The sequence below is a fragment of the Mus caroli genome, unplaced genomic scaffold (genome assembly GCF_978045245.1).
Source record: "Mus caroli unplaced genomic scaffold, Mus_caroli_1 scaffold_20, whole genome shotgun sequence".
Classification (NCBI taxonomy): domain Eukaryota; kingdom Metazoa; phylum Chordata; class Mammalia; order Rodentia; family Muridae; genus Mus; species Mus caroli.
In genome coordinates, this window is record NW_028227275.1 from 20,765,112 (window position 1) to 21,341,827 (window position 576,716).

Sequence of the window (576,716 nt, forward strand, 5' to 3'; positions counted from 1 at the left end):
TGAACATATTTGTTTCTGTCACGTCCTCCCCGGCATCTGCTCCACCATGTCACCAGCCCACATCTTTGGTTCACTGTGGCTATAACTAAATTCACTCTCCTGGCCTGCCAAGTGTCTCTAAACACTTCTAATCCCCTCAATCCCTTTCCTTTAGCCCCTATTCTTAGTCTTCACAACCCTGCAGTCTGCACTTCAAAGACTTTTTATTTCTTGGAGGCCTCCAAAAAGAAGCAAGTGTTCACTGACAGGCTGCTTCTGATCCTCAGCGTGGTTTTATAGGCATAAGAATTACTGTGTCATGTGGATCATGTTCCCAGACTGGCTCCAGCTCTACCTCTCATCTAGACCCTTACATGGTCTGGCCTGGCAAGGCACCCAGCCTGCCTTGCCCCATGAAGGGGGAATTCTGACATAGCTTGCCTGAAAAGGGAATAAGCAAGATCCAGCTGAAAAGACAACACAGATTCCACAGGCAGCTCCCACCAGACAACAGATACCCCAGGAGTCTGAAATAGCAGACGAGAGAGCTGGGCCCTTTGGGAGCTCACTGTGAACACAGGCTGCCATGTGGGCTCTGGGGAAGGTGGGTTCTGGGATTGACTGGTGGTGTGGCTTACAGGCTGCAGGTTGATGCAACCAAGGTGCTGGGCAAGAATGAAACCAGCGAGTCTGGAGAGCAGTGACTGCTGATTTAGGGCAGAAGGCTATATATAGGTTTCAAGAAAATATGCCCTAACAGTGGTTGGTATCTCCTGGAGCCTTGTTTTTACAGCATGGGACAGATATAGGGTATGTTCTGGAAAGGGCAGGTTGAATAGCCAACAGGGCTCTTTGCCCTATTCAGAAACCTGTCAATTTCCACAGAGGTGAGGCCACCACCACCCTCCCTTTCTCCACTCAAAGTGAAGAAACACCTAGAGGGCACTAGGAGGCAGTCAAAGACTTGAAAGTGGCTCTACGTGGGTGGCCCAGTGTTTACTGGGCTGTCCTGTGGAGAGGGACATCTTACTCTGAAGCTACTCCTGTGGTCCTTGCCTCCCACCATCAGCTCCTAGACAATACATGTCACAGAACCAACCAACCCTGAGTCTTCCGGTTCCCACAAGCAGGCAAAAGAAAAGAGTCCCTGGCACATGAGTTCATGGTCTTTTTCAAACGGTAATTGTACTTGGTTGTAGATTTTCTGTGATTAACAGCCCAAGGCATCACTATGGGACATACCCCCATTAGGAGATTGCTTATTAGATAGTTGACCAGCACAGGATGGAAAGCGGGTTTGGCTGCCTTTCTTCTCTTATTTTATGAATCTGTCTCTCCCTGGTCTTGTCAGTTGGTGTGATTCAAAGCAGGATACTGCTCCCCCATTATTCTGCAATCGATGCTCACGTGATTCAGGCCTCAGTAATCCAAGCACTGCTGGGCATGTGGTTTAAATTTGACCAAATAGCATGTTGGTAGAATATTTAGGCAGTTATTAGGAAAAGTAAGCTCTAGTCTCCTGGGGCCATAAAGTCTATTTCAAGGAGATTAAAGCTGATTGTATCCAGTCTGCTACTGTGTAGGAAGAGTTTGTGGAGGTCATCCAGCAGAGAAGAAGCCAGGGGCTGTGTAGTGACCCCAGCTCCATCCAACCTGTGTCTGAAGGAGATGTAAGTACACTGTAGCTGTCATCAGACACCCCAGAAGAGGGCATCAGATCTCATTACAGATGGTTGTGAGCCACCATGTGGTTGCTGGGAATTGAACTCAGGACCTTCGCAAGAGCAGTCAGTACTCTTTAACTACTGAGCCCTCTCTCCATATCTAGTATGCTCCTAGATTCAACTCAGCAATTCAGTTTTTTGGTTTAAACTGGTCTGAACTGGCTTTTTATTTTTCATATTGGAAGACTGGATGATATACCTGGGTTCAAGTCTCTGCTCTGCCACTAGGAAACTGCATGGCCTAAGCAAGAAGTTTAGCCTGTTTGTTCTTGGGACTGTTGTTATGCCTGCTACATAGGTGGTAAGGTAGAGGCACTGCATTGTGAGGGAGAGGTGACCACGTGCTGTGCTGTCATTCCTCGTGAGCTTGATGCTGTTCCCAAACTCCAGAAGTTTCTTGCTACTGATGAGGCTACATTCAAGAGCCAGATTTTCCTATCCTGTCTGCAGCTGCTCCCCCAGAAGACCAGACTGGTCTACTCTGTAAACACTGAGATACAGAGCACAGAGTCTGAATAGACATTTAAGCACCAGGGCGGTGTGGGGAGCTATCACCAAGAAGGGCGTGAAGCAACAGAGATCTTAGTTGGAATCTGAGAGAAAGAGAGAGGAATGTTGCCTGTTGCCTGAAAGAGAGGGGGTGATCCTGGGAGGGCTGAAGGGGAGAGAGGGTGGCAACAAAGTGAGAAACAAGGTTTCCAGATATTACACATGATTGATACACTGTGGTACTGAATAGAGGGGGGTGGGGGCTCAGCATCCAAGAGCTAGCCACACAAGTCTGACAAACCCAAGCTTAATCCCTATAACCCACAGTGGAAGAGGACTGATTCCTACCAGTTATCCTCTAACTTTCTCACATGTATGTGCAAATGTCATCTCCTCAAATAATAACAAAAGTAAAACAAATGCAGAATTTACATCTCCGAGAAAACACAAAGTTTCGGTATAGTTTTGGTCATCTGAAAATTTTAACTGTTAATCAAGTCCCTCTTTTTTTTTTTTTTTATAACTATGAGTTGCTGTTTGTTGTCATTATTACTCTGATGCCCCTAAGTTTGTGTGCTGGATAATTTGATGTTAATTTGACCCAAGCTAGAGTCATCAGAGAGTAGGGAGCCTCAATTGAGAAAATGCCTCCATAAGATTGGGCTGCAGGCAACCCTGTTAACCCTGTTAAGAACCTTTTCTTAATTAGTGATTGATGGGGGAGGGCCCAGCCCACCATGTGTGGTGCCATCCTGGACTTGTGGTACTGGGGTCTGTAAGAAAGCAGGTTGAGCAAGCCATGAGGATCAAGCTAATACGCAGCATCCCTCTGTAGCCTCTACATCAGTTCCTGCCTCCAAATTTCTTCCTCATTTGAGTTCCTGCCCTGACTTCTTTCAGTGATAGACTATGATGTGGAAGTGTAAGCCAAATAAACCCTTTCCCGCCCAGCTTGCTTTTGGTCATGATGTCTCATCACAACAATAATAATAACCCTAAGATGGATAGATATTGTTTTATTTGGGGGTAAGATTTTGTGCTCTGTTATAACAAAAGCCTTTTCCATGTACAAGTAACAAGAAGTGCAACTCAAGCTAGTATAAGGAAAAATAGTTGTTTATATAACTGAAGAAGTCCGGAGGTGTGGGGAATTGCAGGCTGGTATCCAGTTGAGCTGAGGTCTGAACCCCTATGGTCATAATTCACCTACATGACACGGTAGGTGTTCCCTCATGCTCCTGGAACTCTGGCCTCTGCCTAAGTTACTGCCCCGCCCACATCCCCCACAAGAGAAGCATGGTCAGTAGTCACGTAGACAATGGACCAAGCTTCTGACCTTCAGGCTATACTCCTCCCCAGTTACCTAGCAACAGTGAAGACCATAAAAGGGGTGCTCAGCCCCCACCTTGCTCTCTTACTCTTACTCCTTATTCTCTTACTTCTTACTCCTCTCTCTCCCCTCTCTTTGTCTTTTCTCCTTTCTCTTTATCTTCTCCCCCTCCTCTCTCCTCTGCTCTCTCTTAGTCATCACTGAGTTTATGGGTATTCATATACTCAATACTTCAAACTGGCCCAAAGAGCACAGAAGGACCAGCTAAAACTGAGAAAAACAAGACTGTCTTCTCTGAGACAAGAAGTAAGCCCTCACCAAGAACTGAATCCTGGACCTTGGATGTGCTGGCCACCTGTTTTGTTGGGAAAGGGTGATTGTCTGGGAAGCGTTGGGTTTTAGAAGGAACTCCTATGGCATCACTGGTGAGAATGTTCGCTGTGCAAGCATCAAGACTTGAGTCTGGACCAGAATCATATTTAAAACCGAGATGTAGCTACATATGCCTGAATCCCCAGCGATATGGAGAAAGTAGAGTCAGGAGATTCACTGGGACTTGCTGTGGAGATGAGCCTGCCCTCCATCCGAGATCTCTAACACTAGAGGGCAGTCTAGCCCCATGGACCTGAGCAAGTCTGCTTTTCCTCAATCTACCAATCACTTCTGGCAGTTCCATCCTGCTCAGCTAGGAATTGCTAAATTGCATCTCAGACAGAAGGAGGACATGGGCTTTTGCTGCTTAACCTATGGAAACTATGTAACATTTCTAAACTTTTGTAATACTGATGCTTAAGTGAGGTTTTTGAGATCCTAGGTGAAGCACTCAACATCATATCCAGCACATGGTACACTGGCCTAATGTTACAATGTATACTTCTAAGGAATAGATTTTAGCTTAGCCCTGGACATTGCTCTTAATGTTTAAGCATCCCTTCCTAAGAAATGAGGTAGTGCCACTCTTTGAACATAGCTACTATGTATCAGATGGCATCCTTGGATACTGAGGAAAAATCACTATTTTTGTTTCCTAGATTTGGAAACTAAGAGTTGGAAAGGTTGCCCAGGCACTTCAAGGTCACATGGCAAATGGTTGTGGGATCTAGATTTAAACAAGGGACCATGGCTTCACTGGGCCGTGGCTGAAGACTTTCCCCAGAAGTTTTTTTTGTTTGGTTTGATTTGGTTTGGTTTGGTTTGGTTTTTCGAGACAGGGTTTCTCTGTATTGCACTGGCTGTCCTGGAACTCACTCTGTAGACCAGGCTGACCTTGAACTCAGAAATCTGCCTGCCTCTGCCTCCCGAGTGCTGGGATTCCCCAGAAGTTTCTTAAGCCTTGGCTTTGAGTCTAATCCTATGGCTAAAGGAGGTCTGCATAGCTACTCACTGGACCCCCTTTCAGTAATCAGATCCTCATTTCTGCTCCGGCTTTGCAAGAGGAGCTGCTGGGCTGGAAACTCTTCCACACCTGCTCTGGGAGGGAGCCAAGTGCGTCTTAATGATTTAGGGAGTCTCTAGCCACTTGATATGACGAGCAGGTGTGGATGCTTCCATGACTTTCTACAGCATGCCTTTACTTACCCGTCCCCTCCCCCAGATGCCGGAGGGAAAAAAAGAGGTGACATTCTCCATCCTGCAGGTGTGTCTGCCTCCTCCTTCATTTTCTACCCAGAAAACCATTTTGGAAGACACGGACCAATTTCCTTGCAAGCTTCAAGTTGCACCTGCTGGTATAGATAGGACCCTAAGTAGCAAGTGGATAACTCATCTTCTTTTGTTAACACACATTTCCTTTTCTTGACCCTAAACTTACCACAAGTCAAGCACAAAGATTGAGTTTACATGAATGAACAAAAGCTAGATTTTTTTTTGTATTGTGGATTGCAGCTATGTGAACAGGGGTGGTGGGAGGGGGGTGTCCTACACTGAGAAAAAAGAATTGGAAGGGAATATGAATAGAAAAGTGGCAAGTGGTCCAACTAGGGTCATGTGTGACCTTCACCTAGGCACTTACATACACCCCAGACCGTAACTGCTCAACTCCCTTTTCCCCATTCTTTTCTGGAGTTATTATTGCCCGGTGGGGTGGGGGATGGGGTGTCCCTGTGGCACGAAAGCCCTGTTTTCAGGTTTGTTCTTCACTTGCACCGTCAGCCTGTGACTGAATTGTTATCACCATCTTTCCTAGCTCCCAAACTGCATTGTAAAGTGAAGCCAGGGGAATCCACTGAGTTCTAATCATGTATCTCTTCCTTATAACGAAATAATTCATCATGAAAAGCCTTGTTTTTATCGTTGATGGTTCGTTTTTGTTCGCTTAACACAAACTAGAGTCACTTAGGAAAAGGGAACCCCAACTGAGGAATTGCCTCTATCAGACTTACTGATTGATGTGGGAGGGCTCAGCCCATTGTGGGCAGTCCCATCCTAGATAAATGGGCCTGGGCTCTGTAAGTAAGATAGCTGAGCAAGTCAGCAAGCTGTGTTCCTCCCTGGTCTCCGGCTCAGTTCTTGCCCTGACTTCCCTCAGTGATGGGTTGTGATCCGGGAGTCTTAAGATGAAATAAATCCTTTCCTTTCCAACTTGGCTTTGGTTGTGGTGTTTTATCACAGCAACAGAAAGCAAACTAGAGTAAGCATTTATTGACACCGAGGAGAAGCTTATTATAAAATGTCAATAGGGAAACTAGGCTATAAATAATAAAATGCTTCTCAGGTCAGCAAGATGGCTCAACAGGTTAAGGAGCTTGCCAGCCAACCAAGTTTGAAGCAGAGAACTGACTCCCACACAGTAACCTCTGACTCCTTCATTCTTGATGTAGCGTGAGCCCTCCCCCCATACAAATAAAGATTTTTTTAAAAAATATTGTATTCTCAATGGTATCATATACATAGAAAACTAAAAGAAAATAGATCAAAATGTTCCTAAGAAATTCCTACTGAGCAATGTGCTGGATAATATTGATTGTTGACAGGAAGTAGACTCATCTAGAAGACAAACCTCTAGCTACGTCAGAGAGGGGGTTTCGGATAACTGGAGTCGAGAGAACCATCCTAACTGCAGGCGGAACCATCCTTGGATTAGTGTTGTGAACTGAGTAAGAAGAAAATGGTGAGTTAAGCACCGGTATTGGTTCCTCTCTGCTCCCTGACTGGATGAAGAGACCAGCTGCCTCAGGCTCTTGCCACCATCACTTCCCCACCTCGATGGACTGCACTGGCAAACTGTGAGCTTTGGCTTCCTCCTTCCTTAAGTTGCTTTGTCTGTTCTATGTCACAGCAATGAGGAGAGTAACATAAGCAGCCAGACTACAGCGGATTATATTTCTATCGTTATTTTTCTAAGTTTTCTACTTTAGGACATGTTCCTTGTTTTCATGGTTACTAAAGTTTTTCTTTTCTTTTTCCCTGTGATGGGCATGAATGAACATAAAATTAGTCATAGTGTTAGACCTTTTTTCACTCTAACGAGAGACTTACTTTCCCTCCTAGCCCTTTTGCATTCTGTCCTTTGAAGAGAAGAAACCAAGACTTAGGGGCATTTGAAGAAATAGCCAGTTGAGGGAGAAGTCTAGATTGTGGCCCAAAACAGCCCCACAGAAACACTGGGCCTCAGAGGAGACTAGACCAGAGTTCTAGCCCTGACTCTGTCTCTATACTGTGCCAGCTCCACCGGGCACTCCAACTGTATCTTGGGGTTCCTGTTGCTGTGATTAAACGCTATGGCCAAAAGCAACTGGGGAGGGAAAAGTTTCTTAGGCTTCTACTTCCACATCACAGTCGATCACTGAAGAAAGTCAGGAACAAGGAAGGAACCTGGAGGCAGGAGCTGATGCAGAAGGAATGGAGGGATGCTGCTCACTGGCTTGCTCCTCACGACTTGCTCAGCCTGCTCTCTTATAGAACCCAGGATCAGCAGCCCAGGGGTGGCCCCTTCTACAAGAGTCTTGGCCCTCCCACTTTAATCACTAAGAGAATGCCCTATAGGCTTGCCTACGGCCAGATCTCATGAAGGCATTTTCTCAATGAGGGTTCCTCCTTTCTGATGACTCTACCTTGGGTCAAGTTGACACAAAACCAGCCAGCACAAACTGCTTCACTCAACTCCAGCTTTCCCGCTCGGCTCACTCAGGAGGCCACATCTTGGATTCTGTTTGCAGATTCTGTTTCACTGTAGACAATTAGACGGTAAATAATTGAAGAGAAACGGAAACTGGCAAAGTGGTGTGTGATGTCCAAATAGCTCTCTTGTTTACTCTCTGGTGTAAACTCAAGGCTGGTCCGCAAGCCTGGAGACCGGAGTGTAGGTAAAATGTGCAAACACAGGAATCTCCCATTTTCCCTCCTATCTTTGGATGCCACTTGGGGAACTCACTTTCCTCCTTTGGTTAAAGTCAGAAACAGCTTGGCTGACGCAGACATGCAGATGACATCTTAGACACATCCGAAGCTCCTCCCACATGGGGTTGTGTGACCCAAATCCAGAAGCTCCAATTTCTCCTTCTGGGAGGACTCATTATCTAATAAGGCTGAGGACTCTGTACTTCTCCAGCCATGCGCTCTCTTCCTCCGTGAAGAGGTACTGAGGGAGGTACCTTTCCGCCGGCCCCGCTAGACCTGTCTGTCGCTAAAGCAGCAGTCTTAGTTAAGACTCTGAGTTACAGGTAACATAAGCCAGCCCCACATAGCTTAAGAAGAAAAGGATATGGACACCGGAGTAACCTCCGAGCCCAAAGGCGGACATGGATTGAGGACGACCCAGCCACTCAAAGGCATGAAGTCAGCTCAGGTGTAAAAGGGAACTGTGTAGCTCAGGTCATCAAGCAACAGGAAAAGCAAGTGGACAGGAATCAGGGGTTCCGAACCCACCCTCAGCCCCTGGATATAACTGCACTCCTCTCCAGAGTGAGGGCTTTGTTCCTCTAGTCCTTGGCTAACTTCTTTCAGACTTTTCTCGCAGCTTTGTCAAACTTCCTTCCCTTATCCCACCACTTCAGTTTTAAAAGATGTTCACTTATCTAGTAGGATCACTGGTCTGTGATTTAGTTATGACCTTACTATGGCTAAATATTAAAATAGCGGCATGAAATCTCCTCTTCTGCGTGTGCTAAAATGTCTAATAAAATCTAGGTTTGGTATAAAAATAAAATCATAATTCTTAAGGGCACAGAGAGCTCAGTCAGAGATGAGGATTAGTGAATTAAAATTCTGAGAGAAATGAGCCCTTTCTGAACAAACTTGTCACATTTAACAGTTTTATCCCCCTACCTCCCTTTTTTGTTTTCTTTTGTTTCCTCCAAATCCAGGTGCCAGGCAAGGAAGGCTACAGAATGTTCTCAGTGTGAGGTCGTCGTTACTGGGACAAAGAGAACATAGTTGAGTTGGATGCTTCATGTGACCAGCAGAACAGTAGACTCCACGGGTGCTCTGAACACGTGGAGAGTTTGCCCCATGGAGCAGTTACCTTAGTAAGTCTGATGGAACAGCAGAGGTTGGGTTCTAAATAGCAGGATACATTTCCTATGGGCTTACAGGAAACAAAATCTTAATGGAGGGAGGAGGCCTGCATCACAGAAGGCAGTTGTGCCTCTCAAGATGTTTGCCAAACTCAGGGGTAAGCTGCCAAACAGCTTGCTTAGCTCAAGCTGGTAAGACCAGAACTGAATCTTCCACAGACTTTGCAGGAGTGAGAAGACAAGAGTCTTGCCAGGCTGTCAGTCCAGAGCTTAAGTGGGTTTGTAAACCTCTGGAAGGACCTGGAGACATACCGGGATCAAGTGACTTGGAAATTGGTCCAACTGACTGTGTAATGACCATCCCCTCACCGTATCTGCCAGCACACAGAAGGAGCCATCAGTCAGTACCTGCTGCCTCTGGTTGGTCAAAGAGCAGGAAAATTACCTAATGACTAAGAAAGAAAGCAAACATGGAAACAAAAGTATTTGAGTTAGCAGACAAAGATTTTATAACATAGTAAAGAAAATAAAGGAAACACATTAGGTAAAAAAAAAAAAAAAAAAAAAAAAGAGAGAGAGAAAAAAACGCATTTCATCAGACAATTGGAATCTATAAAAATAGAATCAAAGAAGTGTCACAAACTGAAAAACACGATATCTAAAATTTAAAATTCATTAAATGAAGTATGTGTATCTGCTCACCCAAGCCTCCTGAGTTCCTTATCCACATTCCAGCCCACATGAGAATACACAGGACTTCTCCATGACCAACAACTAAAGCGACAACGGCCAGGGTCCCAGAAACCCCATCCTCTCATGACAGCATGTCTCTCTTCTGATTGGTCAATAGCTGCACTTTTCCAGCTGTTAAATTTTGACATCAGTTAGCTGGGCATGGTGGCGTACACCTTTAATCCCAGCACTTGGGAGGCAGAGGCAGGCGGATTTCTGAGTTCGAGGTCTGCCTGGTCTACAGAGTGAGTTCCAGGACAGCCAGGGCTATTTTTCTTGGAACCCCCCCGCCCCCCCAAAAGAATTTTGATGTCAGTTTCCAAATGATTGAGGCTCCATAGAGGAATTTCCTAAAGGATGAGGTCTCAGGTGAAGAGGAGAACAGTTTGGATATAGAAAGGGATATTTGCTCATTGATAGTTATCACACAGATACCTGAGACTGAAGCCTACTGTTTGCTGAATTGAACTTGGGAACCTCTCACGCTTCATCCTTCTGAGTGTTGGTATTACAGGTGTGCACCACGACACAGGGCTTGTCTCTCACACGTACATTGAATTTGTTTCACTAGCTGTTTTACCTTTTGCATTCCATACCTTCTGGATCACCAGGTAAGTGTGTTTGGTTTGTGCTGACTTAAAAGTAGTCTATCTTAGGGTCTGGAGAGATGACTTAGCAGTTAAGAACACTGGCTATTCTTCCAGAGGACCCACGTTTGATTCCCATCACCTACACGGTGGCTCATAATCATCTGTAATTCAGTTTCCAGGGGACTTGATGGCTTCCTCTGGCTATCATGGGCACCAGGCATACATGTGGTTCACAGTCATGCATGCAAGCTGTCATGGTTTGAATATGCTTACCCCAAGGAGTGGCAGCACTATTTGGAGGTATGGCCTTGTTGGAATAGGTGTGTCACTGTGGGTGTGGGCTTTAAGACCTCCACCCTAGCTGCCTGCAGGCTAGTCTTCCACTAGCAGCCTTCAGATGAAGATGTAGAACTCTCAGCTCTGCCTGCACCATGTCTGCCTAGATGCTGCCTTGCTCCCACCTTGATGATAATGGACTGAACCTCTGAATCTGTAAGCCAGGCCCAATTGAATGCTTTCCTTATAAGAGTTGCCTTGGTCATAGGGTCTGTTCACAGCAGTAAAACCCTAACTAAGACACAAGCAAAACACCTATGTCCCTAAAACAACCATAGTAAACATTAAAAGTATGACTGTGGGCTGGAGAGATGGCTCAGCAGTTAAGAGCATTGACTGCTCTTCCAAAGGTCTTGAGTTCAATTCCCAGCAACCACGTGGTGGCTCACAACCATCCATGATGAGGTCTGATGCCTGTCTTCTGGTGTGTCTGAACACAGCTATGGTGTATTCATACACATAAAATAAATAAAAGTATGGCTGTTCCAGACATTTAGACTTTTATGGACCCTTAAAAGAAGCCTTGATATGGAGTTCCCCAAATGTCTCAGCATTGAAATTTTACAGACGTGGAACCTGAGACCTATAAAAGAAGATTGCCAAGGTCGCGTGCTAGTGGTGGTGAACGTGGAGCCTTCACTCTCCTGAGGCCAGCCGGGTTCATTGTTTTCCACTGCAGCACCGCTGGTTAAGCACAGAGGAGATTTGGAAAGTGTCGATGATCTTGTTTTCTGTGCTGCAAACAGCCACTGTGACAGACTGTCACCTTCTCTTTTTAAAGCTGAGCTATGACAGCTCCTTTCACTTTTCCTTGTAGATTTTGTTTATTTGCCACCTCTGAGACTGTTCCACAGCTGTCTAACACATTGCTGGAGACTCTAAATTTCCTCTAAAATACAGGTTGCAGAACCTGTATTCTCCTCTCTTCAGCTAAGATTGTGATTGAGGAAGGAAGACACGCACTGTCATCTCTTGGCTACGTGGGGCAGGTTGATCAATTATCCATTGATGGCAGTCACTACAAAACAAAAGCAAGCATAAAACTGAGGTAGATGGCAATTAGTAGAAGGGAGTCTGGAGTTCTCCTAAAAGCCTGTGTATAAAAGGCTTGCTTGGTTTCTTGCTCTGCACTACTGGGGGCTGGGAAAACTTTCAGAGGAGGGGCCTAATGAAATATTGTGTGCATATGTGTGTGTGTATGTGTTTGTGTGTGTGTGTGTGAGAGAGAGAGAGAGAGAGAGAGCATGTGTGTGTGAGTGTGTGAGTGTGTGTGTGTGTGTGTGTGTGTGTACCATCAATGGGAATCGAATAGCCCACATACCATCCTTCTCCTCTTTGCTTCCCATGGTAAGATGACTGGTTTTGCCCTTCGGAGTGTTCTGTGATGTGCTTTCCTCTTACCAGAGGCTTGCAAGCATCTTCCTGTGCAGCCAGGGCTGAAACCTCCCAAGTGTAGCTGAAATGACCTTTTTGCCTAAGTTTGCTGGGATGTTTGCTACAATAACAAAAAGCCCTTCATCAGCCTTGATTTTGGCACAGGTTGGTTTGTTATGTACTGGCTGTGTGTGTGTGCACACTTGGTACTACACTTGATCTTAGCCAAAAGGTCGAGAAGCAATGCACGCTTGGTACTTACTTTGGAAATCTTATCAGTTTTGCTGGAGCCCTTCCAGTATGTGGTGCTCCTTATCAATGTTTTACCAGCAGCATCTTCTGTCAACAAGTCCTTCCTGTCAGGATGGTAGAAGCATACCCTAGCTCTTCCCAGCCTCCCGCCAAACTGCCAATATACATCAAACAAGCCCACCTCAGATGCCAAGGTTCCCACATGTAATACTAAAATCTTTACTTTTTAAGTTAATTTTTAGATGTATTTGTTTTATTTAATACATATGAATGTTCTGCCTACATGCAAGTATGTCTACCACAAATGTGCTTGTTGTCCACAAAAGCCAGAAGAGAGCTTTGGATCTCCTGGCACTGGAGTCACGGATGATTGTGAGCCACCATGTGGGTGCTGGGGCTTCAACGGGGGTCCTCTGCAAGAGCAACCAGTACTTTCAACCGCCAACCCATCTCTCCAGTCCAGGGTGGGACTCTAAAAAGCCCCTTTAAACGGTCCTGCAATCAGGTCTTGTCTCTGTGGGGACTGATTTGGATTCGTTTGTGGATTTTCTTCCGGGAAGAAGAAAAAAGTTCTGATTTGCTTAAAGCAAGAACAAGAGCTGGCTTTCAGCTGGTTAGAACGGACCGAGAGCATCAATCTGCCTCAAAAAAAAAAAAAAATTAGCTTCCACACAAAAGGTAGAGGGAGCTTTAGCTATTTCAGCTTTAGTCAAAACGTTTCTTAAAAGCCCAGGGTTGCTTCTGTAAATTCCAAGATCTAGAGCCTGGCTTTGCTGTTACTATACCCAGGGGTCCACTAGAGCTACACTGCGATATCTATTTAAGAACTAAATGTGAGGGTTTATGTGTACCACGACATTTTCTCGGGACAGTATGCTCCTTCATCCCGAGCCTAGCTGCCTGGTGGTGCCCTGATCTCTCATCTTCAGTGCTCCAACCCTGGCTAGAAACTCAAAGCTAATAAACTCAACTAGGTATCATCATAACAACAAGGTATATAGAAGAGATCTCCCTCCAGCTCGATAAACACTGCTTAGCGGAAAACCTAGTTGAAGGTGCAGAGGAGGCACCATAGGTAATGGTAAACTATCAGAGGAGTTTTTGTCCCAGGGAGGAACATGACAAAGAGCTCCTTTTGGATTGAGGATCTAAGCTTCATGGAGGGCATGGAGAAGTCCATGTCTCATAACTCTTCTTTGCCTTAAAGTTGATGGTCCACTGTTGCGGCCTGCCCGCAGTCCACAACACGAACGGTTCAACTGAGAATGGCAGTTCGAGCTGAAAAGAGAGGAATCTAGATGGGGCGGAAGAATGAATGGAGCTAAGACAAGATCCTGATCAAAGCTCAATTTTACTATTTCCAGACACTCAGTTATAAAGGAAGGGGGAGGGAACCCGATTTCCCGCCAAGTAACTCAGGGTCCAGTAGCAGGACGAACACGTGTGTGCCTCTTCCAAGCAGCAAAGGCAGGGTCCAGCAGTAGGCGTGGCAGAACGAATGAGCAGGAAGCTCCACCCTTGAGCAAGCAGGTTCCAGGCTGGGGGAAGGGAGGCCACAGTCCACTTCCCATGCTGACCTTTGCCTACTAAGCAAGGTAGGCAAAGAGGACATGCAAAATGGCCACAGCTTAAGATGTCTATGTGGAAAGAGGTAGAAGCTGCTGACGTCACTGTTTCCATTTTAATCGTTTCCTTTTAGCTCTTTGGAGCCAAGGTAGGAGCCATAATGGACGGCGATGATGACAAAGATGACGATGACAACAATGGCGACAACATCAACAACATCTTATTGATTCAAATAAAATTTCCATGCTTTGAAGAAAGATGGGCAAGGGCTAAAGAGATGGTTGGGTGGTTAAGAGCACAGACTAAGCCGGGCGTGGTGGCGCACGCCTTTAATCCCAGCACTCGGGAGGCAGAGGCAGGCGGATTTCTGAGTTCGAGGCTAGCCTGGTCTACAAAGTGAGCTCCAGGACAGCCAGAGCTATAAAGAGAAACCCTGTCTCGAAAAAACCAAAAAAAAAAAAAAGCACAGACTACTTTTCCAGAAGTCCTGAGTTCAGTTCCCAGCAACCACATGGTGATTCACAACCGTCTGTAATGGGTTCCGATGCCCTCTTCTGGTAAAGGCAGCAACAGTGTACTCATTAAATAGATAAAAGGGGTGGGGGCGCTCTTCCGGTCTCAGGGGCTGCGGGAGCCGCGGGTTACCATGCAGACATGGCCACACCACACACAACCAGTCCCGCAAATGGCACATAAATGGTATCAAGAAACCCCGGTCGCAAAGATACGAATCTCTTAAGGGGGTTGACCCCAAGTTCCTGAGGAACATGAGCTTTGCCAAGAAGCACAAGAAAGGCCTGAAGAAGATGCAGACCAACAATGCAAAGGCAGTGAGTGCGCTCACAGAGGCCATCAAGGCCCTGGTGAAGCCTCAGGCCATCAAACCCAAGATGCCAAAAGGCCTCAAACTCAAGCGGCTGGCTTTCAACGCTCACCCTAAGCTTGGGAAGCGGATTCGAAGCTACATGGCCAAGGGTCAGAGGCTCTGCCAACCGAAGCCTAAGGTCCAAACCAAGGCAGGGGCCAAAGCTCCAGCTAAGGCTCAGGCTTCAGCTCCAGCCCAGGCTCCCAAAGGTGCTCAGGCCCCCAAAGGTGCCCAGGCCCCTGTGAAGGCCCCATAGAAAAGGCTCCTGCCAGTGTGAAGACAGACGGACTGCTGTGACACACTTCCCCACACACTATTTGCAGATGACCAGGGTCCTATGCTGTTCTTACAAATAAACTCAGGCAAGATCTGTTAAAAATAAAAGGGGGGTGGGGTGGGGTGGGGTGGGGTGGGGACAAAACATTAATCAAGGCAAATTGAGCAAAAAGAGGAAAGAATGAGAAAGGGCGAATGGCCGCATGACTGTACATGGAGGAGCAGTAAGAGGGGGAGGGAAAAGGGAGAATCCAAGGTGAAGGGTCTGGTGACAAAATGGGAAGACAAAATAGCCAGGAAGTCACCAGGGAGAGTTATCAAGGCTGGAAGGAATGTGAAGGTTCAAGCGAGGGAGTGTGAGCAGAAACTGGATTAAGGGAAGGGTTTGACTGGGAACAGGAGTTCAGAGGAGAAGTTCAGGGAAATGCTGGTGCTTAGAAATATATCAGACAGTCGGCTAAGGGGTTTACATCGATGGTCTTAATCTAACTTTACTGACTCAGAAGTGCGGCTGCTCTAGTTTTTCGCAGCACCAATGGAGAAACGGAAGTTTAGAGAAATAAGCATTTTGCCCAAAATCAGTCCATCAGTGAGGAGCAGGATTAGAATGTAAACCTGGGTGTGCTGACTCTGGAGCTCTGGCTGCTAATTCTAACTCTTCCAGAAGCTTCTCTGAGTCTCCCCCAGATTCCCTTCCAGCACTGAACAGATTCAGGGTGGAGTGCAATGTGGGTCAGTAAAAAGAATCTTGTCAGTCTAGTAGGCTTTTAGATGCCAACGAGGTTAAAATACCCATGGCAAATGAGGAAGCTTTGGGGAAGAAGGGTAGATTAGCTTCCACTAGAGAAAGGTGGGACACCAGGAATGCGAGAAAGAAGCGATCATTGCAGGAGACTTCTCAGGGAGACCAGTTCGGGTGCTAATGAGGGAGAAGTGGGTTAGAGTTCAGTCTTGAGACAATCTTCTACGTAGGATTTTCCAGAAATGGAGTAGGGTGGGGGCAATGGCCCCATGCTGCAGAAGCCTTTCTGTCACTGAAGGCATATGGTCAATATTCCAGCTTAACTTGATGACAGAGGTTCCCAACCAGTGGGCCACAACCCCTTTGGCAAACCTCTATCTCCAAAAATATGTACATTAAAATTCATAACAGTAGCAAAGTTACAGTTATGAAGAAGCAAAGAAAATAATTTTATGGTTGGGGGTCCCCACAACGTGAGGAACTGTATTAAAGGATCAAAGCATTAGGAGGATTGAGGACCAACGATCAGTCTCAAATGTGGAGCATCCACAATGTACCATATCTGTTCTAGACTGTCATCCGAAAAGTAATAAAAGGAAACACCTAATTTTACTGTGTGTGTATGTGTTCGGGCGTGGGGGACAGATAACAAATTACTACAGTAGTTGCTTATAAGCCAGAATATATAACATCAAGAAGATGAACAAGGCCTGAGGTAAGATACAAGTGAAAAGTCTGAAATGTTCTGCCAAGGTTCTCCTGGATTTCTTTTGTATTTCTGGTCCATCAGTCCCTGCCTTCTGTGTGTTTGTAGTTCTTAGCACCTACAATTTTGTTCAAGTAATAGCCCTGAGTCACTGAGCTATCTGCTTGTTAGCAATGGAAAGTTCCCCCAAAGTCTCAGTAGCCCAGGACTTTGCTGCTTCAAAGAACATGGAAGCCCAGCCTTGGTTTTGGAAAAAAATGAGTGTCTACTTTACAACCCCCAACTTCCCAGAGGAATTTGGCCCAGGCTGGGTCTATGCTAGGAACATGAGCTTCCAGGCCTCCTTCCTGCTTGCTGTCTCCTCCTGACCTTCATGTTTATCTCCTGAGATACTTTCTGGGTAAAACATTGGCTCATGAGTCCTTATATCACAGTCTGCATCTTGGTATTCAGCCCTTGTGTTTAAATGCACTCATGAAGAATGAAGGAGACTTTCTTTGGGAAGATGTCAATGGTGAGAGCAGAATAAGGAACCTAAACTTTTACTGTTATTTAAATTTTTCAGATTTATTTTATTTTATGTGTATGAATGTTTTCCCTGCGTGTGTGTATAAACACACATAGGTACCCAGTACATCATCTAGGTCAGAAGGTGTTAGAGCTTCTAGAGCTGAAGTCGTGGATGGCTGTGAACCACCACATGGTACTGGGAACTGAACCCAGGTCCTCTGTAAGAGCACCACATGCTCTTGACTGCTGAGCCACCTCTCCAGTCCCCAAGGTCTGTTTTGACAATAGAATGAACAAAGTTGGCTGGACCGTGAATGAAAGAAAGGAAGAGATCCAAGGTATTTCCTAGATTCGGTGATGATGTTTAGAGATGTTAGGAGAGAGGATTTGAAGATCCATCTGCAAATCTGGAGTCAGCCTCTGAGCAAGAGACAGGACCTGGCAGTGGTTACACAGGAAAGGAAACTCAACCACAGAGAACACACATCTAGATTGGCAGGTAGCTGCAAAAATCACTGAAGCTGCCCAAACGCCTTTCGAGTTATCTACTGGGCTGTTCCTGTTTCCTGCTCCTACAGTTCTCCACCCTGTTGAATCCAGGTCATGTCAAGCATTATGAAATGAACAGAGCCTTTAGGTAAAACTGCCCTTGTGTAAGAATCATGCTGACTTTCCCAGCTTGTCTGCCTTATGCCTTTGATGACCGGTCATCTTGAGTCTGAGAAGAGCAAAATGTCTTATGTTTTTTAAAATAATAATTATTAGTAATAACAGTTATTGAGTATTCACTAAGTAGCAAGTACTTTGCTTAGAACTTTGCAATATAATCTTATTTAAGCTTCACATTGCCTCTTTGAGGTGGTGCCCTGGTCTTTCCCTCTTGGGGTTTAAACCATTATGGCTTAGCCATTCCTCCCAAAGGTGGAATTGGAACTTGGAAGTCCCATACCAGATCCCAAGTCCTCAATGTGTGATATGATTAAACTCACTGAGGACAAATGTACTCTCAGGAATACTGAGCGTCTCCTGCAGTCTAGGCTTCGGAGCCCTAAGGCAGTAGAGTCCCCACTCTCCAGCTTCTCCCAGAGACACGCCCACTTCCCTCTGGCTCCACCTATGGTGGTTACGATTGATGACCAGCCTTATAGAATCCAGAATCACTGAGAAGACAAGCCTCCGGACTTGGCTGGGAAGGATTATCTTGATTTTATTAGTTAAGATGAGAAGACACCGCCTAAAAGTAGGTGGCACCATTTCTTGTGCTGTGGTACTGGACTGGGTCAAAAGGAGTGTCTAAGTTTCGACTCCTGTTGGTATGCTTTAAAAAAAAATCTGACAAAAGCCATTTAAAAAGGAGTTCATTTTCGCTCACAGTTCCAGATTACAGTCTGGAGAGTTGCAGTGGTAGGGGCTTTACCTTTCCTCCACACTCAGAAATAAAAAGTAAGATATGCGTGCATATTTGTATCCAGCTTTCTTTCTCCACTGCTACACAGGTCAAGATCTCCTGTCTAGGGAATGGTACCACCCCTGGTGGGTGGGTCTTCTCACTTAATGCAACCAAGGTAATTGTGCTGGGCATACTCACAAGCCAGCCCGATCTAGACACTATCTCCCAACAAGACTGTGATATTGACAGGCGTTAATACCATAAGGAGAAAGACTGAGACAGCCCAGCAGGTAAAAGTAATCTCTATACAAGTCTGAGTTTGATTCCCGGAACCCATCGTGAATGGAGAATACTCTCTCCTTTCCTCTGATACTGTGGCCCTTGCCTGCTTGCATTCACACAAATACACCATACAGTTATACACATAAATATAATAAATATAGTTTAAATTATTATGAGAGAGACAGCCCAGCCTCATTATTTATCACGAGTTGTTTTCTTTCTAACAGATACAATGATACAATGTGACCAGCTGTCTCATGCTCCTGTCCTTAGTTGATACAATGTGGCCAGCTGTCTCATGCTCCTGCCTTTAGGACTTCCACACCCTCAGACCATGAGCCAAAATAAATCTCTTCCTTACATTGCTTTTGTCAGAGAATTTTATCACAATAACAGAAAAAGTATTTAAAACAGCCATCCCACCTCTATTTGGCACCCTTTGGCTCTGCTCTGCACAGAAGGGCCTCTCCCCTACAGAATCTCTTTTTCCTTATTTTCTTTGTATGTATCTATGTGTGCATGTGTTTGTGAACGAGAGGGCTCATGTACACCTGTGCCAGTGTGCTCATGGAGGCCAGAGATCAAGGTTACGTATCTTCCTCTATCTCTACTTTACTTTTTTTGGTTTTTTAAAACAAGATCTCTCCGCAAAACCTGGAGCTCACTGATGGCTGGCAAGCCAGTACCAGAGATCCTCCTATCTCTGCACCAGTCTTAACATTTAATTCTGGGATTAAAGCCACACGCTGGCTTTTTAAATGGATGCTTGGAGGTCTTACCTGCACTGGCTCTCTCTTGTGCTCCCAGAGAGGGCTATGCTAGAACCACAGGTGTTCAAGAATTTCTTTAGAGACACTCCAAAATAATTTTTCGGGAACATGTCAGATCTACTCAACCCATGTTTCTCAAGTGCCTGCTGGGTGCTAGTCTCTGTGTTTGTCATTGAGATGAGAAGTGATAGACCTTGGCCTTGGCTGTAGGAGACCTGGGAGGAAGGCCAGTCATGTTGTCTAGGTGATCAGATTAGAAGTCTGTTCCCTGTTGCCTGGAGACTTCGAGGGCCTTTTCTAGTTTAAGAGAAGACGCAAAGCCAGAAAGAATTCTTGTTTTGCAGTAAAATATTGACTAAATCACCAATTCATTCTTATAAACCATTAAATGTATTGTTATTATAGACAATTAAATGTGTTCTTATAAACCACAAGACATCCTTGCAGATACTGAAACAAACAAGGTGGCTGGGGAGTTGGCACAATGGTTAAGAGCGCTTGTTATATAAGCAAGAGGACCTGAGGCTGAATATCCAGCATTCACCAAAGGCTGAACCTGGTTGTTCAGCGACTTGCCTTGTTCAGTGAGAGACCCTATTTCCAAAAATAAAGAAACAAAACTAACCAAAACAACAAAAGGAGAGTGATAAACAAAGACATTTGACATCCCCCTCTGGCCTCTGCATGCATGTGCACCTGCACACATGTGTGCATCCATCACAGACACCCCACCATCAATAACAAAAACAACTTGAAATCTCATGGATCTTATACTATGTTGTGAAGCCGGAGTAAAGAGATCATAGTACTGCACACTGTAAGCCCACTGAGGGGAAAAATGTTAATAGTTTTAATGATAGTGGTTACCTCAAAATAATGAGTTCTGACAGCCACTTTTAACATAATTGACTTTATGGTTTTTTATTTGAAAATAATTTATTAGCCTACCATCACTCCTCCCAAATCCAGCCATGAGAAAGCCCATTGTCTGTACCATGCTAAGAGAAAAAAAAAAAAAAAAAAAAAAAGGACTGAGTGCAAAAGAAAATAGAGCCCACATGTTGGAAAGCTTTTCTTTTTTTTTTTTTTGTTTTTTTTGTTTTTTTTGTTTTTTTTTTGAGACAGGGTTTCTCTGTATAGCCCTGGCTGTCCTGGAACTCACTTTGTAGACCAGGCTGGCCTCGAACTCAGAAATCCGCCTGCCTCTGCCTCCCGAGTGCTGGGATTAAAGGCGTGCGCCACCACGCCCGGCTAGCTTTTCTTTTTGAAACTTTGGTGTTTCAATTAAAAGACTTAGAGAAGACTACTTTCCCCAAAAAGGCATCATTGCCCCACCAGGTAAAGTTCTCAAAGCCTGGTTATTATGGTCTGGTTGACTGGGAGAGGACGGGAGCCTCTTGTTATGACTAAGCTTTGGGATGCTGGAATCTCAGATCTATAACTACAACAGTTTCATCACCCTAGATCCCTTATCTATCTCCCTTCAGCCCACCTCATCCACACAGCTCTAAGCAACCACCAGTCTCCTTAATGTTGCTATAGACTTCTCTGTTTGGCCCAGTTTGTATGAATAGAGCCATATATTATGTGGCCCTTTATGAATGATTCCTTTGAACTCTTGGCAAAGGTCCATCCATGTTGTAATCTGTGTCAGCACGTCCTGTTATGGTCAAATGATATTCTACTCGATGTATATACCACGTTGTGTTTACCCCCTCATCTGCTGGTCTGCATTTGGATCAGTTTTTGCTCCTTGGTCATTCAGAAGAATGCCACTCTAAACCTTCTGGGAAATGGTTTTGTTCTTGCAGGCATATGTTTTTACTTCTGCTCTGTGTGTAGTTTAGTAGAGCTGCTAGATCATATGGCAACTCTATGTTTAGTTATCTGGAGAACTTTAGACTATGTTCCAAAGTGTTTATAATATTTTGCATGTTTGCTTTCATTATATGAAGGTTCCAGTTCTCTACATCATTACAAATCATCACCTGGCTTTTTTTTTTTCTTATAAATAGGTGTGAGGTATAAACTCATTGCAATTTTATTTTCTATTCCCCAGATGATTAGGGCTGCTGAGCAGATTTTTGGCTACTTGTATATCTTCTTTGGGAGAAACGTTTATCCAGATCCTTAGCCTAAATCTTATCTCTTAAATATGATGCTGTATTTTTCCTTCCTGTCAGGAAGCATCGTGCATATTCACCAATCAGCATGTAAAAAAAAACTTGGTTACGCAATTAGCAACTTTGTACAGGGCATGTTAGTCAGGATTCCATCATTCCAACCAAATATCAGAGAGGATTACTTTGTGAAAGGAAAGATTTCTTTAAGCCCACAGTTTAGGAGAGTCTACTCTGCATATGTCATAAGCATCCTATCATAGCAAAGTGCACTGTGCAGCAAAACCAGTCACACCATAAGTCAGGAAGCAAATAGAACAGGACTTGGGGCCCATCCTCTGGAGGGCACACCTGCCAGGACCTAATTTCCTTCCACTAAGCCCCACTTAGGAAAGATTTTATCACCTCCACTCCCTCAACCTAAGTCCTTAGCACATGGTCCTGCAGGAAACATTGAAGATCTCAACTACAGCTCAGGGCTTTTAAAACCTTCCTGCATTTTCCTGTCTGATTTTTGTTACTGCTGTTCTTGCTTATGTTTTGGGGGAATTCATATTCATTTGTACTTGCCCAGATTCTAAGCATCTCTTAGAAACTGCCTCAGGTTCTTGCTACTCTGGGTTCTTGGTCCTCGTTAAAGTCCTGTAATAGTTTGGTTTTCTCATGAATAAAATATGTTGCTTGGTATTTAAAACATTATTCAGGGTGCTGGGGAGACAGCTTGGTACTTAAAGCTCTGGCCTTGCAGGTGTGAAGACTGGAATTTGGATCCCTGTAATCCAAATGCAGGGTGGTGTGTGCTCAGCCTGGGAAGGCAAAGACAGGGCAATTTCCAGACCAAGCTGACCAGGGCGACAAACCACATGGGTGAACTCTGGGTTTGACAGAGAGATCCTGCCTTAGTGGATAAAGTGAAAGCATGATTGAGAATTGAGGATTAACACCATCTTGGGCTTCCAGATACATACACACATGTGCATGTGCACTCTCCACAGGTACCTACACACATGATCACCTACATATACATGCACATGTCATATTCTCAAAAGTGGAAAAAGAAAACTTCATTTAGAAGCATATCGGAAAAGTTCCCTCCAAGATTCCAACTGTGTGGCACTCTGAAAAAGGGGGAAACTTCAGAGTGGAGAGGCAGACCACAGGTTGGCAGGGCTGCAGATAGAGAGAGAGAGGTATGATAGACTCAGTGCAATCCTCCTGTCTCAGATTTCCTGATGCTGGGATTACAGGAATGCATCCCTATTTTTGGATATTTTAAAGAAAAAATAATAGATTATAGAAAATCCAACCTCTCTCTTCTTTTACCAGGGAAATTCTTTTTGTTAAACTTCTAGCCATTTTACATCTATTATTGCTTTAGATCCCTCCCCTAAAATGACATTGAAATAAGTCTCTGCAAATTATTTTCAAAAGTAAGCTTACCAGTTATTTGTTATACCTGAATCTCTTCCTTATTCATCTTTCCTGCTCTGTAGCCTTTCATTGTATGAGCATGAATGGAAGTTTTTTTTTTTTTTTTTTTTTTTTTTGGTTTTTCGAGACAGGGATTCTCTGTGTAGCCCTGGCTGTCCTGGAACTCACTTTGTAGACCAGGCTGGCCTCGAACTCAGAAATCCACCTGCCTCTGCCTCCCGAGTGCTGGGATTAAAGGCGTGCGCCACCACGCCCGGCTGGAAGTTTTAAGATATTATTTGAACACAGATTGTAACTATATGAGGAGATGTTAATGTTGGCTTATATTGTGGGAGTGTGGGATATCGTCTATGTTTCCTAAACCTGTTAACTGAGTAAGCATCATTTTATAATGTTTAAAAATGTGATTAAAGAGAAATAGTACTACTGAAACAGGAGTCTGTATCCCTGAAAGGATCATGTCCTGTTTGGCCTCCGCTGGCAGCCCCCCTTCAGGTGGTCTCCAAGCAAGCAGTCTTACCTTCTTCTGCCTGGCCATCTTGCAGGAGCCACGGATTGGCCCCTCTCCTAATAGCTACATCCCCTTAGTCTTCACTGCATACTGGGGTAGTTTTTGATGCCTGATTCCTACAACAGGATTGGGTATAATTATGCCTGCTGTGATATTATAGGATTGGATATAAATATTCTTGCTACACGTGAACAGGGTTTATTTCTGTCCACAGTTTGCCAGCTGGCTGTGGTGGTACACCCTCTCCGAGCAGAGCGGAGAGAAGAACTCTCTTCAAGGCAGAGGTGGAATGGCAGTTGGGTCAGAGATTTCAATCAACTTCCGGAAGATCAGCCTGTGTGCTGCTAACAGGGCTCTAGTGTTGGGAGTTACAGAACAGAGGCACAGAGTTGGACAGACATATTTACAACTGATGCTGAGCAGGCAAGCAAAAATATGTCCATTTTTCTCCCTGCTCTGGGCTCCAGCAGGCTGGCTCAGACAGTCCCACGTCACAGTGGCTCTGAAGCCTCTCCTCCCAGAGGTACCCATGTGGCCACCTTCTCCCTTTAATTCCTTCCCCAACTCAGGTCCCACATCTTTTTTTTTTTTTTTCCTTTTTGGTCTCTGGCTAGTTTCCCCCTGTCTGCTCAGGTCTATCATCAAACTGAATCCATACTATACATTCTCAGATGCCTAAACTCAGACTTCCAATTTCGCTCCTTAACAAAGGTCATGATTCTGGTTACCTAGGGGTTCTTTGCTTTCTACCCAACTCCTTGCACCTCAGGAGAAGGCAACGCTTACCCCTATCACACACAGTTCCCAGTTCTCAGAGATGAACAACTGAACAATTATTCGTTAGCCGAATGAATTACCTGATGCATGAAATGCCTCTTGATCTCCTTTCCCTGGGCCGCCTCCCTGGTTTCAGCCCTTGTTACTTCACACCTGGGCTATTGCAGTCACCTCGGAACTGGGTGCTCTGTCTCTCCACTTTCTTGGCACTAGTTCCTGTTATTGCTGTCACCAGACAGGTTGCCCCTGTGTGCCACCTCTGTCACACCAAGCCCCGCTTAAACACTCTTGCTCATTCTTCATTGACTAAAAGTTCAGAATTTGGAGCTTAGTTTTCAAGGTCACCTCACTACATCTCTGACTTACTCACACTCCTTTTTTGTTTGTTTGTTTGTTTGTTTGTTTGTTTGTTTGTTTCAAGACAGGGTTTCTCTGTATAGCCCTGGCTGTCCTCCTAGAACTCACTTTGTAGACTAGGCTGGCCTCGAACTCAGAAATCTGCCTGCCTCTGCCTCCCAAGTGCTGGGATTAAAAGCATGCGCCACCACCACCCAGCTTTACTCACACTCCTAAATTCTCTTTTTTATATGTTTGATCTCAGCCCACCCCACCCCAAGCCCCTGCCCCTTGACAGAGTCTTCCTATGTAGCCCAGGCTGCCTCAAATTCACAGCCATCTTCCTGCCTCAGCCACCACAGTGCTAGGATGACAGGCATGTGGCACACATGCTGCTGTTCTCATCCCTTGTCAAGTTCTACACATCCCGCTCTAGGCCATCTCCATAGCTACGGTCAGCCCCGCCCAGTCTCGACAGGACATTCCCATTTCTGTCCAATCGCCACACTTCACCATCTCGTTGTCCCAGCTCCCATTTACTCTCTCATATCATTTCCTCAGATCATCTTGGCCTGATGGAGAATGTAGCGCGGTGGCATTGAAGAATAACCAGTTACACTCTGAACTGTTTCATGTTGTTGCAGTGACCCTACTGCTTACCCCCTGGGCTTTTTCTTTCTCTTCTCTGCTTGGATTAACTAAGTATATCATATACTCCATCTGCTTCATTCCAATCCTTCTGTGTGTCCCCATCACGGCATGTGACACAGGCTAACCAATCCCTTGTCACACTGTTTCAGGGATGAGTTATTGTGGTTCATGACCCCAACCAGTTTAACCACAATCTTCTAAGGGGTTTGTTCTACTGGAGCTATCTGGGAGTTTCACCTGGGCTCTGAGCTTGGGAAGGGTGTGAGTCCAGGATCACCAGGTTGCTAGTTAGGCCGAGAAAGGTGATCTGGTCTGTAGTAGGAGAGATTGTAGCCAATGCTTGGGAAAAGCAGAGGTGAAAAAAGAAATTTGATGTCAACTCTGGTGTCCTTGGAATAATTATGCCCAAGCTGGATTTGCCCTTGACATTTTAATTACTACGTGCACACATTTCCTCCTTTTCATTTGGACTAGCTTGAGGTTTCTGTTGTTTTAACAGGCAGAGGCTAGAACTCCTTGTGAAATGAAATGAATGGGTTTCTCTTGTTACTTTCACACATGCCATTTTGTGGCTCTACCTATTTTTATTTTTATAGGCTTGAGGAAAAATATGTTGCTAAACATTTTTACATTATTTTGAAAATGCAGAGAAGTTTAAAGGTAAAAATGAATATACCACCCACAGATCCAGCATTTGAAGCCCCACTATACACAGTTGGCTTCCTTTATTCTTTTTCTTTGCATTTATATAGTTTTAAAATATTGTGTACGTATTGTGTGTATGTGTGCGTGCACGTGTGTGTGTGTGTGTGTGTGTGTGTGTGTGTTTGTGCGTGCTCATACGCCAGAGGTTGAGAGCAGGTGTCTTTCCTAGACTGGTCTCCACCTTTGTTTGAGACAGGGTCTCTTGCTGAACTTAAAATTCTCCCAGTTTCAGGGCTCCACCTGTCTCTGTCTCCTCCCTCAAGCCTGGGATTGCAGGACACACAGGATGGATGTCCATGGATCGGTTCTGGGGGTCTTGAAGCTTGTGTGACAGGAGTTTTCCTAACTTAGCCATCTTCCTGGCCCCTCTGTTCTTATAATGTAAAATCATTATACTGTATGTATTATATAGTCAGAGAAGAGAAAAGAGATAATAGGAGATTTTAAGAGAGAGAAAGAGGACAGACAGAGAAGAGATGGCACTTGTTTGGTTGAAGTCCATATTTTATCCTTCCTTGTTTCCAGTGGGGATGGAGGTGCTTTGTACTGTGATCTCTGGGCTTTGCATGGCAATGGCTGTTTGGGCTGTGTGGGTCCATGGCTTTGTGTCCCACTGAGGGAGGAAGCGCTGCAATTCAAGATGGTCAATTTGCAATCCTAGCAAAATCAATCTATTGGAAACTAATGAGGCACACATAGTTCATGCACTGCGAGGCTGATCTGGCAAATGAGATAAACAGGGTTCAATCAGCAGAGAAAAATCAATGATGCAAAAATGCATTTCAATCTGGCCTCACTTCCCTCTGGGATGCCCACGACATCACATTCTATTGTTCTGATGCTTCTGTGGCAACTCTGGTCTAAGCCTCTGAAAGCCAGGCCAGGGCTTCACACCCGCAGAGGCTGGTAAATGCCAAGGTTTGGGGGCTAAGACTGAGAAGCCCCAGGCAGCCAACGTGTACAAGAAGTGAGGCCTTTCTGTTTTGTAATCAAACCCTGGCTTCTATTTCTAAGCCGCTCTGGGTGTCGGTGACAGAATTAGCAAGTGATACGATTTTATAAGCTCTGTTGGAGAGCAAGTCACAAGAGTGCTATGTCATTAATTTATCATTTTACATTTATAAAACAAAATACAGCGTGATGTTTCAGTGTTACAATATTTGGTGGCACTAAACTTATTTTTTCCTTAAATATACTAGCAAGATATTATTATGAAAAATGTAGAAACTACTGGTAAGCAAAAAGAAAAAAATTAAGTAATCTCTATTAAATTACATCTGTCGAATTTACCTCTACACATAATTGTTTTTAAGAAATAAAGGAGGGGCGGAGAGATGCTCAGCAGTTTAAAGAGAATACATATACTGCTCCCAGTGTTTGATTCCTAGCCCATCAAGTGACTCATGACCTGTAGCTCCAGTTCCAGGGCCTCCAATACCTCTGGCGTCTGCAGGCACCGGCATTCATGTGCACATATCCCCTCCCCCCATACATACATGATTAAAACATTTAAATATGACATGATATATGCTATTCTATAGCCTACTTAAAAGTCTTACTATATTGGAGCAGCTATTCCAAACAAGACTTTCTTCTGTCGTGTATCCGGTGTGTAAAATATTCTGTGTATTTGGAACCCGCTAGGTCCTCAGGAGGTCTGACTAGAGTGAGATTTTGGCTCTGGGAAGTGTGTGAAGTATTAGAAAGCACCCAGTCTCATCCTAGATAGGGTGTCTTACAGGAACTGGAACCCAGCAAGGACCTGAGTGCCATAGGCCTGGCTCCAAGGCAGGCCATAAACAGACACTCAAATTGACCCGTGGGATCAGTAGGTTAACTCCCAGTGTGGTTATCAAATGGAAGAGGCACATGTGGGATCCAAGACCTACATTAACCGAGAAGATGCAGGGCAGGGCCATTTGGGGCTCTACAGGAGCAATGGATAGTCCCAAATAGCTGCCTCTCTCCTCAAGAGTAAGGACTCAATCAATTTGTGCCAGCAGTGTTGGAGAGGATGGAAAATTGGTAAGAAGTTGTTAAATAAAAGAATGCTGCACCTACCTCTTTCAGGTTGCCCTAGACATTAGCTCCTCCAGGAAGGTTTCTATTGTAAATATTAAAAACAAAAATGACAATTCAATCTAGTAAGACAGAATGTTTGAGTAGATATTTCTACAAAGTAGAAGACATACAAAGGGCTAAAAAGGACACAGTACTCAATATCGTTTGCCATAACCATGATGAGATACCACTTCCGACTCATCAGCACAGCTATCATAACAGCTATACATAATATCATGTGTTTGTGAGGATGTGGATTACAGGCCTCCATGGTGTATGTGTGTGTGTGTGTGTGTGTGTGTGTGTGTGAGTGTGTGTGTGTGTGAGTGTGTGTGTGTGTGTGTGTGAGTGTGTGTGTGTGAGTGTGTGTGTGTGTGTGAGTGTGTGTGTGTGTGAGTGTGTGTGTGAGTGTGTGTGTGTGTGTGTGAGTGTGTGTGTGTGTGAGTGTGTGTGTGTGAGTGTGTGTGTGTGTGTGAGTGTGTGTGTGTGTGAGTGTGTGTGTGTGTGTGAGTGTGTGTGTGTGTGAGTGTGTGTGTGTGTGTGTGAGTGTGTGTGTGTGTGTGAGTGTGTGTGTGTGTGTGAGTGTGTGTGTGTGTGTGAGTGTGTGTGTGTGAGTGTGTGTGTGTGAGTGTGTGTGTGTGAGTGTGTGTGTGTGTGTGAGTGTGTGTGTGTGTGAGTGTGTGTGTGTGTGTGTGAGTGTGTGTGTGTGTGTGTGTGTGAGTGTGTGTGTGTGTGTGTGTGTGTGTGTGTGTGTGTGAATGGCAAATGGCACAGCTGCTTTGGGAACAACCTGTTAGTTCCCTAAGAAGTAAAACATAGTGTATGACCCACTTATGTGCCCAGGAGAACTGAAAACACACGTTCATTCAAAACATTGTTTGATAAGGTTCGTTCGTCCGTAGCAGTATTGTTGATAACAGCCAATAAGTAGAAACAACACAGATGTCCATGGAGTTGTGAGTAGATAAGAAATGTAACATATCTATATAATGGAATATTATTCCATTATTGGAAAGGAGCAAAGTACTGACGCATGCTACAAAGGTGAGCCTTATAAATGGGTGGAGCCAGGCAGAAGAGCAACCTGTTGTATGATTCCTTTCATTTGAGATGTTCAGAGCAGGCAAATCTACAGATACAGAAGATATAGCAGTGACTGCCAGGGATGGAGAGGTGAAGGCATGTGTGAGGTACCTGCTGGCAGGGATAGGAATAGGATATGATTTTTACAATGATGAAAATGTTCTGGAGTTAGATAGCTGTGTTAGGTGGTCATACAACCTTACAAATTGGCTTGCTGACCATAATATTTACCACAGTTTTACAACTGACTATGAATCTATCAATCTCTCCCAGGAGACAAAGCATAGCAGGGGTGGGTGGAATGGGCTTCATCCCCATTTTCTGGTTCTCCAGCTCTGAGTGAGGACCTGGAGAACTGTAGGCAGCTGTCTTAGTCAGGGTTTCTATTCCTGCATAAAACATGAACAAGAAGCAAGGTGGGGAGGAAAGGGTTCATTCGGCTTACACTTCCATACTGCTGTTCATCACCAAAGAAAGTCAGGACTGGAACTCAAGTAGGTCAGGAAGAAGGAGCTGATGGCCATGGAAGGATGTTCTTTACTGGCTTGCTTCCCCTGGCTTGCTCAGCTTGCTTTCTTAGAGAACCCAAGACTACCAGCCCAGGGATGGCACCACAATGGGCTAGGCCCTCCCTCCCCACTTGATCACTAATTGAGAAAATGCCTTATAGCTGGATCTCACGGAGGCATTTCCTCAAGGGAGGCTCCTTTCTCTGTGATAACTCAAGTTTATGTCAAGTACAGCAGCCAGTATAGCAACCATATAATGTTTATAACTTGGATAGCAGAGAGTTCTCTTTCCACAACCCCAGCCTTGCTTGTGTGGCGATGTGCCCAGCCTTTCTGACCTTTGGTTGTCAGAAGTCTAGATGCAGCAACTTCTGGGAAGACTCACTGATCCAACATTCACCTCACAGTCTTATCTAGGGTCATACTGAATCCAAGCAAAGGGGCTGCCTCTGGCTCTGCTGGGGCTCTTGCGTTCCTCTATGAGAGCTTATTGGCAGCACTCTTTCTCTGTGCTGTAGGCAGCTGGAAAAAACTGGTTCTCTTTTATACAGAGTCCACCTGTTCTTGCTCTATCTTTCACTGGTCATTATTCCTGGATCCTTCCTTTCTTCCTCCCTCCCTCCCTCCCTCCCTCCCTCCCTCCCTCCCTTCCTTCCTTCCTTCCTTCCTTCCTTCCTTTTGATGCTGGGAATTGAACTTAAGGCCTTATAGGTATGCTAGGCAAGCACTCTATCTCTGAGTTTACATTCCCAGTCTGATTAATTTTTTTCTCACCTGCAGAGCCAGGCAGGCTAGGCAAACCTTGCTTTCACTGCCAAATGCCCCTGGGAATAGGCAACTTTCCCATACTTCCTCTCACTGAGTGCCTCAGGGGGGTCAGCTAGTCAGGGAAGCAGGCAGTAAGATTCCCTAAGAGGTGTGGCCTGGGGACAACACTGCTATGCCGGGCAATGGGTTGAGGTAATAAAGGAATTAAGTTTTACTGAATGGGGACAAGGCAGCCATGTTTGGGGCAGGACAGATGTGCTGAGGTAATGAAGGTCCTGAAACCTTGTGAGTACCTCAGCCGTCTCTCTCTGTTCTTTCCACTCGGTACTTCTTTTGATAAATGCTCACGAAGCAGAAACTCCCATCCCGAGGCATCCTTGTGACTTAATTTGGTCTTCTGCAACGAGTCCCTCAGTGAACTCTTCCAATTACCTCTGATAAGTCTCCCGCAGCTTCTGGAAAGCCAGTTACTCTCTTTAACATCACTGCTGTTGGTTTTTAAAACCTTATTAAATTTACATTTGTTTCCTAAGGTTAGTTGCCCCGTTCCTGAAGTTGCTGTATTTTCCCTGCCAGACCATCCGACATGGTCTCTCTGGCTCTCTGCATTCTCTGTCCTTTTTCTCTTTCTCTGTGTCAACCTCCCCACATTCCTCCTCCTGCATCCCCTCCCCCCTCTCCCCAGCCTCAGTTGGAAGGCTTCTTGGAGAGTTGTCAGCTGTGGGTACCCACCCTAAACGTGGGTTTCTCAAGTAAACAGTCCATGAGTTAGATTATTCCACAGAAGAAAGTCTTCTGAGACATTTTCTAACCGACGACTCTCAACTCTCCTGTCCCAACCAGAAGAGATACATCTCTTAGCAACACCTTCAGCAGGCCACCTTGTCTTTATATCTGCTAAGTTCCCAGCCAAGGGTGTGGGCCCTTCTCTAGGGACACACACTGGTTACACACTGTGCCAACACAGTGGCTGACAGCTTTGCAGCCTGATTTCTACCAAAGGCCCATTTTTTAAATCATAATTATTTTGACTCTCTAAGAACATGTGAAAATGTCCAAGTCAAACCTTGCACTCTCGGTCAAACACAATATAGTACTTGGGGTTCCCTTGTGAATGCAAGCCTTCACCCAAGGAACAGTATAGAACACATCTGAATACATGTTTGTGGGTGATAAACACGGGGCTGATAACTGGAATCTTGGTGTTAATGATTTATATTTATTCTGAGTAGTCATGTATACATCCTCATTGCTCTTGTTGTTTTTGACCTGGCTCCTGAGACATGTCCTGACCAATCTCCACTCCCCACTCATTCCATCAAGTTTCCCTAAGGCAGTGACTATGTTCATAGTCATAGGCTTTCAAAGAATGTGGAATTCTTGGAAGTGACATTCCATTCCATCAAGCCTTTTTTCTTTTCTTTTCTTTTCTTTTCTTTTCTTTTCTTTTCTTTTCTTTTCTTTTCTTTCCTTTCCTTTCCTTTCCTTTCCTTTCCTTTCCTTTCCTTTCCTTTCCTTTCCTTTTCTTTCTTTCTTTCTTTCTTTCTTTCTTTTTTTCTTTCTGTGGTTCTGGGAATGGAACCCAGGCACTGAGCTATAGTATGGTGTGTGTGTCCATTGTTTATATCAGTTCTGTACATTTTAGGCATAAATTTTGCCCTCCCCTGTACTGCCATGCCTAGATGAGAATCTGTTCATTAAGGAAATTTTACTGTTTCTAAAGTTTGCCACTGTCATCTAGAGATCTGTCACTAAAGCTGTGCAACCCCAGGGATAGACAGAAGGAAGGCTGGTGACTCAGGTTGTCTGTGCAGCCTTGTTTCTTCCTCTCTTGATTCCTCAGGGAGATAGATGGCCTGTGGGTGACTCTAGAGCTTGGTGCTGACTCCGGTTTGTATGCAGGACTCTCCTGCTTCATAGTTTACTTCTGTTTCCAGTAGTAGAAGACACTGCTGGGAACAATCTGAGGCACATGAAGTGAAAATGAGGAGTTACTAATGAGATTAAATTAAACTTAAGTAGATTTTTTTTTTTTTCAGTGTGAGAGGAACAGTAGTAAGGCCCATTATGATGAGCGGCCCAGGCTGAGAGTTTGTGGCATTTACAGTCTACGTAAAGAGGGGCGGAGGAATAAAACTACAGAGAAATACACTACGTCATGTCAAATATGCGACGTTCCACATGAAAGATAGAGGTGAAGTGTTGTGGGTCTGGGATGCAGGGGCCTCCCCATATCCCTGGGGAGCTGGGAATGAAAGTGAGCTATACGAGAGACACAGTTGTGATATAGAGAGCCCTCATCTATAATCAAGGCCAGTGGTGCTTGACCTATGGGTCGTGACCTCTCTGGCTGTCTCATATTCTACATATCATATATTTACATTATGATTCATAGCAGTAGCAAAATTACAGTTATGAAGTACTAACGAAATAATAATTTATGGTTGGGGGTCACCACGACATGAGGAACTCTATTACAGGGTTGTAGCATTTGGAAGGTTGAGAATGAATGACCTCAGTTTTACCCCTTAGGCCCTGGGGTCTCCTCGCCTTAAGACCAGTTACATTATTTATAGGGCCCAGTTCTTTGATCAAACCTAGGGCCTAACACATGCTAGGCAGGTGTTCTACCATTGAGATATATCCCTAACCCAAGGGTCTAGTTCAAAATAAAAATTCAGGATCTTTTGTATGAAAATAAAAGAACTCCAAGAGAGGCAATCACACCATTAAAGCAAGTGTGGGGTATTTCTCAGTGTAGGCTGCTTGCCTTTCGTGTGGCCTTGGCCCACGTCCTAGTCAAGGTTTCTGTTGCTGTGATGAAACACCATGACCAAAAGTAACTTGGGGAGGAAAGGGTTTATACGGTTTATACTTCCACATCATAGTTCATCACTGAAGGATGTCAGGGCAAGAACTCCAACAGGGTAGGAATCTGGAGGCAGGAGCTGATGCAGAAACAAATGGAGGGGTGCTGCTTACTGGCTTGTTCATCATAGCTTGCTCAACCTGCTTTTCTATAGAACCCAGGAATCACCAGACCAAGGATGGCACAAGGATTCACAGTGGGATGGGCCCTCCCCCATCAGTCACTAATTAAGAAAATGCCCTATAGTCCTATCTTATGAAGGCATAGCCTTCATTGAGATTTCCTTCTCTCTGATGACACTACCTTGTGTCAAGTTGACATAAAACTAACCAGCACAGCCTACGTGAACTTGACTGGTTCTCTGCCTCCTTAGGCCTCACCTTGGGGCAACAGGGAGACGACAGAACTTACTCTTGCCACATCTATAGCACCAGGCCTCCCTCCCAGATGAATCAGTGAATGGCTGGAGATAGGAATGAGTCGTCTAATTAAACCTAATAATTTCTTAGGTTGCTTTTATTGTGAACTATTATTAGACCACAGTTTGGGAGCTGCTCTTTGAGACTGGGTCTCACTGGGTAGCCTAAGCCGACTTTGAACATTTGCCCCAGTCTTCCAAGTGCTGGTATCACAGAAGCAAGCTACCATATTCTGGTCTTCATGGAAGAGATGTCTTAGATATGTTTTGCTTCCTCTCTGTCTCTTCTACTTGCCACCTTCCTGTCTTTTCCAGATTTCTCTGTCTCTCTTAGACACCTCACTTTATGCTTTCCCGTGAGGAATGGGACAGTTGCTGAAGCTACTAAGGGGTTAGTTCAAGAGTTCAACCTCTTTTTAGGTCTCTTGAGTTTCAGTTTCTCATTTCTAAGAATGGCCTTGAGTAGAATTCAAAATTTCCTGAGTACAGTCTGGTGTTTCATTTTTAAATAATTATTTTTTTAAAAAGTTCACTGGATAATCTGATAACTTTTTGTTTGTTTGTTTGTTTGTTTGTTTTTTGAGATAGAGTTTTACTCTGTAGCCTGGGCTCTCCTGGAACTCATTCAGTAGATCAGGCTGGCCTTGAACTCAGAGATCTGCTTGCCTCTGTCTCTGGGATTAACGGCATGTGCTACCACCACTTGGCTTGATAGATGTTTATAAAGGGAAAAAAATCAGAAAAACAAAGATGAACAAAAATATTTATACATAATTCTAGAGGAAAAATTGTAATGAGATTTTACACATCAGTTTTCAATCATCCTTCCCATTCAATAATATAAGCATTTTTGAGTGTTGCTATGGAAACAGCGGGCCATGGTGGCTTACTGATGGTTGTGAGCCATTGTGTGTGCACTAGAAACTGAACTGGGTACTCAGCAAGAGAATAAGCGCTCTGAACTATTAAGCCAATTCCACAGCTCCCCACCCCTTTAAAATGACCAAAAATACTTCCTCATTTTTCATAGCTACCTAGTATTCTGTTAAATGGTGTATATTTAATGTATATAAGTACAGTGTAGCTGTCTTCAGACACAACAGAAGAGGGCATCAGATCCCATTATATACAGATGGTTGTGAGCTAACATGTGGATGCTGGGAATTGAACTCTGGACCTCTGGAAGAAGAGTCAGTGCTCTTAACCACTGAGTCATCTCTCCAACCCCAAACTGAACATTGAGTTGTTCTGACATTGTGTGTATGTGTGTGTGTGTGTATTCTAAACCTTGTTGCCTCAGTTTCTCTGCCTTCTATTTCCTCTCTCTTTGGACAATCTCCTAGTATCAATGTGCCTTTAGCTATGTTTGTTGTTAGGTGTGTAGCAGTGCATATAAACCTCACAGCCCTGGTGCAACAGTGCACAGCAGGCCAGACAGGCACATTAATACTTGTTGCTTTATTACTTTATAGACCAGAGAGCTGGTTGTCCAGACTGTAGCATAAGGTAACAGCAGAGCCTGGGAAGTGTGTTTTACAAAGCAACAGGGTGAGGTCTGGGCGAGGCAGAGTCGTGTGCTGAGGGACCCCGGGTTCTCTGGAGGCTTCTTGTTTCCTTGGTTATAGCACGAGCTCCCAGACAGCTTAGAAGTCTTCAATTAAAATACACAGACAACAGAATGGAGGACAGCAGGTGCTCAGCCAGGACCTGTCACTGTTCCCTGACATCTAACAACCTTTACAGACAGGGTTCCCCTTGCCTGTGCACTCACCAGGTCCTATTCTTACCTCACCACACAGCCTGCTAACTAGGAACACAGTTGGGCTGAAGATTCTTGCCCAAGATAGCAGAAAAGAATTAATTGTGCTCAGGTGACTATTCTGTTGTGTTGGAAAGTTTTAAGTCAAGTTGACACAGGCTCAGGTCATCTGAGGGGAGGGAACCTCAATTAAGAAAATGCCTCCATAAGATGGGGCTGTAGGCAAGCCTGTAGGGCATTTTTTTAAATTAGTGACTGATGGGGGAGGTTCCAACCCATTGTGGATGGGCCATCCTGAGCTCATGGTCTTGGATTCTATATGAAAACAGACTAAGCAAGCCATGGAGAGCAAGCCAGTAAGTGGTATCCCTCTGTGTCACCTGCATCAGCTTCCTGATTCCTGCCCTGTTTGAGTTCCTGTCCTGACTTCCTTCAATGGGGAACAGTGTTGTGGAAGTGTAAGCCAAATAAACTCTTTTCTCCCCAACTTGCAAAGTGGTGCAGCCAATAATCCGCTCTAGAGGCTGAGTTAGGAGGTTGGCCTGGGGTGTGAGTATGTGGGGCAGCCTCTAATCCCAGAAGGTGGAATTAAGGATCATCTTTGGCTGCACGGTGAGTTTGAGGCCACACTAGAATACGTGAGCCGTTTGTCCAAAAAAAAAAAAATAAAATAAAAAAAATAAAACGAGAAACTAGTAACAACGTCTTTGTCACAAGGCTGGGAAAATCAAATGAGAAAATATAAGAAAATAGGGAGCATTAGGCAACTGTCTGGTAGAATATAATCAGACTGACAGCGCCATTGGCAAGCTTTTATTCACTACATTTTATCAAGAGGAATTATGGTGCCATTTTACAGATCAGCAAAAGGGCACAGGGTTAAATAATTTGTTTATAGCTAGGACACACTGTTATTTTACGCTTACTGTTCTTTTCAAGCTCTCTGTGGGCAAACCCTTATAGAGACCACAGGGCCAGCGTCTGGAGTCACTCGCGGGCAGCCCAGGGCAGAAAGGGTTAGCGGGTGCGCGCGCGTTATCCGCGGGGATCCGCGGGCGCGCGCCCCGCTCACAGGGACGCAGGCTTGGCGGCGGGCTCTTCCTCGCCTCCCCATTGGCGCACACGCCCCTTCCTGTCACGGCCGGCCAGGCCCCGCCCCCTGGGCGCTGCCGGAGTGGACGGTTCCAGGCCATGCTAATGAGGGGCTGGTCGCCGCCGCCCATTGGCCGGCCCCAGTGTCGGTGAAGTCAGCTCGGAGTAGCAGAAAAACAGAGCGGGGCTGACTGCAGCGTGGAGCGCGAGCCGGGCTGGACGCGCGCAAGCCCTTGCCGGGGACCCGCGAGGTAAGCGGGCGGCGGCTGCGCTCTCCGGCGGCAGCTCCCGGGCGGGCGCAGCGGGCCCCCGGAGCGGCGCCTTTGTTCCGCGCGCGGAGGAGGTGCTTTTAAAGGGCCAGCTGTTGGAGGGACCTGGGGGCCCCCCTTCTCCCAGAGCATCCCTGGGTGGCCGCGGGGGACCTTCGCCGAGCCGTGTCTCCCGGCTGCTCCGTGTCCTCTCTCCCCATCCCTTCAAGAAAAGTTGCTAGGACGCGGGGAGCTTTGGGGATTCCAGGTTTCTTTATGCCTTTTCGTTTTTGGTAGGTGAAGGTAAGTGCGATCATGGCCTCTGCTTAGGAGGGAATGTCCACCCGCTTCAGCCTGGCTGCAGTGTGGGTGGATGGAGACGGGAGAGCCCTGGTGGGTTTGCGTTGGAAAGTGAAACTACTGAGGGTCTTTTCTGCAGTGGCCAGAGGAAGAAGGACGCAAGTGTCAGGATGGAGGCATCTCAGGTGTATTCATTCATCAGCACACCCTTCCACTCCATCCCCAAAGCCGAGGGCGGCGGGAGGGGGGCAAGGACTACGCTGCTGGCCCAGACCAGCCTGCATCCGCGCGTGTTGGTGGGTGTGTGTCTGGGTATACGGTGCTTCCGCTCACCGCCCAGGCCCCTTCATGCTTCCCTGGATGACTGGATGACAGCATCTTGCAGGGCAGCCCATCACCAAAGGGACCTAAAGCTACTCCTTTCTCTTATTTCCCAGGCTGTCCCTCCCGGGGTTTCCAACGTCTTCTCCCTGATAAGCGGTGGTGACATTCGAGATAGGAGGGAAAGGAGGCTTAAAGTCATTATGCTTCTTTGAAGGGCGATGTGCTGTCGATTTCTGTATCCTGGAACCTCTGCGTGTCATACTATGCCTTTGAAATTCATCAGTGCTTTTTCCGGGCAGACAGAATTTATTATGCATTGCTACATAGAAGCAGAAGATCCCTCTGAGCCGGCTCATTTCATCCTGTCCGAGGGTTTTCCCAGCATGTTCTGGACGAGCCTTTGGATTTTTTGTTTGAATCGCTGAGCTCTGGGATGCCCCTGTTGTCACTGTCACACGGCCGACCTACCGAAATTGCTAAAATTGATTTCACTGTCAGTAGGCGGGAGGTTCATCTAGAGACACCATAGAACCTGCCAGGCATGTTAGGCCGCTGACTGATCCCCCCACCCATCTTCCAGTCCCCAACACTGGTGTGTCCTTTTTCTTCCTTGGAGAAGGCCAGGGACAGCTTGTCTTACCACATGCTTTTTTGATTTTTTTAATACCCCCTCTTTACATTTAAGTGTGTGTTTTGGCCGGAAAGATATCGAGGTGGTGATCGAAGGGTGGATTAAAAGTGGGGTGGGCAGCAGCAGGGGACAGCAGTGCCAATGACAGAAAACACACATTGGGAGATTTTATAGCTTCAGCCTTCAGTGAGTGAGTGAGATGTCTACAGGGTGAGGTGTGTTGGCTGTGAGGGGGAGGGGTGGAGGAGGAAGATACTGCCAACAGTTTTTTTGCCCCACCCTCCTGCTGCCGCCTTAAATAACTCCTGGCCAGCCCAGCCCTGAGGTCTTTTTGAGCCTGAGGGGAGAAAGGTGGTCTGTTAGCCCACCTCTGCCTGGGGCACCTTTGATGCAGATTAGGAAGGGTTAGTAGTTCTTAGGGTAGGGAGTCAAAGATGGTATATTCCTTAGCCTAAGGACCTGTGGTAACAGTCTGGTGACTTCCCTGCAGGCCATTAGTACCTGAAAGAAGTGCTGGTTGCCCTCTGTAGGACAACCCCCTTTTGTTGGCTCTACCTCCTTTTTTTTTTTTTTGTTTTTTTTTTTTTTTTGTTAAAGCAGTTGAATTTCTGTAAACTTTTTGAAGAGATTGGGAATATTGGGATGGGGTTGTAAATATGGCAAAGAAGAAAAGAAAATTGCTTCTTCCTGGCAGAACAAAGACCGGTTCAGCTCTTCTGTTTCTTCTCCAAAATAGAGTTGGATGCAGATTGCTGGGTGTGGAGAGATAGGGTCCGGGGAGGGAAGAGAGCTTCGCTTGTGGCACTGGTAGTGTCCTTGTCTTCGAAACACCACTCTCCCTGGACCCTTCTCTGGATGTGGATGTGGAAGGCACTCACTGGTAATTTAGGATTTAACTAGCCTTCAAGGAGGAATAGATGATCAAAAAAAATTTTTTATTTTGGATGTAAGCTTGTACCAGAAGCAGGCTGGCTTTGGCTCTGGTCAGCATCCTCTGGGCCTTGAGCTGAGCTTGTGGCATATGCTCTGTTCCTGTTGGTAAAATAAGAGACTTTAGAGTGGTGACTTTCTAGGGTTCCCAAAAGCACCATTTAGTTTAAGTTCACAAGTACATTTTGTGACGGCGATGTTAGATTCTTTGCTGTTTGCTTGTCAGATGTTAAATTCTGAGTATTTAAGCAAGACCACTGAAGAAGCACTCGAGAGCTCGGGCTCCTGTTGGAGTCAGACTACCTTTTCCTTGATTGGTGCGATTCATGTGGTTTTAGAGTATGTAAATAATTCAGGGCTAGAGTGATCCAGAGTGAGAGACGTGGACGTCGGAGCGAGTTGGTATGTGGGGGAGGTGAGGATGGGATGACAGATTGCGGAGGAAAGGGCATTTCTATAATTCATTCCCTCCCCGCCTGTGTTTTATTTATGATTGCACAGGTGAGCGTTTAAATATTGGGAACATGGGGAGGGGGACCATGATTGATCTCTCGAGGCCCTCACTGAGGAGTGATGCTGGGGAGGTGTGGCCATTTGTCTGAGGTCTTTCTCGCCTAGCAAGGTGCAGAGGGGGATAAGGATCTGGGTCTTGTGGTCCAGAGTAAGGCCCTCCCTTTTGTGAGAGGAGCCTAAGATGGGAAGGAGAAAGATGAGGAGGGAACAAGAGATGAAGGGGGAGACTGGAGACTCCATAGCTTCAGCCTTTGGAGCCAGGAGTAGAGCAGTCCTGTGTCCTTGGAATGAAGTAAGGATCAGAGCCCCTTAGATGAGTGTATGTGTGTGTGTATATGTGTGATGAGTGTGCTCGTGTGTGCCCATGGGCGCATGTGCACGTAAGTGTGTGTGTGCGCGTGTGGGTGATGTGGAGGTGTTAAGTGCCCTGATCCTGCCACAGATTTTCCTTGCTGACTCTGATTGTAGAATGAGGTTGAAGCTGCTTGATCAGAGCCAAGCAAGACCTTTAGCCAGAGCCGGGAGAACTCAAACACTCAGGGGCGTTAGGTGTGCTGAGGAGAGGGCTGAGGAGAGCTGACGTTGGGCCCAGTTCTGCTGCAATTCCAGTTTTGTGTGTGTGTATTTTTTTTTTGTTTGTTTGTTTGTTTGTTTGCTTTTACATTTCCGATACAAGCCTTAAAGTTTTCCATGGAATGAATCTCTTTTTCATGGAGGTAGAATTTTCCCATCTAACCTTCCATCATACATTCTCTGAGAGAGCATTTCATGTCTTGCCTTTTCAGAGGAGAGCTCCTGAACGGTGGCTCATCATCTTTAGGAGGTAGGGAGGCCCTGGCCTGTGACCTGCGTTAGTGCTAAACCTCACGTTTCAGTGAGCAATTAAAGGGTGGGGAGCAGTGGGTAACCAGAGCATTAACTATTCAAAGGCAAGGATAAAAGATGATAATTCTTTGACGTCTGGGGCCCAAGCCAACAGCCAACAGTGAGGAGCTTGCCTTCCTCGGGCCAGCTCCCAGGTATGAAGAAGTCTCTCTGTGGCTTCTTCAGGCTTCAGGCACTTTGTGAGGCCCTGTATCTTGTTGTTTTCGAGGCTTTTCGCCTGCATATCTTTCCTGTGGCCGTTTGTTTTTTTTTTTCTCCCTTCCTCTTGTGTTCTTCTCCTTGCTCTCTTCCCTCATCCTCTTAGTAATATATCTTTGTAGTGTGTTTTAGTGTATTATTGCCTCATTAAAATTTCATGTTCTCTGTTCTTAATTTAAAAGCAGTTTATGTCTTTGACTATATATGTATTTTACACGCAAAACAAAAAAGCAAACCCAATTAAACTGCTTTTTATTTCTGTGTGGCCTTCCATTGATTTTCCCCTCCCCCTTCTTGTCTGAGGTCAGCACTGACTCTTTCTAGAGAAAAAAAAAACCTTCTTTTTTTTCCTAAAGTCTCTGTCATGTGGTTATTGTTTTAAAAACAAAACCAGCTATAACAGCAGAACACATTTCCACCCTTATATTGTGAGCCACCAGGGACACCCTGTCCCAAGAAGTGCATCCTGTTTCTTCCTTCAATGGAAGAAGCATTGTTAATGTGTTTCATAAGAAGGCTTAAACTGTACAAGGGCTAGTGGTAGATATGGGTCTCTTGTCAGTGAGTCTGGTGGGAAGAGGGCAGGCTACTGCCATCCAGGGAGAATTGAGTGTGATGATTGTGTTTCCTAGGCTAGACTAACCCAACTGTCTGTAGCTGGACACACAACCCTCTAGAAAAGAGATACTTACCACTTTTCCAATGAATGTTGGGTTGAACTCAGGCCTATCCTGTGCCCACCTTAGGCAGAACCATACACCAGCAGGTTGCTGGGGTAAAACTCTAGATGCTGTGATGTGTGATGGAAGTGTATTGAGGTTTTTGTTTTTTGTTTTTTTGAGACAGGGTTTCTCTTTGTAGCCCTGGCTGTCCTGGAACTCACTCTGTAGACCAGGCTGGCCTCGAACTCAGAAATCCGCCTGCCTCTGCCTCCCAGGTGCTGGGATTAAAGGCATGTGTGCCACCACTGCCTGGTGTGAATTGAGGTTCTTAATGTCTTTCTGTTTCTGGTTTATTACAGACAAGATAGAGTCTTTTAAACATTTTGTTTATTTTAATATGTGTGTGTGTATGTCTGTCTGTCTGTCAGTCTGACTGTGGACATATTTCATATGTGCATATCTCTGCAGATGCCTTTGAAGGCCAGGAGAGGGTGTCAGATCTCTGGGAGCTCGAGTTATAATAGGCAGTTTCTCGTTATCTAACATTGGTGCTGGGAATTGAACTCTGGTCCTCTGCAAGAGTGGGAAGCACTCTTAACTGCCCAGCCTTCTCTCCAACCCCATCATTGAGTCTTTATGCTCAGTGGTCAGTGAGTTCAGTGCCTAAAGGGACCCTTAAGAGCAAGAAGGTACCTTGAAGTCTCCACTTTTTATACTAAAAAATCTACCTGAGTTTTGTGTTCGACTCTGTCATATCTGTGATGGTTTTAGTGTAAACGTATTTAGATTGCTTTGCTGTTGTATAGAGTTGATGGTTAGGAAAACACTTTGTTTATCCTGGCCTCTCTCCAAGTGTTCACAGCAGTCTCTGACCCAGCTGGAGAAGCCAGCAGTATGGAGAACCTCAGATCTGTTGGTGTTGAGAGCCTTACTTCAGCCTTACTTACTGGCTTTCCCAGGTCCTCAGAGGCAGGCTCCTCCCACAGAAAGGTTTGTTCCCTTACCAGGGAGGGGCCTTTGTCTCTTTGCAGTGCCTCCTACTTTCAGACTCCCTCACATCCGAGGTGTCTTCCTTCCTCTGCTCACCTGTTTCTGTTATTCTTGTTGGCTTCCTTGTCTTTTTCCAGTCTTCTTCCACCATATTGGGAGTTCTGGAAAGAGAGAGGATTCTATACCTGTTACACACACACACACACACACACACACACACACACATACACACACACACACACCTCTCAGACTCTCTGTCTTACTCTCATCTCTCTCCATCTCTCATCTCTGTCTATCAGTCACACACACACACACACACATCTCTCAGACTCTGTTCAGGCCCCCAGGCTTGCTTCTGTTAGCTCCTTTTAGGAATCTGAGAAGGGTCTCATAGAGCTAAAGTCACGGTGTTGGCAGGCCAGTGCTTATGGTGAGAAGAGCCTGATTGCTTATTGATGCCATTACTCAGAGACTGCCTGCATTCTCTACTCCAAGCTGCCTTCCTGTCTTCAAAGCCATCTTAGGGTTTCTATTGCTGCAGTGAGACACCATCACCAAAAAGCAAGTTGGGGAGGAAAGGGTTTAATTGCTTTGTACTTCCATATTTAAGTCTGTCATGGGAGAAAGTCAGGACAGGAACCCAGCAGGGCAGGAATCTCGAGGCAGGAGCTGATGCAGACAGAGGCCATGGAAGGGTGCTGCCAAACTGGCTTGCTCCTCATGGCTTGCTCAGCCTGCTTTCTTACAGGACCCAGGACCACCAGCCCAGGGATGGCACCACCCACAATGGGGCTGGGCTCTCCCACTTCAATCACTAATTAAGAAAATGCCCCCACAGGCTCGCCACAGATTGGTTTTATGAAGGGATTTTTCTTAATTGAGGTTCCCTCCTCTCAGAAGACCTTCGCCTGTGTCAAGTTGTCATAAAACTAGCCAGCCCAGCCAGTGCCCGTGACGGCTGATGGAGCTCTTCTGCTGATGGCTCTGATCATCATGTGTCATCACTGGTTCCCCCGTCCTCCTTTAAGGAGCTTGGTAATTACAGTGGGCCGCCTGCATCATCTAGGACAGTCTCCCATCTTAACATCAGTTGTTAGCGATTTTCAAAATTAGAAATTTCTTTTTTTCCCTCTCCCTCCCTCTCTCCCTTCCCCTCTCCCTCTCTTTCTCCTCTCCCTCCCCCTCTCTACTCTTTATTCTCTCCCCCACTCCCCACCTCTGTGTGTGTGTGTGTGTGTGTGTGTGAGAGAGAGAGAGAGAGAGAAAGTGAGTGTGTATGTACATGTATGATGTATGTGTAGGTACCTGCAAGAAGAGGGTGTTGGATTCCCCTGGAGCTAGATAGAGTTAGAGACAGTGCTAAGCTTCCTGATATGGGTGCTGGAGACTGAACTTTGGAAGAGTTATTTTGAAAGAGTAGCCAGAACACGTAATTGCAGAGCCATCCCTCCTGCCCCGTTTAGCAATTTTCATTCCATTTGCAACCTTCGTTCCCCTTTGCCACGTAACTCAACATGTTCTTACAACTGGAGCTTAGGATCTGGACACTTGAGGGAGGGGGTCATTATTTTTTCCATTATAGTTACTTTGCACCCTTTATTATTTCTCCTGACATTACTTTCTTATTTACGAATTACCCCAACTTCAGCCTTTTTTGCCCATCCCCTCAATATGGCAACATCACAGTTTTTGGTTGCATTGATACTATCAACACTGTTTTGCCTGAGCAGACAGTGTTTGTGACTTAGCCTTACAGTATACTTTAGTGGTACTTTTGAATGGAATTCACTGACTTAATGGCCTTACTTCTTCAAGTTAGGGTTTTTTTTTTGTTGTTGTTTTTGTTTTAGTTCCCAAAGGCTTACACCGTATTCTAAAACATCTGTGTGCCCTAATGTGTATGTTTTTATTTTGTCACATTCCCCCACCAGCCTTCCTTTCCAGAGCCTCCACCCTTCTCCACTGTTCTTCGTTGTTGACCTGTAGGCCTGTGGCATGACTCCTGCTTGGAAGCAATCCATGGGTTGCCACCTCTGTTTCCATCTTTTGTCTTATTCTTCCAGAAGTTTCTGAGAGAGGGTCTGTAGGAGCCGATCATTTCACACTTGCACACGCTACGTGGTCTTATTCTTTGTTAGTACTTGGTTGGTGGTTTGGCTTATCTAGAATTTTTTATTGAAAGGCATTTTCCCATTATAGTTTTATTTCATTATTATTATTTTTAGACAGGGTTTCTATAGCCCAGGCTGGCTAGGAACTCATTGTGTAGTAGACCTGGCTGGCTTTGAACTCACAGGTATCTGCCTGTTTCTGCTCCACCCCACCCCCACCCCGGTGCTGGGATTAAACATGTGTGATGCCACATCCCAGCTCTCCATTAGAGCCTTAAGGGCGTTGTTATAGTTTCCTGTAGTTGCCAGTGTTGAGGCTGAAAGTTAGTATACCGTTCTTGTTTTTGGTCATTTCCATTTCCTACATTTAGACCTCCTTGTTTTAAAAATGATTGGTATGGGTCAGGCCCTAAGTGCATGGTTGTCGTCTCAGCCCTTGAGAGTGGAGAGCGGAGGCCTGGGTGTCAGGAGTGCAAGGCCCTCGTCAGATACATAATGAGCTCCGGACACTCTGGAACTAGCGAAACCCAGGCTCTGATATACACAAGAAAACAGTGGGCTGGAGTTTGGAGAAGGCTTACATCCTCTATCTAAGGAGTTCTTATGTGTGAATATTAACTTTTTCCTCAATTTTCCTGGATTTTTGTCTTCAAAAGTCCTATTATAGACTTCCTAGACTGAGTTCATAGTTTGAAAAGTTGTAAATTCGTATTTTTTTATTACTTTTATATTTTTAAAGGGTATCTTTATCCTCAACCCTTTTCAGTTTTTAATGTCTTTATTTGTGTTTTTACATGATGTGTGTACATGTTTTACTTCCTAAGGATGCCTAGTTTCTGTAACATCTCCTTCCCTCCCTCTCCTTCTCTCCTACTCTCCTTTTCCCCCTCCCCCTTTGTCCCCTACCCGTTTCTCTCCATATCCCAGGCTGGACTTGAACTTCAGATTCTTCAGCCTGTCTCTTTGCTGGCATTACAGATGTTCTTCTCAATGTCTGGCTTCTTTATTTTTATTTTTGATTACTTTTGGAAAATTTCTGCTGATCTTTGCGTTGTCTTTGTTTTTTCCAAGTCCCCCTTTTTTGCTTATTTTGGTTTCAGTGTTTCCCATTGGAGCCATCTTCCCATGCCTGCTGATCATTGCTTTGTTCAGTTATATTTAAGGGTGGACACTTAACTGTTGACCCGGCATCTGTGGGTGTAGGGTCATAGAGCAGAGACCCGTCCTGCTTATTTCCCCAAATGGAAAAACCTAGGCATCCATAGATATTTCTGGGTCTTTTCTACAGAAGGATTCCTAAAGAGAATTTAGCCTGCTCTGTGTGTGTGTGTGTGTGTGTGTGTCTGTATGTGTGTATGTCAGTCTCTGTATCTGTCTATGTGTGTCAGTCTCTATGTTTATCTGTCTCTGTGTGTGTCTCTGTGTGTGTGTGTCAGTTTGTGTATCTGTGTGTGTCGGTATCCCTGCATATCTCTGTGTGTGTCAGTTTATGTATCTGTGTGTGTGTGTGTTTGTGTGTGTGTCAGTCTTTGTGTGTATCTATGTGCCTGTGTGTCTGTATCTGTGTGTGTGTGTGTCAGTCTCTGTGAGTGTGTGTGTGTGTGTGTGTGTGTGTGTGTATGTGTGTGCGTGGTGGGAGGAGGAGTGGGCTGTTGCTATCTTGTTTGCTCTAAGGCTTTCATTCTGCCCCACTGTCAGAGCTTCCTCCCCTTGCTGAGCCTGAGTCTTCTGCTGACTGTACCAGGTGAGTAGCTTCAGGAAAGGAACCCAGGTCTGACTGCTCCTTGACTGATCTTTCAGGAAGTCGGAGCTCCTCTTTAGCCCCACCGCACCGCTCCCCTCCCAATCACCACTGCCGTAGCTCGGAGCATTCCTCAGGTTCTGTGCCAGGGGTTGGCCACTTAGTGGTTCCTTGCTCAGCTGGCACTTAGCAGAGTAGATAAAGTAGGATCTCAATTTAGCTGCTGCATGGTGATCAGCTGTGACTCCCTGGGGTTCTGCTGGCTTGTCTTGGGTGCTGTTATTTTTTTTCCATTAAGTATCGAGTTTCGCTTTTGTTCTTTTAGTGGGGTTTGAGGAGAAGATAGAGGAAAAAATGTTCAGCTTTCTGTTTTTTTTTTTTTAAAGACTTATTTATTATTATATCTAAGTACACTGTAGTTGTCTTTAGACACACCAGAAAAGGGTGTCAGATCTCATTATGGATGGTTGTAAGCCACCATGTGGTTGCTGGGATTTGAACTCGGGACCTTCAGAAGAGCAGTCAGTGCTCTTAACCACTGAGCCATCTCTCCAGCCCAGCTTTCTGGTTTTATCAGAAATTTATTTCATCTCTTTAGCCAAATTCCCAAGCTTCTGCGTGCATGCTCCAGAGATTCTCCCCTGCACGCACCTTTGTGGTGCTGTGGATGGAACACAGGGCTTGGGGCATGCTAGCACATTCTCTACCACTCTGGTGTGACCCCAGGCCTGAGGTGGTTGCTAAACAATTGAATACATGTTTCTACAGTCATTAGCTTTCCAGACAGACCTAAAGATGCAATTTTACAAAAATCTTGGTTTATTTTGAAATAGACATAAGCACGGGCGGCAGATTCTGCCTTTTCCTAAGCTAAGTAGAACGAAACATCATTTTGGACTGCTGGGATCATGAATGGCGAGGCCCAGAGCTGAGTTTTGCCCCGTAAGTGACCATATGGGCTATCTTGAGAAGTCTGGTAACCCACTTGGTCAGGTGTTGGTTTAGCTCTATGTACTGAGGAGCTGTTGTGTGCAAAGCATCATAGTTTTATGCCAACCTGATACATGCCAAAGTCATCCAAGAGCAATTAAGAAATGCCTTTATAAGATCAGGCTGTGGGCAAGCCTCTAGAGCATTTTCTTGATTGGTGATTGGAGTGGTGGGTCTGTCCCTGGGCTGATGGTCCTGGGTTCTATAAGAAAGCAGGCTGAGCAAGTCATGAGGAGCAAGCCAGTCAACAGTACTCCTCCATGGCCTCTGCATCAGTTCCTGCCCCTAGGTTTCTGCCCTGCTTGAGCTCCTGTCCTGACTTTCTTTGTTGATGTAGTGTGAGCTGAATAACCCTCTACTTCCCCAGCTTGCTTTGTGGTCATGGTGTTCTGTAGCAGCAATAGAATCCTAAACCAAGATAGCATGGTATTCGGACCCTTCTAGAGGTTACTGCTCAGGTGGCCATGTGGTGTTTTCCATGTTAATCTGTTGTGGTATAAAGTTGGCTCCATGTTTTTCTCTAAAGCTTAACTCAGTGTCTCCTTCATATATCTTACCTTTTTCTAGACTGTGGCCACCATGTAGGAAAGTATAATCCTGTCTTTGGCATCTACCACAGTCCTTGGCACATAAGTGGATTAGAGCAAATGTTGATTTTTTTTTCCACCGAGGAAAACTTGAAAGACCGTGATAATGTAAGTCTGCCAGAGTCTGCAGTTTTCTCAAAGGAACGGTTTACATGTTGGGTCCTATTGCACATTTCCTGGCCACTCATGCCGCTGAGAAGTTCAGATGTGTTGATAATGAGGTCAGTGGAGAGAACTGTAAGGTTCAGGATGGCAGCCCTAGCCCTTGAGGATCGTTTTCCTCCTGCTGGGTTGTGGTCATGAACTTGTTCAATAAGCCTCATTTTGTTATACTGTAAGTATAACAAATTTCATCTTAACTATGACAGTGAATTACATATAGATTATACATAGATAGGTTTTTAAAGATACTTAGGGGCTTTTTCAGAGCTTGCTTTGGCTTTCTTAAGCCTATGAACTGTGTGCCAGAACTGCTGAATGGAACTTTCAGGGATTAATGGGCTCCACTGAGGACCTTTCATGGTGTGGGTGGCTCCCTGACAGATTGCTTTGGGAGACCTGGGGCACCTTCTCAGGCAAGGCTCTCCTCCCACTGACAGCACTGCTGGAGAATCAATACCGATAAGGGAGATGAAGTACTGTTAAAAAATATCTGGAGAGAGTTTTGCTTTTGATTTGCTCAGTGGATAGTTTTAAGCACCAGAGGATATACTGGGTGCCATGAATATCATGGTAAAAGGAAAATGGCACCCGTTCTCCTGGCATCAGAGGCTAGAGCTCAGTTGTCCAACATGGTAGCCGCTAGCTGCTTGTGACTGTGTAAATTCATTTAAATGGACTACCAACATAACTTGAGTCTTTCATCCACGTGTGCCACAGTTGAACGCTGAGTGACTCTCTGTGCTTGGTGACCGTTGTGTGGCTAGCACAGGTCCAGAGCTCTTGCTTCATTTCAGACCGTTCTTTCAGGCAGACTGGATGGCAGACCTAAGACTCTAGTTTCTACACTGGACGTCTGTGACTAGCTTTGCTTTGTAGGTGGAGAAGGCAGAGGTACAGAGGGTTGTTTGCTGAAGGTTAGGATGTTGGATGGACTGAGGTGGGTCTCTTCTTGCTGAGTGTTGCTCTCTTGAGTGATGTAGGGCTGGAGAGAGACTAGGAGTCTGGCCTCTCTTCCCACGCTACTTGATTCAGATCCTGCCTGAGCTCTAGAGCAACTCAGTGCCTCAGTTGTGAAAAAATAGGACTTCGAGGAGGAGGAGGAAGAGGAGGAGGAGAGGAAGAAGAGGAGGAAGAAGAGAAGGAGGAGGAGAAGGGGAAGATGATCCAATCATGCAAGTGTTAGGACCTGGACACAGCTGTCTCAGTAGATACAGGTCACAGTCATTATTGTTGAATCAGAGTCTCACATAGCCCAGGCCAGCTTCGAATGTCCTGATCCGTTGTCTTTACCTCCAAGGTCTGGGATTGCAGGTGTGCCATCCTGTTTGGTTTATGTGGTGTTTCCTGTATCCTAGGCAAGCATTCTCCCTGTGGAGTGCCATCCTCCATCCCCGTAACCACTGTTACAGAGAATGAAACAAGGGCAGAAGTTACAGAGCCCATGAGGCATCTTCAAATAGAAGACTGGAGACTAGAAAAAGAATATTGCCAGGTGAAGCTGTGTTCCTTGACCCACCGGGTGCCCGGAGCAGGGCAGAAGTGATGATTTCAAAGCCAGGGACTGCTTTGGTCGTGTGAAAATGCCAGTGTGTTCGCAGTTTGTCTCCCCAGGCTGATCACTCAAACCCTGGATCTTTTTTCTGTCTCATTCTTCCCGATTTGCCCCGTCTTATCCTCACAGAGTCCTCCTACCATCTCTGTCCTCGGGGAGAAGTGGGGTCACATCACATGCTAGAACGGAAGTGTGCACCAGAGGAGTTCAGGTGACAGAAGGGACAGAAGTTGGGTCAGGTAGCAGTTGGGGCTTGATCTGTTCTTCAGGGTTTCAGGTCTTGGTGATGTCATTCCCACTGTTGCCCCAACTTGCCAGTAGGCCTATCTAAAGTAACACACTGCTCTAGCTACGGACGCCTCATTTTCTTGAATGAAGAGAAAGTTCTGATTCTGGTCTCAGGAATGGCAGGCAGGTAGAGCCCTGCTTTTATATGGAGCTTTAGCTTAGGTGGGCAGTGCACAATAATAACCCCAGAACTGGACTGCAGTTTGAGGGCAGTTTGGGCTACGAAAATATCACATACACGCACAACATCTAACATGGTTAAAGATGTATGTAGATCAGTTATTTAGCACGTTCAGAGTCCTGGCTTCGTACCTCAACGCCACTCTAGTCCATTCATTAATTAAATGTTGTTAAAGGAGAGAAAAGGGCCTGGTCTCCCCTGACAGGCAGGCAGTCAGCAGTGTGTTTCTGGTATTGAGGTAGGATGGGTATATTTGCTCTGATGAAGTAGGAGTGGACCACTCAGGCAAGGCGGGCACTTCAGACATAGGTGAGGGATGTGGCGTCATGTCTCACCCAAGTTGGGAGCACAGGGCAAACAAGTCTACTGATGCATGTGAGGCACATGTCTATAAATGGCCGACCCAGCACTGACTTCCTGTGAGGAGACTTCCAAACAGCCTGAATTCTCAAGATCAGGAAGGAGTGAGTGCAGGTTGCTTGAATGCTGGTACTCGAGAGCATTGGGTGCTTAAAGCTTGACCTGTAACTGACTCTGTCAGTCATTTGCCTTACTGTCCCATTTTTGCCTTGATGCTCTGTCTGGGTGGGGGAGGAGGGTGTTGTGCCTTATATACGGTGGCTACAATAGGAATTGGTGTCAAGTAGATCCTGCAATTGCCCTTCTGCTCACCAGTCAGCATGAACACTCATTACTCATTTATTTATTTATTTTTTTTATTTTTTTTTATTTTTATTACATATTTTCCTCAATTACATTTCCAATACTATCCCAAAAGTCCCCCATAGCGCCCCCCACTTCCCTACCCACCCATTCCCATTCTTTTGGCCCTGGCATTCCCCTATATTGGGGCATATAAAGTTTGCAAGTCCAATGGGCCTCTCTTTCCATTGATGGCCGACTAGGCCATCTTTCGATACATATGCAGCTAGAGACAAGAGCTCCAGGGTTCTGGTTAGTACATCATGTTGTTCCAACAATAGGGTTGCAGATCCCTTTAGCTCCTTGGGTACTTTCTCTAGCTTCTCCATTGGGAGCCCTGTGATACATCCAATAGCTGACTGTGAACATCCACTCCTGTGTTTGCTAGGCCCCGGCATCGTCTCACAAGAGTCCTTTCAGCAAAATCTTGCTAGTGTATGCAATGGTGTCAGCGTTTAGAAGCTGATTATGGGACGGATCCCTGGATACAGCAGTCTCTAAATGGTCCATCCTTTCATCACAGCTACGAACTTTGTCTCTGTAACTCCTTCCCTGGGTGTTTTGTTCCCAATTCTAAGAAGGTGCACATTGTCCACACTTTGGTCTTCATTCTTCTTGAGTTTCATGCGTTTATCAAATTGTATCTTATATCTTGGGTATCCTAAGTTTTGGGCTAATATCCACTTATCAGTGAATACATATTGTGTGAGTTCTTTTGTGATTGTGTTACTTCACTCAAGATGATGCCCTCCAGGTCCATCCATTTGGCTATGAATTTCATAAATTCATTCTTTTTAATAGCTGAGTAGTACTCCATTGTGTAAATGTACCATAATTTCTGTATCCATTCCTCTGTTGAGGGACATCTGGGTTCTTTCCAGCTTCTGGCTATTATAAATAGGGCTGCTATGAACATAGTGGAGCATGTGTCCTTTTTACCGGTTGGGACATCTTCTGGATATATGCCCAGGAGAGGTATTGCTGGATCCTCCGGTAGTACTATGTCCAATTTTCTGAGGAACCGCCAGACTGATTTCCAGAGTGGTTGTACAAGCTTGCAATCCCACCAACAATGGAGGAGTGTTCCTCTTTCTCCACATCCTCGCCAGCATCTGCTGTCACCTGAATTTTTGATCTTAGCCATTCTGACTGGTGTGAGGTGGAATCTCAGGGTTGTTTTGATTTGCATTTCCCTGATGATTAAGGATGTTGAACATTTTTTCAGGTGCTTCTCTGCCATTCGGTATTCCTCAGGTGAGAATTCTTTGTTCAGTTCTGAGCCCCATTTTTTAATGGGGTTATTTGACTTTCTGGAGTCCACCTTCTTGAGTTCTTTATATATATTGGATATTAGTCCCTTATCTGATTTAGGATAGGTGAAGATCCTTTCCCAATCTGTTGGTGGTTTTTTTGTCTTATTGATGGTGTCTTTAGCCTTGCAGAAGCTTTGTAGTTTCATGAGGTCCCACTTGTCAATTCTCGATCTTACAGCACAAGCCATTACTGTTCTATTCAGGAATTTTTCCCCTGTGCCCATATCTTCAAGGCTTTTCCCCACTTTCTCCTCTATAAGTTTCAGTGTCTCTGGTTTTATGTAAAGTTCCTTGATCCACTTAGACTTGACCTTAGTACAAGGAGATAGGAATGGATCGATTCGCATTCTTCTACATGTTAACAACCAGTTGTGCCAGCACCATTTGTTGAAAATGCTGTCTTTCTTCCACTGGATGTTTTTAGCTCCCTTGTCGAAGATCAAGTGACCATAGGTGTGTGGGTTCATTTCTGGGTCTTCAATTCTATTCCATTGGTCTATTTGTCTGTCACTATACCAGTACCATGCAGTTTTTATCACAATTGCTCTGTAGTAGAGCTTTAGGTCCGGCATGGTGATTCCACCAGAGGTTCTTTTATCCTTGAGAAGAGTTTTTGCTATCCTAGGTTTTTTGTTATTCCAGATGAATTTGCAGATTGCACTTTCTAATTCGTTGAAGAATTGATTTGGAATTTTGATGGGGATTGCATTGAGTCTGTAGATTGCTTTTGGCAAGATAGCCATTTTTACAATGTTGATCCTGCCAATCCATGAGCATGGGAGATCTTTCCATCTTCTGAGATCTTCTATAATTTCTTTCTTCAGAGACTTGAAGTTTTTATTATACAGATCTTTCACTTCCTTAGTTAGAGTCACGCCAAGATATTTTATATTATTTGTGACTATTGAGAAGGGTGTTGTTTCCCTAATTTCTTTCTCAGCCTGTTTATTCTTTGTGTAGAGAAAGGCCATTGATTTGTTTGAGTTAATTTTATATCCAGCTACTTCACCGAAGCTGTTTATCAGGCTTAGGAGTTCTCTGGTGGAATTTTTAGGGTCACTTATATATACTATCATATCATCTGCAAAAAGTGATATTTTGACTTCATCTTTTCCAATTTGTATCCCTTTGATCTCCTTTTGTTGTCGAATTGCTCTGGCTAGGACTTCAAGTACAATGTTGAATAGGTATGGAGAAAGTGGACAGCCTTGTCTAGTCCCTGATTTTAGAGGGATTGCTTCAAGCTTCTCACCATTTACTTTGATGTTGGCTACTGGTTTGCTGTAGATTGCTTTTATCATGTTTAGGTATGGGCCTTGAATTCCTGATCTTTCCAAGACTTTTATCATGAATGGGTGTTGGATCTTGTCAAATGCTTTTTCCACATCTAAGGAGATGACCATGTGGTTTTTGTCTTTGAGTTTGTTTATATACTGGATTACGTTGATGGATTTCCGTATATTGAACCATCCCTGCATCCCTGGGATGAAACCTACTTGGTCAGGATGGATGATTGTTTTGATGTGTTCTTGGATTCGGTTAGCAAGAACTTTATTGAGGATTTTTGCATCAATATTCATAAGGGATATTGGTCTGAAGTTTTCTATCTTTGTTGGGTCTTTTTGTGGTTTAGGTATCAGAGTAATTGTGGCTTCATAGAATGAGTTGGGTAGAGTACCTTCTGTTTCTATTTTGTGGAATAGTTTGTGAAGAACTGGGATTAGATCTTCTTTGAAGGTCTGATAGAACTCTGCACTAAACCCATCTGGTCCTGGGCTTTTTTTAGTTGGGAGACTATTAATGACTGCTTCTATTTCTTTGGGGGATATAGGGCTGTTTAGATCATTAACCTGATCTTGATTCAACTTTGGTACCTGGTATCTGTCTATGAACTTCTCCATTTCATCCAGGTTCTCCAGTTTTGTTGAGTATAGCCTTTGGTAGAAGGATCTGATGGTGTTTTGGATGTCTTCAGGATCTGTTGTTATGTCTCCTTTTTCATTTCTGATTTTGTTAATTAGGATGCTTTCCCTGTGCCCTCTAGTGAGTCTGGCTAAGGGTTTATCTATCTTGTTGATTTTCTCAAAGAACCAGCTCCTTGATTGGTTGATTCTTTGAATAGTTTTTCTTGTTTCCACTTGGTTGATTTCACCCCTGAGTTTGATTATTTCCTGCCGTCTACTCCTCTTGGGTGAATTTGCTTCCTTTTGTTCTAGTGCTTTTAGGTGTGTTGTCAAGCTGCTAATGTGTGCTCTCTCTAGTTTCCTTTTGGAGGCACTCAGAGCTATGAGTTTTCCTCTTAGAAATGCTTTCATTGCATCCCATAAGTTTGGGTATGTTGTGGCTTCATTTTCATTGAACTCTAAAAAGTCCTTAATTTCTTTCTTTATTCCTTCCTTGACCAAGGTATCATTGAGAAGAGTGTTGTTCAGTTTCCACGTGAAGGTTGGCTTTCTATTATTTATTTTGTTATTGAAGATCAGCCTTAGTCCATGGTGATCTGATAGGATGCATGGGACAATTTCAATATTTTTATATCTGTTGAGGCCTGCTTTGTGACCAATTATGTGGTCAATTTTGGAGAAGGTACCATGAGGTGCTGAGAAGAAGGTATATCCTTTTGTTTTAGGATAGAATGTTCTGTAGATATCTGCCAGATCCATTTGATTCATAATTTCTCTTAGTTTCACTGTGTCCCTGTTTAGTTTCTGTTTCCATGATCTGTCCATTGGTGAAAGTGGTGTGTTGAAGTCTCCCACTATTATTGTATGAGGTGCAATGTGTGCTTTGAGCTTTACTAAAGTTTCTTTAATGAATGTGGCTGCCTTTGTATTTGGAGCATAGATATTCAGGATTGATAGTTCCTCTTGGAGGATTTTACCTTTGATGAGTATGAAGTGTCCCTCCCTGTCTTTTTTAATGACTTTGGGTTGGAAGTCAATCTTATCAGATATTAGAATGGCTACTCCAGCTTGTTTCTTCATGCCATTTGCTTGGAAAATTGTTTTCCAGCCTTTCATTCTGAGGTAGTGTCTATCCTTTTCTCTGAGATGAGTTTCCTGTAAGCAGCAAAATGTTGGGTCTTGTTTGTGTAGCCAGTTTGTTAGTCTATGTCTTTTTATCGGGGAGTTGAGTCCATTGATATTAAGAGATATTAAGGAAAAGTAATTGTTGTTTCCTGTTATTTTTGTTGTTAAAGTTGGCATTCTGTTCTTGTGGCTGTCTTCTTTTAGGTTTGTTGAGGGATTACCTTCTTGTTGTTTCTAGGGCGTGGTTCCTGTCCTTGTATTGGTTTTTTTCTGTTATTATCCTTTGAAGGGCTGGATTCGTGGAGAGATAATGTGTGAATTTGGTTTTGTCATGGAATACTTTGGTTTCTCCATCTATGTTAATTGAGAGTTTGGCTGGGTATAGTAGCCTGGGCTGGAATTTGTGTTCTTTTAGTGTCTGTATAACATCCGTCCAGGATCTTCTGGCTTTCATAGTCTCTGGTGAAAAATCTGGTGTAATTCTGATAGGCTTGCCTTTATATGTTACTTGGCCTTTTTCTCTTACTGCTTTTAGTATTCTATCTTTATTTAGAGCATTTGTTGCTCTGATTATTATGTGTCGGGAGGTATTTCTTTTCTGGTCCAGTCTATTTGGAGTTCTGTAGGCTTCTTGTATGTTCATGGGCATCTCTTTCTTTAGATTTGGGAAGTTTTCTTCTATAATTTTGTTGAAGATGTTTGCTGGTCCTTTGAGTTGAAAATCTTCATTCTCATCCACTCCTATTATCCGTAGGTTTGGTCTTCTCATTGCGTCCTGTATTTCTTGGATGTTTTGAGTTAGGATCTTTTTGCATTTTACATTTTCCTTGATTGTTGTGCCGATGTTCTCTATGGAATCTTCTGCACCTGAGATTCTCTCTTCCATCTCTTGTATTCTGTTGCTGATGCTCGTATCTATGGTTCCAGATTTCTTTCCTAGGGTTTCTATCTCCAGTGTTGCCTCATTTTGGGTTTTCTTTATTGTGTCTACTTCCCTTTTTAGGTCTAGTATGGTTTTGTTCATTTCCATCATCTGTTTGGATGTGTTTTCCTGTTTTTCTGTAAGGACTTCTACCTGTTTGATTATGTTATCGTGTTTTTCTTTAAGGATTTGTAACTCTTTAGCAGTGTTCTCCTGCAATTCTTTAAGGGATTTTTGTGCTTTCTCTTTATTGTCTTCTGCCTGTTTAGCAGTGTTCTCCTGCATTTCTTTAAGTGTGTTATTAAAGTCCTTCTTGAAGTTCTCTATCATCATCAGGAGATATGCTTTTAAATCCGTGTCTAGCTTTTCCGGTGTGTTGGGGTGCCCTGGACTGGGCGAAGTGGGGGTGCTGGGTTCTGATGATGGTGAGTGGTCTTGGTTTCTGTTAGTAAGATTATTACGTTTACCTTTCGCCATCTGGTAATCTCTGGGGTTAGTTGTTATCGTTGTCACTGTTTAAAGATTGGAGCAGAAGCTGTTTTCCACTCACCAGCATCTCTAAATCCTGCGGCGGGGGTCGTGGGTAGCTGACGGTACCCCGGTGCTGGTCCAGCCGGAAGAGGCCTGTGGTCCTACACAGGCCGTTTTTCTGCTTCCCTAACTAATGCAGTCTCTGGTCCCGCGTGCAATTGGATTGGAGCAGAAGCTGTGTTCCACTCTCCAGAAGTCTTAAGATCCTGTGGTGGGTGTTGTGGGTAGCTGGTGAGTGTCAGCCGACCCTGCGCCCCAGCTGCCCCGGTGCTTTTCTGACCGGAAGAGGGTTGTGGCCCTATGTAGGCCGGATTTCTCTCTCCCCAACCAGAGCAGTCTCAGGTCCCGCGTGATTGGACTGGAACAGAAGCTGTGTTCCACTCACCAGCAGTCCCAAAATCCTGCGGCGGGGGTCGTGGGTAGCTGGCGGGTGTCAGGCAACCCTGCGCTCCCGCTACCCCGGCGCTGATCCGGCCGGATGAGGCCTGTGGCCCTACTCAGGCCGGTTTCTGCTTCCCTAACTAATGCAGTCTCAGGTCCCGCGCAATTGGATTGGAGCAGAAGCTGTGTTCCACTCACCAGCAGTCCCAAAATCCTGCGGCGGGGGTCGTGGGTAGCTGGCGGGTGTCAGGCAACCCTGCGCTCCCGCTACCCCGGCGCTGATCTGGCCGGATGAGGCCTGTGGCCCTACTCAGGCCGGTTTCTGCTTCCCTAACTAATGCAGTCTCAGGTCCCGCGCAATTGGATTGGAGCAGAAGCTGTGTTCCACTCACCAGCAGTCCCAAAATCCTGCGGCGGGGGTCGTGGGTAGCTGGCGGGTGTCAGGCAACCCTGTGCTCCCGCTACCCCGGCGCTGATCCAGCCGGATGAGGCCTGTGGTCCTACCTCATTACTCATTTATATAGTACCCTGTGCATTGATTATTCACGGAAGCCTGGAGGGCTGACCTTTGAGCTTGGTTTTCCAATGTGAAAGGGCATGCACTGTAGATTCCAAAGTGTCTCCTATTGCTTAGAGTCTGTGTGCTACTTGGTAGCTGTGCACATGAGCAGTTTCCTTCTCTGATATATGAACATACAAAATCATTTGCAGGTTACCCTTCTCTCCTTGGATTGTCTTTAGTCAGGGCAATGCCAGGGTTGGGTGACTGTCTCCTGTGAGCACAGGATGTATTGGCCAAGGCTCACAGTTTGTTTTAGCAAGTAGGGTGGGACATGGGGACATTTCCCTGATGTCTTGTTACTAGGGAGTCTTTCTAAGGCCAGTGCAGCACAGATACTGGGTTCTCCTGCTCTTGGCCTTGCTTCCTAGACAGTGAGCATGGCAGACTGTGACAGGGGACTGGCAGGATCTTGAAGGTAGAGGATGAGGTAGGTAGGACTGGAACTGGAGCTGGGAGATCTAAATCACTGCTCCAGTGGCCTGGTCAGTAGAGATCTGGGTAGAGAAGCTAAGGCCAGAGTAGGAACTGTTTTTAAGCCGAACAAAGAGAACAGAGGCTCCGGAGAAAGCAAAATCCCAACAGGGATTGAAATTACAGAAGCTGGAGGAAGCCGGGAGAGCCTCAGGCTTCCGCAGGGTTTGGTGGTGACTGCTGAAAATCAGATTACCAGGCCCACAAACCCTGACCAAGGTATCGAAGGCCTTCTCAGACCATTTTCTGTTTGCTTTGTGGTACATGGTGCATAAGTGAGCCAGCACTGGCAGGTGTGAGGGGGCGAGGCCTCTTGGGAACTGGGAAATATTAGTCATCCCTGCGCACTGATAGAAGATATGCGCCTTGTCAAGACAGCTGTTGTGGGAGGCCCCACGGCTGCCAGCCAGCCTGCATGACAGTCCACGTTCTTGGCGTTATCTTTAATTATTAAAGTTCTGGGCTATTTAAGTGCTCACCTGAAGGCTCATTGTGAATAATTTTCCCTTTCTCAGCTCGAGCAGAGGAGTTTGTGGCCTGTGGTTCTGCATTCCACAGGTGGCTCTCGCAAGGAACCCTTAGGAAAGATGCCCTTGATTGCAGGGTGCAGTCCTTGTGGGCTGCGTGCGCTTGCTTTTGAATTTATTTTGAGTGAGTCCTTAATTTTGTGAATATAGCGTCTATTTATTTATTTATTTATTTATAACTGTAGGCCAGTCAGAGAGACTGCTGCTGGAATATGTAAAATAGTTAATACGTCATTAAACGGCCAGGAGCCTTTGGTTGGTGGTACCTATGGCAACCTGCATAGCGTTTAGGAATCTTTTGGGATTCTGGACTTCTCAGAAAAGATGGAGCAGGAAGTTTGGGGGTGCCTGAGAGCTTACGGGCTAGGCTTGTCCTTGAGGCTAGAGTTAGGGTAGGGCTGAGCCAGTCCTCCAGAGGTTGGAGGTCAGGAGTGGGCTAGATGGGAGGAGAGTAGAACTGGAGAGGAGACTCAGGTTCCTCTAGGGTTGGCTCATTTTTTAGTTTTATTGGTCTCTGAGTCCTGGTGTTTACTATCCTCTCGCCAGCCCCAGGACTTCAGCATGTGTAGGTCCTTGGCCTCCTGTACTCTTTTCTCCCTTCATGTCAGCTCCGGTCATCCTTGGATCCCACCTGAAGCACCATGTGCTGAGACCTCTGACCCTGCAGACTAAATTAACCTCTTAGTGTCTCATGGTTCTGTAGCTCTGGACAGAACATTCTTCATAGCATTTGTCTCAGCTGCTATGTAAGGCTGGTCGGTGTGCCAGTCCCACCAGTCTGTTGGCTCCCTGAAGAGAATGGCAGGGCCATGTCTTGTCACCACCACATCCCAGCAAGTAGCTGGCTCACAGCAGGTGCTATAGCTGTAGTGTAAATTAAATCATTTGATTATTTGCTAAGTTTTGGAGTTTTATACAAGATTCCTGGAAAACAAAGAAATGATACCACCATCACCACCACCACCACCAATAATAATAATAATAATACCAATAATAATAATAATAACAGCAACAACCCCTTCTTTCCTCAACAGAGTCTTCAAGATATCCACTGAAGTACAGGAGGAAACAATTATAGTTGAAGTTCTATTTATTCTTTAAAAGAAATGCATGGATTTCTTATTTATAGTACTATAGATTTTATAGTTAGCTCATAAGTAAATATGTCTAAAGCTATTTAACTAACAGGAAGGTGAGAGTGGAAACTGGTGACTGTTGCTCTCAGGAAGAGGTTGGTAAGTGGTGGGGCTTTTACATTAATGTATGATGCCCATACGTTACCTGCGTTAGGTGAGGGTGACACGTGGACACACAGGAAGGGGTGGGACCTGAACCGACAGAAGGCATTCCCAGTAGAAGACCGAGAAACTGGCACATGCAAAGGCAGGGTGGTATGGAAGGCCTTTAGTGAGGGCAGATACTGTAACATGGCTGGAGTGTGAGACAGAAGGAAGGGCTTCTGGGTGCCCTCTACACTGATTGGGGGCATTTGAGAATGGAGACTCCCAGCTAGGAAAAGCTGGGCAGGACAGACCTGGGGTGGTAGGGAAGAAGAGAGTTGTGCAAAGGTGCCTTAGGAAGTCACAGCATAAGGAATATGTAGGAGTCACAAGAACGTGGCAGTGTTGGGGAGGAGGGACCATGCCGTAAACACTGAATGTGCTCCAGGTCATACAGCTCCTGGTCTTCATTGCACAGTGGTGGATGGGTCGCCTCTCTAGAACCTTCATCAGACCGCTCTGTGAAGTTCTTATTTTTCTCTACCTGGCATAGTTTTTACCTTAATATGATTTACTGTTCTGTGCTACAACAGTGCATATGAATGCGGTGTATGTATGTAAATGTGCGTACTTGGTGTTTCCTTACCTGTGTAATCAAGCTCACTCTTTGGCCTTCCCTTTCTTTTTTGTTTTGTTTTTTTGTTTTCAAGTCCAAGACATGAAGTAATTACGTAATTAGACTCCACATTGAGTGTGGCTAGATAAGGTGTAATTAAAGAAGAAAGCCTAATTTTGGAAGAATGATAAGAGGTCATTTGACTCAGTCTGGGCCCAAATCCAATCTTGGAAGAACAGTAAGAGGTCATTTGGATATAGGGAGCTTGAGGCCACCCTGGAGCCCAGACTGGCCTGAGAGCTAGATGGATTCCATTTCAATTCACTGTGGAAGCCATTCAGTGGGCATCCTCTTGATACAGGGTGAGTCAGTACCAGAAGACCTGGATTTCAGGGAGGGCATGAGGGGACATGGCTTAAGAATGATTAGGATATTCTAGACCAGGAGTTCAAGACAACTGGGGTGGACATGGACGTGGCGGGTGAGGGTAGGGTAGAGGCAGGTGCCCTTTAAGCCATGCTTTGGAAGGAAAGGAGAATTTCAAGTGCAAGGACAAGAGGCACTTGGATATTTTGAGGATGAATGCCAGCGCCAAGGTTGGAGGTAGAAGGGACATGGCCGTGTTGGTCATTTTGTGGTCTGGCGAGGTCATGCTTCTGTGGCCTTGGCAGTTTGACAGACAGCAGTAGGCTGATCACGGTTATGTAGTGGTGTCTGGGTGGAGGAGTTACTGTTGTTGCAGGTGGTAGAGGTCGGGGCAGGCTTCCTTTAAACAGGTTTGGTAGGAGATCAGAGGGGTAGATGGGTTCAAAAGGAGAGAAGGAAGTTGTATGAACCAGGAAAGTCCTGCTTTTACTCCAGCCCTGCTTTGGAACCAGCAGAGAGATCTTAGGTCAGTCACTTCCTTTCCTGAGCCTGGGAGAGTCACCACTACGGTTTGGGCTTCTTTCAGACTCTCTAGTCATCAGAGCCCTGGGCTCTGGGGCAAAGGGAAGGATCTGGGGTGAGGACTTGTGGGGCCACCTCAAGGTGGTGAGAGAAGAAACCACAGAGTCCTCTTTCTTGTCCTCACAGAATGGGCGGGAGGCAGGGGAGGCGCTCTGGTGACCAGGTTTGAGTCATCTTACATTTCTGAGACTGACATAATGTATGTAGAACCTCATCGTGTGTCAGTGTTGAAAATTAAGTGCTCCATTCTGGGGCGGAACAGAGGAGTTAGTTCATCTTCCTGAACTCACAGAAAGGAAGTTGTTCGCTTAAGGACCTGCTAAACTTGCCGTCTCCCCCAAGGCCAATCTTGGGAAACTTCTCTGGCTTCAATCTTGAGGAGCTCTGTGCAAAGAAGGCTGCAAGGCAAAGGAGCAGAGCCTTGAAGGCTGAGCTGCAGGGGTAGAGAGGAAGGACTTCCAGAGCAGAGAACAATTGTAGCTATGATGCAGACCTCACTGTAGTGAGTCCAGGAAGCAGGAGGGCAGGCTATGCTCTCCCTTGTTTGCTTGTCTGCTTGCTTGGTTTTGAAATAGGGTCTCACTGTGTAGCCTTGGCTGGCCGGGAGACCAGGTTGGTCTCAACCTCAGAGATCTTATCCACCTCTTCCTCTGGCGTGCCGGGATTGAAGGCGTGTGCTGTCACGTCCAGCATACTTTCTGAATACTCTGTGTATACTAGCTGCTTCACGTGCGTTCTTGGTCTCAGTGTCATAATTGCGATGGCTCATTTGGGTCGTCAGCTTGATTCACTTGGGGTGAGGGAACGTAACTTAGGAATTAATTGCTTTTATCAGATTGACTTCTAGTGAGCATTTTCTTGATTGCTAATTGATCCAAGGCCCCAGCCTACAGTGGACGGTGTCACCTCTGGGCATGTGGTAGCTGAGTAAGCATTCCTCTGTGGTCTCTGCTTGAGGTTCCTGCCTCGAGCTCCAGCCGTGGGTTCCCCTTAATGATGGACTCTAACCTGTAAGCCAAATTGAGGCCTTTCTTTCCAAGCTAGATTTGGTCCTGATGTTTTATCACAGCAACAAAGAGCAAACTGGGACAATAATCCTTTCATCATTTCTGCCTCTGTTATTATCCTGGGCCACAGATAAGGTTGTGGGTTTGGAGGGAGGAACTTGTTTCTCTAGGGTCTTAGTGGTATTTCATTTTATTTCCATTCCCAACTCCTGTGGCAATAAATACCTGTTATTCTGCTGGCTGCCTTGGAAATGTAGGGCAGAGAGAGTGACTTGACTTTATGATGCTCATGCCCAAGTTAAGCGCTTTTCTAAAACACGGCTTTAACTCCTGTTCCTGGCACAGCATTCCAGAATAGTTCAAAACCGTCGTAACTGCTGCCGGGGGCACTCAGTGCTCATCATGGCCAGACCCCTGATTCACAGATTTGGAAACTGGGACGCAGGAAGGAGAGAGGATATGTTGAGGTCAGGGGCAGAGTGGAGATGAGACGTGGAAGTCTGAAGACTGGACCTTAGAGCTATTTTAAGGCTCCCTGTGGAAAAGTTTGTATTTAGACAACAATGGAGACCTTTGTCCAGAGAGTTGTTGTGGGCAAGGTTGAGTCTGAGCGGTCCTCTGTGTGTTTGTGCGCACGCAGTTGTGTTTCCTTCACTAGAACCTCAGATGTCTTTGAACTAGCCCAAAGGATTCCTTCAGACCAAAGGCTTTGAACAGGTAGGAAGCACTTAGGAAGAAGGGGAAAGGTCAAAAGCCACAGAAATAGATGTGTAAACTGTAGGCTTGGCTAAGGGGAGTTTTTAGTGGTTGAACCCTGACCATATAAGGCAATCTTGAGGTGTCATATGACATTTCCATGGCTTTACTCTAAAGTAGGTACTCCCCTCCCACAGTTTTTCAGAAGGAACTAAGATTGTGACCCTACCCAAAGTCATATATTTGTAAGACAGGGCCAGGAGAGTGTGCTGGCCACTTTACTGTCACTGTGATAAGATACCTGGGATAATAAATATACAAGGAGGAAAGGTGTATTTGGCTCATAGTTTCAAAAGTCTTAGTCCGTGGCAGTCTGGCCTTATCATCAAGATCAGCAGCCCAGGATGGTGGAGGCATGCAAAGGGAGCTAAAGTGCTATGGCGGATGGACAGGAGACAGAAAGACAGGATGGGTCCAGTACCCTTGTCATGGGCAGTCCTGTGTTCCTTTCTTAGGCTCTACCTTCTAGACATGCCACCATTCCCCAGTAACATTGCTGGCTGGGGACCAAGTCTTCAACACTTAGGCCTTTAAAGATCCACACTATAGCTGGGCGAGGTGCCCCATGCCTTGGTTCCAATGCTCAGAGACAGGTGGGTCTCTGAGTTCAAGGCCAGCCTGGTCTACAGAGCAAGTGCTAGGGCGGCCAGGGCTACACAGAGAAATTGTGTCAGTCTAATGCCCTATCTTTACACACACACACACACACACACACACGAGAGAGAGAGAGAGAGAGAGAGAGAGAGAGAGAGAGAGAGAGAGAGAGAGGTAGAAGTGTTTTAGGTTTTGTTGGTTTGTTGGTTTGTTTGTTTGTTTGTTTTTTACTGACATCTAATAGACAGTTGATGACACGGAGTGAGCAAATGGTCAGAGATGGTGGGCCTAAGGTCTGCTGGGCAGCTGTAGCCTTTGGTGGCTGGACCCTGTGATATGGTCAGGTTGCGAAAGACAGAAAGGTGGATGGAGTCAGAAGGTGTGAGCTGGATTTCAGGATCCGCAACAGCAACTGGATCTGTCCTATGGGAGGATGGCCGAGATCACCTCCTTGCTTTCTGGGAGTGGTTTTGCCATGCTCCCAGTGTAATTACTAACAGCGCCCCTGGCAGTTTCAAATATGCCCGTGTGGGTGGTAAATTTTATGGCTCAGCAGTCCATGAGGCACCGTGGAACAGAGTCTGTGAGGGTTTCACAGTGGGACATAGTTGAGCAGGTTTAGGAAGGAGAGTGGCCCTAGGACCATGGAGTCTGGAGGCAGGTGATGAGACGCCCTCTAGGCTGGCAGTTCAGGCCTGACCTCAGGAGCTGCAGAGATACCCAGGGAGTAGTTATTGAAATGACACCACGCAGTTCCTAAAGCGGGTCCAGGCAGCTCTCCTGACAAGCGTTCTTCGAACTGAAAGTTATGATTGATAAGAAAAAGAAATACTACAATGTGCCCATTTCCTGAACAATTAAGAGCCAGAGAAGCGTCTGCCCAGCCTCTCCAAGGGCCTGGCACATCCCTTAGCTATTCACTTTCTTAAACCCGCCATTGTCCTCTGGAATTTAAAATAGGTTATGAATGTGCTTGATGTCAGGAGAGATAAATGTGTGAGGAGGACCGTAGTCAATACATTTCCTTTTTAAGTAGAGACAATATAAAGAGCTCGATTCAGCCCTGAATCAGTCTCGCTCTGTTGTCGTGATTGTGTAAAACCCGAGCTGCTCTGTGTCTGTGTCACACTGTGGATATTCCCCTCCGTCCCCCCAGCCTAGCAGCCCCCATGGACTCCCAGCCTTTTTAGGCCATGCACAGCTAGCTCTCCTCACTCAGGCCGGTTTGTGGGCCCTGCAAAGACGTGGTATGATGAGTGTTGGGCGATTGGGTGTTCTGTCTAGGGGAGCTCTTCGGGGTGGCCATTCAGGGGTGCTCCCAAACGAACCTTTTGACCTGGAGAAAGTTGGGAAGAAGATGATTAACCTTTTGAATGTTTGATATGCAGAGTTTAGAAGTCAGAACACTATTAAAAATACGCAGGTAGCTGTAGCTACTTCTCTTCCGTGTCTGCTCTCCTCCTTAGGCTCAGTTAGGCAGAGTGAGCTGAGCGTGTAGTCCAGTTTTCCCAGTGCGTTTCCAGTGTTTGTTTTTGTCCCAGCATATGGTCAGGGGCATTCCCTTCCTCAGTCGTTATGTCACTCAACAGATAGTTTCTTGTGTATTCTTCCCCGATGTCTGAAGGCAGGTTCATGGATAAAGGGGAAAGGATAGAATAGTTGCTTGTATCACTTAACAGTTTGTCCTGGAAACTGTGTCCAGGCAAATGGAGTGTCCTCATTTCGCTACACTGTCTCAGCGAAGCCTTTGTCCTTCCCTTAGTTTACTAATTAATTACTATTTGGGGAAGAAGCAAAAGGCTGTAGGAAGTGAAGACATCTAATTTTAAGACAAGTGCGCTCAGGAGTAGACTTTTATATTGGAAGTCATTCTTAGACAGAAATTTTGTGTTTGGCACATTGGAAGGAATGGCTTTACCTGTTCTGGTCGGAACCCTTAAGGCTGTAGTTCTCAGTCTTCCCAGTGTTGCAACCCTTTAATACAGTTCCTCATGCTGTGGTGACTTCCAACCATAAAATTATTTCATTGCTACTTCATGGCTGTAATTTTGCTATTGTTATGAATCGTAATGTAAATATCTTGATATGTAGCTGCAAAGGGGCCGCAGCCCACAGGTTGAGAACCACTGCCTTACGGTCTAGCTCAGGTGCCTCAGCTCTTTGGCAAGGCTTTCCTGACTCACTGACCACACTTCCTTGGTATCTCTAGTGATCCTCTTATCCTTCCCTCTATCCATCTGTCAATGTCCAACATTATACCAGTCAGTGTTCAGCGAGCCCTTCCTAGTGTCAAGATCTTTGTTAGATATATACTTAGGAAGATGATGTGACCTTTGCTCAGAGAGTTAGAAGAGTGTTAACCTTAGACCCAGGGTGCAGAGGGTGCCTGGCCTCTGTGGAGCTTGGGAGGGATGGGGAGAATTCTGAAGATGGTGCTTGCTCTTTGGTTTCTATTACATTTGCCTTATTTGGGCTGTTAGATCTGTGATCTTTATGTCCTCTCCAGCCCTGGCCCCTGTCCTGTCACTACAGTCCCTGGTGTGGTATTTTGCATTTAGTAGCTATTCAGGCATTTCTTGAACAGGGTGAAAAAAAAGCCCACTTTAGTTAAGTAAACCTAAAAATCAAATGCATTAACATTGCCAGGCAGAGGTGAGGTGTTCTGCACTGCTCTTAGCCGTCATGACCTGTGTGATCAGCTGGTATCCTCTAAGTTACTGCCTTCCCCTCCCTTTAGTCTGTCTCTATCAACCTAAGGAGTTTCTGTCCTTCCCTCTACACGTTAGCTCTGCCATCCTGAGAAAACACCCTCCCTGACAGTGCTGCAGAAAAGGGAGCCATAAGCCCTCCCCTACTCTGGAATCATGATCCTTTGGGCTCTTCTGTCTGGTGGCTCAGTGACTCTTCCTTTCATCTAATAACTTCAGCTTCCTTTGTAGCTTCCTGGTGCCACAGGGCTGATCGGTCCAGGATAAGAGATACCGAGTCCCGGAAATTGACCTTTTACTACAGTTAAAAAGGCCGCAGGGAGAATGGTGACGACCAGTTGCGTAGCCTTGAGCCCTTCCGTGCCAAGTGGACAGTGGTTAGCATGGCAGGGAGTTCTGGGTCCCCAGCTGTGGTGGCTCAGGAGCAGCAACGGTGTTGGGTTGTCACGGGAGAGGCTTTTGGCCAGATGTTAGCAGCTGGTTTCCTAAGTGTGTAGAAGCAGCCTCTGGGAGGAAGAGGTGAGTTTTGCTTCACAGCCCAGCTTTCCCTCATCTTTCCTTCCCACAGTAGCTTTTCTCAGGAAGTAGGGAGGCCGGATGGTCTCTCTCTCTCTCTCTGGGAAGTCTGTTCTGAGTTGATGTTTTAAATGCAGACTGTGTGCCCGGCACCGCTCTGGAGTCACCGTGGCCTGTGAGATCAGTTATCCTTAAACTTTGGGGAGCAGAAAGACCCTTTGGGGTGCTTATGTGTATTCTTCCCTGTTAGGATGCAAACGCCTGCATTTTTAATATGTTCCCTAGGCTGTGCAGCCTGTGTCTGGATATTTTCAGCTTGAGGTAACAAAACCTAAGCTAAAACGGCTGGTGGCAACTGGGAAACTAATTATTTCTTAAACAGGAGGCGTTTCTTGTGGCCTGTACTGTGAATTGTGACACCCTGACTTGAGACATAGGGTGGGCTTTAGAGTTGACTATTGTGATGCCTGAGTGAGGGCAGCAAGTCTCCCCAGGTCCTGCTCGCCTTGCTGTCATTAGCATTGAGGGCTGCAGCGTTTCCACACCTGTCAGGCTTGCACTTCAGGCCTGAAGGCTACAGATAGATGCTGGCAGTCTCTCGGGACTCGGGAGCTTTTGGAGGAACATCACATACTCTCTCTATCTTCCACTATAGGCTGGGGTTAAGTCTTTCTGAGTCAGTCATGGAGCAATCATTCCTAGTGGAAAGGGATTACACTTCTTGTTCACAGAGTGGAGAAGTGTGTGTGTGGGGTGGCGTTTCCAGACCCAGAGGTAGGGTGGGCTTTACTCTGTGGTAAAACAGGGGCAGTACCCGAACAAACAGAGGCTTGGTCCGAAAGGGGGAAGCAGCATCCCAGGCTGGCAAGGCTCCCACCAGGACCCCCGCACACAGGTGCTTCGCCATACACCCAGGGAATAAATAGGGACAACACTGGCTGTGATGTCCTGTGCCCTCAGGGTTGCTGGAAAGGTTATCTCTCTAGTGCAGCTGAGGAAATGAACCTCAGCGAGGCTTAGTAACTGGTCTCAGAAAAAAACGCTTAGTTGGGGGGTTGGGAGAGAGAAGTGAGTTGTGTGAGACACCATTAGCTCAGAGACTGCAGACATCTTTAACATCTCTGATGTCCAAGCAGCCCCCTACAATTCTCCACCTCCTCCTCCATGGTGGTAATTATTCCTGGCAGGAGGCCTTCTTCAGGCCAAGAGTAAAATCTACCACACTTTCTCTACCCCCAAGTTGATGATGCATGAAAAAGGATAATAGTTGTGTGAGCTCCTGTTTTTTGTAAGGGAGGTCAACCTGTCATCCCTTGTGCCCAACGTGCCGTGCATATATTGCTTCAAATCTGAGACGTTAACCTATGAGGCTTGGTGTATCATCCGTGCTCTATGGATGGAGAAACAGAGGTGAAGGGGTGTGGCTGGAGGGGGGGGGTGGTTTGCACAGTTTAGGAGGCAGACTGCCTGCCTCCTGGCCGTGCTACTTCTCCATGCAGTCAGTCCAAGGCTTATCAGTGGTGGCCAGCTTTGTTATACCCCTGAAGGAAGGCACTCAGGAAAGGGGGTTTCAGTGTCATGGGTTTCCAAAGGAGCTGAATGTTCCTCAAGGGAATAATTCTCAGGGCAGTAGGAAACATATCCTGAGCACAATAAACACAAGAGAGAGTCAGGAAATCTTGTTTCAGTATCACAGATAAAATGTGACGAGACGGGGCAAAACCCTCAGAAAGGCTTCAAAGGTTGTTGTCTTCAAAAATGGGAGGTTCTGAGGGTAAGGAGCCAGTGCTGACCGAGTAGACTCGTAATAAATGTGGGTAGCATAGCAGCAGTGGGTAGAGCATCTCACCACTTCTCTGGGAGCCCCCGTTCTGCTGCTGTCCTTTCTGGGCAGTGCCCACATTTACAAAGCAGGGTCCTGACTTGCTCAGTGGGTAGAAGGATCAGATCAGAGAGGTGAAGGGGGAGTCTGCAGAGCCGTGCAAAGCATGGCACAGGGTTGAGACTGCCGTGTCTTAAGCTTAGTGCAGCCTCCCTGGCTGAGAGCTTTTAGTTGCCCAGAGTATGTGGACTCACCACATCTGGTTGGAGGGCAGCAGTCTAGCTTTGGCCTCTCTTTTTCAGTGGAATCTTCTGTCTGCAAACCTCCTCTCTCTTGAGTTTGGAGTCTCTCTTTTGGCTTGTGCCCTGGGCAGTCTTGGATGGGAGACTGCCACCTTGCCAGAGGCCCGTGGGGAACTAATGAGTGGTGTAATGAGCAGAGAGAAGTGCCTATGCTCAGTGTGGGAGGGAGGGAAGGGGGAAAGAAGGGGAGAGGGAGAGAGAGAGGGAGACAGAGAGAGTGGGAGGCAGAGAGAGGGGAAGAGAACAGGTGGTCATGTTCTAGAGAGTCCTCTCAGAGACTCCTGTGCCAGGTATGGAAGAGTGAGGAGGAGGGGGTTGTGCACGGAGGGTGGACCACAAGTGTGTCCAAGGGGCATCAATCTGAGGCTCTTTCCAAGTACAGCATACACCAGTCTGATCATCCTGGCTCTGGAGAGAAAATAACTCCATCTTTCAGATATGAGCAAAAGAAATAACAGGCAGCCCTCCCGCCGCCTAGTGAAACCCATCTCCAGCTCGGTAGAGTTTTGAGTCTTCGTGGTAAGGTGCTGGATTAGTCTCTTCCTTCCTCTTTTTCTGCCCAGGCCCCGTTCATTAAACACCTTCTCAGTATTTGTTTTGCAAGTGTAACATGGCAGGCTGAGCTCGGAGCTGAGGTTTCACAGACAAAAGTCCTTGCCCTGGAGGAGCTGTCTCATAGGTAAACAAGATGATTACAAAGACGTATGAGAAGTGCTAACAGGCATGAGCAGGGTCCTGTGGGAGAAGGAGGAGGTGGCATCAGAGCCGGATTGCGTGGGAAGCGTGCCAGTTGCAGCCGCATCTTGGAAGGCATCCTAGGCAGAGGGAAGTTACAGCCTTCATTCTCGCAGTGAAAAAGTTCATGAAGACATGCCCCGTGATAGAGATGGCTGGTGTCCAGCCCATGCCCTGCCGGTGCTCCTAGTCGGGTGCCTAGGAAACCGCGTGACTGGAGTGTGGACAGAGTTCTCCTGCAACAGAAGAGCTCTGTTTAATTCAGTTAATATTTATTTACCAGTCTTTCTCAGAGTGGACCCTGTGTAGTGATCTTTGTGGATCTGACATTAATGGCTTACTTCATTTTCTGTTTCTGTGGCAAAGTAGGTAAGTCCGGATGCTTTATGGAGAAAGTTTATTTAGATCATAGTTCTTGAGACTCAAGAGCTTGTCCCCTAGCATCTGCTCTGCTCCAGAGAGGGTTGCCTGGTGGGTGGTATCACAGGGTTGGAGCACTGTGAGGAAAACATGGTGAGACAGGAAGGAAGGGGCCTGGAAGGAGACAGAGTCTTTCTAACAGTCTCTCTAACAGACTATTTTCTTGGGAATTAACCAACTCCAGTGAGGCTTCGATTCATCCATTTCTGAGAGTGTCTCCCTGTCTTAATTTCCTTCAACAGGGTTCCACCCCCTAAAAGTTCCAGTTCCTCAGTACTGCCACACTGGGACCTAAGTTGTCAGATTTAGACTTTTGGGGGACAGTCAAAGTGTACCTAGATTGTAGATATGTTTGGACATCTCTTACTTCCATGGCTTCCACTTTTTTTCTCATTCATACTGGACCAGTTCAGTCTTTGTTAAAAGGCTAGTGTGGAACCACATACCCTAGACTAGCAGGGGCTGCTCGTTAACACTCAGGACCCTTCCCTATTATAAGTGGTTTTTAATGCACAAAATAAACAACAGCTTTTCTTAGCTGCCCAGGAATTCCTACTTTCTTATCCTTTACCCTCAGGTATCTCTTAAGCAATTTCTATCCTAGGTCTTAACAGTTAAGAGTGTTGTCCTGTGGTTTTGTTCACTCCTGTTTCTGTCGTTTTGTCTTGTGGCTTTCCTCGTTCTTGTAAGTGCAGATGTCCAGCTAATAAATTGTGACGAACCCCTTGGCATTACCCAGGCAGTGGGGATCCACAGCTGCCTTTAAGCTGTGAAAGGGGTAGAGACCATAGTTACCAAGAAGGTAAGCCTTTTCTGTTTTCCTCCAGGGTCTTGCGTGGTTCTCTGCTCACAGTAGGTACATTGGAAGTGTTGTTAGCAGAATGGCTTTAACATAAAAATCACTATTGTGGTGTGTGTGCACACGTGCACTAGCATGCAGTGGCTTGTGGGTAGAGGTCAAAGGTCAGCTTCATAGCCTTGTTCTCTCCTTCCAGCTTTGTGTGGGTTCCTGAAATTGAACTCGGGTCCCCAACTTTTGTGGCAGTTGCCTTTACTCATGAAGTCATCCCACTGGCCAAGAATAGCTTTTTATGATATGCCAGTTATTCAGCTAGATTAAAAGCATGGAGTTTGAAGGGTGGATTGGTATGCTTTTGAATTTGCCCGTAGTTCTTTGCATGTTTGACTTTAATGGAAATTACCTGTTAGATGCAGGATTAGTGGCCGTGTAGAACAGCAGAGGGAGAAAGGCAGATCTTGTGTGTGTTTTCAGTACTTTGGTCATCTGATAGTTGTTCACTGTTAGTCACTTGGTTAGATAATCCCAAGAGTTAGTTAGCAACATCTCTCTTTTGTGTTGAGGGAAACTGAGGCACGGAAGTGTAGCAGTTGGTATAAGTTTATCCAATGAGACTATTGGTAGGCTAGCTCACCAAGAGTCAGTTGTGACTTAGAAAACATCCCCTCTCTACTGCATCACGTACAAGCTCAGTATAGTTTTATGGAACTGAGGTGGTGTGGATGTCAGCACCATGCTGTCTTGGAGTAGATAGGTGCTTTGTCACCTTTCTGTCACTTGGCTGTTTAGCTTCTGCTTGTTCCCTTCGAGGACAGGAGCCCTCTGCTTACTTAGCCAAACCACTGTACTTTCGAGTATGTATGTTGTCCCTGTTCTTGGGAGGTAGAGGCAGGAGGATTTAAGTTCAGGGTCATCCTTGGATCTCTTGTAGCCCAGGCTAGCTTAAACTGTACTGCTGAGGATGATTTTGAACGTCCGATCTTCCACCAATACCCAGAGTGCTGCATGTGTCAGTGTGTGCCACCATGCCTGGTTTTATGTGGGTCTGAGATAAACCTAAGGCTTTGGGCATATTAGGCGAGTGCTTTGCCAACTGAATTATATCTCTAGCCCAATAAATTCCTTAATATGCACTAAATTCAACTTGTGCTCCTGTTCTCTTGAGCACCCATGTCTCCTTTTGTGTGTGTGTGTGTGTGTGTATACACCCATGGGCAGATGTGTGTGTCCTTGCATGCATACAGAGGCCAAAGGAGGGGGTTCCTGCTCTATCTCTGCCTGCCTTGCTCTTTGAGACAGAGACTGTCTGTCAACCTGGAGCTCATTTTATAGAACACATTCTCCCACTGGACTTGCATTACAAGTTCATTGGTATAGTACACGTTGTAAAATGTTACGAGCTAATTACTAAGTGTAGTGACAGCTCTTTCTTCTAGGGAGTAGCTCTTACAGTCTTGCCTGGTCCCTGGGCCACAGCATCAGCATCACCTGGGAACCCTCCAGCTCCACCCATAGCCGAGAACTCTGAAACTCAGGGGTGGGGCTCCCAAGTCAGTTTTACAAGCTCTTGGTAGGTGCTTTTGATACTTGGCCTAGTTAGAGAACTGCTGTAGATTAGAACAGTAGCTCTGGCTTTCTGTTGCTGTGACAAAGACCATGACCAAAAGCAACCTGAGGAGGAAAGGACTTATTTCATCTTACAGCGGAAAGTCCAGCATGAAGGGAAAGCTGGGCAGGAACCTGGAGGCAGGAACTGAAGCAGATGCCAAGGAGGAACTCTGTTTATTGGCTTGCTCAGTTTGCTTATTTGCTTTTCTTTTAAAAAATATTTTAAAAATTAAAGTATAAAGTTATATCATGTAACTTTAATTTATAAAATGTTTTATCTTTAATGATGGTATTTAAATACTTTAACCCCTCTCGTAGCCCACCACCCACCAGAGGTATGGGAAAGAAAAGATACAGGGGAAGTGGACCTGTTTAGAAAGGTATTTTGGAGCAACTCCTGTCTGTGTTGTCTGGAAATCAGCAGTTTAGTTTATAGGTTAGCGGGCAGTGGCAGCTCATTCCACCCCAAAACACTTCACAGCAGTCTAGTTCTGTAGAGTTGGGTTAGCAACAGTGGTGACATAACTTAGCAGAGACAGCCAGGCCTCAGCCTTGGCTCCAGTCAGCAGGACAGACAGACCTGGAGGGACACCAGGAGACGTTCTCAGCTGTGCCTTTCTCAGGGAAGTGAAGATCAGTGAAGACATAGACCCACAGGTGTTGCACAGCTAGCTGTACCAGCAAGCCAAGCTTGCTCTGTCACTTGGAGTCTTATTTATACCCTCTAAAAGGTGTCTTGCCTTAGCATGTGCATCCAATCAGCCCGAGCCCACAGAAGTGGCAAGAAACTGCAGCACACCACCAGAAGTTTTTTGATGCGTTTCTCTCTATGGCGTTCCCACAATGTAGCTTAACTATGCAATGTAAGGCAGACCAATACATGCATGTCCTTAGCGAAGAATCCTTCACAGGTCCTTTCACGTGCTTGCTTTAGCAGAGCATCCTTTCTCCTGTGTCTGCTTCAGTGAAACATTTCTTTATGAGTCTGCCCCAGTCTTTCACCTGTGCTTGCTTCAGGAAAACACTCCTTCATGTGTTTGCCCCAGCAAAACACCTTCTAACACAACTGCCTCTCCAAAGAACCCTTAAGTTTCTACTTTAATATCATTTCACCTTTTTCCTTTCCTCCCCCCTAGGCTACCCCCTTGTGTCTTTCCTCCAATCCTCTGATGCCTTCCCCAGCTCTCTAATTAATAGCCTCTTAATAGCTATTGTTGCATGTGTGTGTGTATATGCCTGAACATGGAAATGCAGCCTGATGAGTTTATTTTTGTTGTTTGTGTATGTGTGGTTTCAGGGATGTTCACTTTACAGTGGATGAACAGGGAGCACATCCCTCTAATTCTCTCTCTCTCTCTCTCTCTCTCTCTCTCTCTCTCTCTCTCTCCTATACACACATCATAAGTTATCTGTATATCTATTGATGTTTTCATTGTTCAGGGCTCGTTTATGCAGGTAGTTCTGGGAGAGACAGTCTCACGGCAGATATCATGGTATTCTGGCTCTCATAATCTTTCTGTCTCCTCTTCTGTCATGTTCCCTGACCATAGATGCAGGAGCCATGCTGTAGATTCTGCCTTTGCGTCCGGGCTCTAGTCTGTTGTGTCAAGTTGTGATTTTGTCAGTTTGCTTCTTTGCATATTCCAGAACCGTCTGCCCAGGCATGGCACTGCCCACAGTGGGCTGGTTCCTTCCATGCCAATCACCAATCAAAACAATGCCCACAGGCCTGCCTACATGCCAATCGTATGGAGGTATTTTCTTATCCTTCTTCTCAGATGATGCTAGCTGTATCAAGATAACAAATTAAGCAGCGTATGTGCACACTAAACTCACCGGAGGGTCTGATCCTAGCCAAGCCTGAGAGTGCCATTCCCACTGCAGGGCCCAGTCGGGAGGGACAGGGTATGGGGTGAGGAGCAGACTTTGCTGTTGACCTGGCTTGGTTTGAGTCTAGGTTCTTTGCTTTCCGTTCCCGAGTCTGTTGGCGAGAGGACCCTGGTCTGGATTTCATACTTGCAAACTGAAAGGATGAAGATCCTCTCCCCAGGGTTCTCATTACAGTTAGTGGGATGATGCTCAGAGGCTTCCTGTGCAGTGTCAGGACAGTCTCTCAGAAGGACTGAATGCACTGGTGCTAGCCAGGGGAGGTTGGAGATAACAGTATTCACCTTCCACCCTTGGCCCTTTTCCTCCATACTACGAATCTTTAAGCTCAGTGGTTCTCAACCTTCCTAATGTTGTGACCCTCATGTTGTGGTGACCCCCAACCATAAAATACTTCATTGCTACTTCATAACTGTAATTTTGCTGTTACCAATTGTAATGCAAATGTCTAATATGCAATATTTCTAATATGAGACCTTGTGAAAGGGTCATTTGACCCCAAGGGTTCACGACCCACAGGTTGAGAAACAGTGCTTTAGGTTTTCTTTCTGGGGGCCAAACTGTTAGCCTCCTCTTTTGGCCAGACTCTCTGTTTTATCTTTTATTCTTCCTTAAAAGGCACCATCGAACCATTGAAATCGACAGCATTTACTTGGGTTATAAAATTATATTTGTTAAAAAATTTCCTAGAGGAGTAGTTGTGCATTTGAGGTGTGTGTGTGTGTGTGTGTTTATATGTTCTTACAGAATTGTATGTAGCAAAAGAGTGGAGTAACCCAAAGCCCATCAGCATAAAATATCTGCACAGTGGAAGGCGGTGCTGACAGGGAAACAATGAAGCAGTTCAAGTGTCAGGTGCAGGCATTGGGTTCTGCGGGATTGGAACTGTGTATATGACGTGCTACGTATGGTTTGTACCAAAGGCAGGGTAGATATTGATTTGCTTGGGTGTTCATAGTTCCTCTAAAAGGGTCCATGAGAAAGGGCAGATGTTGACTGAGGGGGTTACATCTCGGTGGCCTCTTGTGTGCAAGGCCCTGGGTCCAATCCCTACACCACAAAAGAGGAAAAATAAAGAATATAATCTTACCACCCAGGGATTGTGTTTCATATTTTAGCCAAAAGTAGTGGTGTATCCCGATAATCCCAGAACTTGAGAGGCTGAGGTAGGCAGGTAATGCAAACTGGATGACAATTTGGGTTACATGGTGAGAGGATGTCTCAAAAAGACCGAAGGAGGAGGAGGAAGAGGGGGGGGGGGAGGAAGAGGAGGAGGAGGTAGATCTAGGCATCGGTGAGGAAGGAGTTACCGTAAACTGTCTGGTGCCCTTTCAATTATATGATTGGAGTCTATTAAAAATAGTTTTTAAAGCGTCCTGAGCAGAGACCCCCATCTGTGACCTGATGGTGACAGGCTATGTGAGAAGTACGGGGTTTTGTGAGCTGGATGCTGTCCTACTTTTGCTCCTGTTTGAGATTGTGTTACTTGCACTGTGGGCTCTGATGGAACTTGCTACACTGTATCTTTCAGTCTATGTACTTGAGGCGGTTGAGAGCAGTTCCCAGCCTGTGCTTGCTCAGTTGGCTCTGTGTTTGGCCCCGAGGATCGTCTGCATCTTGACTCTGTTACCTAAAGCACCGACTCCTCTGCCCTTTTTGTGCCACCTGAGGTCTTGATAACCCTACCTCCTGAGTCTTCAGCCAAGTCATTGTTGAAGAGACACTGGATAGGGTGTGGCTAAGAATCAAATCCTGCATCAGGCTGCCAGCAACCTTTTTCTAGCTGGCCTAGCTGGTCATCTGGCGGACAGGGATACCAGTGTTTTCCTGTTCACTGCCTGGATGTTAACAGCGTGCCTGGATCGGTGTTAGCGCTGAGGACCCACGGAGGAAGTGAGACCTTTCCCCCTTATCATCAGTTCTGTAATTGTGTCAGGAATCATCATTGGCTGTCAGGGCTTATTTATTTGTAGATCATCTTCTTTCCTGTCTTAAAATAGCACATTGATCCATGTCCCAAGTCCTCAGAGTTCTTTCTGGCTTATGTGATTTTACAGTTGGTCAATAGCAGTTCTAAGAAACTTTTATTATAATTTATTATAATCAGTTAAATATGTATGAGAGGAATTATACCCTGTCTACGGAAAAGCTGAAACCACATTAAAAAAGAAAATGGAAGAATGGCTAAAGCAAATTAGCCATGGCGCTGCTGCTCCACCCTGGCCCATGTTGACATCTGTCTTGCTTCTACCAGAAAACGAAGAGCTGTGCTTCATGGGGGAGAGCCTGCTGGGTAACCTAATTAGTATTGTTTCAGAGGGGTGTGACTCAAATGTGTACAAGGAGAGTGGCAGCGTAGAAGGGGTGGGGGTAGAGGGGCTGGAACAGGAGAGGTGCCACGGGATCTAGGACTCTTTTGATTATCAAGCCAAAATAGAGGAAAATCAAACAGGATTGTATATAATCTGTGGTCACAGCCACGTACCAGATATTTGTGAACAACTACAAGGGCATGTCCCCAAATAATACTATGGTAGAAACATTGATAAATATGACTTTATTTCCCTTGGTTTTCCAAATGAGAGTTGATTCCCTCTCTTAATTGTTTTTCCAAACCCTATATTTGCACACTCAGTTGTGGGAATGTAGGGTACAGAACTTGGCTATAGTTTGGGCTTTCTGGGCCACTTCGCTTAGAGCTATATCTCTGCCCTGCTGTTTCTATACGTGGAGGCCTAGAATGGAATACGGAAGCCAGTCCTGGGAGGAGTCTTGTGGGATTCACTTTGCAACTTGAAAGTTGCAGTCAGATTGTGGGGTGGAGTTGAAATATAATGGTGTAGATTGTTTCCTTGTCCCCAAAGCCTGGTTAGGCCACCCCTTGTTCCTTGGTGCTGAAGTCTTTCTATGTAGCAGGAATGGAGTGACTTCTAAAATTTTTAAGAGCAGAACTGTGAGGTAATGGTTTAGGAGGTGAGCTACCTTGTCACGGCCATGGAGGAGCTGTTCAGATGTTATGTCTGGCAAGCAGATTTCTGACCCTAGCATTCATTCCCACTTGGCACATGCACATGCAGACAACAGGGTGTGCAGATATTATGTGACTTGGCGCTAAAATTTCCCCTGTTCCTAAGTTGAGCTGATAAAATTGACCCAGAGTTTGTTGTAAAGATCGATTTAACCTTCATGTCTGCAAGCACCTGTCAAGTCCTGATCTATAAACAAGTGCACAATACAGCGGAGCCTGTTTTTCCTGTTGGTGAGTGCCAACCTTGTAAGTTGGCTCCAGTGTGTTTTCTAGGTGGTCATGCAGAAAGAACTCTGGCCCTACAGTCGTTACGCTGGCATTTAGTTTATGTACATTCTGCCCACTGATTCTGAGTATGGACATGAAGTTGTTGGAGTGTGGTCTAATGGCATAGAATAACATTTGGCACAGTGTCTCTTCAGAGGTCTTTGTTGTTGATGTTGTCCATAAGAGACTTTCTGCAAGACTCTCAAAGTTGGAGTTGATGAACTGTCAGGATCTGGTACAACGGCCTTACCTTGATGGAGGAAATGCTAAACTAGGAGACATATAGATGTTAAATAAGGGCTCAAGGAATACATCTTGACACTTGGTTTGAGAATGCCATGAATGGTAATTAACAAAACAAGAAAGAAATATGTACTAAGACTCAGGCCTGGCGACACAGGCCTGTAAGCTAAACCACTCAGAAGGCAAATCCAGGATGAATGTAAGTTCCAGTCCTGTCTTTTTGGTTGTTGTTGGTTTTGAGACAGGGTTCCTCTGCGTGGCCTTGTCTGTTCTGGAACTTGTAGACCAGGCTGGCCTCAGTCTCAGAGAGATGTCCCTGCTTCTGCCTCTGCCTCTGCCTCTTGAGTGCTGGGATTAAAGGAGTGCACCACCACCACCACCAGGCTCTGTTGTGTTTTTTCTGCTTGATATTGAGGTTGGAGTTTCTAGGCTCACCATGGAAGGGCCTTGGGTAGTAGGAATAGGTTGTTGTAGGGCAAGACCATCGTGGCTTTGGGATGGGGGAACATGACCAGGTCTTGCTCCTTACACTACTTCTCTTTCTTTATGTTTCCTTTTCTCCCCACTTAATATACTCGATTCTTTCTACTTCCTTGTCCCAGGAATATTTTATGTGTTGCCAGGTTTGTTGTTCGACACAGAAGATGGAGAGTCCTTTTCTTCCCTTTATGTCCTTGATGCTCCATGTTACAGGCTGTCTTTGGCCATTTCTCCCCATACTTTGCTGTACCCATTAAAGTCACTGCAGGCTTTGTGGAGTGGGAGACCCAGGTCATCCTCACACGAATGCCAGCTCTTTTGTGTCCCCTATTATGGTGATGGGGCAATAGGGCAGGGTGTTGGGGTGGCTTTGCACATTCTTGGTTGCAACTGGCAGGGCATAGGAGCCAGTACAGGGGTGGGCCTGTGTGCTGCTGAAGCTGGGCCAGCACCAGGCTCAAAGGCTCAAGTGCTGCTCGGTGCTGACTCCACATTTTGGCTCTTAGGCTTCTGCCGTGTCATTTGTATTGGTCATTTAGCCTAGGCTGCTCCACAGCCTTGTCATCATAGGAATTACACAACATGAGCGTTTTTGACCTTGTAAGGCTTTGGAGAAGAGACTGTAAATTCCTGCTCCGTATAGCAGCTCAGGGGATGGAACGAAGGAGACTTAGTCGGCTGACAGCCCTGGTGTTGGAAGGCTGCCCCTGTACTTGTGCATATGTTGGGCACGTCCCAGAGGGGTTCGTGCTGCAAAGAAGATTGCTGATCAGCGTTAGCCCAAGGAGGTTTGAGGACGGATAAGCTCCTCTTACAGCATGTATTTTCTTCAACTCCCCACCACCGAAAGAGAGGTTTGGGTTTATTAGATACACGTAAGCAGTCTCCTTTTCCTTAGTGTTTATTGTTGGCCTTTCCAAGTTCCAGGCCAGTTTCAGGGGGCCTAGGAAACAGCTTGTCAGCCTCTGTTGTTTTGACGTTCAAAGCTTCTAACAAACCCCAGTTTGGGTCAGAGCTTAGCAACTGCAGCGTGGCTGGGTCCCTGGTCAGGGAGGTGTCATTTCCTGATAGGTTTTGACTGCTAAGCACTCTGTGGGCTCAGTAGTACTGTGTCTCTTCTGAACCGGTCATGCGCTGTACTCTTATATTACTGGAGAGGGAGTGTCCCCAGAGCCTGGGGTGGTGAGGTCACTTACCTGGGTCACAGAGCCGTGGAAGAACCTGAACTGGAATTATCTCTTTTTCCAACCAAGTCTTAAATCCCATGTGCTGATTGTGTGTGTGTGTGTGTGTGTGTGTGTGTGTGTGTGTGTGTGGTGGTTGAATAGGGTCCAGGCACACACACTTTGCAATCAACTTGTCTGGGCTCCAGGTTGCAGCTGAGTTATTTATTTACTTTGCTTATGAGCATTGGCTTAACCTTCCAGAGTTTCAGTTTCCCTTGTAGGATGGCGACTGCCCTTCTTGATAGGTTTTGAAGCTCTCCCAGGCTTGTTCCCAGTACATGTAGGCACTCAGTAGTTGGCACTCGGCAGCATTATTTTCCATACCTTGCTGTAGATTTCTGGCTCTGCCGGGGTCTGTTACAGGGAGATCTGCAGTAATCCCCAAACTTGCATGGCACCCTGCACCATCTTCCTTTCATTTAATGCAAACCTTGTGAGCAGACCAAGATCTGGGTTGGTGCGCACCCGTTAGAAGAGGATGCCTGTGGATTTAAGCACTGTGCATTCCACAGTCAGCCATTTTGGCTCAGTTTCAAAGCAGAAGCAGATTAGGGATGTGTGTGTGTGTGTGTGTGTGTGTGTGTACGTGTGTGTACATGTGTGCGTGTAGAGGTTGGAAGTCAACCTCTGGTGGGGTTCCTTCTCAAGTGTCACCCACTTTGTGTTTTCTGATAGGCTCTCTCATTGGCCTGAAATTTGCCAAGTAGGCCAGGCAGGCTGATTGATCAGTGAGTCTCTGGGATCCTACCATTTTTGTGTTGTTGGCTATGGGGCTCAAACTCAGATCTCCATTCCTACACAGTAAAGTCTTCAGTGACTGCTGTCTCCTCGTCCCCAGACAGATATTATTGGGTCAGGAGAAGTTCTATGTGCTCCAGGTAGCCTTGAGTCACAGACACTCTGACTTGTGAGCTATCTGCCCATAGGACTTCCTCTTGCCTTTACCCTTCCTTGCCCAGCTGTTCGGATGATGATTCAGTCTGCAAACATTTGAGTGTCTGCTGTGTTCCAGGCACAGGGCAAAGTGCGAGGGAGAAAACACACGTTGAGCCTGGAATTCATGAGTCTTATGGTTCATAGGGAAGACATCAGGTCAATAAGAGTAAAGTCATCACAAATCATTTTGAGGCTGCAGTGAGGAAGTGCTGGAGACCACTGAAGCACATGCTAGAGAGACCTGACCGTGTTTAGGGGACCCCAGAAAGCTCTCAAAGAGGTGAGTGTTGAGCTGATAGCGGACAGTCAGAAGCAGAGAGGAACAGGGGATGGTGGTACAACCTCTGAACTTATCATCTACTTCTTTTCCCGTGGTCTTTTTGGAACCAGTCAATTGTCATTTGTCTTTGGTGTGCTTGGCACCGTGTACTTTGTCATTTGACTCTCCCAACTCACCTTCAAGGTGAGTGTTGTGGCTTCTGGGTGATGAAACCGGCTCAGGGTGCTAAATGCTGTGGACTTTGGTCTCATGTTGGAGGCTAGGACTTAAACCCCTTGGTCCTTCTGTCTCTGTCTTGTGCAGACATGGTTTTGTGTGGCTTGACCTGGTGGTTTTAGCCACTGTCTCCACATCATGTCCTAGGAAGATGTAATGTGGGTTCCAACCTTTCACCTGTAAGTAGACATTCGGTACCCAGCCGCTAAGTCGGGGGCTACTGCCTTTGTCAGGCCTGGGAGTAAGTAAGTCTGACTCTTAGTGGTTTTAATATCACCTTTTCGGTTCATCACCACAGCTTATGGTACTCTTAGAAGGGGAATTATTTCTAATGAGTATATATAAATGCCCAACAGGAGGGGATACCCATGGGCTAGGTACAAAAAGAGCAGATTTCACTCCTGCTGGCAGTGGTATCTCTGGGCTTCGGAGAAGAGACTGGTATGGGCTGGTGGTAACTTTTAATTATTCAGAGTTAAGTCTGATTGCCATGAGATTGTCAGTGAGTGTGTGGGTCTAGGGCTCTGGGTAGGGATAATATCTACCAGCCGTACCTCAACTCCAATCTCCTTATCTCTAAGGCAGGATCATACTGCTGTTTTGTCTCAGGGAGTAAATATATAATAATAATAATAAATAATAAATAAATATATATATTTATTTATTAGGTATTTTCCTCATTTACATTTCCAATCTTATCCCAAAAGTTCCCCACACCCTCCCCCAACTCCCCTACCCACCCACTCCCACTTTTTGGCCCTGGCGTTCCCCTGTACTGGGGCATATAAAGTTTGTAAGTCCAATGGGCCTCTCTTTCCAGTGATGGCCGACTAGGCCATCTTTTGATACATATGCAGCTAGAGTCAAGAGCTCCGGGGTACTGGTTAGTTCATAATGTTGTTCCACCTATAGGGTTGCAGATCCCTTTAGCTCCTTGGGTACTTTCTCTAGCTCCTCCATTGGGGGCCCTGTGATCCATCCAATAGCTGACTGTGAGCATCCACTTATGTGTTTGCTAGGCCCCAGCATAGTCTCACAAGAGACAGCTCTATCTGGGTCCTGTCAGCAAAATCTTGCTAGTGTATGCAATGGTGTCAGCGTTTGGAAGCTGATTATGGGATGGATCCCTGGATATGGCAGTCTCTAGATGGTCCATCCTTTCGTCACAGCTCCAAACTTTGTCTCTGTAACTCCTTCCATGGGGAGCACCTTTATTCTTAAATCACCAGGTTATCCAGACTCAAGTTCTCAGCTTCTGTTTAAAAAAAAAAAAAGAAATCTCCTGTCTCACGATCTTCAGGCACATCGACTGGAGAATTTCCATGTGGCACTGAATGGCTGATCATGTTGTCTCTCAACCTCTGTCTTCCCAGTTGCCCCCCAGCCACTTTTCTCTTTCTTACAGCCAGTGACTGGTTTCTTGTTAAATCTCTTCCCCAATTAAGATGCCCGACCCTTGACTTAATTACCCCCATTTCAGGGGCTGGAGGGACGGCTTAGCAGTTAAGAGTGCATTCTGCCCTTGCAGAGAATCTGATGCATGGCTTCCAGTACCCATGGTGGGGAGTTCACAGCTACCTGCAATTTCAGGGCAATTTCTAGTCTTCTTAGGGGACTTCACTCAGGTGCACCCCATGCACATTATAATGTAATAAAACTCTTAAACAAAATTAACCCCATTGCGGAAGAAGATAGCCTATTAGCAGTGATTCTTACATTTTGGAATTATGTTGAGTAGTTGGCTAAAGGCACAGATTTTTCTGGCTACATTCAGCTATTTTGACTTCTCAGCTCTAGAGAGATCTTAGGGATTCTAATGCCATGTTCTGAGAACCACTCTCAGAGAGATAACCAAAGAGAATTTGACTCACTTTCAGACTGCTCACATGTAGTATGTACCAAACTTGCCACAACTCTCAGGACTTGCTGCTTGGCTAACGAGACCCAGGGATTCCATTATGACTTTGAAGGAGGTCTGTTAAAAGCCGGAATGTCTACTATCAGTATACTGCTATCCAAACTATTTCTGTCTCTGGGCCTGGTGTGCTTCTGAAGGCTGGTGACCTTTGTTGTCTATACTTAATCCATTCTCACAGCTTCTTGGTGAATGTTAGTGGGGTTTGGGGTTTTGTTTTGATTTGTGTGACTGTTTAGCTTCCTCTGGGCTGATTTCATATCTGAAATTATAAGCATGGTGGAAGTAGTGGAATCTACAGAGTGCTGGGTCTACACATAGGCCATTTATGGTGAATGAGGTGGGTTGAATATGCTTTGCCCAGGGAGTGGCGCTATTAGGAGGCATGACCTTGTTGGAGTAGGTGTGGCCTTGTTGGAGTGGGTGTAGCCTTGTGGGGGTGGGCTTTGAGACCCTCCTCATACCTGCCTGGAGTCAGTCTTCTAGCAGCCTTCAGATGAAGCTGTCCCTGCACCATGCTTGCCTGGACACTGCCATGCTTCCTGCCATAATAATAATGGACTGAACTTCAGACCCTGTAAGCCAGCCCCAATTAAATGTTGTCCTTTATAAGGATTGCCTTGGTCATGGTGTCTGTTTACAGAAATGGAAACCCTAAGACAATAATTGGTTCACTATGATGTTTCTAAGATAGAGTGGCTTCCATTTGATCTGTGTAGACATCTCAAATCTATGATCAAAACTGATTTGATCCCCTCAGTGAAATTTCTGGATGGGAAGAGATTGAGTATCAGTCCGTCTAAGAAGACCCCAGCTAAGTTTGGGTCATAACCAAAGTAGGCTTATTAACAAAACAGCAGCATCAGGATGGAAACTGGTCAGACAGTTCCCCCACCCCATCAGTGTATGGAAGAAGCTGACAGAACATGCTGGGTATCAGCTACGGCAACAGATTGCTCATAAGGCTAGCTGAGCGTGTGCATGTGTGAGAGAAAGACACACACACATGTAGAAGATTCTTACTTCAAACATCGTTCTCTCTGGGTCTCTCCCAAGAACGTGTTTTCCTCTTTTAAATCAGTTCCCCCTCCCCCTTTCTCCTACAAAACAGTCAATGTTAGATTGTGTAAAAAAGAAAAGAAAAGAAAGACAGGAAAATAGAAAAAGAACATCAGAAAACAGTCCAAGAATCAGGATTCAAAAGGGCCTGGGCAGACTCAGCATGTTTCCTTAGTGGCTCTTTCTAGCCTAGAGGACTTCTGTCCTGGCATCCAGATCTATCCTTGTAAGATTGCTTCTTGCTTTGTCTGGTTTTTGCCTCAAGTAACTTTCCAATTTATGCTAGTCCTTGCTAATTTTCATGGCCTATTGCATTTGGGTGACTTGTTTTTAAGCTGAGGACAGTAAATAGAACCACAGGCTCAAAGACAGAGCTGTAAGAATCTTTCTAACTGCTCTTCTCTGCCTCGTAGAGATGTCTTAGATCCCCAGGGCTAGGGTCTTATGCCATGGTGTTGCACACCTGAGCTTGATTTTCTTGTCCCTGCCCTGCACTGCTGTGGCAGAGATCCTGGCTTCCTTTTTGCGTTTCTTCTGGGCTGTGTGGAGGTGTGGTCAGAAGAGAGAAGAGGCCTTCTGTCCCTCAGGTTGAGGGAACCATTGAAGTGAGAGTGAACTGGTGAGCGACAGCATTGTTTCTCAGATTGTGTTTGAAATGGGTTGGGAATAACACTTGCTGTGAAAACATTATCAGAAATCTGCAAAATCAACACTCTTTCTTCCTGGTAAACACGAAAGGCTTGGCAGATGCACGTCCCTCACACGTGTTCAGCCAACTGCTGTTCAGGACATTGCGCCTCCCTCTGCGGCTTATGGGTGCTAATTTAAGCCAGGATTGGCATTCCAGTTCTTTGCTGGGTAGAGCAGTGTGTTTCAGTGCTTTAAAACTGTGCCAGTTAATGGTGTAGTTGAACTTCACTGTGGTACGTCCCCTCCATCTGGAGTCATGCAGACCCGACCTCTTGTGCAGGGAGAAGTGAATCTGGGTAATCTCTTTCCATCAGAACCCTCACCCTTTTAGTCACCCCATAACCTCTGTAATTCGAGAGGTTTCTGATTTTGTCAGAAAATCAGCTCTCAAGGTTTGAAACAAATCCAAAAGGGACATTTGCCACCATGTGAAAACTCATATGTTCCTGCTGGTCTTTGGGAATAGACCTCTGTGACTTCTGTGCCCAGAGAAAACTTAGTTTGGAAACATAATGGCTTGTTTGTTTCAACCAGAGCTATCTCTTGGCTTTCTTGGAGGAAATACTCTGGGAAGCCTGAACTGCCTGTTGTATGCCTGCATGCATCCCCCCTTTAAAATATCTTCATCAGCGGATGGCCTGGGAGTCATTGCCCAGAAGAGCACAGTAGAGTGTTCCCTAGTAAGTTATGGAGTGTGAGCTTTGCCAAGTCCTGTCTAGTCTTGTTTAGTCTTTCCCTCATTCCCTCCCTCCCTTCTTTCCTCCTTTCTTTCCTTTGCCCAGGCTGGCCTTGAACTTGTGATGGACCCTCTAGCTTTAGGCTAGAGTTACAGGTGGATGCTACCATGCCTGTCTCTCAGTCCTTTCTTGACATGGACGGAAGCGTATGCTATAGGTACAACTCAGTGTGTTTATTGATACAGTGACATCTGACCAGAAGACCCTGTTAGGAGCCTGTGGGGCTTGGAGGGTAAGGCTGCAGGTAGATTCAGAGCTGGCTGCAATGGCAGATGAGATTTGTTTCTGTAGTGGTCACTCCTGGGCCTGTAACAGCCAAGGCTTTGTATGAGGTACAGTAGAGCTCTAAAGGCAACCATGTGAACTGCACAGATTTCTGAGAAAGATAGACAAAGAGAAGGGGGGGAAGAGGGAGAAGGGAGGGAGGGAGGGAGGGAGAGAGAGAGAGAAGGAGGGAAGGAGAGAGAGAGAGAGAGAGAGAGAGAGAGAGAGAGAGAGAGAGAGAGAGAGAGAGAGAGAGAGAGAGAGAGAGAATGAATTAGTTTTAGAGTCATTAGGACCGAAAAAGCTCTTGTAAGATGAGTCTAGCATCTAGACTACCAAAATATCCTAAGCTGGATGTGGTGGTGCATGCCTAAGTAGTCCTGCTATTTAGGAAGTGAGTGGAGGCAGGAGGATGAGGAATTCAAGGTCATTCTCTGCTACCCAATGAGTCTGACACAGTGTGGGTCACATGAGTGAGACCCAGGCTCAACGTGAAACAGTTCTAGGTGTGGAGGGTAAGGATGACCTGATTTTGAAAGAAGCTTTTTTTTGGGGGGGGGGGGGAGGAGAAGAAGTGGAGCAGGGAGGACCAGGCATTTGGAGTGATCAGAAAGGAGTCCTGATCCTGAGTGTGAGCACTGCCCCCTCTCCTCCCAAAGCAGAAGGCGAGCCCCTCGGGGCTTAGTTTGGATTTACCTCCTGGATCTATTGATGATTTTTGCACATGGGGTGAAGCTTGGGCTGGTGCCCCTGAAACCATACACATTTGGCGGACACTAGCTAATCCCCTTATTTTCCCTGGTTTCTTTTGTAAGAAATGTTCCTTCCATATGCAGCAATGCCCCAGGTCTGTGCTGTTGCCTCCAGGCAGGGGTTAGGCTTTTCTGTCTGTTTTTGTTTGTTTGTTTTTTAATTATCTGATTAAAAATAAATCCCCAAGACCACAGCAGAACCAAGCAGAGCCCATTTGGCTGCGTGGACTGAAGAAAATGCTCCAAATACAGTGTGTTCCAGTTTTAAACACCTGACTTTAGTTTACTCTGTAAACATAAAAGGCAGTATACTGTGTCCTTAGCCGAATAGTGTATCAGTCTAGAGTGGTAGGTCCCACGGGAGAGCAGAATAAAACAGGAAAGCAGGGAGCAGCTGAGGGGAAGCTAGTGATGGTGGGCAGTTCTTGAAGGGAGAGACCAAAAAAAAAAAAAAAAAAAAAAAAGTGTTCTAGAGGCTTCTTCATGTTAGAGCCAAAAATCGGTACAACTGGGATGAAGCCAATTTGCAGTAAAGATCCCACCTCATTGCTGCAATTTATAGATACAAATTCTTAATAAAAAAAAAATCACTCCATCACTTTGAAAAAAGGATTTTCTGGTTGTTGCTTGTTTGCTTTGTGACTATCACGTACAGGGCCTGTTTTTGTAGAACGAATACTTGACATTGACTGACGGCAGATGAAGCAAAGGCCAATTTATTTGCTGTGCTTCCACATAAAATAATTTCCCTCTCACCACAAAAAAGCAAAGGCCTGATTGTTTTGGGGGCATGTTCAAAGAGCTTGTGTGTTTCCATATATGGACGTCCATGTGAACGGGAATATAATGCCTCCCACCTTTCTGTCATGGAGGGGGATGACTTCCTAATTTTTCTAAAGAATGAAAAATATGACCTTAATCAGGAGGATAGCTAAAATAGAATGCTCTTGGTGGAAAATGGGGTGAATAGTTCTTACATAGCCTTTACATGTTACTTGTAAATGGCCGGGGTTAGAATGCATCTGCGCTTGTAGAGCCTTGGCCTTTTCCCTTCTTTTCTTCGCTCCTTTCAAATGTTTTTCTTGGAGCTGGAGAGATGGTTCAGTGGGGAGGAGTACTTGCTGAACAAGCACAAGGACCCAAGTTCAGATCCCGACACCCATAAAACCCCTGGGTGGAGCCGTGTGCATGAGCCTGTAGCCCCAGCATGTGGTGGACCCAGGCAAGAGGGCGAGGGCTGCTGGAGCTGACTGACCTCACTGCAAGTTCAGAGGAAGCAGGACCAGAGGCCTAGTGCACATACTCACCTCACCCCTCAGAGTTATGCATTCCTATAGTTTTAGGAATCAAACCCATGGTGCCTCACCTTCTCTCCTCTAACACCTTGATTCTTCAGCTTCTGGCTTTTTCTTTTTCTGAGACAGTGTTTCCCTGTGTAATGGAGCCCTGGAACTTGCTGTGTAGATCGGGCTAGCCTTGAACTCACAGAGATCTGCTTGCCTCTGCCTCCTGAGTGCTGGGATTAAAGGCACGCACCACCACTGCCTGGCCTGTTTTGTATCTTTGTTTCGGCATTTAAAAATAACTTTGATGCCTTGCCACTTTGAGGACATTAGCTGTTGACTCCCTCTGTGAAGCCTGAGGGGCTTGGCTCTCTTCCTTCTCCTCCTCCCTGTTCACCACCCCGTTTTGTGTTGGGAGGAAGAAAAATCCCGTCTTGCTTTTGTGAAAGTCATGAGTGTCACTCCTGTTCTGAGGGGACAAAGCTTCCTTGTGTGGAGTAAGTAGCAGTTATGGCCTTTGACCTTTCGGGCTATTTTTTAAGTCAGTTTTAAAGTCTGCTCCAATATTCTAATTTACAGGTTTGAATTGGACCACGTATTAGTTACCACTCCATCAACTGGAGAGAGGCAAGGGCCTGCCAATTGGGATTGAAGTTAAGGTACCTCTGGGGGTTGTTTTCCGGACTAAATTATGAACACAGATCCATTTTATTAGTTTTGGCTTTTGTCATAGGAGCAGACTGCCGAGGGAGTACATACAGCCCTAGTGAAGTGACTGTTGGACTCCGGGTCACCTGGGGCGGTAAGAAGGTACCTTCCTTGAGCTCCTAACTATGGGACACTCTCAGAATGCTAGCCTTTGTTTGTATTTGGCTGGCGGTGTACAGGATTTGTGAGCAGTGGGAAGATGTCAGGGTCTCGGGGACCCGGCTAGAATCTGCACGGAGTTCTGATAATGCCACCTTTGCCATAGGGCTGCCCATCGTCTGGGCTTTAGAGTATATCGTGTGTGAGCTATTTCAAAGCGCTGACAGCCTCACTTGGTTCCAGGACCACCCCCAGCCATCTCTGAATTCTTTGCCTGTCTCCAGAGTCCATTCCTCTAGGCTTATCCTGTTTCCTCTGGGCTCCCGAGTGGCTCCCACTGCCTGTCCTTTGCTTGTCTATTTATGGCCTCTCTGGGTTCTAAAGACGCTTCCACTGGGGCTCGTGCCAGTGAACTTACCATCTTTGTCATTCTTGAGGCATGAGAGAAGCCAGCAGGGGCAATGCCCCGTGCTTTCCACTGTGAAATACTTGAAGACTAGGAATCTACTTGTAAGGACACTTGGAAGCTACACAGTCAGTCCGTGTAGCTCTGTATTCACACTTCTAGCACCAAAGGATGAAAACGTCCTCCTAGTTAGGAAACTGTTCTTCCTGTTCTGGCAGGAATGGTATCAGGTGAATGGCAGGCATGACAGAAGATGTTAACAGGCATTGTTCTGCACCACGAACCGCCAGTGGACTCCTATGACCTAGATAAGCCAGGCTTAAAGTTTTTGCCCTGTGTACCTCACTAGTCTGATTTGAACTTACAGGATCTTGTGTCCTATTAGTCCGGAGTATTGCATTGACCTATTTTAAGGCAGTCGTCTCCTGGAGCTTCATTTCATTGTTGAAAAGCATCACACTCTGCCTTTTTTCTACACAAGTATCAAATGGTGACATGTAATAGCCTGGGCCACCAACTGTGTGACTCAGTCCCCTGTCGTTTCTTTATGTCTCACTTGGTTTTCACAGATCTCCCTGTGTGTGGCCATCTATGTGTGCGTTTAATTTTAAATCTTTTTAGAAGAAAGATTTTAAAAGGGACCAGAGAGAGAAGGCTCAGTAGTTAAGAGATCTTACAGCTCTTACAGAGTCCCTCAGTTCAGTTCCTAGCACCCACATCAGGCAGCTACAACTACTTGTAACTCCAGCTTCAGGGAGTCTGTCACCTCTGGCCACTAAGGGCACCTGTGCTACATATTCACACACACACACACACACACACACACACACACACACACACACACACACACACACACACAGGCACAATCATACAATGGTAGCTTTAAAATGTAAAATGACAGCCTGAAATTGAGTGTTATGATTTATGCATTTTAGTAATCTCCTAGGAGGAGTAGGCCATGTTTGATGTAAGACATTTTTGGCTTTGGAGTGAAGGGACAAGAAAAAGGCTCTCATGATGATAGGGGTTCACTTTGACCCCAGGGCCAGTCCATGTTTCACTCTGAGTACCAGTGACCCATTCAGGTCCCCATTAACTAGAAAGCTGGTGTTGGGACCCATGTTTTATAAATTTAGGAGTAGGTGTATTTCAGTACTTGGTAAAGGTGAGTTGACCCTTGTGGTAGCACAGACCTGTAATAGCACTTAGGTGGTGGAGGCAGGAGGATCTCGAATTCTGAATTTGGGATTAGCCTGAGCTAAATTCCAGAACCTGTCCATAAACGCTCCTGATAGATAGCTGTTTGGTGTTCTCCAGCTTGCCCTAGGGTTTAGCTTAGTCTTCTTACCCTAAGATACTTGTAACCTCTGGAAAAATCTCTAAGGCACAGTTCAGTGGAGTGGTGAGCAGTGTTCTTCCCACTGCTATGGCATAAACTGTGTTGGAAATGGTTTTATGGGGTAGCACCAAAGGGAGTTGTCATAAATTCCTGTTTTCTAAGCAACCACTATGTTACGGAAAGGTTCAGTTTTATTTTTCTTCATCACTGTGATTTTGATTTATGTGAATCTGATAGGATGGTATCAGTGACATTAGGAGTAATTAAAGCATATTTTGAAATTCTGTCTTAGCACTGACCCAGCTTTGTGCCAAGGTACACATAAGAGGTTTGGATTTAAAAAAAAATATTTTCAAAAATGCTCCTTTGAAATGGTAGACACTTTGATGCTGAAAGAACATCGTTTTAATGGGTGGGGTTCTTGGCAATTTAAAATTTTTTCCCCCCAAGGGTTTCTCTGTGTAGCCCTGGCTGTCCTGGCACTTGGTTTGTAGACCAGGCTGGCTTCAAACTCACAGATAACGACTTGCCTCTGTTTCTGCTTCACCAGTGGTAGGATTAAAGGCATGTACTACAACCTGACTGGGGTTCTTGTCTTGATGCTCAGAATTAAACTTCTTAAATATATTCTGAAGCTTTCCAAGGGTATCTGAGGCCAGATCCAACTGATTTGTGCCTGCATTCATGCTGGGCAGGGGAGAGGGGGCGATTATACACTTGTATCGTCTCCATTCGCCAGCCAGTCTTAGACTGCTCTGATTTTTACTGCTTTTATTGAATCTTCGGGAATGTTTGCTGTCTTAGGAAACTCAGTGTGACATTCGGTTTTTCAATAAAAATGATTTGCCTCAAGGCCAGAGCTGGAGGGGCAGGGCAGCGATACATTAACGTGTTAGCATGGAATGGTAGCTCTGTGCATTTACTGTGAGACTTCCATTGTTTTCCTTGCTTTCTCTGGTGAACAGGAATTTCTTTTATATCGGAAAGAAACTGGTTTTGTTTTGTGAAAAGCATGAGTCCTTTTGAACCCATCCTCAGTATGTCCGAGGGTAGCAAGGTGGGGAGTATGGGAGGGATAACAGATGGAACCGAGGACATAGGGAGCCAGGGTTGCCATGGGAACTGCATTGCCATCTTCTTGTCATCAATGATGTTCTTTTGTTGTTATTTTTATGCTTATTTACTTCAAAATAACTTTTGCTTTGAGCATTATTTATTAATAATATATCTGCTGTTGCTGGTCAGTCATAGATGTAACTGTGTGTTAGTGTTGCCTGACTTGGTTTAATGGAGGTGACGCTGTTTTAGCTAAGAGCAGATGTATGGTGTTTGAGCCAACCCTTTCTGTTAGACCCTCATCTGTCCTCTCTCTTCATTGCTGGCTGTGTGGGACTTTCTGGGCCACAGAGCCAAGTGTAAGGTTTTGCAGTTAAAGTGGTTTTGAACCCGGGTCTCTGATCCCGTGTGCTGCTGTTTCTCCCTATAAACCCGCCTTGATGTTAGTTGGTTTTTTTTTTTTTTGTTTTTTGTTTTTTTTTAATGCAACAACATTGAACAATCTAAAACCTAGTAAGTAACACAGTCTTTCAGTCATGTTAACCTTTGCCTACCGTATGCCTCATTGTCCTCAGCATAACTGTGACTGTGACGACAGTGCCATTAATCAAATGAGCCCTTCTGTGTGTCAGGTACCGTGCTCAGTGACTGTACGGATGATCTCATGCGATCCTTACAACTCCCCCGTGAGGCCAGGACAGTTAATTTCCTCACCTTGGTTTTATTGATGGGGAAATCGAGGCTTAGTCATTGCGTGTGTGCGTGGTTTGTTCGAGGTTTGAGAGCAGCAGAGCGGAGAGTGGAATTGCTCCTCAGCTCTTACTACTTCGGTCCCTTTAGCCCTTCAGATCAGGACCTCAGCTTTGGGTCATCTGCATGCACCAGTCCTTCATGTCACCTTCCTGTGCACCTATTACTCTGCTGCATGTCACGGGTCCCCAGCAGATGAGGTGACTAGACACCACCTGCCTGCTGGGAACATTCTCTCTCATGCTCTGCCTGGCTGGGTGTGAGCGGGAACTGCGTGTGTGGGAACTGAAGTTGGACTTGGATCCCTCCTTGATTGCGTTCTTCTTTGGAACTGGGGCCTTAAGCAATCCAGGGAGGCATTTCCAAGCCACAGCTTTGTTTCAGTGCAAAAAGTTTTGTTTGTTTGTTTGTTTGTTTTTCAAGACAGGGTTTCTCTGTGTAGCCCTGGCTGTCCTGGAACTCACTCTGTAGACCAGGCTGGCCTCGAACTCAGAAATCCCCAGTGCTGGGATTATGCTTTCTCTTTTGTGTCCCGTGGGTTCAGGGAACCCAGAGAACCTCTAATTCCTGTCTCCTGGAGAGATAGGAAGTCTTGGGGAAAAGTGGTCCCTCTCAAAGGATGGCCTTAGTTCCATGCCAGGAACAGGTTTCTGAACAGGTCATACTTTTTATTGCATCGTGGACTTTTGATATCTGATGAAAACTTTGGTCTCCTTTCCCGAAGGTGACAACAGCCTTTTTTGTAGTGAACCTTGTGCTGAGCACTGTTGTGTGTCATCCTTTCAGATCTCTATAACTCCATGAGGTATGGGTCTTACAGTGTTCCCACTTCCGTGGATAAGGAAACTGAGTCAGCCAGGCGGAAACAATTTGTTCATGGACAAATGTCTTTGCATATGATTTCAGTCCTGGTTTTAGCACTCTAGTTCCTGAGCCACCAAATGTGTGACTTGAAGGTAGAAATCCATCTCTGCCCCCAGGGCAACCTGCCTGTTGGGGGAAGTAGAGGGAAGACAGGCTGCTCTCATCCTCTCTTGCCTTCTTCTGTTTTCCTTGAACAGTTAGGTGAGTTAGTATATCGGTGTCTAAGTGTCCTTGTCTCCCAGGGATCCTACATAGTGACCTAGTTGGCATTTCATATTTGATCGGGAGTCTCATACTGTGGACTCCCCTCTGTTCTGCTCTTCTGTGGATCAGGGAGCGTGGGCTCTGGTCTTATTTAGAATGAGGACATTCTCACTAACACGAGTGGACGTCACTGCCCTGTAGTATGTCTTCACTGTGGCCCACAAGTAAAAAGTATAGCATGCCCATAGTTCCATAAGAGCCTATGAAGATTGGTTTGTGAGCACTGACTGTGCTTGGCCTTTGGTTTGAAGCCACAGTGGATATTTTCTTAATGCTATCGCCATTCAGTAATAACACATTTTGTCATATTTCATATTCCTTTTCCTATCTTCCCTCCTCCCTGCCTGTCTGTAATTCCCACAGCAAGTGTTCTAAATATTATAGTATTGTGGAATATCACTCTTGAATAAGAACTCAGATACCCGTAGTCTGCCCTTGCTTTTTGGAGAACTAGAAACAGTCGGAGGGCTGCGGGAGCTTGCCCAAGGCCCCACAGCCCATCCACAGCAGGGCCAGAACACGGATCATCACCCTTCTCAGACCACGCGCTGTATCTCATTCCTTAACTCTTTGCAAGCAGATGCAACAGGGAGCCACTTTTCCCTTATATGGTTATATGCTCTCTGCTTCTTCCTTGACAGCGGAGGCTGGGTCAGTTCACAGTCTCTCCTTCCTCCTCTGACTGCGCCCCCACCACCTCAGGGCGTGTAACGATGGGCCTTTCGTGAGAAGCCCCATCTCCAGAGTTCTGAATTGTGTTAGGCTCACAGGTCATGCTATGAGAACTGTTAATTTCTCAAACATGAGGGTAGATCCTTACTGTAGAGTCAGAGACTTACCTCTTTCTAAATACTGTTTTCTCACATTTAGTATGGTGATGAGTATAGCCAAGTTAGGAAACTATTGGAAGCCAAAGTGCGATGGCTGATTGATTAGTGGCTGCTTTGAGGTCCCTCTCCAGCAGCAGTTTGTACAAAGAACACATCTCTGAAGCTTAGTCCAAGCTGGTTCGAATAGTGATGCCTAGCATGCCTAGGTTGCAGCTCACTAGCTCACTACTCCTTGAGACATACCTCTGGGGATGTTCATGGACTTCTCTGCTAAGGAGAATTCCATTGCGTGTTACTCAGCTCTCCTAGTTACTCTGCCTTCTAAGGACAACTGTCTCCTGCTTAGCTCTGTTTCTGGGCTTCCTCATATAGAGTCAGAGCAATGAGTAGAGGCTGAAATGGATGGAGAGGGTCAGAGTTCCACGTGAATGTTGGTAAACAATGGCTGTACTTGTTTCTGGAAAGTTCAGTACTTGTGTGAGAGGAAAAAGCAGCCCCCACCAAAGGAGGTAGAAGGGAGAGAAGAGGCTTTGAAGAGCAGACTGGGGTGGAGGTGGGATGTAGAACAGAGTCCTTGGAGGAGCACAGGCCAGCAAAAGGTAGAGAGAAATGTATGGAAGACTTGAAAGATACCTTCCTGTGCATCAAGAATTTAGACTCTGGTACATGGAAGCCTGGGTGTATCTCGGTTTCTCCAGCATGTTCAGTCAGGATGGTGGAGCTGACAGTTGAGTGGGTTTGGGAAATGTGTTGCATGAGGTCCCTCCCAGTGATGCCCTGTTGGAGTCAGCACCTGTCACTGACATCTGTCACTGCCAGGTCACTTTCCTGCCTGTAAAGCCCAGAAACAAGGCTGAGGGTAGACTGTCTGCCTAGTGTTCATGACAAGACCGGTCCATCCTCTGTGGCATTGACTAGGTCTGGTGGTGTACGATCTGAGTCCGAGGAGGTTGAGGGAGGAGGATCAGTAATCCAGGGTTATCCTTGACTATATAAGGAGTTGGATGTCAGCCTGAGCTGCACAAGACTGTCTTAAAACAAACAAACAAACAAAAACCTCAAAGCACAGAAATGTCATCTTCAGACTCAGTTGCTTGTTTCCTTTATACCCTATCTTCGAAAGCAGTTTAAGGTGATTTGGATTTAGTTCGAGGAATATACCAGTTCATTCAGTTTTTGCGCTTACTATCAATAGAAAAGAAATTTGCTTTAAGGAAAAGATTGAATTTCTAGACCATATTTTAGTCACAAAAATATTCTTGGGGAAGGATACTTTAATTTTTGTTCTTTGAGAAATTGCTCTTTTATACTGGTTTGAGGTGGGACTGTTTGGCTTAGATAAAGACTGCTTTCTTCTGGCAGCCAGCCTCCCGGGGTCTAATTGATCTGTGCGTACTGTCTGCCTAACATTCATGTTCCATGATGATTCTTCTTCTCTGAGAGGCTAAAGGCCTAGAATCCGCAGGCTGCTGGGACTTGCAGGTCTGTGCATGGAGCCCTTTGTGTTGGCTCTGGGGACAGCAGGGACAGCCCTTGTGTAGATGTGTGGCCTTCAGAGAGCTCTGACAATGCTTGATGCCACTGGGTCACAGGTGAGGACCGAATGAGCATGTGCCCTGGGCTTCCTGATAATCCTGCTGATCAGGGCCACACAGCACAGTCTTGTCAGCCTGCTTGCCAAAGCACTAGGTGCCATCTCTCTCTCTCTCTCTCTCTCTCTCTCTTACACACACACACACACACACACACACACACACACACACACACACACACACAGAGAGACAGACAAAAATACATGCAGGTATGTGTGTGTATACAAATGTGTGTATAAATGTATATACATATGTGTGTATGTGTGCATACATGTATGCATTTTTACAGTGCTGTGGACATGTGGGCTTTGCACATGCAAGGTAAGCTCTCTGCCACTTTGCAATACACTCAGCCTCCCTGTCCGTACTGTTTGATCACCTTGACAATTTGTGTCGAGACAGGAAGTATCAGCTCCTTTTTATATTTGAAACAATATCCAGAGCAGATAGTCGTTTCCTACCTTGGTTTAAAAGATCCTGATAGTCTTTGGCTCTGGAGAGGCTTGTGATCAGTTCCTTCCCTCTCTAAGGGCCATACGTCCCCTTTGCAGGCTGGCCTGTCAAGACTGTTCGCCAGAGAAGCCTAAGGCACTCCTAGTAGTACTGGACCCAATTCCTTAGCTGCAAGTGACTCCTAGATTGAAGCACCAAGATGCTCTGGTCTCTTGTGTGTGGTGCAGATGGTATCCGGGTCTGTTGTTGCTGGAGAACCACTGGGTCATCTGCTGCTGCTGTGCAGAACTGGGTAGAAACTAAGAGATCAAACTTTGTCCTTTTAAGAAAGCAGGGTAGAAGGAAGGAAGGATGGATGTGTGAGGCAGTGTGAGTGAGTGTGTTCAGTTACCACCTCTGACTTGCTTCCCCTCAAACCTAAGCCCAGGGTTTGGGATGTTATACCCACTTAGGGAGAAAGATAACTACCTAGGAGATGGATACCTTGCTTAGCTGTTGGCTGTTGGCTTATGTTCTCTTTTCTATTATGGCTATGACCTCAACACTAGAAGTTTCTCTCCAGTCCGATTGTGCAATAGAATATGATAAGTAATATATGAGTTTCTGGTAGTCACATTTACAGAGTAGGAACAGGTGAAGTTCATTTTAGCATATTTTATTAACCTAGTATCAAAAAAAAAAAAAGGATTTCACTGGGTAATCGGTATAAAAATATTACAGATCAGGAGGCCTGTATGGATCTGACATGGGTCCTCAGCATGTATGTTATGGTTGGGCAGCTTGGTGTTCCTGTGCAATTCCTAGCAGTCGGAGCAGGGCTGTCTTTACTCTTGCTTGCCTTTGGGACACCTTTCTTCCTACTGGGTTGCCTTGGTGCTAAGCAAGGCATCCGTCTCTCATGGAGTTATCTTTTTCCCTAAGTGGGTGTGATTAATAGCATCCTGTACACTGGGCTTAGGTTTGAGGGGAAGCAAGTAAGAAAAGATAACTGAAATCATTCACACATCCATCCTTCCTTCTCCCCTGCCTTATGCAGCCTTGATGTGAGGGGCTGTGCCTGGCCTTATTGTAGCTTGTTATGCCTTATTTGGCTGGTGTTTCTGAAAGGCCTATTCCTTTCTTGAGGGGCGGGGGAGGGATCTGCAGTTGAGATGTAATATATGAGAGAAAAATAAATAAATGGAAAAAAAACCCTACAAAAATATCAGCGAGATACCTCATATTCCTTTTAATGTTGAGCCCTCAACTCCCACTGTATATGTTAGCTAGGCCTGCCTCAAGTAGTACTGGTGTTTCACTCTGCAGCCACGTGAGCTGGTAGTTTTTCTACAAGATAGCATGACTTCAGAATTTCTTGATAAAAGAAACATTTTACCTGGCTACCCAGGTAGCGTGGGGTCAACAGTTTCCCAGATGACCGATTTGCAAACACTTCAGCACGGGTCAGTGCCAGGCAGTCTGCATATCTGTCACCTGAGGGGGATATTGAAGTGTCTCCATCAGGCTGGAGCCCCAAGTGCTCCTTCTGTGCAGTCTACACCTTAGCAGTCCCTGGGCAGTTTTACCCAGCTTCTCTGACTGTGCCTTACCCACTTTCCAGGGATTCTTGAATTTCACTCACTGTCTTTGGGGGAATGATGGTGTGGTAGGAGGGGCAGGAATGTCCACGGTGAGGGCCCTTTCCCTCCCCTGCTAGACACAGCTACAGTTTCTGATTGATCTAGATTTGATCGCGTATTAATGGCAGAGAAGGTACCTGCCAGGAAAGGCAAGGTCAAGAAACCAGCAGATTTAGGGAGAACAAGATACTGTGTACTTAAGAACTATTTTCCTCTGGTGGTTTGTTTAAAAAATGTGTTTGCTGACAATCTAAGAGAATTGGCCCTACAGAGACATAGCCCAAGGGTATGAAATCTCAAATACCTCAGAGGCCAGACAGGTAGCTTGGGAGGAAGGCTAAGATCAAACTGGGTGGAGTGTTCTTGGTTTTCATAAAAATGTTGCGGTTGCCTTGTTTTGTGGGGTGGGGCAGACATAAGACACTCTTGGTCTTTTTCTGTTGATAGGGAAATATTTCTTTTAAGAGAAAACCAGTGTATGCATCAGCATGGGGCTCTGGGGTTGGACAGATGCCTGTAAACACTTAGCCCATCTAGAAATGGCTACTACCCAGTTCCATACAGCTGGGACCCTTGAGGTTTAGCATTGCCACATCTTGCTATTTTTAAGGAAAAGCCACCCTGTAAAATTATAAGGTCTTTGGCTTAATAATTAGAAAGAAAGAAAGAAAGAAAGAAAGAAAGAAAGAAAGAAAGAAAGAAAGAAAGAAAGAAAGAATTACAGACTGATAGAAAGTAGCAAAGTACCACTCCCCCCCCCACCCTCCCCGAGACAGGGTTTCTCTATGTAGCCCTGGCTGTCCTGGAACTCACTTTGTAGACCAGATGGGCCTGGAACTCAGAAATCTGCCTGCTTCTGCCTCCTAAGTGCTGGGATTAAAGGCGTGGCGTCGCCTGGCAAAGTACCACTTCTTTAGGTGGTAACATTTTGGGTAACTTTATATAATACAGTGTCTAATTCAGGAAGCAGTCATTGCTACAGTATATCCATATTGTTCTATAAACTCTATTATATATTCTTTCCACTGGGATTTATTTGTTAGCATTTGTGTGTATGTGTGTGTGTGTTGTCCTGTGCAGTTTTATTATGTGTGCCATTTGTATAATAACAGCTACAATTAAAAAATTTGGGAGCCAGGTGCAGTATTTGCCTCAAATCCCACCATTTGGAAGTTAGAAGTAGGCGGATGAGAAGGTCAAATGTAGCTTGGACTGCATAGTGAGTGCCAAGCTAGCTTGGTGCAACTATGTTGGATTCAAGTATGAAGGTGTAGATGCACACACACACACACACACACACTTGATAATCTGAAATTGTTGAGGTCCACAGAACATGCCCTAGGCCTGGTAAGGCCTGTTGAGTCTTGAATTTTCAACCTCTATTCTAGTCTATCTGTTCCCTTTTGTTTGTTTGCTTGTTTTTTCTTTTTTGGTCAGATAAAATTGGTGCTACGTAAAATTTACTGTTTAAACCATTTCCAAGTAGGCAGCTCAGCATTTTCCAGCATATTGTCAAGTCGTGCAATCCTTGACACCTTTTTCTGGCGTGCCCTATCCATCAGCATTCGTCTCTAGTCTCCTCTTTTCCCCATCCTCTGGCGTCCAGTAATCTACTTTCAGTCTCTATGGCTTGTCTGCTCCGAACGTTTATGTAAATAGAATTATATAATAAGGCTTTTTTGTTTGTTTGCTTCTTGCTGGATGTTTTCATTTTACCAAGGAAGAGATTTGAGACCAGAGAAGGAAAATGACGTTTTTGTGATAATGGAGGGAGGAAAGGCTGTCTGCACTCATCCCTTTGTGCCACAGCTGTTGGCCTCTCTTCATTCTGTCGCCAGTATGATGATCATGCTCATGATTTCTTTTAGGGAGGGCTGAACAAACACATTTAGCAGTAGGGTACTTCCTGTTGTGTGGAAAACCTTCAAGTCACTGTGGATATAGGAATTGTAAATCAGAAAACAAGGTGTGTGGTTCAGTTCAATATATTATTGTTAGATACCTACTGTGTGCCAGGCTCAGAACCAACAGGTGCATGTTAGATTGGGTGCTGGCCATTAAGGGACACCCAATTAGGAAAACAGGCAGATGAAAGATGGTTTTTGGATGTTGAGATAAATACTGTGATACCGGGGAAGGACACCAGGCCCAGGTCCATGTGGAGGAAGCTCAAGGGTTAAAAGGAAGCTAATGGGCAATGAGTTGACAGAAAGAGGTTAGACTTCAATAATGGGATCTGTAGCACCTCACTGTACGTTCATTAGTGGTGACAGAGGATAATGGGGGACATGAAGATGCGGTTCCAGTGGTGAGTTTTGCCAGCTACCCCAATCCCATATCTGAAGTTCTCAAATAGTGTGTGGTTGAATGGAGGCAGAGTAGGAGAAGCCCAATTTGATAACTGCGTCTCCATGGGAACCCCACTCTGAGAAGCTAGGGTATACAGTAGAGACTATACATGGGAGCCAGTATCCAGGTAGTGAAAGAATTGAGGAGTCATAGCTAATGGCACCAGAAGACTCATCCCAGGAACCACAGTGAAGCCATGCCATGGAGTGTGCTCAGGGAGCCCTCAGCCATGTTCCACTCACCTGGTTACATGTGTGGCTCATACTGAGCACATGCCACGAGCCAGGAACTGTGTGGTCCTGGCGTTATAGAAATGAACATGTCAAGTAAGGTCCCTGCTGTTTGAATGAGATAAATGTGATAACAGTGGATCATGGTAGGTTCTACTTAGACAGGAGCCTTTGCTGCTGAGAGTAAGGTTTGGAAGTCAGAACTGGCCTTGGTCAAGAGGTACTGTTTCTTCAGAGCTCTTCATGATGACAGTGTTCCCATCCTCGGCAAGAGATAGGAAAAGAAGTTTTGTTACTTTATTTTTTTATGCAGTAGAAATACAAATTCTGTTACTACTCAATGCAAGTAGCGTTAAGGTGTATGGAGTGGGTAGTCTCTGGCCATTAATGGTGTCCTTGGCTTTGTTGAGATGTTCTCAAGGCTACCAAATCAGATAGAATAGATATGGTGTCTGTGTAAGTTTGGTCCTGAACATACATACAGTCTTAAGGTGGGGCACAGGGAAGAAACCACCAGCTTGGAGGAAAGAAACATTCATATTCAAGTAGATGAAAAAGCATAAAGTTACTCTGAGCCATCTTAAGTAGGTGTGGTCTTATAATTTTTTTAAAAGGGAAGCTAAAATGATTTTTTTTTTTTTGCTAGTTTCCAGCTAATTCTGTTATACTTTATGAGTATTGTGTCATTCAGAGGCCTTGGAAACATTCATTTTTCCTCCTACTGAATTTGTGGAGTAGGTGGGAGAGCTTAAAAAAAACCTTCGAAGACCCAATTCCTCTGCCAATGGGTGTGGGAGGAAGAGGTTTGGCTGGCATGGGGACTGAGTGGAGAGAGCCACACTAGTGTGAGCCCGTGGAAGCTTCAATGGAGTTCAGGCTCTTAGGGTGTTGGCATTGGTGATGGCCCCTGTGATCCCAGAAATCCCTTACAAGGTTCAAGAGGGGTTAATTTTGCAAGTTGTCAAGCGATCTTCAGTAGGAAAATCGATGCAGTGTGATAGGAAAGCAAGCCAGAAGGATTAAGTACTGGGATTTGTTACCTTTCGCCTTTTCTCTCTTGGGCTGTGGCTTTGTTGCTGGTAGGAAAGAGGAGTCTACCTTGAGCTTGGGAAGTGAGTGAGGCCTTGTATTAAGAACACAGAGAGAGAACAGTCAAGTCTGTCTGGGTGGCATGGCATTTGGGATATATTTTGACAGAAATCAGAGTTTGGAGGTAATGTCTGGGGACATGTGACTTGCTGCCCAACTTGGAACGTGAAGGAAGACAACAAGCAACACCAATAAGAAGGCAAAGCAGAATGGGACAGGACCTTGTGCATCTGTGGGCTGAGGCATAACGTAGTGTGAAAACGGAAGTCATCTGTGCTGTGGAGGAGATACGCATAGGTTTCTGAGGCCATTGGGCATGAGGGCTCCCCTTGGGCTGGAATGGGTTTGGTAGGTCTTGTCCGACGTTTGGTAGGAATGAGGGTAGCTGAGATGGATTTACAACAGCTAATGCTACTCTGTGGTCTGGGGATGGAGTAGAGAAGAGGCCGCAGCTGAGGGAGGTGAGGGCTTTAGCAGGGCCTGAAACAAAAGCCGTCCTGTCTTTCGAAGCACTGGACTAGAGAAGTGTCTTGTTTTTGGCCAGGGCATGTTAGAACTGTACGAAAAGGAATGAACCATTTGAAAATTGAGGACTATCAGAAGGAGCAAAAGTCCCCTTGCTTTTGCCAAGCTCGCCACCCTCCCATACACCACCTTATTCCCTTCTAAACTTGATTTCTGACTCAAAGTGGAGGTTACTTAGCTTGGAGTGGGATTCCTGGGAGAGTCTCTTTGTTTTGTTGAAGGTACTAAGGCTTGGCCTATTGTTCAAGAAGGTTGACCTTGGCTAGCTGTGGATTTCTTGGGATCCTGGGAGTGTCTCCTTGTTTTGTTGGAGGATAGTGAGGCTTGGTGCTTGGCCTCTTGTTCAAGCAGGTTGACCTTGGCTAGTTGTGGCTTTGTTTGGTGTTGGCTCTCGGAAGGTCACCTGCTCAAATGCGGTGATATGAGGAAGCCTTCTCTCCAGGCCATTCAGCAAAGCAGCTTGCTCCAATCCATCATCTCCGTGGCACATACATTTACTTTGCCATTTTTGGCTTGGGATGGCTCAAGCCATTACATGACCACAAAGTGGAAATCTGCAAAGAGAAGTACTCAGCTGGCTTGGCAGATCTCCACACATTACACTCATCTGCAGTGCTTGCCCTTTGATAGGCAGCAGGGACCTGGGCAGAATGCTTATGTCCTGAATCTGTTCCTCGAAGGCCATTTGATGTCTGGAGAGGTGCAGATCCTTTGTGCTGCTGGAGGGGGACCTGCACAGGTATGTAGGGATGCAGGTCTGCTGTTGGGACTAAGCAGCCCTCGTTTCAACTGGGAACATGTAGTCTGGGTGTATGCTGCTGAAGAGAGGGAGGCCTGCCTCACTTATCCAGGTTTCCATTCTTCCGGCATTCTGTCTTCTGCTTAATGGAGTTAAGTAAGCAGTGGCTATCGTCATGGAGTAGAAATGAGACGGACATACTGAGAATGAATAAATCTCCTATAAGCAGTATTCTTGGTGCTTTCCTGGAAGATGCTTAATTAACGACCTTGACGAGATGATTCTGGAGCATCTGTGCTCTTGGGTAAAATGCACCCATCCCCAGCTGGGTGCTTCCTTTGACAAACCAAAAATCAAAATTATTTTTGTTAGAGTCTTTTTAGTTCTCCAGGTGATTTTCATTTTCAGCGAGATTTTAAAAAACAAAACAACAAACAAACAACCACCACCAGCACCAACAACAACACCGAAAAACTTGCCAAACAGCTGTGGTGAAATCCTGTCCACCATTCAGGGGGACTGTGTCTTGTTCCCTCATCCTGGCCTTAGCCTGTGTACATGCCGTGCTGTGTACCGAGTTCCTGCAAATGTCGGGTTACATGATGCAAGACAAGGGTTGGGCTTGTTTGTTTGTTTGTTCTGGTTATTTTTCTTTGTGTGAATTGTTGTTTAAGATCAATGAGATAATAACAGACCTGGACAAAGCTAAAATAGCTGACTTTTCTTTCTGTGTGTGTGTGTTTGTTTGTGTTTTTTTTTTTTTTTTTTTTTGAGACAGGGTTTCTCTGTATAGCCCTGGCTGTCCTGGAACTCACTTTGTAGACCAGGCTGGCCTCGAACTCAGAAATCCGCCTGTCTCTGCCTTCCAAGTGCTGGAATTAAAGCCGTGCGCCACCACCGCCCTGCATAGCTGGCTTTTCAAATGTCCTTGCTTTTGCCTGCATTGTCCCATGTGCTGGGATGAGAACCTTTCTCTTTTAGGCCCCTCTCCTGTCTAGACTTTGGGGTTTCCCCAGCCTCCTGTCCGTGCTAGGAAGAACTGTCTCGGCTTCTGTTGCACTAGGTGCTCTTGCTTGGTGCTCCTGCATCTCCTGAGCATGCCCATTCAGAGTGTCTAGGCTGGGCCTTTTCCTCAGGACAACCCAAGGGCTGTGCTGACTTTGTATCTCTGTCACCTCAGGCAGCCTGGTGTGGGATAGAGCTCGGTGAACCAATCAATAAATTCTTTGAGAGAATGCTATAAATAACTCTCACTACCTTAAAGCTGAATGCTGCTCACATTGCAATGCTGGTGTCTTTATACATCAGCATATGTAGTTGTCTCCTTTTTGCTTTTCCGTGAACGTGCTAGAGATAAAGCCTAAAGCCCTCCACATGCTAGGCACATGTTCTACATCTTCAGCCCTTAGATTTCTCCTTGAAATGTTATTTTTATTTCCGAGAGTTTGCCTGCATGTGTGTATGTGTGCCACATGCATGCAGTACCTATGGAGGCCAGATGAGGGCCTCTTGTTTCCCTGGAGCTGGAGCTACAGGTGGTATAAGTTGTCCTGTGGGTGCTGGGCATTGACCCAGGTTCTCTACAAAAGGAGAAGCAAACGAGGGCTCTGAGGAATGAAAGCCACAGTTTTCTATGTAAAGAAAACCCAGAATGCTGGGGTCTGTACTTATGAAGGGTGACTGCTGTTTACTACCAAATCATCAAGGTCTGACACGAATGTTGGCTGTGTTTACAGATGTAACTGTGGGCTTTTCTACCAATTCCCAAATGACTTAGAGCCTTATTTATAAATAAATGCCTAGGCCATAAGCTAGGTCTGTCCCCTGACTAACTTGTCGTTTATATTAACCCATTTTTACTATTCTATGTCTGCCACGTGGGTAGTTACCACTCCGCAGTTTCTTACATCTGGTCAGACTTCCTGAGCTTGGTTGGGGAATCTTCCTGCCTGCATATTTCCCAGGGTTCCTCTCTTTCTGCCAGATGTGTCCCACCTTCTAATCCTGCCTCAGCTTATTGGCCATCAGAGTTTTACTGACAGATGATGCTTCACACAGTAAACAGAGATTATCCGTACATACAGATCTTCTGATCTGTTTGGCTTTTAAAGAGAAGCAAAAAGTATGAAGTTTATCATCATCAGCAGCAGCAGCAACACCAACAGCAGTAGCAGCATGATCATGATCATAATCTTAATTTATTACGTGTGTGTGTATACACATTATGGTCAGAGGACAACATTTGAGAGTTAGTTCTCTCATTCCAACGTGGGTTCTGGAGATTGAATTAGTTTTTCAAGCTTGTGTGGCGAGAAATGTTTCAGGCCTAAGATGCCCGAGCTTTTCTGTGGCATTCCTGAGTCTTTGCTGGGATCTAGGAAGCAGGTGCAGTGTTATGTCTCTGCAGACTGAGGGCTTGCCCAGCAGTTGGGTTGAGACGAGACTGCTGAGGTAGGCTGCTGAGGTAGGTAAGGCCAGCTTGTTTGTGGTTTACTCAGAATGTTTTGTGTGCTGTTTCAGGAGTTGGCATCCATTGGAAGACTCTGAGATCCTCTCTGCCCAGAACTCCAGGACCGATGCATCTTCCTACCATCTTGAAGCACTGGTGAATATGTGTTCTTCTTCTTTCCTCTCCTATTGCAGGGAAGGGAAATATTGACCATGTACTGTGATTGGCAAATAGGATGTTCATCTTTTTATTTTCCATGGAAGAAAGTCTATAGGCTGGTGTGTTAGCTACCTTTCTAATCTCCGATAAAACACCATGAGCAAGGCAGCTTCTAGAAGGGAGGTGGGGATTATAATTCCAGAGGGAAAAGAGTGCATCGTGGCAGGGAATCATGGCAGCAGGCCGCAGGCTCGGTAGCAGGAGCAGCTGAGAATTCCCACCACCAACTAGAAACAGAGAGAATGAACTGGGAATGGTATGTGGCTTTGAAACTTCAAAGACTGCCCACAGTGACACACTTCCTGTAGGGAGGTCACAGTTCTTAAACCTGTCCACATAGTATCACCAGCTGGGGACCAACCGTCACAGATGAATTTAGGCATATCTAGGGTCTGCCAAGTTTACTCTGGGATCTAGAGTAATTGTGTGATTTCTGGGGTTTCAAACAGCAAAGTGTATCTTGAATTGTTTACACTTTGGGGCTGCTTACTTTGAAGACTATAAAGGAGATGATATATGTGAAAATACTTCAGAGACAGTGAGGTGTTAGGCAGATACAGTGTAACACTCTGGGCTCCCTAGATACCCTGCAGCTCACTTCTCTCTCACACACTTTACCTTAATTACGTAGCCTTTTCCAGTGTCCCAGAAATAGCTTGAAGAGCCAGCTCCTACAGGCAGGTCACTGAGGCCAGGGAGTCTACCTGTCTTGCTTTGCGGTGCTCATGTCTCTCTTTACCTGCTACCCCAAGAGACAAGACTCAAAAGCCTGTTATATCAGAGTTCACTAGCACATTAAAATTATCCTCCCATATGTACAGGTTGGTAACATGGCTTTTAAATACTTGTTTTCTGAGACCTCTAGGGTGGTTTTGTAAGATATTTGCATTTTCTTCTTAAGTTAGTTACTACTACTCTTACTCTGTTTTATTTTACACACACACACACATACACACACACACATACACACACACATACACACACACATACATACACACACACACACACATACACACACATACACACACACATACACACACACATACACACACACACACACACATACACACACACACACACACATTTTTTTAATTGTTCTTTCCTTTTTGCTGAAAATATTTTTTTTTCATACAAAATATTGTGATTTTATTTTCCCTCCCTCCCCAACTCCTCACAGGTCCTCCCCACCCACTCAATTCCATCTCCCTCCTCTCATCAGAAAACAACGAGCATTTAAAAAGTAGTAAAATAAGATAACAACAAAGAATTCAAACCAGAATGGGAACAAAGAAGTAAAGAGCCAAAGAAAAAGCACAAGAAAGTCAGACAGACACAGACACAGAGACACAACACGTTTCGCACAGAAATTTTATAAAGACACAAAGTTAGAAACTGTAATATATAAGCAAAAGAGCTATAAAGGTTTAAAAAACAAAAAAGCTCAGACAAAGCATCATGAGACTAAAACTTTCCAAAAAATCCCATTGACTTCACTTTGTATCGTCCATCTATTGCTGGGCAAAGGGCCTGCCCTTAAGTATGGCTCAGATACTCAGTAAGACTCAGTTGGAGGTAACTAATTTTTCCTTTGCGTAACTCTGGTGTGGTTTAAGACAACTACCCTCTCTCCTGGAGGAGCTGGGTGGGTGCTAGGGTTGGCTGGAAGAAAGGACACTTAGTCAGGACAATCAGGCCTAGGACTAGGGACCCAATCTGCTTTTGGGGAACATGTTGGTCATTCTGGGTCCCATCTTAAATCCCATCAGGTAGAAAGAGGGAATTACAGTGGAGTCTTCAGGGAAGCGGGTGGACATTTAATCTATCCAGCAAGCATGTGGTTATGTATACTCTATATAATAAAGACTTGGGGATTTGCTGTCCACAAGGTGGGCTGTGTGTCTACTCATCCTTGGAGCTCAGCCTTGAGCGATGACCACAGATAAGAACATGAACTCCAAGGGGGGTTGAGATCTCTGCTTATCTCTCCCCGTGTCTTGATGCGGTCTCTCCACTTCCTAGGCTCCTTGAACCTGATGAATCTTAACTATGTGTGTGGTTATACATGGAGCACACACATAAGCCAAGTGAAAAAAAACAAGTAATTTCTGGGAATAATAAATGCTACGAAAGAAATTAAAAAGAAAAGAGAGAGAGCCGGAGAAAGAGAGTGAGGGAAGGTGAAAAGGGGAAGGAGAGAGACTGATTTCCTGTAGAGATCTGAATGGAGGAAAGGAATCAGAGGGGTGGGGTCTCAGGGAACAGCAAGGGAAGGCAAAGCCTTTGAGGCAGGCTGCTTGGGCATGGTGGAGGGACGGGAAGTGGGCTGGTTTGGCTGACCTTGGGCTGGGGGTGGTTTAGGGAGGGAGGGATGTGAAATGAGATGGTAGTGTAGATGGGAACCTAGGGAGGGAGGGATGTGAAATGAGATGGTAGTGTAGATGGGAACCTAGGGAGGGGGGGATGTGAAATGAGATGGTAGTGTAGATGGGAACCGAGGGAGGGGGGATGTGAAATGAGATGGTAGTGTAGATGGGAACCGAGGGAGGGGGGGATGTGGAATGAGATGGTAGTGTAGATGGGAACCGAGGGAGGGGGGATGTGAAATGAGATGGTAGTGTAGATGGGAACCAGATTGTGTAGGCCACGCTGAAGAGTTTGGGTTTCTCTCCGTCTGAGTGACTAGATTGTACTGGAGAAGCTTGGGTAGAGTAGTTAGTCCATGTGGTCCCCCACTGATCACTCTTGAGGATCTTGATTGGATAATAGAAGCGAGGGCAGAGACCTTGTCCGTTGCCAGGTGATGGGTAGAGGTGCGGGCGAAACCACAGTGTGATGGTAAGTAATAAGGTTCCGTTATTCTTGGAAGATAAGAGTCTGCAGCTCGGTGTGGGCTGTGATCGAAGAGGAGAGTCACAGCTGAGCTAGGAGTTTGGGCCGGGTCAATGATGCTACCATTTATTCAGATGGGGAACAAAGAGGGACCCAAAAATTTTGATTTCAAGGCTGGAGGTGTAGCTCTGTTGATAGAGTACTTATCTGATGGACACAGAAATCGTGAGTTTCTTTCCTCAGCACCATATAAACTTAATATAGCGGTCAGCATGTGGACGCACAAGGACTGTAAGTTTAAGGTTGACCTCAGCTGTGTAGTGGGCTACATGACTCTCAGAGAAAAGTTTCGAATGAGCCATATTAATTTTGAGATGCCCACTCCCCATTATCACAGAGGTATAATAATGTTGCCTGATGCTAGAAAATCAGCTCTGGATGGTATTTAAAGCTAAGACTGGATGAGGCTATCTGTATGATTTTGACAGAGAAGAGAAAAAGACAAAGGGTGTTTTTTTTTTTTTTTTTTTTTCTGGATAAACTCTAGGAAGTAAATTAAGGTCTGGTAAGATGGCTCAGAGGGTAAAGGCACCCCCTGATGCCAAGCTTGACAACTGGACGCTGATTCTCAGGACCCACATGGTGGAGGGAGAGAACCAACTCCCTTAAGTTCTCCTCTGTCCACTTATGCTGTGACGTGTGCACCTGCATATGATACACGTGCATACATAGGCTACATACATGTAATGAGGAATTTTTTTAAAGAAGTAGACTAAGGACATATGCAAGAGCATATGGTTTGGTTCCCCTTTGCTGTGAACTGTACAAATGAAATGAAGATACGAAAATTGTAACAAAGCCTCATCTTGTATAAAAAGTTAAAACACCGTGATGTCTCCAAATCAAGAAAATTCAGTCTAGATTTGCACAATTTAAAATCTGTTTTCTGGGACAATTTATAAACTGCGTGTGTGCACTTGACACATCCGTGTGCTTTTGGCTGGCAAGCCAGAAGACCAGCAGCAGCCTTTGCCAATAATCTGTAAACTGCATTGTTTTTCCTATGGGCTGGAGCTTTGACAAGCTGCATTGTGGCTGACTTAAATTTACTCCTCACCCCAGTTGTGGTTTGGTCTTGCTGTATATTAAGTGTGGGCCCCCAAGACCTGGAGTCTGCCTGTAGGCCAGGTCCCCAAGTTATTTTTAATTGGTAAACAAAGATGCCAACAGCCAGTAGCTGGGCAGAAGAGACATAGGTGGGGTTTAGTCATAGGATTCTCTGGCTTGAGGTTGGAGGAGAATGACCCAGGGGGTAGGGGATGGAGGAGAAATCTCCATGGGTTAAGTGAGAACATGGGTTAGGGCTGGCCAATTGGAGAGAAGAGCACCCCACAGAAAACATAGTAAGTAATAACTCAGGGTTATTGATAAGAGATACATGTTAATAGCATGGAGGGTAGATATCTGCCCAGTTCTTATGCTTTTAAAGACTTATAGTGAATATAAAGGATGTGTCTGTCTTTTATTGGGGGAACTAAATAGTCAAAGGTGGGATAAAAACCCTGGATTGGGATTAAAATTTTTTACGACACATATCCTTCAGATTTCTTTTCCTGCCATGACTATGTTATCCCAGAGGGATAAACTGAAGGCCCTCTGTGTGTGAAACATGTCTGAAAATTAGTTAATTTCCACAGAGAGATACTATAAAATTCTATGAAAAGGGGTTGGAGGGGTGGCTCAAAGCCAGTGCCAGGGGAATCTGATACCCCTGACCTCTTAATGCACCCACACATCTGCACACGTCTCCACACAGACACGTACCTATACACATGATTAAAAAGAAGTATCCAGCAAAGAGTACCGGGCAGCAGAGGACCACAGTAATATTTAGGGCATCCTCAAAATGTCCCAGCTTAAAGACCAGAGTAAATATAACTGCAACGTCTATGTGTGAGGCTTATTCGTCATCCATATCCCCCAAACACTGAGGACTCGTGGGAGCGGACCAGTTTTGAATCTCATACATTTTCATCTTATTTCTGTGGTTCTGGCATGAAGTGCAGCTGCTCTGTGCTGGTTTTGTTCATCTCATTCCATTTCCTGTGAATCACCTACAAAGCCTCTTCAGGATCTTACTGGTCTTCTTAGTTTACCCATTTCAGGCTACCTGAATATTTCTTTTGATTTTCTTCCAACTTCCTTAACCCTTTCCAACATTATCTAAAGAATTATTTATTTATGTTCATGTATATACGTACATTATAGCTGCATTCAGACACAACAGAAGAGGGCATCTGATCCCTTTACAGATGGTTGTAAGCCAACATGTGGATGCTGGGAATTGAACTCCGGACCTCTGGAAGAACAGTGTTCCTAACCGATGAGCCATCTCTCCAGCCCCAACATTATCTATCTTAAAGCCTGTCTGCCTCCCCCCTCTGCCTGCCTTCAGGATAGCCCTAACCTCAAGGCTCCTGAAGATCTGCAGGGTTTCTCCCCCCACCCCCCCACTCCCTCTGTCTACCTGGCCTACCCAGCTCTGTGTGGAAAAGATGCCTTAATGGAAAGCCTTGGAGTGCATTCCAGAATGGGCTGATTTAATCCCAGGCACCTGACTTGTTTGGGCATGTGCTTGAAGATGCCAGGCTTTTAGGGAAAATATTCAGAATGAGCCTCCGGTACACCTGGTCTCTGGAACCTGTGGGAGGACTCGTGACAAGCTGCCTTTGAGAGTGGTTATGGCCACCGAAGGCTTCGGTGGCTTTTATAGTATCAATCTTGCCTTTCATGTCTTGTGTTCTCACAGAGTAGAAATGTAATGAAGGTGACCTATACAGCTTAACTCACAGTTGTTGGGGAGGATCTTTCCTTCTTTTATTTATTTATTTATTTATTTTTTTTTTATTAGATATTTTCTTTATATACATTTCAAATGCTATCCCGAAAGTTCCCAATACCCTCCCTCCGCCCTGCTCCCCTACCCACCCACTCCCGCTTCTTGGCCCTGGCATTCCCCTGTACTGGGGCATATAAAATTTGTAATACCGAGGGGCCTCTCTTCCCTGTGATGGCCGACTAGGCCATCTTCTGCTACATACGCAGATAGAGACATGAGCTCTGGGGGGTACTGGTTAGTTCATATTGTTGTTCCACCTATAGGGTTACAGACTCCTTCAGCTCCTTGGGTGCTTTCTCTAGCTTCCCCATTGGGGGCCCTGTGTTCCATCTTATAGATGACTGTGAGCATCCACTTCTGTATTTGCCAGGCACTGGCATAGCCTACGAGATAGCTATAACAGGGTCCCTTCAGCAAAATTTTTCTGGCATATGCAATAGTGTCTGGGTTTGGTGGCTGATTATGGTCTCTGGATAGTCCATCCTTTCGTCTTAGCTCCAAACTTTGTCTCAGCTATTAAAAACAATGGATTTATGAAATTCTTGGACAAATGATATCTGGAGGATATCATCCTTAGTGAGGTAACCCAATCACAAAAGAAGTCATTAGATATGCACTCACTGATAAGTGGATATTAGCCCAGAAACATAGAACACCCAAGATACAATTTGTAAAACACAAGAAAATCAAGAAGGAAGACCAATGGGTGGATACTTCGTTCCTCCTCAGAATAGGGAACAAAATACCCATGAAAGGAGTTACAGAGACAAAGTTTGGAGCTAAGACGAAAGGATCTTTCCTTCTTTATAGTAAGTGATCCCAGGAATTAAAATGAACGGGGCATCCTCATGGTCCTGGAAATGAAGAGTAACAGAGCATGTAAGAATCTGGTCAGTAAGATGTCCCAGCTGGTGGAAGCGCTTGCAATGTAAGCCAGACAGCCTGAGTCTGACCCCTGGAGCCCACTCAAAGATAGTAGGAGAGAACCAACTCTACAGTTCTCCTCAGACCTCCACACACGTGCCCCCCCGTGTGCATGTCATACGTACAAACAAAATCATAGTTTGAAAAATGGATTATAATGGACATCTTCCTCAAGGGGTTTTTCTTGTTTGTTTTCTTGTTTGCTTTTTTTGGGGGGGAGGGAGAATCAAAAAGGAGGTTCAGACATCAGACTTCCAGACCATTTCAGGATGAACGTTCTGATGGGAAGGGCAGCGGTGTGGAGAGGAGAGTTAGCCTTTCTCTCACTGTGCTCTCCTTGGTACTTCCTGCTTTCGCATGACTTACTCTGTTTACACAGGACCACACTAGAATCTCCCTTCATTTTCATTATCCATTATGTTCTTTTATCTCTTGGTCTGTAGCTGTTCATATTCGTTTATATTGATTGAAGCCGTTGCCTGTTCACAGTGCCTGTTGTCTTTTTTAGCTCTTCAAGTTTATTATTGATCTATCGCGAGGGTTGGTAACTGAAGTTTGAGAGCTCTGCATGTATCAGGTGTGACATTCCAGGCCAGTTTCTTCCCTTCTTCTGTTCCTGATTTCTGAAAAGATATTAGGGTATTCTTAATGAACATTTTATTTAACTGCTTTAGGCAAATAAAGGAATTTAGGTGTGGTGTAGTTGCCATAATTTGGCTCACAGATCAGGCTATTTCAAGTGAATTTCACCACACCCTTTAGAGAGAAATCTTAATTTTTTTTTCATAGATTTACTTATTTTGTATGTATAAGTGGTTTTCTTGCATGTATGTCTGTGCACTGTGTGCATGCCTGGTGCCTATTGAAGGTCAAAAGAGAGAGCATAGGATCCCTTGGAAATGGAGTTACAGGTGTTGCAAGGTCCATGTGGGTGCTGGGAACTGACTCTAGGTCCTCTGAAATCTGGAATCTGTTGCGGTTTCTCGTTTCTAATCTCAGAGTTCAGATAGATTAAAATACAATCCAAACTCTTTCTTGTCTTAACAATCTGTCCGGACTGGAGAGATGGCTCAGAGATGGTTAGAAGCACTCGCTGTCTGAGCACCAGAGCCTAAGCTGGCATCCCAGAACCCGTGGAACAAGCTGGTGTGGTCTCATTTATACACGTGACTACACTGTTGGGGTCAGAGACAAGAGGATCATTGGGGCTTGATGGTACCAGATCCGCTGAAGAAACACAAGTTTCAGATTGAGGAGAGATCCCATTTCAAAAGAATCAGGTAGAGAGTGATAGAAGATGGTACCTGATGCTGTCCTCTGGCCTCTGTCTACCCTGTGCATGCACCTGCATACAATTGTGCAGATGACACTCTGTTCTTCTCGTCTTCTCTCATCCTCTCTTCTCTTCCCCCCTCCCTCCTTTCTATCTCCTTTTTATTTTCCTATCAGTGGAAACTGCTTCAGGTTCAGGGAGAGACCACTCCCAGATGGAGTGATGGGGATGACACTTGACAGTGTCCTTTATGTGCACACATCTGTATACAGGTGTGCATATCATTCCTTCCCTCTCTGCCCCACCCCCTCTCTCATAGGAAAAGGCTCACAATTTAGTTTGCATAAGTTGATGAAGTCATAGAGACGTGTGAGAGGGGGAACTACTTGGTGTCTGTTGGGTAGTTTTTGCAGTTTCATTGTCTACAAGTACTTCTTAGGGCTGTAACTTTATTCTGTTACCAGTGATTTGTAAATCTCCCTTCTGGCCAGAACTCAGTTTGTGCAGCATTATCATCATTCTTAGATATTGGTGTTTTTTCAAGAGATTTACACATTTGATTTTTACACTTTTTAAACAAGCAGGAAATTATGTCACATTTTGCTGGCCATGTGTAGAAACAAGATATTTTCTCCCCTTCCATCTAGTGACTATTGCAAGGATAGACAAAGTATTTCTCAACTTTCTTTTTCTTTCCGGGTTTGGGGACATAAACATTAGGTTGTGCTTTAGGTTGTCACTAGAACAAGGAGATTGACATTATAGCCAGTGATTACTGCCCATCATTGGACAAAACCATCCCAATTCGTTCTTAGACCTTTCGGGGAGGGGTCAGGAACCGCTTTGAGGTGAGTATGTACGTATATGATCTGCATATAGAACCCTTGTACATTTCCAGGAGGTGACACTCCCTGCTTAGTTATGCTTAGTCACACGCAGTTCTAAATGTGGCCACCTCTGGATGGCTCTGAGTGGCAGGCACCCACTCTGAAGATTGCTTTTCTGATTAGATAGAGCTGTGCTGAAGGCAGCCCCGTTTCAATGCAATTTGTAGCTTCCAGAGCTGTCCCAATATGGACTCAAAGCTGGAAACACTCTTATATAAGTTGCTGTTGCAGAGACACCTTGGCTGGTTTTATTTTCTCACAGTCAAGTTTGTCCCCCTCTCCTCCCTGAGGCTCATTTACTCTCTCCTCAGACCCTTCTTCGGCCAAGAGAAAAACTTTTTTTTATGCATATATTTTACAGTACATGCAAGACCAGCCAACAAAAGCCATAGCTAGACACTGTACTGTTGCCATGTTGTCCTTCATAGATGTCCACAAACAGCAGCATTTTAAAAGTTTTAGAAATGGAGATCAGAATTTAATACTCAGAAATGTTCACATAATTTGGTTTTTAGTCGCTTTGGAAAAACAAGACCATCTATTAATACTGGGTGGAATTATTGCATGGGCATGGCTGTTTGTTGCTGTCCTTGGATCTCCTTAGGGTAACCTGTTCTGATCTCCTGGCTTGGCTATTGTAACTCTCCAAGTTTGTCTCAAATCCTATCATGAAAAATCAAGAGATCTTTAGGGTCAACAGAACATTTTGTTTTCCCGGCTTTTGAAATTGGGGAACTTGGTTTAAAACAATAGGGGCAAAATAGTTGGAGTGGTTGGACAAATTAAATGCTTTTTTCTTTTTCTTCAAATGGAAGAAAACCAGAAAGTATTGTAATATTTTTTTTTTAGTATTCTTTATAAATATAAAGCCATTATGTTAGTTTTGAAACATTCTGAACTCTGTATAATTTGATTTGCTCATATAGTTAGCCTGTCAGAAACATTTGTACAAATTTTCTAATTATATTGTTTGCTCTTAAGTATTCTTAGATTTCTCTTTTATATAATAAACTTCTGAACTTGAGAAGACTGACCAGGTCTAAGGGCTTTTGCCCCCTCCTCTTTTTTATAATGTACAAACATAAGACTGAATAGAAATGACCATCTTTTTAAAGATGTAGTTTTGATTTCTATTTGAAATGTCCTTGTGTCTATGGGGTAAAGAGTAACTTGTGATAATCAGGACCCAGATGATTGGCTTCTCTGTTCTTTCAGGTATTTACCTTTCTTTGCCTTGGGAACATTCATAATCTCTATTAGGTGCATTGAAATATTCAGTTAATTGTTGTCAACTATAGTTATTCTACTGTTAAGGAACAGAACTTACCCCTTTTATCTGTGTTCAATAGCTGTTGCTACTAGCATGTTAATTTCCTTTTCTGTCTGTCTGTCATCATCTGTTGGAATGCCTGAGATTAAATCCAGGGCCTCATGTATGCATGCTATGCAAACAACATAACACTGAGTTAAGTCCCAGCTCCTGCCAGCATTTTAACAAGACACAGAGTTGTCTGGTATTTGGCAGCCAATCACGCTGTCCGGAGTCCAGTAGATAACAGAATAGGACGTTCACAACCATAAGAAAAGATAGCAAATCTAGCCTAAAACTTAAATGGCCATGTAGACCATTCAACCGTTCATATTTTATGAGTTGTCTGCTCAAGAATTTTTGCTTCTTTTGTGCCTTTTCTCTCCCTAGTAGTCTTCAGAACCCCCTGGGCATGAAATAGTAGCTGGGATAAAAGAAATCTCAGCCCTTTCCATGTTTAGCTCTTGGTTTGGGGGTTAGAGCTCACCAGACTCTTGTACTGGGCAGGACGTAGAGAGACTAGAACCCTCACCTTGGTCACATATAAGGCCTTGACTACCCTGGAACCACCAGCCCTCCCTTCTGCATCCTCTCCTTCTGACAGAAGAGTGAAACTAGTGTCGTCCAAAATTCTATTTGTTCACATGGGGCACCCACTTAGGGATGGACATAAATTCTGGAAAACCTGGGGCTCCTGCTGTCTGACAGCCTCTGCAGGTTTAACTGAGCTGAGCCATGGTGGAAGAACCCCGATTCCTCATTTATTTTGCATGGCTACCTGTAGTACTCATAAGGTAGAACTAAGTAGTGAGTTACTGTGCGTCAGAGCCTTTTAACAGCACCCCTGGGAGGAGACTCTGTAGACGACGGTGCAGGAGTGAGCCAGGCAGAAGGGCTTTTAGCTTGCTTACGTTATGGAGAGATACACAGTGCTACCTGCTCACCCATATTCATGGCTCTCATGAGACTTAGACCACATAGTTTTCAAATGTAGGAGGATACTTTTATTTCTTTTCTTTGTGACAGGTTCAAAGCCCGTTGTATACCATCTCTTGGCAGATAATACAAAAGTGTTGTTCAGAAAAACCATAAAAAAAATGGTCAAGAGGCTTTAGCAGAGCAAGCTTAGGTGTAAGAGCATGTTCAACATGAGACAGTGAATGCAGGATACCGAGGGTGTTGTATAGTGAGCCTGTGTTACCAGTCATGGGATAAGAGTACTTAAAAGTGTGTGTGTTCGGGCACACACCCAGCCACTCATCCACCCACCCCTATAGAAACCTATATAAATGGAGCAAGTGAGAGGACTGAAATCAAGACTTGCCAAGGCATTGCGTTTTAGAAAACATCTGCTTGGTAGAATTCTAGGCTATGTTCTTGCGTCACTACCCAATGACTCTGTGAATGTTTGAACTCTGTAGATGTTCTCTTGACACCGAAAGTGTTGATTTATTGACAAGTTTATTGAACGAACATTTGCAGGTCCACAAGAAGTACTATTTGACGTTAGTCTGTGCACACTAGTCTTCTAGTCTCAGAGCTTAGTTAAGTGTGTGTGTGTGTGTGTGTGGGGGGGGTGACAGCATTTGTTGACTTAAGTTTCTGTCTTAATTTGTGAGTCAGAGTCCTTTGTATCTTAGGCTGGTTGTTAGCATGTTGTGAGGCCAAAGATGCCCTTTGATTCCTGACCCTTCTATCTAGGCAAGAGCCACCAAACCTTATTTCTGTTTTCTTTTTTTAAAGATTTATTTATTTACTTCATGTATATAAGCACACTGTAGCTGTCTTCAGACACACAAGAAGAGGGCATCAGATCTCATTACAAATGGTTGTGAGCTACCATGTGGTTGCTGGGATTTGAACTCAGGACCTCTGGAAGAGCAGTCAGTGTTCTTAACCACTGAGCCATCTCTCCAGCCCTGTTTTTTTTTTTAAATCACATCTACTTTTTTTTTTTTTTTCTTTCAGTCCTTATAGAGATACCTGTGGCTTTGTCTAGGCCATTTAGGAAGAAACCTGGACTATTGCTATGAGATTCTTGCTGGACAGTCATTCCCTAGAACAGAGGGAGCTGAGACTGTCTTCTGAGTGGGAAAGCAGTAGGCGGGATGTGGTTGTGGCTTTGAGGAAGATGGAAACTATTTGGGACAGCTGATGTGGGTTAAGAACTGAAAGCAGGCCTCTGGGAGCCTCCATGCTCGCAGGTGCTGTGGCTGTTCAGGAAGTCAGCTGAGACTTGGGAACTTTTGAAAGTCCAGGTCTGGGGGGTAGGAGTTAGGTTTTTGCTGTGTTGTTGGCATAAGTAGACCTGGTGTGTGAACGGTTTCTGACTCTGAGAGGTGATTGTCTAGGGAGTTGTTGAGGTGAGCAGCAGGAGAGGCAAAGGCTCAGCATGGTAGATAAGTCCCTTATCTCTCAGGTCTCCTCTCGGGCATGTCGTGTCGGCCATTATTGGGTTCTCTTGGACTTGCTGTTCCTTTTTGCCTTTCTTTAGCCTGACACTCACCCAGATGAACTATTCTGGGTCCCCTTTTCTCCCTTCCTTTCCGCTACTTAACTCCTACCTCAAGTCTTGGCTTAGGCTTCGTTCCAGGCAAGGTGTTGACAGTTGCTTCTTGCTCTGTTCTTTGCTACATCCCTTCACCCTGTGTACACCACATGTACATTGTCCATGCTTGCTCTGGCCTTTTTGTATTTGTGGGTTGGAAGTTTCCTTGAGCGTAAGACTGTCCCTGTACCTAGCAGAGCGTAGCACATGGTGCTCGGTATGTGCTCTCTGGGTGGTTGTGGATTTCACTGCGGTATTGGTTAGAAAACTGAATGTTAAAGCTACAAGGAAACTATATTAGCAACTCTAACTCCTTTGCTCCATTATTTATGTGCATCTGTGTGCATCTGTGTGTGAGAATGTACACATGGGCACAAGGCTCTTTGGAGGGCAGAAGAAAGTTGGATTCCTTGGAGCTGGACATGGCTGGGGGGAATGAAAATAGGATCCTCTGCCAGAACAGAACAAGCTCTTAACCACTGAGCCATCTTTCCTGTCCCATAGCTCATTCATTGTATGGTTTGCAGAGACCTACATCTCAGGGTTTGTTCCAGGCAAAGCAAGGACTCAGATTCCCACTCCTGCTGTTCCCAGTGCCATGTGCCATGATGGTTTGCAAATGTGTTTGTGTGTGAAGATGGTGGCTTTCTGTCTCTTCTTAGTGCCTGGCTGCAGCAACTGCCCAGATTGTTGTAGCATCGGATCTCTTTCCTGGGGAGGGGAACAGTGTCCTGACAACGCTAAGAGCTTTTCCCCTGCACGGTGCCAGTTTTACAACAGCCCTTACCTCACCGCTTCCCTTTCCCTTTCCGCTTTGTCCTGGTTTATCTTTGGACAGGCTGAATCTTAGCAACCGTTGCTAAGTAAATAGAGGGCTCGCGCATTCGGAGCTGTGGTGTCAGATATTCAGTGCCTTTGCTTTCACCTGTTCTGGCTGTTCTCACTCTTAGCATGTGTTGAGAACGGCGCGCAGTGGATGTTTCATCTGACAGCCCACAGGATAAGGGAAGCCTTAAGGAGGGAGGCAGCAGGATGCTTTGGTGTCAGTGAGAAAAGTGAATCTGTGTGTTTCAAGACCCAACCTTGGAACTGGGCTGTCTAGAAATGTCTGCTTGGATATTTTTCTGCTCAAAGTTTATTATGAACCTTCTGGAGAATGTATGTGGCTTCACCATGTCTGTCTAAGGTTAAATCTTCACCTAACTGAGGGCAAGACACGGCTCCTTCCTTTACTGCCTGGCCGTGGGTGCCGCAGTTTTGCATGGTTGATTCCTAATCACCGTGGCTCATTTGAGCTCCCCATTTCCACTGATCACAAGTTCTGAGGGTCAGTTCAGAGTTGACCGTTGGCAGTGTCATGACTGGTTTGAACCTTAGGCTCCTTTGGTAACTAACCAAATAGTAGATGGCTAAAATTGCCTTTGTTGTTGTTGAAAAGTCACTGGAGAACAGAGGCTTTAAAAAGCTCTTTTGCTTCTTTTGCTTTTTGTTTTGTTTTGTTTGTTGAGATATACTGTGTAGCCAAGGCTGGCCTGGGACACAGTCCTCCTGCTTCAGCGTCCTGAGAGCTGTGATTGTAGACATGAGCCACCATGGTGTCTGGACACCTTTCCCTTCTTGTGGAACTCTGCAACATCGTTTCCCTAGGCATTTCTGTATGCCTTTCCTTTTTGCCTCTCTTTTTTTTTTTTTTTTTAAGTAAGAACTACACAATGTACAGTGACCTTTAAGCTCACAGGATTTAGAAATCCCGTGTCTTGGAAGAAATCCAGTCTTAGGGATTGGTCTTAGGGATTTTTGAAGTCTCTTTGGACCTTGTTGGCTTCCAGCCACATGGGAGCGTCTGATCCTCTCTGGGTTGGTCGGAGTTCCAGGCACTGAGCTAGAAGTGCATCAGCCAAGAGTTTGGCCTGTGTCAGGAAGGATTTTTGATTTGCTATATTCTCTGCTTGGCATCTGCTTATTTCCTCTCGGGACGTCCCCTTCCTTGGAAAAAATAAGCCCAAAGATGCCCGTCTGACTGATGAGGTAAGTAAGAAGTTCAGCCAGGCGTTTCCAATCAGGGATCATAACTTGTCAGTCATAGGTCACTGGGTGAGCAATGTGTCACCAACCTTAAAGAGTTTCTGACATTCCCTCGCCTGTCCACAGGACCCCCCTACACAGGCTAGTCTCAAGAATGACAATCTGAAATCTTGAGACAGGTCAGTCAGCATTGGTTCTGAGAGGCTGTAGCTCATGGAAAGTTCCTAGGCTGTGACCTGAAGAGCTGCAGTTGGTGGCAGCTGTACCCGGGCTTCGGGCTCCAGTCTTCCTGCAGCCATGAGTTCACTTTTTCATGTTGTAACAGGAAACTGTGGTTATAGATAGATGGTTGGAGGGGGCTGTGGGAGACGGCAAGAACATCCTTAGAACTGTGTGCTGAAGTGATTCTCTCTGAGGGTCATGAAAGGGTCTCCGTGTGCCATTCCTTCTACTAAGTCAGTAGTCCATGAAATGCTCCTGCCTCCAACGTCCATCTGCTACATGTAGACTTTATGTTCTTTCATCTCTGATTCTACTATATTAGGTATAATCCATTTAAAAATCTGAAGACCTTTTAGAAACCAGTCGTAACAGGGTCTATAGGGGTAGTGATCCCTCCCTCCTTTGGTCATCTTTAGCTATGTTATTTATCAGAATGTCCAGGACAGGGCTAGATTCAGATGCCTGCCACAGATTGGTTACATTTAGGGGATGGTGACTTAGTCTTTGTGTAAGTTTGCTGGATTGCTGACATCATGCTGACGTGATAATTCTTTCATCATCTTCACAGGGAAATACAGAGCTTCATTAGAGGTCCAGTGACCCCACATCCATCTAATATATCTAATCTTGAAAGGCAGCTGATTAGCTCCGTACTTGTTCATTGTGAACACATGTCCTTTCCTGGCAGTCAGTATTTGCTTTTCTTGGTTATTCGTTTATTTAATTGTCTAGGTTTGAATTTTTCTGGATGCTGGTGCGAGACTTCTTGGTATGCTTCTAGAACCTTCTTTCAACCTGTTCTCCATCCTGGAGATTTTTGAAGGATCACTGATTCATCAATGGCAGTTATGTCACTTTTTTTTTTTTTTGCCAAGGATCTGATGGACCTGGAAACCTGCCATTCCCAAAGCAGCTGAGGCTGGCCTGTCGCATACCTGTCTGTCTTCTGCCTCAGTTGCTCTCATGGATTTTTCTTCCCAAAAAGATCCTCCTTGTGATTGGATGGGGCAGCATCACATGGCAAGTTTTTCTTGTCGTATTACAGTGCCCACTTCAGCAGCTTCCTTACCTCTTTGCCTCTCTTTTTGACAAGAGAACAACTTTGAAACTGCAGATGGGGCTAGGGAGATAGCTCAGCTGGTACAGTGGACAACCCGAGTTCTCTTGTAAGAACCTGAGTTCCATCTCTGGAACCCACGTGAAGTCAGGCAGAGTGGCTCAGTCAGAGCTGGATGGCCTGCCAGCCTCATCTACTTGTTGAATGCCAAGTGAGTGAGACGCTGCCTTTAATGAAAACAAAACAAGTGCAACACCCAAAGCTGTCCTCTAGGGCCCACGCAGTCTCTCACTCCTGAAGGTTATTCATACCCCACTGTTTTAACTCATCCAAGGCCTTATCTTTTCCTCAAGTGCTTTGTTCAGCTTCTACCCCACTCCCTTTATTATGGCCCAGACACAAATAGAACATTCCAGTGCTAGGAGGGCTTCAGAGCCTTTTAAAGGACTTTCCAGAGTTCTGTAGCTCTCCGCCTCCCAACCCTCTCTGAACCAAAGGGTTTTTCTCAACTTGGATTTCCCTACTTCCCTTCCAAGAACTGAGCATCTTCCTTCCCTCTTCCCTCCAGTTCTGTGGCTGGCTTTCTGGGCTGCCTGATACAACCTTGCAGGGCAGAGGTAATGACTCCCTACAGGATTCAGCCCTGTTGACCACCCAGAACTTCCCAGCACACCCTTAATCCCCAGATGATTTGTCCCTTAGGACTTCCACCCAGGATGGGGCTGGGCTGGGCTGGGCTGGGCTGGGCTGGTCTACTAACAACTCCACTGTGCTTGAATGTTCCTGGAGCTTGTGAGCCTCTCCCTGAGCTGAGGCACCCTCACCACCAGGTCAGAAGCCAAAGGAAAGAACCAACTAGGGATGGGCTGGTGGAGAGAACTCAGTAGCCTGAGTAGAAAGCAGAGTGTGTGGGGAAGGGAGAGGGAGGTCGGAAAATCAGTGGTGACCCTGAAGACCCTCAGCCTGCAATCCAGGCATGGTCCCCTGTTCTGCAGCTTGGGACCCATTTTGTTTTGGGATGACTAAGTCCAAGGAGAAACCCTGAGCTGACCTCATAGAGAAAAGAAGTTCAAGTCTATTGTTACAGACCTGGAATCATTAAGACTCCTGGCTCTATTGAGGTTGATCTCTTTACTGTCTGTGGAAGAGGATTTAAAGAGGTAAATCACAGTGAGGGATGTTTGATTTAAGGAAAGCTTTTTAAAGAACCCACGGTAGGGGTGTGCATTTGCATACAAACAATGAGAGTGCTAATTAAAATGATTCTCACATCCTTGTTTCAGCAGCACAGGGACTGCTGCCTGGCAACACTTGCACAGTGGAAGGGAGCGCTTTGAAAGCCAGCCTGGTCCATCATTCTAATCAAGGAAGACATATTGTGAGCCTTTCATCTGCAAGGCGCTGTGCTAGGACCACTGTGCATGTGTGTGTGTGTGTGTGTGTGTGTGTGCATGTGTGTGTGTGTGTGAGTCTAGAGTATCAAACCTAATAGTTGCCTTCTAGGGTGGCAGGTGACAACATAGGGAAGTCCGAGTGGAACCTGTGAGTCGAAAGGTTGGTAGGAAAGAGTAAGGAAGAGAAATGTCGTCCCACCTGTTGAGTTAGGACCTACCTGCTCACAGTGCTTTAGAAATTGCTAGCATTCTGCCATGTACAACTGCCCCCCTCCCCCCAAACAACAACAACAACAACAAAACCAGACTTGTCTAATTCCCTTTGGAAGTCATAGCCCAGCATTTAAAGTATTTCTGTCATCGTCATCTTTGTTGGCATCAGCCATGACTGGGCACCTGCTGTTTGCGGCTGGTTTGGACTGGGCCCCAGGGAGTGTGGGAAGGGTTGATCTGGTCTAGAAGTGAAGTGAAAACTCTTTCAGCTCCTAAAGGAAGCTGCTGCTACCTTTATCTTTAACAAAGAAAAAGCATTTTTAGAGCATCAGGTCTGACAAGGAGATGTCCGTGGACTGAAGTCTGTTCACTGGTTGGGAGACCCTGTTTGTAGTCATGTGGCTTGGGTTGCACGTCCTGGCCACTTGCCAGCTTTGTGATCTTGGCTTGTGACCGACCTCTGAGCCTCCTTTTTCTTGTTTGTGAAATTGGGATTGATGTAAGGGTAATCATAATATGATGACGATGACAGTAGGATTGCGCTGTGTAGTGTACAGTAGTGCGTGCCCTGGAGCTAGGCTGCTGAAGTTCACATTCCATTGCTCTGGAGCCCGGGAAAGTTGCTAAACCTCTCTGGGGCTGTATCTATTTGTAAAAAGGAGTAAACTATAGTGCCCTTACCAGAGGATTGTTAAAAGTAAGAATTATAAAGCACTGTATGAGAAAACATTTAATAATCATTAAACACACACACAAACACAGACACTCCTATAATTTTGGTTTTCAGATTTTTGAGAGCTTTGACCCTGGGCAAGTATTACTCCAGCTCTCTTAGTCCCTGTTCCTTGTTGTTTATGTATAGTGGAGATAGCCAGTGTTCTAATGTATTAAAACACTTTCTGGAAGGAATTGTCAGAGCTGGGATCAGAACTCATATACTTGCTTTAAAAGTGGCTGCAGGCACATCTGTAGCCACTTATGCAGGCAGATGGCTGTGCATGTATTAAAAAGTCTTTCATACCATAAATGTGTTCAGTAAAAAGCCAGCCCCCTCTTCTCGATGGCCTCTGTCCTGTCTCATTTACCCATGCTGGTATCTCTGGTGTTGTTGCTATCTGATGTCCCCTATCAGCTGTGACTTTGAACTCATGCCCTCCAATGGGAGGGATCTCTGGGGCACACCAAGGTAGCTATCATTCTTTGGTCTTAGTGCTTCCTCTCTGGCTGGATTTGACTTTGAAGACCAAAAAAGTCTATTGTATTGCGAGACCTGTTGAAGGTATTACAACCTTGTATTGTGAGACCTGTTGAAGGTATTACATCCTTCCGGAAAAGGCTAATATGAAGTCATGCTTGCGAATGAAGTGCTGAGAAACATAGGAGATCATTGTGTTGGGGAATAAAGCAAAGGAAAACAAAACAGAACAACAACCCCAGCTTCAACACATTTGCTGATTCCCTGTCACTCAGACATTTTTTTCATGTTTGCTGATGAAATGAACACTTTAAAATGCTGTAACATAATGTATTAGAAGACAAACACTATCCTCAATGAGTGGCGAAAGGTGCTTTAGTACTCAAACCCTATTTTGGGCCTCTGGAATTCAGTTCCTTCCTGTTGCCAGCTGAACCTGATGCATTAGATGAAAATATATTCCTATCTTCAAATGTGGACAGCGGGACATTCTGTCCTCTGAATTTCAGTGTTTGACTTGGGTGTTGCAGGAAACTTGGCACCCTCCCTTTTCAAAATAATAAACAGACATGATGTGGCCTCGTGTTTCATCTGATGGGCTTAGATGCTATTGCCTCATAAAGGCTGATTCATAGACAAATGGTAACTAATTATAGTAGCTTAAAAATAATACCCCTGTTTGAAGTTGGCAAGGCAGGATGCCATGCGAGTCTTGGAGGACATGAGAGACTCTGTTTCTTTGGTGTTACGGAGGTGACACACACTTTTCTATTTTAGCTGCTTGGTGGTTGTATTGGTTCATTAACTACTGTCTTCATTTTAATTTTTCTAGTGCCTCCTCTGTGCACAAATACAGGAAATGTCTTTTTCTTGCTAGCTGCCTACCATATACATACATACATACAAACATATATGCATACAAACACACACACACACACACACACATATATATATATACACATTTACCTGTTTATTCATTCATTCATTCACTCGTTCATTCATTCATTCATTTATCTATCTATTGTGTACCAGGGTTTCTCGTTTATTTATTTATTTATTTGTTTGTTTGTTTGTTGGTTGGTTGATTGGTTGGTTTGTTGTGTGCTGGGGATCTAGCCTAGGACCTTGTACACGTCTTCTGTACACTAGGCAATGTTCTTAGCTCTACTGATGACACCTTAATGAAACGGTGTCATGTTTGAAAAAAGCAAGTGCATTTTTTTTTTTCTAGTTCAAAACGTTCAGAATCCTTCTATGAAAAATAGCAGGAAGTTGTCTACTCCTTCATGGAAAGTTTAAATGACATATTATAGCATGCTTTTTCAAAAAGCAATTGGTTATTATTTCATGTGCATGTGTGGGGTTTGAGTGTACGCATGTGCACTGTATTCGTGCAGGCCCTCAGAAGTCTTAAAAGGTCATCTGATCGATCCCTCGCAACTGCTGTAGGTGGTTGTGCGCCCCTGGACTTGGGGCCTCTGTAAGAACAGCAAGGGCGCTCAGCTGCTGAATAATCTCTCCAGAGGATTGTTACCACAGATTACTTTCACTGCTTCTACCTCACTGTGAATTAATTTTACTCCCGATTTAGTTTTCTCTAAGTAAATAGACCGTATGTGATCGTGTATAAAACTTAAAAATTAGGAAAATATCTGCAATAAGAGTGAACCTTCTGCCCTTCCTGCCCTTGGACAGCTCTCGTCAGAGGCAGTCTGGGGCACCACTTTCCTGCATTCTCTCCTGGAGATGTCTTTTGCATTCACCCAGCAGGACCTCTGTGTCCACCCTCCGCCATATTCTTTACCTTGATATTTGTTTTCTTTTTTTTGTTTTGGTTTTTCGAGACAGGGTTTCTCTGTGTAGCCCTGGCTGTCCTGGCACTCACTTTGTAGACCAGGCTGGCCTCGAACTCAGAAATCCGCCTGCCTCTGCCTCCCGAGTGCTGGTTGTTTTCTTTTAATCCATGATCTTGGAGGTCTTCTCACTTTCCAAATTGAATTGCTTAGTCTCTGAAAACCAGTTGTTTTTTAAAAAGTGGCTGTGTGATTGGAGAGCAATTGTTGTTTCACTCTTTTACCTGTGAAGCTAAGCATGGTTTTGTGTGAATAATGGTGTCCATCCACTGAACTGTTTTGCTGCTATGAGCAGAACTCTAGAACTCAGGGACACGAGTGCTTTCTCCTGTTACTATTGCACTGCATGGTTTTAGCCAGTTAATCTTTTTGTGCCTCAGTTTCCCCACTGGTACAAGGATATTTATCTCCATGTGAAGATATGATAATTAAAAACACTAGTCTCTATTGAGTGCTCAGCCCTAATTGGTGCATCTCTATTAACCTTGCCTGCCCCCTCCAACCCCCCCCCCCAAGACTCAGGAACATCAATAAAGAGGAGGTAGGAAGAATATGCCAAGTGGGGCTCGGGGACAGTGCTGTGAAACGTGTCTTCTTGACATGACTTAGCCTTTCTACTTGTAAATAGGTATGCTTACCTGTGTAAGATCGAGCCAACAGGACCAGTCAGTTCAGTAGGCAGCATCAATTACACTTATGGGGGAAAAAAAAAATCCCAACTAAAACACCCCAAACCAAAACAGGTGAAGGCATGAATTAGAGAGGGGGGACATATTTGAAGGAGAAAGTGGGGGTGTGGAGGAGTTAGGATATATGTGATGAAGAGGCATTGTTTACAGGTATGAAATTGTCAGAGAGTAAATGAACAATAGAAACAAAGAAACAAAGCCCTACTAGTCTGTGCTGGGCCAGTGCTGGGCATATTGATAGATGTGGGAACACATGTATCCTAAGGTGAACTTAACCTCTGCATGTTCCTGAACTGACGTCTGACGTAGAAGCTTTGACACAGCATGGTGCCTGTGGGTTATATGTGCCTCTTAGGTTTCCTCGGATCCCATGTTCATCCTCTTGCGTTTCCTGTTATTTTTGTATGACGTGCTATAGGAGAAGAGTGAAGATGGTATTTCAAGCCTTCTTTTTCATGGGTTCACACTCCTCAAATGCATGTCTATTAAATGATTTCCCCCACATCTGACCCAGGCAGAGCTTTATAATAACCAGATGTTTCTATTTAGGTAACTATGTAGTTCATGTGTACATATATGATTCAGCATTTATTGAATGGTTTCTGCATGTTTTGGGCTATAAATAGAATCTTTAGTAATGTCTAGAAGGCACACTTACTCTGGTTTACTTGTCTTTGGCAGTGGGAGTTCAAAGGTCTCTTTTTTGTTTTTTTTACTGCAGCAGAGACCACTCCTTTTGGATTCAGACTGAGCTAAAACCCCCTTGCTAGGGTTTGTTAGCTATTTGACCTGGGAGGGTCACTTCGTTTCTGAGGTTTGCTTCTCCCCTTACATATAGGATGACAAGAGAAGACAGATAAAGGAAGGACCTGACAGTATGTGGCACAGAGCAGGCGCTCATGCGCTATTTATTGTTCCTTCCTTCCATCTCCCCTTCTTCCTATCCCTTCCTCAGTCTCCTGGGAGTAACCTCCTTGACCTTGGCCTCTGATGCTGTGGTCAGCTCCATTCTCCTCCTGACTCATGCCCTGGATGCTTTCTTTGCCTTAATTTGGGGTGGTGGTGGTGGTGACAGCAGCAGCAACAGTTGCTGTCACTCACATTGTACCAATTGCCTCTCTTCTAGTGAGTCAGCCAAATGTGAGTGCCTGGAGGGAGGTGTAGCATCTTCTACACCACTCACGTCAGCATTGTGTCTTTGAAAGCAGCGGCCAGCAGCAGCACTGTGGAGTGGAATGGCACCTGGTGCCTGGTGGTGACCTCTGAAGGTCTTCAGAGAGCTTTCCACTAGCTATCCGTTTGAGGCGTTTGACTGGACCGTGTCAGTGGGAACCCCTTTGCTGGTTTTGTGCTATTGGAGGAGAGTGGTACCAAGGACATGACTTCATTTCATCTGTGCTCCATGAGAACAATACTTGTGGACGGCTACTTTTGCCTCTCTAGTCTTGCTTTACTCCAGAAGAGCATGGGCTGTTTGTCTTTCAGACCTAGTAGCCAGCATAGCTTGGTTCAGAGATGAGATCTTAGTCAGGCCAAAGGCCTGAGTAGAGAAAGGGAAGGGATGGATGGAAAGAGCAGAGTGGCCTTTGCCAGGGCCCTAGAATTACTTATTTAGATAGCAGCTACTCTATTTACCAAAGTGTTTTGCTGTGAATATTTGAAATAGCAGTCACACCCTTATGCAAATGTAAGAACTAGAAGTTCTCCAAAGACAAGCAGCCCAGGCCCTTCCCACTCTGAAGTCCTGGACATCTTACAAACATTATAGTCACCTGAGGCTTCTCTTTCTTCTGTCTGATCTCTCTGTCCTTTAAGATCTACCTCAGTTCCTACTGCCCGGCTGTGAGTTCTTTGGCCTCGCACTACTTGTTTGGTAATTAGATAGAGTGTTTTCTCAAGAACTGTGAATTGTTGGAGCTCTTGTCCTTTTTGCATCTTTATATTGGCTTTCCCACTAATTCTATTATTTAGGGCAATTGCTATCGACCCTGTCTCGCTGCAGCAGAGGGCCTTTGTAGCAACAGCGATATACTAGCTCGAAATGTACACCATAACTACCAAGTTAGGAAGTCTGTTGTGATTTCTACTGTCTGTTGTGTAACAAGCTTAAATGATTCTAACTGGTAGGCCTAGGTTTGAGAAATCTCTACTATAGCGAAGAACAGGGGGTGGGGAATCCAAAGACTTGGTGGTACAACCCGCTAGCTCCTGCATTACTCTCTCTGACTGATATTGAGAAAATAGTTTTTCTTCTCTTGGAGTATTTTGTTGTACTGGTTGCTAATGGATGTCCTACTTGTAGAGATGAGTGTGGAATTCTGGGTAAAATATGCAATGAGTGTTGCTTTTGTTAATTTAATAGGAGTTTTTAAGGTTGAGGGATAAAACATGGTCCCCTTTTGTTGCTCAAACTAGTTTTGGACTCTTGAGCTCTGTCCTCCATCTTTGGAGGAATTTTTTGTAACTGCAGATGGGTGCCATTGAGCCCATGTTAAACAGGGTTCTTTTTGGTAGGAGTTTTCAGATGCCTAGCTATGTCTTTGATGGTCTTTGAAGGTCTCCTAAATGGGGTGTTACAACCTTTCCACAGCTCCTTTGCTGTTGACTTCCCTGGGAATAGTGCTTTGTGGGACATATTTTCGGTAATGCTGGCTTTGCAAAGGATGGCTTAAGAATGCTGTGAGCCTTGAGGTCTTATGACCTTATAAATCAGCGAGAAAGAGACTTCCAGTACAGGTTAAGTCAGATACAATGTCAGCATTTATAATTTAGGTGAGCTAGATTTCTAGAGAAGTTGAACACTGAGATGGTATGTGAGTGAAAGAAATAAATAAAAATGGAGGACATGACAGCTCCTAGGTGGTGGGGGAGAGGTTTATCGTAGATCTGAGGGAGAGCATAGCCAGAGGTAGGGAAGTCTGCGAGAACTCAGAGTGAACAGGGCCCTGAGTTGAGCCATGTGAGGAGAGAGGGAAGAGGAGAGGGGAAGAGCCAGGAGACCGAGAGACCAAGAGGGTAAAGGGTAGACAAAGGGACTGGATAACCAAGATGGCTGGATTATATAGGGAAGAATATGCCAGCCATATGCTGTAACAGGTAGGGACTGAGGGATGCTGGGAGACTGGTAGCCAGGTCCACTATAGGCACCTCAGCCATTTGTCCAGGATTTGAGACCTAAAAGGAATGGAAATAAATAAACAGTGGAAAGTGAAGTGTGTGCACGTGCATGCGTGTTAGATTTATTCAGTGAGTGTTTTGTCTGCATGTATATATGTATACCATATGCATGCTTGGTGCCTATAGAGGTCAGAAGAGGGCATCGGATCCCTTGCAAGTAGAGTTGGGGAGCCATTGCGTGGCTACTGAAACTCAGACTCCTGAGCCTCTGCAAGAGCAACCGTTGAGCCATCTCTCCAGCTCCAAGATTTTATTGTTTCAAAAGAAGCATTTTTTAATTTAATTTAATTTTTTTGGTCTAAAGGAAGAAAATGGTACATTTGGAGGAGGTGGGGAAGATGGGGAGAGGGAAATGTCACTTACTGAGCTTATCTGAGGCCTGGCAGGAAACATATGGTACATTCAAGTCAGGTAATTTGAGGAGATTTTAATAAAGGAACTATTTTTAAAGGGCGTAGGCAGGAGTGGGGAAAGCAACTGCGGTAACGGTGACGCAGGACTTGATTTCTCTCTGTACCTAAGGCTTTCTCCTCCGTGCCATATTCAATCATCCCAACACCCAGGGTAGGTGTGATGACGTCACACTCTGCAGATGAGGAAAAGCACCCACAGGAGAGGAGCCAGGTTTCCACTCTGCCCTTGTTGAGCTCTTTTTACCTCAGGGCTCTGACCTTTTGCCATTGCGATATAACCTTGTTGGGCCCCGTCCATCGCTGGGATGGATGCATGTGGCCGGTGAGCACCTTTCTTCCTCAGTCTTCCTCGGCGTGAGGAGGCTCCATAGGAGCTCATGTTCTGAGCTGGATGTCTTGACTGAGTGAGACAGCTTAGCTAGCAGGCAGGGCCTCAGAGGAGGAGGAAGAGGTGAAGTGTTTAAGACCAGTGGCCCATTCAGGGACAGCTTAGCAGTGGGCGTAGAATGAAAGGGCACACTGTTCACTCGGTGCCTTAGCAGACTGGAGAAGGGGGTGGGCAGACAGTTGGCAGAGGGCCATCATGGGATATAGGTTTGAATTGGTCCATGGTTGCCCAGTAAAGCCTTTTTAGTCTGAGCAGGCCTTTGCTAGAATTTGATGAAGATTATTTTTTACATAAGAAATTTTATTTTTTTACATTAATTTATTTACTGTGTGTGCACACATGCTTGTATGTGGATTGGAGGACAGCTTAAAGTCAGTTTTCTCCTTCCACCTCATGGGCTCTGGACAGACCTGGTGGCAAGCACCCTTTGGGCCTTTTTAATCTTGCGGCCACAGAGGTTGGAGTTAAAGAACTGTGTTTTACTTCCTCTGCGAAGTCCAGAATATACTTCTGTGGGGTCCCCACATCGGTTTGAATTTGGGTTAGTCTTTAGTGCCCAGTAACAGTACTTCTCACACTGAAATACTTTCCATACCAAAAATAAAAAGATAAAAAGATAAAACACCTCTTAGAGACTGTGCACAAGACCCGCCTTTGAAAACATCTGGTGAGAATAATAAGTTGTTTGGAAGACTGCGATCGCCAGTGGACCCCCACCCCGAGCGAGGTCCACAGGGAGTCTCTGGAGTAAACCTTTATTTCCTGTTGCTTCCACACAGCAGGCCCTTCATGGAAATATTTCACATGTTTTCTCAGGCAGCAGGAAACTTTGAGGGGCAGACAGGGCTGAGGCCCCAGATAGGAACAGAGCCAGTCTTTGCCCTCTCTACCCCAGCGTGCATGGGGAGCCAACCTGGCCTTGCTGCTTTGAAGCTGGGCCAGTTCCTTGCCCCAAAGTGCTGAAGACTCCAGCTCTCTCTCCCCAGGCTCCACCAAGGCCCAACCTTGCCACACCTTCAGCTCTTTCAAAAGGCAGGCATAATTTTAAATGGTCTTAAATGTCAAACAACTCCTATCCCCCACCAACTTGCTCAAGACATCTCCTAAATGAGAGAATAAAGCTAATAGAAATTCCTAAAAATCCAAGAATTCTGGTCTGTGGAATTCTTTCATCTTAAATCCTTAAAACAAAACAGAACAGAACAGCAACAAAAACCCAAAAAACAAAAAACCAGGTATTGTTCCAGAGAGTTTTTAAATGTTTATTTTAAATTAGTTAAAAGAAATTATATTTAAAAAAAAAAAGTAAAGTAGGGGCTGTGGAGATGCTCAGCTATTAAGAGCACTCGCTGGCTTCTTTTGCAGGAGACCCAGGTTCTATTCCCAGCACCCATGTGACAGTTCACCACCATGTGTGACTCCAGTTTCAGGGAATCTGACACTCACGACACAAGTCATGCATAGTGGTCCGAGTCACACGCGTGATGCACAGACACACCTGCACACAAAACAACCATAGTCATACAATACAATGACAAAATAATCCCAGGAACTAAAAGCCAGGATGGAAAAGATCAGGTTAGTAATGCTTCCAGAGAGACAGATCCAATTAGCCGTGGAATGGAAACTTTCCTCCTTTCTCAAACTAACAAGGACTTACCTTTCCTGTGTCTAAGGCATCAAAACCACTAATGAGTTTGTTGTTCAGGCACAAAAGCTTCAACCCTCTGATGAAACTACTGAGGGGGGTTCACCTTCTTACCAAATTTTATCATTTCCCTCTTCCTCTTTCCCCTACAAGCCCTTCCATGGACTCCTCCTTGCTCGCTTTCAAATTCATGGCCTCCTTTTTCATAAATTGTTACATATGTGTGTATGTGTGTATTATGTATGCATGTGTATGTATGCATGCATATATATATGTGTACACACACACACACACACACACACACTGTATTCCTGAATAAATAAATCCAGTCTGCTCAGTCTTATGTTACTGGTCTGCATGTTTCAGGGCTGCCTGTGTGGTGTAAGGTAACTAATTGTGCTCTTTCCAGAAGACTATTGCCCCTGCTCTCAGAATTCCTTTTTTTTTTTTTTTAAAGATAATAATAAATGAATTTATTTACACTCCATATCTTATCCCCTCTGCCCCTGCGACTGTTCCACATCCCATTCCTCCTCCCCACCCTCCTGTCTCCCCACTTGAATGTCTCCACCCCCCACCCCACCTGACCTCTAAACTCCCTGGGGCCTCCAGTCTCTTGAGGGTTAGGTGCATCATCTTTGAATGAACACAGACCTGGCAGCCCTCTACTATATGTGTGTTGAGGACCTCATATCTGCTGGTGTATGCTGTCTGTTTGGTAGTCCAATGTTTGAAAGATGTCGGAGGTCCAGATTAATTGAGACTGCTGGTCCTTCTACAGGGTCGCCCTCCTCCTCAGCTTCTTTCAGCCTTCCCTAATTCAGCAACAGGAGTCAGCTGCTTCTGTCCATTGGTTGGATGCAAATACCTGCATCTGACTCTTTGAGCTGATTGTTGGGTCTTCTGGAGTGCGGTCATGCTAGGTCCCTTTTTGTGAGCTCTCCTTAGCCTCAGTAATAGTCTGAGGCCTTGAGACCTTCCCTTGAACTGGATCCCACTTTGGGCCTGTGGCTGGACCTTCTTTTCCTCAGACTCCTCTCCATTTCCATCCCTGTAATTCTTTCAGACAGGAACAATTATGGGTCAGAGTTATGACTGTAGGATGACAACCCCATCCCTCACTTGATGTCCTGTCTTCCTGCTGGGGGTGGGCTCTGTAAGTTCCCTCTATCCGGCATTTCATCTAAGGTCCCTTCCTTTGAGTCCTGAGAGTCTCTCACCTACCAGGTCTCTGCATTCTGGAGGGTCCCCCCAACCTCCTACCTCCTTGTTTCCATTGCCTTGTTTCCATTCTTTCTGCTGGCCCTCAGGGCTTCAGTTCTTTTCCCTCACCCAATACCAGATTAGGTCCCCCCCTCCCCCCCGCTGCCCCACTTCCTTCCCCACCCCTTCCCTACCCCCACTTCCATCCACTTTCTCTCCCAGGTCTCTCCCTCCCTCCCCACTTGTGATTGCTCCCTCCCAAGTGGGACTGAGGTGTCCTTACTTGGGCACTTCAGCTTGTTGACCTTTTTGAGTTCTGTCCTTTTAAATATACTGAGCATCATAGAAAATGGTTGTAATCATGAACCTGAATTTTTAAAATTTGGTCAATATTTTAGTAAAATCTTATTATTCCTTGTCAAGAATTCCAAGGGCTCTGTGATTGACAGGGGACAGTCGCAGAAGGTGTTGCTCTGATTCCCATCTGCATAAGAGGCTCAACTGTGGTAGAAGCCACTGCAGCTCCCCCCACCCCCAACCTTCCACACAGCACATCCCGTCTCCTTTTCACTCTGGAACTCATTGACGATTTTCCACAGACCATGTTTGCAACTTTCTGTGAAAATTGGAATCTTAGCTGGGTGTGCCTTTCACCCAGCCATTGAGGAGGCGGAGGAGAGTGGATCTCTTGAGTTTGTGGCCTCCTGATCTATAGAGCAAGGACCACATAGAGAGACCCTGTTTCAAAAATAAAAACTTAAAAAAAAAAAAAGAAACAAAGAAAAGGACCACTGAGATCTTTAGTTCCTTTATCATGAGTTGTGTCAGTTTGAGAAGTATGACATTCTAACTTTTGACTTTTTGACTTTTGAGATCATTGAACTGCCTAATATAGAGTGGGAATGAGTTCTGTCTGAGTTAGGATTTTTCTGATCCTACCTGACCCCAGTTGCACTCACAAAGAGGTGGTTTTAGTTTGTTTGTTTTTTTAAAAAGAGCAGTCTGGCATGTGCTTTCTTGCATTTGTTTAAGGTGAATTCCTTGGTTGTTAAGTCTGCGTTGTTATCACATGGGCATTGGCTGCACAGTGGGGGGGGGGGTTCATATGTTACATGTATGGCTGTAAACATAATCTATTTTGTTGTGGGTGTGCCTGTTGTGGCTTGTCACTTGGTTAGAATTTGTGTCTATTTTTATTTGTAATGCTTATTGACTTGATTTATTCAGATACCAAGTTCTGAAAAATTAGAAGTCAGGGAAAATTACTGATACAAGGAGATGGAAACTTTGAGCCCAAGGTGATTCTAATAAATCTGGGATATATGAGGCAACTTGGGAGCCGTCTTGTTTTTGTTTGTTTTTGTTTTTTTTAAGATCTATTTATTATACGTAAGTACACTCTAGTTGTCTTCAAACACTTTTTCTTCTCTCTCTGGTCCTGCTCAAAGATTTCTTTATTTATTATATGTAAGTACACTGTAGCTGTCTTCAAACACCGCAGAAGAGGGCATCAGATTTCATTACGGATGGTTGTGAGCCACCATGTGGTTGCTGGGATTTGAACTCAGGACCTTCAGAAGAGCAGTCAGTGCTCTTACTTGCTGAGCCATCTCTCCAGCCCGGGAGCAGTCTTTAATGTCCACAGTGGTCCTCTAAACATCTCTCATCCCACAGAAGAAAAGTGGAAGTCAGTCATTCTTTAAAAGTTGGGTTCACAATTAACCGGGGTCTTTCCTTGTGCATAATATCCTCTTCTTTCTTTGTGGACAGCAGGTGTTTGTATGTCGAAGATATTTATAGAGAGAGTATTTCCTAGTATCATTTGGCTTTTCATGTAAAATCAAATCAATATCCTTTACTGCGCCCAAGGCACTGTGTTAAAATTCAGAAGGAATATTAGCAGCGAATAAAGAATTTTCCTTTTTTTTTTCCCCTTTTTTTTTAAAGCGTGCAGTTCTCCCTACCATCTGCTCTGTAAACACAAAGGTAATAGCTTTCTTTGAAAGGCTTTTTTCTTTGAAGAGTTCATTTGCTGTGTCTGACTCAAAGCCTCGTCTTTGATGGGCAGAACTTGAGACAAGGACGGGGATGCTTTCATCCCGTCCAGGTCCCACACTGACTCTGACCTTGTGGGCCGTCTTCCTCTGTCTTACTCAGAATGCCTTTCATTAATAGAGTGAAGATGTCAAGTGAGGCCATTTCTAACGCGTTTCCGAACAAAAGAAACCTGGCGATGATGTTTAATTGGATGATTTCACTGTGTGATAACAGAGGTAGTTCCACTCGAGTGTCTCCTCCTCCTGAGAGTTTCCAGTATCCTGTAGAGCTGGAAAATCCAAAAATCACAAATACGGACTGTTGTAGGGTTCCACAGTGAGCAAGTGAAATGGCAGGATGTGCAGAGTCCCAGGCCCTGTCTTCAGAAAGAGATGCCTCCTTTTGAGGGAAGAGTAAATGTTGTTGAAGCTGTCACATACATGGGACACAAAATGACATAGACAGCAAGTGCTTTACCAGTGTTGTCCCCGCCACGCCTGGAGCTGCCACAGCAACTGAGTGATGGGGTGCTGTCATTTTCCAGAGGGAGAAACAGTACTTTGCTCCAGGCTGCACCGGCAGAATGGAGTAGGGCTGATGTCTGAACTGGACCCTGTACTCTTTTAAACGGTTTTAAGTTTAATTTTTTGCTCATTATGTTGTGACTGTGCATGTGACTGCTGTGTGTGTGAGGACAACTTTTGAGTGTCAGTGATACGCTTTTATAGTGGGATCTGGGCAAGAGGCTGGGGGGGGGGTGGGGAATTATTGAACTCGGGTCAGGAGTGTGTGGCCAATGCTTTTACTGTTATAGAAATGGTATGCAGCCGGGCAGTGGTGGTGCATGCCTTTCATCCCAGCACTTGGGAGGCAGAGGCAGGTGGATTTCTGAGTTTGAGGCCAGCCTGGTCTACAAAGTGAGTTCCAGGACAGCCAGGGCTACACAGAGAAACCCTGTCTCGAAAAACAAAACAAAACAAAACAAAAACAAAAACATTTAAGAAATGGTATGCCTTCCCCAAAGCTCTGCAGTGTACTTGTCCAGCTCGGGCGAATGCTCAAAGAGGAGCTGGCCTTGAATAGGTTTCACTGACTTATATGGACCTCAGGCTGGTACGTTCTACATACACTGGTCACCCCCCTCCCCCAGCCCCTTTCCAACATCTATACCAGAGCTAAAAAGACCCCTGTGTTTACAGGAACTGGGCACACCTTTGCCCCTAGAATTGACAAGAGCCAAGTCAAAGGAATAAGAGCCAGCTAGACTTAGGGTGGCTGGCATGGAGCTGACTCCTCAGGTACAACTGAGCAGAGTTTTAAAGATGTCCATTTTTTTTACTTTCTCCCTCCCCCTTCTTTCTCCTTCTCTTTCCTTCCTTCGTTCTTTCTTTTCTCCTCCAAAACAGGGTTTCTCGCTGGCCTTGAACTCAAGAGATCCACGTGTCTCTGCTTCCCAAGTGCTGGGAGTAAGATGTGCGCCACCACACTTTATTCCCATTTTGTCATTTTATCTTATTATTTGTTTGTGTGTTTCTAAAATTTTTATTTTCAACTGATGTCCTTATTTGGGGATTTTCACCCTTCCAGTTTTAGAATCTGTGCTGTGAAGGGCCTCAGGGCGACGGATGTAAAGAAGTCTTCACTCGTCTTCTAGTGGACAGGGCTCACTCAGAGCTGCTCACAGGCTACTTCAGAAGCTTCTGTTGACTGTCATCCTCCAAAGGCATCACATGGCTTTAAAAATAAATAGCAGCAACTTGCCACTAAACAACCTCTGAGCCTCAGATAGTAGGTCTGTCAAGGGCAGTGTGTGTGTGTGTGTGTGTGTGTGTGTGATCCCGGAGCACAGGCTGTGGTGCCACTCAGAGACTCCCAGGAACTGTATAAATGTATTGAATAGTTTGTTTAGAGCATTCTCCAAGTCACCATTCAAATGCCACAGAGAGGACTTTGAATACAAACAGAAGGACCCAAAATGTGTGAGTCTCGACCATGGAATTCAAGGAAGGACTTGGGTTCTCCGGTTAAGGTCAGACAGACTGGAGTTTATAGTTCTATTTCTTGTGGGTTTGGTGACAATTCCCACACCAAAGAGTTATCAGGATTAATAAGATGGTCTTTGAAGTGTGCCTAGCTCTCAATGGTGACAGGACTTGCCTCGCTAGCAAAGTTAGATACAGCAGGTTTGGGTAGTTGAGAAGAAGCAAGAAGCACAACGTGAGGCTGTTTCAATCCCACACATAAGGAAAAGCATTTTGTGCTGCAGAGAGTTGTGAGGAGTTTGCAGAAGTCTCTGTCAGCGGCGCGTTCGTCAGGGAGTGGAATGCTACTTCTGGAAAGTCGGTCTTAGTTTTTCTGGAGCAACCTGGTCTTTATAGGTGAGTTCTGGACCAACCAGAGCTACAAAGTGAGGCTGTGTCTGTGAAAACAAACAAAAACAAAAACAAAAAACCCCACAAATTTCTGAAGTTGGGAAAACCTAAAGAGGAAAGAATGGATGAAATTAAAAAAAAAATGCATCATTAGAACTTTATTTCAAAACCTTCATAGCAAGAGAGAAATACTTAAGAGGAAATACCAGACATTCATTATTATCATGGCCAGATAATGTAACGAATTATAGCTAAATCATATGGGGTGTGTCAGGGAAGTGACACTGGGTCTTTTTATTTAATTTATTTAGTGTATGCTTATATCCATCCATTCCTTCTGTAGTTTGAACAGTACTTAAAAAATGAAACTTATTTGAAATGAAAAAGGGTTTCTTTATCACAAAATAAAATATTTGAACAATCTCTTTAAATTTTGTTTTGTTTTAATGTCTTTGCCAAAAGAAATTCTATTATTGAGTGGCACTGTGTTTAATACAAACAACTGGAGACTTTGGGAGCTTTAAGAGCTTGATGCAGTGAAGAAGGGAGGCAGGCAGGCAGAAGTCCTCACCCTAGCTGAGCTGTTGGTACTTGGTGGCTGATGGAGAAGGGCGAGCAGGTTGTCTTTAAGAGGGTTTAACATGCTCCAGTGGATGGCCACACATCCAGGAGCATCTGACCCAGTGCTGTTAAAAAACAAAACAAAACAAAACAAAAAACCAAGGACACAAACGTGGGTGAGTAGGAAAGTGGGGTGCCTCTGTGAGGGTATGGGGGCTGGCGAATGAGATCTGGATGAATGTGTTGTGTGATGGTCTCAAGGAACCAGCTGAGGAAAGGGTTTGATGCGTTGTGAAATTAGCCCTCACACTGTGATAGGACTGTATGGTAGGATGTAAGTGTGGAGTTAGAAATACTTTCAGGAAAAAGCAAAACATCTGCTTGTTACATTGTGTCGACGTTTTATAGGTTTTGGCCACTGAGAAGTATGATGTGAAATGGCTTTGCATTCAGGGCCCCTTTGAATTCTTTGCTCTCCCAAACATCCAGCTGAGATGTGTTGAGATAAGAAATGCCTGTGCTTTTACTAGATTTCTCATTTGTAACCCAGCACCAGGTTGCTTACAGACCGGGCTGGCAGTCATGACTAGCAGGCCCTGCGAGTGGAACTGCACCCACACATTGCTCTATTCACTGTGAAAATTTTACAGGAGAAGAAGGAAAAATCTGTTTCCTTGCTTAAATGAAAGCCCGACACAATTAGTACAAAATATAAATACTATGCCAGTGAGTGAACAAATTCTTCAACATGTGCAGCTCTGTGTGATGGCTTAGATTTGGGCGTGGACATTGACATGTGCTCTGTGTGATGGCTTAGATTTGGGCGTGGACATTGAATGGTCGTATGCTTTATACTTGTTTTGGTCAGTGTTTCTCGGACTGTAGCCTTAAATCCTTCCTGCCAGGAGCAGAGGTTGCAGGTTCCACAGGGCTCTTCGGTCACCTATCTGGGAGCAGATCCTACGCGTGTTTTAAAGCAGCACTTCCCACAGCCTGCAGTGCGAGCAGTTTCCGAACAACAGACACCCTGTGGTAATCAGTAAAAGATGCGGGTTAATTTGCTTTTCTAATTGGAATTTTTATTATTTTTTTAAATCTAAAGAGTTCAAACTCATGCAGAAAAATTGAGAGCAAAGCTGACTTTTTTTTTTTTTTTCGAGACAGGGTTTCTCTGTGTAGCCCTGGCTGTCCTGGAACTCACTTTGTAGACCAGGCTGGCCTCGAACTCAGAAATCCACCTGCCTCTGCCTCCCAAGTGCTGGGATTAAAGGCGTGTGCCACCACTGTCCGGCTAAAGCTGACTTATTTTAAGCCCAGGATTTTACTACTGTATGAAGGAGATTTGAAAGTTCAAGGCATCGTGTACTGTGTCCTCAATTTGAGCAATAAAACTGACTTTTTTAAAGTACAGGTTAAAAATTTAGTGGAAGGGCACAGAATAGTTTAAAAATGTTACTGTTGTTTTTCTGAATTCTGAAATTCATCAAGTAGCAATTAAAAATACATTTCTGTAAGGAAAAGCATGTATTTGAGAAATCATTTATTATTAAGATGTTTGTGAATTTATAAAACAGCAAATGTGGAGGGGATGGGTGAAGAGAGGGACCCAGTGTCTTAGCAAGGTCCATCAGCATCCCTTTGTTATAACTTTTGTGATGAAATCAAAGTCAAGTAGGAAAATTCGTGTCTTTTTTTTTTTTAACTTTTTATTGATTCTTTGTGAATTTCACATCATGTTTTATGTAAAGATATTATTGGGATTTTTTGTTGTTGCCTGGCTAAGATGTTATAATTATCCTTAAGAAACAACAAGAAAAGCTGGGCGTGGTGGCACACGCCTTTAATCCCAGTACTCGGGAGGCAGAGGCAGGCGGATCTCTGAGTTCGAGGCCAGCCTGGCCTACAAAGTGAGTTCCAGGACAGCCAGGGCTACACGGAGAAGCCCTGTCTCAAAAAAACAAAACAAAACAAAACAAAAAGAAACAAGAAGAAGCCTGGGCAGTGGTGGCTCAAGCCCTTAATCCAGCAGCACTCAGAGGAGGATCTCTGAGTTCAAGGCCAGCTTTGAACAGAGCGAGTTCCAGGATAGCCAAGGCTACACAGAGAAACCCTGTCTCAAAAAAACAAAACAAAACAAAAAAAAAAACAACCAAACAAAAAATTGACAATGTGGATATCAGAGAATCCGTCACTTTAACTTTGACTCAGAAACAAAAAAGATTTCATGTGAGATATCTGTGCTTAATTGAAACCTCCCACTCCATCCCCCTTAAAGCCAGGATCTCACTATGTAGCTTAGGTTGGCTTTGAACATGCTGTCTTTCTGCCTCTTGCCCCAAATGCTGAGATTATAGACCTGAGCCACCATGCCCAACTTGAATGGCAGGTGGTGTTGGTTGGTTGGTTGGTTGAGGATGCAACCAGGAGCTGCTGCATGACAGAGAAACACTTCACTGTTAAACTCCACCCCAGCCCGGTGACCTCATAGGGAATGAGGAAGTAAATGAAATAAGGTTTAGATGAAATTTGCAACCTTGATTTGTGAATAGTTTGATATGTATTTAAATCTCTCTATATCAGTGTGGGCAAAACATATGGTCTACTTGAAATAAATTGTCTTTATGCAACTCGTCATCATGTAAATAGATATCAATAAAAAAAGTAAATACATATTGGTAAAAAATATAATTTTGGTAATTTAATAATTGGTCTCTGCCCCTTCCCTGTTGATATTCTCCAGCCAGGGCCAACATCGATCCACTCCTCACCCTTGTTTCATTTGTCTTTGTCCCTTCCCTCATCATTTCTTCCTCCATTTAAACCCTCTCTAACAACTGTGGGTCGGGGGGAGCAGTGGGAACCCCCAACATGTCCTCTGTGTCTTGTCAGATGACATTTCTGCTTCTCGGCTTCTCGGCTTCTCGGCTGGAAGAGCCCACTCTGGGGTGACATCCTTATCTTTCTGACAGTTAGCTGCCTTCCAGCCCTGAGATCTGAGTTCCCATGACCCAGGCACTCTATTTATTTTCTTAGCTAGGAATTTCCAGAGCCCCAGCTGGGATGCCCTTTGCCTTCCCTGCAGCTGGCTTCATTCGGAATTTAATGAGCTTGCTGAGTTGAGTGGCCAGAGAAGGGTTTCCCTCACTGGAAGGACTCTGACACTTTTTCCTGTAAAGTAAGTAATTGCCAGGGGCTGCCTGGCTCCAGAAAAGGGCCTTCCCAGCCCTCTCCCCTGTGGTCAGGGTCTAGGGCATACATAATCCCCAGCCTTCTCACCCTGTTCTTCTTTAGTTTTGAGGTAGCCATCAGTGAAGGAGGAATATATATTTAAATCCTTGGTGTTTTTTTAGTTCCATGTCCATTGGGGACAGTTAAGCAAGCCTGTTGGTGAATTTGCGTTGGCGTTTGGGATTTCCATTTCCCGCCACGTCTGCTTCTCTGCATTTAAGTTTGCTGGTTAGGCAATACAGCTGTGATTTTAGCAGGCGGGAGCTTCATTATCACTCTGAGAGTTCAAATATTCCTGCTTTTATGGAGGGCTTTAGGCATGTTTTAGATCCACCTTTACCCCCCCCCCCCCAATTATAGTCTTTACATATTTATAGAAGAACCTGGTTTTGCACTGTTTTGAGGAAACAGAAGGAAGTCCACAATTACAGACTTCTGAAGCTGGGTTCCTTTGGCCATGTGAAACCTTCCTGAGAACAGACAGTGGTGGTGGCGGCGGCTAGATGTTTCTCCCAGCCCCCATCTAGATCACTGATTAACCTTTGTCACAGATGGCCAAGGACTTTGCTGTCTTGCAGCCTACAGACTGTAGAAGCGTGGGTCCTGGTTAGAGTCACCACAAGGTCGGAGTTAAATATTCTCTGCCTGTGGCAAGAAAACCTACATTCCTGGCAGTGGCGTTTCCTTCTTCATGCTGGACCCAGAGGGTTGCAGGTACACTTAAACAGTGACCCAAGAAGCCTTCCATTAACTAGAATTTCTACTCATCGCCAACTCTCTTCTACTTTGGGGGTTAGAGGGAGACAAGAAGAAAATAAGCCAATCACAGCAACATGGCGCTCACGTATGAAGCGCTTCCTGTGTGCACAGCAGTGTATTGATGGGCAGAGGCCCCTGAGTCCTTGTAACAGGAGTCTTGGTGTTATTTTACTCCTTTGGCATGTGGGGACGCAGAGGTTTACAGTGTTAGCAGAGCCAGAGGGAGGCACTTAGAACTCTTCCGTGCTGGTTAGAGTCCATGTCAAGAAGGTAGTTGTTCTCTTAATGATGAACTCCCATTCCCGCCTCTGCTGTCTTCTGCAACTAACCCCAGAAGGTAGAGCCCTCATCTAGTATCTCTTGAGTGTATACACTCTCTGTCTGTCTGTCTGTCTGTCTGTCTGTCTGTCTCTTAGCTAGAGGCTAACATCTGGTGTCTTTATTCTTTTCTCCACCTTACTTCTTTTGCGATCTATTTTTTATTATTTTTAAGTTGTATACAGGTGTGTTTGACCTCATGTGAGTTTGTGTACAGGAGCCCTCAGAGACCAGAGGTGTCAAATGCCCTGGCACTGGAGTTAGAGAGGACTGTGAGGTCATGAGCTGCCTGAAGTGTTCGGAACTAAATTCAGATCCTGTGGAAGAGCAGTGAGTGCTCTTAGTCACTGAGTCTTTTTCTCTGGCCGTCTCCATCTTACTTTCGAGAGAGGATCTCTTGCCCACCTTATGTTTTTTGAGAAAGTACCATTCATTATTTGGACACATTTGAAGGCAAGCCTCATGTCTGCCTCTGTAGGCCTGGGGTTATAGGCATGCACTGGCATAACACCTGGTTTTTATGTGAGTGCTGGAGATTTTTTTTGTGCAACGATAGGGGCACATGTAGCCCAGGCTGGCCTTGCTGGAGATGTTTTTGTGCAATGATAGGGGCGCATGTAGCCTAGGCTGGCCTTGCTGGAGATGTTTTTATGCAATGATAGGGGCACATGTAGCCCAGGCTGGCCTTGTACTTGGTGTGTAGGTAAGAATGACTTTGTAGTTCTGATTTTCCTATTTCTATCCCCCCAAATCCTGGGATTACAGATGTGTGCCACCACACCCAGCTCTGTCCAGTTTCTCATGTTTAGATCAGGTGTGAGTTGTGAAGACTGGATCATTTGGGGTTAACCATTCTCATTATCATTTATTAGCTTTAGAACAATCCTGTAAACATCTAACTCTGTCAGCTTTTGTTCTGTTTTGATGAGTTTGTTCTGTTTGCAGTTTTTCTACTTAGCCTCTTTGAGGTCTACAGGATTGTCAACACCTTTTTGTTCCTGATAATTTTCTTGTCAGCCATCAAGCAGTAGGGCAGAGAGGGGTGAGTGGGGGGAAGTCTCCCTATGGGTGGCAAACACAGAATGATATTTAGGGAGTATGCTTAGATGATCAAATTCCCTCTGCATGGCAGTTTTTGCTACCCATAAGCAAAAAAAGACAAATGTAGAAATTGTCACTTGTGGTTGCTGCAATCAAGGTTCCTGTGCAGCTTTTCAAAGCCGGATTGCAGGAAGCTTTCCCCCTGGGCAGAGGATTCTTGTACCTTGGGACTTTTCATATGGGCCACAGGGCACCGGCACACCCTCCTGCCCCCTTGATCCCCACTGCTGTGGTGCATTCTGTATGCTTCTCAGCAACAGTAAGTCAGATCACAGATGGTTGTGAACTACCACATGGTTGCTGGGAGTTGAACTCAGGACCTCTGGAAGAGCAGACTGTGCACTTAATGACTGAGCCATCTCTTCAGCCCCTGAGAACAGCTTCTTATGACCACCAGAAGGAGTAGAAGAAAAGTTTATCTCCAGATTAGGCAGTGATTGCCTGTAACATATGTAAGCTACGAAGCTTGTTACAGAAGTTAAGATTCACAGAGAGAATTGTATTAGGAAAAGGCAGGTCATGCTACCTCATTAGGGACAGAGAGGAGAGCCAGTTAGTTGTCTGCCCCACCCCCTCTGTGTGTGTGTGTGTGTGTGTGTGTGTGTGTGTGTGTTAGGGCGAGAATGCCAGGGATGGAAACTTCTGAGCTGTATCGAGACTACTAGTCTCTTCTTTCTTCCCACCCAGACTATATCTCCTCTCAGGGCTACAGAGGTGGCTCAGTGGTTAAGAGCACTGACTGCTCTTCTAGAGGTCCTGAGTTCAATTCCTAGCAACCACATGCTGGCTCACAGCCATCTCTAATGGGATCTAACGCCCTCTTCTGGTCTGTCTGAAGACAGCTACAGTGTACTCATATACATAAAATAAATAAATCTTAAAAAATGTACGAGTAAGAATATCTCTCGGGCTGGTGAGATGGCTCAGTGGGTAAGAGCACCCGATTGCTCTTCTGAAGGTCCAGAGTTCAAATCCCAGCAACCACATGGTGGCTCACAACCATCTGTAACGAGATCTGACTCCCTCTTCTGGAGTGTCTGAGGACAGCTACAGTGTACTTACATATAATAAATAAATCTTTAAAAAAAAAAAAAAAGAATATCTCTCTCTAGGGTAGGCCCTATATCTAATTTTGGTTGACCAACCTCTCAACGCCACAGATGAAGTGCTCTGAAGTAATCCGTCTGTGTGTGCTCAGTGCAGTCTGTGTAGGAGGAATCGCTTACTTTAGGCAGACACCGTTTTACAACTTTAAATTTATTTATTTATTTAACTTATATTTTTACATTTTTATGTGTATGAATATTTTGCCTGTGTGATTGTATATGTACCATGTATATGCTTGGTGCCCACAAGCGTTAGAAGAGGGCTTCCCTTAGAACTGGAGTCATGGATGGTTGTGAGCCACCATGTGGGTGTGAGGGATTGAACCCGGGTTCTTTGCAAGTGCTCTTAATTGCAAAGCCATCTTTCCAGGCCTGTCATTTTGACTGCTCATTGAGTCTTGCTGTCGTTACTGAGGCTCAGTTTTTCCATTGTAAGGAGGCGTTTGAGGATTAGAAATGACGTATGTAAAGTGGCTGGTTCCCAGCCAGCTTTGGGGAAATGCAGACGGTCCATCTGTTTGTTTAGTAGTGTGAGAGCAGGGGCTTCTCATGAATGTATCATGTGTCCATAGTGATGGTTTGGTTTCTTGAGACATGCCCTTCCGAGGGGACAGTTATCCAGGGTTTTGCATGGGAAGGTCAAGCTGGGGACTTGATTCTTGGTATTTGATAACTACTGCAGTTGGTAGAGCCTGGTGCAGATAGCAGTAGCATCCACCTCAGGAGGAGGGCTTGCAGCCAGCTGTCTGTCCACATAATAAACAGAGGATTAGAAAGTCCAGCCTGCCGCCTTCTCTGTTAGAATACTTCTCCTGGTACCCTACCGTTAACACGTAAATGCATATTTTAAAAATTTAACCTGGAGAAGAGCAACTTATTAAATTAGGTGTTATTAATCTCATCTTCTAAGTTAGTAAAATAAAGCAGACAAATGAAGGAGTTTTCTAACTTAAACAGCCCTGGCCAGATTTGGTTCAAATCTATTTCTTCTGGCTCCGGTTAGCTTCCAGCAGCTGCTAAACACTACATGAATCTGGAATAAGAGTGGACTCCAGATAGCAGAAAGCCAGTTACTCTACCTGACACCGAGATGTATCAAACCAGAGGCAGTCTGGTTTGATAGACAGCATAGGTTTGAGAGATGCACTCTGGGTAATTGTTTGCTGTCAGCTTGGTGCTGCAGTGAGCGCTTTGGAGGTTTTACTCTTAAAGAAAACCTACCTCAGGAATTTGCATTATATTATCAGATGCTTGCATGCAGTTTTGATATCTGATTGTTTAAAAACAAAACCGAGCCTAACATTAATAAAAAGGAAGAAGGAATTAGAGAAAAGTAGTTAGTGTAATCCTGTGTGCACAGCCGGAGTGGGGGCAGCCTGACAGTTACCACAGGTAGGCAGTAATGATCCTTGGCCTCAAACTGTGACTTTGGAGTTATTGATTTGGGGCCTGTGTATACATGTTTCACTTCAGCTATTAGGCAAATACCGTTGAGAAGAGAGGTGTTCTCGGAAAAGATAATGTTTTCAGTGTTCTGTGTTGACTTTGGGGTAGGTCAGTATACTGTTCAGTGACCTTTGAAAATTTAAGGAAAACAAGCAAATTTTGAATAAGTCAGTATTATGAATTGAGGCATTTAGGTTAGATATTCGCAGAAGACACAAACTCCTTCTAGTGAATGGAGCCCGTGTTCTCTCATTCCTGAGCATGGCATGGCCTGTACTATAAAGGTCTGTGTTACATAGGATGTGGTGAACCAGTGGCCTCAGGGAATTCATAGCATGTGAGGAAGGTGGAACAGGAACTGTGTGGACCGTCTGTTAGCGCTGACAGCCCTGCTGTGTGGGAGACCCAGGCTTCTGCCATTCCTGGACGCCAGCAGGCCCCTGTCCAAAGGCTTTCCTAGGCCTGTTGTTCAGCCCCACACAGCAGTCATTGTTCAGTCTCACTTACCTGCCTGTGGCCTGTGGCCCAGCCTGGACTCTGCAGGGAATTGAAGATGCACCCATTGGCTATTTCTCAGTGGGTTCCCGTTGTGTTGTGACCTCTTCAGAAAGAGTGTGGTGTCTCTGCCATGGGCCCGCCCTTATTTTAAGACTCTGTATAAATCTCTGTGTTGAAGCTTTACTTTTATCTAATGAGTTTGGGAATCTGCCCTGTTTTGAATTCTCTAGATTGTCTTTAGGGAAGAGCACCACAGTCACTGGATGCCGCAGTCAGACAGTTTTGTTTGGGTTCTGTAGACAGAACCATATTTGGGAAACGCAAAGGGACCAGTTTTCACTTTTAGGGCTTGTCTTGGTTAACAATACATGTTTAAGAACCTTTGTATGCCCGGAGTTGCACACACAAAGAGATCGTGAAGTAGCTAAGGGTTCTGGAATGCTAAGACAGAGGAGCCGGGAATTGGCAGGAGGGAAGGTTTGTGTCTCAGGGAGGGACTGTGTGTGTGGTTACCTGGCAGTCCCTGTAACCATCTTAAAACGAGATATTTGGTGCAGTTGCTTAGGAAATCTGGCAGAACCTTTGAGTCACTCCGTGTCCCCTGAGTCCTCATAAGGAGTTACAATGGGGTAGCCTGGCCTCACAAGCAAAAGCAGTAGGTATGATTAATGTTAGAGCTCTGCACGCCAGGTCACCAGTTAGTCCAGTGGAAAGGGGCATTGTGTGGAGTTCTCATAGACAAGATTATTAGACACAGTTTTTTAGTTTGTCTGCTAGAATTTTCTCTTGAAAGTTTTAAAGATTACAGATATCAAATATGAGCTAAGAAAAATTACTTTTCGTGGAAAAAAAAAAGTCTTACAGGTTGAACATCCCTGGCCTTTTTCTTTTTTTTTTTTTTTAAGATTTATTTATTTTATTTATATGAGTACACTGTCACTGTCCTCAGACACACCAGAAGAGGGCATCAGATCCTATTACAGATGGTTGTAAGCCATCATGTGGTTGCTGGGAATTGAACTCAGGACCTCTAGAAGAGCAGATGGTGCTTTTAACCGCTGAGCCATCTCTCCAGCTCCACTTCCCTGATCTTAAAGCCCCAAATCTGAAATGCTATAAAACCCAAAACTTTGACTGACAGAGTGACACCACAAGTAGAAAGGCCCAACTCTGTCTCATGTGATAGATTGAAGGCAAATGCTGAGAGTACTGTAGAATTGGGTTTTGGCCTGTAGGCATTAGACGTGATGAAATTTCATGTAGATCTTAGATCCCTCATTCATTTCATTTTTATGCAAATACTAGATATCCCAAAATGTGAAAATTCAAAATAGTCTAGTTTCACACCTTTTGAGCAATTTTGATGGTTTTCGGTTTTGTTTTGTTTGGCTTTGTCAACTTGACCCAAGAGTCGCCTGAACAGAGGGAATCTCAAATTAGGAATTGTCTCCATCAGATTGGCCCATGAGGAAGTCTAGGGGGCATTTTCTGGATTTCTTATTGATGTAGGAGGGCCTAGCCCCCGTGCAAAGTGCCATTTCTAGGTGGGTGGGTCTTGAAGTCTTGGACATGGTCCATCTTGTCACTTATGCTACACATAGAGTTAGTGTGTATGGAGCACGTGATGGAGGTAGGACTGTGCTCTTCTGGCTCCCATGGCATGTTAAGTTCAGTGGGTTGTTTTTTTTTTTTTTTTTTTTTTTTTACAACTGTCACATTTGGGGTAACTTTAGAAATAATGCAACTGGTTAATTGAAATCTTTTATATTTATTCACTCTTTGATTCTTCCCAGTCACATGTCCTCTAGATAGTTATCAGAAGAGACGTCTGACTGTGTCACTGTCTGTAGGGTTTTGAGTCCCTTTTCAGATCTGCCACAGGGCTCGACTGCTTGGGAGGGGAGTTTGATTGCACGTATGCCACACCTCCCCAGTAGGGTGTTAGGCTGTTGGCACTGCTTGGGGTGGGAAAGCACCATCTGAAGCATGGGAAAGTGCAGTCTGAGGTGTGGGATAGCCAGAGTCCGTTTGTGGGTCCCCAGGCCTGCCACAAGGCTTGGGCTATGGGGTTCTCAGACCCTTGGACACTCAGGTGCACAGAGTGGGGGCTTGAGGGCTGGGTGTAGCCTGGGGCCAGGGAGGAAAGAGGAGCTGGTCCCACTGAGAGAGTCATTGGCTTGACAGTGGCAGTCTTGGTGGTGGTTGTGGCTGGGAGTACAGAGAGGCCTTCTTGGGAGATTAGACAGCGGTTTTGTAGGTAAAGGCCTTCTCCATGGCTCTCCATGGCGAATCCCAAGGAAAAGAAACGGTCTATGGTTCCAAATCATTTATTACCATGGTCAAAGTGGATGCATAAAACCATATTTCACTTCTCAGGGTGGGCTTGAGGGGAGGAATGTCTGGGAAGGAAAGCCTATTGGCTACGCCCTCCATGCCTCTAGGTACCTCATTAGCATGGAGACCTCTGTCTCATATGACCTGTGGTCACATCTCTTTTATGTGAGACGCATGTCATGTGTTCCAAGTCAGGAGTCTGGCAGTGAGCTGGGAGTCACCTAAACCTCAGGTATGTGCCCACCGAGTCTCTGGGTCTTGACCTGCTCTACCTTACCAAACATCTGACATGGATTTACGTCCCCCGCACATCTTCCAAGCATACCTCTTGTCCTGTGTCTTGTGATGGTCTTAGAAGCAGCAGTAGAGCCAGGCACTGTCCTGGTGTATAGTATTTGCTAAAGGAATACTGTTTTAGATTAGTGGACTTTGCTGACAAATGGTTTCCTTTTTTGTGCTGCCTGACTAACTTTGGGGGCAAGAGAGGCCCTCGTTGGCAACAGACACAGGAGCTCTTTCTTGCTCAGGTCAGCACATGGTAGTTGTGGGGTAGGAGGGATCTGAGGCTTCTTAAAGTGAGAGCATGGTCTAGAACTTGGAGGGTGGATCTCAGTGGTGGGTATGAGGGTACAGGGGCGAGGAAAAGGAAGAGCTGGGAAGAACAGCTTTACCAGTCTGGTAGTGGGAGAGGGGGAATACTGAGGAAGGAGAGAGGGTGGTGCCCTTAGACACATTCTCAAGAGACAGATTTTTCCCTCACCAGCGCTATTGGATGCTTGGTCTGCCCCAGGCTTCCTACTTGATGTTAGGGAATAGAGATGAATACTGGCCACCCTGCCAGCCGGGTGAGCTCTGTCTGGTGGGCTTTGTGTAAGGCAGCAGAGACAGGGCAGGCAGGAAAAGATTAGGAGTGGACCCAGCCAGGCCTTGAATCTCCTTGTCTGGACTTTGTATTGTGCGGTGAGGGGTGGGTACCGTTGGAAGGTTCTAAAGCGACTGGTTGTTAGGTAACTGTAGAGGGCTGGCATTCCAAACCCTGATGGCGCGGAGGCTGTCCTGAGAAAGGAGATGTGCCATAGCAGGCAAATGTGTAGAAGGGCCAGAGAGATGGTGCCGTGGTTAAGAACATTCTAGAAGACCTAAGTTAGGCTCTTTTGGTTGGGTCACTCACAACTACCTGTAACTCCAGGTCCAGGGAATCCAACACCCTCTTGTATAAGTAAATAAAAATATAAAACAAATCTTTAAAACCAGGAAGTTGGTCGAAGGGAGACTTAAAACTACAACTCAGTATTTGGAAGTTGTGGGTCAAATTCCAGGCTTGTGAACTCTGTATTTTGTAGCCACAGACCTCATCAGAGGAAAACTCAGGAAGTCGATGCTAATGAGATTGCCAAAGGCAATTTAGTTGCCTAAATGAAAATGATGGGTGGGGAGTGGGTGGGCTCGAGCCTGCCCAGTGGCCTGGGGGCTCATGTAAGCCTCCTCCCAACACAGTTGGGAAACTATAGATATGGGCCAGAGGCCTGCAATCATCTTGTTCTGACACCCATGAACTCTGAAGGAAGTGAGTATGGAGCCGGAAAGGAGTAAGGGCCAGCTCGTGACCCTGTGGCCATGAGCTTCTGGAAGACCCACAGGAGACCTGTCCTTCCAGGAGGGTCCTTATTGCCCACTCCAGTCATTCTTTGTTGACACTCAGGAATCAGAATGTGCTGGTGGGAAGGAAGAGGGTCCTTCAATGTGGTCCGTAGACCTGAGCGTCTCTGTGTAGCACAGAAACTGTCGGACTTGGCTGAGGGTGTTCACGGGAGACCTTTCTAAGAGCCGGTTCAGATAATTGGTTAGAACGGAAACGGAGTTGGACAGACTCCAGGAGGAAATGGGAAGACGTAGGGGGTGGCCTTTTTGACATGTTTTTTTCTAGGACTCCCTCCCCCCAGAAACCACCAGCCTGTTGTGTTCCAAGCCCCCAGCTGATTCTTGGGATTCCAGATCGAAGCTAATGACGGGGCCAAGCCTATCCTGGTTTCTTCCCCTTGAAAGGAAGTTTCTGCAGCTCAGAGTTAGCCTCTCCACTTTCTGAAGAGCCTCCTGCCCTCTGTCCAACAATGCAGAGAAAGAATTTGAAGGGAAATGGCATTAATAGCAGTTGAGAAGGTACTGTTGAATAATTGGAGAGATGTGCCTCTCTGGCAGGGGATAAACAAGTCCCGAGAAATGAAGCTGGGTACCGTTCTGAGGCTCAGCAAGCTGCCTGCCCTTCTCAAGGCATCGGAAATAGCTGCCTGTACCTAAAGCCCATCTCAGATTGGATTTCAAAGATTGAGCATTTGTTCTGAGGAGAGCCGGCTCCCTTTTAAGCAGCTGCAGCAGAGTAGAGGAGTCTTGTCTATTTAAAGATAAGACTCTACAGGTAGGTCTTCCTGGCAGAGTGGGCACAGGGGCAAAGCTCACGACTGTTTGTAGTCTTGTCTTACATGGGGGATAGAGAGGAGTCATGAAAACAACACTGTGGTACTGAGGAGAGTGTGCTGTGAGAGAGGCTAACTGAGCCTCCTTTACTCTGCTAAGACTTCCTTTCTACAAATTTGGTTTCTCCAGCTGTGTATTCCTCATGTTTAGTTTTTTGATCCTGTTTCAGCTGGAAGCATGAGTGTGACTCTTGCTTGTTAGCTGATTATTCATTCTTTGTCATCAAAGCTTGTCTTAGAATTACAGGATCTTAGAAGTGGAGAGGCCCCGGGCGCAACTGTTGGTGATGTGGATCCTCGTTCTCAACTGTGAAGATAGTTCACATCTTGTTCTTGTGTGGAATGTCTATGCTGATGCTGTGCTGTGTTGCCCAAGTATGGTAGGGCCAGCAGCTCTAGGTGTAGGATGGTGGCTTGTCTCTCTCTCTCTCTCTCTCTGGCCCACCCAAGCTGGCCCAACTGAGCTAGGTTCCTGCAACCACAGGGAATAAATGACCACTTGCAGTTGATTGGTTTTGACACTAGGTGGAGTCATTTTTCTCTTTTGGTTTTACCCAACGGCTACTGGGTATGCCACTATTTGTTCAACCAAATCGTGTCTTAGAGCATGGCTTAAAAGTAAACTTTAGCCACTAAGTGCCAGAGGGTTTATGTGCTTTTTTCTTGGTGCATATGCATGAGTCTACATGAGCCAGAGGTCAATGCAGGGTACCTATTTGAATCCCTTCTCTACCCTGTTTTTGAGACAGGGTCTCTCACTGATCCTGGAGCTGACCAGTTGGCTAGTCTAGTCTAGTTGGCCAGCAAGCCCCAGGGCTCCTCCTGTCTTGACCTCCCCAGTACTGACATTATAGACACCTGGTCTCTTATGGTGTGCTGGGGAGCCATACTTTAGTCCCAGTGTTAGAGGGCAAGTGCTTGACACTTTTCTTTTAGGGTCTGACTCTGCGTTTGTAATTGAAGTTGTGGAATTTCTCACTCAAATTGACTTCTGAGTTTCATCTGTCTGCTTACTTGACTCTGAGGTTTTGGTGATGTTGAAAACTAGACTTCGATTCTTTGTCTAACAGTTCATCCATTTCAGTACCCTTGGATACTGGTGCCAGGATGAAGGTGCAGAGGTGCCCTGGGTGGGAGGAGCCAGTCGGCCCTCAAGGCCTTCATTTTGAAGTCTGTAAAACATTGGTGAGAGAAATCAAGGAAGGCCTGGCTAAAGGAAAAGAGAGACCTTGCCCAGTAACGGGAGCACTAAAAATTGTGGGAATGTTAAGTGATTACAGAGTCTACAAAATTTCGCTAGAAATCCAAAAGAATTTTTCTTTCTTTTCCTTACTTCCTTTCCTCTGAGAAAAAGCACTGTGAAAAATTTAAATTTCACAGGAAAATGCAAAGGACCTAGCTGGGTATACCAGCACTAGAAAGGTCAAGGTGGGAAGATCTCAGCAAGTTTGAAGCAGATCAGGGGCTACACAATGAGCTCTAGTTTGGCCTGGCTTACAGTGTAAAATCCTATCTCAAATATAAAACAAAACAAGACAAGTGAGAAATGTAAAGGACCAAAAATGGCAAAAAAAAAAAAAAAAAAAAAAAAAAGAAGAAGAAGATTTTGAATGGGGATGAAGTAGGCAAACTTATTTGATTTCAGGATTATGTAGGAAGTAGTAAGCAAACTAGTGGGCTACTGGATAGAGATTGCTCAGTGGGTAGAGCGGAGTCCAGAAGGAGACTTACACATATAAAGATAGCCACTGGTGTTTTGAAAGGGCTATGCTGAACATGAGAAGGTAGACAAAAAAGGTTACATATACGTGGTACCATCTGTAGAAGATCCTAGAAAATGGTCAAACCATGGAGATGCTAAGTAAGTGGTCAATAGTTCCTAAGAGCTTGGTGGGACATACTTAGATGTAAGGCGACATTGTGACCTTTTCTGGGGATGATGGGAATGCTGTATGTTGCGACTTTGGTGGTAATTATAGGGTCTTGTTTATTTGTCAGTGTTATAGTGTGTGTGTGTGTGTGTGTGTGTGTGTGTGCCTACATATAGTCTCCTATATGAGTACAAATCAGACCCAACCCTGCTTAACTTCAGATGAGATTGGGCACGATTAAAATTGTATGGTTGTACACAACATACCAACATATGTAGTGAAGACAGGCCTCAAACTGATAGTGTGTGACCTTAAACTCCTGATCCTTCTGCATGTACCTCTCTGGGATTACAGGCACACACCACTACAGCCAGTTTACTTGTCAAAGCATATTAATACAGCTTGATTTGAGCATCAGTGTAGTTTAGAGGTTGAGTCTTTGGTTAGTGTACCCTTGAAACTCTGGGCTTGATCTTCATCACCATCCAACCCATCCAAACCAAAACAGATGGATGCCTTTTGTTAGAGACAGATGATAAATAAAAGGTCACACATTGTAAGCTTCCTTTGGTTTGAGACCTCTTACTTCTAAGGGCTATCCACTTGAACATTGGTGATAATATCTGCCCATAAGTGAGAGGGCAGTGCCTAGGCACTTGGCCCCTGATTCCGGCTGCCTAGTTTCCATGATCAACCGCAGCATAGTTAGGCAAGCTATGTCACCTCCTTGTGCCTCTGTGTTAGTGCTTGGCTGTCATGAGTCAAATTATTTAAAGCACCTAGAACATTTTCTGGTACATTGTGAGCACCTACTGTAAACATCCACAATTATTATTAACCTCTGATGATAGTATTTTGTTTCTTTTGTTTTGTTTTGTTTGAACATTTACAAAGTTATTATTCTTTAATTGACTTGCTGCTTGAAGATATCTGGGATTGTATCTAAACATCGTCAGGATGACGAAGTGAAGCAAGGAAGTTTAGCGAGATGCCCCAGGTCCTCGGAATCTGTGACTCACAGTGAACCGGAAGCCTGGCCGGCCGCGTGGCTCCTAGTTCAGCTCTGTTTGACCAAGGGTTACAGTGTCTGCATTTTAAACACTAACTGTGGGGACTTATCATTCGGCTGCTGTTCATCCACTTCCTTGTGTGCTTTTCTGCAGAGCCCTCCAGAGCTGCATCTGGGAAGACTCGCCTGCCTCCAGCATGAGTTCTGGTAAGTCATTTCACATCCCCCTTTCTCTCGTCCAATCACAAAACTGCATGCTTCACTGAGAGTTCTGTATATCTTAAGGTCACCACCAGCAACATTAGCACTTACAATGCAAATGATTTTCCCACTCACAGTTATGAAGAAGTGTGCCATACACTGTGTATACAAGGTCTGTCTTCACGAGAGCCCCCTTTCCTTTCAGTGAGATATAATTGACATACAATGAGCTGCAGTTATTTTAAATATATGCTTGGTAAAATTTGGCACATTTCTACACCTTTGTGGCATTTCTTAATCTAGCTGATTGATGCAAAATACACAATTTAATCATGTTTATCCCCAGATTGTGGGCTAACCAAACACTTCCTTTATCTGGCATGTAGAACAGCTACGTTATGCTTTTAAGAATCAAGATCTAAATAAAAGTGTTTCAAGTATTTTTAGTCTTGGATGGGGATGAAAAACTTAGAGCAGAGAAGACAGAACAGGGGACAGATCTTTGTGGATTATGCACCTGAGATTCTTCAGTGTCCAGCCTGGAGATGTTTCCTTCCAGGGAATAGGTCCCACCCTTAGTCTCCTGAACCTGCAGGTAGGGATAGAAGGCAGGGGACCATGTGTGTATGTCACTCAGGATTCTGATCCTGCACCTTATTGAGACTATTTTCAGAGACCTCTATAGCTTGTAAAGTCTTTCCTATTTATTTACGTACAGTGTACTCGTTTAGCCAAGTCCTGACCTATGTGGGCCTGTGTGTGGCGAGGTCTGGGAGGGCTCTGGAGTGGGGCAGTTCAGGGCTGCACGTTTCCTCATATGCTTCACGTGCAGCTTGGGTCTGTGCCAGAAGTGCCTTCCTTCTCTGCTGTGAGGTGGATATCGTAATAGCATTGACTATGGAGGGTTTTCTGACACCGAGTGTAGCAACACCGAGTGTAGTATGCTGAGCATGGGGCATGACATTATCTGCACATGTGTGGTAACTTGCTCTTTTTAGCCTGGAGTTCCTCCTTGCAGAGTGAGGTACTTGGTTTGCCATGGGCCCCATTAGTGTGTTTTCTGTGTCACAGTAGACATGGATGCTGCTCGCTGACTCAGTTGCTTTGATTTGCCTCTTGGGTCATTCTTTTGTTTTTAGACTCAGCCCAGGCTGGCCTTGAACTCACCTTGTATGGAGGCAAGGATGACCTGGAGCTCCTCTTTTAGCCCTGGCTATCCTGGAACTCACTCCTTGGACCAGGCTGACCTTGAACTCAGAAGGGAGGCCTCTGCCTCCCAAGTGCTGGGATTAAAGGCGAGCGCCACCACTGCCCAGCTTGACCTGGAACTCTTAATCATCCTGCCTTTGCCTCCTGAGTGCTGGAGTTATGTGTGTGTGCCACGCACCGCTCCACCCAGGGCTTCACACATGTTAGTAATCGTTTTGACAGATGAGCCATGTCCTTTGGCTTTTGTTATCATTTGTAATAGCCCAGACCCTTTTTCCTATTTCCCTTTAAAAACAAACAAAAATTTGCTCTGCAGCTCTTCTAAGCCAGTTGCTACTCCTGACAGTTTTAAAGGCAGGAGAGAGGGAAGAGGGCAGTCGGGTGCTCCAGTGCCCTGGGGAATGAATGCCCTTCCTCCCCCGAATCTCTCAGGCAGGTGCTGTAAGGAAACTTTACCCAGGAGTCCAAAATCCTAGGCCTTTTTGACCTGAAAATCCTGTCTTGGGATTTTTATATTAATTCCAAGGAAACAAAAACACTACCGTGCAGGTGGGTGGGGAGGGAGAAGCTGTACTGCTGTGTTTACACGCTCTGAAAGTCATCACTGGGAAGAGAGTAGCTTCATGGAAAATACTTGGTTGCATCTTTAGTGGGAAGAATGGTAGTTTTTAAAAAAAAAAATGTATTGTCAGTGTCTCAGTTGGTCCTGGGCTGCCAAGTGCCGAGGAAAGCACTGTTCTTGCAAGGTCTTGTTTCCTTCTCGGGAATCCCTGCCCTCACCTTACAGGCTGGGTCTAGTTTGATGCCTCTCAGATACAGATGGGGAAACTGAACTTTAAAGAATTAATCACCTCCACTGGCTAGTGTGGAGGCCGACAGTAGCTGCTGTGTGTTGATTTCTAAATACCAAATGCTTATTCCAGTTTGGTTATGTTTAACTAAAAAGGAGAGGGGGAAAGAAAGATGTGGGCCTGGTAGTAGCTCTCAGGCAGCTTCTCAAGAGAGCACAGTGCCAGGTCAAGCAACAGTTGGAAAGATGTGACCTAGTTCAGGTGCTCAGGGACAGGACAGGTAAAGCCCATAGCATGTCAGGGATGTTGGAGTATGTTTTCTTTCTTAACACTGTCCCCAACTTCAATTCCCATGGCACCCCTTCTTCCACCACCCCGAAATGAGGCTTCAAGGCAGATTTGACTTGACGAGAGTGAGTCCTTCCTTGTCTGCAAGTGGCTGTGAGCCACAAGCAGGATGCTCCCTGGACAATCCCGGCCACCGTGGGGGAAGGGCTGCCCAGGTGCTGTAGAGGCAGCAGCCTGGCTGCCGTGCTACTTACTTCTCAGGTGCTCGACCTTTGGAGAGGCTGGCTATTCAACCAATAAGGTGACTTGGTTTTAGCCGGATGTGTGCATAGATGTGAAATGGATTCAAGACCGCTTATCTTAGTTGGGGAAGAAGATGAGCTATGAGCGTGCCAATTCAGTCTTCGGCTAGTGAGCTTGGGTAGGCTTGGCCCTTGGAGCCTCAATTATCTTATCGTTAGAACTGCAGTTCCTGACTTTAGCCCCCAAGGACTAGATCCGAAGGAGACAGTAAAATAGTCATTGTGGAATACTCAGCATGGACTAGCAATCCTGGCAAACACATGTTTAAAGAACTGAGGTAATGATTGTTGGTAGCTCTGTTGCCATTTTGCTGTGAGAGTCCCTCCAAGCCATTGGCCACATACCCCTGGTCTTCCCTGGACTGTCGCTGAGTTCCCAGAAGTGATTGGTGGAGAATGTGGTAGGCAGGGAGGGGGGTCTCTGTTTTCCGCTGCTGAGCCGAACTCAGGAAAATCTGAAATGACACTGAGGTGGCAATCAGCTTGAGCCCCAAGAACATATAGGACTTCCCTAAAGTAAGAAAAGGGGGTAAGGACTTCCTGTCTAGGGACTCGTAGCCAAGGTCTAAGTCTGAAACTCTTCTCCTACTTAGGACTTGAGAGCAGGCAGGAGAGTACTGGGCGGTGGCGTGCAGACGAGGCTTCAGGTAGAGAAGGAGTTAGAATGATGGTTAGGACACCATGCCATCTCTGGGACAGTCACATGAGTTCCAGACTGGAGAAGAGGGACAGCATCTAAAGGCAGCTTATAGAAAAGACTGCTTGTCTTTGACAAGGAGAATTTGGGGAGCCATTTAGACACTTTAAATATCAAAGAAAGCCACTCCCGTAAAAAAAAAATTGTGTCGTACACTCCACAACACAATTTCCATCCCCAAATAGCCATTGCATCCTGTCTGGTTCAGGCCACAAGCATTCTGAACTCTCCCATGCACCCTGGGGGCTGGTCCCAGGCCTGGGAAAGCTTTTAGGGTGTCTGTGGTTGGAACTGCTGAACATCTCAGCTCTATCCTACCTCATCCTCTGCTTGTTGAGCAAGCATGGTCACAAGCCTTCTGTTCATCTTCTTTCTTTCAGAATGTGATGTTGGAAGCTCTAAAGCTGTGGTGAATGGCTTGGCATCTGGCAACCATGGACCAGACAAAGGTAAGGCTGTTGAAGAGAAGTCTGGCTTGGTATTGGAAAGCATTTCTGGAAGATGCAGGGCATGCTGGGTAGGACCATTTCCACCTCTCTGGGAAAGACATCATTGGCCTAGTCTTAGTTCCCATCATGGCTTCCTGAGAGCTGAGCTGTGGTCCTACTCTTCATGGGTCCCAGGCTGCCTTTTCCAACTGTGATGATGTACTCACAGAGATGCTGGGATGACAGGTTAGATAGTGGGTTCTGGGAAAGTGTCAGACCTGGTACATATGGCACTCATTGGCCTGGAGTTGCCTGTTTATGGCATGCCACCTTCACCTGCCACAAATTGGAACACATACACAGTCCTGTGAATGAAGTTACGTCAGTGTCATTAATTTTAGCTCCTCCCTCATGTTGGCACTTCAATCAAGAAATGAGCTTTGCATGTGTGGTCAAGCACTTTACCACTAAGCCGCCTTCTCGGTTCTCATAGTTTCAATGTAAAAATTCTTCTAAATAGGAGATAGAAATGTGAACTGAACTATTGATATGGTAAGAAGATGTTTGGGAGCCCAGCAGCCCTCATCGGGGACTCCTCTCAGCTGCTCCCTCTTGACTTCTGAGAACTTTCCACTTTTCTACTTATTAAGTCCCCTTTGCTTAAAAAAAAAAAAAAACAAAATGAAGAGGACACCTCTCGAGTGTTTGCCCAGGGCACTCTGACCCCAACCTGACATTGGTCTTGCAGTATGAGGTGACAGGAAGCAGGTTGGAGTAACTAGATAAACATAATCCCAGTTCTGCCTGTGAAGAACAGAGGCGTGCAGGGGCCCTTTCATCTCTGCGGGTGCATCTGCTCTTACCTGCAGAGGGAGGGAGTGTGACCTCAGTGTCTATTTCTGCATCCCATCCTGGGCTCTGGTGACCCCATGAACAGTGATCTATCTCTGTGTCTCTGTGTTCTATACTGTCATTGAGGAATGACTAAAGTCTCTGCATGGGGCATAGAAATTTAAAAAAAAAAAAAAGCCTAACATGCCCAAAGAATAATTTCAGAGTTTGTCATATTTGGCTTTTGTAATTTTCATCGAATGCACCCAAATATTTCCTTTGAAAAGGCAAGGTGTGCACCCAGGAGGAATCCTCTGGAGAGAGAAGACAGAGGGCAGAAGATGAGGGGTGGAAAGCCTGGGTGGCATGAGGCTGAGTTCCTTGGGCACAGGACATCTATGCCATTTTTATCCCCCACCTCCCTAGCTTGCTGCCCTCCACCATTCAGTGTGTAGTTCTTGTGAGCTATGCTCTTAGGGTCTTGGGGCTGTCTTGGCTGTCTTGCATGTAAGGAATATTGTGGGGGGGGGGTGCCGTGGGAGGGCTGCAAGGGAGTATTTAAACTGGGAGCATGGGAGGGGCTTCTGAAATCCTGGGACCACCAGCTCCACTCTTTAAATCTGTATATAGAAGAAACTTTTATTAAAAGAGTTTGTGTGTGTGTTGGGCGGGGGTGGTGGTGGTGGTGGTGAGATACATCACAGCAGTAGTGATGGCTTCCCTCTGCCTTAGCTAGACTCATGTTTGGTAGGAAACAAGGAGACAGGTGTAACCTAGAGGCCATCAGAATGGCCCGCAGTGGACACCGAGCCAGGATAACTGGGCTCCTTCCTCAGTCTCTGTACTTGAGAACAAAGGTAGAACAAGTGACTGAGTGATTGGCTGAAAACAGCACCCCAGATCTGCTTCCCACCCCAGCGCAGCCTCCCAAGTGATTGTAAGGTACAGTGAACAGGATTCCTGTGAGAAGTTCATTCAATCTAGATCTATGCAGAATTGTCGCTCCTGTCTCAGTTATTGTAAACATATACTGTGTGCGTGCTGTGTGCCTTCTGAAGCAGCAGCAGGACGGGCAGGATGGGCGCTGTCCACCTTGAAGGTGTCTTCCATGTTCCTTCCCGCCCACTTGGCAATCCCAGTCATGTGGTGCTGAGTCAATAGTCTCTTATTTCCAAGCAGACCTACCCCGTGTCATTCTGTTTTCTGTGACTCTGAGACCCCTGGGCACAGTCCGTTGGGGTTACTCTGGCACCATGCTGCATCTTTCTTTCCTTGCTGCCATTAAAGAGAGAGAGCCAGGGAGGTTTGGTGATGTGCCTGTCATTGAGATGGGGAGGCGGGTCTAGGAAGGCAAGAAATGGGGTCTCGGCATCCAGCTCTGTGTACTGGGGTGCTGTCCAGAGCTTTCCTCATCCACTTGGCACCTCTTTTCTAGCAAAGAGTGGGCTTAAGCAACACCATCTGTTTCCCAGCAGATGGGGGTCTGGTTTGCTTGGGGTCAGAGGATGCTGACAGTCAGAGCAGGTACAGGATCCTAAAAGGTATGCTTTGAGAGAAGCAGCTTTGAGGCCTGAAGGACCAGGCAATCTACAAGGGCATTCCCCCTTTTAGCTGCACTCAACCTACAGCCATGGCCCTGTCCTCAAAGTCCCAGTTGTACAGCAGATGACCCACTGTTCCCAAGGGACACCTCGTACTCTGATTGTATCCCCCTTCCTCTACTTGCCAGGCCATCTGTGTCTCTGTACATCTCTGTCCAGCCCTGGCAAGCTCCCTGTGCCAGGGGCTGCCAATACCCACGGATCAACTCCATCTGAGTGATGGCCTCAGAAAGCTTCAGCCATTTTGGCCCAGAACCCCAGAGAGAGAAAGCAGGCTATTTTTAAGGACTGCATCTACGGCTCTCTGCATTGTTCTTGTGGCGTAGGCAGCTTCCTCCTATTGTCCCCGCACAGTTCCTCGACTTGCCCGAGCGGCTCCCGAATGTTGTTTCTGGATGCACCGTTTACCCTCTTGTGTTTCCAACAGCCGACCCTTTCCGTGCTCGCTCTATATCTGCTGTTAAAATAATTCCCGTGAAGACAGTGAAAAGCCCTTCAGGCCTAGTACTCCCTCCAGGTATCTCTCTTTGGGACTGTTTCTTTTAATTGTCCGATCATGCATGGTTTCTTTCCTTCTTTGCTCCTAACACCATACTGTGAGCCCTAATCCTCGCATGAGTAGAAGGCATTTCCTCTCCCTAAGTTGTTTCCTCTCTCTTTGTGTGTGTGTGTGTGTGTGTGTGTGTGTGTGTGTGTGGCCTGTCTGCAAGTGTGTAAGCCAGGGAGGAGTACGGGGAGAGCCTGAGGCGCAGCCTTGTCTTCCCTGCTTTAGAAGGCTTACTGTAGAGGCTGAACCTTCTCTGTAGTGGGGCTCTCTCCTGAGAAGTTTGCAACTCCCGATACTTCTGTGAAAACTGTGTTTCTGGGAGAGTTAGCCTGGCCTCAAACCTCTGAGTCAGGCTGAATGTGAAGCAGCTCCTGTAGATGTTGGATGGTGGCTCCCTGTGTGATATTCAGGGCCATTTCCCAGAGCACTCCAGCCCCTTTCTGGCTTCACCTGCAGTTCCTTCCTGCCTCTCCTCTCCAAGAGGCGGGGGTGGGGGGTGGGGGGGGTGTACAGTTCCCTCGAGGTTCCAACTCAAAGTTCTGTGTAGTCAAAGTGGGACGCGTAGAGCTCAGAAATTGGGCAGATCTGGCTATGCGTCCAGGATCGTACAGCTGGGCTGTAGATTTGCCAGTTTGCCTGACATTCCTATGACCGAGGTTTGGCTTTCCTAATAGTTTTATAACACCAGTCACTTACTCTCTTGATGGGGCCAGACGCTCCCTGGGGTTGCCATGTGGTCTGGGATGTGCTGTGAGTTTTGTGCTCCCCATGGAAGAGGGGGTGTTGGGGGCAGGAATAAAGAGCAGGGGGAAAGGAAACTTACTTTCTCGTTACTTCCCCCCACCCCACCCCCAAACAGACATGGGCAGGGTGTTGAGTCCCACCCAAAGACACTCTGTAAGCTCCAGCCTCGCCCTCTCATCCTCATTGTGGTAATTTTAGATCAGGAAACTGGACTCTGAGCAGTTTGGCAGGTGTGGGGATGTAGGAAGTAAGTGTGGAGTTGACTTAGCTTAGCTGCATAGAAACACTTGGCTCTGTGCTCTGAGAAGTAGCGTGGTCTATTCTCCTTCCCTGCCTCGTTACTGACTTTCCTGAAGGAGGGACACTCAGCCTGCTAAAGACATCAGGCCTCTGTTAGCCACAGAGTCAGTTAGTTACAGTGAACCACAGTCAAAAATATGAAATGAAAACAGTTATTAAATATTAAGTGAAAAGTGTTAACTGGAAACAAACAACGCACTTTTTATTGAAATAACTTTTAGATAATGAAATAACGTATAACAATGTTATAACTCTACCATTTTATCAGAGTCACTGTTGCCAGTCTTTTACTGTGCCCAACTTATACATTAAACTTTATCAAAAGCACGTCTGTTTGTATAGGAAAGATGGCTCCCATAGGCTGAGTATCATCTGTGGTTTAAGGCATTTGCAGAGGGACTGGGGACATGTAGCCCTGGATTCAGGAGACTGCTTTGCGGGTCTTCCTAAAGATGTCCAGGCTGGTATGGACCTTGCTCTGCCTGTGGACAGTGAGGAGTCTATAGACTATAGAGATGTTCAGAAGACACTGTTGAGTGTGACCGAGCCTGTCTGGCCACCTTCCTGTTCTCTCATTATGCCTGAGTGTGAAAGCTCCCATCTGTGAACAGCACCTCCCTCTGTCCCGTAGTTCAGGGGTGTTCACCAATGAGAGATGCCAGAAGCAGCGATTCTCTTCAGAGCATCCCCGAGGCTCCACATTGCCAGCTTGCTTTTTTTTTTTTTTTTTTTTTGGGGGGGGGGTGAGAAGGATGATCAGCAAGCTTGAGAGACCTTTCACAAACTCTCCTGTGAACCATGCCTTACTAACTGGCCAGAAGTCTGCTTAGCAACCCAAAGTTCATTTCGTAGAAGGAATGAGCCAGCTTCCTTCCATTGGTAAATGTTTTCAGCTGACATTGTAACTCATGCATTTCCTCAGAGCTTACCTCGCCTCTTCTCCCTAATTTCACAATGCTGGTGTACCGCTGTACAGATTAATTCTCATTGGTCGTAGATGTTTGAAGAGTAGGCTTAGATGTAACCAGGTTCGTCTCAGTCCTCTGCTGTAACCATCTGCTCACGGACTGGACTATCCTGCTCCCTCGGAAGTCTTGGCTCTCACCCTCCCATTTGGATCTTTCCTTTTCAGACATGGACCCTACCAAAATCTGCACTGGAAAAGGAACAGTGACTCTTCGGGCCTCATCTTCCTACAGGGGAACCCCAAGCAGCAGCCCTGTGAGCCCCCAGGAATCTCCGAAGCATGAAAGCAAGTCAGGTGTGTTGCCCTGGAGTCTGGGAGAGTGGACGTCCTGTGGTTCTGGAGGGGTGGGGCGAGGTGTTGTGAATTCATCAGCCTTATTCTCCAGGGGTCCCAGGATGGTGACTGTGATGACTGGTCCCTTCTATGATGACTGGTAGGTCAAGGCCTGATCTGGGCGAGACAGTCACATGCTTTGGTTGAAGGCCCAGCCTAGTGACCTCTGCTTTGACTGAGCAGAGAGCCCTGTTAGGTGGCCAGTACTGTGAACACTGTGTTGTGTGGATGTAGGCAGCTCAGCATCTGCAAACAGGTGGGATAGGATGGTGATTAGATGTCCCTAAGGTTCGATCTACTGAGGCTAGCTCTGACTTGGCCAGGTAGGGCTGGCCGAAGGAGCCAGAGACAGAAGTACAGGAGACTACAGAGCATAGCTGCCAGGAGGAGTGTGGAAACCAGGGGGCACAGGTGTGGGGTAGGGACCAGGCTGCGGAGGCAGGGAGGATCACAAGAGCACTTCTAAGATCAGTGGTGAGCAAGGGCCAGGTCAAATCCGTGGAACCCATGCACAGAGCCTCTGTCCACCCTGACCCTGTGGACTGGGAAATCAGAGTGCTTATCACATGGTCGTTGGGACTTCAGCCTGGGACTCAGGATTCTGGTAGACCTTTGTTTATATTGTGTCTTCCCCACCTGAAGTCTGGACAGTCTGGGACAGTTGATTTCTTCTCTCAGGCTCTCATGGGATTGATGATACTTGCTACATGGGATTATTATAAGCAAGGAAGAGATGCAGGGTTCTCACAGGCCTGCTGGCATGGGATAAGCTGTGAGGGACCGTTTAGATTAAGATTGGGATTGGGTTATTTTGACCTTTCCAGAGAGCATTCTTCTGCCTGTGTATTCTGCCATAGAGAAATGCTAGCTTGTGGTTTCTCGGGTAGCTAGCTTGGGGTGGTTCAGTCTCTAACCACTCTCTAGGGTTCTCATCCCCACTGTATCACAGGCATCCAAAGTAGACAAGCATGATGGGCCCAGCCCAGAATGTCAGACTTGTGATGCCTACTTGTCAGTCTGAGGTAGGCTCTTGGCTTTTGTATTTCTGACAAGTTCTTAGGTCACGATGTGAAGCTGGCCCGGGGGGACCACATTTGAAAATGGCTACAGGAAATGGGGTTGTATTTTCTCTTGAAACTGGGAAGCTTAGCACCTTCTTGGAATCAGAGTGTAAGGGAAATAGGACTTGCCACTTCTGGTAAAGCGGGACGCGAGTGTTGTGACACGGTAGAATCATGTAGCATACAAAGGAGAAATACTTGCATCTCCTGATAGTCTGCACCAGCTACCTATAATGGGTACCACGGCAGATGCTCTCTCGAGAATGATGCCAGGCTAGGGTTTGAACATAAGCTCCTTACAGGTGATACAGCACTCTGGGGAGGTCTTCTCTGTTCCTAGGCCTAGGGGAAAGGCTTGAGCCATCTTTAGCACCTCCGCAGGCCCAGGGCTTCTTGGTTCCATGTCTAAGCCCACACTTGATTCCTGACCCTCTGAAGTTTGCCATTCCCTTCTCTAGGAAAGATGCGGGCAAGAAGGGGGACAAAATATTTTCTTTACAAGGCCGGAGGGTATGTGGGGAAGAGAGATTTCCAAAGAGAAAAGAAGCTAAGTCAGGCAAGCTTAACCTGCCAACCCTTAGGCAATGGAGAGGAAGCCTTGGGCTCCCTCTAGTGGTTGTAGCTGGCATTACTAGGAGCCCAGCTTTCCACTGGTGCTTGCTAGGGAACTATTGTGCTACACAACTATGTGTACAGCTGATGCAGTTTAGGAAGCAGCATCTTGTCCTATGGTAATTCCCACAAATTTATTCCAACAAATTTGGTGGGAAAAATTTCAACCTTTTCAGCCAGTCTTTAAAAGCTTCTTAAAATGCAAATATTAGAAAGAACGGGTGGCTTATTAAAGCAGTACCTCTAGTTTCTCCTGCAAGATCCATTTTATACTAAATAAGCGTCCTCCCCCTGAGAAGTTAAAGTCATTGGCTCCACATTAGCAGCGTTTGTACACTATTGAACTCTCATCTTTACCACCTCCGTCCATCCTTGTAAGTTTCCATGTTGTGTGTTTGATGGGGCTGGAAACTCCAGTTATACGTACAGATACCTCCATTTTCAGCCATTGTTCTGACTTCATCCTCGTATGAGAGGCATATAGTTATAGGGTCACAGAGTCCCCTATCTCTCAGCCTTGGCACTTACTATCTTTGGAACATGGACAAATTCGTTAACCTTAGATGGCTTCAGTTTTCTCATCTATACATATTGGGCAGTGTCCTATGGAGTTGATGACATTAAATGAGCTCCTTCATAGCAAGCATTCAGCGCAGGCCTGTCAGGATAAATAACCCTTGTTGTTACCGTGGGTCAGGAGGCCTGATAAAGATTGCATCCTGTCAGTTGGAAGACATCAGGTTCTGGGCCAGGCATGAGGGCAGTGTGGATGGAGGACAGGGTAGGATGGAGGTCAAGGGCCTTAGAGAATGAGATAACCGAGCTCCGTGTGAGCCTCAGGGACTCCAGCTGACCAGCTGGTTTTCTAGATGGAGGAATTTGTGAAGGAATTTGGAATGGGATGATCAATTCCATTATTGTCTATGTTGAGTTTCCTGGGAAGAGAAGGACTTCCAGAAGAAATGTCTAGGAGACGTTTGGAAATTAAAATCTCCAATGTGGATACAGGAGTCTTGTGCACCCACATAGCTCTAGGAGGATGGAGGCATCCTCTGCCATGGATTGCTGCTACCAAGCTGAAGAGCATGTGTGAGCATGAAACCAAAGGAAAGGAAGCTGGGGCCCTTAAAGGTGCCCAACTCAAATCCAGTGTTCAGGCTCCTGCTTTAAAGGAGAATTTAAATTATACTTAAATTTAAATTTAATTTTAAATTCTATTCTTAACTAGGTGTATGTCTCTGTTTAGGTGTGTGTCTCTGGGTAGGTGTATATACGTAAGTGCAGGTGTCTGTGGAGGACAGAGGTGACACATCCTGTTGGACCTGGAGTTACAGGTGGTTGCAAGCTGCTCCACAGCCCAGTGTAGGTGCTTAGAACTGAGCTGGGGTTCTTTGAAAGAGCAGCAAAGACTTTAACCACTGAACCATTTTTCCCCCCATCAATACCTCATCCTGGTGGACTTTGGACCTTGGGATTAGGATCACTTGGAATGGAAATGATCTTAGCACTGAGTCCCTTTGCCTGGGAGGAACCTTATTATTTTATCCGTGTTTCCTGCACTTATTACCCAGCCATGTCTGGGTGTTTGCTGTGTCAGTTCCAAGCAACCCCACCAGTGCCAGAGACCAGTGGTTTTCTTCTTACTCTTGGAAGAGCAGTTAAGAAGTCTGCAGTGGTGGTGAGTGAAATTCCCAATTCTTTTCCGGTGTGATCTGGAGACCATGTAACTTGTCACCCTACATGCTGGGCTTGGACTCAGGCTCCAGGCTCTCTGCTAGCAGTTCCTTGCAGTCTCGGCGCTGTGCTAGTTAGCTTCAGCGTTTGCTGCGAAGTTATCCTCAGGCAGAATGACTCTTGCAGCCACAATCAACTCATATCCTTTTTTGTGATTCTCGAATTTGCTATCTTTTTTTTTCTTCCGTTGTTGTTTGTTTGTGAGGCAGGGTTTCTCTGTGTAGCCTCGACTGAAATCAGTGCTTTTGGTTTTTTTTTGTTTGTTTGTTTTTTTTAATGAGTATATGTGTAAGAATTAGGGTCAACTGAAAAGTTAGAGGAAAGGGCCTCTTGAGACACCATCATCCCTTCTGACACCCAGATGCAAATTTAGGGTACTTCTCAAAGCACCCCAGGGTTAGTGCTAATGCTAGAAGGGTCTAGTTTGTTTATTGCAGGGAAAGGATAGAGATTAAAATCAGCCCAGAGAAGTTCATGGTACAGAGTCTGGAGAGATAGCAAGCAATGTGTCCCCGACAGATTGTTTCCCAGCGTTCGATGTGTGAGTCGCAGAAGAGAGGGTGCGCCATTCTCTTCCTCAGAGACTCACCTCTACACTAGTAGGCAGTGGAGCTCTCGCTGACTCAAAGCCCTGACTCTAAATCATGTTGCTGTTCTTCAAGACCTCAGGCAAACAAACAAGACCTTCCTATTTGATGTAGCAGCCCGAAGATTGGGCAGTTATCTCCGGAAGCCCAGGGTAAAAACCAACTTTTTTTTTTTTAATTGGTTATTTTATTTATTTACACTTCAAATGTTGTCCACCTTCCTGGTCTCCCCTCCACAAACCTCCCATCTCCTCCCTCCCTCCCTCCCCTTTGCCTCTAAGAGGGTGCTTCCCCACCTACTCCCACCTCACCTCTCTAGCAATCCCCTACACTGGGGCAACAAGCCTCCACAGGACCAAGGGCCTCTCCTCCCACTGATGGAGATAAGGCCATCCTCTTCTACACATGTAGCCAGAGCCATGGACTGACTCACGTATACTCTTTGGCTGGTGGTTTAGTCCCTGGGAGCTCTCCGGGGTCAGGTTAGTTGATATTATTGTTCTTCCTATGAGGTTGCAATCCCCTTCAGCTCCTTCCTTTGAACTCTTCCATCGGGGTCCCCCAGCTCAGTCCCATGGTTGGCTGTGAGCATCTGTATCTGTCTTAGTCAGGTCCTGGCACAGCCTCCCAGATGACAGCCATACCAGGCTTCTGTCAGCAAGTACTTCTTGGCATCAGCAATAGTGTCATGGTTTGGTGTCTACAGATTGGATGGATCCCAAAGTGGGGCAGTCTCTGGATGGCGTTTCCTTCAAGGACCAGACCTTTTTATTCATGATATTGAATTCTCCACTGGATATCATAAATGGAAAAGTACAAGTAAGATATAGAACATGCATAGACCTGCTTTGAGCACACCATCTACCTCAGAGCATTTTCCAGACCACATCAAGCCTGACTTAGTGAAAAGTATCTGAAGGTCCTGAGAAAAACTATTTTTTAAAAAGTAACCAAAAATGGAGTTAGAAAAGAAATAAGATAATAGTTGATATCTGGTGGCTTCTAGCCGTGGGACAGAGAAATCCCTAAAGAGCAGGTAGGATAAAAGACATGGCAGGCTGTGGCTTGTTTTTTTACAGAAAGATCGAGTATTTTCAGGCTGCAAATTCTACAAGGCAGCCTTCCGTTTTATTGGAGGAAGCATTTTGACAATCTCTTCCGTCAGGAGTCAGTAATTGATGACCCTGTATGTAAACCTTCACCTCATGCACTCAGATATAATTGGCCCTGGGCTGCTACCAACCTTCCAGATTCAAAAGAAAAGATAATGGAAGAGGGCTGACAACCTGCCAGAGACACACACTCCTTCCATAAGGGACCAAGCCGCTGACTGAGATCCTGGGGGCTAACCTTTTGAACAGTGAGGGAAATGGTTTTGAAGATTTGGAATGAGTCATTTTCCAAGGACAGTGTGGCTTTGAATTTTTTAAATGGAGGGATCACACACTGTAATTTATATCCTTGTGGATTTTCCTATGTTTTGAGCTACGTGTGGTGGTGTATACCTGTAATCTCACCACTGAGGAAGCAGAAGCAGGAGGATTGCCGAGAGCTTGAGGCTAGCCTGGGCTACACACCAAATACCGCATCAGCCAGAGCTATATATAAGACCCTGCTGCAAAATCAAACAGTGTTGTGGAGATGGCTCCTGTGTCCTGTGCAAATACAAGGACCTGAGCTTGGACTCCCCAGCATCCATGTAAGAGCCCAGCATAGTTGTTCATTCATGTCTATAACCCCAGTGCGGAGTGGAGGGAGAGACAGGAGAATCATCGGCTTCCGGGTGAGGGCCTAATTGAATCAGTGAAAACCAAGATGGGTAGAGACTGAGGAAGTATGTTGAGTTGTGGACCTCAGGCTTCCACATGCATACACACAGGCAAACATACCCATGAATGTACATATATATTTCATACATTGACATAAAACATACAAAAAAACAAATCCATGATAACACACACACACACATGCACTCTATAATTTCTATCTGTGGGGATTTCTCTCCCTATGCTTTGGATTCCAGTTTTATATAAGTTGTATATTATAAATGCCATATTTTAACATTTTTAGATTTATTTTATGTATATGAATGTTTTCCCTCCATGCATATATGTGTAGTGTATGTGTGCACAGTACCTCAGAGGTCAGAAAAGGACATTAGATTCCCGGAACTGGAGTTATGGATGGTTGTGACCCACCAAGGGTCATATAGTTTTAAAGAAAGCTGACGAGCTGGGAGTTGAGCCTGGCTTCTCCACAAGTGCATCAAGTGCTCTTAATCACTGAGCCATCTCTCCAGCCCTTGTGGTTGACTTAGACCTGTGATCCATGTCTGATTTGCAGATGAGGATGCGCAGTTGACTAGGAAGATTTGAACTCATGGGAGGAGATCTGATGATATGAGGATGGCTTCCTTATAGCACCTATATATAGCTTTAGAAGGACGGTCAGTCACTCCTTGATTTCCATGACCCATCTGTTTTCCAGTATGGCTTGAATAGAACCGACCCAAGAGGAAAAAAGTGGGCAAAAGAATGGGTCCCCGAGTCAGTGTGCTGCATTTACCTCTGTCACCAAGGAGCCCCTCACCTGAAGCCTATTGCTGTTTGGTGTATATATAAACCTAATGCATTTGAAAAGTAGCCTGACAAGGGGTGTGTTGGAAATAGCAACTTGGAAAAGAAGAAGGGACATTAAAAGTGATAGAGTGAAGAGGACAAGGGCCACTGTCACAGGATGTCTCTAGTGTTCTAGGGTTAGCTGGGTACGTGAAGTTCCCTGGGCCAGGCCTGGGGCTAGCAATGAGTATTAAATGTGGTCACCTTCACATGCCTGATCTCAGATTCCTCGGCAGCCTTGGGCTGAGGTCATCGGAGATGGATTATAGTTTACAGATGGTGTGGTTAGCATACTTGCTCCAGTTACACAAGCCAGTTCAATGTGATAACAGTGACATTCATGAAACCCATGCCCTGGGAGAGGTGGCTGCTGGAGAAGACAAATGGCTAGGAACTGTCTGTGAGGGAGTGGCAGAGCTGTAATGGGCACCCTACTACGAGTATAACCAGAGCACCCTAAAATTCTGCATTCTGGGGATGTGACAGTAGGGTGTCATGCTCTCTGTAAGATATTTTTTAAAAATAATATCTGTATTGATTCTTTGAGAGTATCCTACAATCTATTTTGATCATCCTCACTTTCCCACTTCCTGGTAGACCCACCCCCTCCTCCCTTCCCACCCAATGTTGTAGTCATCCTACCTAAGGTCACACCCTTAAAGAGAGCTAAGAAACCCTTCAACATCATTACTCTGAACTTAAATTTTCCCTGGCTTTAGGGGTCTCGTAAATGGTATTAGAATTGCCACGAGTTCATGATGTGCAGTCGTTCAGTCACTTGGGAAAGCTCTGTTTCTGGGTAGCAATCCACCACCTCTGGCTCTTAGAGTTTCTCTGCTTCCTCTTCTGAGATGACCCTTGAACCTTAGGGTGTCCTGTAATAAGGATATTTTTCCTGTGTGCCTCCTATTAGTTTGTTAAAGTGTAGGTAGTGTGGACTACCAGTGCCAGCATCACTGGGAACTGTTAGAAATGCAAACTCTTGGGTCCCCATGTCTTACTGGATCATAAATACTGAGTAAGTCTCATCGGTCTGGACTTACCAAGACTTCTCCCTGACGAAGGCAGCTAGACCATACTGTTTGTGGGATGCAGGCCGCCTTGCCTTTTGCTTTGATGCCCTCTAGCCTCCAGCATTTGCCTACTACTGATGCGCTTGGCAGCCAATGGATGTTGGTCAGGGTCCTGTACTGTTTTGTCCCTTCCTGTGTAAGGCTTTCTGCTCTGGGCAAATCATTTGACCTTTCTGTCTCCTCGTTCATGAAGTACAGTGATCATTTAATGAAATACTAAGTCGGTGTAAAGTGTAACTATGTCTGACACCTGAAAGGTCTTTGATAAATGTTTGCTCACTTTAAAAAAAAAAAAAGGATTTATTTATTTATTTTATGGATGTGAGTACACTGTAGCTGTACAGATGGTTGTGAGCCTTCACGTGGTTGCTGGGAATTGAAATTTTTGTTTTAGGACCTCTGCTCACTCTGGTCAACTCCTTTCAATCCCATTTGCTCAGTCCCTGCTCTCTCTGGTCCAAAGATTTATTTATTCTTATTCATAAGTACGCTGTAGCTGTCTTCAGACGCACCAGAAGAGGGCGTCAGATCTCACTACGGGTGTTTGTGAGCCACCATGTGGTTGCAAACGGTTCTTACCCACTGAGCCATCTCGCCAGCCCAATGTTTGCTCTTCTTAACATCTGGAAAGTCACCATTGGTCTAGTGTAGGCCCCCTGCTTGTGTCTACAGCAGTATGAAAAGGAGTTCTGTCAGGAACAGAAGGAAGTTAAAGGATTGTTAGAATAGGGCTGGCCAAACTGGCCGTGAGCAAACTCTAGCCCGCTGGCTAAGTGACTTTTGTGTTTTAAATGGCTGGTAGAAAAAGGCAAAGAAGGATGGTATTACATGCTACGTGAAAGCTGTAGGAAATTCAAATTTTAGTGTCCCTAAATCCGGGTGTTTGGAAGCACAGCTCATTCCTTTCTGGATTATCTGTGCCTGTCCCTTGCTGTGGTGCACAGTCACATAAAGAATCACTGGGTCTTATTTGAGGTGCTTGGGATCTGTTTCTTTTAGATTTTAGTGTTTGCATTCTCACTAGTGCAGTATGTTATGGAAGGGACCCAAGCCTACACATGAGATTCATTTGTGTTTCATGTAACTTCATACATGTAGCCTATTATATTCTTAGTACACTTAAGTTTTGACTGTGATCTGTCATGTGAAATCAAATCAGGTATGGGTTTTTCTTATCCAAAAAATTTTTATTAGCTTTATTTATTCATGTGTGCTCATCCCCCCACCCAGCCTCCCTTTGGCAGAGGCCAGAAGAGGGCAGGGCATCAGATCTCTTGGAACTGGAGTTAAAGGCATTTGTGGGATTCCTGACTTGTCATGTGGGTACTGGGATCTGAGCTCTGCTCGCTACGATTGTGTGGCAAAAGCCTCTTAACTGCTTAGCCATCTCTCCAGCCCACATTGTGAATGTTCTTGTACTTTCATTTAATGTGGTGGAGACACTTGGGATCCAAAAACAAACAAGTAAAACCAAACAAAAATATGCTACTGAGGCTTCCTTCAGTCAGACTCTAGGGCCCATTAACCCAGCCTGCTCAGGCGCAGTCCTTCTGAGCCTACAGCCGACTTGGGGCTGGGGACTGGACAGCAGAGAGTTCTGTTGCCTTTCAGTCTGTAAAGTAAGAATGTCAAGGAACAATTGTTTCTTCATTCCTCTGAATGTAGTCTTGTGTTCTCAAAGGTCAGCGCCTGTGAACACATCATGGTCTCAAGTGGGTTCCTATGGTAATCAGGCCTTCTTGACTAAGGGAGTTTTGTGTCAGATGAGGAACACTGATTTTCATCGGTCAGTGTGTCTCATGCTTGCTTCCCGAAAACATAATCGGTTCTGTTTTTCCCTCTTTGTTTTCATCCTTCTTGCTCCTCGCACAGGCCTGGAGCCAGAGGACCCTTCAGCAGGTATGACTTTTCTTGCATTCTTATCTCCTGTGCCTTGGGGCACCAGGGACCCTCGAATTAGTGGGAAGCTGGTGGGTGTTATCTGTGAGTGATGGGGTTTGTTTGTGTTTTTCTTGCCTCAGATGAATGGAAACTTTCTTCCAGTGCAGATACCAATGGCAACGCCCAGCCCTCCCCACTTGCTGCCAAGGGCTATAGAAGTGTGCATCCCAGCCTTTGTGCTGACAAGCCCCAGGTAGGTGTGTGCACGCAGACGGGGTGGAGACTTGTTGGCCGTGTCTGTTCACAAGTTTGGCAGCCCAGACTTGTGCCTTCCAGCTGGATTGTGGAGCACGGATCCAGACTCTGATCGGGGAGAGTTGGGAGTCAGTGAGAATAGGAAAATGGGATGAGGCTGGTCTATGGGGTGTTGGGAACTTTCTAAAGCTGAGACTTTCAGAGTTTGAGTGACTGTATTGTGACAGGTTAATATCAGCTATTTGTAGCCAGACCTTAAATCCATAGCCCAAAGGCTCGAGAATAGCAATCACAATTGCAGCACAGGCTGGATTCATAGTCCAGATCTGCTCTGCTATAGAATACCCGCTCCACACATACCCATACCATCCTGAATAGGCACACGCTCATCTGATCTTGGAAGCTAAGCAGGGTTAGGCCTTGACAGTGCTTGCATGGGAGACAGTCCTCTAAAGCTATACAGTTTGGTGTAGGTTGATTTTGCTTTGGTTTTTGCTCCTAGGTGGTTCTCTACCTTTTTATGCTCTTCTCCTCACTATACTTTGCCATTTTGATAAAAGGACTAGATCCTATCATTCCAGTGGTATATGAAGGGTGTTTTATAAGGAGGAGCTGCCTACATGGAATGGAGCCATCTTCCTTATAGAAGGTGCTGATGCTCAAATGATCCCTGGACGGTACAAGGTCCTGTACTTCCTTCTGAAGTGCTCCTAGAACATATGAGGAAATCAGATGGTGTCTTTTCTCTGTGTCTCCCTGGTCTGCAGCTTGTCACTCCCCAGTCTGTTGATGAGCAGCACCATTAAGCCACGACTTATCTCTTCACTTTCAGCATTGTACACGTAGGCCCTGGGTAGAGCCAGGCGCTGTGGATAGACCTGGCTTCCTGGATGTCACTTGTCTGTTAAATGGCTTGTCAGACTTTTCCCATTTGTGAAAGCTTTCTGTGTATATAATGTGCTGTCTGTGGTATTAGCACTTCCTTTGCAGCCGTCTCAAGGATGGATACTATTGCTCTACTCAGATTAGAACATAGCCAGCATCCAGTCAAAGCAGGCATTGAAGTACACTGCCTTTCACTGTCACTGGCTTAGCCAAAGGCTAGCCCTCCACTGCCTCTTGGTTTTGTGAACACAAACAGAGCAAGGGCCACGTTGGGGTTGTATTTCAGGGGTGAGACACTTGCCTGGTAAATACAAGGCCCAGAACTTATTTCCTAGCATTACATAAATAAATGTCACATGAGAGGTAAAGATGAATCTACTTAACACAACTTTATTGTGCACTTGTACTCAGACCAGTGTGCTGAACGCTACCCTCAGGGAGTTTATAAGGGTGGCTTTATAGTAAGGTTGAGCATCCTGTCCACCAGCACATGCTACAATCTGTCTGTTACTCAACTCCGCATTTCCTGCACTGTCTTCAGGGAGACAGGCAATTAGCTGACATAGGAAATGTATCCTGCATGTTCAGGGTTAGGTTTGCCATTTGCATGTCAAGAACGTTATGCCCTGTATTACTTTGCAGATTTATTTTCTGAAAGTAAATGTGACTTCTTTACTGTGTAGTGCTTGCTTTAATTACATACTGGCTTCAGTAAAGGCAAGGCAGGCAGGGCAGTTCTTGGCTTTGCTCCAGCCCTGTGGAGTTCATGGGTCTGTTAGCGGAACGTCTTCCCTTAAGGACTCAGTCAGGGTCCAGAAGATGGATGGGCTAGGTGGGAATTCTATGTCCTGCCTGCCTGGGCTGACTCTTCCTAACTCTCCTCCAGTTCCCATGGCCAGGGAACCAGTGTCCCTTTCTGTGATGTCATCATCAGCATGGTAGTCCCAGGAGAGATGAGGCTTGGGCATTTCTGAAATATAAACTATGAACACACCATGTTTTTTAAGAAGTGTCCCTCTCCCATAGACACACTTTCCAAAAAGATAGTTGAATTTCATTTGTGGGCAGTGGGCAGGGTAGGCTGCAGTTCTTAAAAGTAAGCAAAAAGCTGCTTATTCCTTCATGTGCTTGCTTATACAGCTCTAGCTCCTTCTTTAGAATTAAAAGAAGCCCCAGGACAGGAAGTCCTTTGACTCTGTATGTATTGTGGACACCGTGGGGAAGTGTCCTCTCTGTAAGGTTACAACCCTAGGAAGATTAGTGCCTGACATCATGCGGTCCTGGTGCCATACACGGCCGTGGCTCAATTAAGTTTAAAAATTATCGAAACAGAGTCCTATCTTCGGACAAGAAGAAGTTACATGCAAGAGACTCTGGTGCAAAGCCAGAGTAAACCTGAGCCAACATCCAAATGGCTTTCTGCTTGCATCTCATCTGTGAGCTCACTTGACAGTCCCACTGGTGGAAGCTAGTTCATTCGTCATTTCTGGAGACTGACTTTGTACAAAGCTCATCAAACCAAAGAGCTATTGTGACAGGTTTTGCTCTTGTTATATACTAGAGGGGCTCTTTGTTGTAGGTTTAGGGCTGCTATAAATGGCCACACTTTCACTGGCACTACTGTGGATGTAGTGGATAAGACACAGACCTGGTTAATTGAGAATCCCTCAGTCTCTACCCAGACTGCCTGTCATTTCAAACTTGTGTTCGAGGTATAGGCTGTTGACTGTTTCTGGATGATAGTCTAATCCACACCAAAAAAAGACTTTTTCACTTTCTTCACTAGTAGCCCTTTCTAATGTTCCCTCCCTTTCGCATATATCTTCTACAAAGTATAAAAGTTAAATAAAAACTGGCCTCCGTGTGGGCAGTTAGATGCATGTGAGTATGCAGATGTGCCCACCTGTGTATGCGCGTCTGTAAGACAGACAAAAATCTTAAGACAGGATATTCCACTGAATCACAAGCTCACTGTTTCAGCCAGGCCAGCTGGCCAGTGAACTCTGGGATCCCCTGACTATGGCCCATGTTCTTAGGGTTATAGGGATGTACAGTCATGCCAAGCTTTTTCTTTGAGTCCTTGGGATTTGAACTCAGGTCCTCAGGCTTGCACAGCAGATGTTCTTACTCATGGAGCCGTCTTCCCAGGCTCTTCCTAGTTTTTCGTCACCACACATCTGCCATATGTTTACCAACTTCTGCTCTCTCACAGCGGTAATTACAAGAGACTTCTGGTTTTGTTCTCATACTGAAATCTGAAGATCAGGGCCAGCGAGCAAAGTCTGGGCACATTGGTGCTGCTCCTCTGGGAGTCGAGTTCCCAGGCGAGCCACAGGTTGGCTGAGGAAGGTCAGGCTAGAGAGTCAGCTGGCCTCTTCCCCCTCTGCCCCACTGAGACCCATAGAAGAAAGGTTGGATGGAGAGGGATGAGTTTCAGCTCTGTAACTCTGAGCCTGGTTTCCAGAGCTTTGTTCTTATGGCGTGGCTAAAGTTGAGTATAAAAATCATTGCCTGTGCCTGGTGGTAGACTGGCTAAATAAATCAGACTCATCCCAACCCCATAGGCTAATTGCATGCCCATGTGCTTCAGAGGTGGGAGACTACATGTTTTTTTAACCTCATGACTGTTTCCCATGCCGTCTTATTTGTGCTGGGGATTGAACTTGGAGCCTTAAGCGTGCTAGGCAAACTGAGGCCTAGCCTTCAGCTATGTTCTTAGTGATTAATTCTATCAGATTATTTCTTCTGAGAAAAGAGTACACATGGACTCAAAGTTTTTTAATGCCCTCCCTCCCCTAAGAGAACTCTGTATGGTCATGGAGTGGAGAACAGAATCAGGGACTCCTGTGAACACACACACAGAAGGGCCTTCCATTTCTCCTTTTCCTAGAGGGAACGAATTAAAGTCACTCAGACGACTCTAGTGAACTCAAACTTTTAAAGTGGGGTTGGGAAGGAAAGAGGACTCACTCAGCTCAGGGGCGTCCGGATGCAGGCAGACAAGCATTAGTGATGGAGCTGGCTCCGCCTCCCTGGCTTGTGAGTCAGGCCAGCCCTGCAGGTAAGTGAGGCAGTCCTCAGAGCTGCCCAGACCACAGCTGTGGGCGCCAGAAGGATTTGCTTGCAGTTCTGTCAAGAGTTGTTTTGCCTTTTACCATGCCATGCTGCTGTTTCTAATGGTCCTTCTCTCCATCTCCCCCCTCCCTTTCTTTCTCTCTGTTCTGACGTCATATCTTGAAACCACTACTAAAGGTTCTGTCTCCCCCATGCCTTCCTTTCCCTCAAGAGGACCGCTTCGCATGGCAGTCCCCCACTATCCACCGCAACTACAAGGACTCCCTTTACATGAGTTCACCAAAACCCTACATCCCACCCAGCACCCCCAGCCAACAGAACCCCTCACTGCCTACACCCACCTCTGTTCCCCTGGGAGCTAGGTTGGCTCCCCGAAATGCATCATGTCCCGGTTCATTGCTTTTGGGGTCCATGGGCCTTGAAGTGCCCTCCCAACCCCAGCAACACTATGTAGCCTCCAGATTAGTATACAGTAAGAATGTGAGCTCTAACACACGTTGTGAGGCCACAGGGAATAAACAGATCAGCAGCTTATATGTCCCCTGTTTATCCAATAACATTTGCCGGGCAACATCGGAAAACTACCCTCCTGTTGCGCGTGACTCGGCCCCAGACGCTCCCTCGGAGGCCGCAGGCACTCGGGCACCAGCTCCCTGCCTTGTCCCTGGCACAGCCACAGCCAGCACAGGAAAACCACCCCCTGCTCCTCCTCCTGACCCTCCCAAGCTATTCTTTGACAACCGCAAAGAAGCCGGTAACCGCGGTGAGAATCCCACACTGGGGACATGGGCCTCGTTTCCAGATGCAGTGAGGCCTCACAGGCTAGGCCCTCAGGTTACCTCTGATCCCGAAAACCAGAAGAACAAAGAAACTTACCTTTTGCAGCCATGTTATCCAGCCAAGGCAAGAAACTAGGAATGTTTGTGTGTCCTCTACACTGTCTCTCTCAGAACCGGTTGAAGCGGCTCACTTGTCTTTTGGGCTTCCCTGCCCTCCCTCTCCCCACCAGTGTTATGGCACTTGAACCCCGAGTCCTTCTATCTAACCCTCTGAGCACAGCCTCTCCTGCCTCCCTGGCTCCTGTCTGTAAATGTCTCAGTATGCCAGACCATGGAATTCATAGACTAATAATGTGGTAAGAGTGTTCAAGTCTTACGACAAGGCACTAAAGAAACTGTATTTGCTCCCAAGCTTGCGGGCTCCGTGGCAGTTTTGTGGGGTTAAACGCTGTCTGCTTGCCCGCCTGACTCTCTTCTGTTGTTTGTTCTCTTTCTCTCTCATAAAGTGTTAAAAGGATTCAAAAATAGACAGACGGAAAGTGAACTTGGATGGGGCTCCCTCTGTGTCATAGAGTATCAGGAGGCCAGCTGGCTAGTGCTGGCTAGCACTGACTGTCTCATGTACTCTGAGGAAAGGGCACTGATTAAATATTTCTTGAAGTGCATCACTGCATGTCCACGCGCAACTGTTTAAATGTGGAATTCCTGTCTCTCTGCCGTCCCCTTTGCGTAACCGCGTAACAACCCCTTATTTCCCACAGGGTGCAACCTCCTCCAGCTCAGCCGCGTCTGAGGTAATAGTTGCTCCTCTCTACCTGGTTAATACTGACAGAGGGCAAGGGCAAGAAGGCACTGCCAGAACTCCAGCATCTCTGGGGCCACTTGGCTGCGTCCACACTGTCCCGGCGACCACCCCTGCTGCCTCACCTCTGACCTTCCCGACACTAGATGATTTCATTCCCCCTCATCTGCAGAGGCGGCCCCACCACAGCCAGCCAGCCAGTGCTTGTGGCTCCCTCTCCCCTGCTAGCCAGACGCCACCACCCTCACCACCACCTCCGCTGGTCCCTCCCGTCCCGGAGGACCTCCACAGAGGCCTGGAGCCTGACCTCCCGGGAGCTGTCTCAAGTACCGTAAGCTTGCTGGACTCCCTTCCCCACGGCTACCCTGAATGTCTGCTCCTGACAGTAAAACCCTCCCTTTCTCACTGAAGTACTAAGTTCTGAGGCGGCCTTGGCCACTGTGCTTGTGTGATGGCTGGATCTGTGTGTGCTGTCCCTGAGAGCATGTCTCCCATGTGCATCCTATGGGCCACCTATGGCTACTCTTGCCTTTCAAGAACTCTCTCTTCCTCTGCTCTGTTGGGAATGCACATCTTTCTGATGGAAGTCTGTCTTCCCTCTGAGAAGTGTCTGTGATTTTTACCTTACCTGGTCCTGATCTTCATAGGTCAGGGCAGATGCAGTGTTGAAAGCTGAGAAAAGCTGTGGAAAGCCACAGGCAGATTTGGTGATAGGAAATGAGGAATAAGAGAGTTTATGAGGAGGAAAATTTTTATTCTTTGGCTGATTTCATGAAGCAGACTCTCTGTTAAACAGAAACGGAGAGAGGGAGAGAAAGGGGATGGGGCGGTGCATCTAATTGAGTAAATAGATCTGAAAACTGATGTGTTAAGACTTTCTCACAAGACATAATTGCTAGGGCCCCTGAGGAGGAGGCCACAGTGGTTTTGGTGGCAAACACATATATCAGTAACTGTGGGAAATTTAAAAGTCCTCTCTGTTCAGAATGAGTCTCTTAATAGACAGCCCAGCTGCTTCTGATACAGTAGAAGCCCGGAGCAAAAGAATCTGAATGGACATCGTAAGTCGTAATGTGAGGACACTTGCTGGCTTAGTGGGGTCATGTAGTAACCACTCCTATGATAGGGACTCAGTGGACTCAATTCAGCCCAGCATAGGGGAAGTCCTAGTTCCTGTTAGCTGCGTTGCTGAGGACTTACCCTGGTGAATGAAGACGTTAAAGGAACTGCTAGGTTAGTGATGGTTTCATCTAGGCATGTTCTAAGCAACTAGGATTCATTTACAGGTGCACTTACAACAAGCCAGGACTCCTGCTTTCAGACAGCATGGAGGAGTTACGTAGAGAGCATCCACTCTTCAGGCTGGTTGGTGCACGTGGGATCATCCGAGCACTGGAGAAGTCTAGTTTATATGCCATAGATTTGATTGAGTGGGTCTGGGAAGGAGCAGGGGCCTCTCACTTGGTTGCAGGTATCAAGTGGGTTTTGATGTTGGAGCCATAAACACCACCACTATTGACATACAGTGAGCACCACGTGTTTTGCGGCTAGGACTGAACATTTACTTGCGTCCTTTGTTGGAAGAAGTATGCCCATGAAACTAGGTTAAACCGCTTGTTAAGCTGAATCGAGTCAGAGAACAGGAAGGAAACGTCTTATTTAGCTTAGTGGGGAAATTGTAATGAGGTGTCAAACACACAAAAGCTGGGAACTGTTGCATCATGGGATGGGCCTCTTCTCCAACCTCCAGATGCAGCTCAGTACAGTTATAGATAGAGCAGGATTTAAGCCAGATAGAACCGTGAGCTTGGATCTCTTACATTGAGCTTTGCAGCTCATCTTTGCTGCAGACTGGTGTACTCTGTGCCTGGTAGGGTGGCATCCAGACCCTAAGTTGATTGATACAAACCCCTCAAGCCTTGGAAAAAGATCTTACTCCAAAGTTGAGCTCATAGAAGTGGCTATCTAGATAGAGAACATTTAAAAGAGTTCAACAAGGTATTGGTGACAAAGGCCCCTACTGTGTGACAAAGGCCCCTACTGTGTGTTGAGAGCTGTCCAGGGTGCTGATACCCATACCTCTTCTGAGGAGTATGCATCCTGTTGCTGGGAAAACTTAGCTCCCACACACCCTTGCTGGTAGCTAGCCTCTGTCACTTTCATAGTGTTGTTGCTGTTGTTTTGTTTTCCTTTTGAGCCATTTTCAGGGCATTGTACTATGTGGTGAGAGAGAGAGAGATTGTCCTTGTGTGCCAGTACACCCTGTAGGTGATCGCTGAGCATAATTATTTCAAAAATAGCCATCGAAATCTTGTTCTTAAAGCCCTTTAAGAATGCCAACTTACCAAGCTTAGTGGCACGTGTCTAGATGTAAGCAGATCTCTGAGTTTGATGCTAGCCTGGTCTATATAGGTAATTTCAAGCTAGCCTGGGCTATATAGGGAGACCCCTGTCTTTGAAAAAAGAAAAAAGAAAAAGAATGCTACCCTGGGGCTGAGGATATGGAGTGTTTGCCTAGCATGGGCTCAGCCCTAAGCTTAGTCCCCAGAACTGGGGCATGGGGGTTGTCATCTTTAAGGTTTGAAATATATAAAACAAAACCTTTGCAGAACCTCTAAGTGTGGTGGAGAGGGAACATTTGCCAGTCAATGCCCTATTTTCGGACCTTGTTTCTCATTTGTTTCAAAAGGTTGGCATTATCGCTTCATCGGTTTATAAAAGTATGTTTCTGGTGGGAGTCTCAGGTTTTAAAGTCAAGATTTCCCATGGCTTGGTCCAAGGATTTTTGTTGGTCTGACACTGGAGTGAAGAAGGAGGCGTCCCAGCAGGCAGGATAGAATCCCGCTTGGCTGCTGAAATTGCTCGGCGCTTCTCTGACTGCTCAGTGATGTTCAGAGTAACTGTCTATGACAAAGGGGTTCCTCTTTCTTCTTACACCAGCGCCTTGTCTGACATCTCTCCAGAGGGTGCCTGGCTTTCCCCACTTTACACCAGCTCGCGTTCTTAGATTGCATCTGGAATGGCATGAGTTTTGCATGTTATCTTATTTTGGTTTGAGTCTGCCTTTGCAGTAACCAGATTGATGCACAGCTTCTACTAGGTGAACAAAATGGACAATACTGAGACTCTCAGCAACATTTACTGACCTGCCTTCTCTTCCCCCTTACTAATACCAACTAGGAGAAAAAATTTCCAGATTCAGCTCCTAACTGGAATTGACCCATTGGTTACATTTTCTTTTATAATTAAGGACTTTGTAGAGATGGTCATTCCCTCTCCTTACTAAGTCTTAATTCAAGATGTCTTGTATTTACACTTCTTTTTAATGTTTTGTTTTTCAGGGCAGTCCTTTACTAAACGAAGTTTCTTCTTCCCACATTGAAACTGATTCCCAAGACTTCCCTCCAACAAGCAGACCTTCGTCTGCCTACCCCTCCACCACCATCGTCAACCCTACCATTGTGCTCCTGCAGCACAATCGAGGTAAGGCAGCCTCCTGCAGGGTGCTGGGGTCAGCAGTTCCAACTCATGATGTCTGGGGCAAGAAGTCCCTTCTTCAAAAACATTTCCCCAACCCTGCCTCTAAGGAAGCTGTCTATCTGTCCAAGGACCCAAAGATCAGCCCTAGCCGGGAGACAGAGACCCTGATTTGCAATAATGTCAATTGTCTATATATGCTGGGCTGGTTCATGGTCATGCTCATGTGCTGTACCTTGTTTTTTGTTTTGTTTTGTTTTGTTGGTTTTTTTTTTGTGTGTGTGTGGTTATCTGCAAACAGTTAAATGTACAAAAGTGGAAGTTTGTGTCTCTCGGTTCTTTATCTTAGGATTTGTAAAGAAGCTTTGCCTCAGGCCTGTGGCTACAGTATATCTCTTAAGTGCTGTCCTAAGTGACTAACTTGTCCAGAGTGATAAGTTTCTAGAAAGTGCAGTTTTGAATACTAAATTTCGAAAGAGGAAACACTGACTAGTTCATTGTTTACAATGTAAACGATGCTTTTGTGGCTCTGTAACAGAGGCTTCTAGACTTTCTCCTGGTTATTGGCTGCTCCTCTTCTCAGAGTGCCATCCTCTGTGACCTAGATTTGTGTGTCTGTTTGCACTGATTCCACATGGCCCAAGCAGCTCTGATGCTTAGGGCTTCTGTTTGGTTCCTATAGTTTCTCTGGCTATTCTGGTTGCTCCTGCTGCATCTCTGAAAGAGCCTTGGGGATCGGTCAAACCCAAGAGCTTCGACATAGTCATCGTATAGCTTCACCTTTCTGCTTTAAAATTCAGGCAGTGGTTTTGAATTCCAGCCTTTCCATTTTGGAATTGCACAGAGGAATAAACTTCCCATTTCTAAGTCTTTTTGCAGCACGAAATGGGACATCTTCCAGCCATCTCTCAGGCAAAACCCGGGTTCTTTTACACTGAACTAAAAGAACACTGCAGGGCTGTGTACTGTCTGTAGCTCAAAGCTTTGTTCCAAGCCCTATCTTCTTGACACCCCCTTTCTCACTCACTTCCCTGCCCTTCCCTTAGAGGAGATGGGGCTACAATCTTATTTCCATACCGAAGAGAGGTTTCTCTTTTCTGCTTCTAACTGGAAAAGTAGATGCATTAAAACATTTTCTCTCACTTTAAATATGTTCACTCAGTCTTTCGCGGTGGCTTCAGCGGTTTCAGGCTGTTTTCGTCATTGTTGTTTTTGCACTGTGTGGCCCCCGGTGTCCTTCCTCAGGACAGAAGGGCCCTCCATCTGAGCGCCCATTCTCCTTCTGCCCTGACACCCTCCCTGGCAGCGGCTCTCCTTGCCAGTGTCTGTCATGCAGAACAAAGAAAAATGCAGAAAAAAGGCAATAGCTTCTCTGTGAACTTCTTCATGACTCATTATTCTAAAAAACAAGTTAGTTCCCAGAAAGAAAGGCAGTTTCTTTAAAGACGGGATTTATTCCCAAGGCAGCTTGGGCTTTGGGAAATGCCAAGCGTAATGTCAGCCGCTTGTGCCAAGGCCCTCTGACAACACCTACAGGGACGTTTTCAGGCACCAAAATGCCTGAGTTCCCTCTTTGTCTCTTCCTTGAATGAGTGAAATTCTCTTATTCATCAAAGAGGACTTTTGGTTCCTGTTTTTCTCTTGACCAAAAGTTCTGCCTTTGGTTTAAAATTAGGATTGGTCCAGAGTGAAGCACATCCTGCAGAAAAGTATGTGATGCTACGGAGTTTGGCTTGTCTGTTTTTTTGTTTTGTTTTTGTTTTGTTTTTTTAATTAACTAGTGGTTTCTGTAAAGAGAACAACTCTGGGTTCATCCCAGGTAGGCCAGGATAGGTAGGGAAGAGTGAGAGTGTGTGCCTATCAGTGAGGTTTGCGTCAAGTGTCTCCTGGCCCTGCTTTGGAATGTACCCAGCCTGGCATCTCTGCTTCTTCTCACAAAAGAACAATTTCTTAACTATGGCAAAGTTTCCTAAGCGGTGAGAACTTTACTCTATATCTGAAAATCTGGTTTAATCATCCTTAAAAAAGTAAAAGTTTCCTTTTTTTTTTTTTTTTTTTTTTTTACGTCTAGACTGTCACAGGGCCTAGTTTGGCACAGATGTCTCTCCTGGCCAACCTCCTCACACTAGGGGACAACAGGCTCTGAGTGATTGTGAACAGCACTGTTCCCTTTCCACTCGTGCCAGTGTGTCCCGGACATTGCTCGCCCTCGGTCACTGAAGCAAGGGTTTGACTCAGGAAAAGTCTCAGGCTGAAAGATGCACACGGTCCCCAGCGGGGCCTTTCAGCCTGTACTGTGTGCTGGATCTCGAGAGTCTGGTTAGCTTGCAGTTCAGATTCCAAAGCTATGGAGATGGGGTAGGGGGACCAGGTTTCAGAGCTTTAGGAAGTTTGCCATTGCGGTTGGCTGCGGACCACTTTGAATAGCAAGACCTCCATGGTTCCCAGACTATGAGTCTGTGGACAGGAACGGTCGGAGTGTCATCCCAGTGCTGGTGACTGAAAAAATAGCTACTGCCGTCTGTACGGCATTCTGTGAGAACAGCCATTTTGCCTTGGAAGCAGAAGCAGCATCTTATATTTCTCTGTTGCTTACATTCGCTTCTGCTGGCAAGGGAGGGCCCTGCCTGGCACCTTGCAGTATAGAGTGTGGCACCCGTAAATCCTTTAAGATACCAGGGTACTCTGATACCACAGATGAAGAAACTGAGGCCAAGAGGTCATTCTGTTGGTTCCTGTCATCTGGCAAGTTGCCAGCAGAGTCAAGCCTTGAACTCCACGGTGCCTCTTCGTTCAGCCGGTGTGAGTCCCATGCATGAAGCTGAGGAGGACAGCTGCGGTGTCCACTGGCCTTGAGGTCCCAAGCTGCTCTGTTTGCTTCTACTGCATACCGATTCTAGCAGCAGGATAGGAATGTGGCCACTGGGGACAGTGACAGTGTGCATGGGCCGGCCTGGTCTATTTTTATCTCTCTGGTCGGCTTGCTGTTTAGCAGCTGTAGAAGGTAAAGGTTACTTTTCTGCTTATCACATAGGGCACACAGGATGCTGTCAATAAGACCTTGGCCTCCCCTCCACATGACGGCCCAGGAGAGTGAGCAGCTGCATTCAGTACCGCAGCGACCAGGTCACGAGGGTTGGAAAGAACTGTAGGCTATGAGCTGGAGGTTTTGCTTCTAGAACCAGATGGTTTTCAGTGTTATCTTGAGTAATCTAAGCCCCTTATCCCAGTGAGGTCACTTTGCTAATGCCGATTATTTTTAGAATTTCTCTATTACCCTGGAACAGGCAGATGTTTGGTGACTAAGCTACAGCGCTGAGGATCTCCACTGAGGAAAATAGCTGTCCCTAACAGCCGAGGCTGGTGCTAAGATTTCAAGTGTTAGATGAAAAGGCTCTTACAACAGGGCTGGCATTGGCAAGCTCAGGAGATGGCAGTTGCCATGTCCCCAATTCTTCTCATAGCTCTACCAGAAGGTACCGAGTCTGGCATGGTAAGAGGACCATGTGAGGTTGGAAGAGTCCTGAGGGAAGAGATCACCTTGGGACAAGATGGAAACTCCTAGATCACTTTGGTAGGCCCAGGTCCCGGTGCAGATCTGTAGTTTGGGGAGCTGGGGGACCTCTTGCCTGGATCATTGGAGCTACATCATGACTCCTGCCTCAGCTGGGGTGTGCATTTTAACATCTAAGCCTGGAAGACAGCAGGGCCCAGAGTATTCTGTCCTGATTATTTATTCTGGGGCTTCTCTGTCTCACCAGGTGCTGTATAAACACTACTTACGTTGTGTTCTTTTCTTTCATCACAGAGCAGCAAAAGCGACTCAGTAGTCTTTCAGGTAGGTGAGCAATCTATTTATTTACCTGCTGACTTATGATCCTGTTCCGGCGATGTCCAGTCAACACCGTCTTCTGAATTTCCCCGTGTGTTGATTGACAGACCACAGGGATAATGGAAACAGGAATAGTTTCTATACCCTAGAGCAGATATAACCATGAACCACAATAGTAAATGTGCCTTGAGGAACTGTGGCCTGTACCCAGGTGGTCAGACCAGAGGGGCTTTGTGGAGGCAGACTTATGGAAGGCCTCTGAAGAACACCTGGTTGCTCTGTCTCAGATGAATCAGGTGTTGGGAGATGTGGGAAGTTCTTCCCTTTTGGGTGACTGCCAGTAGATGGATGACCCTGGGTGGTAGGTCTAAGTAAGAGCCCCTAGACCCACACAGTGCTTGAAGCTGCCGGCTGAACTTCCTGGAAAGCGTGTTGAGACTCAAGAGGGTCAGATTCAGTGGACAAGGATGACATTTTTGGATCCCAATGATCTGTGCAGCTCATGGGAGATTCTGCGAATGAGCGGCTGTTCCCTGAGTGCTGTGCCAAGCGTGTAGTAGATGTGAGGCACCATTGTCTCTAGGTGCTTGCGTTGAGTCTGGTCTATTACTGAGTTCTACTCTTGTGCCCAGTACAGAGTCAGCCTCTGGGGCTGCAGAAGGGAGCCGTGCTGCCCATCAGTAACTAATGGTGTGGCACGATGGCTTGCCGCTGTTCTTTGGTCGTGGGCACCTTGGGAGGATCTAATGAAGGCAGTTGATTCACTCTCCTGACAAAGCCAGTGTGCACGCAGGGTACATGGAGCAAGGGCTCAATGAGCTCTGACATTAAGAACCCCTGATCCCCTGAGTCACAGAAGCCACCAGTTTCTGAGCAGCTGCTACAATGGCTCCTGCGTGACTTTAGCATACCGCCGCTCTTGTGATTTGGGCAGAGCCTGAGTTGGGAGGACATGGGGTTCTCATAGCCTCTCAACTTTATCAGGACTTGGCTGGAGGACCAGGACAGGCTGTGGTTAAGCCCAAGGTGCCCTTCACAGCCCTTCTTTGAGTCATTAGGTTCCAGCCCACTTTCCACTGGCCATCCCAGGTGGCTGTGGTCACACACACACACACACACACACACACAGAGGTGGGGGTAGGAAAAAGAGACATTTATGTTAGGAACCCCAGAGTTTGTTTTTTGTTGCCCCTCATATAAATATTTGTTCCTGGGTATAAGACTTCGCTTCTCTTACCTGTGGAATGCTAATTCTTAGTCCTGCCTCCAGGTGCTGTTTTGTATGGCCGAATGAGGGGGATGCTACCCTCACTGGAAAGGACCAGTGAGGACCAGGCTTCTCCGCTGTGCAGGCAGGGTTTTCATATAATACCCCTGCTGTCCATGAGTTTGAGAACAAATCACTAGTGTCCAGAGTGTCACTCTCTAGTGTTAAAGTAAGTGACCATCTCCCGCTCACCTATAGGTTAGACACCTAAGGACAGGCAGTCTCCTTCCCCTCGGTACAATTGGAGCAAACTTCTGTGGATCCAGCACTCAGTCAGAGAGTATTCGGTTTTCCATTGCTATTACCAAGTTCCTGGCAGAACAACTTAGAGGAGGGAAGTTGGTTGGAGGGGATTCAGCCTGTCAGGGCAAGGAGGGCCTGGTGGAAAACAGGAAGCAGTGAGAAACAGCAGCAGGAAGGGGCCAGGATAAGATGATGCCCCAGAGATAGGCTTCTTCAAGCAGATGTCATCCTCCACAACCTCCCAGTGGTAAATCTTGAGTTCACAGATGGATTTAACCATCGATAGCGCAGAGTCCCCACAGTTTAATCATCTCTGGAAATACCCTCACTGTCATCTCCAGAGGTATGCTTCACTAACATCTTAAGTGTTTCTTAGTTCTCAAGCAGACAGTGAAGATGAGCCATCCTGGAGAGTTATCTGGGGATGGAGCCCACTTGTAGTTTGGCTTTGTTTGATTTGTGGTCCCTTGGTAAGAGACTCCAGGGACTGCACAGGGAGGGTGTAGCAAGGTTTCTGTCCTTCTCCAGGGAAATATAAGCATTGCTTTAGACTGTCAAAAAGGTTTGGATACACAGAAAGCCTGCTCCTCCTGAGAGAGCCCCATTTGAGGTTGTCATTATCATTTGTTTAGTGATTTAAGACTTTTAAACTTATTTATTTTTACTTTGCATGTAGAAGCATTTGCACGCATGACTGTATGAGTATTGTGTGTGTGCGTGCTTGGGGCCTGTGGAGACTAAAAGAATCTCTTGGAACTGGAGTTAAAGGTGGTTATGATCTACGACGTGGATGCTGTGTCCTCTTCAAGAGGGGAAAGTACTGTTAATCACTGAGCCATCTCTCTACCCCCCAACTTAGGACCTTTTGAAGCACATTATAAAACTAGAAAGAAACAGATATGATACAGATATAGGATATCAGAGTATGATATAAAGTTGTAACAGCAATACAATGTTATGTGGCTCATGTGGAACTTACCACTTTAGGTTTTTAACCATATCAAATAACATTTTCCCCCGCTTTGGGGTCTGAGCCCTCCATATACCAGAATCCCGTGATCTTAAGTTTCTAAAGTTTAAAGGTTTTTATAAAGGGGCTGATGGGCTGAGTGTTAGCAATTATTAGAACCACTTGCCCTAATCTTTTTTTTTTTTAAGAATTATTTGACCCAGAAACATCAAACATGCCTGTAGTCCTCATAATTCTACATACCAAACAAGGTGGGGTTTAGAGTCAGCTGGCTTTACAAGAATACTTAGAAACCAATCTGCTCTCGTAGATGGAGCAAGGCTCTAAGAGGCTTGCCTGGAGTCAGGGCTGAGTGGCTCTCCTGAGTAGACTGTTAGAAACCCCGAGCTTGCTGCCTTCACTGTTCCTTTGCCCCTCAGCCACGCCCTCACACGTGGGAGTCTCTGACATCATCACAGCTTTGCATGGAACCTCAGACCCTGCCTTCCTGCCAGACAGAGTGTATTCCCTGTCTAGCGCTTTGCACTTCTTCTTAGTCAGGGAGTAATTACTAATTGCTGGACTGCTGAGGGAGAGGCACCCTTCATTCTTTGCTCAGGCTGTCTTGGCTTAAGCCCTTTCCCCTCCATCTTGCCCTCCAGTTACCATCTGACATGCTCCTTCCTCTGTGTGGAGTTCACCTCTGCTTCTCTTTCATACACATATCCTTTTCTCTGCTGTCTGATACCTCCCTCTGGGACTACTCCCTCTGAGCCCTTTGTCTCTTTCCTGTTGCTCAGGTGACTCCCACAGAGCTGGGGATTCTCTGCTTCTCTGCCTGTTTCCTTTGGCATCCTTCAGTGTGTGACTTCAGCCCTTGGCTCTGCTCTCACTTCCTTCTACCACAGAGATCTGCCGTCACTCTTGCGCTGGTGGCTGCAAACCTGCATCCTGCCAAGGCAACTCAGCTGGTTCCTGCAGCATCTCCTGGATGTCTCTAGGGCTTTTGTTTGTTTGTTTGTTGTTTTTTAACTATAGGGTCTTCTTGTCTTATCAAAGAGTTAATGGAATGCCAAGCGCATGATTAAGTCAGAACAGTTCAAGGTGGCACCTAGTTAATGATGCTGTTCCTTGTGCCAGGACCATCCTCCACTTTCTTTTCATCTGGTTGGCTCCTCTTAGACAAGCTGGCTCAGAACCTAAATTCTGCAGCTAAGCTGGGAATTTAACTCCTCTGTCAGCCTAAGTATCTGAGGGGTTCACCTGCGTCTCCACATGCATAATGGCAAGCATTATACCTAGCAGGTCCTTAAGAAATGCCCCTTCAGTAACTGCATGGTCTGGTTTGGAAAAACAGACAATAATGATAATAGGCATGTAATCTGTAGACCACACCTGGTATGTTTGTTGGCTCTCTGTAAGTTCCTGTCTAAAACAGGTTAAATAAACTGTAACGAGCACACAGCAATGTCTAGCTGTCTGAGTGCTTTGGCTTACAACATCTTTGGGAGTTTGCCAAGGGAAATATCTTTCCCATATTTTTCAGTGAGAGAACCAAGGCATGGGAAAGGTAAATGAAGGGAGTTAAGTGCGTCCCAAGACAAAAAAGGGAACTTTGTAATAACGCTTTATCCTCTTCTCAAGGTTTTACTTGCTCCCTTACCTTCCCAGAGGTCTACAGAGCAGTGTTCATACCTCTGCAGACTTCTCTTAAAGAGCTGGGTAACTCATACCAGATCCTCTGCAGGCCAAGTGGTCCCAGCTTACTCAGCTCAGCCATGGTAACACAAAAACATCCATAAAGAATGTGTGGACAAACCACCATGGCTGTGTTCCAGTAAAGTTTTACTTATAAAGGCAGGTGGCCAGCAGTGGGCTGGACTTTGCTGACCCTTGCCCTACGTGGGGTTGGTGCCAATGGGCAGTTAGCAAACACCCCTTTTCCCTAGCTGGATTGCTGGAGAGGATTTTTGCTTTGGAGTTTCAGCTTGTGATTGTTTGTCATTTCCAGATCCTGCCTCAGAGAGAAGAGCGGGTGAGCAGGACCCAGTACCAACCCCAGCAGAACTCACTTCGCCCGGCAGGGCTTCTGAGAGAAGGGCAAAGGATGATAGCAGACGGGTGGTGAGGAGCGCACAGGACCTAAGCAATGTGTCTACGGATGAAGTGGGCATCCCACTCCGGGTATGGACATGGACCGTTGTGTCCTCAGCTAGAGTGTGGCCTTCGTTATGCGTGTGAACCCCTTGGGGTAGGAGGAGGTTACAGTGGCTTCAAGGAGAGGGTTTTCTCTGACAGCAGCACAAACCACACCCTGATGAGGGTGTCTACCAGGCCCCTGGCTACAGAGGTGTCTTTACTTTCTGTTTGGAAAGCTGTTCTGTTCTTTTAGAGGATAGACAGACACTTCAGTAGGCTAAGCCTCTGAAGAGCTCTGCTTTGTTCCCATTGTAATAAAAGGGAAAGAGAACCTTTACCAAGAGTGATTGTTGCCACCTTTTGCCACTTGAGTGGTGGAAGCAATTATCATCCTTACGGGTTGCTGAATTGGTCAGCTTAGCCTCACTGTTAAGAACACTCAGCACAGGCTACTTATGAAGTAAGGAGAGCCTTATGTGGGCTCTCGGTTATGGAGGTTTGTGTCCAAAATTGAGCCACCTGCTCTGCAGGACCCTCCGACAAGCGTAACACATTATGGCAAGAGCTTAAGTCAAATCGAGCGCTCAACTCAGTGCCTGGGTGGCATCCCAGATCCCTGTGAAGTCATCCTCAGTTCCCTGAGGGACCCACCACACACACACACACACACACACACACACACACACACACACACACTAGGTCCCACCTCCTAAAGGTCCACAGCATCTGCCAGTGATGCCACCCTCGGAGACAAGCCATTAACTACAGAGAACAGACGTCCAAACACAGCATCAGAAAGGCACTGACTGTGAGGGGTCCCATCAGTTCCCAAGTTTTCATAGAGTGTGGGTGGCAGAGTGTCTCCAACCATTGTGTTAGTTGGATCTTCTACTTTTGTTTGACACCTCTCTACCTCAGACAATGCACTTTGACTTTTTCTACTTAATTTCTTCATCTATAAAATGGGAGTGATACTATTGGTCTAACTATCTTAATTATTTTCACTTTTGATAAAAAGGCCCAGCTTAAGGTAAGCATGAACTCTGGAGTTGGATGCCATACGTGTTCCATTTAAAAGCATATTATGCTCTAAATTTGGCTTTATGCAAAGTGACTTACATACATTTGTACAGAATAATCCAGAAGGGGTGGGGATAGATTGTGGTAAGCAAGGATTTATTGCCTTGTGATTCTGGGAGGGCTTAACTTCTGTTTTCCAAAGTCTATGTGTGGAGAGAGATTGTCTCTAAAAGTGACATTTTAAGGAAGAAGGGACGCAGGGCTAGAGAGATGACTCAGTGGTTAAGAACACTTTGTTAAGACTCAATACCTACATTGGCTGGCTCTGATGCCCTCTGCTGGCCTCCACTGAAACTGCATGCACATGGCGCACATAAATGCAGGCAAAGCATTCACATACATAAATTAAAAGGAAGTATATCTTTTTTAAAAGAAAGGAGCCATGGACATATTTCAAATCTGCCTTTGACTGTTACATCCTTAGGCCAGTTATATTCGAGTCTCTTATGTCTCTGCTTTCTCAAAAGTTTTGCCTTTTAAGAAAATGATTAATACTGCAGCCAGAGACGTATGTTGTGGAGCATTGGCTGATCACGTTCAGGGCCCTGGGATCAATTCTAGTACATCACTGTTTGATTTTTGACTTGGGGATCACAAACCTTTTGAAATGTGTTCATGTTTTCATTGTTTTTACCCTCGTTTGTGTTTTTTTTCCCCCTCTAGAATACCGAACGATCGAAAGACTGGTACAAAACTATGTTTAAACAGATCCACAAACTGAACAGAGGTACCGCTTTTCATTTGTAGACGCTGTGGGATATTGTGGGAATTTATTGACTGTCGGTTGTGGGCCTGTGCTCCGCTGTTCACTTCTCCTGGAGGAGCGAGGCTCCTGCAGTTGGATTATATTAGGTGCTGTGCCTTCAGCACACAGGTGGGAGGGTTGCGCCTGTGCCTGCCTCAGCTTTGAAACTTGAGGTCAGCTTGCAAGTCCTCTCTCCCAGCTACCGTGCAGTGTAGGAGGCTGAGCCTTACACTCCATCCCTGCTCCCTACCTATCTGCCTGGGGACAGACAGTTCCATCTCCTACCTGCTCACAGCTTTAGGTATACCTGGTGTCAGCCCTTGACTGCCTTGTGAGAAGATCAAGTTGAGCAAAGCCCTGAACCCGGAGTTAAGAAAACCGTTCTCCCCTGGAGCCAGCCTCCAGGCACTTATGGGGATCTTCTGTCTTTCTATGTTGGTCCCACTTCCGGTCCTCTGGAGGGTATTCTGGGTGTCCAAATGGGAAGGAACACCTTGTGAAGCACAATGCATTGTGCATCTCTGAGGCTAACCTGGTGCCAAGTTAGCTTCCTTGGCTGGGAGTCAGAGTTTAGCAGGTAGAGAATCAATCAGTCAGGAGCTGACGTACCAGAGCTACTCAGGTTGAAAGAGATGCTTACAGATCAAGAGCCCCCCCCCCGCCCCCCGCCCCAGCCCCCCTCAGCTTTCCGTGAACGAGCCAGCATGATGGCAGAAGTCCAGGCTACTGCTTTGGCAGGTCACAGCCCTACCAGCTCAGCACCCAGCACCCATCACCTCCTGTGCTGCCAGTTACCAGATAGGCAGGCATGTCGCTGCACTGCAGGAAGGGTGCCACTCCTCCTGAGAGCAGAGATCCTGTCTTTCTTTATGCCCAAATCCAGTCTGGCCGCCTGCCATGAAGAAGTGACATCCTGGTTAGTGTTCCCACCTAAGTCACAAATATCCAGCAGCACTGTTAATGAACTTCTGCTGGGTTTGGAATGCTCTACACTGTTCCTAAACACTGAGTGTTTAGCATCTCTGAGTCAGGAGTAGATTTGCTAAGGTCCAGCGGATAAGCTCTATCCAGCATGGTGGTGGTGCTAAAGACTGGTTCTCCGTAGTAAAATTCCCCGAATTTCTTGCAGCCCTCTGTGACCCCCCACCCCTTCAGACCTGCCTCTAGAAGGCTAACTGCAGGGCTGAGTGCATGCATATGTAGGGGCGAATGCACCAAGGCACCCCTAATCTTCTTGTGCTCTGCTTATTAACACAACTAAGTCACGGATTGTAAACAGAGCAGCCTAGGGGCACCCAAAAAACTTCAGATTCACTTGTTTGCTTTGATTCTAATGTGTACAAGACAGCCTTCGATTAAAATAAAGAATCACTTTAGGACAGTGTTTTCATTTCTCATATTTCATATCTCCAACCTAAAATTTGTGAAATTTGAAACTCTGTGTCAAGTGCTTCTTGTCCATTGGAGCTAGTTTCTGTATCATTCCCTTTGACGTGTCTTAATTCAGGCAAAAAGACTGGATTTTTAATTTCTCTCATCTCATTAGTAAAGCTTATTGTGCCCCAGAATTCAGGGAGTGTGAGTTGTGTGGGTTCTTACATGTTCATTCTCTCTGTTTGTATCTTCTTTCTCTCTCGCATCTGCTCCTCTGCCTAGACACTCCCGAGGAAAACCCTTATTTCCCTACGTACAAATTCCCCGAGCTTCCAGAAATCCTGCAGAATTCTGAAGGTACCATAAGTTTAGACAGCGCATCTGTCGTCCTAGCGTTACATTAGTCCTTAGAGTTCCATTGTAGGCGTATGGTCTGGCTTTTAGATTTTTTTGTTTCAGTAGTCGTTTCAGACAGTGAGCGTTTTTTTGTTTTACTCATTTGCATGGAGTACTGTATTAAAATAACTAAGTTCTCTCTAATTCATTAATCCAAGTGTGATGCCCTCGTGCTTTAATAATAACACTAAAATAGATAATCATTGGAAGGTGTCAGCGGCGGTTAAGCGTTTCCTCCGCTCAGTGGTGGATAGCTTCAATCCACTGCCTTTCTCTGCTGCAGAGGACAGCTCTTACACTCCTACCTACCAGTTTCCTGCATCTACGCCTAGCCCTAAGTCAGAAGGTAATTACAGGAAAATGGTGTGCTGTTTCTCTCTTACCTTGGGGTTTTTTCTAGCAGCTAAAGAAGCGCCCTCTTCATCTGCCTCCCTTTTAACCTTTTGTTTTGTGATGTTGTCTCCGTCCTTGCTAGCTGCCTCTCTGCGGGGCATTTTATTCCCTGCCCCTGTAGGGTTTACATGGCTTAAGGCTTTCTTAGGATCTGGATGTGTGGTTCTGGGAAAAGCTGCTTGTACCTGGGGTGTTACCTAGAGTACTGATGGCTAGGCAGTGACTTCCTGAAGCTGAGGAGGGAGACCCGCGAGCAATCAACAGTAGATGCTTAGCGGTTTCCCACACTGCACCTGGTGGTCACTGGGTTCCTCGTGCCATGCGTTCTCAGGGTATCTCTTTTTGACTGGGAATTCCTGAAGAGGGATACACATGCTTAAGCATCAGTCTTGGTAAGCTATGTCTTGAAAAGAAGATTTGGACCAAGCTAGGAAACATTTCATGGAAGTGCTAGATGGGAATTAGACCTGATACGGAGAACAGCTATTCCTGTGTACTGGAGATGATCTATTTTGGGGGGCTGGTAGTGTGTGGGGGTGGGGAGAGTACAGGTGTCAAAGACGGTTGTAAAAAGTGAGTGAGGAAAATCATCTTGGGAGAAATCCTGCCTCTCCCACGGGATTGGAAGATGGCCTGACGTCTGTCTGGCTTCCTTCATCTGCTTGGCTGTGATCTCAAGGCAGGGTTTGATGACTGGCTATCAAGCTCTTAGATCATTGGTCAGTACACCTGACAACTCCGCTGACAGTAGCATCTGCTATCTGTTATGTGTGAAGTCTGGCACAAGAGGAGGTAGGGCTGTTTTGCCTAGAGACATAAACAGTAAGAGATGGCAGGACAGCTTGTCACACCTATTTAGAAGTGGATATGTATGTGGATATGTGTGTCTATGCATACACAGGCTATTTTCAGAGACTGAAAAAGAAAAAAATGTCCTTAAAGAATAGAAACTAAAAAAAAAAAAATAAGTTCAAACAAAAAATTTCATAATAATGAAGGTAATTAGACTTCAACACAAGTTTCAAAGAAGCTGTCTTCCCTCGAGCTCTGTTTAAAATAGGGCAGATCTATCTCACGCCCCCATCCTGCCTAGATGACATGTCTAACGTATTGCTGATGTATTTAATTAGATAAAGTCTTTTTACAAATGTGAAAAACATGTGAGAACATCTTTAAAAATTGCTAGCCTTAAATAAATAATTTTTTTTTTTTTTAACGTTCAAGAGGTGTTCTGGCTTTCTAAATCCGGGATTTTGATGGTGTTTGAGCAGCAACAGCCATGTCTGTGAGCACCTACAGCCCTCCTTAGCTCTGGCCATGGGGCCATTCCTCACAGATAGCTTCAGGCTCTCTGCTGGGTACTCACAGGCACTGGAAAATAGAGATGGTAGAGGTACATGCCTGTACTCCCAGTGCTCAGGAGGCTGAGGCAGGAGGATTACTGTGAATTAAATACTGAATTGGGCTACATAGTAAGTTCTAGACTAGCCAGGGCCACATAGTGAGACCCTTCAATAGGAAGGTAGGGAAAGAGGGAGGGAAGAGAGGAGAGAGAGTTTATCTGAGGGAGAACCTAGAAATTGGAGCTATAGGTCCCATAGGGGGGAATCTTGTTAATGCTACTGTTGATTCATGGTCTTGTAGTTATAGTTTGGAAGTAGGATTGTCTGGAAGAAGCCTATTCAAGCCTACCTGAGGGCTAGAGCATTTGTCTAAATTGTAGTTGTTGATGCAGTATTTTTTTTTTTAAGATGACACTTATAAGTGGCTCCAAGCTGAATGTCCTGAGCTGCAGGGGCCCTGTGAGCATGTGTTTATACTGGCTGAGAAACCTTCCATTTCCATGAGTTGATAAGTAAACTTCTGGCCAGATGCTGGAAGATAAACAGGATGACCACGTCTTAATGAGGCTTACATGTACTATGAGGGGGAACAAAGCCCTGTAAGTTACAGCAAGGAGCAATCTGCACATGTCATAATCCTTAAGAGAGCTTGGTGCTGGCCCGCACCCCCACACTACTCCCCTCTGAAAGGTAGCCTTCCTGCTGCCTCAAGTTCTGCTTCAAGATTGCCATGCTGCAGAGGGGGCGCCTGTCACTCACTGAGCTTCCGGCCTTACCAGAGCTGCTTAACTCCCTCTTCATCTGAGATAGTTAGAGGCTTCTTCAGGTGTATACGTATCAAACATTTACTGATAATAAGTCATAAAGAAATTCATTCTAAAATAATCCTTCACTGTACATGCATTTTTACCGTTTATTAAAGATTAAAACATTTTTGTGTACAAATAAGAAAGGTGCTTAATTCTATTATCTATCTATCTATCTATCTATCTATCTATCTATCTATCATATATCTATTTGTCTATCTATCTATCTGTCATATATCTATCTATCCTATCATATATCTGTCTGTCTGTCTATCTATCTATCTATCTATCTATCTATCTATCTATCTACCTATTGTTTTATCTATTTACTTATTTATTGGCAGAGTCTCACTGTGTAGCCCTGGCTTTGTTATATAGATCAGGTTGGGCCCCAAACTCACAAAGATCTGCCTGTGTCTACCTCTCGAGTGCTGGGATTCAAGGAGTACATCTCCATGCCCAGCACTCGTTTATTTTGTCACAGAGAGTTGAATCTTAGCTGAAGCTATCTTCGGTGTTTCTCAGAGTTGATCAGTATTTTTGACTTTATAGTAATAAAGGCAGAGGATGAAACTTCCCATAAATAAGTAGTCCAAAACAGCAGAAGTATGTTTGGAAACATTTCAGAAATTGGAGAAAATTCTGTCATGAGCTCAAGCCATTTAACATTTTTTTTTAAATGAAACTGAAGACAGCAACTCAATATTCTAACATAATCCAACCCAAAGACAGATGAACTTGACACTTAGATGCTGAAGAGTCAGGATAGGAAAGTATTTAAGGTATGATTAAACCGTGTAAATCTATTAAGAGCAGAAAACTTTCCCTCTACAGTCAAACACTGTAGTTCAGTCTGAGCTGGGGAGTTTCAGGCCACCTTGGGGTTGGGTGGTATGGTGGCATACACAGTATACATACATGGTGTGTGGTGAGTGCCAGAAAGGCCTTAGATTTGTTACTTTTGACTTTGAATTAGCTTTCAATCATCCCATATTTTAAAATATCTTTTCCAAAGTTTTCATAACCCCCCTCGCTCAGTTAAGTAGTCCCAAGATACAGTTTTCAGAAGCTGTTGCTGTACAATATAAGGCTCTATGCTGAGCACATCACCATGGCTTCCCTCATTTTCATCCTCACCAGAGGAGTCTAAAGAAGCTTGGGAAGGGGTGTGTGTGTGTGTGTGTGTGTGTGTGTGTGTGTGTGTGTATGCACTCGCAGAGTCACATGGGAAATGGGAGAGTTGGGATTCAAACCTGGATCTTCGGGTCGCCGAACGGGCGCCTTTGTTCTGCTGATCCTCTTCATGATAGACCTTGTGCCTGTGGTTGTCTCCTCCTTGCCAAGAGCTCTCTAATAACTCATGGTAGCTTCTCCTGAGTCAGTCCTGTCTTAGGCTGCTGATCTGTCTGGGAACATGTGGTTAGGAAAAGCTCCCCAAATGATGTGACCATGACACTGGAATGGCGAGATACCACCAGGACCAAGGTCCTTGCCAAGATGCAATCTGGCCGTTTGGATGTAGGGCTGGAGAAAGGAAGGCAGCCTCAAAGCTCTGGCCTTGTAAGGACAGCGGACTTGGCATATGTAATATCAAGAAAACAAGATGCTTTTACACAATGCCCCAGAATCTACAGCAGAGCCAAGTAGCTGATAGGCTACTTCATGATCCATGGCCTGAACCACACTGGAGTGAAGGGCTCTTGCCAGAGGGGAAGTTAGAGAGCAACTTTGCTGCTGGTTCATGACCTCCACTAGCACCGTTTCTGGCTGGAGGTTGAGACCCACCAAGTTCTGTGGCTGTGACTCATGGTGCCACTTCTAAGCATCTCTGGGTTGTGTCACAGGGTTGTGGTGTCTTGTGTTCTCCTTCCTGCTCCAGCGTGCCCTAAGGCAAGGCTTGTCAAAGGCGGGTTTTCTCAGGCACAGATAGAGTTGAGTGAAAATAACTCTCCTAGCTGTGCAGGGTTTCTAAGAATAGCCTTATTTTGCTCGAGTTCTAGTAAGTTGTTCTGTTGCAGCAGAGATGCTTGGCTCCCTTGTGCCTCCTGCCCCAAACTTTTGATGGTCCTGCCCAGGGGGAGGGGCCTAGCTAGTGGCTTGCAGCAGTCACCTTTGCTCTCCTTAAGTGACCAGAAGGTTTCCGCCCAGCATGTGCAAAAGTCTTTGGTCTGCAGGATAGCTAAGAACTGAAGTATTGATCGCCTTCCCACTCAGGACTCAGAAGGCTGAATGAAGATGGGATTGGTGAGCCTTCTCTAGCCTGTGGGTCCCTCTAGGCTTCTGGTCCCTCTCCCCTTGGGTCCCTATAGACTGTCTCCCTTACTTTCTTTCTCACTTCACCAGCTTTTTAAAGGAGTATGTCTTCTGCAGCCACTCTCCACCCTCCTGTGGCCTTTGTTTTCTGTCCCTTAGTATTCGATAGTCTTTAACCAAAGCATACATAACCTGTTACTCTTCTCCCCGCCCCTGAGGCTTGGCATCCTTGTCCTCCCTTATCCTTCTTTGCTTTTTCTTTGCCACCCCAGACTCTGCCTTTTTGTTTTGGAGCGGGAGGGGGGTTGTGACTCCCATCATATATCCTTGCTCTTGCATGAATAATGCATAAGAAGGAATTGTGTTGAATAACGGATTAAGATCATGTTTAAGTGAGCCATCATTATCACAAAAAAAAAAAAAAATCATTTTGGGTTTCAAGGCCTAAGAATGGCACACAGTTCATGGCTCTGTGGATGCTGCTTTGGGCTGATCCTCCCGTGTTGTCAGTTATGTAACATTTTAAACAGTTTTGATGAGCACTCTCTCAGGCTGACTTTCAGAATTGTATAAGTTCTAAAGAGTAACAGCAAAATCAACCCGGAGGAAGTTTTTAGAAATTCATTTAGTATTGTTCTTGTGTTTGAGAAGGCAGTCATGCAGTTCCTGATAGCCCTAGGGCTGGCTATTCTGCTCCTAAGGCCAGACTGCCAAAGCCTGGGGAGAGCCGTTGGTGTGCCAACACCAGAGCCTGTCTGGGGCCTTCAAGGCACCAAAGTTACAATGTTCACCCTGCCTGTGTGCTGCACAATGTTCAGGCTTCCTGGAATGGTTGACCTGGGAAGTTCTGAGTGTTGGTGCCAACATTTAATGTTAGTTGCTTGCCGTTCCAGGGGGCACCAATAGCATGTGGTCCCATCACAAGCAGGAACCACAAGACCCCAGCTCAGAGAGTCCTCTCTGGCATTATTGTCAAGAATCCTTGGAGGATGTAGCCATAGGATTTGTGTTGCTTGCTTATAGAAGGTTTGAGAAAGGTTTTGCTTCGTGTATCTTACGGTTAAGCAGCACACGTACGCATACTCTATTTGCACAGCTCTAGCAGGACTGGTAGAAGGACAGCCTCACGCTCGGGTTCCTCACGCTGTGGTCATGCTAACTGTATACCCAGCTTTCTCAGTGTGGACTTGCTTACCAGGAGAAAGTTTCAAACAGCTGGAAGTGCAGGCTGTAGCAATGTTATCTGTTATCCCTGGAGGCCAATAGGAGGCAGAGTGAATGTGGTGTTGGTGCCCTAAAGGCTTGCCTAAGCATATCCTAGGGCAGGGTGGTGAGAAAGTGGGGCAGAGGCTTCAAGGCTAGAGATGGCTTGGCCTGTGATGCCCTGTAGTTTCAGGACACCTTTCTTGGTTGGCTCATGACTTTAAAAAAAAAAAAAAAAAAAAGACATTTTTAGTCTCCTTGCCCAGAATTGGAGATACAAAGGTGAATCAAGAGTACGTGACAAAGCAGCTACCCCTGTCCCAGGACTGAGGTGATATCAGAACGATATCAACCCTTTTTCTTTTTCCCCTCCCTCCCTCCCTCCCCTGCTCCTTTCGCTCCTTCCTCCCTCTTTCTTTCTTTCTTTCTTTCTTTCTTTCTTTCTTTCTTTCTTTCTTTCTTTCTTTCTTTCTTTCTTTCTTTCTTCTCTTCTCCCCTCCCCTCCCCTCCCCTCCCCTCCCCTCCCCTCCCCTCCCCTCCCCTCCCCTCCCCTCCCCTCCCCTCCCCTCCCCTCCCCTCCCCTCTCCTTCCTTCCTTCTTGTTTTTCAAAACAGGGTCTCTCTGTATAGCCCTGGCTGTCCTAGAGCTCACTCTGTAGGCCAGGCTGACCTAAAACTCAGAAATCCCCTGCATCTTTCTCCCAAGTGCACCACCACTGCCTGGCCTATGTATCTTTCTCATTCACTATGTCACTGAGGGCAGTTTTTCTTAAGAACTCCAGGCCCTGATCTTGTGTTTATAAAATGAGGGGTTTGTGTTCTGTGATATAACTATTTCCAGCTATTATTAATGGGACTTTGTATTCTTATTCTCAGTCATAAAATGAGGTAAAATTTTCTTGTATTAGACGCGTAAAAGAGATGTAGAAATTAATTGTGGACCCTGTCATAATTGCCGAAGTTCCTCGGATTAATCCGTTTGACATCTGCATGCCTTCATAGAGTCCCTGAACTTGTGTCCATGTAAGAGCCCTGTGGACACTGTAGAAAGCGAGACGCCGCCCTGGCCATGTTTAAGTTAGAGTGGATGAGACTGCTCTTCTCACCTGTACCCAATAATAGCATAAAGAATATCAATTACAGTCTGGCTGATGTCGCTCTTTATGTGAATACATTTAAATACATACTTTAAAATCCCTTTAAAAAATGAATCACTCCAAAAGCAAACAAAAAGCTGGGGCAACACAAAATTATTCAGAGCGCTTTTTCCAAAACTTTTTCTGATTCCATCTCATCTCCCTACTGCCCTATTTTTAGAAACTAACAAATAAACTTAACATACCCAGTTTATAATAGTGAACGGAGAGTGGATTTTGATGATGCATGCCTGTACTTCCAGCACTCAAAAGGCTGAGGCAGAAGAGTTGTAAATTAGAGGTTAGCCTGAGCAACATAGTAGGACCCTCCTCATCCCACACTAAAGAAGAAAGGCTTAGCTGTGTTGGTCCCTGTCAAGCCTTGGTGTTGACCAGTTCTTAGGAGAGCAAGGGGAGGGTGGGGGCTGGATGGAGGGCAAGGATCCCAGGCATCCCTGGTGCCTATCTGTTTTAGCTGAGGGACACCTGGGACAGACAAAAATGGGAAGAGGAGAAGGGACAAAAAGGTAGGAGCTGTCTTTGACTACCACTGTACTCAAAATAATGGCAGTTCTAGCTCTGTTTACATTTCATAAAACATTCTGACCTTTTCCGCTCTGATACTTAATTTGCCCAGCAACAAGGACTTGATTAACACTGTCGTTAACTTGTCTTTGCTGGCTAGGTCACATGCGTTGCTGAAAGAGTGCTACAGAGCTTAAGGGATTGATCTGGTCTTCATTCTAGGTGCATGTACCCTAAATTCAGATGAGCAAGATATTAGACTTTTAGGTACTCGGGAGAAAAAAAAGATGTTTAGGAAGGATTATTATGGATGTCATGACTAAATACCTTGTACTTGGGACACATCTGTTTTGGAAAACAGTTCCTGTAAATGGACTTGTGATCTGATTTTTGCTTTTAAAAAGCCAGTTCCATGAGGTGTTCAGATCACTTTTTGGTCATCTCAGAATCCAGGATTTAGTTTGCCTAGGGGAGCATGCACACACTCCCACAGAGCTCATCATACTCCATTTGCATCATGGGAATTTGACTTGCTGCAGACTCAGTTTAGATACCCACCCTGAGCAGTGCTCTCACAGGGTAGACCTTACATCAGCTGTGGCAGTGTTAGGTCCTGAGAAATCTATGCATGGAGCAAGGCTGACATGTAATAAAAACAGATTATGATGTGGATGCTCTCGAACTCAGCTACACAGTCTCTTCCCCAGTCTGAAGAACGTATAAATCAAAGCTACCGTTGGGAGCTAGCAGCCATATTCTTTTGACCTCTTCTTTCTACCCAGTAGCACCTCTAAGCCTTAGAAAGAGGCCATGACTCCCAACGGGCCAGACCAAAGACTGAGCATTGAATAGCTGGATCCATGTTAGCCCCTGCTTCTCAGACACAGAACCCAGCCCTCCAGATTTGCTGGTGGGCCTTCTCTTTGTGAGGAGTCTTGTCCCTGTATGTTACCTGGTATCTGGAAGCACTTTCACCAAGCCGTGTTGGATCAGATAGATTCTTGCCAGCCTCAGGGCTCTGCAGTGTACTCTGTGTGGTGTTAGCCCCTCCTGGCTTGAGTCCTCTCCCTGCTGGGTCCCTGGAGTGGCTGGATGTCATGCAGGACTGTAGAGGTGGGGCTGGGTGTGCACCTGGGATCTGTCATGTTAGTCTGTTTCCCCTGATTTTTTTTCTTTCTTGTTCACTAGATGATGATTCTGATGTCCATTCCCCTCGATACTCCTTCTCTGACGACAGTAAGTGACGGAAGCCCCGGCTTATCGGGGAGGAAGCGGGGGAATAGTGACAGCTTCGGGGTTTAGTTTTCTTCTGAGCCTAAAGTATTTTGTGCGTACTTTCTCCAGCAAAATCTCCCCTTTCTGTGCCTCGCTCAAAAAGTGAGATGAACTACATCGAAGGGGAGAAAGTGGTTAAGAGGTCTGCCACACTCCCCCTCCCAGCCCGCTCCTCGTCACTCAAGTCCAGCCCAGAGAGGTAAGTGACTTCCGAGATGCTTGTCCCCAGTGTCTGAGTCCCAGCAGCCTGCTGTGTTAGGAACAAGAAACTTGAATCCCTGCCCGGTCACCTGGTCACCGGTCGGCAGCAGTGACTTAATCTGAGTCTCCATATCCTGTGAACTGAGGATGAAGTCAGTGTGAGTACCACAAGAATACCACAAGAAGAGATCGCACTTGACCTTCCTGTCCGGGCCTTGCTCGTAGCATGGGCGTAATTAATGTCAGCCATAATTACTATAACCTTTTCTCTGTTCGAGAGGGTTAGTAATGAACACAGAGCCTTCCTGAATACCAGGCAGGCACTCTGTCGTGGAGCTCATCTTTGGACCCTCTTCTTGCACTTTTTCTTTTGAGACAGCATCTCACTAAGTTGTCCTGGCTAACCTTGAACTTGCTCTGTGTGTAGCCCAAGCAGGGTTTGAACTCTCAGTCTTCCCCCCCTCAGCCTCCAAGCAGTTGGGATTACAGGCCTGGACCATCAAGCTCTGTTATAAGAAAACTCTATACTTGGAAGTTCATTTACATATTCATAGCAAACACTGCAATATTAAAATGCAGCTATATCCTGTAAGTCTCTTTCACTGATATCACACGTATCGGCATAAATGTCCCATGAAGTAATCGTCTGCTGTCATGTGGACAGGTGTCCCATGTGTTTTCTGGCCCCAGCTTTTGCCAGTCTCCACAAACTCAAAGGTCTGCAACAGATGAAACTTACTATATTTTCTTAAATTCACATCCAGTTTCATACCTTCATATCTCCATGGGCAAGTGAGTGACTGTTTTAAAAGCCCCACATGTGCTTGATACAACTACCTTATGAGTATGATCATTAATAAAAAAAAAAAAAAAGGGTGACACATATGCCATGAAATTGTGGGTGTGTTCAGTAAGCACCTACTGGGCACATTCTATGCAGATGGAACCAGACTTTATAGAAGAATATACAAATCGTTGTCCTAGCTTCCAGAAAGTCTCAACCTTTCGTGAAAAAGAAAATATAACCATAGTGCAAAAGTGCAGCAGTGTTCCTGCGTAAAAAGTTTGCAAACAATTTGCAAAGATTCACGCATCCTATGAAATCCCATCTCTTGGATGTCAGGCTGAAAATTGGGATCAGGGCTGGTAAGAGGGCTCAACAGGTGAAGGTGCTTAGCGCCAAGCTTGACCTGAGTTTAATTTCTGTAAGGAACATAAAGATGGCAGGAGGGTGACCCAATGCCATAGAGTTATCCTTACACACGCACACGCACACACACGCATACACACACAGACACACACACAAACACACGCACACACGCACACATACACACACACACACGCACACACACACACACACATGGTATTAGGGTTTCTATTGCTGTGATGAAACACCATGACCAAAAGCATCTTGGGAAGGGAAGGGTTGATGTCACTCACAGTTCCATCGAACAGTTCACCAAAAGCAGTGAGGGCAGGCACTAAAGCAGGGTAGGATCCCGGAGGCTGGAGCTGAATCCGAGGTCATGGAGGGGCGCTGCTCACTGGCCCGCTTTCTTATAGAACCAGGAACCACCAGCGCAGGGATGGCCCCGCCTCCCTGACATTTATTACAAAAGTGCCCTATACCTGGATCTGATGGAGGCCTTTTCTCAACTGAGGTTCCCTCCTTTCAGACCACTGTAGCTTGTGTCAAGTTGGCATAAAATTAGCCAGCACACAGGCAAATAATAAATCTTTAAAAAAAAAAAAAACACCCTTTGACCCAAACTGAGATGACTATGTAGCAGGTTCAGGCACAGAGCAGGAAAGAACACAGGGCACACAGCTGTTGTTTAGTGAGGGCTGCTGTGGCCATGGCATGCTGCCACAGAGGGCCCCATCTAACACTGAGATGAGCGAATGCCCCAGGAGTTTGTACAGTACTGAGATCAGCTGGGTGGCTAGGGCTTGAACCACAGCCTGGCAGCTCTGCATAAATTGTGTGGGAGTCCAGGCGTGTTTGGGGAACCTTATAGTCACAAGAGGCAGAGCAAGGTGAAAGCTTTTTACCAGGATGAACCCTGCTGCATTCCCCTTCCTCCTTCCCCTCTCCATCTCCAAGTCCTGGTTTTAAGCACAGGGTACCTCGTGCCCCTTGTGAGCCAAGACAGAGATTTAATTGGGTTGTTCTGAGAAGCCGGCTAATAGAGCTAAATCACTGGCCTTGCTTCCAGTTTTTATGCTTTGGATATACAAACTCCTTGATCAAGGGTGCTATTTTCATGAAAATAGGATTTTTTTTCCTTCTACAGAAACGACTGGGAGCCCCCAGATAAGAAAGTGGATACGAGAAAATACCGAGCAGAGCCCAAAAGCATTTACGAATATCAGCCGGGCAAGTCTTCGGTCCTGACCAATGAGAAGATGGTAATGTGCATCTGAAAGGTCTTTTGTTTGCTCCTGTGCAGTTGGAGCGTATTCTTTCCCCACTAGAGATAGACGTGCTTTGTTTAGAACAATGAAAAGAGTTGAAGTATTTTCACCCTTTGCATTTCTGCAGGTCTTCATAAATTAGTCCCGAGTCTGCTTTTTAAAAAAAAACTGGTTTTTTTTGTGGCTCTGTTGTTCCATTTGTGCGTGGTTTAACTCATTTTAATTTTCTACTAACAGCGATTGATCTCACTTATTTTATTTTATTTTATTTTATTTTATTTTAGGGGAAAAAAAGAGTACTACTTTGTCAAAGTTACTGAGTAAAAGTTATTATTTTTTTTGTAGGTAATTTTTGTTCAAAATGGATGACTATTACAGAAATGACCAGTCTAGCATTAAAATCATTCAAAGATAACCAATAGAATGTTGTAACTTGGGGTAAAGTCCAGGCTGTTAGAGTTTTATCTTTAGGTCTGCTGTCTTTGATTGGCAAAGTATTGAGAACTAACATAAAAAATCAGTTTGGCTTATTGTCCCTTACACAAATTCACACCTCTATAAAAATTAGGTGGGAAAAATGTGTGGAAATTCTAGGCTGCCATGGAAAAGTAGCCACTGCTGCGAAATAGGAAGACTTTACAAACCGATGAGTTTCGTATATGCCAATCCTGTTTCCTTCCATTCACCCTTCGCTAGAAAAAAGCTGGCTCAAATTGTGGAAAATGGTTAAAGATTCTCTAAAGCTCCAGCAGCCGTGCCACAGCCCTCTGGCTGGAGAGCAGGATGGAGAGAAGTCTCCTTAAGAGCTGATAGCCTGCCGTTCTATGTGTTTTTAGGGGATAATTGATTTGACTTTTACTGAAATGAGATGTGATGTCTTTATAAGTGCTCGAGTAATTTTAATTAGGAAAAAGGTCCTTGGTTCACAGAAACACTTTTAGAGCTAACATTCTTTTGAGTTTGCTGGGCAGACAGCGAAAGGCAGACTTCCTTCTGTTTCCCTGCCTCAGAGGGAGTTGTCTGCCGACAGGAAGTATCCCAGGCGTAATGAATGCAACTGCAGCCTTCAACCCAAGGGTTCCTGGAAAGAAAGCCACACTCTTTAGTAATAAGCAAGTGATCTCGGGGATTCTGGAGGCCCTTGGGTGCTTTTGATTGGGCAATGGCCATTCATGGATTGTCCAGGCCTTTACTGAAGGCACACCCTTCTTCTTAAGGTTGTCTTTGTTTCCCCTTCCTTCTCTTGGTCTTAGTTGTTCCATCTCTATATAGAACTAGGACAGCGACATTATTTTGCTTTCTCCTTTGCTCTTAGTGCTTGGGATCACTGGGATTATTTTTTTACAAGCACCGGGCAGTGCCCCACAGTGCCCCGTGATGCCCCATCTTTGGAGTGGTGGAGACTGTCTACAAGGACAGCAGAACACCATCTGGTGTCTCAGGTCAGGAGCTCCTCTGTAATGCTCCAGGCCTGAGTCCCACCCGTACTGGCATGCGGGCACCTATCCAACAGTTTAATTCAGTGCCCTTCACCCCAGTTAGCTCCCTCCTTCCAAAGAGAAGTTGTCGGTTTTAGAGAGGAATTTCAGTTGAATCTTAATTTTTTTTTTTGACAGTGGCTGAATTGGTCCATTATGCTTGATCTTTTTTAAGTCCTGCTATTTTAGTCACGTGAACAGAAAAGCTGCTATGTGAATTTCAATGGGAGCCTTTCAGTGTGAGCCTTGCCTTTTGGAGTTATCTGGCTGGCTGGGCTTTCAGCAGCACCCCCCATTCATATACTTTTTGAAGAGAGCTAAAGAATCATTTCAGCATCGCACGTGTAAACGGGTGACTTAGAGATGTCGGCTCTACGTTAGATTTTACTTTAGTTTGCTTTTCTCTCCGTGAAGAAGGAGAAACCCCACTTTTCCTTCCCTTTGAGGTGCCCAAACCTGCTTCATTCTGCTGATTCAAGAAATGGGCCCGGGCACAGCTAATTGATGCCATCAGGAAGAATGTTAAACTACATGGATTGTGGGGGCTCCTCTTGCCCTAGAGCTTGCTCACACTACCCAAACCCATAAAACACTGTTACCCTCAGAATCCCTGGGTGACTTCCATTCCTGATGACCTATTCGCCTGTTAGGCATATTCACAAAGGACTAAATCCTTCTTGCCTCCCTATCTGTAAGTCAACCTTTCTCTCCGGCCTTGGACTTAGAGATGTATGGTTTAGTCCCAGTTGTCAGGAATGTCTAGGTTTTATTCCTTAATACTTTTTCTTTGCTTTGCTGAAATCTCCCCAAAGGACATGAGCCCTATTTAACCAATATATAGATACACCCTTTTCATCCTGAGCCCCGGGCTGGATGTTGGGGTTTATATTTCATGGGTGTGTGGTAGCAAGGACAGATGTTGGGATAGTAATTGCAGGCACAAAATGAACACGGAAGTGTGAGTGAGGGGTTTGCCCAGCCCTGTCTCTCTCGTCCTCTTAGTAGGAGGGTGAGCGGGAAGATAGCATACTTTACAGAATGCTGGATGGGTTATGGGATGCCTGAGCTCTGGGTTCTAATCCTGACTCTACTGTGTGCCTTCGGGCAGTCATTTAATCTCCTTGAACATCAAGGCTTCCGTTTGTGAGTAGAAATATTATCTGGCCCTCCAGCCTGGCGGAGGAGTATGGGTATAAGAGCCACGAAGACTATAAAGTGAACACACCATAATCATATGATTTACTTAATTGAAATTTGAAGCTGACCAGCTTCAAATTCTCTGGCTCCTGTTCAAGCATCAACACTGTCTTTGAGGAGGTGACACTTGCCTGGCAAGCCACTTGCCCGTTCTGTGGATTTTATCAGGCTGGAAAAAGAGCAGCCCACAGCAGCAAAGACCAGACCCTGGCACTGTAGAAGTGTCATGGCTGTGGGAACAGAGAGCCCCCTTTGCTTCCAGCAGGGGTGTCCGTTCTGAGTCTGTTTCTTGATTGGTTGCTGCTCAGTTACACCTGGCAACCTAATGCAGGTATGAGCACTGTGGGTAATATCTTTTTATCTTTATGACTGGGCAGCTCTCAGAACCGAGGCCTTGGATCTAAGTTATTTAACATAACCTTTTCTTTACTCAACACTAGCCTTGGCAGTCAGCTATCCTGCAAACATCATTCAAGAATGAAATGAGTTAATTCTTTTAAGGCTGTAAATATTGTAACTTTTTGGCAGCACCCCAAAAGAGTTGGTATGTTAGTACATTAAAAAAAAAAAAAAAAAAAAAAAAAAAAAACAGCAAAAACAAAAACCCTAACCTATTCCCAGGGAACAGTTTATAAATAGTCTTTGTAAGAATAACAAATACGAAGTAGGTTTCATGAAAAGCCATCATCCTAGATTGTAGAATGAGCCAGTGTCTAAGCCGTCATTCCCAAACGGCTTGGGGTTTGTGGACCTCTGCTTTTCACCGAATAAAGGCAGAAGCCAGACTGGAGAGATGACTCAGCTGCTAAAGTGCTGAAGGACTTGAGTCCAATTCCCAGAAAAAGAGTAAAAGGAACACGCTTGGTGGCTTGTGCTTACAGTTCTAGCCCTGGAGCGGTAGAGCCAGGCAGGTCCTTAGGACTTACTGGCCAGCCAGCCTAGCCCAATTGGCAAGCCCTGAGTGACTGAAAGACCCTGGAATCAGAAAACAAGGTAGCTGGCTTCTCAAAATCTCTCACTTAAAGTTTTCCTCTGATATCTACATACATGCGCATAGATATGTAAACCCATGTACACACACACACACACACACACACACACACACACACCAGACACTATTTATGTCTGGATGGGTAGGCTTTTTCCTTCAGGATGGAAACTCTAGAAGAAGCTGCTCTTGATGCACATCAATTACCCTGTAGTTTCAAATCATATTTCAGTTTAAGTCTCTGACAAGTGTCCATATCCTCTACTTTTAACAGCAGAAATGGACAAGTAGCAGACACTTCTGGGGAACTGGGAAGAAGGGCTGGATAAAGTCAGACAGTTTGCTGCTTGCACAGAGCTAAAAACTATCTTAGTGGGTGGTGTCAGTACATCCGGGAAGGACTACTCTGGGGCGCAGTACCGCTGAAGACCTGTAGGTGGCGCTAGCAGCAAGCTGTTCTGTGCCATCCACCTTAGTGGCCATGAGGTAGCTAAGTTTCTTGTGTGATATCTTCAACCTCTGAATAAACTGTACATTTTTGTATTTCGGGTTGTTATTTAAAAAAAAAAATCAACCTTTTGTAATTTTCAGAGTTCTTAAGAACATATGAATTTATTAAGCAAACCTTGAACTCAGTGAACCTAAGTCCTTTTATTAGAAAACTTGATTTGATTTCTAATCACCCATTATTAGTGTTTTCCAAAAAGTAGGTGATATTTCTTAGATAAAAATGCCAGAACTTTAACACACAGCTGATGAAATATCAAATTACAGGATCAAATTATCAATCTCCATGACGTGTCTTAGCATAACTGCAGTGAGGGGATCTAACTTTGGAGCGTCACCCGGAAGTTTTCTCCCCGTTCTGTTCTCCGTCCTGTCCAGCTTTTCTGTCACTCGTTTTCCTCAGTCCTTTAACATTTATCTGTTAGAACGCAGAGTGTGTGCTGTCCGTGCTCATTCCCCACGATGCTTGTTTACAGTGGTTTTTCCCCTCCTGTCCTCTATTTTGACTTACATCATTTTCACTTTGCTGTGTATGACACATGGTATCTCACCTATTCATGTGCCATTAAAGATGCAGTATTAACCAGTTGGCTTTTATAAAGCGTCAGCATCTGCATTTATCTTGAAAAACCTTAGGGCAGCCTTGCAAATAAGTACTAAAACCATCCTGGCCCATAAAAACCGTTTGCTTTATTCTGACATAGATGCTGAATGTTTGGTGTGCTCACAGTTTATGTGCTCACAGTTAATGTTCCCCCACCCCCACCCCCTGCAAGAGGAAATAAGAACTTTGTTTTCTCTAACGCTGAAATGATTAAGAATACAGCTCTGCCCGTATTTAGCTTTGTGGTGCCGGGTCGCAGTGTGGTGCTGGGTCCTCTCTATCCAGTCCATCTGCCTCTGCTGTTGGACTGAAATCAGATACCTCACTGCTGCCTGCCTCGGTTTCCCTGTTTTTCTGGTGTCAGTAAAACTGGACAGTCCCTGCTGTTGAAGCAGGCGCTGTGTAAGCCAGAGCCGCTGCATCTCTACTGGCCTGTTCCTATGTAATCTTTTACATAATGTTATCCTTCTCTTTCTTCCATTTCCCTGTCACCAACCCTTATAGAGTCGGGATATAAGCCCAGAAGAGATAGATTTAAAGAATGAACCTTGGTATAAATTCTTTTCGGAATTGGAGTTTGGGAGACCGGTAAGTGTAATAGCCTCGGTGGTTATACACCTTGTGAAATGATGCTGTTGGTGCCTTGCGGCTGCTACAGAATCAGGTCTGTGTGAGGGATTCCGCAGTGGGAGCAGCTTTGATAACTGTCAGATTGTATTACCTCACTACAACCCAAAGGTTTTCCTCAATGCACCAAGAGGGGACAGTGAACTCTGAGGTACACCTTCCTAGAACATCCAGAGAGTGACCAGGGCAACATTTGTCCTAGGACCTCTCTCTGCCACCTCCAACAAGTATCACATGCCTGGTGGGTGGCATTTTTTTTTCTGCCAGGCAGTGACAACCAATTCATGAAGGTTTATGAAGACAGGCAGGGAATGTGTCACTAGGAAGGGCAGGGTTATGGTGCCTCATCTCACGTTTTATACAGCACGCATGCAAGGCAAGGGCATGCAAAAAACAAAATAAGACAAAAAACCAACTGCTGCCGGGCGTGGTGGCGCACGCCTATAATCCCAGCACTCGGGAGGCAGAGGCAGGCGGATTTCTGAGTTTGAGGCCAGCCTGGTCTACAAAGTGAGTTCCAGGACAGCCAGGGCTATACAGAGGAACCCTGTCTCGAAAAACCAAAAAAAAAAAAAAAAAAAAACAAAAACCAACTGCTTCCCTGTGCAGATATAACTCCTGTTCAGCCCAGCTAAAGGCAGCTTTCAGGGAATGATTTTTCTGAGTTGGGCTAGTATCATTTGGAAGGGAGGGCCGAACTCTAGAAACTTTAGTGTTCGGCAGCTTCCCTGAGGTGTTTCTGATTTTTTTTTTTTTTTTTTGGATGGGGGTGGTTCTTTAGCCCTCTGCCCAGCCAAGTTTCAAACAGGACAATCTGTCGGAGGTGATACACTTTAAACCTGTAGTTACTTTAAATTCTCATAGTGATAGACTTGAAAACTGTAGTTACTTTGAATCCCCAATTATAGCTGCAAAAAGGAATTTATAGGTGGAAGAGTCAGACCTAGAAAAATAAACACTGGACGTGAGTCTGAGACTCTGACCACTGGTTTGGGTCTCGGATGGTTGTTTTATCTGCAGATAGGAAGTGATTTTTACAGTTCAGTAAATGTTAAATCCCATGCTGTGTATTTTTTCATTAAGATGAAGACAGGCAATTCAGGCTGGCACCAGGGAATTGCTGATTTGGCGTAAAGATACTGAGCTTGAAAGTTAGGAGTGCCCAGCTGCCAACGTTCTAACTGGAAGAATGGGTATTCCTCCTTTCTGGGCACTTGTGGATGCAGTCATGGCGCCTCTTCTCCTTAATCTGTTGTTGGTGAGCGCCACCTAGGGGCAGTCCAGTGCAACTACTCTCCCTCCCCAGGGCACAGTGCACAGCTCATTTCTTCTCCTTTCTCTCTCCCCCTTTTTTAGATACCAAATTTAATACACAGTCTTTCCACATGCAGTAAACTGGACAGTAGTCCTTTTCCTTAAGACCTGATCAATTATGAACAGGTATTGATATGTGCGCTCCCCTCCGAAGCACTAATTGATGTCTGCGACAGTGATGTTGTACTGACCTCATGGAAAACGGGAGATACTCATTTTCAGTTCCATGCCAGTGATTTTTGAAATCCCCTTCAGGATTTTCAGACTGCTAACCATGCCCTCATCTATCAAGTAACTAAGCCAGTTTAATCTGAAAGTTTTTGCAAAAGTTAGGGGACCTTCTTTACTAATTTATTACTAGTGATGCATTTTTTATAAATCTATCACTGCAAACACGTCTCGTTGATATTAGACAATACTTCAGAGTCCCAGCCTTTAGTAAACAGGTCCTGAGAATAACTTGGTTAATTAAGAGCTTTGCCAAAAACTGTAACTCACCTATGTAAACACGGAGGGCATGAACCATTTGCCTAATAATTCTTTCTCTTGGGGAATTCCTTTTTGTGTAGCCTTAACTTTTGAAGGTTTGTCAAAAGAACATGGGCCACATCTCCAGGAATCTCAGTAAAAGAACATTTATATATGGTCTGAGACATCCCCAGGGTGGGTTTCTTATCTAGTTGAACCAACAGAATTCAGGAAGGAGGTAGGAGAGTGAGATTTTTTTTCCTTTCTTCTCTCCTATTCTGATTACAGTGGGCCAAAGAATACACGGCTGTGGTAAAGCCATGAGCTGTGGCAGTTGGTTTGGAAGCTGTGTTAGCCATTCCAGAGTCTGCTAGTCACACATGACCCAGGTTGTCATCGATACTTTGTTTCTGTTGTTCTCACACTAACTTAGGCCTCTCACTCCTAGAACCACTAGAACTTTGATACTAATAGTTGCCGAGTTCCCTTTTCTCCCTGAACCTCCTTTTACAAAGCCATTCAAAAAGAACAGAAAATTGCAACAAGATCCTGATTGGTGACCTCGGTATGTCCCCATGAAATAACGACTGATTTAAGACTTCAGGGACCATTTGGGGGTGGGGTGGGAGCAGGGTGATTATTTGAAGCAAATTTAATTTGTAGACACTTGCTTATGGAGTTCTGTGACAAAGTAAGAAAGGTGTGGGGGGTAACACGTGTTAAAAAGTCTACTTCCCAGACAGCCACTGAGGTAAAAACGAACGGTCGCTGCTCTGTCACTGACTTTGCAGAACACCTACTTCACATATGTGGAAGACCTGCTGCTGACAGGGGGGACACAGCCAGTTCTTTGCCTTTGGAGAGGTGGTACGGGGACCAAGAGGAGCCACCTTTTACTCTCCCCTTCCCTTCAGTTTCTACAGAAATTGATTTGATGTCTAGCCACAAACTCAAGGCAATGTTTCTCGATATTAATCCCTCGAATGTGTCTGTAGAATTAACGGACATGAAACTTGCATGCAATCTGTGGAGCTTTTAATGATCTCCTGTGTCTGATCTCCCCGGAGGTCATAACATGGTAGATCACAAGTGTACACAGGCAGAGTCAGAGAATCCCACACTGTGTGAGAGAAGTTCAGAGTTAGAAGTTTCTGGAAGTTTGCTTAGCTCTCACTGCACACAAACCCTTGGTAAGCCTACAGCATTCTCCTGGCAGATTTTCAGCGCTCTGATTGTCCATGAAGGGGGTTAAAGAACAAACATCTTGACCTCTGACCTGCCAGGGGGAAGGGGCGGAGCCTGCCTCTAGCGCTACTGCTGTCGCCTAACTCTACTTACATTATGAAAGGCCAGTTGAGCTGCAAGCATGAAATGGTCACAGCACTGTCTGAATTCCTACTCTAGATGCCAATGAATCCTACTGTGGATGCCGCTGCCACACACCAGAGGGTCACCCTTTTAGGTCAGCCTCTACTGGACAGACTTACAGATTTACACATTTATTAACATGCAATGATTTTTTTTTCTATAGTAGGAAAGACTATTTTAAAAATGTGAAAATCTCCAGGGTCAGCCTTTGTTTGAAGAGAATAAGAAAGAATTAGAGTTTTTAATTTGTTTAAATTGGTTATTGATGCTTCCCTCCCCCTTCCCCCCCGCCCCCGCCTTTTAGTTTAAAATTTTTAGTATTGAGACTCAAGGGTTGATTTGCTCTTGAAACTTATACTTCCTAGTCAGGGATTTCAGGTCCCCCAGGGGCAGACAGCTTTGTGTCCTCAGCCAGGATCCCAGTCCTTTGCTTTGAGTTCACCTCTCTGTGTTGGTCCGGTTCCTAGCGTGCCCCTCTTTGTTTGAGCTCCCCATGTTTGTCGTTATGTCTTTATGCTCATTTCTTCATTTCCTCCTCTGCTTCCCGTCAGCCTCCCAAAAAGATATGGGACTATACTCCTGGAGACTGCTCTATCCTTCCTAGAGAGGATAGAAAGGTAATTCCGTGCCTCCTCCTCCTCGGACTGTGTGCTAGATCTCTAGCTTTGGGTGCCGTGAGTGTGTTGTGGATTTGTGTTCTTCTCTTAAATCTTTTTCTTTTTTTTTTTTTAAACTTAGTAACTTGTTTGGCTTGGTGATAAAACTATTTAATGAAGTCCGTGAGACATATACTAATGTTTAGAGGTTGGTTTTGGTTTGCTTTTTTTAAAAACAACTCTCATCACGGTCACTATACTCTGACACAGAGGAAGCAGGGCCTTTCCTCACAGGTAGGTTTCTGTGCCATTTGTAGTTCTCGTTAGACCTAGAATAGATGTCTGAAGCTCTGTTACTCGGGATTTCCTTGAACCTGCCTAATTTTGCTCTTTCTGTGCTCATGTCTTTAAACTAATTTCTAGTGAGCCCTTGTGATTGAGTCAGGCCACCGTGACCCTATTAAAAAGTGACACTAAGAACAAAATTCCTTTTCAAACGTAACCCTCCACTCCTTCTTCTTTTCTCTAAACTAAAACATTCTTTCTCATCTTTTCTTTCTCGAACCAGACTAATCTAGAGAAAGATCTCAGCCTCTGCCAAGCAGAGTTAGAGGCAGATTTAGAGAAAGTGGAGACGCTTAATAAAGCACCCAGTGCAAACTCGCCACAGGTATTTCCAGTTTTTCTCTTGCTGTTGGTTTCTTCTCAAGCTCTGCTTTGTTCTTCTCTGTTCTTTGTTTTCTATGTTGAAGGTGAAGCTGCTAGCTTTAAGATGCATGGCTTTCTGTTTATACACACATGTACCACATACACACACACGCTACACGCACACATACACCACACTCACACACTACACCCAGTCAGTTGTTTGTTTAGAACCCTTTGGAACTTGGCATATTCCTTAAATTATCTTTCATATATATATACAGGATAGCTGGATTTGAACTTTCCCCCACCCACCATGCCCCATATTTCTACTTTGATGACCTTTTAAAAGTTCTTTCCTTTGCCTTCTTTGAATTTCCAGAGTGCTATTTGGGGGGCCAGTTTTTCTTTTTTTTTTTCTTTTTTTTTTTTTGTCACCCGGGGAGATGCCAACATCAGAGGTCATTTTGATAGACATAGCAGTAGAAACTGGGCCAAGGCATTGTCAGAGTGGTATTTGTCATCGTAAAGGCCAGCAAGTTCATGACAGAAAACACACTCTAGATATCAAACAGCCTGGATGCAAGTATTTGAAACTGGGCCTGGGTTAAAATGTAAGTGTTTAAAAGGGAGGGACTTGGGGCGGCGGGAGGGAGAGCCAGTGCAAGGTGAACAGTCTTCTAGGGGGAAGCTGAAAGTTTGCTGAAAGTGTGCTTTGGGTTCCCTGACAAGCCTTAAGAGACTCTAATGAGGAAAGAATGGCTTTCTGTGGACATTGCTGTAGTGGCCAGGGAGGGCCACAGACTGTGGGAGGATGTGTGTAATTGATAATGGGTCTATGCTAGATGTAAGAAGTATTGAGGCCACTGGTTCAAGGCTAGAGACCAGGAAAGGGCAGAGAAACCAGGATTTTATGGTAGCCTATTTGTGGGTCTGAGATAAAAGAGTGGGAAGCCATTGAGCTGGTACATAGAACTTAGATTTGGATGAAGAAGACAGCAGTGGGTGGGCCCTTTCTCCCTCAGAACTGAAAAGAGACAAAGAGGTAAATTGTCACACATCCTGGTGAGACAGGTGATTGGGGTGGAGAAAGCTGGAGTGGGATTCTTGATTTCTAACCAGGTTGAGACCAGACCAAGACCTAGTATAATGCACTGTAGGATTATGGGCTCAAGGAAGAAACTATCCCAGCCTGTTCTGGAATACGAGTTATGGCTGTGCGTCTGTCCTAATAGCAATGGCCAGCATGCAGGATGAGAAGTCTAGTAACGAGCAGGCCAAAATGAATCAGGAGATGCTTTCATAGAAGTCACACATCTGCAGCTCATGCAGAGATGGGGGCTCAGCCAGACCTGATAGCTCCTTACTCCAGTTAGGGCCCAGACCCTGCCAGTGGCACCATGGTGCAAGGAAGTGCCTGATGCATCCACCCTCCATTCCCTTTGGTTGTCTGTCTGGTGCTGTTAGCCTTGAGCATATGTTAGGTATGCTCACAGGGGTTACACACACACACACACACACACACACACACACTCTCTCTCTCTCACACACATGAGACTGCCTTCAGGATATGACAGTGGAGTCCATACTTGCTGGGGATATCTGTTTTGAGGCACCTAGGAAACATGGAAAGAGTATATGTGTTCAAATGGATAAGACAGATCAGCTCAGGCTGGAGAGATGGCTCAGCGGTTAAGAGCACTGACTGTTCTTCCAGAGGTCCTGAGTTCAATTCCCAGCAACCACATGGTGGCTCACGACCATCTGTAATGGGATCTGGTGCCCTCTTCTGGTGTGTCTGAAGAGAGCAATGGTGGTGTACTCATATGCATAAAATAAATAAATAAATCTTTTAAAGGGGGTGGGGCAGATGAGCTCAACTAGAAATCTTGGATGGGATGGGCAGGTTTGGGAAAGACTGTAGCCTCAGGAGTGTGACTGAGAAGATGTTGGGTTTCCTTCTGATCACTGATGATGGGGGGAGGGGGAGGGAGGGAGGGAGGAAGAGAGAGAGAGAGAGAGAGAGCACCATTCCCTTAGAGAAGTTGAATTGAAGGTAGAAAACATGTCAGAGGGTGAGGGGGCCACTGCAGTAGTGTAGGCAGCGAGTCTACACTGTAGAGGCACCAGCAGGGAGAAGGAGAAAGATTGGTAGGGAGAGGCTGTCCAGGGAGTTTCAGTGGGCTAGCTTAAGTAGTTGCTGTGAGGGATGAATGAGCTGGGGAAGGAAAGGCTGTGACTGTAGGGTTTGGAGCAGACAGCTAGAAGATTAAGGATAGTAGCAAGGCTGAAGGAAGCTAGAAAGAGACTCCATGTAGAGAGGTCAAACCGTGGAGTCCGTTTCAGGTATTTGGCTCCTGAGTTGCTGGCTTGGGATCAGGATATTGAGAAGGCAGTAGGAACCGTAAGACTAGATCTTAGGAAGCAGGCAAGTGCTTTAAAAATCTATCAGAGTTGCCTACAGAGGAGCGATTGTGGGGGCTGAGTGAGGAGCCACCCGTGAAGCCACCTCCCCCCCCACCCCCACCCCCACCCCCGTCATCTCCTCTTCCCTAATCCAACAGCCTCCCTTTCTGTTTGTTTCTTGTTCCTAAATGTCTCTTCTCCCGGTGGTTCGTTCTTACACTGGTTACTAGTAGAGATGGCGGTCACCATCAAATAGGAATATCTGTAAAAGTTAACTTCTACATTGATTTATTTAACACAAATACATTGAACCCTTGACATTTTTATCCCCCTGCAGTACAAAAGAACCTCTGAACTCTGTAATGACATTGCTCTCGCTCTCTAGCAGGCCTGGGTTGATCTCTTCCTTTTGTTAGTGGCCTGCCATTTTATGAAGCACCTCCCAACCTGGACTGGCAGTGTGGTGTGTGGATTTTGTGAAATTGTGTCTCGTTTTCACACTTCTCCAATGCACAGGCATAAATGAGTTGTGTAAATATGGCATGGTCATCTTAAAATGCTTTTTAGAATACAGTCTCTCCCTAGAGTGTTGTGTGCTGCTCTCGGATGTGGTATCTGGGGTGCATGATAGGAGCTACAGCCTTAGCAGAATGTCTGAGGATTGGGGAAGATGGGTGAATGGGCTTCTGTTCCCTGGGATTGCAGCTGAGGAGGAGTTGAAGTCCACTTCCAGGCTCACCTATGTCTGTGGCTGCATCTCCTGTGAAGCAAAACCTAGGACCCCTAAATCTTTGTTAGCCCAAAGTCCTTGTGTCCAAGCCTCTTGTCTACATGACCAAACTGAAGTGGCCTGTCTCCTCCCCCTTTGCTTTGCAACCTGTGAATTAACACCAACCTCATATACATATATATATATATATATTTTTTTTTTTTTACATTGTTCTTTCTTTATCACTTTTACAGAGCTCAGCAGTCAGCCCGACTCCAGACATTACGTCAGAGCCTCCTGGATAGTAAGTAGCCACTCCTATGTTTTCATGGCTTAATGTATCAAGGACTAGACAAGGGTGAGAACAGCTGGTGGGTTGGACCATGATCTATATCTGTCTTGTGGTGTCCCGTGGTAGGCAATAAAGGCTTTGGCCCTGGGGAGGGCTCATGGCCCTGGGCTGTCACATGCTTTGGGCTTTGTCTTCCAGTAGTTTGATGGTATTGTAGTTTTCAAATTAGTTTTCTTTGGTTCTCTCTTCTTTCTCCAAATTAACTTTAGAGATTCATGTTATGTTTGATAGCTTTATCCCAGGTTGATGTCTTTAACTTTGGAATGTGAAGTTATTTGTCTGAGCTTATTTTAATTTTACTTACTTTACACACATATATGTGGGTATATGTCTGTGAGTTGTGGGGTGTGGCTATGGAAGTCAGAGCACATGCTATGGGAGTTTTCTTCTCATCGTGAACCCTGGGAATCTGTCAGGTCATCAGGTTTGCACAGTGGGTGCTTCTGTTTGCTTAGCCATCTTATTGGCCTATTTGTCTACATTAGAATCAATCTTGCCCTCAGTGGATTCCTGAGGGAAGGGATTGTAGCTAGGATGTACTGGATCTAGAATAAAGATACAGGGGCTGATAGTAGGGTTAGTTCCTCAAGGCAGTCCCACCATGTAGAATGTGGAGCCTAGATTTTCATATGGACATGGATTTTTTTATTATTATTATTCTGCCAATTCTTAAGAATTTGGCTGCACAATGCATGCATGCCCCATTCACTTCCTCGTGGAGTAACTGATAATAGGGATACAGGGATGGGTTTATTTTCTCTGACAATGAATTAAAAAGCAAGAGAAAGGGCTGGAGAGTTGGCTCAGCGGGTAAGAGCACTGACTGCTCTTCTGAAGGTCCTGAGTTCAAATCCCAGCAACCACATGGTGGCTCACAACCATCTGTAATGAGATCTGACACCCTCTTCTAGAGTGTCTGAAGGCAGCTACAGTGTACTTACATATAATAAATAAATAAATCTTTAAAAAGAAAAAAAAAAGCAAGAGAAGGAAAGAAATGGAAATCTCGGGTGTCCCAGCAGAACTACCGTGTGATACCTTGGAAATTAGGATCCCCTCTTGGCTCCCAATTTCATTAATAAAAGAGTTTTAAAATGGATATACCTGTAGAAGTTTGAGGAGCGCTTATTAGAACATAAAAGGGGAAGACTGGGGCAGGCAGGCTGTCAACCTCTAGTGCCTGGAAGGAGAAAGAGGGAGAAAGGAACAAAAGCCAGGCTGCTTGAGATAGGCAATTCCAGGTCAGCCATGTGACAGCAGTCAGCCTGCGGCCAGCACAGGCGCTTTTGAAAAAGTCAGGAGTTAGGGGGTTTAAGTTAAAAGTGTAAGTTCTGGCCAGCAGCTGAAAGAAAAATACAGAAAAGAAGAAAAAAAAAATTAAACACCTTCTAAGTCCGTCTTGAGAAAGGCTTACTCCTAATCTAGCTGAACCTCATGGTAGTCAGATTCCCAAGGATGTACTTGGAGGAAGGAATTCTGGGAAGGAACATCCTAAAGTGAGCCTGCCTTACTACAGACGATCCTATAGCCAGGCTGCCAACCTGCCCCATCGGATTAACCTTTACAGGAAGAGAAGAGGGCATGTCTCCACCTAGAGGTAGTGTCCATTTTTTTTACATGACCATGGTCTCCTCTAACTCTAATCCTCTCCCAGAATGCCCTTCCCAGGGCTTTGCCATGCAGCTCTTATCCTGTCTGAGTTATTTTCAGGGCTACCTTTATCTTACCCTAGGAGATCTGTAGTACATAGCAAGCTCCTACGCTGTATAAAAAAGTTCTGCCTGAACTTTCTCATGCCCAGGCTCACGCTAGTGCTTCATCCGGCCTCTGCATCTGCTGCCAATTATCTGAGTTATTTGTGGATACTTTCTAACTGTTATTATAAACTCTTCAGGGACAAGACCTTCCATCTTCAGGGTGCCAGGTAGATAAATTTGATAAATTTGAGGTATGGCAGGGTTTGGTTGCACTGGGCATTTTAACCAGGACTCTCCCCACACACCTTGCTTCAGCATTGCTTGGTATTAACCATTGCTGCCTGGCCTTCCCTCTGACCCTTCATGCCTTCTCCCAGAACTGCCCAGAGAAGGCAGCTCAGCGAATTCCTTAGATCTGCTAGCACTAGGCTACTTCCCACAGTAGGAATTTTGGTACGGTCCCTTGACTTTCTGGGGGATCCTCTCACCTTCACAAAATAAGTATAGTGAATAAAAGACAAAGCGGTGGCAGAGGAATGAAGTATATGTAAGGGTTAGAAGTGTTTGGAAGAGTAAGTCACTACCATGGTGATCAGTTGGGGCTAAGAGCACAGATCTCAGTGACATACAGATCTTAAGTTTATTGAACACTTACTGTGTCCTCTTCACATTTATTCCCCTGAGCATCCCAGGTGCAGGTATAACATGTGAGGAAATGGGCGTCCTAGCTCAGTGTTCTGCACACAGTTCATAGCTGATGATACTCTGGGCCAGGTGTCAGTAGCAGCACCTCACCTAAACTATACTGATTCACACTTAGTAGGAATGTAGCCAAAAGCATAATAAAGCCAATTTTGAGCTGTTGAATACAATATAAGCAAGCCTTTGCAGTACTAGCATTTTGAGTCACTGTCACAACGTATGTCTGGTTGAATGTTTTATTCTCCAACTGTCTCCAGACCTTTAAGTTTCTCATTTTCATCTAACCACCGTTTATCATTTCTGCATATTCAAGCTGTCTTCACCTAACCGAAAGAGCTCTGCTCTGTTCAGCCAGCAAGTGGCACTCAAGGAAAAGCTGCTCTTTCGGAACCCACAGAGAGCAGTTTCCTTGATCTGAGAACAAAACACAACCTGAAGAGCTCTAGAAAACATTGGAGATTTCCCCAGCCCCTAAAAATATACCAGAAGCCTGTGTGCGTGAGAAGCCTGTGTGCGTGTAGGCGTTTGGATTTAGGAGCCTTTATTCCACCAGCTTTTGTTTAACAACCTTAAAGGGCACCAGGCTTAGGAAGATTAACCAACAACCTGCTGGAGTCACTGTGGAAGGTGAACCGCATTTGTTAGTGGTAACTTGAATCCAGCGTGGCATATGTGATGCTGAGATCCAGAAGGGGGCGGGCTCCTCTCACTGAATGGAGGAAGAGAGAGATCAAGGGAGACTTGAGAGAGAAAAAAAGAAAAGAAGAAAAATGAAAAACTGAGTAGCGGGAACATTATATTATAAGATTTTTAAAAAATGATTTTTTTTTTTTGGTTCATCACAAAATTCTTTAAGATGGAACTTCTAGAGAACTGTATAGACTCCCTCCCACAAAGCTACATTCATGCAGTGGCCTGTATTTCTTCCTAAAATAGTCAACTGGCTTTGAACAGGAAAGATTTAAGATATTTTTAATTATATATTTGTGTGTGTGTGTGTGTGTGTGTGTGTGTGTGTGCCTGAGAATTCAGTGTCCTTATGATGAAAAGTGTGGTTGCATCCCCTGGAGCTGGAGTTATAGGTAGTTGTGAGCTGCCTGAAGTACTGGGAACTGAACTCAGGTCTTCAGCAAGACCGGGGTTATGTTCTTCACTGCTAAGCCATCTCTCCTGGGCTAGAAACTTTGATCAGTTATGTCCCTTGTTCAGTCTTTCTACCTATGAGAAAGATTGACCCATAGAAGGTGCTCAGTAAATACTTGTTTGGTAAAATCTCACATGTTGGGTCGTCATATGTCTTTCTTTAGATAGGATACCAAGAGTGACTAGCAGCTGGGTGGGGCCATAGTGGTAATGAAGTGACAATTGGGCAGTAGAGAGAGCAAGGGAATTACTGTGGACTATCAAGGAAGCGGGGCCTGATGGCTGAAGGAGACTGGCGAGGAGAAAGGCGAGGAAGCACCGATTCCTCAGACTGTGAGCTTGAGTAAGGGCAGGGTGGCTGTACAGAGCCAGCTTTGGTTCGGGATGTGTTGGGTTGGAGATGTTTGGAGAACATTCAGGTCGTGTGGCTGGCAGTCAGCTTGGAGACGGACAGAAAGGTGTACCGGTTTTCTGATGGGTTCCCTACACAATCTCACCACCAGTGTTAATACTGCAAACGAAAGAAACTGAAGCCAAGAAAATCATCTTGTTTGCAAGCTTTAAAAACAAACAAACAAACAAAAACAAAACGCCAAACAACTCGAGCAGGAGTGCATCTCAGCTGGGCTGCTGCGTTCTTTGTTGGAATCTGGCTTTTCAGTACCCTGTCCACTGACCCTGGGCCTCTCTGTTACACACATGGAAGGTACCCTGTCCTCTGCCCCACACCTCTGTTACACACATGGAAGGCAGCTGACTCCAAGTGATCGCTCACTTTATCCTTCCAGTGAGTGTGCTTTTGTTGAAACCTCTTTAAACCCTGTGGCTGGTTCTTCGTCTCACAGTAGCTCAGCTCTTCGCCCTGTGTCCCAGCCAGTTCAGTTAGCATACATGGGATTCAACACAAACTTCTCAGAGCTGAGCTTCTGAACCTGACTGGTTTTGTTTAATGTCAGTAGCTGCTAATTCTGGTTGTATCTCAGTCACTCAGCCAAGGATCCCGTGTGACTTCTTTCAGCTCTGATCTTTTTAGATTTAGCAAAGTCCTAGGAACTCTATGCCCTTAAGCAAAGGCAGTCCCCACTCTGGTCCTCAGTTTCCTCTTTGGAGCAGTGGAACACATGACCCATCCTTAGGGGAACTGTTTGAGATGGTGTCCTTAAAAACATGTGTTGAAGCTCTCAGATACTGCTCTTAATAAGATGCCTCAGTGTACCTCAACCATCTGGGGAAAGCATTCTTTTGTCAGCTTTGGTATCAGAAAGAAAACATTTGTCTGGAGCAACTGCATTCCCAGAGGTTTCCTGAGTGCTGGCTTGTGGATCTGTGGGAAGCAGGAAGAAATGGGTGGGGCACAGAGAGCAGGCAGGCTGCGTGGGGGAGTGCCGAGGGCTGCTGAGGTAGGTGAGGCAGCTGTGGGAGACTAAGGGTGGGCTGAAGCTCTGCCTGAGGCTGACGTGATTCAGAACGCACAGGTGGCAGGTGGAAGTTGGCCAAGTTACCAGCCAACAGCAAGGGCCAGGCAGGGCCCTCATGCCACCAAAGTCCTCTGTCCCCTTAGCTGGGGGCTGACAAAGGACAGTGGATAGCTTTGCAGTTGGGGGTTGTACAAAAGGGAGAAGTTTAATTAGGAAAACAAGAGTTTAAAAGCCAGTTTAGACGAACGCCCACCTTTTTGAAAGTGGTATCTATAGAACTACGTTCTGGGTTCACCATTTTTAATGGGAGCTGATTTTTTTTTTTTTTTTTAAATCAGAATCTTGGGATGAGAGGACAGAGTGTTTATGTGGCCCAAAAGCTTTAGGCCTGACCCCTGAGCCTAGGAAAGCCAAATCCTTTTCTCTGGAGGTATGGATGGTCCCTCCAAGTAAACTTTGGTCAGTTTTCAGGTCAGGAAATGAAGTTGATTTTTTTTTTTTTTTTTTTGGGTTTTTCGAGACAGGGTTTCTCTGTATCACCCTGGCTGTCCTGGAACTCACTCTGTAGACCAGGCTGGCCTGGAACTCAGAAATCCACCTGCCTCTGCTTCCCGAGTGCTGGGATTAAAGGCGTGCACCACCACACCCGGCCTGAGGCACCTTATTAAGAGCAGTATCCGAGAGCTTCAACACACGGTTTTTTAAGGACACCATCTCAAACAGTTCCCCTAAGGATGGGTCATGTGTTCCATTGCTCCAAAAAGGAAACTGAGGACCAGAGAGGGACTGCCTTTGCTTAAAGGGCATAGAGTTCCTAGGACTTTGCTATATCAAAAAGAATAGGAGTCAGGATCTCTAAATTAACTTTTTTTTTTAAAGGAATTTCGAAATTCATGGTTGTACATATCAAGACATATCATTACTCAGCCCATATGCCAGCTTTCACATTTAGAAAATGTAGCCTCTTGTTCGTTCCAAACATTCATTGGGTGTCCTTGTCTGCGGTAGAGTCCACGGGCTCTTAGAAATCAAGGCAAGCCTAGGGAAATAGGTCAGTCCAGCCTGATTCTCTGAGGTTTCTCCAAGTAAGAGATGAACCTAGAAGGTTGCTTAGCACTTCCTTTGTTTGCATGTTTCTCAGCCTTAAGATGGGGTTCTCTCATCTTTTGGGTTCCAGTGACTTCTTTTTTCTGTTTCAGCTGAGAAAGGGAAATTCTTTTCATGTATGCTATATATAGTAAGAGGGACCTGTAGCCTCAGGGTGGTCCCCTGAAATCGTTCCTGCAGAGCCCTTAGCCTGTGGTGAGCATGAGGTAGTGTGATGCGGCAGCTGTGAGGGCTGTTACTAGTGCTGGGGGCACTTATCGACTGAACAGTGGGGACAACACTGTGTCTTAGCAGAGCATCCTTTCTTCCTTGATTCCTGGGTTTTGGAACCACTTGCCTGGGGTAGAGTCCTGGCAGATGATGATTGGTGGTAACGATGTCATGAAACTCAAATACCCTTAACTCCTGCACCATTCGAACCACTACCTTGTTGGCCAGAAGGAAGTATTCCAAGACACCATCAGAGAATACGATCTACATAGCATCCAGTGGTGTAACTAGGGTTCTGGCTCTGCAATCTGCTGATCCTGCCTGCTTTGACAGGCTGTCTAATCTATCGGTGCTTTATTTTCTTATCTGAAAACTCTATGTGTGTGTGTGTGTGTGTGTGTGTGTTAGAGAGAGAGAGAATGACCAACAGGCACTTAGCACAATGCCTTTTATGTGGTCCATATTAAGGCACATGCAGTCACTCATACATATAAAATAAAAACAAACAGACCTTTAAAAACCTAAATGAAACGGTAGCTGGAGAGATGACTCAGCAGTTAAAAACTTGTGTAGCCTCTGCAGAGGACCCAAGTTCAGTTCCCAGCATCCATATGATGGCTCACGACCATTCATGACACAGGTTCCTGAGGATCTAGTACCTTCTTCTAACCACTGTGGGTACCAGGCATACATGTGGTACACATACATATACATGCGGGCAAAACATTCATAGGCATATATAACATACATTTAAAAACAGAGTTCATATTTACAAGTAAATGAAGCGCATAAATGGATGGCAGTGTATGTGAATTGATACATACTGTCAGGCTCTGACAGCAGTGTATATGGATATGATACATACTGTCAGGCTCTGACAGCAGTGTACACTGTGATGCATACTGTCAGGCTCTGACAGCAGTGTATATGGATATGATACATACTGTCAGGCTCTGACAGCAGTGTATACTGATGATGCATACTGTCAGGCTCTGACAGCAGTGTATGCAGATGATACATGCTATCAGGTTCTAACAGCAGTGTATATGGATATGATACATACTGTCAGGCTCTGACAGCAGTGTATACTGATGATGCATACTGTCAGGCTCTGACAGCAGTGTATGCAGATGATATATACTGTCAGGCTCTGACAGCAGTGTATATGGATATGATACATACTGTCAGGCTCTGACAGCAGTGTATGCAGATGATACATACTGTCAGGCTGTGACAGCAGTGTATGCAGATGATACATGCTATCAGGCTCTGACAGCAGCTTTGAAGGAAGTGAATGCTGGGCATTGTGGTGTGTGCCACTTGTCCTAGCTACTGAGGAGGATGAGGCAGCAAGATCACCCAAGCCAAAGGCTCAAAACAAAGCGATGCCTGTGGCCAGGGCACATAGAGTTCCAAGTTCTGATTTTCTCACTTGCTGATTTTCCTGGAGGCCACAGGTAGCTGGGGCTGTTCTTTTTCTACTGGTGATTTTGATGTTTCTGTCAGCCAAAGTTCTCCCACAGTGTAATCCAGAAAAACCTAATCTAGGTCATGCATTTTAACTGGCCGGCCACACTGGGAACTCTGTCTTGCATCCTTGTCCCTAGATGTACCATCTTGTATGGAGCCACTGGGCTCCCCATTATCCTATCTATAGTGTTTTTTCGTTTGTTTGTTTGTTTTTGTTTTTGCTTGCTTGTTTGTTTTTAAAGATAGGCTCTTACCGTGTAGCTCAGGGTGGCCTCAAACTTACGTTCCTTTTGCCTCAGCTTCCCAGGTACTGGAGTCACAGGCTCTCACTCATTTTTTAAAGGACAAATGCACTCATTGTAGTATGGGAGTTTTCTTGCTTGGATCATGTTTCTATGAACTCAGGCATGGTGGCCTGCCTGTCCGCAGAAATCTGTCTAAATTAGTGGTTCTTAACCCTTCTCCTAGTGCTGTGACACTTTAATATAGTTCCTCATTTATGATAACCTCTAATCATAAAATTATTTTTGTTGCTTCTTCATAACTCTAATTTTGCTACTGTTATGAACTGTAATGTAAAAAAAAAAAAAAAAACTGTGTTTTCCAGTGGTCTTACATGGCCCCTATGAAAGGGTCACTTGAACCTCAAAGGAGTTGTGAACCCACAGGTTCAGGGCTTTACCGGGAAACCCAAAAGCAGTTTTCTTCTCCCCAGCTGGTGACAAACAGGTTTTAAAAAAGAATGTTAAACAAGCTAACTCTTACCTTTCTCTCCCTCCCCTTTTCTCTTTTTAAAATTACCTTCTCCATAGTATCTATTCTTCCAACTTCCATGCAGTGAAGAGAGAATCAGATGGGACCCCCGGGGGTCTCGCTAGCTTGGAGAATGAGAGGCAGATTTATAAGAGTGTCTTGGAAGGTGGTGACATCCCTCTTCAGGGCCTCAGTGGGCTCAAGCGACCTTCCAGCTCAGCTTCCACTAAAGGTAACTGACAAGCTGAAGACTGCAGGCATGTCTCCTCCATGCCTGTTACCTGAGTGTTGGCAGCGGGTGGACCTCCAGCCACAGGGACAGAGCTCTGCCTATCCATGTCCAGGCTTTGGAGCCGCCTTGTGCCCCATCACCTGTTTTCTTGCCGGCCATTTTTCTTTCTGGTCTTAATGGTCCCTACCCACAACCTTGCTCTCTCTAAAAACATCTCTCTCTCTCTCTTTGTTGTTCTAATATCCCTTTCCTAGAAGTTCGCTGAGCTTCGGCCTTTCTTAACTGGCAGGGTGGCCATTTCTTTCGTTGCATTTTTTTGCACCTGCTTTGCAGCACCAATTATTTTGCTTCTAGACATCAACTGGAGACTTTTTAAAGCCCTTATGATAAGTGAGCATGTTACCTCTCTTTTTTTTTACCCCCCCCCCTCTTAAAAGCAGCTTTCAGCTTTAACCTAATGGGTGTGTTTATTTTATTCTGCATGCTTACCAGTGGATCGTAAAGGCGGGAATGCTCACATGATTTCTTCATCATCAGTTCATAGCCGAACGTTTCACACTAGCAATGCTTTAGGCCCTGGGTGTAAGCACAAGAAACCCCTGTCGGCTGCGAAAGCCTGCATTTCGGAGATCCTTCCTTCTAAATTCAAACCCAGGCTCTCTGCTCCCAGCGCTCTTTTGCAGGAACAGAAGAGGGTCCTGTTACCCTCAGAGAAGGCTCAGAGCTGTGAGAACCTCTGTGTGTCTTTGAATGATTCCAAAAGAGGCCTCCCACTCCGGGTTGGGGGGAGCATCGAGAACCTGCTCATGCGCTCCCGGCGGGATTACGATAGCAAGTCCAGTAGTACCATGAGCCTGCAGGAGTACGGCACCAGCTCCAGGAGGCCCTGCCCTCTCTCCAGAAAGGCTGGACTGCATTTCTCCATGTTCTACCGGGACATGCACCAGATCAACCGAGCTGGCCTCTCCCTGGGCTCCATCTCCTCCTCAAGTGTGCGAGATCTTGCCTCCCACTTTGAAAGGAGCAGCCTGACGTTAGCCAGGGGTGAGCTGGGCGCTAGCCAAGAGGGCTCAGAGCATATCCCCAAGCACACCGTGTCCTCCCGAATCACGGCCTTTGAGCAGCTCATTCAGCGGTCCCGGTCCATGCCGTCCCTGGACTTCTCTGGCCGGCTGAGCAAGTCCCCGACCCCTGTGCTCTCTAGAAGCGGCCTGACCTCAGCTCGTTCAGCGGAATCCCTCCTCGAGTCTACCAAGCTCCGTCCCAGAGAGATGGACGGGATGGACTCCGGAGGGGTCTATGCGTCACCCACGTGTAGCAATATGGCGGACCACGTCCTGAGCTTCCGGAGCCTTGTGCCCTCTGAGCCTCTTTCCATCTGCTCAGATGAGCTAGACCACTGCTCAAATGTTTCTAACGACAGCAGGGAGGGCAGCGGGGGCAGTGTTCATGGAGACTTCCCCAAACATCGCCTCAACAAGTGCAAGGGCACCTGCCCAGCTTCATACACCCGGTTCACCACTATCCGCAAGCATGAGCAGCAGTCTTCCAGGCAGCCAGACTGGCGCTCGGATTCCAGGGGGGACAAGAACAGTCTCCTCAGAAACATCCACCTGATGAGCCCCCTCCCTTTTCGATTGAAAAAGCCCCTCCAACAGCACCCCAGACAGCCTCCCCCCAGTGACTCCTCAGAGTCCCCTGCTGGCCAGAAAGCAGACCTTCCCTGCCAAGACCCTCAGGACCAGCCCCACTTTGCGGGGAAACCCCTGGTCCCTACTCGCCTGTCTTCCCGACATACCATGGCAAGGCTTAGCCACAACTCAGAACCCCCTCTGGACAGACCCGCAGGCCTGGAGGATTGCACAAGGGCCATTAATAACGGGAACCCTGTGCCCTACTCAGACCATGGCTTGGACAGGAACAACAACCCACAAAGTGAACTGGCAGCGGCCCATGGAGGTGGCATTTTGTGTGTTTGACCAGTCTCACCTCCCCGTCTCCACTTGGCTTGCTCTGTCCCTCTCTCTGTGTGCTTCTGGTGCTCATCCTTCTGCTTTGTCTTTTGCTTCTGTTTGTTTTGCTTGGCAATTAACCATGGCTTGTAGTGGCTGCACTTCTTTAAAAAACAACCCCCACCCACCCCTTCATTTAGACTAACCAACCAAACCGTTTCGAAAGAAAAATTGGCCGTTTAGCTCATATCCAAGAACTGGGTTCATTTGAACTCGCAAACCCCTGTTCACATCAATTCCCAGCCTCCCTGTGGTTTTTTGAGAGGCAGCCTCTCTCCGTGGCCCCGTGTGTATGTGAGTGTATGGTCTGTCCCTGTTACAGCCTGCGTACCTCTTTGTGGGGACACTTAAAAGAATGTCCCTTTCTTTGCTCACCTTTGGCTTTCTGGTGAGTTGTCTTTGTATTAAACCAGTTTGCAAGTAAATCCAAAAAAAGCAGGTAGGGCGGGGGCTTGGGGGGTTTTCCCTTCAGAATTTGTCACTATTTATCAGCATTGTTTATAAATTTGACCTTAATAATAGAAAACAAACAAACTGGCTTCCTACTAAGCCATGGCTCGTTTTAACTCTGCTGTGTTGTTTTTGAAGATTCAGAGTCACCAAGACATTTTATACCAGCTGATTACTTGGAGTCCACAGAAGAGTTTATTCGGAGACGGCACGATGATAAAGAGGTGAGTCTCCCTACTGAGCCTCCTTGTTCTTGTTCAGGGAGGAAAAAAAAATGAAGGAACTGAACTTTTTGGACACTTTTCAGAAGAGTGGTGGGGTGCAGGGACCAGAAGCTTTCCCAGAAAGCAGGACTGACTAATTTCCATACAGCCACTGGGTTATAGGTGCCACCTCCCTCCAGCCTATCAAAGGGAGCATACTTGACACTGGAGAGGATTGCAGTGGAAAGAGTGGAAGGTGACAGCCCTGGCCACTCTACAGTTTATAAACAATGAGAAGAAGTTGCTTGTGATTCTGCCAGCTTTAACTTAGAAGGGGGATGCTCACGTTAGTGCTGGCAGGCGCCACACAAGCACTTAAGAGCCTGGGCATTTTCACATAGGCACTTCAGAGCCTGGGCATTTTCTTGGAGCTGCTGAAATGTCTCTATGTGGGATGCTTTTCAGGGCCTGAATGGAGACCGTTCTGGAATATAGGAAAAGGTTATCCTGTATATTGGCTAAGTGGGCAGAATCTTCCCATCTGCTGTGATAGATAGAGCATCCCGGTGCACATGCTCTGGCTGCATATTCCCAGGAAAGGGGATTCCCATAGATTAGATAAGTTCAGTTGTCCACTTTCCTGTCCTTTGTTACAAGATGCAAGGATACTTTGAACTGTTGGCAGTGGGAGAGGATGTTCAAACGTGACAACTCTTCACATGTCCTCTCTGTTGGTCTAGCTTGAGTGGTTCCAGAGTTTAGGTGGAGTTTCCTTAAGGATTTAAGGCAAGGCTGACTTTGAGGGCTCTAATTACAATCATTGCTGTCGATGGTAGAACACAAACATGCCTCTCCTTGCCCTCCAGGCATGGTAAGCCAGGGGAGGTGTTTGAAGTCCAGAATTGTTTCAAATATCAAATCCAAAACTCTCAAATAATGAGTGTCTGTCAAGACTCAGGAGCAGATCTCCTTCCAGACTTTTCTGTATGAGTTTTGTCAGAGAGACCAAGTCCACATGCCATGAGAGGAAAGATAAAATGCCATTTTAGTAATGAAACGCTGGTATTCAGTCGGGAAGGTTTGCTGGGTGAGTCTTACTAAGAGGTTGTTTTAGTAACCATTGAACACTGCATACTTCATCGAGAGAAGCTTGCATCCTTGGTGATGCTGAGAGCTTGAAATGGTTTCTCTTTCCTCATGGATACGGGCTTATGTGGCTAAAGCACAGATCTGGTACCAGGTTTAAGCCTTTTCCATTTGATATCTGTTCCATGGATGATGAACTGTCTGTCAGCCAGAGCAGCAGTGCTTTTGAACAGGGCCTCAGGCAGGAATCCATCCCCACTGCTGAAAAAACAGTACAGGAGGGAATTTATGTCAACCCATTATTACTGTTGACGCTGATGATAATAGCCTTTCAGAAAAGGAGATCCCATCTGTCCTTGAAGGGCCTTTCGTGGTCACCAAGCCAAACCCCTGTTTTATTCAACAAGGGTATGGCTCGAACAGGGACACCTCCCAAAAGTGCTTGGCTAAAAACTAAGACTCCACCTTCCCGGGACAGCACTTTTTCTGTGGCACTGTGCTTTGCAAAGCACTTTGGTCTTGCTTACTCTTTATTACAGTTTTCTGAGTGCTGGAAGGCCCATAGCCATTTGTTGAGTTGTTGTTTTGTAGACCCCGGAGGAAACCTGAGCCATTATTCTTTAGAGCTGAGTGTCACATGAGTCATTTAATTGTCTGCTGGAAGAAGACTTATGTTTAGCTGAGCATGTTAAGAAAGACCAGTTCTAATAAATGCCTTCTCTCAAGGAGTATTAATCCCAGGAATGAAAATTGCAGTGAAATAAGAAAATGCTTTTCTATTGGGCCATTGGAGTAGGCTGTGAATGGAATTTGGTGAAAAGCAACATGGACTAATAGAAAAAAGCTTGAATAGAAATGGATGGTTATTTTCCTTTTAAAACATATTTCTTACTTATTGTTTGGAAATTTCGTGCAAATATACAGAGTGTTTGGATCAAATTCCCCATTTCCGATTTTCTAACTGGTCCCATACTCCTCCTCAACCAACCCTTTAATTTCCTTAATAGGGGTATCCATTTCTTCTCACCCTAGATGCTGTTATTGTCTCTACTGTATTCTGTATCATTCCCTGAAACTCAGCTTCATTTCCCTAATATAGAAGCAAGTCAGAGGGACAGAAACAAGACCCTCTGTCAGGCACATGAAGAGCCTTTGCTGTATATCCTGAGGCCTCCTGAAACTTACGCCCAGGGGGAAGAATTGGCTGTCCTGGGGGAAAGGGTGCCTCATTCTCTAATAGGGGCAGCTCAGCTGTGTAGAGAACATGGCAGTGTAACTGAAAAAGAAGCCAAAACATGACCTAATTTCCAGAGCGTCAAGGCCCATAGTCTGAAAGGCCTGGTGTAGTCAGGGGAAACAGCATGCCCCATCCTGTCTTAGAAACACATTATGAATGCCAGCTACCAATCAAACATGATCACAGTGTCTAAGCTGTACCCTTGTTACCAGAAGGCCCAGGCTTTGGACTGAGCCCAGGGGTAGTCAGCCAGACAGAGGGGTCATGTAGAATCCCATATCCCATATCCCAGTGTCCCAATTTTCTTCTGGACAGTGTTCTCTCCCTCTTACAAAGTACACAGTGGATGGTTACCATAGGGACGTAGAAGTTGTGTCCATAAGTCCCTTTGACAGTGATCTTTAATGTCTCTTCCTTGTTCACCGATACCTTCTTCCTTAGTTGCTTATGTGGCCATTTTCCATTAAGCTGGACCAGATGATTCACTGCCTGTTTTATGCAATTTCATGGCAGAAACTTTTAGCGGACCAGAGACGACTTAAGCGCGAGCAAGAAGAGGCCGATATTGCAGCTCGCCGCCACACAGGTGTCATCCCGACTCATCATCAGTTTATCACTAATGAGCGCTTTGGGGACCTCCTCAATATAGATGATACGGCCAAAAGGAAATCTGGGTTAGAGGTCTGTTTTGGTCACCGCCAACTGCTGCTTGACCCAAAGCAATATTTGCCTTTCTTTGGCATTGCCCTCTGTAGGCCAATTTAGTTCTCCAAACAGCACCTGTCATCCTGGCTTTCTTAGCCTTGCTTTGGCTCTTTTGTGGCTGGTGAATAGACATGAGCCCCACTATGTCCTGTGCTCTCTATGTTAAGCATGCCTGGCTGTGGGACTGGGATCTGCTGGCGCACACGCGTACTGCATGCTTAGAGCATTGGCTGCCTCATGAGTCCAGTCTTCTCCATCCTGCATTTGACTGTGATACCGTGTTGCATTGTGGTCTGCTTAGAAAGCGTGTCCCTTTGGCCATGTGTCTCAGAAGCTCTGGTCTGGACAACCCCAAGAGTCTTCTGTAAAGAGATGGTTAATGAAGCTTTTATTATTAGAGTTCCCGAGTGATGTTTTATAGCACTGACTTAGTGGCACTGCTGTTGAAAGCACAGTGCTGGTTGCTCAGTGGTGCTAGCGTATTTCACAGGACTGTGAAACTCTGACCTCTGCAGCGTGGGTAGACCCATGGAGAGTATAAGAGCACTCTGAGGGAAACCTCATCTGCTTGCTCTGAAGACACTGCTGCTCACTATCCCCATCCAAAGGTCTGCCTGTGTGTGAGGAAGAAGATGGCAGCCTGCAGACCTGCCTCAGGGATACATGGGCCTGTCGGTGCTGCTCAGCGGGAGTAGCTGCGGCAAGGCAGGCACGCTCTTCTTACCGGACCTGCCTTTTCTCCACAATGGCGTTTCCCAAACCCCTAAAGACATAAAAATGTAGACTCCCGCATCATTTCCCTGTGCCACCTGTGATGCTTTGACCTGGGATGAGGTCTAAGAATTTGCAAGTCCATCAGTTTCACGCTGTGATGTTTTAAGGCCCACAGGAAGAATCCCTGTCCTTTAGCTGACTGACAGAACTGGGCCAATGAGACCAGCAAGTGTGGGTACACTGTGGTGTGTGGATGCATTTCACTCCCAGCAAGAGTCAGCAGCCACTAATTCTGTGTAACACTCTCCCTGTGGAGAGCAGAGACAACTCAGTTTGTGTTTTTGGGGTAGCTGCCAGTATAAAACCACCTTCATACACAGTTCTATGTCAGCCAGGTGAGGTGTACAACCTGAATCCCAGTGCCTGGGATGTAGAGTTAGGAGGACCAGGAGTTCAAAGTTAATTCAAAGAAGGAATATTTGCTGCTGTGGTATAAATTTATAATGTTTACATCGCCATATAGCTGGATGACTGGGTAATCCATCTCTCTCCCCACACATTTTTCTGTTGTGATTTCTGTGAGTTTTTTTTTTTTCCTTATAGTTTTGGTCTTCGGGTTTTCTATTGTGAACGTTATTATTTCTCCTTGCTCTCACATCTGTTCTGCTCGTGTTTGCCTACAACCTTTAGAAAGTATGCCATAGGGCTGGAGAGATGGCTCAGTGGTTAAGAGCCATCTGACTGCTCTTCCAAAGGTCCTGGTTCAAATCCCAGCAACCACATGGTGGCTCACAACCATCCGTAATGAGATCTGACGCCCTCTTCTGGTGCATCTGAAGACAGTTACAGTGTACTTAGATATAATAATGAATAAATCTTAAAAAAAAAAAAAAGAAAGTATGCCATAAACATAGGCGTTAGGATGCTATGATATTACCTCGATAATATCATAAGGTTATAAGGTGGCTATTGAGTTGCCCCCTAACCTGTATGTATAGAGATAGATGGGAACTGCAGCATGAATACAGGATGAAAAGTTCGTATGGAGAGCCAGTCCCAGCACACACCTGTGAGCTCGAAGCTTGGGAGAAGGATCCAAAGCTCAAGGCCAGCCTGGGATCCAGTAAAAACAGAAACTTAAAACAGAACAAAACACCAGTAACTCCTGTGGTGCAGTGTGAACCCTAGAAGGTCCCCGTGAAGCCCAAGCCAAGAAATGTAGGGCAGATGACTAAACAAGTAGAATCATGTGGTGATGCTTTTGGGAGCCTTTTCTCACCTCGGCTCCATTTTCCCTTCCCACTCTGCCCTTGTCTTCTAATCTGGTAGAGGACCTACCATTCATTTCCTTTATGCTGTTGCAGCTGAAGAGGTCAGAGGTACATTGATAGAAATAGCTTGTGCATGTGATTTTTAAAAATTTCATGGGCCCCTTTAAAAACAAAGCCGGTTAAAATAACTGCTTTTAAGAGCAAAGAAGAAAGAGGTGCAAGTTGATAAAGGTGAAGTTTTTGCCAGAGTTGGAGCTGAACAAATTCCAGGCTGAGATTAGCACATAAATGTACTTAGTTGGGACAGGGGAGGTGATAGAAATAGACATTTAGGTGTGACTGGGGATATGACCACAAACCTCCACCCAGGTTAGGGGGAGAGATTTGACCTACTAGAGACAATTGAGAGCTGAAGCCAACTTCAAAGCAAAACCATGAAGTGTGGAAGAATTTGTGGAATGTCATTTGTGCTCCTTGGGTGACGGTAGATTAGACTGAGGAGAAGGTAAAGTCAAAGGAAGCTTTGTGTCTGTGGGAAGCAGAGGTCAGACCCAGAGCAACAGGGTTTTGGACTGAGGACGAACAGACTTGGGCGTGAGTTACTGACAGACTTAATGAGAATGTGAAGACGGCTGAGCCTGGCTTTGCAGGCAGGGGTGTGTAGGAGCCGCCACAGCCAGGATGGAGTTTCAGTAGAGATAGACTCAGGGTTTACCCTAGCTTTTTCAATGATGTCACAAACCGTAGGGACGTACAGAATGCAAGATGATATGAAAGGTGAACTAGACTCTGTTATGCTTTCAGTTCCTAACTTACACCAGGTAAACAGAAGATGCCCCACAGGGAGTAAGATGATAGGTAAGGCGTGTCTGAAGACTTCTGGCTGACAGTAGCCATGATCAGCTTGCCTAAAGGGCTTTTCAAACCATCTCTTACCTACAAGTGGCATTCTTGAAGGGGAATTTTCATGCATGACACAGCTGACTAAACACCATCTATCATGCTGATGGGGTCAGGTGCTGCAGTCTTGCCTGGATTTTTTTAAACTAAATTGAACTGGGTAGAGTAGATCTTTCTGCTTCGCTTTCTATAGAATCTTGTGAAAATGTGACCTTTTCATTGACAATCATGAGTTTTAACTCCACGTTATTTCTTGTGTTTAGATGAGACCTGCTCGAGCCAAATTTGACTTTAAAGCTCAGACCCTGAAGTAAGTGCTGCCAGCCATGCTTGTCTTCTTCGCTGCCTCTTTGGAAATCTGTTTGCTCAGGGTGGAGAGTTGGGATAGACAACTGTTGCTTCACCAAGATAGAAATACAAATACCAAACAGTCGATGCTATATGCCAGCACCATTACATCACATGTATTAACCCACTCAACTCTGATGAGTCAGGGCTGTGTGTGTGATTTTCACTTCCAAAACTTAGGAAATGAGTATGAAAGAACTTAGTCCACCTAAGAGGTTGATAGAGTCAGGATTCAAACCCAGCACCTTGACATCCGAAGCTGGCTCTGACGCACTGTCCCACCCTCTTTCTACCTGAATATGGCCTCTTTTTACTTGGCTAGGTTACAGAATGATCTGACCCAACCTTTAGTAGAAGGAATCAGAACCAGACTCTAGGAATAGAACTTGGCCTGTTTTTTTTTTGTAGCTCATGGGATACTAACATGTCTCTAAGTGTGTTCCTCAGAGTGTTCATCCTGCAAGATGTCCTTAAAAAACAAAACCAAAGAACAAGTGTTATAGAAATGAGCCAGAGATCCAGCTCCTGATATCTTTAGGCCCCTCTCCCACTGGAGGAGATGGACCGTTGTTGGCATGTTCATGACTATGGAACTCAGAGTCAAAGACTGATCAGCTTTTGTAGCCCAAATTTAGATGACCAGGAAACCTTTCTGTTTTCTGTGGAATACAGTTTGGGAAATGTTTCCACAGACAGGTTCCAGAAGGACTTGATAGCTCTATAGCTAATTGTGGATTAAAACAGACCATTCATTTTCTTTGGCAACTGAAGGTAATGTGGCCAGCCACACTCCATTGTCCTGCTGACAGGAGGCACCATGTCTGGGGATAAGAAGGAGTGCTTCCTTTCATGAGTGATGGGAAACAATCTCTCCAGGCTCCTCAACCATGTTTCCCATTTCTTCCAACACAAAACAAATAGCCAGGCCAGATTTGTAGAACACAGCCACGAGTCCGACGTGGTTCGATTTTACTCCATTCCCTTAGCTTGCAACAAGAGATGGCCGTGTGTGTGTGTGTGTGTGTGTGTGTGTGTGTGTGTGTGTGTTTGTGTGTGTGTGTTTGTGGACTTTAGATTTAGAAAGTCTACCACTCATATCTCTGTAACTATGGCCAGTTTATCAATGTCTCTCACCCTCTGTTTTCATCATTGATAAGATGAGACAAAAACTGCCCACTTTGCAAAGAGACCAGGCATGGTAAAACCAGTGAGGTGTTTTGTACAGCGTAGCAGAAATCCATACTCAAAAGTATGATATCCACCATCCTCATATTTGAACCAGAGAGAGAATAACAAAGAGAATATTTTCCTTTAAATTGTGACTTTGGGTGATACATATTTTTAGAATTCATTTTAAAAGTGTTCCCCCCTTTTTGGGTAACCAGTCAGATAGAAGAAGTAAGAAGGCCAGAGGTCCGTGGGACTGTCATCATTTATCAGTACTGCTAATGCCAGAGAGCAGTGCCTGCCTCATGTTCCCATCATGCCCTGCTGCCTTCTTAACAAGTCTATGTCCCGTGGTTGGTAGTGCATGCTTAGCTAAGGAGAGATCGCTATGAGTGTGTCCTATTGAGGACCATAAGCCATTAGAGACTGTTGGATGTTGGGGCAAGGGCTTGATGTATGGTTCTGGAACCTGGAGTTGGCAGATGATGATGTTGCATTGCAACAATAAAAGGTTATACAAATCTGAAAGGATCTTGTACTGTTAGTGCCCAGTCCTCTAACACTAGACCTAGGTATGTGGACCTTGTGGGAGCTGAGAGTGTGGCCTGAAGGATTTCGCTGGTGAAACCACTTTCCTGGAGACTAGTTCCTGGTTTTCTCCATTGAAGAAGTGGGTCAGACCAAGCTGCTGCCTAGTTAAGTGTACAGGGCCTTTATATAGAAAGAGGTCAGGTGCCACAGTGCCTAAAAGCCAAGTTTCTGGTCCCGAGGTGCCTGAGGAAGGATATCAGCCTCAGGATGTCTGTATTCACCTTTCTCAGAGTAGTGAATCTTTGCTTAACAGTGGGGCTGTTTCAGGACCCACCCGCTAACACAGTGGCACCCAAAGGGGGACTCAGAACACATCAAGGAGAAGCTTTGAGAAAGAACTAGCCAGAGATGTTTCCTTTTCACAAAGATGAACATCCTGCATCCTTTTTGTGGACTTCGTTTTGGAATCCAATTCCCAACATAGTATCTACACAAGCCTCTTCAGGATGCTTTTATCCTCCTAAGGCCAACGTTTTATAAATTTTCCAGCTGTGCCCTGATGCTTAGTCAGCACTCCTCATTTAGGGCTTCCTGGTATACTGCAAAGCTGCCACACCCCTTCCAAATGATGTTGGGTTGTAGCAAAAAATTTTTTAAATTAATTTTTTAATTCAAGAAAAGTTCAAGTTATTATTTTGTTCTGTTTTCTTTTTGTTTATAGTTTATTTGTTTTCCTCTCCAAAACAAAGAGTACTGGTTAGATGTGAATACTGTCAGAGCTGAGGCAAAGAGATGGGTGTGGAAGAAAGAGTTGGAAGGTGGGGGGAAAGGCACAAACAACATTTGAAGGAACATCCATTTTTCCTTTCTAACTCTTCTTTTTCATGCTGAGGAGGAAGGCATGACTCCAGAGCATGCACTGTACTGGGTGTTTTACCTGCAGTTTGCAGCTGCATTCGCCAACCTTGAATTAGATGCTGTGGTCAGATGAAGGAACATTCTCACCAAGAGGTCAAGCTTCCTGACCAAGTCCCAGAACTAGTAAATCTTTGAATTTGGTTTGAACTCAGCCTGCCTAACTTCAGAGCATTCTAGTACAGGCTGATGGAGACAGATGGTGGAGGAGGGATAGGTAGAGGGTATGAGAATGTCATAACCTGAAGTGGTTCAGGCATGTCTAGCTGTAGCACACAAGGAGCAGTGAAAGTAACCAAAGGGAGACATTTTTACCATTTAATAAATATAAATTCCCCCAAAAAATTCATTAAGAAAATCACAACAAACTATTATGACCTCCGAGCACTCTAATATTAGTAAGTATGTGTGTTGACATCCATCCCATAAAAGACTAGAAAACTATCCAATATGGTGGAATTTCCTGACAAACGGGGCTCTTGCCTCCAAGGATGGAGCCTCCCATCTTCTGGAACTTTGACTCCCTTGACTCCATGTAAAAGTCTTGTGTCTTCACCACGCACATTTTGAAGCATCTGCTAAAAGACAATGACCTTCCATCAACAGGGAGCTGCCTCTGCAGAAGGGAGACGTTGTTTACATCTACAGACAGATTGATCAGAACTGGTATGAAGGTGAACACCATGGCCGGGTGGGAATCTTCCCACGCACCTATATCGAGGTACCACAAACCACAGCTCCGTCCTTCTCAGGAGAAGCCCAGCATGCCTAAAACACCATTTTTCTTACCATGTCCTGTGTTCTCTTCTATTCCTCCTTTTGCCCTTTTGCTTTCTTTCCTGTCTCAGCTTCTTCCTCCAGCTGAGAAGGCTCAGCCCAGAAAGTTGGCACCCGTACAAGTTTTGGAATATGGAGAAGCCATTGCGAAGTTTAACTTTAATGGAGATACACAAGTAGAAATGTCTTTCCGAAAGGTAAGCCACACGCCTCATCCTGGCTTTGGGGCCTTTGAATGATGCTGTTATCTCAGAGGTGTGATGTTGCTATGGCTGCCAATCTGTAGCCTCAAGAACATAGTGGACTGGTCAGAAATTGGAATAGGGGAACCAGAGGCTTTTCTGAGATGAGATTTTACTTATTTTTATTTTATGTGTGTGAGTGTTTTGTCTGCATGTATAGCACCTTCTGTGGAGGTCAGAAGAAGCTGTTGGATTCTCTAAAACTGGAGTCACACAGGGGTGAGAGCCACCACGTGGTATCTGAAAAACAAAACTGCAGGTCCTCTGGGAAAGCGCGCATAGTGCTCTTAACTGCTGAGCTTTTTATCCATATCCCAAGATTTCTTTTTAATTATTTACACACTCAGTTTAGCCACATTGGGTTTACCAATTAAAGCCAGCATTCATGGCATCTTAGACCTCATATATTAACTGTATTCAGCCAACATATAATGATAAGCATTGTGCCAATGATTTGATTTAGGTTTGTTATGTCTCCATAAACCAAGTGGGGAGGCAGAACCATTGGTACCAGGAGGGACTTTAAAGGCCTTGAAACTTTGAAGTTACCAGAATTTCAGTTTGTGTGGGGGTGAATACTTGATCTGAGCCTCCACTGCCTCACAGAAAACAAACAAACAAATAACAACAAACAAAAAACATGGAGAGGTAAGGCCTCTTCAGGGTGCTGTAAGAGAACTGAATGAAGCAGTGTGACTTGGGCCAGGTCAGAGGTCAGTCCACAGGTGGGAGCAGTTCTTGTGGCAGAGCTCAGCATGCTTAACGTGATGGCAGTGACCCCATGGGTGATGGGATGGGGTGGAGCCGAAGGGCAGGGTGGGCTTCTTCCCACTGACTGAGACATTCTCTACATGTCATAGATCTCCAGCTTGCTGACGTTATGACAATTACTACTTTTATTGAGTATCAAGAGAAATGAACTAGAGCCTTGGGAGTAGATAAGCAACCTTATACAAAGAAGAAACCAGATGTTCCTTAATTGCCCATTGTCAGGGAATTCATGATTAAATTGTTACATAAATTGTGGAAAGATACCTCCAAGGGTGGTCAGTTAAGGTTTTATAACATCTGCACAAATGGAGAATTACGAGAGGCCTTGTTCCATATACCTGTAATCCTCATGCTGGGAGGCAGAGGCAGGGGATAATAGTGAGTTCAAGGGCATCCTGGCTATGAAGCAAGATTGTGTGTGTGCGTGTGCGTGTGTGTGTGTGTTTTCCTTGATAAAGTTGCTCCACTCTATATCATTAAGTATCAAAAAGTGTATAGGTGAGAGTGCAGTGGGCCACCTGATAAATACTCACCATCCAGACTTTAGGAACTCACGTAAGTGCAGATGCTGTCCTCTGACCTCTACACAGGGCCTATCACACATGTGTCCCCTGGAACCCACCATAAACATGTTACTAATAACAAAATAAAGGTGGGGGCAAACGATGTATACAAATCAAAATACGGTACATACTCAATTTCCATAGGGGAAAACAGTCTAATTCGTGTCATAGAAGCAAATCTGGAAAGCACCTATGTATTAACAATGGTGGTCCCCATGTACGGGGCAATTGTTTTGGGCTTTATTTCTTTTTATTCTGACTTTTCTGTAACATAAAAATAAAGTATAGAAAAGAATATAGAGAACTTTCTGAGGTTGGGTGAGATGGGTAAAGACACTAGCTGCCAAGGTTGGGCACTTGACTCCAGCAAGATGTCTTTGACCTCAACCAATCACACCTACAAAATTATATATAATATAGTGTATTATTATATAATACAATTTATTATTACATGAAAATAATATAGAATGTATATATAATTGTATATAAGAGAGATAACCTATAAAATTACATATAATTTATTACATAATAATATATACACATATATAATTTTATATGAGAGAGAGAACCTGGGTTGGGTGTGAGATGGCTCACACCTGTAATGTAATCCTAGCATGCAGAAGGTTATGTTAAAAAGACTGTTATGAGGTGAAGGCCGACCTTGGCTATATAAGTGAGCATGGGCCCTGTCTCAAAAAAAAAATAAAAGGCTATAGAGGTGACTCAAGGGTTAAGGAGCACGTGCTGTTCTTGCAGAGGATACAGGTTCTAGTCTAAGCACTCACATGATGGTTCACAGCCATCCATATCTCTAGTTCTAGATGCCCCCTTCTGACTTTCATAAGCACCAGAACATGGTATACTTAAATAAAAACAATTAATTTAAAATAACATAGTATCAAAAGAACAACCCTCCAGGTTCAGGGTTACCTTTGCCTTGCAAATGAAGGCTAGATATGTGACCAACTTGTTCTAAAGGAGTCTTAGAAGGTAACACTACAGTTACCTTCTGGCTCTAGGGCATGAATCTGAGCTCCTTATGAAATGCTTAACTCCTTGGTTAAGGAAGCTCTACTGTGTTAGCATCCCCAACCTAGTACTCCATCCAAGGCCGATAGAGATGGCTCTCCTGAGCATAGAGTGTGGTGAAGGATACAGGACAGCGCAGTGCAGGATCCAGGCAGTGACCTCTGATGGGTTACAGTGTGGTGCTTTAAGACTCTTGCTTGACTGTGTCTTACAGGGGGAGAGGATCACGCTGCTCCGACAGGTGGATGAGAACTGGTACGAAGGGAGGATTCCTGGGACATCTCGACAAGGCATTTTCCCTATCACCTATGTAGATGTGCTTAAGAGGCCATTGGTGAAAACCCCTGTGGATTACATCGACCTGCCTTATTCTTCTTCCCCAAGTCGCAGTGCCACTGTGAGCCCACAGGTATCTAAGCTTTCAAACTCAGCTTGCAGTTTTCATCCTCAGCTGTGTCCACGGCACACAGCCCTTCAGGGACTGCTCTTCCATGCTCTGATTAAGAGCTACCTAGAACAGGGCAGGCTGGGAGTTCCTTTTATACATGTCTGTGGTATTTTCTTAGCACTCTAAAATATATGAAGGAAAGGGAAGAGTTTAAGGTAGTTACTGTAGGGATAAAGTGTAAGGAAAAAACAAACCAAGCAAATTATCAGTTGGTGTATCCCTGTGAAGCTGGTGGTATGTAGACCACGCCCCTGTGGCCCAGCATATTTCTCTGTGCAATACTGTCCATCAAGATTGATTTCCAGAGGACAGTGGTTGGAAGATAATTTCATGATCTCATCCTTACATGCAAGCCTTCACTGGACTCATGTTGGAAAAGAAACTTAAGAAGGGTGTCAGTCTCTACTGGGTCCGAAGTGGGTAGCTTATAGCCATAGTAATATGGTTGCTTTTCTGAACTTTAGTTATGAGCATAATTATTTAAAATGTTATTCCAAATGGTGCCCACTTTCCCAAAGCCAATAAGCAAAATAAGGTCGGGTGGCATCCTGTGGAATGAAATGGAGGGTGATGGCTGAAAGACTGGGACTTGGAGGTGTTGCCATGGTACCTCCTTTCTCCCGTTCTCTATCATTTCGTCCCCTCCCCCATGCTGGCCACCGACACAGCAGAGAGCACTTGGCACAAAGCGTTAGATGGGCCTTCGTGAACAGTGAAAACAACATTCTACCATCTCACACGAGAGGCCGTGGACTGGACTGGGCTTCTTGCTCCATAAGAGCTTGGGGAATTTTCACTTGACCGTGGCTAAGAGTGATGGCCAAACAAAGTGACCACACACTTCCTACTTCTGTGTGGAAGACCCTGCAGAGTTGAAGGAAGGGCCTGGACAGAGGCTATCCACCCAACCAACCCTACAGTTTTGGGTCAGCGCTGTGGTTGCAAGAATGGTTTAGTGGGCTGGGGCGGGGCACTTCCTGGCTTTTCCTTTGACCTGTGACTCTGCAGAGCAGCCCAGCGCTACCCACAGCTGTTGGATGGGAGCCTTTCCCATCTCCATGCCCCTCGCCCCTCTTCTCTCCACCCTGCCTGCACACTCTCATGTATCCACCCGGCCACTTTGCAGTCTCTCCAACCTCACCAGATGATTTCTGTTCTGGACTCCAGGGTGTCCTGCTCATCCTCTCTGTTTCATTCTTACTATGCCCCTGTGGTGGTTCTCCTCCTTTCCTTTATGCTGACACTTTTATCTCTGCTTCTTTCTTTTGTTTTCTCCTCTCTCCTTTTTTTTTTTAAGTATACTAGTCACAGCAAGCTCATCATGCCAGCCCCTTCATCTCTACCCCACCCCCGCCGAGCCCTGTCCCCTGAGATGCACGCCATCACCTCCGAGTGGATCTCTCTGACTGTCGGGGTCCCAGGCAGGCGTTCTCTGGCCATGACACCACCCTTGCCTCCTCTGCCTGAGGCTTCTGTCTATGACATGGACCGCCTGGCCTTGTCAGCAAGGGCCCGTCCCTCCTTGCCTCTCAGCCTCCCCTATTCAAGTTGGTCAGATCACTCCACTCTGCGCCCAGTGGTCTCCCCGATGGCCCTGCCTCCACCCCACAAAGCCTACTCACTGGCACCCAGTGTCCAGGCTCCTCTTCACGTCAATGGAGATGGTGGTATTCACATTCGCCAAGATGGCTTCTCCCAGCCACCACCTGGGAACTCTGATAGGGTCATCTCAGAGCTTAGTGACGCCTTTAGCAGCCAGAGCAAGAGACAGCCCTGGCGAGAAGATGGACCATATGACAGGAAAGCAGAGAGCGAGGCAGGTGAGAGATGCCCTGGTGGACCCAAGATCTCTAAGAAGAGCTGCTTGAAACCTTCAGACGTGGTCAGGTGCCTGAGTTCTGAGCAGAGACTCTCAGAGTTCCACACTCCTGAGGACAGTCAGTCCTGCAAGCCCCTGGGTGGCCCTTTCCCAGCCTGGGAGGCTGGGCCACCAGAGCTGCACAGAGCTGTCGAGGCTGACAGGAAGGCTGCTCAGAGTGGTGTGAGCCAGGTAGGCCTGAAGCATGACTGGTGGGCCTTGGCCTCTTGCTTGGCATGGTGGGCCAGACCAGACGTCTTACCCTTGGTCCATTAACTGACCAAGTTGGTGCCTGTGAGATCTGTTTGCTTGCCTTGGAAGCAAAGGGATGAATGACTAAGAGGGAATGGAGGGGCCATGGACTAGGGTGTTGGCTGGGGATAGTTCAGAGAAACATTCTAGCATCTTGAGATATTTGAAAGTATTCCTCCATTGACACCTGCTATACTGGTACAGAAGCCCTCAAACAGGAAAGCCTTCCTTGTGCCCCATTCACATCCTAGAGAGGGTCCTTGGTCTGCTTTGACTAACACAGCTGGGAACACCAGGCCTTGGTGTCATGTGGTAGGCTTTTCTTGTGAGATGCACTGTTTCCATAACTCATGGTGCTCAGTTTTGTCAGGTGTTCGTCTTGTCTTGTGTTTGTGTGGAACTAAAGGGCCACGTTCACAGTGAGCTGAGACATTTTGGGTCTTCAGAGGTGTCAAAATGCAGGGGCTTCTGGTGTGGTTGAGGTCACTAAATTGGTGTCCTAGGTTTTGAGTTATAGTTTTCTCTCTAAGTGAACTACAAAGATTTCAGCATATAAATTAAGGTGGACTTAGGGTATTTTGGAGGGACATTAATTTGATAACTAGACAGATCATTATCCAGTTTTGTTTATGTTATTTAGTATCCAGAAATTCAAAGACTTTGGGCAACTTTTCCATAGTAACCGGATTTGAGTACCAACTCCAGCTAAGTGCTGTGATGGGAATTGTTCACCCTCTCAGAGACTCAGTTTCCTGAAAAGAAGATAACTTCCCTTGTAGCATGGTCCAGGAAATTCCTTGAAATAATGCGTGCAGGTGTTAATTACAAACACTTTGTAAGGGAAGATAGAACCACCATCTTGGGTGATCTAAAACTGCTTCTAGGACCAGGGACATTATAGAACCTCAATAGAATTGAGTGTTTTTTTCTGAAGCCATCTCCCAGTTGGCTGTCATCTATTATATACAGTACCTCCGTGGGCTGTGCTCCTCTCTCAGGCGGTTGCTCCTGTTTCCTCTTGTAGCTCTGTTGGTTTTTTGAGGAATGGTTCAAGGAGCTGCTGTTACTGGTCTATGGACCAGAGGTTGTTAAATCCCTTTCTTAAGGGAGCCCATATCCAGTGACAGTGGCTGACACAGTTGTGTCACCTGGCCAGTAACGGGAGCACAGAGGCAGGCTGGACCTCCACAGGCCTGTGTGTTTGGTGTGGAGTAGAGATCACTGAGGGTAATCAAGTGTGTAGTAATTTATGTGGAATTGGGTTTAGACTACATAAAGTTAGCAAGCACTGAACATCCCGCCCCCCCCCCCCCAAGCCTCCCACAGGCCCTAACCACTCATATGTAAAGTAGGGGTAAAAACAAACAGTGCACCCCTCCCTGGAAGGGCCACTATGCTGATCAATAAAACAGTGGATGTCAGTACGGTACTTGGCCTATGTTCAGTCTCCATTAGACAGGGATTCCTGCTCTGACTACTGTATGTGGTTCCTCTATCTCCTAGTGCAGGGCTCTGGGACAGGTGTACTCTAAACCAAAGTGTCCATCTGATTGAGAGGGAAAAAATAGTTCACCGGAAGGGGTAGTGGAGTTGGCCGGTTGAAAAGGAAGAAATGTCTGACAGAGGCGCGGTTCACAGATCAGCCTAAATCAGGAGCCCTCCTGATTGCCAGGTGTGAGTCATCACTTCAGTCCTGTTCCAGGATTCAGTGTGTACAGGAAGTGCGCACAGCCCAGTACCGAAGCACCAGTGAGGTTCAAGGTACACACTTCCTGCTTCCTGCCAAGGGTAGGAGGAGCTGGCAGTACCAGACATTGTGCTGATTGAAAGGCCAGGCTTGTTGAGGGTTAGCTTTCCTTTCCTGGTGAGTCTCTGGACAGCAGGTGTATCACTTCCTGTCCCCTCCCTTCCTCCTCCTTTCCTGGCACAAGCCATTTCCCCATGGATATGTAGAGGCCATGGTCTGGTTAACTGCGTTTGAGAACTGGGGGTGTCTGGAAGGGTAGCTGCATACACAAGCCTTCTCAGCCGCTCACTTCAGCAAGACAGCTCCGGGGATGGGTCCTTTATAAAGGACTCCCTCCCTCTTCTTGAGATCTGTTTGGCTGACAGGCAAGCTAAAGATGAGAAGGACTTACTTCATCAACTGTTCTAGTGGCCCTGTCAGGATGTCACCTCAAGCTGTGTCACTTGTCTGGGTAAATGCATTCCAGTGTCAAGAAACTTGCCAGCAACTCTTCTTGATGAGCCCCACGTTCTGTTTGTCCTTCTGTTGGGACGAGGAACTTGGTTGCACATCTGACCAGTGAACGGAATGTTAAGTGAGAATGCAGTCCAAGACGTTGTGATCCTTCTTCTGAATATCTGGTGTCCAGCAGTGTATTAAGTGACCCGGGAGCCAAAAGGTTTGGACATCACTGCAGGCTTCCTCTGCCTCTCGGGAAAGTCCTTCCTCTGGGCTTGAAAGAGTCCCTAGTGAGATGCTCTTTTAGATAACAAGGCAGCCTCTTCTTCTAAAGTTTCTTCAGCTATTGTGTGTGCACATGCTCCTAGTTTGTCCTTCATGGCTTCCTATAGGTGCTACATTTCCTAGGAAGCCTTCTCTGGCTACCTCCCCAGCCCCTGCACAACTGGATGAAGAGCTCTGAGCCTGACGCTGGGAGCAAGCTCTCATGCATTTGCCCTTTTGCAGGCCTGTGTCCCTGTAGGGCATTAAGGCCCAGCGGTTAAGGTCGTGACCTAATCTATGGACTGTGCTCAGTAAATACTTGTTGAGGGAAAGAAAAGGTTAAAAAAAAAATCTGAGCAGACCTAGAAGAGTTTATGATATTGACTGGGGAACCAGCCCCGTTCCCATGTAATTATAATGCAAAAGAGAGACAACAGTCTATCCTGGAAGTTCAAGATGGGAAGACATAATAAGCATAGGAGGAGAAAAGTGATGCAAAGTAGCATATTATGTGTGTGAAGTGTGTGAGTGTGTGTGTGTATGTATGTGTGTATGTTTGTGTAGTTTAAGTATTAGGGAGTTTTCCCATAGATACAGCAGACTGTACTTGATATTCAAAGGCCGGAAGGTAGGAAGTACAATGTGTATGTGTGTATGGAGAAAGATGTGGTCCTAGATTCAGCAAGCTTTGGATGAACTTATGAGTTGGTAGATCAGTGGGAACTTGCCAGGGGGCTGGGACCACAGCTTGGCCAGTGCCTGTTTGTGCCTCCAGCATTCGCCATACCTCATAAGAGCATGGATGCTGTCTTCCTCACTGTTCCCTAGCCATTGACAGTCAGTTCCTGCTCTGCTGCATTCCTTCCCCTGGGTCACCTGTCCATATCCCCACTTAACGGCTAGGTGAACTCCTACGGAAGATGCGTTGATGTCTCAGTCATTTCTACTCTCAGAACGCTTTCACGCTGGGCCAGCTGCTTATTTTTAGGTTTGTTTTCTCTGAACACCAGAAGGAGTAAATCAGTGCCAGGGTCTCTAGGGAGGCAGGGGGAACGTTGGTCTCCAGGTTCTGGTTCTGGCTCTGCCGTCAGCCCGCTGAGTGTCTGTGGGTGAGTCACATCTCTTCCCTAAAACTTCCTTGTTCCCAAACAAAAGATGCTGACGTGGGAACTGAACTTCCTTTCCGCTGTGGCATTCTGTGATGAAGTGAGGAACCCATGTGAATTTCAGTCGACGAGAAAGAACACACAGTGTTTAAAGTATGGGCTTTATTATAGACCCGCAAAGCTTCGCTGTTGAAAAGCAAACACCTTTTTGCTTTTTTTTTTTTTTTTTTTTTTTTGAGTGATGACTTTGTTGACTGAACAAAAGCACACATAGCTACACAGAAAACACCCAGGAGATCAGGATTAACTGGCAAGTTCTCGGATTCTGTCTGGCATAGTGTGGGCTTAGCATGTTGCGCGGCTCATCTAGAAAGGAAAGGAGGAGATTGGGTGCGAGCGCTCAGCCAATAGCGTCACCAAGCATTTACCGCACCTCCCCAAGAGAGAAGCAGTTTGTGGACAGATATCTGGATTTGTGTATAAGAGGGCTTGACATCGGGGAGAAGCCGCATTGAATTTCTAAATTAAGTCAGGCATCCCTATGGTCCCATAACTCAGGAGGGAGAGGCAGAAGGATCAGGGAAAGGAGAGGTGCAACTTGGCTAAAGACAGAAATATGTGCTTTGGTAAGCATGTGGGAACTAAAGTCAGTCCCCAGAAAGATGCAAACAAGGCCAGGGCCCTGGCTGGAGAGTGGGGATCAGGAAAGGAAGGGAAGAATGAGGTAAAACCTGTAGGAACAAAAGGGAAGTGAGAAGTATTAATGGTGGGAAACCAAGATCAGACTTTGCAGCGTTCATCCCTGCTGTGGTGCCAGAAGAAATGGGCGGCTTCTGTAGAGATCAGGTGCAGAGCACTGAGAGGCGACCTTCCCTCCGCACTCCCTGAATGATCAGCTTGGTGGTGGTGAAGTTTCCCTCTGACAGGGCACCTAAAGGACCGAGGACAGGGTCACAGAACTTAGAGTCCAGGAAACAGATGGCCAGATAGGCTGGAGAGAGCACACTTAGCACAGACCACGTAATGGAGACTCAGCTCTGGCAAGGCCTGTTGTGTGCTGCTGGGGGAAGCAGGAAAGGTGAAAGATGCCTTTCCACCCCGAGAAGAACATGGCGGCTGGGGGCTGGGAGGGAAAGCTAGGGCACGGGAGACTCGTTTTGCTTGGGTTGTATAAATGAAGAATTTAGGAATTCGCAGACTAGCAAGATGCCTCAGTAGGTAACAGAGGCACAAGCGACCAAGCCTGGTGGGCTGAGTTCAATCCCCAGCACCCACATGTTAGGATAGTTACGTTCTTTTAACCTGCACACCATGACACATGCAGTCCTCGCACTAACGTCATCGTGGATTTAAAAAAAGAAAAAGAAAATTAGAAATCATGAGGTTTGTACTTGACACACTCATGTCTCTTTTTATTTTATTTTTTTTGTTATGAAGAAAAAAAAAGCGTGAGGTACACTGGAAAGGTCCTCGGTTCTTCTTTACACCTGAGCCACCCAACCACCATCTCTCCTAATAGGACAGAGATGAGCAAGGTGGACAAAGTGTGATGTGAGAAGACTGAGTGCTCCTGATTGTTGGGAACAGATTGAAATGCCAAGGAAGTCCAGGTGTTGTCCCGTGGGTGCTCTCAAAGGAGATTAAGTACAAGCAGCGGGGATCCCAAAGACTTGTCAGGAACTAGCTTTGTGTTGAAATCACCACCTTTTTCCTGTTGGATGTTATAGGAGAACTCAGGGGAACCAGACGCCCCTTTGCTGGTTCTCTGGAAGTTTCCTGGATCAGAAATGCAGGAGTGGTCCTCTAGGCTTCCCCTGCTCCCAGAGTTGCCTATGTTCCACATACAATCAATCTTGTATCACTATCCTTGGGCCAGAGCTCACCTCCGGAGTTTACAGAAAGGAGCTTTGCGTCTATGTCTGGAGGCTGTGACCTGACAAGCAGAGGGGCTGCCTCCTATGAGCTGTGTTGGTGCTACCTGTTTCTAATTATTAATTCATAAGATGGCCACATTCTAGTCATAGAGCTAGGGCTGAACACGATGGTATTTGTTTTGGAATTTGAAATTTTTGTTCAGAAGACGGTCAGTATCAGAGTGTGTCTGGGAACCCAGATTATTCATTGTCCCCTTAGGAGGCCAGTGTAGGTTGCATAATGTGAGGTTAAATGAGAGGAGGCACAGGGTACGACTTAACTAGAGCAATGCCATCTCAGAGACTCGGGGGCAGTGGCCTATCAGTGGAATAGTTGATTCCTGATGACTGTGTGGGGATCCAGACCGCACAGGGACTGGGTATCTATCCCACGTGCCCCACCGGGTTCTCTAGCTCATGTGCAGCTTATTTTGGACTTTCGCCTTTGGCACGCCCCCAGAGCTGGAACAGGATGCTTAGTAACTCCAGGAGCACCAGGTGCTTTCTGGGTCCCCAGGGGATTAACAGCTCCCAGGGAAGCTGAGGTCAGATTTCTGACAGACTCCAAGCTGAAGACAGACAACAGGGAAACAGCAAGGACACACAGCGCATTTTTAGGGGAAATGAAAAGAACACTGTTTCATATGAGTCCACAGAAAGAGGTTTCTGGATCAGCAACAAATTCCTGTACCTCTAGTGGGGAAGTGAAGCGGGTGCAGTGTGTGCTTGCTTGAGTGTGTGCCTTGCGCGTTGGACTGCTTGCTGTTTTTCCAGGCACATGGGAAGCTGGAATGTGACTACAGAATCCAAGATGTACATAGCATGAGCTCATGCTCCCTTTATTCTTAGCACCAGCCGGGTCCCGATGAGAACATGTATCTACTCTTAGGTTAAGGATAGACAGACATTGAAACTCTGAGGGAGGGCACTGCCAGTAGAAGGGAAATGTGAAGCACACAGGAGTTTAAAATGTCCTGGCGGCCATAGTGAAACAGAACATACGAGTTAACTTTAATAATGCATGCTGTTTCACCCAATATAGTAAAAAGATTATTTAATGATCTATGTTAACATCTTTATATTTTGAACCAGGTTTTTGAGAACCAGTGTCTGTTTTTCAGTCGTAGCACATTTCACTTCATCCTTTGGAGCTCACGTGCTCACGGCGCAGGCTCAGACAGCACAGGCTCAGAGGAGGAACTGCAGAGATAGTGTTAGGAAGCAGGACAGGAAAAAACAAGAACATGTGCCTAGAGGGAGAAAGCCCTCTGAGGATAAACAGCCTTCCAAGTGAAGGGCTGATCCAGGTAATGGGTGCTGGTGGCTTCCAGCTACATGGGAAGCCTCCCCACTCCAATACGTTTACATTCCAGCTGTATGAGCTGTTTTACCAAATCTAAACAAGGAAAAACAGAATCTGATAATATTTACCTCGACAACTTCCTTCATTTATCCAGCACTAAGTGGGGACTCATCTTCCCTACGTCTCAGGAATGGGGCTGTCTGTACTCTCTGGATGTTTGAGCTAGATGATAATTATCTTCTGCTCTGGGTATGGCCAGAGACCAAAGGAATTGCTGAGACCCAGATAGCCCTCTAGTACTGTGGCTCCTGGGTTTAAGATCAGAGGCTATTTTTTATGGCACACCTTTTATAAGGAGAAAACGACTTTGAACATCTAGAGCAGCGGTTCTCAACGCCCACAGGGGTCTCATATCAGATATTCTGAGAATCAGATATTTACATTATGATTCACAGCATTTAGCAAAATTATAGTTATGAAGTAGCAGTGAAATAATGCTATGGTTGAGGGGTCACCACAACATTGGGAACTATGTTAAAGGGTCACAGAATTAGGAAAATTGAGAACTGCTGACCTAGAATAAAACATTCAGGAAGAGAAGGTAGAATGTCCCTCTTAGAAGAGATAGAAATTGGGTATTGGTAACATGGCGTCAGCCATCTTAGCCTGACCGAGTAGAGGCCAAGAGGTTTTAATGATAGAGGCTAGGAAGGGTTTCTTAAAGAACCTGAAGGAGTGTTTCAAAAACAACAACAATGAGGGGTGGCTGGAGAGCTAGCTCAGTAGTTAGGAACACTGACTGCTCTTCCAGAGGAGTTTGCCTCTGTTCCCAGCACCCACATCATCGCTAACAACTGTCACTGACTCCAATCAATCCCAAAGGAATTGGATGACCTTTTCTGCCCTTCACAGGTGTTGCATGTATGTGGTAAACAGACACACATGCAGGCAAGACATCCATACACATAAAATATTTAAAAACAAAACAAACAAACAAAAACAACCCAAAACCCATAGGGAAGTGATTCCTGGTGCAGCTGCTATTCTGGGTGTGTGACACGGTGAGAACATCTACAAGTGGAGATGAACAAGAACGGTGATGTGGCAGAATTGAAAGAACAACCAAGCAGTTCTCCTCTCCCTGGTGGGCTGTGTGACCCACCTCGGAACATGCGTTTTTTAGAGCATTATGATCGGCACACCTGCCTGTCTCCTGGTTTTGTGTGTGGGGGTGTATTCATTGGTGATTATGTCAGTTAGCATACCTGATAAGGATATGTGGAAGGTGGTGGTATGTGAAAGAGATCAAACAGGACAGTGGCAGAAGCCAGGAGACCACTGCACTGTCTGTGTGAACTCGTCTCGCTGGCTCTCTCTGAAACAAGTGTGGCCTGCATATAAAATTTCTAAGTGTTCTTCTGAAACACAGTAGGGCGGTTGTAAGCATCAAGGTTACCTGGAGGGGGACTCCAAAGGTGGACATCCAAGTATTCATTCAAAGGGACTTCCTAGAGCTTGGAATTGAATCCTCTCTGGAGAAAGTGACTCCAGACTCTCTCCCAACAGAGGCTTGACCTCCTCATGGGAGTCCAGCTTAAAAGGAAGGTCTGTGTGGCCTCGTTGCATGACCCATTTCTGTATCAACACACGTAGCCCCGGCTGGTGACAAGAGATGGTTCATTGCTGTGTGTCTCTCAGGTCACTGCTGCTCTGAAACTCACTCCATACCTCACCAGACTAAATCATGTTTAGATTCATTTGAGGACATGGTCTTGAGACTTTTATCTATTACCCACGAATATAGTCGTGTAATTATTCAGTCTCTTTGAGTGCCCCAGGGTGATGGCCCTGATGGTCCCACCATTGGAGTCCCATTACCCCAAATCTGAAACCATGTTTGATACAGCATCCCCTTCCTTGAAGAAACATGTTCACTGAGATCAGAAGGTTCTGAATGGGATGGGGGTGAGGGGGTGTGGCAGTTTTGTTCCTAAAGGCAGCCCTTCCCTGTGTCTCCTGCCAGTCCGAGGACCCCATGTTGTCCTTACCTCACTCCCACCACATTTCCCATTTCCCATTCCATTGCTGGATGCTTGCTTCTAATTCTGTACATCTGCATTTTCTCCTGTGCATCTGCCATGTTGTCATGGAAACCCAGTGGCCGTGGGCCGCAAATATCTGGTGTCATCTGAATGTGGTGGTGTGGTACGTGTATTTGCTCATGCTTTTTCTTTGAATCCTTTCCAATGTGACATCTGCTAAAATGTCTCCCTTATGATTTGCTTGGTGATCACAGCCTTCTCATCATTCATTGAGCGCAGGACCTGATCTCACAGAATCTGAAAAGAACTATGTGGTAAGATGCCTGTTGAATAAGACTGTGGCTTTCCTAAAGAGCACCCTTACTGACTGCAGCGTGTAGACCAGAGTAACCCCTGGTAAACATCCGGCTGTGGTTTGCAAAGAGCGCACAACCAACCAATATGGTAGAGCCAGGGATTCGGCCACCCTCTGTGCCTCTAAAGGAGAGGAGGAATTTAGAGACAGTTCCACCCTGCCTGCAGGTGGGATTAAATGATGTGCTAGTTAGTGCATGATGGGGGATACATTGTTGCATTTGCAGCCAGAGATTATTCCAGCTGTAACAGTTAGTTACTAATTACAGGCTGTTATGCTGCTGCCTTTTCAAAATAGTCATTACTAAATGCCAAATTCCTCTGTATCTTACCTGTCTTTCCATGCTTACCTGGATCCATCCTGCACTCTACTACTGGAATCTCTCTCTGTTTTTTAACCCGGATCTTCAACTCTGTTTTCTCCCTGGACTTACGTGCTTCGTCTGGAATGTTACATCTCTTCCTCTCTCTCTCTTTTTTTTTTTTTTTTTTGTCCCCACATTGACTGTTTTATGGGGGTTTCTGGATACCGCGGGGCCACCTCACAGGAAGCGGTTTGCAATGAGATCATAAACATTGCGGAGAAATCTGTTCATTACTGCAGCACTGTCTCTCATCCCCTTGACTTCCATCACAAGGTACCCCCTTCTGACAATAAATCATCTTTAATCATTTCTCAGCAACCTCAAGCCCAGCAGCGAAGAGTCACCCCAGACAGGAGTCAGCCCTCACTGGATTTGTAAGTACAGCCTGGGAAGTTAGGTTCTTAGGTTGTTGGTGGACTTGCTGCCTTGGAAAATGGATGGTTGGCTGACTTCACGGCTGTTTGGGGGTTGGGGGGATGAGCTAATTGCTTCCCGCTTCTTTGCGGGTTTCTAGGGAAGGCCATATTTCCTGTCAGCCATGAAGCTAGGTGCTAGGTAAAGTAAAGAGGTCATGGACTCCTGGAAGAGAGAGATGGGTAAAGAGTTAACGACCATACAAGGGGAAATGAGAGCTGTGCTACCCAGTTTCAATATCAATGCTGCGGGGAACAGAAAGAGGGGAACACTTGCTTCTGAGCTGAAATGAATGGACAGAGTTGATTCATTCACTCATTCATTCAAAACATCTTTTGGATACATCCTGTGGTTTAGACACACAGGAGAAAATCCTGTTCCTAAAAGAAGTGAGTTGAACCAAGCTCTGAGAGAAAGGCACAGATAGAGTGGGTAGTTTGGAGACCCTGAGGAAGGTTTGTGTGGCCAGCACATGGTTCATGGAGGTGAGGTTAGAGATGAAAGTGAAGATGACAGGGTGAGACCAGGTTCTAGATTGCAGCTGAGATAGGTTTGGATTTTATTCTGCAGGCACCAGGAAGCCACTGAAGGCTTTTAAACTGAGTTGTATGTTGATTGTGCCCGTTCTAAGGAGATAACTGTGGGAGCAGATGGAGCGTGGGATTCAGAAATGAGGGACAAAGATGATGTTGGTTAGGAAAAATGAAATCAGTCATGGTACTCTTAGCTAGAACAGAGTGACTTTATGTAACCATGGAAATGCATAAGATTCCCAACAGAGAGTCAGGGTAAAGAGAAAGAGTCAGTGAAGGAGGATAAAATAGAGCAGCAAGACAGGCACGGGTCTAGGAATGCTCACTTTTATAGAACAGAACTTGTTGCATCTGGCCAGCAGTGTTGCCTGCCTCTTAGAGACCAGGCAACCTGAGAAATGACTGGTGGCCATATAACAATAGTGGGTGGCCCACTAGAAAGGGCTGAAGAATAAGTTTGATGATGCATGGGATGGGGTTGGGTGGGAGACTGTAGATCAAGGGACATTGGAGACAAGGCAGATTCCTAGGCATATTTGTACTAAAGAAGGAGGAGAGAAAATTGAAAGATTCATTCGAGAGGCTTTAAGAGGAGGAAGAGGGCTCAGCACAGCCAGGAGAGAGGGGTACTTGCACACAGTAACAGGGACAGGACAGCAAGGAGAGACAGACTCGGGTCTGGAGGGGAGGAAGATTAAGGTCTTGTAGAAAATAGGGGACAGAATACAAGACACTCTGTTGAGAGTAGGGTACTAGAACCAGCAGAAGAACTCAGCTGGGGACCTCTGAGCTACGGGGGACCCTTAGAACTAAGGCCACAAGGGTACATATTTTCTCTGGTCTTTCTCCACGGTTTGCAGACAGACAAGCAGAGTTATTTTCAAGAACATACTCTAGCAAAGCAGTTATAGTGGAAATTAAGGGGACACGTAGTTTCAGAAGCTAGTGAGGACATACATGTAATTACACATCCAGCGGTAGGAATCCAAGCTAGGTAAGAAATAAATACAGAAACAGGAGACAAGGTATTCACTTACCAACTTGAAAGCTATCTTCGTCTCTTCTATTCCTCGTTAAGGGACCTTCTCACTCGCACCCAGATCCTTCCACAAAAATCTCAACACAGTGGGACAAGTGGTGAAAACAGTGTCCTATGTGTGACAGTCAGTACAAGCCTGTTAGTGCTTTAAGCCAGCGCCATGTGCTGTCTAATCCCTCTTACTCCACATTGGAATTCACTGGCATTATTGAAAATGGCATTTGATTGGCTCATTTACAAAATTCTGGTGCTACCGTGGTGTTTTAAAATGAATTGTGACATTGGTGGTGCACATTAGATGCCCCAAAAGCATTTGGTAAGAGAAGAATGAGAACAAAGCTCTCCCTTACTGCTGAAGCTGATGCCAGTTTCACAATGAGCCTCACTGTTATCAGAGCACAGAGCAGCACAGACCAGATGTCCTAGGCCAAAGAGCAAGTCAACAAAACCTTATCTGCAGCTATCCTTGGGTGGAGCAGAAGCAGTGAGTTTTCAGGCTGTTCGGAAAAGGGCCCCCACACAGCGAGACAATGGGAATGTGCTATCTTAGTTTTAATTAGTATTGCTCCGAGGGGTTTTGATATTTTTATTAATTTGCTCTCTCATATTTTATCCAGACACCAGTTTTCCCTGCCTCCTCTTTTCCCAGCCCCTCTCCCCACCCCTGGGTCACAAAACAGGAAAAAGTGTCAGAAGTAGCTGCTGCTCCCTCTACTAGGAGTCCCACAAAACACTGAGCTGCACAACTACAGCATATATGCAGAGGGCCTAGGTTAGACCTATGCAGACTCCCTGACTATTGTTTCGGTCTCAGTGAGCCCCTGGGAGGCCAGGTTTGTTGAGTCTCTGGGTTTGCTTGTGGTGTCCTTGACCCGTCTGGGTCTTACTCTATAAGCCAGGAGCTCAATGTGCAGCACAGAGTGGCCTTAGACTCAGTGATGTCTTCCTACCTCAGCTTCCTACATGCTAAGAACACAAACATTTAACCGGGAATGTACATTTTTATACATTTTTCTGCCTGTGCATAATCTATCACCTGTTTGTACAATTGCTTTTTGTTCTCTAACATTGATGGCCAGGATTTAATAATCCTGAAACTAAATAACTGCTTATTATTTTTAATTATCTACCTATATTATCCTATTATAAAAAGGGGTGTGGTTAACTTTCAAGGTAGTAAAGTGGATAGAGGCTAGGGAGAGGCTGTAGGCAATAAAGGTTTCCCATGGTAATGAGGAAAAAAACCAACTAAGGTCAACCATTACTTGATCATCAGAAGTCCCCCCACCCCTGCTGGCCTTAATTGATTTAATGCATTTCTTCAATGCTAAACTGCTAGAGCACTAGTCAATAAAATGCTTTCAACATTAAGTGGGAAACATTACATCGATGCTGGGTTTACAGTGTTGGGATTTGTCGACGGGCATCAGATTCTGTCAGCAGCTGAGCCACTCACTGTTCCTTCCTCTGGTTTGTAGGTGTAGCTACCAAGCGTTATATAGTTATGTGCCACAGAACGATGATGAGTTGGAACTCCGAGATGGAGATATTGTTGATGTCATGGAAAAATGTGACGATGGATGGTTTGTTGGTAAGAATCCCATCATGCTTTTCTTCCTAGTAGTGTATTGGAAGAAGGACTAGGAATGATGAGACATGTAAAAAGCAATCTTCCAGCCCCCAGGAATGCTGGGCCACTCATCTCAAGGTCACATGAATGTCACTGAGTAGAACCTAAAGCCAAGATATATGCCAGAGCTATGACAGACCGCAGTGTCACATTCGTCACTGCTGTTAATGGGGTTCCATTTATATTTCTATTGTGTATGTGTCTTTAATATTTAAAGATGCCACCTTTAAAACTCTTAAGAAACAACACAAGGTCTGGACAGTGGTAGTTCATGCCTTTAATCCAGCACTTGGGAGGTAGAGGCAGGCGGCCGATTCGCCAGGGATATACATAGAAGTCCTGTCTCAAAAAACTACCAGGGTGGGGGGTGGACAGGAGTGGAGAACACGAACATGACTAGGTCTCCACCATAAAGTTCGAGTACATGTGTGGATGTTCCTTACATCATTGTATTTATTCTAGGCTTCTAATAACTTGAAGAAAAGCAACCAGCTCAAATAATAAAACAAAGGAGGGTTCTGCAAGGCTCAGTGGTAGAGCATTTGTTTAAAGCATGAGGCCTGGGTTTGTCTCTGAGTACCACAGACTTCATGCACACTTACCAACCTCTTAGAAAATGCTCTGTCCTCCCAGAAGCCAGGCCTCCCTATGGAGTTCTTTACAAAAGAAAGTCTTACCAGGAAGCTGAAGGCCACAGAGCATACTGCAGCCCCATAGAAACAGTAGGTGTGCCAAGTGTAAAACTGAAAACTTTAGACAGGCCGTATTGAAAAAGTAAAGAAAAACCTATTAAATTAGTGCTGATGTCTTAATGAATCCAAGTTATTTGGATATTATCTTTTGAGCTCATAGCGTTGCTAGTGATATATTTTATACTGTTTTCATAGTTAGTCTTTGGAAGCTGGTATATATTCTATCTCAGTTCTCAGTTACCATGTGTGGATGTCCTGTCAAAGAGTGGGGCTGAGGCAGGGGGATGTTATATTCTGAGCCGGCTTGAGCTGTACAGCAAGACTGTTTCAAGAAAAAAAAAAGAGAGAGAGAGAGAGAGGAGAGAAAGATAGACAGAGAGAAAGAGGAGAGGTTGAGAATAAATTTGCAGTGAGATTCCTCTAGGAGTGCTTCTATCTCCAGCCAGTGGGAAGGGACACCAGTTCTCCAACGAGGGAGGGTGTCCTGGCTGAAGGAAGTGTGTTGGGCTGAGTATCTTCCTTGCACACCTCAGTTATCTTCAGAAGGGGCCTAATATGGATTTTGCAACCCAACATTTTTCATCAGCAAGGACAGAGTATTGGGATGGACAGTGGGGCTGGAGTCAAAAGACCTGGGTTCAGATTATGCCTCCAACATCTGTTAAACTCTGAGCCTGGGTTGTTCTCCCCACTTCCCATCATTTTATAGCCCAAATGATACAGCTTTTCAAATCACAGTGTGAGGTTGTTACCAAGGGGAGACTCTACAGCATCTCCAGCATTTTCTCTGAACTCAGTTGTATGTGCCCTCTCATTCTGTGTCTGTTTTTTTGTTTGCTTGTTGTGTTTCTTCCAGGCACTTCGAGAAGGACGAGGCAGTTTGGTACTTTTCCAGGCAACTATGTAAAACCTTTATATCTATAAGAAGACTGAAAAGCACAGAGATTATTTTTTATCGGAGGATGAAGCATCATTCATGAACTGGTCTCTTTATTTAAATACTGAGTCAGTAAGAAAACTAATGCAGTTGGTAAAGAAAGAATTCAAAGAAGGAACAGAGAAGTGTGTTTGAAACCCACTGTGTATCAGGGATTAACTATCTGCTGAAGACATCTGTATTTACATGACTGCTTCTGGGAGCTGCTCTAGCACCCGCTGCTTGGGGAATCTGATCTGGAGTATATCCATGAGCAACATTAGCCAAAAAAAAAAAAAAAAAGTGCCCAGTCTTTACCCACTCCCATTTTAAAGAGGTCCCTTGGGGCTAGATAAGTCAGTCCCCATCCATGTTCCACAGGCCCCAGCCTGAGCATCACTGACAACTCCTGCCTCTGTTCCTGGGTATCCCAGAGCCAGCAGACCTCAAGTGCTGCTAGAGGCTGGTCTGGTTTTGAAGTTTTCCTTCAGCACCATGACTTGATGCAGTCTAGGTGAAGAAATGGTGGCAGACCAGGTGCCCTAGCACTCAGCCTTCTGGGTGATATTGCCCCTTACTGCCCTGATACTCAGACAGAAAGCCATGCCATGTGTGTTCTGAGCTTGGGAGCAGGTGGCCTGGCAGATGGGCTATATTTGTGTTTCCACACGATTAAGCCATACCTTGGGGCTCTGGAAGTCACTTGGAGTGTGTTCCTCTCCCGGTCACTACCACTGGCTAGCCAGGGTTGGCTGTGCCTTTCTTCTCTGGCTTAGTATGGGCTTGATACACTTGAGCCCATAGACTACAGCCTGGTTTCCAGGAGCTCTCTTAGCATGTATAGATGCAAGCTGGCTGCTGGGGCACCATGGGTAAGATACTCGCAGACCTAGGAGGGACTCTGCCTCCTGGGTTGCCTGTGGAGTCTGAACACCACCCAGAACGTTGTGTTCTCTGGTCCTTCCCCCTCCTCCTCACCACCTCAGGCCAGGGAGTCCTGGTGCACATGATGAGGCCTCCATTCAGAGCTCAGGTATTGCTTACTGGCCTGGGTATGAGGCAGCAATCCTCCTCCTGGTGGCAGCTGTGAGTCTGTCTTCTGTGAGCCCCGGTTATGAGGAGGGGCTCATAACTCAAATAGGGATACTTTGACACCTGAATATCCCTATTTGACACGAAGATAAGTGTGGCCTGTTCCCAGAGCTGAGCCTGCCAGGGTCTCTGCTGAGTGGACAACATAGGAGAAGCCAATCTCGAGAGACCATGATACGTGCAGAGGGTGTGAGAGGAAGGGATGCATTTCTCCTACGAGGAACTCTAGAAAGCAGTCAGGGTTCCCTCTCCCTTGGCTCACTTCTGAACAACCGGGATGCTGGGAGACCCTTTGTCTGAGGGCAGTTTATGTCTGGAAATACTGAGATTTTTTTCTTTTCCAGATTCTGGTATTCTTCTTCTACCCAAAATTACATGCACCAGGCCACAAATACCAGGGATTGTAGGTGATAGGGGTATATACTGGAACCCTGGCTCTCTGCATATAGTTCAGAATCACCCCAACCACTCTACTGTCCCAAAGTCTGGAGTCTTTACAAGTCGGCAACATTCTTCAGTGACCACCTGCTGTCTTAGATAGCATGGGACCCTAACTCCCCTGCCCCCCAACCACTACCCATCAGCCACAATTCTCCGAGGAGGCTCTCGGGAAAGAAACTGCCACAGATAGATTCACACTGAAATATAAATGGCTGATGGGGAAATAAATGTGTTGCCTCTTCCGGGAGACATCCTTTTTAACTGAGACAGAGCAGAGCCTTTAATCCCAAGGGAAAATGGTAGAAGCTTCCTGGGCAGAAAGACCTGGCGAGTCTATGGCCTGTTGCTTTGCAAGCTCAGCTTCCCCAGCCAGCTGCACTGCTTGCTTTTTTGACTTTGTCCCTCTCGAAGGGAACATAGGACAAATAAATAAAAATGCATATGTGCGTTTTTTTACTCTTCTGGAATGCAGCCTTTGCTCTCTCCGAGATGCCAGCCATGGCTAGTGCGATTGTATCTAAATTTCCTGAGGGGTGTTTTTTGATTAAGTAGGTAATGTCAAACACCCCTTTAAATACAGCTAGAAAATAAAACCATTTTATAAAAGCCACCCTTGCATCCCCTGCGAGCCTCACACAGAGCATCTCTCCAAATCCAGCTGTGCCAGCCATCTTTAATAAAAATCTCTTCCGCTTCCGACGTATGAAAAGCAAAAATGAAAAGAGGGAAGGTTCCCAGTTCCTCTTTTGTCTTCAGACATTTAGTAATATAAAGTACCTATTTTTATGCTGAAATGTTTATACAGGTTTATTAACAGCAAGCGCAACTAACTGGCGGCATGCCGTGCAACTCATTTTGATATATTAGCCATGCTTGCAGGTAAAGGCAAGCCCCAAACTACTCACTCACCTTTTGCAGTCTCTCTGGGATCAGGAAAAGAAAAAGCAATCACATGTTTGAGAAGTGGGACTGTAAATATGTAATGTATATTTAACTTTGTGTAGCCCATGTACCTACCTTGTATAGAAAAATAATTTTTAAAACTTGAGCAGAAAAGGAGTAAAATGAGGGAGTCATGAAGGGTCCCCCCCCCCACTTTTATTTAAATGAAGGAGTTTCAAATAATTCACCTGCAGACTTTTAGCACAAAAATAGCCCTTGGAAATTGTTAACATATTCGGTTGTTCTCTGGGGAAGAGAAGACCACTATAATATCATTTACTTTTCTTTTCGAGGTTCTATTTATCTGCAGTAGTATTAAGTCATATTGCTGGAATAGGTTACTACCCCACCCCCCAAAAAAAGATATTATTGAGAAAAAAATAAAAATGGTCTATGTAACCTATGAAAGTATTGCATTTAAATTGCACACCAAGCGCATGTACTACGCAGACACAGGTTTTTCTGTTCATTTAATTTTTTCCTTATTGCAGTGGATTGATTTGATAGACATGTTGAGTTACTACTTTGCTGTACATATTATTTAATAAACTTTATTCGGAATTGCGTGGCACCTCTGTGTTCTCGTCCTTCATTGGTTCGTTCTTCCCGTGAGCCCCCACCGCTGTTCCTGCCCTCTTTGTTCTAAGTCAGTGGCCACCTGGTTTCCTCCCTCGCTGCTTTCTCAGTAGTGTAGCTGTGTTCTTCGGTAAAACTAATTAAAGTGTATCACTTGTTCTGATAACAAAAGTAATGATTCTATGTCTTCAGGAGCCAAAAGGAAACATTATGAAATATGTATAAGTCTCAGTCTGTGCCTCAAAGCATGGGAAAACACGGTGTTTAGTATTTGAAGACTAAGAGGGACTGTGTGTTTTCTGCTGTGGTGAGATGCTTGGGTGTTCTCCCCACATCAAGTGTATCAGAACACTCAGATCACATCCCAGTCCCTGCCTCCCACCACCACCACCTCCCCTGCAGCCATCCTATGGCTGTGACCTGACATCTCATTCAGGTGGAGCCTGCTGTGTATATACAGGAGGCCCTCGAAGAGAAAAAACTCAAACCTCTCCCCCCTTGGTCTGTCCTCCTCCTCCGAGTAGTTGCTTACACCAGGCAGTGCACTGGGGCTTCAGACAGCCTGGGAGAGCTATGCCTTCCAGAGTCTGCCATTCTTCATCTTGGGCATTTCACAGGCTTGCTAACCTTCCTCTGTGCCTCTGTCCTGTTCAAATCCATCATCCCATTCTCAAACTTCATTTACAACCCAACCGCTTGTAATTTGGTAACTTTTTTTTTTTTCTTGTCCAGATCACTGCAATAACTCTAGCTGGCCTGGTGGTTTCTCCCTTGCCTACTCTCCCCCAGCCATGAAAAGGCAACCAAAGTGATCATTGTAAAACTGACCATATACTCTCTTGGTTGTGGGCTGGATCCATAAGCTCTGCCCTATCCATGATCTCATCTGGTGGCTAGTTCTCACCCCAGTATAGGGCGCCAACATCATCCAGCATCCTTCAGCCTGAGATCTTCATGCTCAGTAGTCCTTGTGCTTGGAAGACCCCCTTCCCCAAAAGGTGTGGGCTTTCTTCCTCTCTTCCTTTGGTCCTTTGGTTTGTTCTATGTGAGGCTTTTTCTGGTCACGTTTTATAGGATGGGAACTGTTGCCCTGTGTCAAGCATTCCGTCTTCTTTTTGTCATTGAAACAAATGTAGGCTTGTTTCTCTGCACATACTAAACATACATGGCTTCACATAGTCTTAGGTTTTGTTCTTTAATAGAGCTTGCACATAGCTCCAAAATGTATGTATCCTGGATGATGCAAGTGTGTGAGAGTCTCGCCAGCTTTTTACCAGGCTGAAAGAACGATGCTGTTTTGAGTAGAGCTGTTGGTTCTAAGAAGGAACATTTCAGACCTTTGGGGAATGTCGAGTTGCTTCCCTAAGGTACCAACTGAATACCCTGCCAAGTCCAAGAGACTGCTTCCCACTTTCCAGCTAAAGCAGCTGCCAGCCTCCCCGAAGTGCTGCTGTTTCGCACTTTGGCCACACTCTTTCTGGATCTTGACTGTGCTTTGCAGCCCTTTGTTGCTGTCTCTCAGCATGTTCTGCTCCAGGGATAGAGTCTTCACAATGCAGTTACGGTCTAGAAAGGCACTCCTTTGAAGGTTCCTTGAGTGAGAAACCCAACACTCTTGGCTTGTGTGGAGACATACCAAAAAAAGAGTTGGACGTAGCCTCAGGCAGGAGCAAATCCAGGAACTCAAACTCTCTCTGCTGTATTTATCTTATTCTTGGCTCTGTGGTCTTGTTTGACTACATTTTTGACTACTGGGTACAGCCATGGGGTGGAGACGGCTCCAACATCATTTTTAGTTTTCTGACTCTAGCAAAGGAGCTTCTATCTGATTTTCCCTGGAAACAGTTCCAGACTCCGGTAGGTTCCTCCTGGATTTTATTCACTATCTAGAGAGTATGATTCTGAGAGTAAACTCATATGCTACCATACCTGGGGGGCTGGAACCCTGAGAACTTTATGCATGCTAAAGCAAGCACTCTATCAACTAAGCTCCATCCCTAGCCAGCACCCTGGATTTTATTTTTCTCTGAAATTGTCACTTTGACAAACAAACAAACAAAGAGTATGATTGGTTCCCCCACTAAAATCTATAAAAAGAGACATGACAGGCCAGACTGAAATACTACGTAAAGAAGGAACAATGGTATCTTTAACCCCAGCACTCAAGAATCAGATCTCTGTGAGTTTAAAGCCAGCTTGGTCTACATAATGACCTCTAGGAAAGCCAGGGCTACATGACAAACCACCCTGTTTCAAAACAACCACAATCAAAAAGTATGGATGGGGGAACTGGATATTGTCTTAGTCAGGGTTTCTATTCCTGCACAAACATCATGACCAAGAAGCAAGTTGGAGAGGAAAGGGTTTATTCAGCTTACACTTCCATACTGCTGTTCATCACCAAGGAAGTCAGGACTGGAACTCAAGCAGGTCAGGAAGCAGGAGCTGATGCAGAGGCCATGGAGGGATGTTCTTTACTGGCTTGCTTCCCCTGGCTTGCTCAGCCTGCTCTCTTATAGAACCAAGACTACCAGCCCAGAGATGGCACAACCCACAAGGGGACCTCCCCCTGTAATCACTAATTGAGAAAATGCCTTACAGCTGGATCTTGTGGAGGCATTTCCCCAACTGAAGCTCCTCATCCCTGATGAATACAGCCAGAGCCTTCATCCCTACAGAGATCCCATAGTTAACAGACTCCTGATTTGGGCTGTATGCAATAAATGTGCTGAGTTTCCAGGTTCCTGCTGGCATTTTTCCATTGGTACGCATGTCCCACCTAACCCTGGCTTTTCTGTGCATGTGTCTTTCTGTTCTTCGTTCCCAGTTGCCCCACTTAGGTCCGTTCCTACGTCATGGAGTTCATGGCACCCAGCCTTGGAGAATCATTTGGCAATCTTTGGGAAATGAAACACCACTCTCCTGTCCCAATGACAGCTGGGACAGTGCCGCTGAGAGGAAACAATATCCTGAAGCTCTTTGATCCAGACCTTGGGAAGACCTCAGCAGAGGATGACATCTATCCAGTGCAAGAAGCCAGCGTGACTATGAAGGCATAGCACCAGTGTACCACACGCTAAAAATAAACAGGCTCTCCAGAAGGGAGTAAAAATGTTTGGATGAGCTAGAAATGGGTTTATTGGCCAAGTGTTAGCATGTAGAAGCCAATGACTTTCAGGACAAATAAAAGACAGTTACTGCTTGATGCAGGTAATTTGTGACATGAATTGGTGAGAAAATGGCTGGGAATGGAAGGAAACATTCCACACTGTCAATGTTTTACCTATATGCACATGCCAGTGATAAAGTTTCATTTATGAGTTGGGTGAAGTGAATGATAGTAGTGGCTAATACGAGCAGGATTACAGGCTGAGGCAGGAAAATTATGATTTCAAGGCCAACTTTAATAATAATAATAATAATAATAATGCCCCATCTCAAAACTATAGTTATGGAAGAGTGTGGTCTCAGAATGTCTTCTCTTCTACTTGCCTGTCTTAACCAGAAGCAGCTAGAACAGTAGAAAGGGCAATCTTCTAGAGGAAGGGTCTGTTTACCTCACATTTGTAATTTACATCATTGTAGGGAAGTCGAGGTGGGCAGAATATTGAAGTTACTGGTCACAACACATCGGGTCAAGAGTAGAGAGCAATGAATTAATGTATATCAGTGCTCAACTCCGCTTGGAAAAACACTTCAGAAACCCCCTGTGTAGAGAATGGTGCCACCCACAGTGAGCAGGTTTCCCCACCTCAATGAGCAACATCAAGACAATCCTCCACAGATTTGCCCACTGATTTGCCCAGCTACTCTGATCTACATAATCCTTCATTGAGATTCCTTTCCTGGTGATTCTAGATTGTGTCAATTTGACAAGCCAACAATTTAAATCCTTAAACCCTCTGTTAGGGGTTACATAGTGTCAAGTGACTTCTACAACGATGATATGTGAATTCTGAGGTAAGGTCATAAGAGGGGCAGTGACTAGGATGTAAAGTGAATAAATTAATGGAAAAAAAACCAAAAAAGCTTGTAGTCACTGTCTTTTGGATCACTCTGAAGAGAAGCAGAGGAGTTCAGTACTTCAGAATTCCAGTTATCACCTACATATATAAACACACACACATACATGCACATACACACATACACATTCTGAAAAAAAGCAGTCAACTGGGAATCAGATGAAATGCTGAGTTCAAATGACGAATGTCTCTAGAGGAAGGGTCTGTTTACCTCACATTTGTAACTTGTTATGAGACCTCAGAAATGCCACCAAGCTCTGTGTCTGGTTTCCTCATTTAGCTGGTGGAGATAGCTGGACCCCAGTGAGGTTGTTAGGAAAGGGAGTCTATCTGGAAGTCACTCTATAAGGTTCCCAACAGCCCTGCATTCTTTGCGGTGCCTAGGGCACTTTCTATGTACCACCTACCTCACAGCAGCATTGCAGGAAGGTAGCCTTATGTCTGTCGGAGTTTCAGCCCAAAGATGTGTGATGTGCAAAAGCAAGCAGACTCTGTTTGGCTCCAACATTGGCATCCTTTCCTTTGAGCACATTCTACTGCCTCCATGGGACAGCTGAGACGAGCATGGACCAGCAAGCTCCTGTATCACCGAATGTTTACCAAAAGATTACAACATCTCCAATACATCCTGAAACAGTCATAGTAGTAAAGACAATTTGCTGAGGGCCTACCATGGCTTAAACATTGAACATTTAATAAACAAACGGTCCCTGTCATTCTCCTGCTAGAGTTGGCGCACGGTAATGGTACAGAAGAAATCTTCCTGTGCCTCCTGTACTGTCATTAATTCCATGACATCTGTTGCCATCACAGCCGCTCAGGAGTGTGTGCTTCAGCTTCATGCCTTTCCTTCCTCGCTACCACACTAACTCTTCATCACCTTGTGCTTGGACCCCCTTGTCCAGTGCTATAGTCTAAGAAGGTGGCCAAGAATGTTTTTTCCTATTTTCTTTATCAGGTAAAAATATCTTAAGGGGCTGGAGAAATGGCACTGTAGTTAAGAGCACTGCTGCATTTCTAGAGGACCTGTGTCCCACCACCCACATAGTGACTCACACCCATCTATAACTCCAGTCCCCAGGGGTCAGATGCCCTTTTTCTGGCCTCTGCAAACACCTCATGCATGTAGTACAATTACATGCAGGCAAAACACTGAGATACATAAAATATAAATAAAATATTTTTAAAAAATGATTTTAGCTTTCGTAACCAATAACAAATGACCCAACAAACTATAGGGTATGTGACCCTGATGGGCATCTTTACCTCATAGATGACAGGGTTCTGGTTATCGGTTCTGATTCCTTTGGACATTCTCTTATGACGACAATCTGGTTGCCATCGAAATTCTAAGCATTGCATCTTGTATACTGACATTTAAAAGATGTGACAGGGTACAATATGGGACATATATTTTTTCTTTGTGTGCTTTCCCACCTAAGGAGGAAAAATTATTCCCAGAACTCCCTCAGCATCTCACTGGCTAGAAGTAATCCTGCGCTTGCTTCTGGCTGCCAGTCAGGTGCTTCCTAGACGTAAACAATGTGAGCTGATTGGGACTCCCTTCCTCCATCTGTTGCCTGGGCAACTCTATCTGATTCCCTTTGTTTGAACTATGTTCCTTGGCAAATTACTTGTTTGTAATTTCTAAATCAAACATACAGCCCATCCCTGGCATCTATGGAGTCGAAGACTGCCACAAGTTCAAGACCAGCTTAGCGTACATCGTGAGTTCCTACCCTCTCTAGGCTAGAGACTGAAACCCTGAATAAAATAAGATAAACCAAAATAAAATAATAAAATAAGCCAAGAGTGGTAGCATTTGCCTCTATAGTCCCAGCATGTGGGAGGTGAAAAACAAGAGTTCAGGAGTTCAAGGCAAGCCTGGGCCATATGAGACTGTCTCAAACAAAACAAAACAAAACAACAACAACAACAACAACAACAACAAAAAAAAACAAATCCAAACCAAACCAAACAAAAATGTAAACAATAGTGAGTTTCAGACAAACCAAGACTATCTAAGAGACTTGGATGAAAAATCAATAAATAAAAATGAAAGAATACAAAGTTGTTCGTTAATATTTTAAGGAGTTAATGGGGAGTGTATGTAATTTATTACAGTTATGCCACAGCCTCCATTTGTGTGTTATACAAATGCAACGCCTGTAGGCAGTGATTTTGATTGATGACTTTGTCATGAGCTCCTTATGACACTAATGACTGACCTCTGTGTCACAAGGCTGATGACTAATATTCCTTAGAATTAATGGGCCGTGGAATATTTACCAATTCCCTATTGTTAACGTGCTATGTTTACAGTATCTTATCATCATGGTGAACTGTGTGACATGACATACCTTTGACATACTGTTAGTATCCAAATGGCTACATTTTTCTAAATTTCTAGAAATTGAATTGCTAAGGCCTTTGAAGTCAGGGATTTTGAAGCAGATATACCTGCTGCTCAGTCAAGATGGGACCTGTCAGTTCTTCAGAATTACCTCTGGTTTGCCCCTTGATCACTGTAAAAACTCACGCCCTGCTTCAAGTGAATACACCCTCTGAAATATCCTTTGATAAAATGATTCCAACCTACAAAATGACTGTAGATTTAGAGAAGTGGACTCCTCACCTTTAGCCTGGGAGTCTGCTTGTAGTTGAGCAGGCTTGGGTGTTGTTTTGAGAGTTTCCAAGGTATCAAGGAAGAAGTTCAAGAGTCACAGATAGGCCCATGGGATAAATTGGGGGGTGACGGGGGAGAGAATGGAGGGCTCACAGTACATACTGAACTAAAAAGAGCATGTAGGAAATGAAAGAGTAAGAAAGACAGATGAGACAAGGGGGAAGGACTCTGGGGAGATAGAATAGAGCTTTCAAGGCAGTTCCATTAAGACCCGTGATAGACAGGAAGTTAAGCTCCAACACAGAGGCATTAAAGGATCAACCCGGAGCAAGGTCAGGCCAGAGAAAGAAGAGTAACAATGGAGCCCTGTTTTCCTAGAATCAATGAAGTGTCTCCTGGACAATTACAGTGACCTTCCATGACCCTGTAGATGTAGCTTGGGCCCCCTTTAACTTAAAGGGTAAAACCAAAAATGAAAAGAAACAAACACCCCCCTCCCCAAATCTGTTTTCAACCCTGTCTCTATCTCAATAGCTGTTACCTCACCTCTCTGCTTCCTGTTATTTAAAAAAAAAAAAAAAAAAAAAAAAAAAAACTCCTCAGAAGAGCAGTCTATACTTCTGTCTACAAGTTTCCCCTCTCACTCTGTCTTGAACTCGGTACAGTCAAGATTCTCTTCAAGACCCCAGTGACTGTCATAGCGTTAAGTCTTATGGTTGCGTCTGTCTTTAGGCAACACTGAACACAGTATGGTTTCTTTCTCATCCTAGCATGCTCTCACTGACTTCCAGGAAGTCATTCTCTTGGCCCTTACTCTACTCCCTTGGTTCCTTCAAAGCATCCTTTGTGAGCTGCTCATTTCCCACACCCACTGTCTGCAGCTTTTCCCCACTCTCTGGAGCCCTTCTCATCTGTGGTCTTTCTAGTCTCCTCTATATGCTGGTCCTTTGCCTAGATTCTTACCTAGAACTGCTTGCTCCACATCTCAACTGGAGAATTTAAGGAGTGTCTGAGACTTCAACACCCCTGCAACTAAATCCCCCTAAGAATATACATTCTCAAAAGCTACATCTGCCACACCCACCCACCCTTTCAGTTAATGGCAGTTTTGCCCTGTAGCCAAAGACTCTGAGTCATGCCAAGGACCAGCCTCAGGTTGGAGAAGGGTTCTTAGGAAGGGGTGTTTGAGAGCAGTGAAACAAAGGGCTCGAAGCTAACAGCCTATGCTCTGCTCTAGACAGCTTTCCACATCTCCCTCTCCCCCTCCCCTCCCTCCTCCTCTCCCTCCCCTCCCCCTCCCTCTCCCTTTCCCTGTCTCCCTCTCCCTCTGTCCCTCTCCCTCTCCCTCTCCCCTTATCTCTCCTTCCCCCTGCCCCCTCTGTGTTTGCCTCAAGAGAGCTTTCTCTTGCTATTCTAAAAATTCTCTGTAGATCTCTTGCAGATCAAAATCCCAGTCTGTTGTTATCAATTCAACTGTTTCCCCAGGTTCCCTTTTGATTATCCCCTGAATCAGTAACCCAAGACCACAGTCCCTTGATGTGTAGGAGACAACAAGCACTTTTTTTTTTTTTAACATTGCAAAAGAGATCTGCCTGCCTTTTGTTTTTTGTTCTTGTTGTTTTGAAAAGCAACATATGTATTTGTCAAGGTCCAGAAACAGGGTCTCTATTGAGTAAGTAGAAAAATAGAAAGTTTACTACTTCTAAAAGGCAACTATGACAAACCAATATATAACCAGGAAAGGGGATTCTAGGAGTCGAACATCCAGTCTACAGTGCTGCTGTGACGAAAAAAATGAACTTGTGGAGCCGGGCATGTTGGCATATGCCTTTAATCCCAGCACTCAGGAGGCAGAGGCAGGCAGATTTCTGAGTTCGAGGCCAGCCTGGTCTACAAAGTGAGTTCCAGGATAGCCAGGGCTATACAGAGAGACCCTGTCTCAAAAAAAAAAAAAAAAAAAAAAAAAAAGAACTTGTGTTCTCCACATCCTGAGATTTGAGACTGCCATTTCTTTGCAGAGCTGGGCTTAAGTCAAGATGCTTTGGTTACCCCCACTAGCTGGCCCAGTCCTGGAACCGGAAGCAGACACTTGCTATCTTCCACACTGTGTTACTGAATGACGCCTGAGCAGTTAAGATGAAGTTCTGGTTGAAGTCCCGCTGTTTGTTGCCCTCAAACTTCACTGTTTGACCACAAGCACCGTGGTCTGGCTTGGTGTAGCTTCATCATGGACAGGCTGGCACTCTACCACGTTGATTTGGAACTCACTGGAAGGCAACATCTCAAAAAACTCACTCAAGGATTCTTGTCCTGAAACAGCATTTCCATTCCATACTAAAGTGGCTGTGCCCATGTACAGGTGGGACAGCAGCCACTTATCCATAGTTGTGTAGTAGACATTGACAAATTCCTCTGCAGCTCTGCAGGCCTGGTCCACATAGGTCTTGAAATCTACTGATGGCATCTCTGGTTCTGCTGACAAGAGGCCTCTGCCTGAGTGCCTCCTCCTTTGGGATCCAAAGACTGCTCAGTCTGGGTCAGCACCGCCAAGGCAACTCTGTCCTGGTCCCGCCCCGGTCACTGTCCATTTGAACTCAGGAATTTGCCTGCCTTTGTAAAGCACAAACAAAAAACTTAGTGGGGTGGGATCTTGCCCTTTGATCACCACTCCCTAAATCTCTTTATCATCTTCTTTGGTATCTTTCTGACAAGATGGCTCATAGTACAGCTGCCTCTGTTCTTTTAGATCTGTGAAGTTCCTTATATCACTCATATTGCATCCTTATATTTTGCATAGTTGAGAAATTATGTATTTTTGAACTCATGTTTTCAGTGTTCTTTCTCACAGCCTTAAGGGCCATCCTTCTGGTCTCAGTGTTCACCATTTTGCTGAGACATTAGCCACACCCTCACCTCCCAGACTTGTGCTGTCTCTGATTATCATGGACATTCCTATAGAGGACATTCCTTAGTGGAGGAACATGAAAATACATACATTATTATTCAAACAAGCCTTATGACCACAACAAGCATCAACACACGTGGAGGCCCACGCCCTGCTGGCTCTGTTCAGGGGGTAAGGGAGCACGTTCCTTACTATGGCCAAGCCAGACTCATCCCTGACAGGTCTTCTGTGCTTTTCTTCCTATCAGCAAGTGCTTTAAAATAAAGGGAGAATCTAGGCACTAATCAGATGCCTCTGTTCCTACCCTGTATCCAAGTCACTGATGGTCTTTCACCGGAGTTACTCTGACACAATGATTCTCAACCTCCCTAACAACCGTTAATACAGTTCATGTTGTGGTGACCCCCAACCATAAAATTATTTTTGTTGCTACTTTATAACTTTAATTTTAATTTATTGATCACACTATAATATCTGTGTGTTTTCCAATGGTCTTAGGCAGCCTTTTATGAAAGGGTCATTTGACCCTCCCTAGGGGTTGGGCCCCATGGGTTGAGAACCACTGCTTGAACAGCTCACTCACTGGTGCCTAGCTTTGTTGTCTTGTGCGCTCATCCATCTGCTTTGCTTTTGCATTTGTATGTATGTATGTGCCAGTACAGGTGTGTATGCATATGTGTGGAGGTTGAGACGATTTCAGGTGTTGTTCCACAGGAGCTTTCTACCTTGGTCTTTGAGACAGGGTCTCTTACTCGAGTAGGCTAGACTGACCTTCAAGTGAGACAATGACCTACCTGTCTCTGTCCAGTCCTGGGATTGCAAGCATATGCAGCTGCTCCTGGCTTTTCTATGTGAATTCTGGGGACTGAATTCAGGTCTCCATGCTTGCAAGTAAGTCACTTTACTAACTGAGCTACCTGAGCCTTTCCATCTGTTTTCAATACAGTAACCAGACTGTGGAAAACATCCTGTCTTAGTAATCCTCTGTCCTCAGCCCTCAGGGCATCCTCTTTCTCCAGGGCTGCTGACTCTCTGACTTCAGCTTCCTCTCCTTTCTCCTTTACTCAGCCTGAGCCCTCTGGCCTCCGTGCTGGTTACCAGGCCCATCTTGTTATCTCCTTTAACCTTTAACTCACTGTTTGCCTCACCTGGGATGTTCTCTCTCCAGATAGCTGGATGAATTCCCCCACCCAGCTTGCTTAGGCCTTCACTCAATTCTGTCTTCTGGAAATGGCTTTTCTTTTCACTCACAACTGACATTTGCAGTCCTGTTGCATTTAGCAAAGTCCTACATTTCTAAATTTAGGAAGCCATGGAACTAGCACCATTGGTCTTAACATAGCTTCACTTTTCTTTTTGTAAAGCTTTATTTATTTTTATTTTATGTGCATTGGTGGTTTGCCTGCATGTGTGCTTGTGAAAGTGCCAGAACCCCTGGAATTGGAGCTACAGAGAGTTATGAACTGCCATACGGGTGCTGGGAATTGAACCCATGTCCTCTGGAAAAACAGCCTCTTAACTGTTGAGCTATTTCTCTAGCTCCATGTCTTGTCTTGTTCTCTCTGTCTCTCTCTCTCTTTCTCTTTCTCCCTCTTTTACTTTCTTTCCTTTAAAAAATAATTGTAAGTAAATCCAAGATTACAGAAAAGTTGTAAGAAAACATGTCCGGATCTCCTTCGGGTGAGCTCACCACTTGTATGTAATTTCTCTCATTGCTGTCACTAGAGGCAAAAGTGGTTGGAGGAGGAAGAGTGTACTCTGATAGATCAAAGAAAGACAGCCCATCATGGTGGGGTAGGCAAGACAGCAGGAGTGTGAGAGGCTGCTCACGCTCTGTCTAGTCAGGAAGCAGAGAGAGAGAGAGAGAGAGAGAGAGAGAGAGAGAGAGAGAGAGAGAGAGAGAGAGAGAGAGAGAGAAGTGGTGCTGGTGCTCACCTGGTTCCTTGCCCTCCCCCCCTCCACTGAGCCCTAGACCCTAACCCATAAGATGGAGAACCCATTTGAGGTAGATCTTTACAGATACTCTCACAGACAAATCTAGAGGTGTATATCTTATCGATTCCAAATCCAGTGGACAGCTAAGATTATCCCTCATGATACTGTTGTTTTATCTAATTGCCTCATTTTTTTCTTTGTCTCTCATCCCCAACTCAACATATATACCCACATACACATATTTTTCCTCTTAACTATTTGAGAATAAGTTATATATCTTGAATTCCTTTATTTCTGACTATGCCAGTATGTATTTCCTAAGGTTTAGGAATATTCTTTATCATGACCACAGTCCTATACCAACCAACAAATTTGATATTAATATGATACATTAGTCTACCAAATGTACCCGATTTTGTGAACTGGTTCAATAACATCCTTGATAGAAGTTTTTGCATCCAGCACAGGACTGTGCTCAGCATTAGCTATTGCATATGGGTTGGCTCTACTCTCTTTAATCTTAGTATTTCCTCAATCTTCTTTGCTTTATGACATTGCTGTTTTGAAGTTAAGAGTCATTCCCACTCTTGTCTTGGTTTGATACCCAGAACTCATTAAAACAAACAAACAAACAAACAAACAACCCAGTGTGACTCAGTAATTAGCTAGCTACTGACAGAGACAGAAAAGAAATAGCCCAGACAGCACCAAAATTGTCTCTTCCTCCTCTTCTTCTACCTCCTCTTTTTTAAACAAGCAAACAAACAAACAAACAAGCTCTTGTGCATTCCAGGCAGGCCATTCTTCTGCCTCTCCATCCCAGAGGTTAGAATCAGAAGCATCTGCCCCCACACCCCACACAGTTCTCAGGGAACTAAACAGCTAATGTTTAGCCAGAATAATGACCATCTTCATCGTCCTTTTCTGATCTTAATTTTTTTTTTCTGTCCTCTTTATCTTTAGACCCCTGTCTGAGTCCTCTCTCCCTACCTTTTGGACTTCATAAGTCATCATAGCCAGTAGGTAGATGTTAAAGATAGAGATTTAGTGCTAGGCCTGGAGATGAGAGTAGGTGAGCCATGGGTACATTGCTCAATAGACATGGCTGAGCCTCCTCTTCCTTCTGGAGTGTGGAAACAGACCTCAGTACCTGGAGTCAAGGTGGCTCCTTCCAACTGGCCTCTGGCTTTAATCTCACTGAGCTGCAGTGCTGATGTGACCCAGGGAATGGCCTCAGCCACAAAAGAACCGAGTTTTGGAAGTAACAGAGTTCCAAAGCCCACAGAGAGTAGGTAGGTCACAGCATCGAAGAAACCACCCTCTAGCAGCCCTGACCTCATGGAAACTGCCCTAGTGTCCTCTGTCCGTCCTCAAACGCTATAAATAGTCAGCCTCTGTATCAGCTGTGGCCAGAGCAGGCCTGCGGCACAGGCCAGCACTGAAAGGAAATGGAGTTGGCTGGGAAAGGTTAGATTTTCAAAGAATGGATAGGTGGAATCAGAAGGGGGATGGGGGGAAGTAAAGTCATTGCCTGTTCCCACTTCATGGCCCTTTTGGCTCACTGGCACTCAGAGACCACCTACCAAAATATCTAACCTGTTCCTTACCCAATAGTGCTGCTGTTTGAGCAAACCCTCCCCAGCCCCCTTACAGCCTTGCTCATTCTGTCTGTTACCAAGACTGGCCTATTTGCTTTTGTTCATATTTTAAGACATTAAAAAATTAATTTTAGATGTATTTTTATTGTATGTGCACATGTGTTCTGCTTACGTGTATGTCTGGTGTTGACAGAGGCCAGGAGAGGGCACTGGATGTCCTGAAACTGGAGTTACAGATGATGGTGAGCTACCTTGTGGGTACTGGGAGTTCAATCCCTCTGGAAGAGCAACAAGTGCCCTTAAGCACTGAACCATCTCTACAGCACCCGCGCCACCGCCCCCCCCCCGCTTCCATGCTTTTGCTTATACTTAAAACTTTATACATGTACACAGCGTATTTTGATTATATCAACGTTACACTCCCCCTCTAACTCCTCCCAGACACACCACACGCCACACCCCTCGCCAATAGCCTGATTTTTTGTTTGTTTGTTTTATTCTATCAGTGGTGTTCAAAAGTGTAGGGCTAGCCACAAGAATACGGACAACCTACCAAGGGACACTTCCCTATCCCAGCAGCCTTAAAAATCCCAGTTCCTCCGTTAGGGGTGTGGCTTAGTGAGCTCCTCCCCCGTCAGTGCCCGGCTTGATCTTGGGCCGGCTGTAGGCTCATGAGTTCCACTGCCCCTGTTATGTCTCTGCCAGTGGAACAGGACGATCTGGCTATTTCCCCATCTGTGACAGTAGGGCTTGAAGGGTTTTCTGGGACCCTGATAATTCTGCATAACCTACCCCTTTTATATATATTCTATAGCTCAGTTCCTCTGCCTCTCTATTCCTTGGGTTCTAACTTTGGTGACGTATATTAGCATATGCAAAGTACCCAGCACACACCAGCTCAAGGACCCTGTTTAATAAATGAGCAACTACTTTACCTGAGTATTGAGCTGGGCATGATAGGAAGCCTTGACCGAAGCCCCTTTCCTTCCTTGGAGAGGCTACCAATGGATGGCTCTGTGTGTGATACCATCTCACGTTTAGACTTCTCTAGATAAGATGTGTGTGTGTGTGTGTGTGTGTGTGCGCGTGCGCGCGCGTGTGTGTGCGCGTGCCTGTGCGTGTGTGTGTTTGTCTGTGGCCACAGAAATTTTTATACAAGATAGGAAAAGTTGAAAAATATGGCTCTATTGTTAACTCTGTGTTGTGTGTGTGGTTTGTGGTTTTGGTTTTTTGCTTAAAATTTGAGACAGGATCTTATGTAGGCTAGGCTAGCCTGGAATTATATATCCGAGGCTGGTTTGGAGTGGATCCTCTTGCTTTCAATCCCCTCTCCCGACCAGCTGGGATTACAGGTTTGTACCACCTGTACAATATTAATGTACAATATTGTACATTATTAATGTTACTGGACAATGTTAATGTGACCTTTACTTTAAAGTCTTTATGGTCTCTCCCTCCCTTCCTTTTTTCCTTCCTGCTTTCTTTTTGGTACACGCCTTTCTCAGCCTCAGAAAACAGTACCAGCTCTGCAGGGGTGAAGATAGCCAAAAGACCGGTGGGCAACACACTTAGGGTCCTGGGTGCTGACTGCTCAATTCTTCCTCTTCTATGCCTGTGGCAGGCCTCTGACCTGCCAGCTCATAGGTTCACACCCTCCCCTGTCCTGAAGGCACACCAGTCAGCTTCTCTGGTGTCCTTGTGGCTAGAGTTGCTTCGGAGCGTGCTCTAAGCAATTGAAATCTGAGAGGCACCTAATACTGAGTTGCCACTTCAAGATTCCCTCTTAGGAAGAACAGGAAGAGCAAGAAAAGTCTGTCTGCCAAGCTTGTCTGTAGCGGTGCTGGAGTGGAGCATGGGACACCCGCAAAGGGACACGCAAACCTAAGAGCAGAGTTGATTTGAACGAGTTAGGATCCGTGGGCAAAGATGTGTTTGTTTTGCAAGGCTCGGAGTTTACGTTTCAGTTCTTTTCAGGGAAGAGTTGCCAGTCCCTCATGAAGCCATTTGACCAGGTCCCGGGGCAGGTACTGGCACTTGTATCGGGCTTGGGAGACGTGGGCGCCCGGCACCTAGCGCTTCTGAGTCTAGAATTTTCACAAGTTCTGTCGCTGCCCTGGTGGCTCCAGCCTCACTTAGGTCTGAGTGGACTCTAGGTCTAGCCCGGACCACAAGCTCCTCCCACTCCTTGGCTGGAAGCGCTCAGCCTGGCCGGAGGAGATCGAGCAAAAGTCGCAGGGCTCTGGAGCTAGTCCTGGTTTGGTCACAACCAGCGTGGCCTTAGCCAAGTTCCCTGGGCAAGCCCAAAACTTGTGTAGAGTAAGTGACAATAGGTACTTTGGAGCCTAGCCCAGCCCTACACACTCTCAGACTTTACAGAGATTGGGTTTCTTGGCTCAGTACTATCCCTGCACCCCCGGGCTTGGGCGTGGCCAGATCTGTAGAGGCCGGAGGAGAAAGCCTTAGTAGACCGCCCAATCTGCTTTGGAAAAAGTTAAGGTTGGGGAGCTACGGTGCTCTCTCCCGACTCTGCTTCCCTAGGCACTTTGTCTTGGCCCTCCTCTTCCCCCTCATTCCATTCCTCCTGCAGTCTCCTCTCTTTTCTCAATACCCAGATGTTTGTTGAAGGGTGTTTAGGACAACAAACTCTATGGAATGCATTACAATAACAAGACAAACTGAAGTTCAGGGGTTGTTTAAGGCCATTTGACCCGAATAGGGCAGGAGTCAAGTTAGGGGTTGAGAGAACTGTTAATTGTGGATAAATTAGTAATGGCTTCAGAGCCAGCTGGCTAGCGTTTTCTGAACATGGGTCTTTGGCTCAGTGCTAGGTGCTTAAGAAGGGAAGGGGAGATCAGATAATAAAGTCCCCATCCTAAGAAAGACTAGCATTTGTTCTACATCCTAGGAGCTGAAGACATTTGGCTGACCCTGTAAACTTCATCACACACTTTAGAATAAATTCTCCCCAGTGCAAAGTTATCTTTTGAACTTTCTCGTGTTTTTTTTTTTTCCTCCCCCAGCTAGATAAAGTTTTTTATAATCATGCATACAAATAATTTTGTCCCATTAATTTCACATATTTTAAACTCTTTTAGAGGCTTGAACCTCAGACCTCCTGCACATGGATAGGGTAACAGCACTATAGAGACATGGCCGCTCCTGACATTGTTTAAAAACACTTTCTCTGAGTCTTTGAGGCTCTCATTTACATGTGACTCACTATTCTCTTCACACATGATACACTTAGCCTCCTTTTTTGCTGTTTGTTACTTATTCGAGGTTTTTTCCATAAGTGACTGTATACACAGGTCTTTCCTTTTTTTAGTTTTTTTTTTTTTTTTTTGGTTTTTTTTGAGACAGGGTTTCTCTGTGTAGCCCTGGCTGTCCTGGAACTCACTCTGTAGACCAGGCTGGCCTCGAACTCAGAAATCCGCCTGCCTCTGCCTCCCGAGTGCTGGGATTACAGGCGTGCGCCACCACGCCCGGCCTTTCCTTTTTTTAAAAGCATGCCTTTGGAATCAGTGCCCCGAGAGGGTGAAAAGCATTGGTGTTCTGTAGGTCTTGTTCTGGAAGCCTAAACCACTGAGGGCATTTAATAACAAAGCAAACAGGGACAGCCCTCACAGATATTCCATAGTGCACCGACTCCCCGAATCTGCATACAAACAGAGCTGTATGCTGTAAAAACATACTGACACCTACTATGCAACAGGTTCATGCTAGCAGGAAAGCAGGGGGTGACTAAGAGGCAGGCCTTGCCCTTGGGGAGCACAGGAGCTGTGGTTTTCCAACTTTCTCTCATTAGGACACAAAATAACCGAGACTGCTAAATAGGTGAGATTTGCTGATGCCACCAAATTCTGCAGAGATATAAAGCACTAATGTCCTTCCTTTTGTTTTTTTTTTTTTTTAAAGATTTATTTTATTTGTATGAGTACACTGTAGCTGTCTTTAGACACACTAGAAGAGGGCATCAGATCCCATTCCAGATGGTTGTAAGCCACCATGTGGTTGCTGGGAATTGAACTCAGGACCTTTGGAAGAGCTGTCAGTGCTCTTAACCATTGAGCAATCTATCTCTCCAGCCCGTGTCCTTCATTTTTAAACTTTTTTTTTAAAAATTGGTTATTGAATGCAGTTATTCTTACATATAAACATGGTTATACACAGTCAGGGATGGTGGCCTTTGCATGAAATCCTAGCACGTGGGAGGCAAGGGGCAGGTAAATCTCTACGAGTTCAAGGCTAGCATTGCTATACAGTGAAACTCTGTCTCGGAAAACTAACCACATGGGTCCGAGAGATGGATCCACTGGGTACATTTAGGCCTTTGTTATCACATCTGATCACTGAGTGTGAACCCTGAAACCTACAAGACAAAAGGAGAGAAATGACTCCTATAACTTGTTCTCTGACCTTCACAGGCAGGCATGTGATGTGTACATGGCTCTCTCTCTCTCTCTCTCTCTCTCTCACACACACACACACACACACACACCATAAGTAAAATTCATAATAAATTGCTATTTGAGTTGCTGACTTGAGTTTCACAAGAAATCGTGCAATCAATGTAATTAATGCTTGGCTGGGATGAGAACAGAATTCTCAACACTTTCTGAAGTGTCCCAAGGTACACCCCTGTCATTCTGTCCTACGCCACCATGCAAAGTGGAGTTCTTGGCACTGACAATCATAAAACCAAAATTTCAATCAACTCTGAAAACAAAAATGGCGAAGCTACTCTTATGTCCTACCATATCAAATATTCAGTCAGGACTTAATTCTTTATGTAACAATAAAGACAAACATATCTAATTCATGAGTAGCAGGTAAATTTGCTTTTGTCGTTAAGAGATAGTAAAATTATGTGTTTACCAAAGAGTAGTTTTAAAAAGGTTTTTTTTTGTGTGTGTATGTTCCTGTGTGTGGGTGCAGTATGTATGTGTGTGCATGAACACGTATGTGGAGGTCAGAGGACAACCTTGGTGTCATTTCTCAGGCATCTCCCACCTTTTGTCTGAGGCAGGGTCTTTTACTGGCCTAGAACTTTACCAAGCAAACTAAACCAGCTGACCTGGTGACCTCTGATCCTGCAGTAGCTGGAATTTCAGATGCCTGCCCCTGAGCTCAGCCTTCCACAGGAGTTTTAGGGTCAAATTCAGGTTCCTGCTCATTTAAGTCAAACACCTTAGTGACTGAGTTATGGCCCCAATCCTTTTTTTTTTTTTTTTAAAGATTTATTTATTTATTTATTTGATGTGTCTGAGTACACCATTGCTCTCTTCAGACACACATCAGATCTCATTACAGATGGTTGTGAGCCACCATGTGGTTGCTGGGAATTGAACTCAGGACCTCTGGAAGAGCAGTCAGTGGTGCTCTTAACCACTGAGCCATCTCTCCAGTCCCCTGCCCCAACTATTTAAAATAAACGGACTTATGTTTTTGTTTTTTATTTTTAGTAAATGTTTGGTGTGTTTGTCTAATTTACACATACTTGGGGCAAAATTTTTCTGTGTGAAAAGGAGTTAAAAGTGGAAAGTTTAAGAAAAAAATTTTTAAAAGATTTATTATTATATCTAAGTACACGGTAGCTGTCTTCAGACACACCAGAAGAGGGCGTCAGATCCTTATTACGGATTGTTGTGAGCTACCATGAGGTTGCTGGGATTTGAACTCATGACCTTTGGAAGGGCAGTCAGTGCTCTTACCCGCTGAGCCATCTCCCCAGCCCAAGAAAAGTTTTTAAAAGTTCTAGAAAACAGGAATGACCTTGATTTCCAAAAAAAGGAGCAAATCATTCGCCGTCACAGGCCTTTGTGCTGGGGGAGGGACAAGATGATCCTTTCATATGTAAATCTGTGCAGAGACCCGCAAAAGATTGGCCTGGACCGCGGGGGGTGGGGGTGGGGGGACGACGAGAGGACCTGCACTTTTCACAAATCCATTCAACCTGAGTCCAGCTTCCCGAAAGAATGGGAACCAGGAAAACCCGCGCTGTCCAGAGGGGGTCAGTGGTCCTAAGGTTGGCTAATGTATTACATCCATCATGAGATTATTCTAGGCGGGGAACACCGCAGTGAGCTGTTTGCAAGATAAAAACCCGTCTTGTCTTGAAACTAGTGCTTAGGAATGTGGGTAGGACAAACTAATAAGTAAACTATAGACTACACAGGGATAGGCAGAGAATTAAGGCAGTGGAAGTTAAAGGGGGTCTAGAGAGGATGTTTAAATGGCTCTCAGACATGGCCTTAACCAGAAGATGGTATCTGCAAGAAGCCCTTGAGTTATCTGGGGGAAGGATACAGGTGATGGCAAAGCTCTGAGTAGGAGGCCAGTGTGGTCAAAGTTGGAGACAGATTACAGCAGATTCAAGTCGTTCTTGGCGTGGCCTTAGAGACATTTAAAGGGTTGGATTTTTACTCAGGGTGAAGAAGCACTCAGTGGACAGCATGAGCTGTGGTTTAATCTGTTTTGAGAACTTATTTTTGGGGGCAGCTCACAGAAGAAACTGTTAGGGAGCTTTGAACCCTGGAATTTCCATTCACCGCTTTCCCGGCATTGGTCCACCCCGGACTTCATGATGGAATTGTTGGGAACGTCAGAATTTACCTACCTTCAATTTCAACTCCAGCCAGGAGGAAAGGTTTCTAGGAACTTCGTAGAGCCTAATTATAACCCCCTGACCCCCCGTTATAGTCTCATTAGCATTGGAAAGCTTCCAGGGTGGCCCAAGGAGCCTGGGAAATGATTCAGTAGCAACCCCTAGTTGTTGCGTAGCCTTAGGGATGCTTTATAATCTCGGGCAGCCTCAATAGCTTTATCTCTAAAATGGGACTAGAGATAAAGCGCCTAATTGCGTCAGGTGAGATCACTTGAAAGCGCCTCTTAAACGTCTCTGCGGTTTCCAAAAGTGTAAACCGCTCTGACCTCGCTCAATCCTTTTCGACTTTTTGCAAAGCATAACGCGTGGGTTTGTAAGGTCCGCTGTAGGTGGGGACAAGGCTTAGGTCTCACCTAGCTTTCATGCTGGGCTGGGAGCAGCAAGAAGGCTGTGGGTAGGGCGGGAGGAGGTGCGGGAGGAGGTTCGGGGCTGCTGGGCGGAGTTGAAGAGCCTAACTCCCGGATCAGAGTCTGGCGAGGTCCTGCGGGCCCGCTGGGAGTGGAGGCGCGGGCCGGGCGGGGCTGCAGCGACGCGGCCGGGGCGGATCTGTCCCCGCCCTCGCTCGCGACCCCGCCTGTCCCAGGATCTCCCAACTCCCGCCGCGCGCTCTTTCTCCGACAGCTGCTCCGGGAGCCCCGCGCGCCGTGCAGTTCTGTGCCTTGCCCGTCTGTCCCTTCCGATTGTGCCTAGCGATGACCACCCAGCAGATTGTTCTCCAGGGCCCGGGTCCCTGGGGTTTCCGCCTCGTGGGCGGCAAGGACTTCGAACAACCTCTCGCCATTTCCCGGGTAAGAGCGTCTTGGGACGCGCGTGGGAACGGGATGGTTTCGTAGGGTGGCGGCGCGCTGCGTCCCTAGGGAGGTCGGGGTGGCCGGAGCTCCGAGGGGATCGCGGTGGGGCGCATCCATGTGCGCCATTCGCCGAGCGCTCTGTGCTATCCGCCACCCCGTCCCAACCGCCGCGCTCTGGGGCAAGCGGGCTCGGTGCGCGCTGAGTCAAGGCCAAAGACAGTTTTCTTTCTGCGCCCCGGAAGCGTGGCGCGGCGCGGCAAGCAGACAAGCTTTGTGCCTGGGCGTGGAGACCTGGGGCTCCGCAGACTCTGTGCGCCGAGAGTTAACACGCCTTGCTCTTCACAGCGAAAGAGTTGGGGAGAGCTAATCCGAAGCAATAGAAAGTCCTGGAAGGTGAATGGAGTACAGAAAAGTTCCCTGGAAGGCGAATGGGATTCATTCAGCTAACAACCGAAACAACAATTTTACACTCTTCGGATATGACCTGTGGCTGGCTCTCGGTTCTGTAATGCCTTTCACAGGAAACACTGGAGTTGGGAAATAACCCCAGATAAACCTCCGTAGTCTCTCCCTGTCTAAGGTGGTTAGATCACCTTTCTGCCCTCCAGGTTATTCGCGATAAACCCATTTCCTTTTGGGGAAGCGCACTAACGGTGTGTGGTGGCGATGATTGAAAATTTCTTAGTTGGGTCTTATCCCTGGGAGGGCGGGTGGCTCAATCGCAGACTGCTAGACCAGTGGTCCGTAATTGAAATGCAACCCCCTGTTAGACTCAGGCTCGGTATTTGGAACTCCACACTTTGGCTATGTGATTTGGGCCAAACACAAGGAATATGTCCCTCTGAGAGTCAATACTTTAGATTTTTAGTCCTTTCATATAGAAGTTAGGTGTGTGTGTGTGTGTGTGTGTGTGTGTGTGTGTGTGTGACTCTGCACGCTGGGCCCCGGGGGTGTTACTAAATATCTTTTAATTAAGGAGAGAGGAAAAACCTCAGGGATGCCTGGCCTAGAGGGACCACATTCCATTCTTTTGTACACTTGTCTGCTGAAGCTAACCTTAAACTTGCTCCTCCAGTCTTATAAATGTGTCTTTTTTTTTTTTTTTTTAAATCTCAGAGGGATTCTGGGATGGAAATGGAAGTGAAAGATCCCAGTGGGTCCTTTTGACTTATGGCTATGCCTCCAGCAGCTGAAGGACTTAGGTGGAAGTTGTGGAATCATCCAGCCACCTCTTGGCTTTTCTGACAACCACAGTGGCTGTCACTCAGGCTTTCTTACAGGTGGGCCTGGCCTAGAAAGGGGCTCTTTGACCAGCCGACTCCAAATGAGCAGGCAGCCCAGTTTTAAGACTTGGGTCTTCCACATGCCCATCTTGTCTTCCAGAAATTTCTTTGTTATTGGAAATGTGAGCTGTTTTCCCAGCCTCCCACCAACCTTTTCAAGCCTGGGAGCTATGCCTTCATCAATATGGGCCTTTTACCCTAAGTCTGGCCCAGGACTGCACCCGACTGTGCCTGCCTAGTGTATCCTGGCAGGCAGACTACACATGCTTGCCCATGGAGGGCACTGCCTCTGCACATTTAGAGTTAGTTACCTCATAGTCCAGTTGTTCTCCGTCTTTGTGTCTATAATTAACCTGTCAACCTTCCCCTCTTCTGAGAAACTTTCTTTTTAAGCAGGGGAGGATGTATTGGCAATCTGTTGAAAGGATAGTCGTGACTTGTCATTTTGGCTGCTTCTAAAAAGGCTTAATGCCAGCTGGGAGTATAGCTCAGTGATGCACTCGGCACGGTGTAGAAATGAAGTTGGCCTGAAGTAGAAAGCACATTGCTTTGGATCTTCCTGAATTAATTAATTTTAATCTCTTCCTTCCTTCCTTCCTTCCTTCCTTCCTTCCTTCCTTCCTTCCTTCCTTCCTTCCTTCCTTCCTTCTCTCCCTCCCTCCCTCCCTCCCTCCCTCCCTCCCTCTCTCTCTCTCTCTCTCTTTCTTTCTTCCTTCCTTCCTTTCTCTCTCTCTCTCTCTCTCTCTCTCTCTCTCTCTTAGATAGAGTATCATGTATCTCAAAATGGCTTTTAACTCTGAATATAGCCAAGGCTGACTTTGAACTTCTGATCCTCTTGTCTCTCATCTCCTGAGGGTTGAACCCAGACATCATGTATGAAAGGCAAGCAGTCTACCAATCAAGCTACATCCCTAGTCCCTGATTAATGTTTTTTTTTTTATATATACTTTATACTTATGTTGAATGAACAGATATCTGTGCCTGTGCAAACTCCTCAGACCTGAGAGGATACAGCTCTGGAGGGAAGCTAATCTTCATTATGACTTCGGCAAGCATTTTAATTGAAAACTGAAAGTGACTCAGAGACACTGTGACTCACTATCACTTGTGATAGTGGCTATAATTTACCTTCACCTTATGCCTTAGGGATGAGAAAGTGATTATCATAAAGAGATGACTGTAGCATGGGTGTCTAGGAGCTAGTGTTGTCTGGAGTCAAGTTCTTATCCAAACTGTACCTAAGATGAGCACCCAGAGTGAGTGTATATTTTTTTTAATCGCTGCAGTAGGGTAACAGCAGCCCTTGGCTACCAGTTGAAGAATGTAGAGTGCTCTGTAAACAGTGAATAATGGTGAGGTGTGAGCATTGGTAAAGAGCTCTGCCCTCCTTCGGCCCGGTGTGTGCTCCATTTATCATCCTGGACAGGTACAGTTTGCTAGTATGCTTCTTTTGTGTAAGTAGACTTTCAGTCTCCACACCAAAGCAAGCCATAAAATTAGGCAGGTAGAGGAGTGCCTCTTACTTAAATAACCATGTTTGCTTCCTCTTGCATGAATTATTCTGGCATTGGCTCCAGGCTTTTGTGAAACTGCTAAAACAGAATAGAACTCCAGAGTTGTGTGTATTGGAGATACTTGGTTTTTTTTTTTTTTTAGATGCGTGTTCACTGATTATAAAATGAACACCTCTACAGTCACACCCTGATCAGGATATATGATGACGGTATATAGAAGCTTGGAGATGTAGTCCTGTCCTGACATCCAGTAATTAATTACTCTGTGTTTTTCTTCATAGTTTTACTGATGAAATAGGCACCTGAAACACTAGATGCTGAATTTTGCCTTTTTTTTTTTAAAGATTTATTTACTTATTTATTATATGTAAGTACACTGTAGCTGTCTTCAGACACTCTAGAAGAGGGAGTCAGATTTCCTTACGGATGGTTGTGAACCACCATGTGGTTGCTGGGATTTGAACTCCGGACCTTCGGAAGAGCAGTCGGGTGCTCTTACCCACTGAGCCATCTCACCAGCCCTGAATTTTGCCTTTTTAACAACAGACTTACACAGAGCATTTCATATGCATTGCGTGGTGGCTTCTAGTACTCCTTTGTGCTTTTGTCTATGTTACTATGAGAAATATAAGACTCACAGCCCAAATTTCTAACTATAAATGGATATAAAGTAGTTTTTTCTATCTAGTATCTCATTTAAAGGCTCCTCTCTTTGACTCCCTGGTGTTGCATCCACTTAATATTTAACTGCTTTCTGGAGTATTTTTCTGCAGCATATGTGTGTTAGTGTGTATGTATGTGTATGTTTTGCCTCCTCTTGTATATGTGTGTTTGTGTGTGTGTATGTGAGTGTGTGTGTATGCTTTGCCTCTTTGTGTGTGTGTGTGTGTGTGAGAGAGAGAGAGAGAGAGAGAGAAAGTTAGTTTCCCTTCCCCTTGTAATTTCTTATTTCCTCTAGTAGCTTTCAAGGGAAACCTTCAGAGAATCCACACCCATGCTGAAATTGCTTGCTGCTGTGCCCTGTTGGCTGTTTTTCTCTCAGGCAACTGACCAAAGACAGGAAGAGGTGGGGCCAAAGATAAGGGGGTGCTCTCAGTTGGAGCTGCCACTTACGTGCCCCTTGAGTGCTGGGGAACCCTTTGCTGAGAGAGAGCCTGTGGTTTTATAGTAAGTGCTTGTGCCCTTTACCCAAGAACCCCAAGGGGTGCTTACTAATGGTTACTCCGTAGCCTGAAGGTCTTTTCTGATTTCCAAGAGGGTTGTTTCCGCATTCAAGTAGATATTCACATCTTGCCATAAAGATTGGAAGAAGAGGGCTCATCTCAGGTTATAAAAGGGAAGACAAGTCTAAAACTGCCCGGTGTGTATTAAAGGCCCTGAGCTGCGTGCCTGCATTGTGTGCAGTAAATCACCTCAGAGGCCTTAGCCAATCCAGTTGATCAAGGCTGTGAGAGGGGAGGTAGATGACTCCACGGAACGGCCTGAGGAGGAAGCTTGAGCCGACCTTCCCCAGTCTCTAAGATACTGGGGTAATTTTCTTTTTAGAAATTAGTTCTGATTATTTCTTTAATTTTAGGGTTTTATTTTTTATTTATTGTATACATCTGCCAGTATGTTTGTGCACCATGTGTACCTTGTATGTGTGAAGGTCAGAAGAGGGTGTTGGATCTCCTGGAACTGGAGTTAGAGGTGGTTGTGAGCTGCTATGTGGATGCTGGGAACTAAACCCAGACCCTCTGCAAGAACAATAATAAGCCTTCCTGAGAAATAAGACTGAGTTAGGTCCTTTCTGTCATTGAAAGGAAGTGTAAACCCAGATCTTTTTTTTTTTTTTATTATATGTAAGTACACTGTAGCTGTCTTCAGACACTCCAGAAGAGGGAGCCAGATCTCGTTACGGATGGTTGTGAGCCACCATGTGATTGCTGGGATTTGAACTCTGGACCTTCGGAAGAGCAGTCGGGTGCTCTTACCCACTGAGCCATCTCACCAGCCCATAATAAGTCTTACTAAAGACTGAGCCAACTCTCCAGCGCTGTGCTGGTTACTTTCAATGAAGTGGCGCACGCCTTTAATCCCAGCACTCGGGAGGCAGAGGCAGGCGGATTTCTGAGTTCGAGGCCAGCCTGGTCTACAGAGTGAGTTCCAGGACAGCCAGGGCTATACAGAGAAACCCTGTCTCGGAAAACCAAAAAAAAAAAAAAAAAAAAAAAAAAGAATGAAACAGGGACAATAGCTCTTAGATACTGCATCTGGGCAGTACTAGCCCTACTGGGAAAGTTGTGTCTGTGTGTGTGTGTGTGTTATGGATGGGGGTGAGTGAGTGGTGCCAGGCTCAACCTGACTTCCAAGCTACCTACTGTCCCCCAGGCCATGCCATGCAGATGTTCTGTAGAGGAGAGCAAGGCTGGCTGGTATCATTTACTTTGTGTAGACTGGGAAGTTGAAGTGCCCTCAGGTTGGGTAATTTGTTTTCATTTACATTAAAAAAAAAGAGTTGACTCAACTGCTTGTTAACTTCCTTGTAACAGAGTGATTACAGTTTTAAATGCTCCAAAGCGCTTATCTTATAAAATTAATTTTTAAAGTACAGCTGTTTCTAATGGGTCACAGAGAACAAACTGAGGAAGGAGTAGCCGAAAGGATGGGACCTGGTTCAGCGTCGGGATCCAAGCAGATCTCTTGTCCTAGGCAACTTGGTAGGTGACCTTGTGACCCTGTGCGAGTCATGTTCCTTCTCTGTAAAGATAATAAGATGATAAATGACTTAGTGATTAAGACCATGCGCTGCTCATTAAGATTGCCCATGTCAGGCGGCTCCAGAGGAACTCACTCTTCCTGCCTCTTCAGACACCAGCACACAAAGGTGGGATATAAATTTAAAAAACAATGGTTAGCAAGTAAACCAGTTATATTTGTATCTATCTGAATAACAGAGCCCAGGATCTCCTATAGCATTACTGTGCCTTATCTGCAACTGTGTAAGTTGATTGAGAAAATGTACTATAAATTCAGGAATATTTTCAGATGGACTTGTATTGCTAATCATAACACACACACACACACACACACACACACACACACACACACACACACGACAAAGATTCATATGACAAATATTTATTTTATCTACTTGCACTAATCAAAATATTTAAAATGTATATAGTAGGCCTTTTTATATGAAAGACACTACTCTGCCGGGCGTGGTGGTGCACGCCTTTGATCCCAGTACCTGGGAGGCAGAGGCAGGTGGATTTCTGAGTTCGAGGCCAGCCTGGTCTACAAAGTGAGTTCCAGGACAGCCAGGGCTACACAGAGAAACCCTGTCTCGAAAAACCAACCAACCAACCAACCAACCAACCAACCCTCCCCCCCCAAAAAAAAGAAAGACTATTCTAAATATTTAATATCTTCTAGTAATCTTTATGAATACCTAGTGAGGCAGGTACATTGAAGAGCTTCATTTTACAGATAAGGACACTGAGGTATGGAAATATTACTTGCTTGTTTCGAACAGCATAGCTAGGCCACCTAGCTCCCAGGACTCGTACCCTCAAAGCCAAATATTTTAATAACTCCTCCTACTACGTTATGCTCTGCTAAGCATGTACGTGCATCACCCTCTCCCATCACTCTGTAGCCCATGAGCACACGAACACAGGACCAAGTGCATTGCCAAGAAGGCTGCGGGAGCTTTAGTCACTCTTCTGCTTCCTGATGAGCTACAGCAATGAATGTTGTGTTGCCAACAGTGCTGTTCAGTGCAGAACTCCAAGAAAACCTCATTCTGGTCCAAGCATCAGTGTAAGAAGTAGGGCCCTCCTGGGCTTCTTATCCCAGAACCCCTTGCACCTGTGAGGATTGGCTGAGGTGCCTGTGTCATTGCCAGTGAACTTTACCTCAGGGCAACCTGGGTCTTGGTCCTCCAGAAAGCCTGAAGCCACAGCCTCACTTGAGAGAGATTTGGGGGTCCTAAACCCTTGGGGTCACTGAGAATGGAAGGCCAGAGGAGTTAAGGACTGGTTTGGGTGCTATCAGGGGATCTGGGGACAGTTTATGGCAAATGAACATGACCGGATGCACCTGTGTCAGTCGAGCCAAATTCAAAATCAGTATACCTATATGGTGGTTGGAATAAGAATGCGCCCCCTAGGCTTATATATCTGCGTGCTTAGTTACCAGGGAAAGGTGCTATTTGAGAAGGATTAGGAGGTGTGTGTGGCCTTTTTGGAAGAAGTGTGTGTCACTGGGGATAGATAGACTTGGAAGTTTCAAAACCCTGTGCAGGGCCAGTGTCTCTGCCTCTTTCTGTCTCTCTCTCTCTCTGCTTTTCAGATCAGGTTGTAGCTCTCAATATTGTTCTAGCACCGCGTGTGCCACCGTGCTAGACTAAACAAACCTCTGGAACTACAAGCAAGCTCTCAACTAGACTCTTTCTTTGATAAGCGTTGCCTTAGTCATGGTGTCTCTGCACATCAGTCGGACAGTGACTAAGACAACCGGCAATAACTTGACACAAAAGAGCTGGTCATTTCTGTGCTGCTCTGGCGCCCTGATGGCTGTTAGACTGTTTTTAGCTTCATGGTGAATAAAGTAGACAACTCATCAATCACAAAGTCTGTGGGGTACAGCGCACTCCTTCCATTGCACCACTACAGGCACGGAAACCAACACACTGATCTTGTAATGGGCCAGCTTCTGAATAGCGTTTCATTTTTATAGATGCTCTATCGAATTATATGACTCATGTAAGATAACGATGACTAAATGTTCATGGATTAACTTTGGATGATGCAGAGATGATTTGCATTATTAAAAGTGTTATAAAAGTGCTCATACTTTTATATGATCTAAAATAAGCTCACAAGGTATTTTTTTTATAAGCTAAAATACCTACCACAACCCTACAATTCTCGTTGGATACTTAAATAGAAGTGCATGCGTGTACGTATCAAGAGACATTTGTGCTTGAGAATATCTTGTGGCAGATTTTCCAATAGCCTCAAGTTAAAAAAAATGTTGGTTTTTTTTTTTTTTTGATTTACTTATTTTATACGTATGAGGGTTTTGGCTACATGTATGTATGTGCAACACATGTAACACCTGGTACCCATTGAGTACAGAAAAGATGTTGAATTAAGCTTGAGTTCCTCTGCAAGAGCAGCAAATGCTCTTAACTACTGAGCTTCTCTCCCATCCCAGTAGTCCGACTTTTAAAAATAATTCAGGTGACTATTATTAACAATAATATGTAGGCAAATGCTGATTGGGTCACATGACCTAAAACCCCACCACAGGGCTGGCAAAGGTCCAAAGTTAACCTAAAGTCTTGGATGTCAGAATTGGGGCAAATCTTTGCTGAAAGGTTTGTGATAGGTGAGATTTGAACGTTCAGTTTCTTTATTGAGTGCTGTGTGTCCATTGCTAGGTTGTTTTTGTGGGTGGGGGAGAATCATTATGGTGACCGTTTGTGTTCTTGTATATATGTATGCTCTACTTGATAAGTTTCCATGTGATTGCCATAAAAGGCTAAGAAACCAGGCATGGGGCTCAGGAGGCTGAGTCACGATGGCTGCAAGTTCAATAGTAATATAGTATGTTATATATAGGCAATATGTATCAGTTATATAGTAAGTTCCAGTTTAGCCCCAAGCTGTCAATGTGAGGTCCTCTCTGAAGAAGAGGAGACAGCCCCATATCCATCAAAGCAAGAGGTCAAACGGACAAGTGCAGGAAGGTGAGGAAAGCTTTTCCCAGTGTACTTCAGAGAGGCAAACACTGTTAGCATCCGGTTATAAAACTTCCCAGCCTGCTTTTCATGTAAGTTACATTTTCAGAGTTAATTAGTATCTCATGGTGGATTATGTAGGCTTCATTGTTCTGTATTTTCCACCAAAATTTTGTTACAACAAATGAAGAATTAACGGCAGCTCGGTATCCTGGGGAAATGTATTTTCTGGTTCAAACCCTGGTCTTGTCCACTTCTTATGTGTATGTCGGGAGCAGGTCAGACCCTGAAAACTCACCAGCTGTTCACCAGCTGTTTTTGAAGTGGGAATAATAGTATTTACCTCCAAAGGTTATTGCTAGGGTAGAGCTTAGCACACTGGATAACCCGTAGTAGGCATCAGGATAGGGCATACTGTTAAAGAAGTTTCCTTCCTTCCTTCCTTCCTTCCTTCCTTCCTTCCTTCCTTCCTTCCTTCCTTCCTTCCTTCCTTCCTTCTTTCCTTCCTTCCTTCCTTCCTCCCTCCCTCCTTTCCTCCCTCCCTCCCTCCTTTCCTCCCTCCCTCCCTTCTTCCTTTCCTCCCTTCCTCCCTCCCTCCTTTCCTCTCTCTCTCTCTCTTTCTTTCTTTCTTTCTTTCTTTCTTTCTTTCTTTCTTTCTTTCTTTCTTTCTTTCTTTCTTTCTTTCTTCCTTCCTTCCTTCCTTCCTTCCTTCCTTCCTTCCTTCCTTCCTTCCTTCCTTCCTTCCTCCTCCCTCCCTCCCTCCCTCCCTCCCTCCCTCCCTCCCTCCCTCCCTCTTTCTTTCTTTCTTTCTTTCTTTCTTTCTTTCTTTCTTTCTTTCTTTCTTTCTTTCTTTCTTTCTTTCTTTCTTTCTTTCTTTCGAGTGCTCTGTCTGCATGTACACTTCTATGCCAGAAGAGAGCATCAGATCCCATTATAGATGGTTGTAAGCCAACCACATAGTTGCTGGGAATTGAACTCAGGACCACTGGAACAGCTGAGCTGACTCTCCTGCCCTCGATTAAAGAAACTTTAATGGTAGCTACTATTTTTTTTTAAGTAATTAAAATGTTTTTCCTTTCAAAAATTATTTTATTATGTTATGTGCATGGTGTTTTCCCCATATATATGTATGTGCCCCATGTGTGTGTCTGGTGCTCCCGGATCTCCTGGAACTGGAGATCCAGATGATTGTAAACCGCTGTGTGGGTGCTGGGAATCTAACCCTGGTCCTCTGGAAGAACAGCCAGTGCTGCTATGCTATCCACTGAGTCATCTCTTGAGTCCCAAAGGAGGTGTCAGATCCCCATGTAGTTACAGGCAGTTGTGAGCTGTCTAACATGGGTGCTGCCAACCATATTCTGCTTTTCTGTAAAACTATCCACTCTTCATCCACAAGCCATCTCTCCAGCCCTGATACTGTTTAAACCTTTTAACCCTTGAAGGACACCCTCCCAACAAACTAATGAGATTGACACCACTGTCAATTTCATTTGATCAGCGAACGAACAGAAGTGGCCAGGATAGTTTGCAAACGGGAATGATCGATCAGGTTTTGGTTGTGGGTGGCAGTGATTAGGGCTGTTTTGAAGCATGCATAGGTGTTCTAGGCTTTAGAATGCTCGAGAATTGATGGCTTACTGAGAAACTGGGGTATCCTCTTTAGTGCCAGCTCTTTTACCTGCCTGTCTTCAGACCAAGAAAACAGCGAATCCCTGTGAACTGACAACTTCATTTTGTGCTGTGCATGAAGGGAAGCTGGCTTAGGGCACGGCTCATCTACACACTCCCAGTCTACTTAGTGGCCCAATGATTGCCTGGAGAAAGTGGTTATGGACTAACCAAGATTAAGCCCAACCTAAGTGTTGTCATGCAGGGATTGCAGCTTTGATGTGGTTTCAGGGTCTGGGTGGCAGCCTGGACCTACAAACTGCAAACCAAAAGAATCTGAGGGGGGAGTTCTCATTCTGCATTTCAATGTGGCAGGCAGGCTGCTTCTGTGCTGCCCCACCCCCAGTTCAGACCGTCGCATTTTTACCTAAAAACCCTGACATAGCCAATTGATCAAGAGGCCACGCTTAAAGGGCTATTTGCAACGGACCTTGGATTTCATGTTTTGTTAGTCCAGGGGTGGACGCTTCAATATTTATGCTTCCTTTCTCACTTTGTTCTGCCTGGATTTAAGGCAATTTACAACACCAGAAACACATATTTGTGATATTTAAAACACAAGGACCTACTTAAGATTTAATGAACTATCTGGAACATAGAAGCAGAAACAGCAGCGTTCCAGGAACTTTAAATGAGTTGGTTTGTAATTGCACAGAATTTAGCTTTAAGTTTTCTGGCCAGGGCAAAAATGGGAACCATGTTGAGTGAGTTCGCCATCTGGGCTGACATGCCTTTTACAATATTTGACTGTAGGTCTCTCTCTCTCTCTTTCTCTGTCTCTCTGTCTCTCTCTCTCCTCTCTCTCTCTCTCCCTCCCTCCTTTCCCTCTCTCCCTTCTCCCCTCCCTTCCCTCTCCCCTCCCTCCTTACTTCCCTCCTCCCTGTCTCCCTCCCTTCCCTCTCTCCCCTCTCCCCTCCCTCCTTACTTCCCTCCTTTTTCTTTCTCTTTCTTTCTTTCTTTCTTTCTTTCTTTCTTTCTTTCTTTCTTTCTTTCTTTCTTTCTTTCTTTCTTTCTTTCTTTCTTTCTTTCTTTCTTTCTTTCTTTCTTTCTTTCTTTCTTTCTTTCTTTCTTTCTTTCTTTCTTTCTTTCTTTCTTTCTTTCTTTCTTTCTTTCTTTCTTCCTTCCTTCCTTCCTTCCTTCCTTCCTTCCTTCCTTCCTTCCTTCCTTTAAAGATTTATTTATTATTATATGTAAGTACACTGTAGCTGTCTTCAGATGCACCAGAAGAGGACATCAGATCTCATTAGGGGTGGTTGTGAGCCACCATGTGGTTGCTGGGATTTGAACTCAGGACCTTCAGAAGAGCAGTCGGTGCTCTTAACCACTGAGCCATCTCGCCAGCCCTTCCCTCCCATTTCTTACTTTCTGTTAAAGTGTGTTTGTGTGGGAGGCTTGGGGGGGGGGAGGATATTTTAACTGAAGCATCTTTAAAGGGTGCAGGATTTGAGCCCTTCAGGTTGTTTGTAGAGTCCCTGGGCTTTTAGGTTTAAGTACTTGTTGTCTGTCTAGTAATTTAACTTAATACAGGGAGAAAGTATTGGGGAAAAAAGCCCAGTGAATATCCCCCTTGAAGTTTCCAAATCCAGCGAGGCTTTGCTAGGGAACTTAAAAAGCAGAGATAAGTGGCAGAGGGTGTAGCCCAGTGGTAAGAATGTACCCTTAACACGCCAGAGGTCCTGGGTTTGATCTCCAGGATGAAAGAAAAGTGAAAATGAATGAATGTATGAATGTTTCTGGTTCCTTCTGTGTAGATTTGACATGACGTGAGGCTCTGTGTATATTTTCCCTCCTCTCTGTAGGGCATCTGGTAGCTAAGAGGGTAGCTAAGATGCTATGATAGTAAGTCCCTATCATATCCTTGCAAATAAAGTTCTGAGCTAGTGAGCGCTGGGTGGATTTCTGAGTCCAGGTTTAGAAGTCAGCTCTAAGGGGCAAGGTGAGTGGTGCTCTGTACCACTGAGGAAATGGACCTGACCTGCCGGCCTAGGCAAAGGGAAAGAGAGGTCTTGTTTTTCCCTTCAAAGGGGGAGGGGCATTTATGCCACGGAACTTATAAAACAACTGACAAAGGCTTGCTGAAATTTCCACGTCAACATACAGCAACAATTCATTTACTTTCTTCTCTTGTTACAAGGTCTTCCTTGGTAGGCCAGGCTGGCGTTGAATTCATTGAGGATCCCAGAATGGCCTTCAACGTGGATTTGGTGTCAAGAGTGTAGGTGCGCACCATCATCCCAGGCTGGTTGGAACACTTGAGGACAGAATGGGTGCTTCCCATAGTTAAGAGGAAATAGGTTACTAGCCTGGGCACACAAAGGTGTTTGGTAATTCTAGCTATGAAATAGTTCTTTTTTGGTAATTCTAGCTATGAAATAGTTCTTTTTTGGTAATTCTAGCTATGAAATAGTTCTTTTTTGGTAATTCTAGCTATGAAATAGTTCTTTTTTGGTAATTCTAGCTATGAAATAGTTCTTTTTTGGTTATTCTAGCTATGAAATAGTTCTTTTTTGGTAATTCTAGCTATGAAATAGTTCTTTTTTGGTTATTCTAGCTATGAAATAGTTCTTTTTTGGTAATTCTAGCTATGAAATAGTTCTTTTTTGGTTATTCTAGCTATGAAATAGTTCTTTTTTGGTAATTCTAGCTATGAAATAGTTCTTTTTTTGGTGCTGGGGATAGAACCCAGGGCTTTATCACCGTGGAGTTCCTTCTCACCCTATCATAAAGTGCTTTTTACATATAATTGCTTTGCATTGCTTTGGAACTGAACCTTCAGTCCCAAACTCATTGGTATGTGGGAACCAGGAGGCAACATAGATGGGGCTGACTAGAGGGTGAAGTAGTGAGATGAATCACTGACTGGGTGATGACAACTGGCAGCTGATACTGAGTGTCTGTACTAGAGGCAGGAGAGCATGATGGGTTTTGTGGCTAAGGGGGTGATATGTTTCTCATTTAGTGGGTTGGAATCTCCTGAGTTGGTACTGATTGTTGCCATATGGAAATCTAAGCCCAAAAATGCCAGATTTTTCATAAGCTTAGAGTCTATGGGTTTGTATGAAATTTATCATATCCGATCGAAATTAAAACGAATATAAGGCAACTTTGATTGTGAATCAGATTCATCCGACGAGCTCAGCTCTCAGTTTCCAATGCAGAGCGTTAAAGGAACACATGCGTTCAGCTGCTGGTAAGACTTGGATTTTAAGTAGGACCCTCTAGAGATCCATTAAGGCAGTGGTTCTCAGCCTTTCTAATGCTATGACCCTTTAATGCATGTTGTGGTGACCCCCGATCATAAAATTATTTTATTGCTACTTCATAACTAATTTTGCCACTCTTATGAATTGTATAAATAGCTGATATGCAGTATATCTGATATAGAAACCCTGTGAAAGGGTTGTTCAACCCCCAAAGGGGTCACCATCCACAGGTTGAGAACCGTTCCACTAGGGCATGGCTGGGCTAGGGGCTGATTGGGTAAGCCCTGGAATGGGTTCAGTTTGAACTGTCATTTGAAAGTGTGCTGGCTACTTTCACATCGACTTGACACAAGCTGAAGTCATCTGAGAGGAGAGAACCTCAATTAAGAAAATGCCTCTATAAGAACTGGCTGTTGGCAAGCATGTAGGGCATTTTCTTAATTAATGACTGGAGGAGGGCCCAGTTCATGGTGGGTGGGGCCCCCTCCTGGGCTGGTGATCCTGGGTTCTATAAGAAAGCAGGCTGAGCAAGTCATGAAGAGCAACCCAGTAAGCAGCATCCTTCCACAGCCTCTGCATCATCTCCTGCCTCCAGGTTCCTGCCCTGTTCGAGTTCTTGTCCTGACTTCCTTCAGTGACAGACTACAATGTGGCAGTGTAATCCAAATAAACTCTTTGCTCCCCAACTTGCTTTTTCAGTCGTGGTCTTTCATCACAGCAATCCTGACTAAACCAGAAAGTGTCTGTCCAGTGAGGCCCTCTGAACCTGAGCATGGCTAATGATCTCTAGTCGTCTCTTTGCAGGAACTAGACAGTGAGGACATTATTATTCACTGTTATTTTTAGATAAAGATACAGGGTTCTCACAGCCTGTTCTGTATCTCCAATGTCATATCCCTTTCCCCTCCTTTGTGTCCTGGGTTTCACTGGTGCCGTCCACATACTCTGTGTGAGGCTTAGCCTGCTCTATTCTGACTCCTTGCATGCATGTGTGTGTAGGGGGGTGTACGTACATGGATATGCACGTATAAGGACAGAGGAAGACATCATGTATTCTTTTGAGGCAGGTCTTTCCCTGAACCTGGAGTTTATCCTTTCCCATCCTAGGACAGCCAGCACGCACCAGCCATCTTCTTGCCTCTGTATTCCCCCTCCTCCCTACAGTGCTGGGGTTTCAGGTTCACAGGAAGACCATGTCACTCTTGTTACACAGGTGCTGGCATCCAAACTCACATCTTTATGCTTGTTCTGTAAGCAGTATTAACCACTGAACCATCTCTCCTGCCCCCATCATTAGCTTTTGGTTGCATTATAGCTTCTAGCACCACATTTATCATCTGCCTGTCTCTCCAGGGACTGTGTGCTTCTAGGTGGCAGGCTCAGCCCTTTTCATAGAATGTGGCTCCTGGAATTCCCATTTCTTTAGTTGTGAGTGCGTGCTCTGTTTTGAGTCATTTCGGCAACCCTCACAGCAGCCTTCAGATGTGTCAGGGCTGCTGTCTTTATCTGTCCTGAAGAGCTAGGCACACAGAGGTGCTACATCCCAGGGTAAGGCTATCAAGTCCTGGTCCCCTGCCTCTAGAAGTCACAACTTAACCAACAAGCTACTAGTCTTTCAGAATACATGGAGATGTGTGCAGTAAGGTGTGGAGAGAGTGAGAGCGAAAGGAAGCCTGGGCGAGGAGGAAGTGTGCCAGTGTCACAGAGGAGGGGCGTAGCTCTTACTTCTGGTCAGTGTCAGGCAGCTGGCTCTGTGAAGGTGCCTCATTGAAGAATGAGGGAGAGCTATGTCACAGTTCTGTTTTGCACGTCTCCGAAGTGAAAGTTAAAAATCATAGCAGGGTGTGGCCCCCAGGCTATTTCCTCCCCCACTGTGGTGCATCAAGTCTCTGCAGGATTAGGCCCATCCGCTTCTACTGAGGCCAGGCAAGGCAGCTCTCTACTACCTGTGTGCTGGGGGCCTTCTCTAGCCTGTGTATGCTCTTCGGTTGGAGTGGGGATGGAAGGAGAGGCTCTGGGAGGTGGGGGGGGGGCAGTGTTTGGGATGTAAATAAAAACACAAAAAGAGCTGACCCTGGGTGGGAGCAGGGAATCTAATAGGGTCTAAAGGTGCCTTATGATCATAGAGTGTGTAGAGTCAATGTGCAGGGTGCCAGCCTTCAGGTAAGGATAAGGGGATGGGTCCAAGAATAAATTCAACTTGACTGCTACAGAAGCCAACAAAACATTCTTTTTAAAATATACATTGTTGTACCTAAGCCACACTACTTTATATAGCAACAGTTGTGTGCTCTGGTTCCATGATCTCTGGGGGTAGGGGAACTGGCTGAGGGAATTTGGAGGATGTCTACTTAAATAATGGGTCTGGTTTTTTGGAGGGAAGTATCAGATTCAGTTTTTTTATTTTATTTAGAAATTGAGGCTGACTCTATCATGAGCTGATTCTGATGGAATTTGATGGCTGCTGAGAAATTAGGATAGACAGTGATGTAGCGGATCCTGGAGCCTGCTGTGGCTTGCTTCTCACAAGCTGAGTCACCTTGAGCAAGTGGCTTAACCCTTGTTCCTCCATTTCCTCATCTTCAATGATGCAAATAACATTGCCTACCTGTGGCATCATGAGAAGATCATAGGCCAACTTTTCTAACCACTTACATTGTCCTTGACATATAGTAAGTCTCGTTAATAGTGGCCACTGTTAGAATTGAGGTTCGTTGTGGTGTGTGGTAGAGTCCACAGTTTAGGACAGGAACTTTCCAGCAGTGAGATCTAGGACCTCGGCAGCCCTTCTCAATTCTGTCTTATGATTGGCATGTTTGATAATGGGTGGGGCTCTGGGCCCCAGCTCAGTGCAGAGTAGTGGAACTGTTGTTGCATGCCTGGGAGGCACCTGGCCAACGGGGCTTTGTGACACTCCAGTTCTTTGTGTAGAAAGAAGGACATGGCAGCTATGCTTCTTAGTTAGAGTCTCTGCCACACTATTACACTGAAGCAAGAAATTCCTATGAGGAATTTCCTATGAGGGGTTCTATATTAAAGCTAGGCATAAGCTTTTAGCTGCGTGAGTGTGAACCACTCACAGCTTCTCTTTAGTCCTGTCTTGAAAACGTTGTCAGATAGATGCTTGCTCATCTGATCTGTGTGAGCAATGTGTTGTGAGCACTCTAAATATATTGTAGGAATCCTCTCTGTGAAGGTAAGGTCTGTGATTCATTTGATCTGCCCTCCCTATTCCCACCCACACTTGTCCTTTTTGGAGACAGGGTCTCATGTAACCTAAGTTGCCCTCAGACACATTGTGTGGCCAAGGATAACTTTGAATTTCTGATCTTTTTGCCTCCACCACCCAAAAGGCTATCATGTCCAGCTCATGATATTTGGAAATCAATCCTAGGGCTTTGTACATTCGAGGCAAACATTCTACCTTTTGGGCTGTATGCACAGCCCCAACCTTGTAGAAAAGAGATGGCTCATAAAAGAACGTTAGCTCATTGGAGGCTGATCTGATGATCTTTTCTTGTAGTTTTCAAAACTTTCCTTTGGCTTAAAAAAAAAATCAGACAGAAAGATAAGTTGCTAGGTCAAAATTATTCAGGTGTGGGGCTTCTAAGACTGGTTTTAGCTTGTCTGGGGCCTGTTGGGATGTTCTCTGCAGAAATGCCACTCCCACAAAATGAACCAAATGCTGGAAATTCCAGACTTCTTAGCAACTGAACATAAGCCATAAAAAGAAACTTCCAAGTCTGGCATCGTCATTTTTAAGGGAAACAGTTACTTGATTTTAAAAAACATTGTTGATTATTTTGAAATATTCATTTTAAAACATAAAGTATGTGTGTGCCCATGTAGGTACATAGAAAGTCAGATCCCTGCTTTTTTTATGTCACCCCCCTCTTTATCCCCCTGAGACAGGTCCTCCCTCTTTGTATTTTTTAAATTTAAAATAAATTTATGTTTATACAATATATTCTGATCATGGTTTCCCTTCTCCTCTCCCAGACTCTCCCTACCTCTCCATCCTCTAACTCCATTCTCTCTCTCTCTCTCTCTCCCTCTCTCTCTCATAAGAAAACAAATAGGCAAATAAAAAGACAAGGATAAAAGAAAGTGAACAAACAAATCAACAAAAGAAACAAAGAATGAGTGGGAGAAATGTCTATACACACCCATAAAAACTCAAACTTGGAAACCATAATATTCATGCAGAAGTCCAGTAAGGTTAAACAAAAGTCCAAATGAAGCAATGAGTCTTAAAAAAAACGTTTCCATAAATGCCCTTGAGTTCATTTAGAGTTGGCCATCTAGTGCTGGCCACAGGGTCTGCCCTTAAGTGTGATTTGTGTACCCAGTGACTCCCTTGGAGAAACAAATTTTTTCTTTGCGATCAGTTGTTAATTGGAGAGGGATAGGGGCTTGCATCTTGCCCATCTCAGCAGTGGGATCCAGTCTGGTTTGGACCTGGGCAGGCCCTGTGCATCAACCCTGTGTGTCTGGAAGATATTATTTCCTTCATGTCATCCACCTGCCTCAGTCTCTTGCTATCTGTCCACCTCCTCTTCTGCACAGTTCCCTGAGCCCTGAGAGACAGGGTCTCTTACTGAACCTGGAGCTTATTTATCATGGTTTAGCTAGCACTCATTCCTCAGCAGTCCTCCTGTCTCTCCCACTACCTGAGCTTTGGGATTATAGGGCACACTGAACAACACTCGGCTTTTACATGGGCTTGGGGGACCTGAGTTCAGGTCCTCACATTTATACTGAAAGAACCCTTACCCACTGGGTAATCTTCCCAGCTCGTGATAACATCTTTAAGGACAGTGGATATTTTAATTGGAATCATTCTTTGGTTTTTTATTTTGAGTACTTACTATCATGTGCTTAGAGGTCAGGGAAGACTCAGAAGTGTGATTTAAGAAGAGACTTAAAAGGTGAGAAAAGTAAGTCAGGCAGAATCAAAAATATTGAGGTGGAAAAAACTTGGGGAGGAAGCTAGAGCTTAATGGGAAAGTAGCCTGAGGGGAGGGCCTTGCTGAAGTATTACAGGGTTTCCCTAAAGGAACCTGCTCTTTTATACTATTATATTTGGTCATAAATAAGTGGCTTTGGTTGGCCTTGTTCTCCTGGTTTTCCAGCTAGTCTGCTTGGAGATAGAATTTGCCAGTCTAGAGCCATTACCAATCTCGAATATAAAGAAATACTTAGATAAGACCATTAAAAAGTGAGGTCGTGGTTACAACAGAGTCTGAAGCCAGCCTGGGATACCTAAGACATTCTCCAAAAATGTCAAACAAACTAAAACAGAAAGGCAAAATTCTGCATTGTCCTTTAGAAAACGCGGACTGTATACAGCATAGCACCAGGTCAGCCTGTGTTTTTACTGCTACCCTAAGTGACTCACAATGAGTTTCCTATTGCTTATTAGAAGGAAGGGCTGTGTCAGACATCTCACTCAGCGACTGCCTGGAGCACAGCTCCTGTGTGGTGAGAGTCAGATGGGTGAGGAGAGAAAGGGTAGGAGGTCAGGAGCTCTGAACTGGTTTCCGGTCTTCACATTCCAGCGGGGAGTTTTGTCTGGTGAAGCCAGAACATGTTCAAGCTAGAGGGGACCTCAAGGACTAGCCCCACATTGTGTGGGGTCAGGGTGCCAGAGAGGTAGTAAAATACCCTAGGGCGCCCATACCAGCAGCTGTATGAGGGCTAGTTTTTTGGTTTTGTTTGGGTTCTTTGGGAAGTTGGCTGTGGAAAACTGAGGCTTGTTTCCTTAGTCTTGTATCCTGATTTGGTACTTTGAAGGACCAGTGTAGTGTATGGAGACACTGGTGGATCGCAACATCCTCCATTAGCTCCCAGAGCTACAGGGTTTCCCAAGAGGAAACAAAAGTCCTTTGGGCACTGGGATCTGAGGGTGTACCATTCTTCCCCTGGCTTCCAGTTTACGATGACTTTTTAATGTTATAGAGTCATGGACTGGCTCTGGGGTGATGATGCTAACATTTTGGTATAACCCTGACTGAGACAATATCCACTAGCGAACAGTTATGCGAGGCCAGCGCTGCCTCAGAATGAGTGCCGTTCATCACACCAGCATCCATGCTTACATGAAAAGCCACTGTAGGTCTGTGTGGTGGCAAATTTACTCTGTCTATAGGGCATCCTCAGTGGACAGATGGATTTGGGGACCTGTGACATTTACTAACTGACCGCCCTAGGCATCCATGGTCTCAAATTTGGAATGACTGATCTGGAAGCCTAGCTTGTAGAACACCAGCCACCTGTAGGGAAGGGCCTTCACCATGGCCAATTTCCTGGTGCAAACCCACACTCTATATTTAAAAAAATTGTCTTTATTGCTTTTTTTTTTTTAAATTGTAAAAGTAACTCAAGATCATTGTAAAGAGATTAACATACAGTGATTCCAGTTTTGTCTGGGCTTATAGTTTATAATATATGCTAGGATTTTACAGAAATAGAAGTTACTACATGCAATGTTTTCCAAATGTGTACATTTAAAATATGTTGGTGACTTATTCTGAGGTCAGAACACTGAGTGAGGCTCAAGGTTTGAGTCTGCAGTGGATAGCAGGATGTAATAGTAATGTACTAGTTGGGTGACCCTGCGTAGGTCTTTGAGCTTCCTAGAGGTTTCAGTGTCTGATGTTCATTTCTGATAAAGTTGTTGTAAGGAGACAATGAGGTCACATACAAGAAAGACTCAGTGCATGGTAACAGATTGTATAAACATGAAGGATTGGTTAAATTATAATCTTAGCATATGTCTTAGTTAGGGTTTCCATTGCTGTAAAGCGACACTAGAGCCAAGGCAACTCTTAGAAAAGGAAACATTTAATTGGGGCTGGCTTACAGTTTCAGAGGTTCAGTCTATTATCATCATGGCAGGAAGCATAGCAGCATCCAGGCAGACATGGTACTGGAGGAGCTGAGAGTTCTACATCTTGATCCAAAGGTAGCAGAAGGGAGCTGTCTTCCATGAGGAGGTTCTCTCTTCCACATTGGGCAGAGCTTGGGCACCAGGAGACCTTAAAGCCTGCCTACAGGGTGATACATGTCTTCTTCCACACCTCCTCCAACAAAGGCCAGGCCTCCTAATAGTGCCACTTCCCATGGACCAAGCATATTCAAACCATCACACACACTTTCTCGTGTGTTATTCTCCCTGCGCTTTCTTCTTTTATCCTTCCAAGGTCTTGGTATATATCCAAGGCTGTCCTCTACTTCCGTTTCCCTAGACCTGGGATTACAGGTATGCAGCATCTTGCCAAGTTCTCCCTTTCCATGCTCTGTTCTTTATCAGTGAGTACTTAACCCCGTGGTATTTACTCATTGGTTCTCCTGGACACAACAGTAACTTATGTGTGGTCCCCTCTGTTGCCAGGTCACTCCCGGAAGCAAGGCTGCTATAGCGAATTTATGTATTGGAGATTTAATTACAGCCATCGATGGGGAAGATACCAGCAGCATGACACACTTGGAAGCTCAGAACAAAATCAAGGGCTGCGCTGACAACATGACGCTCACAGTATCCAGGTGAGGCTGTGGAAATATTTAGTTCATTCCTAATAGACTGGAAGCTGCTCGTGGACAGGGCCTGCGCCTCCCTTTCCCTACCCCCCAATCTCAGAAGCCTCTGCACTTCCCTGGTTCTGTATTCTGCATACATAATGAAAGTACACCACGTCTGCGGTTTTAGATTTTGGGGTTGCTCATTTCTTCTCTCCTGTGCACATGACTTATCTCTTGTCGGCTTCTCATGTGTCGGTCTCTGCCTATTAAGTTACCACACTTTCACTTGATGAAAGTGAAAGTTTTCAACTAATGAAAACGAGTTAGGCACTATTAAGGCATAACAAATGTAAATGTCTTCCTGAGGTCCTCTGAGTATCAGTTCCTACCAAGGATCCAAGGAGTAGGGGGTGTTGCATCCTGAGATCACAGCTGCTGTTAGATAAAGGGCCGAGTGTAACTTAAGGTGCACTACAGGAAAGGAGCAGAGGCATTGAGCAGACAGCCCAGGAAAGCACCTTGGAAGCTGTAATTAGGGTAGAATTTCCATTCACCTTTCACTTGGTCATGGAAGGAGCCTTAGGAAGCTAAGATATCAGGAGTGATTGGTTCAGCTTTGAGTGGCTTCCTAGTTCCTGTTGGATCAAGTTCAGCTTCTGTTTGCTGGGTGAACCTGCTTTACTTAATGGCTCACCAACCTTCGCTTTTATAGCTCTTCATCATGTTCTCCTCTGTCAAGTACATTCTGTGACCTTTTTCCCCCTTTCTCCTTGTGCTATAGGATTGTGAGACAGACCAAGATGAACAATATGAGAATATTTTGTTCCCTTCAGAGCCCTACTGACTCTGGGAGGCTAACCATTCCATTATGACTACTTCAAAAGGACATTGGCCCTTTGTTCTTGTCTCTTGTTCTATCTAGCTCAGCCCACGTCCTCTCCCTCAAACTCATGTTCGGGTCATTCATGCGTTTATTCATAGGTTCATTGGTTTTTTTTTTTTTGAAAATTCATTTGCCAACAAAATTGTATGGGCGTGTCTTATAATTGTCTGTCACTGTTTACTGTGACAAACACAAAGTATAAATATTCTCTACCTTCAAGAGATAAAAACGCCCCATGCTAATAAAACCTGGAACTGATTCATGAATACATTGGTGATATGGTCTAGGCTAGGTGTTCAAGTTAGGCCCTGTTTTTTTTCCTCCCAACCCCATGCTCCCTGAAATAAGATCTAGATTCAAAATGTATTTACAAATACCTGGCCATAAAGCTAGGCTCCTTTTTGATTAGATATAACTTAAAATATCCCATGTATTCTAGCTTACATTCTGCCACATGACTGGTTACCTGTGCTCAGATGCAATGAATTCAGTTGTTACATCTTCCCAGCAAATCTCCCTGCCTCCTTCTCTCCTAGAGTTTTTTTTTTTTTTTTCTCCTCCTCTTGATGTCCCACATTCTATTTCCTGCCTAAGCCATAGGCCACAGGTGACAGGTGATGCGTCCATACAACACACAAGATGCTTTCTCTACAGCTAGGAACACTGAACCAGGATAGAGTTGAAGTCTATCCCACCTTGAGCCAGGATAGAGTTGAAGTCTATCCACCTTGAATTGAGGTGGCAGTATGAGGCAGGAATAGCAAGTCAGAGGAGCCTGGTGGCTTCGTCAGTTCCCCAGACTGTAATGAGGAAGGCTGGGGTCTTGGCTTGGAAAATCCCTTCAGGCTGTGTGTAAGAACCATCTAACATGGATGCCACTTAATTGATAGCTAGGGGGTAGTTCTGATGGTGGGGTTCAAGTTCAGAGGGTAGAAGTTAAGGCAAAGGGGATGTTTTTCCTTATTTGTTTTTTGTGTGTAAAGTTGTTTCTTGGTGTCCATGGGGGTTGGGCCCCAGAATTGTTTTGGATATCAAAATCTGCCGCTAACCCAAGTCCCTTCTGTACAAAGCAGTGTAGCACTTCTTGCACATACTCTATGTATATCTTCCTGCAGTCTTTTAAGTCATCTCTAGATTGCCTATAATAAGATTGCCTATAATATCTACTGCAATGTAAATGCTATGCCCATGACTGCTATACCATAAGACAAGGGGGAAAGTCTGTACATGTTCAGTACAGATGCAGATCTTGTCTGCAGTTGACTGAATCTAAGCAGAACCTGTAGAGACAGAGGTTGAGCTGGATCCTTTATTTAACATGAATGAGACAGCAGCTTTAGGCTGGGGACAGCTTGCGGCCCAGTGGTGGAGCCCTTGCTTGACTGACGTTTGTGAGTTGTTGAGTTGGAGCATCAGCACTGCAAAGCAGAATGAGGTGAAACGACAGAGGGGGAACAGCAGCTTTGTTCATCTGTTGCAGGTCTGAACAGAAGATTTGGTCTCCTCTAGTGACCGAGGAGGGGAAACGTCATCCCTACAAGATGAATTTAGCGTCGGAACCCCAAGTAAGTGCTTGCTTATCTTTGCCACTCCGCTGCCAGCTGCTTTCCTGCTTGGGTATTGTTCAGCTCGCCTCTGTTTTTCCTGCACTGGAGGTCTGGGGATAAAGTGGTCAGGAGAGGCCTCCACTGTCATTGCTGGGATCTGGCTTAAGTTCAGTTCTTCCCGTAAGGGAAACCGCCAGAAGAAAGGTCTGGAAAACCCCAGGGCAGGGACATGGCCGGCAACAGAGTAAGAAGGAGTGGGAAGGCAGGCAGTGGGAGAAGGGGACAGAAGCCTTCCTGCAAAGAGAATTGGTAGGACTCTACTGAAACCTGAGAGCTAGCTCCGCTCTTACAGATTAGACACAGAAGAATCATCCTTGAGACGAGGATACCTTTAGGCCTGAAATGGAGTGAAAAAAAGAAACACAGGGATTTAATAGTCCATCTTTCTTATCCTGTGAGTCCTGAGGTAGAAATATGTTTTTATTACAGTGAAACATGAAGAAAGACCTTAAAATTAGTTAAATGAGATGACATTTGATCTTGGAAAAATAAAGGAAGGAGTCCCTGCATTGTTCGTTGGCTGAGTAGAATTTTCTACAACAGTAGATTGTCCCGAGATTCTGTATTTACAAATGAATCTCTTGGTGGATAGCTGATAGGTGTTTTTATTTCTCCCTTAGTTGTGTCTTCTAAAATATCTATACTGTGTGGGTATATTTTGAAATAAGTACAGAAATATTTAGAACACGTTGGTAAAAATGCCCATGTTGCTCACTACAAACTATGTTCTCTGTTGGATAAATGAATGAATTATTAAGAGTAAATGTGGCTGAGGAAGTGGCTTATGGGTAAAGTGCGTTCACACAAGCACAAGGACCTGAGTTTCAATTTCCAGCACCCATGTGTGAAAGCTGGGCATGACTGTGCCCATCTGCAATTCCATCAACGTGACTGTGCCCATCTGCAGTCCCATCAATTCGAGCTGGTTTGCCAGTTTAGCCAGAAGGCTGAGTTTCGGGTTCACTTAAAGACCCAGTGTCTAAAAATGTGAAGAAATGATTGAGGAAGGTATCACACATCAACCTCCAGTCTCCACACACAAGTGCACACACTCACAAGTGCACACACACAAGTGCACCCAGACACAGATGTACACATACGTAAAACAACAAGAAAACCACAAATAAGTGAGTAAGTAAATGGATAACTATTTTTGCCATTTTCAAAATGGGGTTGTGATTATTATATATTTAGCCCCAGAAGATTTGAAATTAAAATTTTCGTTTTAAAGTTTGAGACACTATTTAGTTTTTTTTATGTAAAATAGTAATGAAAAGATAACACATAGTTATATATAGCATAGAAATGATATGAAATTGAATTCATATGATTCCATAGTATGTATAAATGGAATGGCTGATTATAAGCCTTAATTTCTTAAAGGCGTCTCATTAAAATTTCAGAAATGTGGTTATAATTTTTCCTATTTGCAGTAGCCATCATACTAACATGCTACATTCTGTTAGAGATCATTTTGCACCTGGCATGTTGAAGTTGACATGAACATATTATTCTGTGTAAGACCTATAAGGAAACTCATAAAATGTTACTCTGCAAACTGGCAGTTGTATAAGCAAGTTTAAATTATGGCAGAGTTAGTTTCAGTTTTTCTGGTAGTTTAGTCATTGATTAAAGTTACTGTATGTGTTAAATTTTGATGTGTTAAGTTTCCACATAGTTTTATAACAATGAGGAATAATTTTGGCTTAACTTGGTCCAAAATGGCTACTTTTTACTTGGGGAAACCATCTATGTCTTGGTTATACTTTTTCTTCAGTGCTGATATTTTTGAAGATCATTTTCAGATTAAAAATACAATTATTCAGACTCCTTGAAAGGGTAGCTTGACTGTATTTTTCTCATCATTCTTTATTCATGCAAATATCTTCCCACCTCCCCTTTCCCCAGATTTTCCATTTCTGAGACTTCTGAGCTAGAGGGCAAATAGTGAGGGCAGAGTTCACGGATATTGTAAAGAGCTGCTCGCTCGTTCACATAAAGCCAACCAACACCCCAGCTTATCTGAGGTCAACATAGTTACATACCTAGTTTGTATTTCCTCATTATTGAGTTTCCTTGGAGACCAGTAAATACAAAACCCAAACAATGACATCATCCCTTCCAAAAGGCAAGCCCTAAATCCGCCTGCCTTCTGGAAAGACTAGAATCCACATGGGGGTAGAAATATTTCTTTTATGTACAAACCAGATGCATTCTTGATAGATGCTTTATAAAGCAAGAATCAAGAATTAAAAAAGAAAAAAGAAAAAAAAAAACCACCCGAAGAAAAATACTCCACTATTCCCACAAAAGAAAACAAGGGTGGGATGGGGGAGGGGAGGGGTGGGTTGGGTTGAGGAGTTGGCTTCTGCTGCCAGGCCTGCCTGAGGACCTGAGTTTGATCCCTGGGGCTTACATGATGGAAGGTGAGAATGGATTCTCCTAAATTGTCCTCTGATCTATACTGTGCGCAGTTAGTAAGTAAATACATACATACATACATACATACGTACATACGTACATAGTAAGAATGTATGACATGGCTCCCATGGGCTTCTGACTGGAATTCTTTTTGTTTCTACGGGAAGAGGAGATGGACCCTAGTGAGACCCTGCCCTGTTTTGCCCTGTGCTTGGTGCACAGACGTGTCACATGATGTCCTTCTGAAGAAGCTTAGAGAAGTGGGCTCAGAGAGGCATAACATGTTCACCGTCAAAGTGTCAGGGAAAATTGGAGGCAAGACTAAAGACTAAGCATCCTGTGCTGCTCCCAGAACAGCTGTGGACACAGAAGAGTGCATGCTGGGTGCTGTCCTGTGTCTGCCCATGGTGGCAGTGAGAGCTCCTGACCTCTAATCTGTAAGTCAGCTGCTGCCTTTCACAGACAGGACTCAATGATTTTACGATTCCTTTGAATCAGTACACATAAAATGAGTTAACCATTTCTTATGACCATTCTTTTCTTTAAGAGCCTCTTTTGAGATAGTTTGTAGCCAGGCTTGATGGCAGAAACAGGTGGATCTCTGTGAATTTGAAGCCAGCCTGGTCTACACAGTGAGTTCCAGGACAGCTAGGGCTTCATAGAGAGACCCTGTCTCAAAACAAACAAACAAACAAACAAACAAACAAACAAACACACAAGTCTCTTTTTATTATTTTTTATTACTTTATTATTTATTATTTTATTGTTTTTTTATTATTTTATTATTTGTGCATACATGGACAAAGTCAACTAAACCTCAGTGATTCTGACTCGAAAAAAAAATTTACCAGGCTAATAAAAAAGAAATCCTAAGCTGACTACGCCTTTAATCCCAGCACTTGGGAGGCAGAGGCCAGCCTGGTCTACAAAGTGAGTTCCAGGACAGCCAGGGATATACAGAGAAACCCTGTCTCGAAAAAAAAAAAAAAAGAAAGAAAGAAAGAAAGAAATCCCAACCATAAAAATGTGTTTATCTGCCTTTTACTTTAAATTAGTTTCGTACTGAATTAAACAGTTCTCATTCATAATGCATTCCAATTAAACACTAAATTTCATTTTTTTTTTTTTTTTTGTTTTTTTGAGACAGGGTTTCTCTGTGTAGCCCTGGCTGTCCTGGAACTCACTCTGTAGACCAGGCTGGCCTCGAACTCAGAAATCTGCCTGCCTCTGCCCCCCAAGTGCTGAGATTAAAGACGTGTGCCACCCCGCCCGGCTAAATTTCATTTTTTAAAAGAGCAGAAAAAGAATGATAGAAGAATTGGAATATTTATTTTTGATCATTTGGATGTTTAAGAAAGAAAGCAGGGTTTAGAAGAATTTTCTTGGGAACTCAGAAAACACGTCGAGCTTAGAAGGCTACACAGCTTGTGGCACTGGAAGCCGGAGTTGATTTTGAGCATTGGTGCCGGGAGAACCTTGTAACTGAGTCATCAGATACCCTGGGATCATTTTTTTTTTTAAAGTTCTTTTTAAAAAATTTAAAATTTTTTTTAGATATTTTCTTTATTTACATTTCGAATCCCCTTTCCTAATTTCCCTTCTGAAAATCCCCTATTCCCTCCCCACTCTCCCTGCTCCCCAGCCCACCCACTCCCATTCCTTGTCCTGGCATTCCCCTATACTGGGGCATAGAGCCTTCACAGGACCAAGGACCTCTCCTCCCATTGATGACCGACTAGGCCATCCTCTGCTACATATATAACTAGAGCCACAAGTTTCACCGTGTGTTTTCTTTGATTGGTGGTATAGTTCCAAGGAGCTCTGGGGGTACTTGGTTAGTTCATATTGATGTTTCTCCTATGGGGATTAACATCCAATATATATATAAAGAACTCAAGAAGTTGGACTCCAGAAAATCAAATAACCCTATTAAAAAATGGGGCACAAAGCTAAATAAAGAATTCTCAACTGAGGAATACGGAACGGCTGAGAAGCACCTGAAAAAATGTTCAACATCCTTAATCATCAGGGAAATGCAAATCAAAACAACCCTGAGATTCCACCTCACACCAATCAGAATGGCTAAGATCAAAAATTCAGGTAACAGCAGATGCTGGAGAGGATGTGGAGAAAGAGGAACACTCCTCCATTGCTGGTGGGATTGCAAGTAGTTACAACCACTCTGGAAATCAGTTTGGTGGTTCCTCAGAAAACTCTACATAGTACTACCGGAAGATCCAGCAATACCTCTCCTGGGCATATACCCAGAAGATGTTCCAACTTGTAATAAGGACACATGCTCCACAAAGTTCGGAGCAGAGCCTGAAGGAACGACCATCCAGAGACTGCCCCACTTGGTGATCTCTCCCATAAACAACCACCAAACCCAGACACTAGGCAGATGCCAACAAGAGCCTGCTGACAGAAACCTGATATAGCTGTCTCCTGTGAGGCTCTACCAGTGCCTGGCAAATACAGAAGTGGATGCTCACAGTCATCCATTAGACAGAGCACAGGGTCCCCAATGAAGGAGCTAGAGGAAGTACCCAGGGATCATTTTTTTAAAAAAGGAATGTTAGTTTAAAAACTATAACGAGGCTGTGTGGCACACATCTTTCAACCCAGCACCCAGGAGGCAGGCAAATCTCTGAGTTAGGCCCAGGCTGGTCTAGAGAGTGAGTTTCAGAACAGCTAGGGCTACAGAGAGAACCCCTCTCTCAAAAAATAAAATAAATAAAATAAAATAAAATAAAATATAATAAAATAAATGGTGTTTTGGTTTTGGCATGTTTACACAGATGCCTAGAGAGGTTGTAGTTGTAATTGTTCACCAGATTTCTGGAGGTGGACCAAGGAATAAGGACTCAGAAACTCAACCTCCTTCGCCCATAGGATCTGGTTTGGACTTGTCTTCCAGAACCTTCCATCTTGTGTTTTACCACAGGGAATGGTAGGCCCTCAGTGCCTCAGCTGCCTTTTGCAAGTACTGAGACATGTAGTCAGCAGCTGTTCCTCTTCTTACCCTCTTTCCTTGCTGATCTAACCTGCTCGGGTCTGGGGAGTTTATCTCTACCTTTTGACATGGAGAGCTCCGTGGTAGTCTAGGCTACCTCTCTCTACTTTTTCCTAATGCCTCTGAAATGTGTTAGATGCTTCAGCTCTGACTTGGGTACTGGTAGCCCAAGGCATGACATGTTATCCTCCTTAGAGGTACCCAACATCAGCTCTGCTGGGTCTCGGGGAAGGGTCAGAGATGGAGCTGATTGAGAGAGGATGTGGGATTGCAGTCCTACATCTGTGGATGCTTTACCACGTATTGATCACCGTCTCCTTGCCTTTGTCTGAGCCCCTCTGCTCGAAGCAAGCTGAAGTTTAGATGTGAGCCAGGGACTGCCATAGCTTAGCTGGAAGTTCTCCCTGTACTGTACAGGATAACGGGTTTAGGATCCACAGCTCCTTGAACTTCTCCTCTGCTCCCTGCCTTTAGGAAGTCCTGCACATAGGAAGTGCCCACAACCGAAGTGCCATGCCATTTACTGCCTCACCTGCTCCCAGCACCCGGGTCATCACAAACCAGTACAACAGCCCAACTGGCCTCTACTCATCCGAAAACATCTCTAACTTCAACAATGCTGTGGAGTCGAAGACCTCAGCCAGTGGGGAGGAGGCGAACAGCAGGCCGTAAGTGGACCCCTGAAGTCTCCAGGTCCTGGGAAAGGGAGGCTCTTTCCTTTATTTTTTTCTAGCAAGTTGAACTACTAAGCCTGGGGTGGGCATGGGCACGGGGAAACCTTTGACACTAATTTCTTTACACACGAAAAGGGCTCCTTCCCTCCTCTTTGTAGAGGTTGTAGTAAAATAAGGAAATGTGTTGCTGGTGCAGTGTCTCAAAGGTTGCAGTACCTACTGTTGAGCTCAAGAATCTATTCCTAGCACATTCATAACATTGTGTATGGGTTTGGTGGCTTAGCTGTGGTTCCAGTAACTTCAGAGGTGCAGACAGGGGATCTGGAACAAACAGGTTGGAGAGACTAGCTGCATGGGTGAGCTCTGGGTTCGGTGAATAATGTAAGGAGCAACGGGAGAAGACTTTGGATGCCACCCTTGGGCCTCCACATGTGTGTGAGCGCCTGTGCACCCACACTGTGACCTGTGGATATCCACACCCGTGACAGCGAGAAAAGAAAACATATAAAATGCCTAGCACCATGTCGGACACAAACAGATCTTGTAATGGTGGCGAATCGTTCTTGTCCTGAGCGCGGTGGTCACCTCCAGCTTCTGGTCATGGTTGTTCACAGGACCGCCAGCTGTGTCCTGAGGGAGTCCTCATTGTAGAGAGTATTTGGGTGGACTGCTCCACGCTTCCCACCGAATCTGAGCAGCACACACAGTTGTGCAGTCTCGGTGAAGCAATGCTTGCTTCTTCACCAATGTAGACCAGAAATGACAGAGCTAAATCCATGAAGCTGCAAGTTCCTGCCCAGAGGGATGGGTTCTGACCTGCGACAGAAGCTGGCTTAACAAGAGGAGAGATGGGACCGCAGGTGGAACCAGGCAGGCATGTCCTCGGTCATATATCTGTGGGCTGTATCTACCTTTACCTCTCTATCTGGTCTCCTGTTTCTTCCAGCAGAGGGCCCTAAATTTGCTCTGTCCCCAACACTTTGGGGACACTTCAGCCACCCATGGCAAGGGAACTGGGCATGACAGTGTTAATGACGGTGTTATGACAGAGGGTGGGGAGTAGATTAGGACTCATGCCTGAGGATGGGCCTGCAGGGAAGGAGCGCAGGGCAGAGCTGCCAGTTCAAACACAACTGAGCTACCCTTGTGGAGCCCTATGTTCATATACAGCCCACAGGGATGGTGTAGACTTTTACTCACTCAGATTTTGTGTTAACTCCAAAAGCCTGTTTTGCCATCCAGTTTCTTCCTTATTCATCTGTCCAAATTTTAGCTCATTTTAGGTGCACGCTAAGTGTTTCAAATGCAAGTTGTGGGGATGGGGCTACAGTCCCAGGCTCCTTAACTGTTTTGAGAGCTGTTACAGGAACCCCATTGTGTTTGTGGTCTCCAGGGTCTGGGGAGAGGAAGGGATGGGAGAGAGATGGACGGAGGCTAGCAGCAGATGAAGACAGACAGATCAGACAGATATTGAGACTATTGGCCATCTCCTGCACACAAGTCTTTGTCCCTGACACGGAGAGGACAGGATGGAACAGATCTGTATGTTCCTTAGAGGCTAGTGAGGCTTTGGTTTCAGAAGAGGCTGAAGATCACTGGCTTTAATTGCAGTGGCCAGCACTATTACCTCTTACGCCAATTATGGTTCCCACGAGGTCTTACCTGCTTGGTAGGTTAACGCCCTTCTAGGTGGTTATGGGGATGCTGGGGATATGAGGGAAAGCGCCAGGCAGGGCGTCCTCTAAGTATCACATCCTGAAGGGAAGCTTGCACGCAGCTCAGTGATCTGAACACTAAGAACCACCATTCTTGTGTTCCGCTGCTTATGGTGCTTGGAGAGGCTGGGAACGTGACCCTTCCTTTACTGTCCCCGAGTGGAATGTTCCATGATCTGGATTTAATAACCCAGGAAATGACACATCCTTAATTGAAAGAACTGCTATGCACTGAGAGAAGTATGTGCCTGGAAAGTATTTTTAGTGTGGCTGCCTTAGATATTTTTCCTTCCTTAACGTCTTCTTTCTTCTTCTCTCATGCTCCCTGATTGCGCCCCGCCCCCCTCCCATTGTCCGCTTTTGGCACGCAGGCATGGTTTCTTTGGCTGCAGCAGCCTTCGGGTCTTCATCAAGTCTCCTTGCAGATTCCCTCAGCAAAGGGGACCCATTATCTGTTTCAGCCCAAGCTCCTGGAGCAGGGATCTAAGAAGCCGTGGGAATCCCTGAAGCTGGAGGGAAAGTAGCTGCTGAGCCTGCCATGTTTCTTGCATAGGGATCTCTGCCTGGTGGCTTGTTTCTAGTATATTCTCAGATGATCCTGCCAACCAGGCAGGCACTCCGTAACCCTCCCTGCTCAGCACAAGGCCAGGAGCTGGCTCACCCCCACTGTTTAGTCTGAATTCGCTGACATTCCAGAACTGGCTCATGACATACTTTACCTCTGAGGTCATTGCCCACCATTCCCTGGGGCTAGCCCTGCTTCTTTGTTTTTTTTTTTTTGTTTGTTTGTTTTGAGGGGTGGTGGGAGGGGTCCAAGCACTTCAGATCATTCTGCTGTGTGTGTGTGTGTGTGTGTGTGTGTGTGTCTTGTCTGTCTATCTTGTAGATCTTGGTATAGCAGCATCCCAGGCAGGTCAGAATGTCAGCAGCAGCGTTGCCATCTGGAAAGGCAGGTGAGGGTCTGTCTCCTCAGCAGGCCTCCTTGCTCACAGTGGAGAGGGAGGCCCTCTGCTGTCCTTCCCCTCTAGGTGACTTCAACTTAGTGATCCTGTTTTGAGTATTTACTGAGTACCAGTTCTGTGAAAGAAATATTGCTAGCACCTTCGCTCTCACCTCTTCAATTATGTGTAGGAGGGACCTGTTAAAATTTGGTAATGCCCAGACTAGAGTTCATAATTTATACGACGTCTACTACTTTCTTCAGGCTTGTAGATAGAGTCCTAGAAAACGGCTCTGCCTCCTGCCAGCTGAGTGAATTTAGACAGACCTTGTAAGTCCTCTGAGACCCTGTCTCCTGATCTTTGAGGTGGGCTCTTAGCCACTGGCCTTTCCACCAGCTTGTCAAGGGAATGCAGTACATTGTACTGGAAGGGGCTGAGGGAATGCTGCTTGCTGCTGAGTTCACTGATGGAGAGAAGTCTGCCTCAGCACTTCTGAGTGCCAGGGGCTCAGAGGGAAGAGGAAGCATAGAAGCATGTTCCAGAGAAGAGCTGCCTAGGCTTACCGTGAACTGTTTTCTTCCCCGCAGTCATTGCCTAAGTTCAGCTGTCAGTACCCCTGGCCAGCATCCTTCTGGGGGAGATGGCTCTTTTCATGGTATGAGTAGTTGAACTTCCATAACCAGCATAGAAATTCCAGAGTACCAGGCCTCCCAAATCGTGTTCAGGGTATTTCCCAAACACTCAGGAGGCGGATTTCTAAGCAAATGCAGTGGAGATAAAGGGTCATTGCTATCTATTCAAAATGTAGCAGGGGACTGATAATGCTCACCCAGCATAGTTGGGAGCAGGATCAGAAGGCCTCCAGCAGGAAGACTGCGTGTCTCTGTAGCTGATGTGCCTGTACCTCACCTCAGAGAGCTGACTAGAGTCTGAGTGTCCTTTCTCCTGATATCCAGAGTTATTCCTCAATTCTTATCATTGGAGACTGAAATACAGGGAACATCCAGATCAAGAATTCCTTTTAGAACTAAATGCATAAACTTTCCCAGAATTTTTTTTTAATTAATTTTATTTTATTTTATTTAATTATTGGATAACTAAGCTGTGGCATCTGAAAAGGAGTTCTTATTTTCTAGGATCTTATGAAACGTGAAGGATTCTTTTACCTGCTTCAGCTCACTCCTGGGTGTGTTTGTATGTGTGTGTGTGTGTGTGTGTGTGTGTGTGTGTTTTGAGACAAAGTCTCACTCCTTGGTTGCCTCAGAACTTGCTATATAGATCAGCCAGGCCTTGAATTCATGGAGTTCTTGTCTCTCAAGTGCTGGGATTAAAAGTATGGGTCACCATACTTCCTTTCTTTTGAGATTTATTTATTTTTATTCTATGCGTATGGATGTTTTGCCAGCATATGTGTCTGAGCACCATGCGTGGGCTGTGCCTGAGGAGTCATGAAGAAGGTGTAGGGTCCCCTTGGTCCTGGAGTTACTGACAGTTGTTAGTGATCGGTCCATGTGGATGCTGGGAATTGAACTCTGGTTCTCTGGAAGAAGCAGTCAGTCCTCTAGTCCCTTATTTATTTATTTATTTATTTATTTATTTATTTCATGATCTTAAGAGGAACAAGACAAGAACTGAAATCTGTACATCACTTAAAGTCAGTACCTCTATTTGAGGAGAGGGATTTTAAAAATGAGTTGTTATTTAATCTATTTAATCTATTGCATGTATTTAATCTCAGTACTTGGGAAGTAGAGGTAGGTGGATCTTGGTGCGTTCAAGGCAAGTTTCAGGCTAGCTATGTCTATATAGTAAGACTCTGTCTCAAAAAAAAAAAAAAAAAAAAAGCATTTGAGTCTGCACGGGATTCCAATCCTCTTGCCTCACTCAGCTAGGCCGCATTCACCAGGCTACATCCCTCACTGTAAAGCCTCCAGCCCACCAATCTCTCATTATTATAGTTTTGTTAGCTCAAGAATGTTTTATTAACGGAACTATAAACTATGTAACGTTCTGGGGTTTCCTCAGCATAATTCCTTGGAAAACCATCCAGCTTTTTTTTCCCTCTTTCTTTCTTTTTCTTATATACTGATAGTGTGTTCCTTTTTTTGTTTTTTTCTCTTTAAAGTGTGGTTGAAAACCGCATGACATAAAATTTACTATCGTAACCACATGTGCAAAGTTATCTGACATAGCTGTTGAATTTGTTCAGCTTGAGAAACTGAAACCCTACACCCAATGAACAGCTTCTATCTCTCCCCTAAGCCCCTAGAAACCACTGCTCTACTTCCTGTTGCTAAGAATTCTGATTATCCACAGAGCTATGCAGTGTTTGTCTTTGTTGACTGACTTACTCATATTCATCTTGGCATACAGCTCCAAAGCTTCACCCGGGTAGTGTATGTCAGGGTTTTTGTTTGTTTTTTTGTTTTTTTTGTTTTTTTTTTTTGGTTTTTTGAGACAGGATTTCTCTGTATAGCCCTGGCTGTCCTGGAATTCACTCAGTAGACCAGGCTGGCCTCGAACTCAGAAATCCTCCTGCCTCTGCCTCCCGAGTGCTGGGATTAAAGGCATGCACTACCATGCCCGGCTGGGTGTTTTCCTTTTTAAAGACTGAGTAGTATTCCATTCTTTTTTTTTCCATTTTTTATTAGGTATTTAGCTCATTTACATTTCCAATGCTATACCAAAAGTCCCCCATACCCACCCCCCCTACTCCACTACCCACCCACTCCCCCTTTTTGGCCCTGGCATTCCCCTGTACTGGGGCATATAAAGTTTGCAAGTCCAATGGGCCTCTCTTTCAAGTGATAGCCTATTAGGCCATCTTTTGATACATATGCAGCTAGAGACAAGAGCTCCGGGGTACTAGTTCATATTGTTGTTCCACCTATAGGGTTGCAGTTCCCTTTAGTTCCTTGGGTGCTTTCTCTAGCTCCTCCATTGGGGGCCCTGTGATCCATTCAATAGCTGACTGTGAGCATCCACTTCTGTGTTTGCTAGGCCCCGGCATAGTCTCACAAGAGACAGCTCTATCTGGGTCCTTTCAGCAAAATCTTGCTAGTGTATGCAATGGTGTCAGCGTTTGGAAGCTGATCATGGGATGGATCTCTGGATATGGCAATCACTAGATGGTCCATCCTTTCGTCACACTTCCAAATTTTGTCTCTGTAACTCCTTCCATGGGTGTTTTGTTCCTTATTCTAAGAAGGGGCAAAGTGTCCACACTTTGGTCTTTGTTCTCTTGAGTTGAATGCGTTTAGCAAATTGTATCTTATATTTTGGGTATCCTAAGTTTCTGGGCTAATATCCACTTATCAGTGAGTACATATTGTGAGAGTTCCTTTGTGATTGGGTTACCTCACTCAGGATGATGCCCTCCAGGTCCATCCATTTGCCTAGGAATTTCATAAATTCATTCTTTTTAATAGCTGAGTAGTACTCCATTGTGTAAATGTACCACATTTTCTGTATCCATTCCTCTGTGTAGTATTCCATTCTTTATCACATTTTCCAAATATTCCATTTATCCACTGATAGATTTTTTTTAAAGTTTTTTTTTAGATGTTTATTTATTGTTATACATAAGTACACTGTAGCTGTCTTCAGATACCAGAAGAGGGTGTCAGATCTCATTATGGGTGGTTGTGAGCCACCATGTGGTTGCTGGGATTTGAACTTAGGACCTTCAGAAGAGCAGTCAGTGCTCTTATCCACTGAGCCATCTCACCAGCTCCTGATAGATTTTTTTTTTTAGGCTACTTTCATCCTTTTAATGATGCCCCTTAATGATGAAATCTCCAGGCTATCCCACACAGTGGAGTATGAGCCAAGGATGGACACTCCAGTCATTCTTTTGCTGTGGACTGTAGCCAGTGTAAATGCAAGGGAAGGGTCTGGCGCTAAGTGCGACATCCAGCAAAAATAGACTGACAATCCACACAGGATATAAGATGTACATAGAATCAGACATTGTCTTTTTATGCTAGCAGTAAACATGTGAACACTGACATTATAATATACCATTTACTGTTACTTTTCAATAGACTAGACCTGTGTTTGCCAGAGAGTGGGGAGAATAGGATGAAGGGAAGCAAAACCAACCAGCCTGTATGTACAGTGCTATTGTGTGAGAACTGTGGCTGATTCTAGTGCCTCGCATCACCATGGTGGGGGTGCATAATGATCAAAAATACATGGTATGACTCACAATAATGAGATGAGAAAACTGTCAATATACTCACCATAAATGAAAGATCAAGTTTTAAAAAAAAATCAAAATCACTTTTCAGGTACATGTGGAATAGTCTCTTAAGAGAGACTGTAAGTGAGACTTAAAACACATCTTAATGCACTTAAGACTGAAACAACAAGCAAATATTTTTTCCTAACTGGGATGGATTAAAACTAGAACTTAGTAAAACAAAACAAAACAAAAAACTAGAAAAACAACAAATATATAACACAACTGAATGATGTAAGAATCATAGGGGGAATTTGGACAGATTCTGACTAGTAGAAACAGACAGACAACAACGTTCCCAACATTTTAGCAGGGTCGGGTGTGGTGACGCATCCTGGCACCCCTGCACTCTGGAGGCTGAAGCAGGAGGATCAGGAGTTTAAGGTCAACATTGCTTACATAGTGAGATCTTGTCTCCAAAACAAAAACTAAAAAATAAACAGGAAAAGCAGAGCCAATACAAACTCTTACAGAGGGATGTGCCTCAGCCAAGCAAATGTGACTTTGAAGGAGGTTCCCATTTTACCAGTCATTCTTGTGGTGTTTTAAGTCTGCCTATCCCTAGAGGCTAAAAATTCCTACTTACATTTTTTTTTTTTTTAAACCTGGTTTCCCTTTTTATGTTTCAGTTTTAAGAGTTTGAGTTAATCGATGGGTGTGGGATAAACACAGGCATGATCACAATAGCTGTGAGAGGAATCTTGAAACTGTGGCGATTGATTCTTCTTGTTGTATTTTCATGAGTGTTAGAATTCACGTAATGGACATGGTACTCTGGATTCGTTCTTCTTTCCTGTGCGCGCGCGCGTGCGTGCGTGCGTGCGTGCGTGCGTGCGTGCGTGCGTGCGTGCGTGTGTGTGTGTGTGTGTGTGTGTGGTGTGGAGTGGGCGGGGTGGGGACAGAGTGTCATACTACAGTCCAGCCTGGCATTGGAGCTCACCGTGTGAGACAGGCTGGGCTTTGAACCGGTGACAATTTTCCTGCCTCGGACTTCCAAATGCTAGGAAGAGAGGAGACTGTACTCAGCTTCTTTCAGCTGTTCTGCAGTTGAGGATGGAACATGGGCCTCTTGCATGTCAAGTAATTGCTCCGCCACTCAACTACATCACCAGTTGTCTTATCTTACTTTTGATTTTGAGTCACGGTCTCACTAGACAGGCTGCGCTTGACTCACTAGGAGAGGAGGCAGGGCTTGAACTTCTGAACCCCCATCTCTGTCTGCTGAGAACGGCTGGGAGGCTCTGTCGCTTTGCACTAAAGCCTAGCTTTGCCATTCTTCTTTTTTTTTTTTTTTAAAGACTTATTTAATTTATTTTATGTATATGGGTCCACTGTAGCTGAACAGATGGTTGTGAGCCTTCATGTGGTTGTTGGGAATCGACTTTTTAGGACCCTGTTCACTCTGTCCCAACGATTTATTTATTATTATACATAAGTACACTGTAGCTGTCTTCAGACACTCCAGAAGAGGGAGTCAGATCTCATTACGGGTGGTTGTGAGCCACCATGTGGTTGCTGGGATTTGAACTCAGGACCTTCGGAAGAGCAGTCAGTGCTCTTACCCACTGACACATCTCACCAGCCCCAGCGTCACCATTCTTAGCACACAGGTTCCATAACTGGTAGATTTACATCCAAATAGGAAGTTAATCTACTTTGAGAACACCTATAAATAGGATTGTGCCTTCAGAGTCTGCGTGCTCATAAAGAAACACATTTAATTTTTTAAAAGATTTTTGAAATTTTACTTTATGTATATAAATGTTTTGTCTGCCTGTATGTTTTGTGCATCACATGTGTGCCTGGTATCTGTGGAGGCCAAAAAGGGGGGGGCTGGATTCTTTGAAACTGGGAATACAGAAGACTGTCAGCCACCATGTGGGTGCTGGCATCTAAACATGAGCCTTTTGGAAGAGCAGATCCAGCCCCCACATTTTATTTTATTTATTTATTTTATGTATATGAGTAGCTGTCTTCAGACACATCAGAAGAGGGCATTGGATTCTGTTTTAGATGGTTGTCAGCCACCATGTGTTTCCTAGGAATTGAACTTGGGATTTCTTGAAGAACAGTCGGTGCTCTTAACCTTTAAGCCATCTTTCCAGCCCCCTACATTTTATTAAATTTTTTTTCCTTTATGTTTATTTTGTTGTGTTTTTGCCTGAGTTTATCTATTACTTCTAGACTTTAAAAAATAGATTCTATGTAATTTTTGATGTGTCAATCACGTTGTGTAAGTGATTCTCACGTGGTCTTCTCGGACCTTATTATTATTTTTTTTTCATTTTTTTTTCCTGTTTGCTTGGCCCTGCTTGCTCCAGCCCAAAGATTTATTTATTTATTGTATTTATTTATTACACTGTAGCTGTCTTCAGATACACCAGAAGAGGGCATCAGATCTCATTATGGATGGTTGTGAGCCACCATGTGATTGCTGGGATTTGAACTCAGGACCTTTGGAAGAGTAGTCAGTGCTCTTACCCACTGAGCCATCTCTCCAGCCCCTTATTATTTGTTTCCCTTTCCCCCCATAGTGCAGTGGTTACAGTTTACAGCACTGTGGGGAGGGTAGTGGCCAGAGGATGAGACCGTGGCATGTCACTTCTCCCTATTAGACAATGCTATGGGTTCTATAGATGCACTGTAGCGAGCTAGGGACGTTCTCTCTAGTTCTATTTTTCTGACTGTTTAGTTATTTTTAGTTTTAGTTATATTGAAGTAAAGTCTTGCTACATAGACCAGGCTGTCCTGGAATTCACTGTGTATTCAAAAGAATTTTTGCAAATCTGCCGATATTGTCTATAGCACCTTGACGACTTGTCTGTGACATGTAATTCGTTTTATATATTGCTGAATTTTATTTGCTATGGAATTTACATCTTTATGAGGGAATATCACCTATTGTTTTCTTTTTAAATACTGCCACCTTATTTTATATTAGTATAATATTTACTTCACTAAGTCAGGAAATACTTGCTTCAGTTTGTTACAGGGAAGAGAATAGGTAGAGTAAGCTGATCTCTCTGAAGTATGCACCTTTATTATGTAGCCCAGGCTAATCATGAACTCTTGAGCCTCTTGTCTCAGCCTCCAGAGTCCTGAGAGTGCAGGCCTTTTTATATACACAAATAGGAATCTTTTTTGCTCCATTTCTTATGCGTGCTTTAATCCCAATTACTTTTTTTATATTAGGTGTTAATATCTTATAGCCTAATATCTAAGTCTTAGGATTTTAGAGTCTTGTGTTGTTTTTTGAATTAGGTTGACTGTCTTTTGGTTAGGGTAATTCAGATTGAGAATACTTCATAAAATTCACAGCATATAAAAAATGCTGTCATATTATTTGGAAATAAATGGTAAATTGGTCTCCCTCCCTCCCTCCCTCCCTCCCTGCCTGCCTTCCTTCCTTCCTTCCTTCCTTCCTTCCTTCCTTCCTTCCTTCCTTCCTTCCTTCCTTCCTTCCTTCCTTCCTTCCTTCCCCTTTCTTCCTCCCCTCTGTCTCTCCCCTCTCACTCTCTTTTCTTTCTCCCCCCTCTATTTCTTTTCTTTCTTTCATTATTCCCAAGCCTGTTTGCTGGAAGAATGTATGATGTCCTTGTGGTTTAGTTCTGTTATTTTTAGTGTTCCCTTGGTGGCTTCCAGACATAACATATAACAAATAAGAGAAAAAAAATTCATCCCCCAAACATTCCATGGCCTGATCTTGATTTTAAAATAGTCCTAAGAGCAATAGGAAAAAGATTAAGAAATAATAATGTAATGTGCTTATTATGGTGAGATTCCAAGCCCAAAACTCAAGTATCAAAAAGGATGGAATTGAGATGGTAGAAGACTCTGGTTTGACTCCACCAGGTGGCCATTCAACCTGCCCCACGTTTTGCTGCAAGGGAAGGGAGACAGACAAGGGTAGATAGAGACCAGCTGCCATGGGCAGGTTACACAAGGGTGGCTGCTTCTATCCAGCCATTGCAAATCAAAGGTGGCAGGTGCAGCCAGCACCAGCCTTATCCAGTAGTAGCAGAGCCTATGTCACCCTTTGTGGACCTTGTTTTCTTTGTTATCAGAATATGTTTGGAGTCCAAGGGAAACCTACCTGGGGCTTTATTCCTGTGTTTGAGTCTTTCGCTTGGAGCCTGAGTATATAAATGTTCCAGCAGGCTGTCCTGTCTTCCCTACATCTTGTCTCAGAGGAGAGAAAAAGGACAGCGAGGGAGAGATGACCAGGAAAGGGGTAGTAACTTAGAGGAAATTACCATAGAAAACATACTTTTTTCTCTTCAAATTGGACCATGAACCAATTGCACAATGGTGGGTAGGAAATGAGTGAATAGATTCAATGGCTGTAATTTCTTTGCTCTCAGTGGTGTGGAGGGTGAGAGTTCATAGCTCAGCAACTTCAGCTTGTGCATTTGTGTTTGTTTGTACAGATCTATCTACACACATTGATAGTAACCGCCACTGGTAGGTCATCTGATCTTTGTGCTTGCTCCTTCTGGGCACAGTATGTCTTTCAGGCAGCTTCTAAACAAGTTATGCAAATGAGAGGAAAGAGCATGTGTGGGTTCAGAAGGTGGGTCCTCCACAGCCCTGCATTGCTTCAGGGTGAGCTCACAGGATCATGGCGATCATAGCAAGGAGGGAGTGGCGTTGATGCTTACTGACTTACCTGGTGCTGGATCCGAGTCTGGGCTACGTCCTGAGACAGACCTGGGCACTTACAGAGAGCAAGGCAATATGCCTGTTTACCTCCTGGGGGAGCCAAAAATTAAAAAGAAAAAATCCAAGTAGAGTATGCGGGAGGAGAGTGAGTTAGAGGGTAGAGGACAGGTATGTGTGGTACTGTTGTTAAGTCAGGGTCAGTAAATCCTCTCCAAGGAATACACCTTGTGTGTAGCAGGGTTCAGGGTTCTCTGGAAATACATGGGGGTCACAGCACAGGCAGAAGGATCAGTAAGAACTTTGTCTAGAATGAGGCTGGCTGGTCCAGTCATAGCTGGATAGCTGTTCTGAGAAAAGGCCTTATCTTCAAAGGCCTTTATGAAATGAACATTTATTCCAAAGGTGTTGAACTTGAATAAACTTGCGTTTTGTTTATAAAAGCTAAATATTTGGTTCTAGGTCAGATGAGGAGGTTGCATTGAGCCACAGTGTGAAATTCCTAATTCATTGGAAATCCACCTCTGACCTCTGTCGCAAGGCAGCAGAGAGGCAGGTTACACAGCTGGTGGGTCTTGCTGGTATACCATGGTGTGGCATAATCATGCAGGGGAGCTGGGAATTTGAGAGGAGTCTGGGTAAGGACAGTCTGCCATTGAAGGGCTACCTCCCTTCTACCATTTCTCTGTGGCCAGTGTGGCCAGGCAGTGTAAGCTGTGGCTTAGTGAAAAAAAAAAAAAAAGCCCAGCATCATAGTACTGCCTGCCTCAGCTTGTCTTGGGCATGCAAAGTAATGGAGGAAGGAGTGGGAGGCATGGTCTGGCTTGCCTGGCCCCCAGGGTCTGAACCTTCACATTGTAAAGCCTGTGAACTTTTCCTTCTCTCTACAATCCCTGTGAATGGGGCAGGCCAAGGCTGCTGCCTCCAGCTAGAGGCACAGAGGCCGGAGAGTTCCATTCTGAATGGCGAGGAGCATCTGGAAGCGTGAGAAGCACTTTGACATCAGGAATGAAAAGATGAGGTTTCTGCTCATGCGAGGAATGCATGTACCTCCCCCCTGCAAGGGGACTCAGCTGAGTTTTAGTGGTTGGGTTGCGGTTGACATTTTTCCTCTTCAAATTTTTCTCTTGACATAATGTTGACTATGTAATTTAAAAAAAAGGGAAAGAAGTCCCCATCTGTGGGAGTAAGCCAAAATGTAATTGAATTACGAGACTATTTGGGAAAATAGCCTCTTACGGTATTGAAGTAGCAGCCAGCTTTGCTTACCAGGACCCACTGCAACATTGTCAGAGGAGTTGGAGTCATGGGATAATCACTGACCATTCTTTCAAGCAGTATGTGTTTGCTTGGAAGGAAGTACCTGGTGAAGTTTTGGGACTAACTTTTTCACCGTTGTTCTGATGGCTTTCCAAATGTTCTTTTTAGCGTGGTTCAGCCTCATCCCTCCGGCAGCCTTATCATTGACAAGGACTCTGAAGTTTACAAGATGCTTCAGGAGAAGCAAGAATTACACGAGCCCCCCAAACAGTCCACATCCTTCCTGGTTCTGCAGGAGATCCTGGAGTCAGATGGGAAAGGTAAGGGGCCCTGTGGAGAGAGTCTGTCTCTGCTGGAGCACGGATGAGCACCACACTAGAGAAAGGCTTGCTGTGAAAGGCTGGGTCTTCCTGTGCAGCCTAGAGCTTGCCATCTTCCCCAGAGCCTGAGGTTACATGAGCACACACTACCACTTCTGGCTTGGCATTGACTTTTTAAAAATGTGAATCACTTATTGAAAAGAGGAGAGGAGGGAGAAAGAGGGCTCAGGTGCAGATCGGTTGTAGAATGCTTAAAGTAGAACTATATAATATGCATAAAGCCCTGGATTCCACTTCCAGCACGTGGGGTGAGGGGTTACTGGGTGGAGGTGGGTGGGAATGTTGGTAGTAGGGGAAGGGACAAGAGTGCCCCTCTGGATTATATTTTCTGGCTCAGTCTTAAAAATATTTACTTTTATTTTACACATATGGTTGCTTTACCTGTGTGTATATCTATTTTCTGTATGCACACCGTATCTGCAGAGGCCAGAAGAGAGCTGTAGTTATGAGTGATTATGAGTCATTGTGTGGGTGCTGGGGACTGAACCCAAGTCCTCTGCAACAACTACTTTTAACCATGGGGCCATCTGGCCAGTCCTAGTTGCCCACTCTTCTTCACAGGTTTGAATTTTTAAAAAGGGATCTGTTTTATCTTTATTTATATATGTGTATATGGGTGACTGGGGAGGCAAGGAGGGGTGTCAGATCCTCTGGAGCTGGAGTCACAGGCAGTTGTGGGTCATCATATTGGTGCCGGGGACTCAACTCTGTCCTCTGCAAGCGTAGCACTGAGCTATCTCTCCAGCCCCGATTTTCTATTGCTGTAGATTCATTATAAAAAGTGATGTTTTTTTGAGTGTCTTTTTGTGTAGCCTTGGCTGTCCTGGAACTCACTGTGTAGATCAGGCTGACCTCAAACCTACAGAGATCTGCCTACCTCTGCCTCCCAAGTGCTGGGTTTGAAAGTGTGACCCGTTAATCACTGCCCAGTGAGTGATAGGTTTTATAATGACATTTTTCATTCAAATATATCTTTTACTTGGACCGTATTCATCCCTTACTATCTCTCCTGCCCTCACACCCTCCAGTCATTCAGTCATTCACATGTACCATGCTTTCTTTACCCATCCATCTATTAATGGACATCTGGTTGACTCTATAAGTTGGCTATTAATCTTGCAGTGTCACAATACACATAAATGACCAAGTATCTGCTATGTTGACTTTCCTTTCATGTGTTCTTTTCTTTTCTTTTTTTTTTTTTTGTGGGACCTTCATACTGATTATGGATTTCAATAGCAGCTGCCTCCATTTTCATTCCCACCAGCAGTGTGTGCAAGGGTCCTTTTGTACATTCTTGTCAGCATCTGATGTTGCTTGTTTTTATACAAACAACCACTCTGAGAGAGATGGGAGGCAACCTCGTCATGGTTTTAATTTTCATTTCCCTGATGACCACGGATGCTCAGCACCATTTCCTGTCCTACTGGCAGTCTGTTCTGTGGCTCATGTATTCATTCATTGGATGGTGGGGGTTTTGTTCTCGGTGTTTGATATTTTGAGTTTATTGGCTATTCTAGATATCAATCCCTTGTGGCATGTAGGAGTTGTTTTAAGAGCTTTGCATCTGGCCAGCTGTTTCCAGCCTTGCATGTATTAGGGAGCTAAGGGTGCAGTCAGTGTGACCCTGTGAGAGCTCTTCTCATTCACACACCAAGGTGACAGGTGAGGAAGAACTTCTAGAGGCCACAGAAGGAAAATGGATCTGTAAACCACCGAAGCTGGGGACCTTCCTTCCCAGTGGGTCCCCTGAGTTTGTTCTTGCCTTAGGGCAGATGGCCTTTCAACAATCAAATTTTTTTTTTTTTTTTTTTTAGACAGGCTTCTCTGTATAGCCTTGGCTGCCCCGGAACTTATTCTGTAGACCAGGCTGGCCTTAAACTCAGAAATCCACCTGCCTCTGCCTCCCAAGTGCTGGGATTAAAGGCATGCGCCACCACTGCCTGGCACAACAGCTCTTTCTTAACCCTGGCTAGTGACCTCAAGAGAGGCCCCAGGGTAGCCACCTTAACCCTAGGCTAGTTTCTGACCTGTCCTCTAGGCTCAGACACGTGTGCAGCACGACCATTGCTATGACCACAGTAAGCACTCCCCAGTTGCCGTGATGCTGGCACTTCACCAGAAGGTTCCAGATAAGCTTTGCTTGCCCACTCATGAATTCCAGTGCATCTGCTGGTCTCAGAAGACAGCTCTCCTTGGAGACATTACTACCTAGGGCTTTGTTCAGTCACTGAGGAATGTTCTGAGATTGGTAAAAGGCAGAAATGTTTCTCCTCTCATAATTGCTTTGTCTAGCAAGCCTTCAGATTTGTCAGAATCCCAGGAACCTTCCGTCAGCAGCCCCTGTTCCTGATGGGAGAGCTGATTTTGTATACTTATCTGGTCTCTATGATGTCTACTCCTCAATGCTCTGTCCCCTTCCCTAGGACTCAGGGACCTAGCTGACCTTCTGCTGTGTATTCTCTCTTTCCCCACAGTGCCTACCTATGGGTGCTCCAGTGAGAGATACCTAGGGAGTGAACTTATCTGGCTACACTCTGAGTCTCCTCTGTGGTATGGATTCTGTAGAGAGCGGCAGTTCACACCCACAAGAAAGTATAAACCATGTGCTTCTTTTATGCTGAACAGTGTTGTTCTAGTAAAACATGAGCTAGAGCTAGCGAGACTTTGCTTAAACTCCACTATTAGTCCCGACTCACGCGCAACTTGAGATCTAGCCTATAGGTATGTTAGGTCTGTCAGAACACACGACAAGGTGTAGGTGACTTTACCTTGCGTAAGGAGGGGAAACTTCAGTTAAGGTGGACAATGTCAGCCTGTCTGAGCCTACAGTCCGACACAGACTGTGCCAGAAAACCCATTAGAACTCACAGATAAGGACACGATCATGGGGCTGTGAACCCATACAGTATCAAGACCTCCTTTTATCTTCTACCCCAGTAACCCAAACCCATAGCTTCCATGGTCACAATTCTCCTGTCAGCTGGAGCCCTGGTCATCACACATACTTCCAGGCGCAGAGAGGAAGTAAGGGGTCAAGTCTAAATATAGAGTTCCCCTTTTAGGTGAGCCATTTCCCTTCTTTATACACACTACCTATATACCTATATATATATAGTATGTATACTATACTTACATTTTATTGACCGGGATTTACCTGGTTACCTGGCTGTACCCTCTTGTGTAACCTGGGTTTATTATTTGACTAAAAACATTCCCTTTGAGAGAGTCCAGAAGCCTGTTTTCCCTGAGGTTGATAGGTCAATGCCCGGGTCACTAGCCAGGGTTAAGAAAGGGCCAATGTGATTGTCAGATGCCTGTCGTTCTGAGAAAAGTCTGTGGGTGGGAACACTGGCATCCATCGTCCACCTTGAGCCACGAGTCCTTGGGCAGGTTGCTAGTCTCTATGATCTCTATATGCAACCCACGGGGAAACCACACGGTGACACGGCTGTTGGAGGGATTATGGGAAAAATTTGTCTGTGAAGTGCTCAGTGCAGCCAGGTGCACGTACAAGGCTTGGTTGAACAGTGTTGGTGATAAACCTCAGAAAATTCCATCAGAGCGGGTTGTCCTTACGAATTCAGGTCATCCTCTGCTTTTCTCTCGTGTTGTCTTGCTCCGGACACATTGTAACATTTGTAGGCAAAGGAAGCCTTCAGCTTGTTTTAACTGCAAAATACACATAAAAGAAAAAAGTCCCCTCCCCTGCCACGTACTAATCAAAACACTAAACATACAGAGCAAAGAAAAAAAAATTTCCCCCTTTTGTGATGGGCTTATAAACTCATACTCTATGTATGTTGTAGCACACCTCAGACCTCCTTTCCTTAAAATTTTAAATCACATTTATTTGTCCATTTATATATTGAGTGTGTGTGTGTATGTGTGTGTGTGTGTGTACGTACGTGTGTGTGTGTGTGTGTGTGTGTGTGTGTGTGTGTTTCTGGGGTGCCCATGTGCACAGTGGACATATGGAAGTCAGAGAACAACTTCTGGAATTTGGTTCTCTACCATGTGGGGATCTAGGGATTATTCTCAGGCTTACCCTCTGAACCACCACATTGGCCCCTTCCTGTCCCTTTAAAGCTATAATCATATCCTATTGTCTCTATATATCACCTTTAGTTTGTCCATTCCTCTGTCAGTAGAAGGATAGCTAGAAAGGGTGGAGGTATGTATGGAACATGGAGGAAACAGTGCTGGCTGGAGGCGCCCTCAGATGAAGAACCTGGGGATGTAGTGAGCAAACCCCTAGGTTCATGCCAGCTGCTGTCAGGGTTCCAGGATCCTCAGATGACCTGGAGTCAGGTTCTAGAGAACTGTCGTTGTTAAGACCTTGGCCTTGATTCTGTGGGCATGGTGGAGCCACGGAAGACTATTGGTCAGTGAAATGCATAGAAAAATAGCGGTATGTTAATTAGCTGATTTTCATTTCTCTTCAGAAACAGACAAAGGAAACTTGGGACGAAGGGTTTCCTGGAAGAGGAGATATTTGGGGGCTATTTCTAGGTGTTTGGAGACCAGTAATAAACAGAGTGGCAATTTCCAGGGTTGGCTTTCCAAGTGAGAGAAAACAACCCACAGCCAGCAGGTGGCAGTGTAGGCTTGAGAATGAGGGCTGCCTCAGCACAGCTCTAGTGCTCCCAGTTTCAGCCTTTTAGTTCCAGAAAAGGATATGGCTTCTCCTAACAAGGAGGAATTTCATCTCTCCCTGCCTTCTCTCCTTCTACCATTCTGCACTTTCTATTATTTCCTGGTGGTTTTCCAGTTGACTGATAGATCTATGAGAAGAGGATAGCTCATATTTGAGAGCCCGCCCTTTGCTGAGTTGGTTCTCCCAGTAGTCGGTTTGCCTGCCCACACTGTCCACATGTGCAGGACAGGCAGCCAAGCACCTTCAGCCATAAACTGAGGAAGCCTGTTTGCTATGCTTGAGACAGAACGCCTGGAGCAGCTGCTTGCTCTACCCCTTCTGAGATGCCTTCACGTAGGGCTGAGGTTGGGTGAGGTGTAGTATTTGCCTTTGATAAAAAGCTAAAGGGGATTGTGTGGTGGCACTTAGTTTCAATCCCAGCATGTGGGAGCCAGAAGCATTCAGATCTCTGTGAGTTCTACATAGTGAGTTCCATAGTGACAAGTAGGGCTACAAGGAGAGACCGTTAAATTAAAAATAAAAAAAAAAAAAATCAGTCATTCAACCAACCAACCAAACACCACAGGGATCATTAATAAAAACCTCAATAATTGGCTGGGAGTTTAATTCAGCTCGGTAGGGTACTTTCCTAGCATGTGTGAGGCCTTCTGCTCAATTCCAAACATTTCAGTAATGGTGAGATGGCTCATTGGGCAAAGAGGCTTGTTGCCAAACCTGAGTTTGAACCCCAGAACCCACACAGCAGTAGAAGAAAACCAACTTCTGCAAGTTGTCCTTTGACTGCTCTTCCCTCAGTACAGTATGGCATGCACATACCTACCTGTGTGCCTGAGCATACACAGATACACACACACACACACACACACACTCTCTCACACACACAAAGTGAATGTAATTTTTTTTAATTAAAAACTTTATGTGTATGGGTGTTTTGCCTGCATTTATTTCTATGCTTTGGTGTGTGCATGGTACCCAAGGATTCTAGAAGAAGGTATCAGATCCCCCAGAACTGGAGTGACAGACAGCTGTGAATCACTGAGAGGATGCTAGGAATTGAATCTGGATTGTCCGGAAGAACAACCAGTGTTTTTGAACACTGAACCATCAAAAACAAAAAAATTAAGCATAGCAAATTTTAATATAACATTTTAATAAATAGTCAACTTAATATAAAAATGCTATAATTACAGAAACTGGGAAAGTTGACTTCTTCCAATAGAAAGCAAGAAGGTCTCCTGGGCAGGGCGTGGTGGTGCACTCCTTTAATCCCACCACTTGGGAGGCAGAGGCAGGAGGATTTCTGAGTTCAAGGCCAGCCTGGTCTACAAAGTGAGTTTCAGGACAGCCAGGGCTATACAGAGAAACCCTGTCTCGAAAAACAAAGAACAAAAAACAAAAACAAACAAACAAACAAACAAGACTGCAAAATGCCAAGGAACTTGCCCAGTCTTGCAGATCCTGATAGCAGTGTCTTGACTTGAACATACAGATATACACAGGTGGTTCTGAGAGAGCCCAGTAATACTGACTTCATTCTTTACTTCCTGGCTAACCTGGTGTATTTTTTCTCCCTTTAGGGGATCCCAACAAGCCATCAGGATTTAGAAGTGTTAAAGCTCCAGTCACCAAAGTGGCTGCATCTGTTGGAAATGCTCAGAAGCTGCCCATCTGTGACAAATGTGGAACTGGTATTGTGTGAGTATTGGCTTCGCTGGTGTTAGAGAGTGGACAAACCATGAAAGCGTGGGAGTTGCTGGGTGTTGCGTAAAGTCAACAGATCGATCAGAATACGCAGAACTTTTATCTTGACATGATAGAGGCTTTTAGAATGATGAGTCTTCCCATTCACAATCCAGAGGCCTGCTGTAGGGTCTCTGAAGAAACCCCAGACCTCACCTCAGAAAGGACAGTACAGAGCCCTAGTGTGACTAATGGAGACCCATTCTTCCTCTCTCCTGCAGTGGTGTGTTTGTGAAGCTGAGGGATCACCATCGCCACCCTGAATGCTATGTGTGCACCGACTGTGGCATCAACTTGAAACAGAAGGGCCACTTCTTTGTAGAGGATCAGATTTACTGTGAAAAGCATGCCCGGGAGCGGGTCACACCACCTGAGGGCTATGATGTGGTCACAGTGTTCCGCGAGTGATGGAGAGGACCTGCCCTGTCTACTGCCCTCCAGCCAGCCTGCTGCACCTAGTTCTCGGAATATTCTGGCTCTCTCCTCCCTGACAGTCCTGTGCTTACTTAGTGTTAGTCATGCGCAATAAACATTGGGTTTCTTCTGTGCTGACTGACTCCCACTGGCAGTGTGACATCTGCTTTTACATTATTGGGAGATGGTTTTGTCCCTGTCCCTTCACCCACACCTCAATGCACCTTCTTCACTTGGAGTCTTCTCTGCTGCAAATGGACGTTGGTCACATTGGAACAAAGCCAAATGTAGTATCTCTGATGTTACTTGGTTTTACTTAATAAATTTAGACTTTAAAGCAATGTGTGACCTCTTAGTTGACTCTGCCTGTGTTCTATGTCCTGTCTCATGAAATTTGGAGTCTCTATTAGGTTTGGTTTCTACGGTTGTGAGAGATGTCAGGCTTTTCCCAGGCATGAGAAAACTACTATGAGCAAGCTGTGTTCCTTTTCATCTTTGTGACTTGCTCTAAGCATCATTGAGAACAGCAAATATTCTTAGTTATTTTTCTGTTGCTGTGGTAAAACGTGATGAAGGCAACTTATAGAAGAACTAGTTCATTTGGGCTTACAGTCTTGGTAGGGAGGCATGACAGCAAGTGCCGTAGCACCACCAACTGGGGACCAAGTGTTCACTGCCTGTGGAGGGGCCACTGTCATTCATACCACCACCCTATTATATCTTGTTTGGTTCTGTTTTAGAGAAATTGTCTTGGAGTTTGAGGGAATAAAACTTCCTGTTTTAGAAACTTTTCTATTACGGTGAGAAAACACCATGACCCAGGCAACTTATAGAAGAAAGCATTTGACTTAGCTTACGGTTTCAGGGGCTGAGAGCCCATGATGGCGAGTGAAGGAACAAACTAAGAGCTTGTGTCTTAGTCCACATGCACGAGACAGAAAGACAGACACACTGTAGATGGTGTGAGTCTTTTGAAACCTCAAAGCCTGTTCTCAGTGACACACTTCTTCCAACAAGACCGTATCTACTAATCTTTCTCAAAACAGTTCTACTAAGTTTGGAATAGTGAAACAAGCGAGCCTGTGGGGGGGGGGGGGAGGCATTCTAATTTTCATCACCACATTTCCCAAATAACAGGTAGGTAGCTCCTCCAGTTCATCTTAGAGTATGCTTCTACCATCCTTTTCCAGACCGCGGAGGCGTGCTATCTCAGAAGCAAGACCATCAGTGGCAGAGAGCTCAGATATGGGTAGTAGGTCATTTTCAGCAGCATCTGGAATTCTCCCTTATGCAAATGAGGCATCCCCAGCACCTGGTCAATGATGTACATTCTCCCTAAAGCCCCTACTCATCCCCCACAAAGGTTTAAATAGCCATTTCCCTGCAATAAACTAAACCAGTTCTCAAAAGCTGTTCCTGGAAGAGTGTTCTTTGTTCCTGTTGCTTGTTCTTGGTTGTACTCCAAAAGGGCAAAGCTCCTGACGAGCAGCCTGTTTTGGCTTTTTTTCCCCCCTTTTTCCATTATGCTGCATCATCAGGGCAAGCAGTTTTGTTTGTTTTGTTTTGTTTATCCTATGTGCGTTAACGTCAGTGACCGCTGGTCAAGATCCTGCCTGCATCCACCCTGACCCACCAGCTAAGCTTCCCTTTCTCCAGGCCAGCCTGCTGTGTAACAGGCCTGACTCCAAGAGAGGTACAGACATGCATGGCAAACCACCACACAGTTCTTCATGGAAGGGAGTCAGGGCAGGAACTTAAACAAGGTAGGTACCTGAAGGCAGGAGCTGGTGTGGAGGTCAGGGAGGAATGCTACTTATAGGCGTGCTTGCTGTGGTTTGTTCAGCCTGCTTTCTTATAGCACCAAGGACCGGGAGTCAGGGGTGCCACTACCCCTAAGGTCTGGGCCTTCTACATCAATCAATAATTAATTAATAAAATGAATTAACAGCCAAAAGATAAAAAATAAGAAAGTGCACTAAATACTAAAGCAGGCTATTTTATGGAGGTATAATCTCAATTGTGGTTCTCTCTTCTCATATAAAACTAGTTTGTGTCAAGTTGACAAGACTAAAACTAACTGGTTTGTGTCAAGTTGACAAGCATAAAACTAGTGAGCACAGAATCCTTGGCCATTTTCTTGTATAGTTAAGTCATGGGGAGGCAGAACACAGATACAAAAGAATGCATGTGGTATGTACTCAGTGATAAGTGGATATTAGCCCCCAAACTCATAATACCCATAATACAACCCACAGACCATATGGAGCTTAGGAGGAAGGAAGACCAGGGTGTGGATGCTTCAGTCCTGCATTGAGGGGGGAACAGGATGATCAAGGGAGGTGGAGGGAAGGGTGACCTGGCAGGAAGAGAAGAGGGGGAGAATATAAGAGGTGGGGATTATCAGGTACTGGAGGACTGAAGGGGGCAGGAGAGAGGTACAGGGGGTCAGGAAATTGAATAAAAAGTATATGGGGGGGAGGGGTAATGAGGAACTGGGGATAGCCACTGGAGGGTCCCAGACACTAGGGAAACAAGAGGCTCTTAGGACTCAACGGGGATGATTTTAGCAGAGAAGGGGAGATAGAACCTGTAGAGACCACTTCCAGTAGATAGTCATGGCCCCAAGTTGAGGGATGGGGCCATACACCCATCTCAAAGTTTTTAACCCAGAAATGTTCCTGTCCAAAGGAAGAACAGGGACAAAATGTGGAACAGAGACTGAAGGAAGGGCCATCCAGGGACTGCCCCATCTGGGGATCCATCCTGTCTTCAGACACCAAACCCGACAATGTTGCCATTGGCAAGAGTCACTTGCTGACAGGAACCTGATATGACTGCTCCTTGGGAGGTTCAGCCAGCATCTGACCAATACAGATGTGGATGTTTGGAGCCAACCATCAGACTGAGTTCAGGGACCCTGGTGGGGGAGATGGCAGAAGGATTGGAGTTGCTGAGGGGGATTGCAACCCCATAGGAAGAACAACATCAGCTGGTCAGATCATGCAGTGCTTCCAGGGACTAGACCACCAACTAAGGAGTGTACAGGGAGGGATCCATGGCTCTAGATACATAGGTAGGAGAGAATGGCCTTGTCTGACATCAATGAGAGTAGAGACCCTTGGTCCTGTGGAGATTTGATACCTCAGCGTGGGGGAATGCTGGAGTGGTGAGGTGGGAGAGGATGGGTGGGTGGGTGGGACAAAGGGGAGGGAGGAGAGTGAGTTTGTAGGATGGGGGGCTTGTGGAGGGGTAACTGGGAAGTGGGATATCATTTGAGATGTAAACAAATGGAATGATTAATAAAAAGAAGATATTTCTGGAAACTGTTGGTTGGATCCAGGTTGAGATATGTTGATGCTCATAGGTCCAAAACAACACGGCCTCTCTGTTAGAGCGAGTGAATATAGGGACCAGCGGATATTTTCCTGACCTTTCCAGTTGTCATAAGCATACTCAGTGATTGGCATAGCATCTACGCATCTACTCAGTTCTTTGTCCAATGAGACAAATACTATGATGTTTAATAAGAAAGTTTGAAATATCTCATTTCCCCTTGCATAACAAAATGCCCTGCAAAAGCCCAGTGCTCCAAATAAAGAAATACTCTTCAAAATCTATAAGAATCATAGCCACAAATAAATGCATGCATCAATAAACCAAGGGATGGGTTTGAAATGGCGTAGTTTTGTCATTCTTAGAAGATTCAAGGTTCTGGAATTAAGTTTTCAGTAATATGTTTACTTATTTTGCACTGCTGGGGTCAAACCCAGGGCTTGTGTTTGTTAGACAAGTGCTCTATCACTGATCTCTGTTCCCATTCTGGTTCATGTTACAAGAAGAAGTGCTGGGAAATGGCAATGAACTCTGGACAATTCTGCCACATCCACTCCAGTAGTGACCCGAGTGACAGGCCCAAAAGTCTGGGTGCAGTCCTGAGGCGAAACGTTCATGGAAACGTAGTCTCTTGGAACTGTGGCATCCTGTAATAACAAATGCTCCAAATCTGTCCTTGCTTTAGGCGGTAAATGGACTTGTGTGCTTTCCCTCAATATTGCTTTATTTTAAGCGCCTCTAAGGATTGAGTTGAAGTTAGATTCTTCACCAGTGTTCCAATGTCCTAGGCAGTCCTTGAGCCAACCCTGGGCATGGATAGCTGAGTCACTACCCTACACAGGAATTTACAATGACCTAGGAAGAAGGAAGGTTGTGGTCTAAGGAGGAACTAGAACAGATAATTAGAACTATAGATGGCTGAGCCATTCTCATACACAGGAATTTACAATGGCCTAGGGGGAAGGTGGACTACACAATAGAGTAGAATTGGAACTATGGCAAGGGCTAGAAGCCCCTGCCCTGGTTTAAGATTAAGCTGACCTTGGGGCTGATTTTGATCCTGGTTGCTAACATTGATTTTTATCCCAGTTAGTTCCTTTTAGCTTTTAGTATGCATTCTTCTGTTTTGTTGTAAAAGTAATTTTGCATCAGATAACTTCAGTGTACCTTGGATGGTCTTAATGTATCACTTAACTTCTTTGTTCTCTGTATTATATAAGACTGATGCTCACTTTGACAAAATACATCCAGACACAGCACTCCCTTGTGTCTGTGTCTGTTTGTCACTCTTTCCGTGCCAACTCCTTGCTCGCCTGTAACCACCGGAACCCGAGTTTCGCCTGTGGATCGAGGACCCAAGTGAAGTCCATCTGTAGCACAATTCCACCAGCAAGTTGTAGCAATTCTAGCTGCTGCACCAGTATCTCTGCAGACAGTTGACCAAGGTGGTCTCCAGTTCATACTGTGTGCATACTTGGTTTGAGAAGCGAGGAGGTTCTGTAACGAGAAAATGGTTGCATCTTGTAATTATTGCATCTTATCACAGAGACGATCTCTTGGGGCTGTGGGCATGGAATATTCCTACCTTGGAACACTGTCAGAATCAACACACTGGGGTGACACAGAGATTGCCAGCTTGGATGATGCCCACTATGAGAGAGTATGCTGGAGCAGGTCAGGTTGTTCTACAGCTGCCTGGCTCCTTGTGCTCATGACCTCACATACCCAGTGATCTTAAAGTTTTCAGGATAGGATAACAGTGGGAGAATCAAAAGGCAGCTTACTTAGAGCTTTTGGGCTACTATCCACTTACCACTGAGTACATACCATGAATGTCCTTTTGGGTCTGGGTTACTTCATTCAGGATATTTTCTAGGTCCATCCACTTGCCTAAAAAATATGTGAAGTCATCATTTTTTTTTAATTTTAATTAGATATTTTCTTTATTTACATTTCAAATGTTATTCCTCTTTCCTAGTTTCCCCTCTGAAAATTCCCTATACCCTTCCCCCCCCTCCCTAACCCACCCACTTCCATTCCTGGTCCTGTCATTACCCTATACTGGGACATAGAGCTTTCACAGAATCAAGGGCCTCTCCTCCCACTGATGATGGACTAGGCTATCCTCTGCTACATATATAGCTAGAGCCACAAGTTCCACCATGTGTTTTCTTTGATTGGTGGTATAGTTCCAATGAGCTCTGGGGGGATACAGGATAGTTCATATTGATGTTCCTTCTATGGGGCTTCAGTCCCCTTCTGCTCCCTGGGTATTTCTCTGGCTCCTTCATTGGGGACCTTGTGCCCCATCCAATGGATGACTGTGAGCATCCACTTATGTATTTGCCAGGCACTGGCAGACCTGTCAGCAGGCTCTTGTTGGCATCTGGTGTCGGGGTTTGGTGGTTGTTCATGGGTTGGATCCCCAAGCGTGGCAGTCTCTGGATGACCATTCCTTCAGGGTCTGCTCCGAACTTTGTAACTCCTTCCATGGGTATTTTGTTCCACATTCTAAGAAGGAACGAAGTATCCACACTTTGGTCTTCCTTCTTCTTAAGTTTCATGTGTTTTGCAAATTGTATCTTGGGTATACTAAGTTTCTGGGCTAATATCCACTTATCAGTGAATGCATTTCATGTGTGTTCTTTTGAGATTGGGTTACCTCACTCAGGATGATATCCTCCAGATCCATCCATTTGCCTAAAAGTTTCATAAATTCATTGTTTTTAATAGCTGAGTAGTACTCCATTGTGTAAATGTACCACATTTTTTGTATCCATTCCTCTGTTAAGGGACATCTGGGTTATTTCCAGCTTTTGGCTATTATAAATATGGCTGCTATGAACATAATGGAGCATGTATCCTTATTACAAGTTGGAACATCTTCTGGGTATATGCCCAGGAGAGATATTGCTGGATCTTCCGGTAGTACTATGTCCAATTTTCTGAGGAACCGCCAAACTGATTTCCAGAGTGGTTGTACCATCTTGAAATCACACCAACAATGGAGGAGTGTCCCTCATTCTCCACATCCTTGCCAGAATCTGCTGTCACCTAAATTTTTGATCTTAGCCATTCTGACTGGTGTGAGGTGGAATTTCAGGGTAGTTTTATTTGCATTTCCCTGATGATTAAGGATGTTGAACATTTTTCAGGTGCTTCTCAGCCATTCGGTATTCCTCAGGTGAGAATTCTTTGTTTAGCTCTGTACTCCATTTTAAATAGGGTTATTTTATTATCTGGAGTCCAGCTTCTTGAGTTCTTTGTATATATTGGATATTAGTCTCCTATCAGATTTAGGATTGGTAAAGATCCTTTCCCAATCTGTTGGTGGCCTTTTTTGTCTTATTGATGGTGTCTTTTGCCTTACAGAAGCTCTGCAATTTTATGAGGTCCCATTTGCCGATTCTTTGTCTTACAGCACAAGCCATTGCTGTTCTATTCAGGAATTTTTTCCCTGTGCCCATATCTTCGAGGCTTTTTCCCACTTTCTCCTCTATAAGTTTCAGAGTCTCTGGTTTTATGTGTAGTTCTTTGATCCACTTAGACTTCAGTTTTGTACAAGGAGATAAGAATGGATGAATTCATATTCTTCTACATGATAACCACCAGTTAAGCCAGCACCATTTGTTGAAAGTGCTGTCTTTTTCCCACTGGATAGTTTTAGCTCCCTTGTCAAAGATCAAGTGACCATAGGTGTGTGGGTTCATTTCTGGATCTTCAATTCAATTCTATTCTTGATCTACCTGTCTGTCACTGTACCAGTACCATGCAGTTTTTATCACAATTGCTCTGTAGTACAGCTTGAGGTCAGGCATTGTGATTCCACCAGAGGTTCTTTTATTGTTGAGAATAGTTTTTGCTATTCTAGGTTTTTTGTTATTCCAGATGAATTTGCAAATTGCCCTTTTAGTCTGGGTGAAGAATTGAGTTGAAATTTTGGTGGGGATTGCATTGAATCTGTAGATCACTTTTAGCAGGATAGCCATTTTTACTATCTTAATCCTGCCAATCCATGAGCATGAGAGATCTTTCTATCTTCTGAGATCTTCAATTTCTTTGTTCAGAAATTTGAAGTTCTTAACAAAGAGATCTTTCATTTCCTTAGTTAGAGTCACACCCAGGTATTTTATATTATTTGTGACTATTGTGAAGGTTGTTCTTTCCCTAATTTTGTTCTCAGCCTATTTATCCTTTGGGTAGAGAAATGCCACTGATTTGTTTGAGTTAATTTTATATCCAGCTACTGCACTGCAGCTATTTATCAGGTTTAGGAGTTCTCTGGTGGAACTTTTAAGGTCACTTATATATACTATCATATCATCTGCAAATAGTGATATTTTGACTTCTCCCTTTCCAATTTGTATCCCCGTGATCTCCTTTTGTTGTTGAATTGCTCTGGCTAGGACTTCAAGTACTATATTGAATAGATAGGGAGAAAGTGGGTAGCCTTGTCTAGTCCTTGATTTTAGTGGGATTGCTTCAAGTTTTTCTCCATTTAGTTTGATGTTGGCTACTGGTTTGCTGTATATTGCTTTTATTATGTTTAGGTATGGCCTTTGAATTCCTGATCTTTCCAAGACTTTTATCATGAATGGGTGTTGGACTTTGTCAAATGCTTTCTCAGCATCTAATGAGATGATCATGTCCTTTTTGTCTTTGAGTATGTTTATATAGTGGATTACGTTGATGGATTTCTGTATATTAAACTATCCCTGCATCCTAGGGATAAAGCCTACTTGATCATGGTGGATGATTGTTTTGATGTGTTCTTGGATTCGGTTTGCAAGAATTTTATTGAGTACTTTTGCATCAATATTCATAAAGGAAATTGGCCTTAATTCTCTTTTTTGTTGGGTCTTTATGTGGTTTAGGTATCAGAGTAATTGTGGCTTCATAGAATGAATTCGGTAGAGTATCTTCTGTTTCTATTTTGTGGAATAGTTTGAGGAGAATTGGAATTCGGTCTTCTTTGAAGGTCTGATAGAACTCTGCAATAAATTTATCTGGTCCTGAGCTCTTTTCGGTTGGGAGACTATTAATGACTGCTTCTATTTCTTTAGGGGATATGGGACTGTTTAGATCATTAATCTGATCCTGATTTAACTTTTGTACCTGCTATCTGTCTAGAAAATTGTCCATTTCATCCAGGTTTTCCAGTTTTGTTGAGTATAGCCCTTTGTAGTAGGATCTGATGATGTTTTGGATCACCTCAGGATCTGTTGTTATGTCTCCTTTTTCATTTCTGATTTGCTTAATTAGGATGCTGTCCCTGTGCCCTCTAGTTAGTCTTGCTAAGGGTTTATCTATTTTGTTGATTTTCTCAAAAAAAAAAAAAAAAACCAGCTCCTTGTTTGGTTGATTCTTTGTATAGTTCTTTTTGTTTCTGCTTGGTTGATTTCAGTCACGAGTTTGATTATTTCTGCCGTTTACTCCTCTTGGGTGAATTTGTTTCCGTATGTTGTAGAGGTTTTAGGTGTGCTGTCGAGCTGCTAGTGTGTGCTCTCTCTAGTTTCTTTTTGTCGGCACTCAGAGCTATGAGTTTTTCTCTTAAGACTGCTTTCATTGTGTCCCATAAGTTTGGGTGTGTTGTGGCTTCATTTTCATTAAACTCTAAAAATCTTTAGTTTCTTTCTTTATTTCATCCTTGTCCAAGATATCATTGAGGAGAGTGTTGTTCAGCCTCTCGGTCAATGTTGGCTTTCTATTATTTGTGTTGTTATTCAAGATCAGCCTTAGTTTGTGGTGATATGATAGGATGCGTGGGATAATTTCAATATTTTTGTATCTGTTGATGCCTGATTTCTGACTGATTATATGGTCAGTTTTGGAGGAGGTACCATGAGGTGCTGAGAAGAAGATATATCCTTTTGTTTTAGGATAAAATGTTTTGTAGATATCTGTTAAATCCATTTGTTTCATAACTTCTGTTAGGTTCACTGTGACTCTGTTTAGTTTCTGTTTCCAGGATCTGTCCATTGATGAAAGTGGGGTGTTAAATTCTCATACTATTATTGTATGCAGTGCAATGTGTGCTTTGAGCTTTACTAAAGTGTCTTTAATGAATGTGGCTGCCCTTTCATTTGGAGCATAGATATTCAGAATTGAGAGTTCATCTTGGAAGATTTTACCTTTGATGTGTATGAAATGCCCCTCCTTGTCTTTTTTAATAACTTTGGGTTGGAAGGCGATTTTATTTGATTTTAGAATGGCTACTCCAGCTTGTTTCTTCAGACCATTTGCTTGGAAAATTGTTTTCCAGTCTTTAACTCTGAGGTAGTGTCTGTCTTTGTCCCTGAGATGGGTTTCCTGTAAGCAGCAAAATGTTGGGTCCTGTTTATGTAGCCAGTCTGTTAGTCTATATCTTTTTATTGGGGAATTGAGTCCATTGATATTAAGAGATATTAAGGAAAAGTAATTGTTGCTTCCTGTTATTTTTCTTGTTAGAGTTGGGATTCTGTTCGTGTGGAGATCTTCTTTAGGTTTGTTGAGGAATTACTTTCTTGCTTTTTCTAGGGCTTCATTTCCTTCCTTGTGTTGTAGTTTTCCCTTTATTATCCTTTGAAGGGCTGGATTCGAGGAAAGACATTGTGTGAATCTGGTTTTGTCATGGAATGCTTTGGCTTTTCTATCTATGGCAATTGAGAGTTTTTCTGGGTATAGTAGCCTGGGCAGACATTTGTGTTCTCTTAGGGTCTGTATAACATCTGTCCAGGGTCTTCTGGCTTTTATAGTCTCTGGTGAGAAGTCTGGTGTAATTCTGATAGGTCTGCCTTTATATGTTACTTGACCTTTTCCCCTTACTGCTTTTAATATTCTATCTTTATTTAGTGTATTTGTTCTTCTGATTATTATGCATCTGGAGGAATTTCTTTTCTGGTCCAGTCTATTTGGAGTTCTGTAAGCTTCTTGTATGTTCATGGGCACCTCTTTCTTTAGGTTTGGGAAGTTTTCTATAATTCTTTTTGAAGATATTTACTGGTCCTTTAGTTTGAAAGTCTTCATTCTCATCTACTACTATTATCCGTAGGTTTGGTCTTCTCATTGTGTCCTGTATTTCCTGGATGTTTTGAGTTAGGACCTTTTTTATTTTGCATTTTCTTTGATTGTTGTGTCTATGTTCCCTATGGGATCTTCTGTACCTGAGATTCTCTTTTCCATCTTGTGTATTCTGTTGCTGATGCTCGCACCTATGGTTCCTGATTTCTTTCCTAGGATTTCTATCTCCAGAGATGTCTCCCTTTGTGATTTCTTTATTGTTTCTACTTCCATTTTTAGATCCTGGATTGTTTTATTCAATTCTTTCACCTGTTTGGTAGTGTTTTCCTGTGACTCTTTAAGGGACTTTTGTGCTTTCTCTTTAAGGGCTTCTAGCTGTTTCCCTAGTTTTCCTGCATTTCCTTCTTTTTTTTAATTAAATTTTTAAATTAGGTATTTTCTTTATTTACATTTCAAATGCTATCCCAAAAGTCTCCCAGATCCCTGACCCCTCTCCCCTACCCACCCACTCCCACTTCTTGGCCCTGGCATTCCCCTGTACTGAGGCATATAAAGTTTGCAAGACCAGGGGGCCTCTCTTCCCAATGATGGCTGACTAGGCCATCTTCTGCTGTATTTCTTTCTTAAAGTCCTCCATCATCCTCACAAGAAGTGACTTTAGATCCATATCTTGCTTTTCTGGTGTGATGGTGTATCAAGGACTTTCTATTGTGGGAGAGTTTGGTTCTGATGATTCCAAGTAACCTTGGTTTCTGTTTCTTCTGTTCTTATGCTTGCCTCCTGCCATCTGATTATCTCAAGTGCTTGTTGCCCTCAATATATCTGATTGGAGCCTGACCTTCCTTATAATCCGGGTTGATTCAGGACTCTTCAGAGTTCAGCTTTCTCTGTGATTCTATGATTCTGGGCTCTAGTGAACCTGAGATTCTGGGTTTGTCAGAGTTCTTGGCAGTCAAGCTTCCTCTGAGACCCTGAGATCCTGGTGTGACCAAGCTCCTGTTATCCTGGTATCCTGAAATCCTAAGATCGTGGGTGTGTTACAGTGTTGGAAGTGGTGTCTCCTCTGTGGACTGTGGGGGCTAGTGTTCAAAACCAAGGTGTACCAGCACCCATGAGAAGGAACTCCAGCTGCTGGTTAGGCAGGGCTCCTGTATCCTTGCTCCTACTGTTACAGGCCCATCATGATTGGTTTGGAACAGATGTTGTGTTCCATTCATCAGTGATCTTAAGATCCTGGGTGTGCTAGGGTGCCTGCGGTGTGGAGAGTCCTCTGGGGATGTGGGACCTTCCACCGAGTTTGTGCCCAAAATGACCCGGAGCTGGCGCTGACCGGAAGACCAGAAAGGCCTTCTAAGGGACATTAGACCGCAGCCTTGTAGGCAAAGGCCTTCTTCATGGCTCCCCATGGTGGATCTCGATGAATAGAGATGGTCTGTGGTTTCCCACCCTTTATTGTTATGGCAGAAAATGGATGGTTCCAAACCCTTTATTGTCATGCAGAAAAATGGATTCTTAAATCCATACCTCCCTTCTCAGGATGGGCCTGAGATTAAATACCTTTTGCAGGGAGGAATGTCTGGAAAGAGAATATTATTGGCAATGCCCTCCAGGCCTCTAGGTTCCTCATTAGCATGCAGATCTCTGTCTGAACCTGTGTGACCACAGATCAATTCTCTTTCCCTATTGTCTTGGTCTAAGATGTTAGGGATGCCTCATCTATATGTGAAAGGGCTTGGGGCATTGCCCTTATGTGACTGATGGCCACAGATCTGTGGGGGAGCTGCAGGAGCCTGGTGCCTGGGAACAGGTGAAGCTCCTACTGTTCCTTCAGGGTCTCCAGGGCTTCAAAGCCTTTAGCTCAACCAAGGACCAGGCTACCTCTCATGGTCCACTGCCCCACAGTGTGCCTGCATGTATGCACATTTATGTGGAGGCCAAATGTTGAAATTAGGTGTCTTCATTCATTTTTCTTCATGTGATTATTGAGGCAGGTTCCTCACTTGAATTCAAAGCTTTCCTGATTTTTCTAGTGTAGACAGCTTCATCCAGAAGTCTCAACCTCCCAAGTCATGGATTACAGGCAGACTTCCTTATGTACCCAGCTCTTATATGGATCCTGGAGATCTGTTCTCTCACCCCCAGGCTTGCAGGACAAATGCCTTATCCACTGAACCATCTCCCCAGCTCACACATGCTGGCTTCAATCTTTATTGAAACTCACATAATTTTGAGTAGTCTTAAAGAAGAGCCATTAGAACTTTATATACATGATTAAGCCATTTGTAAATAAGACTTCTCTGAAAATCATCGCTTTCCATTTAGTGTTCAGTAAGGTAGTAAGAGTTCATATTCTGAAGATCCAGGTATACCACTCTTGGGAATTTACCCAAAAGATGCATCATCATGCCACAGGGGCACCTGTTCCACTATGTTCATAGTGGCCTTATTTGTAATATCCAGAAGCTGGAAACAACCTAGATGTCCCACGACAGAAGAGTGAATACAGAAAATGTATTTCATTTACACAATGGAATACTACTCAGCTATTAAGAACGAGGACATCCTGACTTTTGCAGGCAAATGGATGGAACTAGAAAATATCATTCTGGGCGAAGTAACTCAGACCCAAAAGGACACACATGGTACTCACTGATAAGTGGATATTAGCCAAACCAAAACCAAAACCAAAACAAAACAAAAAATAAAACATACAGAATACACAAGATACAGTCCACAGAATCCAAAAGGCTCAACAAACTGAAGTGCCCAAGTGAGGATGCCTCAGTCCCACTTTGGGAGAGAGAAGAAAACAATTGGGGAGGGAAGGAGAGAGGGACTTGGGAGGGAATATGGACAGTGTATGTGGGGGCAGTGAGAGGTAGAGTGGAATCTGATCTGGTATTGGGTGAGGGAAAAGGACTGAAGCTCTGAGGGCCAGCAGAAAGAATGTAAATAAGCAACCTCAGGAAATAGGAGGTTGGGGGGACCTTCCCAGAATGCACCAGATTCCTGGGAGGTGAGAGACTCCCAGGACTCATAGGGACGGACCTTTGATGAAATACCCAACAGTAGGGAGAGGGAACTTATAGAGCCCACCTCCAGCAGGAATATAGGACATCAAGTGAGGGATTGGGTTGCCATCCCACAGTCATACCTCTGACCCATAATTGTTTCTGTGTGAAAGAATTACAGGGATGGAAATGGAAAGGAGCCTGAGAAAAAGAAGGTCCAAAATTGGATCCAGCTCAAGGAGAGATCCCAAGACCTGACACTATTACGGAGGCTATGGAATGCTCACAAAAAGGGATCTATCATGACTGCCCTCCGAAAGACCCAACCACCAGCTGAAAGATTCAGGTGCAGTTATTTGCACCCAACCAATGGACAGAAGCAGCTGACCCCTTTTGTTGAATTAGGGAAGGCTGAGGGAAGCTTAGGAGGAGGGTCACCATGTAGAAGGACCAAGTAGTCTCAATTAATCTGAACCTTCGAGAACTTTCAAACACTGGACTACCAAACAGACAGCATATTCCAGCTGATATGAAGCCCCTAACACACATACAGTAGAGGACTTCCAGGTCTGTGTTCATTTAGAGATGAAGCACCTAACCCACAAGAAGCTGGAGACCCAAGGGTATTTAGAGGTCAGGTGGGGTGGGGCCTGGGGGCATTAAGGTAGAGATTGGGTGGGGTGGGAAGGAGGTGTGAACAGCTAGATGGCGGATGGGGAGGGGCAGGGAATGGATTATGGAATGTAAAAAATGAATTACAAATAAAATTAAATAAAAAAAAATAAAAGCATACCTCTAGAACCTGTACATATGCCCCATGAGTTGGTAGCTAAATGTTAAAGTGCACATGCATATAAAACTAAATAAGACTATAAGGTACTTGGGGGAGGGGTTGCTAAACTATATAATTCCAATAGCTTATCTGAGTAAGGTAGTCATTTCAACTGTGACCAATTGAAATGTACAGTGTTTAAAGATCACAAGAATAGTCAGTGGGAACCCTGGAGAGTCATACCTGGGCAGTGGAAGTAAATTGTTCTTGGAGGAAAAATTAATTAGTACTACCCTTTCAAAGTTTTAAAATAACCTTGAGACGATGATACATATTCCTGATAATCAAACCATCATCCAGGGGAAAAAAAAAAAAAAACACAGGTACCCTTAATGGAAGCTTTCAAAACTCCAAATACGAAAACTAAATGATAATGTTGAGCAGCCAATAAAAACTAACAAGGAAGTCCAGGACATAAGGCATTGTGACCAAGCAGCAAAACAGCTAGTCTCATATAACCTCAGTAAACTGTTGTCAGAAAGTAACTTCATGGACCTAATCATGAACAGCTATCAACTCCAACAACTCACATGCAGCCCAGGGTGGAACAGATTGCTTCCTGTGGTTTTCTATAATTGTTTACATGTTTTTCAAAGAGAAGCTTCCTTGATGAGGGGTGAAGACTATACTGAAAGACTCCGAGAGGAGCCCCTTACTCAGGCCTCAGGACAATAGTGGACCCCCAAGAACTCACGAGAGACCAAGCTTGATGCAAACCACATGAGGCTTTATTCGGGGAAAGCCAGAGCTCTGGGGACGACTCATATCCCACGCAGGGGTAGGGGAGTCGACCCCAAGAGGAAAGGGGTCCCAGTTTTTATAGGCCCTCAGGGGGGAAAGGAGAAGGGGGGAGTAGGGGATTTCCAGATTTCTCAAGAAATGGGTATGGGAGGGGTACAAGGAAAGAGTCTGGTGCAGGTGTAGCAACTCCGGATTGGCCCGGCTGTGGTTGCTGGGGAGATTTTTCTGACTCTATCTTAGCAATCAATATCACAAACACCTGGCAGTGACGTGCAGCAGTGGGCACACACCTGCATTCATGGAACGGTCAGAACATTGGCAGACACACAGGTTCAAGGAGCGGCCAGAGCATTGTGCACCTCTATTTTTTTAAATCAGTGAAGTTACTTCTACTAACAATGAAATCTATTTTGCTAATTTCAGGGCTTCTGTGACCTTTTACATTCTGTCAGTATCTTTCAATACTTATATGTGGGTATAAGGACACATGTTCATAGATTAGTATAAACATGTATATCGGTATGTGGGGAGGTGGACTGTGAGAGGAAGACTGATAAGGTTGAGCTAAGGCTTGAAGCCTCAGGGACCCTGAAAGGATGGTAGGAACTTCACCTGCTCCCAGTACCAGGCCCCTGTCATTTAGCCACAGCCCCCCATAGAGAGAATTGTGGCCTTCAGTCACATAGGGGCAGTGCCTACATGCCCCTCCTCAGGTAAATGAAGTATCTAAGGCCAAGCCAATAGAAAGCACCTGCTGCCAGACCCAACCCACCCCAAAACCTTGTATAAGATCCTATCCAGAAGAAATAAAGGTGTGTGAGAATTACTCCATTATCTGAGAGGATCTATCACAAGAGCTGTAACACTGCTTGGGAAGAGAACACTCTTAAGGATAAGGCCAATGAGAGCGCCATGCACTCCAGAAACAGAACCCAGAGGCCTCTGAGCTTAATTGACCTGAGTGCCCCCTCCTTGTGGACTAACTTTCTAGGTACCAGAATGCCACTCTTTTGGGTCTCCTATCTGCGCGGAATGGGTTTCTGGTTGCAGGTGGGCAAAGAGTCATCGAGAATTGACAGACAGATACAGACATGAGAGAGTGTGTTGGATCTGAATGTATTGTCCAAATGAACACCAGACTTTTTTATACAGAAAAAAACCCAAAAAATCAGGCAAATATATCCGCCAAGTTACAGTGACACAAAACAAAAGGAATGCATACATCAAAAGATGGCGGGGACCAGGCTGCATTTACCACTTAGAATAGAGCCAGGTGAATGCTCTGATGCAATGCTAGTCTATTGTTAAACCCACCACCAGGGGTTCTTTAGTAAATACTTCATTATGCTATTCCTTTGGGCCTTGTGAAAGCTAGCACCAGGAGGTTCTGCCCTAGCAGACCTTCTCATGAATAATGCAATACCACAACCCCCCTATTTCCTAGGCCTTGATAAATTCTTGCATGGGTGTAACTTGACTGTTCTTTTAAGTATCTGTGGGGAATCTCCATTTGTCAGAAGAATTCACCAACTTGCTTTTATTATGCAATGTAGTCTGCCATACCTGACTGTAGTGAAGATTCTGAGTATACTTTGCTAAGCTTGACCTGAGATTTCTATCTGGCAAACTGAGATACCTGACTCCTAACTGTCAACACCGAGGCATTTCATCTGGATGGATGACATTCCTGCGAAATTCCAAGCCCAAAGTCAGCTGTCTGAGACATTGATGAAAACCAGGGAGTAAAATTTAACCTGATTAAGTACTTGTAAAATCATTTCTTGGAAGCACCTATAATACAAGAAAGCACACAGATCCATACATCAGACTAACTCAGGGACAGGGTTTGAGTATACGGGCTATAGGAATGCCAAGGTTTCAGGAGGCATAGTTTCCTTGAAACTCCTCACCTCATTCGTGACTGCCTTCAGGCCTTTCGGCTTGTCAGGCAGATTTCACTGGAGTGGGCGTAGCACCAGAAGGTGCCATGCAAACTTCCAAAGGAGCAAGGCAAACAACGGTCTCACCCAGACATGGTGCCTATGAACCACAGCAATGTCCAGCATGATATATAACCCTATAAGCAGTAGAGGTACACATAGTCTAGAAGATACACTATTGCAACAGACTTCCTGGTCCTTAGGTGCTTAAAATTTTTCTGCCCTCTCTTCCTTGATGTTCGCTGAGACGTAGGTGTAGGGATTGTGTTGTAGAAATATCAGCTGGGGCTAGCACCCCATAGTCAGTTGTTTTCTGCTTTTTGACCAGCTGTGGCTTTCTGTAATGGTCTTTGTTTGCTGTGATAAGAAGCCTCTTTGACGAGGGGTGAGGAGTCTATCTATCTATCTGTCTATCTATCTATCTATCTATCTATCTATCTATCTATCTATCTATCTATCTATCTATCTATCTATCTGCTACACCCACTTCAGTGAAAACTGAGTGACAGGGCTAAAGGCCTGGACACAGTCCAGAGGCAGAGTTTCACGGAAACTTAGCCTCCTGGAACCTTGGCATTTCCATAGCAAGAAGGCTCCAAACCTGTCCCTGCATTAGTCGGGTGTATGGATCTGCGTGCTTTCTTTCAGTATTGCTTACTATAGGCGATTCCAAGAAATGATTTTACAAATACTTAAATCAGGTTGAACTTTACTCCCTGGCTTTTTACTCCCTGGCTTTCACCAGTGTCCTAGGCAGTCCTTGAGCTGACCCTGGGCTTGGAACTTTGTAAGAATGTCATTCATCCAGATGAAATGCCTCAGTGTTGACAGTTAGTAATCGGGCATCTCAGTTTGCCAGATAGGAGTTAGAAATCTCAGGGCAAGCTTAGCAAAGTATACTCAGAATCTTCACTACAGTCAGGTATGGCAGACTACATTGCATATTAGAAGAAAGTTGATGAGTTCTTCTGACAAATGGAGATTCCCTATAGACACTTAAAAGAGCAACAAAGTTACTCCCATATGCAAGAATTTACCATGGCCTAGGAAAAAGGAGGGTTGTGGTTTAAGGAAGAACTACAGTATTGTATTATTCATGAAAAGATCTGCTAGAGCAGAAGCCCTTGGTGCAAGCTTTCACAAGGCTCAGAGGAATAGCATAAATTGTGAATAGGGTGTGAAATCCTCATCTGGCCCCTGTCATTAGCTGACTCTACACAGGGCGGTTTTTATCTTAACTGTAAACATTGCCTGGTTCCTGCTAGTCTTTTGAAGGCATTTCTCTCTTTTGTGTCAGATACCTTCAATGTACCTACCCTACTGTGACACCTAACTTCTTTGTTTTCTTCTGTATTTAAGTCTTTGTTTTCTTAATATATAAGTCTGATGCTCACTTTGACAAAATAACATTCAGATACAATACTCCCTTGTGTCAGTATTGTTTGTCACTTTTCACTGACTCCCTGCCCACCTGTACTGGGACTCTGATTCTCCTGTGGGTGAAAGGACAGACTGATTCCAGTCCATAACATCTATCTATCTATCTATCTATCTATCTATCTATCTATCTATCTATCTATCTATCTATCTATCTATCTATCTATCTATCTACCTACCTACCTATCTATCTATCTATCTATCTATCTATCTATCTATCTATCTATCTATCTATCTATCTATCTTCTATCTCTATTTGAATATAGATTCTTCTCACATATATCTCTACCACAGTTTTCTCTTCATCCACTTCTCTTAGATTCCCTTCAACTTCTTTCTCCCACAAATCCTCATCTCCCATCCCCTCTTCAGAAATGAGCAGGCCTCCAAGAGAGTACAGCCAAACAGGATAAAACAAGATACAATAAGACAAGACAAAGCCCTCACAGAGCTTGAACAAGGCAACCCAGTAGGAGGAAAAGAGTCTTAAGAACAGACAAAAGAGTCAGAGAAGTACCCTCTCCCACTGTTAGGAGACCCACAAAAATACCAAGCTAGCAGCACTGATCTATGAGTATAGCAGAATAGCATTAGGAATAATTTCATTGAATTTCCCAGCTCCTGTCTTTTTTGAGTCTACCTTAGTTCTCTAGGCTATTTAGATCCTGACCATCAAGGTAGTGTAAGACATGGGCTCCCTCTCATGTTGTGGGCTACAAGAGATGGCCAGTTCAGACTCTTTTTCCTCCATTATTAGTATTCCTCTCTAGGGTCACCCTCATAGATTCCAGAAAGTTTTCATTGTACTAGGGGGAAACTACTGCTCTCCACCCTCACACCACTCCCCAATTCCAACTGTCACTCTTTGAATTCTTTCCCTCCATCACCTGCACCTGATCCTTCCCATTCCCATCTCCACCCACCCCCAGTCCACCCCACAAATTATTCTATTTTCTCTCTCAGAGAAATCCATGAATCCCCACTAGAGCCCTCCTCTTTACTGAACTTGGTTTAGATCTGTATGCTATTTTAAAATTGGATTATTTTGTTTTTTGATATTTAGTTTTGTGAATTCTTTATATATCTTGGATATTAATCCTTTATTGGATGTGGAGTTGGTAAAAGTAATTTTTTATTTTGTAGGCTAACACTTTGTCTGAATGATGGTGTCCTTTGCCTTACAGAGTTTTTCAGTTTCATGAAATCCTATTTATTAATTGTTGAACTTATTCTCTGTGCTATAGTTGTTCTGTTCATAAAGTTTTCTCCTGTGCCAACATGTTCAAAGCTATTCTCCACTTTCTCTTCTGTCAGGTTCAGTATATCTGATTTTATGTTGAGGTCTTTAATCCACTTGAACTTGAATTTGATGCAAGTTCACAATATAGACTATTTGCATTCTTCTATTTGCAGCCATGCAGTTTTATTAACACTGTTTTTTTGAAGAAGCTGATTTTCCACTGTGTATTTCTGGCTTCTTTATCAAAAAATCAAGTGCCCATAGGTATTTGAATTCATTTCTAAGTCTTCAATTCAATTCTTTTGATTAACATATCTGTTTTTATGTCAATATGTGGCTTTTATTACTATAGCTCTGTAGTACAACGTGAAATTAGGGATATTGATTCTTCCATCAGTTCTTCTATTGTTCAAGATTGTTTTAGCTATACTAGGTTTTTCCATTTATGCACATAAAGATGAATATTGTCTTTCAAAGTCTGAAAAAATTGTGTCATAATTTTGATGGAAATTATGTTGAATCTGTAGATTGCTTTTGCTAGGATGGCCATTTTTACCACAGTAACATACCAACCCATGAGCATGGAAGATCTTTCCATCTTCTAATATCTTCTTCAATTTCACTTTTCATGGATGAAGGGAGTTATTTTAATTTTCTTATATATGTTGAGACTTATTTTTGTATCTGAGCATGTGCTCAAATTGGGGGAATGTATAAAGGGGTGCTAAGAAGAAGGTATATTTTTTTGTGTTTAGGTGAAATGTTCTATAGATATCTAATAGGTCTGTTTGGTTCAAAATCACCTATGGTGATTGAAAGTTTTGCTGGGTATAGTATTCTGGCTGGCATCTGTGATCACTTAGAGTCAGCCGTGTATCTGTCTAAGCCCTTCTGGACTATATTGTCTCTATTGAGAAGTCAGGTGTAATTCTAATAGGTCTGCCTTTATGTTACTTTCTCTTTTTCCCTTGAAGCTTTTATTATTCTTTTTTCATTCTGTATGTTCAGTGTATTTATTATTATGTGCTAAGAGGACTTTTTTTCCTGGTCCAACCTATTTGGTGTTATTTATGCTTCTTGTATCTTTATAGGCATCTCCTTTAGGCTAGAAAAATTTCTCCTATAATTTTGTTGGAAATACTCTGCACCTTTGATCTAGGATTCTTCCCCTTCCTCTATTCCTATTATTCTTAGGTTTTTTCTTTTCACAGTGTCCCAGATTTTCTAAGTGCTTTGTGTTGAGATTTTTTTTTTTTTTTAGATTTTACATTTCTTCTATTATATCTTCAATGCCTGAGATTCTCTCTTCCAACTCTTGTATTCTGTTGGTGAAGTTTGCCTCTGTAATTCTTGTTCAAATTTCTATAACTTTCATTTCAGTTTGTATTATCTTTTGAATTTATTTTTAAACTAAAAATTTATTGATTCTTTGCTAATTTCACATCATGTACCACAAATCTGACTCACCTACCTAGCCCTTCATATCTGCCCTTACAACTTGCCCCCAGAAAAAAACCAAAATAAAACAAAACATCACATCAAAAAAAAAAAAAACACAAAAAAGAAAAAAAAATCTTGTCATGGACATTGTAGTGTGTGACAGAGTGTCACATATTATATCCTTTATCCACATATCTTTTCAAATGTTCATTGGAATCCTCACTGGTCTGGTTTGAGACCTCTAGCTTATGGTACTATCAATACTAGATCCTCACTAGGTCTCCTTTTGGATATCCTGTTGTTGCCTTGTGTTGTGGAGATCCTGTAGTTTTGGATCTGCAGGATTGGCTCCTTCAGTGCTCCTCTAGTTCATGGATGGGGTAGATGTTGGGGTTAGCCAATATGTAGCTCTGGATCTGGACTTGGGTAGTAGCTGAGTTGGGTAGACAACCAGCTCTCCAGCATGTTTACCATCAGTGTCAGCTCTCCAGCACTGCTCAGGCTTGCTTACCCAATGCTGCAGCTGGCGAGGGTCAGCTCTTTTAGCCTCATGACCTTACGGCCAGCTCTTCTATCTACATCAGGTAGCAAGGAAGAAGGTTGGGGGGGGGAGGGTATCTCTTCCCTTGCCCATGACAGTGCCCATGGGAAATGAGGGATGGGGCTAGATCTCCCAAATTCCTGCCCTTGGGGGCATCTAATTGGCCCACTACCAGGGCCAACTGTACTGTACTACCCAGGTAAGGTTTAGGGCCTACTTTCCTGAGTGGTGCAGCAGGTGAGGGGCAGGGCCAGCTCTTTTGCTCATGTGACCCTGGGGCCTGTTCTTTCACCTGACAGAGGTAGCAGAATGCAAGGGGATACAGGGGGAGCATTTCTCTCTCACCCATACCACCATATAACAGATGAAGGATGGGACCAGCTGTCCTGTGTTCATGCCCTCAGGTTGGCTCTCTCATATCCTCTTCACTAGGGCCAGCTCTACTGTGCTGCCCAGGGTGGTGGTGGTGGTGGAAGTGTGGGGCCTGGTCTCATAAGTGCTGCAGCCAGAGAGAGAGGTAGGGCCAGCTCTAAACAGTCCTCTGACAACAACATGGTCTCAGACTGCAGCCCAGACCAGGGACATCCACATGGCCTTTGATAGTAACATGGGTCACAGACAACTATAGAGGCACACCACGGCTGGGCCAAGGACCCAGAGATAGTCTTGGTGGCAGCATGAGACAGGACCTCTCCATGGTCTCAGCGGCAGCACAGGCTACTCCTATGAGACTGCTCATCATAACCCTTGCTTCTCCAGCACTGCTTTCTTTCATTGTCCATACACACAGCTCGGATTCTCCTTCTCTCCCATCTCTCCACTACTTACTTGCTCATCTTAGTTGTGCCTGGGCCTCTGGGTGTCTTCAGCCCCACCTGCACCTTTCCTGAATTTCTCTAAGAGATTTACTCATCTCCTCCAATTGTTAGTTTTGTGTCTTCTGGATTTCTTTAAGGGATTTATCCATTTCCTCTTTAAAGACCTCTACCAACTTTATTTAGTTGATTTTAAAGTCTTTTCCTTGTGTATCAACTATGTTGGAATATTCAAAGCCTGCTATGGTAGGTTAGCTGGGTTCTCAGGGAGATATATTGCCCTGTCTGTTATTGATTGTGCTTTTTTTTTTTTTTTTACATTCAGCAAAGTTTATATTGCAAAAAGATACATCTATCTGAGCTCCTCTCACACCTTTGCTTTGCAATGTTTACATAACACACATCAATTCTGACCCAATCACAATGGTAATTTCTTACAATGTAGATATGAAATCTATATATTAATCTACTGAAACACCCTTCAAATATTTTTATCTACAATTAACCATTATGTCTCTCCATTCCTTCAGTGTTCACTCTCTAGAAGCTGGAATCCTCTCTCATATCACATACTAAAAGCACAGGAAAAAAATGGTTCATCTTGTTAACATAATGCCCATAAGTCTGATGAGATAATGCCCATATTTTAACCTTGAACATAAAGTCAGGGTTAACATGTCACTTAATTCATACAGTACATTGTTAATTATTAACAGTACCCCACTAACTCAGAAGTTCTCTACCTGGCTGATGTCATTTATTAACTGTTAGACCATGACTCAACCAAAGAATGTGCTTGTATGAGGCTGCTGGTTTCATTTTTGAATTAGAATGCTCATCTTTGGGCTACTTTCAAATACTAAAATACTACACGTGGCATATGAACTATGGATTTTGTTTCCCATTACTTCAGGAAGAATTTATTGAAATAAAATTTTACGAGACAAATTGCAAATCTACATGCTTGTATTTAGGTGTGTACACATATGTACTAACCCCAACTAAAGCATCACAAGCAATACGAACAGTTTTGGTTACATATTTCCAAAGACTTAACTGCTCTAAAGATACATCGTATAAAGACACTTATGTAAAAGGCAAAAATAAAGAATCGACATAGTATTATTTCAAAAAAGCTCTTTATCCCTCATAGAAGAAAACTATGCATTTTTTTATCCTAGGGAAAAATATAAAAGAATAATGCTATCATGTAAAGAATTCACAAAACCTAGCTGTATATCCCATGAAAACCATACCCACTGAACATAAGCAGCAGTTATGGTCCCTACTGAATGCCAGACACACCATCACTTTCCTCTTTGACAACAGGAGTTTATCTTTCTCAAGCTCTCCAAACTGTACCACAGAAGTTCAAATCCTGTAGCAACAAGTTAAAACTACAAAATAAGGCATTTTGATTAAATGTCATAAAAGTAACAGGCTTTAAGTAGTAAAGCAGGCTCTTAATGTCGTTCCAATTTCACATAATCTAGCATTACGCAGAAAGTAATTTTACCTCCAAAATACAATGAATTGCTACTTTGGGGGGCACAGGGGTGTTGTTCATGAATCTTTAACTTTGGCTATCTTTCCTACCATGATCTCTAAGCCTGTAGGTAGGTCACTTACTAAAAGGTTTCTCAAATTATATTAAATCTAAATTGGCAAAATCCCTGTAGTATTATTTAGGGAAAGAAAGAAAAGTGGACTTGGCACAAACATGCCAACAGGTTACAAAGTTTTCCTAAACAAAACATCCTCCATACAGAATCCAAATCTGCCATCCACCTGCAGCAGGTAAGAGGCAGCAAATCCACCTCAACTAATAGTACAAGGTAGAAAGCTGAAACACTGAAACATCTATTACCTTCAACTGCAGATTGTATCAAAGATGCATCCTAAAATACATTTTTTTCTAAAATCTGGATTTGACTGCTCTTCAAACTTTTACATTAAATGTTGCTTAAACAAAAATAAGAGCATTAACTTCAGTATTCTACCATCTAAACATTGTAAAGCAATGGTTATACATCAGCAGCAACAGGTAAAATGCACCTAATTTGGGTCCTTGACACCTCTTGTTTAAGTTTTGTTGTATGATAAAGTTCTTCACAGTTTAAAATATTGTGAAGTAAGATTTTTATATATAATTAAATTCACATACACACTATGTACACATACTATTTGAGGTGTCCATAAACCTGGAATATGTGTTTATCAGTAGGGTGCCCTACTTGAGCAGGAACCCTGAAAAAATTGGTGTGGGCTATCAAAGTTTCCCAGAAATGCTTAGAAATAAGACAAGAATACTACTATGAGCAATTATAATAAAAACTTCACCTTATTTGCATAGTGCCTATCTCCCAAGAGGTAAAGACGCTTTATGGATATTTTTCAGTATTTTAGGCAGAACACTGGGGACACTATCAATTATCATTTTCCAAAACTCAGAGACTGCCACCACCACGTACTTTGACAGTGGCAGAGCAAAACCCAAGTACATAAAGACCTCTTGGCTCTCAGTCTCCCTTACCACATTTCAGTCTTGTGGTACAACAGAATTCCCAGCACAAAGGGTTAATGTCTAAGTCCTCCTCTATCGGCAATGTGCGCTAGATTTATACCATGGGGAGATCAAATGGTATTTTGGCTTTGGCAGATGAAAAAGTCTAACATTCAGTGTGATTATAATTCAGTGTAACTTCTCCAGTCTAAGTGCAACACAGCTGATTGGTCTATAGGGGAAGGTGGCCCAATGTCTAACAAGACAACGAGTTCTTATCCCAACAGCTACTGGTGACTGACTACAAAGACAGCCCAGGACCTGGCGCTAAGTTCTTTTCTATTTCCACAATATAGTATATACATATAAATAAACATCTCAACATAAAATGTACATTAGCATCAGTTCATGTTCAAAGGCCTTAAGGATGAACTTTAAAGGCCAAGAGTTCCTTAGAGTGCATGTTGTTTAAAGATCGAAGATCTGGCAACTTTAGAAGTAATTTTGTAAAAATGGAGGCCTCATTTGGATGGTTTTTCATTGTTAAGGTCCTTAGTGCACGGATGAGTGTTTCCTGCAAAGCCTCCACTGAGTTGACATTTTCAATTCCAGATCGATCTGCAGATACCAGAACAACTGCTGTGAACAAGCTCATTTCCTCATCACTGAGCTAGAGGGAATTCAGCTTCTCACTGAACTCAAACATAGAGCTGAGCAGATCCCATGCTCCCATTGAGGGCAGGTCATCCACGCTGTACTTCTTACCATCTAAAAAGGTGACAGTCCATTCCTTTGCATCAAATAATGAAGCAAATCGTACCATGAAAACCTCAAAAAGTCCAGCCTGATCTAGATTGAGTTCCAGGACAGTGAGAGCTATACAAAGAAACCCTATCTTGGAAAAGAAAAAAAATAGATATATATATAACCCTCACTGTGACAAGAGGCAGGGCTGGAGGCAGAGCTAGAGGAACTGATGTAGGCAATCACACTTCCTGCGTTCAGCTCCATGGCGCTGGACAGGGTGCGCCCCTCACCGCGACGCCCGACGCCCGGGGCTGCTGAGCACCAGGTGCGGGTGGCTCCTGCGGCGCAGCGGTTTCCTGTGGCAGGGCTCAGCAGTGGGCATGGCAGCTGACCAGGAGGGCTCCTCGACCATGTGATCCGCGCACACCCCCCCCCCTCCGCCGCCACCGGCGGTACGGTGACTCCGCCCGCTCGATTGTGCTTTTTATTATAATATTTTTATTGACTATCTAGGAATTTCATGTCATGAACCCTGAGCAACCTCACTTTCCAGTCTTCCCAGGTCTGCCCCTGTACCCTTGGGACATCCCCATCCCTCACAACTAAAAATAATCATAAGAAAAAAATTAGGTACAATTTGTGTTACCCATATACTCACTGGAGCATGGTCAACCTCTTGGTGGCCTCCTCATTAAAGAAACCAGAGTCCTTCTCCATCTGCACCCTTGCCAGAAGTCATTGGGTTCTGGAGAGCTACACTTAATTACAATTTCAAAGAGTTCTCTTTAGTAACTTTCTATCTAGGCTGTTACTTTTTGGGAGCTGTTGATGGGAGTAGGAAATGTCACAGAAACCTTCTATGTTCCTGGTAACACCATGGAGCACAGACATCCACATGGTTCCTAGTGTCAGCATGTGGCACTGACCTCAGCATGGTCTTCTGTGGCATTAAGAGACAACAGATATCAATCTGGATTCTTCTGGTGAATGGGCCAGACACCATCACAACACTCAGCAGCTGCACAGACCAAGGACATCGACATCGTCCTCAGCACAGCCCATGCACATCAACATGGACCCAGGCCACATCATAAAGCAAGCCCCAATAGACATAAGAAAGTTGAAATAACCCTCTGGAATCTATCAGACCACCACTGATTAAAGCTGGATTTCAACAAGAACACAAACAACAGATAGTCTACAAACTTAGAAACAGAATAACTCTCTATTGAATAATTACAGGGTCAAGGCAGAAACAAAGAAACTTAAGACTTCCTAGAATTCAATGAAAATGAATGCACAAAACACCCAAATTTATGGCAGACAATGAAAGCAGTGTTAAGGGGAAAGTTCATAGCACTAAGTGTCTCCATAAAGAAATTGGAGAGATCTCATACTACTGACTTAACAGGATACCCAAATGCTCTAAAACAAAAAGAAGGAAACATACCCAAGAGGAGTAGAGGGCAAGAAATAATCAAACTGATGGCCAAAAGCAATAAAATAAAAACAGAGGACAACACAGAGGATCAATGAAACTAAGAGTATGTTCTTTGAGAAAATCCACAATATAGACAAACCCTTATCTAAACTAACAAAAAGACACAGAGAAAGCATATCCAAATTAATAAAAACAGAAACAAACAGGGGGGCATAAAAACAGACACTGAGGAAATCCAAAGAATCAGTAGGTCATATTTCAAAAACCTGTATTACACAAAATTGGAAAATCTAAAAGAAATGAATAATTTACTTGATTGATACTACTTACCAAAGTTAAATCAAGATCAAATAAACACTTTATATAGACATATAACTTCTAAGGAAATAGAAGCAGTCATTAAAAGTCTTTCAACCTAAAGAAGCTCCAGGCCAGACAGTTTTGCACTGAATACTTCAAGACTTATAAGAGGATCTAATGCCAATACTTCTCACATTATTCCACAAAATAGAAACAGAATGAACATTTCCTAATTTATTTTAAGAGGCCATGGTCACTCTGATACATAAACCACACAAAGAGTTACTAAAGACAGAATTACAGACAAATTTTCCTTATGAATATAGATGGAAGAATAATAAATAGTGCAAACCAATTTCAAGGACACTTAAAAAGATCATCCACCATGATCAAGTAGGCTTCTTCTCACAAATGTGGAGAGAGTTCATCATATGAAAATTTGTCAATGTAACCTACCATATAAACAAACTAAAAGGAAAAAAAAACACATGATCATTAGATGCTGAAAAATCTTTTGCCAAAATACAATACCCATTCATAATATTTTCTCCCTTGGAGAGATCAGGAATACAAGGGGAAAACATCAAAATAAGAAAGGCAATTTACAGCAAGCCAATAGCCAACACCAAATTAAAAGGAGAGAAACTCAAAACAATTCCACTAAAATCACAAACAAGACAAGGATGTCCACTCCATATCTATTCAATATAGTACTTGGAGTTCTAACTAGGAAAATAAGATCATAGCATTAACAATCTGATGGCCAAAGGGAGGGCCATATGCATCTCTGTTTAGAATGTCTTCACTCTTACCAGGACAGTTACAGATAGTATTTAACTTTACTGTAAAATATAGCCATCCATGGGATCAGGTGGGGGAGGGAAGAATGGAGGGAGACAATAGGGGAAAAGACAACTTAAGTTGGGGTACATTTGAGTGGTGATGAGGAAATCTAGTAGGTGAAAATGTCCTAGAATCTATGAGGGTGACACTTGTGAGGACTCCTAGTAATGGAGAATGCAGAGCCTGAACTGGCCATCTTCTGAAACCAGGCGAGTCTTCCAGTGGTGGAACTGGGACACTAACCCAGCCACAAAAACTTTGAACTACAACCTGTCCTGTCTGCAAGATTTGCTGGGGTAATGATATCTCAGAGCTTGTGGGGGTGGCCAACTAATGATAGGTCAACTTGAGACCCACCAGGAGTGGAAACCCTTGTCTGACACTGTATAAATAGTGAGGAACTGGAAGCTGGATGGCCCAGAGATTTAGGATAAAACCAAACACAATTGCTCTCCTCCTCCCCCAAAGAAAAAAAAGTCAATGAAATGATTCCTAATGGTATTCTACTATACTCATAGATTGGTGCACAGCCTAGTTACCAGAGAGGCTTCCTCCAGCAGCGGATGGGAACAGATGCAAAAACTCATAGTCAAACATTAGGCAGAACTCAGGGAAACTCTGAAGACAGGGAGGAAGGATTGTGGGAGCCAGAGGGGCCAAGGACACCAGGAGAACATGGCCTACAGAATCAACTAAGCAGGAGTCACAGGGGCTCACAGAGACTGAACAGGGATTTTTTGCTTGCTCTTGGGATCCTTTCCCTATTAATGGATTGCCCCATCCAGCATTTATATGAGGGTTTGTGTCTAGTCTTACTGCATCTTGTTATGTCATATTTACTTAAGGTCCCTGAGAGATCTGTCCTTTGCTGAAGAGAAATTAAAGAGAGGAGAGATGATGTTGTGGGGAGGCCTGGGAGGCATGGAAAGAAGGGAGACTGTGGTCAGAATGTAGCATGTGAGAGGTGAAAGAATAAAAGGAAAAAAAAAAAGGCATCCATACTGCCCTCTAAAGAAGGGAGAGTCATGTTGTAATGACAAACACCTTTTTACAGTTGCTAATAATAGAAAAAAGTAATGTTAGGAAACGGGCAGTTTTATTTAAACAGACCAAAGTGTACTAAAGATAAAGAGGTCAAACCCAAAGTCCAAACTCTGTGTACTTTCAGAAATTGCATTTATAGCCCCTTGGAGCATAAGTTTTCCAGTGCATTTGTTCCCAGTGAGTCAATGGCTCTCTTCATCTTTCTGGGGATTTGGCTTTCTTGTTTTCTTTTTCTTTTTCTATGGAATCAGCACCGTGGCAGAGGGAAGCTCCCACCTGGCCCCACTCCTTTACCAATTGTTGGAAATATTTTGCAAGTAGATGTCAAAAATCTTAGCAAATCTATGGGCATGGTAAGTGTGATTAATTTTCTTTCAGTGACTTCCTTCCTTCCTTCCTTCCTTCCTTCCTTCCTTCCTTCCTTCCTTCCTTCCTTCCTTCCTTCCTTCCTTTCTTCCTTCCTTCCTTCCTTCCTTCCTTCCTGCTCACCTTCCTGCCTTCCTTCCTTTAGTTTCTTCTTTTTTAAAAAAGAGAATCATTTATTTATTTGTATGTATATGAGTACACTGTAGCTGTCTTCAGACACACCAGAAGAGGGCATCAGATTCCATTACAGATGGTTGTAAGCCACCACGTGGTTGCTGGGAATTGAACTCAGCTCCTCTGGAAGAACAGTCAGTGCTCTTAACCGCTGAACCATCTCTACAGCCTCCCTCCCCTTTAGTGGTTTTTAATGAGTGAATTATATATCCTTAGTAATAATATGTAGTCCTGTACTGGATGCAGATGTTACCAGAGGACAGGAAAGAAGCCTTAAAAGAAGTGTAGGAATACAGGTTTACAGTAAAGTAAGGAAAGGTATTTTAATATTAGTGGCCACTTTCATAGATAGATCGATAGATTGATAGATAGATAGATAGATAGATAGATAGGTAGGTAGGTAGATAGATAAAGAGACTCAGAGGCTTCCCTTGGATTGGCAGTCTTGAAGTTTTTTACAGGTGAAAAAACAGAGGCATGGCTTGAGGTTTTTGTACAGCAAGGTCTTATTTATCAGTGCTGAGGAAGTTTCTGGTTCTTGAGGGTAGGAGACAATGCCTGCTTGGTGCTGAGGAAACAGATTTCATTCTGTGTCCAGGAAGTTGTTAAACTCAGGGGATAACCTTGGGATTCTGGATGTGGCACTTTGGTTCCCAGGAGATGACTTCCCTTATTTAGAGTATTTTTCTTCATGGAGTGAGCTGCCTACAGAGCTTGCCTGTTCCTGGTGGTTTAAGATCATTGTTGGTGGCTTCCAGGGCAACTAAAGAGGTTCTGAAACAGAACCCCATCTTGATGGCTTCAATATTCAAGCAGGAAAATTAGCCTCTTAGAATAAACACTTGAATGCTTACCTAGTCTACACTCAGAGTCCAATAGGAATTGAATCACACTTTAAGGTCAAGGAGACAGGAACGAACTGAAGGCAGAGATGCTAATGTTTATTTTGTTTTAGTTACTCAGGCACCGGCAGGCCCAACTCCAGTGGATATTATGTGTGTGTGTGTCTAATATACATACATGTGCATGCATGCATATGTGTATGGATACATGTATTTGAGTGTGGGCACATATGCACCACAATTAGCATGTGGCAGTCAGAGGATAACCTTGGGTATCTGTCCTGCTTGTCACCTTATTTGAGACAGTGCCTTTGTCAGTTACTGCTGTGTATCTCAGGCTAGCTGGCTGTGAGCTTCTAGGGATTCTCTTGTCTGTCTCCCTTCTTGTGGAGGAAACACTAGGATTGCATGTGTGTATGACTGTGCTCAGTTTTATCTAAGAACACTGAGAACTTTATATATGGAACTATATTTCCAGCCCAAGAATGAAAACAAAAATTTTAATGCAAGCCTGAGCTAGCCCCTAAATCTGTGCTCTGCATAGAGCTAGAAAGACACAGAATCCAGGATGGGATTTGTGACAGTCAGGAGCAGCAGAGTCCATGCTCACAGTGTGTCCCAGGTTCCTTTCAGTACATCAGTTATTCTCTGATGAACTGCAGTGCATGCAGAACTGCGTTCAATTACAAAATATATTAATTTATGTAGTCTCAAGTCTACATTTTTCTAGATATAAAATGATTTGGAGCCAAGGGCATAACCAAGGTTTCAATAGTTCTGAGAGTTCTTATCAAATTTTCTGGATAGTGAATCAATGACTTCTCTATCATTCATCCACATGACAGTCATCCCCTGAAATATGAAGGAATGACCAGAAATCTATCTTTTCCCTGAGACAGCCAGTCACCAGGGAACTCACTGCCTCCACAGTTCCTTCTTCCTGGGCTGGGAGCTCTGAATTAACTCATGGCTTGAGGCAAAATTTAAAATCTCTCTGATTTTAAATTTTGCAAAATTTATTATTTTGCAAAATAAATTTGCTTATTTTCTATTTCTCTACCATGCAATGGTTCGCCACAGGGGAGTTGACTGTTCTTGCCTTCAACAGCAATGGATGGCTGCTTGGCATCAGATCCATGCTCTGTGCACACAACTGATATAAACCCTGTAGAAGGTACAGCCTGGATAGCAGACATGTCCAACTTGCTTCATCCTCAATCCTGCCAGAACTCAGAACCATCAGTGTATGGATGACGTGGAAAAGGGGTGGCAGGAGATGATTATTAGTGTACAGTAGAGGTGACTGAGAGAAATGCCTTGTATTCAGGCAGAGAAATCTGATGCAAATGTAGGTTTATCAGGAAAAGGTAAAAGTAGAATTCGAGCAAATATGTATCAGCCTCTGTTGCACTGAAGAACAGTAATAACAGCAATGTTGGCAAGAGCATAATGGTAATGGCTGCTTAAATGTCATTTTTATTAAACTACTGGGTTTAAAGTCAGTGAATGGGTGAATATTAAAATGTCTCTTTGGGCCTCTCCTCCCATTGATGCCCAACAAGACCATCCTCTACTACATATGCGGCTGGAGCCATGAGTCCCTCCATGTGTACTCTTTGGTTGGTGGTTTAGTCCCTGGGAGCTCTGGGGGGTCTGGTTGGTTGATATTGTTGTTCTTCCTATGGGGCTGCAAACCCCTTCAGCTTTCTCTAACTCCTCCATTGGGGATCCTGTGCTCCGTGCAATGGTTGGCTGAAAGCATCCACCTCTGTATTTGTCAGGCTCTGGCAGAGCCTCCCAGGAGATATCAGGATCCTGTCAGCAAGCACTTTTTGGCATTCACAATAGTTTGGTGATTGTATATGGGATGGATCCCCAGGTGGGGCAGTCTCTGGATGGCCTTTCCTTCAGTCTCTGCTCCACACTTTGTGTCCGTATTTCCTCTTGTGAGTATTTTGTTCCCCCTTCTAAGAAGGAGAGGCCCTTGGTCCTGTGAAGGCTCGATGCCCCAGTGTAGGGGAATGCTAGGGTAAGGAGGTGGGAGTGTGTGGGTGGGTGAGGGAACACCCTCATAGAAGCAGGGGGAGAGGGGATGAGATAGAGGGCTTTGGAGGGGGGACTGAGAAAGGAGATAACATTTGAAATGTAAGTAAAGAAAATATCCAATAAAAAATGTCTCTTTGGTATGAATGAAAATATCGCTTTCACTGTTCACTCTGCTCTGTTTTCAGCTAGCAAAAAAGTATGGCCCTGTGTTTACTGTATACCTGGGCATGAAGCCCACTGTGGTGCTGCATGGATACAAAGCAATGAAGGAAGCTCTGATTGACCAGGGAGATGAGTTTTCTGATAAAACGGATTCATCGTTACTCAGTAGAACCAGCCAAGGCTTAGGTACGTCTCCTTGTTGGGGCACATCCAGGACTGTGCAAGTGGCAATGAAGCTAAATAAGGAAGAAAACTGAGAAACTAGAAGTACTTATGAGTTCATGAATGACTTTGTAAAAATTCAGAACAATTTAAAGATGGCACATGAGACACACTTCCTTATGTCATTTGTTTTTCTTGCAACCTTCACTCTTGTCACCGTTCCACTGCCCTCTTCCATTCCTGTCCTTTTTACTGATTCCCTTTCTCTACCCAGGACACCCACCTCTCTGTGCACACATTACCCTCTCTTTTTATCTCCTCCTCTTAGATGTCTTCTTCCTCTCTCATGGGCTTTCTTCTTTCACAAGTGTACACACACACACACACACACACACACACACAGAGAAACACATGCACACTGACATGCTCACACACACATCACACACAAAATATGTACACACAAACATACATCTCTAGGTTCTCTATAACAGAAAAAATGTGGTATTTGTCTTTAAAAGACTGGATTCTTTTACTTGAAATAATAATTTATATTTTCTTTCATTTTTGTGTAAATGTGACTTCATTTTCTTTATGTTTGCATAAATCTTGACTAACGTGCATTAGTGACCTTTGGTGTGATATTTCTGTACAGATACAGTGTCCACTGTTGAATTTGGTTCCTTTTTCTCATCCTTCCCCACCTCCTCTTGACCCCCTAGTGATCATTAATGAAATTTGGTGTTAAAAATGGGTCATTAATCCATTTTCAAAATTTTACATACACTGTTCCCATGAAGCATTAAGTTTGAGCCTGTGCCTAGGGCATATTCATTTTATAGTACAGTTTGTAAGAATAACAGTTAACAAAGAATACACATGGAGGGGCCCATGGCTCCAGATGCATATGTAGCAGAGGATGGCCTTATCTGGTGTCAGTGGAAAGGGAGGCCTTTGGCCTTGTGAATGCTTGATGCCCCAGCACAGGGGAATGTTAGGGCAGTGAGGTGGGAAAGGGTGGGTGGGTGGGGGAGCACCCTCAAAGAAGCAGGGGGAAGGAGGTGGGATAGGAGGTTTTCAGAGGGGAAACTGGGAAGGGGGATAACATTTGAAATGTAAATGAATAAAATAACTAATAAAAAATTAAAAAGAGAATAATGGTTAAGTGACAGACAAAAAAGAAAGGAAAGCAACAAAATATTTTAGCCACCAAATCTCTATAACAGATTCGTATTCAGGGTCCAAGTATGGATCTAGATATTTTTAAAAATGTGTATAGTATGAGAACAAGTATAGATATGGATATTTCCAGATTTATATCCACTTTTTTCTCTTTAGAAATTGTAAGGAATATTTGAATGTAGTAGGATGAGAGAAAAGACACAACCATGCTCTCTCCAGAAGAGGGTCATTGCCATTCAGTGTTTATGCTTTGCATTGATATTGATAATACTATGTTCCTTTCTAATTATTTTTGAGATTATAGTTTATAATCTCAATATACTATAATATATCATATAATATAGAATATAAAATATAATTAAAATGTAATTGCAATATTTACTCTTTCCCTTTATTCCCCTCACACTCTCCTATATATTCTTCCTCACTGCTTTTCACATTCATAGCCTTCCCCCCAGTGATTGTCTATCTACTTATCTATCTATCTATCTATCTATCTATCTATCTATGCATATATATAATATTTACAGGTCATTATTTATAACCTAAATATATAGTTTATATAGGAATCTGCTTATATGTTTATATTCCTAAATATAGCCTGTTAAATTTATATAATGTTACTTGTGTTCATGTTTTCAGGGATGACTTTTTGTATTGAATAAAAAAAAATCACTATGCAGGATTGTGGAGCTCAGTTTCAGTGGAAACATCTACAAAATATTCCTGCTCCTAAAGCTGAGGGAACATTGTAGAAAGCAGGTGGAAAGACTGTGAGAGTCTCAGGATCTGGGAGTTTGGTGTGAGAATGTGTCTCCTATGTCAGAAGCTATATGTCTCACCAACATGACTTCCTAGACATGAGGTGAAACAGGATGCCACCAATAGACATGCTGATGCAGATGGGGAAAAGCCCATCAGGCCTCAACCCTACACAACTGAGAAATGTTGAGAGTGGAAGAAATAGTTTTCTCCAGGAAACTAGTTCAATCACTTGAAAAGGTTTTTGAAACTGAAGTGTAGATGTTTCTCAAGTAACAATGGGATATCTCATTGCTAAAACTAGTTTTAAGTTGAAAGTGTAGTTACAATAGTTAACCTACAAATCACCATGCCCTCGCATAGCACACTGCAGAGTACGGGTTATTGTCTTTCATAGTTGTATGTCTGATTAGGCTGTCTGGCGTGCTGCCCAAGATTACATTATAACACATGTCAATAACCCAAGAAAAGAGGAATATTCAATATCCTTGTTAAGGTTTACACTTATCAAGTAGCTATTTTCTACAAATTTATAGCAGACAAGTCACAAGTTAAAACTGCTACCTGGAGGAAATCAACTGTGTATCAGTTATTGGATTTTGGAGGTGGTATAAATCTGTCCAGTTTTCTGATGGAGAAATGAGTTGTGGAAAAAGTGCTTCTCTGCATCATTCTCTAAAACTCCCTTGACAAGTTTATTTTTTTTTATGGGCTTATCTTTTACCTTGATCTTCTTTTTAACTTAAAGAATTTTTGTTGAACATTTTAGATTAAAAGATCTCACAGTACATGCAAGAATTTAAACAAGTAGAGAATGAATTTTAATCCACAAAGAGAAACTTGTCAATTACTATACATACCCCTTATCTGAGCAACACAATGTTGTGAGCTCTCTTCTAAAGCTGAAGTTTCTGTACCCTCGGTATCCACTAAGCAATCAGTTCACCACCTGATCACAATCCAGTATTCATTTTCCTGGAGGACAGTCCCTTGATATTTCTAGAATTCACAAGCAGAAAAGCTAGCCCTGACTTTGCCTCCTTACAATTTATTATCTATGTGATCATAGAAGAAACACTTTCCTGACATCCTCCTTGTAAGGAAAATGGAGGAGACAAAAGATTCACAGAGTTATACTGAGGTTTTGAGAAGTTAATGGTGGACACAAGCTCTTTAGCATGTGAAATGTAGAGCCCTGGTGGTGAAATACTAGATTGCATTAAGAGAGGTGTCAGGTAAGGTGCGGCTGACAATCATGTCTTCTATGCCTGCATCATTATCTCCTGAGATGAGTATTTTCAACTAGAATTCATGATAATAGATTTTTTTTGTTGTTGTTGTTGTTCCAACAGGCATCGTCTTCAGCAATGGAGAAACGTGGAAACAAACCCGGCGTTTCTCCCTCATGGTCTTAAGGTCTATGGGGATGGGAAAGAAAACTATTGAAGACCGAATTCAGGAGGAAATCATTTATATGTTGGATGCACTGAGAAAAACCAATGGTGTATATCTATGTCTATAATTAACATATAGGAAAGATGAGTTTTTAATGACAAATAGGCGCTTTATAAAGATGGAGTCAGAGTACAATTGAAGGTTACTTTGCTCCCATGACAACAGTAAGAAATGAGATGCTTATGGTTGCTAGTCTTTCCAGGACCCACACTGACCAACTTTTGTGCAATTAGCCATGAATTATTCATGGTTCTTGTTTTCATTACGGAAGGAAACAAAGGTACAGACAACAGGAAATGTGTTAGATATGGAAGCAGCACGGAACATTTGCCTTATGTTGGTAGGCCCTCTCTAGCAACAGGTCTATCTCTAACTGATAAACTACCCACACCAGAAGGAAAATATACATCTTGGTTGCATTAACTTTAAGAAGTAAGAAAGTTTTCTGATAACTTTTTGAGAAGTGTCACAGGGTGACCAAATTGTGTAAAATGTTAGGTACACTTGTTCCCATGGGAAAGTATGAAATGATGGAGCTGTCTCAGTACAAAGCATGAATGTCTGTGCACATGCAGATGTGGGATATGGTGAAGGAGAAAGAGTGGACTGGAGTGCAGGCAGAGGGGATAAGGTCAGGGCGTGTGTGTGTGTGTGTGTGTGTATATATATATATATGTATATATATATATATATATATATATATATATGTGTGTGTATGTGTGTGTGTGTGTGTGTGTGTATCGTGTGTATGTGTGTGTCCATACAACTTCACGATCTAAATGTCTTGTAAAACTATCATTAACATATTACTTTATTTTCTGTGGAGAATTATTATGCTTTAAATCAATATTCCATCATTTCTAAATGCATATTTACCAGGTTTTTTGGTATTACATAGAATGCAGTTATTACGGAGAGTATTTGTATAATCTGGTTTATCTGAGGATAGTTTGTGGAAATGAAGTGATTGTGTCAGTGAAAGTTGTTTGGGTGATATATAGCACCAAGACATGGAGCAGACGTGCAGAAATGGAAAAGACTATACACCATGCATTGTGTATACTACTTTTTGAGTTCATTTTCAAATAAATTGTCTTGATTATCCTCACGTGTTTAACTTTTGATGGATTTTAGAACATCAGTAGCGATTTATCTCAGTCTTTGATGTTAGTGATATGAAATTTACAGTCTGAAAGTCATTGCAGATCTTTGAGTTCTTTGACAGTTTATTAGAATAATACTTTGTGGCTAACGGAGGTCCTATTTAACATACCACAGCAGACTCGGGTGCTAGATTCTCCGAGCACCCCGCAATCCTTATCTGTTACTGGGTATAGCTGGCATATCCTTTCCTCTACCTTAAAAATTTCCAGCATGGGGGCTGGGCTGCCCTTCCCTATATAATCCAGCCATTTTGGTTTCCTGGTCTTTTGTTGTTGTTGTTGTCATCGTCTACCCTTTACTCTCCTGTCTCTCCCCTCTCCCTTTCCTCCTCTCCTCTCATGGTTCAGCTGAGGATCTTGTCCATTCCTGAATATCCCAGATATCTTTGCCTCTGGTTATGCTCTCTTGTATCTGTAACAATTCATCTCCTCCACCATACCTAGGCACAGTCATGTTCTTCCTTTTTTTATTTCTTTGTTTCATTTATTTGGTGCTGAAACCTGGGAGTTCCCCTTCAAGGAACTCAGCCTCTCTGAACTAAGCTGCCGATCTCAGGATCCCAAGGTATGTACAGATTATTTATTTCTGCCAGTGCCTGCTGTCCATCAACTCTGACCCCAAATTCTAGAGTTCACTTTCTGAGCTACTTCCACATGCTCTAACTCTAGCTCCGCTACACTTTTCTGGGTATCTCTACTAAAGATACTGTTTCCCCTTTGCCCTGCTTTCTCATCTGTCTCTGCTGGATAAGAGTAACCCTGAGCTGCCTGCTTTGTCTGCTATTACTACAAAAGTCACATTAGTGTGCCAGGAAACTCCTCTTGCCCTACTTGGTCCTCAGTCATGTGAATAAGTGAGTTCTGCCTTGCTGCTGGGGTGTGGGAATGCCACTTGGGCAGGAGAAAAGGGAGACACTAGACTGAGTGTGAGAAGCGCTGATACACTGCTCAGGGAGTGGGAAAACACAGCCTAAGGCGGGTGAGGCCGAAGCTGGGGTTCCCTGACTCCTGGACATCCAGATACCACTGGAAGTCTTGAGGGAGTTGGGAACGGAGGGGGCGGGGCGGGGGTTTGGGGCACTTATAGCTCATGGGTGATTGTTCTTAGCTTGGGTGACTGTCCGGGAGTGTGGAGGGGCCTTCTGCGGGGGACTGCTCTGTAGATGAAGGCCTTCTCCATGCTCCCTGAGGCAGTTCTTGATGAGAGAGACACTCTTTGGTCCCAGACTGCTTATTGCTTTTTCATTGTGGAAATGGTGCATACCCCCTCCTCAGGGTGGACCAGAGATTAAATACCTTTTGTAGGAAGGAATGTCCAGGAAGGGAAGCTTATTGGTTAAACCCCAGGGCCTCTAGATATCTCATAAGCATGGAGAACTCAGGTCTGGGCTACCTGACCTTAGGTAGATAGGGAGCAGAACTCCATATGGATTTTGGGGTCTATGAACCCACTCAACCATACAAAGTTTCTGGCATGCCCCACAAGTAAGGATGCCTCTCCTCTGAGATTTGTAACTTTTTTTTTTTCTGACAAGTTTCCCATTCTGCTTGGGAAGGGAATGCCACTGGGTCTTTACTGAAAAGAGATAAACTCACAAAACAAGTTTCAAAGTAACTTTTAAACTTTATTTCTTTATTTAGAAGACCTTGTTTTTACAAAGACTACTCCCAGAAATCAACCACCTGTGTCTCATGGTAAATGGTTGGATAGAAGTTAAAAGTTTGTAAGTTCTGTGGGTCTAAGAAAGTGTTCTAAGGTATGCAAATGCAGGTTGTAAGGGTCTAAGAAAGTAATTTAAGGTATGTAAAGATCTGAGAATTTGAAGGTTGAAATACAAGTTGGAAAGTTCTAAGACTGTTTCGAATTTCTTTCCCTCTATGTTATTGTTATACTAAAACTTCTAAAGTTCAAAATTCCAAGTTCAAACAACGAAGTTCTGATACGCTAGTAAAGGACGGAATATTATTATCAGTGACAAGTTCAAGGTTTAATATTTTCTTTGGTTGTCTTCTAAGAAGAGACATAAAAGTACTTCTTGATTGTGTTAAAAACATCTCTGTCCGATCTATATATCCAGCCCTCTGGAGAGAGTGCTAATGCTTTTAACCCAGAGTCAGTTCTGGATCCCTATGCTTTTACTCTCACTTAAAGGCACGAGTCTACTGCCTTTTCTGAAATGTGAATTTCAGTCCAGACCTCAATGCTAACATATGCTGGGGGTTGGTCTGCTGTTCTGTATACAAATGCTAATTTCTGAACCCCAACTTCTAGTTGCTCCCCCGCCCCCAGACAAGTGAATTCTCATGTACACCAGTCTTTGGTTGTATAAACCTTGCTCCCCAATTTAAAGCTATTGGTTAAATAAAGGTAGTCACAGTCAATAACTGGGGAGAATAGAAGTTAAGCAGGGCTTCAATTACCAGGCCAGGAATTGCAGGTAGGGATCATGAAGAGAAGGAGAGTAAGAGGAGGGAGAAGAAATGGAGAAGAGAAGGAGAAAGAGAAGGAGAGAGAAGGCAGAGAGAACAGGAGGTCTCCGTTAGATGTGATGGACCAGGAGCATGTGCCTGAGTGAAAAGCTCCACCCCCACTCCAAGGACTGACTGTTGTAGCAGAAATAACCCGGGTGAGACTCAAACAGCAAGTACTTGGGGAGCTTGGCTGGGAAGTAGCCAGTCTAGTGTTAGAAAAATAGATTAGGGGTAATTCCTCCAGTAATTGAGCTAAAGCTAAGTAACTACCCTAAGTCTCACTCATTTGGAAGCTAGCCAGGGATAAAAGTAAATATATTAATTTACAAACATATATAAAAATTTTATCTCCTCTTGTATACTTAAAAGATTCTTATAAGCTTCAGGGAGTCAACTTGGATTCACCTCTAGCCAGGTCAAATGAACTCCAGATAAGTATGCCTAAGTTTTCCCATCTGCCTATGCCTGAAAGTGGGATCTTTGATCTTGGGATTTCCCTACCCACAACTACCAGGACCTTAGTCCTGAAAGTTTCAGATATACCTTCTGTCCCTATTCTATCTGTCTCAACAGATTTCAAATCAACCACAGACTGCTCCAGCAATTCACCAGCTTGAGATGTTCCCTGGGATTTTGAGTCCTAGAACACTTGCATACAGCTAGCCCCAGGTGGTCCAGCTTCACAAACTATTCCAAAGCAACCTGCAATTCCCTAACCCCAGAGGGTCCAGTTGAGCCTGGACAAAAAGTGAGACAGCCTGCACTCCAGTCTTTTTCTTCCAGGCTTTGGTCAGCATTCCAGTTTTCTTGGACCCCCAACAATCAAGCCCAATGTCAGCAAGAAGAAGTCATAGAAAATATTACATTATCCCTTATTATTCATTATCAACAAAAGCTTGGATGTTAGGTCTCAAACCCTGGGACAAATGGCTATCTGACCAGCCTATTTGGCATATTAAAACAGGCCTGACCACCAGGTTCTTCCAGTATCCCTCAGTTTCTCTTTGCCACAGGGTATGCCTGGCATACTCTGCTCCTCTATAAATTTCTCCAGCCCAGGGACTGGGCTGACGCCTCCCCAGCTATTCTTCCTTATATAATCAGGCATTTTGGTTACTTGGCCCATTTTTTTGTCTACCCTTTATTCTCCTGTCTCTCCCCTCACATGACTTGGTTCAGGGTCATGTTCCCTCTAGACACTCCCAGAGTCTCTGGCTCTGGCTCTGGCTCTGGCTCTGGCTCTGGCTCTGGCTCTGGCTCTGGCTCTGCTCTCTCTATGATATACAATAAATCTTATCCTCCACTGTAATAAGAAAAAGAATAATATTTTGAAATTTGAGTAAGTAAGATAATGTGCATATGGGAAATGATTTTTGTATATATAATATAGTAATACAATATAATGTAATAATATAGTACAATGATATAATATGATATAATATAATGAAATACATTACAAATCTTGTCTGAAAGTGGTGTGAAAGAGCAGGGAAATTTAACTTGATTATGAGTTTCCATCATCTGGCACACATTCACTTACACTTATCTTCATTCAACCTCTCCATTGGACTTCACACTCTCAGCAATGCTATTTCTTCATTGTATAGCTCTGAACACTGGAAGTTTCTTTACAGGTTGTGTAGACCTATTGTCTCTATAACTCTTATTTTTATACCCAGCTGCTTGTGTCCTTTTGAGGTTGTACTGTGGTGATTGACACAAGACAGAGGCCCTGTGCAGATACTGTACACTTTACAGCATAAGCATGATTTCATGATACTTTCTGGAGATCAGGGTGATGCTGTAGTCAGTCTGTAAATGGTGGAAAAGGTCAGAGAAGGGCTCATACTTTGAATTCTCACATTAAGAGGTGGGTATAGGATGAAGAATCCTGTATTTGCCACAGTAGCATGGGTTGACCTTCCTGTCTGTGCTAAAGGGTCTTTTAGTCCATGTGTCCAGAGGTGGGTGCAAGAGAATGAGTAAAGGAGGACTCTAAGAACTGGTAACGTGTGCATTATGTTCTTTAGCATGTTCCCCAAACTACCATGTATATTTTCAAGCATCTGAGTATATTTGTACTTTCTATCACCGTCACGTAAGAAAAGCCCATTTGAATTACCTTAAGTGTGCTTTGTTAAATGCATTGCATGTTTCCTCAGCTTAGACCAACCTCGTAATCAATATGGAAATTTAAACTCACCCAGAGATAGGAGTATGTGGAATTTTCCCTGTCTTGGTTGCTATGTCAACTGGTGTCATTGTGCTGTTCTTATGCAGGCAACCACATTGTTGAGAGTCCATGGGTGCATTCCCCCTGCCATGACTAGAGGATACGCTGTAGCAGCAGGGGCCCCTGTCATCCAGCTCTTACACTGTATCCCAATCACAGTAGTCAGCTCTGGAGCAATTGACATGTATACATATAAGCAGTGTTACATAGATTCAATAGGTTGTATATACATTTCTGTGGTTTTCCCTGAGCCTTAGCAGTGCACTGTAGATGTATTCGTTAGGGTTGGGTAACTTACAACACTCATTCTCTGAATTTAAACCAGTTGCGGGTCTCTGTAATCGTCTCCATCTGTTGAAAAAAGGTGAAATATAAGGATATTTCTTTTTCTGCAAAATGTAAGGATTGGCATGCATAATATAGTTAGAAAGTAATTTTCAATAAATAATTGAGATTTGTACTTAGAAAACAATTAGAAATTGATTTTTTCACTTCTCCTAACACCAGATGGCTCTCTCTGACTTGCTTTCGTAGCACTCCCATAAATAGAAGGGGCTGTATTTCCTTTTATTTTTCCCACAGCATGTGCGGTACTTTCTCCTTTTTAACAACAAGTCCCACTTTCTTTTTATATCTTTTTTTACTTTTTCATTGGCTATTTTCTTTTTTTTTTTTTTTTGCTTTTTTCCCAAATTTTTATTAGATATTTTCTTCATTTACATTTCAAATGCTATCCCGAAAGTTCCCTATACCTTCCCCCAAGCCTGCTCCCCTACCCACTCACTCCCACTTCTTAGCCCTGGTGTTCCCCTGTACTGGGGCATATAAAGTTTGCAAGACCAACGGGCCTCTCTTCCCAATGATGGCCAACTAGGCCATATTCTGCTACATATGCAGTTAGAGACACGAGCTCTGGGGGTACTGGTTAGTTCATATTATTATTCTACCTATAGGGTTGCAGACCTCTTCAGTTCCTTGGGTACTTTCTCTAGCTCCTCCATTGGGAGCCCTGTGTTCCATCCAATAGATGACTGTGAGCATCCACTTCTGTATTTGCCAGGCACTGGCATAGCCTCACAAGAGACAGCTGTATCAGGGACCTTTCAGCAAAATCTTGCTGGCATGTGCAATAGTGTCTGTGTTTGGTGGCTGACTATGGGATGGATCCCCTGGTGGGGTAGTCCCTGGATGGTATAACCTTTTGTCTTAGCTCCAAAACTTTGTGTCTGTAACTCCTTCCATGGGTATTTTGTTCCCAATTCTAAGGAGGAATGAAGTATCCACACGTTAGTCTTCCTTCTTGATTATCTTGTGTTTTGCAAATTGTATCTTGGGTATTCTAAATTTCTGGACTAATATCCACTTATTAGTGAGTGCATATTAAGTGACTTCTTTTGTGATTAGGTTACCTCACTCAGGATGATATTCTCCAGATACATCCATTTGCCTAAGAATTCCATAAATTTATTGTTTTTGCTATTCTAGGTTTTTTGTTATTGCTGATGAATTTGCAAATTGCCCTTTCTAACTCAGTGAAGAATTGAGTTGGAATTTTGTTGGGGATTGCATTGAATCTGTAGATTGCTTTTGACAGGATAGCCATTTTTACTATATTAACCCTGCCAATCCATGAGCATGAGAGATCTTTCCATCTTCTGAGATCTTCTTCAATTTCTTTCTTCAGAGACTTCAAGTTCTTGTCATACAGATCTTTCACTTCCATAGTTACAGTCACACCAAGATATTATATAGTTTTTGTGACTATTGTGAAGGGTGTTGTTTCCCTAATTTCTTTCTCAGCCTGTTTATCCTTTGTGTACAGAAAGGCCATTGACTTGTTTGAGTTAATTTTATATCCAGCTACTGCACCGAAGCTATTTATCAGGTTTAGGAGTTCCCTGGTGGAATTTTTAGGGTCACTTATATATATACTATCATATCATCTGCAAATAGTGATATTTTGACTTCTTCCTTTCCAATTTGTAACCCCTTGACCTCCTTTTGTTGTCTAATTGCTCTGGCTGGGATTTCAAGTACTATATTGAATAGGTAGGGAGAAAGTGGGCAGTCTTGTCTAGTCCCTAATTTTAGTGGGATTGCTCTGAGTTTTTCTCCATTTAGTTCGATGTTGGCTAGTGGTTTGCTGTATATTGCTTTTGTTATGTTTAGGTCTGGGCCTTGATTTCCTGATCTTTCCATGATTTTTATCATGAAGGGGTGTTGGATTTTGTCAAATGCTTTCTCAGCATCTAATGAGATCATCATGTGATTTTTATCTTTGAGTTTGTTTATATATCAGATTACGTTGATAGATTTCTGTATATTAAACCATCCCTGCATCCCTGGGGTGAAGCCTACTTGGTCATGATGGATGATTGTTTTGATGTGTTCTTGGATTCTGTTTGTGAAGATTTTATTGAACATTTTTTTTTTGGGTTTGGGAAATGGTGGTCGTGGCTCTCCCCCCCAAGATTTATTTATTATTATATCTAAGTACACTGTAGCTGTCTTTAGACACACCAGAAGAGGGCATCAGATCTCATTATGGATGGTTGTGAGCCACCATGTGGTTGCTGGAATTTGAACTCAGGACCTTCGGAAGACCAGTCAGATGGTTCTTACTCACTGAGCCATCTCTCCAGCCCTTACTGAGCATTTTTTGCATGGATATTCATAAGGGAAATTGCTCTGAAGTTCTCTTTCTTTGTTGGATCTTTGTGTGGCTTCGGTATCAGAGTAATTGTGGCTTCATAGAATGAATTGTGTAGAGTACCTTCTGTTTCTATTTTGTGGAATAGTTTGAGGAGAGTTGGAATTAGGTCTTCTTTGAAGGTCTGATAGAACTCTGCACTAAACCCATCTGGTCCTGGGCTTTTTTTTTTGGTTGGGAGACTATTAATGACTGATTCTATTTCTTTATGGGAAATGGGACTGTAAAGATAGTTAATCTGTTCCTGATTTAACTTTGGTACCTGGTATCTGTCTAGGAAGCTTTCCATTTCATCCAGGTTTTCTAGTTTATTGAGTATAGTCTTTTGTAGTAGGATCTGATGATGTTTTGGATTTCCTCAGGTTCAGTTGTTATGTCTCCTTATCCAGGACTAGCTGTGGTGGGCGTACTGGGTTCTGATGATGCTCAGTGTTCTTGGTTTTTGTTAGTAAGATTCTTATGTTTGCCTTTCACCATCTGGTAATCTCTGGTGTTAATGTTCAAACTGTCTCTGGCTGGAGCTCGATCATGCTGTGATTCTGTTAGCCTCTGTCAGCACTCCTTGGAGTCCAACTCTCACCTGAGTCCCAGTGGCCAGAGCACCCCCTGCAGGCAAGCTCTCCTCTTGCAGGGCAGGTGTCCAGAAGTCTGGAATTCTGATCCACCTCCTGAGTCCTTGGGTCAGAGCCCTCCCTGTAGGCAGACTCTTCTCTGGCAAAGAAGGTGCCCAGGGTCTCATTTCTGCCTCCTGGCTGAGGATGAAGGCCCGATGGGACCCTGACCAAGAAGCTCTGTTGCCTCTGTCGCCCATGTGCTCTCCAGTGATCACAAGGTCCTGTGGCATGGAGAGTCCTCTGGGGCCCTCCTATTTCACCCCTCCCCCTGCTTCTATGAGGGTGTTCCCCCAACCTTCCACCCACTCCTGCCTCCCTACCCTGGCATTCCCCTACACTGGGGAAACCACCAACTGTCCCACTCTCTGCACACCAATTTTCCCTAGGAAACTGAGTCACCCTCACTGTCATAGAACTGCCCAGGGCACTGTGAAAGTAGATGGGCACAAACCTAAGTTGTGCCGTGATGAGAGTTTGAATATCTCATTCACAAATTTAAGACACTTACCACACACTGGCTATTTTGAATGTAATAGAACGTAAAAGCTTTTAGAAGAAAATACATTGATTGAAAAAATTAAGTTATTAAGGTTTGTGTAGTCACTGTGAAGAACTATCCACATTTAGATTTAAGTTGCACACATTTATATATGGTTTTAAAATGATCTGTCTTCATGTCTTGTCCTCTTCAGAATGAGGACTTTAGGAGTGTGGTAAAAAGGAGAGAACAGTTGGAGATTGCAAGGTAGATGTTGTATATCAGATAGTTTATCTGGGGAACCCAGAATAAAGTGTCTCTCAGGTCTGCGGACGTCACAGAGATGATTCTTCACTAGGTAGCTCACATTCCTAACTGTTCCAATTTGAACATTTAAAGCCGGTATGAGGAAGGATTGTATATTAACTTCTGATTTCCTTTGTTCTAGGCTCCCCCTGTGATCCTAGCTTCCTTCTGGCCTGTGTTCCCTGCAATGTGATCTCTACTGTCATTTTCCAGCATCGTTTTGACTACAATGATCAAACATTCCAAGACTTCATGGAGAATTTTCATAGAAAAATAGAAATTTTAGCATCTCCTTGGTCCCAGGTTCGGTTCGGTTCTATTTATATGTGAAAATATTATGTACCCTAGTCTGTACTGTTATCCTCCAGGAGAAGGTATTGGATCTCTTGGAACTGGAGTTATAGGTGGTTGTGGGCTACATGATCTGAGGACTTAGAACTGAACTTGGAGCCTCTGTAACAGCAGCACATGTTCTTAACTTCTGAATCATTTCTCTAGATCCAATATTAGTTTACTAGTTTTATTAGTTTTTTTTTTTAAAGAGGCCACTAAATTGCTGGGTGTGGTGATATAGCCTGAGCTGCATAGAAAGGTTCAGGCCATCTTGGGCTACCCTGTAATAAACACATCTAGACAGACAGACAGAGAGACAGAACGAACAAAACAAGAAAACTGCAAAGAAAATGCCAACCAAAAGTATATCAAGATTGTTTAGATTTTCTTTTGTTCACAAAATTTCTAGGCTATTTATTGTTCATTCTTATTTTTTTTTATAATTCCTAACCAATCTGTGAGCTATCTGTTTCATTTAAAACTTAAGGGAAAAAGATGATATGAAATAGAATAGAAAAAAATTATAGTATCAGAGGGCTTCAATTTTATCAAAGCATTTCTTTTGGAAAACAACAGCAGCAACAACAACAATGACACTTTTTTTTTTCCTGATTTTGCCCAATATTTGGGGATAGAGATTTAGGCTACAGGATGCATTTCTTACTATGGTGCATGGTCAGAAGATGTTTCTAACCTATGCTCTACATCCATGAACAACGCCGGTTTCTATAGATTATAAGGGAAAATATGTTCCACAAAACAAGGGCAATGGAGAGCAAATAGTTTACCCGCTTCAGTATTGGAGTAAGAGGTTGAATCCCGGTCACATGAAGTACATTATCTAAAGCAGCGCTGGCTTGCTTTATTTCATTAAAAGGGTAAAGTAATATTTCATAATAAGGTGGCACTTGAGTATAGAATGTCTCCCCCCCACACTCACACATACACACACACACGTTTGAGATTATATTTTTTTAAATGACTTCCAAGTTTTTTAAAAAACATTTATTTAGTATTATACATAAGTTCACTGTAGCTGACTTCAGACACACCAGCAGAGGGAGTCAGATCTCATTATGGGTGGTTGTGAGCCACCATGTGGTTGCTGGGATTTGAATTCAGGACCTTTGGAAGAGCAGTCAGTGCCCTTTCTTGCTGAGCCATCTCACCAGTCCTACATTTGAGATTATAATCACATAATTTTTCTTTCCCCTTTTGCCATCCAGTTCCTCCCATGTAATTGATCTTCCCTTGCTCTCATTCAAATTAAAGTTTTTTTTCTTTAAATTTTGTTACATATATACAAAGATACACATCAATGTATTAGTAAGACTGCCTAGTTTGTTAAGTGCTGCCTTTATGTATATATTTAAGGGCTGATAACTTTATATTAGGTAACCAATTAGGAGATGTCCCCCAAGCAGACTTATACTCTCTTTTTCTGCACTCTTTACTCATATAGGGGTGGCACCTCATGAGATTTCTACTTTGACTTTAGCATGTCTATGGTGTTGCCATTTTTTCAGGTGTCTGGTGAAATATGCACAGGGTAAACTGGGATGCAGACTGCTTCTACCTCTGCTATCACTAGTTTGCTGTCTCAGAATTTTTGACTTGTCATTCTGCATCTCAGTGTTCTCAACAGGACAGAGGGGAAGGTAGCATTAGCCCACACATTACTCTGGAAAAATCTGTTGTCAGGAATGCAAATATGACTTGGAGTTGCTGCATAGGCTGTGCACATGGTAGATCTGACCATTTGATCCATGCTGTGCCTGTTTCTCCAAATGCCAGGCATATAGGAGCACAGGGAGGCATGTGGAACTCACCGTTATGAAGTGTTGGACAGCTGGCTATGGCCTGAAAGGTTTGCTGATTGTATGAATGCATTTGTTTCTCTTCTAGCTGTGCAGTGCCTACCCTATTTTATACTATCTCCCTGGAATCCATAACAGACTCTTAAAAGATGTGACTCAACAGAAAAAGTTCATCTTGGAGGAAATAAATAGGCATCAAAAATCTCTGGACCTCAGTAACCCTCAGGACTTTATTGACTACTTCTTGATTAAAATGGAAAAGGTACAAGTGATCTTGATTTGCTACTTCACATTTGTGGGTGTTCTGACTTAGCTCATGTTGTCCTGGTGAAAGTGGGATGTTCCAACCAATGTTTATATAGAATTATATAAAATATTCAGGGATCGCTAAGATTCTCAGTTTATTTAGAATTAGAAAATTTATGTTTATCATGTTCTAGGTTAGTTCTTTACTTTGAGGAAAATGAAAACACACCCATTCAAGAGTGATGAGAACCTGCCATTCTGTGTAAATGAATCTCCATGAACAGCAGGTGTTATGACTTAGGGAACATAGAAGTTTTCTTTAAAGAGACCCTGGGAACTCTTTGCAGTTGAGCTAGGCTTTGAGGAAACTCCAATTTAGATCAAAAGGAGGATAAGCTAGAGGGTGGTAATTGTGGTTATTAAGTGAGCTAACTTTGAAAAAGTGACATTAATTTGAATTATGGTGACGGATGTGTGGAATGAAGAGATAAAAACTGTGATAGAGTTTGCATGTGTGTAGTCCTGAAGACTTTAAGCATAGTGAACAGTCAATAGGTGCTAGAACTGATGGTGTTTCTAAGTGCCTTGATATACATTACACTTGAAAAAAATGACATAGGAATTAATATCCTTAGTGGATGAGAAGTGAGTAACAAGAAAAACCTTGGAGTTTTGTCCCTTTGATTTTGTTATAACTGTGTGAAGGAATCCTAAGCTAGAACACTCTAATGTCGAGCTTTTCTACGGAATGCTTATATCATATTGTATTATTTTTTATTATCTGTAAGCCTTTAAACCAACCAAACATACAAACAAACAAAACTAATCCCTCCCATTTATAACTATTAGGAAAAACACAATCAAAAATCTGAATTTACCATGGATAACCTGGTTGTCAGCATAGGTGATCTTTTTGGAGCAGGAACAGAGACAACGAGTTCCACAGTGAAATATGGGCTTTTGCTCCTGCTGAAGTACCCAGAAGTCACAGGTATGATCAGATGGGCAGAGGAATGTCCAGTAGAAATGGTCAGACAGCACTAGAAACCGTTCTACTCTTTCCTTGAGTAGACATTGTACTAGCAACAACTGCATGAATAATGTGCTTACCTAGCATTGGATGGATTCAGTTCAAACTAGATCACAGAAAAGAACAAGTATAATAACTAAGATACAGCAGGGAATAGAAAAGCAGTGGCCATTATTCTCCCTGGTATGATATGGAATCATTGATTTGTGTTGGGACCAACACAGAATAGTTTTCTTAGGGTCTGAACAGAACTAGCATCCTTCTCACACATTTTTTTCTACATGTTAAATAAATACTTGTTTTTTCAGAATTATTTATTATTTAAACGTTTGTTGTCGTGTATTAATTATAGGCATTGAGCTGCTTCATTACAACATATCCTTATATGTATAACTATTTTGATTATTCCCCCATTCCTTTCTCTTCCTCCTTCTCCCTCTCAGTAATTTCCTTCCCCTTCCCAACTGTTCCCTTTGGTACTTTCATGTCTGCTTTTTCCCTCCCTCAATAAACCAATAGTTTTGGAGGGGATGATATAGATGTGTCATTTATGGCTGAGCATTTAAAAGCATTTAAAGCCACTTATTTTATCCTCATGATCTAGTCTCTGCAATAAGCTCTACCAGCTGCAGCAAGAACTTTCTCTGACTGAAATATGGAGTAGCATCAATCTATGGATATCAACATAAAACTTTAGAAGACACATTTTGCAAATCAACAGCAATAGCTTCCCATTGAGGGCCTGTAACATTCTTAAACCTTTGCCCAGCCTTGAAGCACCAGACATGAATGCTCTCCTACTAAGAGTGATTGGAACCTAATCAAATTTAAGTTATGAGAGAATATACATCATTTGTCTTTCTTGGGGCCTGGATTGTCTCATTCAATATGTATTCTTACTCTGTCTTTTTACTTGAAATTTTATAATTTTATTTTTGTCCACAGCTGAATAACGTACCACTGTGTATATGTATAGCATCTTAATTATCCACTCATCAATAAGTGAACACATTGATGGATTGCATTTCCTAGCCATTGTGAATAGAGCAGCCATGAACTTGTGTGAGGAAATATTTCTGCAACAAGAAATAGAATCTTTAGGTAAAATACCCTGGAGTGTTTTTAAAGAAAACTCCTGTGTTCCCTAAGTCATAACACCTGCTGTTCATGGAGATTCATTTACATAGAATGGCAGGTTCTTATCACTCTTGAATGGGTGTGCATGTGTTTTCATTTGCCTCAAAGTAAAGAACTAACCTCTAACATGGTAAACATTTTCTTTGTATTTGGGTTTTTATATCTGGGTCATTAATAATTCTATTTCTAGTATTTTTTCAAGAGATCTCTACACTGACTAGCTATTGCAAATAGAGCAGTAATGAACATGTATGAACAAGTATCTCTGTAATATGATACAGAGTGTTTTGGGAAAATACTAAAGAGTGGTTATGTTTTTATCATTAGTAATCCTATTTCTTGGTCTTTTGAGAAATATCTACATTGATTTCCACAATGACTGGGGCAGTTTGCACTCTCACCACCAACAAATAATGGTTAGTGTTTGATCGTACCCTCAGCTGCATCTGATATTAGATTTCTCAATTGTAGTCATTCTCATTGGAATGAAATGTATTCTCAAAGTAGTTTTAATTTGTGTTCTCTTGCTGGTTAATGATGTTGAATACTTAAAAAAAATCGTTACCAGCTACTTATGCTTCATTTTAAAGACCTTTGTTCAGAACTATAGCCCACGTTTAGATTGGATTATTTGCTTTGTATTTAGAGTTTTGTGTTCATTGTAAATTTTAGATATCAGTCCTGCATCAGGTTTGCAGCTGAAAATAACTTTCTCCTGTCCGGTTGAATAGAGGTGGCTACCTCTTCACGTTATTTACAGTGTTCTTTGCTTTAAAGAGACCTTTTAATTTCATGATGACCTTATCAATTGGTGCCCTTATTTCATGAATGACTTGTGTCCTATTTATTAAGTCCTTTGTCCCTACACTTCCCACTCCTGTAGCCTTACCCAAGCCTTCTTTCCTCCTTTATGCCCATGTATTCTTTTTACCTATATTCTATTTCTCCTTATTATTAAATTTTACCCTTCCTTGGTCTCCACACTTATAATTGTTCACATTCATCTACATATACATAGCAGGTTATGATCCACCTAGGAGGAAGAACACGAAGTTTTTCCTTTCTGAGTTTGGTTCATCTCACTATCATGGTTTTCTTATTTATTGCTTTTAGTGATCAATTTTATGTTGTAACTTTTCTTCACTGCTGAAAATCCTTCCATTCTTTATGTGTACTACATTTTCATCACTCATTCATCTGTTGATGGACATCTAGGCTGGCTTCATTTCTTTGAACCTCCATAATAATTTTCATAATGGCTGTACTAATTTACACTCTCATCAGCAGTGTATAAGGGTCCCCTCTCTCCACAGCAGCGTGTGTTGTCAGATTCCTTAAGGACAGATAATCTGAGTGGGGTGAGATGGCTTCTTATTAACACTCATTAAATAGTGTTAATTTGCATTTTCCTAGTGACTAGGGATGTTGAACATCTAAACAAATACTATTTATCCAGCTTTACTTCTTCTTATGAGAAAGTTATATTCATTTCATCTGTTGACTTGCAGATTGGCAGATTTTTGTGTGTGTGTTTAGCTTTTACAGTTCTTTGTCATTTCTGAATCTTAGTCCCCTGTCTGAAAGATAGTTGGCAAAGATTATCCCATTCTGGGAATTCTCTGTTAATCCTGCTGTTAGGTTTTTGTTTTTTATTTTTGTTTTTGTTTTGCTATACAGAATCTTTTGATTTTATTTGGTTCTGCCTGTTGATTTTTGAGGCCAGTGCCCTGTAATAATACTTTGGTTCAGAAACTTTGTGCCTACACCTACTTCTTGAAGGGAATCTTTGATATTTTCCCTAGAAGCATCAGAATTTCAGGCTTCGATTAAAGGCTTTCATCTACTTTGGACTGATTTTTCTGCATATAGTGAAAGACATGAATATAATTTCATTCTTCTTCAAATGGATAGGCAGTCTTTTCAACACTATTTAATGAACAGGCTGTCTTTTTTCCCTCACTGCATATCGTTTTTTGTGTGTGTGTGTGACATTATTCTCAATGTGTTTATTTTGCTATTTGTTTTTCATTATGCTTGTTATTGGCATGTGGAAAAGGCATTGATTTCATATGTTAACTTTCTATTCTACTACTTTGCTGAAAGTGTTTATAGTCTCTAGGCATCCTATGGTGGATCCACTAGTGTCTCATATACAGAATCTTGTCATCTACATATTAGGTTTTTCTCCTCTTGCAAAAGAGAGGAATTTAACTCTATACTTCCTACCACAGTTGAAAATGATCAAGAATAATATAAGAGATAATTCCTTTTCATTTTATAAAAACCATGATTTCTACCCTTTAAGCTAAAATTCAGGAAGAAATTGCTCATGTGATTGGTAGACATCGGAGACCCACCATGCAGGACAGGAACCACATGCCGTACACTGATGCTGTGCTGCATGAGATTCAGAGATACATTGATTTTGTTCCCATTCCTTCGCCTCGTAAGACAACGCAGGATGTGGAGTTCAGAGGATACCACATTCCCAAGGTGAGATGCATATCATCTTTGCTCCTCATCAGTCAGTTGGCCTGTCAATAGTTAAGTAATGTGATTACAGAGAGCCTGACCGTCTACAAGGGTTCCAGAGTCATACCCCAGGCATCACAGTCCTCCCATCAGCATCATGACCCTTCCACTCTATGCTCCTTTGCCTGACTTTTGTTGATACGGCTTTCTAATTTGATTGTGTCCTAACAAACTTTTCAGTTCCCTGATATGTCCATACTACTCCTGTTTGTTAATCCAATCTGCTGTCTACAACCTTGCTATCCAGTGGGCTTTGCTATTCTTATCAATTAACCATGATTCTGTATTCCCACCTCCCTCCATATTTTCTGTTTGACTTACTTGAGAAAAGTACGATCTAACTATGTCTTTCCTCTTCCTTGCTTTGGGGGAACTCACTTATGAAGCTCAGTAGGTTGGTATTATACCTGATACACTGGTATTGCTTTTATGTACATACCAGTTTACATAATTTAGTTTGAGACTTGATTTAATTTTGGACTTCCAAAATAATATTCCAGCTCCAGCTTCCTGAGCAGTGGAATTTGCAGGCTTGTGTTGCCATTTCCTACTTAGTTTTAACCAACACTTAGTATTTTATTAATAAATAAAATCACTTTGTTCCAGGAAACTCACAAATTTAAAACTTTCCACAGCTAGTTTTAGGAAGCCCCACAAACACACGCCTAGTCCTCAAACTTGCTTGGCAAGCACTTTCTCCATTGATCTGTCTCCCTGGCCTCTCTATTAACATTATTGAATATTGATTAACATTAGTTGGGTTCCAAGTTTGTTGGTGATAAAGACATAACATCTTTCTGTCTGAAATTGTATTGGCTGGGGGTATGATGGAATGTTTTGAATAGTTCATTAGACATTTTATTGTTTGATCCAAACATGCCTAGTTCATTATGCCTTTAGAGATTTGGTGATCTCACTCAGAAATTTTAGGGCTCTCCTACTCTGGTCATGCTGCTTCTGGGATGTACCCCTCTCCCTTTTGGCTTCTGTGAACCTTACATCGGAAGGTTGTCACTGGTTCTTTCTTCTTTTAAAGGTTCTGAGCATTTTATTCCAGATTGTATATTAAATCATCAAGACTTTTCTTTTTAGAATAAAATCCAATTAAGTATGAACACACTGGCAGAGCCTAAAACACCCCTGTGGCTGTGTATGCTCCTAACAGAATAAACTGCATCTACAAAGCAAGGTTTTCAATTTGGGTGGAAAACCCATTATTTTTAAAAACCATTATGACATATACAATAGATCATGCAACTGAGACTACATAAGTCACCGGTTCTTTAAGCAGGGAGACTAAAGCTTTATAGCCAAGATATAGTCATTTAATCCTTTCCTCCTAGAACCTGCTCTCTGGGTAATACCAAATCAATGTAAAACCCAACTTTGTACTTTTTTCCCCCAAGAACCTTCCATGTTGCAGAATATTTGTAGTTTTGCCCAAGGTTTACTCTAAGCACATGCGTGTGTATTTGATCTTGAGACCAGCAGCTAGAGTATCTCAGCTGTCTCTTATTTACAGGTCTCTGCATCCATGTCTTTATGTTTAGTCTTCTAATGCTTTCAATTTCATGTAGTAAAACTTCAATCTGATTTTTTAGTTTCTAGAATTTATGTCTTTATTATTTCCATTTATGAATAACTTGATACTTTGTAGTATTTGGCTATATTAATGACAACTCCCATGACTTAGAAATGCTTTGTCTCCTGTACATTCTTTTGCAATGACTCCTTCAAATGCTCAAATATATTCAAAGTAGCTGTACTTAGAAGTTTTGTATGATTGCTCTAAATCTAGACAAGCATATTTCCCTTTCACATTGACCAATAACTTTTCATTCCTCATGGCTCACATTTCTCCTTTTTCATGCTGACTATGGGAACTTCTTTCCAGCTGCTCCCCTGATGGAACTGAAGGTTGTTGAAGAAAATGCTAAGGTGGCTTTTAAAATGACTCACATTTCATTCCAAAGTCAAGGAGATGAATTTAATTTTCTTCTCTTACATCGAAATAGATTTTTAAAGAATATATTCCATTCAGTTTCCCTTCTTCCAACTCCTCTCAGATATCTCCACCTCCCTAACTACACAATTTTATACCCTTTCTTTTTCTCTCTCATTAGATAATAAACAGGCAACTAAAAATAAAAACAAAACAAAACAAAAAAGAACTCAGTACAAACAAAAACAAAGAAAGAAGAATAGACCAAAACAAACAGGAGAAAATGTGCCAGCGAAAAAGCACACAAAAGACACACAGATGGAGAGATGCACAAATTGCACATAGAAATCCCATAAAAACACAAAACCAGAAACCATAATATATAAATCAAAGACCTAATAGTAAAAAAATGCCCAGAGAAAGCATTGAGACGAAAAACAAAACAACCAATCAACCAACCAACCAGCCACCACCACAAGAACAACAACAAAAAAACAAAAAACACACCATACCATACCACACCACACCACACCATACCACACCACACCATACCACACCACACTACACCACATCACACCAAACCACACCAAAAAATAAAAAAGAAACCCTCCCAGTTTCCATTGAGTTCTTTTTTCTGTTAGCCGTCTTCTGCTTGGCATAAGGCTTGCCCTAAGTGCCATTTATTTTCCTAGTGAGATCCTGTTGGAAAACACTATTTTTCTTTTAACCACATGAGTGGTTATTAATTTGAGATAGCTTCTGGGTTAGGGTTGGGGTTTGCATTCACTTTTCCTCTTGGCACTATGAACACATCTGGTTTAGACTGAAGGTCTTGTGCATGCTGCCATAGTCTCTGTGAATTCATATGGCATGTAAGTCCTCTTGTATTTATAAGGCCTTGTTTCCTTGGTGTCCTCCACCCTGGTGGCTCTGACTATCTTTTTCTGCCTCTTCCATCAAGTTGAGGTGAATTTCAGTGGCATTACCCTGTGAGAGGACAAGCTGAATGTAGATCAAAATTCATGCACTCCAAAAGGACACTTTGATTCTGCAACCTGCTGACGTCAGACCACAGACTAGTGAGCATGGCTGTGAAGTCAACGGACAGAAAGACCTTGAATGAGCATTACAGGGTTTAGACCTGGTAGGGCTGGTATTGATGTGCTCATTTGACATGGAACAAATGACTTCAGTTTTGTGTCTCAATCTGCTCATCCCAGAGCAAAGAGATTAAAGGAGAGATGTCCGAATTGTTTTCAGATTCCATGTCCTCCTTCATAAATGACTTTTCCTCTCTCTTTTAGGGCACAAGTGTAATGGCATGTCTGACTTCTGTCCTGAATGATGACAAAGAATTTCCCAACCCAGAGAAGTTTGACCCTGGCCACTTTCTTGATGAGAAAGGGAACTTCAAAAAGAGTGACTACTTTGTGGCTTTCTCAGCAGGCAAGCAAGCTTTGTATTCATATGTGTTAGGGCCCAGGTGAGGTGATCAGGGCTGTACATGAAGAATCCTATGGGTGGCATTTATAGCCATTTCCATGAGACCAGAGGCAGCAACTGCCAAGGTGATAGTTGCTTTTTATTGGATTAGAAGCTCCACCCACTGATTCTGCTTCCTGACTCAGGGCTGAACTTCTCAAGAGCTCCTACTGGAAGAAATCCTATTCTTTTTTTTCCATTTTTTTATTAGATATTTTCTTCATTTACATTTCAAATGCTATCCTGAAACTCCCCTATACCTTCCCCCTGCTCTGCTTCCCAACGAACACACTCCTGCTTCCTGGCCCTGGCATTCCCCTGTAATGGCATATGGTCTTTGCAAGACCAAGGGCCTCCCCTCCCATTGATGGCCAACTAGGCCATCCTCTGCTATTCTAGTTAGGACTTCCTTTCCACTCAGAGGAGCAAGTCACTGTAAACCCAAGGAACAACTTACATGTAACAACTTGGTGCTCAGATCCAACAGTACAGTGTGTGAAAGAAACAGGTGATCAGTGAATAGGAAAAGATTATTCTGTGAAAATGTGCCATGCTCCAGTCCCTTGGGGAAGCCCAGAGAGAGAAAGAGAGAGTACTTGCAACTCTGGTGTTTTTAAAGGATACCAGGCTGAATGATCAGATTTTAAGATAAATTGCTTGCAGAAAGTACCATTTAATTACCAATTTGAAATGGTCTCAGAAAAGAAACATTTTTCCACTCTAATGTGTGATTAAGGAATTTAAGGAAGTGACTGTTCCCATGGGAACAGAGGAAGTGACAGAGTATGGAAAAGTCCTCAAGACTCACACAAGCAAAAGGCTGTAGTGGACTGATAACCTGGTGGGGCTGGACCGTCTACTGCTTAGGCACAGTTTCCTCCACTGTAAACTCATGTATTGTAGAGTAGTATAGGAAGCATCTAGAGCCAGGGCCTGGCAGTGATAAACCAAAGGAAAAAACAAACTCTCACTGTCTAATCCCCTGAGTTTATTCAGACCCCTGAAGGAGCTAACTCTTAGGCTAATGGAGTCCATGAAATCTACTTCTTGGATATAGGATGCATAACAATCAAATGCAGAAAGGGAGGGTAACCAATGCCAGCAAGGTGTGGAAGAGTGGGGGACCGAAGGTCCTTTCCTGAAGTGTCAACTAAAATGGACAGAAATAGTAGATTTGTTTTAAGTAAGAAATGTGTTTGGCAATGCTTGTTTTCATAAGTCCACACTGTGAAATGCTCAGGGAAGCTCTCCAAGGGTGGAAAGCCACCCTGCTGTCTAACCCCCCTCTTCCTTGCTGTAATTTGGACTGTCTATCATGTGAGGGTCCTGTTGGTTTCTCATGTGCTGAAGGCCTGCTTTGTCCTAACTCTGTAAGAATCATTAAAAGAACTAAGGCTTTGTCCTCAGAATTCGTATTGAATTCTTTTAATAACTTAAACTTAAGTGTAATCACCAATAACTTAAACTTCACAGACACTGCTTTGTAGGAGAAGCATCACTATGGCAAACAAACACCGTGTTAATTTTGTATCTAAGCATGTTTAAGAAGTTTACATAGACCACATGACATCTGAGCTGAATCTGAAGGGATACAGAACAGTGGCTGTCCATCAACTCGACTAGAATACATCATAAAAAGCTTGGTTCTGCCTATCTGCTTTGGGTTGGGAAAATAGAGATGCCTCAGGTCCCGGGAAGTTGAAAGAGCAAGATGAAGTTAGATTCCAATAATCACTTGGAATTACTTTGTAGCATCTGTTTTTACACCTACCCATGTCCAATTTTAGATTATTTTTCTTTTAACAGATTTATGACTTGAGTTATCTCTTAGAAAGCAGATCAGTAGAAGTAAGCTACTGAGACCTGGAGGATAAGAGAAAAAGGCACTTTTGTATCATATAAATTGCTATAGGTGTGTTTGTGTGAGAGAGAGTGTATATGCATCTCTCTCTCTCTCTCTCTCTCTGTGAGTGTATATGTGTGTGTATGTATATGTGTGTGTGCTGGTATGCTCATGCCCATGCCTCACACCCATGCCCATGGCAGTGTTCCTGGATAAACTCAGTTGGTCACAGAATAAAAACAAGACAAAGAGCCACGTAGACATAAAAGTGAGATCAAAACTTAGTTTGATGATAGTGTGGAGGAATTTAGGAGGTATGTGTGGGATATTAAGTGAAACCAAAATTTATTATATATGTGTATTTTCACGTTTATAAGGAAATAATTAACAACAAGATATAAAAATACACATGAGCAACACTAAATGCACTTAGTGAAATTTCTTTTTGTATACATTTGTGTATATGTAACAAGAATAATCAGCCATGCATGTATGCCTTTAATCTTAGCTCTCAAGGAGGCAGGGGCAGGGGTGGGGGCAGGGGCAGTGGCAGAGGCAAGTGGATCTCTTTGAGTTCAAGGTCTCCAAAGAGAGTTCCAGGACAGCCAAGACTGTTATGTTAAGATACCCCGTCTCACACAAAAAAAGAATAATTAAAATAGTCATGAATTTAAGAGTGAGTCAGTGGGGCACAGAAAAACTTGGAGTGGGGAGAGGAAGGGTTAAAATTATGTGTGTGTGTGTGTGTGTGTGTGTGTATTACTAGTTTATGGAAATAAAAAGTATAAAATACAAAACCAAAAATGGTTAAAAGAAGAAAGGAAAAGGCATTCGTCCTGAAGAAAGGAAGGAAAGGAAAGAAATCAGGACAGTGCAAAAATACAATCGGTTGTTAGGTCTAGATTAATTACTTACACATAAACATAGTTTCTATATATGTTAATGCAGAATCAGAATTATGCAGAATCAATGACTCATCAGTTGCATGTCCCTTTTAGGAAGAAGAGCTTGTATTGGAGAAGGTCTGGCCCGCATGGAGATGTTTCTAATCCTGACCAACATCTTACAGCATTTTACTTTAAAACCTCTGGTCAAACCAGAGGACATTGACACCAAACCAGTTCAAACTGGTTTATTGCATGTGCCTCCACCCTTTGAGCTCTGTTTCATTCCACTCTGAAACTGTGTAGTATTTCACATGGATGACTGAGACCCTGCTTCTACTTGTGAGCAAACAGGTTCTCCTGTCCTATGTACCTGCATCTGGTAGTCCTTTTTGAATGGCAGGGATGCTACCTCTATATTTTCTCAAGTCTTTATAAACCAGTTCCAATTTTCACATGTGAAAAAAACTTCACTGTTTCAGCACTAATAAAGTTTTGTTGCAGCGTGTGTCAGATCATTAGCCACATTTTCATTTGAGGGTATTTCTAATGGAAAGTGTATTATCAATCTCATGTCTTGTTTTAGTAAAAGTTATCAATCAGAACTTGCTCTGTGATTTTTTAAGAAAAGTAATTAGCCATGGAACTGAATCACCGGTGACTCATTCCTGTGTCACTATCTAGGAGAATAATCTCTTGACAGAGTGCCATGTATACATTTTTCCTTTTCTCCATAACTTGTTACATTTATCTTATAGATTTCTTCATATGCATGGTTATGTATGTAAACACATAGGCAGATGCTATGTGCACACAGGGAGACAGAGAAAAAATTATGCCTCCCAAGGGGAGTAACATGAGACAAAACTTGAATTTTCCAGTTTTCAAGGATCCCCTACCCTTATCTTCCTCTAGTGATAACTCTCCACACTCCACACATGATTTCATATAATCTCATATACATGAACTGAAAAATGTGCACATGTGGGTTTAAAATTAACTATGATTTGGAAGTACTAATCATATTGTAACATATCATAGATTAAAAAAAACCTACACAACCACGAATTATAATATTGTACTTCTTGGCTACTCCATAACTTCCTTAAAAAAACCTGTAATTGATTCTCTGTGAATTTCACATCATGCACCCCAATTCTACTCTCTCCCAGTTCTCTTATATTAATCCTCTGCCCTTATAACCTCCCCACACCAAATAAAGAACACACAAACAACAACAGCAACAGGAACAACCACAAACCCAACAACAAGCAAAACTAAGCAGAGAATACATGTCATCAATTTCAAATGTTCATTGTAATGTGTCGTTGGTTTGGTTCGAGGTCTCTGACTTCTGTGACACCAACAATACTGGATTCTGTCTGATTATCCTGTTGTTGTCCTGTGCCATGGAGATCCTGCAGTTTTGGATCAGTGGAACCAGCCCTTTCACGTGTTCCAACAGTTCACAGATGATGGTCCTTGGGTGGGCCAGCTTAAGCCCTGGACCTGGACCTGGGTGGCAGCTGAGCTTGTCAGCCTGCAAGCTCTCCCTTATCCATATCAGGGTGAGCTCTCCAGAACTGCTCTGGTTAAGCCATTCAATGCAGTCATTAACAGGAAGCAGGGTCAGCTTTTCTACTCTCATGCTCTCAGGGCTTGCTTACCTGCACCCATGTCTCCCTAGATCCAGCTCCACTCAGATACTTAGTCAATGCAAAAATCCTACTCTCCCAAATCTCTTCCTGCCCCATCTCTTTTTTCCTCACCTCCCCATCCACTTCTCTGTTTTCTTCAGAAAAGTACTGGCCATGATGGATACTAAACAGCCATGGCATACCTAATTGCAATAAGACTAGGCACCTCCTCTTTAATTAAGGCTAGATGAGGCAATCAAGTAGGAGGTAAGGGCCCTGAAGGCAGGCCAGAGTAAGAGACATCTCCTGCTCTCACTCTTAGGAGTCCCACAAGAAGACCAAGCAACACAACAGTAACATATGTGTGAAGGGCCTATGTCAGTCCCTTGCAGGCTCCCTGGTTGGTGGTTCTGTCTCTTAAGCCCTCATGGGCTCAGATTGGATGATTCTGTGGGTTTTCTTGTGTTGTCCTTGACTTCTCCGGTTTCTACAGTACTTCTTCCCCCTCTTCAGAGGTATTCCCCAAGACCCACCTAATGTTTGGCTGTGAGTCTCTGTATCTGTCTGCATCTGTTTGAAGCCTCTCTGATGACAATTGGGCTAGATGCTAATCGAAGAGTATATATTGTGAGACGCCTGACTCGCCAGCAAGAGAGACACCACAATAGGATCCTTCTGCACATGTTTATTGGGCTGCGCATTGACTGTGTAGGTGAAAGACCCCGAGCCCTGGGCCTCTCACTCTTATATACTATCAGTTCCCATCCACTCACAGCAGGCCACATCACCTCACCAGGTACGCAGCTTCAGCTAATCAGGGCAGCAGGGGCATATCTCCACCAAAATGGCTTCGCCAGTAACCTGGTACACCTGCGCAGCTCTCACGATGTTTGTGGTTAATATGAGGAAGTCAAGTGCAAGTCATATGACTTAGCTGCAGTCCCTGACGCCTTCTTGGGACTGCTGCCACATCTGCTCCCCACATCTCCCCCTTTTTTTATTTTTTGGCAGAGAGAATGTCTGTCTTAGATTGCCCCCTGCAGCAATGTCCCTTACCTGTCCTTGGGAGACAAACAGCATTGGTTTGATCCCTGTCTTAGGTTGGTGACATGCCCAGGGAGTCTTATCACTGACTACTTCTCTATCATGCCAAGCCACACTTGGGTAGATCGTGTTTTGCTTGCGGCAGGTGCATCAAAAGGCCAGGATGTTGATTAATCTATGGCCAGATCTTAATTGCTGAAAGCAAGCCTCATGGGTGAAGGTAGAGGTCTGATCCCCAGTGTGCAAGCATAGGGGCCTTACACAAAACCATCCCTTGGGCTCATCACCCAGAGAGGTCTTGGCCAGCTCTCGTATCGTTTTTCCTGGGGGAATGGAACTAGGACACTGAACCTTCATGCAATCAGACATGCATTCCACAGGATGCCAACAGCAAGCTATCCTCTGTGCAGTGCTTAGCCTCGCAAACCATGGCATAATGCAGCATAATTTCTTTTAGAGTGGCAAACCGAATCTGAGGAGATTGTCCCGCCTCCACTGCAGCAAAAGCCTACGCTACCATGGCGAAAGTGCGGGCCTGCACACACTGCACCTGACACATGTGTCAAACACACAACACACACACACTACTACAAGCATACATCCCAGGGCTCCCATCAGCCCTGAGGCAAGGGATAGACAGTTTGTAAACAAAGTAACTTGAACAGGCAAAGGTACAAAGCAAGGCATCCTAGTCACAACAACCAAATGATATAACGAATATCACTACTACAATTAACATTATTCTTCTAAACAATAAACACAAAAGGAGATCACATACAAACAGGTGTAGCCTGAAAAGAAACATTCCTTCCTCCAGCAAATTGAAATACAGAAGTTTCAAACACATTAGAACCATTCCAATAAAATTTGCATTACCCCAGGCCCCTCCCGCCACCTGGCTTAAGGGGGAAAGATCAGTGCAACTACCATTCACCCCACATAACAACCATACATATAAGGAGCACTGCCCAAGGTGGAAGGGAATCAGGAACACTCCTACAAAAAGGAAAAGGGGGGCCCATCTAGGTTGGGAGGGTATAGTGCCATTGCCCTTGGATATACTGGCAGGCCACACCCCTCGAATCCAGGTAACATTAACTTTAGTAGATACAGCTGAACACAATCACTCATCTGTGAAATATTTTGAATCATCTGAAAACAACAATCCCTTTAGCTGAAGCAGCACAGAAAAAAGGCAATTGTAGCAAAGCATTAGATGTAAAGAATTGAGGAAACACTTGAATGCGTCAATGACATGGATTTCAGGAACACAGCCCCAACGTAGCTCTTCAGTTCTCACTAGTGGGAGCACCTCCAGCCACAGGAACATCCAAGTCCTCACAGCTCCACCTGCTCTGAATTGCTCTGGTCAGCCACTCCGGGACCTGCAGCTGTTGTTGATGATCCTGAGGAAACACAAACAGACCCTCTCTCCCAAACCAATTGAGAGCGCTCCTCTCTCACCTGATTCAGCGCCTCATTACCTCTCTGGAGTTCTGTGCCACATCTTTCTCTATCTTCTATGCAATTTCTCACTAACTTCCAGACTAGCAAAACCCCTTTTGGTAAAACCCTCTGTTCCTCTGCAAACCTCAATTCCCCATGGTGCTTGGTGCAACTTGTCCCAAAACCGTGAACCTTAACTTGTTCCAAAATCATGAACCTTAACTTGTCCTAAATCTGGGAACCTTAACTTGTCCCAAAACCGGGAACCTTATCGTTACTTTGTGCCTGCTTCCTGGCAACTTTATATTTGCCTCTAAAACAACAAAACAAAAACAAACACAAATTGACAGACATATGGACAATTTGGTGCACCAAAAACAGATAATAGACAGGCAGGGAATAGAACTTGGTGTCTCAAAGGGACCCAGGTATCCTAACCAGAGCTAAGAATATCTCCATAGGAGCCAGAGAGGAAACAGGACATCTCCTGTTTTCCTTCTGTCCCTAGGAGAGCTCTGAAATAGCTTATTTTCATTTTTCTCTTCTTATATTTCTTATTTTACTTATATTTCTGTGCATGCCTTCTTTTTCATTTCTCTCTGTTTCTGATATGCTTCCCTGGTGCTCCTGCAAAAGTTGCTACCCTTATCAAGGCAAGCGACAATTACCGGAATTACCGGACCTACTGCGTAAGAAAGCATACCTCTCAGAGACTCACATTAATTTCTTTTTACTTACCGGTACCACTGTTCCCCAGCTGAAGAGTTCTGAATCCATGCAGTTGAATCCTTCTCAACAGTCTGTGTTTCGGGAACACTTCATTAACCGCTCCTTCCCCGTGATGCAGTTCTGAATCCTCCCTGTAACAGGGGGTCTTCGCTCATGCCTGAAGATGTTACTTTCCGGGTTTCGGCACCATTTGTGAGACGCCTGACTCGCCAGCAAGAGAGACACCACAATAGGATCCTTCTGCACACGTTTATTGGGCTGCGCATTGACTGTGTAGGTGAAAGACCCCGAGCCCTGGGCCTCTCACTCTTATATACTATCAGTTCCCATCCACTCACAGCAGGCCACATCACCTCACCAGGTATGCAGCTTCAGCTAATCAGGGCAGCAGGGGCATATCTCCACCAAAATGGCTTCGCCAGTAACCTGGTACACCTGCGCAGCTCTCACGATGTTTGTGGTTAATATGAGGAAGTCAAGTGCAAGTCATACGACTTAGCTGCAGTCCCTGGCGCCTTCTTGGGACTGCTGCCACACCTGCTCCCCACAATATATAACAGAATATCATTAGGAATCATTTCATTGACTTTTTTTTTCATTCATGTTTGGCTCTATTATGGGTTTCTGGGTTATACAGTCTCTGGTTCTTGGCCCTTTGGGAAATGTCAGGGGTGAGCTCCCTCCCATAGTATGGGTCTCAAGCTGGAACAATCATTGGTTGGCCACTCCCACAATTTTTGTACCATCTTTACCCCAGCACATCTTGTAGGTAGGATAAACTGTAGGTCTAAGTTCTTTGTGGCTGGGTTGATATCCCAATCCTTCCACTGGAAATCTTGCCTGGTTATAGGAGGTAGCCTGTTCAGGCTCTATATCCTCCATTGCTAGGAGACTTAGCTAGGGTGACCCTCATAGATTCCTGTGAATTTCCATTGCCCTAGGTTTCTAGCTCAACCCAGAAATGCCTCCTGATTCCAGTTATTTCTCTCTGTACTCCCTCACTCTATCTTCCTATCACCTGGTCTCTTCTGCTCTAAGCCCTACCTCTCCCATGCAATTTCCTCCCCCATCCACCTGTAATGTTTATTCTATTTCCCTGTCACAGTGAGATTCATATTTCTCCCCCGTGAACCCTCATTGTTACTTAGCTTCTTTGGGTCTGTGGATTATAGTGTGATTATCCTTTACTTTATGGCTAATATGCACTTATAAGTAAGGGCATATCAAGTTTGTCTTTCTGAGTCTGGATTACCGCAGTCAGAATGATATCTTCTAGTTTCATTCATTTGCCTGAAAATTTCTTTTTTAAAAAAATACTTTCATTCTTTTAAAATAAAGGCGCATTGGAATCGGGACTGTGCATAATTTCTTTTTTAAAGATTTATTTACATTTGAGTACACTGTAGTTATCTTCAGACACATCAGAAGAGAGCATCGTATTACAGATGGTTGTGAGCTACCATGTGGTTGCTAGGAATTGAACTTAGGACCTGTAGAAAAGCAGTCAGTGCTCCTAGCCATTGAGCCATCTCACCAGTCCTTGCTTGCAAATTTTATGGTATCATTTTTTTTTTTTAACAACTGAGTGATACTACACTTTCTTTGTCTATTCTTCAGCTAAGGTACATCTAGGTTGTTTTCAATTTCTGGCTATTATGAAAAAACTGCTAAGAACATAGTTTAGCAAGTGTTCATGTGGTATGGTAGAACATCTTTTGGGTATAGGACCAGGAATGGTATACCTGGGTCTTAAGCTAGATCAATTCCCAAATTTTTGAGAAATTGCCCTAGTGATTTCTAAAGTGGCTGTACACAGTTGTATTCTCACCATAAACTGAGGAATTTTCCTCTTGTTCCAATACTTGCCAGCATGAGCTGTCACTTAAGTTTTTGATCTTAGTCATTCTGACAGGTGTAAGATAAAATCTCAGAGTCATTTTGATTTGCATTTCCCTGATGCCTAAGCATGTGCATTTCTTTAAGTGCTTCTCAGACATTAGAGATTCCTGTTTAGAATTCTCTGTTTAACTCTGTACACCATTTTAAAATTGGATTATATGATTTGTTGATGTTTAATTTCTTGAGGTTTTATATATTTTGACTATCAGCCCTTTGTCAAATGTGAGGTTGGTGAAGATCTTTTCCCATTCTGGAGGCTGCCATCTTATCCTTTCAGTTGCTTCACCAAGATATTTTATATTATTTGTGGCTATTGTGGCAGTGTCTTTTACCTTACAAAAGCTTTTCAGGTTCATGAGGTTCTATTTATTAATTGTTGATCTTAAGTGCCTGAGTAATTGCTGTTCTGTTGATGGAATTGTTTACTGTCCCAGTGTATTCAAGACTATTCTCCACTTTCTTTTCTATCAGGCTCAGTGTATCTAGTTTTATGTTAAGGTCTTTGATCCACTTATACTTGAGTTTATTTGTAGGGTGATAGATATGGGTCTATTTGCAATCTTCTACATGCCAACATCCAGTTAGACCAGCACCATTTGTTGAAGATGCTTTCTGTTTTCCATTGTGTATTTATGGCTTCTTTATAAAAAAATCAGGTGTTCATAAGTGTGTGGATTTACTTCTTGCTCCTCTATTCAATTACTTTATTCAACCTGTCAGTTTTTATGCTATTATTAGTATTAGTATTGCTCTGTAGTAGAGTTTGAAATCAGGGATGGTGATAACTCCAAAAGTTCTTTTATTGTACAGATTTTTTTTTTAAAAAAAGCTATCCTTGGCTCTTTCTTCATATGAAGTTGAGTATTGTTCTTTCAAGGTCTGTAAAGAATTGTACTGAATTTTTGATTGGAATTATACTGAATCTGTAGGTTGCTTTTGATAAGATTGCCATTTTCACTTTGTTAATCCTACCAGTCCATGAGCATGGGAGATCTTTACATCTTCTGAGATTCTCCTCAAAATCTTTCTTTGGGGACTTGAATTTCTTGCCATATAGATCTTTCACTTGCTTGGTTAGTTTACACTAAGATATTTTATATTATTTGTGATTATTGTGAAGTATGTTGTTCCCTTGATTTCTTTCTCAGCCCATTTATTGTGTGTATATGGAAGGGTTACTGATTTTTTTGAGTTAATCTTTAATATAGACACTTTGATGAAGGTGTTTATCAGCTACAGGAATTGCTTGCTAGAATCTTTCGGGGTGCTTATGTACATTATCATATCATCCACAAATAGTAATACTTTGACTTCATTCCAACTTGTATTTTCTTAATTTCTGTTGGTTGTCTTATTGCTCTAGAGAAAACTTTTAAGTAATATGTTGAATAGATATGGACAGAGTGGACAGCCATGTCTTATCCTTGATTTTAGTGAGGTTGCTTTAAGTGTCTCTTCATTTAATTTGATGTTGGCTATTGGCTTGTCTTTATTATGTTTAGGTATGTGCCTTGTATCCTTGATCTCTCCAAGACTTTTATTATGAAGAGGTGTTGTGTAGCCATCCAGCAGCCAAGGATGAACTGGGTTTACCTGCAGGGAGGGCTGGAAATGAAAAAGAGGAGGGGAGTGAGAGAAGAACGAAGACAAGACAAGGTTCTGATCAAGCCTCCAAGTTTAATATTCAGCACTGCATTTATATAGGGAAAGCCCACAAAACCAATCCTTTGTTTTGCAAAGCAACGTCATCAGGCAGTCTAATCTTCTAAGTTCCTGTGTGAACTTTCATGTGCACCTAAGGCAGATGACTCCACCAAGGATGATAAGGTCCATTGTGGCAAGTGCTCAAGGTCTGTTCAGCCTGCTCAAGGCTGGAAAAGACCTGCTCAAGGCTGGGAAAGCCACAATTCCCCCCTTTCTGTTTTTTAAAGATGAGCAGTACCAGTTGCTGGATGGGGGCACAAGATTTACTTGTTTTCCATAATCCTGTCTAGGGTAAAGAGTGGCCAGTTGACCCTTCCTGTCTTAGGTCAGTGTCTATATTACCCCTTCTTACCCATCATGGAGAGCAAACATAGCATTGATGTATGTCTCTGTCTTAGGTAGATAGGAGCTCAAGAATACTCTTACCCATCTCTAACTACTGGTCTTGTATAGCACACTCTTTACCATTCAGACCAAAGGCATGAAAGACATATGAATATGCACTCAATGCATTTCTTCATAGCAGTGAATAACTGCCATGGTGAATAGCTGAGCTTGCTGAAAGCAATCCTGTATTGAGGCAACCAATCTGTTTATGATGCAAGGTCCAAAAGTTAAAAGCAACAAAATTATAATTAATGGTCAAAGCAGTGTAGAAATTAAAGTTGTAAGCCATGGGGAAGTGGAGAACCAAGATTCAAACCATTCTTGATTCTGTTCTTTTTTTCCCCTTTCCTTTTGATTACTCCTTCTCGAACTTTAGCCATAGACTCCTCTACTACATCTGAATGATCTACGTAAGAGCAACATTCTTTGTCGAAGGCTGCACATAGTCTTCCCTGTTGTAGCAATAAAAAAGCAATTTCTCTCCTGTTTTGAAGGACTACCTCAGATGAGGAGGTCAGAGATTCTTGCAAATAGGAAATCAAAGTTTCTATCCTTTCTATATCTGTACCTATGCTGTTCTAAGGAGCTCATGATTTTTTCTTTGCAAAAATCAGGGCAGAAGCATCAGTAGCTTCTCCTCCTACACTCAGAGAGCTCCTTGGCATCCAAAATTTAAAATAAAAAGCATAAATTAAAATAATTTAAAATTAAAATAATTTTGTGGTGTACAGGGATATAATTCCCCCTTTTTATTTTATGAAGATATTGTTTTAAAGTTCCATGGACTTTTTCCACAATACCTGTCCTTTAGAATAATAAGGGAATATGGGTAATATACATTTGTCATAATTTATTGGTATGAATCTTTGAGGATTAACACCATTATGTGGTACATGAAGAAATTGAGGGTACTGAGCACAAGTCTTTAAAATTTGATGTGCATATGCTCTAGAAATACAAATTTTTGTCTTAACTATTACTATTTTGATGATGTAAATAAAGAGATTTTTTAGCTAATTGTTCCTGTAAGGCCTATAATCTGCCTGGTATACAAATCTGCTGTGGCATTGCCCAGGGGTCCAGGCAATCCAGTATGAGCTCTTAAATGTCATATATGATAAAGAATAGTACATGTTTCTTAAATTAAGCTGTATTTGTATAAATATCTGTAAAATTTGAGAATTAGCAGTATTTAAAAAGGAACAATTTCAAGCAATTGTAAACCATGAGCTATATATTGGTTATCAGTATACAAATTAAAAGCTTAATTTTTCAACATTTCAAAAACAGTGGCTAGAGCACATAATTCAATAATTTGTGAAGCAGGAGGGAAACTTAAGAGAATAAACATGTGATCCAATTACATATGTTTCTCTCCTATTAGATGAACTGTTTATAAATATAGTAAATGCATTCCTTATTGGCTGCAAGCATAAATTTACAGAAAATATAAAACTATGAATAGAGGCAAATTCTAATATCTTGTCTTTTGGATAATGATTATCAAAATTGGCCTAAAGTGTTTACCATGCAATAGGCCAAATATCAGTATTCTGCATTAACCAATTTAATTGCTGTTTGAAATAAGGAATAGATGTTTCAAGTTCTTTCCCAAAATACTTTCATGTCTCTATCTTACAATTCTGTATTAAGACAGCAACAGCTTCATAATAGGGTGTTCAAACTTTACTTGGAAATGAAGAAAGATGAATTCTGGTCCCTTTTGCCAAAAAAATCCCTTATGAAATTATGAGGAGACAAAAGAACTGGATAAAAAGCAGTGTGTCCAGTGTGGAAAGCAGTGAATTAAAGCCTCAGGGTGATCACAGAAGATGTCAGCTGGAGCCAGGCATTTGATTTTCAGGAAGGAATGAAGCAGAGCTGGAAAGCAGGAGGCACTGAGGTCAATCCAATGAGCATTGGGGTTACATCTATGTCCTTTGGGTGAACCAGAGGTTTCAGGTTGAAGTTCTGTAAAATGCTGGTTAGGAACAGGAACAGCTCCATGCGTGCCAGGCCTTCTCCTGCACATATCCGTTTCCCTGTGTAAAAATGTCAAAGAGGTAACTATGCCTTATTCACAAGTGTGAGCCTGAGACATACAAAACTCTTAACTAATATTGGAGGTTAAGAATAACTGTTGAGTTATTAGATGTATGGTTAGATAGACAAATGGCTGAGAAGATACCCTATCAGGCAAGCTGACAAAAGTGGGTCACATTTATTTCCTAAAGAGCATGCAGTCTTAAGGAAATAGCAAGAGCAATAGAATATGGTTGCAGAGCATTCAACTCAGGTCCTTTTTAACAGAAGCAAGTTATCTTAACTGCTGATTCACGTCTTCAAACCCATTCTTACTTTTGTAAAAATGGCCCATTCTAGAAAGTTGAAGGTACATGCTCAAAATGACTTATGGGAACTGAGGAGCTATTGGCAAATGATGGCTTTTGAGAGAAGGAGAGCTAGTTTAATAGTGGATGTGGCCCCTGGTAGGTTACCAAAGTTGCAGTGGATGACTCTATACTCATACACACAGTAGCATCATATAGAAGACTCAGTGGGCACATGAATTTGGGAGAGAGAATGGTGCTGGGGCTTATGGGAGGACTGTAGGGATAAAGTGCTAGTGAACTTGTTTATAACATAGGATACAAGTAAGAAACATTCATAATAAATACATACTTTTAAATATTCTGCATTTTTTTCTTGTTCTCTATCACTAATGGGTAGGTGTGTGCGGAAGCTCCTTTATAGAAGCAGGGGAAAGAGGGACAATATAGGGGTTTTACAGAGGGGAAACCCGGAAGGGGGATAACATTTGAAATGTAAATAAATAAAATAACCAATGAAAACATTTGAAGAAAGAATGTGATGTTTCTTAACATTTCCCTGGGATAGTGATGTGCCATTCTCTCTTACTGCACTAGTAAAACTGTATCACCATGTTCACTCATCTGTTTTTCTGACTGAGCTTGATTTTTGGAGTTTCTCTGTGTTTTTAGACACCTGTTTCAGCTTAAGCAAGCCAGGATGTGAGGAAGGAGCAACAAGAATGAAGAAGCCAAAATATGGCAGTCTCCAAATTCATGATAAGTGAATAAAGCCTACATGGGTTTTAACTTCCAGAAGAAGTCATTAACGACCTCTTGGTGTCTTTGTGATATAGCTAAAGGCAGAATGCAAATAGCATAAAGTCTTGTTTTCTCAAATTGTCATAAATGATTGTGAAAACTAAGGTATCCCTTTTAAAATCTTTTGACAGGGAGCATGTTTCAACAAGGGCAATGCCTGGGCACTTGGAATATGCTCCTGATTATGCATAAATTACAAATTTACTAACCATATGGGAGACACCATGTAAGGCCCAAAACAGACACAATGTGCCCGCCTTTTGGCCAGTTTATGCTGGCTAATTTTATGTCAACTTGACTAAAGCTAGTGCTATTTAGAAACAGGGAAACTCATTCATGAAAATGCCTGACCAGACTGCCCTGCAGGTAAGCCTGTGTGTCCATTTTTTGGATTGATTTTTGATGTGGAAAGACAATGTGCACAGTGTCAGTAGTGACACTTCTCAGTTTGTGGTCCTGGGTTTCTTTAGTAAGCAGGCTGAAGGAAACTTGTTAGCAACACTCCTCTATGGCCTCTACATCATTTCTAGATTCCAGATAAGTGTCTTGAATTTCTGTTCAGATTTCCTGATGTTAGAGTACAAATTTCAAGATGAAATTTCATCTCCAAATTGTTTTGGTCATTGCGTTTTATGACACCAACTGAAACTGTAAATCACACATATGAAAATGAGTTTGCATTACCTGTTGAGAATGGCATGAAGTAGTCACTTTTTTTAAACTTTCCATTCTCATCTAGAAAGTGCCCAGGGTCAAACTTCTCTGGGTTGGGGAACTCCTTGCTATCACACAGCACTGATGACAGTGATGTTATTACAGTTGTTCCCTGGAACAACACACAACAGAGACACCAAGTTACAAAGAAATTATGGAGCTAAATCATATTAAGAAAATAACTTAGTTTACTGTCTCTTCCATAAAAGGGGTTAATTTTTTTTAATTACCAGGCTTTTCCTTAAAAGCCTATACTTAGAAATACTGAAATATCTGAATGAAATGGATTATTTTGTAGATAGATACCATATACCAAAGTCAAATCAAAATCAGGTAACCTGTCTTACCAATTTCATATCCCCTAAGGAAAGAGTAGCAGTCATTAAAACCTCCCAACCCAAAATAGACCAGGGCCAGATGGTTTTAGTTCAGAATTCTAGCAGACTTTTAACGAAGAGCCAATACCAGTATTCCTCAAATTATTCCATAAAATATAAACAGAAGAAACACTACCGAACTCATTTATGAAGCCACAATCACCCTGATACCTAAACCACACAAAGATGCAACAAAGAAAGGCGACTTCATACCAATTTCTCTTCTGAATATTGATGCAAAAATACTCAATTAAATACTAGCAAAAGGAATCCATTAACATATCAAAACCATAATTCACCATGATAAATTAGCCTTTATCCAATGGATGCAAGGATGGTTCAATATATGGAAATCCACCAATATATTCTGTTGTGGGCCATATCTGCCCTGCCACTGGGCATGGCTTCTTGGGGAGGCTGACTGAGCTTATCCCATGACACTTCTGGGAAGCACCAAGACACCAAACAAGCATGCTGGGAAAGCATAGTTTGAGATGTGGGAAAGCCAGAAACTTTTTAGGTATCCCTGGGCTTATAAAGAGAATGGAACCATGAGATTATCAGACTCTTGGATATCTAGACTCTTCTGGGACTTACAGAATAGCTGATCATGGAGTTTGGGGCCTTGGACTGGGGACAGTCTCTAGTCTGGGGCTGAGGGGAAGGGAGCTCCAATTTGTCACAGAGGTGGGTGATTGTCCTTAGTTTAGTGGAGGCATGCTGGAAGAGCAGAGGGGTCTTGTATAGGAGAATGGGCTGTGGGTCTATAGACAAAGACCTTCTTCTGGTTCCTCATGATTGGTCTGGATGAAAGCAACAGTCCATGTTTAACCATATAGTATATTAGATGTTCATGGTGGAAAATGAATGCATAAACCCTTTCTCAGGGTCTATCCTGAGATCAAATACTTTTTGCAGGAAGGAATGTCTGGGAAAGAAAGCTTATTGGCTAAGCCCTCAGGGCGTATAGTTACTTCATTAGGAAGGAGAAATCTGTTTTGGGCCTATCTGACCACAGGACAACTTTCTTATTTGAGGAACATGGCACCTGGTCCAGTGTAGGAGTCTGTCAGGGAATGACAAGTTGCCTATCTCAGGTTTGTGCTCACTGAGTCTTCCAGGTCTCAACCTGCTCTATCCACCAAGCATCCTGGCATGGTTTTATTTCACACAATCCATTATATGAATAAACTTGAAGGAAAAAAAACCCATGAACATCTCATTAGATGATGAAAAAGCTTTCAACAGAATCCAATGATCCTTCATGCTAGATATCTTGGGAAGATCAGGAATTCAATGTACGTACCTAAATTATGTTTATTATGTTTATTGTTAAAGCAATATAGAGCAAGCCAATAGCCAACTAGAAGCAATCCCACTAAAATCAGGAACAAGACAAGGCTGCCTGCTCTCTCCATATCTATTCAATATAGTGCTTGAAAATTTAGCTAGAGCAATAAACAACAAAAGGATCTCAAAGGGATACAAATCTTAAAAGAAGAAGTCAAGGTATCACTATTTGCAGATGATATGATGGTATATGTAAATTCTACCAGAGAACTCTTACAGGTGTTGAACAACTTCAATGAAGTATCTGGATATAAAATTAACTCAAAGGATTCAGTGACCCTCCTTTATACAAATGATAATTGGATTGAGAAAGAAATTAGAGAAGTAACACACTTCACCACAGACACAAATAACATAATATATCTTGGTGTAATTCTAACCACACAAGTGATAGACTTCTAAGAGTAGAGCTTCAAGTCACTGAAGAATGAAATCAAAGGATCTTGTGTCGTGGGTCCCTCAGAGACCAGTCTGCACAGGTGAGAATGCGGACTGCAGAAGCGACACAGCTTCTGGGACAGACCCTGTTTTGGGCTCCAGACATCCGGGCACCTTCCCTGAAGAGGAGAGGTATCCTCCTGGTAGGGCTATGACTGCTGGAGCAGGTGAGGGAACCATCTTGTGTCCTGGTTCCCTTGGAGACCAGTCTGCACAAGTCAGCTCTCAGACTGCGGAGGGTGAGTGCGCGAACTAAAGAAGTGACACAGCTCCTGGGACAGGCAGAAGCAACACAGCTTCTGGGACAGACCCCTTTTTGAGCTCCAGATATCCAGGCACCATTCCCCATCAGAAGAGAAGTGACAGCCTGGGAGGGCTCTGACTGCCAGATCAGGTGAGAGAGCCATCTTGTGTCCAGGGTCCCGTGGAGACCAGTCTGTGCAGGTGTGTGTGCAGACTGCAGAGCAAACACATCTTCTGGGACAGGCCCTGTTTCAGGCCTTCATCTTCAGCCAGGAAGCAGGTCTGAACACCAGAACTCTGCACCTTCCCTGCAAGAGGAGAGCTTGCCTGCAGAGTGTACTGTGACCACTGAGATTCAGGAGAAATCTGGACTCCCAGGACTGCTGATAGAGGGCAACAGAATTACAGGAGGATCAAACTCCAACCAGAGACAACTATAACAACTAACAGCAGAGATTACCAGATGGCAAAAGGCAAATGTAAGAATCTTACTAACAGATACCAAGGCCACTCACCACCATCAGAACCCAGCACTCACACCTCAGCCTGTCCTGAATACCCCAACACATCCGAAAAGCAAGACTGAGATTTAAAATCATATCTCATGATGCTGGTAGAGGACTTTAAGTAGAGCATTAATAACTCACTTAAAGAAATACAGGAGAACAATGCTAAACAGGTAGAAGTCCTTAACGAATTACAGGAAAACACAACCAAACAGGTGATAGAATTGAACAAAACCATCCAAGACCTAAAAAGGGAAATAGACACAATAAAGAAAACCCAAAGTGAGGCAACGCTGGAGATAGAAACCCTAGGAAAGAAATTAGAAATCATAGATGTGAGCATCGGCAACAGAATACAAGAGATGGAAGAGAGAATCTCAGATGCAGAAGATTCCATACAAAACATGGACACAACAATCATAGAAAATGCAAATGCAAAAGGATCCTAACTCAAACAATCCAGGAAATCCAGGACACAATGAGAAAATCCAACCTACATATAATACGAGTAGATGAAAATGAAGATTTTCAACTTAAAGGGCCAGCAAATAGCTACAACACAATTATAGAAGAAAACTTCCCAATCCTAAAGAAAGAGATGCCCATGAACATACAAGAAACCTACTGAACTCCAAATAGACTGGGCCAGAAAAGAAATTCCTCTGAACACATAATAATCAGAACAACAAATGTACTAAATAAAGATAGAATATTAAAAGCAGTAAGGGGAAAAGGTCAAGTAACATATAAAGGCAGGCCTATTAGAATTACACCAGACTTCTCACCAGAGACTATGAAAGCTATATTATACAGACACTAAGAGATCACAAATACCAGGCCAGGCTACTATACCCAGCAAAACTCTCAATTACCATAGATGGAGAAACCAAAGTATTCCATGATAAAACCAAATTCACACAATATCTTTCCATGAATCCAGCCCTTCAAAGGATAATAACGGGAAAACACCAACACAAGGACAGAAACTATGCCCTAGAAAAAGCAAGAAAGTAACCCTTCAACAAACATAAAAGGAGACAGCCACAAGAACAGAATCCCAACTTTGTCAATAAAAAAATAAGAGGAAGCAACAATTACTTTTTAAAAATTTCTCTTAACATCAATGGACACAATTCCCCAACAAAAAGACATAGACTAATAGACTGGCTACACAAACAGGACCCAATATTTTGGTGCTTACAGGAAACCCACCTCAGGGAAAAAGACAGACACTACCTCAGACTGAAAGGCTGGAGAACAGTTTCCCAAGGAAATGTCCAAAGAAACAAGCTGGAGTAGCCATTCTAATATTGAATAAAACTGACTTCCAACCCAAAGTTAACAAAAAAGACAAGGAGGAGCACTTCATACTCATCAAAGGTAAAATCTACCAAGATGAACTCTCAATTCTGATTATATATGCTCCAAAAGCAAGGGTAGCCACATCATTAAAGAAACTTTAGTAAAGCTCAAAGCACACATTGCACCTCACACAATAATAGTGGGAGATTTCAACATTCTACTCTTATCAATGATCAGATCCTGGAAACAGAAACTAAACAGAGACATATGGACACTAACAGAAGTTATGATATAAATGGATTTAACAGATATCTACAGAACATTTTATCCTAAAACAAAAGGATATACTTTCTTCTCATCACTACATGGTACATCCTCCAAAATTGACCATATAATTGGTCAAAAAACAGGCCTCTACAGATACAAAAATACCTAAATTATCCCATGCATCCTATCAGATCACTACGGACTAAGGCTGATCTTGAATAACAGCATAAATAATAGAAAGCCAACATTCACATTGAAACTGAACTACACTCTACTTAATGATACCTTAGTGAAGGATGAAATAAAGAAAGAAATTAGACTTTTTAGAGTTAAATGAAAATGAAGCCACATCATACCCAAACTTATGGGAAACAATGAAGGCAGTCCTAAGAGGAAAATTCATAGCCCTGAGTGCATCCAAAGAGAAACTAGAGAGAGGACACACTAGCAGCCTGACAGCTCACCTAGAAGCTCTAGAACTAAAGGAAGCAAATTCACACAAGAGGTATAGACGGCAGGAAACAATCAAACTCAGGCCTGAAATCATCCAAGTGGAAACAAAAAGAACTATTCAAAGAATCAACCAAACCAGGAGGTGGTTCTTTGAGAAAATCAACAAGTTAGATAAACCCTTAGCCAGATTAATTAGAGAGCACAGGGACAGTATCCTAAATAACAAAATCAGAAATGAAAAGGGAGGCATAACAACAGAACCTGAGGAAATCCAAAACTCACCAGATCCTACTACAAAAGACTATACTCAACAAAACTAGAAAATCTGAATGAAATGGACACCTTCCTAGATAGATACCAGGTACCAAAGTTAAATCAGGATCAGATTAACAATCTAAACTTTCCAATTTCCACCAAAGAATAGAAGCAGTCATCAATAGTCTCCCAACCAAAAAAAGCCCAGGATCAGATGGGTTTAGTGCAGAATTCTAACAGACCTTCAAAGAAGACCTAATTCCAACTCTCCTCAAACTATTCCACAAAATAGAAACAGTAGGCACTCTCCCCAATTCATTCTATGAAGCCACAGTTACTCTGATACCCAAATCACACAAAGACCCAAAAAAGAATGAGAACTTCAGACCAATTTTCCTTATGAATTTTGATGAAAAAAAAAAACTCAATAAAATCTTTGCAAACCGAATCCAAGAACACCTCAAAATGATATTCCATCTTGACCAAGTAGGCTCCATTCCAGTGATGCAAGGATGGTTTAATATACAGAAATCCATCAATGTAATCCACTATATATACAAACTCAAAAACAAAAACTACATGATCCTCTCATTAGATGCTGAGAAAGCATTTGATAAAATTCAACACCCCTTCATGATAAAAGTCTTAGAAAAATCAGGAATTCAAGGTCCATACCTAAACATAATAAAAGCAATATACAGCAAACCAGTAGCCAACATCAAACTAAATGGAGAGAAACTTGAAGCAATCCCACTAAAATCAGAGACTAGACAAGGCTGCCCAGTTTCTCCCTTCCTATTCAAAATAGTACTTGAAATCCTAGCCAGAGCAATTCGACAATAAAAGGAGATCAAGGGGATGCAAATTGGAAAGGAAGAAGTCAAAATGTCTCTATTTGCATATGATATGATAGTATATATAAGTGACCCTAAAAATTCCACAAGAGAACTCTTAATCTTGGTAAACAGCTTCAGTGCAGTAGCTGGATATAAAATTAACTCAAACAAATCAATGGCCTGTCTCTATAGAAAGCATAAACAGGCTGAGAAAGAAATTTGCCAAATAACACCCTTCACAATAGTCACAAATAATATAAAATTCCATGGTGTGACTCTAACTAGGGAATTAAATGATCTCTATAAAAAGAACTTCAAGTCTCTGAAGAAAGAAATTGAAGAAGATCTCAGAAGGTGAAAAAATATCCCATGCTCATGGATTGGCAGGATTAATATATTCAAAATGGCTATTCTGCTGAAAGCAATCTACAGATTCAGTGCAATCAAAATTCCAACTCAATTCTTCACTGAGATAGAAAGGGAAATTTGCACATTCATCTGGAATAATAAAAAACCCAGGAATAGCAAAAACTATTCTCAACAATAAAAGAACCTCTGGTGGAATCACCATGCATGACATTAAGCTGTACTACAGAGCAATTGTGATAAAAACTGCATGGTAGCCGGGCGTGGTGGCACACGCCTTTAATCCCAGCACTCGGGAGGCAGAGGCAGAGGCAGGCGGATTTCTGAGTTTGAGGCCAGTCTGGTCTACAAAGTGAGTTCCAGGACAGCCAGGGCTACACCGAGAAACCCTATCTCGAAAAACCAAACCAAACCAAACCAAACCAAAAACAAAAACAAAAACAAAAAACAAACAAACATAAAAAACCTGCATGGTACTGGTATAGCAACAGACAGGTAGATCAAAGGAATAGAATTGTAGACCCAGAAATGAATCCACATACCTATGTTCACTTGATCTTTGACAAGGGAGCTAAAACCATCCAGTGGAAAAAAGACAGCATTTTCAACAAATGGTGCTGGAACAACTGGTGGTTATCATGCAGAAGAATGCAAATTGATCCATTCTTATCTCCTTGTACAAAGCTCAAGTTGTAGTGGATCAAAGACCTCTGCATAAAATGAGAGATACTGAAATTTATAGAGGAGAAAGTGGGGAAATGCCTTGAAGTTATGTGCACAGCGGGAAAATTCCTAAACAGAACAGCGTTGGCTCTTGCTGTAAGATCAAGAATTCACAAATGGGACCTCATAAAATTTCAAAGCTTCTGTAAGGCAAAAGACACTGTCAATTAGACAAAAAGGCCACCAACAGATTAGGAAAGGATTTTTACCAATCCTAAATCTGATAGAGGACTAATATTCAATATATATAAAGAGCCCAAGAAGCTGGACTTCAGAAATTCAAATAACACCATTAAAAAATGGGGCACAGAGCTAAACAAAGAATTCTCAACTGAGGAATACGGAAAGCTGAGATGCACTTAAAAAAGTGTTCAACATCCTTAATCATCAGGGAAATGCAATCAAAACAACCCTGAGATTCCACCTCACAACAGTCAGAATGGCTAAGATCAAAAATTCAGGTGACAGAAGATGCTGGCGGGGATGTGGAGAAAGAAGGACACTCCTCCATTGTTGATGGCATTGCAAGTTTGTACAACCACTCTGGAAGTCAGTCTGGCAGTTCCTCAGAAAATTGGACATAGTACTACTGGAAGATCTAGCAATATCTCTCCTGGGTGTATACTGAGAAAACGTTCCAACTGGTAATAAGGACACATGCTCCACTATGTTCATAGCAGCATTATTTATAATAGCCAGAAGCTGGTTAGAACACAGATGTCCCTCAACAGAGGAATGGATACAGAAAATGTTTTATACTTATACAATGGAATACTACTCAGGTATTAAAATCAATGAATGTATGAAATTATTGGGAAATGGATGGATCTGGAGGATATCATCCTTAGTGAGGTAACCCAATAACAAAAGAACTTACATGATATGCACTCTCTGATAAGTGGATATTAGCCCGGAAACTTAGAATACCCAAGACACAATTTGCAAAGCACAAGAAAATCAAGAAGATGGAAGACCAACGTGTGGATACTTCATTCCTCCTTAGAATAGAGAATAAAATACCCATGAAAGGAGTTACAGAGACAAAGTTTGGAGCTTAGATGAAAGGATGGACTATCCAGAGACTTCCTCAATGGGAATCTATCCCATAATCAACCATCAAACCCAGACACTATTGCATTTGCCTGGAGGATTTTGCTGAAGGGACCCTGATATAGCTGTCTCTTATGAGGTTATTCCAGTGCCTGGCAAACACAGAAGTGGATGCTCACAGTCATTTATTGGATGGAACACAGGTCTCCCAATGGAGGAGCTAGAGAAAGTACCCAAGGAGCTGAAGGGGTCTGCAATCCTATGAACTAACCAGTACCCCCAGAGCTCGTGTCTCTAGCTGCATATGTAACAGAAGATGCCCTAGTCGGCCATTATTGGAAAGAGAGGCCCCTTTGTCTTGCAAACTTCATATGCCCCAGTACAGGGGAACATCAGGGTTAAGAAGTGGGAGTGGCTGGGTAGGCGAGCAGAGTGGGTGAATGATATAGGCAACTTTTGGGATAGCATTTGAAATGTAAATAAAGAAGAGACAAGAGCTCCGGGGTACTGGTTAGTTCATCATGTTGTTCCAACTATAGGGTTGCAGATCCCTTTAGCTCCTTGGGTACTTTCTCTAGCTTCTCCATTGGGAGCCCTGTGATCCATCCAATAGCTGACTGTGAGCATCCACTCCTGTGTTTGCTAGGCCCCTGCATAGTCTCACAAGAGACAGCTATCTTTGGGTCCTTTCAGCAAAATCTTGCTAGTGTATGCAATGGTGTCAGCGTTTAGAAGCTGATTATGGGTAGGGAAGTGGGGGGCGGTATGGGGGACTTTTGGGATAGCATTGGAAATGTAATTGAGGAAAATATGTAATAAAAAAAACAGTGGAAAAAAAAAAAAGAAATGTGCCAGTCATAGAAACTGATACTTACATCCAGAAAGCTGAAAAAAAAAAAAAAAGAAAATATCTAATAAACTAAAAAAAAAAAAAAAAAGAAGAAATCAAAGAACACCTCAGAAGTTGTAATCATTTCCCCTGCTTATAATTCAGTAGGATTAACATACCAAAAATGGACATCCTACCAAAAGGAATCTACAGATTTATTGCCATTTCCATTAAAATTCCAATAAAATTTTGTGTTGAAACATTGAAAGATCAATTCTCAATTTTATATGGAGACAAAATCCAGGATAGCTAAAACAATTCTCAACAATAAAAGAATGTCTAGAGGAATCATCATTCCTGACTTCAAGATGTAGTACAGAGCAATAGTGATAAAAACTGTATGGTATTGGTAAGGAAATAGACAGGTTGATCAATGGAGTAAACTTAAAGATGCATAAAAAGAAGGGGTTAATATAAATGAGAACAGTGATATTTCAACACAGAGAGCAGGTTAGAAACAAGGTGAAATCTGAGATCAGTCCTAGTGATGTGGCTAACCTGCCATCAATGACATTTAAAGTCAGAACTTTGGATTCTGGGAACAATACTGCTGATTCTGTTCTACTTAGCCTCAGGTTTGGGCATGAGATTCTCACTATCTGCATCTCTAGTAAATCATGTGGTCTTCACAAGTCACATAGATCATGGTTTTAAATGGAATCCCGTGTTTTGTGTGGTTAGTAATAAAAAGATTATTTAAGCAAAGTATACAATATTTAGAAGGACAAATATCTCATGTTTTTTCTCTCTTAGACAATTCATATATACAAATATAGTCATGAGATAGAGAGAAGAGTCTACTCTTTTATATGGAATCTATATATTTGTATAAATACAAATACATGGGACTCTTTGTAGGATGAAAGAGGAATAATGGAAGAGCATAGGAAGGAGGAAAGACAGAAAATAAGGATAAGTTAAATAAAATGAAACAAAATAAATTGAGAGTGATTAAGAACCTGGAAATACCCTATATATTCCACAACTTAAGAATGGATACAGGAAATGTGGTACATTTACACAATGGAATACTGTTCTGCTATTAAAAACAAGATCATCATGAATTTTGTGGGCAGATGGAATTAAAAAGCATGATCCTGAGTAAGGTTACCCAGAACCAAAAGGACATGTGTGGAATATACTCACTGATAAGTGGATATAAGCCAAAACGTTCAGAATATTCATGATATAACTCATAGACCATATGAAGCTTTAACAGGAAGGAAGGCCCAAGTGTGAACAATTCCACTTAGAAGGGGAAACAGAATAATCATGGAAGGTAGAGGGAGCGAGGGGAGGGAGGGAGGAAGGGAGAGAGGGAGGGAGGGAGGGAGGGAGGGAGGGAGGGATGGATGTGGCTGTGAGCAGTGAAGAGTTCAGAAAAGGAGGGCAGGATCAGATATTGGGGAGAGAGGATAGAGGCCTAGAGAACCAGGAGAATGAATAGAAGTATGCAGCAGAGTGGGATTGGGCATGGAAGATGGGGTCCTCTAGAAAGACCCAGAGACCTGGGATTGAGAGGCTTCCAGGATTCAGTACCAGGATGTCCTTACATGAAATGTCCAACAGTGAGGAGATAGAACTTAGAGAGGCCACCTCTAGTAGATTGACAGGTCAACCAGTGCAGGGATTGCACACCAATCCACATTTAAACACAGTGCCCCTAATGAAAGAGCTAGAGAAAGTAGCCAAGGAGCTAAAGGGGTCTGCAACCCTATAGGAGGAACAACGATATGAACTAACCATTACCCCCCAGAGCTGTGTCTCTAGTTGCATATGTAGCAGAAGATGGCCTAGTAAGCCATCAATGGGAGGAGAGGCCCTTGGTATTGCAAAGATCATATGCCCCAGTACAGGGGAATGCTAGGGCCAGGAAGCAGGAGTGGGTAGGTTGGGGAGCAGGGTGGGGGGATGGTATAGGGGGCTTGTGGGATAGCATTTGAAATGTAAATGAAGAAATATCTAATAAAAATATTAAAATAAAAATAAGCAATAAACTTTCTCATTTCACTTAGGAAAAAAATTGACTCAGAATTGTGTGCGTCTAATAGAAATGTAGGGATAAAAATGGAGCAGAGACTGAAGAGAAATCCATCCAGTGACCAGTCCAACTGGGAATCCATCCAATGGGCAAGCATTAATCTGTAACCCAGTCCCAAAAGGACATGCATGGCATGTATTCACTTATAAATTAGCCATAAAATTCAGGTACCATGCTACACTCCACAGAGCCAAAGAAGCTAGACAAGAATTGAGGCCTAAGCAATGAAGTTTAAATCTCACTTAGAAGGGGGAATTAAATAGTCATAGAAAGCAGATGGAGGGGAGGAGTTGGAAGGGAGAGGATACTGGGAGGAGAATGAGGAGTTCAGGATTAGGTATGGGGAATGACAGGAGAGATGGCTAGATGGCCATGAAAATGAATGGAATTCTGCAATCGATGGGTAAGGAGGTGAGGGGCATCTCCAGAGTGGTATAGAGAGCAAGGATACAGAACAAATCCAAGAATCAATGGAGGTGACCTTAGATATGATCACTACATTTCGGATATGGAACCTGAAGAGGCCACCTCCTGTAGCCAGGCAGGGACCCGAGTGGAGCAATAGAGACACCCACCCTCAAATGTTCAACCAAAAATCTGTCTTGTCTACAAGAAATGCAGGCACTTGGAGTAGAGCAGAGACTGAAGGAATGGCCATCCAATGAGCAGCCTAACTAGAGACCCACGCCATAAGCAAGCATCAATCCCTAACATTATTAATAATAATCTCTTATGCTTCCAGAGAGGTGCATGTTGTCTTTTGAGAGGCTATACCTAGCAGTGGACTCAGACAGATACAGACAGCCACAGCCAAATGGTGGATGGATTTTAGGGACTCTTATGGAAGAATAGGAGGAAGGATTGCAGGGATCTGAGGGGACAGAAACTCCACAGGAAGACCAACAGTGTCAACTAACTTTGACCCCCAGGCCTATCAGAATCTAAACCACCAACCAAAGAACATATACCAGCCTGACCTAGGCCTCCATGTACATATTAACAAATGTTCAGCCTGGTCCATGTGGATACCAAGCAACTGGAGCAGGGGTTATCACTAAAAGCTGATGCCCATATGTGGGAGCTGTTCTACCTGGACAGCCTTGTCTGGCCTCATTGGGGGAGGAAGTACCTAACCTTTCAGAAGTGCCAAGGTGGAGGTATGAATGTAGGTGTGTGTGTGTGTGTGTGTGTGTGTGTGTGTGTGTGTGTGTGGGCGGGTAGTGGCACCTGCTCAGAGGAGAAGGGAGGGAGTTATGGGGGAAGGATTGTGGGAGGCAGTGATCCAGACTGGAGTCACTGAGCAGGATATAAAGTGAATAAGTAAAAATAAAATAAAATATAATAAAATAAAATATAATAAAATAAAGTAGTGATGGTCACATTTTTAGTGCAATTACAGCTTTAAAAAAACAGCTTCTGAAGATGCGTGTAGATGGTTTGAGATGGTGCTAGCAGATTCTCTTCACATAATTAAACTGATATCACATAATCCTCAAATTTCTAGCAGCTGGGAATGTTCTGTATAATGCTTTTCACAGGCTGTAATCCTCTCTTTCCATTCTGTCTGTCTGCTGTCTGTCTGTCTGTCTGTCTGTCTGTCTGTCTCTCTGTCTGTGTCTCTCTCCATCTGACTGTCTGTATCTCTCTCCATCTGACTCTGAATATGAAAACTCAACTTAATATGTTTTAAATAAAAAAAAATGAAAGAATATTTTTGGTTTGCGGAAAACCTGTGAAAATTACATTTAAGATTCCATAACTGTGGTCTACAGCCCTCCTCATTTGTTTGCAGAGCATCAGTGACTGCTCTCTCCTACAATGAGGGAACTCAAAGGACTAGCAGCATTTTCATGCCTTATTGCATTGGGAATGCTGCAGGCAAAGTTGATTGTTTCTTATCTTAGCCTGCTATCTCTTCTGAGATCTTTGGCTCCAGGTGGACAAAGAAAGTCACATATTTGTGACATCTTTGTTATTGTAAAAGACTGTGATCACAGCTACTTCAGGATGTTTATTTCTGTACCAGGATTTTTATGAAGGAAAAGAGTGTATTACTCTAGTTCACTAGACCCAACAGAGAACAGTCACATCACGAACAGCTAGCAAAGCCGTGAAGGAGTTTGAGTTAGGAGATGCAACACTCTAAATATGACAGTAAACCTGAGGAGGGAATCAGGGATATAGGTCACTCCTGTCATATTCTTTATATTTACATATATGAATGTTTTCCAGTCATATCCAATTCTACATCAGGGGCAGAGTTCTACATTAATGACATCCCAAGGAAGAAGATGTTAGATCAAATTCAAATGAATTCATTTGCTTAGAGTAGTTATAGTTAGTGATAAAACATTAGCCAATACATTGATTGCAACTATGGGTGCAGAAAGTAAACTTGAAAGAATGTACACAGTTGTATAACTTAAATTCATGTCAAAGTAAGAGATTACACTCTTATTCTGATAACAACTAAAAATCTCAAGACATCAATCTTGACTACAGTCTTAAACCTTCAAGTTATACTGCTTGTTGATCAGAAATAAAACTGGCTAGTCTATTACATTAGTTGAACCTCTTCATTCAATCATTTCTTTCTTATAGTATTTATATCTACATCAGCTGTTTTCTGGGAGGGTTACATGAATGAATAGCTTGTTATTAATTTGAGTTATTTTACTTCTTTCTATTCAATTATGTATCATCATCATTGGATTTTAGTGAGTGTAGAATTTAAAAAGCAGGTCTGTTAAGTGTTATCTGTAATTTATTGACAGGTGCAATAGTAACATAAGCAGAAAATAATAAGAAGAATATGAAAAATACATACAAATATTAACTAAGAAAACACTTTGAAATTCCACATACTCTTACAGATAAGTAAGTAGAAAAATTAGTTAACTTTTCCAGGGTAATTAAAGTAAGAAAAAATAAAATAATGAGATCAATTGTTTCTACAATCCATTTAAAAATGCAAAGACATTAGAAAAATTATAGTAAGAGCATTAACTATTTAGTAAAAGTCTGAGAACATATTTCAATAAAAGTCTAAGAAAATAAGCTACATCATTGAAAAGAAAGTATTACAACAGAAAAAATAAACAGTCCAAATAAAGGAGTGACACAAATGTAGGGATGAATTGAATTCTGGATATAAACTCTTTGTAATTAATTGTTAATATTTTAATGATTCTAAAAATGTCCAGAAAAGTTTTTGGAAAGATCAAGAAAAAGTTGGGACACAAACATGGCAATGTAAGCACCTAGGCGTTACTAAAATATCTGGAAAGAAGAGCAAATGTGGAAACAACACTGCTATGTCCCTGCCTCCTGTAGATCTGCTCTCCCATCCGTGAATCAGCATAAGGCACTCATAGCACTATATGACTCTGTGGACTGGAATCACATTGTGAACCTAGGAGCATCAAAAGCATAGAGATGCAAAAACATAAGCTTACCTTGGGGATGTAGTAGTTCCTGAATTTAATGTCACAGGTCACTTCATGGGGCAGGCTGTTGGGGACAAGGTCAATGAATCTCTGGACCTCATGAATCACAGCATCTGTATAGGGCATGTGGCTCCTGTCCTGCATGCAGGGGCTTCGGTGCTTGCCGATCACATGCTCAATTTCTTCTTGGACTTTAGCTTATTGGTCACAGTGAGAGGTGTTGGAAAAGGAGAGATGTGACATGTATTTCACAACAATGCAGGTCTATCTAGGGCATAATGAAGGTGCCTTAAAGTGTTATTTACTAGTAAAAGTTTTGAAAAAACCTCCGATCAGTACACACACACACACACACACACACACACACACACACACACAGACACAAACAGTACAGACCACAGTACACACACCATAAACATTGCAATTGTATCCATACCACTCACCTACTAGTTAGAACTTGTGTGTAAAGCATTTCCCCCCTTCCTCTGTCTATAAATACACATTTATACATGTGAATTTGCACACATTTACTTAGGCATTGGAGGCAGGATGACATTCTTAGATTCTTAGGTGTTCTTCAGGAGTCATTCTCCTTGTTTCTTCACAGATTCTAAGACCCCTCAGTGAATTGATTATGCTAGAACATCTTTCCAGTGAACACCTCAGTTCTCTTGTCTTCATATATCCAGTGTTAAGATTACAAGCATGTCAGGCATTTAAAATGGGCTCTGGGAAATGTGGCATGTTTGTTACAATAATGCAAGGTTACCCAGGGCATGGAGTCTATGCCTCAGCAGAATTATAAACATATATTTCATGATCAAGAATAAATTTCAGTGTACAGAACTGCTATGACATAGATTTATAATGCTGTCCTATAAAATTAGGATTATTACTCATTAGAATGTATTTATTATTTAGAGTCATAATAAAATATAAGTAATTAAATATTTTAAGCAATAAATTTAAGTATCGTTATCTGTCATGATAGCCATTGATAAAAGACATTTGGAATATCTGTTAAAATTCAATATTTATTTTTAATTTATGTGCATGCATGTGTAGTTTGAAACTATTTTCTCCAACTCTTTTCTCATTGTGCAACAGTGACAAGATTCAAGTAAAACCTATTTGTTTTGTATGGTGCCTACCACCTGCCTGGGAACTGAGAGCCCATAGTCTCTACATTTCTTAATCACCCTCCTCATTACAGACAGTGAAACAAAAAATGAAATACTGAGATGTTAAATGACATCATGCAGGTGGCTAGCCAGCATCTTATCAGTATCTTACAAGAGCGCAGTGGTTCAACACCTGTATCATCCTCACCTGTGACATGTGGGTACTTCAATAGGAGTAGGAGAGCATATCTCAGTGTTGTGCTTGTTGTCTCTGTCCCAGCAGAAAAAAGATCAGTCACTGTTATTGCCAGGTGTTCAAGCCTATTTTTCAATGGATGATTGCCGTCTTCCTAAGAATGGTTTGATACAATAATTTTATTTATTTATTTATTTATTTATTTATTTATTTATTTATTTAATGAACACAAAACTACAACAAATCTACAATATTGCACAACTTCATTTTGTGGCCAACACACTGCCTCTAAATGTACAACAGTGGTCAAATCTAATATGGCTTTTCAGATACTGTGGTATTGATTGCCTAAATTTCATTTTTATATTTATATTTCTTCATTGTCTAAAATTAAATTACAAAGATTATTTGCCCAGGTGTGTGTATGTTTGTGCGTACAATGTTTGATAAGTCTATAGAAAGTATGGAAAAAAGGAAGATGAATTTGTTTATCTTTGTCTATTTTCTAATAATAAACTCTGTTTTAAAATCTGTTTAAATAGTTCATATGATAAACATAATAAAAACATAGGCAGACACTTGGCTCTAATGCTTTATGCCTAATATAATACTTCAACACAGAGTTACAAGAAGTCTCTTTGTACCTAAGTTCAATAGATTCTTGATAGAGTACTCCTAACTAGATTTCTTTTTATTTGTGAGGAAACTTAAATTAATATCAAGTGGAAAACTACAGATTTGGTATTAGAGGTGTGGCAAACATTTTATGGAGAATTTGCTATTAACATTTAAAAAAGTTATTCATGGACTCAAATTGCTGTAGAATTACCATTAAGTTCAAATAGTGTAAGAGTTAAGAAAGCATATCTAGCAATATTATATTGACACAGTGAATATGACCTGGGTCCATCGAATGTGTTATCAACTAGCAACATGGTCCATGAAATAGGGAGGGATGGAAGGACTACCTGATCTGAGGAGACATAGGTCACAGAGAAAAATTGATAACCACTCATGACCATCAAGGGATAACAGAGATGCTAGGAGAAAGTCCCCTATACCTCTCTCTGCCCTGATCCCCTACCCACCTACTCCTGCTTCTTGGCCCTGGCATTCCCCTGTACTGGGGCATATAAAGTTTGCAATACCAAGGGGCCTCTCTTCCCAGTGATGGCTGACTAGGCCATCTTCTGCTACATATGCAGCTAGAGATATGAGCTCTGGGGGTACTGGTTAGTTCATATTGTTGTTCCACCTATAGGATTGCAGACCACTTCAGCTCCTTGGGTGCTTTCTCTAGCTCCTCCATTGGGGGTCCTGTGTTCCATCCAACAGCTGATTGTGAGCATGTATTCACCAGGCACTGGCATAGCCTCATATGAGACAGCTATAACAGGGTCCCTTCAGCAAAATTTTTCTGGCATATGCAATAGTGTCTAGGTTTGGTGGCTGATTATGGGATAGATCCCTGGGTAGGGTGGTCTCTGGATGGTCCATCATTTCATCTTAGCTCCAAACTTTGTTTCTGTAACTCCTTTTATGGGTATTTTGTTACCTATTCTAAGGAGGAACGAAGTATCCACCCATTGATCTTCCCTCTTCTTGATTTTCTTGTGTTTTGCAAATTGTATCTTGGGAGTTCTATGTTTCTCGGCTAATATCCACTTATCAGTGAGTGCATATCTAATGACTTTTTTGTGATTGGGTTACCTCACTAAGGATGATATCCTCCAGATACATTTCTTTGTCCAAGAATTTCATGAATCCATTGTTTTTAATAGCTGAGTAGTACTCCGTTGTGTAAATGTACCACATTTTTTTGTATCCATTCTTTTGTTGAGGGACATCTGGATTCTTTCCAGCTTCTGGCTATTATAAATAAGGCTGCTATGAACTTAGTTGAGCATGTGTTCTTATTACCAGTTGGAACTTCTTCTGGGTATATGCCCAGGAGAGGTATTGCTGGATCTTCTGGTATTATTATGTCCAGTTTTCTGAGGAACTTCCAGACTGACTTCCAGAGTGGTTGTACAAGCTTGCAATCCCACCAGCAGTAGAATAGTGTTCCTCTTCCTCCACATCCTTGCCAGTATCTGCTGTCACCTGAATTTTTCATCTTAGCCATTCTGACTGGTGTGAGATGGAATCTCAGGGTTGTTTTGATTTGCATTTCCCTGATGATTAAGGATGTTGAACATTTTTTCAAGGTCCTCTCAGCCATTTAGTATTCCTCAGTTGAGAATTCTTTATTTAGCTCTGAACCCCACTTTTTAATGGGGTTATTTGAATTTCTGGAGTCCAGCTTCTTGAATTCTTTGTATATATTGGATATTAGTCCCATTTCAGATTTAGGATTGGTAAAAATCCTTTCTCAATCTGTTGGTGGCCTTTTTGTCTAATTGACAGTCTCTTTTGCCTTAAAGAAGCTTTGCAATTTTATGAGGTCCCACTTGTCAATTCTTGATATTACAGCACAAGCCATTGCTGTTCTGTTTAGGAATTTTTCTCCTGTGCCCATATCTTCGAGGTTTTTCCCTACTTTCTCCTCTATTAATTTCATTGTCTCTGGTCCTATGTGGAGGTCTTTGAGCCACTTAGACTTGAGCTTTGTACAAGGAGATAAGAATGGATCAATTTGCATTGTTCTATATGATAACTGCCAGTTGTGCCAGCACCATTTGTTGAAAATGCTGTCTTTTTTTCCACTGGATGGTTTTAGCTTCCTTGTCAATGATCAAGTGACCATAGCTGTGTGGATTCATTTCTGGGTATTCAAATCTATTCCATTGATCCACCTGTCTGTCACTGTACCAGTACCATGCAGTTGTTATCACAATTGTTCTGTAGTACAGCTTAATGTCATGCATGGTGATTCCACCAGAGGTTCTTTTATTGTTGAGAATAGTTTTTGCTATCCTAGCTTTTTAATTTTCCATATGAATTTGCAAATTGCCCTTTCTATTTCAGTGAAGAATTGAGTTGGAATTTTGATGGGGATAGGTGCACTATTTCTAAATGCATTAAATAATACTACAGTGCATTCAAAATACATTTATTTGCATCATATGTTAGTTTTATCTGTTTAAAAAATGAAACAACTCTTTAAAATGATTGAGAGATTAAATGCAATTTTTGTATGAGTACCCACTGGCTTCTTTTTGAAAGTGTTAACCAGATATAGCTGTCTCTTGTGAGACTATGCCGGGGCCTAGCAAACACAGAAGTGGATGCTCACAGTCAGCTATTGGATGGATCACAGGGCCCCCAATGGAGGAGCTAGAGAAAGTACCCAAGGAGCTAAAGGGATCTGCAACCCTATAGGTGGAACAACATTACGAACTAACCAATACCCCGGAGCTCTTGACTCTAGCTGCATATGTATCAAAAGATGGCCTAGTCGGCCATCACTGGAAAGAGAGGCCCATTGGACATGCAAACTTTATATGCCCCAGTACAGGGGAATGCCAGGGCCAAAAAGTGGGAGTGGGTGGGTAGGGGAGTGGGGGGAGGGTATGGGGGACTTTTGGGATAGCATTGGAAATGTAAATGAGGAAAATACTTAATAAAATATTAAAAAAAGAAAGTGTTAACATATCTTAAAATTCAAATGGAAATGTAAAGGATCCAGAATGGCCAAGCAGTCTGGCAAACTGAGTACTGACGTTGAGGAGCTCACATTTGAAATACTGTTAAAATGTTTAAGGAAAGAGTACATGTGAACTGGATTGCTAGCAAAGGATATAAAGAGAGATAAATGGAGCAGAACTCTCCATTAATCATGGATATTTATCACTGACTGCTTTTTTAACTGAGAATATCTCAGAAACTGTAGGGAAACTGTGTTTTTCCCAAATTACACAATACCAACAGTTACTCCTGAGAACATGCCCAAATAATTCCCATTTCTATCCCCACTGAGGCAAATTAATTGGAGATTATATTCAAAGCTTTACTCTTTCATCTACCCACTCTTACCAAGGTACACATCTTCCTACATCATTTAGTCCTTTCAAGATCCCCTTTATATCAGTACAAGTATGTCACTATCAATTTTAACCTATAGGATGTTAGTGATCCATCCCTGTGGTATGATGATATCTGTGTTCATGGTAAGATAGGACAGTTCATGATGTGTGAGTAAGTTGGAATTTGTTTCATCCCATCTACCTTTTCTGTTGCCTTTCTACTCACAAGATGGTTTTAAATTCTTTCTTTTGTTTGTAATTTAAAAACCAGTGTCAATTAACAAATTAATTCTATTTCTTCTATTCATATTCAAACAAAATAATAATTACTAAATTGTTTTTCACATAGTATTGTTATGATTTTAGACATCATTTGAAATTAGTGAGTATTCAGTGAACTGTAAAGAACTGGGTCAATTTAGTAATTGTATAAATGTGTATAAACTCTTTACCTGGCCTCCATTAATTAGGAAATAATCAATAAAGTCCCGAGGAATTGTAACATCCAATGATTCTTCATGTTCTTTTATTTTCTCCAAAAGGAAATTTTTAATATAAGCATAATTTTTAAAAACTTTGTTATGACTTCCTGGACAATAATCAAGCAGAGCAGGAAATGTATTGCAAACCTATAGGGAAATTCAAGAATTTAGTAAATGAATAAATTGTAATGAAGTAAGTAAGGTATATTTATATCATACCACATGATTCATTTGCATTGATAGATCAAAATATGTACTTTAGTTCATCTTAAGTAGGTAGTTTTTTTCATATATGCTAATTCTCTATTCTAATAGAGAAATATGAGGGAAAATTACTGCCCAAATGACCAAAGAACATAGCAAAAATTTCACACTCACATATCTTTTTTGTGCAAAATATGTTCATGTCTGTTCTTTGATAGCTCCAAGAACACTAATCTCGTGTTTGAAATATCACATATGTAAATTACTTACACTGATACTCTACAGAAGAACTTAAAATGCCTGGGTGACTTGATTTACATAAGAAATTTAATACCTGAAGATTTTATTCTTACCAAGCAGTTTTTTACACAAAAGAGTTTATGCCTTAAAATAAACTATATACCAAAACCCATGTGGGGTTTTCTATACAGTCATTCTTTATGCAGTTTTCATGAAAGGCTAGTTCAGCATAAGACAATTCTGGGAGGATGCTTATGATCCACACAGAATGGAATCATGCACCTTGTAACTTCCTCTTACCCTGTAAACTAGAGTTCTTGCTTATGCGCCAAGCCACTGACGTAACTGCTCCTTGGCAGCTTTCATTGCCACCCATATTCTTTCTCCTTTAAGAGAATACTCTTTCTGTACTAAGATATTCCTTTCTGGTAATATGATGAAGATGTGTGTAATTGTTGAAAAAAGGCCAATAAATTTAAATAGTAGAAGAATGTCTTAAGAATTACTTGACAACTTTCTAGAAGTGAATACAGTACTTAAACAAAAGATTTCTGTGGAAGTTAATTGGGAAATCAATAGATAGGAAGCTAGCAGGCCAAAGATATCCTGGCATTGCCCCTTCTGATTTTCCATTTGTATAGCAAGAAGTTTAGAACTTGCTTCCAAATATTCTTTCCATAATATGTTAGTCAGAACTGTCATGTCTGGTCACCTCACTACTTGGTCTTTGTTCAATCTGACCCACAAGTAAGAAAGAGCAAAAGATGTTCTCAGAGTCAAGGAATCATGACTTCACCTGCAACCAAGGGGTGCTCATTATCTTGGTTATTTCATTCAGTTTTTCCATCAAGTTAAGAAAATCCTGATCTTTATAATCAAAACGATCCTGGAAAATAATTGAGCAGATGACATTGCAGGGAGCACAGCCCAGGATGAAGGTAGGATCACAGGGTGAGCCTGAAAATTTGGAAACAATTGTAAAATACCATTAAAATACACATAGAAGACACCATGCCCTTGTTATCATGTTAAGACACTTGATAAATTTTATGCTACAATTATGATAAGGGCAATGCATGGCTTGGCCATTCACTGGATCATTAACAGGAGACCTATACACCTCATTAAGAAATACTTCAAATAGGATAGGAACAAATCACTCATACAGCCATACCTAGATCAAGAAGTAAATGCCACGTTCTAAACCTGCACTTACCATTGGTTTTCCTAAGTTCCTCCATAAGGCAACGTGCTTCCTCTTGAACACGGTCCTCAATGCTCCTTTTTCCCATGCCTAAATTCCTCAGAGTCATGAGTGAGAAGCGCCTTGTGTTTTTCCATACATTTCCTTTACTAAATATAATGCCTAAAGCAATAAGAACAGATGGTAGTGAGTATATTCTGGAGAAAGGAGAAGGAGATGCCTGGTGGCAGACATAGTATCCCAAACTGTGCCTCAGGAGCAGAGATGGCCTCTGCTTACCACCCTTTAGCTTACTATGCATACTATGCAGTACATGTATATTTACCCATTCCATTAGTAGCTTTATCAAAAACGGGGAGCCTTCCTCTTCCAGCAAACTCCTCCCCATGGTCAACCAGAGCTTCCTTCACTGCCTCATAGCCATGCAAGACCACTGTCGGCTTCCTGCCCAAATAAAGAGTATACACAGGGCCATAAACTTTTGATAACTAGAAATCGAAAGAAAATGAAAATGTTAGGAAAATGTAACTGCATTCTCAATGGTATTAAACACTTTTAGACTGGTAATAGTACTGTGTTATAATAGAAAATGTTTAGAAAATAAGGATTTGAATAAGCATAACTTTAATATTATGTGATTATATTATAAAAGTCAATGATATAAGTGTTCTTCAACCTGGAACGTTGTTCATTACTAATTTCCCAACCAGGACTAGTGACGAGGGAATTACATTACAGTTTCCTACTTAATGAACATTTTAAAATAATATTGCTCCACTGATAGAATTTTATTGAAAGCATCATGACTTATATATCCCCGTACAAAATACTGGAGAAGCATAAGGCATACTTACATTGGTGAAGGTTTGGCAGATGTCCTTTACATCTATCTGAAAGATGTTTCCAATAATTGGAAGAGGAGTGGGGCCAGGAGGGAGCTTCCCTCTTTCAGAGCTCTGTCTCCAGAGTGAGAGGAGAAACAGACATGAGAGAGTGAGCACCAGGACCAGGATTGGATCCATGGAGATTCTTCTTACTGACACAGCGGTGATTGAGGGCAGCTTTTTCTTTTGTAGTGTAGCTCCAGATCAATCCATTGCACTTTGGAATGTTCTTGACTAATCAAACATTGTTTAATCTCTCTTTCAACTAGACTTTGCTACAATACTAAGACAAACAAGAACTTCTTTTACCTTGTTCTTTATGTGTGCCCATAAGAGATCTTACCTAATTTCTTGAGTTGTGTATGACCAATATTGCTGATATCTAAGAACAATTAAAGAAATCTTTACAATATCAATATTTCTTGAAAATTCTTTAATCTTTAAAAATTATTTTATGAGAATTATAGTATTTTGTCTTTTTCTTTTGTTTCTTCATCCCAATCCCTCCTATCTATCTGTCTGTCTGTCTGTCTGTCTATCTATCTATCTATCTATCTATCTATCTATCTATCTATCTATCTATCTATCTATCTGGATTTTATTACAAGGGTATATTTTTGTGTCTCATTTCTTTTTTTATTAGATATTTTCTTCATTTACATTTCAAATGCTATCCCCAAAGGCTCCTATACCCTCCCCCCGCCCTGCTCCCCAACCCACACTCTCCTGCTTCCTGACCCTGGCATTCCCCTGTACTGGGGCATATGATCTTCGCAATACCAAGGGTTTCTCCTATTTATAATTTTTTGTTTTCTCCCTAATTAATGACCTATTTTCTCCTTAACAGTTATATACATATTTGTATGCCCATATATGTTTCTAAAAATATAAGTATAGCGTGCTAAATTTGTACAATGATGATTGTTTGCATGTTTTCAGGACTGATCATTTGAAATTGCATGACCACTTGTGCCGTATCTTGGTTAAAACTGTTTCTGCAGCTGTCAGCTTTCCTCATTTTGGGTAGTGCTTTGTGTAGGGTTGAGGTCTCCATGCAAGTGTGTCTACTGCTGTTGTTCTCTACATTAAGTTTAAAGAGTAGTTCTATTGAAACAATGGGTGTAGCATCTGACTTCCCTAGGAGACACACTCAGTTTAGTCAACTTTTAAATAATAAACATTCTTCAAAATCTCTATTCTCAGGTTTGTGTTCATGTACGAATTTATGTTTTATTGATTCTTTTGTTTGTCTCCCTATGAAGTTCAGGCTGGCCTCAAACTTAGTGTTCTTTTCTCTTTCCTCCCATGAGTAGCAATATCTGAATACATTACAATTTCTATGTTTAACTGTGTATTTAAAGTGGTTCTAGCAAAACAAGCAGTTGGACAGACATTCTGCCTAGTGATTCCTTACAACATCATAATTTATGCTTGGAGCTATATAACTAAAGCAAAAACTCTCATACACTAGTCACAAATTTTTTACGTAAGAAAACAAATGTTGTTGCTATATAGAGGAAGCTGTGTGGCTTTTACTACTGTAGAATCCAATAGTGGAAGGTTAAAATTACTGTATTTTCTATCTGTAACAGTTTAACATAAAAACTGCCAGTTTCTAAGACCTCATAGCTGGACAAACTTAGAATTCAATATAATCATCTCATAGTTTCTGGTACTTGCTTTGAATTTACCACAGATTCTCAAATTATTAAGATTCTCCTTGTCCCTGTATTTCAGACGTGAGCCTGGATTACCATGACTGAGCAGAAGACAATATATAAACAAATTTGGAAAAGGGTACATTCTAGACTTTGAAACATCTGCAATTTTGCTTTTTTTTTTTCTGTTTAAGGATTAAAACTAGTTCCTATAAAAGGACCAAGGTGTGCAGAATTGAGTGCCTGGGAAAAGTTATCAAAGGAACTTCATTACTATAAGAATGACATGTATTATTTAAGTGGTAATGACATTGTTCAATCAAAGGCTCCTCTGTAAAGGTGTTATCAACTGTCTTTCTGGTTTCCATCTGCAGTGGAAGCTGATCCTTTGCCACAATGCTCCATACAAAATACCACTGTGAGAGTGTATGTCTTTCTGGAGTGCTGACACATCTGAGAGCACAGATAAGACCAATACTTCTGCTCAAATTACTGGCCCAAGAGGGACCCACCAAGAGCCATCAGGACACAGGAACCAAGGAACACCTGGGAACAGGATCCTTCTGGTTTCTGTTTGTATTCTGGAGCTGACCCTGTGCTATAGATCTCCATACCCAAATTCATCCAGGAGAGAACTGATCTCCCATGAGTACTGACACAGAGGTTTGCAGAGAAGTGAGAAGCCACAGTCAGAGACAACAAGACCAGTTAAACTAGAGATAACCAGATGGCAAGAGTCAAGGGCAAGAACATAAGCAACAGAAACCAAGGCTACTTGGCATCATCAGATCACAGTTCTCCTAGCACAGTCAGCCCTGGATACCCCAACACACCAGAAAAGATTCTGATTTTTAACACATCTCATGATGATGATAGAGGACTTTAAGAAGTACATAAGTAAATCCCTTAAAGAAATACAGGAGTTCCCTGCCAGAGGAGAGGTGTCCACCTGGGAGGGCTCTGCTGGAGCACCTGGGGGAGTCATCTTGGGTCCTGGATCCCTCAGAGACTAGTCTGCGAAGGTGAGAGTGTGGACTACAGAAGCTACACAGCTTATGGGACAGTCAGAAGTGACACAGCTTCTGGGACAGGCCGTTTTGGGCCTTCATCCTCAGTCAGGATGCAGGTCTGAACACCAGATATCTGTGCACCTTCCCTTCAAGAGGAGAGCTTGACTGCAGAGAGTACTCTGACCACTTAGAGTCAGAAGAGAGCTAGATTCCCAGATCTGCTGACAGAGGCAACAGAATCACAGGAGGAACAAGCTTCAGCAAGAGAAAACTATAACAACTAACTCCAGAGATTACCAGATGGTGAAAGGCAAACGTTAGAATCTTACTAACAGAAACCAAGACCACTCACCATCATCAGAACTCAGCAATACCATCTCAGCCAGTCCTGGATACCTCAACACACCCGAAAATCAGGACTCAGATTTAAAATCATATCTCATGATGTGGGTAGAGGACTTCCAGAAAGACTTTAATAACTCACTTAAAGAAATACAGGAGAACACTGCTAAAGAGGTAGAAGTCCTTAAAGAACTACAGGAAAACACAACCAAAGAGGTGATGGAATTGAACAAAACTATCCAAGACCTAAAAAGGGAAGAAAAAACAATAAAGAAAACCTAAAGTGAGACAACGATGGAGATAGAAACCCTAGGAAAGAAATCTGGAACCATAGATGTGAGCATCAGCAATAGAATACAAGAAATGGAAGAGAGAATCTCAGGTGCAGAAGATTCCATAGAGAACATCGGCACAACAATCAAAGAAAATGCAAACTGCAAACAGATCCTAACTCAAAACATGCAGGAAATCCAGGACACAATGAGAAGACCAAACCTACAGATAATAGGAGTAGATGAGAATGAAGATTTTCAACTCAAAGGACCGGCAAATGTCTTCAACAAAATTATAGAAGGAAACTTACCAAACCTAAAGAAAGACATGCCCATGAACATACAAGAAGCCTACAGAACTCCAAATATACTGGACCAGAAAAGAAATTCCTCGTGACACAACACATAACAATCAGAACAACAAATGCACTAAATAAAGAGAGAATATTAAAAGCAGCAAGGGAAAAAGATCAAGTAAGATATAAAGGCAGGCCTGTTATAATTACACCAGACTTCTCACCAGAGAGTATGAAAGCCAGAAGATCCTGGACAGATGTTATGCAGACCCCAAGAGAACACAAAAACAAGGCCAGGCTACAATACCCAGCAAAACTCTCAATTACCATAGATGGAGAAACCAAAGTATTCCATGATAAAACCAAATTCACACAATATCTTTCCATGAATCCAGTCCTCCAAAGGATAATAAAGGGAAAACACCAACACAAGGACAGAAACTACACCCTAGAAAAAGCAAGAAAGTAATCTTTCAACAAACCTAAAAGAAGACAGCCGCAAGAACAGAATCCCAACTTTAACATCAAAAATAATAGGAAGCAACAATTACTATTCTTTAATTTCTCTTAATATCAATGGACACAATTCCCAAATAAAAAGATATAGACTAATAGACTGGCTACACAAACAGGACCCAACATTTTGTTGCTTACCGGAAACCCACCTCAGGGAAAAGAACAGACACTACCTCAGAGTGAAAGGCTGGAAAACAAATTTCCAAGCAAATGGTCCGAAAAAGCAAGCTGGAGTAGGCATTCTAATATCAAATAAAATTGACTTCCAACCCAAAGTTATCAAAAAAGAGAAGGAGGAGCACTTCATACTCATCAAAGGTAAAATCTACCAAGATGAACTCTAAATTCTGAATATTGGTGCTCCAAATACAAAGGTAGCCATATTCATTAAAGAAACTTTAGTAAAGCTCAAAGCACACATTGCACCTCACACAATAATAGTGGGAAACGTCAACACCCCACTCTCACCAATGGACAGATCCTGGAAACAGAAACTAAAGAAAGATACATGGATACTAAGAGAAGTTATGAAACAAATGGATTTAATTGATATCTATATAATATTTTATCCTAAAAGAAAAGGATATACCTTCTTCTCAGCGCCACATGGTACATTCTCCAAAATTGACCATATAATTGGTCATAAAACAGGCCAAGAACACATCAAAACGATCATCCATCATGACCAAGTAGGCTTCATCCTAGGGAAGCAGGGATGGTTTAATATATGGAAATCCATCAATGTAATCCACTATATAAACAAACTCAAAGACAAAAATCACATGATTATCTCTTTAGATGCTGGGAAAGCATTTGATAAAATCCAACACCCCTTCAGGATAAACGTTTTGGAAAGATCAGGAATTCAAGGCCTAAACATAATAAAAGTAATCTAAAGCAAACCAGTAGCCAACATCAAACTAAATGGAGAGAAACTCGAGGTAATCCCACTAAAACCATCCAGGATCTAAAAATGGAAATAGAAACAATAAAGAAATCACAAAGAGAGACAATCCTGGAGATAGAAAACCTAGGAAAGAGATCAGGAATCATAGATGCAAGCATCACCAACAAAATACAAGAAATAGAGGATAGAATCTCAGGTGCAGAAGATACCAACACATGAAACTCAAGAAGAACAAAGACCAAAGTGTGGACACTTTGCCCCTTCTTAGAATTGGGAACAAAACACCCATGGAAGGAGTTACAGAGACAAAGTTTGGAGCTCAGACAAAAGGATGGACCATCTAGAGACTGCCATCTCTGGGGATCCATCCCATAATCAGCCTCCAAATGCTGACACCATTGCATACACTAGCAAGATTTTGCTGAAAGGACCGGGGCCTAGCAAACACAGAAGTGGATGCTCACAGTCAGCTATTGGATGGATCACAGGACCCCCAGTGGAAGAGCTAGAGAAAGTACCCAAGGAACTAAAGGGATCTGTAACCCTATAGGTGGAACAACAATATGAACTAATCAGTACCCCGGAGCTCGTGTCTCTAACTGCATATGTATCAAAAGATGGCCTAGTCGGCCATCACTGGAAAGAGAGGCCTATTGGTCATGCAAACTTTATATGCCCCAGTACAGGGGAAAGCCAGGGCCAAAAAGTGGGAGTGGGTGGGTAGGGGAATGGGGGGGAGGGTATGGGGGACTTTTGGGATAGCATTGGAAATGTAAATGAGGAAAATACCTAATAAAAATATTAAAAAAGAAAAATAATAAGAAAACATTGACACAGCAGTCAAAGATGTTATCCCATTCCTGAGGCAGTTTTGTCAATTTTCACTCTTTTACTTTTTTATGTGTGATTGACTTTCTTTTATAAGAACAATTATTTCCATTTGAGAATGAGAAACTGGGATTTATAGATTCATAATCTTGATGAAACCAGAGACAAAGTGGTACAGAAGGACTTAAACCACCCCTGTTTTCCCTGCACAGAAACATTCCAGTTGTTTGTATCTACCATATTTATTGACTTTGCCTTAAGCTTCAAAAGCGATTTTAATCAATATCGAACAAAATAAACAAAGATCTGGTAAGTAAGGTTATCACTGTTTTTACTGCATGGAGTTCAGAAAAGTTTGCTTTTATAACTTGTTGAACTTTGTGATGCGGGCTCTTGGCAGTCTACAACACAGCATGCAGGAACTTGGGGTTATGCACATTGCCCTATATTCCCCCAAATTCACACACCTCATTTTGGATAAGTAAGTTCTGTATATTTATTTAACAGCAGCATCATTTTATACATGGAAAAATGGTTGTTTATTCTCAGTTTATCCTTTTTTTTTTCTGTTGGCTGATCCATTCTTATAATGCAAGAAATAAGTCCCTTAGAGAGAGGTGATCCTTCCCAATGTGTTTTTGTTAATTCCTTGAATTTCATAGATCACATTTTAAATTCACTCATATCTGCTCTAACTTCTCACATATCTGCCCTTCATCCCAGAATCACCAACTTAGCATTCTCATTTTTTTTTTAAACCCATCATGCCCAGTATATACTTTTGGGTATGTGGTGCTTTTCTTAATAGGCAACACACATTTTTTTTTTTTTAGTATTCATTTTGTTTTGTTTAATTAAAAATATTTTTTATTTCTAGACATGGTGATTTACATCTTTAATCCCAGCATCTGAGATTCAGAGGCAGGTGGATCACTGTGAGTTCGAGGTCATCCTGGTCTATACAATGTGTAGGCCAGTCAGGACTTCATAGAGAGATCCTGCCTTAAAACAAAAATTAAAAAAAAATAATTCTTTGAGAATTTCATACATTGTGCTTTGGTTATTTTTATCTAATTTTATTAGGTATTTACTTCATTTACATTTCAAATGTTATCCAGAAAGTCCCCTATACCCTCTCCCTCCACCCCCGCTCCCCTACCCACCCACGGGAACACACTTTTAATGAAAACCTAATATTATATTTCTGGAAGCTTTCAATTACTAGTAGATTCTCAGCTATTGTTGAGACAGTAGGATCACCCCCAACCAACACATACTTGCTGGAATGTTTTCTGGCTTGAATGTCTAGATGTCTTGTATTTGTTGTCACAACTGTTTGAGTTCATATATGCTGTTCCCCACCTGTTTCACTTCTGGATCTTACAATTTGTGTATGTGTGTGTGTGTGTGTTTCTTCTGCTCTCAGGAGTGTTCTTCCACGCATTTGTGAACAGCCATGAATTCACACAATGAATCTACTGTGAAGATTGGCTAGCTATGCATCAAGGAGATGAATTAATGTTCTTCCTGCATATCTGTGGGATGATGCCACATCCTCTGGAGTTATAGACAGTTGTGAGCTGCTATATGGTTGTTGGGGATTGAACTTGGGTTCTCTGGAAGATCAGCCAGTGCTCTTAACTACTGGGCCATAGCTCCAGAACTCTGTGTTTTGATTTATTTACTTACTTAGATGAATAAAGAGAATGATCTTATCAGCCATGCTTCTTGGCATTGTATAGATTGAGAAAATTGATGGAAAAAGTTAAAAGTCAAACTACAGTAAAGGAAAAAATAGAAGATTTGGTGCTATCCTCCTGTAAACTAACAGCAAATTTTATATCATCTCTTAAAATATTTTTATTTGATGTTTTCTTTATTTACATTTCAAATTTAATCCCTTTTCCTGGTTTCCCTCCCTCCTGGAAACACTCTAGCATATCCTCCCTCCCCCTGCTTCTATGAGGGTGCTCCTCCACCCACCCACCCACTCCCACATCCCAGCCCTTGATTCCCCTATACTGGGGCATCTATCGAGCCTTCATAGGACCAAGGACCTTTCCTTCCATTGATGCATGCCAAGGCCATCCTTGCGTACATATGCAGCTGGAGCCAGCTGTACTCCTTTCTTGGCTTAGTCCCTGGGAGTTCTAGGGGGTCTGATTGGTTGATATTGTTGTTCTTCCCATGGGGTTTTAAACCTCTTCAACTCTTTCCATCCCTTCTCTAACTCCTCTATTATGGTTCCTGTGCTCAGTCCATTGTTTAGCTGCTAATATATGCTTCTGTATTTGTAAGTCTCTGGCAGGGCCTCTCAGGAGACAGTCATATCAGACTCCTTTTCATCATGTGCTTCTTGGCATCTACAATAGTGTCTGGGTTTGGTAACTGTATATGGGGTGAATCCCTAGGTGGGGCAGTCTCTGGATGGCTTTTCCTTCAGTCTCTATCCTACACTTTGTCTCCATATTTGCTCCTTGAGTATTTGGTTTTCCTTCTAAGAAGTACTGAAGTATCCACACTTTGGTCTTCCTTCTTCTTGAGCTTCATGTGTTCTGTGAGTTGTATCCTGGTTATTTGGAGTTTTTGGGCTAGTATCCATTGATCAGTGGGCGCATATCCCGTGTTTTATTTTGTCATTGAGTTACCTCACTCAGGATGGTGTTTTTCTAGTTCTACCCATTTGCCTAAGAACTTCATGAATTCATCGTTTTTAATAGCTGAGTAGTACCCCAATATGTATATGTACCACACTTTCTGTGTCCATTCCTCTGTTGAAGGACAACTGGGTTCTTTCCAGCTCCTGGCTATTATAAATAAGGCTGCTATGAACATAGTGGAGAATGTGTCCTTATTACATGTTGAAGCATCTTCTGGGTATATGCCCAGGAGTGGTATTGCTGCATCTTCAGGTAATACTATGTCCAATTTTCCAAGGAACCACCAAACTGATTTTCAGAGGGGTTGTCCAGCTTGTATTCCTGCCAGCAATGGAGGAGTATTCTTCTTTCTCAACATCCTGGCCAGTATCTTCTGTCACCAGAATTTTTTTGATTTTAGCCATTCTGACTGGTGTGCAGTGGAATCTCAGGGTTGTTTAGATTTGCATTTCCCTGATGACTAAGGATGTTGAACATTTCTTTAGGTGCTTCTAAGCCATTTGATATTCCTCAGTTGACAATTCTTTGTTTAGCTCTTTACCCCAATTTTAATAGGTTTATTTGGTTCTGTAGAGTCTAACTTCTTTGATTTGTATTCTTCTACATGCTTAAAAATGCTGTCTTTTTCCCACTCGATGCTTTTAGCACCTTTGTCAAAGGTCAAGTGACCATTGTCTCTATTCCAATACCATGCAGTTTTTATAGCTATTGCTCTATAATAAAGCCTGAGGTCTGGGATGGTGTTTCCCCCTGAAGTTCTTTCATTTTTGAGAATAGTTTTGCCTTCCTTATTTTTTTTAAATTTCAAATGAATTTGCAAATTGCTCTTTCTAACTCTATGAAGAATTGAGCTGGAATTTTGATGGGGATTGCATTGAATCTGTAGATTGCTTTCAGGAAGATGGACATTTTTACTGTATTAGTCATGCCAATCCATGTCCCTGGGAGATCTTTCCATTTTCTGAGATCTTTTAAAATTTCTTTTTCTGAGACTTGAAGTTCCTGTCATATAGATCCTTTCACTTGCTTGATTAGAGTCACACCAATTTATTTTATATTACTTGTGGCTGTCGTTAAGGGTATCATATCCCTAATTTCTTTCTTAGCCGGTTTATCCTTTGAGTAGAGGAAGGCCACTGATTTGTTTGAGTAAATTTTATATTCTGCCACTTTGCTCAAGTTGTTTATCAGCTTTAGTAGTTCTCTGGTGTTTTTTTTTTTTTTTGGGGGGGGGGTGTCACTTAACTATATGATAACATCATCTGCAAATAGTGATATTTTGTCTTCTTCCTTCCAATTTATATCTATTTGTTCTCCTTTGGTTGTCTAATTGCCCCAGCTAGAACTTCAAGTACTATGTTGAATAGATAGGGAGAGATTGTGCAGCCTTGTCTAGTCCCTGATTTTAGTGGGATTTCTTCAAGTTTCTTTTCATTCATTTTGATGTTGGCTACTGGTTTGCTCTATATTACTTTAACTATGTTTATGTATGGGTCTTGAATTGCTGATCTTTCCAAGACTGTTAACATGATGGGATGTTGAATTTTGTCAAATGCCTTTTCAACATCTAATGAATTGATCATGCGGTGTTTTTTTCCCTGAGTTTATTTATGTAGTGGATAATATTGATGGGTTTCCATATATTGAACAATCCCTGAATCCCTGAATAAGCCTACTTGATCACATTGAATGATGTTTTTGATGTGTTCTTGGATTCGTTTGGCAAGAATTTTATTGAGTGTTTTTAAATCAATGTTCATAAAGGAGTTTAATCCGAAGTTCTCTTTCTTTGATTGCTCTTTGTGTGGTTTAGGTATAAGTGTAATAGTTGCTTCATAGAGTGAATTGGGTAATGTACCTTCTGTTTCTATTTCTGGAATAATTTGAAGAGTGTTTGTATTAGATGTGATAGAACTCTGCACTAAATCCATCTGGTCCTGGGCTTCTTTTGGTTGGGAAACTTTTAATGACTGCTTCTATTTCTTTAGGGGCTATGAGACTGTATAGATGGTTTATCTGATCCTGTTTTAATTTTGGCACCTCGTATGTGTCTGGAAAGTTGTCCGTTTCATCCAAATTTTCCAGTTTAGTTGAGTGTAAACTTTTGTAGTAGGATCTGATGATCGTTTGAATTTCTGCAGTTTCCATTTTTATATCTCCCTTTTCATTTCTGATTTTATTAATTTAGATACTGTCTCTGTACCCTCTGGTTAGTCTGGCTAAAGGTATATCTATGTTGCTGATTTTCTCAAAGAATCAGATCCTGGTTTTGTTGATTTTTTTTGTATACTTCCTTTTGTTTCTATTTGGTTGATTTCAGCCCTGAGTTTGATTATTTCCTGCCGTCTACTCCTCTTGGGTGTATTTGCTTCCTTCCATTCTAGAACTTTCTGGTGTGCTGTCAAGCTGCTAGTGTAAGCTCTGTCTTTTTGGAGGCACTCAGAGCTATGAGTTTTCCTCTTACTACTGCTTTCAATGTGTCCCATAAGTTTGGATATGATGTGTCTTCATTTTTATTAAATTTAAAAAAGTCTTTAATTTCTTTATTTCTTCATTGACCAAGTTATCATTGTGTCCAGTGTTGTTCGCTGTCCATGTGTATGTGTGATTTTCATTGTTTTTCTTGGAATTTAAGACTACCCTTAGTTCTTTGGTGATCTGATAGTGTGCATGGGATGATTTCAATATTCTTGTTTCTGTTGAGGCCTGTTTTGTGGCCATTTATATGGTCAATTTTGGAGACTGTTCCCTAAAGAGCTGAGATGAAAGTATATTGTTTTGCTTTAGGATGAAATATTTTATAAATATCTGTTAGATCCATTTGGTTCATAACTTATGCAACTTTCACTGTGTTTCTGTTTAGTTTCGGTTTCCATGATCTGTCCATTGCTGAGAGTGGGATGTTTGTGTGAAGTGGGATGCATGCTTTGTGATTTAGTGAAGATTCTTTTATGAAGGTGGGTTCCCTTGCACTTGGAGCATTGATGTTCAGAATTGAGAGTTCCTTATCCTTTTTGATAACTTGTGGTTGAAAGTCGATTTTATTTGCTATTAGAATGGCTACTCTTGTTTCTTGGAACCATTTGCTTGAAAAATTGTATTCCAGACATTTACTCTGACGTATTGTCTGTCTTCTTCACTGAGGTTCATTTCCTGTATGCAGCAAAATGCTGTGTCCTGTTTATTTAGTCCATTAGACTATGTCTTTTTATAGGAGAATTGATTCCGTTTATGTTAAGAGATATTAAGAAAAAGTGGTTCTTACAAACAGTTATTTTTGTTGTTAGAGTTGGCATTATGTTTGTGTGCCTATCTTCTTTGGATTTTGTTGAAAGATTAATTTCTTTCTTTTTCTAGGGCATAGTTTCCCTCCTTGTGTTGGTGTTTTTCATCTATTATCCTTTGTGGGGCTGGATTTATGGGAAGATAGTGTGTAAATTTGGTTTTGTCATGAAATATCTTGGTTTCTCCATCTATGATAACTGAGAGTTTTGCTGGTTTTTGTAGTCTGGGCTGGCATTTATGTTCTCTTAGTGTGTGTATGACATCTGCTCATGATGTTCTTGTTTTTATTGTCTCTGGTGAGAAGTCTGGTGTAATTCTGATAGGTCTGCCTTTATATACTGCTTGACATTATTCCCCTTACTGCTTTTAAAAATCTTTCTTTGTTTATGGCATTTGGTGTTTTGATTATTATGTGGCAGGAAAAATTTCCTGTTTGGTTGAGTTGATTTGCAGTTCTGTAGGCTTCTTGTATGTTCATGAGCATCTCTTGTATTAGGCTAGAGAAGTTTTTTTTTTTTTTTCTATAATTTTGTTGAAGATATTTGTGTGCCCTTTAAGTTGGGAATCATTACTCTCTTCTATAACTATTATCCTTATGTTTGGTCATCTCATTGTGTCTTGGATTTTCTGGATTTTGGGTTAGGAGCTTTTTGAATTTTTCATTTTCTTTGACTGTTGTGTCAATGTTTTCTAAGGTATTTTCTGCCCTGAAATTCTCTCTTCTATCTCTTGTATTTTGTTGGTGATGCTTGCATCTATGACTCCTGATCTCTTTCCAAGGTTTTCTATCTCCAGGGTTGTCCCCCTTTGTGATTTCTCTATTGTTTCTATTTGAATTTTTAGATCTTGGATGGTTTTATTCATTTCCTTTGCCTGTTTGATTGTGTTTTCCTATAATTATTTAAGGGATTTTTGTGTTTCCTCTTTTAGGGTTTTTTACCTCTTTACCTGTGTTCTCCTGTATCTTTTTTTAGGGAGTTATTTATGTCCTTTTAAAAGTCCTCCATCATCATCATGAGAAGTGACTTTAGATCCCAATCTTGCTTTCTGGTGTGATGGTGTATCCAGGACTTGGCATGGTGGGAGAATTGGGTTCTAATTATGCTAAGTAGTCTTGGTTTCTGTTGCTTTTCTTATGCTTGCCTCCCACCATCTGATTATCTCTAATGCTCACTCCCATAGCTATAAATGCTGGAGACTGTCCTTCCTGTAATCCTGGTTGAGTCAGAACTCTTCAGTGTCCAGCCCCTTCTGTGATCCTGAGATTCTGGGTGTGTCACAGTTCCTGGGAGTCAAGCTGCCTCTGATACCCTGAGATCATAGTGTGGCCAAGCTTCTGGGATCCTGGGTTCCTGGGATCATAAGAACCTGGTAGTGCTAGAGCACCTGGGAGTGTAGCTTTCTCTGGAAGCTGTGGGACTGGCAGCCACCAAGTTCAAGCCCAAGATAGACTGGTGCAGATCGGAATGAATTCAAGCCACTGTTTGGGTGGGCTCTTGTGTTCCTGGATCCTGCTTGTTCCAGTTACTTCCAGTTGTGTTGGAACATATGTTGTATTCTCTTCACCACCAATTCTAAGATCCTGGGTGTGCTAGGGCACCTGGGAGTGGAGCCTTCTCTGGGGCTGTGGGGGTGGCTGCCAAATTTGAGCCCAATGTACACTGGTGCAGACCAGGAGACTGCCTCTTAAGATCCTTTAGACCCAGGTTTTTCAGTGACTCCTGACTCTTGGAAGGTGAGGTTGTGAAAAAAAAGGTCCCACTCAGGATTAAATATTCTGCAATATCTTAGTCTCTTCATTCTGAACAGTTTTAGGTCATCATGTTAACTGTCCTTCAATTTTTTTAAAAAATAAAACTAACTTCTTTTTAGGCATTTGTTAAGTACTATGTTTTTCAAAGTAATATTTGTATCTACTGTGGCATTGATGGGTTTTGGCCCTAGTAATAATTCTAGGTATGAGTTCTATCTTGTATAGTGGGCCTTAAATTCACTCAGAAAGTGGTTGCCAACTCCAAGAATATTCAGGTTGTTATTACACCAGTGGCCTTATTTTCTCAGACTGGTTTTCACTGTAGCTTTTAGACTCATATATAATATTGATGTGTTTGTGTCGTCTCTTTCTTCATTAATGGTTCTTACATATTTGTGCATATGTGTATAAGCACACACACACACATATTTCTTAAGATCTAATATCATTTGCTAATTTTGTATAATATTGTTTTTTTTCTATATGTTTCTGGGTTGATTATTTAATATTTGCTAACCATTTTGTGAACTCTTCCCTGGGGAAAGCTCTTTCTCCTACTCTCAGCACGCCTTAGTTGTCTATAGATTTCTTTTGTCAGTTTTTTTTTGTTTTTATTTTATTTATTTAATTACATTACAAATGCTGTTCTACTAGTCCCTTCTCACAGAGTCCTTCTACCCAAATTCTCCTTCCCTTTGACTCTGAGGGGCTAGACTGCCACGTATTCCTCCTTCTTGTTCCTTCAAGTATCTGTAGGACTAGGTTCATTCTCTCCCACTGAGTCAGGACAAGGGAGCTCTCTGCTATGTATGTGTCCAAGGCTTAAGTCCAGCCTGTGTATGCTCTTTGGTTGGAGGCTCAATCTCTGAAAGTTGCCATGGTTGCAGGTTAGTTGACACAGTTAGTCTTACTGTGAAGTTCCTATCTTCTTCAGGGGTTTCATTCCTTCCCTCAACCCTTTTTTTTTCTTTTTTTTTTCACTATTCTATTATTTATTTATGTTTGTTTTTTTTCTTTCTTTCTTTTTTTTTTTTACAACTTTTCCTCAATTACATTTCCAATGCTATCCCAAAAGTCCCCCATACCCTCCCCCCTACTTCCCTACCCACCCATTCCCATTTTTTTGGCCCTGGCGTTCCCCTGTACTAGGGCATATAAAGTTTGCATGTCCAATGGGCCTCTCCTTCCAGTGATGGCCGACTAGGCCATCGTTTGATACATATGCAGCTAGAGTCAAGATCTCTGGGGTACTGGTTAGTTCATAATGTTGTTCCACCCATAGGGTTGCAGATCCCTTCAGCTCCTTCGCTACTTTCTCCAGCTCCTCCATTGGGGGCCCTGTGATCCATTCACTAGCTGACTGTGAGCATCCACTTCTGTGTTTTCCAGGCCCCGGCATAGTCTCACAAGAGACAGCTATATCTGGGTCCTTTCAGCAAAATCTTGCTAGTGAATGCAGTGGTGTCAGCGTTTGGATGCTGATCATGGGATGGATCTCTGGATATGGCAGTCTCTAGATGGTCCATCCTTTCGTCACAGCTCCAAACTTTGTCTCTGTAACTCCTTCCATGGGTGTTTTGTTCCCAATTCTAAGGAGGGGCATAGTGTCCACACTTCAGTCTTCATTCTTCTTGAGTTTCATGTGTTTAGCAAACTGTAACTAATATCTTGGGTATCCTACGTTTTGGGCTAATATCCACTTATCAGTGAGTACATATTGTGTGAGTTCTTTTGTGATTGTGTTACCTCACTCAGGATGATGCCCTCCAGGTCCATCCATTTGGCTATGAACTTCATAAATTCATTCTTTTTAATAGCTGAGTAGTACTCCATTGTGTAAATGTACCTTATTTTCTGTATCCATTCATCTGTTGAGGGGCATCTGGGTTCTTTCCAGCTTCTGGCTATTATAAATAAGGCTGCTATGAACATAGTGGAGCATGTGTCCTTCTTACCGGTTGGGACATCTTCTGGATATATGCCCAGGAAAGGTATTGCTGGATCCTCCAATAGTACTATGCACAATTTTCTAAGGAATCGCCAGATTGATTTCCAGAGTGGTTGGTTGTACAAGCTTGCAATCCCACCAACAATGGAGGAGTGTTCCTCTTTCTCCACATCCTCGCCAGCATCTGCTGTCACCTGAATTTTTGATCTTAGCCATTCTGACTGGTGTGAGGTGGAATCTCAGGGTTGTTTTGATTTGCATTTCCCTGATGATTAAGGATGTTGAACATTTTTTCAGGTGCTTTCCTGCCATTAGATATTCCTCAGGTGAGAATTCTTTGTTCAGTTCTGAGCCCCATTTTTTAATGGGGTTATTTGATTTTCTGGAGTCCACCTTCTTGAGTTCTTTATATATATTGGATATTAGTCCCCTATATGATTTAGGATAGGTAAAGATCCTTTCCCAATCTGTTGGTGGTCTTTTTGTCTTATTGACGGTGTCTTTTGCCTTGCAGAAGCTTTGCAGTTTCATGAGGACCCATTTGTCAATTCTCGATCTTACAGCACAAGCCATTGCTGTTCTATTCAGGAATTTTCCCCTGTGCCCATATCTTCAAGGCTTTTCCCCACTTTCTCCTCTATAAGTTTCAGTGTCTCTGGTTCTATGTGAAGTTCCTTGATCCATTTAGATTTGACCTTAGTACAAGGAGATAGGAATGGATCAATTCGCATTCTTCTACATGATAACAACCAGTTGTGCCAGCACCATTTGTTGAAAATGCTGTCTTTCTTCCACTGGATGTTTTTAGCTCCCTTGTCGAAGATCAAGTGACCATAGGTGTGTGGGTTCATTTCTGGGTCTTCAATTCTATTCCATTGGTCTACTTGTCTGTCACTATACCAGTACCATGCAGTTTTTATCACAATTGCTCTGTAGTAAAGCTTTAGGTCCGGCATGGTGATTCCACCAGAGGTTCTTTTATCCTTGAGAAGAGTTTTTGCTATCCTAGGTTTTTTTGTTATTCCAGATGAAGTTGCAGATTGTTCTTTCTAATTCGTTGAAGAATTGAGTTAGAATTTTGATGGGGATTGCATTGAATCTGTAGATTGCTTTTGGCAAGATAGCCATTTTTACAATGTTGATCCTGCCAATCCATGAGCATGGGAGATCTTTCCATCTTCTGAGATCTTCTATAATTTCTTTCTTCAGAGACTTGAAGTTCTTATCATAGAGATCTTTCACTTCCTTAGTTAGTCATGCCAAGATATTTTATATTATTTGTGACTATTGAGAAGGGTGTTGTTTCCCTAATTTCTTTCTCAGCCTGTTTATTCTTTGTGTGGAGAAAGGCCATTGACTTGTTTGAGTTAATTTTATATCCAGCTACTTCACCGAAGCTGTTTATCAGGTTTAGGAGTTCTCTGGTGGAATTTTTAGGGTCACTTATATATACTATCATATCATCTGCAAAAAGTTATATTTTGACTTCATCTTTTCCAATTTGTATCCCTTTGATCTCCTTTTGTTGCCGAATTGCTCTGGCTAGGACTTCAAGTACAATGTTGAATAGGTATGGGGAGAGTGGACAGTGTTGTCTAGTCGCTGATTTTAGTGGGATTGCTTCAAGCTTCTCACCATTTATTTTGATGTTGGCTACTGGTTTGCTGTAGATTGCTTTTATCATGTTTAGGTATGGGCCTTGAATTCCTGACCTTTCCAAGACTTTTATCATGAATGGGTCTTGGATCTTGTCGAATGCTTTTTCTGCATCTAAAGAGATGATCATGTGGTTTTTGTCTTTGAGTTTGTTTATATAATGGATTACGTTGATGAATTTCTGTATATTAAATCATTCCTGCATCCCTGGAATAAAACCTACTTGGTCAGGATGGATGATTGCTTTAATGTGTTCTTGGCTTTGGTTAGCGAGAATTTTATTGAGTATTTTTGCATCATTATTCATAAGGGAAGTTGGTCTGAAGTTCTCTATCTTTGTTAGATCTTTCTGTGGTTTAGGTATCAGAGTAATTGTGGCTTCATAGAATGAGTTGGGTAGAGTTCCTTCTACTTCTATTTTGTGGAATAGTTTGTGCAGAACTGGAATTAGATCTTATTTGAAGGTCTGGTAAAACTCTGCACTAAACCCATCTGGTCCTGGGCATTTTTTGGCTGGGAGACTATTAATGACTGCTTCTATTTCTTTAGGGGATATGGGACTGTTTAGCTCGTTAACTTGATCCTGATTTAATTTTGGTACCTGGTATCTGTCCAGAAATTTGTCCATTTCGTCCAGGTTTTCAAGTTTTGTTGAGTATAGCCTTTTGTAGAAGGATCTGATGGTGTTTTGGATTTCTTCCTTGATCTGTTGTTATGTCTCCCTTTTCATTTCTGATTTTGTTAATTAGGATGTTGTCCCTGTGCCCTCTAGTGAGTCTAGCTAAGGGTTTATCTATCTTGTTGATTTTTCTCAAAGAACCAAATCCGAGTTTGGTTAATTCTTTGAATAGTTCTTTTTGTTTCCACTTGGTTGATTTCACCCCTGAGTTTGATTATTTCCTGCTGTCTACTCCTCTTGGGTGAATTTTCTTCCTTTTTTTCTAGAGCTTTTAGATGTGTTGTCAAGCTGCTAGTGTGTGCTCTCTCTAGTTTCTTTTTGGAGGCACTCAGAGCTATGAGTTTCCCTCTTAGAAATGCTTTCATTGTGTTCCATAGGTTTGGGTAAGTTGTGGCTTCATTTTCATTAAACTGTAAAAAGTCTTTAATTTCTTTCTTTATTCCATCCTTGACCAAGGTATCATTGAGAAGAGTGTTATTCAGTTTCCACGTGAATGTTGGCTTTCTATTATTTATGTTGTTATTGAAGATCAGCCTTAGTCCATGGTGATCTGATAGGATGCATGGGACAATTTCAATATTTTTTGTGTCTGTTGAGGCCTGTTTTGTGACCAATTATATGGTCAATTTTGGAGACGGTCCTGTGAGGTGCTGAGAAGAAGGTGTATCCTTTTGTTTTAGGATAAAATGTTCTGTAGATATCTGTTAAGTCCATTTGTTTCATAATTTCTGTTAGTTTCACTGTGTCCCTGTTTAGTTTCTGTTTCCAGGATCTGTCCATTGATGAAAGTGGTGTGTTGAAGTCTCCCACTATTATTGTGTGAGGTGCAATGTGTGCTTTGAGCTTTACTAACGTGTCTTTAATGAATGTGGCTGCCCTTGCATTCGGGGCATAGATATTCAGAATTGAGAGTTTCTCTTGGAGGATTTTTCTTTGATGAGTATGAAGTGTCCCTCCTTGTCTTTTTTGATAACTTTGGGTTGGAAGTCGATTTTATTCGATATCAGAATGGCTACTCGAGCTTGTTTCTTCAGACCATTTGCTTGGAAAATTGTTTTCCAGCCTTTCACTCTGAGGTAGTGTCTGTCTTTTTCCCTGAGATGGGTTTCCTGTAAGCAGCAGAATGTTGGGTCCTGTTTGTGTAGCCAGTCTGTTAGTCTATGTCTTTTTATTGGGGAATTGAATCCATTGATATTAAGAGATATTAAGGGAAAGTAATTGTTGCTTCCTTTTATTTTTGTTGTTAGAGTTGGCATTCTGTTCTTGTGGCAGTCTTCTTTTAGGTTTGTTGAGGGATTACTTTCTTGCTTTTTCTAGGGTGTGATTCCCGTCCTTGTATTTTTTTTTTTCTGTTATTATCCGTTGAAGGGCTGGATTCGTGGAAAGATAATGTGTGAATTTGGTTTTGTCGTGGAATACTTTGGTTTCTCCATCTATGGTAATTGAGAGTTTGGCCGGGTATAGTAACCTGTGCTGGCATTTGTGTTCTCTTAGTGTCTGTATAACATCTGTCCAGGCTCTTCTGGCTTTCATAGTCTCTGGTGAAAAGTCTGGTGTAATTCTGATAGGCCTGCCTTTATATGTTACTTGACCTTTCTCCCTTACTGCTTTTAATATTCTATCTTTATTTAGTGCATTTGTTCTTCTGATTATTATGTGTTGGGAGGAATTTCTTTTCTGGTCTAGTCTATTTGGAGTTCTGTAGGCTTCTTGTATGTTCATGGGCATCTCTTTCTTTAGGATTGGGAAGTTTTCTTCTATTATTTTGTTGAAGATATTTGCTGTCCCTTTAAGTTGAAAATCTTCATCCTCATCAACTCCTATTATCCATAGGTTTGGTCTTCTCATTGTGTCCTGTATTTCCTGGATGTTTTGAGTTAGGATCCTTTTGCATTTTGTATTTTCTTTGATTTTTGTTCCGATGTTCTCTATGGAATCTTCTGCACCTGAGATTCTCTCTTCCATCTCTTGTATTCTGTTGCTGATGCTTGCATCTATGGTTCCAGATTTCTTTCCTAGGGTTTCTATCTCCAGTGTTGCCTCACTTTGGGTTTTCTTTATTGTGTCTACTTCCCTTTTTAGGTCTAGTATTCTTTTGTTCATTTCCATCACCTGTTTGGATGTGTTTTCCTGTTTTTCTTTAAGGACTTCTACCAGTTTGGTTGTGTTTTCCTGTTTTTCTTTAAGGACTTCTACCAGTTTGGTTGTGTTTTCCTGTTTTTCTCTAAGGACCTGTAACTCTTTAGCAGTGCTCTCCTGTATTTCTTTAAGTGAGTTATGAAAGTCCTTCTTGATGTCCTCTACCATCATCATGAGATATGCTTTTAAATCTGGGTCTAGATTTTTGGCTGTGTTGGGGTGCCCAGGACTAGGTGGGGTGGGAGTGGTGCGTTCTGATGATGGTGAGTGGTCTTGATTTCTGTTAGTAGGATTCTTACGTTTGCCTTTCACCATCTGGTAATCTCTGAAGCTAGCTGTTATAGTTGTCTCTGATTAGAGCTTGTTCCTTAGGAGATTCTCTTAGCCTCTATCAGCAGAACTGGGAGGCTGGCTCTCTCCTTAGTTTCAGTGGTCAGAGTATTCTCTGCAGGCAAGCTCTATTCTTGCAGAGAAGGTGCCCAGATATCTGGTGTTCGAACCTGCCTCCTGGCAGAAGTTGTGTTCCAATCACCAGATGTCTTAGGATCCCGTGGGGAATCCTGTGTGGGTCCTTGAGGGTGTCCGGAGACTCCACTGGCAAGGCACCAGAGTGCTCGAGTGGACCGGAAGGGTCTTGTGCCCCAGCAGAGGCCGGGTTGCCTGCTTCCCTAGTTAATGCAGTCTCAGGTCCTGCTCAATTGGATTGGAGCAGAAGCTGTGTTCCACTCACCAGAGGTCTTAGGGATGCCATGGGGAATCCTGTGTGGGTCCTTGCAGGTGTCCGGAGACTCCTTTGGCAAGGCACCCCGATACTCGATTCCCTTCCCTCAACTCTTAAACAAGGGTCCCTGACCTCCATCCATAGTTTGGCTGTGCGTATCTACATTTGTTTCAGTCAAATTCTGGGTAGAGCCTCTCAGAGAACAGTAATGTTGGACTTTTATCTATAAGCATAACATGATCATTAACAGTGTCAGAGTTTGTGCTTTCCTTTGGGATAAGTCTAAATTTGAGCCAGTTATTGGTAGGCCATTCCTTCAGTTTCTGCTCCGTATTTTTCCATACATTTGTTTTAGACAGGGCACAATTTGTACCAAAAGTTTTCTGGTGGGGTTGATGTCCTTATTCCTCTACTGGACATTCTGCCTGGCTATAGGAGGTGGTCTTTTCAGGTTCTATGTCCTCATTGTTATTCATATCAGCTAAGGTCTCCCATTTTGACTCCTAGGAACTTCTCTCATCCTAGGTCTCAGGGATCTCCTAAAGATTCTCCACCACCAATCCCTACAGCTGCAGATTTTGATTCCTTCCCCTGGTCCTCTACTGGGACTCTCTACTGTCTCTTCTCATACCCCTCTTTCCTCTATCTGCCTCCCATGATTGTTTTGTTCCCCCTTCTAAGTAAGATTCAAGCACTCTCACTTGAGCCTTCCTTTTAACTTCTTTGAGTCTTTGAGGTATATCATGGGTATTCTGTATTTTATGGCTAATATCCACTTATCAGTGAGTACATCCAATGTTTGTGAGAAAGACGACACACATCCAATTGCTGGTGGAAATGCAAACTTGTACAACCATTCTGGAAATCATATTACATTCTCCCAGAAATCTGGAAGTAGTTCTACCTAAAGACCCAGTATACTACTTCTGGGAATATACCCAAAAATGCTCCACTATACCAAAAGGATATGTTCTATACTTTGCTTATAACAGTCTCATTCCTAATAGACAAAACTAGAAACAAACCTTATGTCCCACAACCAAAGAATGAATACAGATAATGTGGCTCATTTACACACTGGAAAAATTTTCAGCTATTAACAAGGACATCATGAATTTTGCAAGCAAACTGATAGTACTAGAAAATATCATCCTAAATGAGGTAATCCAGACACAAAGGGCATGCCTTTAGATATTTAAGTAGGCTTGTGTCATGCATTAATTCATCCCTTTTGGACTTACTGATATTGTGATCTCTCCTTTTTTAATGTTTTTTTTTGTCTACCAGTTCTTCTTTGGATGTAGTACCATTAGCATATTGGAGACACTATGCACTTCTCTGTTTATTTAGCTCTTTTCACTTTAGATCTTTTCACTGTAGATCAGGTATGCAAGTGACTTAAGTGTGCATCTTCTGACAAATGGATGAAGAAAACATGGTCTCTGTATATGATAGTATGCTTTACTTTCATTCTAATGTAGTTTTACTTACAGTGGTAATGGAAGTAGTAATTGTCCCCCCAAATGAAATAAACCAGACACAGAAAAGAATCACCACATATGGTCCCACCTGTGGAATATGTATTTGAAATATTACAATGGAATATTAGTAGATTAGTGGATGCTGGAAGGCACAGAGCAGGAAGAGGAGAGAGAAATAAAGCAACTAATTAGGTTTGCACCTCTGAAGACCACACAGCCTGAAGGTCTCCCAGGATATCTGCTACAGCCAGTGCCACAGACTTCCCAGGAGACATGTAGCAACCCAGGGATACAGAAATCAGGCTTCAGACAAAGACACCCAGGCCAACTAACAGCAGAGATAACTAGATAATGAGAAGCAAGCACAAGACCACAAGCAACAGAAGCCAATATTCTTTCGTAATGTCCAAACCCAGGTCTCCCACAATGGAAACCTGAATACACTGTCACACCTGAAAATGCAGATGCTGACTCAAAATTCTATTTCATGGAAATAATAGAGTCCTTTAAGGTGGGTACAAATAACTCACTGAACAGAATACCAATGGCTTGTGCTGTATGATCAAGAATCCACAAATGGGACCTCATAAAATTGCAAAGCTTCGGTAAGGCAAAAGACACTGTCAATAAGACAAAAAGGTCACCAACAGATTGGGAAAGGCTTTTTACCCATCCTAAATCCAATAGGGGAATAATTTCCAATCTATACAAAGAACCCAAGAATCTGAACTTCAGAAAATCTAATATCCCCATTAAACAATGGGGCACAGAGCTAAACAAAGAATTCTCAACTGAGGAATACTGAATGGATGAGAAGCACCTGAAAAAAATGTTCAACATCCTTAATCATCAGGGAAATGAAAATCAAAACAATCCTGAGATTCCACCTCACAACAATCAGAATGGCTAAGATCAAAAATTCAGGTGACAGTAGATGCTGGAGAGGATGTGGAGAAAGAGGAACACTCCTCCATTGTTGGTGGGATTGCAAGCTTGTACAACCACTCTGGAAATCAGTCTGGCAGTTCCTCAGAAAATTGGACCTAGTACTAACAGAGGATCCACCAATACCTCTCCTTGGCATATATCCAGAAGATGTTCCAACTGGTAATAAGAACACATGTTCCTCTATGTTTCTAGCAGCCTTATTTACCATAGCTTGAAGCTGGAAAGAACCCAGATGTCCCTCAAAAGAAGAATGGATACAGAAAATGTGCTACATTTACACAATGTAGTACTACTCAACAATGAAAAACAATGAATTCATGAAATTCCTGGGCAAATGGATGCAACTTTATGGTATTATCCTTCGTGAGTTAACCCAACCACAAAAGAACTCACATGATATGCACTCACTGATAAGTGGATATTAGCCCAGACACTTAGAATCTCCAAGCTACAATTTGCAAAACACATGTGGGTACTTCGTTCCTTCTTAGAACGGGTAACAAATTACCCATGGAAGAACTTACAGAGAAAAAATTCAGAGCGGAGATGGAAGGAAAGACCATCCAGAGACTGCTCCATCCAGGGATCCACCCCGTATACAACCCACAAACCTAGACACTATTGCATATGACAGAAAGATTTTGCTGACAGGACCCCGACATAGCTCTCCCTTGTGAGTCTATGCCAATGCCTGGCAAATACAGAAGTGGATGATCATAGTCATCTATTGGATGGAACACAGGACCCCTAATGAAGGAGCCAGAGAAAGTACTCAAGGAGCTAAAGGGGTCTGCAACCCTATAGGAGGAACAACAATATGAACTAACCAGTACTCCCCCAGATCTGTGTCTCTATTTGCTTATGTAGCAGAGGATGGTCTAGTCATCAATAGGAGGAGAGGCCCTTGGTATTGCAAAGATCATATGCTCCAGTACAGGGGAATGCCAGGACAGGAAGCAGGAGTGGTTTGGTTGGGGAGCAGGGTGGGAGGAGGGTATAGGCGGCTTTTGGAATAGCAGTTGAAATGTAAATGAAGAAAATATCTAATAAAAATTTAAATATCTCCAAATATATGAACTGTGTGATATTTTAAAATAATATATCACTATTATTTTGTTTTGTTAATTTTTTTTTCCGAGACAGGGTTTCTCTGTGTAGCCCTGGCTGTCCTGGAGCTCACTTTGTAGACCAGTCTGGCCTCGAACTCAGAAATCCACCTGCCTCTGCCTCCCGAGTGCTGGGATTAAAGGTGTGCGCCACCACGCCCGGCTTATTATTTTTTAATGAACATAAATAAAGTCTTTTTGTTTGTTTGTTTGTTTGTTTGTTTTGTTTTTAGTAGAGCTTAAGATCTTATCTCTCACTGTGGTAAAAACACAAAATAAGAACAATTTTTGGACATTGGAGTTCAGTGTAATAAGGTTGAACTTCAATGTCCCTCACATCACCAAAGGATTTTACCTCCATAGTAGAGAAACTAAGAGTTCTGCTGTGTCAAGAAATGAATTGTAGGCACAATTTTTGAATACAGATTTCCTGCTATTTTCAAAACTATGTGAATTGAGTGATTGTCATCACTCTCAGCCCTAAGGGAACAGGTCACATTCATTTAAGAAATGGTGCATGTATTAAGATGGTCTATCCATGAAGTCATTCATCAACTGTTTCAATGAAAAATGGTTCTGCTTTTAGGGTGGTACAGACGTTAAGTGAGAGTAAGATTCTGGTTCATTGGCTGTAATGATTTTGAAAAACATTCATCTCGGAATAAGAGTAACTTATAAAGTCCTCTTCTTCAAAATTGATACAATAATTATAAATATTATGCAAAAATACATCCCGAAATCCCAAAATTATTCTTCAAAACAAACAAACAAACAAGTAAAAGATTGAAAAGACAAAAAGTTAATATATTAATGATATGAATTAAAGAAATAATCATAAGATGGAAAGATCCCCTATACTCAATGCTCACGGATCATTGGGATTAATAGTGTGAAAAATGGATAGCCTACCAAATGCAATTTACAGATTCAGCACCATCCTCATTAAAATCCCAGTACAATAAATATATTGATATCAAAGAAACACAAAATAGCCATGATAGCTAAAACAATCCTGACTGATAAAAAATGGACAGAGATATAACTATCTCTGACCTCAAAGTGTACTACAGAGCTATAGTAATAAAATCAGGATGGTATTGACACAAAAGCAAACAGACTGAAGGAATCATGTTATGAGTTTTTTTTTATCAAAATCACTTGAACAATGAAGACATGCCCATATCAACAGCCTCAACATACATTTTAGGTATGGAGATGTGATATTCATAAAAAGCATCCTCATTGGTGGAGCAGCTAGGATGCCCATGATCCCAGCACAATCTTTTAACATAATCACAAGATTTCTATGATCTCATGGTGACCTGGAAGGTTCTTACATCTGAACTTAGAAAGTACTGTCTATTTGTTTCATTATCTTATTTTTATAAATAAGTGCATATAGTGTTTGTATGTGTGGATGAGTAAATGTCCAAGGCAACTACTTAGGGAGTTCAAAAGACTCCTCAAGGTCCCCTGGAGTAGGAAATACAGGTGTTTGTTATCACCCAAGGTAGCTGCTAGGCATTCAACTGAGGTTTATCGTAAAAGCTTTATGTTCTCTTAATTGCTGAGTCATCTATCAAGCCCTTTATTACCTCTGTAAGAAGGTCAAACACCAGCCAAAGTTCCAGTAATGACTGGGAATGGGTTTAAAAAGCCTCACTCCTAATGAAGAGTTACTGGCAGCTGCAGGCTACTAAGAGAGGGAAAGACAGTTTTATTCATCAATGTGGCTACCTGTGGGTTACTTATTTACCTGAGGTTGCCATTAATAAACAGAGTGAACATAAACATAGTAGCAGGACATAGTGCAGTCAGTAGCTTAAAAAAGGTGTATGAATTTGGAAAAACAATTGTGCTGGTCATGTGTTATGTACATGTGATGGTTCTGTTAAAATATAGGGGTGGTTTCAATCAAAGGCCTAGTATATGTGTATGAAATTAAAACAATAAAAATGCTATCTAAAAACATTATTCTTTATTTTTTGCTGTCTATCATTTATGTTCTTTATTGCAGCAGAAATCCACCATCCAAAGAGCATACGTGGATTGGGTCAGGGAGCCGCTACATATGTAACAGAGGATTGCCTTATCTGGCAGCAGCGGCAGCGGGAGACCCTTGGTCTGTGGAGGCTTGATGCCTGAGTGTAGGGGGATGCTATAACACATGGGAGTGAATGGGTGGGTGGAGGAGCATTCCTGTAGTGGCAAAAGGAGGCGTGATGGGATGGAGGACTTGCAGAGGGGAGACTGGGAAGGTTACATTTAAAATGTAAATAAATAAAATTAATAAAAAAGAAATTTATCAATTATAATGTTTATTCACTTTTGTTGTTTAGTTTGAGATATTAGAGAGCAATAATTGTGGTTCATTCTTCCAGCTGCCCTCTTATTGAATGTTATGGAATTCTCTCCAACCAAAGTAAAACAATATCAGCCTGTTTACTCATCTACTTACCTACATGGTTTTTATGGTGATTAGAGAGCTTTGGTGTTTTTATCTTATCTATCTATCTATCTATCTATCTATCTATCTATCTATCTATCTATCTATCTATCTATCTATCTATCTATCTTATTATTATTATTATTTTCTATAAAGCTGAGACTGGAGGAGAGTGACACAGCAAAGAAATAGATTCAAATTATGGTTAATTTTTAATTTTTTATTAGATATTTTCTTCATTTACATTACAAATGCTATTCTGAAAGTCTCCTATGCCCTCCCCCTGCCCTGCTCCGCAACCCACTCACTCCCATTACTGGCCCTGGCATTAACCTGTATTGGGGAATATAATCTTTGAAAGACCAAAGACCTCTCCTTCCAATGATGGCCAACTAGGCCATCTTCTAGTACATATACAGCTAGAGACACAAGCTTTAGGGGTAGTGGTTAGTTCATATTGTTGTTCCTCCTATGGGGTTGCAGACCCCTTCAGCTCCTTGGGTACTTTCTCTAGCTCCTCCACTGGGGACCCTGTTCTCCTTCCAATGAATGGCTGTGAGCATCCACTTCTGTATTTGCCAGGCACTGGTGTAGTTTCACAAGAGACAGCTATATCAGGGTCCTGTCAGCAAAATATTGCTGGCATATGCAATAGTGTCTGGTTTGGTGGCTGTTTATGGGATGGATCCCCGGGTGGGAAGTCTCTGGAATCCTTCCTTCAATCTCAGCTCCAAACTTTGTCTCTGAAACTCTCTCCATGGGTTTTTTTGGTCTCGATTCTAAGACACAACGAAGTACCCACACTTTGGTCTTCCTTCTTCTTGAGTTTCATGTGTTTTGCAAATTGCATCTTGGGTATTCTAAGTTTCTGGGCTAATAAACACTTATCAGGAAGTGAATATCATGTGAGTTCTTTTGTGATTGGGTTACCTCACCCAGGATGATATCCTCCAGATCCATATATTTGACTAAGAATTTCATAAATTTATTTTTTTTAATAGCTGAGTATTATTCCATTGTTTAAATGTACTATATTTTCTGTATCCATTCCTCTGTTGAGGGACATCTGAGTTCTTTCCAGCTTCTGGCTATGATAAATAAGGCTGCTATGAACATAGTGGAGCATGTGTCCTTTTTACAAGTTGGAAGATCTTCTGGATATGTGCCCAGGAGAGGTATTGCTGGATCCTCTGGTAGTACTATGTCCAATTTTCTGAGGAACCTCCAGACTGATTTCCAGAGTGGTGTACCAGCTTGCAGTACCGAAGCAATGGAGGAGCGTTAATCTTTTACCACATCTTCATCAGCATCTGCTGTCACTTGTATTTTTGATCTTAGCTAGTCTAACTGGTGTGAGGTGGAACCTCAGGGTTGTTTTGATTTGCATTTCCCTGATGATTGAGGATGCTGAACATTTTTTCAGGTGCTTCTCAGCCATTTGGTATTCCTCACTTGAGAATTCTTTGTTTAGCTCAGAACCCCATTTTTAATGGGTTTATTTGAGAGTCTAGCTTCTTGAGTTCTTTGTATATAGTGGATATTAGTCCCCTGTCAGATTTAGGATTGGTAAAGATCCTTTCCCAAACTGTTGGTGGCCTTTTTGTCTTATTGACCATGTCTTTTGCCTTACAGAAGCTTTGCAATTTTATAAGGTCCATTACCTGTTTGGTTGTGTTTTTGTGTAATTCTTTAAGGGATTTTTGTGCTTCGTTTTTACGGGCTTCTTAGCTGTTTACCTGTGTTTTCCTGTATTTCCTTCTTAAAATCCTCCATCATCATCATGAGAAGTGAATTTAGATCCATGTGTTGCTTCTGGGAATGCAGAAGCAAGACAGCTTCTGAGATAGGCACCAATATGGGCTCCAGACAACTGGACACATTTTCCACCAGAGGAGAGGTGGCCGCCTGAGAGAACTCTGACCACCAGAGCAGGTGAGGGAGCGATCTTGTGTCCTGGGTCCCTCAAAGACCAGTCTGTGCAGGTGAGAACACAGACGGCAGAGGAAACACATCTTCTGGGACAGGCCTTGTTTTGGGCCTTCATCTTCGACCAGGAGTCAGGTCTAAACACCAGACCTCTGTGCACCTTCCCCGCAAGAGGAGAGTTTGCCTACAGAGAGTACACTGATCACTGAGACTCAGGAGAGAGCTGGACTCCCAGGACTACTGACAGAGGCTAACAGAATCACAGGAGGAACAAGCTCCAGTTAGAGACAACTATAACAACTAACGCCAGAGATTACCAGATGGCAAAAGGCAAAGCAAGAATCTTACTAACACAAACCAATACTGCTCACCATCATTAGAACCCAGCACTCCCACCTTAGCCAGTCCTGGATATTCCAACACACCCAAAAAGCAAGGCTGAGATTTAAAATCATATCTCATGATGCTGGTAGAACTTTAAGAGGGGCATTAATGACTCACTTAAAAATATACAGGAGAACACTGCTAAACAGGGAGAAGTCACACTTTCATCAATGGACAGAACCTGGAAACAGAAACTAAACAGAGACACATGGACACTAACAGAAGTTATGAAACAAGTGGATTAAATAGATATCTAAAGAACATTTTATCCTAAAACAAAAGGATATACCTTCTTCTCAGCACCACATGGTTCCTCCTCCAAAATGTACCATATAATTCGTCACAAAACAGGCCTCCACAGATACAAAAATATTGAAATTATCCCATGCATCCTATAGATCAGCACAGACTAAGGCTGATATTCAATAACTGCATAAATAATAGGAATAAAACATTCACATGGAAACTGAACAACACTCTACTCAATGATACCTTGGTCAAGGAAGAAATAAAGAAAGAGATTAAAGACTTTTTAGAGTTAAATGAAAATGAAGCCACAACATATCCAAACTTGTGGGAAACAATGAAGGCAGTCCTAAGAGGAAAACTCATCGCCCTAAGTGCATCCAAAAAGAAACTAGAGAGAGCATACACTAGCAGCCTGACAGCACACCTAGAAGCTCTAGAACTAAAGGAAGCAAATTCACACAAGAGGTATAGACAGCAGGAAATAATCAAACTCAGGGCTGAAATCAATCAAGTGGAAACAAAAAGAACTATTCAAAGAATCAACCAAACCAGGAGCTGGTTCTTTGAGAAAACCAACAAGATAGATAAACCCTTAGGCAGATTCACTAGAGAGTACAGTGACAGTATCCTAAATAACAAAATCAGAAATGAAAAGGGAGACATAACAACAGAACCTGAGGAAATCCAAAACATCATCAGATCATATTACAAAAGACTATACTCAACAAAACTAGAAAACCTGGATGAAATGGACACCTTCCTAGACAGATACCAGGTACCAAAGTTAAACCAGGATCAGATTAACAATCAAAACAGTCCCATTTCCCCTAAAGAAATAGAAGCAGTCATCAATAGTCTCCCAACCAAAAAAAGCCCAGGACCAGATGGGTTTAGTTCAGAGTTCTATCAGTCGTTCAAAGAAGACCTAATTCCAACTCTCCTCAAACTATTCCACAAAATTGAGACAGAAGGTACTCTCCCCAATTCATTCTATGTAGCCACAATTACTCTGATACCTAAACCACACAAAGATCCAACAAAGAAAGAGAACTTCAGACCAATTTCCCTTATGAACATCGAAGCAAAAATACTCAATAAAATTCTTGCTAACAGAATCCAAGAATATATAAAAATGATCATCCAACAAGATCAAGTAAGTTTCATCCCAGGGATGCAGGCATGGTTTAATATATTGAAATCCATCAATGCAATCCATTATATAAACAAACTCAACGACAAAACCCGAAGGTTCATCTCATCAGATGCTGAGAAAGCATTTGACAAAATCCAACAATGGTTCATGATAAAAGTCATGGAAATATCAGGAATTCAAGGCCCATGTCTAAACATAATAAAAGCAATATATAGCAAATCAGTAGCCAATATCAAGCTAAATGTAGAGAAGCTGAAAGCAATCCCACTTAAATCAGGGACTAGACAAGGCTGCCCACTTTCTCCCTACCTATTCAATATAGTACTCAAAATCCTAGCCAGAGCAATTAAACAATAAAAGGAAGTCAAGGGGATACAGATTGGAAAGGAAGAAGTCAAAATATCACTATTTGCAGATGATATGATAGTATATGTAAGTAACCCTAAAAATTCCACCAAAGAACTTCTAAACCTGATAAACAACTTCAGTGCAGTATATGGATATAAAATTAACTCAAACAAATCAATGGCCTTTCTCTACACTAAGGATAAATGGGCTGAGAAAGAAATTAGGGAATCAACACACTTCACAATAGTCACAAATAATATAACATACCTTGGTTTGACTCTAAAAAAAGAAGTGAAAGATCGGTATGATAAGAACTTCAAGTCTCTCAAGAAAGAAATTGAAGAAGATCTCAGAAGATGGAAAGATCTCCCATGCTCATGGATTGGCAAGATTAATATAGTCAAAATGGCTATCCTGCTGAAAGCATCTATAGATTCAATGCAATCAAAATTTCAAAATTTCAACTCAATTCTTCACTGATTTAGAGCGAGAAATTTGTAAATTCATCTGGAATAAAAAAAAACCTAGGATACCAAATCTATTCTCAACAATAGAAGAACTTTTGGTGGAAATCACCATGCCTGCCCTCAAGCTGTTCTACAGAGCAATTGTGATAAGAACTGCATGGTACTGGTACAACAACAGACAGATAGATCAATGGAATAGAATTGAAGTCCCAGAAATGAATCCACACACCTATGGTCACTTGATCTTTGATAAGGGTGCTAAAGTCATCCAGTGGAAAACAGACAGCTTTTTCAAAAAATGGTGCTGGCACAGCTGGTGTTTATCATGTAGAAGAATGCAAATTGATCAATTCTTCTCTCCTTGTACAAAGCTCAAGTCTAAGTGGTTCAAAGAACTCCACATAAAACCAGAGACACTGAAATTTATAGAGGAGAAAGCGGAGAAAAGCCTTGAAGATATGGGCACAGGGGACACATTTCTAAGCAGAACAAACAATGGCTTGTTCTGTAAAATCAAGAATTGACAAATGGGACCTCATAAAATTGCAAAGCTCCAGCAAGGCAACAGACACTGTCAATAAGAGCAAAAGGACACCCACAGATTGCGAAAGAATTTTTACCAATCCCAAATCAGATAGGACACCAATATCCAATATATACAAAGAGCTGAAGAAGCTGGACTTCAGAAATTCAAATAACCCCATTAAAAATGGGGTACAGAGCTAAACAAATAATTCTCAACTGAGGAATAATGAATGGCTGAGAGGCACCTTAAAAATGTTCAACATCTGGAACAACATTATGAACTAACCAGTACCCCGGAGCTCTTGACTCTAGCTGCATAATGTATCAAAAGATGGCCTAGTTGACCATTACTGGAAAGAGAGGCCCATTGGACTTGCAAACTTTATATGCTCCAGTACAGGGGAATGCCAGGGCCAAAAAGTGGGAGTGTGTGGGTAGGGGAGTGGGGGGGGGAGGGTATGGGGGACTTTTGGGATAGCATTGGAAATGTAAATGAGGGAAATACCTAATAAAAATATAAAAAAAGGAAACAATGTCAAACATCCTTAATCATCAGGGAAATGCAAATCAAAACAATCCTGAGATTCCACCTTACACCAATCAGAATGGCTAAGATCAAAAATTCAGGTGATATCAGATGTTGGTGAGGATTTGGTGAAAGAGGAACACTCCTCCATTGTTGGTGGGATTGCAAGCTTGTACAACCACTCTGGAAGGCAGTCTGGTGGTTCCTCAGAAAATTGGACACAGTTTAATATATGGAAATCCATCACCCTAATCTGCTATATAAACAAACTCAAAGACAAAGCCACATGATCATCTCGTTAGATGCTGAGAAAGCATTTGACAATATCCAACACCCATTTATGATTAAAGTCTTGGAAAGATAAGAAATTCAAGGCCCATACCTAAACATAATAAAAGCAATATACAGCAAACCAGTAATGAACATCAATCTAAATGGAGAGAAGCTGGAAACAATCCTACTAAAATCAGGGGACTAGACAAGCCTGACCACTTTCTCCCTACCTATTCAATATAGTACTCAAAGTCCTAGCCAGAGCAATGGCTGTGACTCTAACTAGGGAAGTGAAAGATATGTATGATAAGAACTTCAAATCTCTGAAGAAAGAAATCAAAGAAGATCTCAGAAGATGGAAAGGTCTCCCATGCTCATGGATTGGCAGGATTAATATATTTAAAATGGCTATTTTGCCAAAAGCAATCTACAGATTCAATGCAATCCCTACAAAAATCCCAAATCAAGTATTCACTGCATAAGAAACGGCAATTTGCAAATTCATCTGATATAAAAAAAAATCCTAGGATAGCAAAACTATTCTCACCAAAAAAATAGCCTCTGGGGGAATCACCATGCCTGACCTCAAGAGCATATGTGGTAAAAATTGCCTGGTACTGGTACAGCAACAGAGAGGTAGATCAATGGAATAGAAGACCCAGTAATGAACCCACACACCTATGGTCACTTGTATTTTGACAAAGGTGCTAAAACCATCCAGTGGAAAAAAGACAGTATCTTCAACAAATGGTGCTGGGTCAACTGGTGTTTACCATGTAGAAGAATGCGAATTGATCCATTATTATCTCCTTGTACAAAGCTCAAGTCTAAGAGGATCAAGGAACTTGACATAAAACCAGAGACTTTGAAACTTATAGAGGAGAAAGTTGGCAAAAGCCTCAAGGATATGGGCACAGGGGAAAAAATTACTGAACAGAACAGCAATGGCTTGTGTTGTAAGATCAAGAATCAACAAATGGGACTTCATAAAATTGCAAAGCCCCTGTAAGGCAAAAGACACTGTCAATAAGACAACAAGGCCACCAATATCATATTTGATAAATATGATTGCAATATTGGTCATACACAACTCAAGAAATTAAGGCAAAATGTCTTATGGGCACTGCATAAAGAACAAGGTAAAAGAAGTTCTTTTTGTCCTAATATTGTAGCAAAGTCTAGTTGAAAGAGAGATTAAACAATGTTTGATTATTCAAGAATATTCCAAAGTGCAATTGATTGTTCTGCAACTGCACTACAAATACCTGCCCCAATCACCTCTGTGTCAGTAAGAAGAATCTCCATGGATCCAGTCCTGGTTCTGGTGTTTACTCTCTCATGTCTGTTTCTCCTCTCACTCTGGAGACAGAGCTCTGAAAGAGGGAAGCTCCCTCCTGGCCCCACTCCTCTTCCAATTATTGGAAACATCCTTCAGATAGATGTGAAGGACATCTGCCAATCCTTCACCAATGTAAGTATGCCTTATGCTCCTCCAGTATTTTGCACGGGGATACATCAGTCATGATGCTTTCAATAAAATTCTATCACTGGAGCAATATTATTTTAAAATGTTAATTAAGTAGGAAACTCTAATGTGTCTATTCTTTTGTCACTAGTCCTGGTTGGGAAATTACTAATGAGCAAGGTTTCAGGTTGAAGAACAGTTATGCTATTGCATTTTATAATATAATCAAAGAATTTTAAAGTTATGCTTATTCAAATCCTTATTTTCTAAACATTTTCTATTATTTTGGCTGAAGGTGGAGACTGTTGCATATTTCATTCAATGAGTCAGAAGTTTAGACACCAATTGTTCCTGGATTAGCATGTGGTGCTTAACTCTAAAGACGTAACTGATGCTTGACATGAGAGAAAATCTCTGGACATTGACTCACATAGGAAATGAAAGCCACAAACAGTGTGTCATAGGATATATCATAGCTTGCCAATCTTTTTATTACTTACAAGACCTGTCCCTAGGGCCCAGAACATTTCTTGGTGATAATATGTTTTCTGCACAAGTGCTGCATTCTGTGCTACACTTGCTATGATGCCTGCTTTCTGTAGGTTTGTAAAATTTATAAAGAACTAGACACATTAATTACTGATGACTGAAAATTTAGGTTTCATTGTCACTTGTTCTGCTGTTTCCATAGGAGAAGTTTCACCTCTGATCCTACTGCAGTCATATGACTACTGATGGCTGTTTCTGTGTGAAGTGAGCATGAGCATCCAATAGAGAATAAGAGTTGTATTTAATTCTTTTCTTCTTCGCAACAGGGCCCTAGAAAGAAAAGTAGAATTATCGTTCTTCAGTTTCTTTGTGAAATAAGATAACATCATAATATCATAGTGTGATATTTTACATTCGTCAATATGTCAGCTGTCTTGTGGTTTCTTGTCACTCTATAGGCCATCTGCATATGATAAATATTCAAAATTCAAGATATATGCAATTAAAAATGAGTCTTTCTAGTTAAAAATATTATAACACAGTACTACTACCAGTTTAAAAGTGTTTTAAACCATCGAGAATGCAGGTATATTTTCTTAATATTTCCATTTTCTTTTCATTTCTAGTTATCAAGAGTTTATGGCCCTGTGTATACTCTATATTTGGGCAGGAAGCCCACTGTAGTGTTGCATGGCTATGAGGCAGTGAAGGAAGCTCTGGTTGACCATGGGGAGGAGTTTTCTGGAAGGGGAAGGCTCCCAGTTTTTGATAAAGCTACTAATGGAATGGGTAAGTATACATGTACTGCATAGTATGCATAGTGAACTAAAGGATGGAGAGCAGAGGCCAACTCTGTGCCTGAGACACAGTTTGGGATTCTATGGCAGCCATGAGGCATCCTCTACTTCTACTCCAGGATGTACTCTCTAATGTCTGTTCTTATTGCTTTAGGCATTGGATTTAGTAATGGAATTGTATGGAAAAACACAAGGCGCTTCTCACTCGTGACTCTGCGGAATTTAGGCATGGGAAAAAGGAGCATTGAGGACCGTGTTCAAGAGGAAGCACGTTGCCTTGTGGAAGAACTTAGGAAAACCAATGGTAAGTGCAGGTTTAGAGGAAGAGAGACCCCCTAGGTCTTGCAAACTTTATATGCTGCAGCACAGGGGAAAGTCATGGCCAAGAAGTGGGAATGGGTGGGTAGGGGAGCAGGGCAAGGGGATGGTATAGGGAACATTGGGATAGCATATGAAAAGTAAATAAAGAAAATATGTAATAAAAACAAACAAGAAAGAATATGGCATATAATTCTTGATCTAGGTATGGCTGTATGAGTGATTTTGTTCCTATCCTATTGAAAGTATTTTTTTTCTAATGAGGTGTATAGGTCTCATGTCAGTGTTCCAAAGCATTGTCAAGCCATGCATTGCCCTTAGCATAAATGTAGCATAGAATTTATAAAGTATCTTAACATGATAGCAAGGGCAAGGTGTCTTATATGTGTATTTTAATGATATTTTACAATTGTTTCCAAATTTTCAGGCTCACCCTGTGATCCCACCTTCATCCTGGGCTATGCTCCCTGCAATGTCATCTGCTCAATTATTTTCCAGGATCGTTTTGATTATAAAGATCGGGATTTTCTAAACTTGTTGGAAAAACTGGATGAAATATCCAAGATTCTGAGCAGCCCCTGGTTGCAGGTGAAGTCATGATTCCTTGACTCTGAGAACATACTTTTGGTCTTTCTTACTCATGGGTCAGATTGAACAAAGACTGAGTAGTGAGGTGACCAGACATCACAGTTCTGACTTAGGTATTATGGAAAGAATATTTGGAAGCAAGTTCCAAACCTCTTGCTATACAAATGGAAAACCAGAAGGGCCGATGCCAGGACAGCTTTGGCCTGCTAACACCCTATCCTTTGATTTCCCCATTAACTTCCACGAAAATCTATGTTTAAGTACTGTATTCGCTTCTAGAAAGTTGGCAAGTCACTCTTAGGAATTCTTCTACTATGTAAATTTATTGACCTCTTTTCAACAATTACACACATCTTCATCATATTACCAGAAAGGAATATCTCAGTACAGAAAGAGTATTCTCTTAAAGGAGAAAGGATATGGGTGGCAATGAAAGCTGCCAAGGAGCAGTTACGTCAGTGGCTTGGCGCATAAGCAAGAACTCTAGTTTACAGGGTAAGAGGAAGTTAGTTACAAGGAGCGTGATTTCATTCTGTGTGGATCATAAGCATCCTCCCAGAATTGTCTTATGCTGAACTAGCCTTTATGAAAACTACATAAAGAATGATTGTATTGGAAAACTCCACACGGGTTTTGGTATATAATTTATTTTAAGGCATAAACTCTTTTGTGTAAAAAGCTGCTTGGTAAGAATAAAATCTTCAGGTATTAAATTTCTCCTGTAAATCAAGTCACCCAGACATCTTAAGTTCTTCTGTAGAGTATGTGTGTAAGTAGTTTACATATGTGATATTTCAAACATGAGATTAGCATTCTTGGAGCTATCAAAGAACCGACAAGAACATATTTTGTACCAAAAAGATATGTGAGTGTGAAATTTTTACTAGGTTCTTTGGTCATTTGGGCAGTAATTTCTCCCTTGTATTTCTCTATTAGAATAGAGAATTAGCATGTATGAAAAAGACTACCTATTTAAGATGAACTAAAGTACATATTTTTGATCTATCAATGCAAATCAATCATGTAGTATGATATGAATATACCTTAATTAGTTCATTACAATTTATTCATTTAGTAAATTCTTGAATTTCCCTATAGGTTTGCAATACATTTCCTGCTCTGCTTGATTATTGTCCAGGAAGTCATAACCAATTTTTTAGAAATTATGCTTGCATTAAAAATTTCCTTTTGAAGAAAATAAAAGAACATAAAGAATCATTGGATGTTACAATTCCTCGGGACTTTATTGATTATTTCCTAATTAAAGAAGCCCAGGTAAAGAGTTTATATACATTTATATAATTACTAAATTGATCAAGTTTTTAATAGTCCATACACTTTACCATGAATACTCACTAATTTCAAATGATATCTAAAATCATGACAATACCATGTGAAAAACAATTTAGTAATTATTATTTTGTTTGAGTGTGAATGGAAGAAATATAATTAATTCATTAATTTACACTGGTTTTTAAATTACAAACAAAAGAAAGAATTTAAAACCATCTTGTGAGTAGAAAAGCCACAGAAAAGGTAGATGGGATGAAAGGAATTCCAACTTACTCATACATCATGAACTGTCCTATTTTACCATGGACACAGATATCATCATACCACAGGGATGGATCACTAACATATCCTAGAGGTTAAAATTGATAGTGAGGTACTTGTACTGATATACAGGGGATATTGAAAAGACTGAATCATGTAGGGAGAGGTGTACCTTGGTAAGAGTGGGTAGATGAAAGAGTAAAGCTTTAAGTACAATTTCTAATTAACTTGCCCCAGTGGGGATAGAGATGGGAATTATTTGGGCATGTTCTCAGGAGTAACTGTTAGTATTGTGTGAATTGGGAAAAACACGTTTTACCTACATTTTCTGAGATATTCTCACTTAAAAAAGCAATCAGTGTTAAATAGGCATGATTATTGGAGAGAATCAGATCTGCTCCCCTTATCTCTATATCCTTTGCTAGCAGTCCAGTTCACATGTATTCTTTTCTGAAACATTTTTTAAATTTATTTTTAATTAGATATTTTCTGTATGTACATTTCAAATGCTATCCCAAAAGTTCCCTATACCCTCCCCCAGCCCTGCTTTCCTACCCACCCACTCCTGCTTCTTGGCCCTGGCATTCTTCTGTACTGGGATATATAAAGTTTGCAATACCAAGGGGCCTCTCTTTTCAGTGATGGCCAACCAGGCCATCTTCTGCTACATATGCCGCTAGAGACACGAGCTCTGGGGGTACTGGTTAGTTCATATTGTTGTTCCACATATAGAGTTGTAGACCCTTCAGCTCCTTGGGTGCTTTCTCTAGCTTCTCCATTGGGGGCCCTGTGTTCCATCTTATAGATGACTGTGAGCATCCACTTCTGTATTTGCCAGGCACTGGCATAGCCTCATACAAGACAGATATAACAGGAAAATCTTCAGCAAAATCTTCAGCAAAATCTTTCTGGCGTATGCAATAGTGTCTGGGTTTGGTGGCTGATTATAGGATGGATCCTCGTGTGGGGTAGTCTCTGGATAGTCCATCCTTTTGTCTTATCTCCAAACTTTGTGTCTGTAACTCCTTCCATGGATATTTTGTTACCTATTCTATGGAGGGATGAAGTATCCACCCATTGGTCTTCCCTCTTTTTGGTTTTCTTGTGTTTTGCAAATTTTATCCTGGGTGTTCTACGTTTCTGGGTTAATATCCACTTATCAGTGAGTGCATACCTAATGACTGCTTTTGTGATTGGGTTACCTCAAATTTTAATAGTATTTCAAATGTGAGCTCCTCAACGTCAGTACTCATTTTGCCAGACTGCTTGACCATTCTGGATCCTATACATTTCCTTTTGAATTTTAAGATATGTTAGCACGTTCTACAAAGCATCCAGTTGTGTACTCATACAAAAATTGCACTTAATCTCTCAATCATTTTAAAGAGTTGTTCCATTTTTTAATTAGGTATTTATTTCATTTACATTTTCAATGCTATCCCAAAAGTCCCCCACACGCTCCCCCACCCACTCTCACTTCTTGGTCCTGGCGTTCCCCTGTACTGAGGCATATAAAGCTTGCACAACCAATGGGCCTCTCTTTCCATTGATGGCCAAAAGGCCATCTTTTGATACATATGTAGCTAGAGACATGAGCTCTGGGGGGTACTGGTTAGTTCATATTGTTGTTCCACCTATAGGGTTGCAGATCCCTTTAGCTCCTTGGGTACTTTCTCTAGCTCCTCCATTGGGGGCCCTGTGATCCATCCAATAGCTGACTGTGAGCATCCACTTCTGTGTTTGCTAGGCTCCGGCATAGTTCCACAAGAGATAGCTATATCTGGGTCCTTTCAGCAAAATCTTGCTAGTATATGCAATGGTGTCAGTGTTTGGAGGCTGATTATGGGATGGATCCCCGGATATGGCAGTCTCTAGATGGTCCATCCTTTCGTCTCAGCTCCAAACTTTGTCTCTGTAACTCTTTCCATGGGTGTTTAGTTCCCAATTCTAAGAAGGGGCAAAGTGTCCACACTCTGGTCTTCATTCTTGAGTTTCATGTGTTTTGCAAATTGTATCTTATATTTTAGGTATTCTAAGTTTCTTGGCTAATATCCACTTATTTGTGAGTACATATCATGTGAGTTCTTTTGTGATTGGGTTACCTCACTCAGAATGAGTCCCTCCAGGTCCCTCAATTTGCCTAGGAATTTCATAAATTCATTCTTTTTAATAGCTGAGTAGTACTCCATTGTGTAAATGTACCACATTTTCTGTATACATTCCTCTGTTGAGGGGAATCTGAGATTCCACCTCACACCAGTCAGAATGGCTAAGATCAAAAATTCAGGTGACAGTAGATGCTGGTGAGGATGTGGAGAAAGAGGAACACTCCTCCTTGTTGGTGGGATTGCAAGCTTGTACAACCACCCTGGAAATAAGTCTGGCGGTTCCTCAGAAAATTGGACATAGTCCTACTGGAGGATCCCACAATACCTCTCCTGGGCATATATCCAGAAGATATTCCAATCGGTAAGAATGACACATGTTCCACTATGTTCATAGCAGCCTTATTTATAATAGCCAGAAGCTGGAGTTGTTCCATTTTTAAAACAGACATAAAACTAATATATGATGCTAATAAGTGGATTTTGAATGCACTGTAGTATTATTTAATGCATTTAGAAACACTACACCTACCAAGTAACTAGTTTTAAGATGCTGTCTCATTCTTCAAATAAACCACAGTAATTAACAGCTACTCCTCAACCTCCACTATATTATTAGTAACTGTTGGAGTGATTTCTTTCTTTATCGAGTTTCTTCTGTCTCTGAGACTGAGTAAACTGACATCCAAACGTGTTCTTCGGGTATGAGACTTTACTTTCTGTCTTCTTGCACTTGGATAAAATATTAGATGTTCCTGTACGTGTAGTCTGCTTCCATACTTCCTACTTCTGTTACAGAACACTTCATTTAGAGGATGAGGACCACAATGCAGATATTCATCATTCATGTATCTTTCTGTTATATCTACATCTAACTTGCCTAAGTAATTTATCTGGGAATATCTGTGTACATGATTTTTGACATCATGATTTCATTTTATGTGTGCATATATACAATAACTGAGGTTTCTAATTCAAATGGTAATTTCATATTTATCTTTGTAAATAACTGCTGTAACTTTCAAAAGACAATATATAATTTAGTAGATAAAAGATCCTTCATTTTTAAAAGTTTTATTTCTTGTGTGAGGCAGTTTGGTCTGCACATCACTCTGTGCATATCTAGACATCTAAGTTCTTTGGGTCTTTATACTAATCAGTGGGTCAACACTGCAACACTTTCATTTTTGTAATCTGTAGCAAGTTTCCACATTTGGGAAATAGCTTCCACAGTTTCATTTGAATCTTTGGATTATATTTCCCATTTTAACTTTATTACAGTGGGAAGTGATTAATTACATTACTTTGAGGAATATTTCTATTATTTGAAAACAATTCCATTTCAAATACTTGTTCATGAGAAAATTTCCACTTACTAATATAGTTTTTGTTTCTTAGTATCAGAAATGGTTTGAAGTGTGTACATCTTTCATATCTTTGATTATAAAATCTTAAGTCTTATTTCCACTATTATAAATGTGATTATATCTCTGAGTTCACTTTAGTTCACTAAATTCTATTGTAGTGTCATAACTAAATTTAATTTTTAACCTTGAAATTATGCTGACACAATTTACTAGTATTACGCTTTTATCCTCTTAAGATTTACATGGGATTTTTTTTATATATGCTTTGTATGACATTGACACAGTTAATTTTTCCTAATTTTTTATTAGATATTTTCTTCATTTCCATTTCAAATGCTATCCCGATAGTCCCTTATATCCTCCCCTCTCCCTGCTCCCCTACACACTCACTCCCACTTCTTGGCTTTGGCCACCCTTGCACTAGGACATATAAAGTTTGCAAGACCAAGGGGCCTCTCCTCATATATATTATCATATCATCTGCAAATAGTGATATTTTGACTTCTTCCTTTCCAATTTTTATTCCCTTGACTTCCTTTTATTGTCTAATTGCTCTGGCTAGGTAGGGAGAAAGTGGACAGCCTTGTCTAGTCTCTTGTTTTAGTGGGATTGCTTCATGTTTCTCTCCATTTAGTTTGATGTTAGCTACTGGTTTGCTGCAGATTGCTTTTATTATGTTTAGGTATGGGCCTTGAGTTCCTGATCTTTCCATGACTTTTATCACGAAAGGGTATTGGATTTTGTGAAATGCTTTCTCAGCATCTAATGAGATGATCATGTGGTTTTTGTCTTTGAATTTGTTTAGTCTTTGAATTTGTTTACATAGTGGATTAAGTTGATGGATTTCTGCATAGTAAACCATCCCTGCATCTCTGAGATGAAGCCTACTTGATCATGATAGATGATCATTTTGATGTGCTCTTGTATTCAATGATTTTATTGAGTATTTTTGCTTCGATGTTCATAAGGGAAATTGGTCTGAAGTTCTCTTTCTTTGTTGGATCTTGGTGTGGGTTAAGTATCAGAGTAATTGTGGCTTCATACAATGAATTGGGTAGAGTACTTTCTGTTTATATTTTGTGGAATAGTTTGAGGAGAATTGGGATTAGGTCTTCTTTAAAGGTCTGATAGAAGTCTATACTGAACCCATCTGGTCCTGGGCTTTTTTTTTTTTGGTTGGGAGACTATTAATGACTGCTTCTATTTCTTTAGGGGATATGGGACTGTTTAGATCATTAATCTGATCCTGATTTAACTTTGGTGCCTGATATCTGTCTAGGAAGTTGTCCATTTCATCCAGGTTTTCCAGTTTTGTTGAGTACAGCCTTTTGTAGTAGGATCTGATGACATTTTGGATTTCCTCAGGATCTGTTGTTATGTCTCCTTTTTCATTTCTGATTTGGTTAATTAGGATGTTGTCCCTGTGCCCTCTAGTGAGTCTGGCTAAGAGTTTATGTATCTTGTTGATTTTCTCCAAGAACCAGCTCCTGGTTCAGTAGGTTCTTTGAATAGTTCTTTTAGTTTCCACTTGGATGATTTGAGCCCTGAGTTTGATTATTTCCTGCCTTCTACTCCTCTTGGGTGAATTTGCTTCCTTTTTTTCTAGAGCTTTTAGATGTGCTGTCAACCTTCTATATTATGCTCTCTTAGTTTCTTTTTGTCAGCCCTCAGAGCTATGAGTTTTCCTTTTAGGATTACTTTCATCATGTCCTATAAGTTTCGGTATGCTGTGGCTTCACTTTGATTAAACTCTAAAACGTCTTTAATCTCTTTCTTTATTTCTTCCTTGACCAAGGTATCATTGAGTAGAGTGTACTTCAGCTTCCAAGTGAATGTTGGCTTTCTATTATTTATGCTGTTATTGAAGATCAACCTTAGTCCATGGTGATTTTATAGGAATAATGGAATAATTTCAATATTTTTGTATCTGTTGAGGCCTGTTTTGTGACCAATTATATGGTAGACTTTGAACAAGGTATCAGGAGGTGCTGAGAAGAAGATATATCCTTTTGTTTTAGGATAAAATGTTCTGTGTATATATGTTAAATCCATTTCTTTCATAACTTCTTAGTTTCAATGTGTCTCTGTTTAGTTTCTGTTTCCAGGATCTGTCCAATGATGAGAGCAGGGTGTTGAAATCTCCCACTATTATTGTGTGTGCTACAATAAATGCTTTGAACTTTACTAAAGTTTCTTTAATGAATGTGGCTGCCCTTGCATTTGAAGCATAGATATTCAGAATTGAGTGTTCATCTTGGAAGATTTTACCTTTGATGAGTATGAAGTGTCCCTCCCTGTCTTTTTTGATAACTTTGGGTTGGAAGTCAATTTTATCTGACATTAGAATGGCAACTCCAACTTGTTTCTTTGGACCATTTGCTTGGAAAATTGTTTTGCAGCCTTTCACTCTGAGATAGTGTCTGTCTTTGTCCCTGAGGTGGGATTCCTGTATTCAGCAAAATGTTGGGTCCTGTTTACGTAGCCAGCCTGTTAGTCTATGTCTTTTTATTGGGGAATTGAATCCTTTGATATTAAGAGATATTAAGGAAAAGTAATTATTGCTTCCTGTTATTTTTGTTGTTAGAGTTTGGATTCTCTTATTTTGGCTGTCTATTTTTAGGTTCGTTGAAGGATTATTTTCTTGCTTTTTCTAGGGCATAATTTCTGTTTTTGTATTGGAGTTTTTCCTTTATTATCCTTTGAAGGTCTAGATTCAAGGAAAGATATTGTCTGAATTTGGTTTTGTCATGGAATACCTTGGTTTATCCATCTATGGTAATTGAGAGTTTTGCTGGGTATAGTAACCTGGGGTGCTATTTGTGCTCTCTTAGAGTCTGTTTAACATCTTTCCAGGATCTTCTGGCTTTCATAGTCTCTGGTTAGAAGTCTGGTGTAATTCTAAGAGTTCTGCCTTTACATGTTACTTGATCTTTTTCCCTTACTGATTTTAATATTCTGTCTTTATTTAGTGCATTTGTTGTTCTGATTATTATATGATGGGAGGAATTTCTTTTCTGGTTCAGTCTATTTGGAGTTCTGTAGGCTTCTTGTGTGTTCATGGACATCTCTTTCTTTAGGCATGGGAAGTTTTCTTCTATAATTTTGTTGAAGATAATTACTGACCCTTAAGTTGACAATCTTCATTCTCATATACTGCTATTATCCATAGGTTTGGTCTTCTCATTGTGTCCTGGATTTCCTGCATGTTTTGAGTTAGGATCTTTCTGAATTTTGCATATTTTTGTGTACATGTTTTCTATGGAATTTCCTGCACCTGATATCCATTCTTGTATTGCTGCTGCTCGAATCTATGTTTCCTGATTTATTTCCTAGGAATTCTATCTCTATAGTTGTCTCCCTTTGGGTTTTCTTTATTGTTTCTATTTCCTTTTTTTTTTTTTTTTTTTTTTTTTTTTTAGATCTTTAATGGTGTTGTTCAATTCCATTACCTGTTTGGTTGTGTTTTTCTGTAATTCTTTAAGGGATTTTTGTGTTTCCTCTTTAAGGACTTCTACTTGTTTAGCTGTATTTTCCTGTAATTCTTTAAGGGCTTCTACCTGTTTAGCATTGTTCTCCTGCATTTCTTTAAGTGAGTTATCAATTCCTTTCTTAAAATCCTCTACCACCATCATGAGATATTATTTTAAATCTGAATCTTGCTGTTTGGGTTTGTTGGGGTATTCAGGACTCGCTGTGGTGGGTGTACTGGGTTCTGATGATGCCCAGTTGTCTTGGTTTCTGTTAGTAATATTCTTATGCTTGCATTTTGCCATCTGGTAATCTCTGGTGTTAGATGATCTAGCTGTCTCTGGCTGGAGCTTGTTCCTTCTGTGATTCTGTTAGCCTCTGTCAGCACTCCTGGGAGTTCAACTCTCGCCTAAGTCCCAGTGGTCATTGCACTCTCTGCAGGCAAGCTCTCCTCTTGCAGGGAAGGTGTCCAGAAGTGTAGAGCTCCAATCCATTTCCTAAGTCCTGGTGTCAGACCCTTCCCTGGAGGCCAACTCTCCTCTGGCAAGGAAGGTTCCCTGAGGTCTAGGTCTCAACTCTGCCTCCTGACTGAGGATGAAGGCCTGAAAGGACCCTGTCCAAGAAGCTCTGTTGCTTCTGCTGCCCATGTGCTCTCAAGTGATCCCAAGGTCCCAGGTGTGCTAGTGACCCTGAAGTGTGGAGAGTCCTCTGGGGACCTTGGACCCTCTGCCAGGTTTGCGCTAAAGATGGCATAGGGCTGGCCCCGACTGGAAAGAATCCCAGCCTCTGGTCTTGCATGGTTCCTTTGTCCCTGTTTCTGCTGGTACAACACCCTCCTGGATTCTTTGAAACTGATGTTGCTTTCCACTCACCAGTGATCAAGAGGACCTGGGTATGCTAGGGGCCCTTTGGAGTGGAGAGTTCTCTGGGGACCTTTGGGTGCCACAGTTAATTTTATTGAGATTAGGTGAAGCTAACATTTCTCTTTCCTTTTGGAGCTGTGACAAAAGGATGGACCATCTAGAGACTGCCATATCCGGGGATCCATCCCATAATCAACTTCCAAACGCTGACACCATTGCATATATTAGCAAGATTTTGCTGAAAGGACCCAGATATAGCTGTCTCTTGTGAGACTATTCCGGGGCCTAGCAAACACAGAAGTGGATGCTCACAGTCAGCTATTGGATAGATCACAGGGCCCCCAATGGAGGAGCTAGAGAAAGTACCCAAGGAACTAAAGGGATCTGCAACCCTAAAGGTCGAACAACATTATGAACTAACCAGTACCCCGGAGCTCTTGACTCTAGCTGCATATGTATCAAAAGATGGCCTAGTCGGCCATCACTGGAAAGAGAGGCCCATTGGTCATGCAAACTTTATATGCCTCAGTACAGGGGAATGCCAGGGCCAAAAAGTGGGAGTGTGTGGGTAGGGGAGTTGGGGGGGAGGGTATGGGGGACTTTTGGGATAGCATTGGAAATGTAAATGAGGAAAATACCTAATAAAAATATTTAAAAAAGAATATTTACTTCTGTGTCGAATGGAGTGTTCTGTATAGGTGTTTTAGGTTTAGATAATTTCTATTGTTCTAAAAGTCATTTATTTCCAATCAATTCATTCTTTCTAGATGCTATATATACAATTGAATATTAATTATGATGAATTTTATACTTTTATTGTAAAACAGTTCATTAGTCTTTGGAATGTCTGCTTCATGTTTATTGAAGGTCACTTACCCGATGAAGATGCATTTACAATTCTATTATTTTTTAATTTAGCAGAATCATAAGACCAACACTACATCTTTAATTTTTTCTTTTTTTTAAGATATTTTATTTACATTTCAAATATTCTCTCTTTCCTGGTTTCTTCTCTGAAAATCCCCTAACCCCTCCATCCTCCCCCTGCTCACCAATCTACCCACTCCTGCCTCTACACTCTGGCATTACCCTACACTGGGGCATAGAGCCTTCACAGAACCAAGGGCCTCGCATCCAATTGATGACTGACTAGGTCAACTTCTGCTACTTATGCAGCTAGAGCCATGAATCCTACAATGTGTACTCTTTGGTTGGTGGTTTAGTCCCTTGGAGCTTGGTGGGGGGGAGAGTACCAGTTAGTTCAAATTGTTGTTCCTCCTATGGGGCTGCAATCCCCTTCAGCTCCTTGGGTCCTTTCTCTAACTCCTTTATTAGAGATCTTGTGCTCAGTCCAATGGATGGCTGTAAGCATCCACTTCTGTATTGGTCAGGCACTGGCAGAGCCTCTCAGGAGAAAGCTATACCAGGCTCCTGTCAGCAAGTACTTCTTGGCACCCACAATAGTATCTGGGTTTGGTGTTTGTATATGGGATGGATACCCAGATGGGGCACTCTCTGGGTGCCCTTTCCTTCAGTCTCTGCTCCACACTTTGTCTCTGTAACTCCTTCTATGGGTATTTTATTCCCCCTTCTAAGAAGAAAACAAGTATCCACACTTTGGTCTTCCTTCTTCTTGAGTTTCATGTGTTTTATGAATTGTATCTTGGGTATTCCTAGCTTCTAAGCTAATAGCCACTTATCAGAGAGTGAGTATCATGTGTGTTCTTTTGTGATTGGGTTACCTTGCTTAGGATGATATCCTCCAGATCCATCCATTTGACTAAGAATTTCATAAATTCATTGTTTTTAAAAGCTAAGTAGTACTCCATTGTGTAAATGTACCACATTTTCTGTATCCATTCCTGTATTGAGGGACATCTGGGTTCTTTCCAGCTTGTGACTATTATAAATAAGGCTGCTATTAACATAGCGGAGCATGGGTCCTTATTACAAGTTGGAGCACTTTCTGAGTATATGCCCAGGAGTGGTATTGGTGGGTCCTCAGGTAGTAGTATGTTCAATTTTTAAAGGAACCTCCAAACTGATTTTCAGAGTGGTTGTACCAGCTTGCAATCCCACCAGCAATGGAGGAGTGTTTCTATTCCTCCACATTCTCCACAGCATCTACTGTCACCTGAATTTTGATCTTAGTTATTCTGACTGGTGTGAGGTGGAATCTCAGGGATGCCTTGATTTGCATTTCCCTGATGACTAAGGATGTTGAACATTCTTTAGGTGCTTCTCATCCATTCGATATTTCTCAGTTGAGAATTTTTTGTTTAGCTCTGTACACCATTTTTAATTGGGTTATTTTGTTATCTGGAGTCTAACTTCTTGAGTTCTTTGTATATATTGGATATTAGCCCTCTATCGGATGTAGGATTAGTAAAGATCTTTTCCCAATCTGTTGGTTGCAGTTTTGTCCTATTGCAGTGTCCTTTGCAATTTTATGAGGTCCCACTTGTCAATTCTTGATCTTAGAGCATGAGTTATTGGTGTTCTGTTCACAAAATTTTCTCCTGTGTTCATATGCTGAAGGCTGTTCCCCAATTTCTCCTCTATTTATTTCAGTGTCTCTGGTTTTATGTGGAGGTCCTTGATCCACTTAGACTTGAGATTTGTACAAGGAGATAAGAATGGATCAATTCACATTCTTCTACATGTTAACTGCCAGTTGAGCCAACATCGTTTGTTGAAAATGCTGTTTTTTGTTGTTCTTGTTGGATGGTTTTAGCTTCTTTGTCAAAGATCAAGTGACCTTATGTGTGTGGGTTCATTTCTGAGTCTTCAGTTCTATTCCATTAATCTACCTGTCTGTCACTGTATCAATACCATGCAGTTTTTTTTTTTTTTTTTTTTTTTTTAAATCACGATTGCTTTGTAGTACAGCTTGAGGTCAGGATGATTCCACCAGAAGTTCTTTTATTGTTGAGAATAGTTTTCACTATCTTAGAATTTTTGTTATTCCAGTTGTATTTGCAAATTGCTCTTTTAACTCTGAAGAATTGAGTTGGAATTTCGATGGGGATTGCATTGAATCTGTGGATTGCTTTCAGCAAGGTAGCCATTTTTACTATATTAATCCTGCCAGTCCATGAGCATGGGCTTTATTTTGTTTTTTAAACTATTCTAATTAATTCTTTGAGAAGTCCACAACTGTTTTGCCTGTATTCACTTCTAACTCATCTATCATCTATTCAGTCCTGATCCACCTCCACATTCTCTGCCCAAATTCTTGTCCCACTTTATACTTTTATTTTATGCCACATGAATTTTTATTGTTGTTCTCATTTATTCTGGATGTGGGTCACTCAACTGGAAAGTGGTGTACCTATCAAAAGCTACAGTCATTAAAAAACAAAACAAAAACAAAAAACGAACTCTCCTACCTTTAGAAGTCACCAACTGACCCTCAGATCAGTGTTGTAGTTCACACACCCCTTCTCTCCCTCTTCAGATTGGGTTGTTCTTGAGCAGGTCTTGTGGAGGTAAGCACAGGTGCTATGAGTTCTTGAAGGCAGTGGTTCTCTTGTATACCAGAGACACAATAGTAGGAAATAGGGTTCAGGTGATGAAATGATCATGTGATTACTGTCCCTGAATCTATTTAAAGTATGAATTACATATGTTTCAGTTCCCTTGCATCTCTGAAATAAAAGTCACTTGATCATGGTGGATGAGCGCATTGAGGTGATCTTGAATTCAACTTGAAAATATTTTATTCTGAATTTTTGCAAATTTGTTAATCATAGAGATTAGCCTATAACTTTCTCTTTTTTCCTTTGTTCTTTCTCTGCTTTTGGTTATGAGAGCAATATTGGATTCCTACAAATGACATAAAAATTGTCCTTCCTTGTCATTTTTTGAAGTAACATGAGAAGTATTGATATTATCTTTTCTCTAAAGTTCTGGTAGAATTCTGCACTGAAACTGGCAGTAGGCTTTTTGTAGTTGAGGAAATTTTGTTTTCTGCTTCCATGTCATTGACTATTATACATCTGTTGACTTTATTCCTTTCATTTTGGTCTAACACTAGTAAGTCATTGCATCTAAAATTCATCATTTTTTTTATGTTTTCCAGTTTAATAGAATATACATTTTTAGAGTATATCTTTATGATTCTCTGTAGTTTTACACTGTCTGTTGTGATATCTCCTTTTCTTCTCTGATTTTCTTAATTTGGACTTCTATCTCTTACTTTTGGATATGTTAGCTAAAGGTTTGTTGATCTTGATCATTGTTTCCCTTTTAATTTAATTTTTGTTTTTTAGATTATATTTCATTACATTACTCGCAAACTCTTACTGTCACCAAAACCTCACATATATTCCCCTACACTCCCATGTAGATTCATGGTAATATTATTAAATAAACAACTCCTCTTTTAATTGATCCTTTGTATAGTTTTTGTTTCTTTGTCCACTATTATTTTATTAGTTTAAGACTTGATATTAATTATCTCTTGCCATCTACTTTTTGGAGGTGGCATTTGTTCTTGTTTTTCTAAGGCTTAGAGTGCCTCATTGAGTTATTAAAATATATCACTTAATTTTTATATAGACATTTACAGCTATATTCATTCCCCTTATTTAATATATTACTTCCTTTCCCATGATCCTTATGTCCTTGGTATTGATCGTCTCATGTTTTTATTTTTTAATGGTCATTGGTGCATATGTGTGTGTATGGGGGTGTGGTGTGGTGTGTATATGTATTGCATATATAAATGCAACCAGCTGAGTTTATTTATTATTGATTTATGTCTATATTTTAAGGCTGACCATTTAATATTGGATAATATTTAGTATGTTCAACTATGTGAAAGACTAAATTTCCCCATCTCTGCAGTTTTTAATTGCCTGGATCTCTTCATGTAGGGTTGAATTACCATGCCATCTTTCTCATCAATGTCATCATTCCCACTGATGTTATCACTGTTCAGATATTTCTCAGGGAGAACATTTTTGAGATGAGAGCTTCCCTCTCATATCTAGAATAAGCAGTCTTGCAGCAGATATCCTATTCCCCTGGCTCTTACAATCTTTCTTTATCTTCTTCCAAGATATGCCTAAGTTTTAAATATCAGAGTTATATTGTAAATGTTATAATTCAGGAGAGGGAAACCCAAGTCAGATGTTCTCTGCAATTTAAATAGGTGATTCTTTCTCCATTTGCTCCACAAAGAAGCTTTATTGATGACATGTGAAAGCTGCTCTAGTCTATTGGTACTAAGAAAATTATTTATAACACAGGTACGAATTTTACTAGTTTAAGAATTATTACTTCAATAGAAGAGTTGGATAGGTTTCCAGTAACAGCATGACTCCCATATTGTTGAGCAATCCTTAAATACATGTAGACAGATGTTTGTTACTGTTAAGATATAACTTCCACAATTGCACCATTTTGTATCCAAATGAATTCCAGAATATGTGCTGGCCTCCAGTTTTCTGCTCTTGCTGCAAATACAGAGTCCCCTTGGTTCCTCAAGCCATGGAGACAATAGAGATGAGAAGAGTGACCTCTAGCTCCTAATATAACCTAAGAGCCACAAATTGTGGTGTTACCATTGTCATAATTCTTGTGGGTACAGCCCACAGAGGCCTTGCTGAATCTGAGGTTGACAATTCTCCTTTAGGAGCTGAACAGGACTCAGAATTGTGTATACTGGTTCGTGATAATACGAATACAGTATGGGCACCAGCGTGGGTCCGATGCTAAGCACTGCAGGGGAAGGTCCAACTTGACTATTTCTGAGTTCCCTGAGAGACACACCCAGTTTGGACTGAGATTGGTATCTAGTTCCAGTTACAACCGAAGAATTTTTCTAAGGCTCTGCCTCCCCTCCCCAAAAGATACCAAGAGCCATGAGTGTGGGTTCTGACAGCACCCACGGGAGGAATGGAGTCAATGCTCCCCCAGCCATGGTTAATGCCCACTCACCCAAGGATGAGAAAATCATTTAATCACCTCAGTTAAGTGTGGCCTTATTAAATTTAATTCAAAGGGGGGAGATGTTGGAGACCATACCATGAGCAAGTAGGCCTTTCACAGTTTCCCACCCTAACAAGCCAAATGGCCTTGTGTTGAGGAGCTGCTCACCCCCTCCTCTCTATTCCCTTCCTGGCACCTGAGGCCATAAAAAGCTGAATTATAGTCTCCCCTTCCTTATCTCTTCCTGACTCCCAAGACTTCTAAGGACATGAGTTATGTGCTGAGGCCAGCTTGACACCCCGGACTGTTAAGGAGGAATCTACATTCCTGATATAGGACTAAATTTGCCTCACACCTGCAGTCAGAATTTGGCCTTCATGTCCCCAGATGCCTGCTTCTTTGTTCTTTGTTAATTCCCCCCCAACCCCTCCCTATTTCCCTTCGCTGTGTGCTTATAACCTGGCATTTTCAGTCTAATAAACTGAGACCTTGACAGGAACCCTCATTGGGCTCCTCTCTTCTTTGCCTTCCGCTCATTTCTCTTGCAGGTTTGCGGTTCCCCTCGTACCCACGAATAACTGGGTCCTGCTGGACAGGACAAATATGGAAATAAAATTACCATTTCAATGTACAGAAATAAAATTACTAGTTTTTAGTGTAAACCTTTATAAGTATTTGAGGATAATTTTGATGCAAGCCATGCTATATTCGTGGTTAGAAAATGATTTGGAGCTGCATTACAGAGATGAGTGGTTTTATATGGCAGATATCAATACAGAGAAAGTTGGTGATTTAATAAAGTTGGTTATACAATATTAAACACACAAGAAGCCACTTAGAGATTATAAAATTATGATCAATTTGATATTTTAAAATAATATTGACGTTTTATCTATTATCCCCTGTCAGAGCATTTAAAGCTCTAGCCTTGTTGATAATTCTGCAGCACATCATCTTCTCAAATTCATGAACTGCTTTTCTCCTAGTATCTCTGTGATCCCTTGATCCCTTGTCATGAGTGGTTATCACTCTTTCTTTGTGACCTATGTCTCTTCAGATCAGGTAGTTCTTTCATCCCTCCCTATTCCATAGACCATGTTGCTAGTTGATAACACATGCGATGGACCCAGGTCATATTCACTGTGTCAATATAATCTTGCTAGATATGCTTTCTTAACTCTTTATCACTATTTGATCTTTATGGTAAGTCTACAGAAATTTGAGTCCATGAATAACTTTTTAAAAAAGTTAGTAGCAAATTCTTCATAAAATGTTTGCCACAGCTCTAATACCAAATCTGTAATTTTCCACTTGCTCTTAATTTAAGTTTCCTCACAAATAAAAAGAAATCTAGTTAGGAGTACTCTATCAAGAATCTATTGAACTTAGGAACAAAGAAACTTCTTGTAACTCTGTGTTGAAATAGTATATTAGGGATAAAGCATTAGAGTCAAGTGTCTGCCAATGTTTTTATTATGTTTATCATATGAACTATTTAAACAGATTTTAAAACAGGTTTTTTTTTTGATTTTTATTACATATTTTCCTCAATTACATTTCCAATGCTATCCCAAAAGTCCCCTATAGCGCCCCCCACTTCCCTACCCACCCATTCCCATTCTTTTGGCCCTGGCATTCCCCTATATTGGGGCATATAAAGTTTGCAAGTCCAATGGACCTCTCTTTCCATTGATGGCCGACTAGGCCATCATTCGATACATATGCAGCTAGAGACAAGAGCTCCGGGGTTCTGGTTAGTATATCATGTTGTTCCAACAATAGGGTTGCAGATCCCTTTAGCTCCTTGGGTACTTTCTCTAGCTTCTCCATTGGGAGCCCTGTGATACATCCAATAGCTGACTGTGAACATCCACTCCTGTGTTTGCTAGGCCCCGGCATCGTCTCACAAGAGACAGCTATATTTGGGTCCTTTCAGCAAAATCTTGCTAGTGTATGCAATGGTGTCAGCGTTTAGAAGCTGATTATGGGACGGATCCCTGGATACAGCAGTCTCTAAATGGTCCATCCTTTCATCACAGCTACGAACTTTGTCTCTGTAACTCCTTCCCTGGGTGTTTTGTTCCCAATTCTAAGAAGGTGCACAGTGTCCACATTTTGGTCTATATTCTTCTTGAGTTTCATGCGTTTATCAAATTGTATCTTATATCTTGGGTATCCTAAGTTTTGGGCTAATATCCACTTATCAATGAATACATATTGTGTGAGTTCTTTTGTGATTGTGTTACTTCACTCAAGATGATGCCCTCCAGGTCCATCCATTTGGCTAGGAACTTCATAAATTCATTCTTTTTAATAGCTGAGTAGTACTCCATTGTGTAAATGTACCATAATTTCTGTATCCATTCCTCTGTTGAGGGACATCTGGGTTCTTTCCAGCTTCTGGCTATTATAAATAGGGCTGCTGTGAACATATTGGAGCATGTGTCCTTTTTACCGGTTGGGACATCTTCTGGATATATGCCCAGGAGAGGTATTGCTGGATCCTCCGGTAGTACTATGTCCAATTTTCTGAGGAACCGCCAGACTGATTTCCAGAGTGGTTGTACAAGCTTGCAATCCCACCAACAATGGAGGAGTGTTCCTCTTTCTCCACATCCTCGCCAGCATCTGCTGTCACCTGAATTTTTGATCTTAGCCATTCTGACTGGTGTGAGGTGGAATCTCAGGGTTGTTTTGATTTGCATTTCCCTGATGATTAAGGATGTTGAACATTTTTTCAGGTGCTTCTCTGCCATTCGGTATTCCTCAGGTGAGAATTCTTTGTTCAGTTCTGAGCCCCATTTTTTAATGGGGTTATTTGACTTTCTGGAGTCCACCTTCTTGAGTTCTTTATATATATTGGATATTAGTCCCTTATCTGATTTAGGATAGGTGAAGATCCTTTCCCAATCTGTTGGTGGTTTTTTTGTCTTATTGATGGTGTCTTTAGCCTTGCAGAAGCTTTGTAGTTTCATGAGGTCCCACTTGTCAATTCTCGATCTTACAGCACAAGCCATTACTGTTCTATTCAGGAATTTTTCCCCTGTGCCCATATCTTCAAGGCTTTTCCCCACTTTCTCCTCTATAAGTTTCAGTGTCTCTGGTTTTATGTGAAGTTCCTTGATCCACTTAGACTTGACCTTAGTACAAGGAGATAGGAATGGATCGATTCGCATTCTTCTACATGTTAACAACCAGTTGTTCCAGCACCATTTGTTGAAAATGCTGTCTTTCTTCCAGTGGATGTTTTTAGCTCTCTTGTCGAAGATCAAGTGACCATAGGTGTGTGGGTTCATTTCTGGGTCTTCAATTCTATTCCATTGGTCTATTTGTCTGTCACTATACCAGTACCATGCAGTTTTTATCACAATTGCTCTGTAGTAGAGCTTTAGGTCCGGCATGGTGATTCCACCAGAGGTTCTTTTATCCTGGAGAAGAGTTTTTGCTATCCTAGGTTTTTTGTTATTCCAGATGAATTTGCAGATTGCACTTTCTAATTCGTTGAAGAATTGATTTGGAATTTTGATGGGGATTGCATTGAATCTGTAGATTGCTTTTGGCAAGATAGCCATTTTTACAATGTTGATCCTGCCAATCCATGAGCATGGGAGATCTTTCCATCTTCTGAGATCTTCTATAATTTCTTTCTTCAGAGACTTGAAGTTTTTATTATACAGATCTTTCACTTCCTTAGTTAGAGTCACGCCAAGATATTTTATATTATTTGTGACTATTGAGAAGGGTGTTGTTTCCCTAATTTCTTTCTCAGCCTGTTTATTCTTTGTGTAGAGAAAGGCCATTGATTTGTTTGAGTTAATTTTATATCCAGCTACTTCACCGAAGCTGTTTATCAGGCTTAGGAGTTCTCTGGTGGAATTTTTAGGGTCACTTATATATACTATCATATCATCTGCAAAAAGTGATATTTTGACTTCATCTTTTCCAATTTGTATCCCTTTGATCTCCTTTTGTTGTCGAATTGCTCTGGCTAGGACTTCCAGTACAATGTTGAATAGGTATGGAGAAAGTGGACAGCCTTGTCTAGTCCCTGATTTTAGAGGGATTGCTTCAAGCTTCTCACCATTTACTTTGATGTTGGCTACTGGTTTGCTGTAGATTGCTTTTATCATGTTTAGGTATGGGCCTTGAATTCCTGATCTTTCCAATACTTTTATCATGAATGGGTGTTGGATCTTGTCAAATGCTTTTTCCGCATCTAACGAGATGACCATGTGGTTTTTGTCTTTGAGTTTGTTTATATACTGGATTACGTTGATGGATTTCCGTATATTGAACCATCCCTGCATCCCTGGGATGAAACCTACTTGGTCAGGATGGATGATTGTTTTGATGTGTTCTTGGATTCGGTTAGCAAGAACTTTATTGAGGATTTTTGCATCAATATTCATAAGGGATATTGGTCTGAAGTTTTCTATCTTTGTTGGGTCTTTTTGTGGTTTAGGTATCAGAGTAATTGTGGCTTCATAGAATGAGTTGGGTAGAGTACCTTCTGTTTCTATTTTGTGGAATAGTTTGTGAAGAACTGGGATTAGATCTTCTTTGAAGGTCTGATAGAACTCTGCACTAAACCCATCTGGTCCTGGGCTTTTTTTAGTTGGGAGACTATTAATGACTGCTTCTATTTCTTTGGGGGATATAGGGCTGTTTAGATCATTAACCTGATCTTGATTCAACTTTGGTACCTGGTATCTGTCTAGGAACTTCTCCATTTCATCCAGGTTCTCCAGTTTTGTTGAGTATAGCCTTTGGTAGAAGGATCTGATGGTGTTTTGGATGTCTTCAGGATCTGTTGTTATGTCTCCTTTTTCATTTCTGATTTTGTTAATTAGGATGCTTTCCTTGTGCCCTCTAGTGAGTCTGGCTAAGGGTTTATCTATCTTGTTGATTTTCTCAAAGAACCAGCTCCTTGATTGGTTGATTCTTTGAATAGTTTTTCTTGTTTCCACTTGGTTGATTTCACCCCTGAGTTTGATTATTTCCTGCCGTCTACTCCTCTTGGGTGAATTTGCTTCCTTTTGTTCTAGTGCTTTTAGGTGTGTTGTCAAGCTGCTAATGTGTGCTCTCTCTAGTTTCCTTTTGGAGGCACTCAGAGCTATGAGTTTTCCTCTTAGAAATGCTTTCATTGCGTCCCATAAGTTTGGGTATGTTGTGGCTTCATTTTCATTGAACTCTAAAAAGTCCTTAATTTCTTTCTTTATTCCTTCCTTGACCAAAATATCATTGAGAAGAGTGTTGTTCAGTTTCCACGTGAAGGTTGGCTTTCTATTATTTATTTTGTTATTGAAGATCAGCCTTAGTCCACGGTGATCTGATAGGATGCATGGGACAATTTCAATATTTTTGTATCTGTTGAGGCTTGTTTTGTGACCAATTATGTGGTCAATTTTGGAGAAGGTACCATGAGGTGCTGAGAAGAAGGTATATCCTTTTGTTTTAGGATAGAATGTTCTGTAGATATCTGCCAGATCCATTTGATTCATAATTTCTCTTAGTTTCTCTGTGTCCCTGTTTAGTTTCTGTTTCCATGATCTGTCCATTGGTGAAAGTGGTGTGTTGAAGTCTCCCACTATTATTGTATGAGGTGCAATGTGTGCTTTGAGATTTACTAAAGTTTCTTTAATGAATGTGGCTGCCTTTGTATTTGGAGCATAGATATTCAGGATTGATAGTTCCTCTTGGAGGATTTTACCTTTGATGAGTATGAAGTGTCCCTCCCTGTCTTTTTTAATGACTTTGGGTTGGAAGTCAATCTTATCAGATATTAGAATGGCTACTCCAGCTTGTTTCTTCATGCCATTTGCTTGGAAAATTGTTTTCCAGCCTTTCATTCTGAGGTAGTGTCTATCCTTTTCTCTGAGATGAGTTTCCTGTAAGCAGCAAAATGTTGGGTCTTGTTTGTGTAGCCAGTTTGTTAGTCTATGTCTTTTTATCGGGGAGTTGAGTCCATTGATATTAAGAGATATTAAGGAAAAGTAATTGTTGTTTCCTGTTATTTTTGTTGTTAAAGTTAGCATTTTGTTCTTGTGGCTGTCTTCTTTTAGGTTTGTTGAGGGATTACCTTCTTGTTGTTTCTAGGGCGTGGTTCCTGTCCTTGTATTGGTTTTTTTCTGTTATTATTCTTTGAAGGGCTGGATTCGTGGAGAGATAATGTGTGAATTTGGTTTTGTCGTGGAATACTTTGGTTTCTCCATCTATGTTAATTGAGAGTTTGGCTGGGTATAGTAGCCTGGGCTGGAATTTGTGTTCTTTTAGTGTCTGTATAACATCCGTCCAGGATCTTCTGGCTTTCATAGTCTCTGGTGAAAAATCTGGTGTAATTCTGATAGGCTTGCCTTTATATGTTACTTGGCCTTTTTCTCTTACTGCTTTTAGTATTCTATCTTTATTTAGAGCATTTGTTGTTCTGATTATTATGTGTCGGGAGGTATTTCTTTTCTGGTCCAGTCTATTTGGATTTCTGTAGGCTTCTTGTATGTTCATGGGCATCTCTTTCTTTAGATTTGGGAAGTTTTCTTCTATAATTTTGTTGAAGATGTTTGCTGGTCCTTTGAGTTGAAAATCTTCATTCTCATCCACTCCTATTATCCGTAGGTTTGGTCTTCTCATTGTGTCCTGTATTTCTTGGATGTTTTGAGTTAGGATATTTTTGCATTTTACATTTTCCTTGATTGTTGTGCCGATGTTCTCTATGGAATCTTCTGCACCTGAGATTCTCTCTTCCATCTCTTGTATTCTGTTGCTGATGCTTGTATCTATGGTTCCAGATTTCTTTCCTAGGGTTTCTATCTCCAGTGTTGCCTCATTTTGGGTTTTCTTTATTGTGTCTACTTCCCTTTTTAGGTCTAGTATGGTTTTGTTCATTTCCATCATCTGTTTGGATGTGTTTTCCTGTTTTTCTGTAAGGACTTCTACCTGTTTGATTATGTTATCCTGTTTTTCTTTAAGGATTTGTAACTCCTTAGCAGTGTTCTCCTGCAGTTCTTTAAGGGATTTTTGTGCTTCCTCTTTAGTGTCTTCTGCCTGTTTAGCATTGTTCTCCTGTATTTCTTTAAGTGTGTTATTAAAGTCCTTCTTGAAGTCTTCTACCATCATCAGGAGATATGCTTTTAGATCCGTGTCTAGCTTTTCCGGTGTGTTGGGGTGCCCTGGACTGGGCGAAGTGGGGGTGCTGGGTTCTGATGATGGTGAGTGGTCTTGGTTTCTGTTAGTAAGATTATTACGTTTACCTTTCGCCATCTGGTAATCTCTGGGGTTAGTTGTTATCGTTGTCACTGTTTAAAGATTGAAGCAGAAGCTGTGTTCCACTCACCAGCAGTCTCAAAATCCTGCTGCGGGGGTCGTGGGTAGCTGACAGTACCCCGGTGCTGGTCCAGCTGGAAGAGGCCTGTGGTCCTACTCAGGCCGGTTTTCTGCTTCCCTAACTAATGCAGTCTCAGGTCCCGCTCGCAATTGGATTGGAGCAGAAGCTGTGTTCCACTCTCCAGAAGTCTTAAGATCCTGTGGCGGGAGTTGTGGGTAGCTGGCGAGTGTCAACCGACCCTGCGCCCCAGCTGCCCCGGTGCTTTTCTGACCGGAAGAGGCTTGTGGCCCTATGTAGGCCGGATTTCTCTCTCCCCAACCAGAGCAGTCTCAGGTCCCGCGTGATTGGACTGGAGAGAAGCTGTGTTCCACTCACCAGCAGTCCCAAAATCCTGCGGCGGGGGTCGTGGGTAGCTGGCGGGTGTCAGGCAACCCTGCGCTACAGCTACCCTGGCGCTGATCCGGCCGGATGAGGCCTGTGGCCCTACTCAGGCCGGTTTCTGCTTCCCTAACTAATGCAGTCTCAGGTCCCGCACGCAATTGGATTGGAGCAGAAGCTGTGTTCCACTCTCCAGAAGTCTTAAGATCCTGTGGCGGGTGTTGTGGGTAGCTGGCGAGTGTCAGCCGACCCTGCGCCCCAGCTGCCCCGGTGCTTTTCTGACCGGAAGAGGCTTGTCAAAAACAGGTTTTAATATTAGAAAATTGACATAAACAAAATCATCTTCTTTTTTCCATATTTTCTATAGACTTATCAAACATTTTACACACAAACATACACACACATGGGCAGATAATCTTTGGAGTTCAATTTTAGACAAACAAGAAATATAAATATAAAAATGGAATTTAGACAATCAATACCACAGATTCTGAAAAGTCATATTAGTTTCCACCACTATTTTATGTACATTTAGAGACAGTGTGTTGGCCATAAAATGAAGATGTCCAATATTATAGATTTGTTGAAGTGTTGTGTTCAGTAAAAAAAATCAATCAATCAATCAAATTATTGTATCAAATCATTCTTAGGAAGATGGCAATCATTCATTGAAAAATAATTTTGAACACCTGGCAATAACAGTGGCTGATCTTTTTATTGGTGGGACAGAGTCAATGAGCATAACACTGAGATATGCTCTCCTACTCCTGTTGAAGTACCCACATGTCACAGGTGAGGTTGATACAGGTGTTGAACCACTGTGCTCTTGTAAGATGCTGATAAGATGCTGGATAGACATTTGCACATAGTCATTTGACTTCTCAGTATTTCATTTTCTGTTTCACTGTCTGTAATGAGGAGGGTGACTAAGAAAAGTAGAGACTATGTGTTCTGGATTCCTAGGCAGGTGGTAGGCACCATCTGAATATATTGGACCGTGGTTACCTATTGTTTTACTCCCCTAATTGAGGATTTTGGAACATACAAATAGGTTTTACATGATTCTTGTCACTGTTGCATAATGAGAAAATAGTTGGAGAAATAGTTTCAAACTACACATGCATGCACATGAATTGAAAATAAATATTGAATTTTAACAGATAGCTGATACCAAATGTCTTTCATCAATGACTATCATAACAGATAATGATACTTAAATTTATTGTTTAAAATATTTAATTACCTATATTTTATTATGACTCTAAATATTAAATATATTCTAATGAGTAATAATCCTAATTTTATAGGACAATATCATAAATCTATGTCATAGCAGTTCTGTACACCTGAATTTATTCTTGATCATGAAATGTATGTTTATAATTCTGCTGAGGCATAGTCTCCATGCACTGGGTAATCTTGCATTATTGTAACAAACATGCCACATTTCCCAGAGCCCATTTTAAATGTCTGACATGGTGGCCCATGCTTGTAATCTTATCACTGGATATATGAAGAAAAGATAACTGAGGTGTTTACTGGATAGTTGTTCTAGCCTAATCAATTCACTGGAGGGTCTTAGAATCAGAGAAGAAACAAGGAGAATGACTCCTGAAGAACATCTAAGAACCTAAGAATGTCATTCTGCCTCCAATGCCCAAGTAAATGTTTGAAAATGCACATGTATAAATGTGTATTTATAAAAAGAGAGAGGGAGGCAGAGAGAGAGAGAGAGATTGAGAGAGAGAGAGAGAGAGAGAGTTTGAGAGAGAGAGAGAGATTGAGAGAGAGAGAGAGAGAAATGCTTTACACACAAGTAGTAACTATTTAGTAGGTGAGTGGTATGGATACAATTGCAGTGTATATGGTGTGTGTACTGTGGTCTGTACTGTTTGTGTCTCTGGGTGTGTCTGTGTGTGTGTGTATTGATCAGAGCTCTTTTCAAAAATTTTACTAGTACATAACACTTTAAGGCACCTTCATTATGCCCTAGATAGGCCTGCATTGTTGTGAAAAAAAAAAAAAAACATGTCACTTCTCTCCTTTTCCAACACCTTTCACTGTGACCAATAAGCTAAAGTCCAGGAAGAAATTGAGCATGTGATTGGCAAACACCGAAGCCCCTGCATGCAGGACAAGAACCACATGCCCTATACAAATGCCATGATTCATGAGGTCCAGAGATTCATTGACCTTGTCCCCAACAACCTGCCCCATGAAGTGACCTGTGACATTAAATTCAGGAACTACTACATCCCCAAGGTAAGCTTATGTTTTTGCATCTCTATGCTTTTGATGCTCCTAGGTTCACAATGTGATTCCAGTCCACAGAGTCATATAGTGCTATGAGTGCCTTATGCTGATTCATGGATGGGAGAGCAGATGTACAGGAGGCAGGGTCATGGCAGAGTCACTTCCACATTTGCTCTTCTTTCCAAATATTTTAGTAAAGCCTAGGTGCTTACATCTCCATGTTTATTTCCCAACTTTTTCTTGATTTTTCCAAAAACTCTGGATATATATATCCAGAGTTATATATATATATATATATATATATATATATATATATATATATATATATATACAGACACACACACATATATAAAATAGAATATAAATATATACTTCAGATTAATTATGAGAGAGTCTACTAAGATTAGAATAATAACCCTCTGTTTAGCATCTTTCAGGTACTCTCAAATTCATACCTATGTAGACAGATGTTTTAGTTAACAATATAAAGGCTTTCTATTTTATTATTTTAAAATAATATATGTAAAGATTCTATTTTATGGGGAACATTAATACGAATAATTACTAATTTCAATCTATGGCAAAAGTTGAATTGATTTTACAAAGTGGTCCTGGGTCATACCCTATGATCAGACTTGGTGGAATATTCGTTCTTCTCTGTTTTGGTCAAAGCACATACCTGGGATAAAATTTTGCTTTTCAGTACTGAAGTTTATGCTATTATAATGTAACTTGTTTATGCCTTTACACCTAACTAAATGCTCAATAGGCTAAAGATTATGACAGGAGTGACCTATTTCCCTGATCCCCTCCTCGGGTTTACTGTCATATTTAGAGTGTTGCATCTGCTGAACTCAAACTCCTTCACTGCTTTGCTAGCTGTTCCTGATGTGACTGTTCTCTGTTGGGTATGGTGAGCTGGAATAATGCACTCTTTTCCTACATAAAACTCTTGTTACAGAAATAAACATCCCGATGTAGCTGTGAACACAGCCTTTTACAATAACAATGCTGTCACAAACATGTGACTTTCTTTGTCCACCTGGAGCCAAAGATCTCAGTAGAGATAGCAGGCTAAGATAAGAAACAATCAACTTTGCCTGCAGCATTCCCAATGCAATAAGGCATGAAAATGCTGCTAGTCCTTTGAGTTCCCTCATTGTAGGAGAGAGCAGTCACTGATGCTCTACAAACAAATGAGGAGGGCTGTAGACCATAGTTATGGAGTCTGAAATGTAATTTTCACAGGCTTTCCACACACCAAAAATATTCTTTCTTTCTTTTTTTTTTTATTTAAAACATGTTTAGTTTTCATGCTCAGAGTCAGATGGAGAGAGACACAGACAGACAGCAGACAGATAGAATGGAAAGAGAGGATTACAGCCCATGAAAGCATTATACAGATCATTCCCAGCTGTTAGATGTTTGAGGATTATGTGATATCAGTTTTTTTATGTTAAGAGAATCTGCCAGCACCAGCTCAAACCATCTACATGAATCTATAGAAGCTGTTTCTTTTTTTTTAGCTGTAATTGCACTAAAAACATGACCATCAATACTTAATTTTATTTTATTTTTATTTTATTTTTATTTTATTTTTACTTATTCACTTTATGTCCTGCTCACTGACTCCACTCTGGATCACTGCCTCCCACAATCCTTCCCCCATAACCCCTTCCCTTCTCCTCTGAGCAGGTGCTCTTCCCCACCCCCCCACCCCCCACAGCTGCCTGCATACCTCCACCTTGGTATTTCTAAGAGGTTAGGTACTTCCTCCCTCACTGAGGCCAGACAAGGTTGCCCAGCTAGAACAGCTTGCACATATGGTATCAGCGTTTTGTGATTACCTGTGCTGCAGTTGCTTGGTACCCACATGAAGACCAGGCTGCACATTTGCTAAATATGTGCACGGAGGTCTAGGTCAGCTTGGAGTATATTCTTTGGTTGGTGGTTTAGATTCTGAGAGCCCTGCAGGTTCAGGTTAGTTGACACCATTGGTCTTCCTGTGGAGTTTCTGTCCTCTCGGATTCCTGCAATCCTTCCTCCTATTCTTCCATAAGAGTCCCTAAGATCCATCCTCCATTTGGCTGTGGGTGTCTGTATCTGTCTGAGTCCACTGCTAGGTAGAGTCTTTCAGAGGACAACATGCTCCTTTGTTTACACAAAGAGATTATTATTAATAGTGTTAGGGATTGATGCTTGCTGAAGACTTGGTCTCTAGTTGGGCTGCTTATTGGACTGCTATTCCTTCAGTTTCTGCTGTACCCAATTCCTGCATTTCTTGTAGACATGACAGATTTGGGGTTGAACATTTTGAGGGCAGGTTGGTGTCTCTATTGCTCCACTAGTTTCCTGCCTGGCTACAGGAGGTGGCCTCTTCAGGTTCCATATCCTAATTGTAGTGAGTCACAGCTAAGGTCACCTAGGTTGATTCTTGGATTCCTTCTGTGTCCTTGCTCTCTATATCATCCTGGAGATGCTCCTTACCTCCTTACCGAATTGATTGCAGATTTCCATTCATTTTCATGGCCATCTAGTCATCTCTCCTGTCATTACCCCACCTAATCCTGAACCCCTCATTCTCCTCCCAGTACACTCTTCCTCCCAATTCCCTCCCTCCATCTGTTTCCTATGACTATTTTATTCCCCCTTCTAAGTGAGATTCAAACTTCCTTGCTTAGGCCTCAATTCTTGTTTAGCTTCTTTGGCTCTGTGGATTGTAGCATAGTACCTGTATTTTATGGCTAATTTATAAGTGAATACATGCCATACATGTCCTTTTGGGACTGGGTTACAGATTAGTGCTTGCCCATGGGATGGATCTCCAGTTGGGCTGCTCACTGGATGGACTTTTCTTTAGTCTCTGCTCCATTTTTGTCCCTACATTTCGATTAGAAAGGAACAATTCTGAGCCAAAGATTTTAAACATGGGTTAGTGAGTCAATCCCTGCACTATTTGCCCTGTCTATCTACTGGAGGTGGCCTCTTGAAGCTCCACTTCCTCACTGTTGGCCATTTCATCTAAGAACATCTGAACTGAATCCTGGAAGCCTCTCACATTCCAGGTCTCTGGGACTTTCTAGAGGACCCAATCCTTCATGCCCAATCCCACTCTGCTGCATTCTCTATTCATTCTCTTGGCCCTCTTGGCCTCTATCCTCTCTCCCCCATATGTGTTCATGCCCTCCTTTCCTGTCCTCTTCACTGCTCACAGCCACATCCTTCCCTCCCTCCCTCTACCTTCTATGATTATTCTGTTTCTTGTTCTGTGGGAAGCCACATATGCCAGTACAAGATGGCGCTGGCTACTGCTGGCCACCACCCATAAGTTTGGGTAAACAACTAATGTGCGCATGTGCAGTAGAGTTTTTTGCTGAGTCACTGCCTGGCTTGAGGCATGCAAATGAGGTACTGAAAGCATAACCAATCAGGTGTAGACACATCTCTCCTAGGCCTATATAAGCAGCGCCAGTTCTGGGGCTTGGGGTCTTTTCGCCTCTGCAATCAAGCTCTCCCAATAAACGTGTGCAGAAGGATCCTGTTGTGGCGTCTTTCTTGCTGGCGAATCAGGTGCTCACACCCTTCTAAGTGGAATTGTTCACACTTGGGCCTTCTTTCCTTTCTGTTAAAGCTTTATATGGTCTATGAGTTATATCATGGATATTCTGAAATTTTTGACTTATATCCACTTATCAGTGATTATATACCATACATGTCCTTTTGGGTCTGGGAAACCTCACTCAGGATCATACTTTTTAGTTTCATCCACCTGCCCACAAAATTCATGATGACCTTGTTTATAATAGCAGATCAGTATTCCATTGTGTAAATGTACCACATTTCCTGTATCTATTCTTAAGTTGAGGGATATCTAGGTTGTTTTCAGTTTCTTAATCACTCTTAATTTATTTTGTTTTATTTATCTTGTCCTTATTTTCTGTCTTTCCTCCTTCCTATCCTCTTCAATTATTCCTCTTCCATCCTACAAAGAGTCCCACGTATTTGTATTTATACAAATATATAGATTCTTATAAAAGTGTAGTCTCTTCTGTCCATCACATGATTATATTTGTATATATGAATTGTCTAAGAGAGAAAAACAAGCGATATTTGTCCTTCAGAATGTTGTATATTTTGCTTAAATGATCTTTTTATTATTAACCACACAAAACACAGTATTTCATTTGAAACCATGATCTATGTAACTTCTGAAGACCACATGACAAACTAGAGACAAAGGTAGTGAGACTCTCACTCAGTACCAGTCCCAGATTCCAAAGTTCTGATTTAAATGTCATTGATGGCATGTTAGTCACATTACTGGGATTGATCTCAAATTCCACCTTGTTTCTAACCTGCTTTGTGTGTTGAAATATCAGTGTTCTCGTTTATATTAACCCCTTCTTTTTCTGCATCTTTAAGTCTACTCCATTGATCAACCTGTCTATCTGTACCAATACTGTGCAGTTTTTATCACTATTACCTTGTAGTACATCTTGAGGTCAGGAATAATGATTCTTTCAGAGGTACTTTTATTGTTCAGATTTGTTTTAGCTACCCTGGATTTTGATCTCAGATAAAGTTGAGAATTTCTCATTCAATATTTCAACACAAAATCGTATTGGAATTTTGATGGGAATTGCCTTAAATCTGTAGATTACTTTTGGTAAGATGTCCATTTTCATTGTTAATCCTACAGATTTATAAGCATGGGAAATGTTTTCACCTTCTGAGGAGTTCTTTGATTTCTTTCTTCAGTGACTTGAAGTTCTTATCAGAGAGTTCTATCACTTGCTTGGTTTGAGTTACACCAAGATATTTTATATTATTTGTGGCTATTGTGAAGAGTGTTGTTTCTCTAATTTCTTTCTCAAACAAATTATCATTTGTATAAAGGAGGTTCACTGAATCCTTTGAGTTAATTTTATATTCAGACACTTTGCTGAAGTTGTTCAATACCTGTAAGAGTTCTCTGGTAGAATTTATATATACCATCATATCATCTGCAAATAGTGACACCTTGACTTCTTCTTTTCTAATTTGAATCACTTTGATTTCCTTTTGTTGTTTATTGTTCTAGCTAAAATTTCAAGTACTATATTGAATAGATAGGGAGAGAGCAGGCAACCTTGTCTTGATCCTGATTTTAGTGGGATTGCATATAGTTGACTATTGGCTTGCTGTATATTGCTTTTTAACAGTAAACACAATAAACATAATTTAGATATAAACATTGAATTCCTGATCTTCCAAAAACATCTAGTATAAAGGGTCATTGGATTCTGTTGAAGGCATTTTCAGCATCTAATGAGATCATCATGTTTTTCTTTTCCTTCAAGTTTGTTTATATAATAAATTGTGTGAAATAAAACCATACCAGGAAGCTTGGTGGGTAGAACAGGTTGAGATCTGGGAGATTCGGTGGCACAAACCTTAGACAACTCCCCATTTCCTGACAGACTCCTATCCTGGAACAGGTGATATTTTCCTCAATTAAAGAAACTTGTTTTGTGGTCACATAAGCCCAAAACAGATTTCTCCTTGCTAATGAAGTATCTTTAGGCCCTGAGGGCTTAGCAAATAAACTTTCTTTCCCAGACATTCCTCCTTGCAAAAAGTTATTGATCTCAGGTTAGACCCTGAGAAAGGGTTTATGCATCCATTTTCCACCATGAACACCTAATATACTATATGCTTAAACACGGTCCGTTGCTTCCATCAAGACCAATCATGAAGAACCAGGAGAATGCCTTTGTCTACAGACTTGCTCAGTGTTTCTTCTGTTAATATTTTGTGGAATAATTTGAGGAATATGGGTATTGGCTCTTCTTTGAAAGTCTGCTAGAATTCTGAAGTAAAACAATCTGGCACTGGGCTACTTTTGGTTGGGAGGTTTTAATGACTGCTACTCTTTCCATTAGGGGATATGAAATTGGTAAGACAGGCTACCTGATTTTGATTTGACTTTGGTATATGGTATCTATCTAGAAAATAATCCATTTCACTCAGATATTTCAGTTTTTCTTAGTATAGGTTTTTAAGGAAAGGCCTGGTAATTAAAAAAAATTAACCCCTTTTATGGAAGAGAGAGTAAACTAAGTTATTTTCCTAATATGTTTTAGCTCCATAATTTCTTTGTAACTTGGTGTCTCTGTTGTGTGTTGTTCCAGGGAACGACTGTAATAACATCACTGTCATCAGTGCTGCATGATAGCAAGGAGTTCCCTAACCCAGAGAAGTTTGACCCTGGGCACTTTCTAGATGAGAATGGGAAGTTTAAAAAAAGTGACTACTTCATGCCATTCTCAACAGGTAATGCAAACTCATTTTCATACGTGTGATTTACATTTTCAGTTGGTGTCATAAAACACAATGACCAAAACAATTTGGAGATTAAATTTCATCTTGAAATTTGTACTCTAACATCAGGAAATCTGAACAGAAATTCAAGACACTTATCTGGAATCTAGAAATGATGTAGAGGCCATAGAGGAGTGTTGCTAACAAGTTTCCTTCAGCCTGCTTACTAAAGAAACCCAGGACCATGAACTGAGAAGTGTCACTACTGACACTGTGCACAGGGTCTTTCCACATCAAAAATCAATCCAAAAAATGGACACACAGGCTTACCTGCAGGGCAGTCTGGTCAGGCATTTTCATGAATGAGTTTCCCTGTTTCTAAATAGCACTAGCTTTAGTCAAGTTGACGCAAAATTAGCCAGCATAAACTGGCCAAAAGGCATGCACATTGTGTCTGTTTTGGACCTTACATGGTGACTCCCATAAGGTTAGTAAATTTGTAATTTATGCATAATCAGGAGCATATTCCAAGTGCCCAGGCATTGCCCTTGTTGAAACATGCTCCCTGTCAAAAGATTTAAAAAGGGATACCTTAGTTTTCACAATCATTTATGACAATTTGAGAAAACAAGACTTTATGCTATTTGCATTCTGCCTTTAGCTATATCACAAAGACACCAAGAGGTCGTTAATGATTTCTGGAAGTTAAACCTCATTTAGGCTTTATTCACTTATCATGAATTTGGAGACTGCCATATTTTGGCTTCTTCATTCTTGTTGCTCCTTCCTCACATCCTGGCTTGCTTAAGCTGAAACAGGTGTCTAAAAACACAGAGAAACTCCAAAAATCAAGCTCAGTCAGAAAAACAGATGAGTGAACATGGTGATACAGTTTTACTAGTGCAGTAAGAGAGAATGGCACATCACTATCCCAGGGAAATGTTAAGAAACATCAAATTTTTTCTTTAAATGTTTTCATTGGTTATTTTATTTATTTACATTTCAAATGTTATCCCCCTTCTGGGTTTCCCCTCTGTAAAACCCCTATATTGTCCCTCTTTCCCCTGCTTCTATAAAGGAGCTTCCGCACACACCTACCCATTAGTGATAGAGAACAAGAAAAAAATGCAGAATATTTAAAAGTATGTATTTATTATGAATGTTTCTTACTTGTATCCTATGTTATAAACAAGTTCACTAGCACTTTATCCCTACAGTCCTCCCATAAGCCCCAGCACCATTCTCTCTCCCAAATTCATGTGCCCACTGAGTCTTCTATATGATGCTACTGTGTGTATGAGTATAGAGTCATCCACTGCAACTTTGGTAACCTACCAGGGGCCACATCCACTATTAAACTAGCTCTCCTTCTCTCAAAAGCCATCATTTGCCAATAGCTCCTCAGTTCCCATAAGTCATTTTGAGCATGTACCTTCAACTTTCTAGAATGGGCCATTTTTACAAAAGTAAGAATGGGTTTGAAGATGTGAATCAGCAGTTAAGATAACTTGCTTCTGTTAAAAAGGACCTGAGTTGAATGCTCTGCAACCATATTCTATAGCTCTTGCTATTTCCTTAAGATTGCATGGTCTTTAGGAAATAAATGTGACCCACTTTTGTCAACTTGCCTGATAGGGTAACTCTCAGTCATTCATCCATCTAACCATACATCTAATAACTCAACAGTTATTCTTAACCTCCAATATTAGTTAAGAGTTTTGTGTGTCTCAGGCTCACACTTGTGAATAAGGCATAGTTACCTCTTTGACATTTTTACACAGGGAAACGGATATGTGCAGGAGAAGGCCTGGCACGCATGGAGCTGTTCCTGTTCCTAACCAGCATTTTACAGAACTTCAACCTGAAACCTCTGGTTCACCCAAAGGACATAGATATAACCCCAATGCTCATTGGTTTGGCCTCAGTGCCTCCTGCTTTCCAGCTCTGCTTCATTCCTTCCTGAAAATCAAATGCTTGAGTCCACTGCTTTCCACACTGGACACACTGCCTTTTATCCAGTTCTTTTTCTTCTCATAATTTCCTAAGCTTCTAATGAACATACACTTACCAATTTGCAGATCTTGCACAAGTATTTTTGACAGTTCCTATTTTCTAAAACACTGTTACCATATGCTGTGATGATATGGACCTGATTCCAAGTTAAATATACTCTCATAAAATTGAAATTACTATTGTAGGTTAATTCACTGTCACTTCTCTTCTGCATTTTCTTAATAATAAATTCTTTTGGTATACCTATTCTCAGACTTTTCTTTCAGTTCAAGTAATAAATGAAAGAAAATGGATTTCTAATATATCATTTTGGTCCACTTAAAGAGACATATAGTGGATGTGATAAGAGAGTGCAGAGAAAACAACTTGATTTACCTGCCACATCTTTCTGAAAAGTTGCACTGGATTATACATCCTATCTTTGAAAGAATACTTTGGATAGCCCTGTGCTCACCATATTTAACATGCTCCAATGTAACATCTGAGACCAGCCTAGTACTGCAGTAAGGAAAAGTCTCCTCTACCATACAACTGCACCCCACCATGTAGACACTGTGAGGAAAAGTCACAAGGAAAAACATACACCTGCATGGTGGTGACCATGGCTTACTTTACTTTTAACAGGAAGGTAAACATTCTAAATGTGATTTTCCCCCTGTTATCAGCTTAAACCCAAGCATGCTATTGCAAACCATATGCTTGGTGTGCCTCTTTTCTCTTTCATCAAGAATAATCATCCAAGGATGTCATTACCATTGTTTATAGTTGCAACTTTCCTTTACCACTGCATTGAAAGTTATTAAATGAAAAATAACATCACTCAGGAGCCCTTTTTGTGTCATTCCCAAAGGAACCACTTTTCCTGTACTCACTCAGCCATTATGTTACCACCTAATGTAGACATATTTCTGCACATATATACATGCACAGACATAAATTCAGATAAGATATGGAACTGATACACAGATAGTTGTTATACAGAATGTGAATGTTTAAACTCTAAATAATTATATGTTGTAGAAGGGTCAAGTAATAAGTTAAAGTCATGCCTAAATGGCCCTCCAAAAATTACAAATATGGATTAAAAATTATATATTTAAATTTACTTCAAATTGATACATAAAGAAGTAAAATCAGATTTGAAATATCTCTATTACTATTACCAACTGACCATCATACAGAAACACAACTGGACAAAAGAATATTAAATCAAGATACTTTGAACACAATATCAAAGCCAACAACAAAAGTAACATTTTGAAACTCTAAAAGATTATGTGGGGTAATACAGGATGGTACATTTACCTTAACACTAGAACCAGTTCCATTTTTATTCTACGCTGCTTGTCCAGCACACTCTGGCAGCTATTGTGTCTTTTCCATTGGCATTTGAAGGTAAATAAAAAACATGTGATCTATTTCTGGGGCTCTTTATTACTGCTTTCTGTTTATTGAGCATATCTTCTAAAGAGTATTTAAATCTTTCTATAAGTGTCTATCGTAAAGGATTGTGAAGTATTGCTGTAATGTGCTTTATGTGGTAATATGGAAAAAAAAACTGTTTCATTTTACTAGAAAAATATACTGCGGCAGTCTCAGTCTTCATTTGCACAGGTTTTCCCATCATACACACAAGTTCTAATAAATGTGTATGTGCAGAATCAGCCTTTTCAGAACTTAAGCAATTGCCATTGGATTCCTGAATATTTATCCATGGTTTGGTACACGTACTTACATTTTCTAAACTCTGCAAAATGAAACTACTCATTTATCAAAGTTCATTTCTTTGGGTAACTTGAGATACTTCCTACAAGTAATGGAATTTGCTCATACCAAGAACAAGTAGGTCATTTTCTGTTCCAGTAAATCTCCAACCCCAATAAGCCCATGCAAAAAACAAACAACTCAGTCACAATGTTTATAAGCTGTATGCCTAGAATGGGAAGATGTACCACTACACGAATCTATTCCCCAGCTATGAGATCTCTTGTTACCTGTGACTTCTTCAGGCCATGTTGTTCTGCTCTATCATCCTTCCACCTCTCTTAGTCCACTTTCTAAAACCTCCAGATCTATCTTTTCCTTCCACTGCCCAATCTTGGTCTCTTTTTTTGTTTGACCAGTTAAAATGGGGAGAAACACATGAAACCATCTGAGTATATGACCCACTTCTCATCTGGGCAGCCCCACTTGAATAAGCAGAATTAACATCAGAATACAAAGAAACTACACTCTGAAGGCAACCCGGTGCCTCTGTACCCACGGAAACTGGTAAGGGACCCTCCTAAGGCCCATAAGTGCTGGGATTCCAGTAGACTCAGGACCCATTACCCTACAAAATCTTCAGTCCCCGAATTCTTCTCCCTTTCTGGCTCTTGCCTTCTGCTGAGACAGATCACCTGCTGATCTGCTCTCATTAAGACCCCACAATGTAAAGGCATTCCAGGAGTTGCCCTGTACACGGCACAACTACTAAGGGACTGCCCTAAGGCACACAACTGCTGGGAGCCCAGTGGAATCTGGACCCATCACCCCCCAAAATCGCCCCCCCCAAATTCTACTCCCCTTCTTGCTGGTGCATTGTGCCAGGGCAGATCACAACTTGTCTGCTCTCCTGAAGATACCACAGCCCAAATACTTCCTGGTTTCTCTGTACACAAGGCAACTGGGCAACTGACTCTATAGTCTGAAGACCTCTCAGGGGCTCATCAGCTTGAAGGGCAACTGACCCAACAGTCTGAAAGCCTCCCTGGAATTCTGCTGCACACAGGGAAACAGAACCCAGTCTGTATCCTTCCTGGAGAACAACTCCACACAGGGCAACAGCTTGACTACTATTCTGAAGACCCAAGAGTCTGAAGGCCTTTCAGGACAGCAGATCAACAACTTCTCTGCCCCTCTGAAGACTGAACAGTCATAGGCCTTCCATAAGGCCTCCCACAAGGCCTCTAAGAAGAGCCAGTGCAGACAGGACAACAAGTCACCAGAGTACATGCCACTCTGAAGACCCTACAGATAGAAGAACCCACAGGAAATCTGCCACAGCCAGGGCCACAGGCTTACCAAGAGACCTGAAGCAACCTAGGGACACAGGAAGCAGGCTGCAGACAGACACCCAGACTAGCAAATACCAGGGATAACCAGATGGCAAAAGGTAACCATACGCAATAGAAACAAAAATTCATGGGGATCATCAGAACCCTCTTCTTCTACCAACCACAAGTCCTGAATATAGCAACACATAACACATATGGAAATCTGAAGCTGATTTAAAATCTGATCTCATGAAGACAATAGAGTCCTTTAAGGAGGATATAAAAAACTCACTGAAAGAAATAGAGGAAAATACAAGTAAACAGTGAGAAGCCCTTAAAGAGAAAAGGAATAAACTCCCTAAAGACATACAAGACCTCTGTACACCTTCCAAGCCAGAGGAGAGCTTGCCTCCAGGGAGTTCTCTGACCCCTGGACTCAGTGGAGATTACCATTTTTTTCTCAAATGTCTCCCGAAGGTGGGTTGACTCAGGAGAGCACAGGCCTCAGAAGCAGCAGAGCAGTTGGGACAGGGTCCTATAGGTCTAATCTGCATCCAGGAGATACAACTGATTCTCAGTCCTCTGTGCACCCTATCTGACAGAGGAAAGCTTTCCTCCGGGAAGTGTGTGACACCGGGACTCAGGGGAGATCACCATTTTCTCTCCAGTGACTATCTAAGGCAGATCCACTCAGGAATGCACAGGCTGCAGAAGCAGCAGAACAGCTGGGACAGGGACCTACAGGCCTATATCACCACCTGGGGGGTAGGGCTGTTCTACAGTCCTCTATGCACTGGTTTTGCCAGGAGAGATCTAGACTACCAGAAATGCTGACACAAGCTTACATACTCATAGGAGGAACAAGCTCCAGTCAGAGACACCAATAACATCTAACATCAGAGATTACCAGATTGTGAAAGGAAAACAAAAATCTTACCAACAGAAACCAAGACTACTTGGCATCATCTAAACCCATTACTCCCACCATGGTATGTCCTGGATTTGTAAACTCACCAGAAAAGCAAGATTCAGATTTAAAACCATATCTCATGATGCTGGTAGATGATTTTAAGCAGGATATTTATAACTCCCTTAAAGAAATACAGGTAAACAGGTAGAAGCCCTTAAAGAGGAAACACAAAAATCCTTTAAAAAATTAAAAGAAAACACAACCAAACAGGTGAAGGAATTGAACAAAAGCATCCAAGATCTAAAAATGGAAGGAGAAAAAAAATAAAGAAATCACAAACAAAGACTACCCTGGAGATAGATAACCTAGGAAAGACAAAAGGAGTCATAGTTGCAACCATGACCAACATAATTCAAGAGATGTAAAAGAGAATCTCAAGCACAGAAGATACCAAGGAAACATTGACACAATAATCAAAGAAAATGAAAAACACAAAAAGCTCCTACACCAAAACATCCAGGAAATATAGGGCACAATGAGAAGACCAAACCTAAAGATAATAGGCACAGAAGAGTCTGAAGATTCCCAACTTAATATCTTCAACAAAATTATAGAAGAAAATTTCCCTAACCTAAAGAAAGAGGTGCCCAAGAACATACAAGAAGCCTACCGAACTCCAAATAGACTGTAACAAAAACGAAATTCCTTCTGTCACATAATAATCAAAACACTAAATGCACAAAACAAAGAAAGATCATTAAAAACAGTAAGGGAAAAAGGTCAAGTAACATACAAATGTAGACCAATCAGAATTACACCGGACTTCTCAAAACAGACTATAAAAGCCAGGAGATCCTGTACAGATATCATACAGACCCTAAAAGAACATAAATGTCAGCCCAGACTACTATCTAGCAAAATTCTCAATTACCACAGATGGAGAAATCAAGATAATCATTGACAAAAACAAATTTACACAATAGCAATCTTATATCCTGGGTCCCTCAGATACCGGTCTGTGGAGGAGAGCCTGCAGACTGCAGAAGCAACATAGCTTCTGGGACAGGCCCCATTTCCAGCCTTAATCTTCAGCCAGGAAGCAGATCTGAGCACCAGGCATCTGTGCTCCTTTCCCCACAGAAGAGAAGTGGCCTGCAGAGAGTACTCTGACCACTGAGACTCAGGAGAATGTTGGACTCCCAGGAGTACTGACAGAGGCTAACAGAATCACAGGATGAACAAGCTCCACCCAGAGACAGCTATAACAACTAATGAGAGAGATTACCAGATGGCGAAAGGCAAAGATAAGAATCTTACTAACAGAAACCAAGACTGCAAACCATCATCAGAACTCAGCACTCCCAACTCAATGAGAAAACAAGATAACACACCCGAAAAGAAAGATTTGGGTTTAAAATCATATCTTATGATGCTGGTAGAGGATTTTAAGAAGGAAATTGATAACTCACTTAAAGAACTACAGGAGAAAATGGCTAAAGAGGTAGAGGGGCTTAAAGAGGAAGCACAAAAATCCCTTAAAGAATTACAGGAAAACACTGCTAAACAAGTACAAGCCCTTAAAGAAGAAACACAAAAACCCCTCAAAGAATTACAAGAAAACTCAACCAAACAGGAGATGGAATTGAACAAAACCACCCAAGATCTAAAAAGGAAAGGAGAAACAATAAAGAAAACCAAAGGGAGACAACTCTGGAAATAGAAACCCTAGGAAAGAAATCAGGAACATAGATGCGAGCATTAGCAACAGAATACAAGAGAGAAAAGAGAGAATCTCAGGTGCAAAAGATTCCATAGAGAAGATGGACACAACAATCAAAGAAAATGCAAAATGCAAAAAGATCCTAACTCAAAACATCCAGGAAATCCAAGATACAATGAATAGGCCAAACCTACTAATAATAGGAGTAATTGAGAATGACGATTTTTCAACTTAAAGGGCCAGCAATTATCTACAACAAAATTATAGAAGAAAACTCCTCTAACCTAAAGAAAGAGATGCCCATGAACATACAAGAAGCCTACAGGACTCCAAATAGACTGGACCAGAAAATAAATTCCTCCCGACACATAATAATCAGAACAACAAATGCACTAAATAAAGACAGAATATTAAAATCAGTAAGGGAAAAAGGTCAAGTAACATGTAAATGCAGGCCTATTAGAATTACACCAGACTTCTCATCAGAGCCTATGAAAGCCAGAAAATCATGGACAGATATTATAAAGACCCTAAGAGAACACAAATGCCAGCCCAGGCTACTATACCCAGCAAAATTCTCAATTACCCTAGATGGAAAAGCAAGGCATTCATGACAAATCCAAATTCACACAATATCTTTCCACGAATCCAGCCCTTAAAAGGATAATATAGGGAAAATTCCAACTTAAGGACAAAGTATGTCCTAGAAAAAGCAAGAAAGTAATCCTTCAACAAACCTAAAAGAAGAGAGCTGCAAAAACAGAGTCCCAAATCTAACAACACTCAGAGCTATGAGGATTAATTTTAGAACTTCTTTCATTGTGTCCCACAAGTTTGGATATGTTGTGGCTTCATTTTCATTAAACTCTAAAAAGTTTTTAATTTCTTTCCTTATTTCTTTCTTGACCAAGTTATTATTTAATAGAAACTTGTTCAGCTTCCATGTGTATGTGAGCTTTTTATTATGTATGTTGTTATTGAAGATCAGCCTTAGTCCTTGGTAATCTGAAGGGATGCATCGTATTATTTCAACATTTGTGTATCTGTTGAGGCATATTTTGTGACTAATTACATGGTCTATTTTAGAGAAGGTACCATGAGGTACTGAGAAGAAGGTATATCCTTTTGTTTTAGGAAAATATGTTTTATAAATATCTGTTAAATCCCTTTGGTTCATAACTTCTGTTAGTTTCCATTTGTCTCTGTTTAGTTTGTGTTTCCATGCTCTGCCCATTGATGAATGTGGGGTGGTGAAGTCTCCCACTGTTATTGTGTAAGGTGCAATGTGTGATTTGAGCTTTACTAAAATTTCTTTTATGAATGTGGATGCCCTTGCATTTGGAACATAAATGTTCATAATTGAGAGTCAATCTTGGTAGAATTTACCTTTGATTACTATGAAGTGCTTCACCTTGTCTTTTTAAATAACTTTAGGTTGAACGTCGATTTTATTCAACATTAGAATGACTACTTCAGCTTGCTTTTTTGGACTATTTACTTCAAAAATTGTTTTCCAGCCCTTTACTCTGAGGTAGTGTCTGTCTTTGTCCCTGAGGTGGGTTTCCTGTATGCAGCAAAATGTCGGGTCCAGTTTGTGTAGCCAGTCTGTTAGTCTATGCCTTTTTATTTGGGAATTGAGTCCATTGATATTAAAAGATATTAAGGAAAAGTAATTGTTCCTTCATGTTATTTTTGTTCTTATAGTTGGAACTTTGTTTATGTGGCTATCCTCTTTTAGGTTTGTTGAAAGATTGTTTTCTTGCTTTTTCTACTGCATAGTTTTCCATCCTTGTGTTGGAGTTTTCCCTTTATTATTCTTTGAACGGTTGGATTCATGGCTCCATCTATGGTAATTGAGAGTTTTGTTGGGTATAATAGCCTGGACTTGTATTTGTGTTCTCTTAGTGTCTGCCCAGGATCTTTTGGCTCTCATAGTCTCTGTTGAGAAGTCTGGTGTAATTCTGATATGTCTGCCTTTATATGTTACTTGACCTTTTTCCCTTATTGCTTTTAATATTCTATCTTTGCTTAGTGCATTTGGTATTTTGATTAGTATGTGTTGGAAGGAGTTTCTTTTCTGGTCCACTCTATTTGGAGTTCTCTAGGCTCATTGTATGTTCATGGACATCTCTTTCTTTAGGTTAGGAAAGTTTTCTTCTATAATTTTGTTGAAGATATTTAGTGGCCCTTTAAGTTGAAAACCATCATTCTCATCTTTACCTATTATTAGTGGGTTTGGCCTGCTCATTGTATCCTAGATTTCCTGCATTTTTTGAGCTAAGATCTTTTTGCCTTTTGCATTTTCTTTGATTGTTGTGTCAATGTTTTCTATTTCATATTCTGACCCTGAGATTCTCTCTTTTATCTCTTGTATTCTGTTGGTGATGCTTGCATCTATGGCTCCTTATTTCTTTTCTAGGATTTCTATCTCCAGAGTCCACCCCCTTTGTGATTTCTTTATTTTTTTTACTTCCATTTTAGATCTTGGATGCTTTTGTTCAATTCCCTTTCCTCTTTAGTTTTCTTTTCTTTAAGGGATTTTCTTTTGTGTTTCCTCTTTGAGGGTTTCTACATGTTTACCTGAATTTTCCTGTATTTCTTTAAGGGAGTTATTAATGTCCTGCTTTAAATCCTCTACCAGCATCATGAGATATGATTTTAAATCTGAACCTTGCTTTTCTGGTGAGTTCACAAATCCAGGACATACCATGGTGGGAGTAATGGGTTCAGATACTCTTGGTTTCTTTTGATAAGATTTTTATGTTTTCCTTTCACTATCTGGTAATCTCTGATGTTAGATGTTATTGGTGTCTCTGACTGGAGCTTGTTTCTCCTGAGAATATGTAAGGTTGTGTCAGCATTCTTGGTAGTCTAGCTCTTTCCTGGCAAGACCAGTGTATAGAGGGCTGTGGAACAGCCCAACTCCCAGGTGGTGATATAGGCCTGTAGGTCCCTGTCCCAGCTGTTCTGCTGCTTCTGCAGCCTGTGCATTCCTGAGTGGATCTGCCTTAGATAGTCACTGGAGAGAAATTGTGATCTCCCCTGACTTCTGGGGTCACATACTTCCTGGAGAAAGCTTTCCTCTGTCAGATAAGGTGCACAGAGGACTGAGAATCAGCTCTACCTCCTGACTGCAGAGGTATGCCTGTAGGACCTTGTCCCAACTGCTCTGCTGCTTCTGAGGCCTGTGCTCTCCTGAGTCAACTCACTTTAGGGATTCACTTTAGAAAAAATGGTGATCTCACCTGAGTTCAGGGGTCACACACTCCCTGGAGGCAAGGTCTCCTCTGGCATGGAAGGTACACAGAGGCTCAAGTATGTGCTCAAGGTGTTTATTCCTTTTCTCTTTAAGGGCTTCTCCCTGTTTACTTGTATTTTCCTCTATTTCTTTCAGTGAGCTATTTATATCCTCCTTAAAGTACTCTATTGTCTTCATGATATCAGATTTTAAGTCAGCTTTCTAATTTTCATATGTGTTGCAGTATTCAGGACTTGTTGTGTTAGGAGAACTGGGTTCTGATTATCCCCATGGATTTTTGTTTCTGTTGCTTGTGGTCTTGTGTTTGCCTTTTGCCATCTGGTTATCCCGGGTGTTTGCTGGTCTGGTTGTCTCTGTCTGGAGCCTGCTTCCTGTGTCCCTGTGTTGCTTCAGGTCTTCTGGTAGGACTGTGGCCCTGGCTGTAGCAGATTTCCTGTGGGCCTTCTATCTGTGAGGTCTGCAGAGTGGCATGTACTCTGGTGACTTGTTGCCCCCCTGTCTGCAGTGGCTCTTCTGGGAGATCTTCTTGGAGGCCTTTAGATTGTTCAGTCTTCAGAGGGCCAGAGAAGTTGCTGATTTGTTATCCTGGAAGGCTCTTGGGTCTTCAGAGAAGTAGTCAAGCTGGTGCCCAGAGTGGAGTTGTTCTCCAGGAAGGATACAGACCTTCAGTTCTGTTTCCCTGTGTGCAGAACTCCAGGGAGGCTTTCAGACTGTTGGGTCAGTTGCCCTTCATGCTGATGAGCCCCTGAGAGATCTTCAGACTATAGAGTCAGTTGCCCATTTTCCCAGTTGCCTTGTGTACAGAGAAATTACTGGGATGTCTTTAGGCTGTGGTATCTTCAGGGGAGTAAACAAGTTGTGATCTGCCCTGGCATAATACACCAGTAAGAAAGGGAGTAGGATTCGTGGGTTGGGGATTTTGGCGGTGGTGATGGGTCCAGATTCCACTGGGCTCCCAGCAGTTGTGTGGACTACTGCTAGCAGTTGGACTACTAAGGGCAGTCCCTTAGTAGTTGTGCCGTGTACAGGGCAACTCCTGGAATGCCTTTACATTGTGGGGTCTTAATGAGAGCAGATCAGCAGGTGATCTGTCTCAGCAGAAGGCAAGAGCCAGAAAGGGAGAAGAATTCGGGGACTGAAGATTTTGTAGGGTAATGGGTCCTGAGTCTACTGGAATCCCAGCACTTATGGGCCTTAGGAGGGTCCCTTACCAGTTTCCGTGGGTACAGAGGCACCGGGTTGCCTTCAGAGTGTAGTTTCTTTGTATTCTGATGTTAATTCTGCTTATTCAAGAGGGGTTGCCCAGATGAGAAGTGGGTCATATACTCAGATGGTTTCATGTGTATCTTCTCCCCAATTTAACTGGTCAAACAAAGGATAGAGCCAATGATTGGGCAGTGGAAGGAAAAGATAGATCTGGAGGTTTTAGAAAGTGGAAGAAGAGAGGTGGAAGTATGATAGAGCAGAACAACATGGCCTGAAGAAGCCACAAGTAACAAGAGATCTCATAACTGGGGAATAGATTCGTGTAGTGGTACATCTTCCCATTCTAGGCATACAGCTTAAAACCATTGTGACTGAGTTGTTTGTTTTTTGCATGGGCTTATTGGGGTTGGAGATTTACTGGAACAGAAAATGACCTACTTTTTCTTGGTATGAGCAAACTCCATTACTTGTAGGAAGTATCTCAAAAGTTATCCAAAGAAATGAAATTGGCGGGAATGGACTTTCTCCCCTTTTCTTTATAAGGCGTGTTCCCCGACATTAAATTTGAACCTTGAACAGCCTAGCATGTCTTGGTTCCATTGTTTTTCAACCTGCCTCAGCTCCCTCTTTTCTTCCAGTTCCAAGATGCCTTCCAGGCTCGAACCCGGACATGTGAGCTGCAGGCTGGCCTCAACAATTTTGTGAGCCAACATGGGGCCTGAGAAAGGCAGAGGACATTTGGAAGAAGCACTGCTGGTTTGGAGCTCCATGGAAGAAGAAAAGAATTAAAATTCATACCGGAGAAGATTGGTACGGGCTAAGCTGGAATGGCACTAAACCCGTGTGCTGGATTCACTTAGGTTCAGCAGTGAGTTATCGGGAACTAGGAACTCAACAGGCAGGCAGTTGGCTGCAGTTTCCAGAAGCTGCTCTTTTTTAGCGAGAGAAATAATAGGTTTTAATAAAAGGGATTTAATAATCAGGCATATGACTTCAATTGGAAACTTCATCAGGAAGGAAGAAAGTGGATTTTGAAACTCTCCCAGGGACAGAGAGAAAATCAGGGAATCCCCTCTTGTGTGTGTGCCGGCCTGTGTCTTTGTTCTGAGTGTCTGTCTTATGTTTCTGGAAAGGAACATGTGCTCGTTGTGTTAGTTCGTTGTCTGTGTTTTGTCCTGTGTCTCTGAAACATGGCACAGTCTGAGTTTAGATCTGCCTGAGTTTGTTTTTTCTGGTGTTTATAGACAATGGGGTTTTCTGAAACATGCATTTGGTATTTGCAGCTATCCCTTTGGGCTGTAGGGACTGAGGACTGTGGTCAGCAGATGTGTTAGGAAGACCACTACCTCCTCAGGGGATGCCCTGGGGAGTAGGGAAACCCAGAGATGTCTGGCAGTCTCTGGAGATTGGTCAGAGGGACCAAGTTTTGTTTATGAAATGGAAGCTTACCCTTCTAATTCTTTTGCCTGCTCGTGGAGGACGAGTAAGGGTTGCACGTGTCTGGATCAGTTGGTTTCTGTTCTGTGTGTTTTGTGTATGTGTTTAGAGCTATGTGAAAATTTAGAGAAGTGTTGTGTGACTGGAAAAGCCCTGCTGGGAGCTGATTGCAAATGCAGTTCCTAAAGGGAAAAGCAGCCTTTTGCTTGTAACAGAAAGTTATCTTAAAATTGGGAACTCAGGGTTGGAGTCATTCTAGACAACATGAACAAACCCAGGAAAAGAGGTCTTTAAAGATACTTCAAAATAGGGATAATCTTTGGGCCAGATTGAGAAATGTTTGCGTTTGGGTTGACGTGGAGCTCAGCTCGGAGCAGCCTCAGTGAGGCTTGGGTGGCACTTCTTTTGTTTCACAAACCGTGACTGGGGAATCTCACGTCTCCCTGCCTTCAGGGAAGATTCCTTAAGATTCAGAGGCAATATCTTTTAATACTTAGGTTTTTAGCTATACTAGAAAATCATGGTCCAGAAAATCTAGAAAGAAAAATTGATTTGCTTCAAGATTTTATTTTCAAAAGCTTCCAGGAGATGTTAATTGGCTAAGACCTCACCTTAAACTCACCACAGGAGAACTTAAGCTTTTGTCAGGTGCTATTAAGTGAGACACAAATTAACTGGCAAAGAACAAAAGGCCTTGCAGAAATTAAAGAAAGCTTTTATAGTTGTTATCAATTATAATCAATGGTAATTAAATCTTAGCTGTCTATTTTAGTTATTGGTTATTGAATATGCCCACAACAATTCCTTTACTAGAGAAAACATTGTTGTAAAATCATCCTTCTTCACCTCAAAGTAATGTTTCAGTATCCTATTAAGCTGCTGTGGTGCTAACAAAGAATTTTAAGATAAATTCATATATTTTAGAAAAACTTTTTTTTTTAACTTTCTGATTTGCTTTTTATTTATTTTCTTTTTTTGATTTTTATTACATATTTTCCTCAATTACATTTCCAATGCTATCCCAAAAGTCCCCCATAGCGCCCCCCACTTCCCTACCCACCCATTCCCATTCTTTTGGCCCTGGCATTCCCCTATATTGGGGCATATAAAGTTTGCAAGTCCAATGGGCCTCTCTTTCCATTGATGGCCGACTAGGCCATCTTTCGATACATATGCAGCTAGAGACAAGAGCTCCGGGGTTCTGGTTAGTACATCATGTTGTTCCAACAATAGGGTTGCAGATCCCTTTAGCTCCTTGGGTACTTTCTCTAGCTTCTCCATTGGGAGCCCTGTGATACATCCAATAGCTGACTGTGAACATCCACTCCTGTGTTTGCTAGGCCCCGGCATCGTCTCACAAGAGACAGCTATATTTGGGTCCTTTCAGCAAAATCTTGCTAGTGTATGCAATGGTGTCAGCGTTTAGAAGCTGATTATGGGATGGATCCCTGGATACGGCAGTCTCTAAATGGTCCATCCTTTCATCACAGCTACGAACTTTGTCTCTGTAACTCCTTCCCTGGGTGTTTTGTTCCCAATTCTAAGAAGGTGCACAGTGTCCACACTTTGGTCTTCATTCTTCTTGAGTTTCATGCGTTTAGCAAATTGTATCTTATATCTTGGGTATCCTAAGTTTTGGGCTAATATCCACTTATCAGTGAATACATATTGTGTGAGTTCTTTTGTGATTGTGTTATTTCACTCAAGATGATGCCCTCCAGGTCCATCCATTTGGCTAGGAATTTCATAAATTCATTCTTTTTAATAGCTGAGTAGTACTCCATTGTGTAAATGTACCATAATTTCTGTATCTATTCCTCTGTTGAGGGACATCTGGGTTCTTTCCAGCTTCTGGCTATTATAAATAGGGCTGCTATGAACATAGTGGAGCATGTGTCCTTTTTACCGGTTGGGACATCTTCTGGATATATGCCCAGGAGAGGTATTGCTAGAAAAACTATAACAAAAATTGTATCTTAAAAACCTGACTAAGTGTCTGTTCCATGCTCCAAACAGCAATTAATTTGGTTAGTACAGAATATTAATATTTGATCTATTGCATACCATCATTTTAAATAATAAAAGATAAGTTAAAAATTGTTTTTATGCATGCTTTTATATCTTCTATAAATTCATGCATGCATGCATCCAAATTATTGTGTTTAAAAACAGCCCTCTTATGGGAGAAAAGTATATGTGATTTGGATCACACGCTTATTCTCTTGAGCTTCCCCCTGCTTCAACACAACACAGATAATTAAATTATGTGCTGTAGATGGTTTTTAAAAATGTTGAATAACCAAACTTAATTTGTATCTTTATTAATATATATATCTCAGAGCTTACAATTGCTTAAAATTGTTCATCCCTCAAATGCTATTAATTCTCAAGCTTGCAATTGCTTATGAAACTCATAAGAAAAAATACTGTTCCTTTAAAAAAGACTGTTTTTGGACAGTTAAGAAATTGTCCTGGGTTGCCCGGAAAAGACCCCCAGGATTTGCTTTTGTGTTATAGAGATTTACAAAAAGCTTTAGCTGATAAGGATTACAGATAGCTCCTGAAAAGATACAAACTCAAGATCCTTATAATTATTTGGGCTTTAGACTTACTAATCAAGTTGTTTTTCCCTAGGAGATACACAGAGACAACTTAAAGACTTTGAATGATTTTCAAAAATTGTTAGGTGATATTAATTGGCTTCGCCCCTATTTAAAGCATAGTACAAGGGGGTTGAAACATTTGTTTGATAGTCTTAAAGGGAGTTCTGATTCAACCCCCCCCTAGATCTTTAACCTCAGAAGGATTGCTGGCAACCAGATCCTGGATCATACCAATCTAAGACAGGGGTACTTGCCAAAAGGCAGTGGTTGTTGATAACACACTACAGAGCCATGTTTGTGTGAATTATAACACAAACTAGCTGCATGTAACTTCTGATAACGGAATTGGATGGTTCGAGAGGATCTGAGATCCTAAGACAGGTATGGTCACAAGCCACCATAATTCCCAGGCAGGACTATGGAGCGTAAATAAATTTTATGCCTCAGTCCAGCTTTTTATTAATATTAATAACAGGGAAGAGATGTGGCCTTCCATAAGCCTGAAGCAGGCTAAGCCAGAACTTGACCTCGCTGCCACTAAGGAGATTATCTAGGGTGGAGCCTTCCTCCCTAGATAAGTCTATGGTTCTGCCACTGTCACTTTTCCTCTTCAAGATACTGGTACCTGCTGAGAGGCCCGGAAGCTATTCTGGAGACTATGCCCCTATTCTGCATGTCATCACCTGCAGCTGGTTCCATGCTCCAAGGATGAATTGGCAGGAATGGACTTTCTCCCCTTTCCTTTATAAGGCGTGTTCCCTGACATTAAAGTTGAACCTTGAATAGACTAGCATGTCTTGGTTCCATTGTTTTTCAACCCGCCTCGGCTCCCTCTTTTCTTCCAGTTCCAAGATGCCTTCCAGGCTCGAACCTGGACATGTGAGCCGCAGGCTGGCCTCAACAGCTAGGGATTGTTGGATTTGTTATTTGTCCCAGCCTCCTTTTTATGAAGGAATAGCCCCTTTTGGAGAGGTGATTGCCACCAATGATACTTTCTTTCTGAGATGACATATGGAGTCTAAAGAAGGGCTGACTTTTGGCCAAATATCTGTTATTGGTCTCTGTCTCTTGGGACCCCAGATGCTTCCCCCCTCGACCCTGTTTGAAGTGTGTAATCAAACCCTGGCTCTCAACCTTGCTTCCTAGCCTTTTGGGACCCTTCGTGGACTTTCTGATGCTTTTGTCATTTGGCCCTTGATCTTTCAACAGATTAACCAGTTTTATTAAGTTACTGATTGATTCTTCATTAAACAAAACAGTTGCAGTCCACTACCATAGACTAGACATCGGAGAATCAGCTGAGGACCTCTCATCCGACGATGCAGAGTGGGCAGCCCTTGGCCTTCAGTTCTCCACTCTTGCTGCAGAAACGGAGCCTTCTTGGTTCCATAAGCTGTGGAAACTACAATGATGGATGGGGTGACCTCCGGATCTTATAGTGGCTGAGCGCCATAAGCTGTGGAGTTACCAATGCCGGGATCTTGTGGTGCCATGAGCCAGATGCACACTGCCTACTGGATGCAAGGTTACCCAATGACAGGATTATTGTGGGTCCACTGCCTGGGAGCCCATCACTATTACCAGTGGCCTGATCAAGTCATTGAAATAAGATGTGGTACCGGGAGTGGAGGCAACTCACATAGCCTAAGACAGGGGCCTTGCCCACCTAGGACCTGAAAAGGCCTAGCTATTGCAGTATTGGAAGTGGACACTTGCCACGGAAAATGACTTGCCACGGAAAAGGCCTAACAGGTGCTTCACCAACCCTTTTTTCGTGGCCACCCCCCAACTTTAATAAAGAAAAAAGGGGGAGATGTGAGAGACCAAACTGTGGGAAACTAAGTCCCACAGTTACTCTCACCCTAAAGATCTGGCTGACCCTTTGAAGGGAATTATGTCACCCTCTCTTTCACTGCCTCCACCTGGCCCCTGAGACTGCCAGCTTCACTCTTCCTTCACTTGGCGCCTAGAAGTGCTTAGATTAAGGCAGCTTCACCTCCTCCTCCATGTCTCTGTTTGGTGCCTGGGACTGTTTATGGCTCTCCACGATAAACTGCAGAATGTTTGAAGGCCGCCCAGGACTCTTTGCTTGGTCTCGCTCCCCTTTCTCTGCCTGCTTCTTTTGTAGGCCTCGGTCCTCCTCGACCCACAGAGTAACTAGGTCCTGCTGGATGGGACAAAATGCCAATGAAAAAAGAAACAATAGCTGTCAGGGTCTGCTGGACAATCAACGTAGATTAAAAGTGGAACTGGTTCTACTGTTAAGGTAAATGTACCATCCTGTGTAACCCCACCAGGTCTTTTAGTACTTGAGAATGTTACCTTTGTTGCTGGCTTTGATATTGAGTTCAAAGTATCTTGATTTAATGTTCTTTTGTCTGGTTTTGTTTCTGTATGATGGTCAGTTGGTAAAGTAATATAGATATGGCAAATCTGATTTTAAATCTGTATGTATCATTTGGATAAAAAATTAAATATATACTTTTTGAATCCATATTTTTAATTTTGGGAGGGTCTTTTAGGCATGTCTTTAACTTATTACTTGATCCTTCTACAAAATATAATTATTTAGAGTTTAAACACTCACATTCTGTATAACAACTATCTGTGTGTCAGTTCCATATCTTGTCTGAATTTATGTCTGTGCATATATATATGTGAAGACATATGTCTACATTAGGTGGTAACATAATGGCTAAGAACAGGCAAAGTGGTTCCTTTCGGGCTGACACAGAAAGGGATCTTGAGTGATATTATTTTTCAATTAGTAACTTTCAATGCAATGTAAGAGAAAGTAGCAACTAGAAATAATGGCAATGACATCCTTGGATGATTATTCTTGATGAAAGATAAGAGAGGCACACCAAGCAAATGGTTTGCAATAGCATACTTTGTTCTAAGCTGATAACATGGGGAAAATCACATTTAGAATGTTTACCTTCCAGGTAAAAGTAAAGTAGGCCATGGTCACAACCCTGCAGGGGTATGTTTTTCCTTGTAACTTTTCCTCACAGTGTATACATGTTGGGGTACTGTTGTATGGCAGAGTAGACTTTTCTTTACTGCAGTACTAGGCTGGTCTCAGATGTCACATTGGAGCATGTTAAATATGGTGAGCACAGGGCTGTCCAAAGTATTCTTTCAAGGATAGGATGCATAATCTAGTGCAACTTTTGGAAGAAGGATGTGGCAGGTGTATCAGGTTGTTTTCTCTGCACTCTCTTATCACATCCGCTATATGTCTCTTTAAGTGGACCAAAATGATATATTAGAAATCCATTTTCTTTCATTTATTACTTGAACTGAAATAAAAGTCTAATAGGTATACCAAAACAATTTATTATTAAGAAAATGCAGAAGAGAAGTGACAGTGAATTATCCTGCAATAGTAATTTCAATTTTATGAGAGTATATTTAACTTGGGATCAGATACATATCACCACAGCACATGGTAACAGTGTTTTAGAAAATAGGAACTGTCAGAAATATTTGTGCAGAATCTGCAAATTGGTAACTGTATGTTCATAGAACCTTATGAAATTATGAGGAGGCAAAAGAACTGGATAAAAGTCAGTGTGTCCAGTATGGAAAGCAGTGAATTAAAGCCTCAGGGTGATCACAGAAGATGTCTCAGCTGGAGCCAGGCATTTGATTTTCAGGAAGGAATGAAGCAGAGCTGGAAAGCAGGAGGCACTGAGGCCAAACCAATGAGCATTGGGGTTATATCTATGTCCTTTGGGTGAACCAGAGGTTTCAGGTTGAAGTTCTGTAAAATGCTGGTTAGGAACAGGAACAGCTCCATGCGTGCCAGGCCTTCTCCTGCACATATCCGTTTCCCTGTGTAAAAATGTCAGAGGTAACTATGCCTTATTCACAAGTGTGAGCCTGAGACACACAAAACTCTTAACTAATATTGGAGGTTAAGAATAACTGTTGAGTTATTAGATGTATGGTTAGATGGACAAATGGCTGAGAAGATACCCTATCAGGCATGTTGCCAAAAGTGGGTCACATTTACTTCCTAAAGAGCATGTAATCTTAAGGAAATAGTAAGATCTATAGAATATGGTTGCAGAGCATTCAACTCAGGTCCTTTATAAGCAAGTTATCTTAACTGCTGAGTCGTGTCTTCAAACCCATTCTTACTTTTGTAAAAATGGCCCATTCTAGCAAGTTGAAGCTACGTGCTCATAATGACTTATCAGAACTGAGGAGCTATTGGCAAGTGATGGCTATAGAGAGAAGGAGAGCTAATTCAATAGTAGATGTGGCCCCTGGTAGGTTACCAAAGTTGCAGTGGATGACTCTATACTTATACACACAGTAGCATCATATAGAGGACTCAGTAGGCACATGAAATTGGGAGAGAGAATAGTGCTGGGGCTTATGGGACGACTGGAGGGATAAAATGCCAGTGAACTTGTTAAAAACATATTGGATGCAAGTAAGAAACATTCATAATACTTACATATTTTTAAATATTGTGCACTTTTTTGTTCCTGATCTCTATCACTAATGGGTATGTGGGTGTGGAAGCTCCCTTATAGAAGCAGGGGTTAGGGGAACAATATAAGGTGTTTGCAGAGGGGAAAACCAGAAGGGAGATGACATTTGAAATGTAAATAAATAAAATAACCAATAAAAACATTTAAAGAAACAATGTGATGATTCTTAACCGTTCCCTGTGATAGTGATGTGCCATTTTCTCTTACTGCACTAGTACAACTGTATCACTATGTTCACTCACATGTTTTTCTGACTGAACTTGATTTTTGGAGTTTCTCTGTGTTTTTAGAAACCTGTTTCTGCTTACCTAATCCAGGAGTTGAGGAAGGAGTAACAAGAATGAAGAAGCTAAAATATGACAATCTCCAAATTCATGATAAGTGGATAAAGCCTAAATGAAATTTAACTTCCTGAAGAAGTCATTACTGAGTTCTTGGATTCATTTTGATATAGCTAAAGGCAGAATGCAAATAACATAAAGTTTTGTTTTCTCAAATTGTCATAAATGATTGTGAAAACTAAGGTCTCACTTTTTTATGTTTTGACAGGGAACATGTTTCAACAAGGGCAACGCCTGGGCATTTGGAATACGCTCCTGATTATGCATAAATTACAAATTTAATAACCTTATGGGAGTCATCATATAGTGTGCAACAGTCACAATGTGCCGAGCTTTTGGCAAGTTTATGCTAGCTAATTTACGTCAACTTGACCAAAGCTAGTGTTATTTAGAAACAGGAAACCTCATTCATGAAAATGCCTGACCAGATTGCCCTGTAGGTAAGCCTGTGTGTCCCTATTTTTGATTGATGATTGATTTGGAAGGACCCTGCTCACTGTGGGTAGTGACACTTCTCACTTGGTGGCCCTGGGTTTCTTTAGATAGCAGGCTGAAGGAACTTGTTGGCAACACTCCTCTATGGCTTCCACATCATTTATAGACTCCAGTTACCTGCCTTGAATTTCTGTTCAGACTTTCTTGATGTGAGAGTACAAATTACAAGATGAAATTTTGTCTTAAATTGCTTTAGCTCATTGTGTTTTATGACACCAATTGAAACTGTAAATCAGACATATGAAAATGAGTTTGCATTACCTGTTGAGAAGGGCATGAAGTAGTCACTTTTCTTAAACTTTCCATTCCCATCTAGAAAGTGGCCAGGGTCAAACTTCTCTGGGTTGGGGAACTCCTTGCTATCATGCAGCACTGATGAGAGTGATGTTATTACAGTTGTTCCCTGGAACAACACACAACAGAGACACCAAGTTATAAAGAAATTATGGAGCTAAAACATATTAGGAAAATAATTTACTGTCTCTTCCATAAAAGGAGTTAATTTTTTTTAATTGCAAGGTCTTACTTTAAATACCTATACTTAGAAAAACTGAAAAATCTCAATGAAATGGATTATTTTCTAGATAGTTAACATGTACCAAATTCAAATCAAGATCAGGTAAACTATCTTAACAATTTCATATCCCCTAAGGACAGAGTAGCAGTCATTAAAACCTCCAACCCAAAATAGCACAGGGCCAGATTGTTTTAGTTTAGAATTCTAGCAGACTTTCAAAGAAGAGCCTATACCAGTATTCCTCAAATTACACCTCAAAATATTAACAGAAGGAACACTGCCAAACTCATTTTATGAAACCACAATCACCCTGATACTTAAACCACACAAAGGCTCAACAAAGAATGGGAACTTCATACCAATTTCTCTTCTGAACATTGATGTAAAAATACTCAATTAAATACTAGCAAAAGGAATCCATTAACATATCAAACCTTCATTCACCATGATAAAGTAGGCTTCATCCAATTGATTCAAGGATGGTTCAATATATGGAAATCTACCAATATATTCTGTTGTGGGCCATATCTGCCCTGCCACTGGGCATGGCTTCTTGGGGATGCTGAATTCAGGGAGTTTGACTGAGCTTATCCCATGCCACTTCTGGGAAGCACCAAGACACCAAACAAGCATGCTGGGAAAGCATAGTTTGAGATGTGGGAAAGCCAGAAATGTTTTGGGTGTCCCTGGGCCTGCAAAGAGAGTGGAACTTTGGGATTCTCAGTCTCTTGGATATCCAGACCCTTTTGGGAGTCACAGAAGAGCTGATAATGGAGATTGGGGACTTAGACTGGGGACCGTCTCTAGCATGGCGCTGAGGGAAAGGGAGCTCCAATTTGTCACAGAGGTTGGTGATTGTCTTTAGCTTACTGGAGGCACTCTGGAAGAACAGAGGGGTCCTATATAGGTGAATGTATTGCGGGTCTGTAGACAAAGGCCTTCTTCTGGTTCCTCATGATTGGTCTTGATTTAAGCAACAGTCCATTTTTAACCATATAGTATATTAGATGTTCATGGTATAAATTGGATGCATAAACCCTTTCTCAGGGTCTAATTTGAGATCAAATACCTTTTGCAGGGAGGAATGTCTGGGAAAGAAAGCTTATTGTCTAAGCCCTCAGGGCCTATAGGTACTTCATTAGCAAGGAGAACTCTCTTTTGGGCCTATGTGACCACAGGAAAGTTTCTTTAATTGAGTAACATGGCACCTATTCTAGGCTAGGAGTCTGCCAGGGAATGAGGAATTGCCTGTCTCAGGTTTGTGCCACCGAGTCTTCCAGGTCTCAACCTGTTCTACCTTCCAAGCTTCCTGGCATGGTTTTATTTCACACAATCCATTATATAAACAAACTTGAAGGAAAAAAAAAACATCATCATCTCATTAGATGCTGAAAAAGAAAGCCTTTGGCAGAATCCACTGACCCTTTATGCTAGATGTCTTGGGAAGATCAGGAATTCAATGTATATACCTAAATTATGTTTATTATATTTACTGTTAAAAGCAATATACAGCAAGCCAATAGTCAACTTGAAGCAATCCCACTAAAATCAGGAACAAGACAAGGCTGCCTGCTCTCTCCCTATCTATTCAATATAGTGCTTGAAATTTTAGCTAGAGCAATAAACAACAAAAGGAAATCAAAGGGATACAAATTAGAAAAGAAGAAGTCACGGCATCACTATTTGCAGATGATATGATGGTATATGTACATTCTACTAGAATACTGCTACAGGTGTTGAACAACTTCAGCAACGTATCTGTATATAAAATTAACTCAAAGGATTCAGTGAACCTCCTTTATACAAATGATAATTGGGTTGAGAAATAAATTAGAGAAACAACACACTTCGCAATAGCCACAAATAATATAAAATATCTTGGTGTAACTCTAACTAAGCTAGTGATAGAACTCTAAGACAAGAACTTCAAGTCACTGAAGAAAGAAATCAAAGAACACCTCAGAAGGTGTAAACATTTCCCATGCTTATAAATCTGTAGGATTAACATAGTGAAAATAGACATCTTACCAAAAGCAATCTACAGATTTATTGCAATTCCCATCAAAATTCCAATATAACTTTGTGTTGAAAAATTGAAAGAGCAATTCTCAACTTTATATGGAAACAAAATCCAGGGTAGCCAAAACAATTCTGAACAATAAAAGAACCTCTGGAGGAATCATCATTCCTGACCTCAATATGTAGTACAGAGCAATAGTGATAAAAACTGCACGGTATTGGTACAGAAATAAACAGGTTGATCAGTGAAGCAGACTTAAAGATGCAGAAAAAGAAGGGGTTAATATAAATGAGACCAGTGGTATTTCAAAACAGAGCAGGTTAGAAACAAGGTGGAATCTGAGATCAGTCCCAGTGATGTGGCTAACATGCCATCAATGACATTTAAAGTCAGAACTTTGGATTCTGGGACCAATACTGATGATTCTGTTCTACTTAGCCTCAGGTTTGGGCATGAGATTCTCACTACCTGCATCTCGAGTACATCATGTGGTCTTCACAAGTCACATAGATCATGGTTTCAAATGGAGTACTGTGTTTTGTGTGGTTAGTAATAAAAAGATTACTTAAGCAAAGTATACAACATTTAGAAGGAAAAATATTACTTGTTTTTGTTCCTTTAGGCAATTCATATATACAAAGATAATCATGGGATAAAGAGAAGAGTCTACTTTTTATGGAATCTATATATTTGAATAAATACAAATACATGGGACTATTTGTAGGATGGAAGAGGATAGGAAGGAGGAAAGACAGAAAATAAGGATAAGTTAAATAAAATAAAACAAAATATATTAAGAGTGATTAAGAAACTGGAAACAACTTAGATATCCCTCAACTTAAGAATGGATACAGGAAATGTGGTACATTTACACAATGGAATACTGTTCTGCTATTAAAAACAAGGTTATCATGAATTTTGTGGGCAGATGGAACTAAAAAGTATGATCCTGAGTGGGGTTACCCAGACCCAAAAGGACATGTATGGTATATAATCACTGATAAGTGGATATAAGCCAAAAAGTTCAGAATATCCATGATATAACTCATAGATCGTATGAAGTTTTAACAGGAAGGAAGGCCCAAGTGTGAACAATTCCACTTAGAAGGGGAAACAGAATGATCATGGAAGGTAGATGGAGGGAGGGAAGAATGTATCTGTGAGTGGTGAAGAGGATTGGAAAGGAGGGCAATATCAGGTATGGGGGAGAGAGGATAGAGGCCTCGAGGGCCAGGAGAATGAATAGAAATATGCAGCAGAGTGGGATTGGGCATGGAGGATGGGGTCCTCTAGATGTGAGAGGGATGTGAGAGGCCTCCAGGATTCAATTCTAGGGATGTCCATAGATGATATGTCCAACTGTGAGGAGATAGAATTTAGAGAGACCACCTCCAGTAGATAGACAAGGCAACCAGTGCAGGGACTGGCTCACCAATCCACATTTAAACACAGGGCCCCTAATGAAGGAGCTAGAGAAAGTACCCAAGGATCTAAAGGGGTCTGTATCCCTATAGGAGGAACAACTATATGAACTAACCAGTAGCTCCCAGAGCTGTGTCTCTAGTTGCATATGTAGCAGAGGATGGCCTAGTAAGCCATCAATGGGAGGAGAGGCCCTTGGTATTGTGAAGATCATATGCCTCAGTACAGGGGAAATGCCTGGGCAAGGAAGTGGGAGTGGGTGTGTTGGGGAGCAGAGTTAGGGGAGGGTATAGAGGGCTTTTGGGATAGCATTTGAAATGTAAATGAAGAAAATATCTAATAAAAATGTTAAGTTTAAAAAATTGTCAATAAATTTTCTCATTTCACATTAGAAAAAAATTGACTCAGAATTGTGTGTCTAATAGAAATGTAGGTATAAAAAGGAGCAGAGACTGAAGAGAAGTCCATCCAGTGAACAGTCCAACTGAGATCCATCCAATGGGCAAGCACCAATCTGTAACCCAGTCCCAAAAGGACATGTATGGCATGTATTCACTCATAAATTAGCCATAAAATACAGGTACTATGCTACAATTCATAGAGCCAAAGAAGCTAAACAAGAATTGAGGCCTAAGCAAGGAAGTTTGAATCTCACTTAGAAGGGGGAATAAAATAGTCATAGGAAACAGATGGAGGGAGGGAATTGGGAGGAAGAGTGTACTGGGAGGAGATTAGGTGTGAGGGGTTCAGGATTAGGTGTGGGGAATGACAGGAGTGATGGCTAAATGGCCATGAAAATGAATGGAAATCTGCAATTGATGGGGTAAGGAGGTGAGGGGCATCTCCAGGATGATATAGAGAACAAGAATAGAGAAGAAGTCCAAGAAACAACGGAGGTGACCTTAGCTGTGACTCACTACACTTGGGATATGGAACCTGAAGAGGCCACCTCGTGTAGTCAGGCAGGAACCTGAGTGGAACAATAGAGACACCAACCTGCCCTCAAGTGTTCAACCCCCAATCTGTCATGTCTACAAGAAATGCAGGCACTTGTGGTAGAACAGAGAATGAAGGAGTGACCATCCAATAAGCAGCCCAAGTAGAGACCCATGTCATAAGCTAGCATCAATCCCTAGCATTATTAATAATACTCTCTTATGCTTCCAGAGAGGAGCATGTTTTCCTTTGAGAGGCTATACCTAGCAGTGGACTCAGACAGAGACAGAAACCCACAGCCAAATGGTGGATGGATCTTAGGGACTCTTATGGAAGAATAAAAGGAAGGATTGCAGGGATCCAAGAGGACAGAAACTCCACAGGAAGACCAACAGTGTCAACTAACCTGGACCTGCAGGGCTCTCAGAATCTAAACCACCAACCAAAGAATATACTCCAAGCTGACCTAGTCCTCTGTGCACATATTTAGCAAATGTGCAGCCTGGTCTTCATGTGGGTATCAAGCAACTGCAGCACGGGTAATCACAAAAAGCTGATCCCATATGTGGGAGCTGTTCTAGGTTGGCAGCCTTGTCTGGCCTCAGTACAGGAGGAAGTACCTAATCTCTTAGAAGTGCCAAGGTGGAGTTATGCAGGCAGCTGTGTGTGTAGGGGAGCAGCACCTGATTAGAGAAGAAGGGAAGGGGTTATGGGAGAAGGATTGTGGGAGGCAGTGATTCAGAGTGGAGTCAGTGAGCAATGGATATAAAGTGAATAAGTAAAAATAAAATGAAAATAAAATAAAATTAAGTAGTGATGGTCATGTTTTTACTGCAATTATAGCTAAAAAGGAATCAGCTTCTGAAGATGTGTGTAGATGTTTTGAGCTGGTGCTGGCAGATTCTCTTCACATAATAAAGCTGATATCTATTATATGTAAGTACACTGTAGCTGTCTTCAGACACTCCAGAAGAGGGAGTCAGATCTCCTTACGGATGGTTGTGAGCCACCATGTGGTTGCTGGGATTTGAACTCTGGACCTTCAGAAGAGCAGTCAGGTGCTCTTGGACATAGTACTACCGGAGGATCCAGCAATACCTCTCCTGGGCATATATCCAGAAGATGTCCCAACCGGTAAAAAGGACACATGCTCCAATATGTTCATAGCAGCCCTATTTATAATAGCCAGAAGCTGGAAAGAACCCAGATGTCCCTCAACAGAGGAATGGATACAGAAATTATGGTACATTTACACAATGGAGTACTACTCAGCCATTAAAAAGAATGAATTTATGAAATTCCTAGCCAAATGGATGGACCTGGAGGGCATCATCTTGAGTGAAGTAACACAATCACAAAAGAACTCACACAATATGTATTCACTGATAAGTGGATATTAGCCCAAAACTTAGGATACCCAAGATATAAGATACAATTTGCTAAACGCATGAAACTCAAGAAGAATGAAGACCAACGTGTGGACACTGTACACCTTCTTAGAATTGGGAACAAAACACCCAGGGAAGGAGTTACAAAGTTCGTAGCTGTGATGAAAGGATGGACCATTTAGAGACTGCCGTATCCAGGGATCCATCCCATAAGCAGCTTCTAAACGCTGACACCATTGCATACACTAGCAAGATTTTGCTGAAAGGACCCAAATATAGCTGTCTCTTGTGAGACGATGCCGGGGCCTAGCAAGCACAGGAGTGGATGTTCACAGTCAGCTATTGGATGTATCACAGGGCTCCCAATGGAGAAGCTAGAGAAAGTACCCAAGGAGCTAAAGGGATCTGCAACCCTATTGTTGGAACAACATGATGTACTAACCAGAACCCCGGAGCTCTTGTCTCTAGCTGCATATGTATCGAAAGATGGCCTAGTCGGCCATCAATGGAAAGAGAGGCCCATTGGACTTGCAAACTTTATATGCCCCAATATAGGGGAATGCCAGGGCCAAAAGAATGGGAATGGGTGGGTAGGGAAGTGGGGGCGCTATGGGGGACTTTTGGGATAGCATTGGAAATGTAATTGAGGAAAATATGTAATAAAAATATTAAAAATCAAAAAAAAATAAAGCTGATATCACATAATCCTCAAACTTCTAACAGCTGGGAATGTTCTGTATAATGCTTTCACAGGCTGTAATCCTTTCTCTCCATTCTGTTTGTCTGTTGTCTATCTGTCTGTCTGTCTGTCTATCTGTCTGTCTGTCTGTCTGTCTCTCCTTCTGACTCTGATCATGAAAACTTAACCGAACGTGTTTTAAATAAAAAAAAAGAAAGAATATTTTTGGTGTGTGGAAAGCCTGTGAAAATTACATTTCAGACTCCATAACTATGGTCTACAGCCCTCCTCATTTGTTTGCAGAGCATCAGTGACTGCTCTCTCCTACAATGACTGAACTCAAAGGACTAGGAGCATTTTCATGCCTTATTGCATTGGGAAAGCTGCAGGCAATGTTGATTGTTTCTTATCTTAGCCTGCTATCTCTACTGAGATCTTTGGCTCCAGGTGGACAAAGAAAGTCACATGTTTGTGACAGCATTGTTATTGTAAAAGGCTGTGTTCACAGCTACATCGGGATGTTTATTTCTGTAACAAGAGTTTTATGTAGGAAAAGAGTGCATTATCCCAGCTCACCATACCCAACAGAGAACAGTCACATCAGGAACAGCTAGCAAAGCAGTGAAGGAGTTTGAGTTCAGCAGATGCAACACTCTAAATATGACAGTAAACCCGAGGAGGGGATCAGGGAAATAGGTCACTCCTGTCATAATCTTTAGCCTATTTAGCATTTAGTTAGGTGTAAAGGCATAAACAAGTTACATTATAATAGCATAAACTTCAGTACTGAAAAGCAAAATTTTATCCCAGGTATGTGCTTTGACCAAAACAAAAGAATGAACATTCCACCAAGTCTGATCATAGGGTATGACCCATTACCACTTGGTAAAATCAATTCAACTTTTGCCATAGAATGAAATTAGTAATTATTTGTATTAATGTTCCCCACAAAATAGAATCTCTACATATATTATTTTAAAATATTAAAATAGAAAGCCTTTACATTGTTAACTAAAATATCTGTTTTTGTAGGTATGAATTTGAGAGTACCTGAAAGATGCTAGTCAAAAGGTTATTATTCTAAACTTAGTAGACTCTCTCATAATTAATCTGATGTATATACATTTTATTTTATGAAGTATATATATATATATATATATAAAATGTTTTCCAGTCATATCCAATTCTACATCAGGGGCAGAGTTCTACATTAATGACACCCCAAGGAAGAAGATGTTAGATTAAATTCAAGTGAATCCATTTGCTTAGAGTAGTTATACTTAGTGATAAAACATTAGTCAATACATTGATTATAACTATGGGTGCAGAAAGTAAACTTGGAAAGAATGTCCACACTGTGTAACTAAAATTCATGTCAAAGGAAGAGATTATAGTCTTATTCTGATAAAAATTAAAAATCTTAAGACATCAATCGTGACTACAGTCTTGAACCTTCAAGTTATACTGCTTGTTGATCAGAAATAAAACTGGTTTGTCCATTAGATTAGTGGAACCTCTTCATTCAATCATTTCTATCTTATAGCATTCATATCTACATCAGCTATTTTCTGGGAGGGTTACATGAATGAATAGCTTGAGTTATTAATTTGAGTTATTTTACTTCTTTCTATTCAACTATGTATCATCATCATTGGATTTTAGTGGTGTAGAAATTAAAAAGCAGCTCTGTTAAGTAATATCCACAATTTATTGATTGCTGCAATAGTAATGTAAGCAGAAATTAAGAAGAATATGAAAAAAATACATAGAAAATAAACTCAGAAAACACTTTGAAATTCCACATACTCTTACAGATAAATGAGTAGAAGAATTAGTTAATTTTGCAAGGGTAATTAAAGTAAGAAAAAAATAATGAAATAAATTGTTTCTACAAACCTTTTAAAAATTCAAAGACACTAGAAAATTATAGTAAGAGAGCATTAACTACTCAGTAAAAGTCTGAGAAAAATATTTCAATAAAAGTCTAAAAAAATAAGCTACATCATTGAAAAGAAAGTATTACTCCCCAAAATAAACAGTCCAAATAAAGGAATGACACAAACGTAGGGATGAATTGAAGAATTCAGGATATAAACTCTTTGTAATTAATTGTTAATATTTTAATAATTCTAACAATGTCCAGAGGAGTTTTTGGAAAAATCAAGAAAAAGTTGGGACATAAACATGGAAATGTAAGCACCTAAAGTTTACTAAAATATTTGGAAAGAAGAGCAAATTTGGAAGTGACACTGCTATGACCCTGCCTCCTGTAGAGCTGCTCTCCCATCCATGAATCAGCATAAGGCACTCATAGCAGTATATAACTCTGTGGATTGGAGTCACATTGTGAACCCAGGAGCATCAAAAGCATAGAGATGCAAAAAACATAAGCTTACCTTGGGGATGAAGTAGTTCCTGAATTTAATGTCACAGGTCACTTCATGGGGCAGGCTGTTGGGGATGAGGTCAATGAATCTCTGGACTTCATGAATCATGGCATCGGTATAGGGCATGTGGCTCCTGTCCTGCATGCATGGGCTTCGATGCTTGCCGATCACATGCTCAATTTCTTCTTGGACTTTAGCTTATTGGTCACAGTGAGAAGTGTTGGAAAAGAGAGAAGTGACATGTTTTTTTTTTTTTTTCACAACAATGCAGGCCTATCTAGAGCCTAATGAAGGTGCCTTAAAGTGTTATTCAAAAAAGTTTTGAAAAGGCCTCTGATCGGTAAGCACACACACATAGATCACACACACACACACACACACACACACACACACACACACACACACACAGACCATATACACTGCAATTGTATCCCTACCACTCACTCACTTACAATAGTTACTACTTGTGTGTAAAGTATTTCTCTCTGTCTCTGTCTCTCTCTTTCTCTGTCTATAAATACACATTTATACATGTGAATTTGCCCACATTTTCTTAGGCATTGGAGGCAGGATGACATTCTTAGATTCTTAGGTGTTCTTCAGGAGTCTTTCTCTTTGTTTCTTCTCAGATTCTAAGACCCTTCAGTGAATTGATTAAGCTAGAACCTCTATCCAGTGAACACCTCAGTTATCTTGTCTTCATATATCCAGTGCTAAGATTACAAACATGGGCCACCATGTCAGATATTTAAAATGGGCTCTGGGAAATGTGGCATGTTTGTCACAATAATGCAAGGTCATCCAGGGCATGGAGACTATGCCTCAGCAGAATTATAAACATACATTTCATGATCAAGAATAAATTTAGGTGTACAGAACTGCTATGACATAGATTTATGATGCTGTCCTATCAAATTAGGATTATTATTCATTAGCATATGTTTATTATTTTGAGTCATGATAAAATATAGGTAATTAAATATTTTAAACAATAAATTTAAGTAGAGTGACCTGTTATGATAGTCATTGATGAAAGACATTTGGAATCAGATTTTTGTTAAAATTCAATATTTATTTTCAATTTATATGCATGCATACATATGTAGTTTTAAACTATATTCTCCAACTATTTTCTCATTATGCAACAGTGACAAGAATCAAGTAAAACCTATTTGTATGTTCCAAAATCCTCCATTAGGGGAATAAAACAATATGCAACCACAGTCCAATATATTCAGGTGGTGCCTACCACCTGCCTGGGAACCTAGAACATTTTCTTAGTCACCTTTCTACAGACAGTGGAAATAGAAAATGAAATACTGAGATGTTAAATGACAACATGCAGATATTTGTTAAAATTCAATGATGCAGGTGGTTAGCCAGCATCTTATCAGCCTCTTACAAGAGCACAGTAGTTCAATACCTGTATCATCCTCACCTGTGACATGTGGATACTTCAACAGGAGTAAGAGAGCATATCTCAGTGTTGTGCTTGTTGTCTCTGTTCCAGCAGAAAAAAGATCAGTCACTGTTATTGCCAGGTGTTCAAGCCGATTTTGCAGTGGTTGACTGCCATCTTCCTAAGAATGGTTTGATACAATAATTTGATTTATTTGTTTATTTTTTACTGAACACAAAACTACAACAAATCTACAATATTGGACAAAGTCATTTTGTGGCCAACACACTGTCTCTAAATGTACATAAAATAATGGTGAAAACTAATATGACTTTTCAGATACTGTGGTATTGATTGTCTAAATTCCATTTTTATATTTATATTTCTTTTTTTTTTTTAGATTTATTTTATTTATTATATCTAAGTACACTGTAGCTGTCTTCAGATGTACCAGAAGAGGGCATCAGATCTCATTACGGGTGGTTGTGAGCCACCATGTGGTTGCTGGGATTTGAACTTCGGACCTTCGGAAGAGCAGTCAGGTGCTCTTACCTACTGAGCCATCTCACCAGCCCATATTTATATTTCTTGTTTGTCTAAAATTGAATTCCAAAGATTATCTGCCCAGGTGTGTGTATGTTTTCATGTTCAATGTTTCATGTTTTCATGTACAAAGTCTGTAGAAAATATGGAAAAAAGAAGATGATTTTGTTTCTTTATGTCGATATTCTCTCATTAAAATCTGTTTTAAAATCTGTTTAGTTCATATGATAAACATAATAAAAACATTGGCAGACACTTGGCTCTAATGCTTTATGCCTAATATACTATTTCAACACAGAGTTACAAGAAGTCTCTTTGTTCCTAAGTTCAATAGATTCTTGATAGAGTACTCCTAACTAGATTTCTTTTTATTTGTGAGGAAACTTAAATTAATAGCAAGTGAAAAACTACAAATTTGGTATTAGATCTGTAGCAAACATTTTATGAAGAATTACTAATTCTTCACAAAATTATAGAGAATTATATAAAGAATTATATGGTATTAACTTTTTAAAAAGTTATTCATGGACTCAAATTTCTGTAGACTTACCATAAAGTTCAAATAGTGTTAAAGAGTTAAGAAAACATATCTAGCAAGATTATATTGACACAGTGAATATGACCTGGGTCCATCGCATGTGTTATCAACTAGCAACATGGTCTATGGAATAGGGAGGGATGGAAGGACTACCTGATCTGAGGAGACATAGGTCACAAAGAAAGAGTGATAACCACTCATGACAAGGGATCAAGGGATCACAGAGATACTAGGAGAAAAGCAGTTCATGAATTTGAGAAGATGATGTGCTGCAGAATTATCAACAAGGCTAGAGCTTTAAATGCTCTGACAGGGGATAATAGATAAAACATCATTATCATTTTTAAATATCAAATTGATCATAATTTTATAATCTCTAAGTTGCTTCTTGTGTGTTTTATATTGTATAACCAACATTATTAAATCACTAACTTTCTTTGTATTGATATCTGCCATATAAAACCGCTCATCTCTGTAATGCAGCTCCAAATCATTTTCTAACCACGAATATAGCATGGCTTGCATCAAAATTATCCTCAAATACCTATAAAGGTTTACACTAAAAACCGAATACTTTTATTTCTGTACATTGAAATGGTAATTTTATTTCCATATTCTGCAATGCATTTGGATACAAAATGGTGCAATTGTGGAAGTTATATCTTAACAGTAACAAACATCTGTCTACATGTATTTAAGGATTGCTCAGCAATATGGGAGTCATGCTGTTACTGGAAACCTATTCAACTATTCTATTGAAGTAATAATTCTTAAAATAGTAAACTTCTTACTTGTATTATAAATAATTTTCTTAGTACCAATAGACTAGTGCAGCTTTCACATGTCATCAATAAAGCTTCTTTATGGAGCAAATGGAGAAAGAATCAACTATTTAAATTGCAGAGAACAACTGACTATGGGTTTCCCTCTCCCGAATTATAACACTTACAATATAACTCTGATATTTAAAACTTGGGCATATCTTGGAAGAAGAGAAAGGAAGAGTGTAAGATCCAAGTGCAAGATTGCTTCTTCTAGATATGAGAGGGAAGCTATGACCAACTCAAAAATGTTTTTTTTGAAAACTATGTGAACAATGATAACATCAGAGGATGGCCTAGTAAGTCATCAATGGGAGGAGAGGCCCTTGGTCCTGTGAGGGCTCTATGCCTCAGTGTAGGGTAATACCAGGGTGTGTAGGTGGGAGTGGATATGTTGGTGTGCTTGGGTGGGGGGGGGGGAGGGGGTAGGGGATTTTTGGAGGGAAAACCAGGAAAGGGGATAATATTTGAAATGTAAATAAAGAAAATATCAAATCAAAAACAGGAAAAATAAAGATATAGAGTTGACCTTATATTTGTGCTAAATTAAAAAATAATAGAATTGTAAATGCATCTGCATCAAATGAGTGACCTTCAATAAACAGGAAGCAGACATTCCAAAGACTAATGAATTGTTTTATAATAAAAGTATGAAATTTATCATAATTAATATTCAATTGTATACATAGCATCTAGAAAGAATGAATTGATTAGAAATCAATGACTTTTAGAACAATAGAAATTATCTAAATCTAAAACACCTATACAGAATACTTCATTCACCACTGAAGTAAATATTCTTCAGGAAAGAGAAATTTTAGCTTCACCTAATCTCAATAAAAGTAACTGCATCAATGTCATACAAAGCACACACACACACACACACACATATATATATATATATATATATATATATATATAAAATCCTATGTAAGTCAAAATAGGAAAAAACCCTAATAGTAGTAAATTGTGTCAGTATAATTACAAGGTTAAAAATTAAACTTAGTTATGACTCTCTACAATAGAAATTAGTGAACTAAAATGAAATCAAAGATATAATCACATTTATAGTAGTGGAAAAAAGGCAAAATTTCATAATCAAAGACAAAAGATGTACACACTTCAAACCATTTCTGATAGTAAGAAACAAAAACTATATTAGTAAGTGGAAAATTGCTCATGAAAAAGTATTTGAAATTGGAATTTTTTCAAATAATGGAAATATTACTCAAAGCAATGTAATTAATCACTTCCAACAGTAAAAAATTTAAAATGGGAAATATAATCCACAGATTCAAATGAAACTGTGGAGAATATTCCCCAAATGTGGAAACTTACTACAGACAGATTATAAAAATTAAAGTGTTGCAGTGTTGACCAAGAATCAGTATAAAGACCCAAAGAACTTAAATGTCTAGATATTCAGACCAAACTCTCTCACACAAGAAATAAAACTTTAAAAAACTAAAGGATCTTTTATCTATTAAATTATATATTGTCTATTAAAAATTACAGCAGTTCTTTACAAAGATAAATATGAAATTACCATTTGAATTAGAAACCACAGTTATTGGATATTTGCACACATAAAATGAAAACATGATATCAAAAATCATATACACATATATTCCCAGATAAATTACTGAGGCAAGATAGACATAGAAATAACACAAAGATACATGAATGATGAATATCTGCATTGTGGTTCTTATCCTTGTAAATTAAATTTGCTGTAAAAGTAGTAGGAAGTATGGAAACAAACTACACTTACAGGAACATCTAAGATTTTATGCAAGTGCAAGAAGACAGAAAATAAAGTCTCATACACAAAGAGCTGGTTTAGATGTCAGTTTACTCAGTCTCAGAGAAAGAGGTAACTATAAAGACAGAAATCACTCTAACAGTTACTAATAATGTGGTGGAGGTTGAGTAGTAGTTGTTAATTACTGTGCTATGTTTTGGAGAATGAGATATCATCTTGAAAGAAGATTCTTGGTAGGTGCAGTATTTCAAAATGCATTAAATAATACTACAGTGCATTCAAAGTACGCTTATTAGCATCATATGTTAGTTTTATGTCTGTTTTAAAAATGGAACAACTCATTAAAATCATTGAGAGATTAAGTGCAATTTTTGTATGAGTACCCACTGGCCACTTTGTAGAACGTGCTAACATATCTTAAAATTTAAATGGAAATGTAAAGGATCCAGAATGGTCAAGCAGTCTGGCAAACTGAGTACTGATGTTGAGAAGCTCAATTTTTAACAGTATTTTAAATACTATTAAAGTGTTTCAGGAAAGAATCTATGTGAACTGGACTGCTAGCAAAGGATATACAGAGAGATAAGGGGAGCAGATCTGATTCTCTCCAATAATCATGGATATTTATTAGTGATTGCTTTTTTAAGTGAGAATATCTCAGAAACTTTAGGGAAACTGTGTTCTTCCAAAATTATACAATGCCATCAGTTAAACCTTACAACATGCCCAAATAATTCCCATCTCTATCCCCACTGGGGCAAATTAATTGGGGATTATATTCAAAGCTTTACTCTTTCATCTACCCACTTTTACCAAGGTACACCTCTCCCTACATCATTCAGTCCTTTCAAGATCCCCTTTACATCAGTACAAGTATGTCACTATTAATTTTAACCTGTAGGATGTTAGTGATCCATCCCTGTGGTATGATGATATCTGTGTCCATGGTAAGATAGGACAGTTCATGATGTATGAGTAAGTGGGTGTTTGTTTCATCCCATCTACCGTTTCTGTGACTTTTCTCCTCACAAGATGGTTTTAAATTTTCTCTTTTGTTTGTAATTTAAAAACCATTGTCAATTAACAAATTAATTCTATTTCTTCCATTCACACTCAAACAAAATAATAATTACTAAATTGTTTTTCACATAGTATTGTTATGATTTTAGACATCATTTGAAATTAGTGAGTATTCAGTGTACTGTAAAGAACTGGATCAATTTAGTAATTGTATAAATGTATATAAACTCTTTACCTGGCCTCCATTAATTAGGAAATAATCAATAAAGTCCCGAGGAATTGTAACATCCAATGTTTCTTCATGTTCTTTTATTTTCTCCAAAAGGAAATTTTTAATGCAAGCATAATTTTTAAAAAATTGGTTATGACTTCCTGGACAATAATCAAGCAGAGCAGGATATGTATTGCAAACCTATAGGGAATTCAAAAATTTACTAAATGAATACATTGTAATGAAATAACTAAAGTGTATTTATATCATACCACATGATTGATTTGCATTGATAGATCAAAATATGTACTTTAATTCATCTTACGTAGGTAGTTTTTTCATACATGCTAATTTTCTATTCTAATAGAGAAATATGAGGGAGAAATTACTGCACAAATGACCAAAGAACATAGCAAAAATTTCACACTCACATATCTTTTTTTTGTGCAGAAGATGTTCATGTGTGTTCTTCAATAGCTCCAAGAACTCTAATCTTGTGTTTGAAATACCACATATGTAAATTACTTACACTCATACTCTACAGAAGAACTTGAGATGTCTGGGTGACTTGATTTACAGAAGAAACTTAATACCTGAAGATTTTATTCTTACCAAGCAGCTTTTTACACAAAAGAGTTTATGCCTTAAAATAAATTATATACCAAAACCTGTGTGGGGTTTTATATACAGTCATTCTTTATGCAGTTTGCATGAAAGGTTAGTTCAGCATAAGCCAATTCTGGGAGGATGCTTATGGTCCACACAGAATGGAATCATGCACCTTGTAACTTCTTCCTCTTACCCTGTAAACTAGAGTTCTTGCTTATGCGCCAACCCAATGCTTCTTGGCAGCATCATTGCCACCCATATTCTTTCTCTTTAAGAGAATAGTCTTTCTGTACTAAGATATTCCTTTCTGGTAATATGATGAAGATGTGTGTAATTGTTGAAAAGAGGCCAATAAATTTACGTAGTAGAAGAATGTCCTAAGAATTACTTGCCAACTTTCTAGAAGCAAATACAGTACTTAATCAAAATATTTTTGTGGTAGTTAATAGGGAAATCAATAGAGAGGAAGCTAGCAGGCCAAAGCTATCCTGGCATTGCCCCTTCTGGTTTTCCATTTGTATAGCAAGAGGTTTAGAACTTGCTTTCTAATATTCATTCCATACTACATAAGTCAGAACTGTGATGTCTGGTCACCTCACTACTCGGTCCTTGTTCAGTGTGACCCACGAATAAGAAAGAGCAAAGTGTGTTCTCAGAATCAAGGAATCATGACTTCACCTGCAACCAAGGGGTGCTCAGAATCTTGGTTATTTCATTCAGTTTTTCCATCAAGTTAAGAAAATCCCGATCTTTATAATCAAAACGATCCTGGAAAATAATTGAGCAGATGACATTGCAGGGAGCACAACCCAGGATGAAGGTGGGATCACAGGGTGAGCCTGAAAATTTGAAAACAAGTGTAAAATATTATTAAAATACACAGAGAAGATACATTGCCCTTGTTATCATGTTAAGATACTTTATTTATTCTATGCTACATTTATGCTAAGGGCAATGCATGGCTTGGCCATTCACTGGATCATTAACAGGAGACCTATACACCTCATTAAAAAATACTTCAAATAGGATAGGAACAAAATCACTCATACAGCCATACCTAGATCAAGAAGTAAATGCCACGTTCTAAACCTGCACTTACCATTGGTTTTCCTAAGTTCCTCCACAAGGCAACGTGCTTCCTCTTGAACACGGTCCTCAATGCTTCTTTTTCCCATGCCCAAATTCCGCAGAGTCATGAGTGAGAATCGCCTCGTGTTTTTCCAAACATTTCCTTTACTAAATGCAATGCCTAAAGAAACAAGAACACACAGTAGAGAGTACATCCTGGAGACAGAAGAAGGAGATGCCTGGTGGCAGCCATAGAATCCCAAACTGTGCCTCAGGAGCAGAGATGGCCTCTGCTTACCATCCTTTAGCTCACTATGCATACTATGCAGTATATGTATACTTACCCATTCCATTAGCAGCTTTATCAAAAACTGGGAGCCTTCCCCTTCCAGAAAACTCCTCCCCATGGTCAACCAGCGCTTCCTTCACTGCCTCATAGCCATGCAACACCACAGTGGGCTTCCTGCCCAAATATAGAGTATACACAGGGCCATAAACTTTTGATAACTAGAAATAGAAAGAAAATGGAAACATTAGGAAAATGCCATTTTATTCTCAATGGTTTAGAACACTTTTAGACTGGTAATAGTACTGTGCAATAATATTTTTATCTAGAAAGACTCTTTAAATTGCATGTACCTTGAATTTTGTGTATTTATCATATGTGAATGATCTATAGTGTGACAAGAAATCACACAGACAGCTGACATACTGATGACTCTAAAATATCACACTATGATATTAGGCATGTCTCTTCATCTTATTTCACAAAGAAACTGAAGAATGATAATTGTACTTTCATTTCTAGGGCACTATTGCAAAAAAGTAAAGAATTAAATACAACTCTTCTTATTCTCTATTGGATGCTCATGCTCACTTCACACAGAAACAGCCATCATATGACTACAGCAGGATCAGATGTGAAACTTCTCCTATAGAAACAGCAGAACCTGTGACAATGAAACCTAAATTCCTCAGTCACAAGTAATGAAAGTGTCTAGTTCTTTATAATTGTTACCAGCCTATAGAAAGCAGGCATCATAGCAAGTGCACCACAGAATGCAGCACTAGTGGAGAAAACATATTATCACCAGGAAATGTTCTGGGCCCAAGGAACAGGTCTTGTAAGTAATAAAAATAGATTAGCAAGATATGATATATACTATGACAAACTATTTGTGGCTTTCATTTCCTGTGTGAGGCCATGTCCAGAGATTTTCCCTCCTTTCTAGCATCAGTTAAGTATTTATTGTTAAGCACCACATGCTAATCCAGGAACAATCAGTGTCTAAACTTCTGACTGATTGAATGAAATTTTCAACAGTCTCCACCTTCAGCCAAAATAATAGAAAATATTTAGAAAATTAGGATTTGAATAAGCACAACTTTCCAATTCTGTGATTATATTATAAAATGCAATGACATAAGTGTTCTTCAACCTGAAACCTTGCTCATTACTAATTTCCCAGCCAGGACTAGTGACAAAAGAATAGACACATTACAGTTTCCTACTTAATTAACATTTTAAAATAATATTGCTCCAGTGATAGAATTTTATTGAAAGCATCATGACTGATATATCCCTGTGCAAAATACTGGAGGAGCATAAGGCATACTTACATTGGTGAAGGATTGGCAGATGTCCTTCACATCTATCTGAAGGATGTTTCCAATAATTGGAAGAGGAGTGGGGCCAGGAGGGAGCTTCCCTCTTTCAGAGCTCTGTCTCCAGAGTGAGAGGAGAAACAGACATGAGAGAGTGAGCACCAGGACCAGGATTGGATCCATGGAGATACTTCTTACTGACACAGCTGTGATTGGGGCAGGTTTTTGTAGTGCAGTTGCAGAGCAATCAATTGCACTTTGGCATATTCTTGACTAATCAAACATTGTTTAATCTCTCATTCAACTAGACTTTGCTATAAAACTAGGACAAAAAAGAACTTCTTTTATCTTGTTCTTTATGCTGCACCCATAAGAGATTTTGCCGTAATTTCTTGAGTTGTTTATGACCAATGTTGCTGATAAATATGAACATTAAAAGAAATCTTTACAATATCAATGTTTATTTCTTGAAAACACTTTAATCTTTAAAAATTATTTTATGAGATTTATAGTATCATTGTGTCTTTTTTCCTTCCTTTTCTCATCCCAAAACTCTCCTACTTATAATTCTTTGTTTTCTCCATAATCCATGACCTCTTTTCTCTTTCACAGTTGTTATATACATATTTCTATTCACATATATATTTCTAAATTATAAGTATAGCACGCTAAATCTGTACAATGGTGATTGGATTTTTTCAGGATTGATCATTTGAAATTGTATAACCAATTGCGCTCTATCTTGGGTAAAACTGTTTCTGCAGCTGTCAGCTTTCCTCATTTTCTGTAGTGCTTTGTGTACAGTTGAGGTCTTCATGCAAATGTGTCTACTGCTGTTGTTCTCTAAATTAAATTTAGAGAGTAGTTTTATTGAAACAACGGGTGTAGCATCTGACTTCCCTAGGAGACACACTCACTTTAGTTAACTTTTAAATAAATGGAAATTCTTCAAAAGTCTCTATTCTCAGGTTTGTGTTCATGTAAGACTTATGTTTGTCTCCCTATGAAGTTCCGGCTAGCCTCAAACTTAATGTTCATATTCTGTTTCCTCCCATGAGTAGCAATATATGCATACATTACTATTTCTATATTTAACTGTGTATTTAAAGTGGTTCTAGCAAAAAAGCAGTTGGACATACATTCTGCCTAGTGATTCCTTACAACTCCATAATTTATGCTTGGAGCTATATAACTAAGCAAAAATTGTTATATATTAGGCACAATTTTTTTAAGTAAGAAAACAAATGTTGTTGCTACATAGAGAAACCTGTGTGGCTTTTACTATTGTGGAACCCAATGGTGGAAGGTTAAACTTACTGTATTTTCTATCTGTAACAGTTTAACCTAACATAAAAATTGCCAGTTTCTAAGAGTTCATAGCTGGACAAACTTAGGATTCAATGTGATTATCTCATGGTTTCTGGTATTGCTTTGAATTTACCACAGAGTCTCAAAATTTTAAGGTTCTCCATGTCCCTGTATTTCAGAAGTTAGCCTGGATTACCATGTCTGAGCAGAAGACAATGTGTAAACACATTTGGAGTAGTGTACTTTCTAGACTTTGTAACATCTCCGGCTATTTTGCTTTTTTTTTCTGTTTAAGGATCAAAACCAGTTCCTATAAAAGACCACGGTGTTTAGAATTGAATACCTGGCCTAAGTTATCAAAGGAACTTCATTACTAGAAGAATGACATGTATTATTTAAGTGGTAATGACATTGTTCAATCGAAGGCTCCTCTGTAAAGATGTTATCACACAAACTTTCTGGTTTCCATCTGTACTGGAAGCTGATCCTGTACCACAACACTCCATACACAAATACCACTGGGAGAGTGCGTGTCTTTCAGGAGTGCTGACACACCTGAGAGCACAGGTAAGACCAACAGTTCTGCTCAAATTACTTGCCCATGAGCGACCAACCAAGAGCCATCAGAACACAGCAACCAAGGAACATCTGGGGACAGGATCATTCTGGCTTCTGTCTGTACTCCGGAGCTGACCCTGTGCTATTGATCTCCATACCCAAATTCATCCAGGAGAGAACTGATCTCCTAGGAGTACTGACAAAGAGGCTTGCAGAGAAGTGAAAAGCCATAGTCAGAGACAAGACCAGCTAACAGCAGAGATAAGCAGATGACAAGAGGCAAGGGAAAGAACATAAGCAACAGAAACCAAGGCTATTTGGCATCATCAGAACACAGTTCACCCAGCACAGTAAGCCCTGGATACCCCAACACACCAGAAAATAATCTGATTTTAACACATCTCACGATGATGATAGAGGACTTTAAGAAGGACATAAGTAAATTCCTTAAAAAAATACAGGAGAACACAGGTAAATATGTAGAACCCTTAAAGAGGAAAGACAAAATCTCCTTAAAGTATTACAGGAAAACACAACCAAACAGGTCAAGGAATTGAACAAAACCATCCAGGATCTAAAAATGCAAAGAGAAACAATAAAGAAATCACAAAAGGAGACAACCCTGGAGATAGCAAACCTAAGAAGGAGATCAGTAGTCATAGATGCAAGAATCACCAACAGAATACAAAAGATAGAAGAGAGAATCTCAGGTGCAGAAGATACCATAGAAAACATTGACATCAGATTCCTGAGGCAGTTCTGTCAATTTTCATTTTTTTACTCTTTTATGTGTGATTGATTTTCTTTTTTAAGAATGATTATTTCCATTTGAGCATGAGAAACTGAGATTTATAGATTCATAACCTTGATGAAAGCAGAGACAAATGGTACAGAAGGACTTGAGTCTACTGTCATTTCCCTGCACAGAAACATTCCATTTTCTTGTATCCAACATATTTATTGACTTTGCCCTATGCTTCAAAAACAACTTTAATCAATATCAAACAAAATAAACAAAGATCTGGCAAATAAGGTTATCACTGTTTTTATTGCATGGAGTTCAGAACAGTTTGCTTTTATAACTTGTTGAACTTTGTGATGCAGGCTTTTGCCAGTCTACAATGCAGTAAACAGTAATTTGTGGTGATGCACATTGCCCTACACTCCCCCGAATTCACACAACTTAGTTTTTTGATAAGTAAGTTCTGTATATTTATTTAACAGCAGCATCATTTTTCACTTTGAAAAATGGTTGTTTATTCTCAGTTTATCCTTTTTTTTTCCTGTTGGCTGATCCATTGCTATAATGAAAGAAATAAATCCCTTAGAGAGAGGGGAATCTTTCCAATGTGTCTTTGTTAATTCCTTGACTTTCATACATCATATTTTGATTTCACTATAATCTGTGCTCTAATTTCTCATGGATCTGCCCTTCATCCCAGAACCCCGAACTTAACATTCTCATTTTTTTAACCCATCATGTCCAGTATAGACTTTGTGGTATGTGGTGTTTTACTTAATAGGGAACACACTTTTAATGAAAACCAAATATACTATTTCTGGAAGCTTTCAATTATTAGTAGATTCTCAGCTATTGGTGAGACAATAGAATCAACCCAACCAACACATACTTGATGGAATTTTGTCTGGCTTGAATGTCTAGATATCTTGTATTTTTTGTCACAACTGTTTGAGTTCATATATTCTGTTCCCCACCTGTTTTACTTCTGGCTTTTACAATTTTTTAATTCTTTGTGTGTGTGTGTGTGTGTGTGTGTGTGTGTGTGTGTGTGTGTGTGGTTCCTCTGCTCTCAGCATTGTTCTACCATGCATTTGTCAACAGCCATGAATTCACACAATGACTCCACTGTGGAGATTGGCTAGCTATGCATCAAGGAGATGCATTTATGTTCTGCCTGCATATCTGTCAGAAGATGCCAGATCCTCTGGAATTATAGACAGTTGTGAGCTGCTATATGGTTGCTGAAGATAGAACTTGGATTTTCTGGAAGAGCAGCCAGTACTCTTAACCACTGAGTCATAGCTCCAGAACTCTGTGTTTTGATTAATTTACTTACTTTGATATATAAAGGTAGGGAGCTTATCAGCCATGCTTCTCAGCATTGTGCAGATTCAGTAAAATTGGTGGAAAAGTTTAAAAATAAAACTACAGAAAAGGAAAAAAAAATAGACTATTCGGTGCTATTCTCCTGTAAACTAACAGCAAAATTTAGATCATCCCTTAAAATATTTTTTATTTGATAACTATTTTATTTACATTTCAAATGTTATTCCATTTCCTCGTTTCCCTCCCTCGTGGAAACACCTTATCACATCCTCACTCCCCTTGATTTTTTTTTTTTTTGGTTTTTCGAGACAGGGTTTCTCTTTATAGCTCTGGCTGTCCTGGCGCTCACTTTGTAGACCAAGCTGGCCTCGAACTCAGAAATCTGCCTGCCTCTGCCTCCCGAGTGCTGGGATTAAAGGCGTGCGCCACAACGCCCGGCTTCCCCTTGATTTTATGAGGGTGTTCCTCAACCCACCCACCCACTTCCACCTCCCAGCCCTTGATTTCCCTATACTGGGGCATCTATCAAGCCTTCATAGGACCAACGACCTCTCCTTCCATTGATGCATGCAAAGGCCATCCTCTGCTACTTATGCAGTTGGAGCCATGTGCACTCCTTTGCTCGCTTAGTCCCTGGGATTTCAGGGGGTCTGATTGGTTGATATTGTTGTTTTTCTTATGGGGTTCAACTCTTTCAGTCACATCTTTACCTCTTCTCTTTTGGATCCTGTGCTCAGTCCATTGGTTGGCTGCTAACATATGCTTCTGTATTTGTAAGTCTCTGGCAGGGCCTCTCAGGAGACAGCCATATCAGGCTCCTTTCATCATGAGCTTCTTGGCATCTACAATAGTGTCTGGGTTTGGTAACTGTATATGGGGTGAGTCTCTAGGTGGGACAGTCTCTGGATGGCTTTTCCTTCAGTCTCTACCCTACACGTTATCTCCATATTTGCTACTGTGAGTGTTTGGTTCTCCTTCTAAGAAGGACTGAAGTATCCACACTTTGGTCTTTCTTCTTCTTGAGCTTCATGTGCTCTGTGAGTTTTATCCTGGTTATTTGTAGTTTGGGGGCTAGTATCCACTGATCAGTGAGTGCATACCATGTGTTTTCTTTTGCGATTGGGTTACCTCACTTAGGATGGCATTTTCTAGTTCTACCCATTTGCCTAAGATCTTCATGAATTCATTTTTTTTTATAACTGAGTAGTACTCCAATGTGTATATGTACCACACTTTCTGTGTCCATTTCTCTGTTGAATGACAACTGGGTTCTTTCCAGCTCCTGGCTATTATAAGTAAGGCTGCTATGAACATAGTGGAGAATGTGTCCTTATTACATGTTGAAGCATCTTCTGGGTCTATGCCCAGGAGTGGTATTGCTGTGTCTTCAGGTAATACTATGTCCAATTTTCCAAGGAACCTCCAAACTGATTTTCAGAGGGGTTGTACAACTTATATTCCCACCAGCAATGGAGGAGTATTCCCCTTTCTCAACATCCTGGCCAGTATCTGCTGTCACCAGAGTTTTTGATTTTAGCCATTCTGACTGGTGTGAAGTGGAACCTCAGGGTTGTTTAGATTTGCATTTCCCTGATGACTAAGGATGTTGAACATTTCTTTAGGTGCTTCTCAGCCATTTGATCCTCAGTTGAGAATTCTTTGTTTAGCTCTTTTCCCCGTTTTAATAGGTTTATTTGGATCTCTGGCATCTAACTTTTTTGAAATGTTGTATATATTTGATATTAGTTCTCTATTGGATATTGTAGGATCTGTAAAGATCTTTTCCAAATCTGTTGGTTGCCTTTTTGTCTTACTGACTGTGTCCTTTGCTTTACAGAAGCTTTGCAATTTTATGAGGTCCAATTGTCTATACTTGATTTTACAGGACAAGCTATTGGTGTTCTATTCAGGAATTCCCCCCCTGTGCCCATTTGTTCGAGACTTTTTCCCACTTTCTCCTCTATAAGTTTCAGTTTATGTTGTTCTATTTGAATGTTCTTGATCCACTTGGACTTGATCATTGTACAAGAAGATAAGAATTGTCTGATTTGCATTCTCCTACATGCTGACTGCCAGTTGAACCAGTGCCATTTGTTAAAAATGCTGTCTTTTTTCCACTGGATACTTTTAGCACCTTTGTCAAAGGTCAAGGGACCATAGATGTGTGGGTTAATTTCTGGGTCATCATTTCTCTTCCACTGATCTTCCTGCCCGTCTGTATACCAATACCATGAAGTTTTTTTAAACTATTGCTCTAAAATAAAGCTTGAGGTTCAGTATGGTGTTTCCCCCTGAAGTTCTTTCATTTTTGAGAGTAGTTTTTGCTATACTTGTTTTTTTTTTAATTCCAAATGAATTTGCAAATTGTTTTTTCTAACGCTACAAAGAATTGAGCTGGAATTTTGATGGGCATTGCATTGAATCTGTAGATTGCTTTCAGCAAGATTGACATTTTTACTGTATTAGTCATGCCAATCCATGTGCATGGGAGATCTTTCCATATTCTGAGAACTTTTTAAATTTCTTTATTCAGAGACTTGAAGTTCTTAGCATACAGATCTTTCAGTTCCTTAGTTATAGTCACACCAAGGTATTTTATATTATTTGTGACTATTGTGAAGAGTGTTTTTTTCCTAATTTCTTTCTCAGCCTGTTCATTCTTTGTGTAGAGAAAGGCCACTGATTTGTTTGAGTTATTTTTATATCCAGCTACTGCACTGAAGCTGTTTATCATAAAATCTGGTGGAATTTTTAGGGTCACATATATATATATATATATATATATATATATATATATATATATATATATATATATATATATATATACTATCATATCATCTGCAAAGAGTGATATTTTGTCTTCTTCTTTCCAATTTATATCCCTTTGATCTCCTTTTGTTGTCTAATTGCCCTAGCTAGAACTTCAAGCACTATGTTGAATAGATAGGAAGAGAGTTTGCAGCCTTGTCTTGTCCATGATTTTAGTGGGATTGCTTCAAGTTTGTCTCCATTCATTTTGATGTTGGCTACTGGTTTGCTATATATTTCTTTTACTATGTTTATGTATGGGTCTTGAATTGATTATCTTTCCAAGACTGTTAATACGATGGGATGTTGAATTTTGTCAAATGCCTTTTCACCATCTAATGAATTGATCATGTGGTTTTTTTTCTTTGAGTTTATTTATGTAGTGGATTATGTTGATTCATTTCCATATATTGAACAATACCTGCATCCTTGGAATGAAGCCTACTTGATCACGTTGAATGATAGTTTTGATATGTTCTTGGATTCATTTGGCAAGAATTTTATTGAGTGTTTTTAAATCAATGTTCATAAGGGAGATTGGTCTGAAGTTCTTTTTCTTCGACTGGTCTTTGTGTGGTTTAGGTATAAGTGTAATAGTTGCTTCATAGAATGACTTGGGTAATGTACCTTCTGTTTCTATTTTCTGGAATAATTTGAAGAGTATTTGAATTAGGTCTCCTTTAAAGGTCTGATAGAACTCTGCACTAAATCCATCTGGTCCTGGGCTTCTTTTGGTTGGGAAACTTTTAATGCCTGCTTCTATTTCTTTAGGGGTTATGGGACTGTGTAGATGGTTTATCTGATCCTGTTTTAACTTTGGCAACTTGTATGTGTCTGGAAAGTTATCCATCTCATCCAGATTTTACAGTTTAGTTGAGTGTTAACTTTTGTAGTAGGATCTGATGATCTTTTGAATTTCTACAGTTTCCATTGTTATATCTCCCTTTTCATTTCTAATTTTATTAATTTGGGTACTCTCTCTGTGCCCTCTGGTTTATCCTGTCCCGTGGGATTCAGTTATTTGTGGGTGTGAGGGGGACCGCAAACCTGGAAGGAAATGGGAAGAAGAGAAGGAGAAACAGGAGACCAAGAAGATGGTCTCCTGTCAAGGTCTCGTTTATTAGGCTGAGGTGCCTTGTTTTAAAGCATACATCTCGGGGAATAGGGAGGGGTTGAGGGGGAATTTTACAAAGAACAAAGAAGTGGGAATCTGATGACATGAGGGTTGAAGTCAGCCGCCAGGCAGCGGGCACTCTGCATCTTATCTCTGGAACATAGATTCTCCTTGACAGCCTTGGGTGTCAGGCTGGGCTCAGGCGTAACTCATGTCCTTGGATGGCATGGGAGTTCAGGAAGAGATAGGGAAGAGGGGACTATAATTTAGCTTTTACAGCCTCGGGTGCCAGGAAGGGAATAGGGAGGAGGGAGTGATAACCAGCTCCTAGCAAGAGGCCATTTGGCCTGTTAGAGAGATTGTGAAGGGCTTGCTTTCTCATGGGAATGTCTCTGACATCTCCCCCTTCTGAATTAAATTTAACAAGGCCACATTTAACTGAGGTGATCAAATAATCTCATCCTTGGATGAGCGGGCATTAACTATGGCGGGGGGGGGGCATTGACCCAATTCCTCCCGTGGGTACTGTCACGACCCACACTTGTGGCTCTTGGTATCTTTTGGGGAGGGGAGACAGAGCCTTAGAAAAATTCTTCACTTGTAACTGAAACTAGATACCAACCTCCATCCAAACCGGGTTTGTCTCTCAGGGAACTCAGAAATGGTCAATTTGGACATTCCCCTGCAGTGTTTAGCCTCGTACTCATGCTGGGCCCATACCGGATTCGTATTATCATGAACCAACATGCATAGTTCTGAGTTCTGTGCAGCTCCCGTAGGAGAATTGTCATTCTCAGACTCAGTAAGGCCTCTACAAGAATTATGCCAATTTTAACACCACAATTTGTGGCTCCTAAGCTATACTAGGAGCTGGAGGTTACCCTTTTTTGTCCCTATTGTCTCCAAAGCCTGAGGAACTAAAGGGGACCCTGCATTAGCAGCAAGGGTGGGAAATTGGAGACGAGTCACTTTTTCTGCCTCGGTGGGAGGAGGCTCTTCTTCGTCTGAGTCCTGGATATCCAGCTGATGGTAGTGGACTGCAACCGGCTTACTTAAAGCAGCTTCAATCTGTGACTTAACAAAACAGGTTAATTTTCTAAAGGCCCAGGGGCCAAGAGACAAAAGCAGCAAAATACCCATGAAAGGTCCCAAAAGGCTGGGAAGTAAGGTGGTGACCCAAGGAGAAGTAGAAATCCAATTTTTATACCAGTATTCTTGTTTCTCTCTGTTGCATTTTCTCTCTTGTAAACTAGCTGTAATTTTGTCTATACTATCTTGAACTAAGCCAGTCTTTTCAGAATAAAAACAACATTTTTTAATACCTGAAACTTCCATCTTTGTAGCCTTAATATTTGTTATATCCTGTCTTATTGTTGAGACCATTACTTCTAAGACATTAACCTTTGCCTCTAATTTTTTATCTACAATAAGTTGCTCTGACAAGGATATGGAAATATTCTTATGTATATCATTAACAAAATGACCACTATGCAGCTGTTGATCAAAAGCTGTGGTAGATATTGAAGTTAAAATTGCAATTAAAGCAGTAAATCTTAAAATTGCTCATTTGACCTTTTTCAAGTTTGCATTCTCGGATTTTTAAACCAAGGATCATTTCCTATCTCTAACAGGCAGCAAAACATAAGCAGGTCTCTTTTAACAAAATCATAACAGCAAACTCCTTATCTAAATTAGGATCTACACAATTAGTTAATTGACAACAAATACAATGAATATGAAAAGACTTGTCAAGATTGGTGATCTTAACTCTTAACATTATCTAACAATATAGCATATAGGTAAGGTACAAAAGCTTTCACAGCTCTAGGGGAGTTGGCCTGAATGGCCCAAAACAGTGTCTCTGATAAAATCTTGTTAAATACACTGTAGCAGTCCCTCTGCCTTACAGGTCATCATTTATAGTTGTCCTCAAATTGATACCAGGTCGGATCTCCTTGCTGTAGCCCATGGCGGAGATAGGAAGTTTCTTCATCTTGTTTGTAAGTGGCTGCTCTCCCTGATTCTTTTTTCTCTGTGCACTCAACACAGTTTCCTTGTCATCACTGCCAGGGCACTCATGAACTCACCGGTCAGTCTGTCACACAAATCATTCTGGAAGCTAACATGCTTCTGCAATATTCTGTGGAAAAAACAGGAACACCGCCCCTTTTTTCCCATAATAACTTTCTGTTCAGGATCATGCAATGCATCAATAAGTGGATCCTTATCATCTCACCTAGACATAATTATGTCTAGTTTTAAGATACTATAAGGCATTTATTAAGTTCTTTGACATCTAAATTTCAAAAATTTAAAAATAAAGTATGATTTAAATAATGTGCACGGGGGTATAATTTATCCCTTTTTTGCTTTTAAGAAGATAGAGTTTTTAAAGTTCCACAATACCTTGTCTTTTAGAATTATTAAATTGCTGACAAAACCACTTAAATACTGGACTGTTATAATATAACCTGGACAGTGACTAATTACACTTTCAGTTGTTTCTCTTGAAGAGAGATTGTAACTAGAATGATTGAAAAGTTATTATAGTCACATGTGTATAATTTATCTATTTATTAATCAGAAATAAGAGAAAGTCCTTAAGTTGTCTCTGTGAATAACTATCTTCTAGGGAAAAGCAGCTTGATCAGTTTGTATAAAGCCCAAATAATTATAAGGATCCTGAGTTTGTATCTTTTCAGGAGCTATCTGTAATCTTTATCAGTTAAAGCTTTATGTAAACCTCTATAACACAAAAGCAAATCCTGGGGGTCTTTTTCAGGCAACCCATGACAATTTCTTAACTGCCCAAAAACAGTCTTCCCAAAGGAACAGCATTCGTTCTTATAAGTTGCATAAGCAATTGCAAGGTTGAGAATTAATAGCATCTAAGGGATGAACAATTTTAAGCATTGTAAGCTCTGAGATATAATAGTGGCTATTAATATACAACTTAAAGTTTGATTATTCAACATTTTAAAACACCATCTACAGCACACAATTTAATTATCTGTGCTGAAGCAGAAGAAAACTCAAAAGTATAAGTTTGTGATTCAATTTACATATACTTTTCTCCCATAGAAGGGCTGTTTTTAAACACAGTAAATGGGATGCATGCATACATGAATTTATAGAAGATATAGGAGCATGCATAAAAACAATTTTTTAACTATCTAAGGATAATGATTATCAATTTTTTAAAATTGATGGTATGCAATAGATCAAACATCAATATTCTGTAATAACCAAATTAATGGCTGTTTGGAACAAGGGACAGACACTTATACATATAAGCAAACTCTGTACACTATAACTTTATATAAAGTAGGCAAGTCAAATCGCAATGTTCTGATAAATTCCACAGCCTGATTGATCTTTTATAAACTTTGAATTTAAACTTTATTTAGAACAACATCTGGGTAGGTCTGCAACAAGGCTCTTAAAAGGGCTAAAGCTAAAAGGAAGGGAGAGAGAGCTGAAGTCCCAGGTTTCCCTAGTTATGCTTTGCAAAACAAAAGAAGTGCCACACAAGCCTAGCTGAGGCTGCTCCCCTCCGAGTTCAGCATCAACCCAAAGGCAAACTTTTCTCAATCTGAGCACTCTGCCAGAGTCCTGGCCCAAAGATTATCCCTATTTTGAAGTATTTTAAGGACCTATTTTCTTGGGTTCATATTGTTTAGAATGACTCCAACCCTGAGTTCCCAATTTTAAGCTAACTTTCTGTTACAAGCAAAAGGCTCCCTGCCCCTTTAAGAGTTCCATTTGCAATTGGCTCTCAGCAGGGCTTTTCCAGCTGTACTTGACTCCCAGCCACAGTGCAGCATAAATATCCAGTTTCTGCTGTGCAAATTGAGACTGCTTTTTAAACAAGTTAAACTAAATCAAAGGATGGACAGCCAGCAGAGAAAGTTTTAACCATTTTTGTTTTTTCAACATGAAACACAGAACAACAATCATTCAAACAACAAAACAAAAGCAAACATAAATAGACAGATATATGGACCATTTGGTGCATCCAAAACAGATAATAGACAGACAGGGAATAGAACTTGGTGTCTCAAAGGGACACAGTTATCCTAACCAGAGCTAAGAATATCTCCATAGGAGCCAGAGAGGAAGCAGGACGTCTTCCAATTTCCTTCTGTCTCTAGGAGAGATCTGAAATAGCTTATTTTTATTTTTTCTCTTTTTTTGCTAAGAGACCTCAAACAGGGGACAACTGCTTTTCTGAAACGTATTTTTTCTCTCTCATGTTCAGACTCTAATTCTTTATCTTCTTCTTCTGGGAATTCTGCCAGAGAAGGGAGAGGAGGCACAGTGGCTGCTTCTGATAGTTACTCCTCAATAAGAAAAGATGGGGCACGGGAGCCCTCTACCTCAGGAGCAGGGAGCGCCATCTTGGTTCCAGGACTCCACTGAACTTAGGAACTTAGTCTGCACAGGTGAGAGTGTGCACCACAGAGGCAGACAGCTTATGGGTCAGGCGGGAGCCACAGAGCCGCTGAGGCAGCACCCATTTGGGGCCTCAGACATCCGGCACCCTCCCAGACTGAGGACAGTGGTCCGCCCTGCACGGCCCTGCACGGGAGCCCTCTGCCTCAGGAGCAGGGAGCGCCATCTTGGATCCCGGACTCCACCGAACTTAGGAACTTAGTCTGCACAGGTGAGAGTGTGCACCACAGAAGCTGACAGCTTCTGTAACCTGCCAAAGCAACACAGGATCTGGGAAAGGTCCTATTTTGGGCCTTCTTCTTCGGCCAGGAGCAGGTCCAAACACCAGATATCTGTGCACCTTCCCTGTAAGAGGAGAGCTTGCCAGGAGAGAGTGCTCTAACCACTCAAACTCAGAGAAGAGAGCCTGTCTCCGAGGTCTGCTGATAGACCTTAATCAGAATCACCAGAAGAACAATCTCTAAACAGAGACAACTATAACAACTAACTCCAGAGATTACCAGATGGCGAAAGGTAAACGTAAGAATCTTACTAACAGAAACCAAGACCACTCACCATCATCAGAACCCAGCACTCCCACTTCGCCCAGTCCAGGGCACCCCAACACACCCGAAAAGCTAGACCTGGATTTAAAAGCATATCTCATGATGATGATAGAGGACATCAAGAAGGACTTTAATAACTCACTTAAAGAATTACAGGAGAACATTGCTAAAGAGTTACAAGTCCTTAAAGAAAAACAGGATAACACAATCAAACAGGTAGAAGTCTTTAAAGAAAAACAGGAAAAGACAACCAAACAGGTAGAAGTCCTTAAAGAAAAACAGGAAAAAACATCCAAACAGGTGATGGAAATGAACAAAACCATACTAGACCTAAAAAGGGAAGTAGACACAATTAAGAAAACCCAAAATGAGGCAACACTGGAGATAGAAACCCTAGGAAAGAAATCTGGAACCATAGATGCGAGCATCAGCAACAGAATACAAGAGAAGGAAGAAAGAATCTCAGGTGCAGAAGATTCCATAGAGAACATCAGCACAACAATCAAAGAAAATGGAAAATGCAAAAAGATCCTAACTCAAAACATCCAGGAAATCCAGGACAAAATGAGAAGACCAAACCTACGGATAATAGGAGTGGATGAGAATGAAGATTTTCAACTCAAAGGACCAGCAAATATCTTCAACAAAATTATAGAAGAAAACTTCCCAAATCTAAAGAAAGAGATGCCCATGAACATACAAGAAGCCTACAGAACTCCAAATAGACTGGACCAGAAAAGAAATACCTCCCGACACATAATAATCAGAACAACAAATGCACTAAATAAAGATAGAATACTAAAAGCAGTAAGAGAAAAAGGCCAAGTAACATATAAAGGCAAGCCTATCAGAATTACAACAGATTTTCCACCAGCGACTATGAAAGCCAGAAGATCCTGGACAGATGTTATACAGACACTAAAAGAACACAAATTCTAGCCCAGGCTACTATATCCAGCCAAACTCTCAATAAACGTAGATGGAGAAACCAAAGCATTCCACGACAAAACCAAATTCACACATTATCTTTCCACGAATCCAGCCCTTCAAAGGATAATAACAGAAAAAAACCAATACAAGGACGGGAACCACGCCCTAGAAACAACAAGAAGGTAATCCCTCAACAAACCTAAAAGAAGACAGCCACAAGAACAGAATGCCAACTTTAACAACAAAAATAACAGGAAGCAACAATTACTTTTCCTTAATATCTCTTAATATCAATGGACTCAACTTCCCAATAAAAAGACATAGACTAACAAACTGGCTACACAAACAAGACCCAACATTTTGCTGCTTACAGGAAACTCATCTCAGAGAAAAAGATAGACACTACCTCAGAATGAAAGGCTGGAAAACAATTTTCCAAGCAAATGGTATGAAGAAACAAGCTGGAGTAGCCATTCTAATATCTGATAAGATTGACTTCCAACCCAAAGTCATCAAGAAAGACAGGGAGGGGCACTTCATACTCATCAAAGGTAAAATCCTCCAAGACGAACTATGAATTCTGAATATCTATGCTCCAAATACAAAGGCAGCCACATTCATTAAAGAAACTTTAGTAAAGCTCAAAGCACACATTGCACCTTACACAATAATAGTGGGAGACTTCAACACACCACTTTCACCAATGGACAGATCATGGAAACAGAAACTAAACAGGGACACAGTGAAACTAACAGAAGTTATGAATCGACTGGATCTGGCAGATATCTACAGAACATTCTATCCTAAAACAAAAGGATATATCTTCTTCTCAGCACCTTATGGTACCTTCTCCAAAATTGACCACATAATTGGTCACAAAACAGGCCTCAACAGATACAAAAATATTGAAATTGTCCCATGCATCCTATGAGATCGCCATGGACTAAGAGAGATCTTCAATAACAAAATAAATAATAGAAAGCCAACCTTCACGTGGAAACTGAACAACACTCTTCTCAATGATACCTTGGTCAAGGAAGGAATAAAGAAAGAAATTAAGGACTTTTTAGAGTTCAAGGAAAATGAAGCAACAACATACCCAAACTTATGGGATGCAATGAAAGCATTTCTAAGAGGAAAACTCATAGCTCTGAGTGCCTTTAAAAAGAAACTAGAGAGAGCACACATTAGCAGCTTGACCACACACCTAAAAGCACTAGAACAAAAGGAAGCAAATTCACCCAAGAGGAGTAGATGGCAGGAAATAATCAAACTCAGGGGCATAATCCACCAAGTGGAAACAAGAAGAACTAGTCAAAGAATCAACCAATCAAGGAGCTGGTTTTTTGAGAAAATCAACAAGATAGATAAACCCTTAACCAGACTCACTAGAGGGCACAGGGAAAGCATTCTAATTAACAAAATCAGAAATGAAAAAGGAGACATAAAAACAGATCCTGAAGACATCCAAAACACCATCAGATCTTTATACAAAAGGCTATACTCAACAAAACTGGAGAACCTGGATGAAATGGAGAAGTTTCTAGACAGATACCAGGTACCAAAGTTGAATCAAGATCAGGTTAATGATCTAAACAGCCCTATATCCCCCAAAGAAATAGAAGCAGTCATTAATAGTTTCCCAATCAAAAAAAGCCCAGGACCAGATGGGTTTAATACAGAGTTCTATCAGACCTTCAAAGAAGATCTAATCCCAGTTCTGCACAAACTATTCCACAAAATAGAAGTAGAAGGTTCTCTACCCAACTCATTCTATGAAGCCACAATTACTCTGATACCTAAACCACAAAAAGACCCAACAAAGATAGAAAACTTCAGACCAATATCCCTTATGAATATCGATGCAAAAATCCTCAATAAAGTTCTTGCTAACCGAATACAAGAACACATCAAAACAATCATCCATCTTGACCAAGTAGGTTTCATCCCAGTGATGCAGGGATGGTTCAATATACGGAAATCCATCAACGCAATCCAGTATCTAAACATACTCAAAGACAAAAACCACATGATCATCTCGCAAGAAGTGGAAAAAGCATTTGACAAGATCCAACACCTATTCATGATAAAAGTCTTGGAAAAATCAGGAATTCAAGGCCCATACCTAAACATGATAAAAGCAATCTACAGCAAACCAGTAGCCAACATCAAAGTAAATGGTGAGAAGCTTGAAGCAATTCCTCTAAAATCAGGGACTAGACAAGGCTGTCCACTTTCTCCATACCTATTCAACATTGTACTTGAAGTCCTATGCAGAACAATTAAACAACAAAAGGAGATCAAAGGGATACAAATTGGAAAAGATGAAGTCAAAATATCACTTTTTGCAGATGATATGATAGTATATATAAGTGACACTAAAATTTCCACCAGAGAAGTCCTAAACCTGATAAACAGCTTCGGTGAAGTAGCTGGATATAAAATTAACTCAAACAAATCAATGGCCTTTCTCTACACAAAGAATAAACAGGCTGAGAAAGAAATTAGGGAAACAACACCCTTCTCAATAGTCACAAATGATATAAAATATCTTGGCGTGACTCTAACTAAGGAAGTGAAAGATCTGTATAATATAAACTTCAAGTCTCTGAAGAAAGAAATTCTAGAAGATCTCAGAAGATGGAAAGATCTCCCATGCTCATGGATTGGCAGGATCAACATTGTAAATATGGCTATCTTACCAAAAGCAATCTACAGATTCAATGCAATCCCCATCAATATTCCAACTCAATTCTTCAACGAATTAGAAAGGGCAATATCCAAATTCATCTGGAATAACAAAAAACCTAGGATAGCAAAAACTCTTCTCCAGGATAAAAGAACCTCTGGTGGAATCACCATGCCGGACCTAAAGCTTTACTACAGAGCAATTGTGATAAAAACTGCGTGGTACTGGTATAGTAACAGACAAGTAGACCAATGGAATAGAATTGAAGACCCAGAAATGAACCCACACACCTACGGTCACTTGATCTTCGACAAAGGAGCTAAAACCATCCAGTGGAAGAAAGACAGCATTTTCAACAAATGGTGCTGGCACAACTGGTTGTTATCATGTAGAAGAATGCGAATTGATCCATTCTTATCTCCTTGTACTAAGGTCAAGTCTAAGTGGATCAAGGAACTTCACATAAAACCAGAGACACTGAAACTTATAGAGGAGAAAGTGGGGAAAAGCCTTGAAGATATGGGCACAGGGGAAAAATTTTTCAATAGAACAGCAATGATTTGTGCTGTAAGATTGACAATTGACAAGTGGGACCTCATAAAACTGCAAAGCTTCTGCAAGGCAAAAGACACCATCAATATGACAAAAAAACCACCAACAGATTGGGAAAGGAGCTTTACCTATCCTAAATCAGATAAGGGACTAATATCCAATATATATAAAGAACTCAAGAAGGTGGACTCCAGAAAATCAAATAACCCCATTAAAAAATGGGGCTCAGAACTGAACAAAGAATTTTCACCTGAGGAATACCGAATGGCAGAGAAGCACCTAAAAAAATGTTCAACATCTTTAATCATCAGGGAAATGCAAATCAAATCAACCCTGAGATTCCACCTCACACCAGTCAGAATGGCTAAGATTAAAAATTCAGGTGACAGCAGATGCTGGCGAGGATGTGGAGAAAGAGGAACACTCCTCCATTGTTGGTGGGATTGCAAGCTTGTACAACCACTCTGGAAATCAGTCTGGCGGTTCCTCAGAAAATTGGACATCTTACTACAGGAGGAACCAGCAATACCTCTCCTGGGCATATATCCAGAAGATGTCCCAACCGGTAAGAAGGACACATGCTCCACTATGTTCATAGCAGCCTTATTTATAATAGCCAGAAGCTGGAAAGAACCCAGATGCCCTTCAACAGAGGAATGGAAACAGAAATTTTGGTACATTTACACAATGGAGTACTACTCAGCTATTAAAAAGAATGAATTTATGAAATTCCTAGCCAAATGGATGGACCTGTAGGGCATCATCTTGAGTGAGGTAACACAATCACAAAGGAACTCACACGATATGTATTCTCTGATAAGTGGATATTAGCCCAAAACTTAGGATACCCAAGATATAGGATACAATTTGGTAAAAGCATGAAACTCAAGAAGAATGAAGACCAAAATGTAGACACTATGCCCCTTCTTAGAATTGGGAACAAAACACCCATGGAAGGAGTTACAGAGACAGAGTTTGGAGCTGTGATGAAAGGGTGGACCACCTAGAAACTGCCATATCCAGGGATCCATCCCATAATCAGCTTCCAAACGATGACACCATTGCATACACTAGCAAGATTTTGCTGAAAGGACCCAGATATAGCTGTCTCTTGTGAGATTATGCTGGGCCCTAGCAAACACAGAAGTGGATGCTCACAGTCAGCTATTGGATGGATCACAGGGCTCCCAATGGAGAAGCTAGAGAAAGTACACAAGGAGTTAAAGGGATCTGCAACCCTATAAGGGGAACAACATGATGAACTAAGCAGTACCCCGGAGCTCTTGTCTCTAGTTGCATATGTATCGAAAGATGGCCTAGTCGGCCATCACTGGAAAGAGAGGCCCATTGGACACGCAAACTTTATATGCCCCAGTACAGGGGAATGCCAGGGTCAAAAGAATGGGAATGGGTGGGTAGGGAAGTGGGGGGGAGTATGGGGGACTTTTGGGATAGCATTGGAAATGTAATTGAGGAAAATACGTAATAAAAAATATTAAAAATTAAAAAAAAGACAGTTGAAGTGACTGCATCAGGACCCTCATTAGCTAGTTTATCATTTAAATCTCTACTTACCTTTTACCATTTTTTACAATGTATTTCTGCTTCATCTATAACAAACCATGTACATACCTGGTCTACAAAAATTAAAAAAGTCTATCAAATCTTTCTTTTTAACTTGTACTCCTCTTTCCCTGATTACTATCTTTAAGCCTTTAATGAAGGCTGCCTCTTTAGATAGCTTATTTCCCAAATCCTGGAGTTGAGATGAATCAGCTCACCAAGGACTTTTCACTCTTCCATGAGCGGCAGAAGGGGTCCTTCACTACTTCTAAATTCTTGCGGTCGAGACGAACTTCTCCAGAACCTCCACTGGAAGGAATTATGATCCGGACCTCACCCTCACATCGGGTGCCACTTATCCTGTCCCGCGGGATTCAGTTATTCGTGGGTGCGAGGGTGACCGCAAATCTGGAAGGAAATGGGAAGAAGAGAAGGAGAAACAGGAGACCAAGAAGATGGTGCCTATCAAGGTCTCGTTTATTAGGCTGAGGTGCCTTGTTTTAAAGCATACCTTGCTTGCGGGGAATAGGGAGGGGTCGAGGGGGAATTTTACAAAGAACAAAGAAGTGGGCATCTGCTGACATCAGGGCTGAAGTCAGGCGCCAGGCAGCGGGCACTCTGCATCTTATCTCTGGAACATAGATTCTCCTTGACAGCCTTGGGCTGGGCTCAGGTGTAACTCATGTCCTTGGATGGCATGGGAGTTCAGGAAGAGACAGGGAAGAGGGGACTATAATTCAGCTTTTACAGCCTTGGGTGCCAGGAAGGGAATAGGGAGGAGGGAGTGATAACCAGCTCCTAGCAAGAGGCCATTTGGCCTGTTAGGGAGATTGTGAAGGGCTTACTTTCTCAAGGGATGGTCTCTGACACTGGTTAATCTGGCTAAGGGTTTATCTGTGTTGTTGATTTTCTCAAAGAATCAGACCCTGGTTTTGATGATTCTTTGTATACTTCATTTTCTTTCTATTTGGTTGATTTCAGCCCTGAGTTTATTTTGTGCTGTCTACTTCTCTTGGGTCCATTTGCTTCCTTTTGTTCTAGAACTTTCTGGTGTGCTGTCAAGCTGCTAGTGTAAGCTCTGTCCAGTTTCTTTTTGGAGACACGTAGAGATATGAGTTTTCCTCTTACCACTTTTTTCAATGTATCCAATAAGTTTTGGTATGATGTGTCTTCATTTTCAATAAATTTTAAAAAGTCTTTAATTTCTTTCTTTATTTCTTCCTTTACCAAGTTATCATTGAGTTGATTGTTGTTGACACTGCCCATGTGTATGTGTGATTTTCATTGTTTTTGTAGGAATTTAAGACCACACTTAGTCCATGATGATCTTATACGGTGCATGGGATTATTTCAATATTCTTATATCTGTTGAGGCCTGTTTTGTGGCCATATATACGGTCAATTTTGGAGATGGTTCCCAGAAGTGCTGAGAAGAAAGTATGTTCTTTTGCTTTAGGATGAAATGTTTTATAAATATCTGTTAGATCCATTTGGATCATAACTTCTGTGAGTTTCACTGTGTTTATGTTTATTTTCTGTTTCCATGATCTGTCCATTGCTGAGAGTGGGGTGTTAAAGTCTCTCACTACTATTGTGTGAAGTGGGACATGTGCTTTGAGATTTAGTAAAGTTTCTTTTATAAATGTGGGTGACCTTGCACTTGGAGCCTTGATGTTCAGAATTGAGAGTTCCTTATCCTTTTTGATAACTTTTGGTTGCATGTTGATATTATTTGCTATTAGAATGGCTACTCTAGCTTGTTTCTTGGAACCATTTGCTTGGAAAATTGTATTTCAAACTTTTACTCTGAGAGGTATTGTCTGTCTTTGTCACTGGGATTAGTTTCCTGTATGCAGCAAAATGCTGGGTCCTGTTTATGTATTCAGTCTGTTAGACTATGTCTTTTTATAGGAGAATTGAGTCCATTTATGTTAAGAGATATTAAGGAAAAGTGGTTGTTGCTCACAGTTTTGTTGCTGTTGTTGTTAGAGTTGGCATTATGTTTGTGTGCCTATCTTCTTTTGGATTTGTTGAAAGATTACTTTATTTCTTTTTCTAGGGCATAGTTTCCCTCCTTGTGTTGGTGTTTTTCATCTATTATCCTTTGTGGGGCTGGATTTGTGGAAAGATATTGTGTAAATTTGGTTTTGTCATGAAATATCTTGGTTTCTCCATCTATGATAGCTGAGATTTTTGCTGGTTATTTTAGTCTGGGCTGGCATTTATGTTCTTTTAGCGTGTGTATGACATCTGCTCATGATGTTCTTGTTTTTATTGTCTCTGGTGAGAAGTCTGCTGTAATTCTGATAGGTCTGCCTTAATATGTTACTTGACATTTTTCTCTTACTACTTTTAAAATTCTTTTTTGTTTAGTGATTTTGGTCTTTTGATTATTATGTGGCAGGAAAAATTTCCTTTCTGGCCGAGTGGATTTGCAATTCTGTAGGCTTCTTGTATGTTCATGTGCATCTGTTTCTTTAGGTTAGATAAGTTTTCTTCAGTTTTGTTGAGTATAGCCTATTGTAGAAGGATCTGAGGGTATTTTGGATTTCTTCAGGGTCTGTTGTTATGTTTCCCTTTTCATTTCTGATTTTGTTAATTAGGATGCTTTCCCTGTGCCCTCTTGTGAGTCTGGCTAAGGGCTTATCTATCTTGTTGATTTTCTCAAAGAACCAGCTCCTCGATTGGTTGATTCTTTGAATAGTTCTTCTTGTTTCCACTTGGTTGATTTTGCCCCTGAGTTTGATTATTTCCTGCCTTCTACTCCTCTTGGGTGAATTTGCTTCCTTTTGTTCTAGAGCTTTTAGGTGTCCTGTCAAGCTGCTAATGTGTGCTCTCTCTAGTTTCTTTTTGGAGGCACTCAGAGCTATGAATTTTCCTCTTAGAAATGCTTTCTTTGTGTCCCTTAAGTTTGGGTATGTTGTGGCTTCATTTTCATTAAACTCCAACAAGTCCTTAGTTTCTTCCTTTATTCCTTCCTTGACCAAGCTATTGTTGAGAAGAGTGTTGTTAAGTTACCACGTGAATGTTGGCTTTCTATTATTTATTTTATTGTTGAAGATCATCCTTAGTCCATGGTGATATGATAGGATGCATGGGACAATTTCAATATTTTTGTATGTGTTGAGGCTTGTTTTGTGAACAGTTATGTGGTCAATTTTGGAGAAGGTACCATAAGGTGCTGAGAAGAAGGTATATCCTTTTGTTTTAGGATAAAATGTTCTGTAGATATCTGTTAAGTCCATTTGTTTCATAACTTCTGTTAGTTTCACTGTGTCCCTGTTTAGATTCTGTTTCCATCATCTGTCCATTGATGGAAGTGGTGTGTTGAAGTCTCCCACTATTATTGTGTAAGGTGCAATGTGTGCTTTGAGCTTTACTAAAGTTTCTTTAATGAATGTGGCTGCCCTTGTATTTGGAGCATAGATATTCAGGATTGATAGTTCCTCTTGGAGGATTTTACCTTTGATGAGAATGAAGTTCCCCTCCTTGTCTTTTTTGATGACTTTGGGTTGGAAGCCGATTTTATTTGATATTAGAATGGCTACTCCAGCTTGTTTCTTCATACCATTTGCTTAGAAAATTGTTTTCCAGCCTTTCATTCTGAGGTAGTGTCTATCTTTTTCCCTGAGATGTGTTTCCTCTAAGCAGCAAAACGTTGGGTCCTGTTTGTGTAGCCAGTCTGTTAGTCTATGTCTTTTTACTGGGGAGTTGAGTCCATTGATATTAAGAGATATTAAGGAAAAGTAATTGTTGCCTCCTATTATTTTTGTTGCTAATGTTGGCATTCTGTTCTTGTGGCTGTCTTCTTTTAGGTTTGTTGAGGGATTACCTTCTTGCTTTTTCTAGGACGTGGTTCCCGTCCTTGTATTGGTTTTTTCTATTATTATCCTTTGAAGGGCTGGATACGTGGAAAGATAATGTGTGAATTTGGTTTTGTTGTGGAATACTTTGGTTTCTATGTCTTTGGTAATTGAGAGTTTGGCTGGCTATAGTAGCCTGGGCTGACATTTGTGTTCTCTTAGTGTTTGTATAACATCTGTCCAGGCTCTTCTGGCTTTCATAGTCTCTGGTGAAAAGTCTGGTGTAATTCTGATAGGCCTGCCTTTATATGGTACTTGACCTTTTTCTTTTACTGCTTTTAATATTCTATCTTTATTTAGTGCATTTGTTGTTTTGATTATTATGTGTCAGGAGGAATTTCTTTTCTGGTACAGTCTATTTGGAGGCTTCTTTTATGTTCATGGGCATGTCTTTCTTTAGGTTTGGGAAGTTTTCTTCTATAATTTTGTTGAAGACATTTGCCGGTCCTTTGAGTTGAAAATCTTCATTCTCATCTACTTCTATTATCCGTAGGTTTGGTTTTTTCATTGTGTCCTGGATTTCCTGGATGTTTTGAGTTAGGATGTTGTTGCATTTTCATTTTCTTTGATTGTTGTGCTGATGTTCTCTATGGAATCTTCTGCACCTGAGATTCTTTCTTCCATCTCTTGTATTCTGTTGCTGATGCTCACATCTATGGTTCCAGATTCCTTTCCTAGGGTTTCTATCTCCAGCGTTGCCTCACTTTAGGTTTTCTTTATTGTGTCTACTTCCATTTTTAGGTCTTGGATTGTTTTATTCAATTCTGTCTCCTATTTGTTTGTGTTTTCCTCCAATTCTTTAAGGGATTTTTGTTCTTCCTCTTTAATGTCTTCTACCTGTTGCGCAGTATTTTCCTGTATTTCTTTAAGTGAGTTATTAAAGTCCTTCTTGATGTCCTCTACCATCATCATGGGACATACTTTTAAATCTGGGTCTAGCTTTTCGGGTGTGTTGGGGTGCCCTGGACTGGGTGAAGTGGGAGTGCTGCATTCTGATGATGGTGAGTGATCTTGGTTTCTGTTAGTAAGATTCTTATGTTTACCTTTTGCCATCTGGTAATCTTTGGAGTTAGTTGTTATAGTTGTCTCTGTTTAGAGATTGTTCCTCTGGTGATTCTATTACCGTCTATCAGCAGACCTGGGAGACTAGCTCTCTCCTCTGAATTTCAGTGGTCAGAGCACTCTCTGTAGGCAAGCTCTTCAATTACAGGGAAGGTGCACAGGTATCTGGCATTTTGACCTCCCTCCTGGCAGAAGATGAAGGCTTTAAACAGGACCTTTCCCAGAAGCTGTGTTGCTTTGGCTTGTCACAGAAGTTGTTAGCTTCTATAGTCCACATGCTCACCTGTGCAGACTACTTTCTTCAGAGTCTCGGAACCAAGATGTCTTCCACAGATGCTGAGGCAAAGCACTCCGGGGCCGGGTGTACACCTGTCCTATGGCCTGGAAGGTGGCCGGATGTCTGGAGCCAGAAAAGGGTGCTGCCTCAGAAGCTCTGTGGCTACCGCCTGTCCCAGAAATCCAAAACACCATCAGATCCTTCTACAAAAGGCTATACTCAACAAAACTGGAGAACCTGGATGAAATGTACAAGTTTCTAGACAGATACCACGTACCAAAGTTAAATCAAGATCAGGTTAATGATCTAAACCGTCCTATATCCCCTAAAGAAATGGAAGCACTCATTAATAGTTTCTCAACCAAAAAACGTCCAGGACCAGATGGGTTTAGTGCAGAGTTCTATCAGACCTTCAAAGAAGATCTAATCCCAGTTCTTCACAAACTATTCCACAAAATAGAAACAGAAGATACTCTACCCAACTCATTCTATGAAGCCACAATTACTCTGATACCTAAATCACAAAAACACCCAACAAAGAAAGAGAACTTCAGACCAATTTCCCTTAAGAATATCAGTGCAAAAATCCTCAATAAAGTTTTCGCTAACAGAATCCAAGAACATATCAAAACAATCATCTACCCTGATCAAGTAGGTTTCATCCAAGGGATGCAGGAATGGTTCAATATTCGGAAATCCATCAACGTAATCCAGTACATACACAAACTTAAAAAAAAAAACCCATATGATCATCTTGCTAGATGCGGAGAAAGTATTTGACAAAATCCAACACCCATTCATGATAAATGTTTCGGAAAGACCAGGAATTCAAGGCCCATACCAAACCGTGATAAAAGCAATCTACAGCAAACCAGTAGCAAACATCAAAGTACATGGTGAGAAGCTGGAAGCAATCCCATTAAAACCAGGAACTAGGCTGTCCACTCTCTCTGTACCTATTCAACATTGTACTTGAAGTCCTAGCCAGAGCAATTAGACAACTAAAGGAGATCAAGGGGATGCAAATTGGAAAGGAAGAAGTAAAAATATCACTTTTTGCAGATGATATGATAGTATACATAGGTGACCCTAAAAATTCCACGAGAGAACTCCTAAACCTGATAAACACCTTCAGTGAAGTAGATGGATATAAAATTAACTCAAACAAGTCAATGGCCTTTCTGTACACAAAAGATAAACAGGCTGAGAAAGAAATTAGGGAAACAACAGCCTTCTCAATCGTCACAAATAATATAAAATACCTTGGCATGACTCTAACTAAGGAAGTGAAAGATCTGTATGATAAGAACTTCAAGTCTCTGAAGAAAGAAATTAAAGAAGATCTCAGAAGATGGAAAGATCTCCCATGCTCATGGATTGGCAGGATCAATATAGTAAAAATGGTTATCTTGCCAAAAGCAATCTACAGATTCAATGCAATCCCCATTAAAATTCCAACTCAATTCTTCAACGAATTAGAAAGGGCATTCTGCAAATTCATCTGGAATAACAAAAAACCTAGGATAGCAAAAACTCTTCTCCAGGATAAAAGAACCTCTGGTGGAATCACCATGCCTGACCTAAAGTTGTACTACAGAGCAATTGTGATAAAAACTGCATGGTACTGGTATAGCGACAGACAAGTAGATCAATGGAACAGAATTGAAGATCCAGGAATGAACCCAAACACCTATGGTCACTTGATCTTTGACAAGGGAGCTAAAACCATCCAGTGGAAAAAAGACAGCATTTTCAACAAATGGTGCTGGCACAACTGGTGGTTATCATGTAGAATAATGTGAATTGATCCATTCCTATCTCCTTGTACTAAGGTTAAATCTAAGTGGATTAAGGAACTCCACATAAAACCAGAGACACTGAAACTTATAGAGGAGAAAGTAGGGAAAAGCCTCGAAGATATTGGTACAGGGGAAAAATTCCTGAATAGAACAGCAATGGCTTGTGCTGTACGATCGAGAATTGACAAATGGGACCTCATAAAACTGCAAAGCTTCTGTAAGGCAAAGGACACTGTCAATAAGACAAAAAGGCCACCAATAGATTGGGAAAGAGTCTTTACCTAGTCCAAATCAGATAGGGGACTAATATCAAATATATATAAAGAAGTCAAGAAGGTGGACTCTAGAAAATCAAATAACCCCATTTAAAAATGGGGCTCAGAGCTAAACAATGAATTCTCACCTGAGGAATACCGAATGGCTGAGAAACACCTGAAAAAATGTTCAACATCCTTAATCATCAGGGAAATGCAAATCAAAACAACCCTGAGATTCCACCTCACACCAGTCAGAATGGCTAAGATCAAAAACTCAGGTGACTGCAGATGCTGGCGAGGATGTGGAGAAAGAGGAACACTCCTCCATTGTTGGTGTGATTGCAAGCTTGTGGAACCACTCTGGAAATCAGTCTGGCAGATCCTCAGAAAATTGGACATAGTACTACCAGAGGATCCCCCAATAACTCTCCTGAGCATATATCCAGAAGATGTCCCAACTGGTAAGAAGGACAATGCTCCACTATGTTCATAGCAGCCTTATTTATAATAGCCAGAAGCTGGAAAGAACCCAGATGCCCCTCAACAGAGGAATTCATACAAAAAATGTGGTACATTTACACAATGGAATACTACTCAGCTATTAAAAAGAATGAATTTATGAAATTTCTAGGCAAATGGATGGACCTGGAGGGCATCATCTTGAGTGAGGTAACCCAATCACAAAGGAATTCACACAATATGTACTCGCTGATAAGTGGATATTAGCCCAGAAACTTAGGATACACAAGATATTAGATACAATTTGCTATAAGCATGAAACTCAAGAAGATTGAAGTCCAAAGTGTGGACACTTTGTCCCTTCTTAGAATTGGGAACAAAACACTCATGTAAGGAGTTACAGAGAGAAAGTTTCGAGCTGTGAAGAAAGGATGGACCATCTAGAGACTGTCATATCTCGAGATCCATTCCATAATCAGCTTCCAAATGCTGACACCATTGCATAAAGTAGCAAGATTTTGCTGAAAGGACCCAGATATAGCTGTCTCTTTTGAGACTATGCCGGGGCCTAGCAAACACAGAAGTGGATGCTCACAGTCAGCTATTGGTTGGATCACAGGTCCCCCAATGGAGAAGCTAGAGAAAGTACCCAAGGAGCTAAAGGGATTTGCAACCCTATAGGTGGAACAACATTATGAACTAACCAGTACCCTGGAGCTCTTGACTCTAGCTGCATATGTATCAAAAGATGACCTAGTCGGCCATCACTGGAAAGAGAGGACCATTGGACTTGCAAACTTTATATGCCCCAGTACAGGGGTATGCCAGGGCAAAAAAGTGGGAGTGGGTGGGAATGGGAGTAGGGGGGCATATGGGGGACTTTTGGGATAGCATTGGAAATGTAAATGGGGAAAATACCTAATACAATTTTAAAAAAACGTTTTCTTCTATAATTTTGTTGAAGATGTTTGCTGGCCCTTTAAGTTGGGAATCATCACTTTCTTTTATACCTATTATCCTTAGGTTTGGTTTTCCTATTGTGTCCTAGATTTTCTGGATTTTGGGTTATGAGCTTTTGGAATTTTTCATTTTCTTTGACTGTTGTGTCAATGTTTTCTAAGGTATCTTCTGCCCCTGAAATTCTCTCTTCTATCTCTTGTATTCTGTTGATGATGCTTGCTTCTATGACTCCTAATCTCTTTCCCAGGTTTTCTTTATCCAGGGTTTTCCCCCTTTGTGATTTCTCTATTGTTTCTATTTGAATTTTTAGATCTTGGATGGTTTTGTTCATTTCCTTTGCCTGTTTGTGTTTTCCTATAATTATTTAAGGAATTTTTTGTTTCCTCTTTAAGGGTTTCTACCTGTTTACCTATGTTCTCCTGTATTTTTTAAAGGGAGTTATTTATGTTTTTCTTAAAGTCCTCCATCATCATTATGAGAAGTGACTTTAGATCTGAATTTTGCTTTCTGGTGTGATGTTGTATCCAGGACTTGGCATGGTAGGAGAATTTGGTTATAATGATGCCAAGTAGCCTTTGTTTCTGTTGCTTCTTTTCTTATGCTTGCCTCCCACCATCTGATTATCTCTAATGTTCACTCACATAGCTATAAATGCTGGAGACTGTCCTTCCTGTAATCCTGGTTGAGTCAGAACTCTTCACTGTCCAGCCCCTTCTGTGATCCTGATATTCTGGGTGTGTCACAGTTCCTGGGAGTCAAGCTGCCTCTGTTACCCTGAGATCCTGGTGTGACCAAGTTTCTGGGATTCTGGGTTCCTGGGATCCTAAGATCCTGGTAGTGCTAGAGCACCTGGGAGTGAAGCTTCCTCTGGGAGCTGTGGGACTGGCAGCCACCGAGTTCAAGCCCAAGTAGACTGGCACAGATCGGAATAAACTCGAGCCACTGGTCGGGTGGCTTTCTTGTATCCCTGGATCCTGCTTGTTCCAGTTATTTCTGGTTGTGTTGGAACACATGTTGTGTTCTCCTCACCACTGATCCTAAGATCCTGGGTGTGCTAGGGACCTGAGAATGGATCCTCCTCTGGGGGCTGTGGGTGTGGCCACCAAGTTTGAGCCCAATGTACAGTGGCTCAGACAGGGAAGCTGCCTCTTATGATCCATTAGACCCAGGTTTTACATTGACTCCTGACTCTTGGAAGGTGAGGTTGTGAAAAGGGTCCCGCTCAGGATTAAATATTCTGCAATCTCGTGGTCTCTTCATTCTGAACAGTTTTGGGTCATGATGTTAACTGACATCCAAATTTTTAAAAAAAATAAAACTAACTTATTTTTTGGCATTTGTTAAGTACTATGTTTTTCAAAGTAGTAGTAGCTAGCTCTATTGTGGTATTGATGGGTTTTGGCCCTAATAATAATTCTAGGTATGGGTTCTATCTCGTACAGTGGGCCTTAAATTCACTCAGAAAGTGGTTGCTGACTCCAAGAGTATTCAGGTTGTTATTACACCAGTGGCCTTGTTTTGTCAGGCTGGTTTTCACTGTAGCTTTCAGACTCATATATAATATTGATGTGTTTGTGTCTTCTCTTTCTTCATTAATGGTTCTTACATATTTGTGTATATGTATATAAGCACACACACACACACACACACTTCTTAATATCCAATATCATTTGCTAATTTTGTATAATAAGTTTGTGAGTTGATCATTTAATATTTGCTAACCAGTTTGTGAACTCTTCCCTGGGGAAGGCTCTTTCTCCCACTCTCAGCACTCCTTAGTTGTCTATAGATCTCTTTTGTTATTTTTATTATTTTTTATTTATTTAATTACATTCCAAATGCTGTTCTACTGGTTTCTTTTCACAGAGTCCTTCTACCCAAATGCTCCTTCCATTTGTCTCTGAGGGCCTAGACTGCCATGTATTCCTCCATCTTGTTCCTTCAAATATCTGTAGAATTAGGTTTATTCTCTCTCACTGAGGCAGGCAAGGAAGCCTTCTGCTATGTATGTGTCCCAGGCTTCAGTCCACCCTGTGTATGCTCTTTGGTTGCAGGCTCAATCTCTGAAAGTTGTCAGGGTTTCAAGTTAGTTTACATAGTCTTACTGTGGAGTTCCTATCATTTACAGGACCTACAATTCGTCCCTCAACTCTTTTTTTTTTGATTTTTAATATTTTTATTACATATTTTCCTCAATTACATTTCCAATGCTATCCCAAAAGTCCCCCATAGCGCCCCCCACTTCCCTACCCACCCATTCCCATTCTTTTGGCCCTGGCATTCCCCTATATTGGGGCATATAAAGTTTGCAAGTCCAATGGGCCTCTCTTTCCATTGGTGGCCGATTAGGCCATCTTTCGATAAATATGCAGCTAGAGACAAGAGCTCCGGGGTTCTGGTTAGTACATCATGTTGTTCCAACAATAGGGTTGCAGATCCCTTTAGCTCCTTGGGTACTTTCTCTAGCTTCTCCATTGGGAGCCCTGTGATACATCCAATAGCTGACTGTGAACATCCACTACTGTGTTTGCTAGGCCCCGGCATCGTCTCACAAGAGACAGCTATATTTGGGTCCTTTCAGCAAAATCTTGCTAGTGTATGCAATGGTGTCAGCGTTTAGAAGCTGATTATGGGATGGATCCCTGGATACGGCAGTCTCTAAATGGTCCATCCTTTCATCACAGCTACGAACTTTGTCTCTGTAACTCCTTCCCTGGGTGTTTTGTTCCCAATTCTAAGAAGGTGCACAGTGTCCACACTTTGGTCTTCATTCTTCTTGAGTTTCATGCGTTTATCAAATTGTATCTTATATCTTGGGTATCCTAAGTTTTGGGCTAATATCCACTTATCAATGAATACATATTGTGTGAGTTCTTTTGTGATTGTGTTACTTCACTCAAGATGATGCCCTCCAGGTCCATCCATTTGGCTAGGAATTTCATAAATTCATTCTTTTTAATAGCTGAGTAGTACTCCATTGTGTAAATGTACCATAATTTCTGTATCCATTCCTCTGTTGAGGGACATCTGGGTTCTATCCAGCTTCTGGCTATTATAAATAGGGCTGCTATGAATATAGTGGAGCATGTGTCCTTTTTACCGGTTGGGACATCTTCTGGTTATATGCCCAGGAGAGGTATTGCTGGATCCTCCGGTAGTACTATGTCCAATTTTCTGAGGAACCGCCAGACTGATTTCCAGAGTGGTTGTACAAGCTTGCAATCCCACCAACAATGGAGGAGTGTTCCTCTTTCTCCACATCCTCACCAGCATCTGCTGTCACCTGAATTTTTGATCTTAGCCATTCTGACTGGTGTGAGGTGGAATCTCAGGGTTGTTTTGATTTGCATTTCCCTGATGATTAAGGATGTTGAACATTTTTTCAGGTGTTTCTCTGCCATTCGGTATTCCTCAGGTGAGAATTCTTTGTTCAGTTCTGAGCCCCATTTTTTAATGGGGTTATTTGACTTTCTGGAGTCCACCTTCTTGAGTTCTTTATATATATTGGATATTAGTCCCTTATCTGATTTAGGATAGGTGAAGTTCCTTTCCCAATCTGTTGGTGGTTTTTTTGTCTTATTGATGGTGTCTTTAGCCTTGCAGAAGCTTTGTAGTTTCATGAGGTCCCACTTGTCAATTCTCGATCTTACAGCAGAAGCCATTACTGTTCTATTCAGGAATTTTCCCCCTGTGCCCATATCTTCAAGGCTTTTCCCCACTTTCTCCTCTATAAATTTCAGTGTCTCTGGTTTTATGTGAAGTTCCTTGATCCACTTAGACTTGACCTTATTACAAGGAGATAGGAATGGATCGATTCGCATTCTTCTACATGTTAACAACCAGTTGTGCCAGCACCATTTGTTGAAAATGCTGTCTTTCTTCCACTGGATGTTTTTAGCTTCCTTGTCGAAGATCAAGTGACCATAGGTGTGTGGGTTCATTTCTGGGTCTTCAATTCTATTCCATTGGTCTATTTGTCTGTCACTATACCAGTACCATGCAGTTTTTATCACAATTGCTCTGTAGTAGAGCTTTAGGTCCGGCATGGTGATTCCACCAGAGGTTCTTTTATCCTTGAGAAGAGTTTTTGCTATCCTAGGTTTTTTGTTATTCCAGATGAATTTGCAGATTGCACTTTCTAATTCGTTGAAGAATTGATTTGGAATTTTGATGGGGATTGCATTGAATCTGTAGATTGCTTTTGGCAAGATAGCCATTTTTACAATGTTGATCCTGCCAATCCATGAGCATGGGAGATCTTTCCATCTTCTGAGATCTTCTAGAATTTCTTTCTTCAGAGACTTGAAGTTTTTATTATACAGATCTTTCACTTCCTTAGTTAGAGTCACGCCAAGATATTTTATATTATTTGTGATTATTGAGAAGGGTGTTGTTTCCCTAATTTCTTTCTCAGCCTGTTTATTCTTTGTGTAGAGAAAGGCCATTGATTTGTTTGAGTTAATTTTATATCCAGCTACTTCACCGAAGCTGTTTATCAGGCTTAGGAGTTCTCTGGTGGAATTTTTAGGGTCACTTATATATACTATCATATCATCTGCAAAAAGTGATATTTTGACTTCATCTTTTCCAATTTGTATCCCTTTGATCTCCTTTTGTTGTCGAATTGCTCTGGCTAGGACTTCAAGTACAATGTTGAATAGGTATGGAGAAAGTGGACAGCCTTGTCTAGTCCCTGATTTTAGAGGGATTGCTTCAAGCTTCTCACCATTTACTTTGATGTTGGCTACTGGTTTGCTGTAGATTGCTTTTATCATGTTTAGGTATGGGCCTTGAATTCCTGATCTTTCCAAGACTTTTATCATGAATGGGTGTTGGATCTTGTCAAATGCTTTTTCCGCATCTAACGAGATGACCAAGTGGTTTTTGTCTTTGAGTTTGTTTATATACTGGATTACGTTGATGGATTTCCGTATATTGAACCATCCCTGCATCCCTGGGATGAAACCTACTTGGTCAGGATGGATGATTGTTTTGATGTGTTCTTGGATTCGGTTAGCAAGAACTTTATTGAGTATTTTTGCATCAATATTCATAAGGGATATTGGTCTGAAGTTTTCTATCTTTGTTGGGTCTTTTTGTGGTTTAGGTATCAGAGTAATTGTGGCTTCATAGAATGAGTTGGGTAGAGTACCTTCTGTTTCTATTTTGTGGAATAGTTTGTGAAGAACTGGGATTAGATCTTCTTTGAAGGTCTGATAGAACTCTGCACTAAACCCATCTGGTCCTGGGCTTTTTTTAGTTGGGATACTATTAATGACTGCTTCTATTTCTTTGGGGGATATAGGGCTGTTTAGATCATTAACCTGATCTTGATTCAACTTTGGTACCTGGTATGTGTCTAGGAACTTCTCCATTTCATCCAGGTTCTCCAGTTTTGTTGAGTATAGCCTTTGGTAGAAGGATCTGATGGTGTTTTGGATGTCTTCAGGATCTGTTGTTATGTCTCCTTTTTCATTTCTGATTTTGTTAATTAGGATGCTTTCCCTGTGCCCTCTAGTGAGTCTGGCTAAGGGTTTATCTATCTTGTTGATTTTCTCAAAGAACCAGCTCCTTGATTGGTTGATTCTTTGAATAGTTTTTCTTGTTTCCACTTGGTTGATTTCGCCCCTGAGTTTGATTATTTCCTGCCGTGTACTCCTCTTGGGTGAATTTGCTTCCTTTTGTTCTAGTGCTTTTAGGTGTGTTGTCAAGCTGCTAATGTGTGCTCTCTCTAGTTTCCTTTTGGAGGCACTCAGAGCTATGAGTTTTCCTCTTAGAAATGCTTTCATTGCGTCCCATAAGTTTGGGTATGTTGTGGCTTCATTTTCATTGAACTCTAAAAAGTCCTTAATTTCTTTCTTTATTCCTTCCTTGACCAAGGTATCATTGAGAAGAGTGTTGTTCAGTTTCCACGTGAAGGTTGGCTTTCTATTATTTATTTTGTTATTGAAGATCAGCCTTAGTCCATGGTGATCTGATAGGATACATGGGACAATTTCAATATTTTTGTATCTGTTGAGGCCTGCTTTGTGACCAATTATGTGGTCAATTTTGGAGAAGGTACCATGAGGTGCTGAGAAGAAGGTATATCCTTTTGTTTTAGGATAGAATGTTCTGTAGATATCTGCCAGATCCATTTGATTCATAATTTCTCTTAGTTTCACTGTGTCCCTGTTTATTTTCTGTTTCCATGATCTGTCCATTGGTGAAAGTGGTGTGTTGAAGTCTCCCACTATTATTGTATGAGGTGCAATGTGTGCTTTGAGATTTACTAAGGTTTCTTTAATGAATGTGGCTGCCTTTGTATTTGGAGCATAGATATTCAGGATTGATAGTTCCTCTTGGAGGATTTTACCTTTGATGAGTATGAAGTGTCCCTCCCTGTCTTTTTTAATGACTTTGGGTTGGAAGTCAATCTTATCAGATATTAGAATGGCTACTCCAGCTTGTTTCTTCATGCCATTTGCTTGGAAAATTGTTTTCCAGCCTTTCATTCTGAGGTAGTGTCTATCCTTTTCTCTGAGATGAGTTTCCTGTAAGCAGCAAAATGTTGGGTCTTGTTTGTGTAGCCAGTTTGTTAGTCTATGTCTTTTTATCGGGGAGTTGAGTCTATTGATATTAAGAGATATTAAGGAAAAGTAATTGTTGTTTCCTGTTATTTTTGTTGTTAAAGTTGGCATTTTGTTCTTGTGGCTGTCTTCTTTTAGGTTTGTTGAGGGATTACCTTCTTGTTGTTTCTAGGGCGTGGTTCCTGTCCTTGTATTGTTTTTTTTCTGTTATTATCCTTTGAAGGGCTGGATTCGTGGAGAGATAATGTGTGAATTTGGTTTTGTCGTGGAATACTTTGGTTTCTCCTTCTATGTTAATTGAGAGTTTGGCTGGGTATAGTAGCCTGGGCTGCAATTTGTGTTCTTTTAGTGTCTGTATAACATCCGTCCAGGATGTTCTGGCTTTCATAGTCTCTGGTGAAAAATCTGGTGTAATTCTGATAGGCTTGCCTTTATATGTTACTTGGCCTTTTTCTCTTACTGCTTTTAGTATTCTATCTTTATTTAGAGCATTTGTTGTTCTGATTATAATGTGTCGGGAGGTATTTCTTTTCTGGTCCTGTCTATTTGGAGTTCTGTAGGCTTCTTGTATGTTCATGGGCATCTCTTTCTTTAGATTTGGGAAGTTTTCTTCTATAATTTTGTTGAAGATGTTTGCTGGTCCTTTGAGTTGAAAATCTTCATTCTCATCCACTCCTATTATCCGTAGGTTTGGTCTTCTCATTGTGTCCTGTATTTCTTGGATGTTTTGAGTTAGGATCTTTTTGCATTTTACATTTTCCTTGATTGTTGTGCCGATGTTCTCTATGGAATCTTCTGCACCTGAGATTCTCTCTTCCATCTCTTGTATTCTGTTGCTGATGCTCGTATCTATGGTTCCAGATTTCTTTCCTAGGGTTTCTATCTCCAGTGTTGCCTCATTTTGGGTTTTCTTTATTGTGTCTACTTCCCTTTTTAGGTCTAGTATGGTTTTGTTCATTTCCATCATCTGTTTGGATGTGTTTTCCTGTTTTTCTGTAAGGACTTCTACCTGTTTGATTATGTTATCCTGTTTTTCTTTAAGGATTTGTAACTCTTTAGCAGTGTTCTCCTGCAATTCTTTAAGGGATTTTTGTGCTTCCTCTTTATTGTCTTCTGCCTGTTTAGCAGTGTTCTCCTGCATTTCTTTAAGTGTGTTATTAAAGTCCTTCTTGAAGTCCTCTATCATCATCAGGAGATATGCTTTTAAATCCGTGTCTAGCTTTTCCAGTGTGTTGGGGTGCCCTGGACTGGGCGAAGTGGGGGTTCTGGGTTCTGATGATGGTGAGTGGTCTTGGTTTCTGTTAGTAAGATTATTACGTTTACCTTTCGCCATCTGGTAATCTCTGGGGTTAGTTGTTATCGTTGTCACTGTTTAAAGATTGGAGCAGAGGCTGTGTTCCACTCACCAGCAGTCCCAAAATCCTGCGGCGGGGGTCGTGGGTAGCTGGCGGATGTCAGGCAACCCTGCTCTCCAGCTATCCCAGCGCTGATCCAGCCGGATGAGGCCTGTGGCCCTACTCAGGCCGGTTTCTGCTTCCCTAACTAATGCAGTCTCAGGTCCCGTGCAATTGGATTGGAGCAGAAGCTCTGCTCCACTCACCAGAAGTCTTAAGATCCTGTGGCGGGTGTTGTGGGTAGCTGGCGAGTGTCAGCGGACCCTGCGCCCCAGCTGCCCCGGCGCTTTTCTGACCGGAAGAGGGTTGTGGCCCTATGTAGGCCGGATTTCTCTCTCCCCAGCCAGAGCCGTCCCTCAACTCTTACATAAGGGTCCCTGACCTCCATCCAAAGTTTGGCTGTCTGTATCTGCATCTGTTTCATTCAGCTGCTGGGTAGAGCCTCTCAGAGAACAGTAATGTTGGACTTCTATCTATAAGCATAGAATGATCATTAACAGTGTCAGATGTTTGTGCTTGCCTTTGGGATAAGTCTCAATTTGAGCCAGTTTTTGATAGGCCATTCCTTCAGTCTCTGCTCTGTATTTGTCCATACATTTGTTTTAGACAGGATACAATTTGCATCAAAAGTTTTCTGGTGGAATTGATGTTCTTATTCATCTACTGGACATCCTGCCTGGCTATAGGATGTGGTTTTTTCAGGTTCCATGTCCTCATTGTTATTCATATCAGCTAAGGTCTTCTACATTGACTCCTAGAACTTCTCTCATCCTAGTTCTCAGGGACTTCCTAAAGATTCTCCACCACCAATCCCTACAACTGCAGATTTTGATTCCTTCTCCTGGTCCTTTGGGACTCTCTACTGTCTTTTCTCATACCCAATCAGATTCCCCATTTCTCCTCTCCTGTTCCAAACAAGTCCTTTCCTTCCTCTATCTGCCACCCGTGACCATTTTGTTCCCCCTTCTAAGTAAGATTCAAGCACTCTCACTTGAGCCTTCCTTTTAACTTCTTTGAGTCTTTGCTCCAAATACAAAGGCAGCCACATTCATGGGTATTCTGTATTTTATGGCTAATATCCACTTATCAGTTAGCACATCCAATGTATGTGAGAAAGATGACACACATACAATTGCTGGTGGTATTGCAAACTTGTACAACTATTCTGGAAATCAATATTACATTCTCCCAGAAATCTGGAAGTAGTTCTATCTGAAGACCCAGTATACTACTTCTGGGAGTATACCCAAAGATGCTCCACTATACCAAAAGGATATGTGTTCCACTATGCTCATAACAGTCTCTTTCCTAATAAACAAAACTGGAAAAAAAACCTTATGTCCCACAACCAAAGAATGAATACAGATAATGTGGGTCAATTACACAATGGAATATTGTTTGGCTATTAAAAACAAGGACATCATGAATTTTGCAAGCAAACTGATAGTACTAGAAAATATCATCTTAATGTGGTAATCCAGACACAAAAGGACATGCCTTTAGATATTTTAGTAGGCTTGTGTCATACAGCAATTCATGCCTTTTGAACTTAGGGATATTGTGATCTCTCCTTTTTTAAATGCTTTTTTTGTGTACCAGTTCTTCTGGGGGATGAAGTACCATTTGCATATTGGAGACACTATGCCCTCCTCTGTTTATTGTAGCTCTTTTCACTTTAGATCTTTTCACTATAGATCAGGTATGCATGTGACTTAAGTGTGCATCTTCTGATGAATGGATAAAGAAAACATGGTCTCTATATATGATAGAGTGCTTTACATTCATTCTAATGTAGTTTTACTTACAGTGTTAATGGAAGTAGTACTTGTCACAAAAAATGAAATAAAACAGACACAGAAAAAAATCACTACATATGGTCCCACCTGTGGAATATGTATTTGAAATATTCCAAAGAAATATTAGTTGATTAGTGGATACTGGAAGACACAGAGCAGGAAGAGGATAGAGAAATAAAGAAACTAATTAGGTTTGCACCTCTGAAGACCACACAGATCTCTGAAGGTCTCCCAGGATATCTGCTACAGCCAGTGCCACTGGCCTCCCAGGAGACATGTAGCAACCCAGGAGGCAGGCTTCACAGAAAGGCACCAAGGCCAGCTAACACCAGAGATAACTTGATAAAGAGAGGCAAGCATAAGACCACAAGCAACAGAAGCCAATATTCTTTGGCAACATCAGAATCCAGTTCTCCCACAAGGGCAAACCTGAATACACCATCACACCTGAAAATGCAGATGCTGACTCAAACTCCTATTTCATTAAAATAATAGAGTTCTTTAAAGTAGATAGAAATAACTCACTGAGAAATACAGGGAAACACAGGCAAACAGGTAGAAGTCTTTAAAGAGGAAACAAATTTCTTAAAGAAATACAGTAAAACACTGTTTAGATAGTTTAACTGCTCTTGTCTTAACTTTGATACATGGTACCTGTCTAGAATATCACCCATTTCATCTATATTTTCCAGTTTTGTTGAGTGTGTGCTTTTGTAGTAGAATCTGATGATTTTTGAATTTGCTCAGCTCCTGTTGCTATATCTCCCTTTTCATTTCTGATTTTGTTAATTTGGATATTGCATCTGGGCCCTTTAGTTAGTATGGCCAGGGGTTTATCTATCTTGTTGATTCTCTCAAAGAACCAGTTTTGGTTTTGTTGATTCTTTGTATAGTTCTTTTTGTTTCAAATTGGTTGATTTCAGCCTTGAGTTTGACCATTTCACGCCTAATACTCCTTTTGGCTGTGTGTGCTCCTTTTTGTTTTAGAGCTCTCAGGTGTGCTGTTAAGTTGCTAGTGTAAGATTTCTCCAATTTCATTCCCAGGGCTTTTAGTGCTATGAAATTTCCTCTTAGCACTGCATTCATTGTGTCCCATAAGTTTCAGTATGTTGTGTCATTACTTTCATTGAATTTCAGGAAGTTTTAAATTTCTTTCTTTATTTCCTCCCTGACCATTGAGTAGAAATTTGTTCAGTTTTCATGAATATTTGTTTTTTTTCTGTTGTTTTTGTTGTTATTGAAATATACCCTTGGTCTGTGGTGATATGATAGGATATATGGAATTATTTCAAAATTCTTTTATTAGTTGAGGTTTGTTGTAGAGGAAGGCAACCCAATAGGAAGAGCAGCAGCCTTTGTTGGTATCAGGATCAGCTCCGAACTCATTGAAATCACATCTAGGTGACAGTGACTCGAACATTTGTAGCCATGGAAACTGTTATACATTCCAAGAATCCACTTGGCTCACCACCCACCTTTAACTTCAAGCAGCTATTCCACTATCCAAATAAAAGGCAGACCCCTCTACCATTCCTATCTTTCCCCACCCCTCTTCTTCACGACCCTGTTTGCCCTGTTCTCCACAATAAACCTCTGCCACATGGAACTGCTTTGGCATGGTATTTGGTCTATCCAGATGTGATCCACTCTCCTATCATAACACTCTCAACTAACCTGAAACCCAGAGACTTCAGACACTGAGCCACCAACCAGGCAGCATACACTAACTGGTATGAGGCCCCAGATATATGTACATACTGCCAGTGGTCTGCTAAATAGAAAGAGGTTCCCTATGTCCAAGCATTCATTTATCTTCACTCCAGTCCCTCCATGTGCTCCTCTTGTTCTCCAGCCAAATTTTCTTAGCAATGAAACTAACACAACCTCCACTAGATGATGCTATAACCCTTGATACAACTAATGCACCACCTCTCTTTTGCCACAATGTTTCCACACCACTGAAAACCCAAATTGCTGCTTAATTTCTCCTTCTAACCAGGATACCCCAGAGGCTACTAGCTTAACATCTCCAGACCTCTCCCCTCTTCCTGTGTAAGCTGCCAGTTGCTCCAATCACCTTGCAATGGGACTGACCTTTACCCCTCCTATCATGCACTCTAAGGCAAAACCCCCAGGGACACATGACCCAAAAATAGCCTAGGTAGTAGCTGAGGCCTGTTGGACAGCTTTTACCTGTATGTGCTATTTTTGTTTTGGGGCTTTCACATATCTCTCATGGTACACCTTGAAGGCCAGGACCAAGACTTCTACCTGTGGAGTTAGGGGCTCAGAGACCACCAGGCCCCTGCTATAGATGTGGTCAACAAGGTCGTCTGGGCTATGGCTTGCCCTACCCCCAACCCCATAGTCCAAGGGGTGCATGTCCTAGGTGCCATAAGGAGTGACATTTGGCTGTTGATTGCCCTCATATCAAGCAGGACTGAGGGACACCACTCCCAGGTAACCCTCCACCTGATCTCCTAGGCTTGACTATAAACAACTGAAGAGGCCAGAGCTCTCTCAGCCAACTATGGCCATCACTAGCCGGGAGCCCTGGGTAGCCATCATGGTATGTGGGCAACCCATCACCTTCCACTTAGACATTGGGCCCACGGGCCTGAAGGGGTTTTGGTGACCCACTTCCCCTTCGTGTTTCCCTATGGTCGTGGTAAGAGGACAAGCTTACCTTCCTCACAAGACCCCACCACTTAGTTACATATTTAGGGGTATATCTCTCACCCATTCCTTTTTGGTAGTGCCAACATGTCCTTTCCCCTTATCGGAAAGAGATCTTTTAGCTAAGTTGGGAGCCTCTATTTCCTTTGCTTCCCCCATTCGCCTAAACCCAAGTTTGCAAGCAGTTCCTTTGCTTCTTCTTTTAGCCAGTCAACTTACTAACACTAACATGTTACTTCTTTTCCAAGCTTCTCAGGTAGACCTCTGAATTTGAGCTGTCCAGAATCCATGTTGCTAAACATCATTCTCTTATTGTTATCCAGTTACTAGACTCTACCAGGTACAGAAACACCTATGCTCATTACCCCACCTCTCTCCAGAGCCTCAGTGGACTTAAGCCTATCATTTTTGACCTCTTAAGGAAAAAACTC

The 576,716-nt window shown here is 42.7% G+C and overlaps 6 protein-coding genes and 2 pseudogenes across 23 annotated transcripts; 5 read left to right on the forward strand and 3 right to left on the reverse strand.

Annotated features, from left to right (window-relative positions):
* Positions 1–14,510: 14,510 nt before the first annotated feature.
* On the forward strand, positions 14,511–14,994 carry LOC110286039 (large ribosomal subunit protein eL29 pseudogene; annotated as a pseudogene).
* Positions 14,995–36,578: 21,584 nt separating this feature from the next.
* On the forward strand, positions 36,579–263,265 carry Sorbs1 (sorbin and SH3 domain containing 1). Of its 14 annotated transcripts, none has more exons than XM_029472826.2 (35): positions 36,579–36,707; positions 104,934–105,018; positions 154,496–154,548; positions 158,210–158,278; positions 161,117–161,206; positions 163,413–163,541; positions 173,138–173,164; positions 173,287–173,399; positions 177,539–178,264; positions 178,902–178,934; positions 179,115–179,273; positions 182,284–182,425; positions 186,228–186,257; positions 190,722–190,894; positions 192,593–192,656; positions 194,331–194,405; positions 203,291–203,338; positions 203,447–203,576; positions 205,873–205,987; positions 211,272–211,355; positions 215,096–215,161; positions 215,709–215,810; positions 219,155–219,204; positions 227,812–227,984; positions 230,585–230,670; positions 233,486–233,653; positions 236,826–236,872; positions 240,130–240,244; positions 240,372–240,497; positions 243,120–243,314; positions 244,651–245,403; positions 254,531–254,590; positions 255,179–255,369; positions 258,460–258,572; positions 260,160–263,265. In XM_029472826.2, the coding sequence occupies exons 3-35, from the start codon at positions 154,539–154,541 to the stop codon at positions 260,225–260,227; spliced, it is 4,530 nt and encodes a 1,509-aa protein (XP_029328686.1). In that variant the 5' UTR covers positions 36,579–36,707; positions 104,934–105,018; positions 154,496–154,538; the 3' UTR covers positions 260,228–263,265. The 14 variants fall into 14 exon arrangements, with proteins under 14 accessions (XP_029328686.1, XP_085690109.1, XP_029328690.1 ...); XM_029472830.2 differs by lacking the exon at positions 36,579–36,707 and adding an exon at positions 36,771–37,007; XM_029472827.2 differs by lacking the exon at positions 36,579–36,707 and adding an exon at positions 60,277–60,385.
* An 8,679-nt stretch (positions 263,266–271,944) lies between these two features.
* Positions 271,945–272,450, reverse strand: LOC110286057 (NTF2-related export protein 1-like; annotated as a pseudogene).
* An 11,092-nt stretch (positions 272,451–283,542) lies between these two features.
* Positions 283,543–333,670, forward strand: Pdlim1 (PDZ and LIM domain 1). The gene is made up of 7 exons (XM_021151809.3): positions 283,543–283,808; positions 304,601–304,752; positions 307,092–307,176; positions 313,127–313,320; positions 326,307–326,458; positions 332,753–332,870; positions 333,137–333,670. Exons 1-7 carry the CDS (start codon positions 283,713–283,715, stop codon positions 333,321–333,323), a joined length of 984 nt encoding a protein of 327 aa, XP_021007468.1. The 5' UTR covers positions 283,543–283,712; the 3' UTR covers positions 333,324–333,670.
* A 1,257-nt stretch (positions 333,671–334,927) lies between these two features.
* LOC110285739 (cytochrome P450 2C70) lies at positions 334,928–393,414 on the forward strand. 3 transcript variants are annotated; one of them, XM_021152121.3, is made up of 9 exons: positions 334,928–335,092; positions 366,150–366,312; positions 369,582–369,731; positions 379,803–379,963; positions 381,899–382,072; positions 382,906–383,047; positions 386,529–386,716; positions 390,002–390,143; positions 393,021–393,414. In XM_021152121.3, the coding sequence occupies exons 1-9, from the start codon at positions 335,060–335,062 to the stop codon at positions 393,200–393,202; spliced, it is 1,335 nt and encodes a 444-aa protein (XP_021007780.1). In that variant the 5' UTR covers positions 334,928–335,059; the 3' UTR covers positions 393,203–393,414. The 3 variants fall into 3 exon arrangements, with proteins under 3 accessions (XP_021007780.1, XP_029328332.1, XP_021007779.1); XM_021152120.3 differs by lacking the exon at positions 334,928–335,092 and adding an exon at positions 362,677–362,889; XM_029472472.2 differs by lacking the exons at positions 334,928–335,092; positions 369,582–369,731 and adding an exon at positions 362,676–362,889.
* A 7,904-nt stretch (positions 393,415–401,318) lies between these two features.
* On the reverse strand, positions 401,319–428,616 carry LOC110286013 (cytochrome P450 2C50). Of its 3 annotated transcripts, none has more exons than XM_021152465.3 (9): positions 428,406–428,615; positions 427,877–428,039; positions 427,564–427,713; positions 427,144–427,304; positions 425,874–426,050; positions 421,469–421,610; positions 420,149–420,336; positions 405,568–405,709; positions 401,319–403,794 (listed from the first exon to the last, which is right to left on the reverse strand). In XM_021152465.3, the coding sequence occupies exons 1-9, from the start codon at positions 428,571–428,573 to the stop codon at positions 403,613–403,615; spliced, it is 1,473 nt and encodes a 490-aa protein (XP_021008124.2). In that variant the 5' UTR covers positions 428,574–428,615; the 3' UTR covers positions 401,319–403,612. The 3 variants fall into 3 exon arrangements, with proteins under 3 accessions (XP_021008124.2, XP_021008126.2, XP_021008127.2); XM_021152467.3 differs by having other exon boundaries at positions 427,877–427,995; positions 428,406–428,498; XM_021152468.3 differs by lacking the exon at positions 405,568–405,709 and having other exon boundaries at positions 428,406–428,616.
* A 33,585-nt stretch (positions 428,617–462,201) lies between these two features.
* On the forward strand, positions 462,202–498,396 carry LOC110286014 (cytochrome P450 2C54). The gene is made up of 9 exons (XM_085833918.1): positions 462,202–462,408; positions 463,518–463,680; positions 463,843–463,992; positions 464,434–464,594; positions 465,693–465,869; positions 488,235–488,376; positions 489,659–489,846; positions 496,008–496,149; positions 497,919–498,396. The coding sequence occupies exons 1-9, from the start codon at positions 462,241–462,243 to the stop codon at positions 498,098–498,100; spliced, it is 1,473 nt and encodes a 490-aa protein (XP_085690044.1). The 5' UTR covers positions 462,202–462,240; the 3' UTR covers positions 498,101–498,396.
* A 17,247-nt stretch (positions 498,397–515,643) lies between these two features.
* Positions 515,644–536,803, reverse strand: LOC147000131 (cytochrome P450 2C37). Its single transcript, XM_085834135.1, has 9 exons — positions 536,602–536,803; positions 535,326–535,488; positions 535,013–535,162; positions 534,592–534,752; positions 533,329–533,505; positions 528,449–528,590; positions 527,020–527,207; positions 517,923–518,064; positions 515,644–516,157 (listed from the first exon to the last, which is right to left on the reverse strand). The coding sequence occupies exons 1-9, from the start codon at positions 536,767–536,769 to the stop codon at positions 515,976–515,978; spliced, it is 1,473 nt and encodes a 490-aa protein (XP_085690261.1). The 5' UTR covers positions 536,770–536,803; the 3' UTR covers positions 515,644–515,975.
* Positions 536,804–576,716: the final 39,913 nt, after the last annotated feature.

Coding starts and splice junctions, on each gene's coding strand:
- Sorbs1 (XM_085833986.1), top strand. CDS start 142,117: ATGCTGGACCCAGAGGGTTGCAG. Junction 161,207..163,412: donor AGGCCTAGTACTCCCTCCAG/GTATCTCTCTTT, acceptor TTTCCTTTTCAG/ACATGGACCCTACCAAAATC. Junction 255,370..258,459: donor AGTCAGCCCTCACTGGATTT/GTAAGTACAGCC, acceptor TCTGGTTTGTAG/GTGTAGCTACCAAGCGTTAT.
- Pdlim1 (XM_021151809.3), top strand. CDS start 283,713: ATGACCACCCAGCAGATTGTTCTCCAGGGCCCGGGTCCCTGGGGTTTC. Junction 307,177..313,126: donor ATTTAGCGTCGGAACCCCAA/GTAAGTGCTTGC, acceptor CCCTGCCTTTAG/GAAGTCCTGCACATAGGAAG. Junction 313,321..326,306: donor GAGGAGGCGAACAGCAGGCC/GTAAGTGGACCC, acceptor TGTTCTTTTTAG/CGTGGTTCAGCCTCATCCCT.
- LOC110285739 (XM_021152120.3), top strand. CDS start 362,722: ATGGCTCTCTTCATCTTTCTGGGGATTTGGCTTTCTTGTTTTCTTTTT. Junction 362,890..366,149: donor TTAGCAAATCTATGGGCATG/GTAAGTGTGATT, acceptor CTCTGTTTTCAG/CTAGCAAAAAAGTATGGCCC. Junction 366,313..369,581: donor TAGAACCAGCCAAGGCTTAG/GTACGTCTCCTT, acceptor TTGTTCCAACAG/GCATCGTCTTCAGCAATGGA.
- LOC110286013 (XM_021152465.3), bottom strand. CDS start 428,573: ATGGATCCAATCCTGGTCCTGGTGCTCACTCTCTCATGTCTGTTTCTC. Junction 426,051..427,143: donor TGAGCACCCCTTGGTTGCAG/GTGAAGTCATGA, acceptor ATTTCCCTATAG/GTTTGCAATACATTTCCTGC. Junction 420,337..421,468: donor GAAGTACCCACATGTCACAG/GTGAGGATGATA, acceptor GTGACCAATAAG/CTAAAGTCCAAGAAGAAATT.
- LOC110286014 (XM_085833918.1), top strand. CDS start 462,241: ATGGATCCAGTCCTGGTTCTGGTGTTTACTCTCTCATGTCTGTTTCTC. Junction 462,409..463,517: donor TCTGCCAATCCTTCACCAAT/GTAAGTATGCCT, acceptor TTTCATTTCTAG/TTATCAAGAGTTTATGGCCC. Junction 489,847..496,007: donor GGAACTACTACATCCCCAAG/GTAAGCTTATGT, acceptor GTGTTGTTCCAG/GGAACGACTGTAATAACATC.
- LOC147000131 (XM_085834135.1), bottom strand. CDS start 536,769: ATGGATCCAATCCTGGTCCTGGTGCTCACTCTCTCATGTCTGTTTCTC. Junction 535,489..536,601: donor TCTGCCAATCCTTCACCAAT/GTAAGTATGCCT, acceptor TTCTATTTCTAG/TTATCAAAAGTTTATGGCCC. Junction 535,163..535,325: donor TAAAGCTGCTAATGGAATGG/GTAAGTATACAT, acceptor TTGTTTCTTTAG/GCATTGCATTTAGTAAAGGA.